The 576,716-nt window shown below is 39.4% G+C and overlaps 1 protein-coding gene across 1 annotated transcript; it reads right to left on the bottom strand.

Annotated features, from left to right (window-relative positions):
- Positions 1-151,389: 151,389 nt before the first annotated feature.
- CCP1 (P-loop containing nucleoside triphosphate hydrolases superfamily protein) lies at positions 151,390-490,325 on the bottom strand. Its single transcript, XM_089417946.1, has 11 exons — positions 490,115-490,325; positions 489,738-489,923; positions 489,410-489,465; positions 363,937-364,002; positions 363,645-363,752; positions 357,168-357,234; positions 355,365-355,449; positions 310,863-311,023; positions 152,363-152,464; positions 152,026-152,248; positions 151,390-151,934 (listed from the first exon to the last, which is right to left on the bottom strand). Exons 1-11 carry the CDS (start codon positions 490,151-490,153, stop codon positions 151,801-151,803), a joined length of 1,227 nt encoding a protein of 408 aa, XP_089274072.1. The 5' UTR covers positions 490,154-490,325; the 3' UTR covers positions 151,390-151,800.
- Between the last annotated feature and the right edge of the window lie 86,391 nt (positions 490,326-576,716).

Genomic DNA, 576,716 nt, shown 5'->3' with positions numbered 1-576,716 from the left:
CGATCTAGTCTTTAAATTGACCCTCTTTCTTGATTCCTTCCTTCACTTGATGTGGGACCCACTTCACTTGAGATGGAGGCCAATTTGAAGCCTCTTTTTCACCCAATTGAATTCTCTAATGTCACTGCAATTATGACAATAGAGTTACCCTCTTTTCCATCGCACGTGTGACTAAACTTAGCCGCAAAACAGTCCTACTAAAGTCGGTTTCCTTTTCTTTCTTCTTCATTGGGCTAGAGGCACCTTTCTACTCCTTTTCATACCTCCTCTTTTACTCTCTTCTTCACCAATTTCAGATATTACTTGGTGGTCATTTGATGAGGTCAAGTTGCCCTATATATACGAGTATGTCCCTCATATTTGAGATGACTTGAGCTAGTGAGGCTGAATTGTCCTTAAGTGCATAAAAATTCATTTTTAAGCTAACATGAAGACGATACTTGTCTTTTCTTTGGAGGATCATCTTTGACATGTTTCTTTGACATATTTACATATTGTAACTTACACTTAAATGGGTATTTCATAATTAAATTGACTCTTTGACTTTCCTATAGCACTTCAACATGTGTTAGACCTATGCAATGAGTAAGAAACTCATTTTTAAAATTGACAAAAATAATCATTCTTTTTCTTTTACAAGTACAAAGATCAAAATTACATTTATGAAGAGAGAACCTATTTACAGTTTCTTCAACACTCCCTCTTAACTAGGGAGGTATTCATACATCACTTTACAAGTTGTTTGGAGATTTTCAATCTGAAGAATTCACATAAGAGAAATAGGATTAGAAATCCATCTTTTATAGCATCATAGTAACCAACATTATTTCCATAGCAAGGCCTTGACTGACAACTCTATCTCTCATTAGATCAGAGCACAATGTTGGCAATACGAATGTCTATAGACACCTTTATCATTGTCTCTCAAGGTACATATCCACACGAGTGTTCACTGAGTATGACCTGCTATGACTATTATTGTCTTGGTTTCCCATCCCTCAAAGAATATTAGTCCTCTTTCCTACTCTTATCTTGGATACCCTACACATCCTCAAAGAGCATCAGATGTTAGATGATTACCCAATCCTCCATTCTTTATTCCCAAGTGAAGACAAGAATGTTGTGTCTATCTCTCCCTCTCAACTAAGGAAGATATTTCCATTCCTATAATTGAATGTACCCAAGCACCCTCTAACCAGGGACTTGCCCATGCTCCCTCTTAATTAGGGACTTTTCAAAGCTCACTTTCAAATAGGGACTCTTCTTTTCCATAGAAACTTCTTTGTGTGTCCTTCTGTTTCTTGATTAATTTCTTTCCTTGATGGCATGAGATTCAGTCAAGCTTCTTCCTTGTAGGGCATTAGCCATCCATAACTTTCCTTCTTGGTTCGTAATGTCATTCTTATCTTCATGGAAAGTGGCTTACTTGATACATATCTGGAACCTTATTCATATGGCTACTTCTTTCTCATCATTCTTCTTTATGGAATTTCCATCCTCCATATGAATGCTAGTTTTACTTGCACTTACAACTCTTGTTCCAATATCCCTGCATGACCCCATCTAGATATTACTCAAGAAAAAATAAAAATATAACCTTAATTCAAACAGTACTTTCAAGATGGCTCTTCATCATGGCATCTTGTTGGCTTGAATCCTCTGCATCTTGTATGTTCACATCTCCAAGGCCTTTCCAGGTGTCAAGGGTCCTTTGATATTTTTCTTCTTTTGTCAAAATTCTCGTGCCTTCTTCTAGCAGATCTCGTAACAAATCTGTCAGATGTTGATTCCTAGTTTCCATGGCCTCTTTATCTCATTTTCTTATTTACAAGTTCTATTGTCAATCACCTCATACATCATATGAGGACATTTCTCATGTTGACCTTTATCAGAGCATGAACCATGTCTTTCATGCATATTTTTAATGAAAGATATCTATCCTTTTTCTTGACCATGCTACCAGAGAAATTCTCATGATTATAAATGATGACATGAATTAACTGAAAGATAGATGCATACATACCTCATATTAGTTCTTTCCTTGATCATTTCAGCTTCCTTGATTGAGATTACCTCAATCTCCTTTTCTTTATTACATCTTTCTTGCCTTCATATCATCCTTTCTTAAATCCCCATAAGTGGAATTCCCATCGAGACATCTATTTTTTCTGAAAAACATGAACCTTCTATTGAAGATTCTAGCGGAGGATCCTTATAATTCTTATCCTGTGAATTCTTCTTTTTTCTGATGATAGTGGTCTTCTAAGATGATTCTTCCTGATCATGATCATTCCTTTATGCATTGATGAATTCATTCAATGGATACATCCTTCCTATATTGAATGTATTTATCTGAGCTATCTCTACACAATGCTCCTATATTCCTAAAGATTCCATTCTTATAAATCATGCATTCTATCCTACTCCTACATATTCCTATGATACCCAAAACTTTAAAGAGAACTTATGTGAAGAAGTTGATCTCAGTCATAGTAGAGATTCAGAGGAGCTTCCTTCTTTTTCTTCTTCTCTTCTTCTTTCACTTCTTGGGTAATGTTGGCTTCTTCTTGTTTCCTTTTATTTTTGTCCTTCTTGAAATTAGGAAAATCCCTTTTATAGTGTCCATATTCTTGGCAGCCAAAGCATTGGACTTTTGACATATCTCTTTTACCCTTTCTTTGTGGACCAGACTTGCCAAATTTTCCTTTTCTCTTGGCCATAGAAACAAATGCTTGCTCCTTTTATCCCACATCTTCCTTGGCTTTGAGTCGGGTCTCTTTAATTTTGCATAGAGACCAAAGTTCATTCAACGGGGTAGCATCCTTCTTGGAATATATACTAGATGTGAAGTTGCCCCATTCCTTAGGTAATACATTGAGCACTACCATTTTCATTTATTTGCCAAACATAACTTCTCCTATTTCCTATAGCTAGTCTCTCATCTCAGAGACCTTCATGTAGTAGGGAACTATTCCTTCTCCCTTAGATATATTAATTTTATATAATTCATTATGCAAGGATATCACTTCTCTAGTTGTACTGACTGAGAATAGCTCCACCAATTTATCATAGATTTCTTTAGATGTTTTAAGCTTGGAAACATAAGGAATGAGAGGGTCCTTGATAGATTCTATCAGAATCCTTTGAGCCCTTTTTTCATCCTTATTATAATTTTCTGGGGCTTGAGTTTGATCCTTTGAAGGAATAGTGACATTCCATTTTATGTAGTCCCTAACTTCATTTTCTTTGAGAAGGAAATCAGTAATTTTTTCCATGCAAGGAAATGAGCGGTCCCAACCAATTTGTTGCTTTCCTTGTAAAAAGTCGTTTTGATATGTTCAAAAGAGGACATAAAAATACTTACTTGAAAGTGTTGGATATGAATAGATCTTGCTACTTTCTTGAAGAGTGATTCTTTGAATTCTAGGGTAGGCTTCAAGATGCTTCCTTCGATGTGCCTTGTGAGAGATTTTCTTAGTGATGAAGAATTCTCAATGTGTAGCTCTAGAGATCTTCACTGAAAGGACTAGATCAGGGTTCCTTCCTTTGATGATGATGGATCTTTGATGGTTACTCTTCTTGGATTAACTTTCTTGTAGATGCCTTTAGATGGAATGATTTCTTCTTTTAGTAAGACCTTTGTTCCCAGGATGGTAGTCCTTCTTGATGGATCTAGGAGAGGAGATAGTAATCCTTCTTGTCTTTGATGGATCTTGAACCCTTGCTTGTAGTTGTGATTCTTCAATCTTCTATGTGTTCATGAGATTCCCTTGCTTGATGTGTCACCTTAGCTATGAAACCATGTTGAAGAATCTAGGACATTTAGGTTAGGATGAGATTCTTCTTGACAATGATAATTATTTGTGAGGTACCTTTCAATTTTTCTTATTATCACAATCTTCTATTTTTATTATTAGTGTGTGCTCTCCTATTTCATCAAATAGCTACCAAAACAAAACAGACATGAACACAAGATATTGGCTCTCAGCCAAGGAAAAACCTCTCTCTCCTAGAGACAAAAACCCTTTTTCAAATTTCTCTTATTGAAGCTTCAATTGACAAATTCCAAACCCTAGACCCTTGACAAGAACATCCTCCAAGAAGAAGACACGGTCTCTCTTTTGAAACTTTGTTTTGTCCTTTAATCAAAGCCTCCTTCTGCACTACATCCTGAGCTCTTCCTTTGCTCTTCCTTCCAGCTACTAATAGTACTATTGCAGACATCCTATATCTCCTTAGTGACCTATACTACAATGTATTTTTTCTTCCTTGCTTGGAAAGATTCATTTTGCTTGATACGTAGGCTAGAAGGTGGGACTTTCCTTAAGGTATATTTCTGAGTTAGAGGTTGATCCTCTTAACCCAACTACAGGTCTGAATCTTCTCACATGTGTGGCTAATCTAGTCTTGCAATTGACCTTCTTTCTTGATTTCTTCCTTCACTTGATGTGGGACCCACTCCGCTTGAGATGGAGGCCTATTTAAAGCCTCTTTGTCACCCAATCAAATTCTACTATGTCACTGCAATTATGACTGCAAAGTTACCCTATTTTCCTTCGCATGTGTGACTGAAATTAGCCCCCAAATAGTCATAAGCTCGATTTCATTTTCTTTTTTCGTCGCTAGCCTAGACGCACCTTTTTGCTCCTTTTCGCACCTCCCTTTTGACTCTCTTATTCGCTGATTTCATATATTACTTAATGGTCACTTAGTGAGGTCGAGTTGCCCTATATAGAGGAGTTTGTCCCTCCTATTTGAGCTAACTTGAGCTAGCGAGGAAAAATTTTCCTTAAGTGCATAAAAATTCATTTTTGAGCCTACATGAAGAGGATACTTGTCTTTACTTTGGAGGATCATCTTTGACATATTTCTTTCACATATTTACATAGTGTAACTTTCCCTTAAATGGGTCTTTCATAATTACATTGACTCTTTGACTTTCCTATAGCACTTCAACATGTGCTAGACCTATGCAATGAGAAAGAAACTCATTTTTGCAATTGAAAAAAAATAATAATTCTTTTTATTTTACAAGTACAAAGATCAAAATTACATTTATGAAGACCGAACCTAGTTACACTTTCTTCAACGATATCTTGTCTCCTATGCCAAGCTAGAGAATCCAAGATGAGAAGTCTAAAGTCCTCAATCCATTTGCTTGAGTTATGAGGGTTTATTTATAACAAATGAGGTGACATTTCACCTCCCATGCAACTATTGACCTCCCTCATGACTCTTGAGCTCCCATGCAACTTTTCAAATTCCTATGTGACCTTTGAGCTTCTAATGACTATAGGACTTTCTAGTGATTCTTCATATTCAATGTGGGAATCTTTGGCTTCCACACATTTTCCATTTTCTCATTTTGCATAATTACATTCCAAAAATTATGTGGCAAAACAAATTGACACATATGACATTGTAATGACACTTTGAGAAGGCATGACTTGGCGACACTGACAGAAGACTTCATTGTATCAATGTCAAGCTATTTTATTTGTTACTATGACTTTGAATTCTTCATGATATATCTTTTCTTGTACTTCATCTTCACACTCCAAAGGACCTAGATGAGTATTAGAACCTTCCAACTTAGCATGAGTTGCCATCTCTTTATCTCGGTCCAATATTTCTTCATGTTCTTCATGATGGTTCCTCCTTTTGATTCTTCTTCACAAGTGCCTTCTCGTAACCTCTTCTTGATAACCTCCCTTGAGAATAACCTTGTCATGTTGAGATGATAACACCTGCAAATGAAGCCACTCATGAAAAGACAACATAAGTCTAAAAACCATCTATTCTACCTTTGTTTTCTCATGGAAGATGTCGACTGTGATGAGGCAATGTGAAAGGGTTTTGAGAGAAAGAGGTTTAGAATTGTGTAGTTCAGGGCTACAAGGATGTAAGGGTGACCAAACTATTAACTAGAACTACACAATGTGTAGTGTAGGATGGAATTGGCAGGGTTTATGCATAGTGGGCAAGTCCAGGAGACAAGAGTGGAGTGATTGTTGACTATGATTGTGTAATGCACAATGCTCAAGGAAGAGGATGTAGGGATTATGAAATTGAGCTTCAAAGGGACTAAGGGATGACCCCACCATCCACTGAAATTGTGCAATGCATAGTAGGATGCAGGATAGAAAAAGGTACTGCACAGTGAGGGGTTTCAATCAGCAAGAGGAACAAGACTAGGTAATGTAACCGCACAATATGTAGTGATTAAGGGATAGGATCAATGAATTGCATAGTTGAAGGTTTTAGTGACCTAGAAGTGACCTACTACTCACTAGAATTGTACAATGTGTAGTAGGAGTCCCACCAAATGAAGGGATCGTGTAGTTGAGAAAGTTTGGGAGGCAAGGAGGCAAGGTTTTTCATTGTAACTGTGGAATGCATGGAAGCTGAAGAGGAGGCTCAGGAGACTACACAGTTGGGAAATTTAGTGACACAGGGAAGCTCCATTGTCCTCTATAACTACATAATGCGCAATCCATGGTAGGAGGGATCATGAACTACTCCATTGACAGGGCTAAGTAGTCAAAGTGATGGCCCAACCTTAAAGGCTACTCAATGTGTAGGTGGAAGAGGTTGTTCTTACAATGAGAAAAGTGCATGGATCGGAGAGGTAATGGTTTCATAACTAAACTTAGGAATGTTTAGAGTACTCATCACATACTTGGGAGACTAAGAATTCTCATGAGTTGCACAAGTTGTGAGGATAGGGATGAACTCCAAAATTGGCTAAGTGTTGGACTAGTGGAACAAGTGAGAAAACCACATACCAACAAGCTCCAAAACAAGATATCACACATGAATACCATCAAACACAAGTTAGGGAATACACAAGGCTCATGATCAACATACATACTTCAAAATGACAACAAAGAGAAACTTATTTCTAAGTGTGGTTCAAACATAGCTTTGTGACACTTGGAATACAAGTTATGACAATAGTGTCGACTGCAACTAGAAAGTGCAATAAGATATGGGAATGTGTTTAGAAAAAATTATTTTTATATACATGATCATATAATGCATAAGAGTGCACTAGATATGCCTCTAGTGGTGTGTCATAGTGTGACACATGCCGGAGTGAAAACAATTAAAAACAACACCTGCAACCATTAGAAAAAGTGAAAACGACACTTGCAAATGCTAAAGAAAATGAAAGTGACACATGCCAGAGAAAAAAAAGTGAAAAAGAGACACTTGTTAAAGTGAAATCATGCAAAATTTTTAGTCACAAAATTGAAAATAACACTTGTGAAATTGAAGATGCGCAAAAGAGACAGTTGAGAAAATTCACCTGAATGGTGATACAATTGCAACCAAGAGTAAGAGAGACTGTTAGATGATGTTGCACACTTACTGTTGGCATGGATTACGTAGTGCACTATCCTTATGGACTATGCAATCAATGTAAATAGTGACTGCATAAGAACTATAACTAAACATTGCACAAACACTATTTCTAGGGACTATGCAAGCCTTAATCTCAAGAACTGCACAATGCATATCTTCAAGGATAGTCATGGATTTCTATGCTTGCTAGAATAAGGTGCACTTGTGAATGCATTAAAAGATAAGCATTTATAAGCATGTAACTTTGATATTTAAAATCTCATAATCTCATAAGAAGACTTGAACACTTAGTTCTAACATCAACCAATCATGAAACAACTATGATTAAATTGGAATGAAAAATCGTAAGATCACAAGTAGGCTCCAAAATTCAACTGTAGGAATAATTTTGGAGGGTGTTTTTCATAGTGATAGCACTTGACGATGCACTAGAATAACTTTTTCTTCTCTATTTAGGTCTAACTTTGAGCAAAAATTCCTAGTATTTCAGGGAGTATTGATTCACCATGTGGATTTCCTTCAGCTTCCCCATTTATCTCAATTATAAGTATAGTCCCTCCTATCCCCTTTCTTGACTAAACACATTTAGAAGACTCACCATTTATCAATTGTTTCGATCTAGGAGAAGGAAGTATATATTTGTGACTTTAAGATTATCAGAATTTTAGTTCCATCTCCCTTGTTGCTCCACTACCAACAGGCTTGTTCAGTACCTAGGTGAAGTCACTTCAGGAAAACAAGCATTGTTTTGCTATTAGCGAGCCTGTTCAATACCCTAGAGAAGTTTCTTGCTTCACCTCCTAGTGTAGGAAGATTTTCTCTTCTTTCACCCTTTATTTTATTTTCAATATGCTCATCAACATTTTATTGCCAGCACAAAAGAGGGATCCCAAATTATTGAGAGAAAGAGAGGTTATTCCTTCAGAGACTATTATATACTTTTGAAATTAATATGCTCACTCTCTGGTTTTCTCCTTTCCCTTCTCCACTCAATTAGATAAACAAGAAAAACACCATTCAATTATCTTACCGATTCAAGGAATGAAGATCCTAAAACAGATACAAGCATTATGGCTCTACTTATATCTTTTTGTTTGAATGAACCATATTTTCCATTCAAACACCATTGACCTTAAAATATGTTGGTAATATTGGAATTGATGTCGTTAACCACATTGGTGATAATTCATGTTGATATTGAATGTTGAATTGGTGAGCTTGAACGAAAAGGTTGAAAGTGATGTGAAGTGAAAAGATTGAAAATTAAATGTGAAGTGAAAATGTTAAATGTGAAGGTTGAACATTGTTAAACTAGGACATTACAAAAGCTGAAATATATATAGGTTTTACTGAACAGAAAATGTGGACAATAAAAAAATTAATTTGTCTCTTGTAATCATTATTGATTGAGTTGTTTTAATTCAGCTCCATTTCATATTACAAATTATTATTTTTTAGAACTGGAAGTGAAGAGACAAGCTTGTGAAAAAATTTGGAAGTCCAAGAGACAATGCTTCATTTCATATTCTTGTAAAGAATATAAATAGCCAATATGGTTTGCTTATAAAATATACAATGTAAAATGGTAAAAGGAACTTTTTTTTAAGAGAAACAATATGCATAAGAAAGTTGATGAGCAGCAAGAGAAGAGCTACAAAGTGAAAAGGAGAAGCAGTGCAGCAGTAGACTTGACAATAGAATTGTAAATGAGGTAACCAACATTTGTGACACGATGTTGTGATTGAAAGATTTTTGTCCCTTTCTATGTTGTAGCTTGAAAAGGAAGAGGTTATAGTTTGTTGAGGTAGGAGCCTCTTGTGGGTTGTAGCTTGCAGAAAACTTGTGGGAGTTGGAGCTTCCTTTTAGGTAGGAGCCTCTTGTAGGTTGGAGCCTACCAAAATATGGTGTAATAAGGAGCATCATCTTGCCTTCACATCACTTTCATCCTAATTCATGGTTTTCTCCCTTCGAGGTTTCCACTTATATCTAGTGTCTTCATATGTTTATTCTTGAACATTGTGTGAATGTTTTGAATTCTTGATAAAAAAAATTGTGGAAATTTCTCTCTTTGATACCTACAAAAGGAATTCAATAATAATTGAGCATAAACAAAAACCATTAGCTGCATAAGAAGAAAATTAAGTTGAGAAAAAGTAAAGAAGAATTACTAATTCACCCCCCCATCAGGTATTCCGAATCATAAATATCAATTGGTATAAGAGAAAATTTCCTTCAGTAATAGTCTAAAAACTCGAAGGAGGTCCTAGGTCAGTAAAATGGCTAGTCAAGAAGGATGTTCAACAAATAAGGCCCCTCTATTTACTGGTACAAACTATGCCTTATGGAAAGAGTGAATACATATTTAATGTCTTTGGGAGTAGAAGTTCGGTTTGTTGTGATGATAGGGTATGAAGAACCAAAGGAAACAACTAGTGGAAAAGATGCCAAACTAAATTTTATAGCTAATGCAAAAGCTCTGAATGCGCTTATGAGTGGTTTATGTGAATATGAATTTATCAAAGTAATGAATTGTGATATAGCTAAAGATATATGGGTTAAATTAGAAAATATTCATGAAGGAGATAAAAAGGTGAAGATGGCCAAATTACAAGTGTATAGAACACAATTTGAGACCTTAAAAATGAATGAAGATGAAGATATAGCTAAATTCTTCTTAAGGGTTGATGAAGTTGTAAATATCATGTTGGGTCTAGGAGAAAAAATGAAAGAAAGTGTAATAGTTCAGAAAATATTGAGGTCATTACCTTCTAAATTCAATCCTAAGGTTTCATCTATAGAAGAAACAACAAACTTTGAGACTTTGAATAGAGATCAACTACGTGGCTCTTTGATAGCATATGAGATGAGAATTCCAAAAGGGAAGGCAGCTAGTAGAGAGAAAAATTTAAGGGTAGACAAGCTCATAAAAGAAAAGGAGTGTTCATTCTCAGGTTCCGATGAAGAAGAAGCAAAATTTGTTAGAAGGTTGAAGAAAGGCACAGGTAAGTACAAAGGAAAACTTCCATTTAAGTGTTTTAACTGTGGAAGAGTGGGAAATTAAGCATCAAAATTTCCTTATAAGAAATAGGAAAATCAACCTAAATGGAAAGAGAAGAACAAGTCTAACAAAATTCAGAAAGATAGCAAATTCAAAAGAAAAAATTTCTATGCTCAAGAAGATAGTAGTGGATATGAAAGTTCCAATGAATCCTCTAGTGAAAATGGAACCAACGAATTCATGTTGATGGCCTTAGAAGAACTTGAAAAGGATTGCCATGAATATGAAGAAGAAGAGGAAGGTGAGGTATATCTTGAGGGGAAGTTAATCAATGCCCTAGATGAAATAGAAAGGCTTAAACTAAAGAATAGAAAGCAAAAAGAGATCCTATTGAAATATGTAAAGGAAGAATCAAATTCAAAATACAATATCAAGTTGAAAGCTGAACTTGAAGAAGAAAAGAAGGTGGAAGAAATTTTAATGGAGAAAATAAAAGAGAAAATCCAGGAGTGTGAAACATTGGAGGAAGAGTTGGTACGTCTAAAGAAAAATCTAGAGAAGGATCAAACTGAAATAAACATGAATATTCAGTGGATAAAAGGGTCTGAAAAAAAATGGATGTGGTATTACATGCTTAGAGGTCTCCACTCATAAAGACTATGGTAGGCTATGAAGGAGAATCCAGTAAATCCAAGGCAAAAGATAAAAGGACAATCACCTTTGTAAATGATGCTAGGGAAGAGTATGACAACTCACATCAATCTAAGAAAAAAAATATGAGCAACACTTCAACATCAAATGAAAAAATACGAAGGAACATTGTCGATAAAGTACAGAAGGAAAAATAAATGGAAAATCAAACAACAACCTATCAGAAACTAGACTTCTTTAGGAGACAAGACTATCAAGTGTCAAGATGGTTAGATTCTCAAACAACATCCACTACTAGGTACAGATATTTGTTTTATGGCTATTGTTACTGCTCTAAATATTTTGGACATAAAGCCATAAATTGTAGAGCTTATGTTAGAAGAATTGATTTGGGAATTTTTAAGATGAGAAAGAATGGATTCAAAAACATTAAAACAAACATGAATCTATTCAAAAATGCATTTTCTCCTTTCCTTGATATCAATGAATGTTTCTATTGTCACAACATGTGGCACAAGTCATATGAATGTCAGCTTAAGGACAATATATTAACATCTCAGAATATTTATAGAACAAATGGATGCATGCAATGGAGAAAGAAGGTAGAAGAAAAGAAACCTGAGAAGTGTGACCCAGTTCTGTATGCTCAAGATCAAAACAATAAATTGTATGTCGACAATGGCTACTCTCAACATATGACAGGAAATAAAAGCAAGTTTGTTTCCCTAAAATGAAAATAAAACTAGAAATGTCACATTCGACAATGATGAAGTAGGAATAATTAGAGGAAAGGGTACAGTCAAACTAAACAACGGAAGAGGAAAGGCTCAAGATGTACTGATTGTATATGGTCTAAAACTTAACTTGTTAAGTGTAAGTCAGATGTGTGAGAATGGTTGTGATGTTCTCTTTAGATCTCAAGACTGTGAAATCAGGTCAACATCTACAAGGAAGGTTCTATCTAAAGGAGTTTGAATTGAGAATAATGTATATATATTGAAAGTAGAGAGTGAGGAATGCTACATCATCAAACAAGATGAATCATGGATATGGCATAGGATATTGGGGCATATCAACTTTGATCACATCACCAAACTCAGCAAGAAGAGATCAATCAAAGAACTACCAACAATAAAGAAGCCTCAAAACAACATCTGCAAGTCATTTCAAATGGGAAAACAAACAAGAACATCATTCAAAGTCAAATATACACTATCAAGTAGTAAGCCTTTATAGCTAGTTCATATCAATTTGTGAGATCCTTCCAGAATAGAAGCACCAGGAGGAGAATAATATTTCATGTTGGTAATCGATGACTATTTGAGATTGACCTCGGTGGAATTTCTCATAAATAAGTCAGAAGCATTTGATAAATTTACAACATTCAAGGCATTGGAAAAAAATAAAATAGGGTGCAAGATATAGTGCATAAGGTCAGAAAGAGGACGTGAATTTACATCATATGAGTTTGCAGACTTGTGTAATGAATTTGGGATATAAAAAAAATATACTATTGCAAACACGCCACAACAGGATGGAGTTGCATAGAGACAAAATAGGTATGTTCTACAAATAGCCAAAGCCATAATGCAAGAAAGAAACATTGCTCAAACCTATTAGGCAGAAGCGGTACATACAACAGTACATATTCTCAATAAGGCACATCCCATACCAAACTGTGATAAGACACCATATGAACTGTGGCACGGGAAACCAACATCAATCAAGCATTTTAAGGTATTTGGGAGTAAATTTTATATCAAAAATGATGATGAAAATATAGGAAAGTTTGATGCTCAATCTGATGAAGGAATATTTTTGGGATATTCATAAAAAGTAAGGGATACAAATGTTATAATAAAAGATTGCATAATATTGTGGAATGCATAGATGTAAAGGTTGACGAAGAGCTACCCAATAAGAATAAGAGCACATGTTTTATCAATTCTCCATATCATCATCATCATATCAGTAAAGAGAATGAAGTACAAGATGAAGAATTAGAAGATACAGAAACTCATTCAAAAGGGCCTTCAAGACACACTCAAATGAATCACCCTAAAAATCAAATTATTGGAGATAAAAGTGAAGGAGTACAAACAAAGAGGCAACTAGCAGAAAAATATGAAAAAGTTCATATAGCCATGTTGTCATAGATATAGCCGAATAACTTTGAAGAGGCATGTAAAGAAAAATGTTGGATAGATTCTATGAATGAGGAGCTAGACCAAATTGAGAAGAATGAGAATTTGGAACTAACACTAAGACCTATCGGAAAGAATGTCATTGGCACAAAATGGGTATTCAAAAATAATATGAATGAACAAGGTCAAGTTGTTATAAACAAAGCCAGGCTAGTGTGTAAGGGTTACTCATAGGTGGAAGGTCTTGATTATGAAGAGACTTTTGCACCAGTCACAAGACTAGAGGCAATAAAGATGTTTTTGGCCTTTGCATGCTACAATGATTTCAAGGTGTACCAAAAAAACGTGAAGTTTGCCTTCCTAAATGGTGATCTTGAGGAAGAAGTCTATATGGAAAAACCTGAAGGTTTTTCATTATAAGATAAGCCTAACTATGTCTGCAGGTTAAAGAAATCACTACACGGTCTTAAATAAGCACCACATGCATGGTACTCTAAACTTGACAAGTACCTTCAAAAACAGGGTTTCAAGAGAGGATGAGTTGATAGTAATCTATACATAAAGGATGATGGAGATGAATTACCGATTATAGTCGTGTATGTGGATGATATTATGTTTGGTAGAAATAAATATCATATAGTAGAATGATTTTCTAAAGAGATGAAGACTGAGTTCGAAGTGTCAATGATTAGAGAACTTACCTTCTATCTAGGGCTCTAAATCCTACAAAAGCATCGAGGCATATTCATTTCTCAAGAGAAATACCTAAGATATATGTTGAAAAGGTTCCAAATGGAAGATTATAAACCTATCTCAACCCCCATGACTACTAGATGTAAGCTATGTGCAGAAGATGAATCGCCTGATATGGATCAAAATCTTTACATATCTATGATAGGAATTTTGTTATACCTAACAACTTCTCGACCAAATATAATGTTGGCGATCAAATTAGTATTAGGATATCAATCAACACCCAAACAAAGTCATTTGTTAGCAACAAAAATGATAAGGGGCTACAAGATATGGACTATGGTATCTTAAAGGTAAGGAATTTACATTGACAGCATACATAGATGTGGATTGGGGCAGCTGTGTAGATGACAGAAAAAGTACAAGCAATGGTGCATTCTACCTAGGAGAGTCTTTGGTGGCATGGCTAAGCAAAAAACAAACATCAATTTTTCTATCTACAGTGGAATATGAATACATAGTAGCTGCAACCTATTGCACAAAAGTGTTGTGGATGAAGCAGACACTTCAGGATATGAAGGTAAATTTTAGTGAGCCTATCTCTATCAAATGCAACAATACAAGTGCAATAAGCATTTCGAAAAATCATATTCTTCATTCAAAAACTAAACATATCCCTATAAAGTACCACTTCCTCAAAGAACAAGTGGTTGAGAAAACAATGAATATGGAGTACATACCCATAAGAGAATAGATAGTAGACATATTTACAAAGCCTCTTGCTAAAGAACCATTTGATTATCTGAGAAACAAGCTAGGGATAGTGCTTGTAGATGCTCCTCACTGATGTAACTTCAAAAAGGAGAGCCTAAAACTTGAAATTTAATGCACCATCTAAGGGGGAGACTACAAGAGTAGGAAGAAGTAAAGAAGAGGAATAGGAAGCATATTATTTTTTCAAAGAATTTGAAGCCACTAAGAATCAGCAAGAACAAAGGCACCATAAAGTTGTGAGATCAAGTCGTTTTCTTCATGAGCAAGCGACATCAATCAGGTGCACCAATCAAAAGTTTAGTATTTAATGCAAGGTTTTATAAAAAAAAGTACACATGTATATATCCTATATATAAGGATGTAAATAAGTAAATAGATAAAGCATGCTGGCATCATTAGAATTTTCTCAAAAATCCTTCATTCTCTAATTGTTTATATGGAATACATGGATGTACATTATGATGATCCATGTATGTTAAAATTGGCAGCCAGGGCAAAAATTCATGTGGGTCATCTTATTCATGGTTGATAATATTTTTATTAGATTCCTCTCGTTGAGAGGTGTAATATTGACATAAATATCATCCGATTCTGATAAGTATTCATGGAGATATGAATTTATTTTGATTATGGAATTATTATCAAGCTGACCTACAACTCATGTAGGCTCAAAAGACCAACAGTCGCATCTATTCACCCACCAACGTCGTGTATAAATATAAGAGGAATTTTCCTCATTTTGACTCACTCATCTCATCACATCTCTCTCTCTCTCTACTACGCAGAAATGAGTCTCTTCTCTACTGCGTTGAAATGGGTCTCTCTCTCACACATGTGAAGCCAGAAGCTATTGAATTTGAAGCTGCAACTGCAGAAGTAAAGATTAACTTGCGTGGCCTAAAAGATCTCCTCTTTGGAACTGAGGTTGTAGGTTCATCTGAACCTCCTCTGAAAGCCACAACTTTTGGTGGTGGAATGAAGTCAATCCGATGAACGGTTTACAAGATATCGACTGCCCTAGTTTGAAGCCGGAAACTGCTGAAACTGAAGCTGCAACTGCAAAAGTAAAGATTGGCCTTCGTGGCCTAGAAGATCTCCTCTTTGGAACTGCACTATAGGTTCATCTAAACCTCCTCTGAAAGCTGCAACTTTTTGTGGTGGAATGAAGTCAATCTGATGAACGGTTTGCAAGATATCGTCTGCCCTAGTTTGATAATGAAGCCGCTAATGTTGATGTTGTTGATCTAGGGTTTGCTACTGCTGATATGAATCAGATTTATTGTACTATTTCTCTCTATTGAATTATTGAAGATAAAAGAATATTTTATCAAAGGGTTTCCCCACACATTGGGGGGTTTGTCCCTGGCTAGCCGCCACATCTTGTGTCTCTTGTCTTGGCCTGTTTTTTGTCGATCGTTTAATGTTCTATCTGCACTTTACTTTATGTACGTGTGATTGCTAATCATTGGAATATAATAAGGAAAAGAAGTAAACTGTTATAAGCATAGAACATACCATAACTTAACATGGCATCAGAGCTGAGGTGAAGACAAAGCCCGAGCAAGAGCAAGAGCAATCATCGAAGAGAATATTGGCAAGGCTATCCTAAAAGAACTATGGGGTCCTCAACACTCTTTCCTATTGAAGACAAGCTCCGTGAGAAAGCTGACTATCACGGATGGAAGATGTCTATCGATCTAACCCTTGAGAATCAAGGAGTGTTGGATCATGTGAGAGGCAATATTGTTGAGCCTCCATCAAATGCATCCGCTACTGCCTAGAACAAATGAAAAAATGGAGAAGTCAAAACAATAGAAGATCATCCGGGACTCTATCGACAAGCACTTGGTGGCCTACATCTCTGAACTGGACACCTCCAAGGAAATCTACGATAGACTGGTGAGTTTATTTAAAGTTAATGATGCAAATCAAGTTTTGTTTCTTAGAAATAAGCTGAGGGAAATCAAGAAGGGTAAAGATGAAAGTATGCAAGCATACTTCTTAAGAATCACCGAGATCAAGAACGATCTCCTATCTATTGGGGAAACTATTACTGACAGAGAAATGGCACTCACAACTCTTGGAGGATTGCCATTTGAATGGTATGTGTTTAGGACTACTCTTTAGAACTATAATGTAATTCCTGGTTTCGAGGAATTAATGGCTAGATGCATTCAAGAAGAAACAAGGGAAGAAGTGCAAGAAATGCCCATGCCTAAAGGTCCTCTTGCTGCCTTTTCTTCTCATGCAAAGAAAAGAAATAATTCCGAGACTAAATCAAAAGGAAAGGCTGGACCTAAGGCTAGAAGAAAATGACGATGTTACATTTGCGATAAAGCAAGTCACTATGTATGAGATCATGAGCATCATGATGAATGCGATCATGGACATAAAGGGCAACATGAGATCATGGACATATAGGATAGCATGATGATAATGCACATTAGTTTGAGCAGCATTATGATGGATAAAATCATGGACATGGGCAACATGATGATAATCATGATTAGAGAAGCATGCAGTGGTGCAACTCGAAATCCCTCTGATGGCAATCAAAGGAATGAAAAATTCAACAACAAAGGTAAGAGGAGAGCTGGGGATCGAGGAAGAGGACAACCATTCAAGAAGGCTAGAAATTCTAGGATGTATTAAATGCACCTGACCTCAAAAATAACCTAGTGTCCATCTCGGCAATGGAAGACAGATGCTACAAGGTAACCTTCAGCAATGGCAAGGTATGTATATGGAAAAATAATGTTAAAGATGCCTTTACTCTTGGGTTTAGTGTTGATTCATTATATCAGGTCGATGGAAGTCCGCTAGGTGTCATGTCTTGTTACACAACTCTTTAGTCCGAACTTTGGCATCGGAAGTTTGCCCACCTTCATTACAAAGCTCTACCCGATGTAAGACAGATGGTAACAGGGATGCCCGAATTCCAAGTAGAGAAAGAAGGTGTATGTCCGGGATGTGCTAAAGGAAAGCTCAAAAGGGGACCATTCCCCTCAAGCCAAAGCAAGACCTCCAATATATTACAATTGGTTTACTCAGGCATACCTGAGGTTGGCATTAAGAGGGAGACTACTACACCACATACTCCTGAGCAGAATGGTGTGGTGGGAAGGAAGAACCACACGATGATGGAAGCTATCCCGGCCATGCTACATGATCAAAGACTTCCAAAGTTTCTATGGGCTGAAACTACAATCACCGTCGTATATGTACAAAATTGATGCCCTCATCAAGCATTGGGTTCCTAAACTCCTGAAGAAATGTTCACCACCGGTCAAAGGGAAGTCGTGATTAGTCATGATGTCACCTTTGACAAAGATATGGCTCTCAGCAAGGTGGACAATCTGCTGACTTTGAGTAGCTCTCAAGAAGCCGACACCAGGGAACCGAAAGAAAAGGATGATGAATCAATGCCTGATGTAGAAGAACCATGGATCCGATTGATCCTCATCCAAATGAGCCTTCCTCTTCTAGGAAGAGGCCTTCATGGCTTAGGGGGATACTTGATGATGCTGAAGGACATGCTGCACCCTGAGGAACCTTCCATCAAAGTAAGAAACTTAACAGGTATCAGGGATACCTGACCATCATGAGCACGATCATACAAAATGAACCTTCATCATTCTCAGATGTCATCAAGCATTAACTATGGAAGGATGCTATGACCATAGAATATGAGTCTATTACAAGACAATTGTTACTTCAAAATGGCTTTACAAGATAAAGCATGCAGCAAATGGAAGTATGGAAAAGTATAAGGTTCATTTTGTTGCTCATGTTTTATCCCAGAAGGGAGGTATAGACTATGATATTTGCACCTGTTTCCAGATATACGACCATCCACTTGATCATAGCCCTTGTGGCTTCACAAGGATGGAACCTACATAAGATGGATGTTAAGACCGCGTTCTTGCATGGTTCTATCAAAGAAGAGGTCTATGTGTAGCAACTTGAAGGATTTGAGATTTATGATTGAAAATCTCATGTATGTAGGTTGAAGAAGGCTCTCTATGGGCTGAAGCAAGCACCCCGAGCATGGTATGAGAGGATTGATAGCTACTTGATGAAGCTGGGATTCACTAGGAGTGAAGCTGATCCTAACCTTTACTTTAAGGTTGAAGATGACAAGCCTCTCATACTGGTGTTGTATGTGGATGACCACTTTCTAATAGGTGCAAACCCTCTCATTCACAAATTTAAGAGGGAGATGGCTTCTGAATTTGAAATGAAGGACCAAGGACTTGAAGTGTGGCAGAAGCCAAGGGAAATTTTCCTATCTCACGGAAAATATGTGGTAAATATATTGGAAAGATTCAGTATGATGGACTGCAAGCCTATGACTACCTTGAGGATCTTAACTTTTAGAAGTTATATGGTAGTGATGTTAGACCAGACTTGGGAAATGCCTCTGAGTTTCAAAAACTCATTCGCATTGATGTTCTTGGTGAACCTCCGTCCGAACATATGTTTTGCAGTTAGCATTGTGAGCTCATATTTGGTTGAGCCTCACTGGATTGATGCCAAGAATCTTCTAAGATGTCTTCAAGACACAATATCTCATGGATTAAGATACACTGCCAGAGATGTGAGACTACTTGGATATACTGATGTTGATTGGGCAGGCAGTGTGGTGGACCGTAAGAGCACTTTTGGGTATTGTTTCACCTTGGGATCTGCTTCGATATCCTGGATGAGCAGGAAGCAGAAGTCGGTGGCTTTGAGCACTGCCGAAGTAGGATATATTGTTGCTAGCATAACCTCGTGTGAGGCAGTCTGGTTGCGAAAGCTCTGTAGTGAGTTGTTTGGATTTATATTGGATACCACTGTGATTCTCTGTAACAACCAGAGGTGGGATTCGATTATTGAGGAATCCCGTATTCGTCAATTGCTCCAGCAGATAGACATCATCTGGGATATGGTAAGTCAATGAGCAAGGAAGCTCCATCACATTAAGATGATGTACAAGTTGATACACCTTGTCAAATCCCCGAGGAAAGATTTAATCTGTGATTTTCCCAAACGACTTGGAGTCGGCAAGAAACCCTTGTACAAGGGTCCTGCATGTTGCATACATTGAACTCTGGGAGCTCTGAGGGATTGCGATTCCTACTGGAGCAACATATGACCACAGGGTGACTCATCCTCCCCTAGTGGTGCACACTGGAACAAGATGATTTGCTCTCTTGTGGGACAAGATGATTCGCTCTCTTGTGGAACAGGATGATTCGCTCTCCTGTGTAGCAGGATGATTAGTTCTCCTGTGAGGCCTGGATTGATGTGTTCTCCATGGCATCTTGGATTGATGTGTTCTCCACGGCGATTGTAGCAGGATTGATGTGTTCTCCTGTGAGGACAGGATTGATTAGTTCTCATGTCGAGGCATCCTACCCATGCAATCTGGGACTCATGGGAAGTACCTCTCATCTGATCAATGAGCAGGGAAATGAAATTAGGGACCATAGTAGTACCGATGGACGCATCGTTGTATCTATTGTACTCCATACGCTAGGATGACCTCCATTGATCTGGGATCAATGATACTGGTCTGGGACCAGTGGTAGGAGTTGTACCATACTATGACGCTGACTTTGGGTCAGTTGAGACTGCTCTGGGACCAGTGGTACATACTCCGAGACTGACTTCGTGTTAGTGCAATACTGGTCTGGGACCAGTGAGAGTGGTACATACTATGACGCTGACTTCGGGTCGGTTGAGACTGGTCTGGGACCAGTGGTACACTCTTTGAGACTGCGATACTGGTCTGGGACCAGTGGTAGGAGTTGTACCATACTATGATGCTGACTTCGAGTCGGTTGAGACTGGTCTAGGACCAGTGGTACATACTTCGAGACTGACTTCGTGTCACTGCAGTACTGGTCTGGGACCAATGAGAGTGGTACATACTATGACGTTGACTTCGGGTCGGTTGAGACTGGTCTGGGACCAGTGGTACACTCTCTAAGACTGCGATACTGGTCTGGGACCAGTGGTAGGAGTGGTACTTACTATGAAGCTGACTTCGGGTTGGCTGAGACTGGTCTAGGACCAGTGGTACGCACTTTGAGACTGACTTTGAGTCAGTGGAGGATGATACTGGTCTAGGACCAGTGGAGTTGTACTCACTATGAAGCTGACTTCGGGTTGGTTGAGACTAGTCTGGGACCAGTGGTACATACTCTGAGACTGACTTTGAGTCAGTATGATACATCCTCGATCATTTCTTCTTCTTCATAATTCGGACAAAAGCAGAGAAGAACAGAACAATGCAAGAGCAGAGCAGAACAAAGCAAAACAGTAAAGATCAGTGTAGGGCAGAACAAGACAAATCAGAATAAGCAGAATAGAGCAGATCAGGGAAAGGGTTAGGTTGTACAAGGCAGTGCATTTGATGGATGAATAGTAACGACCGATAGACAGATTGCAGATGAAGTTCTCCATGGTTGAGAGGGAGTGTTAAAATTGGAAACCAGGGCAAAAATTCATGTGGGTCATATTATTCATGGCTGATAATATTTTTATTAGATTCCTCTCATCGAGAGGTGTAGGATTGATATAAAGATCATCCAATTCCGATAAGTATTCATGGAGATATGAATTTATTTTGATTATGGAATTATTATCAAGCCGACCTACAACTCATGTAGGCTCAGAAGCCCAACAGTCGCATCTATTCACCCACCAATGTTGTGTATAAATATAAGAGGACTTTTCCTCATTTGGACTCACTCATCTCATCACATCTCTCTCTCTCTACTACGCAGAAATGAGTCTCTTCTCTACTGCGCTGAAATGGGTCTCTCTCTCACACATGTGAATCTGGAAGCTGTTGAATTTGAAGCTGCAACTGCAGAAGTAAAGATTGACTTGCATGGCCTAGAAGATCTCCTATTTGGAATTGCATTGTAGGTTCATCTGAACCTCCTCCGAAAGCCACAACTTTTGGTGGTGGAATGAAGTCAATCCAATGAACGGTTTGCAAGATATCGATTGCCCTAGTTTGAAGCCGGAAACTGTTGAAACTGAAGCTGCAACTGCAGAAGTAAATATTGACCTACGTGGCCTAGAAGATCTCCTCTTTGGAACTGCGTTGTAGGTTCATCTGAACCTCCTTTGAAAGCCAAAACTTTTGGTGGTGGAATGAAGTCAATCCGACGAATGGTTTGCAAGATATCGTCTACCCTAGTTTGATAATGAAGCCGCTAATGCTGATGTTGTTGATCTAGGGTTTGCTACTGCTAATATGAATCAGATTTATTGTACTATTTCTCTCTGCTGAATTATTGAAGATAAAAGAAGATTTGATCAAAAGGTTTCCCCACACATTGTGGGGTTTGTCCCTGGCTAGCCGCCACATCTTGTGTCTCTTGTCTTGGCTTGTTTTCTGTCGATCGTTTAATGTTCTATCTGCACTTTACTTTATGTACGTGTGATTGCTAATCTTTGGAATATAATAAGGAAAAGTAGTAAACTGTTATAAGAATAGAACATACCATAACTTAACAATGTATTAACTAACAATTCATCTATGAAAACCTGAGATCCATTCAAAAATATATATGCATACAACTAGAAGAAAATAGGCCACTATGGAAGTAAAATGGCTCTTAAATATAGAGGACTTCAAGTAATTAAGTTGCAACATTGCATTCAAATTTTGAGATCTTCAAACATGTATGCTACCATCAAGCCAAGAGGATCATATTTTATTTATCTTTGTGGAAATTTTCCAAGTATTCATCATCTATAATCATGAGATTGAAATCTGAACCACACCATTTGCAAGTCGCACATGAAGAAATATAGCTCAATAAAATATCAAGAGAAAACTACTGCAAAGAATTAGTTCATGCATAGATCCTTGTTATGGTTGCAAAGAACTTTTGTTGAAGAAAATTATGAACATGTTTCTACAACCAGAAAGGAAACATGTAACTAAACTACATTTCAGCATCCTAGTGCATCATTAGGATCTCTCTAAATCCTTCAACGTTGCATAATCACAAATATTTGAATGATGTGAATGATTGAAGAAGTAAAATGAATTGATAAACAAAAGATGAAACTCCTGAAGTGCTTCAACAATACTATTGAACAAAGTACATTTTGTTGTTCCAATAATAATCCACAATCTCATGGGAATTTTAGTGTGGAATCGATTCATCAGGAACTCATCACTGTTCTAAAAAAAACATTCGGAATCAAGAAATATTTTCTAAATAATATCAAAAATCTTAGGGGAAGAATAAATTGCAGCCCACACAAAGATCATTTTCCATACCAAGGAAGAAATCAGAGTTCATCAATCACATATCAAGCAACTACAGTCATTTGAATAAAATGGGGCTTTGAAATTTCAAATACCCTTGGAGAAAAATATTTCAAATAAACATATTGAATAATTCAATTTAGAAGATCAACATTCAAATATATTGTATTTCAGATTAAATGCTTCTACAATTACAAAACCATGGGTAATTAAAACATCGTGCCTCACTCATTTGCAACACTAAGGAGTTTAGGTAATATTAATGCTACAGGATCAAAGTGAAATTATGGAGGAAATTCTTCAAAGCATCAACATCTGAGTTGAGGAAGAACAAATTCCTACATCTGAAAGAGTAAATGAAGAGTTAGTAACGTTACAAAAGAAGAAATGGAATTATATAAAGAGAGCATTCTCCATATCTATACAAGATACATAAAATAAACCTCATACATCTCATAGAAAACAAATGAACAGACATTTAAATCCATTGTACTGTCAAATTCATTCTCTACAGTCATTGAGATGCAATTTCTGGGCATTCTCGAGAACAATAAATTGTTGAATAAGAGGTGACTATTGCATGCCATTGAAAATGGAATCACTATGAATTGATAATTTGCATGCAAAGGGGAAAGATATATAAAAGTTCAAGACATCTAATAAAGTAAGCATAAAAGGAAAAAAAATGGCATCCATCAAAGAGAACTAAGCACTCAAAATGATCTCTATATATCATGATAAGGTACAAATAGTGGCAAGGAAGGTAACACAAGGACAAAGAAGAGTAACATTTAATTTCAATTATGAATGTCAAAATTTGGCTAGAGTAGAAATGTTAGGGGTAGAAAGATAGGCCCATACATAGTATTGACAGCTAATGGATTGGAGCAACATTAAAAATTCTCTAAGATATCATGAAATCTCCTGAGACAATGGAATAATAATGCGCGGTGGAATAATTATGTGTAGTAGAATAATAATGTACAACGGAATAATTATGCAGTGTTAATATATAATGTGGCAACATTTTTATTGGAGAAGGTTTTGTTTAATTCCTTCAGCATCAATTACCTTGGAGCAACATTAGTGGTTATTATTGTTCAAATGGAATTATTATCATTATCAATCATTCGATGACATTATAATGCAGATATTATGAGGCATTATCAAGAAAATTATACCACATCATATTACACCAAGCATTATATTCCATGCAACTTTATATATTCGAAAAATTCATGCAATCATGGTATATTATACATTGGTTGCATAAATTAATGTGATCATATAAACATAGCATTCTACAAGACACATTCCAAATGCAACATTATACAAGTAGCATTCCAACGCATCATTCTAAATGCAACATATGGAGCGTAGAATATGGAGCGTATAAGATGAAGTGTAGCATATGGAGTAGCACATGGAGCGTAGCGTATGGAGTAACACATGGATCGCAGCACATGGAGCATAGCATATGGAGTAACACATGGATCGCAGCACATGGAGTGCAGCATATGGAGTGTAGGAGATAAAGCATAGCATACGGAGCAACACATGGAGAGTAGCATATGGAGAAGCATATCGAGCAAAGCATATGGAGAATTGATATTGTGTTGGTAGCATCATTTTGATAACACTAATTTTCTAAAAATATTACACGGCAAGGTTGAGTTGATTTTTCAATAAGTTAATATTGCAAACAAAGTTAGGTAGCAGCGTCGAGCTAATTCTGCAAGGAGTTAATATTACAAACAATTTTTGGTAGCAGCCTTGAGTTGATTCTAGTAGTAGTACTACAAGACAGCATTGACTTAATATTGCAAGTAGCATTATAACAAGCATACACATCTATACAAACAAGAAAGTGCAAGCAAATACATAATATCTCCATATGGAAAACCTTCACTACATCGCTACCTAGTGCAGGCATATTGAGATATGGAATTTGGAATTTAGACAAAGTGGTATCATATTCACACATTGGAAATAATTCACACAATTTAAATGGAGCAGCTCTTGAAAGGAATGGTACCGGTACTTTAATGGAGAGGCATTGAAAATAATACATTAATCTTTGGCACATCTGAAGAAACAACGCCATAATTAAAATGGAGTGTAGCATGAATAATGAAGAGTAGTGTCGGGCCTTGTACCCTAACATTTGCATATATTAACAAAATCCATGAATTAGGGTTTATATATTTCAAAAGTTTACTTCTTGAAGCAGCTCTTATAAAATTATTTGCAGTATTTTTCAATCGTGAATTTTCAAGAAAAAAGGTTTTCAGTTTTCCCCTGCCATTGATGTCAAAGGGGGAGGTCACGGTGGAATTTATTTTTCTCTAATGGGAGACATAATCATTGTTGGGTAGGGGTCCCCTAGATCTAAGTTTTTGTCTAAAGTCATGTAAAGACTCTACATTTTGAGGAGCGGAGCATAGGTAGCATAGGGTTATAAGAGCCAAAGGGGTTTAGGGTAGGTCAAAGCCCCTTCTTTCATAAAGTGATGGGATTATCTAGAGTATTTTGAGCTCTTCCCATGGTTTTCGGACCACGGTATTGTAAGGGTAAAACAATAAATAAAGTGATGTCTTAACAAGTCTAAGGAAATCATTTCATGATGATATGTTTTTGGTTTTGTAATTAGGACATCTTTCTGTATTCAAGCGAAGGGGGAGGCTCATGTTGTTGTGTGCGTGGAGACCTTGTTAATTCTGCAATTGTGTGCGTAGGCCCCTGCAGTTGTGTGCGCAGGGTCATAAATATTGTATTTGTGAATTCTTGAACTAATAAAAAAGAATTTGAGATAGATCTGTGTATTTTCTTATGTTCACGTAGTTTCTGTGTTTTAGCCTATTTATGGGTATTTTTTATACATTTCTTCTACAATTGCATCACGAAGGTTCAAATATTGTTTTATATGATGAATAATACATGTTAGACTAGTTACCCACAGCTCGCAAGTATGTTAAGTAGGAAAACGCTTTACTAATGTAACAATAAGGTTAAAGGTTCATGAAGGTTGGATTAAACCCTAAACTGGTAGAAACCTTACAACCATACTTCATAATCCCTTTGGATGCAGAAATCTAGTTCTAGCATCACCCAATATTGCCTCAGATGAGACTACAGTCTGCACTACGCAAATCATTGTTGAAAGGGATGGTAGTGTAGGGTTTTGTTGGTTAGTGCAGCTAACTTTAAACCTAGGTCTAAGCCCCTGAAGCCAAAAAATGGTTTCATTGCTGGTACCGGGATCTATCTAAGGGATGTGTGATGTGGTGACCGACTAGAAAAGAGATCCAATTAGGTAGATCGGAATTTGCATGAATTTTCAACACAGGAAAGAAGAAATATGCATCAGTCCGCAAAAAGGTGGTTACAGAGGTATATCTATACGAAACAACATGAGATCTTTTTCACATCATTCACTAACAAGCTGCACGAGTGGCTTTCAAAGCTAGTGGCAAATGAACCCTGTTGGAAACATGACGATCCTATTGTGTGGACCCCATAGATGATTAAGCAACTTAAGGAGTCTGAAAATAAGGTCGCAAGGGTTGTTGACTACTGGATCGATAGTATCCTCGGAGGCTTCATTACTGAATTCACAATTGACACAATAGTATCCTACAGTGAAGTTGAGCGCAAATTTTTCAAAGGTCCACAAGGTAAGTATCTGAATTCCTTAAAGCTCCAGATTAATATGGTGTTATGTGAAAAGGGTGTTATGCGTATAGGTTGATGTTTAAAATAAGTCATATTGGATCTATGTGAAGCGGAAAAAGATTCAGAATAGATTGTGACAAATTTATTGAGGGTGATTACAATCCATTATTCGGTGAATCAAAATGCGAAGAAGAAAGGAGCAACCCTAGTACATCTAGAGGTGTGGTGCAATCAGAAACTCAAGGCACTTAGGGATTCCTCACCCATCCACTCCACCTCCACCTTCACCTCCACCTCATACACCTACACCTACAACTCCACCTCCACCTCCACCTCCACCTCCACCTCCATTATTTGACATGGCTAACGCAGTGAAGATACCTATCTTTAAGGGTCAGGGATCATATGATCCTGATAAATTTTGGCTTGTCACAGAAGCTGTGTGGAAAGCACAACAGATCAATGACAACAATATGAAGAAAGTGCAGCTTGTCTCAATGCTGTAGGATAGAGCGTCATTGTGGTATATCAAGTACAATACGACAAATCTAGTTTCTTCATTAGCTGTGATGAAGAACGCATTGAACACAAAGTTTAAAAATCTCAAGTCACAGTCACAATGTATTATAGAAATAAAAGAAATTAAGCAATCCGTCAATGAGACTGCTTGGGATGTAGATCAAAGGTTAAAATGTTTGATGGGACAAGCCAACTTCCAGATCTCTGAAAAACTACATGAAGAGTGGTATATAGTTGCACTATTGCCACAACTCAGACTACCTATATCACAACAAAATATCGTTAATATAGGTTATCATTGATGTCAATATAGCAGTGTTTGTGATGGAAAATTATTGTAGACGCCATATCAAGAAGATGATATATGATGATATGATGAGATGGAGGACCCAAGGATTGAATACAAACATAATACAAGTAGTGGACCCAAGGAGGAAAGATATCGGAAGCCATCGGAAGAGAAAGATGTTAGAAAATTATATATTACAGAGCAATGGAACACATAAAATATATTACAGAAATATAAATACAAAAAAGCGCTTAAAACAAGAGAGACATAGATATACTTCGTTCACCCAGTTTGGGCTACGTCCACGAAGAAACAGCCAGTCCTTCCTTTTATTTTATCCAACAAAATGAAGAGATACAACCTACAGTAGATCCGTTGTGATTCCCTCTTCGCTCTCACACAATCTCCTCCCTCTTTCTCACTCAGAATACGGATCTACATAGATGTAATAAAATTCCCTCATATATAGTGAGGGGTTTCCTTCTAGGGAAAAAAACCTAAATTAAACATAACTTTTGCTATCAGCACTCCACCTAATGAACAACCTAGATTGACTATGAGCTTACAACATTTTACAAGGCAATTTTACATCTATTTTTAGCTTCGGGGGTGCTGCCCCTGATCCCCTGCTAGGGGGGAATCCCAAAGATCACAGCCGCCCCCCCTAGACCCCCCTTGTAGTGCAAATATTACGGGCAGCATTGCCGCCACAATATGAAGTGGGGTCCAATGCGATGATACCTCTGAATAAAGAAGATAATCAGGCTCCACACCCAACAATCTCCCACTTGGAGACTGATTATATCAACTCCACCGTTGCTTCATTTGATGGACAATGGCTCCACCTTGGACCTGGTTGTTTCTCATATTTTTCATCATACTTGAAGACCAATTGAAACTGAGCAGAATCTTAGTTTCTCCTTGGTTAAAACTTTTGTTAACATATCTATAGGATTCTAGCTAGTGTGTATCTTTTCCAGCTTCAACTTTCCATCTTCCAACAATGACCATATGAAATGGTACTTGAGATGTATATGTTTAGTCTTTGAATGAAATGAAGAATTCTTTGCAAGATGTATGGCACTCTAGATGTCACTGTATAACCTGCCCAACTCATGTTTCTTACCTAATTCATCCAGAAGCCTTTATAACCAAATCATTTCTTTACTAGCCTTTGTAGCAGCAACATACTCTGCTTCCGTCGTTGATATTGCAACAACACTTTGTAGTTTTAAAACCCAATTGATAGCAAACACATACCCTGTGGTGCTCCTCCTGTTATCTCTATCACCCGCCATATCTACATCAATATATCCCTGTAGAGAAATGTTTGAACCACCAAAGCATAATGCTTGATTTGTGGTACCTCTCAAATACCTGAGAATCCACTTCACCGCCATCCAATGTTCTTTTCCTGGATTTTTTATGTACCTACTTACAACTCCCACTCCATGTGCAATATCAGGCCTTGTGCAAACCATTGCATACACTAAGCTTCCAACTACTAATTCATATGGAACTTTAGACATATAAGCCATTTCTTCGTGAGTCTTGGGACACACCTCCTTACTTAGTTTGAAAAGGCTAGCCAAAGGTATACTAACTTGTTTTGTATTTTTCATATTAAATTTTTTTAACACCTTTTTTATGTATCACTCAGAGACAATGTTAATTTTTTATTCTTCCTATCTCTAGTTATTATCATACCAAGGATTTGTTTTGCAACACCCAAATCCTTCATTGCAAATGAGTTTGCCAATTTTCTTTTCAGCACATTTATTTCTTGCATGTTAGAACCTGCAACAAGCATGTCATTTACATACAATAACAATATAATATAGCTTCCATCATTTTTCCTTTTGAGATAAACACAATGATCAGAGTGACATCTAGTATAACCTTGTTCAAACATACAAATTTAGATACCACTGCCTTGGATCCTGTTTTAAGCCATACAAGCTCTTCTTCAACCTACACAATATTTTCTCCTTCCCTTTGACCTCATATCCTTGTGGCTGCTGCATATATATATATATATATATATATATATATATATATATATATATATATATATCTTCCTCCAAATCCCCGTGGAGAAAGGTTGTCTTTACATCTAACTACACAAGATAAAAATGTTCAGCTGCTACTAGACTTAAAATAGTTCTGATTGAAATCATTTTAACAACAGGAGAAAATATCTCATCAAAGTCTATACCCTTTTTCCATGCAAACCCCTTCACCACAAGTATAGCTTTATACCTTTTTCTACCTCCATCTTCTTCCTTCAACCTGTAAACCCATTTATTCTGCAATGTTGTTTTACCTACAGGAAACCTGACTAAGTCCCAAGTCTGGTTATGTGCTAAGGAGTCCATCTCTTCTTTCATGGATTGCTCCCACTTCTTCCTAGTTTCTACCTACACTGCTTCTTCATAACATTCTGGTTCACCAAAATCAGTCAACAATACATAATATAATGAAGGAGAGTATCGTTTAGGGGGTCTACTTATCCTGGTAGATCTTCTAACACCACAGGTGTTCGAGGTGCTTGTTGTTGTTGTGGTTGTTATTGTTGTTCTGGCTATTGATCATTATGATTTTCAGACACGTTCATTTTTTCTATGATGTCATCAAGGACTGTGTATTCTTCGTTTTCTTTTTCCTGCTTCTTTTCCTGCATTTGATCCTTATACAAAAACTTTTCATTGAATATGACATCTCTGCTCCTAATGATTTTGTGTTTTTCATAATCATAAAAGTGATAACCAAAATCATTAACACCATATCCAATAAAGGTACATTTCTTTGATTTTGCCTCAAGCTTTGTTCTATTTTCTTTATTAATGGGGACAAAGGCTTCACAACCAAAAGTTTTTAAAAATGAGTAGTTTACCTTTTTACCTATCCATGCCTCCTCTGGAATACCAACATCCAAGGAAATTGAAGGCCCTCTTTTTATTAGATAAACAACAGTATCTACAACATCTGCCCAAAATTGTAAAGGAAATCCTTCATGCAATCTCATGCACCTTGCAAGCTCCATGATTGTCCTGTTCATCCTTTCTGACACACCATTTTCTTGTGGTGTTCTTGAAAATGTCTTCTTTCTACGAATTCCATTCTCTTAACAGTACCTATCAAACTCTTTGCTGCAATATTCACCTCCATTATCTGATCTGAGACACTTCAACATTTTTCCTGTTTCATTTTCAACCAAAGCTTTCCATTTCTTGAAAGTACCAAATACATCATATTTATTTCAAATATAATAAATACATGTTTTTCTGGTTGTATCATCAATAAAAGTAACATAGTAATGAGAGCCACCAAGAGATGTTACCTGAGCAGGTCCCCATACATTTGTATGCACAAGCTCTAATTTTTTGCTCTTCTTTTCTTTCCCAACTCTGAGGAATTTGACTCTCTTTTGTTTTCCATAAACACAATTCTCACAGAATTTTAAATCAACATGCTTCAAACCTGGCAACAATTTCTTGAGTGAAGAATCTGCATCCCCTTCTCACTCATGTGCCCAAGCCTATGATTCCACAATTCCATATCTTCTCTTGTAGAGGTTAAAGCATTAACAGAATTAGAAATACCATTGCATAAATACAATGTACCAACCTTTTCTCCTTTTGCTATTACCAGGGATCCTTTAGTGACCTTCTAGGTTTTATTTGTAAAAGTTGTTACACAACCTTCACCTCCCAACTACCCTGTTGAAATTAGATTTTTATTCGGATCTGGAACATGCCTTACCTCTTTCAATAGCCATTTATTTCCATTCTATTGTTTTATGAAAATTGTACCCATTCCAATGATTTTATAGGGTTTATCATCACCCAATCGAACCTGTCCAAAATATCCTTGAACATAATCATGAAAATGTTTCCTATCAGACAGGGAAAATTTTAAGAACCCCCCCTAAATTTATAAATATAATAAATGGGCGAATCTCCATGGTATATAGGAAAAATGGAAGGCGAGTTTATCAATAATATAATATGTATATATAATTTTTTGGCGAATCTCTCACCAGGCATGGCGAATATTTTACACAATTATAAAATCTTGTAAGATCTTGGCGAGTCTTTCACTAAATAATAAAACTTTGTAAAGTCCTAGTGAATCTTAGCATAGGCTAGATGCTGATTTAATTCCCCCATTTAAATAGGCTACATTCTAGGTGAATACCATGGGTCAATACCATGTGCCGTTTTGGTGAATACCATGGGTCAATACCATGTGCCATTTTTATTTTTATTAATTCTAATATTAGGGTTAATAATGGTTTTTTGCATGGTATTAATAACAATCTAGTCCATGGTATTTGTCCCATAGTATTTTGGCGATAGGTTTCACCTAAATATAACCCATTTTTTGAGTGTTCGTAAATATATGGTGACTTATTGAGTAAATATAAAAAAATGTTTTATTTGTTTACCATACCTCTCGTTTATTTATATTTTTATTAATTCACCATACCTCTTTTACAAATATGGTATTTGGCCCATAGGATTCACTTAAATAAAACCTCTTTCTTGAGCCTTCGTAAATAGAACGAGGGTTATGGACTAAATATAAAAAGAGGTTTTATTTATTTACGATACGTCTAGTTTATTTATATTTTTATTTATTTACCATACCTTTTGAGTAAGTATAAAAAGACGTTTTATTTATTTACCATACCTCCACTTTACTTATATTTTTATTTGTTTACACCCTTACATGTATATAAGGTGACTTATGGAGTAAATATAAAAAATGTTTTATTGATTTACCATACCTCTCATTTATTTTTATTTTTATTAATTTACCATACCTCTTTTATAAATATGGTATTTGGCCCATAGGATTCACTTAAATAAAACCTATTCTTGAAAATGGGCGAATGGATTCACCTAAATAAAACCTATTCTTGAAAATGGGCGAATGGAAGGTTGTAAGTCCTAATTTCAAGGGCTAAATTTACCTTTTTTACCCTCTCCCTTAAAATAAGGTGGACTATTTGAGGTGATTTGTAAAAATGTACTATGATACAAAATATTCGCCCACTAAAAATTTAAAACCCCTTAATTTCGCCAAAGGGTGAACATTCGCCCCTAAAATTATCCTTGCTATCAGATGTGGCATGAAATGAGGCCCCTGAATCTACCACCCAGGCATCAATAATATTTTCTAATGAAAGAATCAAAGCATCTTGCAACACATCACCTGTCACATCCGCTTCATGAATTTTTTCTTAATGCGTGTCTCCTTCTTTTCCCTTCTGAGACTTGCAGTCTTTCTTCAGGTGTCCTTTCTTCTCGCATTTCTAGCACACTATCCCCAATCTAGACTTGGATCTACCTTTCCTTGACTTACTGCGATATCCTAGGCTCTTTCCTATTTCCATTTTTCTTCCCCTAGTCTCTACAATCAAAGCATTACCTGATGTCTCACTGGAGCTTTTCCATCGCATTTCCTTGCTAAGGATTGCACCGACAACATCATCAAACTTTAAAGTACTAGATCCAGAGACAGATTTACTAAGGGCCATAACTAAACCACTCCAACTTTCTGGCAATGAGCATAGAAATAAAAGAACCCTAACTTCATCATCAAAAATTACCCCTATAGAACTTAACTGACTGGTAACTATATTAAATTCATTTAAATGATCAGCACTAGATCCACCTTCTGACATCTTCATATTAAATAAATGCTTCATAAGAAATACCTTATTTGAGGTCGAGGTTTTTCCATATAGTTTGGGCAATGCCTTCATTAAGCCCTCTGTTGTCGTTTCCTTTGAAATATTAAAGGCTACTGACGCCGCTAGGCACAACCATATTGTTCCAAGTGCCTTTCTGTCGAGAATATCCCATTTTGTGTCTGTCATACTTATCGGCTTCTGTTACACTAAAAAATGTCACCATGATTGTTTGCAGTTTGTATGGCTCCATCACCTGTCATACTATCCTCCTTGGCAAGTCTCATACCTCTGCTTTCCATGTCAAACTCAAAGAAAGAGAGAAAAGTCATTTAAAGTCAAGTTATCTCTGGTACGCAGTTTCTCTGAGCCTTACCTGCAGGTACGCAATCCAAGTTCAAAATACCTGCATACTTGTACGCTCTGTCTGTAAAGCAATGGGTGCGTACTCCTGTAAAGGTCAATAAGCGCAAGTTTCACTCCAAAAACGTTACTTGTGGTTATTTCTAGAGCATTCTAGAAGCTTGTTTGACGTGTATGAAGCGCCTCCAGATGGTTCATGTATCCCTATAGAAGAGGAACTTATCCCATCAAGAGGGGAGCTAACCCACCCAAAAGAGGGGCTTATCCCATTGATGGTGGACCTGATTAACTTCCTCTACAGCACTATAAATACATGCATTGGACCAGAGGGAGGGGAGGTTGAAAGCTGAACATTCCTAAGGGTAGATGCTGCTGGAATTAGGACTTCCTTGTATAAGCTTGTGAGGAGAGATTACCATCTTTACTTGTTGTATTTGGAAGTGGGTGAGCTAATCAGAGTAAAGGAGGACTCTTGTGGACCCTGGGAGGAACTTGCACAACACCAAGGCTCAGGTTGTAATGGTTTCTTTTGTTACCTTTTAATACAAATAAGTCCATTCTTCTCAACAATTTGTTATTTATGAGTTGTTTCATATACTCCTTGGTCTATATGTTAAATGTGTTTTATTTTATGTGATATTCAGGTGCTATTTAATCGTTTGATTGTTAGTGAATGCAGGTTTCAAAGAGAAGGAGGAGCTCATCCGGATCAACGAAGTTGGACTACTACAACGGCGTTGGGTTATAGGTAAGATCTAAAACACTTGATTTCACATAGTATAAATGCATATTTAGAGAAGGATTGCTCCTATTTGTCTTATTTGTCACTAGAAAGTCTTAGGCTTCTAGGGAGGTCGGTTGTGTCCGCACCGTCGACTCTTTCCACGTGACAAAATGGCGACTCCGCTGGGGAATCCATGAATGTGTTTGAGTTCTTTTTGATTTGATATTTTGGTCTGAGGAAAATTGCTTGTTTTCTAGTTTTTGGCTGTCTGACTGTGTGTTTGGGTGGGTTAGCTTAGAGTTAAATTAGATTTTCATTTTTCTTAGCTTTGCTAGTAGTACGCAGGCTTTGAGTTCAGCACAGTGCGTACTTATACGCACTGCGACTGTGTGCACAGAGCGTACCCGCACCTATGTAAACAGGTCACCTGCGTACCCCTGTCAAACTTGAGAAAATCTCAATTTTTGCTTTTTGCTCTTTAGATTTTTGTTTTTAATTTGTTTTTACTACCCAGATCCATTAGTTTACTGTCAGAGATCTTCACCTGGACTTGTTCCGTTAGTGTCGAGAGTTTTGGTAGAATTCATAGGGATTTTGCCTTAGGGTTTGATTTTTAACTGGTCCTGTAGTGACTTTGGCGTTAGAGGTTGTCAAACTTTGGATCTCCCTGGTTTTGTTCAACCCTCTTAGGAGTCAGGCCTGTCATCAAATTCACCCTTGTGAGAGACCTACCTTTGTGTCTTCTCTTTGCGAATCTCGAAAACGTTTATTCATTGAACTTTGAATTTTTTTATTTTTTTTAAAAAGAACAAAAAGATTTCGATTTTGTTTTTTATGATCAGTTTATGATTCTGCATGAACTGATCCTTAGTTACATTTTGACTGAGTAAAACATCCGGGAATCATCCTTGTAGGCTTTTGTCCTCATTAGTTTTACTTTTAGGTAAATTTCCCTTTAATTTGCTTTTGAGTGATTTTGACTTGATTGCCTTAGATTTGTTAAATTTGATTTTCGATAAATAGTTTTACATGCTTGATTAATATAGGAAAATACAAAAGATTCTTTGAAAACAAGTTTGCTTTGGTAGCATTTGTAGTCTTTTGACGAAAAGGAAATTTGGTGAATAATTAGTGGTCATGAGTTGCATGTTTTGAAAAGATAAAGAGAATTGTTTCTTTGATTGTCTTTGTTAAGAAAGTTGTTTTCTATAAAATTTGCATTCTCTCAACTCTCTTAGCTAGGAGATTCATTGAAAAAGGAAAGTAGTGTAAATCATCTTAGGTGCATCTTTGTAGTGGTTGAGAGTCGAGTCTACACACCACCAGTTTCCTCTCCACTACCTTTTGTCTTAAAGAAAAACCATAAAATTAACGCTTAAAGTAAAATCAACTTAGTAACTTTTTATTTACTAGGGCTCTAAAACACCAATATAGATCAGGCTAGTGTCTTGGAGTAGGAGAGTAATTAACTCTCCAAGACAGCAAAACCAAACAAGTAGCTGATCTTGTGGTAGGATAAATCCAACTGTTTCATTTATACTCTGGGAAAGCTCCTCTTAAAGGAGAAGCACGAGCTCGTGTCCGAACCAGTGAGGGGATCAATCCTCCCTCGTTGGGAACGACGCCAGACACACACGTATTACAAACGGTAAACCTCGGATTAACCATTGTCGAGGAGCCAGGGGTCACTTGTCGGTAAACCTTGGATTATTGTCAAGGAGCCGGCAAGGGGATTGAGCTTGATACTCTGCCCTTGCGTGCTGTCGGAGTGTAGACTGTTCCCCCAGGTGTATTTGTTGTTGTTGGTAACCTTAGTGACCATTATCTTTAGCATTCTACCCGAGGTGACGGTGGAGGGAAGATCCCACTGTACCTGGAGCAGACGTCGACTAGACTCACTTGGATTTTCCGGGGGGTTCACTTCACTCGAGATGGTTAAAGTGGAGGGACTTGTGCCGGTCTATTCATTAAGCAGGTTGCCAGGGTAACTGTTCCACCCACCACTTCTGTACTGAATTCGGCGATGTTGGGCTTCATCACCAACTAGTGTTTTCGGTCCGGAAGGCTACTGTTTGTGCATGGTTTGACGCCCTAGATTCTTTAGGCGTGTGATTCAAATTTGTTTGGTTCTTTAGAGACTTTAGGTGGTTTGCTTTGAGATTTTACTTTGTTTGCGTGTGCAGTAGTTAAAAGTTTTTAACTGTGGCGGAATTACCGAGACAGTGCCGTAGACTTCGGGGCCAATCTCCTGAGATTGTTTCCGTGGCCGAATTGTTGAGGAGATCCCGTAGACTTCGGGGTGAGCCTCCTCGAGTCAACCCAAGTAATCTAAAAGGTTTGAAAGTCCTCGTAACTCCTCCTAGTGGCAGTAGAGTAGGTTCACCTGAAGAAGGAGAGTCTTCATTGGTAGTCCATCCAGATTACCAAAGTCTAGAAACAGGTTACAATCCTGAAGCTGTTGCAGTTTCTGAGTTTGCTGGTAGTTTTTCATCTACTAGTGATATAGGCGAAGAACCTGAAATATCTGAACCTGTTACTCCAACTTCTAGTGTTCCTGATTCACCTAGGGTAGAAAGAGTCATAACCGAAAATCTTCCTTCTGGTTTGTTAACTATTGAAGAACTTACTCCAGAAGAAGAAATAGGCCCTGTTCTTGAAGATCAACCTACTCTTGATCTAAGAGAGCGTGAATCTATCTTTTACAGTCCACCTAGAAGTACTACTTGGTACCTTTCGTTAACTAATTATTTAGACAACTCAGGGATAGGTTTTTCTCCACCTCGTACTCCTTATCCACCCGGAGGTATTTATACTCCTGTAAATATGTCTAGTCAGTCGTCCGTGTCTTCTCAACCCCCTGAATCTTTCTTGTATGGTGGTCCTTCTGTTCCTACTGGGTATCAATCACTTTCTGGTACCTTTGCGGGAGTATCTCCTCAACCCATTGGACATGGGTCATTAGCTGGAAGCAATGGTAATAGACCGTTGGGTGTAGGAGACGTTTATATGATGTCAGGTTCAATTCCCGGTTCTCAACCTCAAGGTGGTCAATTACCGCCTGGGGGGCAGCCTCAATTAACACCTGGGGGGCAACCTCAAGGTACACAAGTTGCGGCTGGGGGGCAACCTCAAGGACAGTATGTACCTATGATGCAATACATTCCTCAAGGTCAACCCCAACCTCAATATGTACCCCAAGGTCAACCTCAGTATCAATTTATGCATCAAGGTCAACCCCAGTATCAGTACTTACCTCAAGGGTATCTACCCCAAGGTCAGTACTCGAGTCAAGGTTATCAACCACCTCAAGGTCAATCTTACATTCAAGGTACGGGAAATGTACCTTTCAATTATCAATCCTACCCTCAACCTGGTTACGGATCTCAGTATCCTCAACCTGTTACGGGTCAATACCCCGGAATGATAGTGTGGGATCCATCACAAGGTCAACAGGTGTTGCAGCCAAGTATACAGTTGTTACCTCAAACTGGACAACCTGTAGTTTCTGGTTCACCCCAGCAACCGCAACCTGTCCAGTCAAATGTTCAAACTTCTGTAACTTCGGTAGTTACTCAGCCGCCAATTGCACCTAGTACTCCATCTCAAACGGCTGCTGCAACTACCGCAACATCTACCGCACTTACTTCTGGAGTATCGACAGCTCCAGTTTCTACTGTCTCTGCAACCACCCCTCAGACATCTTTACCGTTGTCCGGATCTACGATTCAAACCACAGTCCAGATGCCTGTAGGGCAGCCTGGTTTAAGTACTGTTGTAACAAGTCAACCACAATTCACTTATCAACAGTACCAGGGACAGTACCAATTCGGTCATGCTGTCCAACAACCGGTTTACCAGTATCAACCGTATCCTGGGTACACTTATCAACAACCTCAACAACCCCAGTACGGTCCGGTTAATCCTGGTTTTCCAAGAGGATATAATATCCCGAACGCGATTCCTGTTCCAAGTTATCCTGGATATCCTCCTCCTGGGACTGGTCTTGTGACCCAGAGTTTTAGAGATCCTAACCGGCAGTTGCCGTTTATCGCAACTTTGGATTTACCCGACTTGACGCGCCTAACGAACAATCCAATAAATTATCTTCCGTTCTGGCCGCCAATGCCAAATAAGTTGCCCAGTGATATACCCAAGTTTGAAGGTAAGTCTGGAGAGGATCCATCAAATCACGTGATGACTTACCACCTCTGGTGTGCTTCGAATTCTATCTCGGATGATTCGATCCGTTTACGTCTTTTTCAGCATACGCTCATTGGTCTCGCGGCCAAGTGGTACATTGAGTTACCATGAGCCTCTTTTTATAACTTTAGCCAGTTAGCTACCTCGTTCCTAACTCATTTTCAGTTGCCGATCAGATATGATAATGGTACTGAGTTATTAACTTCATTAAAACAATCGACGTCCACTAATATTTCTGATCATATCCATGAATGGAGACGTCGAAGACGTTTAGTGAAAGTTTTTATCCCAGACCAAATCTTAGCTGAATGGTTTGTTAAATCATTATTACCGAAGATTACTGAAGATGTAGCTAAGGTCGGAGTAGTTACTAAGGAGCAAGTCATTGCTCAAGCCCAGTACCTTGACTTAGTTTACACTCAGTCGGGTACGTTGCACGAGAAGATCCCAGATCTTCCTAAGTCGAATCAAATCGTTGCTGCTCCTTCGGGGTCTCATGCTGCTGATGGCATGATTGGTACGGTGAACACTAAAAGTAAGAAGAAATCCTCAAAGAATTCTTCTCCAATCATAACCTTACCAGACTCCCCGACAGGAGAGTCTTCTCCTGAAATTACCGCCAACGTTCACGCTGTAGAGTCATCTACGGCTAAATCAAAAAACGGTGGTAAAAAGAAAGGCAAGAAGAAGGATAAAGCAGACAAGGCTCCAAAGGAGAAAAAAAAGAAGTCCGAATCTAACGACAAGAAACGCAAACCTCGCTATCCTTGTTTAATTTGTGAAGAAGATCATTTCACAAGAGATTACCCTCATCGGGCAGAGGTTGTGAAAATCGTTAAAGGTTCCCCAACTCCTGCTATTTTGAAAGATCCATTTCCAAAGCAGGAGGGTAAGATGATAGGTTCTTCCTCGAGTGCCAGTGAAGAACCCATATTGATGATGTCTCATGTACGGATTGCGACTCGATCACACGATTATGGTAGTAAGAGTCCTGTTGATGGCAAAGAAGCAGAATCTTCTCATTCTAATCCATCAACCTCAGCTCCCGGTTCCGATCCACTACAGATCGAGAAACCTAACCCGGACTTGGTAATCAAACCGCCCGCCAAGGGTATACTTCGAAAGTCTGCTTTCAATCCACATGCGAGAGCAGCTCAGAATTATAACATTGTTGAGGACTTAGTTGTTTCACCCTCAGCAATGTCGGCTTTAGAAGTGCTGCAATCATGCCCAGCACAAAGAAAATTACTTTTGTCGGCTATCGGAGCTGTTGATATTCAGGACCCGGACCTGATAATCTTTGATCTAGAAAATAGTACACCGCGTCTCCCTCATCAGATGGCTTTCCAGATCCCAGTGATAGTCAAAAACAGGCCTATTCATCGGACTGTAATTGATGAAGGAGCTTCTACGTGTATTATGTCGATTCAATGTTGGAGATCGCTTGGTTCTCCTTCATTGAACCAATCCCCGACGATTCTTAAGGCCTTTGATGGCCGTGGGCTCCATCCGTTTGGCATTCTACAGGATTTGCCTATAGGGGTTGAAGGAAAAGCCGTTAGTCTGGATGTGGAGGTGGTTGATGCCCCTCTAGACTACAACCTTCTCTTGGGTCAAAGTTGGTCTTATGCTATGACAGCGGTCGTCTCATTGGTCTTCAGAGTTATAAATTTTCCACATAATGGCAAGATCGTGACAATAGACCAGCTGGCTTTCTTTTCATCCGACCCAGCCTCTTCAGAGAGTATCCAGCATGTTGGTAAAACGACTATCCCTTATAGGGATGTTGGCATAGGATTAGTTAAAGATTCCGGTTTACTGGGAACTTTTCCTTTTCCTCCAATCAACGCAGACCCTTCATTCGCTTCCATTCATATGATTACTTCAGACACTATTATGTATGATGATCCTTGGATTGTCCCATCTGAATCTGAGATCTACTCATTCGGTGATGCTATGCCTTTGAGTCCATATGAAATTGCTTATGAAGCCGTGCAGTCTTTTACCGACCCGTGTTCAAACCAAATCGACCAAATGAATGTGGTCCGTGAGGAATCACTTTTCACATCAACCTCAGAACGGATAGCGTTTCCCGAAATTGTGTCATCTGACGAGCAACTTCGCGAAATCCTAAGTGTAGACGATCTACCATGGGAAGATCTCCATCATAGATCTTCGTTTTTACCTGAGGGTGATGGCTTTGAAAATGATTTTTCATCAATTTTTACGGCTGAATATGTTAAGGACGCTCAGAATCCCACGAAACATCCTGATTCAGAGTTGAATTTGGGAAACATTTCCCAAACTATTGCCATTGACATTTCAGTCAAAACTGGAATTATTGAGAACATTCATATAGGTGCCTCGTGTACAAATGACGAAATTCAAACATACAAGGCCCTATTTCAAGAATTCCGCGACGTGTTTGCCTGGTCCTATGAGGAAATGCCAGGAATTGATCCCTCCATTGTTGTTCATGAAATCAAGACTTACCCGGACGCTAAACCCGTTCGGCAACGTCTGCGTCAGATACACCCTAGGAAAGCGGCTGCAATTAAAGTAGAAGTTGAGAAGCTGTTGAAAGCAGGTTTCATTTATCCGATCCCGTTAACAGATTGGGTATCGAATATTGTTCCGGTTAACAAGAAACAGGGAACAATAAGAATATGCATCGACTATAGGGATATAAATCGTGCTTGTCCAAAAGACAACTATCCCACGCCCTATATCGATCAAATAATTGATGATTGTGCCGGCAGTGAAATATTTTCCTTTATGGACGGTTTTTCCGGTTACAATCAAATCAATATTCTACCTGCCGATCAACCAAAAACGGCTTTCATTTGTCCTTGGGGGACATTTGCTTATTGCAAATTACCTTTTGGACTTAAGAATGCCGGAGCCACTTTCCAACGGGCAATGTCTTATGCGTTTCACGACATCAAGCACATTGTGCAGCTGTACCTCGATGATTTGCCTGCTCATTCTGTACATCGAGCTGATCACCTTGTCCACTTACGAGCTATTTTTATGAGGTGTCGGCATTATCGAATTCGGTTAAACCCACACAAATGTGTCTTCTGCATAGAAGTGGGACGATTGCTAGGATTTGTCGTTTCAAAAGCCGGTATCCGCGTCGATCCCTCGAAGGTAGAAGCTATCATCAAATTGCCTCCTCCTTCGAGTTTGCGCCAACTCCAAAGTTTGGAGGGGAAAGCAAACTTTTTACATCGATTCATTCCTAACTACGCCGAGGTTACAAAGAGTTTCACCCGATTGTTAAAACAAAATGCTCAATTCTCTTGGGATGAGATAGCTCAGAAATCTTTCGATGCACTTAAGCACGCATTGACCCATGCACCGTTGCTGCATCCTCCCAACTACAACCAGGATTACTTTTTATATCTCGCCGCCTCCCACTCCACCATTGGAATGGTCTTAGTTCAGGAAGATGAATTCGGAACGGAACATGTGATATATTACCTTAGTCAGACTTTAAATCCAACCAAGCTAAAGTACTCACATGTGGAAAAGTTGGCACTGGCAGCCGTTCAAGCTATCCAGCGTTTTCGTCACTACATTCTTCTCCGTAAAACTATAGTGATTTCGGATTGCAACCCTATGATCTATATTCTGACTAAACAATTGCTAGGGGGCAAGTACTCCAAATGGATCGTTATCCTACAGGAGTTCGATTTGGAGTTCGAGAAATCCAAGTCTAAGAAATCCTTAGTTTTTTCCGAGTTGATGTGTGATTTCCCGTGTGCTGATACAGAAACAGTGGCAGAGGAGCCCATTGCGAACGAATCTCTGTTTCTCATCAGCACTTTAGATCCGTGGTATGGGGATATAATTGTCTATCTCCAAACCCAATCCTTTCGGCCCGAAGCTTCTAAGACGGAACGTCGGAAAATTCGATTCCAGTCCCAAGAATACAAAATAATTGGAGATACTCTTTATCGTCGTGGGGCGGACTTGGTTTTCCGACGTTGCTTAACTCACGAAGAAGCAGAAAGGGTTTTGAATGACTGTCACTCTGGGGCATGTGGCGGTCATATGTTAAGGTATGCCACAGCTCAGAAGGTGTTGCGTGCTGGCTATTTCTGGCCGTCCATGTTTAAAGATTGTATCATTGCGGTCCGAAAATGCCACAACTGTCAAGTGTTTGATCGTAAGATGCGCGCACCACCAGCTCCTCTCCACCCTATAATTGCCGTTGGTCCTTTTGCTAAATGGGGTATCGACTTTATTACTTGTAACCCTCACTCGGCCGGGGGGCATGCGTATATCATCCTTGTGGTTGATTATTTTACTAAGTGGGCCGAGGCGATGCCTACATTCGAGGCAGACAGCAAGACTGCTGCAGTTTTCGTATTCAATCACATTATTGCTAGGTTTGGTGTCCCACAAGCGATAATCACTGACCATGGGCGCCATTTTCGAAACATTATGATGACAGAACTTACAGGCCAGCTTGGTTTGCGCCACGATAGCTCAACTCCTTATTATTAACAAGCCAACGGTCTGGTTGAGTCCATCAACAAAGTTTTGGTCATCATGATCCGACGAATCATTGGCATTCATCGGTCGAATTGGCACAACATGTTATTTTCCGCGCTTTGGGCATATCGAACTTCAGTGAAAACATCAACAGGGTTCACTCCTTTCCAACTAGTTTATGGTTTGGAAGCCGTGCTGCCCATTGAATGCGAAATCCCATCACTTCAAATGGCTGTCGAATTACTTCCAGCTACTTCTGAAGAGGAGAAGCGTTTATTGTATTTGGCTCAATTAGATGAGACTCGACGTGATGCTGCACTGGCAATCAAGACTCATGCGAAACGAATGAAAGCTCAGTACGATCGAAATGTGACCCCTCGAAATTTTTCGGAAGGAGACCTAGTGCTATTATATGATCAAGCTAACGATAAATTAGGTGCTGGAAAATTCGTTCCTATGTGGCATGGACCCTACATTGTTAAGCGAAAGCTAGCAAAAGGGGCCTATGAGCTGGTTGACTTTGATGGGGACTCTTTGGGTAAACCCAGAAATGGACTTTACCTAAAGAGGTACTATGCTTAAATGGTGGGTGTGAAGATTTTCGTTAGGGTAGTTAGGTTAATTTTCTCTTTCTAGCTGGTACGTGTGCTTAGTTTAGACAAGTGTGCTTAGTTTAGAGAGTATGGTTTTTCGTCGTTATTCTGGCTTATCTTGGTTTTACTCTTGATATTGCAGATGTCGACGCCTCTCCAAACGTACATTGGATTTGCTGATAGTGCTTGTCGTAGTACACGGAATATCTCTTCCGCAGCTTGGGTTATCTATTCGCCCTCTGACGAGTTAGTCTCTATGCATGGGGTGAACCTCAGTCAAACAACAAACAACATTGCAGAATACAGTGCAGTGATTGAATTATTATCTGAATCCATTACATTTGGAATTCAGAGTTTGATAGTGAGGTTAGATTCTGAACTCGTTGTATTACAGCTTAATAGAGTTTATGCCATTAGAAATCCAGTGTTATTAAGGTTATTTTTGAGAGTGCGTCTTTTGGGACGTGAATTTGATTACATTATATATCAACATATTCCGAGGTCTTTTAATACATTAGCAGATGCAATTGCTTCTCGAATGTTAGACAGACATTTGCGATAATCATACATGTAAATTTAAAAAAACATTAACATTTAATCACACATGTTTAACAAGATAAGCCGGTAATAATGATATATATATATAGATAGGAGTGTGTCAAAAATATACATCGTCTTCAATCATAGGTTGAAAAACACCTTATGATCGGCAAAATGATAAGTACAAAAAACCAAAAATGTCATATGTGTCTACAAAAAGTGACTAGCCAATCACTGGTGGTGCTCCCTATACGAGACCACTGCCCACGCTACCCTACACAGGAACCTCCTGATAGGTCCGGGACTGCAACCACATAGTGCTGAAGTCGAATAGGAATATCATCTATAGTCGTCTCTGGTATGTCCGCCGTGAGACGCTCTAGGTCCTGTTCCAGCTCGGCTAAGGCCTCTGCGGCCGCATCCTGTGGGGCCGATGCTGGTGCAACTGGTACTCTCCTCTCGAATGGCTGGAGATTGGCCGAACGCTGTGGGCCTACATCTGCATTTTGAAAATTGTCACTGTCAATTTTGAGACGATATAAAAACAAATAAAAAGTAAATAATTTCAAAAATTTGTGAAAAATGAAATACCCCTGTCGTCCCATTGTTCTCCCTGTGGAAGAACCATGTCCGGATCACCGCGAAAATCTACTCCGGCATAAGGAAAGTCCTGAATCGCAAAGACCTGGTTCTCCAACCAGTGAAAGTAACCAGCAGGAAATCGAACAACTCCCGCTCCCTCATCAGGATGCCGGGCCATCACCGTAACCCATCGTATCAACCTTGGCTCCCGAGGTGGCCCAACCGGAACAGTGAGATGCTGAGGGATAAGCATCGGAACTCTCTCTAGGGCAAAGCTCACAACTAAAGGCCCATACCCAAAGGTCTTTAGTTGCCCATTCTTTACCCTAGTCAGTTGGCCTTTTATGTTGGCCAACACAGCATCGCACCAGTTGAAAATGGTGCCTCGGTAGCAATCTATCGCCATCCGCATTTGGGACCCGGTGGCAATGTGCAAGGCGGCTGCGCCGCAGAGTCTGGTAACTGTAAAGGCAATTACCATAAGTTCAGGCAGGGATATATATTTGATTTCTATCCCTTTCTCCTGGTTCTGATTGTTGCACCACTCTAGCCGGAGGCTAGCAAGGGATTGGCCACCCGGCCTAGTCCTGGAGAGAGTCAGTTGCTCGCCCCTATTGGGCAAACCAGTGAGAAAATATATGTCAGAGGGCTCTATCTCGAGCTGGTGCCCTCCGATGTAAAAGCATTGTTCCTGGACATTCCACCTTTCAACCAGCCACTCTAAGAATGGCACTTGGGCCCTCATGCCAGGTATGGCCCAGTATTTGTAGAGACCGCATGCCTTCAAAGCATCAATGGAGGGTTGATGATCTATTGCGGCCAAATCAACGTCCTCGTGCTCTCTTTCACACCAATCAAGCATGGTGTGCACCCTGCACATCATAAAACATCTGTTAGAGTCCATAAAATTTTAAAATTTTGGTCTATTTTGGAGAAATGAGGGTTTCAAAACGCGTTTTGTGGGGTACGCACCCCGGCTTTTAGGAACAGAGCGTATGTATGCAGCTGCCCTTAAGTCCGGGTGCGTACACCCGGTATTTTCCCCATTGAGAAAATATCGGGGTACGCAGGTCACCAGTGCATGACCTGCGTACCCCAAAGGGCGCATCTTGAAACCCCAAGACCTCCAAAAAATCAAATAAAAACCTAAAAATGAATTCTAAACGGATGGAAATTAAGAGAAGGATGTTGTGGAATACCTGATGAGACGGCGTTCGATTCTGACGGTCGGATTCTCCGCAAAGTCCACGGGAAGTTTCTTGTCAAAAGCCCTTTTCTCTCCCTCAACAGTAAAATGGTAAAAATGACATGGTAAAAAGTCTTTTTATAGGTTTTTTGGATAAATGAATGCTAGGTTTGTTTATTTTTCACCATAAAGAGATATTTTTCAATGTATTTTTACCTATCTTAAACAGGTATGAGTAATGTGGTGTTTTTGTGCAGGACAAAGGGACTTTAGGGTAAACTATCATTTTTCACGAACCAAGAAATCAGAGTCATCTTTTAAGCCCTTTTCTGACTCCTAAAACATGAAAAGATTGCCGAGTGTTTCTTTTACACTCGTTAAAATGGAATTAAAAGACGGTCCTCTTATAGCCCTTTTCTGACCGAAAAAACACGAAAAGATTGCCGGGTTTTTATCGTTTCAAACTCGATATTGGAAATAAAACGACGTGTCCTTGATCGCTTTTTACTTTTCAGGTCAACGGCACTAAACATGAAAGTACTCCTTGGTTGCAAGATCAAGCGGTTCTCTCAGGTATTATTTTATACTTTTTCGGGCTTGGGAGACACAAATTTACGAAAAAGTTCACCTTGGAGTCTTCTTTAGTTTTTTCAGACTCTCTAAAATTGAAAAACGCCGAGTTTCTCCTATACTGGACTCGTTAAAATTTTACAGTAAAGGACCTGTTCGATTACAAACAGGAACGGACCATTCCTTCTTAGGGTCCGAATCTAAACTAAGTTGGACTCATCCGAAGGATGAGCTTATAATCAAGCATATGTTATCCTCCTCAAGCTTGTAAAAAATAAAGAGGTACTTGCCAGAAATGGTGGGGGAAAAGAGAGAAGAATGAACCTATTTGTTATCCTTTGTTACAGAAGAACCTTATCACCGCTCTTGAACACGACACTTTTCATTCACCTGGGTTGGGAAATCCTTTGCCTTAAAGTTGATCAAACCACTTTGAAAGACTTCAACCATTTCTGGGTATTAACTTTGGGTCAATCGTCACCAAGCCATCTGTCGTGTCGTTATGTGTTCAAGAGGTCTCTGCAAATAAACCATTCATATGCAAAATACTTGTCATCCATTTTGACCATCCCTGAGTCAGTCCTTACAGCAACATTTCTTCAACTTAAACAATGATTTCGTGTTGTGGGCTTGCCTGCAACGGGTCGCTTTCTATCGACATCAGCACATTATCTAGAAAGATGACTTAAAGATCGTCAGTACCTTGAGGTCTGCATGCATCAATGGCAGGTTTCTTGCCTTTGACGACAGTTTACATCATTGACTTTCGATCAAAGGACTCCGTGACGTGTTCGACATCAACCCATTCATTCACATTTCATGGATTGTACTGGGTACTTTGAGAACCATTGACATCACTGGTGGTCTCTCTCACACTTGTTAACAGTTTACATCATCGACTGGTAATCAAGTGGTTTCTACCATGTTCGACATCGACTCATTTATTCGCATGGATAGAATCGTACCAATTCGGGAAGTAGAAATGAAGACCCTGGATCTAGTTTCCACCATCCAGGCTGCGAGGAGTTTTGTATTCATTATATAGTAGACTAATCATAAACAGATGGCTGCATCCACACTGTGTCTACAAAAGTCTATAATTGTGATGTACTGCAAAATCATTCCTGTATCAGAGCAGTAGTTAGATTGTTAGTTAAAGTTTTCAATCTGAGTATGGGAATGCCTACCTCAGCGATGATATCATCTTATATATGTATTTTGTGTTGAATATTTGCAGGTTCTGACCAGGCTCTCCGCAATATACTCCTTGAAATGATAAAGTACTTCACCCTTCCTAGATCATATAAAACCCTAATCTACTACAGGCTTCGCACTTTAGGGGGCAATCTGTTACACTAAAAAATGTCACCATGACTGTTTGTAGTTTGTATGGCTCCATCACCTGTCATACTATCCTCCTTGGCAAGTCTCATACCTCTGTTTTCCATGTCAAACTCAAAGAAAGAGAGAAAAGTCATTTAAAGTCAAGTTATCTCTGGTACGCAGTTTCTCTCAGCCTTACCTGCGGGTACGCAATCCAAGTTCACAATACCTGCGTACTTGTACGCTCTGTCTGTAAAGCAATGGGTGCGTACTCCTGTAAAGGTCAATAAGCGCAAGTTTCACTCCAAAAAAGTTACTTGTGGTTATTTCTAGAGCATTCTAGAAGCTTGTTTGACGTGTATGAAGCGCCTCCAGATGGTTCATGTATCCCTATAGAAGAGGAACTTATCCCATCAAGAGGGGAGCTAACCCACCCAAAAGAGGGGCTTATCCCATTGATGGTGGACCTGATTAACTTCTTCTACAGCACTATAAATACATGCATTGGACCAGAGGGAGGGGAGGTTGAAAGCTGAACATTCCTAAGGGTAGATGCTGCTAGAATTAGGACTTCCTTGTATAAGCTTGTGAGGAGAGATTACCATCTTTACTTGTTGTATTTGGAAGTGGGTGAGCTGATCAGAGTAAAGGAGGACTCTTGTGGACCCTGGGAGGAACTTTCACAACACCAAGGCTCAAGTTGTAATGGTTTCTTTTGTTACCTTTTAATACAAATAAGTCCATTCTTCTCAACAATTTGTTATTTATGAGTTGTTTCATATACTCCTTGGTCTATATGTTAAATGTGTTTTATTTTATGTGATATTCAGGTGCTATTTAATCGTTTGATTGTTAGTGAATGCAGGTTTCGAAGAGAAGGAGGAGCTCATCCGGATCAACGAAGCTGGACTACTACAACAGCGTTGGGTTATAGGTAAGATCTAAAACACTTGATTTCACATAGTATAAATGCATATTTAGAGAAGGATTGCTCCTATTTGTCTTGTTTGTCACTAGAAAGTCTTAGGCTTCTAGGGAGGTCGGTTGTGTCCGCACCGTCGACTCTTTCCGCGTGACAGCTTCTTTGTCTTTCCACTCAATGGTTGGTACAGATATTTCTGGTACAAATAATCTTTCATCTACATCTTCTATAGCTGGTAGTTTTGGACATTAAATTCTTCGACCCTTAACCTACCATCTTCCACCATTTCTCCCACTCGAACCAGGAACCCTTCTCTGCTACGAATTTATTAGCCAAATATACCTTCATCTCTGATACCAGTTGTTCGAAAATTATATATTACAAAGCAATGGAACACATAAAATATATTCCAGAAATATAAATAGAGAAAACATATAAAACAAGAAAGACACAGATATATGTGGTTCACCTAATTTGGGCTACATCCACGGAGAAATAGCCAGTCCTTCCTTTTATATTATCCAGCAAAATGAATATATACAACCTACAACAGATCCATTAATTCCCTCTTCACTCTCACACAATCTCCTCTCTTTCTCACTCAGAATATAGATCTACATAGACGCAATACAATTCCCTCATATATAGCAAGGGGTTGCCTTCTAGGACAAAAAACCCTAAATCAAACATAACTTCTACCGTCAGATCTCTGCCTAATGAACAACCCATATCGACTACAAAATTACAACATTTTACAAGGAAATTTTACATCTATTTTTAGCTTCGGGGGCATTGCCCCCGATCCCCCACCGGGGGGGTCTCCCAAAGATCGCAGCCCCCCCTAGACCCCCCTTGCAGCGCAAATATCACGGGCAGTGTTGCTGTCACATTATGAAGTGGGGTCGAATGTGGTGATACCTCTGAATAAATAAGATAATCGGGTTCCACACCCAACAAAAGAGAGAGAGTAAGAGGAAGAGGTGATTGGAAGCGATTGAGAAGCAAAGAGGAAAAAATCGGCGGAGGAGCATAAACAGTGTTATCGGAGGAGCTAAGAACCCAATCTAAGAAACAAACCATGGAAACCTTTTAAAAAAAGTTCACAATGCATCGGAGAAATCAATATCGGTGGCTTTATCACTTTAATATGTGTCACGTTGAATCCCCCAACTGCGATATGTATTATGGACCCAATGGTTCCATAACAATATTCTCTATTGTTATATTTCATCAACCATATGGGAAGTGCCACATCAGAAGTTAGGTATCACAATTATTAAAAAGGACATGCTAAAAATGTTGATTGTGATATGTACTATAGACCTGACCGGTCAAATGAAATAAGATCTAATGAAATGTTGCATCTACCACTATTGGAAGTCACGTACCACAAGTGTTATAAAGGTCATGCTAAAAACTCTGATTGCGATATGCACTACAGACCTGACCACTCCATTAGAATACATTGTTATGTTATATCACGTCTTCCTCGTCAGGAGTTATACCCCAAGTCTTAAAGAAATTCCTCACCAAAATTTCAATTGCGATAGACCCAATAGACCACCGATTGCGATGAAGCTATGGACCCAACGAATTTATTAACAATTGTTTGATACTATATCGCATCTGCTCCATCAGTAGTAGGGGTATCAGAATGTTATATCATGAAGCCATAGGGTTGTGATTGCGAGATTTTCTTGAAGTTGCGATTGCGATTAGTAGTGACGTGGCATGTGGGGACCGCCAAAATTTTATTATAATATGGTTATAGCCTCTCCTTTATGGTTTTCTCTATAAATAAACAAGTCGATGAATAATTGAATGAATAATATACAAGTTAGCCTCCCTCCAATAAACATGTCTCTCAATCATTAGTGAAACTCGTATAAATATGAGTTAAAACATTTCACTAAAGGTATCAATCTTAGGCATTGAACATAGAAAGGAAGTAACAGTTCACAACTTGTGAACTTGAAGAAATAGAGGAAGAAGAAGGTCAAGCAGGAAGGAAGGAAGCCGAAGGTCTAGCAAGCGAAAGAGGAAGCCAAAGGTCCAGAAATTTTGTCGATTGGATTAATCTTTGAAAGGCTTGGACCCATGATGAATTAGAAGAAGTACAGACCGCAACATGAAGAACAGTTTTTTGAAGATCTGTATGACCTTGAACTAGCGAAGTAAGATTCCATCAGTCATCGTTTGAAGGGAATAGTAGGCAACACATGTGTTGAAGTATTTGTGAGTTTTCTCCTTGGAAGTGAGATATCGCGACAGTCACTCCTTAAGAAGTTACTCCTGAAGCATTTATCGTGACAATAAGAACAGAGGCTTGAAACAAAGAAATTTTTTTGTGCAGACATTGAGGCTTAGCACAGATATCTTGTTGAAAAACTTCAAAATACCTTGGAGACATTATTGCAAATCATGGTTCCAATTTGAAATCATCATGAGGTAACTCTATAGACTCTGTTTGGAAAATATAAAGAGTTTTGAAGACTCCTTCATATGAAGACAAGTTGTCATTGATGTAGCAGTGAAGCTATAGATTGACAGAATTCAATGAAGAATATTTTGGGAGTAGATAATTACTATCAAAAACATATAGACAAAATATAATAGTGGGTTGGAGCCCAGAGGGTTGGTGCCCTAAAGGTTGGAGCCTTGAACAAACAAGGTTGGTGCCTTGACAAGATAGGGTCGGATCCCTTGGGGTTAGTGCCTCAGAATTGGAAGGATTGGTGTGCTTGGAGTTGGTGCTCCTAGATCCAGGGTTGGTGCCTTGACAAGATAGGGTCGAAGCCCTAGAGGTTGAAGCCTCACAAAAGACCAAGTTGGTTATTGGAAACAAGTTGAAACCTAGGGAATTGAAGATCGATGTCTTCATCAAGGGTTGGAGCCCTATATATTGTACTTGATTCATTATAAATATTATATTAATAAAATCATTTATTCATATTTCTTATTTTGTGTTCTAAATATAATTGATTTTATTGGTATAAGTAACAATTGAAAAGGAATATTGATTCACCCCCCCTCTCAGTAGTATAGAGTTTTGTTGTTTAGTGCAACTAACTCTAAACCTGGGTCTAAGCCCTTGGAGCCAACAAATGGTTTCATTGTCGAGAACAAGATCTATCTAATGGATATGTTATGTGGCGACCAACTAGAAAAGAGATCCAAAATTGGGTAGATCAGAAGTTACAAGAATTTGTAGCACAGGAAAGAAGAAATCTACACCATTGTGCAGAAAGGTGGTTACAAAGGTATTTCTATACAGAAAAACATGAGATATTTTTCACATCGTTCGCTAAAAATATGCATGAGTGGCTTTCAAATATAGTGGCAAACGAAGCCTGTTGGAAACATGCAGATCCTATTGTGTGGACCCAATAGTTGATTAAGCAACTTAAGCAGTCTGAAAATAAGGTCACAAGAGTTGTTGATTACTGGATCGATAGTATCCTCGGACACTTCATTACTGAATTCACAATTGACACAATAGTGTCCTACAGTGAAGCTGAGCGCAAACGTTTCAAAGGTTAGCAAGGTAAGTATCTGAATTCCTTAAAGCTCTAGATTAATATGTTGTTATGTGAAAAGGGTGTTATGCCTATAGGTTGATGTTTAAAAGAATTCAGACTGGGTCTATGTGAAGAAGAAAAAGATCTAGAATAGATTGTGATAAAGTTATTGAGGGTGAGTATAGTCCATTATTGGGTGAATAAAAAAGCGAAGAAGAAAGAAGAAACCATAATACACCTAGAGGTGCAGTGCAATCAAAAACTCAAGGCACTTATGGGATTCCTTACCCGTCCACTCCACCTCCACCTTCGCCTCCACCTAATACACCTACACCTACAACTCCACCTCCATCTCCACTATTCGACATGGCTAATGCAGTGAATATTCATATCTTTAAGGGACAGGGGTCAGAGGATCCTAATCAATTTTGGTTTGTCGTAGAACTTATGTGGAAAGAGCAACAGATCAATGAGGATGATATGAAGAAAGTGTGACTTTTCACAGCGATGCAGGACAGAGCGTTGTCATGGTACATCAAGTATAGTACAATGAATATAGTTCCTTAATTAGCTGTGATGAAGAACACAATGAATGTGGAGTTTAAGAACCTCAAGTCGCAGTCCCAGTGTATTACATAAATAAATAAAAATTAAGCAAGCTGTTAATGAGACTTCTTGGGATGTAGATCAGAGGTTAAAATGTTTGATGGGAGAATCCAGCTTCTAGATATCTGACGAACTGCATGAATAGTGGTATATAGTTGCATTATTGTCACACCTCATACTACCTCTATCGCAGCAAAATATTGGGATGCAGGCTGGAGCATTAGAAATCATGATGAAATTAGAAGCTTCGCTGGTACAAGATACTCACATAGGGGTTCAGCAGATACAGTCCCACTTGGCAAGCTTGAATATGGAGCTGCAAGACTTGAAGAAAGGAAAGGATGCTCGGTTTAAGATGCGCTCAGAAGTATGGTGCCTAAATTGTAAAAGGGAAGGTCACTATAAGGACCAATGTCCTGTCTATCCTGATTATTTGGCTAGCAAAGGTCCCGATCCTTTGAAATCGGAACCTAGTGTCGGACCCAGTACTGGACCAAGCGTATGGTGTAGTATTTTCCAAGTTACAAGCCAGCACCCAACCGATTATTGCTATTTTGTACAGAAATATGTGCAGACGCCGTAACAATTATTCTGTAAGTTTGTTCGATCAGTAGAACATGATGAGAGCCATTGTCACATATATGACTTGATGGTAGATCAAACCGCAGCAAATAGGATGCAAGTTGAAGGTCGTGCACACGAAGATAAAGGTTCACCTGTGGTTTGTAGAGGATTTCAAGGTCAACGACATGGTCGAGGAGGAGGTGCTAGATGAGTACGGGTTAGATCATATTCTATAATTGTGAATCCCACTCACTCTTCATGTTAGTATTGTATATAGTTTGACCATGTGATAGAAGATTGCCCTATTTTAATGGCTAAGATGAAGGAAAAGAAGAATAAAAAACTTGTGTAGAATTTACAAATGATGAGATCCAAACCGCGCGAGGATGATCCAAGCATTAATATAGTGGCACAAAGTGGTGCGGCTACCAGAGAAGATAGAGTAGAAGGTAAAAATCTTGTGGCAAATACATGGGTTAGGAAGGCAGGAGAGAAGAATACTGGGTTCGATCTGCAGAAGGAGAAGGAAACTTTCATAGAGGTGAAGAAGAGTTTCATGGACCCAGGAGCTTTGACATCAAGGACGCAGATGCAACTAGTACTAAGGAAGAATGCTCTTGAAGTAGGTACTGTGATGGAGAACCCTAATTCAACTATTTTGAAGTCCTTCTGCAAACGTGTATGAAGTTTCTAAGGGACTAGAAAGCAGTGGAAGGGTTGCAAGAATTGATTGACAACTGTGCCAGTAAAGAGAGTCCATAGCCTGAACAACGCGCAATAAACAAGCTCAACAAAAATAGAAAGGAATTGGCCAGGAAATGCGATTAACTACGCAAATGAGCGAATTTGAAATGGATCAAGTAATTCTGGACTTGAGATCAGATGTGAATGTATTACTAAAGAAGACTTGGGAGTGGATGGGGCAACCAAAGCTGCAATGGTCACCAATTTAGTTGCGCATGGCCAATCAGCAGAAGATTATCCTGATGGGTCAATTGCAGGGTGTTGTAGACATGAAGGAGAACATATAATCACAAATTTTGAAGTTATTGAGATTGTGGATGACAATAATTTGTATCCGGCATTACTCAGAATCGATTGGGATTTTGATATGGGCGCCATAATCAATCTAAAAAGGAGAAGTATGTATTTGAAAAGAATAACACCAGGGTCGTTGTTCCATTAGATCCCTATGAAGGAGCACGATATACAGAACCCATCCGTGAAGAATACAATGATGAAAATATTAACCACATCTACAATTTAACTACGCGCAACAAGGATTGGATCAACCCCACTGCTAGCTCATGTCCTTTAGACTCAGACGAAGAATTGGAGAGCTGGCAAAATCGGTTGCACGAAGTTTCTACTCTGCATTGTAATAGAATGAAAAAATATCTTCACTGCATATCAACTGAGGTACATAATTTTCCATATTATGATGGGATAGGTGATGTCATCTTATTTATGGATGAATCTGAAATGGATGTACCAGAAAGATAGTGATTTCAGCCCTTGGATATAGATTTGAGTGCTACACCTGCATGCTAGTGGGGAGCACATAAGGATAATGTAGTAGATTGGAAGGAATACCGAAGGTTGATGAGGCTCGGGTTTGGTCATGCAAACACAAGGATCACCGAGAAGTACAACAGAAAGGATGATCCTCGAGATCATTTATCTCATTGGACTAAGGCATGGGGCAAAGAACCTCGACCACAATAGGTACATGTATTTGTTAACACTTTGGATGTGATACTGATGAATTGGTAGCTTGAAACAGATTTGTGTCATCACACCCTCAATTGGAATTATATGAAGGAAAGTTTTATATTGACATTTATCTTTGAGGATGGTTTCCTGTGTATAGATGATGCCTTTCAAGAAATTATAGCAACAATTTTATGGACACCTAATGAGACAACGACTTGGGAACAACCTGACTAGAATGCATAGTTGCATCACGCACTCGAATGTTATAATATGGTCGCTGAGGAAGGCGAACAATATCTGTGCAACATTAATATTCTTGAGGCAAAAGGACAACGCAAATTTCAAGGACTTGACGTTGAAATACCCGATGTAATCCATCTTGTTAAGACAAGGTAAGTAAACATAGGCTCAGAGGCGGAGCCCAATTTTGTGTGCATCAGAGATTATTGGGATAAAGATACAAGTGGAAAGGTTGTTGAGTTACTGCATGAGTACCAAGAGTTGTTCCCAACGAAGTTCACAAAGTTAAAAGGCATCGTGGGAGACATATGCATCATGAAAATCACTTCGAAGCCAGGTCTGAAGCCTATAAAACAATGACCATATTGACTCAACCAAAGTACAAGGAGAAGGTGAAGGAGGAAATTGAGAAGATGGTCGCAGTTGGCATAATTGAACTTGTTGAGGAATCTGACTAGGTGATTCCAATGGTAGTACAAGAGAAAAGGACTGAGGGATAAATAAGGACCTATGTCGACTTAAGGAAGTTGAATGATGCATGCATACATGACCTATTCCCAACACCATTCACGAATGAATTTTTGGAAAATGTAGGAGGACAAGAGGCCTACTCCTTTACATCCGAGGTCGACAACAGAGAAGCTTATGGATGAGGTTCGACAAGCCATACAAAAATGCACAACAACACTTCATCCATTAAAGTATGCATACAAAGGCTTGAAAGTAAATATCAAGGGCATACCAACTGAGTGACTCGAGGACGAGTCACATATTTTTGTTGGGGGCTTGTTGGGTAGGGGTCCCTTAGATCTAAGTTTTTATCTGAAGTCATGTAAATACTCTGCATTTTGAGGAGCAGATCATCGATAGCATAGGGTTATAAGAGTCAAAGGGGTTTAGGGAAGCTCTGTTGAAGAATCTAGAGAAGTTAGAGTTGATTAGATTCTTCTTAGGATGATAACTATTTGTGAGGTGTTTTTAATTTTTCTTCTTATATCAATCTTCACTTATTATTATTAGTGTGTCTTCTTTATTTCATCAAATAGATACCAAAGCAAAAAGACAAGAACACAAGATGTTGGCATCTTTCCAAGGCCAAAACCTCTCCCTCTTAGAGAGGAAAACCTACACAAAATGCTTCTTATAGAGATTCCAATTGATGAATACCAAGACCGTCACCCTTAACCTACTAGGCCACTCCAAGACCAAGACACTATTCGTTTTCTTCTTTGTCAATGTTGATCTCATCATCATTGTTGCACCATTACTGCACCACTTCATTACTACTGTAACATCTTTGTTTTCCTTCACTGAGATCATAACCTTTGTGACTATGTCTCCATCAAGAACAAGATCATAACTATGTTAGGATCATGACAAAAATTTGTTATATGTCATGGTAGAGTGTGTCACTTATGAGATCCTTTCATCATAATTATGTTGAGATTGTGGAAATCCTTATTACCAAGACTATTGATATCTTCAACGAGAATCATGCTTGTCATTGTCATGCTGAGAATACATCACTGTACTTCATCTTATTATGTCGAGACAATGAGAGTATGTACCCCTGTAATATTCATCCCAAACTATAGACTCCTCTAACCGAAACATTGTAATATTGTATTATATTAGTCTGAGATTCTTGTCCTTTGCCTGTCTGAGATTTCAGAGAGGTGTACTCACTATGCCATCTGAGATCCTACACCCATCCCAAATTTAGTGTCTGAAATTCTTGTTTTCTGTGGTGACCTCAATGACCTATTTATAGTAGTTAGGTCTCTATAAATAAGCCAACATGTCACCTTGAATTTTTGTGTCTCTTTATTGAGCTGACATAACATTAATATTCATTTCGAGGCCGAGTTAGTTATTCTCTTCATCCTTTTGTAGGTAGACTTCTTTGTGCTTGTCTTTGGAGGATTGTGCTTGTCTGGGAGGGCCTTTTAGACTAGTATATATATTTACACATATGCTCAAGAAGAGCTCTTTACATGTCTTTGACTCTTTGACTTTCCTAGACCTATGGAATGAGCAAGAAACTCATTCTTATAATTTATAAAAATAATATTTCTTTTTCCTTGACAAGTACAAAGATCAAAATTATATTTGTAAATACTGAGCCTAGTTACACTTTCTTCAACACTCCCTCTTAACTAGGGAGGTATTTATAATGGTACTTGGTCATTCTCAATATGAATAATTTCTCATAAGAAGAATTAGATTGGTAACCCATTTGTTATAGCATCATAGTAACCAACATTTTTTATAGCAAGGCCTTGACTAACAAATATATCTCTCATCAGATCAAAGAACAATGCTGGCAAGACCAATGACTATAGACACCTTCATCATTGTCTCTTAAGGTACATACCCAATTGGGTGTTCACTGTGTATGACCTTCTAGGACTATTCTTATCTTGGGTTCCCAACCCTCAAAGAATATCGATCCTCTTGCCTACTCTTATCTTGGATTCTGTACACATCCTCAAAGAGCATTGGATGCCATATGATTACCCAATCCTCCCATTCTTTCTTCCCAGGTGAAGACAAGAATGTTGTGTCTATCTCTCCCTCTCAACTGGGGAAGATATGCCCAAGTTTCCTCTAATCAGAAACTTGCTCAAGCTCCCTTTTAATCAGGAACTTGTTAGAGCTCCCTCTTAGCTAGGGACTCTTCTATACATCAATAACTTCTTCTTCGTGGGTCCTTTAACTACTTGATCAACTTCTCTTCTTGATGTCATGAAATTCAGTTGAGCTTCTTCCTTGTAGGGCCACAACCATCGATCACTTTCCTCCTTCGTTCGTCTTGTCATTCCTTTCTTAATGGAAAGTGGCCTTCTTCATATCTGGAACCTTCATCATATCGCTACTTCTTCATCATTCTTCTTCTATCCACCACATGAATTCTAGTTGTAATTGTATTTACAACTCTTGTTTGTGTAGCCCTGTATTATCTAGATACTATTCAATAAATAAAAACATCATATTACATCAAATCATACCTTACGAGATGGCTCTTCATCATGACATCTTTATGTAGGTATCAGTATTCAACGTACATGTTGACACATCTCCCAAAGATATCCATTCTCAAGGGTCTTCATCTTTTCCATCAAATTCTTCATATATTTCCGGCATATTTTCTAGTCAAGTCTTCTTAATCTTTTGGATGTTGATTGCCCTCATTAGGGTTGCATATCTAATGATATCTTCCTTCTCCACACATTCCACTCCCAAGTGCTTTTAATCAGAGTTTCTTAGTTGTGATCAACCACCTCATACTTCACATGAGGACATATTATGTTGATTTCATCTAGTGTGTCTTCTGCCTTCTTGCATCCTTTCAAAGGAGGAGATCCTTTTTTATCTTGATCAAGCTTCTCAAGAGAGAAGTAATGATCTATGTTACATACAACCATGTGACATGACATTATAATATTAAACACAAGCATACATACCTTAATTTACCTTTAGGTCATCTATGCTTCTTCCAAAAGCTTCCTTGATTGAAGTGTCTTCAACCTCTTGATCTGAGTTTTATCTTATGTCACCATAACATCATCCACGAATTCCAAAAGTTGGATTTCTTGATGAAACACTTGCTTCCTCTCTATATTAGTGAATCCTCTTATTAGGATTCTATCAAAGAATCTTTAGGATCTTGTATATCCTCATATGACAGATGTTTCCCTTTTGACTTGATGTATGATAAGGCTTGTCCTAGATGACTTCTTCTTTTCCTTCAATGTCCAATGAGGTTCCCAAGAGTTATGTCCTTCATGTTTGAATACCATGGATTTTTTTCTCCATAATTCCCATGGTCATGCCATGAGCTCTTTCTTCTAATGTTTTCATGATTCACCTTAATACCATGGTCATATCTAGATATTTAGGGGCTTATGGTAGGACCTATTTTGTGAGAGAGGTCATATTAATCATAATGGAGAATTGTTTCTTCCTCTTTCTTTGGCCCTTCCTTCATCTTTCGAGCGATATGAGCTTATATCCATATTCTTTCCATAGAATTGAATCTTATACTATTCTACCTTGTTTGAGGACCAAACTTTCCTTTTCCCTTTCTTTTCCACAAATGTCTGAGTTATTTCTTCCTTCAATATTTTCACCCTCAAATTGTCTTTCTCTATCTAGCACAGAGACCACAAATTTTTGAATGAGGTGTCCTTCTTATTATCTTCTTTCCTAGATCTCCCAATTGAGATCTCATGAAGGTATTCCTTCATTCTTTGATACCTTTACTTTTGTGTAGGTCTAAGTGATGTGACTTCTCTTTTCTATGAGGATTATGAAAATCTTCCTTATTCTATGCATGTACCTTTGCCATGAGGACAATGAATATCCTCCAGTATTTCTATTTCCTTGCAAAACAAAGTCATTAAACCAAAAATTGATTAAACATGAAATATACTTGGCATGTGAAGAGGATATCTTCACCTTGATGCTTCCTTTGCTTGAGCTACCCATCACTAGTATCCTTGTATCAAGACTTCCTTGAAAACCTTATAGCACCATGACATTTGTGATATTGACATCACCAAAACTGCTTCATGACCTTGAGATTGTCTTGACTCCAAATTCATCTTTAAGGTACTTTTGACTTCTACATTTGAACACATTGTTGACATGCTAGTGATACTTCTATTCCACAAGTGGACTTTTTCATGCTCAGTTTTCCTCGGAGTGCATCAACAAGTACCTACATTGAGCATTATCCAAACTACGATAGTGATATAGAGAGACTTATGTTTTGATTTGAGCACCATGCTATTGAGATCATTTTCATGGAAAAAATACCAAACTGTAACAAGTATATATATATGGAACTGTACCAAAACAGTGATGTCTATGCACATTGTACATACGAGTTGTGTAGAGAGGCACTGTATTGAGAGCCAAAACTTGTCACTGAATAACATAGATAACTAAATTGTGGGTAGAACTATATAAAGAGACTCTGTTATCACTGAAACTTCCTTGTTGCAGTAACTAGATTGAGACAGTGGTATGAGAGGTACTCCTCATATCACTTCTACATATATATATATATATATATATATATATATATATATATATATATATATATATATATATATATATATATATATATATATATATATATATATATATATATATATATATATATATATATATATATATATATATATACCTGAGACTATAATTTATGCTGAGACTGTATTTTATTGCATAGAGAAAGTTCAGTGATCAAGAAGTGAGGATCCCAGGAATGACACTGATATACTCTATCGAGTTGAACATGAGTTGATAATTGAATTTGAGTACATGAATGTAATTACCAAAGTTGACACTTCATATACTATTGTAGACTTACCCCTTGAATCTTGACAAAACCCTTCAACTTGCTTTGATGCCCTTGAAGACTGATTCTTGTATGTCTATTTTCTGCCTTTCCTTAGACTACAACCATAGCTCTCATACCATGTTGAAGAATCTAGGGCAATTAGTGTTGATTAGATTCTTCTTAGCATGACAACAATTTGTGAGGTGTTTTCAATTTTTCTTCTTATATAAATCTTCACTTATTATTATTAGTGTGTCTTATTTAGTTCATCAAATAGCTGCCAAAGCAAAGAGAAAAGAACACAAGATGTTGGAATCTTGCCAGGGCCAAAACATCTCCCTCTTGGAGAGGAAAACCCGCACAAAATTCTTCTTATAGAGATTCCAATTGACGAATACCAAGACCGTGACCCTTGACCTACTAGGCCACTCCAAGACCAAGACACCATTCCTTTTATTCTTTGTTAATGTTGAGCTCATCATCATTGTTGCACCACTTCATTACTGTCATAACATCTTTGTTGTCCTTCCCTAAGATCATAACCTTTGTGACTATGCCTCCATGAAGAACGAGAGCATAACTATGATATGATCATGACAACAGCTTGATGTATGTCGTGATAGAGTGTGTCACTTATGAGATCCTTTCATCAGAATCATGTTGAGACTGTGGACATCATTATTACCAATGCTATTGAGATCTTCAACAAGAATCATGCTTGTCACTATCATGCCGAGAATACATCACTATACTTCATCTTATTATGTCGAGACTATGAGAGTATGTACCCCTGTAATATTCATCCCAAACTGTAGACTCCTATAACCGAAACACTGTGATATTGTATTATTAGTCTGATATTCCTGTCCTTTACCTGTCTGAGATTTCAGAGAGGTCTACTCACCGTGCCATCTGAGATCCTACACCTCCTGCACCCATACGAAATTCAAAGTGTCCGAAATTCGTGTTTTCTGTGGTGACCTCTGTGGCCTATTTATAGTAGTTAGGTCTCTGTAAATAAGCCGACATGTCACCTTGAATTTTTGTGTCTCTTTATTGATATGACATAACATTAATATTCATTTCGAGGCTGACTTAGTTGTTCTCTTCATCGTTTTGCAGGCAGACTTCTTGTTAATTGATGGTATGCTCTATGCTTAGAGCAGTTTACTTATTTTTCTTCTTATTATCCACAGATTAGCAATCACATGTACAATAAGTAAAGTGAAAATAGAACATTAAAGGATCGACAGAAAACAAGCTAAGACAAGAGACGCAAGATGTGGTGGCTAGCCAAGGACAAACCCCAATATGGGGAAACCCTTTGATCAAATCTTCTTTTATCTTCAATAATTTAGCAGAGAGAAATAGTACAAAAATCTGATTTATATGAGCAGCAGCAAACCCTAGATCAGCGGCATCAGCATTATTGGCATCAGCATTAGCAGCATCGACATCAGCGGCATCAGTATCATTGGCATCAGCATCATTAGCATCAGCGACATTATTATCATCGGCATCAGCATCATCGGCATCAGCAGCATCAGTATCATCAGCATCAGTGGCATCAGCATCATTGACATCAATAGCATCAACCCTAAACTAGGGCAGAGAATACCTTCCAAACCGAAGGTCAGATCACCTCGATTCCTTTGCCAAAAATTGTGGATTTCCAAGGAGAGTCAGCTTCACCTGCTGCATAGTCAGGAGAGAGAGAATGATGGTCAACACTAGTCAAAGTTCCAATCTGCAGTTTGTAAACCCTTAGAAAACTGTGTCCTTCCTTCCCACGTGTGAGAGAGAGACCTATCTGCGCAAGAGAGAGAGAGACTCTTTTCTGCGCAGAAGAGAGAGAGAGATGGATGAGAAGTGTGTCTAAATGAGGAGGACACATCCTGTATTTATATGAAAACGTTGATGATGAATAGATGTGTCTGTTGAGCTTCTAAGCCTACATAAGTTGCTAGTCGACTTTGACAATTTGTCCATAATCAAAATAAATTCATATCTCTATAAATACTTATCGGAATTGGATGATCTTTAGATCAATCCTACACCTCTCGATGAGAGGAATCTAGATAAAATATTATCAGCCATGAATAAGGTGATCCTCATGGAGTTTGGCCCTAGTTGCCAATTTTAACACTCCCTCTCAACTAGGGAGAACTCCATTTGCAATTCATCTGACCGTCACTATTTTTCATCCATCAAATGCATTGCCCTGAACAACTTGATCCCTACTTTACTCTGCTCTACTTTGCCTTTCTATGCTCTACTCTGCCTTGCTATGCTATGCTCTACCTTGCTATGCTCTGCTTTGCTCTATTCTGCTCTGCTTGAACTATGAAGAAGAAGAAGAAATGATCGAGGATGTATCATACCATCCTCCACTAACCCGAAGTTAGTCTCAGAGTGTATACCACTGGTCCCAGACCAGTCCTCTACTGACCCAAAGTCAGTGTCATAGTGGGTACCATCCTAGACCAGTCCTCTACTGACCCGAAGTCAGTGTCATAGTGGGTACCACTCTCATTGGTCCCAGACCAGTATCATAGATCCCAGATCAATGAAGATCATCCTAGTATGGGGAGTATGGTAGATACAACAATGTGTCCATCAGTACTACTATGGTCCCTATCTTCATTTCCCTACGCATTGATTAGATGAGAGGCACTTCCCATGAGTCTCGGATTGCATGGGTAGGATGCCTCGACAAGAGAACTAATCATCCTGTCCACAAGAGAGCGAATCATCCTATCCCACAAGAGAGCGAATCATCTTGTCCACAGGAGAGCGAATCATCCTTTCCATAGGAGAGCAAATCATCCTGTCTCACAAGAGAGTGAATCATCTTGTCCATAGGAGAGCGAATCATCCTGTCCACAGGAGAGGAATCATCCTGTCCCACAAGAGAGCGACTCATCTTGTCCACAGGAGAGCGAATCATCCTGTCCATAGGAGAGCGAATCATCCTGTCCACAGGAGAGCGAATCATCCTATCCCACAATCGTCATCAAGAACACATCATCCAGGCCCACAGGAGAACTAGTCATCCTTTTCTATAGTCGCCATGGAGAACGAATCATCCTAGCCCATAGGAGAACTAATCATCCTATTCCATAATTTCCATGGAGAAGGAATCATCCTAGCCCATAGGAGAACTAATCATCTTGTTCCATGTTCACCACGAAGTGTCATAGGGGAAGGTTGAACCTTTTACCATGTACAGTCACCATGTGGTCATATGTCGCTCCAAGAAGTACCTCGCGCCCCCATGGAGTTCCCAGAGCTCAGTACATCATACTTGACCCTCATCATAGGGTCTCTGAACGACACTAAGTCATTCTCGGAAAGTCAGGAATTTGACCTTTCCTAAGGGCTTTGTCATAATGTTAGCGACCTGTTCATCTGTACCAATATGTTGGAGCCTTATTGCTCCTAGCTACACCATATCTCGAATATAGTGGTACCTGATATCGATATGCTTGGAGCGATCATGAAATATGAGATTTTATGATAAATGGATCCCGCTCTAGTTGTCACATAGAATCACAGTGATATCCAATGTAAATCCAAATAGTTCACTGAAGAGCTTTTGCAACCAGACTACCTCACAAGAGGCCATGCTAGTAGTGATATGCTCTGCCTCGGCTGTGCTCAAAGCCACCAACTTTTGCTTCCTGATCATCCAGGATATCGAAGCAAATCCCAAGGCGAAACAGCACCCGAAAGTGCTCTTGCTTCCACCACACTGCCTACCCAATCAGCATCGGTATATCCAAGTAGTCTCACATCTCCAGTAGTGTATCTTAATCCATAAGTAATTATGTCACGAAGATATCTCAACAGATTCTTGTCACCAATCCAATGTATGTGGTGAGGTTCAACCATATGTTGACTCAACGTGTTGATTACAAAGCATATGTCTGGACGGGAGTTCACTAAGAACATTAATGCTCTGATGAGTTGACGATACTCGGTGGCATTTCGTAAAACAGGTCCAGTAGCACTACTGCTTAACTTTTTGAAGTCAAGCTCCATCGAGGTAGTTACGGGCTTGTAGTCCGTCATACCGAATCTTCCCAATATCTTCACCACATATTTTCCCTGAGATAGGAAAACTTCCTTTAGCTTCTGCCAAACTTCGAGTCCTAGGAAATAGTGCATAAGCCCTACATCTTTCATCTCGAACTCAAAAGCCAGATCCCTCTTACATTTGTGAATGAGAGGGTCTGCACCTGTTAGAAAGAGGTCATCAACATACAGCACTAGAATGAGAGGTTTGTCATCATCAACCTTAAAGTAAAGGTTGGGATCGGCTTCACTCCTAGTGAATCCCAGCTTCATCAAGTAGTTATCGATCCTCTCATACCATGCTCAGGGTGCTTGCTTTAGCCCATAGAGGGCCTTCTTCAACCTGCACATATGAGATTTTCAATCATAAATCTCAAATCCTTCGAGTTTCTCCACATAGACCTCTTCTTTGATTGAACCAAGCAAGAATGAAATCTTAACATCCATTTGATGTAGTTTCCATCCTTGTGAAGCCGCAAGGGCTATGATCCAGCGGATGGTGGTATATCTGGAAACAGGTGCAAATATCTCATCATAGTCTATAACTTCCTTCTGGGAGAAGCCACGAGCAACAAAACGAGCCTTATACTTTTCCATACTTCCAACAGCTGCATGCTTTATCTTGTAAAGCCATTTAGAAGTGACAATTGTCTTGTCCAAGGGTCTGGGAACCACTTCCCAGACATCATTCTTCATAATAGACTCATATTCTTCGATCATATCATCCTTCCATACTTGATGCTTGGTGGCATCTGAGAATGATGAAGGCTCATTTTGAATGATCTTGCTCATGACGGTCAAGTATCCCTGATACCTGTTTGGTTTCTTACTTTCACGGAAGGTTCCTTGGGGTGCAACATGTCCTTTAGCAGCATCAAGTGTCCCCCTAAGCCATGAAGGCCTCTTCCTAGAAGAGTAAGGCTCAAGTGGAGGAGGTGCAATAAGATCCATGGGTTCTTCCACATCGGGCATTGTTTCATCATCTTTTTCTTTCAGTCCCCTGGTATCAGCTTCTTGAGAGCTCCTCACTGTAGGAAGATTGTTCACCTTAATGAGAGCCATATCTTCATCAAAGGTGATATCATGACTAATCATGACTTCCCTTTGACCCGCTACATAGATTCTATAGCCCTTAGTATTTTCACTATAGCCCACGAAGATTCCTTTCTTTCCAGATGCACCCAATTTGTTCCTTTTCTCTTTCGAAACATGAAAATATACAGGGCATCCAAAAATTCTAAAATGAGATACGTCAGGTTTCTTACCGATGAACATTTCTTCAGGAGTCTTGGAACCCAATGCTTGATGGGGACATTAGTTTTGTACATATATGGTGGAGTTTGCAGCTTTGGCCCATAGAAACTTCAGAAGTCTTTGGTCATGAAGCATAGCATGGACAGCTTCCATATCGGTTCTTCCTTTCCGCCACACCATTCTGTTCAGGAGTGTATGGTGTAGTAGTCTCCCTCTTAATGCCAACCTCTTTACAAAAGTCATGAAACTCATTCGATTCATATTCAGTCCCATTATCAATCCTTAAGATCTTGATCCTCTTTTCGGTTTGATTCTCAATCAAGGCTTTGAAGTGTCGAAACTAGGAGAAAACTTCATCCTTCTTTTTCAAGAAGCATATCCAAGTCTTGTGAGAATAGTCATCTGTAAGAATGAGGTAATATGGATATCCTCCAAGGAGTTTACAGGAATCATACCAGATATGTCTGAGTGAACTAACTGCAATATATCAGAGGCCTTGCTTTGGCTTGAGGGGAATGGTCCCCTTTTTAGATTTCCTTCGACACATCGAGGACATACACCTTCTTGCTTTATTATGAACTCGGGTATTCTGGTCACCATTTTTCTTACATCAGGTAGGGCTTTATAATGAAGGTGAGCAAACCTCCAATGCCATAGTTCGAACTAAAGAGATGTGTCACAAGACATGACACCTATCGGACTTCCTCCGACCTGATATAATGAATCAACTAAAAACCCAAGAGTGAAAGCATCTTTAATATTGTTTTTCTATACACTTACCTTCCCATCGTTGAAAACCACCTTGTAGCCTTTGTCTTCCATTGCCGAAATGGACACCAGGTTCCTTTTGAGATCAGGTAAATATAATACATCTAGTCTATCCTAGATTTCCTTGGAGGTGTTCAGTTCAGAAACATAGGCTACCAAGCGCTTGTTGATAGAGTCCTGGATTATCTTCTTTTCTTTGACTTCTCCATATTTCCATTTGTTCCTGGTAGCAGCGGATGCATTTGATGGAGGCTCACCAATATTACCTCTCACATGGTCCAACAATTCTTGATCTTTTAAAGTCAGATCGAGAGACATCTTCCATCTGTGATAGTCAGAGTTCTCACGGAGCTTGTCTTCAGCGGGGAAGGGTGTTGAGGACCCCATAGTTCTTTTTAGGATAGCCTTGCCAATCTTCTCTTCGGTGATTTCTCTTGTTCCTGCTCGGGCTTTGTCTTCACCTCAGCTCTGATACCATGTTAATTTATGGTATGTTCTATGCTTATAGTAGTTTACTTATTTTTCTTCTTATTATCCAGAGATTAGCAATCACATGTACATTAAGTAATGTGCAGATAGAACATTAAACGATCGACAAAAAACAAGCCAAGACAAGAGACACAAGATGTGGTTAGCTAGGGACAAACCCCAATATGGGGAAACCCTTTGATCAAATCTTCTTTTATCTTCAATAACTTAGCAGATGGAAATAGTACAAAAATCTGATTTATATCAATAGCAGCAAACCCTAGATCAGCGACATCAGCATTAGCGGCATCAGCATTATCGGCATCAACAGCATTAGTATCATCGGCATCAGCAGCATTAGTATCATCGAAATCAGTGGCATTAGTATCATCGGCATCAGCAGCATCAGCATCATTGGCATCAGTGACATCAGTATCATCAGCATCAACATCATCGGCATCAGCGACATTAGCCCTAAACTAGGGTAGTCAATATCTTCCAAACCGAAGGTCAGAGCACCTCGTTTCCTGTGCCAAAAATTGTGGATTTCCAAGGAGAGTCAGCTTCACCTACTGCGTAATCAGGAGAAAGAGAATGCTAGTCGACACTGGTCAAAGTTCCAATCTGCAGTTTGTAAACCCTTAGAAAACTTTCTCCTTCCTTCCCACGTGTGAGAGAGGGACCTATCTGTGCAGGAGAGAGAGAGAGACTCTTTTCTGCGCAGAAGAGAGAGAGAGATGGATGAGAAGTGTGTCTAAATGAGGAGGAGACATCATGTATCTATATGCAAACGTTGATGATGAATAGATGTGTCTTTTGGGCTTCTGAGCCTACATAAGTTGCTGGCCGACTTTGGCAATTTGTCCATAATCAAAATAAATTCATATCTCCATAAATACTTATTGGAATCGGATTATCTTTAGATCAATCCTACACCTCTCGACAAGAGGAATTTAGATAAAATATTATCATCCATGAATAAGGTGGTCCTCATGGAGTTTGGCCCTATTTTCCAATTTTAACACTTCTTCGTGCTTGTCTGTGGAGGATTGTGCTTGTCTTGGAGGACCTTTTATACTAGTATATATATTTACACATATGCTCAAGAAGAGATCTTTACATGTCTTTAACTCTTTGAGTTTCCTAGACCTATGGAATGAGCAAGAAACTCATTCTTATAATTTACAAAAATAATATTTCATTTTCTTGACAAGTACAAAATTCAAAGTTACATTTGTAAATACTGAACCTAGTTACACTTTCTTCAACAGGGTCAAAGCCCCTTCTTTTGTAAAGGGATGGTATTATCTACAGTATTTTTAGCTCCACCCATGGTTTACAGACCATGGGATTGTAAGGGTAAAAGAATATATAAAGGGATGTCTTATCAAGTCTAAGGAAATTAATTTCATGATGATAAGTTTTTGGGTCTGTAATTAGGATATCTTTCTGTACTCGGGAAAAGGGGAAGGCTCCTACAACTGTGTGCACGGATACCTTGGTAAGTCTATAGATGTGTGCGCATGCCCCTGCAGTTGTGTATTCAAGGTCAGAAAGATTGTATCTGTGAAGACTTGAACTAATAAAGAAGAATTTGAGACAGACTTGTGTATTTTCTTATGTTCACGTAGTTTCAATGCTTTATCCTATTTATGGTTCGTTTTTATACATTTCTTCTCCAATTGCACCACAAAGGTTCAAATACTGTTTTACATGATGAATAATACATGTTAGACTAGTTACGTGAAACTCACAAGTCTGTTAAGTAGGAAAACACTTTATGACTGTAACAATAAGGTTAACAGTTCGTGAAGTTTGGATTAAGCCTAAACTGATAGGAACCTTACAGCCACATTGCATAATCCCTTTGGATGCAAAAACTTGGTTCTAGCATCCCCCAATATTTCCTCGAGTGAGAATGTGGTCTGTGTTGTGCGGATTGTTGCCGAAAGGGCCAGTAGTATAGGGTTTTGTTGGTTAGCACAACTAACTCTGAATATGGATCTAAGCCCCTGAAGTGTACAATCATAATGTTTCCATCAACGCCAAAGGGGGAGAATGTTGGTAATATTGGCATTAATGTCATTAAACGCATTGGTGATAATTCATGTTGAATATCAAATGTTGAATTAGTGAGATGAATGTTAAATTTTGGACTGGTGAACTTGAATGAAAATGTTGAATGTGATGTGAATTGCAAATGCTGAAAATTAAATGTGAAGTGCAAAGGATGAAATTTAAATGTGAAGTGCAAATGTTGAATGTGAAGGTTGAACATTGTTAAAATGGGACATTACAAAAGCTGAAATATATATAGGTTTTACTGAACAAAAAATGTGGACAATAAAAAATATGATTTGTCTCTTGTAATAATTACTGATTGAGTTGTTTTAATTCAAATCTATTTTATATTACAATTTTTTTTTTCAGAACTAGAAGTGAAGATGCAATCTTGTGAACAGTTTTTGGAAGTACAAGAGACAATGCTTCATGTCATATTCTTGCAAAGAATACAAATAGCCAAGATGGATTTCTTATAAAATATACAATGTGGAATGGTAAAAGGACCTTTTTTTAAGAGAAAAAATATGCATAAGAAATTTGATCAGCAGCAAGAGAAGATCTATAAAGTGAAAAGGAGAAGTAGTGTAGCAGGACACTTGACAGCATAACTGTAAATGAGGTAACCAACATTTGTGACACGATGTTTTGATTGAGATATTTATGTCCCTTTCTAAGTTGTATCTTGAAAAGTAATAGTTTGTAATCTATTGAGGTAGGAGCCTTTTGTGGGTTGTAGCCTATAGAAAACTTGTGTTAGTTAGAGCTTCCTTTGAGGTAGGAGCCTCTTGTAGGTTGGAGACTAAAAAAATATGATTTAATAAGGAGTAGCAGCTTGCCTTCACATCACTTTCAGCCTAAAATTCGTGGTTTTCTCCCTTCAAATTTTTCACTTATATATGGTGTCTTCATGTGTTTATTCTTGAACGTTGTGTAAATGTTTTGAGTTCTTGATAAATAAATTTGCAAATTTCTCTCTTTAACACCTGCAAAATGAATTCAATAATAATTGAGCACAAACATAAACCATTAGCTGCATAATAATAAAATTAAGTTGAGAAAAAATAAAGAATTTTAAATCACTGATTCACCCCCCAACCCCCCAGTAATTCCCAATCATAAATATCAAAATATATGTAGGCCCAAACAAAGAAGAGGAATACAAACTAGCCAGGCATTGTTAGTCATCACAATTACCCTTTCAAATATTTTCCACATTGTCTTTTAAGCCAAACAAAAGTTTTTTTTTTCATGTTCTTATTAACAAAACATGAATGAAAAGACATGGAAACAGAGAACAAGATCAAAATAACAAAGAAAATGGAAAAACAAATTTAAAATAAGCATGTAATACAAAAGCAAGAAAAAAAAAAAAACTAAATGGAGAACAAATGCAGGGTGAAAGTAAGGTCAGGGCTAAGTTAAGTGAAATTTCCAATGTAGCCATAGAAGTTGCTCCCAATCTACAAATACAAAGGTGCGAGTGATTAAAATCAACATACAAAAATGTGCAAAAGAAAAGATAACAACTTGAATTGCTTCTGTAGAAAATTGAAGGTCTTGCCTACCAGCAAAAAGATGTGCCATAACAATTAATTTTAACTAGTCTATCGTCTTACCTTTTCGATCAAAACAACAATAATACAAACCTTGAAATTTTCTTGTGAATATATCTTTGTCTACATTCTCATCCTTAGCAAACATCAAGAAATATCGAAACTTATTATTAGTGACATAGCTTGATAAATAATATGTTTCCATCCAATCATAAATTCAATCACAGAATTCAAAACAATCTTCTTGAAAACCCTGAAGTTCTTGAGAAAGTGAACTTTCAATCAGCTGAATTAAATTATAAGGAGAATCTTGTATGGAAAACATGATTTGATCATATTTAGGAGCCTTGTCAAGATCATGAGATCCTAACATAACCATCAACGAAGGTTGAAGTACCTCAACTTCTTGGAAAGTATTTGAACAATGAGATGAAAAACCATAAAGATCAATTGGCTCAACAAGATCACTTGATGTAGAACAACTATCGTCAGATATACTAGTGGGAAAATCATTAGTTTTGTGACATATTCTAGACCCAATGTTATGATCATATCGATCAATTAGAGCATAATATTGTCAGTACTCGATTGGTTCCCCCTATATCTGATTACACACTAGACCAGCAACACGTGAATCAAAAGAATATAAAATGAATGCTAGTATAGCAAATATGGGAAAGTAGCCATGATAAAATTGTTTAATATCAGCTTGGGAGATTAATCTATCGAGATAAGGAATTCGATTCACTAAATAAATTAAGCATTCATTAAGACTCAAGAGGATAGATCGTGCCATAATGAAAATGATTAACATAATAATGTTCACAAGAAATAACAAGAGTTGATTATTGTCACAAGCATTTGGCGTATGTGACTCTTTTAGCCAATGATAATCTTTGTCATGATAATCAAAATGATCAACTTCGTAGATCAATGCATCCATGAAAGTTATACACTCCAATACTATATTTGATATGAGATATTTGCATGAATATGAGTCAATCAAAGAAGAACTTTTTATCTAATAAAAAACCGGATCTTGAAAGGTAGGAAAATTAACTTGGAAATGATGAAAATTCTTCAAGGAGTTTACATTCAGCGAAACAATGTAGAGAAAGGAATTATGTGATACAATCCATATCTGACATGGTCTAGGCATCTCATTAGGATTGAAAGAACCTAACCTAACCATCAATGAGAGTTGAATTTCCTTGACTCCCTAACAAATCCCAGAACTTTGAGATATTAGATAAATACATATAGAGAACTTAGTCAGACAGTGAATTACATGTGGGAAGCCACTATCAATTATTTCAACAAGATCACTATTATCTGGATGTAATCCATCTACATCATTGGTTTGATCATATTGTACAACCTCAAAAAATATATTACTCAAGTCATAAGATTCTTCTGATTGTGTATCTAAGGATGTATAGATCAAAGAAATCTCATGAGAAACCTGAACTAAAGAATTATCCTGATGCAAAATTGGAATTTACAAAGCATGGGATGGATGCTTGAAGATTTGATTACTTTCTTCTTTATCCTTGATGACCTTATTATCTTGTGTCAATTCAAAATTCAAATCATCGGATTATCAATTCGAATAGCATGGAATATTTTCACCACAGATTAATTCATTACAAGCAGTAGGATATAAGGGACAGTGAGCCAAAGTAGAGGTGTCCATAAAAAAATATTCTTTGAGAAAAACATATTCTAGATTAAATCTTTTAAATGGAATCCTTCTTCAGAAATCAAGAAATCATTCGATGTACTTAGGCATCCATCACCATGTACATTAGCAAGATCATTTTTATTAGTATGATAGTTTCCCAAGGCTCTAGATTGATTTTTTGACTGACTGTTGAGATCATAAGATTCTAAATAAGCCAAAAATGAAGAAACATCGTCTTGACAGCGGGGATTTTGAAAGAGAGGAGAGAGATTAAAATAATCTACACACTTGTCCCCCTACTTTTGGAATGTGACCATTGTGCGCTTGATCACCATTTGGACCAATATATTTAAAATCAAGAGTATCTGAAGAACTAGATGGTGGAGTGGATTGATTAGGTGTGTCAGACTAGAAGGTAACTCCTCAAATAAATTCATTATATTCATTCAGGTTGGTATTTATTATATACATGAGGGAGATACTGTTCATTTCATCTCCCGGTGACTTTTCATATTTTCTATTATTAATTTACATCAGTTACACTTATTCACCCAATCCTGATGATTAGGTGTCAACATTCCCCCCCTTAATCTGAAGGGGTGTTGGTGAGTCCAAGCATCATTCTGAATCTTTCAAACTTTTCTCTTCCAAGCACTTTGGTGAAGATGTCTGCAATTTGCTCATTAGTGGAACAATGGCAGAGATGGATTGTTTTGGCCTCAACATGATGTCGAATAATATGATATTTAGTATTGATGTGCTTCGTTTGATCATGGAACTTTGGGTTCTTGTCCAACTTTATTGCCGAGGTATTTTCAATCATGATTGGAGTCGATTGTACTTGTTTTACCTGCAAATCCTCAAGAATTTTCCTGAGCCACACAATTTCTTTTGTTTCCTCAGCTACTACCACATATTTTGCCTCTGTTGTGGAATCTGTTGGAACTGATTGTTTTTGTGATCTCCAGGAGACAACTCCTAATCCAAGATTCATAACATAACCTGAAGTAGATACCCTAGTTTCTTTGTCTCCATCAAAGTCTGAATCAAAGTATCCAATCAAGCTGAAGCCGTCCACCTATGTGTACTTGATTCCAAAGTCTTGAGTTCCCTTCAGGTACCTTAGAACTCTTTTTGCAGCAAACCAATGTCCCTCACAAGGCTTTTGCATAAACCTGGAGAGGATTCTGACAGCAAATGAAATGTCTGGTCTAGTAGTAGTTAGGTAGTTGGGACTTCCTACAAGCTATCTATACTTTGTTGCATCCTCAAATTCTTTTCCTTCAATGGATGTGAGCTTTATGTTTTGTTCCATTGGAGTAGTAAGAGGATTGCAATTTGTCATGCCAAACCTGCTCAACATATCTCCAATGTACTTCTTTTGAGAAAGGAATATGGACTTCGGATGTTGAGTTACTTCAATACCAAGATAGTAATGAACATAGCCCAAATCAGTGATTTCAAAACCTTTCCTCAATTCCTTCTTTATGGGTGCAATGTATCTGTCATTGATCCTTGTCATTAAAAGATCATCTACATATACCACAAGATATACAACTATTTTGCCAACCTTCTTGACAAACAAAGTTGCATCATCAAGATCATAATGTTTGAAATTGAGTTTTAGAAGATGCTCAGTTAGTTTTTCATACCAGGCTCGCGATGCTTTCTTGAGGCCATACAAGGATTTCACAAGTTTTCATACTTTATGTTCATGTCCTTTCACAACAAATCCTTCAGGCTGGGACATAAAAACATTCACTTTTAGATCTCCATTCAAGAAAGCAGTTTTTACAACCATTTGATGGACTTTCCAACTGTTCTGAGCTACTAGAGCAAAGAGTGTCTGGATGGTAGCCCATTTTGCTATGGGGGCAAAAGTCTCCTCATAATCGACCCCTTCCTTCTGTGCAAAACCTTTTGCCACAAGCCTGGCTTTGTGCTTGTCAAGTGAGCCATCAGCTTTATACTTGTTCTTGTAGACCCACTTGCAGCCAATTGGTTTGGTTCCTAATGGAAGATCAACCAGCTTCCAAGTGCCATTCTTTATCAGGGCATCATACTCCTTTTGCATCGCTCTTTCCGTTCATCATGAGAAGCAACTTCTTTGAAGGAAGTTGGTTCGAAATCTGTAGACAAGTTCAATTCACAATCATAAGAAACATCCATATCAACAGGTGAATCAGAGTCACCTACATCACCTCTATTTTTCCGGTTTGAATTTCTAGTTGTCTTTCCAACCTCATCAGGATGAACACTTTCAAGTGTCTTTTTTAGCCACTTTGGGGGACCTTTCTCAGATGGTCCAGGCTGCTCCGTTGATTGAGTTGGGACTAAATCAAGATTGAGTCTCCCAATTCTATCAATCACATCACTTAAAGTATCATCCATTGTTGGATTTTCATGCGGGGAAGAGAGTACTTTAGAAGAAGATTCCACAGGTTGATCTGATACCAATCCCCTCTTCAAGATGTGGAATCTGATTATCAAATTCTTGAAATGATTTTGCATTTACGAATCTATCCAAGCGATCAATTTGGCACTCAACAACATTGTCAGTTTTGGATGATTCAAGAAAGATTACATCTCTAGATACAACAAACTTTTTATTGACTTCATCATATAGATGGTATGTTTTGGAGGTGTTTGAATACCCGAGGAAGATACACTTACGACTTCTTGCACCAAGTTGTTTCTATGTACCTTTGGTATCAAGGCATAACAGGTGGAACCAAAGACCCTGAGATGCTTTACCAAAGGAATGTGCCCATACCACATTTCATAGGGAGTCTTGTTTCTAATAGCATTAGATGGACATCTATTCTTTATATATACAGCACATAGAACTGCATCAGCCCAAAACATCAATTTTACATTTTTGAAAAACATCATGGAGTGCACCATATTTAAGATTGTCCTATTCATTCTTTCAACTACACCATTATGTTGGGGATTATAAGGCACAGTTGTTTGATGTTTGATCCCATGTTGGCGAAGATAGTTTTCAAATTCATTTGAAGTATATTCTTTTCCATTATCAGTGCAAATAGAGCCAATATGAGATTGTGCATCATTTTCAATGCATGTATGAAATTTCTTGAATGTTTTAAAAGCAACAGATTTGTTCTTGAACAAATAAACCCAACACATTCTGGTGTAGTCATCAATAAATGTCATCATATATTTATTTCCATTTGCAGAAGGAACAGGCATTGAACCACATAAATCTAAATGAATGAGTTTACGTTTTCTATGTGCTCTTGAATGTGAATCATGAAAATATTGTTTGCTATGCTTTCCTAGAATGCAAGCATCACATTGCTTAAGTTTCCTAGGAATTGTAGGCAAACCAGTAACACCATTTTTCTTCAACAAGCAGAGGTCATCATAGTTCAAATTTCCAAATCTAGCATGCCATAATAAACTTGATGGAAGTGTACCTTCTTCATAATGAGAATTGCATGAGAAATGTTGTGCATGAGCAGAGTTAACCTGCAGCTTGGGAAGCCTTTCTTCTTCTATCCCCCTCATGACAAGTGAGTGGTTAGATGCTTTTCTCACCTCAAGCTTGCCATAAAAAATATGAATGGAGTGACCTTGCTGGTAGATTTGGACCAAGGACAGCAAGTTTCTCTTCAGCTATGGGAGATATAAAACATGATGCAGAAGAAAGTCTGGAAGACCAAGAAATTTGAGCCTAATTGTTCCAAGCCCTGATGGCTTGAGTTTTGATTGGTTTGCAAAGTATACTGCTCCATCAACATTGTCAGTAAATTCTTCAAAAAAAATCTTTTCTATGAGTCATGTGGCAAGTTGCTCCTAAATCAAGCAACCAATCATTTTTCCAAGAAGCAAGTGAAGCATTAAATAAGTCTTCATTTACTCCAATATTACATTGTGCCACAACATAATGAGCGGATTAAGGTGCTTTACCTTTGTCTGTGTCATTAGTTTTACCTTTGGGTCGGTTTCTTTGCTACTCAATTTTGTCCCAAGGTAACTTGCATGTGGAGGCATCATGTGATCCATTTCTTTTGCAGCGTATGCAATGCAAATCTGACTTTTCTCCTTGAGAGTGTTTGCCCCCCCTGCCTCTGAAATATCTTCCTCTTCCTCTTCAACCACCTCTTCCTCTGGAAGAATCTTGGGCAAGATTCTTTTCCTTATGAGCAAGGCACACAGCCTCTTCAAAAGATTCAGGGGTTGTCTTCTTTCCAAAAGATTTCTCTCTTTCAGCAAATTTTTTCACAAGAGAGTCAAAGGTAATATCTTTGAGATTTCCATTTGCTTGCAATGACTCAAGGTAATTGGAGTAAGTAGGGTAAAGTGCCTTGAGAAAAGTGATAATAGGAATATCCAATTCAACTTTAGTGGCTTTGATATCATGCATTATAGATTTTACATCAAATGCAAGAGCAAGAGGATCATTATTTTGTAATGCAAGAGTGAAGAGTTTAATCATGAGTTGAACAACTTCAAGTGCAAAATGTGAGTCATAGAGTTCTTTCAGCTTTTGTAAGGCTTTGAAAGCAGTTGAAAATGGTGAAATATGGTGACTCACCTCTTCACTTACTGATGTTGCAATTAATGCATAGGCTTTGTTGTTTTTATTTTCCTAAATGGCGAACTCTTTGTCTGAGGTAGGATGTTCTGGCTCTTTGTCTCCATCTCCAACACATACTCCTTTCCACAACTCATTGAAAATTAGGGTGTGTTTTATCATCCGGGACCACTGAGAATAGTTCTCCTTGCCAATGAGAATTATTCCCACAATAGATATGATTGAATGCATTGTAAAATCTGTGTTGTAAAAATACTTATGCTGAGAGAAAAAATACTTATGTTGAGAGAAAAAATGTGCTAAAAAATTTGCGCAGGAGAGGAGGCTCTCACGCATAGGCTCTGGACAGTAATAGTATCGAAGCAGCGCACAATTGAAATGAGGGGTAATGTGGTATTGTATCCCCTAGAATACATGCCAGAACGGAGCAGCGCGCAATTGAAATGAGATTTAAGGTTTCTATACCCAAACCATCAATTTACCAGATACGCATGGAAGGCAAAACTAAGTGAAGACAGCTCGAAAGATTAAATGCATGGGATGGAGACCACTATGGATAGAAGAGCATAGTGCGCACAACGATTGGGAGAGTATTAACCGTGAAGTAAATCGTGGGAGAGTATTAACCATGGATACCAGAGAGTATTAACTACAACATTAACCGTGACTGTCGAGCGGTATTACACGTGAGGGTGTAATGAACAACAGAGGCAGCGTATTAACCAAACAACATATATTTGAATTTGCATACCTCAAACCACCAGTTGCAACACATGGATTTCCATACCAATTAATGAAGTTTTAACACTCTAGATGCATAAAAGACACAAACAGCACCAGAGTTTTAACATACAAGGATGCATCGCAGTCTTAATTCACAGACAAAACCAGAGTTTTAACATACAACTCGCACCACAGTCTTAACACAATTCGACTTGAACCAATGTTTTGACCAGCATTACATAACACAATGCAAAATACCAGAACAAGCACAACATGGCACTGACTAAGAGGAGGAGGATGTCATTGCTAACAGTAATGCTGAGTATCAATGACATTAATCAATGGCGACCTTCTCAGACGCTCCTCTAGGTGATGGTAAGGCCGAAGAAAAAATCTTCAAAACAAAATGCACACAATGCCATACTATTCACAAGGGTGCAAGTATTGACCAGCGTAGCAGAGCAGCGTTATTAGACTATCTCAAAGGAGCGTGTGAGGTTACAAAATTGGCACAAAAATGCAAGACAAACTTCTGAAGAAATGGCAGAAGGGAGTTACAAAATGGAGTTGGAAGCCAAAAATGGCGCTGTCACTGATACCATGTCAGACCAGGAGGTAACTCCTCAAATCAATTCATTATATTCATTCAGGTTGGTCTTTATTATATACATGAGGGAGAGACTATTCATTTCATCTCCCGGTGATTTTTCATATTTTCTATTATTTATTTACATCAGTTTGTTATAGATCTAACCCAAGAATATTATAGATTTGATATGATAATACAAGACAATGCAAATAAACCCAGAAATAATATGAAATGATTCTTTATTGATATCAAACCCTTATGGTAGGGCAATACCATACATTTACTCCTTAAGGAAGGAGAACACTCCACAAGCCATATGCATGTTCATACAATAATCCTTCACTATTCTCCATGTGGAGTCTCTAGCCTCTATATGGGCCTCATACATACAATACCATGGTTCCCTCATACCATCAAACTAATACCATGGGCCCATTACATTATTATTAACTACTTGTGGTCCCTTACATGATATGGGTTAACCACCTTATTTTTTACTATGGCCCATCCCATTATTACATTATTACCATTGGTACCTCCCTTGGTACCCCATATTATCCCCCCTAGGTATATAACATTCCACCCCCCCTAAACATGTTTCATCCCCGAAACATGCTTAGAACACAAATAATAAGATCTACTCAAAAGAGTAGTCCACTGATACCATGCACGTGCATCTAGCCATCCAAGAGAAAGGTGAACCCTCAATCTCACTAATGCCTCGCTCGCTTGAGATGGAAGTTGACCATGGCAGCTCTTCTGTATTGATGTGTAGTAGGTAGATCTTCTCTCCTCGCTATCCGTCATACGGGGGTTGTTGTCCTTGTGACTACTTGGTTTCCATCTTGATGGTTGTGTTGCGGGATGATGTGGGTGATGATATGTTGAATTTTTAACCCACGATGTCTTTTTCTTTAATTCACTCCGTTGTGGTGCCTCTTGTGGTGTCTTCTTTTCCAATATGACTTCAACCACTGAACCCTCATCATATGTGTCAGCACCTGTTACCTTTTCGGCTTCAGCCTCTGTTTGTGTTTGATTGTCGACCATCAACTACTCATCATCTGATATGTCAGTCCCTGGAACATCTTCTGCGTCAACCTCCGTGGACTCTACCTATTTATTGATGGAAATATCCTATAATGTAATTTTCTTCTTTTTATACCAGAGCTTCAGGAATTTCTTTTGCACATTAATATTGACCGTACCCACAGATTCCATCCAAGGATATCCCAAAATAACATCCATGTTATCCATATCTGAAGTATAAAAGTCACAATGCAACACATACTTATCTATAGAAAGCTTCAAATCTTTATAAACTTGAACATCCTCATTATCAACCTGTATATTTTCAATGTGTTTTGTTGGAACTTGCAATTTTTTTGCCAAATTAACATTGATAAAATTATGCTTACAACTAGGATTTATAGACACAACGATCTTCTCCTTTTGGATGAATCCATGAACCTGCAATAAGGAGACACCCGTAGCAATTAACCCCTTATGTGTCTCATTCTCCTTTTTTCTAGCTCGAGACCATTTGTCCAAAAAGACTTTTTCAAATTCTGCATCTGAAAGTTTGGTCAACTGCTTGTGGTCAAGTGATAACCACCATTTTTCAGCCTCATCTCTCATATTAAGCTTCATTGAAATCTTCCAATATCTCCCATGTATGGACTTGTATCTCTGTATGAATTCTTCAATAGTAGGACCATCATCTTTCCCTATAAAATATAGCATCTCCATGAAGAGGGTTTGAGAAAAATTCACTTACTTGGCGAAAATTTGAAATTGTCACAGTTTCGTCAATATTGCTCAGAATCCCTATTATGACCTATTTTCAGAAATGGAACAATCATTCTGCATCTACCCATGTGATAGAAATCTTGATCCCGGCACTTAAAATTTCAGATCTGTGCTGCAACTCTCCTGCCGTCATCAAAATTTCTGCAAAAAAGAGTTGATTTTAAATCAGCGATATCTCCCTCATATACCATTGTTGTAGCTCTGATACCACTTGTTGTAGCTCTGATACCACTTGTTGTGCATCTAACCCAAAGATATTATGATAATAGAAATAACCCAAGAATAACAAGATAGAAATGCTTCTTTATTATAAAAAGTTGCTTCGATACCACTTGTTGTAGCTCTGATACCACTTGTTATAGATCTAACACAAGAATATTATAGATTTGATATGATAATACAAGACAATGCAAATAAACCCAGAAATAATATGAAATGATTCTTTATTGATATCAAACCCTTATGGTAGGGCAACACCATACATTCACTCCTTAAGGAAGGAGAACACTCCACAAGCCATATGCTTTTTCATACAATAATCCTTCACTATTCTCCATGTGGAGTCTCTAGCCTCTATATAGGCCTCATACATACAATACCATGGATCATTACCATGGTTCCCTCATACCATCAAACTAATACCATGGGCCCATTACATTATTATTAACTACTTGTGGTCCCATACATGATATGGGTTAACCACCTTATTTTTTACTATGGCCCATCCCATTATTACATTATTACCTTGGGTACCTCCCTTGGTACCCCATATTATCCCCCTTAGGTATATAACATTTCACCCCCTAAGCATGTTTCGTCCCCAAAACATGGGAAGAACACAAATAATAAGATCTACTCAAAAGAGTAGTCCACTGATACCATGCACGTGCATCTAGCCATCCAAGAGAAAGGTGAACCCTCGATCTCACTGATGCCTCGCTCGCTTGAGATGGAAGTTGACCGTGGCAGCTCTTCTGTGTTGATGTGTAGTAGGTTGATCTTCTCTCCTCGCTATCCGTCATACAGGGGTTGTTGTCCATGTGACTACTTGGTTTCCATCTTGATGGTTATCTTGCGGGGTGATGTGGGTGATGATATGTTGAAGTTTTAACCCACGATGTCTTTTTCTTTAATTCACCCTGCTGTGGTGCCTGTTGTGGTGTCTTCTTTTCTAATATGACTTCAACCACTGAACCCTCATCATATGTGTCAGCACCTGTTACCTTTTCGGCTTCAGCCTCTATTTGTGTTTGATTGTCGACCATCAACTACTCATCATCTGATATGTCAGTCCCTGGAACATCTTCTGCGTCAACCTCCGTGAACTCTACCTATTTATTGATGGAAATATGATGTAATGTAATTTTCTTCTTTTTATACCAGAGCTTCAGGGATTTCTTTTGCACAATAATATTGACCGTACCCATAGATTCCATCCAAGGATATCCCAAAATAACATCCATGTTATCCATATCTGAAGTATAAAATTCACAATGCAACACATACTTATCTATAGAAAGCTTCAAATCTTTATAAACTTGGACATCCTCATTATCAACCTGTATATTTTCAATGTGTTTTGTTGGAACTTGCAATGTTTTTGCCAAATTAACATTGATAAAATTATGCTTACAACTAGGATGTATAGACACAACGATCTTCTCATTTTGGATGAATCCATGAACCTGCAATAAGGAGACACCCGTAGCAATTAACCCCTTATGTGTCTCATTCTCCCTTTTTCTAGTTCGAGACCATTTGTCCAAAAATACTTTTTCAAATTCTGCATCTGAAAGTTTGGTTAACTGCTTGTGGTCAAGTGATAACCACCATTTTTCAGCCTCATCTCTCATATTAAGCTTCATTGAAATCTTCCAATATCTCCCATGTATGGACTTGTATCTCTGTATGAATTTTTCAGTAATAGGACCATCATCTTTCCCTGTAAAATATAGCATCTCCATGAATAGGGTTTGAGAAAAATTCACTTACTTGGTGAAAATTTGAAATTGTCACAGTTTCGTCAATATTGCTCAGAATCCCTATTATGACCTGTTTTCAGAAATGGAACAATCATTCTGCATCTACCCATGTGATAGAAATCTTAATTCCGGCACTTCAAATTTCAGATCTGCGCTGCAACTCTCCCGTCGTCACCAAAATTTCTGCAAAAAAGAGTTGATTTTAAATCAGCGATATCTCCCTCATATACCACTGTTGTAGCTCTCATACCACTTGTTGTAGCTCTGATACCACTTGTTGTGCATCTAACCCAAAGATATTATGATAATAGAAATAACCCAAGAATAACAAGACAGAAATAGATAGAAATGCTTCTGTATTATCAAAAAAGTGCTCTGATACCACTTGTTGTAGCTCTGATACCACTTGTTGTAGATCTAACCCAAGAATATTATAGATTTGATATGATAATACAAGAAAATGCAAATAAACCCAGAAATAATATGAAATGATTATTTATTAATATCAAACCCTTATGGTAGGGCAACACCATACATTCATTCCTTAAGGAAGGAGAACACTCCACAAGCCATATGCTTGTTCATACAATAATCCTTCACTATTCTCCATGTGGAGTCTCTAGCCTCTATATAGGCCTCATACATACAATACCATGGATCATTACCATGGTTCCCTCATACCATCAAACTAATACCATGGGCCCATTACATTACTATTAACTACTTGTGGTCCCTTACATGATATGGGTTAACCACCTTATTTTTTACTATGGCCCATCCCATTATTACATTATTACCTTGGGTACCTCCCTTGGTACCCCATATTATCCCCCCTATGTATATAACATTCCACCCCCCTAAGCATGTTTCGTCCCTGAAACATGGGAAGAACACAAATAATAAGATCTACTCAAAAGAGTAGTCCACTGATACCATGCACGTGCATCTAGCCATCCAAGAGAAAGGTGAACCCTCGATCTCACTGATGCCTCGCTCGCTTGAGATGGAAGTTGACCATGGCAGCTCTTCTGTATTGATGTGTAGTAGGTGGATCTTCTCTCCTCGCTATCCGTCATACGGGGGTTGTTCTCCTTGTGACTACTTGGTTTTCATCTTGATGGTTGTCTTGCGGGTGATGTGGGTGATGATATGTTGAAGTTTTAATCCACGATGTCTTTTTCTTTAATTCACCCTGCTGTGGTGCCTGTTGTGGTGTCTTCTTTTCCAATATGACTTCAACCACTGAACCCTCATCATATGTGTTAGCACTTGTTACCTTTTCAGCTTCAGCGTCTGTTTGTGTTTGATTGTCGACCATCAACTGCTCATCATCTGATATGTCAGTCCCTGGAACATCTTCTGTGTCAACCTCTGTGGACTCTAACTGTTTATTGATGGAAATATCATGTAATGTAATTTTCTTCTTTTTATACCAGAGCTTCAGGAATTTCTTTTGCACATTAATATTGACCGTACCCACAGATTCCATCCAAGGATATCCCAAAATAACATCCATGTTATCCATATATGAAGTATAAAATTCACAATGCAACACATACTTATCTATAGAAAGTTTCAAATCTTTATAAACTTGAACATCCTCATTATCAACCTGTATATTTTCAATGTGTTTTGTTGGAACTTGCAATTTTTTTGCCAAATTAATATTGATAAAATTATGCTTACAACTAGGATTTATAGACACAACGATCTTCTCCTTTTGGATGAATCCATGAACCTTCAATAAGGAGACACCCGTAGCAATTAACCCCTTATGTGTCTCATTCTCCTTTTTTCTAGTTCGAGACCATTTGTCCAAAAAGACTTTTTCAAATTCTGCATCTGAAAGTTTGGTCAACTGCTTGTGGTCAAGTGATAACCACCATTTTTTAGCCTCATCTCTCATATTAAGCTTCATTGAAATCTTCCAATATCTCCCATGTATGGACTTGTATCTCTGTATGAATTTTTCAATAGTAGGACCATTATCTTTCCCTGTATAATATGGCATCTCCATGAAGAATGTTTGAGAAAAATTCACTTACTTGGTGAAAATTTGAAATTGTCACAGTCTCGTCAATATTGCTCAGAATCCCTATTATGACCTGTTTTCAGAAATGGAACAATCATTCTACATCTACCCATTTGATAGAAATGTTGATCCCGACACTTAAAATTTCAGATCTGCGCTGCAACTCTCCCGCCGTCACCAAAATTTCTGCAAAAAGGAGTTGATTTTAAATCAGCGATATCTCCCTCATATACCACTGTTGTAGCTCTGATACCACTTGTTGTAGCTCTGATACCACTTGTTGTGTATCTAACCCAAATATATTATGATAATAGAAATAACCCAAGAATAACAAGATATAAATAAATAGAAATGCTTCTTTATTATCAAAAAGGTGCTCTGATACCACTTGTTGTAGCTCTGATACCACTTGTTATAGATCTAACCCAAGAATATTATAGATTTGATATGATAATACAAGACAATGCAAATAAACCCAGAAATAATATGAAATGATTCTTTATTGATATCAAACCCTTATGGTAGGGCAACACCATACATTCACTCCTTAAGGAAGGAGAACACTCTACAAGCCATATGCATGTTCATACAATAATCCTTCACTATTCTCCATGTGGAGTCTCTAGCCTCTATATAGGCCTCATACATACAATACCATGGATCATTACCATGGTTCCCTCATACCATCAAACTAATACCATGGGCCCATTACATTACTATTAACTACTTGTGGTTCCTTACATGATATGGGTTAACCACCTTATTTTTTACTATGGCCCATCCCATTATTACATTATTACCTTGGGTACCTCCCTTGGTACCCCATATTATCCCCCTAGGTATATAACATTCCACCCCCCTAAGCATGTTTTGTCCCCGAAACATGGGAAGAACACAAATAATAAGATCTACTCAAAAGAGTAGTCCACTGATACCATGCACATGCATTTAGCCAACCAAGAGAAAGGTGAACCCTCGATCTCACTGATGCCTCGCTCGCTTGAGATGGAAGTTGACCGTGGCAGCTCTTCTGTGTTGATGTGTAGTAGGTGGATCTTCTCTCCTCGCTATCCGTCATACGAGGGTTGTTGTCCTTGTGACTAATTGGTTTCCATCTTGATGGTTGTCTTGCGGGGTGATGTGGGTGATGATATGTTGAAGTTTTAACCCATGATGTCTTTTTCTTTAATTCACCCTGCTGTGGTGCCTGTTGTGGTGTCTTCTTTTCCAATATGACTTCAACCACTGAACCTTCATCATATGTGTCAGCACCTGTTACCTTTCGGCTTCAGCCTCTGTTTGTGTTTGATTGTCGACCATCAACTGCTCATCATCTGATATGTCAGTCCCTGGAACATCTTCTGCGTCAACCTCTGTGGACTCTACCTGTTTATTGATGGAAATATCCTGTAATGTAATTTTCTTCTTTTTATACCAGAGCTTCAGGAATTTCTTTTGCACATTAATATTGACCGTACCCATAGATTCCATCCAAGGATATCCCAAAATAACATCCATGTTATCCATATCTGAAGTATAAAATTCACAATGCAACACATACTTATCTATAGAAAGCTTCAAATCTTTATAAACTTGAACATCCTCATTATCAACCTGTATATTTTCAATGTGTTTTGTTGGAACTTGCAATTTTTTTGCCAAATTAACATTGATAAAATTATGCTTACAACTAGGATTTATAGACACAATGATCTTCTCCTTTTGGATGAATCCATGAACCTGCGATAAGGAGACACCCGTAGAAATTAATCCCTTATGTGTCTCATTCTCCTTTTTTCTAGTTCGAGACCATTTGTCCAAAAAGACTTTTTCAAATTCTGCATCTGAAAGTTTGGTCAACTGCTTGTGGTCAAGTGATAACCACCATTTTTCAGCCTCATCTCTCATATTAAGCTTCATTGAAATATTCCAATATCTCCCATGTATGGACTTGTATCTCTGTATGAATTCTTCAATAGTAGGACCATCATCTTTCCCTGTAAAATATAGCATCTCCATGAAGAGGGTTTGAGAAAAATTCACTTACTTGGCGAAAATTTGAAATTGTCACAGTTTCGTCAATATTGCTCAGAATCCCTATTATGACCTGTTTTCAGAAATGGAACAATCATTCTACATCTACCCATGTGATAGAAATCTTGATCCCGGTGCTTAAAATTTCAGATTTGCGTTGCAACTCTCCTGTCGTCACCAAAATTTCTGCAAAAAAGAGTTGATTTTAAATCAGCGATATCTCCCTCATATACCACTGTTGTAGCTCTCATACCACTTGTTGTAGCTCTGATACCACTTGTTGTGCATCTAACCCAAAGATATTATGATAATAGAAATAACCCAAGAATAACAAGATAGAAATAGATAGAAATGCTTCTTTATTATCAAAAAAGTGCTCCAATACCACTTGTTGTAGCTCTGATACCACTTGTTGTAGCTCTAATACCACTTGATATAGATCTAACCCAAGAATATTATACATTTGATATGATAATACAAGACAATGCAAATAAACCCAGAAATAATATGAAATGATTCTTTATTGATATCAAACCCTTATGGTAGGGCAACACCATATATTCACTCCTTAAGGAAGGAGAACACTCCACAAGCCATATGCCTGTTCATACAATAATCCTTCACTATTCTCCATGTGGAGTCTCTAGCCTCTATATAGGCCTCATACATACAATACCATGGATCATTACCATGGTTCCCTCATACCATCAAACTAATACCATGGGCCCATTACATTATTATTAACTACTTGTGGTCCCTTACATGATATGGGTTAACCACCTTATTTTTTACTATGGCCCATCCCATTATTACATTATTACCTTGGGTACCTCCCTTGGTACCCCATATTATCCCCCTAGGTATATAACACAGTTACACTTATTCACCCAATCCTGATGATTAGGTGTCAACAAGGTGAATCAACGTACACAGGGCCATGAAATGTATATCATAGAGGATGGAAGGTACCCTTGAAGAAGTAATACTTTCAATCAGATCAAATTCAATATTTGAGTTATGCATATCAATGTCATTTGGAGAAATTAAGGGATCAATCTTCACCTTAGGTTTCTTGTACAAATTAGGACATTTCATTTTTTCTCGTATATAATGTTGATCATGAAGATAAAATAGGTGGGATAAATGAATCATCAATTCTATCTTCATATTTTCCTACTCCAACATCAGCACAAGAGACCACTTTATTTGGTAATGAAAAAGGAGGAGGAGAGGAAACAAAAGGGAGAGTAGATACCCCCTATGAAATTTTAAGTGTGTTAAGTTATGGTATGTTCTATGCTTATAACAATTTACTTATCTTTCTTATTATTATCCACATGTTAGCAATCACATGTACATAAAGTAAAGTGTAGATAGAACATTAAACGATCGATAGAAAATAAGCCAAGACAAGAGACACAATATGTGGCGGGTAGCCAGGGGAAAACCCCAATGTGGGGAAACCCTTTGATCAAATCTTCCTTTATCTTCAATAATCCAGCAAAGAGAAATAGTACATAAATCTGATTTACATCAGCAGCAACAAATCCTAGATCAGTCCCAAACTAGGGCAAACAATATCTTGCAAACCAACCATCGAATCGACTTGATTCCACCACCAAAAATGCGGCCTTCAGAGGAGATCTAGATGGACCTACAATGCAGTTCTGAGGAGGAAGTCTTCTAGTCAACGCCGGTCAAACTTAGGTTCTGCAATTGCTATCCCAAAACTGCATCCTTCCTTCCACATGTGTGAGAGAGAGTCTCTTTTCTGCGCAGTATAGAAGAGCCTCTTTGCTGCGTAGGAGAGAGAGAGAGATTTGATGAGATGAGTGAGTCCAAATGAGGAAAATACCTCTTGTATTTATACACAATTGTTGATGTTTGAATAGATGCAATTGTTGGGCTTCTGGGCCTACATGAGTTGTAGGTCGATTTGATAATTATTCCATAATCAAAATAAATTCATATCTCCATAAATACTTATCGGAATCGGATGATCTTTAGATCAATCCTACACCTCTCAAGGAGAGGAATCTAATAAAAATATTATCAGCCATGAATAAGATGACCCACATGGAGTTTGGCCCTAGTTGCCAATTTTAACGAAGTGTCCTGAGACCAAGATAAACTGGGAGTCTCATAAAAGATTTAGATTCAGATGTTTCTAAATAAATATGAACTAAATATTGGAACTTTTCATTGAATAAATCCCAATCCACGTCTTCTTTAGGAAACTCATAACATAAGTGAAGAAATATATCAACAAAATCATCTATTGATTCATCTGGTTTCATTTTAAGATGATCAACCCTCTTATACATATTTTCACAATAATAATTGTCAAAGGCTTAGTGAAGCTCCTTGAAAATTTGTTCAAATGAATGAATTGAATCAATTGGTAAGGTATGACACCATAGCTTAACTCGACCTTCAACTATGAGGGTGAACAATTTACAAACAACATCTTCACAATTTATTTCACGAGATTCAAAAAAATTGATAAACAAAGATGTATGCTTGGCTATGGATATTTTACCCTCACCATCAAACTTTAATTGAGACAAGTTGTAAAAAATTTCCATAGGGAGTGAAAGTTTAGGATTTGATCTATTAGAAAAACACCTCGAGAGTATGATTTTGGAATGAGCCATTCAATAAAAGAGATTCAAAATAGAATCAATGGGATCAACTTGTCATCTGGCCCTCCTTCTAGTGCCAACTATTGATGATGCTAGAAATCCATCAACCAATGGGGTCTCCCAGTATGAAGTCCCAACTAGACCTCACACCATTTGGAGTAGGAGCCCCAACCAGAAAATAAGGCCGGTTGTTATTATTCTTTGAAATTTTCCTTGGCTACAATTATCAACATAAGAGATTATGCAAACAATCTTTGAAACAAGCAAGTTGACACTGTGAGATACAATTTTAATGCATATATGGTACTTTCACGAAATGGAAAAGAGAGAGTGAGCCTCTAGAAGAAAAGTAATAGTACTCTCCTAAAACAGACACACAAGAACATGAAAGAACCATTGATTAACCTGCAAATTACTTCACAAGATAACAATGATGATAAAAGATAAGTAATAATGCATACTCAACAAGATACATACCAAAGTGAACGAAATAGTTCATTTTCATTAGTATGTGTTCACATAAACATACATTGCAAACAATGAAGGAATAGTCTCACAATCGTTCATGACATATACATGAAAGTTCATCGGCTCTGAGAGCTTCATATATTAATCGAAGATCCCAAGATACACAATTACAATGTTGCCACACTAGCCCCAATAGTGGAACATTAAGTCGCTACTTTCTCCTCTAAAGAAATATCTTCTCTCCTACGACAAGCTAGAGAAGCCAAGGTGAAAATTCCAAAGACCCCAAGTTCTTTACTTGAATTATGAGGGTTTATTTATAACAAATGAGGTGACCTTTCACCTCCCATGCCTCTTGACCTCCCTTGTGCCTCTTGAGCTCCCATGTGAATTTTCAAATTCCTATGTGACCTTTGAGCTTCTAATGACTCTAAGAATTTCTAGTGACTCTTCATGTTCCATGTGGGAGTTTTTAGCTTCCTCACATTTTACAATTTCTCATTTTAATTTGTAATTTCACTTTGAGAAGCCATGACTTGGCGATCATGGCATAAGACTTCATCGTATCAATGTCGAGCTCTTTTCTTTGTTTCTTCTTCATGATGGAACTTTTCTTGCACTTCATCTCCATGATCGGAAGGGTATATATGAGTATTAGAACTTCCAAGTCATCATGATTTACCATCTCTTTATCTCGGTCCAAGAATTCTTCATGTTATTCATGATGGTTCTTCCTTTTTCTTCTTCTTCACAAGTTCCTTCTTGTAACCTCTTCTTAATAGCCTCCCTTGAGCATCACTCTACCATGTTGAGATGATAACACCTACAAATTAAGCCACTCGTGGCAGGCCAAAATCAGTCCAAAAACCATCTATTCTACCTTTTCTTGCTCATGGAATATGTTGACTGTGATGAGGGAATGAGCAATGGTTTTGAGAGCAAGAGGCTGAGAATTGTGCATTTGAGGGCTATAGAGACCTAAGGACGATCACAATGTTGACTGAAATTGCACAGTGTGTAGTGTAGGAGGGAATTGACATGGCTTTTGCACAATAAGAAAGTCTAGGAGACAAGGGTGGATTGATTGTTGACTATGACTGCGCAATGAGAAGTGCATAGGGAAAAGGAGGCAGGGATTGTTCAGTTGAGATTCATAGGGATTAAGGGATGACCCCATTCTCCATTAGAATTGAAAAATGTGCAGTAGGAGGAAAAATAGAACAAGGTACTTCACAGTGAGTGGTTTCAGTCAATAAGAGGAACAAGACTAGCCATTGTAATTGCACAATGCACAATGATTGAGGGACAAGCTTAGTGAATCTCATAGTTGAGGGTTTCAGTGACCTAGAGGTGATCTAAAACTCACTAGAACTATGCAATGCATGATAGGAGGCCCACCAAATGAAGGGATTGTGCATTTGATAAATTTTGGGAGGTAGGGAGGCAAGGTTTCTCATTGTAATTGTGTAATATGTAGTAGCTGAAGATAAGGATCAAGAGACTGGACAGTTGGGAAAGTTAGTGACATAGGGAGGCTCCACTGTCCTCTGCAACTTCATAATGCACAATCTAGGGTAGGATGTACCATGAGCTGCGTAGTTGGAATGGATAAGAAGTTAGAGTGATGGTCATTAGATAAATTTTGAGGTCTAAAATGGGCCTCTTAAGGAATATTATAAAATAAAAGTGGACATAATAAAATCATATTAGAATACATCGTCAAATTTTAGAGGGAAAAAAGAAAAAACTACTTTTTCAAATCATATTTTCAACTTATCTCCCTACAGTTTTACTCAAATTTTGAGATGGATCACTCATTGGATGTGGAATTTAATTCCTCATCTAAGGAGTACCCGTGTTTCATGCTTTCGATGTACCATGCTACATGAAAAATGAGAAATACATGAAAATGTGTGATTGCAATCACGTTTTTCATGTATTTCTCATTTTTTATGTAGCAAGGTCCATCAAACTTATGCAACATGGGTACTAATTGGATGAGGAATTAAATCCCACATCCAATGAGTGCTCTCACTCAAAATTTGAGTAAATCCATAGGGAAAGTTTTTTTTTTTTTTTACACCAAAAATGGTGAATCATCCCCTATGGTTGAAATCATCGTCTTGAATCCTATTGGTTCTTATAAATTTGATTTTGGTTGTACATTTTTTAGGCCCATTTTTACCTCAAAATTTCTCTAATGACAACCTTCAAGGTTGCTCAATGTGTAGGTGGAAGAGGTTGTTCTTAAGATGAGCAAAGTGCACTAGTTCAAAAGGTAAATATTTCATCATTGAGACTTAGGAATGTGTAGAATACTCATCACTTACCTAGAAGATTAAGTATGCTCATGAGTACACAAGATGTGAGGATAGGGCTGAACTCCAAAATTGGCCAAGTGTTGGACTAGTGGAACAAGTGAGAACACCACATACAAACAAGCTCCAAAACAAGGTCTCACACATGAATATCATCAAACACAAGTTACGGAATGCACAAGAATCATGATCAATCTACATACTTCGAAACAACAACAAAGAGACACTTATTTATATGTGCAAAAGTTCAAACGTAGCTTTGTGACACTAGAAATGCAAGTTACGACAGAAGTGTCGACTACAACTAGAAAGTGTGATAAGATATGGGAATGTGTCTAGCACATATTCTTATGACATACATGATTAGATAATTCATAAGAGCGTGATAGAGTTGCCTCTAGTGCGGTGCCATAGTGTGACACACATCGTAGTGAAAATAATCAAAAGCAACACTTGTGACCATTAGAAAAAGTGAAAACGACACTTGCAAAAGCTAAAGAAAGTGAAAGCGACACATGTGAAAGTGAATAAAAATAAAAAGAGACACTTGTTAAAGTGAAAGAATGCAAAATTTATAGTCGTGGAAGTGAAAATGACACTTGTGAAAGCGAAGGTGCGTAAAAGCAACAGTTGAGAAAATCCACCTGAATGATGATACATTTTCAACCAAGAGTGGGAGAGATTGTTAGATGATGTTGCACACTTACCATCGACATGGATTATGTAGTGTACTATTCTTATGGACTTTGAAGTCACTATCAATAGTGAATGCGCAAGCACTGTAGCTAAACATTGTGAAAACATTATTCCTAGGGACTGTCCAAGCCTTAATATCAAGTACATGCAATGCCTATCTTCAAGGATAGTCATGGACTGCTATGCTTTCTAGAATTAGGTGCACTTGTGAATGCATCAAAATCTAAACATGTGTAAGAAAGTGAATTTGACAGTTAAAATATTAGAAGAAAACTTGAACACTTAGAAAAACATAAACCAATCATGAAGAAACAAAGATTAACTTGGAACAATAGATCATAGGATCACATGCAGGCTCCAAAATTAAAGTGTAGGGAAATTTTTGGAGGGTGTTTGTCATAGATACATAGGTTGGACCCTAACAATTGTGGATCATTCTTCTTCTATGGATCGAGATACCATTGTTCTACTGAGATGTATGGTGTAGCTTGAATAATACCTCCCTGGATAAGAGGGAGTGTTGAAATTGGATTTTGATGCTATATACATATGAGAGAGAATGAAAATACCTCCCTAGATAATAGTGTTGAAAATTGTAACCATGGTAAATATTTTCATCATGTGGAGAATTTAATAATTTGAATTTATAATTTCCCTCCAAAATATTTCAAAGTTGGCCTCACAATTATTTCAAAGTTGGTTAGGCCCCAAACGGAACCCATTCGACCTCCTTCAAAAGGCTATATAAAGGAGAAAAGAGAGCATGAATTTCAAGAGGGGGGTTTGGGGATTTCATCTTATTCTTGGGTATTGGTTTGGTTATTCTCTTGATTTTGTTTCTAATGTATTGTTGAACTATCAAATATCTCTCTCTCATAAGGAATAATTTATAGGTTTTCCCCTTGTGGGTCTTTCCCTGGCCTTAGGCCTAATTTGTGTGTCTCTTCTCTCATGGTTTTTTGGTTATTTATTTTGTTTCTACTATGATTTACTTATGTTATTATGAATGAGTTTTCTTATAACTACTTCATGATGTAAAATGTTAATTTTAATAATGATTGTTTGAATCTAAATATATATATAAGAACATTGTTCTAACAATTCCCTAGTAAAATCAATAGATCCTATTTTCACTAGAAAATCTTGGACATAATTATTTTCTTGTCTTGGTACTTAATTAGCTCATGGACCATCGTATCATCCTCAATCTGATGGGAAAACAAAGATAGTCACACAAATTTTTGGAAGGATATATTTATTGCCTTGAATCTGATAGAAAACTAAAATGGATCAAGTGGTTACCTCTGGCATAATGTTGGTATAACACTTCCTTCCATATCGTACAAAAAAAAAAACCCATTTATGGCACTTTATGGATATCATTCATCATCCATCACATCATATTTAAGAGACAATTATAAGGTTTTGTTGACGGTGTTGGATCTCGCCAACGGACAGGGGATATCCCTTATAGGAGGTCCCAATTAGACCTCACATCGTTTGATGTAGGAGTCCCATATAAAAATATGGCCAACTGCCATTAAGTGAGAGATTTGCCTTGGCTTAAGCAATTAGCATGAGAAAGTAGCACACATGTGCTTTTGAATTAGTAAGAGAGTGTGCCTTGTGGAATTTTCAATTTTAGATGTATCAAGGTTCTTTCACTGTAAGGAAGAAAAAGTGAGCCTCTAAAATAAAAGTAATAGTCCTATTCTAGTGGAGACGCACACACATAAACAAGGAAGAATCGTTGGACATCAATCGAAATAGTTCACATAGATGCAATGATTACTAAAATCATCACAACACATTTCCAACAAGTTGAGCACCAAAGTCATCAAAATAGCTCAATTACCTTAGTACATATGAAGGCCAAAAAAAATCAGAAACATTAGAAGAGTAGTCTCAAAAAATCCATGATCCATGCATGAAAATGTGTTGGCCAAATGGCTTCAAGTATTAAGAAAAAGTTCCAAGATACATAAGTACAATGAACATCACTAGATCCAATAGTGGAGCGTTAGAGCCACTACTTGCTCCCCAAAAGTACTATATTTATCTCTCTAATACCTCATGGGAGAAGCCAAGGTGAAAAGCCTTTTTTCTTGAGTAATGAGGCTCCTTTTATAACTTGAGGCATGACCTTTCATATCCTCATGACTCTTGAGTTTCTCATATGACTTTTCAACTTCTAATGACCTTTGGACTTCTATATAACTCTTGGACTTCCAAATGACTTTTGGAATTACATATGACTCTTGGAATTACATGTCTTTTGGACTTCTTCACATGGCTCTTTTGTCCATACATGACTCTTGGACTTCTACTTCTTTGTATTTACAAAAATTACATAATTACAACATGATTTCCACATCATCATGTGATGAGAACATGACAATTCACTAACATTACTAACTTGGACTCGTGGTTACTGATGACATGGACATTCTTGATAGGTGACAATGCTACCACTTTTATCTTTGATTTGGCATGCAACTCCCATGTTGTTGATGTCTTCACCCTCTAATGGGTCTTTGATCATATGGAGTCCTTTGGGCTGCTTCAATTATCATGATTTCAATGTTCTTCATTTTGTCACATCATGTGGTCTTCATTCTTGAATGATTCCTTTGACTTCCCTCTTTGCTCGATCTCCTCATGCATATTTTCCATGCTTTTCTGGAATACTTGCAACTGAAATCACTCAAGGAAAGAAAACCTAAGTCTAAAAAATATCATATTCTAACATGTCTCATGCAAATTTTATGTTCATGACTTAATAGTGCACTAGGGAAGAACAAGGGAAACTTATGGGCGCAAGGCACACTATTTAAGGGGGAAGGACTAAGTGCTTTGAGGCTTCAGGATGCACTTATGTGCTCAACTGGAGAGAGGAAGCTCAAGGGAGGGCACAGGGCGCAGATCTAAACAGTGAAGGATGAAGGGAGGTCATTGAGGCTTCAGAAGTGCATTATGAAGTCAAGGAAACCAAGGAGGTCATAGGGCACAAGGCTGAAGGCTAAAAGGGTTAATCTTCAACCTTCCCAAGTGTGTTATGCACTCAAGAGAGTCAAGGAAGGCATAGGGTGCATGTCTAAAGAACAAAGGGATCATGATGTGACTTCGATGGTGTGACATGCGATCAACAAGGAGGAAGGCTTTCTTTAAGGGCGTATTTTAGAACAAGGAAGGGGAATGATGCTTGGGAGTGTGATATACACTCTTAGAGGGTGCAGGGCACACTTTGAAACAAGGAAGGGGTCCAACTAAGGCTTAAGACTGTGCCATGTGCTTTCCTAGCCCTAGTGGGATAACTTGTGCAACTTAAATTTGTATAAATCTAGAAGATAAGACAAGGGGCGAACATAATGAGTTTAAACATGAAATCAAGTGTGAAGCATACCAAATCATCAATAAAACTAAGATAGACTTGAACAACAAGGAATACACATCAAAATTCCAGTTTACAAACACTCCCCAAGTACAATAAAGAAAGTGTGTGTGTTTGCGACCAAAAGTGTCGGTTTACAACAAACAAGGGTATTTCAACCATGAAGGAGATGTTCGAAGAAATGCGACAACACTTAGGAATGATCAAGAACACTTGAAACATGAGGAATAACTTAAAGTGACACTTGACAATGAAAGTGACACTTGATGTGGCAGTTTGGTAGGCTACAAAATTTGAATGTATATTAAGTTCTGGAGGGTGTTGTATCAATGACAACGGGTTCAACTATTGAAAGATCACATCGAGCATCAAAAATGAGTTCTCCAGCTCTTAAAAGATAACCTAAATCTACCACAAAATCGAATGAAACAATAGGAAGATTAGTATCGCAGTGAAAAAATTTTTGATGTGGGAGATTGGGTATTTTTACAACTAAAACCATACAAACAAATGTCACTCAATCAAGCTAAGAAGAATAATCAATTATCACCCAAGTACTATGGACCTTACAACGTGTTGCAGAAGATTGGTACTATGGCATTGTTGGGCGCGGGATCCCCCAAGGGCAATTTTGGGGCTTAAAGCCCATATTTTGGTCAAATTTTGTAATCCAAGTGTAAAGACTCCACAAAGCGCGTAGATGTTAAAGATTTATAGGGTTGTCCGCCCTTATTTTGGAAATGTAATGTCAGTTTTAAAAGATCTACCCATGGTTCGTAGACCATGGGATTGTATAAATAGAGCTAAGCTCTAAGTAGTTGAAGGGAATAAGATAGAACATGTAAGAAAGTGATAACTCTAAGAATAAGTCTAAGTTTTGGGTCGTAGCGTAGGTAGAGGCTTTGCAACTGAGTGTGCAGAGGCCTAGAAGTCTGCAACTAAGTATGCGGACCCTTGCAGATGAGTGCGCCAAGGCAGGTCGAGTATGTAATTGTTCAGAATTATCAATAAAGAGAAGTATCCTACAATTTTTGTGTCTTTATTTCTTGTTTATGCATCTAGTTATGTTGGGTATGAATTTCACCTATAATTCTTATATGATGCGTGAATATATGTGATTGTTTTGGTTAAGTAACGCAAGCAAGAACATCTGTTTACATGAAGATAACTAAGATCTATTAATAAGACAAGTAAGATACTTAGTGTATTTTGGGAGATATCACAGCTCACTGCCCTAGCAGTGAGAAAGTATATCAGCCCCTAGTTAGAGATGCACGAAAGCCAATTGTATCCTTTCACGAAGGTACTAAAGGGTGGAATAGAGGGATAAGCAACTTGCACACAAGCATGTATAATTGGGATAACCCGACATCACAACCATCTCAAGGGTGTGGAAACTTGGTTCAAGCATCCCCCCATACTGCTTCGAGTGAGACTTAAGTCCACGCTCTGCGGGCTGATGCCGAAAGGGTCAGTAGTGTAGGGATTTGTTTGGCTAACTAACGTTGAACCCAGGTCAAGACCCCATAAGCCAACAAATAGTTTTGTTGCCAGGAAAAGGTGGCGAGTTGGCCCTCATGGAAGTGATGAAGAAGAAGTTCAAGTTAGAGAAGAAGAAGTGAGGATATGCCATCTCCAACATTAACAACCCTGCAGTCAAGGCCGCAACACAAATACTAGCAGGGAAAGTGATGCAGAAGTGCCGCAGGGATGAGGTTCCCGCCCCTATGATTGCACTAGCGGCCCAATGCGCTGAAGGAGTCTAGTTCAACTGGGTGAATTATCTATGCAGCGAGTTCCTTACGAACTGTCGCAAGGCATAGGAGTAGGGAAAGACATTTCACTATGCATGGCTCCTGTTGTCGATCGTACTAGTGGCATGGGAGCTGCATGAAGACAGCCAATTCCCTTTAGTCATGCCAGACCTTCCAGAGGCAGCGAAGTACGCTTCGCTATGGGCGACCAAGGATGCGCAACAAGTAAAAGAAAGCAATAACTTTTGGATTGATGGAGATGAGTATCCGGATGGGGATCAATCATAAGCCATGATTGTTGCCCACGGTCTATGCTAGTTTGCAGATCTTTGCGGAGTTCAAAGTGGATTTCCACCATGTCTTTATCAGGGCGTGGAAGGACCCTATGAAGACATGGCATAACCTACCATATATGGCGACTGATGATGCAATTTTCGCAATCCTCGAGTCTTGGCCACCGGAGTAGCATGCTCCAGCTGACTCTGCGGTGGAAACTTACAAGTTCGTTGCGCAACATAAGAAGGAAGAAACAAAGCTCCGAATGTCGCAGCTGGCAGAGAAGCGTAGAAAAGAGGAAGTAGAGGCTAAGGCCCAGGCAACGTGAAATGCCACGAAATTGGTGGAAAAACATAAAATAGGAGGAGAAGAGTGCGAAGGACAGAAATCACCTTTGCCAGAACTGAGGCAAAAAAAGAGACAGAACAAGGTGGTGCAGACCCGCAAACGACATCCACCCAACTCAAGCATTCACGATCACGAGAGAAAGTAGTGCCACGAAAGAAAACCAAGGCATCAAAGACATCCTTCGACCCAATCACCATCACTAAGGGGGATTTGCATGATATCGAAGAAATGGTGAGGGATGTCACCACGGAGGCCCTCCAAAAGTTCAAAGAGCTACAGTAGTTGGTATTGGGGGCTCTTCGGACAGAGATACAAGAGTTGCAGGTTCGTACTCCACAGACTGGCACGGTGTCCACCAACCTCGCAATCAGCACTTCAGCTACCGAGGAGATGTTGCGCACAAGATTGACCAACACGATAGTGCTACCATATGAGTCACATACTACAGAGAATAAGACCGACAAGCCCACGGTCAATAGCTTGAAAGGGGTAGGATTGAATATGGCCATGCTCTGTCAAGATATGCTCTACCTCTTGCAGGATGGAGTCACTGTGGAACTCAGGGCCCGGGAGAGTCGCGCTCTGCACGTGATGAGCAAGCAGCGCATCAACATTGCGCAGTTGGGCCTGCAACACAACGAGGCAGTGGAGCAGAATAAGCAAATAATGCAGGTAGTGGAGGAAGCCTGCCAAATGGTCCCAGAGTTGGACATTCAGGCAGAAGAACCGGTAGAGGTGCGCATCCGCAAGTTGGCCACGGGAGTGCCTGACGCTCAAGCAGAGATGGTCGAGTTCAATTGGAGTTAAACCTACAAATCATAGAACTGCAGTTGAAGGCTCAGCCTTAAACTCCGCTGGAAGCCAGGGAATAGCATACCACCATTGTTAGAACAGCGATAGCAACGGTTGACAGTGTAGTGGAAAACTACATGCAGCTTTTTGAACAGTCATTCGAGGTCCTAACCATCCTGCAAGAGGACCCGAATGTGGAGTGCCTAGAGACAGAGGCATGCGAGCTAGAGGAAAAATATGATGAGGTCAAAGGGACCACACAGACGCTTTCCCTTACACAGAGGCTCGCATAGATGTAGGAAGCAAAGGTGCTCAAGGAATAGGTGGATGTTGCTTAGCATAAAGAAGTGGTCTTAAAAGCACGCCTACATCCATGGATAGACGAGGTTTATGCGATCATAGCCTCCATTGAAGGAAAGCTCGTGCAACTACAAGCATCTCAATAGAAGATTTAGGGCAGTAGTTCAGCAGCAGTCACCGAACAGTAAGTGGAATAAGTCCAATAGATGAGGTTTATGCGATCACAGCCTCCATTGAAGGAAAGCTCATGCAACTACAGGCAGCTCAGCTGAAGATTCAGGGTAGTAGTTCAGCAGCAGTCACCGAGAAGTGAGTGGAATAAGTCAAACAGGCAGCCACTCAGTGCGTTGCCGAGGTTGTTGTATCCAAACGGAGTTGGGAGGTCTTTGTGCTAAAATCTCCGCACATGCAGAATGACTCGAGGGCGAGTCATGGTGTTTATGTTGGGGGCTTGTTGGGTGCGGGATCCCCCAAGGGCAGTTTTGGGGCTTAAAGCCCATATTTTGGTCAAATTTTGTAATCCAAGTGTAAGGACTCCACATTTTGTGGTTGCAGAGCGCGTAGATGTTAAAGAGTCATAGGGTTGTCTGCCCTTATTTTGGAAATGAAATGTCAGCTTTAGAAGATCTACCCATGGTCCACGGACCATGGGATTGTATAAATAGAGCTAAGCTCTAAGTAGTTGAAGGGAATGAGATAGAACATGTAATAAAGTGATTATGCTAAGCAAAAGTCTATGTTTTGGGTCGTATCGTAGGTAGAGGCTCTGCAACTGAGTGTGCAGAGGCCCAGAAGTCTGCAACTGAGTGTGCAGACCCCTGTAGTTGAGTGTGCAGGGTGGTTCAAGTCTGTAATTGTTCAGAATTATCAATAAAGAGAAGTATTCTACAATTTTTGCATCTTTATTTCCTGTTTATGCATCTAGTTATGTTGGGTATGAATTTCACCTATAATTCTTATATGATGTGCGAATATATGTGATTGTGTTGGTTAAGTAATACAAGTAAGGACATCTATTTATGTGAAGATAAATAAGATTTGTTAATAAGACAAGTAAGATACTTAGCGTAGTTTGGGAGATATCACATCTCACTGCCCTAGCAACACGAAAGTATATCACCCCCTAGTTAGGGTTGTGCGAAAGCCGATTGTATCCTTTCGTGAAGGTATTGAAGGGTGGAACAGAAGGCTAAGAAACCTGCGCGCAGGCAGGTATAGCTAGGATAACTCGACATCACAACCATCTCAAGGGTGCGGAAACTTAGTTCCAACATCCCCCCATACTACTTCGAGTGAGACTTCAGTCCGCGCTCCACGGGCTGATGCCGAAAGGGCCAGTAGTGTAGGGATTTGTTTTTCTAACTAACGTTGAACCTAGTTCATGCCCCCAAAAGCCAACATTCATATGAATTGGAGTTGCCTACATCTTCGTGAGCACACCAAGTTTTCTATGTTTCATTCCTAAACAAAGTTATAGGTGAAAATCTCCCAATTAAAACTATATTTCCAAAATTTGATGAGGAAGGAATAATAATATTGGAGCTTGAAGCAATCACAAAAAGAAGAATCCAACAACTATGAAATAAATCAAATTCATAGTATCTCATTAAGTGGAAGAACTTAGCTAGTGAAGACTCCACATGGGAGGATGAGTATTTTATTTAGAAGCATCCAGAACTACTCAAGCATTGAGGACAACACTTTTTTGAAGGAGAGGGGCATGTTAGGTCCCTATAATACTAGTGTAGCCCCAATATTGTTATTATTGTGCCCCATAGAAGCCCACTATTGTTATTATTGTTCTCTTACATCATTATTGTTATGTGGACCCTAACTATATTTTGACCCCTTAGGCTCCTATATATACCAAGGAGATCTCGTCATTTGAATCATCTAAGAATTGTTCATTTATGTGATGTAAAGGGAGATTTCCCCCTCAAAGTGATGTATTAACTAGTCATTGATCTATATTTTCTTATGTTTTTGTGTTATTTTTGATATAGTTACGTAACTTTGAAGCAATAAGAGAAGGCTGAAGTATAGTCCTAGTCTCAGTATTAGCTTCCTATGATATCTAAACTTCTCCATGGCATTATAATTTGTGACATCCTACATAACTGTGACACTACATATCTGAAGCATTCGAACTATTTGTGACATGACATATCAGCGGCATCCAAGAACTACATATCAGATGCATTTGAACCATATCTGAAACTACATTTTCTATGATTATGCAAGCTCCTGGGGTTTTATTTCTCATATGGATATGTGATTTTATAAGGCACCTTATTTCAATGGCTTATGACATCTCATGGTTAAAACAATATTATGGAGAGACTGACTTGGCACTTGGATCATTGGTTAATTAGAATTGGATTTCTCTTAATGACAAAGATTCTATTAGGAAAGGATTGATGGGTTTTCCCATTGTGGGTTTTTCCCTGGCCTGTGGCCTAATTTTCTAGTGTCTCGTCTCTTGTCTATTATGCACTATGATCTCTATTTGAATGGCTAAATCATTAATGTGTAATTACTTGATGACATAACTAAATGAAGTAAATGTTAAGTGAAAAATTTATGTACTAGTCACAAGTAATTATCATGATTGGAAATTTTAGCTTGCACTTGAATTTCGACAATCTTGATGTCAATCATTTCCTTTATTTGGAGTTCACTCCTATCTATTTCCCTTGTTGGCAAGATTAGCAGATGACGCTTGTTGTTTTCAATATTTTGGGTATATCTCTCACTACTTGTGTTCTGCTCACTGTTACCAGATTTTCAAAGCTCAAGTGTCCTAGCCTTTTATGCCACAAACAACCCTCATATGTTTCTCCAATGTATCGTTTTTATCCTTGGATTTCATCAAGAATATATACATTTCCTAGAGTCCTTATCACTTTTCCCACTAATCTTCCTGATTAAATTTTATTTATTTCACAATATTTAACATGAAAAGTGATATTATAACCTTGATCACACATTTGGCTGACACTTAAAAGATTATGTTTGGGTCCTTCAATGTACCAAATATTTTTTGCTTTAATCCTACCATTGTTAAGGCTTACAATACCTATTCCAATGATTCTTACAATTCCATTGTCTCCAAAAGAAATGTTTCCTCCTTGTTCTTATTTTAGAGTAATAAATTTGTTTTGATCTCCAGTGATATGTCTAGAGCAATTTTTATCAATGTACCACTAAATTTGATTGTTTTGAGCATACATAACCAGTGCACACCAGTCCACTTTTTTCTATGGGTGTCATTCTTCCTATCTTTTCTTCCAAACTCCTCATAATTTTCTAGAATAATCTCATGCCATTTGTCCAAAACTATTGCATGTATAACACTCTATACTATACTTTTATAATGGAGCAAGTGGATTATGATTTCTATTATTGAAGCCATCAATATCTCTAATTTTGTTTTCTACAAGCTTATTCCTAAAGGTTTGGTGAGAACCTCTCTCATAATCATTATAAGAATTACATTTTCTTGCTTGATGTTCAAGCATTAGGGGACTTTTGAGGTAAAAAATGGGCCTAAAAAATTTACTAATAAAATTAACTTTAAAAGAACAAATAGGGTACAAGATGATGATGTCATCCATAGGGGTCAATATTTTGGAGGGAAAAGAAGAAAACTACTTTTTTAATTGTATTGTTTGCTTATTTACTTATAGGTTTACTCAAATACCAAGAATACACATCCATTGGATGTAGAATTAAGTTCTACATCCAACGAGTACCCACTCGACATACTTCTGAGTAGATCCACATCAAAAAAAATTGAAGATACATGAAACAAGCATATTGAACACGCTTGATTCATGTATCTTCAATTTTTTTTTGATTTGGGTCTACTCATAAGTATGCATAGTGAGTGCTCATTAAATGTGGAACTCAATTCCTCATCCAACAGGTGTCTACACTTGACATTTGAGTAAACCTATAAAGAGATAAGTCAAAAATACAATAAAAAAATTAGTTTTCTTTCATTTTATTTAAAAAATCATAACTCTTATTTTATTATTTTAACTATTATTTTAATATTTTCCTTAGGAGGCTCATTTTAGACTTCAAAAGTCCCTTAATGATTTTTTCATAAAAAATAGTGACCAAGAAAAATAGTTTGATTTCTGTTTGTGTATGATTTCCTTAATGGAATAGTTCTTATTGAGTTAATCTACTTTGGAGAAGATTGTTGGTCCTTGTCTTGAATTTTGTCCTTGCTCTTGATGAGATTGGAGCTTTCAGTATTTTCTTCAACTTCCTTTCCTAGTGACTTGGGATTTTCATATTCTTTGTATAAACTATCACTCATATAACCAATAATGATCTTGTCATATGGTGATATTTTATTACTGACAATAGAATCCAAGGCTTGAGAGATTTTTATGTTTTATTTTTGAGTTTATCTATCTCTTTTCTTAATGAGACAATTTATGCTTCAAGCTTCTCACAATTTTCTTCCTTTTACTTAAGTTAACTATTCAACACTTCTTCCACTCTTTTTGCTTCCTGTTTTTCAATTTTGAGAGAGATGATTTCCTTGGATATTATTTTCTTCTTGTTCCTAATCTTATCAATCTCTTATGGTGTAGTAATGAGTTCTACTTCAACATCTACCATGCCTTCAACACCTCCTTTTGTTTTTTTATTTTTTCTCCTCTATTTTGTCTATGTTGGATTCTTCATTTGTGGCTAAAAATAAGATCTCTCTTCTATCATCATCATAATCATTTTCTTCTCCTTTAGAAAAATAATTATCCTCTTTGGAGTAGATATTCTTCCTTTTTGAGGATTTTCCTTAGAAGACCTTTTTTGGGTTCTTCCTCGTCATCGCTATCTTCCCTAAAAGGGAGCTTAATAGCAAAGTGTCCCATTCTACCATAATTAAAATAGATGAGAGGTAAGTCACCTTTGAATTTGGATCATTTCTTAATTTTCTTTACTAGTGCCATTTTTGTATCATATTTATAGTTAGAACAATCATCACTCTTGCATTTTCCTAACTTATATGATACTTTAAATGTTGCTTTGTTATGTGATGAGTTTCCCATCCTCGTTTCATATGAAATAAGAATTCTGTGAAGCTCGTCCATTTTTAGATTATCCATATCCTTTAATTCTTTTGTGGCAGAGACTTTGACATCAAAGTGTTGAAAAATGTAGCAAAAAATTATCAATTTGATTTTTCCTTGATTAAATTGAGAAAATTTCCACATCAGCAAACAACTTGGATGATGTTAACTTGTGTGACATGGCTTGTGTCACCCAGTTTACTCAACAAATTCAATTTGGAGGAGTTAAAGTTTAGTTTAGCATGTGTGATTGCTAATTTGTAGCAATCAAGGTCAGTTATCTCAGGTTGTTTTAAGTTAAACTAGTTCCAACTTTTGGAGGAACTAGTGGAAGGTCAGTTAAGCAATGGGACTTTAGTCAAGCTCAGTGATCATCTATTTAACTAATCAATCAACCCAGAATAACTAGTTCACGCAGAGAATTCAAGTTACCCAGTTGAGGTGGAGATTTCAAGGTAGTGTAACATCAGTTATAGACTAGTCTTAAGTGTACAAGTGTTGCATGCAGTCAGACGATCAACCTAAGGAATTGCGCAATTCAATTAGAGGAATTTTCTAAATAATAGGGGTTAATTCATCAAGGAACAATGCAAGGAAATAGGAGCTCAAGCCAAGGAACAATTTGACTAAGTCTAGGTCAGAGACCTTCAATGAGTAGAGAGATAGGTTATGCACTTGCAGGGTGTGATCACTCTGGCAAGGAAATTGTAATACATCTCTATTAATTTTATTAATGCAAGTAGGAATTGGTGCTTTTAGCATATTTATTTCCCCAAATAAAAATACTTGTTGCATGTGTGTTATTTCTTCTTGAATGTCTGAGAATTTTGTTCTAAATTATGAATTGCTTTCCACAAAGCAGTGAATTAAGTTTGTGTCTTGTGATTTCGATTAAAAATTCATGAGAATTTTCAAATTTACATCATAATTTCTACATGGTATCAGAGCTAGATTCACATTAGAGCGGGAAATTTGAATTTCTTTCTCAGAGGTTAAAATTTGAAGATCAGTATAGCAAGATTTCTTCAGAGTTGAGAAGATGGCCTTCAATGGATTAAGGCTAGAGTATGCCTTGGAAGACACCTCAAATTTTTTTGCAAGGAAGGACAGATGGAGGAAATATTAGATTACAATGTATTACTTGAATATGTCAAGACAAATGTTCCAAGTCCACCAGCGGTTGATGTCTAGGACCTTGCACAATGGAAGAAAGATGTAGCCATGGCGAGAAGAATAATCTTAGAGGGAGTATGAGATAATATTGTCTCAAATATCCATGGAAAATAAACTTTGTTCATGATGTGGAAAGCACTGACAGAATTGTTCAATAATAGTAGTGACCACTTGAAGATGGCACTCAAGGATAAACTTTAAAGTATCAAGATGTAGAAGAGTGAGATTATACCATAGTATCTGATCAAGTTCACAAAATGTCATGATGAGCTAGGCAAAGTCAATGTTATTATACCTGAAGATGACTTGGTAAGCCCAGCCCTTTTGGGCCTTCCCAAGAGTTGGCATAGTTATCAAGATTTGATGAATGAGAGGGAGAAACTACCAAATTAGGAGCGCTTATGGTACAATTTGGTATAGGAAGAAATAAGGCAGAATACTAGAGATGGGACTTCATCCAAGGGTGAGGATGAAGAAAAAATTGCATTGGATGGAAAGGAAAAGAAGCGAAAAGGGAAGAAATCCCAATCCAAACTAGCATTATGTCAAGAGGGCAAGAAGAAAGATTTTTCAAAAATAAAAAGCTTCCATTGTCATGAATTTGGGAATTATGTCACGAAGTGTCCACACAAGAAGGAAAGCAAGAAGACCTCAAGAGGAGTAGTAGGTGAAGCTTTGGCTTCACAATTCGATATTAACTTTACCCTCATTGCATGCATGACCAACATAATGATGGGGTGTTGTGTGGTACTTTGACTTAGGTGAATTTTTCAATTACCTGGAGGAGAAATATTTGCATATACACATCAATATGGGGGATGACAAAAGGTATAGTGTGACCAAGATTGGTACAATCACCTTTCAGAGGGAGTCTGGATCCCCCCTCAACCTCAAGGATGTCATGTTCATTTTGGGCCTAAAGAAAAATCTTCTCTATTGCAGTTTTGGAAGACCGTGGTTATGATGTGATCTTCAACAAAGGAAAGGAATTCCTGAGACACATAGCCACATGATAGGTGAACCAAATCGAGGTTCGTGTAAAGAACCTATATAAGCTAGATGTGGAAGGTTGTGTTGCATTAAGCACAAAGGTGGAGAAGGTGCAGAGTCGTGATGTCGATGAAATTTGGCTTAGAAGATAGCCATTTTCATCATGGTTCTTTGAAGATCATGCAGCAGATAACCACAGGCCTCCCCAAAGGAGCACTTGAGTAGTAGGATATATCCAAAGGATGTACTTTAGTGAAGTACACAAAATCCACATTCCATGATCAAAATAGTAAAGCACATGTAGTCCTTGAAAGGATCCACTCTGATGTCAATGGATCTTTCTCGATAGCCTCCACTGCCAGGCACAAATGTTTTGTTATTTTTATTGACGACTTCTCACGGAAGTGCTAGAACTTTTTCATGCGGAAGAAGGATGAGGTGTTCTCCAAGTTCGTAGAATTCAAGTCACTGGTTGAGAAAGAAACGAGCAAGAAGGTGAAGGCTCTCAAGAGAAATAATGGAGGTGAGTACGTGTAGAATGAATTTAAAAATTATGTGCAAAAGAAGGAATTTGACAAGATTTGAAAACACCCTACAACCCACAACATAATGGGAAGGCTAAGAGAAAGAACCATAGTATTGTGGGAGAAGCGAGGGCGACATTGCATGATCAAGATCCACCTCTACATTTGTTGGTCGAGGCATGCAACACAACGATCTATTTGTAGAACCAGAGTCCTCATCGGATTTTGGGCATGATTACACTGGAGGATGCTTTCTTGGAGAGAAATCCAGATGTGTTGCACTTCATAAATTTTGGAGCCTATGTTTACTGCCATGTCTCCAAAGAATAAAGGAAGAAGGTAGAGTCGATAGTGGAATTGGGGGTATTTGTGGGTTACATAGAAACTCCCCACAACTATCTTGTGTAATTTCCATCCCTCAGAATGATAGTTGTGTGAAGGGACGCAAAATTTGACAAAGATAAAGCCATGTGGTGCTCTCTTGAGAGGGAGATTCAGATCCCACTAGAAGAGGAGCTTTTAGCTCCAAAGGATGAGCCTCAAGAAGTTGTGGAGCAGCCACAAGTTGAGGAGCAGAGAGTGGAAATAGCCACTCAAGAAGAACCATCTAAAGAAGGTAGGAAAAGGCCCAGGGAAGCTGAGAGACTTGTGTAGGATGTGAGGGAGAATGTAAGTGCTCCTTCAAATTAGCATAGGTAGAGAAGGTCACCAAATCGGTACACTAGCTACATGGATCTAATTATTGAGCTTGTAGAGACAGAGCCATCCTCTTTCGAGGAAGTAGTAGAGAAACTTGCATGGGTTGATGCAATGGTGGAGGAATACGAATCCATTGTAAAGAACAATGTTTGGGAAGTGGTCCCAACACCAATAGACAAATCAGTTGTGGGTTCGAGATGGATCTTCAAGGTAAAGCATGCAGCATAGATAAGCATAGAAAAGTACAAGGCCATATGTGTGGCCAAGAGGTACTCTCAAGTTGAGGGGATTGATTATGAGAATACCTTTTCTCTTGTATAAAGGTACTCATCCATTAGGTCAATTCTTGTTATGGATGCACATATGGGGTGGAAGATCCACCATATGGATGTAAAAGCAGCATTCCTCAATGGAATTATTAAGGAGGTGTATATCGAGAAACCAGAAGCCTTAGTGACTTTTGATTGAGAGTCTCATGTGTGCAGACTCAAGAAAGCATTGGACAGGCTCAAGCAAGCACCATGTGCTTGGTACACCAAGATCGGTAGCTATCTCACCGGTTTAGGCTTCACCAAAAGTGAAGCAGATGCAAATCTCTATCATATCCTAGTAGAAAGTAAATTGTTTGTTATTTCCTTATATGTTGATAATTTGATTTTAACTATTGATGAGCAGTTGAGCAAATCTTGTAAGGAGGACCTTGCAAGATAGTTTGAAATGAAGGACATGGGACTCATTCACTACTTCCTTGGATTGGAAGTATGGCAAGGTGATGGGGAATTGTTTGTCGCTCAGGAAAAGTATGCCAACAAGATACTTCAGAGGTTCCGCATGGATATTTTCAAACCCATGGAGACACCTCTAGAAACCAACTGGAGGAAGGAGGATACCACTTCAGATGAGGAAGTGGATGCTACTGTTCACTGGTAGTTGGTGGGTTCACTAATGTATCTTGTGAACACGCAACCAGATCTTTGATATGCAGTTAACCAGCTGAGCCAAGCTATGGTTAGGCCAGCCAAATTATTTTGGAGAGAAATGAAGCATGTTCTATGGTACCTCAAAGGCACCACCCAATTTCAACTATGGTACAGACGAGTAGAGAGAGTGAAGTTTTGTGGCCTCACAGATGTTGATTGGGTGGGGAGTCCATCAGACCAAAAGAGTACATCACGTGGGATTTTTAATGTTAGGTCCGAAACAGTCTCTTGGTACATCAGGAAGTAAATATATGTGACACTCAGCTTAGTAGAGGAAGAATACATGGTTTCCATTCAAGTAGCATATGAGGCAATTTGGATGAGAAAGATACTTGTTGGATTGTTTGGTCAAATGATGGATCCAACTTTGATCTACCGTGCTAATTAGAGTTGCATCAAACTCTATGAAAATCCTGTTTTTCATGATCGATCCAAGCATATAGATATTTGGTATCCCCATTTGGAGGATTGTGTACAAATGTGGATAATGTTGTTGCAGTACATTCCGATAGATGAGAAATATGTTGACATTTTGACAAAGGCCTTGTCAAGAGGGAAGTTCGAGTTCCATAGGTGTAGGATAAAGGTAGTTGATAATCCCTTTCTTGCTGAGAGGGAGTGTTGAAAAATGAAATAAGAAATTCTCAATTTGATTTTGCCTTGATTAAATTGAGAAAATTCGAATTTCCACATCAGAAAACAACTTGAATGTTGTTAAATTGTGTGACATAGCTTGTGTCACCCGATTTACTTAGTAAATTCGAGTTGGAGGAATTATATTTCAGTTGAGCATGTGTGGTTGCTAATGTGTAGTAATCAAGGTCAGTTATGTCAGTTTGTTTTCAGTTAAACTAGTTCCAACTTTTGAAAGAACTAATGGAAGGTTAGTTAAGAAGTGGGACTTCAGTCAAGCTCATTGGTAATCCTATTAACTATCAATGAAGTCAAGATAACTATTGCTTGCAGAGAATTCAAGTTACCCAGTTGAGGTGGAGATTCTAAGGCAATGTAACATCAATTGTAGACTAGTCTTGAGTGTACAGGTGTTGCATGCAATCATATTATCAACCTAATGAATCGTGCAATTCAATTAGAGGAATTTCATAAATACTAGGGGCTAATTCCTCAAGGAACAGTGCAAGGAAATAGGATCTCAAGCCGAGGCAAAATTTGACTAAGTTTGGGTCAGAGGCCTTCAATGAGAAGAGAGAGATTATGCACTTGAAGGGTGTGCTCAGTTGAGAAAATCAATTTTAATACATATCTATTCATTTGATTAATGCAAGCAAACATTGGGGTTTTTAGTATATTTCTTTCCCCAGATAAAAATACTTGTTGCATGTGTGTTATTTCTTCTTGTGTGTCTAAGGTTTTTGTTCTAAATTGTGAATTACTTTCTGCAGTGTAGTAGAGTAGGTTTGTGTCTTGTGATTTTGATCAAAACTTCATGAGTAGTTGCAAATCTACATCATAATTTATACACAAACACATAGGAAGAGACCTCAAATATTTTTGAACATTTTTTGTTTCTTTAATTGTTTCACCAATTCCTAAGATAGTTAACTACTTCATCTACTCAAATAAAGTAACTAGAAACGTCGTCTTCATCATTCATTTTCAGGTATTCAAATTGTCTTCGGAAGGTTTGAAGCTTTTCCTTATTTACTTTATCATCTCTTTCAGAGTTGATTACAGGATTGTCCCACATCTCTTTAGTTGATTCACACTGCATAACTTTAACAGATTATGAATCTGACAAGCCATTTAAGATAGATTTCATAGCTTTTGCATTGGAAACATAATCCTTTTTCCCATCTTAATCAAATAGAAGGGAATATGGAACCTTATATCCATCGAAAACAATATTCCAAACTTCAACACCAAGAAATTTCATTTGGGTTTTCATTCTTGTCTTCCAAAAGACAAAATTTGTTCCATCCAAAAAAAAAAAAAATTGATTGAGAATTCTTGACTAGCCATGGCCCCTGTAAGATTGTCTTCCAATTGTTAGAATGTTCTTGAAGAAGCCTACTCTGATATACTAGTTGTTGGAAACACTAAGAGGCGATCAATTAATATTGTATTACTTTTAACAATTTATTATACTAAAATCTCATAATTGATTATCAACACTATGCATGAACACAAAGATTACAGTGCAAATTCAAACTTGATGAATAAACATTTGAATGATTTTCAAACAATCTTCAATATATTACAACATGTGAGGGCATCAATCCTCTGTAAGCACCAACTTACAACAATTGCAAGCTCCAACCTGTCAAGAAAACGAGGACGCCAATCCTAAGTAAGCGCATAAAACTATTCAAGAGACAATATATAGGCTTGGAATTTGTTCAAATAAAGTCTTCCCTCCTCGCAGCTTGTACACAACTTAGTCTAGAACTTGGAATCCAACCAGAACTCAACCTCCTCCACACCAGAATTTGGTCGCCTTCAAACCATAACCAAAAACCTTCCCAAAAAGTGTGCCAAAAACTCTTTTATATCATGGATATGGAAACGAATATATCCCTCAAAAATTCCAATAAGATTGAAACTTAGCCTCTAGTAGGGCTAAAACTCAGTCTCCAACAAGGTTAAAACTTGGTCTCCAATAAGGCTGAAACTTTGCCTCTAGATCATACCATAATTCAGCCTCCACACCAGAATTCGACCTCCTTTGAACCATAACCAAAAAACTTCCCAAAAAGGGTGTCAAAAATCCTTTTGCAACCCAGATAGGGTAACGAATATATACCACAAAAATTCCTCCAAATTAGCTAGAACCCGGCTTCACTTCTTTTCCCTTTGTTTCATGAGGTATGAAACTCACACCTACTCCTTTGCTACCTCAAAACAAAATTGATTTGCTTTGGTGAGTGGCTAGAAATGCTCCTTTTTGTGCCTATTTATAGGCTTTTGGGGTCTAGACTGCTTTGACTTACCCATTAGCTAGGTCGACTAGTCCATTGACCGATTTGACTTGTGCAACTAGCAGAATATATAATGAATATTCAAAAAATCATTTCTCCTTATCCGTGAGGAGTTAGAGGGAGTACCATATACCATTAGAAAGGTATCAAAATAAGATTTCCAACCATATATATTATGCTAACATTTGAACTATGTAATTGGATATAGGGTATCTAAATGGGGCATCCAAAATCTAAAAACAACAGTGCCACAAAATGTGCCATATAACATTGGAAAATTTTTGAAATATGTTATTTAACTATATAACTCTCTTTGATTTTAACAGTGTTTAACAACAATAACAATTATTTTCAATATTTATATATATATATATAGATATATCCCCAAATTTTAAAATAATTATATATAATATAATATAAAGGGTTAATAACTTACTTTATTATAAAATGTACTCAATAAAATAAATTATATAACACTAGGTATGCCCATTAAAAACTCAATTTTATCCAAAATATTATTATTGTTTTGACAACCTTCATTAAATTTGTTTAATATTCAAAAACTTGGGATACATTAAAAACTTAGATGTGTTTCTCATTAACATAGAAGGCTCATGAAAATTCAATTATAATTACAAGGCATATACGAGAAATATTCTCTTGTAACTATTTAGTGATGATGACTTTTAGCATTAGACCACAATGTCATATATAGTATTTGAATTCTAAATATTAAAAAAGAGTTATGACGATGTATTTCAAAAGATGAATGGACCCTTAATAGGTATTTTTAATCGCGGGTCTAATTTATTTTTCTTCAAAAATTAATTCGTATCTAGAAAATATCTTAGCTCAATAAAATTGTGAAAATTATTGGAAAATAAATACAATTGGTATTTTTAACTTTAGAAATAAAATTGGAGTAGAAATAAAATAGGAAAATTAACCACATGAATAATAGAAAATTATGCTCAAACAAATTCTCCTTCACTTTATTAAATCTGGAAAATTAGGGCCTTGACTGAAACGTTGTGGGCTTTCATTCTTGTTTTCCAGAAGGCAAAATTTGTTCCATCAAACAAAGGAATTTGGATTGAGCATTCTCGACTAGCCATGGCCTAAGATCTTCTTCTAGTTGTTAGATTGTTCTTGAAGAAGCCTGCTTTGAAATAGTAATTGTTGGAAATATTGAGAGATGGTGAATCAATATTTTATTACTTTTAACAATTTATTAAATTGAAATCTCATCACATAATCAATTATCAACACTATGCATGAACACAAATATTACAATGCAAATCCAAACTCGAAGAAGAAACACTTAGACACTTTTCAAACAATCTTCAATATATTACAACTTGTCAGGACATCAATCCTCTATAAGCAACAACTTACGAAAATTGTAGGCTCCAACCTGTTAAGAAAACAAGGACACCAATACGAAGTAAGAACCTACAACTATTCAAGAGACAATATCTAGGCTTAGAATTTGTTCAAAAGAAGTTTTCCCTCCTCACAGCTTGTACACAACTTAGTCTAGAACTTGGAATCCAACTAGGACTCAACCTCCAATAGGTCTATAACTCAACCCTCAACAAGGATGAAACTAAGCTTTCAATAAGGTTGAAACTCCAATAGGTTTGAAACTCACCTCTCACAAGGCTAAAACTCGGTCTCCAATAGGTTTAAAACTTGGTATCCAACAACGCTAAAACTTTGCCTCTAAATCATACCAGAATTCATCCTCCTCCACACTAGAATTTAACCTCTTTCAAACCATAACAAAAAACCTTCCTAAAAGGTGTGCCAAAACCCCTTTTACAACCCAAGTAGGGAAATAAATATATCCCATAGAATTTCCATTATGATTGAAACTCAGCATCCAGCAGGGCTAAAACACAGTCTCCAACAAGGTTAAAACTTGGTATCCAATAGGGCTAAATCCTTGCCTCTAGATAATACTAGGATTCAACTCCTCCACACCAAAATTTGGCCTCCTTCAAACTATAACCAAAAACCTTCGCAAAAAGTGTGCCCAAAACTCTTTTACAACCCAGGTAGGGTAGTGAATATATCCCACAAAAATTCCTTCAAATCGGCTAGAACTTAGTTTCACTTATTTTCCCCTTGTTTCATGAGGTATAAAACTCAACCCTACTCCTTTGCTACCTCAAAATAGAATTAATTTTCTTTAGCAAGTGGCTAGAAATGCTCCTTCTTGCGCCTATTTATAGGCATTTGGGGCAAGGAAAATTTTAAGGATGAAAATTTATCTTAAATTTTAGAAACTTTGGTGAATCTTACTAGTCTCTAATAGAAAAATAACAAAAATGTTTGATGATAGTTTCTAAAAATATTAAGATTTCTAATTATTTTATACCGGTCTATATAAGATCTTGGCAATTTTTAAGGTGAAATAATTTTATACTATAAAACTTGGGTGAATCTTTTTTAGAAGAGATGAAAATTGACGAATATTTGTTTTGGAAAAAGTATGGAAAATTAGCCCAAATGCAAATATTAGCCCCTAATTTTTCCCTTAATTTTGGGGTCTAGACTAGGTTGACTTATCCATTAGTTGGATCGACTAGTCCATCGATTAATTGGGTTCATTGTGCAACTGCAACAATATATAATGAATATTCAAAAAATCATTTCTCCTTATCTGTGAGGAGTTATAGGGAGTACCATTCACTTGTTGGAAAGTTTTCAAAATAAGCTTTCCAACCATATATATTATGCTCTCATTTGAACCATGTAATTGGAGATTATATCTAAATGGTATTTTTAGAAGGTGTGCAATATAACATTAGAAAGGCCGCAAAATATGATATCTGACTATATAACTCTCTTTCATTTAAACAACCTTTGATATCAATAACAACTACTTTCAACAATATATATGTGTGTGTGCGCGCGCGTGCGTGCCTAAATTTAAAATAATTAGATGTAATTTAATATAAAGGACTAATAACTCACTTTATTACAAAATTTACTCAATGACATAAATTATGTCCATTAAATACTCAACTTTATCCAACATATTATTATTGTTTTTACCACCTTCATTAAATTTATTTAATATTCAAAAACTTGGGACACATTAAAAATTTAGATTTGTTTCTAATTAATATACGGGGCTCATGAGAATTCAGTTATAATTAGAAGGCATATACGTGAAATATTATCTTGTAACCTTTCAGTGATGATGACTTTTGTCATTAGACCAGTCTCATATATAGTATTTGAATCTTAAATACTACAAAAGAGTTATGATGATATCTATGGTAAATTTTAGAGGTGAATTTTAATTCAATGGCAAAATTTAAGGGTTTTTTCATTTTAGAGGGATGAATTTTTTATAAAACACCCATTTCATATATTTAACCCAACTTTTATTTAAAAAATAATTATATTTTTCATTTTAGCCCAAAAAAAGGGGCGGATTTTTTTCCATTACAATTGCCCGATTTTTTGCTTTGCAATGTTAAATTCGTTTGCAATCGTCCATTTTCTAGTTTGGGAGGTTTTGTTTGGTCCCAATAAATAAAAATATAAATAAATTGGAGATATGATAAATAAATAAAACCTCTTTTTATATGTACTCCAAAAGTATGGTAAATAAATAAAAATATAAATAAATTGGAGATATGGTAAATAAATAAAACCTCTTTTTATATTTAGTCCATAACCCTCTTTCTATTTAAGAATGCTAAAAAAAAGGTTTTATTTAAGTGAATCTTATGGGCCAAATCCCATATTTATAAAAAAGGTATGGTAAATAAATAAAACATTCTTTTTATATTCAATGGTGTAAATAAATAAAATATAAATAAAGTGGAGGTACAGTAAATAAATAAAATCTCTTTTTATACTTACTCTAAAGGTGTGGTAAATAAATAAACTAGAGATATGGTAAATAAATAAAACTTGTTTTTATATTTAGTCCATAACCCTCTTTTTATTTAAGAAGGCTCAAAAAATAGGTTTTATTTTAAGTGAATCATATGGGCCAAATACCATATTTATAAAAGAGGCATGGTAAATCAATAAAAATATAAATAAACGATAGGTATGGTAAATAAGTAAAACGTTTTTTTATATTTACTCTATAAGTCACCTTATATTTATGAACATTCAAAAAATGCATTATATTTAGGTGAAGCCTATGGGCCAAATACCATGGGCCAAATTATTATCAATACCATGCAAAAAAACATTAATAACCCTGATATTAGTATTAATAAAAATAAAGATGACACATGGTATTGACCCATGGTATTCACGTGGAATGTAGCCTATTTAAAGGGGGAAATTAAACCAGCATAGATCCATCTTTACTCGGATCTACTAAGCACCCAGAGGGATCAAATATCGTGATATGTAAGCTAGCATAGAGTGAAAAAATATTTGATCCCTCTCAGGGCTTGGTAGATCAAGACTAAAAATGGATTTTGTAATTTAATGTCACTTAAACATTTTAACTTGGTTAAAATAAAAATAAAATAAAATAAAAAACAATTATTAATTTTATTAATTTTTATAAATTACTAATAGTAGTTTTTAAGCTCCAAGTTTATGATAACCCATGGTAATACCATCATATTCATGTGAGCATAGACTATTTAAAGGGGAAATTCTATCATCTTAGATCCATCTTAGTTTCGCGTCTACCAAGTGCTGAGAGGGATAAATAGATTTCATCCCTCTAAGAGTGGTAGATGTGGAGTTAAGATGGATATAGGTTGGTTTTTATTATAATAAAGATATTAAATAAAATTATATTGTAAAAAACATCTTAAGGTGAATGGTTAAAGCTACATTTAGTCACTTCACAAAATTTAGTAAAAAATACCAATATCTCCATTAATACTGATATTTTTTATTTAACAAAAAAAATCAAAACAGTGAAATCTTATCACTCTTTTCGCATCACCCTCACAGAAGAGAGATAGTTGCTGCTCAAATTTCCCACCATTTTTCAAACGTTCTCAATATGATATCTTCATGAAAAATTTAAGGTACTGATGTTGGATTAGTTGTCTGGAAAATATGCTGGTTCGTACAACCTTTCATCTTCACTGTTATTCTTACTTTGTTGTAATGATATATAGGGGTTGGGCCACTGCACCATATTGTCCTAAAAGGTGAAGATTGTGCACCAAAAAGGAAATTAATCCACATGTTACAACTCTGTTAAAAAATGCAAGCCGTATGAAGGCAGTGAATTATGCTAATAAGAAATTTAGATTAGGAGAGGCGTAATTAAATTTTATTATTTAATTGAATATTTCCAATTAAAATAATAATAAATCTACATTTATGTATTTATATATTAATTGGAAGGCTTCTGACAACGCTCACTTCATTCCATTAGATCCCCTTCATGCCTTTGGGATACCTACTACTTTCTTATATTATATAGTTGGGCCTTGCTACTTGTTGGCATGTTGGGGTAAGCAAACTTGATTTGTTTTTTTTTATCTCGCAGTTAGAGTCTATGGAATAAGAAAGAAATTTGATAGCTTAACAAAAGTAAAAGATAAAAGATCAATCTCTCTCCTACCTTGACAGAACTAGTTAAGATCAACACCTACAAGAACTTTGTTGTGGAATGTTATCAAAACTAATAGAAGGATATGAAAGAGTGTACAGTAAGAACCTGGACAAACATGACCACTGAAACTTGCAACATTGTTTGTAGGAAGAGAAAATTATGTTTCTTTTTTCCAACATGTATGTTAGTATATTACAGTTTAATGAATATGTTTTCTTATTATCATATATGGTTTCATACTTTAACAAAACATTCGCCAAGACTTCACAATGTTTTATTATTCATTGAAAGATTTGCCAAGATCTTACAAGATTTTATAATTCAGTGAAAGATTCGCCATGACTTTACAAGATAATATAATCTGGTGAGAGATTCGCCAAAAAAATTGTATGTACATATTATATTATTGATAAAATTGCCTCCCATTTTTCCTATGTATCATGGGGATTCACTCATTTATTATACATATAAATTTAGGGTGATTCTTAAAATTTTCCCTAATGATGTCTAGGTGTTGGCACAAAAATGACAACGGGGTTGAGACCCTAGGTTCAGGCACAAGAGGCCAACAAGGCTCTGTTGTAGTCTGGCACAACGTCAACATTTTCACCTTACTTAGGAAGGGGAAGGAGTCTCACCCGAGGCGTGTTGCAAACGAAGTTAGATGAGGGTTGGAATTCGATACCAAGGGAATCACATCAACCAAAAGAGAACAAAAGACAATAGCTTAACATGCAAACCAACCAGATCGCAATAGTCTATTCATGCTACCAAAAGACTACCTAAACAGATGCATATATAAAAAAATTTAATAGTCGGCATAACACACAAGAACCCACTATAGCTCTAGAACAGTCTTCTTCATTAGCATAACATAAGCACAATACATAAGGCTAGAGGCCTGATCCTCAACAGAAAAAATCACACAGCCAATATACATACTCATACAAATATAATCATGGAACTGTTCTCATTGCTCCACGACACAGGAAGAATGGAAACACTACAAACGTGATGCAACTGACCAACCCCTTCTTCACTCTTCTTTTTATCTTCTGCCATCTGCCTGAATTTTCAATTCCTTTTCCCTTTGCTTGGTTGTCTTCATCCTTGGCTACCTCTGCTCTTTCATCACTCAATTGTCCATGTTTATTCCCGCCACTCCTTTGCGACTGCTAATTTTCCTTCAGTCTCTAGTCTTACCTCGGTTGTCAACTGTGCAACTTCCCAATGACCACCTATGCCACTTGTCATCAACCTTTTTCTTCAGAAAATATTAAAAAAAAAGGCCCCAACCACAGTCCATTGACTCGTCTCCGGGTAAATATTCCCTTGTTGTTTTCAGTGTTGTTGACGCGTCTGTTAGTTCTTCTGTTAATACTATTGTTGGTGCTTCCTCTAGTGTTGTTGTTGCTTCTTCTTGGCCGACTTCTCTAAACGAAGGCCCCAACTCTGACACAGCTGCAATAGTCACTTGGTGAAATTGATTATAGTTGTCCAGTGCTACTTACTAAGGTCCTGTGATTGTAGTTGCTTGCTTCAGGAATTCATTCGTCATGCTAGATGTTGGTTGATTTGGTCATGTCATCAGTAGGGAAGCCCACTGTTCATCCATATCCTCATTGAGTTCTTGCAGTGTGTCAACCTGAATTTGGACCAGGGGCTGAAGATCGTGGAGTTTTGTTTGGTCTTGGTCGACTCATCCTCGATCTGATGGATGTGGCCTTCTAGATTGGTGACTTCTACTCAGAACTGCTTCCTTTGCTCCTTGTCCTTAGATTTCTTGATGGTAGTGAGGAGCTGATTAATTCATTGGCAAAGTGGGTAGACTGGATGATTATTCTTTGCTAGGCTGTCAGACTAGTCATGAACCTGCTGCATTAAGGTGTACCCAAAATTCAAAGCCTCGAGGACAGAGGCCTTAAGAGAAACTGCAGCGGTAATCTTTTTCTCAATCTCATCGGCATACGACGTGGAAGGGTCTGGTAGTGCATTTCTTGCAACATCGAGGCTTTGCCTAAGCTCTTGGTTAGTTGATATTAGATCAATGCACACAGTCTGGATATGGTTACAACATTCAACCAGGGTGCAGGCAGAGAAATATTCTGGAGCCCAGGTTACCACATAAAAAATGGCGGACCATAGTGCTTGTAATCATGAAGTGATTTGATAGACCTGCTCCTGAAGTTTTAGATTGTCCTAGTAGTGTTGGTCTCATTCATTTGTGAGTGCGGCAATGCCCTGTTGTTGCTACTCATGGTCGGCCAGCAAAGTCATTATGTATATGTGCAGCCCTCTATACAACTTGCTGAATAAAGTTGAACTGGGCTGAGGACTAGCTTTGGAGATCATTTTGTTGCATGTTGGATGGATTAGGGAATCGACTCTACAGGAGCTACCTACTAGCGATGGACTTGTCTTAGTGTCTGTAAGGTGAGGTAGCTTATTGTGATGGCTCTACAAATTGAGGAGTTGACGGCATGGAAACAAGATTTGGTACAACAAGGGGATTTAAATGAAATGGGAGCACGAAGGGCTCAACAGTGGTAATAAATGACTATGAAATGATGGACCTTATGTTCAACAGTGAACCCGACTCTAGTAATAATGAAATCATGGAGGTGGTGACAATTTCACCATTGGAGACTGTCGTGGTGGACTCAGTAACTGAATCAACTTCCATGTCCTTTGTGCCCAATAGTATCCCAGAGGGAATTGTATATGACAGGGTGGTGTAGGTCGATGCGGTGTGTGCGGATGGGTTGCGTGAGTTCGGCGATGTTGTGGATGTGGAAGGAAAAACTTCTTCTATAATGGGTGAGGTCGTGGAAGACTAGGGTTCCTCGATGGTGAGATCGACGGTTTGCACTACAGGGTTCAATTTTTGCTTCTTGGCTCCTGTTGGAGGCTTGGTGATTTTTGTTTTATGGGGTTTGGAGATGGTAGGCTTAGATTGTGAATGAGGCCCTACAACTAGTATTGCAACAACAAGAGGGGTTGTAACTAGAGGGTTCTACTGTATAAAAATTTGTGACTCAGCAACGTTGGAAACCAAACCTGATGAGATGACGATATTCGCAATGGTCTCCTTGAGAGAGCTCATCTTCTTCTTCATGTGTGTCAAGACAGATTGCAGCTCGTGTTCAGTGATCTGCTTCCTAGTCTCCACAATTTTTTCTCGTGGTAGCAGCAGTCGGACCATCCCATAAAAGAAATACATGCACTTTCCTTCTCTAATTTCCCCTGTGACCCCCGGCCACGACCCGACCTCTACGTGAAAAGCTTCGACTAATAGCACAAATTTCTAAGCCTACATCTGGAAGGTATGCAAGTGAACGCAATGTGGCCTTACAAAGGTGTTCCCATGAGTAGCCCCAAACCAAATTGTTATCGAATATTCATCCAGTAGTGACCTGGGGATCCTTTATGTAGCTCTAATCACCTAGAGCATCTTTACATATCAACCACCAAACCAAGCCTCATTGATTTCTTTGCTGCTCTAGTCCCCCAAAGTCCTCCATGGCACATATCAGAGAGCCAAGGGCTAGTCCTCTGTGATTGGTGCTAAGTCCCTGCCCTCTGGTGGGCACCACTTCCACATTGCTAAAGCAACTACCAGATAGTCGTAAATGAAATTGGTGGTCCGGTTGTAGGCGTATTCACAAGCTTCAAACAACTCATTGAGGAGAAAATCATACTAGTTCAGTTGGGTGCCCTTTGTGGAATGCTCCATGACTGAAATCGTGTTTAAGGTGCACTCGTTCTTTGAGAAATGACTCATCAACTCCTTGCAATGATGTAGCAAGAGAACTTAATTTTCTCTTTGTTGATTAGGTCGATGCGCACTCCCTTCCCTCATCTCTTAGTTTTATACTTGGTATAGTAGTCGGCATCCCCCTCCTTTGTTCTTTTTGAATTCTTCTGAAACATGGTTGAAACCACATCTCTTGTTTCTGATAGACCCGTAAATCTTTGAATGTCAGCCGCATGAATTTGGTACACCTTGTCGAGCTAGAATGACCCATCGTGCATCCTATTGATCAACAACTTGGTGCATTACATTGCTGCGAGAGTTGTGCCAAACATAAGCAAACTCCTCAGATGTAACAGGGTGGATCGTTGGATCCTTCTATAGTCGCTCTTGACCTTGATCGTTGATATCCCATCCTCTTTTGTTACTGATTTTGTATATAGTTCACGCTTCAACGCTGGGAATTGAAATGAGTCTGACAAATCATTATCAACGAGCGTGGCTTTATCATACTTATCATAGAGCGACTCTGATACTGAAACCCTTTCATCCAACCCAGCCTCAAGAAAAAAGAGAATTTCCTTTAACGATGATAAACTAAAATCATCAGTGGTTGATAGAAAATCCACGTTAACTTCATATTCTGAGAAATTCGGCATTGCCATGAGTAGACCACCTCGACACAATGTTTCTGACAATACTTGCTAACTAATTACTACGACAGCTTTCCCTATGCAAACTCGAACGTGTTACTCCCGTCGTTGCCTGAGCTGGACCTGACTTGGCTAATGCACTTCTGAAAAAGGAAAGGTGGAGTTGATGGGTAATTACACTATCGTAATGGAAGAGGTTTAGGAATTAATTATTTCTATAATGGGAAATATTTTACGGGAATCCGGGCTGACACCAGAATTATTCATTTAGAGAAGTCGGCCAAGAAGAAGCAGCAACAACACCAGAGGAAGCACCAACAACAATATTAGTGTTAAGACCCTATAATGTACCTTTTTTCTCATACTTTTTGCTGTCATTACATCCTTTTCCTACTCACATTTAAGCCTACATTATCACATTAATTTATTTTTCCAAAGGTATAAAATGTTTCTTTACATGTAAATTTACATTACTTTCATACTTAGCCACTAATCGGAAATATATAGTTGTTAAAATAGTTTGAAGACTGCAATTAATATATTGTTGCTGCTCAAAGACCACGTTGCTGAAACAATACGCAAATCCCGATGCTGAAACAGTCTGTGATCTGTGATGCTGAAACAACCTATGATCTACGATGCTGAAACAGTTTGTGATTTACGATGCTGAAATAGTATTTCATATACAGCAATAACAAGAAAGGATAATTAAAGGCATTGTTACACTGGCCGCAATAGCTGTACCTCAAAGCCAGCACCATTACAACTATTGTAACAGCATTTTGCTATGGAAGATCGAAATATCCTATTCCATCATAGAAGATTAGATCAGACTAAGAATAGGATTTGTATGTACACATGTAATCATTGTATTAAGAAGATTTATCCTCTTTAAATAGAGGAGAAATCAGCATTAGAAGGGGGATGACAGAATACAGAAGCCTTAGCTATAAGGGAATTACAAAGAAGGGCCTGTTTATTCTTATTGTCACATGTTACATTTGACAGATGAATAAAAGATCACTTTGAGCACTTCTTCTTAGTTCCAGTTCATTTCTAAGGAATCTTGTGAGAAGGAGAGGGCCCACCTTCCTCACAAGATTCACCCATTAATTATGTAGTGTGTTAATTATTGTTTTTACTCATGCCCTGTTAGAACTCTGCTATCTGTTGCTAAAACCTTGTTTCAACTGATTGTTGCATCGTTTTCATACAATTCACTCCTAGGTAATTGTTGTTCAGTTCGATTGGTGATTCTGTTTGCCGAATGAGTTGATGAAAGTGTGATGGTCGGAGACAGGTGCTGAAGATTCCTACTTTGGGGAATAGGGTCTTGTTCTCTGTTACAGCATAGTTAGTCTTTTCTTTTGCAGATTTCTAAAAGGTTCCTTTTTCCTAGGTTGTTGTTTCTTAATATAATCCAAGATTCTTCTGATAATTGTTTTCCTTTGAATCTTGAATTTTGCAATAGAAAGATTGCTTTTACTGTAATTCAAAGTAGAGCTTCAGTCTGATTCAAAGCAAGGTGTGATTAGTGTAACTTTTACTACAACTTTGGATTGCTTTTGAGATTGAGCATATACAGTGTGTGATTGCCTTTGAAATAAACAAACTTCCCTAGGTTGACAATTTATGTAGCACTTGATTGTTTAATTAAATAAGAAATTATAGTGACCAACATTTTGGCACCGTTGTCAGGGAAGGCAATTATAGATTTCAAAAGCATTTATGTTTTTCTTTCAGATGTACAGATTGCATGAGAGGATGCGGAGCCCCCAAGAAAACTAACCCTACAGGTGGTAGGGGCAGAGGAAGAGGAGGAGGAAGAAAGACTTTTATCGACGAGATTATATCAAAATCTGAATTTTCTGTTCCTCAGCGACCAAGCTCTCGAAAACCAAAGCCTCAACCTTCCTTTCAAGCGAACTTTGAAATGGAGGAAGAGATTTGGAGCCCTGAAACAGTTGAGAAACCAGCAAGAAACATTGAGGATCGAGCAAGTGCAGTAGGGGAACAAACAGAAGAAACCATGGAGGGGTATAATGAAGAACTGCACCATGAAGAACAGGTAGAAGGAGAGGTAAACGATGAAAACCCTTTTCCTACCTTAGGATTTCCCATTGGTGATCTTCCTAGAGGAGTAGCTCCTATGAAGAATATTCCACTTTTAGCTTTACCTAACTTTCATGGTTTATCTTTTGAAGATCCTGATGAATTCCTTTTCGAGTTTGATATATTATGCAGAAGTTATGATTACATTACCAATGCTCAAAAATTAAAGCTATTTCCAGCAACATTAAAGGGAAATGCATTAAGATGGTTCATGAGTCTTAGAGGTCATGTAATCACAACATGGGATCAAATGAAACAGGAATTTCTGCACAAATATCAAGACTATTGTTGAACGAGAGAAACGAGAGGAACTATTCAAGATGATATAGAAAGAGGATGAAAATCTAGAGGACTTTGTGGAAAGGCTACAGTATAATCTACAAAGATCCAGTCACCCGGATGTAAGTAAAGATATTCTTAAAACAATATTATTAAAAGGAGTAAGGGATGACTGTCTAGATATGCTAAATATGCTTGGTAAAGGGGACATATTTAAATAATCATATGATGAAATTATTAACACCGAGAGAAGCGTCAACAACACTGACAACACCGAGGGAAGATTGACTCTGGGACGAGTCAATGGATTGTGGTCAAGGCCTGTTAGGGCCTTCATTTTTGATATTTTGCAAAGAAAGAGGTTAATGACAAGTGGTGGAGGTGGTCCTTAGGAAGTTATGGAGTTGATAGCCAAGGGAAGACCAAAGACTAAAGGAAGACTAGCAGTCATGGAGGAGTGGTGGGAAGAAGCAGGGATAATCGAGCAAGGAAAGAGCAGAGGCAGTCGAGGATGAACACAGTCGAGCATGTGACAAAAGATAAAAAGCAAAAGCAAAGGTGGATTTGATGGGTAATTACGCTATCATAATGGAAGACATTTAGGAATTAATTATTGCTATAATGGGAAAGATTTTATGGGAATCCGCGCTAACACCTCAATTATTTTTTAATTTTTACAGAAAGGACTCTTAACACGTGTGACTTACCACCCTCCCCCCCTGACCACAAATAGTTGTGGTGTGGTGGAATTAAAGTCGCAACTGAAATTGATGTCCCAAATCCTTATTAGAAAGACTTTAAAGATTGACTTATCAGTGCAAGTTAAAGATGAACAAAAGAAAAGAAACTAAATGATTGATGCAGCAAATGATGACGCAACTAACTCACTCACTGATTTCTCCTAATCCTACCTATGATCCCCTTTCGAAGATCCAATCAATTGTGAGTAACAATATTTGACATGTGGAAGTGTTTCAGGCGTGTGCCATTCACCCAACTTGGCAATAGTACTTTGTCTACTTGTGTAAGCTTGACAGCTCTAGACTCCCTTATCTCCACAACAATGAACGGGCCTAACCAGTGCATCTCTAGCTTTCCCAGAAACTTCAAGAGTTTACTGCCATATAATAGAACATGCCACCCAACTGTGAATGACTTCTTGATATGTCGGTCATGCCACGCTTTTTGTCTTCTCTACTCAATCGTTTGGTGAAAATCTACTATAAACCTTGCATTAGGGGAATTTTGAGGTCTAAAATGGGCCTCTTGAGGAAAATGTATAATCAAAACTCAATTTATGAAAACCAATCACATTTTATGGGATGACATATCCCCAATGGTTGAGGTGTCATTGTTGGAGTTAAAAGTACTTGTCTCATTTTCAAATGTGGATAAAAACTCATGGTTAACCATGGTAGTGCTATAAGTACTTTTAAAGTTATAAAATAAAGTACTCATAATAAATGTCATTTCACACTTTTTGAATAAAATATTAGTATTTTCATTTCATATTTTTTGAAAGAAACAATGCATATCCCAATAAAATCTTCATGTCTTTACACACTTTTCAATAAATATTATATTTGTAAATTTTCATATATTTATTTTAAATTATATATTCATCTCATTTTCTTGAATATTGCAATTTCAAATTAATTATAAGTTAATATTTATACATATGCTTTATACATACGAAATTAAAATAAATATTAATGTAACCTTGTCAATTTAGGATAAATCAAATCTATGAATAATGTTATTATAATATGAATAGCAATACAAGCATATTAAAATTAAAGAAAAAATCTATATTAGTTTTGTATGATTTATGTTTTTTTTTAATATTGATTTTACAAATCCTGCTTAATTTCAAGTTATTGAATAAAATGTAAAATTATGTTATTATGATATTTTTAAACAAATCAATGTGATAAGGATTATAGAAAAAATTACAATGTTTTTCCAAAGTAGAAAATAATATTTTTTTATTATGTTAATTACAATAATAATTTTATTAAAATATTTGATGATTAAAAAATGAATATAATTATTGGTCTTACAAATTCGTTTATATTTAACTTGAAATTATAAAATAATATGCAAATTGTGTTGTGATATTTATCTTAAAAAATCAATAATATTGATTTTTTACATATATATTTCACATTTAATTTAATTTAAACCAGTGAAAGAATATATTACATTTATTATATTATATTATTTGATTTTTATATAGTAAATTAATTACATGTTATATAATTTAATTAATAGTATATTATACAATTAAGAATTTAAGAATTTATATTTGTAATTTATTTTAAGTTATTTAAGTACAAAGGACAAATGCATTAATTGTTCAATGATAATGACCTTTTTCTTGAAAATCTCATTCTTATTTATAGTCACATCAATTCAATTTTTTTATTAATTTTATTTTGGTATAATTTTTCAATTAAATTTATGCATGGTTACATGGATTGTGGTGCAAAAAGTGAATTGCAAATTCATAAACATTATTTTATTGGTTAAGCTATTATTTTATTATTTCTTTAGGAGACCCATTTTAGACCTCAAAATTTCCCTAATCGCTTCTCGAGTGATGTCGCTTTTATCATTTTAGTGCCTGGGCGATAAAAATGCTTGGAATAGCGAATTTAGCGGGCACCATGGCTTCTCGCCCATACACAACTTGGAAGGATGTATGTTTGTGTAGTCGCTTGACCATTATGCAATATGCCCATAGTGTTGTTGCCACCCTCTCGTCTTAGTCATCTCTATTGGCAGATCATATCTTGGTTAAACCCTTTTCTAATATCTTGTTGAAGGCTTCTACGATACCATTGGCTTGCGGGTGGTATGGATTGTTTTTGCAATGTTGTATCATGAAGTTTTGAAGTAGGGAAGTAACTATATCATTGATGAAATGTGTTCCCTGGTCACTGGTCAAACTCCTAGGGCACCCAAATCTAGATATGATGTTCTCAAATATGAACCTGGCGGTGATATCTGTTATACAGTCCTTCACAGGTGCTACTTCAGCCAATCGGGTGAGATTCTATCACGGTGATAATGTACCTTGTGTGAGAGTGACACACCGGCGGATTGATTGGCCCTATGAAATCGACTACCCATTTGTCAAATCTTTGTAAGGCACATACCAATTGTAATGGGAGTTCATCTCGATGTGACGATTTTCCAACCCTTTGGCACACATCATATCCTTTGGTATATTCTTTGGCATCTTTGTAAATCGTTGGCCACCATAATCCTGCCTGCAACACATTCCGCACGGTAGTTTTCCCCCCAACGTGGCCACCTGCAACCCCTGAATGGCATTCTCATAGCACCTCGTGTCTCTCATGGTGTAGGACACATCAGCACAACACCTTATCCAAGCCCAATTTGTACATGTGCCCTACAATTCGCTGATAATCAGTTGCTCACACGAACAGGTGTCTCCTTTGCATAGTTGTGTATTCATCTGGACATTTCCTTGTAGCTAGGAAGGTTGCAATCTCTTCTAGGTAGTTGGGTATTGCTTCTATTCTGAATATGTCAGCATCGAGCAGTTGATCATCCAAGGAGCCTCCGCTTTCTCCTGATTCTCGTTGTGAGAGGTGATCAGGTCCCACATTCAATCGGCTTGGCTTTATAATTACTTCGAAAGTAAATTCCTGAAATAACAGCAACCATCTACAAATTCTCCCCTCCAGCACAGGCTTGTTTACTAGGTATTTCAAAGCGGAGTGGTCAGTAAAAAACTTAAATAGGCCCCCAAGCAAGTAGTGTCTGAATTTTTTAAGAGAGTACACCATAGCCAGTGCCTCCCTCTCCGTCGTGGTGTAATTCTTTTCTGTAGTAGATAACTTCCTGCTAGAAAAGTAGATCAGGTGGTCAAGGCTCCCTTCTCTTGGATGAGCCAGCACCGCCCCTAGCACAATACCGGATGCATCAATATGGACATGGAATTGTTTATTCCAGTCGAGATAGACCAGAATCAGTGCGCTTACTAGCTTTTCCTTTAGTATGTTTAGCACAACTTGACACTCCAACCACGTAAATGCTTCAGCCTTCCTTAACAGTTTCTCCATTGGTGCAATGATGGAGGCATAGTTGCATATAAATCTTCGGTAGTACCCAGTGTGCCCCAACGTAGATTTGAGCTGCTTTACATTTGCAGGTGGGTGCGTGTGTACTATTTCCACAACCTTGGCGGGATCTACGCATACCCCTTCTTTGCACACAATGTGGCCCAAGAGTGTTCCAAATGGGATAGCAAATATACATTTTTTCAAGTCCAATGATATCTGTAATTATCTGCAGCAATCAAACATTATCATCTATAGACAAATGTTTCTTCTGCAAGTTGTGCACCATCTAGTCATCCATGTAGACCTCTAAGAACCTGTGGATGTAGTCCCTAAAGGCTGCAATCACAATTCTCAAAAATACTGCGAGTGCACTCTTAAGGTCGAATGGCATCACATGGTAAGCGAATGATCCCCATTCTCTAGTGAAGGTAGTTTTCTTCTTATCCTCTTCGGTGATTCTGACCTGGTGGTAGCTTAAGAACCCATTTGTGAAGGAATATGCTTCATTCCTTGCTACATTGTCTTGGACCTCATCACTGAATGTTGTTGGAAAGGGGTCATGCACACAATAATTGTTAAGGTTGTGGTAATCCACGTAGACCCTTATCTTCGTGGCATCCTTCTTGTCATGTATCATGATCAAACTGACCCATTATGCCTCGTCCACCGAAAAAATAAGTCCTGCCTCTAGCATCTTATCTATCTTTTACTTCACTTTCTCTTTGACTCTTGGGTTCAATCTGTACAGCCTGTGCTTCACTAGCTTTGCATCAATTTTTAATACAATTTTCTTTTCTCATATGTCTCCCTTGATCCCTTTTAGCTCCACAACTGATGAGGGAAATGGATCATTATATTCTCTTAGGAGATCAAGTTTGTTCATCCCAATAGTCTCCAATTAATATCAGTTTAGGTTTGTCATCCATGCCAATGTTGTTCTTCCACAACTTCACTAGGAGTAAGTGTGGAGCATCAGTTACAGGTCCCTCCTTTATGCCTCTCTCCCCTTCAGTCTCATGGAATGATAAGTGTCGTAACCCCTCCAGGTCATACTCATGTGATTCTTTGTCCACCTTTCCACAGGTCATTTCCTCTGGATACCCTGACTTGTAGAAACACTGTAAATTCCTATGGTCTCTGTATCCGTCCCATAATTGACCTAATGTGATTAGAATCTGCTTGATAGCGTGCAATGCCTCAGTCAGCCTCCTGTTGGTATCCTTGAAAGAGAAACTACTGACAAACTATTCCGCCAAATTATCCCAATCTCATGTTTTCCTCCTTATTTCTTCTTCTACATACTAGGCTTTTGGAAATGTACCTAAGGTATGTATGAACCCATACACCCATAATCCTTTCGGAACCCCCTCTTGATTTCACTTGTCTTTACAGCTTTCCAAGTGTTGTCAAGGATCCAAATCCCCTCTATACTTTGCAAAATCTTGCAAGTATTCCCCCACCTATCTGAATCTCTCTTTCATTGCTCCCTTGATCCTTTCCCAATCCTAGAGATAATTGTGGTGGACCCCCCACCATCGTTCCGAGGTTGCTTGCAATGCGACGTTTAGTAATGATATTTTATGTTCTTCACTCACAGTTACATCAATCTTGTTGAGAAATGAATCTACTGATTCTATACCATTAAAGATGGTAAAGTATCTTACCTTTGTTCCAATACAATTGACCCGACGTATTGTAGCGCAGCATCTAGTGTTGATCTCATATCTGCCCTACTGTCAATAGTCCCATGTGGCTTCTGAGCCAACCTCAGAACTCTGAATGCTTCTCCAGCTGACTGATCCATCAGTTGTTGGGTTTATGTAATCCTCTCTCTTACTTGTTGTTAGTCTATAGAGTTGATCTAACATCCCTGGCTCTTCTCTGTCATCTGTTGGTTCTGTGAATCTGGGTCCTTGATATGGGTCTAGCGGTTGAATCACTCTTACTCCTTCTACCTCAAAGGTCATTAGTTCCTTCTTTAGATCTATGATGGCATAATTTTCATAGGCCCAACCTATCCCTAGCAGTGCCGATTAAGGATCCTTGTCTCCAATAATATCTACTACTTCGAAATCTACATGTCTTTACTCCGACTACATCTACCTCCACATCCTCTAGCCTCCCAATTGGAAGTATACAGTACTGATTTTCCATCTGCAACTAGATTGGTGAGAATGTCAACTGAGGTTTCCCCAGCGCTTCCCATGTCTTTCTTGGTAGCATGTTGACATCAAAGCCAAGATCTAGCATAGTGTCCTTAATCTGAAATCCTGCAATTTGAGCATCAATTCTTAATTCTCTGCATGTTCTCTTCTTATTTATCCTTACTCTTCCGGTGTGTCTTTTAGGCAAGTTAGCAGAGATTGTTCCTCCCTCAACCTCTTCCTCTGTTAGGGCTGCCTTCAGACTTCTCCTCAATTGCCCCAGCATCTGGTGATCATTGAAAATATACACGAACAACCTGAACCATTCCTCAATAGGTCTGACAACTGTGGAGTTTGGAAGGTCAAAGGTCTTGTCTTTACGAGACTTTGTCTGCCCTTTTGGTTGTCCTACACCTTCAGCCATATTGTCAAATAATTCTGTTGCCTCCCTGTAACATTGTTTATGTCGCTCCGGGTCATATGGCCACTAAGGGGACACCAATCGAATGATCATGGTTGGTTCGAAGTGCCTTGGTCGACTCCAATATTTTTTCCTTCGTGTGTAACTAAGTTAATATTGGATAGTGGGGTTGCCTCCATGATCCTTAGCTCTACGTTGATAAAATTCACTCCCCTCTTCCTATTCCGCTCCTCCCATCTTGCAATCAGATCAGAACAATCATCCGTCGCATGTGGATTGACCCTGCATTGAGAGCACCAGGGCCTCCTTGGTAGAGGGAAATCCCGCACAACATGCCCCTCCCAATCACAGTTGTACAGCGAACTGGGCCCCTACCCCCTGCACTTTCGCCCCTTGTTCCTCCTCCTCGCCCACCTCGAGCAGTGCCATTGACCCGTAAGGTTGAGCGGCCTAACCTATCTATTAAAGCATCTAACACTCTATGTTGGTTGGTGTGGTGGGTTGTGGAAGCGCAAAACTCACGATAATTGTTAATTGGGATATTAGAGTACTTTTGCAATATCGGGCATGTCGAGCCGTAAAAAGGGTCTTTTTCACCTCTAATTACCTCACGTTAACTTGTCAATCCAGGAACGATTTTCTATCTCAAAGAGTGTACTCAGTTTGAGGCTATCATTTATCAGAGTAATGCTAGTAGTATAGCTCAAGAAAATACAAGAGCAAATGGATGCTTGAAACAAGATCTACTTACAGCCAAATACTTCAAAAACTAAATCATGCACTCGGAAAACTATGCAATTCATCAGTCAAGGGTCCAGTAACAATAACTCATCCCTTTGGAAACTTAAGTAACTAAAAGTAATCAAGGAACAAATCATCAATCTGGGGACTAAACAACAAATGCCAACGCCCTCTACAGTTTCAAATTGTTCTGCACACCAAAGCAACGATAACGCAAATAACAGGAAATGGAACAGCAACTAGAAAATGTAAAAACAACTAAGTATGATGAACAGCAACACCTTAATCTACAGGAACAAGTGCAGTAATCATATCCTACAGAAATCAGATGGAAAACTTTACTTAAAGGATAAATCGGACAACAAATGGAAATGGAACGACGACTAATTACCAATGAAATATAGAACAACGCTTAGAGCCAATTGTGAATACACAGTACCAAAATAAATATCACACGCAGCACACAGAGATATTAGGGGAAACAGTAATCTAAGTTTGATACCACAAATATTGATCTCAGTTAGAAAGGATAACGATCACAATTCATAATGGAACAGCAATGTCAATTGAACAGCAATCGTAATGAAGTATAAACCATAGATGAATACAGTAATACCAACTTAAGAATATTACAACTCGGTTACTCTGTAATTGAACAGCAACAGCATTCTGTAAAGAACAGTAATGTTACATTAATGACTCAAAGGAACAACAATACGTTATCAAGTCAGAATGAACAACATGACTTTCCTGTTATAGAGACGATATTGTAAATATAACAGATCTGTGATATAAAATAACAAAACACACCAGATTATTGATCAAAGTTGATAATGCAAACCACACACGAACTAAAGGTAATGGTACAGGAGCAAGTGTTCCACCAGGGCTGGGCCCTTAGCCTCCAGGGATACACCGCTTGAGATTATTCTAGGATCACAGATGGAACAACAACCAAATTTATATTAAAGCATTAAAACAGAGTTATAGTGGATCACTTCTCAACGAGAGTCGATGATCAAAGTTTCAAATACAGAGTAAAGTTACATAAAAATTAACAGTCTCTCATCCTCCCCCCTCGGGCTGGCAGTGCTGCCCCTACTTATAACAGCTGAAGCGGAGATATCAAGGATGTGAAAATAGTTAAAGCAACGATCCCTAAGGACCAAAGGATCCTGAGGGATTCGCCAAGCTGTTAATCCTCAGTTATCTAGTCATTTTCTTGCGCCGAGTCGATATCTCCTTTTCCTTTTCTTGGCTAAGATGTTTTAATTTAGATCATCTTGTTTGCATATGGTTCCCCGCCAAAGGGACAGTAGTTAGCTTGGCCCTGTCTTTTTCTTTGGAGCGGCAATCTTTAGTTTTTCCCTTTTCCTAGATAAGAAATGACAATTATTAGTGTTATGGGTAAGAGCTGAGCCTAGAGATCCATTACAGTTATGAAACAAACACAGGAGCCTCATGAGGACTCCGGGCGTGATTGATGCGTTAAAACCCATTCATATAGGAATCAATCGGCAAGGGATAGAATACTTCTTTACCATTAAGGACCTTGCCATTGTAGCTGCTAAATTTCGATATCAGACCTCTAATCTAAACATCCAACTCAAGGAACCATTTAATTACGAGAACTTTAAGTTAGCCGCTGATCGTTTGAACCTATATGGCGAAATTATCTTGAGGGCATGGCCATCTTGGTTAGGATATAGGTTTCAGAGTCCGATTATTTGGCACCCTACACCTGGATACCAAGCCTTGTATGAAATGCCTGAGGGTCAGACATGTCATCTTTTTGAACACCTAGTTAGGCATCATGGCTGCAGACCACCACATGAGATCCCATCTCCAGCCTACTCGCTCTCTGCCTTACATGTCAACTACAATGTTTTCATGAGGGCATGAAAAATGGTATGCAGGGGGGTGTGTGGAGTACTGAAGAAGGTATGTTTTTATTGACTATTTTGTCATCTTTTCTTAGAACTCGTAACATCTTTGCATCATGAACTAGGTAGATAATAGGAAATCATGACAAATCTATAAGATTTATATGCAACACGAAAACACTAATAATTTAAGTATGGGGGTTTACGCAGTGCATTATATTAGATATCATTTTTGGGATTCAACTGCGTTAAGTAAGTCTAATCCATTTTCTTGTCTTTGGAAGGCATTATAGGCTTTAAGCCATTTGATTTGATTAACTCCAAACAAAATAAATGCCTGTAGTTGGATATCCCCAACGAAAGGGCTAGGGTTTTGCTCTGTGTCCTGATCTAGCACAAGGTTATGCAGATAGAATTCACACAGTAGTCTTTGAACCTTTACTCCATAGTGTTTACAACAATTTATAAAATCATCAATGGGATTAATTTGTATAGGGGCTCCTGCTTTGACGGCCTTAATTTTAAATTGCAAATATCATTCTATTAAAAACAAGGAATAATTCTTGGCAAGGGCTCTACATGCTAGGACGTCAGTGTATAAAGAGCATAAGGTATCTATCTATCTGATAACTACATCTAATCTATGAGTTACCTTTGCGACTTTTTCTTGTTCTTTTCGCCATCCTTCAAAGGCCTGGATTTCAGATAAATTGACATTCCTTAGCTATTGTTGTAACTCTTCATACCTTTCTCGAGGAACCGTTTGTTCTGTGAGTTTTTCTACTGCTTGTTGAGCTTGCATCAAACCCTCTCGTAGGACTACTGTCCTCGGATCGTTGTCCCATGTAGTAGTGGCCAGTGGAAGATTTACTTGAATCTTCTTATTGTGTCGCCTTGTGTTTATAGTCTGCATCATTTCAGAGCAGTGCCTTTGTCTAAACTTCCTTTTCATAGGCCGGTATATCATCTGTTTGCACTTCAACATGAGCAATAGTGGAATGTTGTTCCTTTTGCTTTTGAATGGCAGTGTGCACTTTAACAAGAGTTTGAATGGAAGACTGTTCTTCAACAGCGGTTTGAATAGCAGACTGTTCTTCGACAAGGTTTTGAACAGCAAGTTGAACAGGGGTCCTTCGAACCTTTTTCTTGGGGGGTCTCACCGGAGTGGCTGTATGTCTTCCTCCTGAAGTTCTTTTTGCTCTCTTTCTCATTCTCAAAACCCTGATTTTTTGTCGAAATCGAGCTATCACATTCAGTAATCTTTGTTGTTCTTTCCGTAGTCGTTTAATTTCTTCTATTTCCTTAGAAGGAACAGCTCTCTGTTTACTCGAGCATGGACTATTATTTTGGCCAATTCCCTGGTTTTCTTCTTGGGGTGCTCCCTCATTGTTTTGTTCAGGTTGCTCAGGAGTAGAAACCCTAGCTGGCTCTGTTACTTCCTGGGTAACTTCCTTGTCCATCCCTTCTTCTACATGCAATTCTTCTGGTGTAGTCTGGCTGGGAGTAGATTGTCCCCTTCTATGTCTTCATCATTTCCTTCTCCTATCATGCTTACATCATGAACAGAATGATTCTCTTCGTTTTCTTCCTCGTCGCGCAATTCTTTGGGTGCGTTTTTATCCTGATCAGAATTCTCTTGTGGTTCTTCCTCAATCTGGAGGCCTAGCGGGCTAAGAAGTTGGGCATATTTGCCCATATTGGCCAGAATTTTGGCCAATTCATCCTCCTACAACGGATTCTGCAATGGACTCTCTTCATGTTGCTCTGTCTCCGGCTCCCCCTGCTTAGGCTGCTGGGTTTCTTCCTCTGTTTCTCCTTTCTCATTTCCTCCCAATTCTTTCTCATTCTCTTCTCCCTCCAATTGTGGGGGTTGCTCGTCCCCTAAGTCGTCTATCTCCACAGGTTGGCTGGCATTCCCTTGGGGATTCTCCAACCTCCCTCTAATCCACGCCAATCTAACTGATTTTCTTTGTTTTGATGGTCTATTCAGTGTATTGGCAGTATGTTTGCGTTTTGGGGTTGGTGGAGTCGGTGCCCCATCTATTGTAGCAATTAGCTCTTCCCAGTTGCTCTGTTGTTGAGCCAGACTGTGGCTAACTATCAACCGTATCAATCCATGGTGACTTACTACCAATTCCACATGTTGTGACTTTTTCATGCTCCGGGCAACATCATGAAGTAATGAATTTAAAAATGCAGGTAGGTTCACAGAGAATTTCTCTTTTAATACAGCTAAGATTTTAAAGTGTCGTAGTCTTACCACGTCTTTCTTGCCTTCACAGGTGATGTAGCTCTGGATGATCTTCACCAATTCTACCCATGGCTCTCCTAATGCTGCTGGTAGGATTCCCTTTCTTCTGACTGTCAGGTTCTGGCCTTCATCCTGGAAGATCTTCATGATCTTTTGCAGTCTCTCCCTTAAAGTCCACACATGTCCAGTGGTTGGTAGTCCCGAGACCTCTGCAATTACGTCATCGGTAATTGCTATGTGTTTTCCCTTTACTGTGGAGTGGTATTCTTGCAAGTTCTGCAAGAATTCTATTGCCACGACCTCGTTGGATTCCTGTAAACGATTAAGATAGACTAACCATCCTGCCCTTGCCAGGATTTCCCGTGTAGCGTCAGAAACTGTCAATACCTGTGGTTCTCTTCGAATTGACCTTCCTCCCATGCTTTAGCTCACTGTAAAAACGCAAAGACGACAATGGAATAGCAGGTTGTTCAAACTGCTAGAAACACAGAGAAAATAGCAAAATCGCAAGGCTCGTTCAAATCTTATTAATTCTTACAGACATAAATATCTTAGGAACAGCAAGGCATGCAAATTGAAAAACGAGATACCGTTAAGCCTTGCTATTCCCGAGTAAGAGTTTGCCAAATAATAGCCTGACACGTATGTCAGCAAATTATGAAGTCAACTCCCCCCCCGCAATGTGATAGGCCATCCTCGGCCATCAAATGAAGGAGCGGCGGGCTGATCTATTTTGGTACAGGGTCATAAAGGAACAGCGTATGTCAAAATGCCATGTTTACAAAAGGAGCAAGTTACCAAAATCGAGGTGTATAATGGGATCGCTTAATAAATAAGAAAATGTGGTTACATGATGCGAGGCTAGGAGGATAGGATAGCTGATGTGCACAACGAGTGTAATGTGATCATTGTCTACTTTTCCCGTCATGATTGGTTATGATGGATTTTCATGTGTTTAATGGTTCAGGGAAGTGATATGCATAATCTTATTTGACAGATTACAAAGGTATAAGACAAAGAAGGGTATTAATGATTACTATTGGTGTATAAGAAATGTGACTTCAATACCATTAACAGAGCTCTGCTACCGATAGGTGTTCATAACCTTGGCAGACTTGTTTGTTTCACCCATGGAACCATGATCCTTGGTATATGCCTAGGAAGTATTGTTCAGTGTCAAAATTGAGGTCATTATGCTGGTTTGGTAACCAGTTGAATCATAATGCCATTCACCAGGAAGGAGTGAAAAGTGGGCAGGTCGGCTCGTGATGAGACCTCCTGTTCCAAGGACTCTTTATTTTTTCTGATGTGCCTCTTGGACCATATCCCTGGTGTGGTGGCCATAGTGGGAATGCCACTTCACTTTCTTCCTTATGATCATGGTAGGCTGGCTCTTGATGAGGCCCCCTATCCTGCATTTGACAATTCAAAACATTCTTCTTTTTTCTTTTTTTATAAAAGGCTTTCCTATTTATACAGAAAAGGTGGTTCAGCCCTCCTTAAGAGTAGGAATGGTGAAAGAAGTCTTAACATCTCAATAGAAAAATATAAACCCTTTTTTCTTATTCCTTGATAATTATCAAAGAATATTATGGGAATTTAAAAAGAATCAGCATGATAAATATGACCAATCATGTCAGTATTAGTAGGGTAATGACAACAAAAGTGATGAACAATTGTGGCCTTTCTTTGTTCCTCTTTATCAATTCACAACAATTTCTTTTAAAAGTAGCGATTTTATATAATTTGTTGATTTCAGTATGCTCTAGCTTTGTATCCATTGCATGAGTGTATAGTTGTGCTCCAACAGACCTGAAACAAGAGGAATAGCAGGTATATTTAGGCATAAGTAAAAGAGATACGAGAATGTTGTCGCTTGCAAAAGGAAGGGCAAAGGAATACAAGTGTTGTTCCTTTGAAAAAGGAGCAGCAAAAAGAGAAAGTGTCGTTCCTTTGAAAAAAAGGAACAACAAAAACCGAACATGCCGTTCCTTTAGAAAAAGAACAACAAAAAACCAAAAGTGCAGTTCTTTTGGAAAAGGAACAACAGAAACGCAAGTGCTAAAAAGTGTCATTCATTTGGAAAAGGAACAGCAAAAATGCAAATGTCGTTCCTTTAGAAAAGGAACAGCAAAAATCAAAAGTGTTGTTCCTTTGGAAAAGGAACAGCAAAAAACTCAAATATCGTTCCTTTAAAAAAGAAACAGCAAAAACACAAATGTCGTTCCTTTGGAAAAGGAACAGCAAAAATCAAAAGTGTTGTTCCTTTGGAAAATGAACAGCAGAAATGTAGATGCCATTCCTTTAGAAAAAGAACAGCAAAAATCAAAAGTGTTGTTCCTTTGGAAAAGGAACAGCAGAAAAACTCAAATGTCGTTCCTTTGGAAAATGAATAGCAAAAACACAAATGTCGTTCCTTTGGAAAAGGAACAGCGAAAATTAAAAGTGTTGTTCCTTTGGAAAAGGAACAACAGAAAAATCAATGTCATTCCTTTGGAAAAAGAACAGCAAAAACTCAAATGTCATTCCTTTGGAAAAGCAATAACGAAAATCAAAAGTGTTGTTCATTTGGAAAAGAAACAGCAGAAAACTCAAATGTCGTTCCTTTAGAAAAGTAACAACAACATGAAAATGAAAAAGAACGGTTAAAACAAAAGGTGTTGTTCTTTTGAAAAAGGAACAGCAACAGCGACAAAAATGTACACAAATGTTGTCCCTTCATAAAAGGAACGACAAAAACAACAGTGTTGTTTCTTCTGAAAATGAGCAGCTGAAAAAAATGCAAATACAAAAAAATATATACAGAAACTGATCAAAACAAAGAAATTATGTACAAAGTGTAAAAACAAATGAATCACTTAATGAATCATGGGTGAGGAAGATTGCTCTTCCTCCTGCAGAATTTGTATATCGGAGTCCTCGCATAGTTGCTGGCAAAAGGATTCCCGAATAAGTGGTTTGCGGTATAATCGAACTCGGTAGCCATTTACTTTAAAGGTATGTACAGATCCATTAATAGTGACTAGAGTAAGGGTGCCATTATCATGTACCTTCTAGATTTCATATGGCCCCAGCCAGCGAGTCTGAAGTTTCCCGGGAAAACCCTGAAACCTGGAATCGTATAAGAGCGCCCAATCCCCTTCATGGAAGACTTTCTTTTTAATGAGAGCGTCATGCCATTTAGCTCACTGTTGTTGGATTAATGCAATGTGTTGAAGGGCAGAGAGCCTGATTTCATCTAGCTCATTGATCTACTGTAATCTATTACTCTGTGCCTCGTTTAGATCTAGGCCGACTTCTTGTGTCGTTTGCAGTGTTTGGATTTCGAATTCTATGGGGAAAATGGGTTGCTTTCCAAACACCAATTGGTATGGTGAATAGCCGATAGTGCTTCTCCATGTTATTTTGTAGGCCCACAAGCTTCTGGTAGTCTTGAAGCCCAACCGCGTCTATGTGACGCAATGGTTTTTGTCAAGATTGCTTCTATTATTTTGTTGTTGCTTTCTACTTGACCATTTGCTTGCGAGTGGTATGGAGTAGTAATTTTATGTTGGATATGATAGTTTTTAAGTGTTGCAACAATCTTGTTACCAGCAAACTGTGGTCCATCGTCTGTAATTATGTCTCTTGGAAGCCCATATCACACAAATATATGAAACAGGAACTGTATGACAGAATCCTCTGTAGCTCTCGGCAATGCTTTTGCTTCAACCCACTTGGTGACATATTCTGTTGCCACTAGAATATATGTTTTCTGGTTCGAGGATGGGTTAATTGGACCAACAAAATCAAGTGCCCATTGCTCGAATGGTTCAATAACCAGTTGTGGGTTCAGAGGCATTTCGTCGGACTGGCCAGGGCGTCCCGCCCTTTGACAATTGTCACAAGTTTGAACGAACTTCTTTGCGTCTTTGAAGATCGTAGGCCAATAATACCCTGTTTGCAGCACCTTATGTCCAGTTCTCTTATCAACAAAGTGTCTGCCACATGGTCCATCGTAACAAGCTTTAAAAATATCAAAAATTTCATCCTCCCGGACACATCTCCTGATGTGCATATCTGCTCCTGTATGGAACAGGAAGCCCCCAATCTAGGAAAATCAAGCACTTCGCTAAACAATCTATTTTCGTTCATTGGGGGTCAAATGTTTTGGTAATTTACCAACTGCTAAGTAATTCGCAACATCAGCATACCGGGGTGTTTTAACAGTAACAGCAAACAAATGCTCATCTGGAAATTGATCTTCAACTGTTGTTGCGTCCACTACTTTTGGCATTCGCAAGAGAAAGTCAGCTACAGGATTTTCTTTTCCAGGTCTGTCCTTGATTGTAATATCAAATTCCTGCAATAAAATCATCCATTTAGTTATTCTACCATTTGTGATTGGTTTATTTGCTAAATATTTTATGGCAGAGTGATATGTATACAAAATAACAGGATATCCAGTAATGTAATGTCTGAACTTATTGACAGCATGTATTACAGCTAGAAATTCCTTTTCAGTAATAGTATAATTCAATTCAGCAGGGGATAAGTTCTTGTTAATATAATAAATTGCATATGGTTTTTTATCTTCTTCCTGCCCAAGGACTGCTCCAATAGTTGTATCTGAGGCATCTGATGAAATCTGGAATGGCAGGTCCCAATTTGGTCCTCAAAGGACTGGAGCTGTGGACGCCAGCTTCTTCAGATCCTAAAAAGCACGATCACATTTTTTTGTCCAAAGAAAGTCAACATTACCTGTCAGTGCATATAGAGGTGCAGTAGTGAAAAATGTTCTATAAACCTTCTATAATAACCATAGAATCCGAGAAAACTGCGTACCTCTGTTTGAGTGGTAGGAGTGGGAATTAGCAAAATTATTTACATTTTGGCTAAGTCTACTTGTATGCCAGCTGCTGAGATATAATGGCCTAAAATAAGTCCTTCAGTCATCATCATATAGCATTTTTCATGGCTTAAGCAAAGCCTGGTGGCAATGCAGCGTTGCAGGACTTTTTCCAGTGTGTCCAATGCTAGGTCAAAATCATCTTCGTATGGTGTAAAATCCTCCATGTAGACTTCGAGCCCCTCATTTATTAGGTCTGAAAAAACGCTGAGGATAGCTCTTTGAAATGTGGCAGGAGCATTGCATAAGCCAAAAGGTAGGACTCTGTAGGCAAATGTTCCCCAAGGACAAGTAAAAGTGGTTTTGTCTTGGTCTTCAGGGGAAATTTGAATCTAATTGTATCCGCTGAAGCAATCTAAGAAAGAAAAGAATTTCTTTCCTGCTAGAGTGTCTAATACTTGATCAATGAATGGAAGGGGAAAGTGGTCTTTTTGTGTTGCTTTGTTTAATTCTCTATAGTCTACACAAATCCTCCACTTTCCATTCTTCTTTGGTACCACAACAAGTGGAGAGACCCATTTACTATCGAAGATAGGGTAGATGAAGTTAGAATCTAAAAGTTTTTGAAGTTCAACTTTTACAACATATTTTAGATGAGGATTAAGTCTCCTTTGTGGTTGGCGAACAGGTCTCGCATCCCTTTCTATGTAAATGTGGTGTGTACATAACTGGGGATCAATTCCTTTCATATCAGGGTAGTCCCATGTAAATGCTTCTTTATGTTTCCTCAATAATTGGATGAGCTTCTTTTCTTGTTCAGAAGTCAAGTTGGCATTAATGTTTAAAGTCTTTCCTGACTCAATTTCCACAATTTTGCTATTTGAAACAGAGGTAGTAGGTATTGTTTGATCATGTGTATCTTTAAGAACGTCCTCTTCTAATTCATTATCAAATGCTGCTTCTATGATGTGACATTGTACGTGGGATCTGGGTTCAGCTTGGCTAATGAAATTATTAATGGCATTATCTTCTGTTTGGTCTTTGAAATCAAGGGCCTCTTGTATGGTTAATGGAGATCTAATATTTTCAGTGAGGTATGATACAGGATGCTTGTTAGTTTTTATTATTATGACACTTGGCTGCACTGGGGGGTATAAAGCTAGATTCTTAATATTTGTCCCCCTAGTAATGGTCATATTACCTTGTCGGCAGCCAATATAAGCATCGGCAGTTGCGAGCCAAGGTCTGCCTAAGATCAATGGATGTCCATCAAGTCGGTTTTTGGAGTTTATTATCAGAAAGTCAGCCGGATACTCCCAGGAGTCAACAGATACCATAACATCATGTAGTGTGCCCTCTGGCCTAACTACAGATCGATCGGCCAGTTCTAATAGTGGACGTTGGTTCTACTGAAGTAATGCCCAGTTTTTGGGAAGTAGTGGTTGTTAAGATGTTAATTGCAGCTCCTAGATCAACTAAGGCATTTGAGAAGGTTTGACCATAGATTTGTACGGTTACTATTGGATTTCCTGGGTCTTCGTATTTAACGGGTGTTTCTTTTCCTGATAATAAGTCAGATAAAGTGCCAACTACTTGGACTTTTGGGTTATTTGTTATTGTCCTCCTTGGTTTCTTTATACATAGTTCTTTGATAGTCTTTGCATATATCGGGATGTCTTGAATGGCTTGGAGGAGCGGAATTTTTATGTACAGGTTTCGTAATTCTCCCAGAATGTCAAAATCAGGATATTGTATAGGTCGAGGTATAATTAAGCGTTCTGGGAATGGAGGAGAGGATGTGGTTGCTGGATCATGAATTTGTTGTCTGGTCACGTCCTCTTCTTATAACGATTGTTCTACAGGTAACTGATTTTCAACTTGAACTATTTTATCTCCCTCTGTTTCAATGATACGCCCAGATCTTAATTGAAGGTCATTACACTCCCTTAGATCGGTTCCGATCTCTAGTGTTTCGATTATTTGAATGGACTGGACCGATCTGTTATTCGGATTGGGGTTGGGTTGGGCTGGGAGTTGCGGCCTTAAATTAGATTGGGGGTTTTGTTGTAGGGCTAGCAGTGTAGGTTGAGGGAGCGGGATAGTTCATACTGGCTAAGTCATCGGTCTTTGCTAGTTTGTCTGCCAGGTTTGACTCTGTGAAGTAGGAGGAGTCCATTGTGGTGGAAAAACATTGTTTTGCCAATATGGTGGGGTATAGGGAAAATTTGGCCAATTGTGTTGGCTTGCTTGATTCGACCATGGAGATGATGAAGGGAATGATTGTTATGACCAATTCGGGAAGGGAGGTTGATTTTTCCACATTGAATTATTTTGTTAAACATGATATTGCGGGCTGGAAAGAAGAAGCTGGGTCTGAAAATATACCTGTTTGTCGCGACTGTCATTGACGACGCTAATTAAGTAGATACACCGATTTTGGCTCTTCTTTTGCTTCCTTGTATACTGCTTTCAATCCAGGGAGTGAGGGGCAGCTCTTTGTGGAGTGGTCATTTGTACAAATAGCACAAAATTGAACTGCATCTAATGGACACTCCTTATGGCTATGTTTCTTCCTGCATCTGGGACAGAAGATTGCCAAATTCTGTTCTACTTTTGCTTGCTTTTTTTTGGCCTGCATAAAATCAAGTTTTGTTGTCAGCATCCCCAATATGTCAGTTTTAAAATTTTCCAATAAATTTCCAATTTCTACACGAGTTACTCCTTCTGTCAAAATTCTATTGTCTCTTACAAACCGATCATGTTTTGCTGGTTTTAGCCTTGTGATGTCTCTCGAGCTCCTGATACATAAATCAATAATGTCAGCAAAATTTTCCTGATAAATATCTCCTTTCCCCATAATGTTTAATGTCTCAATCCATTATTCCTTCATTCCCCTAATTATTGTTGTTTTTAATACATTATCAGGGAAGGGTAATGATGCATAAGGAGATCTTTGAAGATTATACTAGAAACGTTCAACATACTCTTCTAATGTTTCATTTGGTTTAGCTACCATCTGAAATATTTCATCTTTTAACTCTCGCAACCTGCAATAGTCCTGATACTTTTTTAGAAAAGACTCTTTCATTTGATCCCAATTATTTATAACACCACCACCTAATCCCATAAACCATCTTAAAGCAGCTCCTTTTAATGTAGAGGGAAATAATTTCAGTTTCTGTGGATCGGTGGTATAGTCATATCCTCTACACAGCACATCGAATTCAAATAGGAATGCATCCGGATCTTCTGATGTAAGGCCATGGAATGTAGGGCTATGCTGGAGAGGAATTGCTTTCATAGGTGCATTGGCTGCAGTATCCACAATGGGGTATTGCAGTGTCGAGGTTTGGGTGTTTGGTTGGTTCTGGGCCATTAGGTCGAATATATGCCAATAGCCTTCTGGGATATCTAAGAGGGTATTCCTAGGTTGTCGAGGGGGGAGAGCTCTAATGGGGGTGGCCTTGACATCACTTCCTTTATCTGGGATGATGAGAGTGCCCAATGTCTGGGGGGATTTAGTTTCTTGAATTTTGTTATAAATGATTTTTGCAGCACTTCCCTTATTTGGGCTGCTTAATGGCTGAATTACCCTAAGAAGAGATTTTGGTTCTTCAGCTTCTCCTGTTTCTCCTCTTCCTTCACAGAGATTGCTAAGGTTCCCTTCTTGCAATGATTTTGGGCTAGAATTTTCAATTTCTTGAAAATCTTGCTCTTTGGTTTGACTATGCACCTCAGCAAAGGCTATAGATGGTGATCCTGTGGCCTGAAGGGAACTAGTAGAAGTAACTTTTCTAGGTCCTACTGAAGGCTGAAATTCTGCTTTCTTAATGATTTCGTCTGTAAAGGTCGATCGGCCAAGGGTCACCGGCCCCTTAGCTTTATCAGGCTTGGGTAGAGGTTTGGGATTCTTTTCCGGCTTTTTCTACTTAGTCATGCACATAAATCAACTGCTAGGTTCTACCCAAACAAAACAGCAACAAATCTGCAAGAAAGCGGGCAGGGGAGTAAGGCTATTACATACTCCACATGCAAGTTCTTACCTTCTGTTTTTAAAACGCAGTTCTTTCCTAACAGGTTCTTACACTACTCTGGAAAAGAAACAAATGGCTACACTCTTCCTTGGCAACAGTGCCAAAATGTCGAGTCGTAAAAAGGGTCTTTTTCACCTCTAATTACTAGTAGTATAGCTCAAGAAAATACAAGAGTAAACAGATGCTTGAAACAAGATCTACTTACAGCGAAATACTTCAAAAACTAAATCATGCACTCGAAAAACTAAGCAATTCATCAGTCAAGGGTCCAATAACAATAACTCATTCCTTTGGAAACTGATGTAACTAAAAGTATTCAAGGAACAAATCATCAATCTGGGGACTAGACAACAAATGCCAACGCCCTCTACAGTTTTAGATTGTTCTGCACACCAAATCAACGATAACGCAAATAACAGAAAATAGAACAGCAACTAAGAAATGCAACAACAACTAGAAAATATAACAGCAACTAAGTCTGATGAACAGCAACACCTTAATCTACAGGAAAAAGTGCAGTAATCGTATCCTACAGAAATCAGATGGCAAACTTTACTTGAAGGATAAATCAGACAGCAAATGGAAATGGAACGGCAACTAATTACCAATGAAATATAGAACGACGCTTAGAGCCAATTGTGAATACACAGTACCAAAATAAATATCACACGCAGCACACAGAGATATTAGGGGAAACAGTAATCTGAGTTTGATACCACAAATATTGATCTCAGTTAGAAAGGATAACGATCACAATTCATAATGGAACAACAATGTCAATTGAAAAGCAATCATAATGAAGTATAAACCATAGATGAATACAGTAATACCAACTTAAGCATATTACAACTCGGTTACTCTGTAATTGAACAGTAATAGCATTCTGTAAAGAATAGTAATGTTACATTAATGACTCAAAGGAACAACAATACGCTATCAGATCAGAATGAACAATACGACTTTCTTGTTACAGAGACGATATTGTAAATATAATAGAGCTGTGATATAAAATAACAAAAACCCACCAGATTACTGATCAAAGCTGATAATGCAAACCACACACGAACTAAAAGTAATGGTACAGGAGCAAGTGTTCCACCAGGGCCGGGCCCTTAGCCTCCAGGGATACACCGCTTGAGATTATTCCAGGATCACAGATGGAACTACAACCAAATTTATATTAAAGCATTAAAATAGAGTTACAGTGAATCACTTCTCAACGAGAGTCGATGATCAAAGTTTAAAATATAGAGTAAAGTTACATACAAATTAATAATCTCTCCTCCTCCCCCCTCGGGCTAGCAGTGCTGCCCCTACTTATAACAGCTGAAGCAGAGATATCAAGGATGTGAAAATAGTTAAAGCAGCGATCCCTAAGAACCAAAGGATCCTGAGGGATTCGCCAAGCTGTTAATCCTCAGTTATCCGGTCGTTTTCTTGCACCGAGTCGATATCTCCTTTCCCTTTCCTTGGCTGAGATGTTTTAATTTAGATCGTCTTGTTTGCATATGGTTCCCCACCAAAGGGACAGCGGTTAGCTTGGCCCTGTCTTTTTCTTTAGAGCGGCAATCTTTAGTTTTTCCCTTTTCCTACATAAGAAATGGCAATTATTAGTGTTTTCATGTTGCATATAAATCTTATAGATTTGTCATGATTTCCTATTATCTACCTAGTTCATGATGCAAAGATGTTACGAGTTCTAAAGAAAAGATGACAAAATAGTCAATAAAAACATACTTTCTTCAGTACTCCACAAGGCACAGGCGAGGAGGGTGTCCATACCCCCTGCATACTTCACAATACTCCGACTGGTTGCGACCACAATACACCCCTTGCGATCCTACCACCGCGACTCTCATTGTGGGTGTAGGCCCAAGTGGTCCCCCTCAAGCCGATGTGGCACCATGCCCCGCAACCTCAGGCATTCCGCGGCAACATGACCTTCCACCAAGCAATTGGTGCACCACGCGTTTGGTCTCATCGGGCACACTGGTTGTAGATATTTCAGCTTCTGTGTTAGACTTGCAATTTGATGTTGAAGACCCAAGGTAGAGGGATCTTGCAAAGTGTATCCCCCTGGTATTTGTGCGGATACCCTGCCATAGTTTTTATTTAGGTTGCTTGCTCTAGAGCATCTTACAACGTCTCAATCTTTTTTTGCATCAACGATGTCTAGGTGAGGGGTAACAATGCTTTGATAAACCAATCCCTTTGGTGATTCAGGTCTATTGTGTAACTGAGTTTACCAATTGCATCCTTAAATCTTTGCATTAGTTCCCATGCGGTCTCTCCCTCTCGTTGCTTTATCTCCCACAACTCCGACAACCCTTGTTGATCCGTCTAGGGAAGTTTGAATTCTTGTACAAACTCTCTTTTAACCTTGTCCACAGTTGGGTTCTAGTGTAACTCTGACCATTTTATGAACCACCTCAAGGCCCTTTCCCTGAGAGTGGTCTAGAAATCTATTAGTTTCATATTATTAGGCGTCTGGCGGGCTCTTCAGATAGCCTCGTATAGATACCAGTGTTTCTCTACATCAACGTTCCCCTGCTGGAGAATTTTGGATAACTTGTGAATGACCTCACCATTTTCGACTGCATTCGTGCTAAAAGCACAAAGCCTTGTGATCCTGATTGTAGAGATCCTTGTAAACCCATACTATTACTAGTATTTCCACCGCTATTAGTACTAACCTTATAGTTAACATGCACATTATGCACTCTTATCATCTTGAGTAATTTAGAAAGAAATTTGTCAGGATTGTTGTAGAGTACCAGGGGAAGGTTGGGGGAGACACTACCTGAGCCTCGGGGGTGGATCCTTGATTCTTACGGAGGCATCATCTTCCGCAAACAGCCTCTACATAACAAAGTACTATCCTCTAGGCCTTCCTCTCAGCTGACACAACCAGTTCCATCCAACCCCTCCCCCGCAACTGTGAGGGAGGGCTCCTATCGCCTTCTGAGCTCCCAGTTGTTCCAGTCATCTTTATCCTTTTCGTTGATTTCTCTTCCATCTTGCCCTCCTCTTTTGGGCTCCTTAACACTGCTTATGCTTGGTGAAGTTCTTCCCACTACTTTTTAATCGCCTACATGGCCCTTTCTTGCCATTTCTCTGCTATATGCACTCTCAGTTCCCTAGCCTTTCATGAATCCTTTACGTCCATCCTCCTAACAACTTCATGGTCCCCTACTCGGTAGCATCCCTCCCTTTAGGTCCTTCCACCAGTACAAGGTGTTTACCCTACCATGCTTGGACTTTGGAACATGAGCAAGAACTCTTCCACCATTAAGACTTTAATCCAGGGGTTTATTTCTTTCAACAGCTTCCCTCTCAACCCTGCTCGAAACACAGCTTCAGGCTTTGAGAAGGATTGGTAGCTTTCTGTCGCAAACTCGATAACGTACCTTCTAGAGTGGTCTCCACCCAAAAATCTATTGCTCTCATCAAGTCTGTGTCAAGACAGTGGAGCACGACGAGATTTGCCTGAGTCCAGTTGCGGTGAGACAACTTTTGTCCACCAGACCTCCATTTCACCTGCAATCTTCGCAACCAGTTATACAATTCTTCTGGAAACTTGCATCAAAAGATCTCGTACTGATCACTCGCAGCTTCCAAAAATAGGATCTCGTCTTTTAGATTCACAACAGCTCGGTGACAGAGTTGAGCTTGCTGAAATCAAATTGATCCACTTTCTCGTCCCACCAGTTCCGTGTTTCTTTCTAAAAAAAATTCGATACCATATTCCAAACCCACTTTTTGAATTTCCAGTGGCGGCAACAGAACCATTTGTTGGCACAAAAATGACGACAAGGTTGAGACCCTGAGTTTGGGCACAATGGGCCAACAAGGCTCCGTTGTAGTCTAGCACAATGTCGACATTTTTACCTTACTCGGGAAGGGGAAGGAGTCTCACTCGAGGCGTGTTGTAACTTAAGTTAAATGAGGGTTGGAATTCAATACCAAGGAAATCACATCAACCGAAAGAGAACAAAAGACAATAGCTTAACATGCAAACCAACCAGATCACAACAGTCTATTCATGCTACACCAAAAGACTACCTAAACAGATGCATATATAAAAAATTTGAATAACCGACATAACACACAAGAACACAATATAACTCCATAATAGTCTTTTTCATTAACATAACATAAGCACAATACATAAGGCTCGAGGCCTGATCCTCAACAATAGAAATCACACAGCCAGTATACAAACTCATACAAATATAGTCATGGAACTATTCTCATTGCTCTGCAACACAGGAAGAATGGAAACACTACAGACGTGATGCAACTGACCAACCCCTTCTCCGCTCTTCCTTCTACATTTTATCTTCTACCACCCACCCAAACTACCAGTTCCTTTTCCCTTTGCTTGGTTGTCTTCATCCTCGATTACCTCTACTCTTTCCTCGCTCGGTTGTCCCTGCTTCTTCCCGCCAGTCCTCTGCGACTGTCAGTGTCTGGTCTTCCCTCAACTGTCAACTCTACAACTTCCCAACAGCCACCTCCGCCACTTGTCATCAACTTCTTTCTCCGCAAAATATCAAAAACAAAGGCCCCAACACTATGCTATTTGGAGGAAGTTTCAAATTGTTGATTTTTAATCTCAAGTCTAATTTATTTTTCTTCAATAATTAATTTGTACCTAGAAAATATCTTTGCTCAATAAAATTGTGAAAGCTATTGGAAAATAAATACAACTTGTATTTTTAACTTCATAAATAAAATTGCAGTAGAAATAAAAGAAGAAAATTAACCACAAGAACAATAGAAAATTATGCCCAAACAAAGTCTCCTTCACTTTATTAAATCTAGAAAATTAGGGCCTTGACCCATAGAGAATACACAAAAAATACATTGTTGTTTCAGTCTCTAAATAAATCCATCCCTTTGGAAATTCTGCCTCACTGGAAAAGGCAGCCCCTGAAATATCAATCCACCTTCAAATATTGACCTCCTCCACTTGTACGGCCCCTTGCACACTAGGAAACTCAGCCTCCCTCCTCGTTGCAAACCTAGCTGGAAAACTTGACTTCTCTTCACTAGTTTCGGCCTACTCCAAAACATTGACCTCCTTGAATTTCATTCCCAAAATTTTCTTGCTGCACACCTTTCCTTTTTCTTCAGTCCTAGAGTCTTCCACTCCTTGAGAAAATCGATAATCATAATGTGTCTTTCACCTCTCCCGTAGCCATTTTTTTACAATTTAATTGAAGTCGGATCCCTAACTTTCATCTCCTAATTGATCAATGACTAATCTTCTAATTGATCAATGACTAGGTTTATATCCTAAGCCTCACTTGAGATCAACATTAGAGATTAGATCTAACTCACTTAAATAATTTGATTATTTAACCTGATAAACTTGACTTGATAGTCAACACTAATTAATTAATTAATTAATGTATTCTTTATTCCTCTCAAGCACTAAAAAGGCAATCTGACATCTTCTACATGGTAGACGCTAAGGCTATGTAGAAGCACCTATTCGAGCTAATAACAACAACACAAATGAGTTATTAATTCAACATAATAAATAGAACTAATTGTCCACGTAATCAACAAACACCTCTTCTCTCTAAAAGTTTGAGAAGGAAAATTGAGAAATGCAAAATACAAACACAATACAAATACATCATTCAGGATTCGTAAGAGGCTTCAACAGGCCACCATTATCAACAATGGTAGCAAGACAACTTCATTATCTTTGAATTGGTTATTCACAATATTGATGCCATTCATTCAAATAGGTGAAAGATAAGTTGGTTTTGCACATAGAAATAAGTTAATAGCTCTCGCAAAATTTGTCAATGTTTGATGCCACGATGTTGATTGAGTATAAATTTCACTTTATGTCTAGATATTCATCACTATTACAAATGAAATAATAAACAAAAATAAATCACTGCTGCAAGCTAAATAATAAAACAAAATTATACAACTTTAATTACATCTACCTTCTCCCCCAAGATTTAGATTGCATAACTCTTAACACAACACCTAGAAAAATTAATCAAACTGTATCATTAAATCACCATGGGCAACTTATTTAGTCTTCCCACTGGAATATGGGCTCAAATAATCTAGACCAGGATAAAAGAATATTAAGGGCCATAAGGATTTTATTTTTCAATACTAGGCTGTTCCTAGGCCAGAGCCAAACCACATGTTGGATGAAAGAACTCTCTGCCCAACAGTGGAATGCTTCCAACCCACATGTTGGATGAAAGAACTCTCTGCCCAACAGTGGGATGCTGTCACCAAGAACGTGTGAGGCCCCTTCAAGTTTGAACACCCCATGCGACAGTATAACCACCACAATTAGCTCCCAGCCTCAACCCCTCCATAAAAAGTTTGAAGTTTGAACATGAGACTTGGTAGAAGCTAAACCCCATACTAACCAACTGCTCTACACTGAGTGGGGTTACAAGGATTTTATGTAAATAAAAAACACATTATATAAGATAGCCTTTTGAAAATGCCTGCATATAAAGATCTATATTAGTAAAGGCACATGTGACTAAAATCTCCCACCAACTTGACATACCCATAAGCAAGTTTATTGATGCAATCTCTAACACAGATCGTCCTCCTCCCAGGCAAGTAGGCACAAGCCTAAGCAATGGCTTACTAAACTTAAATTTTATGGGCATTTCCTTCAGCATAGATCACCATTGTGCAATTATCCTTCGTGTAAAAGGTGTCCTTTCTATTCAGGTGGCGTGTTGCCTCCAATTTGTTTTGTTAAAGCAGACAATATGCAGCCCATCACTTTTTTTAACACATCTCTTTTTTGAACGATTGGTGATTTTATTGTGAATTGGCCTATGTTCTATTGTACTTTATATGCGTTTTCCTTTGAACTCTTTATAGATTATGGGTCTACTTTTTCCTCCAGGTGCTACTTCTGATTTTGAATCTGTTATGAATTCTGTATAAACAATTTTTCACATTTTGATCAGCCAATTCTCTTCGTGCTATATGTGTTCAATCTCTTATCCTGGCAAAAGTGAAACTTGTCATGAAGCGTTAGTTGACATTCCACTTGAAAATATTATTGCGTTCAGCTTTGAGGATTCCAGACTAAACTCATTCTGGCATAATGAAGATAAACGATGCTTTCAAATTACTACACTTTCAATACCGAAGATATATTTCTAATGCAACATTCCAAATGCAAATCATAGATGTTTATAATATCGTATATGCCATCTGCACAGGGCTTCAAGAGATTTGGGATATAAACCCAGCTCAAAGTATTTCTTCCCCAAAAATTTAATCAAACCAATTCCCTCAATTATAATGCATTAGTATCAGCATGACCAAATTACTAATTATTGATGCCAATAGAATATGGGCTTGAGTAGATGGATATATACTATATAGCTTCAAATGAATGAAAGAAGATACCTCCTGTACAATCAACGATCACTCACAAAAGGTCTCAATTTTCAGAATCGCCACTAGTTTCATAATTTTCATTTATGCATGCATAGACAACTCTGCGAAGAAGATCAATATGTTGCTTGGCTGCCATACTCATCATTAAACTTTTGGTAACGATTTTCATTAAGATGGGCTGATGGCCTTGTGATTTTAAGAGCCACAATAATATCATCACTTGTGATAGGACCAACGCTGGGCAGTTCTGCAGGAGGAGAGGGGTATAAGAAATGTCAGCACATCAAGCCAGAAAACTACAACCACGCGGAAGATTGAAACAAGTAAACAGGAAATACCTTCTTCTGGTACCTCAGCTCCACCGTTTTCTTCAAGCATGGCCATTAATCGCCTGAGTGGCCGCATAGCAGCTTCTTTGCAAACTAAACGAATATCTGAACCAGAATAGCCTTCTGTCCTTTCAACCATAAGATCATATGGTAGCTCAGCGCCAGTTTGCGAAGGCAAGAGGTCTTCAAACATGGCTTGACGTGCTTCACGCTCAGGAAGAGGCACAAGAATCTTTCATAAATCCATTAAGTCAAACAATTGTAACTATCTCATGGAAAAATGGTATCCAATACGAAATCAATTGAAAATATTAGTATGTGTATGTTCAAACTTCAATAAGGATACACGCTTTTCAAGACGTCGAAGCATGGCAGCATCCAGCTCCCACGGCAAATTAGTCGCCGCCAGGACAAAAACGAGGTCATTTGTTTGCATTAAACCATCCATCTGAGTTACAGATTCCACAATATGCAAAATTCCATGAGTTCTACAGACACGCCACTATTCACACGAGATACTAGGAGCTACCATTAATATTATTAATACAGACATGGAAAATTTCACTTATTTCAAAATCCGTATTAATTGCTCTCAAGTTGAGCCAACTTAGTTACCGCAATCGGCGTTTTTGGGGGCAAAATACTGAATTCCTCTAATAACAACTAGTGACAAATTTAATTGGCCAGGAATATTTTATAAAATTCATAGAAATATCCCTGTTAGATTTTGTTTTTTCTGATAAATTTAAAACGCTCTCACAGTTATAGATGATATATTAACATGTTCATGAACAATGTATAATGTTTAAAGTTATTTATGTTTTCAGTGTTAGATATCTGAAGTTTATAAAATACATTTATAATTAAACAAAGTTTTATTTTTTAGCCCACGTATTTCGAACTAACAAATAAGTGTGGTTCATCATTAAGACCAGATGAAGATACAGATCATGGCAAAGGGTTAAATAGAGAGCAATGTAAAAACACAATTTCAAGTGAGGGCTATATTTGAACAATAATATTTAAATTATAATATTAATTTATTAATATATTAAAAAACAAATATTATTAAATAACAACTATATTAAACAGTGAATTATGAAAAAAAAAAAATAATGATATTATTTCATAAATTTATTAAAAATATTAATAGGTAACAACTAGTTTTTGAAAAATAATATTTAAATTAATTTATTAAAACCAAATATTATTAGTTCTTGAAAAATAATATTTAAATAATGATATTAGTTTATTAATTTATTTAACTTAATTTATTAAAACCATATTACTAGTTCTTGAAAAATAATATTTAAATAATGATATTAATTAAATAAGGCCAAGCAGGTTTCAGAAGGCATCACTCAACAATAGACCACTTTGTTACGCTTAGGATCATTGCAGAGGAATGTCGTAATGATAAATCCAATTTATTTTGTTGCTTTGTGGACTTTAGAAAGGCTTTCGATACGGTTCCTAGATACAACCTTTGGAATAGATTAGAAGAGCTAAAGGTTCCTCTCGAGTTGAGAGCTGCCGCTATAAGGTTATACGAGAATGTAATTGCCAAGCTAAAGAGCAATGAAGGGTGGTCGAAAGATATTAAGTGTAACATCGGAGTTAAACAAGGTTGCCCCCTCTCCCCTACCCTATTTGGCATTTACATCGATAAGCTTGAAGGCTATTTAGAGGAAGCAGAATGTAATGGCACAATCTTAGCTGGGATAGTCGTCATCCTTCTTCTTTATGCTGACGATATTGTTCTTTTGGCAAGGTGCACATCTGATCTTAATAAGCAACTCAGGCTTCTTAAGGATTTCTGCTCTACCATGGGTATGACTGTTAACACTAACAAAACAAAAGTTATGATTATCAAATCCAAGAAGGACACTTACGCTAATTTTATGTATGACAATAATAACTTGGAGGAAGTGTATTCTTACAAGTACCTAGGAATTGATATTCATCACAAGCTCAACTGGAACCATAGCATTGAGAAAATGATTAATGGGGGGTGGAAAGCTTACTTTGGTCTTGAAAATAATTGTAAAATAGCAAACCTTGTAATGTGGGATAAAAAGAAGTTCCTCTTTGAAACTTTAGTCACTCTTGTTATCTTATATGGCTGTGAGGTTTGGGGTTGCAGCATCTCTAGAGAATCATGGAGAAAGATTGAGCAAATCCAGAAGCGTTTTATAACTTATAACTTGAAAATTAAAAGTAATACACCCTATCCTATTCTCCTTATAGAAGCAGGTCTTTCCCCTATTGAGAGCCTAGCTATGCTTAGGTTTCTATTGTACAAACACAAAATCAGTGACATAGACGATCATAGACTTCCTAAGCTAGCTTTAAATTCTAGCCAAAACCACCTAAGGCTCAATCGAGGGTGGCATAAAGACACAAGGGCCTGGTTAAACTATTGGGAGATCAACGAAAATGATGCATTGCAAAACATAAATAACATTAAAGATATTGTTACTTCTAAGTTCAAAGAAAAAATGTGGTGTGAGAAAGACTTAGCGGCTAAAAGAAAATTAAGTTATTATAAGAAGGTCATCAACCCCACCCTAGAAGATCAAAAGTATCTCTCTATTTTAACTAGCTCAAAGAAGAAAATTAATATAGCAAAGATTAGAACGAATTCTCATGAGCTCCATAGTGAAACAGGTCGTTGGGCAATTCCTAAAACGCCATGGACGGAAAGGATCTGCCATATATGTGAGAATAGGAACATCGAGGATGAAAACCACTTCCTCTTAGAGTGCCCCGCGTATAACCACATTAGATCTCAGTTTCACAATCTTTGTTACAATACTGACCTTCCTAGCCTTTTACAATGTCAAAATTATAGTAATCTCGGGAGGCTTCTCTCCAAGCTTTTTGAGCATAGGAATAAAATCTTAAATCAAAATAGATAATTTGTTTATTTAGGTCCGATAGACCATTATTTGGTCTCAGTGGACGTTAACCATCATCATCATCATCATCATCATTAATTTATTAAAATATTAGTATGTAACAGCGATATTAAACAACTAGTTTTTGAAAAAATATTTAAATAATGATATTATTTCATTAAGTTATTAAAATATTAATAGTAACCGCTATATTAAACGACTAATTTTTGAAAAATAATATTTAAATTAATTTACTAAAACCAAATATTACTAGTTTTTGAAAAATAATATTTAAATAATGATATTAGTTTATTAATTTATTAAAATATTAATATGTAACAGATATATTAAACAGCTAGTTTTTGAAAAATAGTATTTAAATTATTTATTAAAACTAAATATTATTATTTTTTGAAAAATAATATTTAAATTGTGATATTAATTTATTAATTTATTAAAAAAATATTAATAAGAAACCGCTATATTAAGCAACTAGTTTTTAAAATAAATAATCAAAGTCAAATTTTAAATGAAGGGAGTCAAAAATAATAAAAACGACTCATTTTTGGAAAAATATTTAAATAATAATATTATTTAATTAACTTATTAAAAATATTTAAATAATAAAATTATTTCATTAACTTATTAAAAATATTAATAGATAATGGCTATATTAAACGGCTAGAAAAATAATATTTAAATTAATTTATTAAAACCAAATATTATTAGTTCTTGAAAAATGATATTTAACTAATAATATTAGTTTATTAATTTATTAAAATATTAATATGTAACGGATATATTAAATGGCTATTAGTTTATTAATTTATTAAAAACAAATATTAATAAGAAACAACGATATTAAACAGCGAGTTTTTAAAATAAATAAAAAAATAATGAAAGTAAAATTTTAAAGGAGGGGAGTCAAAAATAATAAAAATGAGTGAAGACCCTCATCAAAACAAGATCATTCGATAAATAAAATAACTAATAGAAATAAAATAAGATAAATTAAAAATAATTAATGGAAAAATAAATAAAATAAAACAAAATATACACAAGTCAAAATAAATAAATAAATATATATATATAGATATATATAAAATAAAAATAAATAAATAAATAAAAAATATATATATATATATATATATATATATAAAGAAAAATAATCAATAAATAAAACGGGGTCAGCGATAAACTATGGGGCTCAGTCCCATTAAACAAATAACAAAAATACTAAAAGGAATTAAGAACGAATAAGATGATACAATACATAAAAAACAAGGATCAAGAAAATAAATTCTAATGAAGAATAAATCAACAACAAATACTATAAAAAGAATGCCAATACCTAAATTTGTAATTGCCTTCATTTGAATATGTTAAGTTATAACAAAATTTGCTTAAGTCTTTTGGAACTTAACGGTGTATTTTGTTATTTTATTTTACACTACTGAAGTTTTTCAGAACATTGTCATCGACTTCAAACATAAACCAGGTGATTATGAGCCAAAGGAGAGGTAACGAAACATATGCAATAAACATATAAACGAGAGGACTTTCACCGCAAAATTGCAAAGACTAAAATGTGTGCTCCACTTAATACAGAATGATAACACCACCATTGTTGATACCCTATTGATCCAATCATCCATACCAAATAACAATTTTAATTCTCATAACTTGAGTGACAGGGCATAACATCATGTGCAGATATACCAAACAGTGGAACGCCCTTAGCCTATGTCATTTTGAACGATGTCATCTCATCATTTACCCATCTATCATTAGAAACTCAGTGAATTCAATTGTCGATTCATTCTCCTCCAAAAGGATAAAGCTAATTGCTTCTTGGATTGATCATCATAAAATCTAGGCTTATGTAGGGACTGTTGCCTCAAAATCTAGCATGCCTTGTGACACACATCAATATCAGATAACAAGATTAATTCTCATAACTCAAGTGACAGGGCAAAACACCATGTACAGATATACCAAGCAGTAGAATGCACGTGGCCCATGTCATTTTGAACAATGTCATCTCATCCTTTACCCTTCTATCATTAGAAACTCAGTCAACTCCAGGTTTGATTCATTCTCCTCCAAAAGGATAAAGCTAATTGCTTCCTGGATTGATTATCATAAAATCTAGCCTCATGTAGGGACTATTGCCTCAAAATATAGCATGCCTTGTGAGGCAAAGGTCAGACCATGTTGCAACAATGAGGAAGATTGTCAATGTCACCTCAGCAATCTTCCTCCTGCTCTTTAGTGGAATCACAACACAAGGGAGGCTTCTGAGTGATCACCTAAAAAGTATTCTATATTATATGACTCAAGGTGATATAAACATAGGCTAGTTGAAGACACTCTTTAATGGATGATGGCAAAATTCTTCTTGTAATCAAGATGCATATCATACACCAAGCCTAGGGATGATACGTATGACCTAGGGTTTCAAGATTTATAGCAACAAATATTTTTCTAGGCATACATGCATCAATAAAGGGTTTACAAAAGATGTAATCAACAAAGGAGAAAGGAAACCCCTCAAATTAAGCCTTAAGTTGATGTCAGACCATGAGGTAACTCCTCAAAACAATTCATTAATATTCGTTCACGTTGGTCTTTATTATATACATGAGGGAGAGACTGTTCATTTCATCTCCCGTGACTATTCATATTTTCTATTATTTAGTTACATCAATTTCAGTGATTCATCCAATCCTAATTATTAGGTATCAACATTCCCCCCCCCTTAATTTGAAGGGATGTTGGTGAGTCCAAGCATCATTCTGAATCTTTCAAGTGTTTCTCTTCCAAGCGCTTTGGTGAAGATGTTTGCAATTTGCTCATCAGTGTAACAATGGCAGAGATGGATTGTTTTGGCCTCAACATGATGTCGAATCAGATGATATTTAGTATTGATATGCTTCGTTCGATCATGGAACTTTGGATTTTTGGCCAACTTTATTGTTGATGTATTGTCAATCATGAGTGGAGTCAATTGTACTTGTTTTACCTGCAAATCTTCAAGAATTTTCCTGAGCCACACAATTTCTTTTTTTGCCTCAGCGGCTGCCACATATTCTACCTTTGTTGTGGAATCTATTGGAATTGATTGTTTGCGTGATCTCCAGGAAACAGCACCTGATCCAAGACTCATAGCATGACCTAAAGTAGATACCCTAGTTTCTTTGTCTCCATCGAAGTCTGAATCAGAGTATCCAATCAAGCTAAATTTGTCCACCTGTGTATACTTGATTCCAAAGTCTTGAGTTCCCTTCAAGTACCTTAGAACTCTTTTTACAGCAGACCAATGTCCCTCACAAGGCTTTTGCATAAATCTGAAGAGGATTCCAACAGCAAATGAAATCTCTGGTCTGGTAGTAGTTAGGTAGTTGAGACTTCCTACAAGTTGTCTATACTTTGTTGCATCCTCAAATTCTTTTCCTTCAATGGATGTGAGCTTCATGTTTTGTTCCATTGGAGTAGTAAGAGGATTGCATTCTGTCATGCCAAACCTATTCAACAAATCTCCAATGTACTTCTTTTGAGAGAGGAATATGGACTTCGCATGTTGAATTACTTCAATACCAAGATAGTAATAAACATAGCCCAAATCAGTCATTTCAAAACCTTTCTTCAATTCTTTCCTTATGGATGCAATGTAGCTTTCATTGTTCCCTGTCATCAAAAGATCATCTACATATACCACAAGATATACAACTGTTTTGCCAACTTTCTTGACAAATAAAGTTGCATCATCAAAATCATAATGTTTGAAATTGAGTTTCAGAAGATGCTCAGTTAGTTTTTCATACCAGGCTCGTGGTGCTTGTTTGAGGCCATACAAGGATTTCACAAGTTTGCATACTTTATGTTCATGTCCTTTCACAGCAAATCCTTCAGGCTGGGTCATAAAAACATTCTCTTTTAGATCTTCATTCAAGAAAGCAGTTTTTACATCCATTTGATGGACTTTCCAACCGTTTTGAGCTGCTATGGCACAGAGTGTCTGGATGGTGGCCCATTTTGCTGTGGGGGCAAAAGTCTCCTCATAATCAACCCCTTCCTTCTGTGCAAAAGCTTTTGCCACAAACTTGGCTTTGCGCTTGTCAAGTGAGCCATCTTATTTATACTTGTTCTTGTAAACCCACTTGTAGCCAATTGGTTTGATTCCTAATGGAGGATCATCCAGCTTCCAAGTGCCATTCTTTACCAGGGCATCATACTCCTTTTGCATCGCTTCTTTCCATTTATCATGAGAAGAAATTTCTTTGAAGGAAGTTGGTTCGAAATCTGTAGACAAACTCAATTCACAATCATAAGAAACATCCATATCAACAGGTGAATCAGAGTCATCTACATCACCTCCATTTTGCCGGTTTGAATTTCTAGTTCCTGTCTTTCCAACCTCATCAGGATGAACACTTTCAAGTGTCTTTGTCAGCCACTTTGGAGGACCTTTCTCAGATGGTCCACGCTGTTTCGTTGATTGAGTTGAGACTGAACCAAGATTGAGTCTCCCAATTCTATCAATCACATCACTTAAAGTATCATCCGTTGTTGGAGTTTTATGCGGGGCAGAGAGTGCTTCAGAAAAAGATTCCACAGGTTGATCTAGTATAGGAATCCCCCCTTCAAGATGTGGAATTTGATTATCAAATTCTTGAAATGATTTTGCATTTGCGAATCTATCCAAGCGATCAAGTTGCCGCTCAACAACATTGTCAGTTTTGGATGTTTCAAGAAAAATTACATCTCTAGATACAACAAACTTTTTATTGACGTCATCATAGAGACGGTATGCTTTGGAGGTGTTTGAATACCCCAGGAAAATACACTTACGACTTCTTGCACCAAGTTTGTTTCTATGTACCTTTGGTATCAAGGCATAACAGGTGGAACCAAAGACCCTGAGATGCTTTACCGAAGGAATGTGCCCATACCACATTTCATAGGGAGTCTTGTTTCTAATAGCATTAGATGGACATCTATTCTTTATATATATAGCACATAGAACTGCATCAACTCAAAACATCAATTTTACACTTTTGAAAAACATCATGGAGCGCACCATATTTAAGATTGTCCTATTCATTCTTTCAGCTACACCGTTCTGTTGGGGATTATAAGGCACAGTTGTTTGGTGTTCGATCCCATGTTGGCGAAAATAGTTTTCAAATTCATTTGAAGTATATTCTTTTCCATTATCAGTGCGAATAAAGCCAATATGAGATTGTGCATTATTTTCAATCCATGTATGAAAGTTCTTGAATGTTTGAAAAGCATCAGATTTGTTCTTCAATAAATAAATCCAACACATTATGGTGTAGTCATCAATAAATGTCATCATATATTTATTTCCATTTGCAGAAGGAACAGGGATTGGACCACATAAATCTGAATGAATAAGTTCAAGTTTTCTATGTGCACTTGCATGTGAATCATGAAAAGACTGTTTGCTATGCTTTCCTAGAATACAAGAATCACATTGCTTAAGTTTCCTAGGAATTGTAAGCAAACCAGCAACACCATTTTTCTTCAATAAGCAGAGGCTATCATAGTTCAAATGTCCAAATCTAGCATGCCATAATAAACTTATGGAAGTGTACCTTCTTCATAATGAAAGTTGTATGAGAAATGTTGTGCACGAGCAGAGGTACCCTGTAGCTTCAGAAACCTTTCTTCTTCTATCCCCCTCATGACAAGTGAGTGGTCAGATACTTTTCTCACCTCAAGCTTGCCATCAAACATATGAATGGAGTGACCTTACTGGCGGATGTGGACCAAGGACAGCGAGTTTCTCTTCAACTGTGGGAGATATAGAACATGATGCAGAAGAAACTCTGGAAGACCAGGCAATTTGAACCTAATTATGCCAAGCCCTGATGGCTTGAGTTTTGATTGGTCTGCAAAGTACACTGCTCCATCAACATTGTGAGTAAATTCTTGAAAAAAATCTTTTCTATGAGTCATGTGGCAAGTTGCTCCTGAAGTAAGCAACCAATCATTTTTCCAAGAAGCAAGTGAAGCATGAAATAAGTCTTCATTTACTCCAATATTACATTGTGCCACAACATAATGAGCGGATTTAGGTGCTTTACCTTTGTCTGTGTCATTAGTTTTACCTTTCTGTTGGTTTTTTTGTTGCTCAATTTTGTCCCAAGGTAGCCTGCATGTAGAGGCATCATGTAATCCATTTCTTTTGCAGCGTATGTAGTGCAAATCTGACTTTTCTCCTTGAGAGTGTCTGCCCCCCTGCCTCTGAAATATCTTCCTCTTCCTCTTCGACCACCTCTTCCTCTAGAAGAATCTTGGGCAAGATTCATTTTTTTATGAGCAAGGCACACAACCTCTTCAGAAGATTCATGGGCTATCTTCTTTCCAAAATCTTTCTCTCTTTCCGCAAATTTTTCACAAGAGATTCAAAGGTAATATCTTTGAGATTTCCATTTGCTTGCAATGACTCAAGATAATTGGAATAAGTAGGATAAAGTGCCTTGAGAAAAGCAATAAGAGGAATATCCAATTCAACCTGAGTGGCTTTGATATCATGCATTATAGATTTTACTTCGGATGCAAGAGCAAGAGGATCATTATTTTGTAATTCAAGAGTAAAGAGTTTAATCATGAATTGAACAACTTCAAGTGCAAAATGTGAGTTATAGAGTTCTTTCAGCGTTTGTAAGGCTTCGAAAGTAGTTGAAAATGGCGAAATATAGTGACTCACCTCTTCACTTACGGATGCTGCAATTAATGCATAGGCTTTGCTGTTCTTATTTTCCCAAATGGCGAACTCTTTGTCTGAGGTAGGTTGTTCTAACTCTTTGTCTCCGTCTCTAACACATACTCCTTTCCACAACTCATTGAAAATGAGTGTGTGTTGTATCTTCCGGAACCACTCAGGATAGTTCTCCTTGCCAGTGAGAACTACTCCCACAATAGATATGATTGAATGCATTGTAAAATCTGAGTGCTGTAAAAATACTTCTGCTGGCAAAAAAAATGTGCTTTTGTGGGGAAAAAAAGCTTCTGCTACTAAAAAAAATTGATTCTGATATCAAAGTGTGTTCGGGCCCAACAGCGTGGTATATATGGGATATAGTCTATATGAAAACAGCAGCCACACCAAACATTTTATATATATATATATATACCAGTGTATGTATGAAAACAGCAGCCACACCAAACGTTATATATATACCAGCGTATGTATAAAAACAACGGCCACACCAAATGTTATATATACCAGCGTATGTATATGGAACGAGATTCATTGAACGCATAATATCATATGGTGGTATGGAGCGCAAAGATACAACCGAGCAGAGATATGGTGGTATGGCGTGCAGAGATATGGTGGTATGGCGTTACAGTATACCAACCAAGCAGAGATATGGTGGTATGGCATTACAGTGTACCAACAGAGCCATGGGTGGAGGCACAGCGAAGGGGAGGTATGCAAATTCAGAGAATGGCCTGCGTGTTGGCTATATCGTGCAGGATGGAATTGGCGAAGTGGAGGTATGCGGATTCAAAACAATGTAAAACCACAATGTATACCACAACAGATTCAAAACAATGTAAAACCACATTGTATCCCATAGACAGCGCCAAGGGCAGAGTGTTCTTGGTGTGCCCGTAGCAGAGGCGGTGGTAAGTGGACAGTATGGTAGTTGTAGTGTTTGCGCAGAGGCGGTGGAGTTATCACAGTAGAGTGAAATGTAAAAAATTGAGAGTGGGAGCGGGAGCGGACTGGTATGGGCAACGTGTGAAGCCAGGAAGCAACCGCATCACACCACCTTTGGCTTCAATTTACTAACCACAGCACACCATTCGACATAGCAAAAATTGCCTCAATGCAACGAATCGATTCTTCAACAGTAGAATAAAATGCACAGAAGATGATGGCAGAGATGAGCAGATGACTGACCATAGCAGTGAAGACCGTTACCCTAAATCGCAGGTATGAGAGAGGAGCGCTATTAGCCCACACCAATGCAATATTCTCGCCGGGAGCGCCAGAGAGCAGCGCTATTAGACTGTCAGAACCAGGAGGAGCAGCGCTTTTATGAAAGGCAGAATAGAGAGTTACAAAGTAGAGGGAAGCCAAAATGGCGTTGGCTCTGGTACCATGTCAAACCAGGAGGTAACTCCTCAAAACAATTCATTAATATTCATTCAGGTTGGTCTTTATTATATACATGAAGGAGAGATTGTTCATTTCATCTCCCGATGACTATTCATATTTTCTATTATTTATTTACATCAATTTCAGTTATTCACCCAATCCTGATGATTAGGTGTCAACAATTGAAGCCCTAGCTAGGGTTAGAGTTTTATAGGGCACAAATTACTTAGAAAATGATGACATCAACCCTTCTAGGGTAGATTTGACCATGCAAAAGGCTTTTTTTAGTTAAATGGATCATCAAGGTTAAAATCAAAGCTTATTACCTCCAGCGTTTATCTACAAATTCCCTAATTGAATTTGGCCCTGTAAATTTGCCCTAACCACTTGCCTTGAAAAGCTTAGAAAATAAAAGAAAGACAATATCTATGTTCTCAAGATAATTGACGAACACCAAGGATGCCAATGCCTATTGCTACTTGGGTGATGGAGTCCTTAGGGCCAATTCAAGAGATAATGGATAGATGCTTGGAGTAAGGGGGAAAACCTCTTGTTTTCACTTGTACAAACCCTAGCTTCCTTTTCTGTGAGAGGAAAAATTAAAGATGGGGAGCTCTCTAAGATGTCCCTATGGATTCCAAGGAAGAGGAATCTGACATGCAATAATCAACCAAGATTTTCCATAAAAAAATATGCATTTAGACATGGAACAAAAAAAACCCTAGCAATAATTAATTACATGAAAAACAATAAAAATATGCAATAAAACTTACAATTCTTCCATGAAATAGCCTTCTTTCAATCCCAAAAAGATATCTCCAAGACAAAAACCAATCTCCAATAGCAATAGCACCATTACTATCACATCTCCATAAGTAACGAGTTTACACAAGGCTAAGCCAACCCCTTCAGAAGAGACCGAAATCCAAGAGTGATGATGAAAAAGTACAAATGGGTGACCCATATGAGGTCAATCACTCATTATAACTAGCCTAACAGCCCTATGACAAGTTTAATTTTGAGTGTACATGAAGAAATGGAGTTACAAGCCAACCAAACAACTCAACGTAACAAAAATAAGGCACTGGAAGTTGAGGAAGCAATTCCTTCCTTGGAGAAGCCCAGAAAACCCTAAGGAGGCCCCACTTGCCCTTGGAAAAATTAAATTTTCACATGGGAAAATATTATTTTTAATGTGGGTCAAAGTCATCTTCAAAAGTACAAGTTGGGCTGTTGATCACTGGAGTGGAACCTGAAGATTTTTTGAAGACTCCATATGCCCAAGGATGTACCAAATGTTGCTTGTACCATCAGAGATCATATTACTAGAGTTTTTCAACTCTACCTCTTCCTCTCATCTTCTTCTGTTGTACCCATATTCCACAAGCCCTACGGGAATGATGTAAAGTGATGCTAGTATGATGAGTTTGAGTCATGTAACAGATCTAGGTAGCTTGGGACCTTGTCATCAAGTGATTCTAGTCTGGGAGGTTTTTTTCACTTGGTTAATTATCATTTTCCTCTAAGAATTGAATAATTAATTGAGTTTTTTCCTCCAAGCATACCCCCAAGGCCAGAGTACAACTTGAAGATGAGGCCTTGGGTGATTCCTAGTGTCTAGAGTCATTGTATATTACGATACTAGATCACCCATAAAATTTTGTACAATTTGGTTAGGTCTAAGGGGTTACTTTTTAATTTTTAAAATTTCTCGCAGGGTGGAAATTGGAATAAATTATGAATGTAATAATAAATATGTAATAAGTGATGTCTAGAGAAGTTGTGTGGGGTATGTGTGCTCAAAATTACACCTCTCACCCTCAACTTTCTAATATGGCACACTTTGAGGGGTAAAAAATGTGTTTCAGACCCTCAAAACCCACTTTCACTAAGTTTAGTAGAAAATGTGGCAATAAATTAAGCCAACAATTAAATAAATGGAGGAAAATAAATATCCACAAATGCTAAATGATGTGGAAATGAGGTAGAAAATCAATGAGTTAAAGTGAAGTTCCAAGGTGATGTGGACTCTTAAATTTAAGGAAAGGGCATGCTAAAAAAAAAATCGAATTTCATGGAAGGGACCATGCTTTCTCAAGGAAAAACGCATTTAATGAGGAGAGAAATTCGAATTGGCTTAATGAGTCATTTTTTGGTGGGCTTTGAACTTGGAGTTCCACTAGAGATAAGTGGAGTGTTGAGAAATCTAGGGCATCAGAATTAGGGTATTTCTCTATCAATGATAATTGCTTGTGAATGCTTTTTACTTCTTTAAATTAGGATCTTTTCTTTACTTAGATTATTATAATGTTCTTCTTCATCAAACAACTACCAAAGCATAAACAATAAAAAAACAAGGGACACAAAATATAGGCGATGAGTCAGGGCCAAAACCTCTCCAACTTGAGAGGAAAACCCAAACGAATTCTTCTTCTTATAGAGACTTCAATTGACGAATACCAAGACCATACCCTAGAATCTTGACAACAACCTCTCCAAGACCAAGTCACAAGCCTTCTTGATTCAACTTCTTCTTCCTTGAGTCAACGATGGTCAAACTTCTTCTTTCTTTCACTAGCTTGGCTATCCTTCAAATTTCGGCTTCTAACTTTAGACCTGCAACCCTTGTCTTCTTCAGAAAACCCTAGTTACAGTACATGAGAGGGATAGACAATAATTTGATCCCTTGATCTCCTTCGCTTGGACAGTGTGACTTTCTTCTTCAACTCGGCTTGATGAAAGACTTATTCTTCTTCCTTGATTCGATCCTTTAGGACAACTGCAACAACTCGACTTCCTGAAGCAACAAATAGTACTTCTCTTCTTTGCACGTGTGGGAGGAATCAACCAAAAACAAACCCAAACCAAAACAATATTCTTCGACTCCTTGACTTCCTTCTCTTCGCTTGATGTGAGGCTCCTTCTCCTATGTTTCTTGCACCTTTTCATCTACTTCAGATCCTTGATTGAATGTGTTCTCAAATGGAGGCCAAGCTGCCCTATATATAGTGGTTTTCCCATCAAGAATACGCTGACGTCTCCTTGTGACAAGGCTGACATGCCTTTCTAGAATCATCCTTAGGCTGACATGAAGAATAACTTGTGACAAGGTCTTTGGAGGGTTATTGACACAATCAAAATTACTTTTTACAATATGTAACATGTCTTCAACATATGACATTGACTCCCTAGACTTTATGACTTGATGACCAACCCTAAAGACTCACAATGGGAGCCTTAACTATAAAATAAAATTCCTTGATCATGAAACCCATGAATCAAGCATTACAAAAATAATTTTATTTTCTTGTTTACATCAATTACATAAAATCATAATTACACATGTCATTATGAATATTGAACCTAGTTACATTTTTCAACGCTCTCTCTTAACTAGGGAGGTATTTATAATCCCAATGTTACTTGGGAGCGGGAGCGAAAGCGGGGAGTGGGAGCGAAAACGGGAGCGGGAGCGACATTTTCAAAAGCTCCCAGTTTGGGAGCGAATCCCGGAGCGTTTTTTATATAATATATATTTTTTATATTTTGATACATATATGCCAACAAAAACATGTAGAATAATGAATTAGATATAAAAAAACAAAAAAAACATAGATTGAACCATATAACAACAATCATCTAGAAGTTATAATCTTCATCAACCACGTCCACAAGTTAGTAACATAGTAACATACAACATATTGAGTCTTAGATTCATCAATTTTAAAGTTTCAAGCTTTCAAAATTCAATATATAACATTTATCATCATTGATCACCAAAGTTGTACTTGTAAGTTAAGTGTAACCATTACAACAAATAATATCTAACATGAAATGAAATGTTATAAAATGAAATGAAATGAAACAACTTTCAACTTTCATGAAGCATCATATTCATAATTCACTACTAATGAGTTATAATTGCCAACTTCAAACTTAAATTGTCATATATTGTTTAAAAAAATATCATAATAAATATGAAAGAGTCAATAGTTATAAAAGCTACTAGAAACTAGAAAAGAGAAGTAAATCTATTATCTATTTCTTATGCTTGGGCCTCTTGCTACCACGAGAAATGTCTAATTTTTTAGTCTTGTTGGAAAATCAGGATCTTTGTCATTAATATCACCCTCTAAGTTTTAATATCCAGAGGTATCTTTGTCATTACCTTTGTATCTGTATAGGGATCTTTGTCATTAATATCACCCTCTAAGAATTAACATAAGATAGAAAAAGCATAGCATGTCAAGTCAAGATTTTGTTTAAGTGATGTGTACATTTTTAGGAGGGTCATGATAGAGGAGTTCGACAACCAATGTCACTAACATCAAGGTACATAGAGGCATTGGTGCTCTTGATTAATACGAGTTCCATACCCTAATACATGACAAAATTCAATGGAAACATTGCAATCCCCCAATCCTGAAATCTTGAAAAACTGATAAGTCTACTGGATTTTGAATGAAATCTAAAATTCTACCTTCTCCATATGAAATCCAATGAGGCCGAAACCACTCTCAAACATCCTGAGTCATTTCATGGTAATGTTAAAAATTTAAGTAAAAGGATGAAAATTTAAGTTAAGAATTTAACATTACCATGAATAGCATATCAATACTAGGGCCTAGACTTAATCATTAAGCTGCCCCACTCAAAAATTATTTGTTTCTTTAAAAAAAAATGCATTTCGAACATTACTACAAAAAAAAAAAATTGCAAAAAAGGCAAAACGCTCCCGAAAAGGCAGGGAGCGAAAAAAATTTTAGGGAGCGCGCTCCCGACCCGCTCCCGAGTCGCTCCCGCACGGAGCGCGGATTGGGAGCGGGATCGGGGGGGGAGCGCTCCCCTGCAACATAGTATAATCCATACAAGGCACTTGGACATTCTGAATTTGAAGAATTGTTCATAAGAAGAGTCAGATTGGTAACCCATCCGTATAGCATCATATCATCCAACATTGTCACATAGCAAGGCATTGACTAACAACTCTATCTCTCCACAAGATCAGAGCACAATGCTGGCGAGACCAGTGATTTATAAACAACTTCATCATTGTCTCTCTCGAAACATACCCTACCCGAGTTCTCAGAGTGTGTTCCACCAAGACAATTCTTCTCTTAGATTCCCAATCCTCAAAAGAATATTGGTCTTTCACGACTACTCTTATCTTGGATGCCCTAACTCATCCTCAAAGAATATCAGATGCCAGATGTTTACCCAATCCTCCATTTTGTCTTCCCAAGTGAAGACAAGAATGATGTGTGTGTCTCTCTCTCCTCATGGCCTTCACTAAGACTTACGGTTGTTAGTCCTGGTCTAGTGCATGACACGAGATAGAGAACCATAATTGCCACTCCCTCTTAACCAAGGATGACCAACCCATTCCATAAAGGAATGTACTCAAGCACCCTCTTAATTAGGGACTTGACCAAGCTCCCTCTTGATCAAGGACTTGCTTTCAATAGCTCTTTAGGTGGAGATCATGGGACAACCAGCTGCTTGTAGAACTACTTCCTTTCATGTCATGAATTTCTTCTTTGTCATAGAGTCTACATATTTTGGGACTTCTTCGTAAGGCATAGACCATCCATCACTTTCATCCATGAGTGAGTCATGTCATCACTTCTTACATTGGAAAGTGATCCATTAGTCCATATTTGGTCCTCCTTCATGCTTTGTTTCCTTCTTCATGCATGTTTCCTTAAGGATCTTTCATCCAGCTACATGGTCATTAGTGGTGGAAGACGTCCACAGCTCTTCTCTTGGCAGCCCTACATAAGCCCATCCAGTATTATTCAAAAATAAGAAACGAACACTAACTCAAAATTACCTTTGTGATGGTCTTTCATCATGACATCTTCCAGTTTGCATCAGCATCCTGCATACATATTAGCATATCTCCAAAAAATATATTTTGCCAAGGGTCTCTTTTTTTTTCAAACTTACTTAGAGTCTTCATATCTTTCATGGATATTTCATAGGAAAATCTTTTATTCCTTGGATGTTGATTGCCTTCTTTCCATGGTTGCACTTTTCATGATCTCTTCCTTTCCTTCTTCACACGTTTCCTTTCCAAGAACTTCCAATCAAAGTTCCTACAACTATAGTCAACCACCTCATATTTCATATGAGGACACATTATGTTGATTTCATCTAGTCGATGTGTGACCCATGCCTTCCTGCATCCTTTCAAAGGAGGAGATCCTTCCTTCTGATCATGTTCTCAAGATAGAGCGTTTACCCATGTTACCTGCAACCATATGACATGACTCTATTTTATCAAATACAAGTATACATACCTCATTTTTCCTTTAGGTCATCTAGACTCCCTACAACAACTTCGTTGATTGAAATACCTTCAATTCCTTGATCTACTGCACTTCTTTTGACAACATTCCACCATCCCATGAATTCCCACAAGTTAGAATTCTTGATGAAACACTTGCTTATTTTTAGTCGGTGAACCTTCCAATGACGATTCCAATAGAGGATCTTGAGTATCCTTATTCAGCAAATGTTTTCCTTTTGATTGATGTATGATGTGCTTTGTACTAGATGACTTTTTCCTTTTCTCGTAAGTACCATTTATGCTTCTAATGAGGTTACCAAGAGCTATATCCTTCGATAGGTGATTGCCACATACTTCTTTCATGCTTCTATGATGCCATGATGCATCCTATCATGCTCCTTAGTGACTCACGATGGCCATAACTTACAACAGAGAACTTGAAAAACAGTAGGTGAGGAACACTATCTCAATCATAGTAGAGATCTTTTACTTCATTTTTCTTGGACTTCTTCTTTTCAGCTTCCTCCACTTCTTCGGCGATATGGGCTTCTTCTCTACCTCTTTTGTTATTGTCCTTATTGAGCTTAGGACAATCTCTTTTATCATGCCCATATTCTTGACATCCATAGGATTGAAACTTAGGCATGCTCTTCTTCTTTTTCTGAGGACCAAATTTCCGAAACTTTCCTTTTCTCTTTTCCATAACAACGTATGTGCTTGATTTTACTCATTTGATCCTACATCAGTTTTTGCCTTCATTCTGGTTTCTTCAATCTTTCATAGTGACCATAGATCCTAGAATGGAGTAGCTTCTTTCTTCCCATAACTGTTTGAAGTAAAGTTACCCCACTCCCAAATCTTGAATTTGATCCCTTATTTTAGATATCCTCATAAGGTACAAGGCTATTCTTTTTTCTTTTGATATCCTTAGCTTGTAGAGTTCTTGCCTTAATGAGATAACTTCTCCCGCAGTGCTTACGGAAAACAACTCTACCAGTTTGTCATATATTTCTTTTGAAGTTTCGAGTTTAGATACATATGGGATGAGGGGATCCTTGACGGGTTTTATGAGAATCTTTTGAGCCCTTATATCCCCTTTCATAAACTTTGCAAGTACTTGAGCATCTTCATTCGATGGTTTGGTGATTGAGCATTTGACATATTCCATGACCTCATTTTCAATGAGATTCAAATCTGTCCTCTTCTTCCATGCAAGTTAGTTTGAAGCCCCAACTAATTTGTTGCTTTCCTTGCAAAAAGGCATTTTGACAGATTTAGATGTAGACATAAATATACTTACCTATGAAGATGCTTCTTCCACTTGTTGCCTCCTTAAATTTGATGATGATATAGATAATAGAGAACTTCTCCTTGATGAAGATAGTTCTCTTCAAGAATGATCCTTGACCCCACAAAGAAGGAGATCACTTTAGATCCTTGGATGGTGATGTCCTTGTTGATGATGATCAATGATGACTTCTTGATGATGTCTTGACGTTTCTTGGAGGATCTTCTTCAATGGTAAGGACCTTGCTTCAACGAAAGGGAGATTTCCTTAGAAATTTTGAAGATGATGACAACATACTTGGTCTTGCTTCTCTTGGATGAATAGCTTTCAAGATACTTTGATTTGTAGGTCTCTTCAACTTGAGTAGGGTCTTTGTGGGCTTTTGAGGATCCCAAAACTTCTTCTAGTGTAGACTTCTTCTTCGATCTAGGGTTTTGACACTTCTTTGTAGATCTTGACTTTGCTTTGATATCCTTCGAGATTTGATCCTTGAGTGCTTGTGTGTCCCTTGATGAGATGCCCTTTCCTTGATTTGTCACCTTAGCTCTGAAACCATGTTGAGAAATCTAGGGCATCAGAATTAGGAGATTTCTCTATTAATGATAATTGCTTGTGAATGCTTTTTACTTCTTTAGATTAGGATCTTCTCTTTGCTTAGATTATTATAGTGTTCTTCTTCATCAAACAACTACCAAAGCATAAACAATAAAGAGACAAGAGACAGAATATAGGCGATCAGCCAAGGCCAAAACCTCTCCAACTTGAGATGAAAACCCAAACGAATTCTACTTCTTATACAGACTTCAATTGACGAATACCAAGACCATAACCTAGACCCATGACAACAACCTCTCCAAGACCAAGTCACAAGCCTTCATGATCCAACCTCTTCTTCCTTGAGTCAACGATGATCAAACTTCTTCTTTCTTTCACTAGCTTGGCTATGCTTCATATTTCAACTTCTAACTTCAGACCTGCAACCCTTGTCTTCTTCCAAAAACCCTAGTTGCAGTATGTTGGAATAAGGAATTACTGAGACGAAGGGGGTGAATCAGTAATAATGATATTCTTAAATCTTTTTCCTGAATATGCTTTTCGTCCTTTTTATTTTCTGTTACTTATGAGAGAATTCATTCATAAAGAAAGTGAACAGCAAGTTTACGCATTCATATGTTCATACAACCAACCACATGAGCAACGCACATATTTTGAAACCGTTGTTTTCACGTGGAAACCTAGAGGGAAAAAATCACCAAATTGTTGTTTGTTTATGATGTGAATTAAGCACCTACTTAATTACATCAGTTTGTTTATGAGCACCCACTCATAGGAGGCACCGACCCCCTTAGGTTAGAAAACATCAACTTGTTGATTTGGGGTAGCATCATATGTGCTCCAGTGACGAAATTTGGTGGAGAGGTTGGGGCACATTAGATCTCCAATACCCAGAAAGGATTTGGGCGGATTCTAAACAGATCAGGGGATATTAAAATAATTAATATTTTTAATGGAATCCCTAAGTCTAAACTTAGGGAAAATAAAATATTAATGTGTATTAATATGAATCTGTGTTAGAGTGGTCCAAAAGACATGGATCAAACCAGATCTAATCTTAGCCGTTGACTAGGGACTTAATCTCAGCCGTTAATATGTCAACGAGAAAAGTATAAGAGGAGGCTTGAGAGTCCCTTGGTGAACACACCAGATGATCAATCATTCTATTCTCTAGAGCGGCGTTTGCTAAGAGAGGTAGAATCAGTGATTGGGAGAACAGCTAAGGGGCATTGAGTACAGAGGAACAAAGAAGGCAGAGATTGTGCGGGAGAGCAACACAGCAGCCAAGGAGGGTGACGTAGAGCCAGCAAGGGCTCACACAGGGCCACGCAGAGACAGCCAAGTACTGTGTAGAGCACCAGAGGGTCCAGCGTCGCTGACGCAGAGGCTCCCAGAGCTGACACAAGGCCTCCTGTGGCTGACGCAGGCCAAGAAAGGCTGACGCAGGGCCAGCGTGAGACAGAGAGGGGCTGACGCAGTCCAGATTGGGCAGACGCTGGGGTTGTAGGAGCAGTTTGTGCTATGAAGCTGCCGGAAGGGATTTCTGGGGTTTCAACCAGGAGATTTCTCTCAAACTGCGAGGTATAGCTGCTAAGGAAATTCTCTGTTGGGTAGGCCAGTTTCGGCACCCAAATTGTACTCTGATATTTCTTAATGAGAAAAACCCTCAGATAGCTGCATCGGTTTTCCTGCATTGGGTTTTGTCGAGGACATTGGTCCAAAAATAATGGTGTCATGTGGTGTGTTTGTTCTTGTTTCTTTTAGTTGTTGATCTGTAATATGTTGAGCATGCACTGGGGGTTATTTTCAGTGTTTACTTTGTAAATAACTTGTTAAAGAAAAATTAACAAGTAGGTAGGAATAAATCAAAAAAAGTGCATGAAGGGTTTATAAATTAGGTAAACTTAGAAACTTCAACATGGTATCAGAGTGTGATTGCAGATCACAGGAGGACTAAAAGGCATCAGCCGAGCGGAGCAATAGCAACAGAAAACAGTTGTCCCAAGGTGACAGAAGCTATTTCTAGCAGCGCAGAAGCCAAGGAAATGTGACGTAGAACCAACCAGAGCCACGTAGAAGAAGCCGGGAACTACGCAGAGCCTTAGAGAGGACCAGAGGGCTAACGCAGGGCATCCCAGGGTTGACACAGACCCATCTAGGGTGACACAGAGATAGCGTGAGGCAGAGAGGGGTTAACGCAGTTCACAGAGAGGCAGTTGCTGGGGTCTAGAAGGCTGCAAGAATATTGCAGAGTGGAGCTGGTGAGGTACTGTAGTCATAACAGTACCGAACAGAGTAGGGCCAAAAGAGTTGTTACCGAGGGTTTCCAGCCGAGGAACCTGGATCAACAGTGCAGTTGCACAAGACGATCAGAGTAGGGGGCATCTCAACAAGCAGCGGAAGGATTTCTAGGAGGGAAATCAGGACTCAGAGGGAATCCAGAAGAGAACTTCCAGATGCGAAGTAGAGACTCAGAGGAGTCGAATAGAGAACTTCTAGGAGGGAAGTAGAGGAGCATCATGGCACTACACGGGGTGAGAAACCAGGACAGACTAGACGAAGGATCGAACTTCCAGTCTGGAAGGCCAAAATCTTATCAATGCTTGACACGTATCAAGAGCTTCACCTTGAAGACAATAGCTATCCCAGTCGACCCAAATGATAATGACAAGTACGAAGTGGTGATGGCGAGGGCCAAGTGCATTATCCTTGACGGGGTCAAGGATCATGTGGTACCACATATAGCCGAGAAGTAAACGGTAGTTGAGATGTACGAGGCTCTCAAGAACTTGTACCAACATACTTTTGTGCAGAGAAGAATGCTGCTCGAGAATCAGATGAGGTCGTATCAAATGAAGAAGGGTCAAACGATTGACTCCTTCCTCGAAGGACTAAATGAGATCTGAAAGTTGACTGCTATAGGAGCGACACCGGATCAAGAGATTATGGTAAGGACAGCCCTGAATGTTGTCTCGAAAGAGTGGGAAGTGTTTGTCTAGAGCATCCTGGGCAGAGGGACTCTCCTACCTTGGGACAAGATGTGGCCAGCTCTTCGCCAGGAAGAGATCAGACGGCAGTCAAAGATAGGTAGCAACAACAAAGGGATCAAGGTCAAGCAGGAGGAGGAGGATGTGGCCCTAGCATCTGAGGGAAAGCAGGAGAAGCGAAAGAAGAAAGATCTCTCCAAGATCAAGTGCTTCCACTGTGGGGAGATGGGTCATTATGCGACCCAGTGGCCAAGGAAGAAGAGTAAGGGAGAGTCTTCCGAGACTAAGGCAATGCCAGCACGGGCAGAGAAGGAAGTTTTGACAAATGACGATTGTGCCATGAGTGCACATGCACCACTTGAGCGGAAGTGGGGAGACATCAAGCTGTAGTCAAGCAGACTACAGGCGATGAGGGGCAGGGTCCTCGAGGTACCCAACCTCTTGGATTAGACCTTGCTACGGGAACCTCGACGAGGAGTAGCAACACTGGCTGGGTGGGTAGAGACGAATGCGGATGGAGCGGCAGAGAGAGCTATAGTGCAGGAGTCCCAAAACAGCGCAGAGATAGGAGGTTGCGGCAGTGCGAGAGGCACAGGAGTGTTGCACCAGTGTAGAAAGGCACAGCGAGGTGTGCAACGGTGCGAGATACAGGGAGTTGTTGCAGCAACGCAGAGGTTAGAGATAAGGAGCACTTGTCAGCAATAGAGGGATTTTCAACATCAGAGGATGTTTCTAGCCCAACAGGGAGGTCAGTTGGGAGATCAGTTACTTACTTCTTAGTAAATGAGTTGCAGTGCAGCAGTGGATAGCATGATCCAGCATGATGAGAAGAGGTGTAGTGCGGATGCAGTACTGGGAGAAAGGACTAGCAGCAATACGGATGCAGAGGGAGTTATCGTACAGATGCAGCAGTGGCAGTGGCAGAACCATGGGCAACAGTACAGGAGGTAGCAGTGCAGAGGATGTTGGGCAGGAAGGCCTAGCATCAGCATCGGTACCGATGCCGGATGATCAGAGTAATACTCAGTGAGGAGTATTGCTAGAGCACAATCCTTACTAAGAGGGAGTGTTGATTTGGGGTAGCATCGGATGTGCTCCAGCCACGAAATTTGGTGGAGAGGTTGGGGCACATGAGATCTCCAATATCCAGAAAGGGTTTGCCCAGATTCTAAACAGATCAGGAGATATTAAAATAATTAATATTTGTAATGGAGTCCCTAAGTCTAAACTTAGGGAAAATAAAATATTAATGTGTATTAATATGAATCTGTGTTAGAGTGGTCCAAAAGACATGGATCAAGCCAGATCTAATCTTAGCAGTTGATTAGGGACTTAATCTTGGCCATTGATATGTCAACGAGAAAAGTATAAGAGGAGGCTTGAGGGTCACTTGGAGAACACACCAGATGATCAGTCATTCTATTCTCTAGAGCGGGGTTTGCTAAAAGAGATAGAATCAGTGATCGGGAGAGCAGCTAAGGGGCATTGAGTATAGAGGAACAAAGAAGGCAGAGATTGTGTTGGGAGAGCAACGCAGCAGCCAAGGAGGGTGACGCAGAGCCAGCAAGGGCTCACACAGGGCCACGCAGAGGCAACGAAGTGCTGCGTAGAGCACTAGAGGGGCCAGCGTAGCTGACGCAGAGGCTCCCAGAGCTGACACAGGGACTCCTGGGGCTAGCGCGGGCCAAGAAAGGCTGACACAAGGCTAGCGTGAGACAAAGAGGGGCTGACACAGTCCAAATTGGGCAGACGCTGGGGTTGCAGGAGCAGTTTTGTGTTGAGGAGTTGCCAAAAGGGTTTTCCAGGGTTCCAGCCAGGAGATTTCTCTCAAACTGTGAGGTATAGTTGTTAAGGAAATTCTCTGTTGGGTAGGCCAGTTTCAACACCCAGATTGTACTCTAATATTGCTTAATAAAAAAAACCCTCAGATAGCGGCACCGGTTTTCCCGCATTGGGTTTTTCCAGGGACATTGGTCCAAAAATAATAGTGCCATGTGGTGTGTTTGTTCTTGTTTCTTTTAGTCGTTGATCTGTAATATGTTGAGCATGCACTGGTGTTTATTTTCAGTATTTACATGTAAATAACTTGTTAAAGAAAAATTAACAAGTAGTTAGGAATAAATCAAAAAAAGTAATGAAGTGTTTCTAAATTAAGTAAACTTAGAAACTTCAACACAACTTGCCAAGAGGCACCAACCTCTTCTGAATGCAGGCTACAACCTGCTATTGCCACTGTTATACTATTTCATACAATTTTCAAACTGAAAATAGAGGCATATACAATTATGGAAAAATACCAATCTAGTTGGTTGCAGAAACAACTCCTTCTCTTGGTTCTCTATTGTTCCACAGAGTCCCTTCGTCTCATATAGCAACACTCTATCTCGTTGTTCGTCTCACAACACTCTCTCTGCTCTCCTTGTTCAGCGCATCAACAATACACTCTACCCACCCCATTGCTCGATGGCAATCGATGGTTTTGATCCTCTGATGAACACTGCATGATGTTGTCTCTACTACCTGTGTCCATACTGCCCGAGTGTACCTCAGTATGGCTCCTCCTACTGTCGTTGCGTCTACTAGTTGAATTTTGTCATGGCATTTAAACATATGAATGGGCTCCCGAGTTCTTCATTGACTCCCTGTGTAATCCTCCATACTTGGAATTTAATCTCATTCAACCTACATACTCTACCGAGATTTCCCATGATTATTCATTGCTCCACAGAGCTTGAAAAATACTCAGGAATGGCCACTCTATTCCTCATTTAAATCTACAAGACATGCACGGGAAGTAGGAGATAGCTTTCTTCATCTCATCAATTCTGCTCAGTGGATCGTTGTCCTTGTTTCCTTGTCTCAACGCTTTCTGCACATCCTGTTGACTCCATAAACCAACTTCGCTAATTTGCATTTAATCTCTAGCTACTGACCCATCCATTCTTTTAATTCTTTATACTGTTATATCGGAGCCCCAACATATCGTAACTCATAAAAGAAACGTTATGATATCACATAGCTCTGATACCTTTAGCCCCTTGGCGCTTAGCTCCCTAAGTGTTTTCTTTCTCATAAGACTGGGCCTGTGACTGTTGGCTTAACTTACCACTGTAGCGTTATATCGAAGCCCCTTCATATCGTAACTTTTGCAAAATCCCGATTGCGTTTTAGCTCCCTCTATTTAGCCCTTAGCTCCTTTGGTCTCCACATGACCATGTGCTAGATAATATCGGAGCCCCTTTTATCATAACTTCTGCAAATGCCATTTGCACAGGAGTTACGAGGTTCTCAACCTTCGATATGTTGATCTTTGGGCTGACGTCATGCTTTCGTCATCTCTCCATGTGGTGCCTCCTGAGCGGTGACACGTGTCACTCTGATTTGCTCCTTTGGGCCATCGAAAATGCCAAAACAAGATGCCACGTATCCATCGTACTACCACGTCATGCTGAAGTCAGTTGCCACTTCAGCTCTCAAGGACAATCACAAGTTGCCACATGTCATGGCTAAGGAGAGAGAAAGAGCCTCCTTGATCCCTGGTCCTACACAGAAATCTTTTATATTTCTACACCTTCACAAACCTGGACACTTTTAATGAGTTGCAATCATAAGTACTTACGAGGTTCTGATATTCCGATATGGTCCAACCTCCGATGTTCCAATGGCCTCCAACGTTTGATATCCTAATATGACCTACTCTGAGGTTCTGATATTCTCTGACCTACGATATGGCCTGCTCTAATGCTCCAATATTCATCCTTGCGCTCCACTGACCTCCGATATTTAAGCTTGCTTAGAACTTCAAGACCCTGATTTTTGCAGACCATAACTTTTGATCCAAGAGGCCATTTTTAGACTTCCACACACCGTTGGAAAGCTTTTTCAAAGCACTTCCTAATTGAGAGGGTCTGGTGTAGACTTTGAGCCCATCTGCTACCTATAAAATGTTACAAAGTCTTTGCCATTCTTTGCTCCTTTACTCTCCTTCTTGTGCCTGGAATCTTGAATTCCCAACCACCATAATCATCATTTTATGGCTTCTCCAGTAAGCCTGCTGCTATGATGATTCTCTATAGAGCACTGCAACAGTCGCAGGATTCCTCCTGGAGCGCCAATCACCATTGTCATCATTTTATGGTTTTTCAATAAGCCTGCTATTATGATTATTCTCTACCAAAAGCCTATAGCTACCATAGGATTCCTCCTGGACTCCCAATCACCATAGTCATCATTTTATGGCTTTTTCAATAAGCTTGCTACTATGATGATTCTCTATCAGAAGCCTGCAGCTACCATAGGATTCCTCCTGGACTCCCAATCACCATGCTAATCCGGTGGACATCAATACCAACACATTCACAGCCACTAGCCATCCAGAGAGTGCCAACTACCCAACAATCTCCCCCTTTGGCATTGATGGCAACACCATAAGCTCCCTCCCCCTTTGGCATCAATGGCAAAGAATACTTCTTGAATACTCCCCCTAAACCACTGTAGTCTACTCTTCCACTGATCCCACATGCTAAGTAGCTACCAACACCTACCAAAATGGAGTCATTTGGAAGGATGAGTCACAACTCCTATCTGATGCCTGAGATATTCAAGAGGTTCTCTTGCCAGTGGCTTAGTAAAGATATCTGCAAGTTGGTCTTTAGTGGTCATATATTCAAGTCTGACAACATTGGCTGCAACTTGTTCCCTTAAGAAATGGAACTTGATAGGAATATGCTTAGTCTTTCAATGCATGAATGGATTTTTAGAGATGTTGATGGCACTTGTATTATCACACATAATTGGAATAGGATTAATCATCTCTACCTGAATATCTTTTAAAGTTTGCTTGATCCATAGAATTTGCGTGCAACACATAGCAGCAACAATATACTCTGCTTCATTAGTCGATAATGAAATGGAGGCTTGTTTCTTGTTGACACATGACACCAAGCATTTCCCCAAGAAGGTTGCACTAGAGGTGCTCTTCCTATAATCAAGACTACCAGCATAATCAGCATTAGTGTAGGCCTTCAACTTAAATTCTTTGCTCTTAACATACCACAATCCATATTTTGTTGTTCCTTGAAGACATTTGAAAATCCTTTTGACAACAACAATATGACTTTCACAAGGGAAGGCATGAAATCTTGCCACAAGACCCAAAGCTTGCATGATGTCTGGCCTCGAAGCTATAAGATACAATAAGCTTCCTATCGTGGATCTGTATTCAATCTGATTTACCAGTGGTGTGCCATATTCTTTGCACAATTTGCATCCTGTAACCATAGGTGTGCTCACTGGCTTCCAATCTTCCATTCCGAACTTCTTCAGAATTTCTCGAAGGTATTTGGATTGGGAGATAAACACTTCACTTAGAGATTGAGATATTTGCAATCCCAGGAAAAAACACAACTCTCCAAATATGTATAAATAGTTGTCAATTGTACCTTTCTTAAAGCCTTGTTGCTGAATGTTAAAATTGGCAACTAGGGCCAAACTCCATGTGGGTCACCTTATTTATGGCTGCTGATATTTTTCCTAGATTCCTCTCATCGAGAGGTGTAGAATTGATCTAAAGATCATCCAATTCCGATAAGTATTTATAAAGATATGAATTTATTTTGATTATGGACAAATTATTAATGTCGGCCAGCGAGCTTATGTAGGCTCAGAAGCCCAACAGTGATGTCTATCCAACCTCAACGTTTTCATATAAATACAAGGAGCATTCTCCTCATTTGGACACTTCACTCTCACACATCTTCTCTCTCTCTCTCCTGCGCAGAAAAGAGCCTCTCTCTCTCTCTCACGTGTGGCTGAAAGGAAGACGTCCTAGAGCAAAGAAGACGAAGAAAAAGAACAGCAAGTCATCTTTGACCAGTGTTGACCAAGCATTGACTTTCCAAAAGTGCGGATTGGGTGTGGTTGCCTCTCCTAGGCAAGCTGCAATTTTTGGCACAAAAATCGAGGTGATCTGACCTCTGATTTCACTGATATTGACTGCCCTAGTTTAGGGCTGCAGTTGACTTCAGAAATCTGCATTTTGACTAAACTTTTGGCGTTGTTCTAGGGTTGTTTCTTCAGGCTGTTCGAGGACAAGTTGACTAGAAATTGACCAAGTATTTTAGAGGTCAATTTCAGCTAGTTTGACCAAGTTTGACTTTGCTGATCTAGGGTTTGTTGTCGCTGATATAAAATTACAGAATTCAGATTTTGTACTATTTCTCTTTGTTGAATTATTGAAGATAAAAGAAGATTTGATCAAAGGGTTTTCCTGAATTGGGGTTTGTCCTTGGCTAGCCGCCACATCTTGTGTCTCTTGTCTCGGATTGTTTTCGGTTGATCATTTAATGTTCTATCTGCACTTTACTTAATGTAAATGTGATTGCTAATCTGTGGGTTATAAGAAGAAAAATAAGTAAATTGCTCTAAGCATAGACCATACCATAATTTAACATGGTATCGGAGCTAAGGTGAAGACAAAGCCCAAGCAAGAGCAAGAGCAATCACCGAAGAAAAGGTTGGCAAGGCCATCTGAAAGAAATCATGGGGTCCTCAACACACTTCCCTGCTGAAGAAAAACTCTGTGAGAAGTCTGACTATCATGGATGGAAGATGTCTCTCGATCTAACATTAGAAAAACAGGAAGTGTTGGACCATGTGAGAGGCGGAATTGTTGAGCCTCCATCAAATGCATCCGCTGCTGCTAGGAACAAATGGACCAAGGGAGAAGTCAAAGCAAGGAAGATCATCTGGGACTCTATCGACAAACGCTTGGTGGCCTATGTTTCCGAGCTAAACACCTCCAAGGAAATCTACGATAGACTGGTGAGTTTATTTAAAGTTAATGATGCAAATCAAGTCTTGTTTCTTAGAAACAAGTTGAAGGAAATTAAGAAGGGCAGAGATGAAAGTATGCAAGCATATTTCTTAAGGATCACCGAGATCAAGAACGATCTCCTATCTATTGGGGAAGTAATTCCTGACAGGGAAATGACACTCACAACTCTTGAAGGACTACCATCTAAATGGTATATTGTTAAAATTGGCAACTAGGGCCAAACTTCATGTGGATCATCTTATTCATGGCTGATAATATGTTCATTAGATTCCTCTCATCGAGAGATGTAGGATTGATCTAAAGATCATCCGATTCCAATAAGTATTCATGGAGATATAAATTTATTTTGATTATGGAATTATTATCAAGCCAACCTACAACTCATGTAGGCTCAGAAGCCCATCAGTCGCATCTATTCAAACATCAGCAGTTGTGTATAAATACAGGGGGACTTTTCCTCATTTGCACTCACTCATCTCATCACATCTATCTCTCTCTATTGCGCAGAAAAGAGTCTCTTCTCTACTGCGCAGAAAATGGTCTCTCTCACACATGTGACGCCGGAAGCTACTGAAATTGAAGCTGCAACTGCAGATCCAAACTTTGACCAGTGTGGACCATCAAACCTCCTCTTCTGATCTGTGTTGTAGGTTCATCTGAACCTCCTCTGAAGGCTGCAACTTTTGGTGGTGGAATCAAGTCGATCCGACGGACGGTTTGCGAGATATCGACTGCCCTAGTTTGAAGGAAGCTGCTGAAACTGAAGCTGCAATTGCAGATCCAAACTTTGACCAGTGTGGACCATCAAACCTCCTCTTCTAATCTACATTGTAGTTTCATCTAAACCTCCTCTGAAGGCTGCAACTTTTGGTGGTGGAATCAAAGTCGATCCGACAAACGGTTTGCGAGATATGGACTACCCTAGTTTGAAGGAAGCTATTGAAACTGAAGCTGCAACTGCAAAAGTGAAGTTTGACCTGCGTGGACCAAAAGATCTCCTCATTTGAACTGCGCTATAGGTTCATTTGAACCTCCTCTGAAGGCTGCAACTTTTGGTGGTGGAATCAAGTCGATCTGACGCTCGGTTTGCGAGATATCGTCTGCCCTAGTTTTGATGATGAAGCAGCTAATGCTAACGCCACTGATCTAGGGTTTGCTACTGCTGCTATAAATCAGATTTATTGTACTATTTCTCTCTGCTGAATTATTGAAGATAAAAGAAGATTTGATCAAAGGGTTTCCCCACACATTGTGGGGTTTGTCCCTGGCTAGCTCCCACATCTTGTGTCTATTGTCTTGGCTTGTTTTCTGTTGATTGTTTAATGTTCTATCTGCGCTTTACTTATGCACATGTAATTGCTAATCTATGAATAATAATAAGAAAAAAAAGTAAATTGCTCTAAGCATAGAACATACCATAACTTAACATGGTATCAGAGCTGAGGTGAAGACAAATCTCGAGGAAGAGCAAGAGCAATCACCGAAGAGAAGATTGGCAAGGCTATCCTAAAAGAACTATGAGGTCCTCAACACTCTTTCCTGCCGAAGACAAGCTCTGTGAGAAAGCAGACTATCACGGATGGAAGATCCCTATCGATCTAACCCTAGAAGATCAAGGAGTGTTGGACCATGTGAGAGGCAATATTGTTGAGCCTCCAACAAATGCATCCGCTGCTGCTAGGAACAAATGGAAAACCGGAGAAGTCAAAACAAAGAAGATCATCCGGGACTCTATCGACAAGCATTTGGTGGCCTACATCCCTAACCTGAACACCTCCAAGGAAATCTACGATAGACTGGTGAGTTTATTTAAAGTAAATGATGCAAATCAAGTTTTGTTTCTTAGAAATAAGCTTAAGGAAATTAAGAAGGGTAAAGATGAGAGTATGCAAGCATACTTCTTAAGGATCACCGAAATCAGGAACGATCTCCCATCTATTGGGGAGGCTATTACTGACAGGGAAATGGCACTCACAACTCTTGGAGGATTACCATCCGAATGGTACATGTTCAGGACTACTCTTCTGAACAATAATGTAATTCCTGGTTTCGAGGAATTAATGCCTAGATGCATTCAGAAGAAACAAGGGTAGAAGAGCAAGAAATGCCCATGCCTAAAGGTCCTCCTGCTGCCTTTTCTTCTCATGCTAAGAAAATAAATAATTCTAGGACTAAATCAAAAGGAAGGGCTGGACCTAAGGATGAAAGAAAAGGACGATGTTACATCTGCGATAAAGTAGGTCACTATGCAAGGGAGTGCCCTGATAGAAAAGACTCACACCGGGACAATGATCAAAATCCCTCTGATGGCAATCAAAGGAATGACAAATTCAATAGCAAAGGTAAGAGGAGAGTTGGAAATCAAGGAAGAGGACAACCATTCAAGAAGGCTAGAAATTCCATGATGTATTAAATGCACTTGACCTCAAAAAGAACTTGGTGTCCATCTCGGCAGTGGAAGACAAAGGCTACAAGGTAACCTTCAGCGATGGCAAGGTACATATATGGAAAAATAATGTTAAAGATGCCTTTACTCTTGGGTTTTGTGTTGATTCATTATATCAGGTCGATGGAAGTCTGCTAGGCGTCATATCTTATGACACATCTCTTTAGTCCAAACTTTGGCATTGGAGGTTTCCCCACCTTCATTATAAAGCTCTACCCGATGTAAGACAAATGGTGACAGGGATGCCCTAATTCCGAGTAGAGAAAGAAGGTGTATATCCAGGATGTGCCGAAGGAAAGCTCAAAAGGGGACCATTCCCCTCAAGCCAAAGCAAGACCTCCGATATATTACAGTTGGTTCACTCAGGCATATCTGAGACTGGCATTAAGAGGGAGACTACTACACCACATACTCCTGAGCAGAATGGTGTGGCAGAAAGGAAGAACCGTACGATTGTGGAAGTTGTCTCTATGGGTAGATGATGTAACAATGCCTGATGTGGAGGAACCCATCGATCTTATTTACCCACCTGAGCCTCCCTCTTCTAGGAAGAGGCCTTCATGGCTTAGGGGGATACTTGATGATGCTGAAGGACATGTTGCACTCAAGGAACCTTCCGTGAAAATAAGAAACCTAACAGGTATCAGGGATACCTGACCATCATGAGCACGATCATACAAAATGAGCCTCCATCATTGTCAGATGCCATCAAGAATCAAGTATGGAAGGATGCTATGACCAAAGAATATGAGTCTATTATGGAGAATGATGTCTGGGAAGTAGTTCCCAGACCCCAAGACAAGACAATTGTCACTTCTAAATGGCTTTACAAGATAAAGCATGCAGCAGATGAAAGTACGGAAAAGTATAAGGCTCGTTTTGTTGCTCGTGGTTTCTCCCAGAAGGAAGGTATAGACTATGATGTGATATTTGCACCTGTTGCCAGATATACGACCATCCGCTCGATCATAGCCCTTGCGGCTTCACAAGGATGGAACCTACATCAAATGGATGTCAAGACCGCGTTCTTGCACGGTTCGATCTAAGAAGAGGTCTACATGGAGCAACCCGAAGGATTTGAGATTTATTATCGAAAATCTCATGTATGCAGGTTGAAGAAGGCCCTCTATGAGCTGAAGCAAGCACCCCGAGCATGGTATGAGAGGATCGATAGCTACTTGATGAAGCTAGGATTCACTAGGAGTGAAAACGATCCTAACCTTTACTTTAAGGTTGAAGATGACAAGCCTCTCATACTGGTGTTGTATGTGGATGACCTCTTTCTAACAGGTGCAGACCCTCTCATTCACAAATGTAAGAGGGAGTTGGCTTCTATATTAGAAATGAAGGACCTAGGACTAGAAGTGTGGCAGAAGCCAGGGGAAATTTTACCATCTCAAGGAAAATATGTGGTAAAGATATTGGAAAGATTCGATATGATGGACTGCAAGCCTGTGACTACTTCGAGGATCTTAACTTTTAGAAGTTATATGGTAGTGATGTCGAACTAGATTTGGGAAATGCCTCTGAGTTTCATAAACTCATTCGCAGTGATGTTCTTGGTGAACCTCCATCCGAACATATGTTTTGCAGTTAGCATTGTGAGCTCATATTTGGTTGAGCCTCACTAGATTGATGCCAAGAATCTTCTGAGATATCTTCGTGGCAGAATTACTAATGGGTTAAGATACACTGCCGGAGATGTGAGACTTGGATATACTGATGCTGATTGGGCAGGCAGTGTGGTGGACCGTAAGAGCACTTCCGAGTGTTGTTTCACCTTGGAATTTTCTTCGATATCCTGGATGAGCAGGAAGCAGAAGTTGGTGGCTTTGAGCACCGCCGAAGCAGAATATATTGCTGCTAGCATGCCTCCTGTGAGGCAGTCTGGTTGCAAAAGCTCTTCAGTGAGCTATTTGGATTTACATTGGATACCACTGTGATTCTCTATAACGACCAGAGGTGGGATTCGATTATTGAGGAATCTCATATTCGTCGATTGCTCCAGCAGATAGACATCATCTGGGATATGGTAAATCGATGAGCAAGGAGGCTCCATCACATTAAGATGATGTACAAGTCGATACACCTTGTCAAAGCTCCGAGGAAAGATCTAATCAGTGATTTTCCCAAACGACTCGGAGTCGTCAAGAAACCCTTGTACAAGGGTCCTACATGTTGCATACATTGATCTCTGGGAGCTCATGTTGCATATGACCACAGGGTGACTCACACTCCCCTAGTGGTGCGCACTGGAACAAGATGATTCGCTCTCTTGTGGGACAAGACGATTCGCTCTCTTGTGGAACAGGATGATTCACTCTCTTGTGGGACAAGACGATTCGCTCTCTTGTGGAACAGGATGATTCGCTCTCCTGTATAGCAGGATGATTAGTTCTCCTGTGAGGCCTGGATTGATGTGTTCTCCATGGCGATTGTAGCAGGATTGATGCGTTCTCCTGTGAGGCCTGGATTGATGTGTTCTCCATGGTGATTGTAGCAGGATTGATGTGTTCTCTTGTGAGGCCTGGATTGATGTGTTCTCCATGGCAGCCTGGATTGATGTCTTCTCCATGGCGATTGTAGCAGGATTGATGTGTTCTCTTGTGAGGGCGGGATTGATTAATTTCTCCTGTCGAGACATCCTATCCATGCAGTCTAGGACTCATGGGAAGTACCTCTCATCTGATCAATGAGCAGGGAAATGAAGTTAGGGACCATAGTAGTACCGATGGAAGCATCGTTGTATCTACCGTACTCCCTACGCTAGGATGATCTCCATTGATCTAGGATCAATGATACTGGTCTGGGACCAGTGGTAGGAGTGGTACATTTATGACACTGACTTTGGGTCGGTTGTTACTAGTCTGGGACCAGTGGTATGCACTCTGAGACTGACTTTGAGTCAGTGGAGGATGTTACTGGTCTGGGACCAGTGGTAGGAGTTGTACTCACTATGACGCTGACTTCGGGTTGGTTGACACTGGTCTGGGACCAGTGGTACATACTCTAAGACTAACTTTGATTCAATATGATACATCCTCGATCATTTCTTCTTCTTCATAATTCAGACAAAAGTAGAACAGAACAGAACAAAGCAAAGCAGAGCATAACAAAGCAAAGTTGTTCAGATCAGTTCAGGGCAGAACAAGACAAAGCAAAACAGGCAGAATAGAGCAAAGCAGGGCAAGGGTCAGACAGTACAGGGCAGTGCATTTGATGGATGAAAAGTAGCGACCGACAGACAGATTGCAGATGAAGTTCTCCCTAGTTGAGAGGGAGTGACAAAATTGGCAACTAGGGCCAAACTTCATGTGGGTCATTTTATACATGGTTGATAATATGTTCATTAGATTCCTCTCGTCGAGAGGTGTAGGATTGATCTATGTAGAAATTTCTCATTTCCCACCCCGGTTTTCAGTTTCTCCTTATTTCTCCCATATAGTTAAATGCCCTTTCCCATAACCATACATTCAACAAGCTGGAAAAAATAAATATTGCTGAAAACACAAATTCTGGAAATTTTACAGAATGCTGGAAATTGCAGAAATAAAAATCAGCAGTAATAAACAGCCATTAAAACACATTTAAACACTGAGATTTTTGGTCAATGTGACCCTGGAAAAACCCCCTACAACTCTTGGGGAAAACCAGTTTGAGAGCTCTTCTTTATTTCTGGAAAATGCCTTTTTACAGTGAGAGAAATGTTCAGCAAAAAATCAACAAACAGACTTTTACAACTTATCTCAGCCTTGCTGATACACCACTGCTGATACTCCGCAGCTGTTGCTGTTACACCGCGGCTGTTGCTGTTACACCGCTGTTGTTGTTGTTACACCGCCGCTGTTGTTGTTACACCGCGGTTGTTGCTGTTACACCGTGGCTGTTGCTGTTACACCGCGGTTGTTGCTGTTACACCGCTTTTAGCTGCTCAAACTCCGCTCTCAGCTACTCAAACTCCGCTTTCAGCTGTCCAGAAATCTCCCTTGCTCTCTTGCTCTCCTTCTCTCAATCTGCTCATGAAAAAATGAATGATCTTTTCCTCCTTTTCCTCCCTTAACCCAACCCTAAGTGACTTTTGGGTGATCCCTAAATCCAATGGCTGAAATAGATTTAGATCAATGGCTGAGATTAAATGCTCATTTAAATCTCACTTTCTATTTCTTAATTCACCCCACTTTAATAAAGACCCACTTAGTCATTTATTTCCAAAGTCACTTTTCCTTTCTAATTTTTCATTGACTTTATAAAAGTCACTTTAAAATTAGACTTAGTAACTTTATCACTTAAAGTCACTTTTAAATTAGATTTAACTTTATAAAAATTATAAAGTTACTTTAGGAGAAAAATTAAATTCTTTTGGACACTTTTCCCTAGGCCAAAGATCAAAGCCTAAGGGAACCACCTGTCCTCCGGTACCAAATTTCAACACTCCCTCTTACCGAGGAAGGTGTTCCTCACCACACCCATCTTATCTCTGAAATAGACATGCTTGCCCCGTGGTAAGGCTTTGGTAAGAATATCTGCAACCTGCTCATCAGTGGAAATATACTCAAGCTTCACAGCTCCCTTCTGAACATAGTCTCTGATGAAATGATATCTGATCCCGATATGCTTTGACCTGTCATGAAATACTGGATTCTCCGTGAGTTTAATGCAACTCTGATTATCACAGTAATCACTGAAGGTCTCAACGGTTGACCAAATAAGCCAAACAACATCTTGCAAAACCAGATGGCCTCACAACTAGCTAGACTGGCTGCCATGTACTCCGCTTCTGCTGAACTCAGTGCTACTGACTGCTGCTTCCGGCTAAACCATGACACTACTGCTGAACTCAACCCAAAACAGCACCCTAAAGTGCTCTTCCTATCAGAAGCACAACCTACCCAATCAGAATCAGTGTATCCTGCCAATCTCACTCCATCTCCCTGCCTGTAGTCCAGACCATAATCCACTGTCCCCTGCAAGTACCGCAAAATGTGTTTTGCAACCACCCAGTGAACCTTCCTAGGCTCACACATAAACTGACTCATTGTGTTGACTGCAAAACAGATATCTGGTCTAGTGTTGACCAAATACATCAAGGAACCAATCAGCTGCCTATACAATGTGGGATCCACCAACTCGGAATCCGAAGCATGAAGCTTCTTCCAGTTGGTGATCATCGGTGTCGACATGGGTCTACAATCCTCCATGTGGAATCTGCTAAGGATGTCCACAATATACTTCCCCTGCCCCAGGAAGAAATGCCCCTCCTCCTGCCACACCTCCAAACCCAAAAAGTAATGCATCAAGCCGATGTCCTTCATCTCAAACTCCGCCGCAAGATCTCTCTTGCAGTGCTCTATGAGTCTCTCTGCACTTGTAATGACCAAGTCATCCACATACAGCACCAGAATGAGAGGCTCCTCACCAATCACAATAAAGTAAAGGTTCGGATCTGCCTCACTCTTTGTGAAACCCATCCCCTGCAAATATGTATCTATCCTGGAGTACCAAGCTCTGGGAGCTTGCTTCAAGCCATAAAGGGCCTTCTTCAGTCTGCACACATGGGACTCCTTCCCATGCACCTCAAAGCCCTATGGCTGCTCAATGTACACCTCCTCCTGTATGAAGCCATTGAGAAATGCGGTCTTCACATCCATCTGGTGGATCTTCCAACCCATCTCTGCTGCTATCGATATAATGGAGCGTATCGAAGTATATCGAGCCACGGGAGCGAAGGTCTCCTCATAATCAACTCCCTCTACCTGGGAGAACCCTCTAGCCACAAACCTTGCTTTGAATTTCTCAATGCTGCCATCTGCAGCATGCTTTACCTTGTAAAGCCATCTGGAAGTAACCACGGATTTGCCCTCAGGCCTCGGCACCACCTCCCAAACATCATTCTTCATGATAGAAGAATACTCCTCCTGCATGGCCTCTCTCCAGACCTGCTGGCTAGCTGCCTCCTCATAGCTAGAAGGCTCAGAGTCAAGGATGCTGGTAACCATCGCCATAAAACTACAAAACCTCTTAGGTGGTCTACTCTCTCTGACCAGCCTCTTCGGCTCAGCAACAGATGTGGCATCTCTCAAGGTGTCCTGAAGCCACTTGGGCTTCCTCTTCCCTGAGCATGCTTCTCCCATAGGAGAATGAAACTCCTCCTCCTCATCACCATCAGTAGCCTGAACTCCTGACTGTTTGTCTGCTGTCCTCCTGCCTGCACCTGAACCTGTAGAAGCTGAGGTACCATGTGAACTGTCCATCAGTGGACTCCCTAGTGAACTGCTCTGTGAACTGCTCTGCATGCTGCCCGGAGCACCACCCCTCTGGCTCGGCGAGCCACTGCTCACTGATGGACCTGACATCCTCATAGATGTACCTCCGGATCCTCCTGATCCCTGCCCACTGGATCCCTGCGATTGACTCAACTGCTGCTGAGGGTCTGGCTGATCCAGATACTCTAACTCCCGTGACCTCCTAAAGGCCCTGTCCTCCTCGAACTTCACATCCCGTCTGACAACAACTCTCCTCTGTGCAGGAATGTAAATCCGAAAGGCCTTTGAGGTCTCACTGTAGCCCACAAAGATACCCTTCTCTGCGGTGGGCTCTAGTTTGGTCCTCTTCTCCTTGGGTATATAGGAGTATGTAATGCATCCAAAGATATGAAGATGACCAATATCAGGCTTCTTCCCAGAGAAAGCCTCCTCCGGAGTCATGTGCCCCAAGGCACGATGCGGACTCCTGTTCTGCAAGTAAACAGCTGTGTTGCAGGCCTCTGCCCACAAGAACAATGGCAACCCCTGATCATGTAACATGGCTTTGGTAGCCCCTATGATGGATCTGTTCTTCCTCTCCGCAACCTCGTTCTGCTGGGGGTTGTAAAGAACAGTGAACTCCCTCCTAATGCCTGCCTCCGCACAATAGTCAACAAACTCTCCAAGGGTGTACTCTCCTCCATTATCCGACCTCAGGGACTTGATCTTTCGACCAGTCTGTGTCTCTACAAGAGCTCTAAACTCCTGAAACCGCTTGAAGACCTCACTCTTGGTCTTCAAGAAATAAATCCAGGTCCTCCTGGAGTGATCATCAATGAATACAACATAGTACTCATAACCACTCAAGGAAACATGAGACATCCGACCGCTCACATCGGAATGAATCAAATCAAGTATCCCAGTCGCTCTGCTGTCACTGCTGGGAAAAGGGGATTTGGCAAACTTGCCCATCGCACAACCTCTGCAAGTATCAAAGTGATCAGTACTGAAATCTGGCACACCTGTAGTGATCTCCTGCAATGTCCTCAAGGCTCCATGATACATGTGTCCCATCCTGCGGTGCCAAATCTCACACAGCTCAGAACTGCTAGCTCTGCTGTCGGTACTACTGCTCAATGCCAAAAGGGGCTGGAATGCAAACTTGTACACCTTTGCATGGCGTACACCTATCACTCTAGCTGAATCAGCTGGAGTGCCCCTGGGATACATCAACACCTGTCCTCCCCTGAACAGTACCTCATATCCTCTGTCCTCCAAAGTTGAGACGAATATGAGGTTCTTCCTCATCCCTGGCACATAAAGAACCTCTGACACCTTCAAGGGAGGTTTGGACTCCCTCTGAAATGTCACTGTCCCCACCCCGACTGCTCTAACAACTCTGTCATCACCGAGTACTACCTCAATATCAGTGCCACTCTCTGAAAGCTCTGAGAAGTACTCACGGACTCCTGTCATATGACGTGAAGCCCCATTGTCCACATACCAGATACCTGAAGATGCTCCACTAATCGAGGAAAAAGCATGCTCCCTCTGAACCTGTGTGGCAGGTGATCCTGCGCTAGAGGACTCACATGTAGTGAACGCAAACTCCTGGTCAAAACGACCTGCAAAGTCCTCAATCTCTGCTGAAGCTGCCACGTCCTGGTTCTTCCCCTTCTTCTTCTTCTTCTCCGAACACACAACTGCATAGTGTCCCATCTTGTGACAATTCCAACACTTCACCTTGGAATAGTCCTTCTGTGTGTTCCCCTGTTTACCTTTACCTTTGCCTTTGCCCCCACCACTGCTTGTGGAACCCTGCTTCTTCCCTTTGCCTTTCTTGCCTCCTGCCACCAGTGCTACGTCCTCATCCTACTCAACTAGCTTGGCTGCCCCAAGCTGTCCTTTCCTGATCTATGTCTGAATGCAATCATCCCAAAACCTCTCCCATGTGGGAAGGGTCTCACGTGCACAAACCCCATCAGCAAAGTTCAATTATGAACGGGGGAGGCCATTCACTGCAATCCGCACCAACTCAGTGGGTGGAATGGCCTCTCCAATCGCTGCCAACTCATCTCTCACATTGGTAATCTTTGTGAGATATCCAGCTGCACTATCATTACCCATCTTAATGTTCTTCAGCGTCTCCTTCAGGACCATCTTCCGGTTCTCATTGGTACTCTGGTAGAGATTGGACAATGCTGTCCACATCTCATGGGCATTGCTCTTTCCTCTCACATGAGGAATGCAATGGTCTTTGATTCCGTCTAGAATCAACTTCTTACCCTTGTTGTTCTTTTTATTATAAGCAGCCAACTGAGTAGCATCAGTAGGCACAACAACAGGGTTCTGTGCTGTATGCACCATGATATCCCAGACTTCTGCCTCCTCAAAGATACTCTTCATTCTCTCCTTCCAAACGCTGTAATTTGTATGCCCATCCAGCCTATCCTCTACCCCTAATCCCAATGACATCTTGCTGTCCTAAAACTGAAAAATAGCACTGCTGTGGTAAAGATAAAACTGCTGTTTATAAAAAATCAGCTTGCTGGAATTTTCTGAGTGAAAAAATCAGCAACTGTAATTTTTTCTTTTGCTGTCCCAAACTGCCCTTCAGCACTCAAGCTCTGATACCATGTAGAAATTTCTCATTTCCCACCCCGGTTTTCAGTTTCTCCTTATTTCTCCCATATAGTTAAATGTCCTTTCCCATAACCATACATTCAACAAGCTGGAAAAAATAAATATTGCTGAAAACACAAATTCTGGAAATTTTACAGAATGCTGGAAATTGCAGAAATAAAAATCAGCAGTAATAAACAGCCATTAAAACACATTTAAACACTGAGATTTTTGGTCAATGTGACCCTGGAAAAAGCCCCTCCAACTCTTGGGGAAAACCAGTTTGAGAGCTCTTCTTTATTTCTGGAAAATGCCTTTTTACAGTGAGAGAAATGTTCAGCAAAAAATCAACAAACAGACTTTTACAACTTATCTCAGCCTTGCTGATACACCACTGCTGATACTCCGCAGCTGTTGCTGTTACACCGCGGCTGTTGCTGTTACACCGCTGCTGTTGCTGTTACACCGCGGCTGTTGCTGTTACACCGCTTTCAGCTGCTGAAACTCCGCTCTCAGCTGCTGAAACTCCGCTTTCAGCTGTCCAGAAATCTCCCTTGCTCTCTTGCTCTCCTTCTCTCAATCTGCTCATGAAAGAATGAATGATCTTTTCCTCCTTTTCCTCCCTTAACCCAACCCTAAGTGACTTTTGGGTGATCCCTAAATCCAATGGCTGAAATAGATTTAGATCAATGGCTGAGATTAAATGCTCATTTAAATCTCACTTTCTATTTCTTAGTTCACCCCACTTTAATAAAGACCCACTTAGTCATTTATTTCCAAAGTCACTTTTCCTTTTTAATTTTTCATTGACTTTATAAAAGTCACTTTAAAATTAGACTTAGTAACTTTATCACTTAAAGTCACTTTTAAATTAGATTTAACTTTATAAAAATTATAAAGTTACTTTAGGAGAAAAATTAAATTCTTTTGGACACTTTTCCCTAGGCCAAAGATCAAAGCCTAAGGGAACCACCTGTCCTCCGGTACCAAATTTCAACAATCTAAAGATCATCCAATTTCGATAAGTATTCATGGAGATATGAATTTATTTTGATTATGGAATTATTATCAAGGCAACCTACAACTCATGTAGGCTCAGAAGCCCAACCGTCACATCTATTCAAACATCAACAGTTGTGTATAAATACAGGAGGACTTTTCCTCATTTGCACTCACTCATCTCATCACATCTCTTTCTCTCTCTCTACTACACAGAAAAGAGTCTCTTCTCTATTGGGCAGAAAAGGGTCTCTCTCACACATATGAAGCCAGAAACTGCTGAAACTGAAGCTGCAACTGCAGATCCAATCTTTGACCAGTGTGGACCATTAAACCTCCTCTTCTGATCTGCGTTATAGGTTCATCTAAACCTCCTCTAAAGGCTGCAACTTTTGGTGGTGGAATCAAGTTGATCCGATGGACGGTTTGCGAGATATCGACTGCCCTAGTTTGAAGGACGCTGCTGGAACTGAAGCTACAATTGCAGATCCAAACTTTGACATCGTGGACCATCAAACCTCCTCTTTTGATCTGCGTTGTAGGTTCATTTGAACCTCCTCTGAAGGCTACAACTTTTGGTGGTGGAATCAAGTCGATCCGACAGACGGTTTGCGAGATATCGACCGCCCTAGTTTGAAGGACGCTGTTGAAACTGAAGCTGCCACTACAGAAGTGAAGTTTGACCTGCGTGGACCAAAATATCTCCTCATCTAAACTGCGTTGTAGGTTCATTTGAACCTCCTTTGAAGGCTGCAACTTTTGGTGGTGGAATCAAGCCAATCCGACAGTCGGTTTCCGAGATATCGTCTGCCTCAGTTTTGATGATGAAGCCGCTAATGCTGATGTTGTTGATCTAGGGTTTGCTACTGCTGATATAAATCAGATTTATTGTACTATTTCCCTCTGCTGAATTATTGGAGATAAAAGAAGATTTGATCAAAGGGTTTCCCCACACATTGTGGAGTTTGTCCCTACCTAGCTACCACATCTTCTGTCTCTTGTCTTGGCTTGTTTTCGATTGATCATTTAATGGTCTATTTGCACTTTACTTATGCACATGTGATTGCTAATCTATGAATAATAATAAGAAAGAAAATTAAATTGCTCTAAGCATAGAACATACCATAACTTAACATATATATTTAGGACTACTCTTCTCAACAATAACATAATTCCTGGATTTGAGGAATTAATGGCCAGATGCATTCAAGAAGAAACGAGGATGGAAGTGCAAGAAATGCCCATACTTAAAGGTCATCCCGCTGCTTTTTCTTCTCATGCTAAAAGAAGAAACAATTCCGAGGCTAAATTCAAAGGAAAGGCTAGACCAAAGCGTGGAAAAAAAGGACGATGTTACAACTACAATAAAACGCGTCACTATGCAAGGGAGTGCCCTGATAAAAGGGACTCACACCGGGACGATGATCAAAATCCCTCTCAAGGCAATCAAAGGAATGGCAGGTCAAATGGCGAAGGTAAAGAAGTGTTGTAAATCAAGGAAGAGGACAACCATTCAAGAAGGCAAGAAATTCCATATATGAATCTAACCCTGTTAACAATAAGCAAGATGAATATTATCTACCAGCGGCTCAATCTACTACTGCTCCCTCGGACTCGCTGGGAAATTGGCTTATTGATAGTGGTGCCTCAAGGCACTTCACTGCTTACAAAGAAGCTCTCTATAATCTGATAGAGAAGGAAATGAACCTGGAAATTCTTCTTGGAGATAATTCAAGATATCCCGTAAAAGGCGTAGGAAATGTCACTCTTCAATTGAATCAGGGTAATACCATCCACTTACAAGATGTATTATATGTACCTGATCTCAAAAAGAACCCGATGTCCATTTCGGCAATGGAAGGCAAAGGCTACAAGGTGGCCTTCAGCGATGGCAAGGCACGTGTATGGAAAAAGAATATTAAAGATGCCTTCACTCTTGGGTTTCGAGTTGATTCATTATATTAGGTCGGAGGAAGTCTGCTAGGTGTCATGTCTTATGACACATCTCTTCAGTCCAAACTATGGCATCAGAGGTTTGCTCACCTTCATTATAAAGCTCTACCCGATGCAAGAAAAATGGTGACCGGGATGCCTGAGTTTAGATTAGAGCAAGAAGGTGTATGTCCAGGATGTGCCGAAGAAAAGCTCAAAAGGGGACCATTCCCCTCAAGCCAAAGCAAGACCTCCGATATATTGCAGTTGGTTCAGTCAGACATATCCGGTATGATGCCTGTGAACTCCTTGGGAAGATATTTATATTACCTCACTTTTACAGATGATTATTCTCGCAGGACTTGGATATACTTCTTGAAAAAGAAGGATGAAATGTTCTCCTGGTTTCTATGCTTTAAAGCCTTGATCGAGAATCAAACCAAAAAGAAGATCAAGACCTCAAGGACTGATAATGGAACAGAATATGAATCCAATGAGTTTCATGACTTTTGTAAAGAGGCTGGCATTAAGAGGGAGACTACTACACCATATACTCCTAAGCAGAATGGTGTGGCGAAAAGGAAGAATCATACAATTGTGGAAGCTATCCGTGCTATGCTCCATGATCAAAGACTTCCGAAGTTTCTATGGGTCGAAGCTGCAAATACCGCCGTATATATACAAAACCGATGCCCTCATCAAGCATTGGGTTCCAAGGCTCCCAAAGAAATGTTCACTAGTAAGAAACTTGATGTATCTCATTTTAGAATATTTGGAAGCCCTGTATATTTTCATGTGCCGAAAGAGAAAAGGAACAAATTGGGTGCATCTGGAAAGAAAGGAATCTTCGTGGGCTATAGCGAAAATACTAAAGGCTATAGAATCTATGTAGTTGGTCAAAGGGAATTCGAGATTAGTCATGATGTTACCTTTGACGAAGATATGGCCCTTAGCGAGGTAGACAATTTTCCTACTTTAAGGGGATCTAAAGAAGTTGATACCAGGGAACCAAAGGAAAAAGAAGATGAGACGATGCCTGATGTGGAAGAACCTATCGATCCTACTAATCCTCCTCCATAAGAGCCTTCCTCTTCTAAGAAGAGGCCTTCATGGCTTAGAGGGACACTTGATGATGCTGAAGGACACATTACACCCCGAGGAACCTTCCGTGAGAGTAAGAAGTCGAACAGGTATCAAGGATACCTGACCATCATGAGCACGATCATACAAAATGAGCCTTCATCATTCACAGATGTTGTCAAGCATCAAGTATGGAAGGATGCTATGACCGAGGAATATGAGTCCATTATGAAAAACGATGTCTGGATGTGGTCCCCAAACCCCAAGACAAAGTCGTTGTCACTTCAAAATGGCTTTACAAGATAAAGCATGCAGTTGATGGAAGTATGGAAAAATATAAGGCTCGTTTTGTCGCTTGTGGCTTCTCCCAAAGGAGGGTATAGACTATGACGAGATATTTGCACCTGTTGCCCAATATACCACCATCCGCTCAATCATAGCCCTTGTTGCTTCGCAAGGATGGAACCTACATCAGATGGATGTCAAGACTGCGTTCTTACATGGTTCGATCAAAGAGGAGGTCTATGTGGAGCAACATGAAGGATTTGAGATTTATGATCGAGAATCTCATGTGTGCAGGGTGAAGAAGGCCCTCTATGGGCTAAAGCAAGCACCCCGAGCATAGTATGAGAGGATCGATAGCTACTTGATGAAGCTGGGATTCACTAGGAGTTAAGCCGACCCTAACCTTTACTTTAAGGTTACAGATGACAAGCCTCTCATACTGGTGCTATATGTTGACGACCTCTTTCTAACAGGTGCAGACCCTCTCATTCACGAATGTAAGAGGGAGTTGGCTTCTAAGTTCGAGATGAAAGACCTAGGACTCATGCACTATTTCCTAGAACTAGAAGTCTGGCAGAAACCAGGGGAGATCTTCCTATCTTAAGGAAAATATGTGGTGAAGATATTGGAAAGATTCGGCATGGTGGACTGCAAGCCCATAACTACCCCGATGGAGCTTGACTTCAATAAGTTAAACGGTAGTGCTGCCAGACCTGCTTTACAAAATGCTACCGAGTATCGTCAACTTGTCGGAGCATTAATGTTCTTGGTGAACTCTCGTTCAGATATATGCTTTGCAGTCAACACTTTGAGTCAACATATGGTTGAGCCTCACCACTCACATTGGATTGGTGCCAAGAATCTGTTGAGATATCTTCGTGGTACAATCACTCATGGGTTGAGATACACAGTTGGAGATGTGAGACTACTTGGGTATACTGATGTTGATTGGGCAGGTAGTGTGGTGGACTGAAAGAGCACTTATGGGTGTTGTTTCTCTTTGGGATCTACCTCGATATCCTGGATGAGCAGAACGCAAAATTCGGTGGCTTTGAGCACTGCCGAGGCTGAGTACATTGCTGCTAGCATGGCCTCCTGTGAGGCAGTCTGGTTGCGAAAGCTCTTCAATGAGTTATTTGGATTTACATTGGATACCACCGTGATTTTATGTGACAACCAGAGCGGGATCCGCTTATCAGAGAATCTCGTATTTCATGATCGCTCCAAGCATATCGATATCAGGTACCACTATATTCGAGATATGGTGCAGCGAGGAGCAATAAGGCTCCAACATATCGGCACAGATGAACAGGTCGCCGACATTCTGACAAAGCCCCTATGAAAGGTCAAATTCCTGACTTTCCGAGAACGACTTGGTGTCATTCAGAGACCCTCTTATTAAAGTCAAGTATGATGTATTGAGCTTTGGGAGCTCTAGGGGGGCGCAGGGTACTTCTTGGAGCAACATGTAACCACAGGGCAACTCACCATCCCCTGGTGGTGCACTATGTACAGGGTAAAGGTTCAACCTTCCCCTATGACACCCCATGGCGATAGTGGCACAGGATGATTAGTTCTCCTGTGGGCCAGGATGATTCGTTCTCCGTAGCAACAATGGAACAGGATGATTAGTTCTTTGTGGCATCCACTGGACAAGATGATTCGTTCTCCTGTGGATAGGATGATTAGTTCTCCTGCCGAGGCATCCTACCCATGCAGTCTAGGACTCAAGGGAAGTACCTCTCATCTGATCAATGAAAAGGAAAATGAGGATAGGGACCATAGTAGTTCTATCGATGGATGCATCATTGTATCTACCGTACTCCCTATGCTAGGATGACCTCCATTGATCTGGGATCAATGATGCTGATCTGGGATCAGTGAGAGTGGTACACACTCTGAGACTGACTTTGGGTCAGTGGAGGATGGTATGATACATCCTTGATCATTTCTTCTTCTTCATAGTTCGAGCAAAGCAGAGCAGAGCAGAGTGGGATCAAGCTCTACAAGACAGTGTGTTTGATGGATAGATAGCAGTGACGGCTTGACAGATTGCAAATGAAGTTCTCCCTAGTTGAGAGGGAGTGTTAAAATTGGCAACTAGGGCCAAACTCCATGTGGGTCACCTTATTTATGGCTGCTGATATTTTTTCTAGATTCCTCTCGTCGAGAGGTGTAGGATTGATCTAAAGATCATCCGATTCCAATAAGTATTTATAAAGATATGAATTTATTTTGATTATGGACAAATTATAAAGGTCGGCCATCAAACTTATGTAGCCTCAGAAGCCCAACAGTCATGTCTATTCAACCTCAACGTTTTCATATAAATACAAGGAGCATTCTCCTCATTTGGACACTTCACTCTCACACCTCTTCTCTCTCTCCTGCGCAGAAAAGAGTCTCTCTCTCACACGTGTGGCTAAAAGGAAGACATCCTAGGGCAAAGAAGACGCAGAAAAACGACAGCAAGTCATCTTTGACCAACATTGACCAAGCATTGACCTTCGAGAAGTGTGAATTGGGTGTGGTTGCCTCTCGTAGGCAAGCCGCAATTTTTAGCGCAAAAATCGAGGTGATCTGACCTCTGGTTGGACTGATATTGACTGCCCTAGTTTAGAAATTTGCATTTTGATTGAACTTTTGGGGTTGTTCTAGCACTGTTTCTTCACATTGTTCAAGGCCAAGTTGACTAGAAATTGTCCAAGTATTTTAGAGGTCAATTTCAGCTAGTTTGACCAAGTTTGACTTTTCTGATCTAGGGTTTGTTGTTGCTGATATAAAATTACAGAATTCAGATTTTGTACTATTTCTCTCTGCTGAACTATTGAAGATAAAAGAATATTTGATCAAAGGGTTTACCCGAATTGGTGTTTGTCCCTGGCTAGTCGCCACATCTTGTGTCTCTTATCTTGGCTTGTTTTCGGTTGATCATTTAATGTTCTATCTGCACTTTACTTAATGTATATGTGATTGCTAATCTGTGGGTTATAAGAAGAAAAATAAGTAAATTGCTCTAAGCATAGAACATACCATAATTTAACATTGAAGGTATGTATCCAGCCTTTCGTACCAAGCTCTGGGAGCCTGCTTCAGTCCATATAGAGCCTTTTTCAGTTTTCATACAAACCCTTCATCTGTGGTGAGTATAAATCCTTCTGGTTGCTCAATGTAGACTTCTTCTTCTATAACTCCATTGAGAAAGGTGGACTTCACATCCATCTGATATAACTTGATGTCTTTATGACTAGCAAAGGCATGAAAAATTTTGATAGCTTCCAATCTTGCTACTAGTGCAAAGGTTTCCTCAAAATCTACACTTTCTATTTGGGCATACCCTTTGCAAACCAATCGAGCCTTGTTTTTGATTACTTGACCCTGCTCATTCAACCTGTTTATGAAAGCGCATTTGGTTTCAATGACATTTTTCCTTTTATGATTTGGAACAATCTCCCAAGTGTCATTATTTTCAATCTGGTCAAGTTCTTCATTCATAGCTTTCACCCAGAACTCGTCCTCACTTGCTTGGCTGAGTTCTTGGGTTCAATCTATGATAGCAAAGCCAAATTTGCACAACTTGAACGACCAACAAGTTTTTCTCCTAGTCTGAACACTGTGTCTTTGATCTCCAAGTATCTGACTCTCGGGATGTTCTTTCTGTACATACCTGGAAGGTGTCTTTGGCCTTGGAGCTGTACCTACTTCCTTGCATTCGCTATCTGAATTTGTTTCTTTTAGATCTACAAACCTCATATCTGGAATTTCTTCGTCATCTGAGTTCATATTTCTTTTAGAGGACGCAGGTTGTGAAGGTATCTCGTCTACTATCACATCAATGCAATCCTCAATCTTCTTTGTCTGCTTGTTGTAACACTTATATCCTTTACTTCGAGCAGAGTAATCAATGAACTTGTTGGAGTCACGATTGTTGTTACACCAAAACCCGCAGGTGTTAGTAAACAAACACATCGTTAGAGTTAAAGGATCCACGAAACACAGGGAGCGTTGGATTATCTTTCTACACCGCCATTAACGGGGAGCGTTGGATTATCCAATTCCCAACAATCTCCCCACCCAACACAAGCCAGGTGTGCTTCGAACTCGAGACTTTTGGCTCTGATACCACTTGTTGGAGTCACGATTGCCATTACACCAAAACCCGCATGTGTTAGTAAACAGACACATCGTTAGAGTTAACGGATCCACGAAACACATGGGGGCGTTGGATTATCTTTCTACACCGCCATTAACGGGGAGTGTTGGATTATCCAATTCCCAACAATTGACAGCACCGAATCCTAGACTAAACACATACCCAGCTGTAGATTTACGGTCATCAATCGAACCGGCCCAGTCAGAATCTGTGTAAGCACTGAGTATAGGATCGAAACTTCAAGTGCACAGAAGTCCATAATCAGGAGTGCCACACACATAACGCAGCACACGCTTCGCTGCTATCCAATGATCAGCCTTAGGAGCTGACATGAAGCGGGAAATGTAGCTCACTGCAAAACTGATGTCAGGGCTAGTGGCAGTAAGGTAGATGAGGCTGCCCACTAATTGCCTGAATAAAGTTTCATCCACAAGGGTTGAGGATGACTGAGCTAAAAGTTTGAGCCCTGGTTCCATAGGAGTCGTGGCAAGTTTGCAATCCTGCATTCGGAATCTGTCCACAAGATTTCTGGCATACTTGGACTAAGAGAGAAAGATGTTGTTCTCAGTCTACCAAACTTCAAACCCCAAACAATAATGAAAAAGTCCTAAATCTGTCATATCAAAAGTGCTGCACAAATCCTGTTTGATCCCATGGATCAAATGTGTTGAGCTACCAGTAATGATAAGGTCATCCACATAGACAACCATAAACAGAATATCATCACCAGTATGCTTGATATATAGGTTTGCATTAGATGGACTCCGCTGAAAACCATGATCTATGAGGTACTGATCAAATTTCATGTACCAAGCTAAGGAGCTTGTTTTAGACCATAGAGCGCTTTGACTAATCTACAGACTTTCTGTTCTTGACTGGCAACCTTGAATCCTAGAGGCTGCGTCATGTAGACTTCTTCCTGTAAGTCACCATTCAGAAAAGCACTCTTTACATCCATCTAATGGACTTTCCAATTGAACTGAGCTGCTAAGGCAAGGACAAGCCGTATGGTACTCATCTTGGTTGTAGGAGCAAAGGTCTCCTCGTAGTCAATGCCTTCTTTCTGTGAGAACCCTCGAGCAACAAGGCGAGCTTTATACTTGTCTAGGGTTCCGTCTGCTTTGTATTTCACTTTATACACCCATTTGCAGCTAATGGGCTTTTTCCCTGCAGGAAGATCAAAAAGGGTCCAAGTGTGATTCTTCTGAAGACTATGGAATTCAGCTTCCATAGCATGTTCCCACTCAGGTGTACCCTTAGCCTCTGAATAGGTTTGAGGCTCAAAAATATTGTGCAGATTAGCCATAAGAGCAAAATTTACTGTAGACTGTTGTTTGCTCTTATATCTAGAAGTTCTACCTTCAAGGAGCTCATTATCCCGGAAATCACCAATGGTTTTAGCCCACCATTTAGGCCAGAGAGTAGAGGAACCAATATCAAGAGGAGATGGAGAAGGCTCAGGAACAATAAGAGCAGCAAGGGGAGGGTTATTTTCCGGAGGAAGCTCAGGTAGTGCATGATCAAATACTGATGCTGCATCATCCCTCCCATCAGGTGGACCTACCGGAAGAAGAACACTGTGGGGCTGATCCTCAGAACACTGCTCAGAAGGCGGAGACTGAAAGAATCCTCTGTCTTCATCAAATACTACATCACGACTGAAGCTAACACGACCAGTGGCTATATCTATCAACCTATAGGCCTTGTGATGATCACTGTACCCTGTCATCATGAGTTTCTGACTATTGGAATCCAACTTAGGGCGCTTAGCAGCTGGAATCCAAACATATGCAACTGAGCCAAATACTTTGAGGTGATTGATCTTAGGCTTACAGCCAGACCAAACCTCTTCGGGAGTCTTCCCCTTAACAGCTTGAGTAGGTGATCGGTTAAGAAGATAGACAGCAGTAAATACTGCTTCAGCCCAGAATTTGTTCGGAACATTCCTGTGTTGTAACATGGAACGAGCCATTTCAACAACCGTACGGTTGCGGTGTTCGACAACACTGTTCTGCTCAGGAGTGTAGGGTGTAGTTAACTGACGTTTGATGCCATGAGTATCACAGAAGTTGGAGAAAGCAAAAGAACAAAATTCCCCCCCGTTATCTGTCCTAAGAGTTATGATATTACAACCAGACACTTTTTCAACTAAGGATTTAAACTTCTGAAAGATACTAAATACATCAGATTTATATTTTAGAAAATACACCCACATCTTTCGACTGAAATCATCTACAATAAAAAAAATATATTTGCAACCAGTAATAGAAGATGTATGCATAGGACCACAAATATCAGCATGAATTAACTAGAGTACCTTAGATGCGCGCCAAGATTCTCCATCCTTGAATGAAGACCGATGTTGCTTGCCAGCTTGACGGGAGTCGCATACTCCCAACTGCAGAGTCTGAATATTGGGTAACACTGACACAAGTCCCTCCCGAGAGAGCTGAGAGAGATACTGCATGTTTAGATGCCCATATCGTTGATGCCATAGAGTGCTGATGGGAGAAACACAAGCTGCTAGAGCTACTTCTGGAGAATCTCCAGTGTCAAGAAGCCTGTATAGACCATGATCTTCTAAGCCAACAACAACCGTAAGACTAGCGTCCCTATCGATAATGGAGCACTTGTGCGCACTGAACATTACATCAAGCTAAGGAGAGTTCCTCATAATCTGGCTAACAGACAGCAGATTAATTTCCATACTAGTAACATAGTACACATTCAGGAAGATGAGTATGCGCCCACCAGACTAGATCTGAACTGTACCTTTGCCAACCACTGTGTACTTTTCACCTCCGCCGAATACTACTGAATCACTGAAAGGTGAGAAGTCAATAAACCAGTCACGCTTGTGAGAGAAATGGCATGATGCACCAGAGTCAATGTACCAGGCCGAAGACGGGACATGATCTGAAGACCTTTTAGCCATAAAGGCGTAAAAGGCAGATTCTATCTGTTCTGAATGTTCTACAACATTCGTCATCTAATGGGGCCCTCCCTGTTTCTTCTGTTCAGAAGCAATCCTTTATCGGCAATCTTTCTTCATGTGGCCGAATTTGTGACAGTAATTACACTGCGCATTTTTCTTCCTAGCAGGATCAAAAAACTGAGAAAAACCTTTCTGCTGAAAGGACTGATATTTAGTAGCAAAAGCATTTTCTGAGGAGGCTGATGAAGCACCACTACCAAACTGTTGTTTCCAACGATCCTGCTGCATGAGTTTGGTGCATAACTCCGGAAACTTCAGATCAACATTAGTGGAGGTAATGTTGAGTGTTTCTATGAAGTGCCCATCAGATTTTGGTAGACTTTTCAGAGTGATGACTACCATATCTTCTTCCTCCATGGTCCGACCAATGGCTTCGAGCTGATCTTGAATGTCTTTAATCCTGTTAAGATGTTCCTGTAAAGACATATGTTTGTCCATCATGATGGAGAACAACTAATTCTTGAGAAAGAAAGCTCTTCTCTTATCGGATGTCTCGTGCAATTCCTTCAAATGTTGCCAGATTTCAACAGCGGTCTTGCCGGAAGGAATCTGTGGTAACTGATCATCAGTCACAGAGAGCTTGAGAAACATAACAGCCTTCCAATTTCGATCATCAAAATTATCTTGATCAGTACCAGTTGTACCAGGTCTGAGCTCTTTGCCCAAAACAAGCTGGTCAAGACACCTATATTGAAAAATGGTCAACATTCTCTGTTTCCAGATGTTATAATTGATCCCATTAAAGCGCTGACTACCTTCCAACATCAGATTTGTTAGTAAGGCCATCTACACGTTTCCCACGACACGGAAAACAACAAAGGAGTCTGGCACGGATTTTAATGCAGATGCCCGCTGAACCGAACAAAATCTGACAGGTGCTAGAAACAAAATTTAAATCTGCTGACTCGAAAATCGAGGCATAGAAAACGATGCACCCAGAAAATTCTGACGGCTACCTAGTTGAGATATCACAAAACCCACATCAAATCTGGAATTGGAAAAAAAAAATCAAAAAAGATTGAATACCTTGGTAACACGTACCGAGACCAGAAAATGCCAAATAGACCGCCGAAGTGGGCTCACTGTTACGTAAAAATGTGCTGACTAGATATTGGATTCTGAATCTAGTAATCCGAGTTCAAATCTCGGTGCAACCTGAGCTAATTGTCACGGAACTCCGCATAGATTTCAACCATTCGAAGGAGTGGAAGGCAGTGTCAGGCGTCTCCAGGGATCGATTGGAGAACAGAATCGAGTGACGTTCTGGCATCTCAAATACTTGCGTAAAGGTAGAAGTATCGAGCGTGTCTGTGTGTTGACTGGTTCCAGCTATTCGAAAGACGGTGATTCGCTGAGAGTGAGCGGCCACGGAGGACAGGAGACTCAAGGTCGAGGAGAAAGAGGAGGGATATGAATGCCCATCCGAGTCGCAGCTGCCTCAAATCCTCTCTGTGCTCTCCTATACCCTCCAGCGTCTGGTCACACCGAATGACCAATTCGCTCTTCCCGCTAATGAAAAGAAGAATTTTAGATGATGATGGATCTCGCCTTTCCTTTCCTCTTTGCTCTAGCCAGTTTTGGTTTTCTATTTGTTAGCTGTGCCAGCTCAAAAATAACAGACAATGACAAATATCGTAGAGGTTTTGCAGGGTTTAGTGATATTTGTGAAGACTATCACAAGAAAGACCGATCACTCTCGATGCAACGATACATTGATAATGTGAAGAGTAAAATCAACAGCTATCCCGTAAGCTATCCCTCCAGATCAACAGCGATTAATATTTGGAGGAAAACAGCTAGAAGATGGGCGCACTCTTGCGGGAAAAAAAAACGAGATTTGATATAGAACCCAATGATACAATTGAGCGAATTAAGCAGCGAGTTGAGGGAAAAAGAAGGAATACCGCCTATACAGCAAACAATGAATCTCCCACGTTCGATCCCCACGACTTATCCTTCAGGCGCTAGAGATAGGAGCGGAAAAATCCTTCGATTACTGCGCTAATCAGAGTGAAAACTCTTGTCAGAGATCGAAGTTACTAAGTTATATAGCCTTCCAGTGTTTCAGTTTAAAGTTGCACAGTTGTTTAGATTTACTTCCACGAACATTCCTATTTCTACTGGATAAAAAGTTTATCAAATTCCTTTGATTAATAAAGAAGATATTGAATGGGGAATTGAACATGGATATAAATATATACACATTGGAATGATCCAGTTCGGGATAAACCCTCTTGTTAGGCCAGGGTCAAATACTTCCTGCCTTTTTTGTGTTTTGGATTCCAGGATGAATGATTTTCATGATGCCTTGTTAGGTGGTTTCCAAAGCCCTTTAAACAATGGCCCTGTTTGGTCTTCAATCATTCCTAGATACCAAGTTGCTTTGAATGATCCATATATCAATGATTTCCTAAATGCATACATCCAGTTCAATGGTTTTGATGTAGCCTCACAATCATTAATTGCTTAGTTACATTCTTCAGTTTGCCTGAGATTTGTGTCTACTACTATGCCACCTTTAAATCCAAAACTTAACAAAAGAGCATTGAAAGGTGTGATAGATGGGCCCGGAAACGCTATTCCTCTTCAAGTGGGATTCTCAAAATGTATACTTCTAGAGGAGTGGAATAGTACATACATCCCTCTATCTCAGAAGTACCCTCAGCTGAAAGTTGTAAAAGAACCTTAGCAGTTATCTCTAATAAAACATTATGATGGATCTTCAGGACTCAAGTTTACAAGTCCTAGTTTGACTAGATCTAAGTCTACATTGGATAACTCTGCATACAGAATGGCTAGAAATAAAGTTGTAGTTCCTCCAATCTATCCAGCACAACCAAAGATAACACCTAGAAGATCTCTATCCTCTAGATTGGATGATTGCCAGTTCTGTGTATCAACTCCTCCATCTTCATCCTCTGCCCCAAAGTTCCAAATAGAAAAATCTCCTAAACATAATGGACAACACCAAGATTGTCAAGAATGTGTAAAACAATTGTTGCCAGATATTAAGAGTTTTACACTTCCAAGAGCTCAAAGTGAAATAATTGCCAAAGTAAATGAAAGGCATTTAGAACCTGGAAATTCCAGGAGAACATTTAAGAATGGTACATTAAACTAAGACTTTCAGTGGATTCAAATGAGGAATTTGACAGATCCAGAACAGAGTGAAGCAAAGAAAATGCAAAACTTCACAAACTATCAGATAGTTTGTATGTTACAAAATATTGATGATATAGCCAAAGATGTCCTTGAAATCAAAGAACATATTAAGAAATTACATGTTGGTTATAATGAAATATTAGGAGTACAAAATGGGCACAAGTAGTCATTGAATGATATACAGTCCAATATGGGGATAATCTCGAAATCCCTAGATCATTTGCAGAATGCTATTTTGAAATCCCATTCACCCCCCAGATATAGAGAAGTTGATTTGACTAGCTCAAATTTTTCTACAGCCTCAAGCTCTAATCAACCCCAAGATGGTATTAGAAGCTTACTTTTTAAAGGAATTGAAAATGTCAGCATCCCAGAATTTGAAAACATCAGCAAAGGAATACTTTTAGCTAGAGAAAAAACAGATTTGATGAAAGAAAGAGTGAAAGGATTTGCCCCTATTGAAAGTCTAAGGTTACCAAAGAATTATGTTAGTCTTAAGACTTTGATAGAAAATGGCCAACCATCTACCCCCCAAATTTTGGCCATGTCAGGTGTTACTTCCAGGACACCAAGAGAACAAACCCAAAGGGAATCTAGTTCAAAAAGAGAAAGGACTGAACCCTTTTTCTTCCAAAATAAAGGAAGCAAAAATCCTAATGATACATCTGCACATGACGCAGCAGCAACTAGACCATTTTCAAGATACAGAGAAAATTTGCAGTCGGTTAATATCGGATTTGATAATCCTAGTACAAAAGGATATGCTAATGCTTTATTAGTAAATATTGATTGTTTACCACATGATGAAGTTATTACTACTCTTCATAATCTGCATGCATGGGCACTTCAAAGAAAAGCAGAAACAAAGGCTGACTGGTCAGACATAGTTACTCAAATTGTTTGGTCTTTCACAGGAATTTTGAAACAATGGTGGGAAAAGTTATCAGAAACAGACAAAAATCAGATAATTGAACATATTGATGATCCATTAAAAGCATTATTTGATGCCTTAGCACATGAATTTGTAGGTGTTGTTCCTGAAGATTCTGCCCATCATTCTCAACTATTTTTGTCTCAGAGGTTATGCAATATAGATCATTTGCATGATTATTACTGTGTGATGCGAAAGTTGCTATACCAAGCATCTGATCCTCATAACGTTGCATATTTACGATACTATATTGCATCCATGCTAAGAAAGATTTCAGATTTGATTGATCATTATTTTCAATTAAACAAAAATCAGATTGAAAATATATCTTTTGCTGCTCTACATCAGTTGATTGTTGCTATATTACAAAAGGAATGTGCTGCAAAAAAGGCAAAGAAAAATTTCAAGAAACAAATGCATTTCAGCACAAAATTATGTAACAATTTTGCAGAAACATATGACTTTGGATGTCACAGTAAGATGAAAAGAAAATCTGCTAAGAAACATTGCTTTTGTAAGTCAGATAAATCTACTTACAAGAGAAAAGGTTATTATCCAAAGTACAATTCTAAGAGCATAAGGATGGTATTCAGGAAAAGAGAAAAACCTTCTAAGAAAGTTACTTGCTTTATCTGTGGAAAAGGAGGACATTTTGCTAATAACTGCAAAGAGAAGAAGAACAAAAAACAGGTAAAGGTCATGGATATATTCTCCAATATCCACAATCCCAAAGATTGGGATCTCATATACCATTCTGATGGAGAATACTTTGAAATATCCAGCAGCTCAGATTCTTCAGATGATGATTTACCTGATATCAGGGGGATAAGTTTAAATTCTGACTCTTCTAATTCTGATGAAACATTCATTCCTGATATTAAGATGTTTCATTTCAGTTCTTCAGATACATTGCAGGCACAAATAGAAAAGCTAAAAACTTAGCTGTCACAGCTGGATCCCACTCAGATGACAATGAAGAAAAGATTGACAGAAAAACTTGAAGGCTTAGAAAAACAGCTGCCTTCAACAAGAAATAAAGATGTTTTTAAGAATGAAGAATTTATCCAGAAAGAGTTTGATTCAATGTTCCAGCGTCTAAAGATCAAAGAAGATATTTATGATTCAGGTATGGAAGAAATCAGTACTCTCAAAAAAGAGATTGGAAAAATAGAATCATCAATACAGCATACCAGAAATGAAATGATTCAATTACTTCCAGATTGCAATATTTACTCGCTGAATATGATGATCACAATTCTAAATTGGCAAAACTATTGCTGAAAGAAGTTTCAGAGGAAGAAATGCCTATGAAATCAAAGGATGTTGATTTGGTAAATATTTTAAGCATTGATGATAGAGTGGTTATTCCTATAAAGATTAAGTTGCCAAAAATAAAGGAATACACTCTTGATGCTCAGATAGATTCAGGCGCTATGAGCAGTTTTTGTAAGTATGGAGCTATTCTTGCATATTATTGGCAGCCACAAAGATTGCTTTTAGAGCTGTTAATAAAGAGCTAATGGAGATAAATCATATAGCTCCTGATTTTCCAATATATTTAGGTGATGTTCCTGCATATGTTACCTTGTACAGTTATGATACAGGTTCTGATGTTTTATTGGGTCAAGATTTCCTCAAAAGATTTCTCCCAGTAACATTTGCAAAAGATTCAGTTGTTCTGACTACTTGTGAAGGTCCAGTTACACTCCCAGCTAAAAGTGACTATCAAGTTAATGTTCAGCCCAATGAAGAAGATCATCTCCAAAATAGTCTGCAAGATCTTTCAAAGATCCAAAAGATAATTAAGAATGCAGATCTACATGGTCAGAAAATACTCCAAGGTATTTCTGAAAAACTTAGAAATGATTGTACAGCTAACAGGCCAGATGCATTTTGGACCAGAGAGAAATATTTCGTAGCCTTGCCTTATAAAGAAGGATATGTACCTTGTCCCCAAAAAGCAAGCGCTAATTATATGAGTCCTAAAGAGCAAGAATTGTGCAAGCAGGAGATTACTCAACTTTTAGAACAGAAGCTTATTGAACCATGCAAAAGTCCATGGGCATGTCCAGCATTTTATGTCAACAAGCACAGTGAGCAGAAAAGAGGGAAGAAAAGGCTAGTCATCAACTACAAAGCTTTAAATGAAGCACTCATGCCAATAAGGTATCCTCTTCCAAACAAAGAACTCACTCTTGCTAAAATATCAAATGCAAATGTATTTAGTAAGTTTGATCTTAAGATTGGATTTTGGCAAATTGGCATTCTCCAAGAAGATAGATTTAAAACAGCCTTTACAGTCCCACATGGTCAATATCAATGGACAGTTATGCCATTCGAATTAAAAAATGCCCCATCAGAATTTTAGAAACGCATGGAAGATATTTTCGTGCATGAAGAGTATATAATTGTATATATTGATGACCTTCTTGTATATAGTAGAGATGTAAATACTCATAAGATTCATTTAGAAAAGTTCTATAATCTGATGTACAAGCATGGATTGGTCCTCTCAGACAGAAAAAAAAATAAAAAAAAAAATAAAATAATTCAGATTGGAAAAGTCAGAATTGACTACTTAGGTCTACACATTGAGCAACGACATATTCAGCTTCAGCCTCATGTCCTTATGAACCTTCTCAAATTTCCAGACATCATTCTAGATATCAAAACTCTACAAAGATTCTTAGGTTGCTTAAATTATATCAGACAATTTTATGAGAAACAATCTGATGATACCATGATACTACAACAAAGACTCAAAAAAAGAAAGGTTGAATGGAATCAGCAAATGACAGTTGCAGTGAAAAATATCAAGAATAAAATCCAGGAATTGCCAAATTTAAAACTTCCAGACACTAATCTGCCTTTTATTCTTCAAACAGATGCTTCAGATCATACTTGGGCAGCAGTCTTATTGCAGAAGCATGGTAGAAAAGAATTGGCGTGCACATGTGCTTCAGGATCCTTTGATGATACTGAAACCAAATATCCCTCTTCTCACAGAGAGATTCTAGCAGTAAGGAAAGGAATCAAAAGGTTTCATTTGTTTTTGAAGAGCATCAAATTTATTGTAAGAACAGATCTTAAGCATATGAAGGCCATATTGTCTAACAAAAGATTGCCTGAACAAGGAAACGCAAGGGTTTTGAGATGGGCACTCTGGTTGGAAGGATTTGAATTTGACATTGTTTACAAGTTTGGAGCAGAAAACTATATAGCAGATATGCTTACCAAAGAAGGAGCTACAGATGTTAAAGAAATCAAAATGTTCAGACCTCTGCATCAGGGAGAAGCATCAACAAGCAAAAGTCCTAAAGAGTCCAGTCCAGTCATAGTATGTCATCAATGTAAATATGAGTTTTATTGGGATTGTTTTGTGTTAAGAGTCAAGTCATAACCTATAGATGTATTACAAATTGTGTTGCAGAAATGGTTTGATTCAGAGTCATGCACGTTAGCATACAATAGTGAATTACCTTATAGAGATAGGCCTTAGAGAGTCTTTTATGCATTATCCCGTGAACCTATTCCTATTTATTTTGGCTTTGTCCAAAATACAGATTGGACCTGGCAAGATTATTTTACCATTCATCAAAGGGCTAGGATATATGGTTATGTCAGAGTCATTTTTTATGTTACACAAGTAGATAGTGCTATAAATTGGTGGAGTCCTTGGTTTAAGTTGTTTCTGTTCAAATATATGCCTAGAGTTACTTGGATGTGTGAAAGTGATTTCCCAGATACAATCAACACACTCGTTTGGGAAATCCACATTGCTACACAACATGACTATACTGTAGAGTTTGAATTCATCCATGAAGATACAGTAGTAGTCCAGAAGGACAGCTATCAGCGTCAACTAGCATTTAATTTGTTTATCAGTTTTCGAGGAGAAATTTCTGTGGATCTGAGGCACAGGCCTTCAAATGTTTTCTCATTTCCTTTCTGCTGTTGTTCCCGAGAAGAAGCACCACCATGGTTAGATGATTCATTACCACAAGAAATATTTGCTCCTGACATTGAGCAATTATTAGAAAGAGAACAGATAGACAGATATGAACAAAATCATGATGATTCTGATGAAGAATGCGATAACAGTGACTAATGTGTATGATCACTCTTTTGATATCGTATACACTTTATGTAAATATTTAAGTTTTCGTGGGTTTTCTTCAAAATATCCACTTTGTAATTATTATGAGCCGATGTCCTAGATTCCGGCCATCTTATCTTTATATCTTGCTTTTATATTGTGTCGGATTTGGTCCCCATATGGCTCTGCCTTTAATCCTTTTCTTTTAGGTACACATACTTTTACTATTTGTCCTTTCGATAAGACTTCTTGCATGATGTTCTTACCGAAAGTAGATTCTCTCTGTTTCAAGTTACCGGCAAAAGTTTTGACCGGTTAACTGGCTAGGATATTATAAATACTAGCTTTGTAAAGATGTAAGTCATTTGGAAAATTAATATCTGTGAGTGTTATGGAAGTTCTAATATTGTGTTCTTATTCTTGTGCGGTGTTCTCTGATTACTTCTTCCAGATTTGGTATCAAAGCCATCCAGTTCTATGTCCTCGAGCTATTTTTCTTATCGAGTTCTCCCATTTTGATTGTATAAGAGTTTGTGTATCTGTATTGGAGTTATAAGTTGGCGGTAAGGCTTCTGTTGAAGACATTGAGGCAAAGGACAGCCGTGTTTGTCATCCGGGAGTGCAAAAGCTTATAGTTTTTAACCAGGTGCATACTTATATTTTCAAATCGCTGGTAATATGAATGAATATGAATTCATTTATGAAAAACACGAAGATAGAAAATTAGCTAGACAAAAGAGATGGTCTTTTTTGAACAAATATTTGAATAAATCTAGTGATCAGAAACTATATGATGAAAAAGTGCTTGTTCAAGAATTCAAACCACAGCCAAATTGGACACTGCCAGAGATCGAAGTTAATAAGTTATATAGCCTTCCAGTGTTTCAGTTTAAAGCTGCACAGTTGTTTAGATTTACTTCCACGAACATTCATATTTCTACTAGACAAAAAGTTTATCAAATTCCTTTGATTAATAAAGAAGATATTGAATGGGGAATTGAACATGGATATAAATATATACACATTGGAATGATCTAGTTCGAGATAAACCCTCTTGTTAGGCCAGGATTAAATACTTCCTGCCTTACTTGTGTTTTGGATTCCAGGATGAATGATTTTCATGATGCCTTGTTAGGTGGTTTCCAGAGCCCTTTAAACAATGGCCATGTTTGGTCTTCAGTCATTCCTAGATACCAAGTTGCTTTGAATGATCCATATATCAATGATTTCCTGAACGCATACATCCAGTTCAATGGTTTTGATGTAGCCCCACTATCATTAATTGCTCAGTTACATTCTTCAATTTGCCTGAGATTTGTGTCTACTATTATGCCACCTTTAAATCCAAAACTTAACAAAAGAGCATTGAAAGAAGGTGTGATAGTTGGGCCCGGAAACACTGTTCCTCTTCAAGTGGGATTCTTAGAATGTATACTTCCAGAGGAGTGGAATAGTACATACATCCCTCTATCTCAGAAGTACCCTCAGTTGAAAGCTGTAAAAGAACCTCAATAGTTATCTCTAATAAAACATTCTGATGGATCTTCAGGACTCAAGTTTACAAGTCCTAGTTTGACTAAATCTAAGTCTACATTGGATAACTCTACATACAGAATGGCTAGAAATAAAGTTGTACTTCCTCCAGTCTATCCAGCACAACCAAAGATGACACCTAGAAGATCTCTATCCTCTAGATTGGATGATTGCCAGTTCTGTGTATCAACGACTCCATCTTCATCCTCTGCCCCAAAGTTCCAAATAGAAAAATTTCCTAAACATAATGGACAACACCAAGATTGTCAAGAATGTGTAAAACAATTGTTGCCAGATATTAAGAGTTTTACACTTCCAAGAGCTCAAAGTGAAATAATTGCCAAAGTAAATGAGAGGCATTTAGAACCTGGAAATTCCAGGAGAACATTTAAGAATGGTACATTAAACTCAGACTTCCAGTGGATTCAAATGAGGAATTTGACAGATCCAGAATAGAGTGAAGCAAAGAAAATGCAAAACTTCACGAACTATCAAATAGTTTGTATGTTACAAAATATTGATGATATAGCCAAAGATGTCCTTGAAATCAAAGAACATATTAAGAAATTACATGTTGGTTATAATGAAATACTAGGAGTACAAAATGGGCACAAGCAGTCATTGAATGATATACAGTCCAATATGGGGATAATCTCAAAATCCCTAGATCATCTGCAGAATGCTATTTTGAAATCCCATTCACCCCCCAGATATAGAGAAGTTGATTTGACTAGCTCAAAGTTTTCTACAGCCTCAAGCTCTAATCAACCCCAAGATGGTATTAGAAGCTTACTTTTTAAAGGAATTGAAAATGTCAACATCCCAGAATTTGAAAAGATCAGTAAAGGAATACTTTTAGCTAGAGAAAAAACAGATTTGATGAAAGAAAGAATGAAAGGATTTCCCCCTGTTGAAAGTCTAAGGTTACCAAAGAATTATGTTAGTCTTAAGACTTTGATAGAAAATGGCCAACCATCTACTCCCCAAATTTTGGCCATGTCAGGCGTTACTTCCAGGACACCAGGAGAACAGACCCAAGGGGAATCTAATTCAAAAAGAGAAAGGACTGAACCCTTTTTCTTCCAAAATAAAGGAAGCAAAAATTTTCATGATACATCTACACATGAAGCAGCAGCAACTAGGCCATTTTCAAGATACAGAGAAAATTTGCAGTCGGTTAATATTAGATTTGATAATCCTAGTATAAAAGGATATGGTAATACTTTATTGGTAAATAATGATTGTTTACCACATGATGAAGTTATTACTACTCTTCATAATCTGCATGCATGGGCACTTCAAAGAAAAGCAGAAACAAAGGCTGACTGGTCAGACATAGTTACTCAAATTGTTTGGTCTTTCACTGGAATTTTGAAACAATGGTGGGAAAAGTTATCAAAAACAAACAAAAATCAGATAATTGAACATATTGATGATCCATTAAAAGCATTATTTGATGCCTTAGCACATGAATTTGTAGGTGTTGTTCCTGAAGATTCTGCCCATCATTCTTAACTATTTTTGTCTTAGAGGTTATGCAATATAGATCATTTGCATGATTATTACTGTGTGATGCAAAAGTTGCTATACCAAGCATCTGATCCTCATAACGTTGCATATTTATGATACTATATTGCATCCATGCCAGGAAAGATTCCAGATTTGATTGATCATTATTTTCAATTAAACAAAATTCAGATTGAAAATATATCTTTTGCTGCTCTACATCAGTTGATTGTTACTATATTACAAAAGGAATGTGCTGCAAAAAAGGCAAAGAAAAATTTCAAGAAACAAATGCATTTCAGCACAAAATTATGTAACAATTTTGCAGAAACATATGACTTTGGATGTCACAGTAAGATGAAAAGAAAAGCTACTAAGAAACATTGCTTTTGTAAGTCAGATAAATCTACTTACAAGAGAAAAGGTTATTATCCAAAGTACAATTCTAAGAGCAGAAGGATGGTATTCAGGAAAAGAGAAAAACCTTCTAAGAAAGTTACTTGCTTTATCTGTGGAAAAGGAGGACATTTTGCTAATAACTGCAAAGAGAAGAACAAAAAACAGGTAAAGGTCATGGATATATTCTCCAATATCCACAATCCTCAAGATTGGGATCTCATATCCCATTCTGATGGAGAATACTTTGAAATATCCAGCAGCTCAGATTCTTCGGATGATGATTTACCTGATATCAGGAGGATAAGTTTAAATTCTGACTCTTTTGATTCTGATGAAACATTCATTCCTGATATTAAGATGTTTCATTTCAGTTCTTCAGCTACATTGCAGGCACAAATAGAAAAGCTAAAAACTCAGTTGTCACAGCTGGATCCCACTCAGCTAACAGTGAAGAAAAGATTGACAAAAAAACTTGAAGGCTTAGAAACACCACTGCCTTCAACCAGAAATAACGATGTTTTTAAGAATGAAGAATTTATCCAGAAAGAGTTTGATTTAATGTTCCAGCCTCTGAAGATCAAAGAAGATATTTATGATTCAAGTATGGAAGAAATCAGTACTCTCAAAAAAGAGATCGGAAAAATAGAATCATCAATACAGCATACCAGAAATGAAATGATTCAATTATCTTCCAGATTGCAATATTTACTTGCTGAATATGATGATCAAAATTCTAAATTGGCAAAACTACTGCTGAAAGAAGTTTCAGAGGATGAAATGCCAATGAAATCAAAGGATGTTGATTTGGTAAATATTTTAGGCATTGATGATAGAGTGGTTATTCCTATAAATATTAAGTTACCAAAAATACAGGAATACACTCTTGATGCTCAGATAGACTCAGGCGCTATGAGCAGCTGTTGTAAGTATGGAGCTATTCCTGCATATTATTGGCAGCCCACAAAGATTACTTTTAGCGCTGTTAATAAAGAGCTAATGGAGATAAATCATATAGCTCCTGATTTTCCAATATATTTAGGTGATGTTCCTGCATATGTTACCTTGTACAGTTATAATACAGGTTTTGATTTTTATTGGGTCAAGATTTCCTCAAAAGATTTCTCCCAGTAACATTTGCAAAAGATTCAATAGTTCGGACTACTTGTGAAGGTCCAATTACACTCCTAGCTAAAGTTGACTATCAAGTTAATGTTCAACCCAATGGAGAAGATCATCTCCAAAATAGTCTGCTAGATCTTTCAAAGATCCAAAAGATAATTAAGAATGCAGATCTACATGGTCAAAAAATCCTCCACGGTATTTCTAAAAAACTTAGAAATGATTGTACAACTAACAGGCCAGATGCATTTTGGACCAGAGAGAAATGTTTCGTAGCCTTGCCTTATAAAGAAGGATATGTACCTTGTCCCCAAAAAGCAAGCGCTAATTATATGAGTCCTAAATAGCAAGAATTGTGCAAGCAGGAGATTACTCAACTTTTAGAACAGAAGCTTATTGAACCATGCAAAAGTCCGTGGGCATGTCCAACATTTTATGTCAACAAGCACAGTGAGCAGAAAAGAGGGAAGAAATGGCTAGTCATCAACTACAAAGCTTTAAATGAAGCACCCATGCCAATAAGGTATCCTCTTCCAAACAAAGAACTCACTCTTGCTAAAATATCAAATGCAAATGTATTTAGTAAGTTTGATCTTAAGATTGGATTTTGGCAAATTGGCATTCTCCAAGAAGATAGATTTAAAACAGCCTTTACATTCCCGCATGGTCAATATCAGTGGACAGTTATGCCATTCGGGTTAAAAAATGCCGCATCAGAATTTCAGAAACGCATGGAAGATATTTTCGTGCAGAAAGAGTATATAATTGTATATATTGATGACCTTCTTGTATATAGTAGAGATGTAAATACTCATAAGATTCATTTAGAAAAGTTCTATAATCTCGTGTACAAGCATGGATTGGTCCTCTCAGACACAAAAGAAAAATTTCAGAATGGAAAAGTTAGAATTGACTACTTAGGTCTACACATTGAGCGAGGACATATTCAGCTTTAGCCTCATGTCCTTATGAATCTTCTCAAATTTCCAGACATCATTCTAGATATCAAAACTCTGCAAAGATTCTTAGGTTGCTTAAATTATATAAGACAATTTTATGAGAAAAAATCTGAAGATACCAAGATACTGCAACAAAGACTCAAAAAACGAAAGGTTGAAAGGAACCAGCGAATGACAGTTGCAGTGAAAAATATCAAGAATAAAATCCAGGAATTGCCAAATTTAAAACTTCAAGACACTAATTTGCCTTTTATTCTTGAAACAGATGCTTCAGATCATACTTGGGCAGCAGTCTTATTGCAGAAGCATGGTAGAAAAGAATTGGCGTGCGCATATGCTTCAAGATCCTTTGATGATACTGAAACCAAATATCCCTCTTCTCACAGAGAGATTCTAGCAGTAAAGAAAAATTCCTTTGATTAATAAAGAAGATATTGAATGGGGAATTGAACATGGACAAAAATTTTCTTTTATCCCCAATCATGTGCTTGGAACAACTACTATCCACATACCATATGTTCTCTTGATTATGGGCTGATAGAGCGAGTCCACACTGCATGCTCTTTTTAGTCTTTCGTTTCCAGCTCCCCTTGTCCTTTTGGATAGCTGACTGTCTAATATTTTGGAACTTAGATATGTATTCAAATCTGTTTCTGCACTCACTTGCTTTGTGCCCAAAATTATTACTTCTGAAGCATTCTACTTCGCTTAATAGGGGAGAGATGACATTTCAATCTCTAAGACGAGAGTTTTGAGATCTAATATTCTGATACTTATTATATCTATGATTTTCATCTCTTTCAACTTTGATCCTTCTACAATCAACAACTTTATGTCCACATGTATGACACTTATAACATGACCATAAAATAAATAGGTATGCCTATTGTTGGAAGACTTATGAGTTTGTCATTCCACAAGCCCTACGGGATGATGTAAAATGATGTTAGTATGATGAGTTTGATTCATGTAACAGGCCTAGGTAGCTTGGGACCTTGTCATCAAGTGGGTCTACTCTGGAAGGTTTTTTTCACTTGGTTAATTATCATTTTCCTCCAAGAATTTAATAATTAATTGAGTTTTTTCCTCCAAGCATACCCCCAAAGCCGGAGTACAGCTTGAAGGCGAGGCCTTGGTGAGTCCTAATGTCTAGAGTCATTGTATATTACCATACTAGATCACTTGTAAAATTTAGTGGAATTTGGTTAAGTCTAGGGTGTCATTTTTTAATATTTAAAATTTCCCACACGGTGGAAATTGGAATAAATTTTGAATGTAATAATAAATATGTAATAAGTGATGTCTAGAGAATTTGTGTGGGGTATGTGTGCTCAAAATTACACCTCTCACCTTCAGCTTTCTACTATGACACACTTTGAGGGGTAAGCCTGTTACCCACCATTTTGTGGGTGACAGCCCTAGGAGAAAAAAAAATATCCAAGATGGTCCTTAGCTGGTAGCCACCAACTAGCTCATTGTGCCATTTCTCCGCCACCTAAGCCAGCCATGTGGTCCCTCACACATCTGCATTGATCGTATGTTTGAAGGTGGGCCACTCAAACCTAAAGGTATGCCTTGTCATTTGGTAATTGGGTATTGTAGTTTTCTTATCATGGACACTTTTGGGCATAGATTAATGGGGGCATTCGGCGGAAAGAATGGGCTAGGTCTGTGCTCTTGTCCCCTAGACCCCTTTTTGGATATTAATCTTGGATTCTAGTCCCGTGGGATCTCTTTTACTGACCATTTGGCCTTAGAGATGGTATTCCACGAGAAACCTTGATTTTGGTTGTGTTGTCTTGCTCCCTCATCTACATATATTACCCCATTTCCACTTATTATTACCCCATTCATCATTTTTCCCACCTAGGTCCACATTTATCCACTGGGTCCACATAGGGTTAGTTATCCCCTTGCCCACACCTTGGGTCAGGCTTGGAATGATGTCCCGAAAGTTGATGCAGCTAAAAAGAAAAATAAAAGCATAATTGGCCACATTCAACAGGAAAATGTACCACAAAATGCAGAAGATGACTAGGACAAACACATTTAGCACATGGTCAAAAGCCAATACATGAGCTCTACCCCATCATCATGGCCATCACCCTGATTCCTACATGTTCTATGAGCCTCCTTCATCATATAGGAACCCATGATTGTCCCAACCCCTAGTGGGAAATGAACCACCCTACCTTAAAAGGGGGTATCCACTGCTATATCTCACAAATTATGTTTTTACCCCTTGAGCCCCAAGCAGTTAATTAAAAAAACATCATAAAAGGCAAAAGGCATATAAAGAAGGGTGGAAAAATCAAGGTCGAGGCACCTCATATACCACGATTGCTCCCTCCTATACATTATATACCCAACTGTGGGCTTCCCTTTTATTAGCTACCCTTGTACCCCAGCATGTGGCCTAAGGCTGCCCTTTCTCATCCCATATTCCATCCACCTCTTTATCACACACCACCACCTTTTAAAGGATGTACCTTGGACATATTATCCCCTTTAGAAGTAGAAACCACCTAATAGGATACTTGGTTAACCCCATTTGGATTTTGGAGCCATTAGCGCAGGCCAAAGCCCATTATGCATAGTTGCAGGAATCGCCCCCCCCGGATCCTAGGCCGGAATCGCGTCCCGTACGGAAGCGTTCCGGAACCTCCAGGCGAAGCGCGATTCCGGTTTTCATGAAGCGCGATTCCTAATTTTTAAATCGATTCCTGGAATGTGGGTTGCGTTGCCTCCGGAAGCGCTATTAAAATCATGTTGTTTGCACGTTGGATTCCAGATCGCTTACGATAGTGGTGGAGTTATGCGAGCATCTCCATGAGGAGTTCTGTAATGAATTATAATTCTCAAAATCTAAAGGTTATTTATAAGAATACGCACTATGTTTTACATACATTCAATGCATCGTCGAGTTATTGAAACTTCACGGTGTGTAGCAAATTATTGTTTAATCCATAACTTGTCATCAGATAATAAATTTGATAATTATTTTAATTGTTTATGTGGTGTGTTTAAGACACAACATTGGACCTTGATTCCTTACTACAATTTTTATGGGTTTGAAGGGTTTTAATATGATTGGTAACTGTAATGATGATCTTTCATTGACAGCCACAAAGTTTCTCATATAGAGAAATGCAATACCCTAACGGAGAGACCTATATCGAGCAATGGAGCATGGCTCAGAAATGAATAGTTATCTTCTTGCGCATATCAGTTATGGTGTTGTAGCTTCTCTGTGAAATAATTAGTAAGTCCAACTCAATACACAATAATCAACAGAGCATAATCATCATATAGGCTATGTCAACATAGAATTGTTGTTGTGCTATTAGTTTTATACGGCTATTATAATTTTCTATATTGACTGATGTTACAAAATACACCAACTTGTTTACAGATACACTATCAACATAACATGATTAAACATAACATGATTGACCGATTTAAATTTTATTTCTATTATTATGTCACTATGGTAGGCAGTGATAGCGATAACACCAAAGTTTAGTTTTTTCGTACTATACAATTTTTTTAATTTTTTTTTTATGATTTTCAAATGCTAAACCTTAGTTTCAAGTAGATCATACCAAATAAATAGGCTAACGTATACGTCAACTTCGAATTATCGTGTCATGGTGCTCCAATTGTATAATGTACTTGTTTTCAATTTAATAACATGATTGTCGTATACCGGTTGACATGCGCTCAACAACGTAGGCTTACCTACATCTACCCTATGCTTAAAAATTTGATGTATGTTTGTAATAGCTAGAATATAGATGATTGTTGTACATACTAGTAACTACAATGGAATCATGGATGCCATATCTATCTTGATTTATGCAAAAATATGCATGTTTTCATGTCTTCTACAATTAATTTGGTATTTGGGATGTTTGTTTTGAGTATAAATGCAAAAAAATATAAAAATATATATATATATAGCAGACGCTTCCGCGGACGCTTCGCTTCCTAGATTTTTGGAAAATGACGCTTTCGCGCTCCACGCTTCCGCTTCGCTCCCGCTTCGTGCAACATTGCCATTATGGAAGGACAAGCCATTATGAAGTCCCCACCTATCGTCCATGGTTTGTAAGCTCTTTTATTCGATTTCTTTGATGACTTGTTGTACTGGAAGGCTAGGGGACACACTGGATCTTATGCATGATTGCAGGTGGTCTCCATATTGGGTTTGGTCTCCCTATATGGGGTCCTAACCCTCTAGGGACTACATTGGCACATGTAGGGTGTGTGTTGAGAGCCATGGGCCTCCACAGCAGTAGCCAACACTTCCTGGATCCCCAGATATGTTCAGAGATTGGCCTGAGATCCCTCTATTGGACGAGGAAGATGCACCTGGTTCACCTTTTCCCAGCCAGCCCCACAGATGTACCATGCACTTGGCAACTGACCTAGAATTTGTAAGATGATGTGGCATCACCTACACCACCATCAGAGCCCTTACAGATGATATGCAGGCATCTTCGACTCATTTGGAGACCCATGAGGTTATTATTATGCCCCCTACACCCACTGGGCATACCACAGATTTATTGTTTGGAGAACAAGGGGCCAACCCCTTGTCTATCACTTTTGACGTTCATATTATTCATTATGGCAACTATGGACCTCATCATGTCTCTTGGAGGGCCCTACAACATGTATTATTTATCATTTGACCTCTTAAGAGACTTATTATTTCATTTGTGAGCTAGTTTAGTGGACTTGTCACCAAAAGTTAGGTTATTAGCACATTATTTTATTTTGGGGGTTTATGTAGGCTTAAGAGACTAATTTGAACTCCTCATTAGTGTATAAATACAAGTGAAATGAAATCACTCTTATCATCACTTTGGATTGGATCTCTTTTCTCTCTTGAGAATTTCACACTTTTTCTTGGAGGATGAATTGGAACATGGCTGAATTTTGATGTTTGGATTTGGTGTATCTTATCTTGGAGCTTCTCTATTGTCAAAATATTGATGGTGGATATGTCCTATTACATTTAAGTACATGCTTTTAATGTTATTCTTGTTTTACTTTGTCATATACATTGGATTGAGAATTTCGCTAATTTTAGGGCTAATTGTTTGCATGCATTTACTGCTTAAATTGTGGAATTTTGTCTCTATATAACATCTCTCAATGTATGGGACATGTAATTTTGAATGAAATTTCCTAGGGATAATTCTATCACTAAACCATCACCTTTTTGCAAGTCGAAGAATAATGTTGTAAGGTTGCTTCCCCTTGCCCTAGAAAAAAAGTGTAGTCTTAAGGCCTCCTTTACCAAGAAACAAGGTCCTCATTCATGTTTATCCTAGACTCCATTCTTGCAAGACTAAGGCATTGATCTACCAAGAGGTGGTCACTCAAAAATTAACTCATTTTCACCTTCTTCTAGGTCTAGCCAAGTTAGGTCACCTAGGGCATCACTTTCCTGACGAGGTAGCCCTGCAAAAATTTTGATCCCCTAGCCTCTCCTGTGCAGGTGTGTCCTCAAGGCGTCCTCTAATTTTGAAGCCATTCCGATGGTGGAGTTGTGAGATAACCCAAGCCCTAGCTCCAAGATCAAACTTTTCCCTGGTATTCCCAAGGCTAGTGCCTCACAGGATCAATTTGATACCTTTAAGTGAAAATTCTTGCTTTGGTCCTTTCCCCTTCCTTGTCTGGGTTAAGAACATCATTGGTTGCTAAATTCTTCCCCCTTAACCTAGCTATGTCCACTTGGTCTCATGTGGTCCCACACCTTTGAAAAGTCAAATCTTCAAGAACTATTCAGGAAGTCAAGTTCAATAAGGATTTTAGGATTGGGAAACTCCTTCATAAGGCATATTCCTATAAGCCTAACCCTCAAGTCCTCACCTCCTTCTCCTAGAAATCTTCATACCTTGCTTGACAAGAAAGAAAGCTCTATTCTTAAAACCCCTTCTAGGAAAAGGATTATAAGGGTCACTTCATATCCATTGGTCAATTTATCCTTTACAAATGACCTTTATACATATCGTCTCCTCCCACCGGTCAAAGTCCGTGAAGAGTGGGGAGTCCTAGCTGAGGTGATAGTGGGCTAAGCCTCCATTGTTGCCCTTTGATCTAGTGGCTTCCCTTTAGGAATCCCTTTTATGACCCCTGCTAGTTTGAGCGGTAACATTTTGGCGTCGTTGTCAAGGAGGAAGAAGGTCTACCTCCCTAGTGAATCAATGAGGTATTGATTCATTGACAACATCTATAAAGCATTTCTTTGGCAACTCCACATTCTCTTTCCTAGATGGAAAATCTTGAGATCATGACTTACCATCGAAGAAGAGATGATGAACCCCATATTCCATTTTTTAACAAAAAGGTCAATCAGTTGAGGAAAAAACACAAGATCTTTAGACCTCTAGACCTTTCCTCTATGACCAAGGCTCTCTTTTGTGCAGTACCTGAAGACCCCAAAAGGCCTGTGTTCACAAGGGAAGACAACAACCAAGAACAGATAATGAAATTTGAATATCGAACATGTGATGAATTATACAATGAGTATAGCCGAATGATTGCCTTTGCTACAACCTTGATAGGAAATGCCCAGGATTGGTATTTTAACCTTCCTTCATCTTCCATCTCTACATGGGAGGGATTTGTCCAAACCTTTAGAAAAAGGTGGTTTCCCAAAAAGGACGTGGTCCAAATATACAAAGGCCTCTTGTCTAGTGAAAGAAGAGAGGATGAAACCATTGTTGAGTTCAACCAAAGATTCAATATGATTATCCATTCTATCCCTCAAGAAATGTCTCCCCCAAAGGAAGTAGCCATGGTCGCTTACCTCAATGCCTTCAAAGGGAAGTTAGTCTTTGATGTCCAAAATAAAAACCCCTCTAGTCTCTTCCAAGCTCAAAACATGATGTTTGACCTTGACCAAGCCATGAGGCACAATTCCATCAATATGCTACAAATCAAAGATGAGCCTCCCCTCTCAAGTGAAGGTATACCCCCTCACAAAGGAATTGTGTTGCAAGAAATCAGCAATAAGGCAAAGGAACCTCTTGACCTCACTACAAGAATTCCCCTAAGGTTGATTCTAAGCATGACTGACCCTTTCTATGTAACTCTGGGAATAAACAGGCACACCTTGAGAAATTGCATCCTAAACTCTGGGAGCCCTATCCATATCATGCCCTTGAGTATTATGAAAAAGCTTGGGATCACCTTATCGAAGAAGTGCCTGGGCAAGATGATTCTAAACTATGAAGAATTTAGGGTATGTGGGCTGGTAGAAGGTAGAAGGACCTTTTTCCATACATATCCCGAGAAAGAATTCTCTATAAACATTATCATTATCGAAACAAATCCAACATGGGGCATGATCTATCAAAACAACTCATTGAAGATCTTAACTTGTCCATCAGTGAGGATAGTTCCACTATATACCTCCCTTGGAAAGAAAACTCCTATGTATCCATCCCTAGACAAGAATTCTCTGCCCCAATGATTGCTACCTCTCAAGAATCTGATAATGACTTAGAAGAAGAGAATAATAAACTTGGGGAATGGAGGATTTTCAAAAATGAGCATATCAAGACCTCCCCTCTCCTTGGGCTATGGGTAATGTATTTTGATGGAGCACACTCTAGGGCTGGATCAGGGGCTGGCATTGTCATCATATCCCCTTTTGAGGAGTACTTGTTATTTTCTTTGAGACTCCAATTCACTTGCACCAATAACATCACTGAGTATGAGGCCCTCCTATTAGGACTTGAGGCGGCCCAATCAAGGGAGATTCAACAATTAATCATAATTGGAGACTCTGACCTTGTTATCTCACAAATAAGGGGGACTTTTGAAACAAAGGATGAAAAGTTGAAACCTTATAGGGAAAGAATCATTAGCATGATCAAAGGCTTTAAAGAGCTACACTTCATGGCCCTTGATTGATGTCTCAATGACATGGCCAATGCCCTAGCCATAGCTGCATCCACATCCTCAATCATTCGCAGTGATATCACCAAGAGAGGGAAGTGTATAGTTGACACAATACATCGACCCTCCATCTTGTTGGGCATTGGATAATCCAGCGCTCCCCGTGTGTTTCGCAACATGGCTTAACTGCCTCTCGTGGATCCGTTAACTCTGGTGATGCATCCATTTACTAACACCTGCGGGTTTTGGTATAACGGCAATCATGATTCCAACAAGTGGTATCAAAGCCAAAGGTCTCGAGTTCGAATCACATCGGGCTCACGTTGGGGGGGAGATTGTTGGGAATTGGATAATCCAGCGCTCCCACTGTTTTTCGCGACATGGCTTAACCGCCTCTCGTGGCTCTATTAACTCTGGTGATGCATTGTTTACTAACACCTGCGGGTTATGGTGTAACGACAATCGTGATTCAAACACGTCGCTGACAACGAGGAACATTAGCCTGTTTTTGAAGATAATCAAGACATAGCCAATTTCCTTCAAGACCATGAAGATCCCAATAGGAAAAGTAGATTTGGTAAACGAACAACACTTTGATAGGAATGACGTTACTATCACTAAAAATGATGACCAAGAATCACCTGACACGTTAGACCTCAACCTTGGATCTGAAACCTCTCCTCAAATGGTCAAAATCAGGAAAAATTTATCCAAAGAAGAAAGGAGTGAGCTCGAGAAATTATTAAGGGAATTCAAGGATGTGTTTGTTGTTAGTTTTTGTAGTATCGGATGTGTTCTAGCCTTGAAATTTTGTGGAGAGGCTAGAATACATGAGATCTCCAAAACCTAGAAATCATCTCTGGAAATTCCACCTACAAATGACTTAATTAGATTACTAGTCAATTTTTAATATTTCTCAAGTCTAAACTTAGGGAATATGACTAATTAATCATAATTAATTAAGTCAAGGTGTGAATGTTCCAGAAACTCAACGGATCGACTTCAAGTTAATCCTAGTCATCAATCAAGATCTAATCTTGTTCGTTGAAGTCTCAACAGAGGATTATAAGAAGAAGTCGATGGGGCTTGGAGAAATCACATCAGCAATTTGATTTCATGGGAAAGTCGATTTCCAAAGTAGCAGCAGTTAGTTGCTGGAGAGAGAGCTAGTGAGATCGAAGCAGTGAGAGAGGGGCAAACACAGTGAAGCCAGAGGAAGGTTTTCAGTTCCAATGAGTACACTTGCAGAGAGGCAAGTGAGCCACAGTGAGGCTGACGCAAAGTAGCGCAGTAGCCTCTAGAGACAATTTCGAATCTACTAGGGAAAGCTAAGTTTCAGTGCCCAAAGTTGGGCAGAGGTTCTAGACGCCAGGAGAGACATTTTCCCAGACATCACCAAACTAGATGGCTTGAGGAGAAGCTGGTTCGAGCTAAGTGTAGAAGTGACTATGCTTTAGGGCGACGCAGTAGTTGCGCAGAGCCAATTTGGACAACTCAATTTGAGCTGAGGTCAGAGCCCAGATTTGCCTATGGAGTGAGGAAATTTCCTCACTAGATTTTTCTTGCCAATTTTTTTCTGTAGGATTGTCAATTTTGGCATCCAGTTGTACTTAAATTATTCATTGTTGCATAATAATAAAACCCTTAGCTGCTGCACCAGTTTTTCCGGGGACATTGGTCCAAAAATAATTGTCATTTTGTGTGTCTGTGCTAGTATTTCTTCCAGTGTTTATTTCTTCCGCAATTTTATTTGTGTAGGTTGCAGTGTGAGTTATTTAGTGTTTGTTGTAGGAAATAATAAATAAATTGTTAATTAAAATAACAATTAGAAGAATAATTTCTAGTTGTTGCAATAGGATTCGGGTTTTTGAATTTTCACATGGTATTACAGCACAGATGATCAGCCGGAGAGCTCAGTGGCGAAGGAACGGGGAATTTCGTTGTTCATTAGGGGAAAGCAGATTGAAACCCCCAAGGCAGCGCAATTACCTTGGCCAAGAGGTCAAATTTCTTGAGGAGAATCGATTTTTCTGAGTGAGGGATAGAAAAAATTTGATCTCTCCAGATCGAGGGATTCCAGAGGCAGAGGGAGTAGCCAATATTTTTCGCAGAGCAGATCTCTAGTTGGATGTAGTAGTTTTGCAGCAGTTTGCTAGAGCAGAACTAGCATCGGGTGGAAGAAGAGCACCACACTAGGGGAAAAATTTCCTCAGGGAACTTCTAGTCTCAAGAAGTTCAATTTCCCTTGCAGATTGGCAGTCGTTGTGAGCAGATTTTATCACTCCAGAAGGGAGTGTGAATAACCTAGCAGTAGTCGAGTAGAAGGGAAGAGGAGATTTTCGACATTATCTAAGATGGCCACTGTCGGACTACAAGGTCAAGACAGGTTGGATGGTGCTTCCAACTATGTCATCTGGAAGGCAAGGATGTCCTTCCCTCTGGATGAATATGGTCTGAAACCATTCAGATGTAGTGGTAGCTATCCCCACGGATGTAGATCAGCTAAAGGAGTACAGAAAGGAGATGGAGCGAGCAATGAGGTTGATCCTTGATGGCGTTCGAGATCACATTGTATCACACATAGAAGCCAAGGGAACAACTGAAGAGATGTGGGACACACTTTCCACACTATATCAGGGCACTTTTGAGCAATGGAAGATGTACTTAGAGGAGAAGTTGAGATGCACCAGGATGCAGAAAGGGGAAAGCATAGACTCCTTCCTCACTAGAGTTAAGGAGATCCGAGACTCGCTGTCAGTTGTTGGGGCAGTGCCTCAATCCACAGAGCTAGCGTGATTGGCACTAAATAGTGTCTCAGAGGAATGGCAGGTATTTTTCCAAAGTATCTTGCACAGAGAAACCTTGCCAAGGTGAGACAGGATGTGGGCCGATTTGCAACAGGAGGAGTTGAAACGAGATCTACTGAAGAACTCCATCAGTGACAGCAGCAGTGGATTGAAGCAAGTGAAGGAGGAGGAGAATGTGGCCCTCGCATCAAAGGGTCCCATTCAAGGATAGAGGGAGCAACGAAAAAAGAAGAAGGACCAATCAAAGGTCAAGTGCTTTCAGATTTGGTGAGCTTGGTCACTATAGCACCCAGTGTCCTCTCAGGAAGAAGAACAAGGATGAGAAGCGGGACCAACAGGTGAAATCAGCAAAAATCGATAGGCTTTCCTCCAAGCTAGAGGAGGACTTCACCATGTTTACTGATATACCCCAAGAGTTAAGTGGGGTGACTTGGTGATGTAGCCCCAGAGTGCTACAGATGGGAAGGATTCTGGAGGAAGTCCACCTCTTGGATCAATACCTTGCTACACAGACCCACAGTATTCAATAGCAAGATGGATCAATGGCAATAGATGTACTCAAATACTAGAGTGACAAATGTAGAGACTAGTAGTGGTTAGATGTTGGGTAGCGCAATGCAGAGTTGACAACAGTGCAATTGGCACAGTGCAGAGTCAATAGCAGCTCAGATGCCTCAGTGGCAGCGCCGATACTAGCCACAGCCAGAGACTCTAGTGAAAAATGCATTATACTGATCACAGTTGATTCAATATTTAGGATGTTTTTCAGTGGTAGATGTTGCAGTTGCAGCAACAACAGATGAAGAGGGAGTTGCAATGCAAATGCAGTGTTGGCAACAGCTCCGCAGAGTCAGCAGTAACATCGATGCAACACATATCAGAGTTGCGCAGTGGTTGGTGGCCAACAGCAGCCAAAAATCAACAGCGTGACAGGAGATGATGCATAGATAGGGTGTTGCTACAAGAGGTAGACACTCTAAAACACATTCCTTGCTAAGAGGGAGTGTTAGTTTTTGTAGCATCAGATGTGTCAGGTCCCTATAATACTAGTGATTCCCCCATTACTATTGTCATTGTATCTCTTATTGTTATTATTGTGCCCCTATTGTCCCCATATTGTTATTAGTGTGCCCCATAGAAACCCACTATTGTTATTGTTGTACCCTTATGTTATTACTGTTATGTCGGCTTGAATATATTGTAACCCCTTAGACTCCTATATATAGAAGGGAGGTTTAGTCATTTGTATCATCCAAGAATTGTTCATTTGTGTAATGTAAAGGAGGTTGCTCCCTCAAAGAGGTTGAATTCTAAGGCATTCATCTATCTTTTCTATCTTTTTGTGCACTGGTTTCCTAACATTTGGTATCAGACCTTTGGATTCTAGGGTTTCGTTGCTCCAAACATGTCATCGTGGCATTTTCGCTATAACTTTTTTTCTACGATGTTTCAGAAGCTAAAAAAGAACCCATTTGAACCGAAATCGTTCTGAACTTCGGATCCGAATTTCAGAGCTTGTCTCACTATATTTTCAGAGATATGATCTGCGGCAGTTGGGGTTTTTGCAGACTCCCGAATTACATTCCAAACAGGTGACCTGGGGAAAATCATCATAACTTTTGTTTTGAGCATCAGATTGAAATTTCGTAAGAAGTTTCAAAAAGAGGACGGCCTGTAGTTTTCTGTATATCAGTTTCAGGTACTAAGGTTAAAATAGTGACACTTGGCACTTCGTACAAATTCACTCTACTAAACTAGTCTATAATCAAGCCACCATGGGAGATTTCGCATAACTCTTCCTTGGAGAATCCAATCTTGATCAGACTTGCGGGGTTAAAAAGAGGACTCAAAGGGACACTGCAGGACACGATTTCTGATATTCGAGATCCGCAGTTACAGAGATACAACAGATTCAATATCGAGCTCTTACAAAGTGAAAAAAAGGTATGTAGTTTTGTTAAAATTTTGCATAAGATTGGTTTGAAAAATTAATTTGAAGAAATTCAAAGGGAATAGTGAAGAATTATTAGCATTAATTGATGCCCCAAATAAAGAAAATGGCAACACCTAGTAAGCAACCTGAAAACTCTAGCATGACTCGTGAAAAAGAGAAAGAAATGCAACATAATATATCAAAATTACAAGACCAAGTACAACAGATTTCACTCTTACAAAAGGTAACTGAAGCCAAGATGAATGGCATGGAAGCTAATATGAATGGCATGCAAGTTAAGATGGATGGCGTGGAAGCTAAGATGGATGGCATGGAAGTTAAAATGAATGGCATGTAAGTTAAGATGGATGGCGTGGAAGCTAAGATGAATGGCATCGATGCTAAAATGAATGGCATGGACACTAAGATGGAAGAATTGAAGATAAATTTGAATAAGTTGCTACAAGAAATGGTTACTAATGGTGAAAAGGTAGTAAAAGAAACTCATGATGAGAACAAAAGAAATGTTAATCATGATTTCATAGACTCTAATGTTGGATTGAAGACCCACCATGTTCCAAAAATCGATATGAGGAAGTTTGATGGCAAGGATCCCGGAACACAGATACTACAGATGGAGCAATTTTTCTATCTCCATAATGTGCAAAACACACAAAAGGTACGTATTGCAACTTTATATTTGGAACCAAATCAATTTGTATGGTATCGATAGCTTTGCTCTCGTAAACAAATTGTCACTTGGGCAATTTTTAAGGAAGAAATGATAGCACATTATGGGGATACAAAAAGCAACACCTTTTTTAGCCAATTGATAAATCTCAAAAAAAAAGCTTCAATGATGGAGCACATTGAGGACTTCCAAAAATTGAACATAAGGGTAAAAGATATTCCAGAGGAGCACAGGATTGATGTGTTCATAGGGACTTTAAAGGATAATATTCAACATGAGGTTCGCCTTTGGGAACTTGATTCATTGGAGAAGGCACTCAAGTTAGCAAGAAAAATGGAAAGAAAAATTATGGCAATCAGGAAGCCTACCACTCACAACTATAAAGATGGAAGTGTTGTTGCCCCTAGCTTTCCACAACCTACAAGGTTGACACCACAACAATTGGAAGAAAAAAGAGCAAAAGGGCTTTTTTACAAGTGTGATAGCAAATACACTAAAGGTCACAAGTGTGCCGAGAAGAAATTATTCTACATAGATTGTGAAGGGGGGGAAGAAAAAGAACAACAAATGTCAAAAAAATAGGATACACTCCAGGAACAAACCCTAGATAAAGAAGAAATGAATCCGACCATATCTTGTAATGGATTGACTAGAATTACCACTCCTCAAACTATCAAGATAGAAGGACATATCAAAAAGAAAAAGGTAATAGTGTTGATTGATTCGGAAAGTACCCATAATTTTATTCATTGTAAGATAACCAAGGAATTGAATTGCTTCCTATATCTAGCACTAGAGTGTCAAGTGATAGTTGCAAGTGGAGGAACCATAAATTTCTCTGGAAAGTGCCATAATATCAAGCTATCCATGGGAGAATATGTATTGAATAGCCCAATGCTTTCCATTTCAATGGGTGGTGTTAATGTTGTACTAAGAGTCCAATGGCTACAATCCTTGGGTACAATAGCTTTTAATTTTCAAGAACTTTCATGAAATTTTGTGCAGAAGGAAAGGAAGTTGAATTAAGGGGTATTGCAGGGAAACCAAGAAAGATAATCAGCTCTAATGGTATGACAAAGCTTCTAAAGAAGGAACAACGAGGCGTAATTGCACAATTATGTTCGCTAGAGGTTCCCACATCGAAATCATCTATTTCTCCAAATCTCCAAAAAGCCTTGGACAATCATTCCAAGGTATTTGAGACTCCCAAAGGCCTCCCACCTACTCGTGATCATGATCATGCCATTCATTTGATTCCAGGAAGTGTTCCTCCAAACATCAGGCTGTACAGAGATCCCTATGCTCAAAAGAGTGAAATTGAACATATGGTTACAGAAATGCTAGAGGCTGGCATAATTCAACCTATTTAAAGTTCTTTCTTTGCTCCAGTAGTATTGGTGCACAAGAAGGATGGATCATGGCACGTGTCTGGATTATAGGGAGCTCAACAAGCTCACTATTAAAGATAGATTTCCCATTCCTGTCATTGATGAATTATTAGATGAATTGCATGGATCAATTTACTTCACCAAGTTGGATCTTCGTTCAGGATATCATCAAATCAGAATGAAGACTGAAGACATTCCGAAAACATCATTTAAAACTCATACGGGTCATTATGAATTTTTGGTCATGCCTTTTGGCCTTACCAATGCACCTTCTACATTTCAAGGTTTGATGAATTCCATTTTCAAACCCACCCTTAGAAAATTTGTGTTAGTATTTTTTGATGATATACTAATCTACAGCAAGTCTTGGAAGGATCATGTTGAACATGTTGACAGGGTGCTCAAACTATTGGAAGAGAAACAATTATATACAAAAAGCTTCAAATGTTTCTTTGGAGTACAAAAGGTGGAATATCTGGGTTATATTATATCTCATGAAGGTGTTAAGGTAGACCCTAGCAAAATTAAAGCCATTAAGGAATGGAAAATCCCCACATCCATAAAGCATCTGCGAGGATTTCTCGAGTTGACAGGTATTATCGCAAGTTTGTTAAGAATTATGGGAGAATAGCAGCACCTCTAACAACATTATTGAAGAAAGATGCATTTTCATGGACTCCAGAAGCAACAAAGGCCTTCAAACATCTTAAAGAGGCAATGTGCCAAGCACCGGTCTTCGCTACGCCGAACTTCACAAAAACTTTTATTGTGGAATGTGATGCTTCAAGAAATAGAATTGGTGCTGTTTTAATGCAAGATGAAAGACCCATTGCTTTTGAAAGTCGTCTAATCAAAGGAAAGTATTTACACAAATCTATTTATGAGAAGGAAATGTTGGCAATACTACATGCACTTAAGAAATGGCGACCCCACCTAATGGGAACACACTTCAAGGTAAAAACGGATCATAATAGTCTTAAATACTTTTTAGAACAAAGATTATCCTTTGAAGAGCAACAAAAATGGGTCACAAAGATGTTGGGTTATGACTTTGAACTCATCTACAAAAAAGGGAAGCAACATGTTGTGGCAGATGCACTCTCAAGAAAGGATGAGGATGTGGAAGCATTGATGTGCGTCATTTCTATTATCCAACCAGATTGGATAAACGAAGCAAGGGATGAATGGAAGAATGTCGAAGAAGTGTGGGCACTCATACAAAAAATACAACAAGATCCTAGTACATCTGATACATTTATCTGGAAAAATGATTTGTTATGGTACAAAGATCGCTTATACCTATGTAAGAATTCCCAACTCAAACAAAAGATTCTTATGGAATTGCACAGTTCTCCCTTAGGAGCGCACTCAGGATTTTTAAGAACTTACCATAGGGTTAAGAAGAAAATTCTTTTGGATGGCCTTAAATCAGATATTCAAAAGTTTGTGGCGGAATGTTTGGTTTGAAAAGAAAATAAAGCTGAAACAATTAAGACCCCAGGTCTATTACAACCTTTATCCATTCCAAGCCAACGTTGGGAAGAGGTTTCAATGGATTTTATCAAAGGTTTACCCAAGTCCGAAGGAAAGACTGTCATCATGGTGGTAGTTGACAGACTTACCAAGTATGCACACTTTTGTGCATTATCGCATCCATTTAAAGCTAGTACAGTTTCTATTGCATTTATGGAAACAATTCAAAAGCTACATGGAAACCCAAAGATTATTGTAAGCAACAAAGATCCCAGTTTCATTGGAAATTTTTGGACAATTATTTTTTTGTCTCGGTACTCAGTTAGCTCATAGCTCATCTTATCATCCTCAATCTGATGGGCAAACTGAGATAGTAAACAAATGTTTGAAAGGATATCTTCGTTGCTTTGTATCTGATAAACAGACACAATGGGTCAAATGGTTGCCTCTGGCTGAATGGTGGTATAACACTTCCATACTGCAGCAAAAATGACCCCATTTATGGCACTTTATGGATATCATCCACCAACCATCACATCATATTTAAGAGAAAATTTTAAGGTTCAAGCAGTGGAACATCACATCGAACATAAACAACAAGTTCTCCAACTCTTAAAGGATAACCTCACGTTGGCGTAGAATAGAATGAAACAACAGGCAGATCAACATCGCAGCGAAAGATGTTTTGATGTAGGTGACTGAGTATTCCTATGGCTACAACCATATAAACAAATGTCCCTCAAGCAAGCTAAGAAGAATAATGAATTATCACCAAAGTATTATGGTTCGTACAAGGTATTGCAAAAGATTGGTACTATGGCATACAAATTGGAGCTTCCTGAGTGCACCCAGTTTTCCATGTTTCATGTTTAAAGAAGGTTATAGGTGATAAGCTCCCAGTTCAAACAATATTGCCAGAACTTGACGAGGAAGGAAAAATCATATTGGAACCGGAAACAGTGACAGAAACAAGAACTCGACAGCTACAAAATCGATCAATTTCAGATTATCTCATCAAGTGGAAGAACTTATCCGTTGAAGATTCCACATGGGAGGAGGAGAATTTTATATAAACGCATCTAAAACTACTCAAACGTTGAGGACAACGCTTTTCGGAAAGAGAGGGGCATGTTAGGTCCCTATAATACTAGTGATTCCCTCATTACTATTGTCATTGTATCCCTTATTGTTATTATGCCCCTATTGTCCCCATATTGTTATTAGTGTGACCCATAGAAACCCACTATTGTTATTGTCGTGCCCTTATGTTATTATTGTTATGTCGGCTTGATTATATTATGACCCTTTAGACTCCTATATATAGAAGGAAGGTTTAGTCATTTGTATCATCCAAGAATTGTTTATTTGTGTAATGTAAAGGAGGTTACCCCCTCGAAGAAGCTGAATTCTAAGGCGTTGATCTATCTTTTCTATCTTTTTGTGAGCTGGTTTCCTAACAGGATGTGTTCTAGCCTTGAAATTTTGTGGAAAGGCTAGAATACATGAGATCTCCAAAACCCAAAAATCATATCTGGGAATTCCGCCTAGAAATGACTTAATTAAATTATTAGTCAGTTTTTAAATATTTATTAAGTCTAAACTTAGGGAATATGACTAATTAATCATAATTAATTAAGTCAAGGTGTGAATGTTATAGAAACTCACACGAATCAACTTCAAGTTAATCCTAGCCATCGATTAAGATCTAATCTTGGTCGTCGAAGTCTCAACAGAGGATTATAAGAAGAATTCGCTGGGGCTTGGAGAAATCACTTCAGTGGTTCGATTTCATAAGCATATCGATTGCCAGAGTAGCAACAATGAGTTGCCAGAGAGAGAGCTAGTGAGATCGAAGCAGTGAGAGGGGTAGAGACAGTGAAGTTGGAGGAAGGTTTCCAGTTCTGATGAGTACATTTGCAGAGAGGCAAGTGAACCATAGAGAGGCTGACATAGAGCAGGGCAGTAGCCTCTAGAGGCAATTTTGAATCTGCTGGGGAAAGCTGAGTTTCAGTGCCAAAAGCTGGACAGCAGCAGACCAGACAGCTTGAGGAGAAGTTGGTTCGAGCTAAATGCGAAAGTGACGTAGTAGCTACGTAGAGCCAGTTTTGATGACTCAATTTGAGTTGAGGTCAGAGCCCGGATTTCCCTGTGGAGTGAGGAAATTTCCAAACTAGATTTTTCTTGCCAGTTTTTCTCTATAGGATTGCCAATTTCGGCATCCAGTTGTACTCAGATTATTTCACTGTTGCAAAATAATAAAACCCTCAATTGTTGCATTGTTTTTCCCAAGTTGGGTTTTTCCGGAGACATTGGTCCAAAAATAACTATCATTTTATGTGTGTGTGCTAGTATTTCTTCCAGCATTTATTTCTTTCGCAATTTTATTTGTGTAGGTTGCAATGTGAGTTATTCAGTGTTTGTTGTAGGAAACAGTAACTCAATTGTTAATTAAAATAACAATTAGGAGAATAATTTCCAGTTGCTACAATAGGATTCGGGTTTCTGAATTTTTAGATTTGCTTGGTCCTATGATGATTTGAAATCCTATAGCCTTGAGGTCATCCAACATACCATTCCTTTCAAGGAGGGTGCCAAGCTTGTTAAGCAAAAACTAAGAAGAATAAACCCCAAGCTTGCACCTTTGGTCAAGGAAGAGCTTCAAAGAATGGTCGATGCAGGAATAATTTCCCCTATATGACATTCATCTTGGATCTCTAATCCAGTGATCACCGACAAAAAGACTGGCAACATTAGGATGTGTATTGACTTTAGGGATCTCAATTGTGTGTATCTAAAGGACAATTACCCCTTGCCCAATATGGAGAATCTCCTGCAAAGAATAACGAGGTCCCAAATGATGTCATTCCTTGATGGTTTTTCAGGATATAACCAAGCCATTGTAAAAGAAGAAAATCACCTGAAAACTGCCTTCACCGCACCATGGGGAACATACATGTATCTTAGGATGTCTTTTGGCCTCCTCAATGCTGGATCCACCTTCCAAAGGGCCATGGATTTTGCTTTTAGAGACCTCATTGGAAAGATCATGGAGATCTATCAAGATGATTTGACTGTCACCTCTAAACAAAGACATGATCATTGCAAGCACCTGAGAAAAGTATTTGAGAAATGTAGGCAATACAACATCTCCCTGAATCCTAAGAAGTCGATATTCAGTGTTGACAAAGGTAAACTATTGGGGCACGTGGTCTCTAAGGATGGGATTAGCATTGACCCTGAAAGAATTCAAGCCATCAAAGACATTCCCCCTCCTAAGGACCAAAGCGCTTTAAGATCCTTTTTCAGCAAAATAAACTTTGTAAGAAGATTTGTGCCAAATTTTGTTGAAATCGTCAAACCTATGAATGACCTCCTAAAGAAGGATACTCCCTACTTATGGAACCAAACAACAAATAGGGCCTTCGAAGAAATTAAGGAAAGAATTGCCTCTGCTCCCATCCTCATCAGCCTCGATTACACCAAGGATTTTATCATATATTCCTTCGCATCCAAGGACACTATCGCTAGCATCCTCATGCAAAAGGATGATGAAGGAGGGGAGTGAGTAAGCCTCTCAGGGATGCTGAGACAAGATATACTATCACTGAAAAACAAGCATACGCTCTTGTCAAATCCCTTAAGTACTTTAGGGCTTATGTAGGGTACAACAAGATATATGCATATGTCCCTTACCCCGCCGTGAGGGATGTGCTATCACAATCTGATTGTCTCGGGTCTAGGGGGAAATGGGTGTCCAAAATCCAAGAATATGACCTCGATATCCGCCCTAAGAAGGTCATCAAGGGACAAGGCTTGGCTGAAATGCTTACCGAAAGTAACAACAAAGCCATTAAAGGAGAAGAGGAGAAATTATGCGCTACATCCACTGAGCTCAAAAACGATGACTGGTACACAAACATTTTTTATTATTTACGCAATTTATCTGCCCCCAACCCCCTCCAACTTGTTGATCACAAGAGAAGAGCTTTGAGACTGAAAGCATCTAAGTTTTTCTTGACCCAAGATGGTCTTGGATGGATGAGTCCTGATGGGGTGATCCTCTGATGTGTTAGCAAGGAAGAGTCTGAAAGTTTGATGAACGAATTCCATGTTGGTTTTTGCAGTGGACATTATGCTGCCCAAACCACTACTCATAAGATTTTGAGGGCAAGATATTACTAGCCCACCATTTTTGCTAACACCCTCAACTTTGTAAAACGATGCCAACCTTGCCAACTATTCGTTGGGAAGCAGCACCTTACAGCTATGCCATTGAAAAACGTTGCTATCGATGCACCTTTCCAACAATGGGGTTTAGATTTTATCGGTGAATTCAAAGACAATTCTAGCAATGGGCATAGATGGATCCTCACAGCAACTGACTATTTCACCAAATGGGTTGAAGCAATACCAACCAAGAAGGAAACTAACCAGGTAGTTATGGATTTCCTTGAGGATAAAATTATTACCAGGTTTGGTGTTCCCGCCAAGATTGTCATTGATAATGCCAAATCTTTTGACTCCATGGCTTTGACATCCCTGTGTAACAAGTACGACATAATCTTATCACATTCTTCTAACTATTACCCTCAAGGAAATGGGCAAGTTGAGTCAAGCAACAAAAACCTCATAAAAATTATCAAAAGAACTATTGGCAACAATAAAAAGGATTGGGATAGCAAGATCAAGTATGCCCTATGGGCTGACTGAACAACTATAAAGGCTTCCACTGGTTTTAGCCCATTCCAATTAGTCTATGGTTTTGAGGCCAAATTACCTATCCAAATGCAGTTACCCATCCTTGAATGCCTGAAAGCTTTCCTCGATCAACAAAATGCCATACAATCCTGAATCGATCAAATAATTGAAAATGATGAAAATAGAAGGAAAGCTTTTGACCAAATTGGTCGTAGTCATGATAAAATGAAATTCACCTTTAAACATAGCCAGCACAAAGCATTCAAACCCAGTGATCTAGTACTCTTATGGGACAAAAGAAGAGAAAAACCCAGCATGCACAAGAAGTGGGACAACCTTTGGATAGGTCCATTCAAGATAAGTGATGTGGCAAGAATAAACTCATACCATTTAGAAACTCCAGATGGAGAGTCCATTCCCCTCCCCGTAAACAGACAACTCCGAAAGGAGTATTATCCCGAGGCCACTTGACATTGTATCATATGCATGGTAGAGTAGGTTGCATTGCATGTTGCTTTTTGCATTAGAACTAACATCATATGATATTTCTCATGGTAGAAGAGGTGCATCTAAACTAAATTTAGCATATTTTATTTTTCTGTTGATTTTATGGCCTAACATTAAGCATATGCGATCATGAGACGCTGCGAAAGCATGCTACCCCATGTTCTTCATATATTATATGTGCAGGTAACAGGTCTACGATGACCAAGAGATTAGTGGAGTTCTCGTGATCTCCCGTTCGAGTAGCTTTGTCCACTTCTTCGAGAGATCACGTCCTAGATGGAGCCAGATGTTACCCACCATTTTGTGAGTGATATCCCTCGCAAAATTATTTTTTCTCCAAGATGGTCCTTAGTTCGCAGCCAACAACCCCTTGCAACCATCAACTAGCAAATTGTGCCATTTCTCCGCCACCTGAGCCAGCCATGTGGTTCCCCACCCATCTGCCATGATCGTATGTTTGAAGGTGGGCCTCCCTAACCTAAAGGTATGTCTTATCATTTAGTTATTGAGTATTGTAGTTTGTTTATCATGGACACTTATGGGTATATTAATGAGGGGATTCAACGAAAAGAATGGGATAGGTTTGTGCTCTTGTCCCTTAGACTCCTTTTTGGATATTAACCTTGGATTCTAGTCCTGTGGGATCTCTTTTACTGACCATTTGGCCTTAGGGATGGTATTTCACAAGAAACCTTGATTTTGGTAGTGTGGTCCCGCTCCCTCATCTGCATATATTACCCCCTTCCACTCATTATTACCCCAATCATCATTTCTCCCACCTAGGTCCACATAGGGCTAGTTCTCCCCTTCCCCTTGCCCACACCTTCGGTCAGGCCTTGAATGATGACCCAAAGGTTGATGCAGCTAAAAAGAAAATTAAAATCATAATTGGCCACATTCAACAGGAAAATGTACCACAAAATGCAAAAGATGGTCTGGTCAAACACATTTAGCATGTGGGAAAAAGCCAATACATGAGCTCTACCCCATCATCATGGCCATCACCCCGGTTCCTATGAAAATTCCTACACTTCAAAGGGACCCCTACTGCAGCAAATTTGAATCTACTTCACCTACTTGATTTTACATTACATTCATCAAGTTATTCTTTTGAATATTGAAGCAAAATACTTCTGCAACCTACACTAATTAAATATTTGATCTCATGAAATAGAAAACAGAGCAAAAAAGAAGATACATAGGACACACTTTTTTTGAACACAATAGTCCCCGGAAAAACCCAATGCGGGAAAACCGGTGCAGCAGTTCTAAAGGTTTATTATTATGCAGGAGAAATATTTGAATACAGCTCTAGGACACTCATCTAGCAATCCTTTACAAAGAAAATACTGGCAGAAATTCTGAGTGAGTTTTACCTCACTTCACCTAGCAGAATTATGGCTGATCCGGCACAAGACTCGTTAACCTCGGCGATTTCTACACTGGCTCTATGTCAACCCTGCGTCACCTTTTCTGCCTCTGCATCATCTCTCCTGACTATTCCGTCAGTTCCCGATAGTTCCAGCAGCTCTAGATTCTGCATGACAGGCAACTTTTTTGCATCAGCTCTCCCAGCTACTGCACTGCGTATCAGCTCTCCCGGTTGTTCCGGCAGTTCCAACAGTTCTAGATTTTGTGTGACAGACAACTTATCTATGTCAGCTCTCCTAGCTAATGTGCCGCCTCTCTGCAAGCTTTCTCTGCCTCTTTGTTCTATATTTTTCGGAAAGTCCTTCTCTCGGATTCTCTCTACCCCTCAGCTGCAAGACCTTCCCAATCGATTTTCCTCCTGAGAACTTCTCACCTCAGAAAATTGATTTCCTCAATCTGTCTGTGTGTGTTTCCAAATGAACCCCAAGCCTCCAATTTATACTTTTCCTATTGAGTCTTCAACGGCCAAGATTAAGTCTCTAATCAACGGCTAAGATTATAACATGACTTGATCCACCTTCTAGATCATTCTCACCCATACTTTGATTAATACCCATTAATATTTTAATTTCCCTAAGTTTAGGCTTAGGAACCCCATTAAAAATATTAATTATTTTAATAAAATACAATCTGGGTGGAATTTCACCAAACAATTTTTGGGTTCTTTAGAACTCATGTGCCTTAGCCTCTCCGCTAACTTTCAAGGCTAGAGCACTTCCGATGCTACCAAAAGCTAACACTCCCTCTTAGCGAGGAAAGTGCTCTAGCAACAATGCCCAACTGCATGTTGCTCTGTTTCTAAAGCACCTCCTTTCTGCACTGTTGTTGCCACCAACATTGTGTTGTTGCTGCTATTGTACTGCTTCCCATGACACTTCCACTTCCACTACTGCATCTGTACTACAGCTCCCTCTCAAACGTTGCATCTATTATGTTGCTAGCACTGCCACTGCTGACACTGCATTCGTACTGTAACTCAGTTGTTGAGATAAGCAACTGAAAAACATCCAAAATTAGTTGAACTTAACTCTGTTCAGCGTAATACAATGTGTTGGAATCTGACTGCTGCTGACCCTTTGAATCTTCTATGTTGTTGCTAACTTTTGCACTACTGCCAACCTTGCTCTGCGCTGATCAGTCTCTGGTCCCAAGTTACTGCATCTGTCCTCCAAACAATCCACTGCATCATCTGACACTAAGTCCATCCCGCTATTGCTGAATCTTGGGCTCTTGTAGCAAGGAATTGATCCAAGAGGTGGACTCCTCAAGGATCCTATCCGCATGTAGTCCTCCCCTCCTGGAGATGTGTGCACACTCATGGCAAACTCATCCTCGTCATTCTTTGTTGAAGCGGCCTTAGGATCATGTTTCTTATCCTTGTCCTTTTTCTTCAGAGGATATTGGGATGCATAGTGGCCCATCTTACTACAACTTAAACATTTCACCTTCGAAATGTCATTCTTTCGTTTCGGCTTTTGTTGTCTCTTCGATGCTAGAGTTGTGTTCTCCTCCTCCTTCGTCTTTCTACCACTCCCACTACTGCCATTGAGGTTGACCTTTACTAGGTCCCTCCAATACCCAGAAATTGTTTGGGAAAATTCCACCTAGAGATGATTTAATTAAAATAATTAACTTTTTTAAATGGTTTCCTAAGTAAATCTAGTTAATTAAAGGGTATTAATTAAATCTGGTGTGAATCTTCTAGAAGAAGACGAAGATCAACTCCCAGTTAATCTTAGCCTTTGACTATGATTTAATCTTAGCCGTTGGAGCTCGAAAGAGAGATTATAAGAAGATACTTGATGGGAACTTGGAGAATATATCGAGTGAAAGAGATCAAGAGATCAAATTTCTCAAGAGTAGCAACGTTGAGTTGCTTGAGTAAGATCGAGTGATCTTCTTGCAGTAAGGGGCAAAGATAGTAGTCCGGAGGAGAGTTTTCCAGATCCGGAGAGTACAAACCAGAGGAGGCATAGAGAGGTTCAAAGAGGTAGCACAGTGCCATGTAGAGGCGGCGTAGAGCTTTAGAGGGAGTTCAAAATTCAGCTGGGAGAGTCGAGATCTAGTGCTAGAAGACGGGGTGTGAGACCAGAGGGCCAGAGGGTTGAATTTTTCCAAACAACAGGAGATCAGAGGAGGAGGTGACGCAGAGCCTAGATATTGTGACGGAAATCCGCATAGGTTGATGCAGAGGTTGCACAGAGGTAGTGTGGGGTTAGCCTTCCAATCCCTGATCAGTGTTGGATCTCCAGAAACAGTGTGAGATTTTTCTCACTAATTCTTTGCTAGTTTATTCTCTGTATCAGATTACCAATTTAGACATCTAACAATTTGTACTCAAAAACCACTGCATAATAATAAAACACTCAGCGGCTGCACCAGTTTTCCCAAGTTTGGTTCTTCTAGGGACTTTGTCCAAAAACAACTAACGTGTGTGTGTGTGTTTATTCCTCTCTAGTGTAGTGTTTAGTTTCTGCAATATTTGTTTTGTGTAGGCTATAGTGTATGTATTTCGATATTTGTTCTAGAAAACTGCAAGTAATTTATTTAAAGGAATTTAACAAATAAGAGAAATATCATCAGTTTGTTGCTATAGGAATCGAGTCACCGATTTTTCACTTGGTATCAGAGCACAGATCGTAAGTCGGAGAGCTCAGACCAGAAAGGAAGAAGGAGGTTCGAATTTCCGCCTTGGCAGCAATTCGAAACCCCAGAGGCAGCGTAGTCCTTGGGCCAAGGAGGTCTAAGTTTTGAGGAAAGATAGATTTCTATGAGTGAGTCGACAGAGAAATTCGATTTCCAGATCAAAGCTTTCCAGAGGCAAAAGGGAGCTGCGCATTTTTCTTGTTGAGTAGATCTTCCGCTGGGACACGGTTATTTTGCAGTAGTTGCTAGCAGAATAGCATCAGAAGCAGAGAAAAGCACACATTGAGGGAATTCCTTTCTCAGAGGACTTCTAGCCAAGAAGTTTGAATTTTCCTAGCAAAGCAGCAATAGTTGTGTGTGGTGTTTATTTGGGGTAGCATCGGATGTGCTCTAGGCCTCAAATTTTGCAGGGAGACTTGAGCACATGTATTCCAAAGAAACCAGAAAGCGTTTTGGGAAATTCTATCCATAAGTGATTTTATTAAAATAATTAATATTTTTAATGGGGTTCCTTATTCTAAACTTAGGAAAATTAAAATATTAATAGGTATTAATCTAATCAGTGGTGAAACTTCTAGAAAACGCCACAGATCAAGCGAAAATGATCTGAGCCTTTGATTATGATTTAATCTAGGCCGTTGGTTGCCCAATAGGAAGATATAAGAAGGGGCTTGAAGGTCATTTGGAAAACAGACAAGGCAAATACTTAGTTGCCCAAGTAAAATCGATTTTCTCACTGGTCGAAGTTTGGCAAGAGAAATCGATTCAGAGGGAGAGTTGCAGGTGGAGGAGAGATAGAGAGGGTTCAACATCAATTATAGAGGCAGGGACGAAGACGCAGAGCAGTAGAACGGACAGCGTTGGGCAGATTGACGCTGAGAGAGGCAGCGCTGGCTTGAGTGACGCAAGCATTGCGTAGGCTAGTCCAGAGGCTAGAGAAAGTGACGTTGGGGAAGCCAGAGAGATGCAGAGGGTGGAGGAACCTCTCTTTCAGGTCAGATACTTGTTCAGGAACGTCTGTAAATATTTCTCAAAAATCCTTCTTCTATACTACTAGGTGTAATTTGTACATGTTGATTTTTGCTGAAGAATAATAAAACCCTCATCTGCTGCACCGATTTTCCTGCATTGGGTTTTTCCGAGGACAATTGTCCAAAAATAACTGTTTCATTGTGTTTGTATGTGTGCCAACATTTTACTTGCATTTACTTTTTGCAATGTTTTAATTGTGAAGGCTACAGTAGAATATGTTTCGATATTTGCCGTAAGAATACAATAGATAACTTATTTATGAGGTAATAAGTAGAAGAAATCATATTAATCACTGCAGTAGGATTTCTATTTTAGAAATTTTCACATTGTTATCAAAGCAACACTAAGAAGTGCTCTAGTGATCCTCCACACTGCCTGCCCAATCAGCATTCGAATAATCATGGAGAGTCATATTTCCGACAGTGTATCTCAATCCATGAGAGATTGTGCCCCGAAGACATCTCAGAAGATTCTTGGCACCAATCCAATGAGGTTCAACCAAATATGAGCTCACCATGCTAACTGCAAAACATATGCCCGGATGAAAGTTCACCAAGAACATCAACACGAACGAGTTTATGAGATTCAGAGGCATTTCCCAAATCTGGTCCGATATCACTACCATATAACTTCTGAAAGTTAAGATCCTCGAGGTAGTCACAGGCTTGCAGTTCACCATTCCACATCTGGAATCCAACTCCCTCTTACTTATGCAAATGAGAGGGTCTGCACCTGTTAGAAGTAGGTCGTCCTCATAAGGTGCTGGTATGAGAGGTCTATCATCCACAACCTTCGAATGGTTTGGATCCGTTTCACTCCTAGTGAATCTCAGCTTTATCAGACAGCTATCGATCCTCTCATACTATGCCCGAGGTGTTTTGCTTCAAGCCATAGAGGGCTTTCTTCCACCTGCATATGCGAGATTCCTGATTATCAATCTCAGACCCCTTGGGTTGTTCCAGACCTGTGGACCTGCTACATGAGGGGAATGGTCCCCTTGTAAGATTTTCCTTTGGTACATCTCAGACATGTACTTTCATGCTCCTTTTGAATTCAGGCATCCCTGTCACCATCTGACTCACAGACCTTCGGTGCTATGTGACAATGGACATGGTCCCCAGTGGACTTCCTGCAATTTGATACAACCCTGAACTCAAAAACATCTTTGAAAATTCTATTTCCAAACATGTACCTTTCCATCGATGAGTACCACCCTGAAACCTTTGACTTCCATTTCCGAGATGGACACCAAGTTCTTCTTGCGATCAGGTACATAAAAGTGATTCGGGGTTCCTTGCTTTCTTTGAAGAGTCGACCATTTCCTTGATGACCTGCATTACCTTCAGACACTCCTTCGCATAATGGTCGAACTTATTGCAACCAAGGCATCCGCCTTTCCTTCCACCCTTAGATCCAAACTTCCCAATGAAGTGATCTTTAGATGGGCCATCAAAAACATCCGCTACGCCATTCTGATAATATGTTCTGCTTCGACTGCACCCTTTGTGCACTTAGAAGAGAGATGTGGAACCCATTGATCCTTTTGTCTTGTCCCTATTGTCTTTGGCGATTGCTCTTTTACTCTTGTTTGGGCATTGTCTTCACCTCACCTCTGATACCATTTTAATTTTAGGTATGTTCTATGCTAGAGCAATTTATTTCAATTTCTTTTCCACATTAGCAATCACATCAGCATAAAGTATACTGCAGATAGAACATAAATATAAATCGCAGAAGACAAGCCAAGACAAGAGGACACAAGATGTGGCGCTAGCCAGGGACAAACCCCAATGTGGGGAAACCCTTGATCAATTCTTCTTTTATGTTCTTCAAAGTTCAGCAAAGAAAGTAAGAGAGATAGTACATTTACAATAGAAGTCAATCACTTTGACTTTTGATATCGGAATGAGATCAGTTGAAGACGTATTGCTTCAACTGATTCTGTAAGGTGACTCGTTCACCTATCATAGTGCTGCATCTCGTCTATTCGCTGCACATTACCGTGTTACACCTTGCTGTACTGTCACATGTGTTGAACCTTGATGACTGAGTTGATCTCATCTTCATGCTGCTCATCATGCTGCATCTTCCATGGTCTTATTCATCATCAAGCTACCCATGCTCATGATCTCATTCATCATTATGCTGCCCATGCTCATATCATCATGCATCATTATGTTGCCCATGCTCATATCATCATGCTGCTTATTATGCTGCCCATGATCTCATACATCATGCTGCCTTCTTTCGAAGACAAATGCTCCAACTGTTTCGGCAGTTCCCAGTAGTTCCAGCTTTTCCGGCCATTCCAGCTTTTCCGGCAGTGCCGATAGTTCCGGCATTTCCGGTTTTTTCGGCCTTTCCGGCGTTTCCGGCTTTTTTGGCTTTTCCGGCGTTTCCAACTTTTCCGGCAGTTCCAACTTTTCCAGTGTTTCCAGCTTTTCCGGCAGTTCTGGCTTTTCCGGCTTTTCCGGCAGTTCCAGCGTTTCCGGCTTTTCTGGCTTTTCCGGCTTTTCCGGCATTCCCGGCTTTTCTGGGAGTTCCGGCTTTTCCTTAGGATCTCTCCTCCTACTAAAACCCAAAGACAAGTAGAGAGAGGAAGAGATCCAAGTGTGTGTACAAATGACTTGAAGTCCTCTTCTATTTATACTAAAACGTAGAGGTTGAATAGACATGACTGTTGGGCTTTTAAGCCTACATAAGTTGTTGGCCGACTTAACAATTTGTCCATAACATAAATAAATTCATAACTTCATAAATACTTATCGGAATCGGATGATCTTTAGATCAATCCTACACCTCTCAAGGAGAGGGATCCAATAAAAATATCAGATGCCATAAATAATATGACCCACATGGAGTTTGGCCCTAGTTGCCAATTTTAACACCCCCTCCCCCAAGGTTCCAAAGGTGGAAGCATGTCCCGTATAGATCAGTGATGGATCCTCTGGTGGAAATGTGAATCCGAAAATCGGATCCGCAGTTCCACTGGATTGGGCCAATTCTTGAAAATCTAGAACCACGTGGGCTGGATTCGCTTATTCGAGGCTCAACAGGCAGTGCTGTGGAGGCCGACCCACTTTTAATTTTAATTTTTGCTTTAACTTGAGTTGGGGGTGGGTTTAAGGTGAGTTAGGGAAATAATAGATGGGGATAAAAGTCATTTCCCCCTCTCTTTTCCTCACTCTTGCATCTTTGGAGAACTTGGAGAAGAGAGGAAAAGAGAGCTTGGAGAAGAGAGGCTTGAGGAGAGCTTGGAGGAGTGAAGGAGGAGGAGATAGGAGGAGCTTGGAGGAGTAAAGAAGCGTTGCCATCTACAAGAGCTAAAGATGTAAGTGCAAACCCCAAACTCCCTCATTTTTCTATCATTGTTGTTTGTATTTTTTCTCCTTTCTCTCCTACTCTTTCCCATTCTTTCTTGTCGCTCATTTCATTGCAGGTTGTCCATCTATATTCATATTCCAAAATGGTGTTCTTTTGGCTTATATGTATCATTCCACTTTTGATTTTTATGATGGTAAAGGGGGCTAGGATTAGAATGGAAAAAGAAGAACAAGAGGATAGTGGTCCCCATATGAGTGACCCAATGTATGATGAGGAGGAAGGGTTTGAAGAGGAAGGGGATGAAAAGGACACCGAAATGCAAGAAGGGAAAGCTGCATTAACACCCTTGTGGAATTATGTGACCAAACTTGAAGGGGGAAAAGGTGGTGGGAGCTACAAGTTTCTGTGCCCTCATGGTTGTCATGGAGGAAAACCATATAGTGGTTCATATACTCGTGTAAGGAGGCATCTTTGTGGGCTGATGGACAATGATGAGAAAAAGGGTTACGTGGGGATAACAATTTTCCCTAAGTTTTCAATTGAACAAAGAAGAAAATACATCCAAATAGAGGAGGCTGCACAACAGAAAAGCAAGAAACAAAAAACTCATTTGGAATCATGTGCAACCTCTAGATTTGGTAGCTCATCTCCTCGTGGTGCTTTTGCAACCTATGGAAGTAGAAGAACAATAGGGGATTTCCTGAATGTCGTTGGGAGGGATGATGTGGATGAGAAGATAGTTTGGTTTCTTTGTGCTTGCGGTGTACTATTCAATGTGCTTCACTCTCCCTATTGGCATGATATGGTTAAAGGCATCAATGAAGCCCCAAAAGGATAAAAGAGTCCCAACCATGAGAAAGCTAGAACAATCTTATTAGAAAGAGAAAAAATAAAGGTTCAAAGAGCTTTGACACGATTTACAAATGAGTGGGTGGATTGTGGGTATCCATTATATCAGATGGGTGGACAAATGTTAGAAACCAACACTTGATAATGTTCTTGGTGTTTCTGCTAGTGGTGCAGTGTTTATTGCATGTCATGACTCCTCCTCAATCAGTGCAACTTCCCAAAACATTGCAGATATCCTATTGCAATCAATCAAAGATGTTGGTCCTAATAATGTGGTTCAAGTGATCACTGATAATGTAGCAAATTGTAAGGCAGTAGGAAAAATTATTGACCGTTATCATCCACACATCTTTTTTTCTGGGTGCTTGGTGCACACATTGAACCTTTTGATGCATGATATTGTGAAGCATAAAGAATGTGGATGGATTAATGAGCTTTATAAAAGAGGGAAGCATCTCATTAAATTTACCACAGGGCATACAAGGGTAAACTACTTTTATGGCACTTACTCCAAGTTGTAGTTGCTTGAACTTGCAAAAACAAGATTTGCAAATTATTACCTCACCTTTAGGCGACTAGTGAAGGTGAGACAAGCTTTAACTAATATGGTGAACTCTGAATCATGGGATGGCATTAACGCTGACAGAGATGGTGCTAATGTAGCAAGGACACTATTATTAACAATTATTATTGGTCATAGATTAAATATGTTTTGCAATTCGCAAAACCAATTTATTACATGATCAAATTTGCAGATTCAAATCAGCCAATAATTGGGGAGGTGTATGAACAGATGGATAACATGTTGGGGCAGATTAAAGACATTGTTGAGCCTAGAGATATCACCTTGTACAATTATATTCATGCAAAGGTGGAAAAACGATGGGATAAGCTAAACATTCCATTGCATGCCTTAGCATATGTTCTGACACGTAAATACTATCATCCATCATGGCTTTCAACACTAGCACCTGGGGGTGGAGTAGGAGAAAACCACACCTAGATCCATAGGTTCTATGTGGTTATATGAAAGCATTAGATAAATTAGTCCTTGATGAGGAGTTTGCCATGCTGCAAAAACATTTGAGCAACTTTACGCTTAGCACTAGTCCATTTGGGAGCATGCATGCAATTAGAGATTGGGAAAATTTATCTTCTCTTGAGTGGTGGAACATGCATGGAGGTGTCACTCCACTTCTACAAACTTTGGCATTGCGGGTGTTATCACGGGTGGTAAACACTTCTTCTGCAGAGAGGTGTTGGAGCTCTTATTCTTTCATCCACAGTGTTGGTTTATGTTCACTACAACTTGCAATTCTTGTCCCATTACTGTGATGATGCAAAGACTAATAAATACCTTAAGGTTTGGGACAAAAATCTAAACGAGCCCAATTTGGCGGATGGAGTGTTGCGATTAGAGCAATTGGAGTATGCTCTTATCTAGGATGATGATGATCGAGTTGAGATGCCACCCCCATCTAGTCCCATCGTTCCCAGGTTCCATGCTTCAACACCAACAACAGGGGCTTCATCTTCATTAGTTCCACTGCCACAACTTCCAGAGCCACCATTCTCTTCACTACCAGCACGTGGAGCCTCAAGTACTGTTCGTGGTGGAAGGAGGAAATATTAGTAGATATATTCATAGTTCACTACTTTTGTCATAGATTAGACTTGTAGTCTTGTTGTGAATTTGAACTTTTCTATCTTACTCTTCCTAGTTCAGTGTGTACTTGAGTCTTGGTGGTGGCCAAGTGCCTATTTTGTAAACATTGTTATTTGAATTTTGGACATGATTCATGTTGACAGTTGCTCACTTGCTAGAATGTTTTATGATATGCTTAAAAATTTGATGTTTGTTTGTAATTGCTAGAATCTAGATGGTTGATGCTCGAATAATTAATCATTGATGTATAGCGGAATCATGGATGCCATATTTATCTAGATTTATGTAAAAATATACATGTTTTCATGTCTTCTACAACTAGTTTGGTATTTTGGATTTTTTTTAATATAAATGAAAATATATATATATATTAGACGCTTCGCTTCCTATACTTTTGGGAAATGACGCTTCCGCGCCCCCGCTTCCAAAAGATGTCCCCGCTTCGTCATCTGATTTGAGACACTTCAACTTCTTTCATGTCTCATTCTCAACCAAAGCTTTCCATTTCTTATAAGTATCAAAGACATCAAATTTATTTTGAATACAATATACCCAAGTTTTCCTAGTTGCATCATCAATAAAAGTAACATAATAGCGAGAGCCATTGAGAGATGATACCTGAGCAGGTCCCCATACATCTGTATTCACAAGCTCTAATTTTTCACTCTTCTTTTCTTTCCCAACTCTGAGAAATCTGACTCTTTTCTGTTTTCCATAAACACAATTCTCACAAAAATCCAAATCAACATGCTTCAAAGTTCAAACCTAGCAACAAATTTCTTGAGTGAAGAATTTGCATCCCCTTCTCACTCATGTGCCTAAGCCTATGATGCCACATTGTCGTATCCACTCATATGGAGGTTAAAGCATTAACAAAATTAGAACTACCATTGCATAAATACAATATACCGACCTTTTTTCCTTTTGCTATTACCAAGGCTCCTTTAGTGACCTTCCAAATTTTGTCTATAATGTAGTTACACAACTTTCACTTCCTAATTGCGTTGTTGAAATTAGATTTTTCTTTAGATTTGGAACATGTCTTACTTTCTTTAATAGCCATTGGTTGCCACTCTGTTGCTTTATAAAAACCTTACCCATTCCAATGGTTTTACAGGGTTTATCATTACCCAAACGAACCTGTCCAAAATCTTCTTGAACATAGTCATAAAAATGTTTCCTATCAGGTGTGGCATGGAATGAAGCCCATGAATCTACCACCCAAGCATCAATAATACTTTCTAATGAAAGAATCAAAGCATCTTGCAACACATCACCTGTTACATTCACTTCATGATTGTTCTTTTGTTGTCCATCTCCTTCTTTTCCTTTTCGAGATTTACAGTTTTTCTATAGGTGTCATTTCTTCCCACATTTCTAGCACACTAGCCTCGCTCTGGATTTGGATCCGCCTTTCCTTCACTTACTGCGATGTCCCGGGCTCTTTCCTCTCTCTATCTTTATTCCCCTAGTCTTCACAGTCAAAGCATTACTTGTCTCACCTGAGCTTTTGCGTCACATTTCCTCGCTACAGATAGCACCAACGACATCATCAAACTTTAAAGTACTAGATCTAAAGACAAAATTATTGATGGCCATGACTAAGCCATTTCAACTTTCTGGCAATGAGCACATAAATAATAAAGTCCTAACTTCATCATCAAAATTTACCCATACAGAATTTAACTGACTGATAACTGTGTTAAATACATTTAAATGATCAATGTTATGAATAAAATATAGATATAAATAATAATAACACATCCTAAATGAAGAGGTATGTCCCTAAGGACATGACTGTTCATAAAGGGACACCTACCTAGGGTATATAAGCAGGCCCTCACTCTCATTTGTGTCATCATTCTTATTCATACATTTTAATAAATATTCATGTATCCTCAATGGAGATCTACATATTCCAAGTCTTCTGGAGTATTTAACTTCTGAGTATACGAACTTTGTTCGTTACATTGGTATCAAGGCATTCCTCTGAGTATACAAACTTCGTTCCATACAATCAGCGACATATCCATCTTCTGACATCTTCATATTAAACAAACACTTCATAAGAAATACCTTGTTTGACGCCGAGGGTTTTTCATATAGTTTGGCCAATGCCGTCGTTAGACCCTTTGTTGTTGTTTCATTTGAAATGTTGAAGGCCACTGACACTGCAAGGCACAATTGTATTGTTCCTAGTTCCTTTCTGTCAAGAATCTCCCATTTTTCGTTTGTCATACTTGTCGGTTTCTTTGCTTTTCCGCTCAATGTTAGGTAAATATCTTTATGATATAAATAACCCTCCATTTGCATCTTACATAGCTAGTAGTTTTGGTTGTTGAATTTCTCTACCCTAAATGTACCATCTTCCGCCATTTCTCCCACTCGAACCAAGGACCCTTCTTTCTTGTGAATTTATCAGCCAAATAGACCTTCGGCTTTGATGCGAGTTGTTAGAAATTAAATAATAGAGCAATGGAACACAAAATATTACAGAAAAAACAAACACATAAAAGCATAAGACAAGAGAGACACAAATATACGTGGTTCACCCAATTTGGGCTACAACTTCGAAAAAACAACCAATCCTTCCTTCTATATTATCTAGCAAAATGAAGAGATACAACTTACAACAAATCCACTGTAATTTCCTCTTCACTCTCACATAGTCTCTACTCTTTTCTTCACGCACAGAATAATACACAGCGGTAATAAAATTCCCTCATATAAACCTATTGAGAAATCTAAAGGGCGGTAGTTAGGATGATTTCTCTTTCTATGATAATTGTTTGTGATGTCTTTTTACTTTTTCTTACTTATTAACTTCTCTTATTATTATGTTCATTCTTATCATCGAACAACTACCAAAACAAAAAGAACAATAATAGACAAGAACATAGGATATAGGCTACAAGCCAAGGCCAAAACCTCTCCACTTAAGAGGAAAACCCGTAAATCTCTTCTCTTCTTATAGATTCTTCAATTGACGAATTCCAAGACCTCTAGACCAAGACTAATACCCTTCCAAGACCAAGTCTAACCTTCTTGATGATGTGCTTTCCTTGTCCAAGTCAAACCCAATCAAATCTCTTCTAGAAACAGACCTTTTGACCCCAACAAAAGAATTTTGGCCTCTACTGCAGGTCTGAAATGTTTCATCCCTCCCAGCAGCAATTGCTTCCACATGTGTGAGCTTATTTCTGCCTTCCAAGACTTATTTAGACCTTCGCTTGACTTTCTTTCTCTTCAAGGACTTGAGGATGACCTAATGAGCCCTCCTTCAATCTTCTTTCTGCGCTTCTTCCAAGTACAATCCTGCAACAACAAAACCCTAACCCAACAACAGAAACCCTAGCTTCCTTCCTTCACACATGTGAGGAGAGAGAGAAAATAGCCCAAACACTTGACCTTCGTCCTCCTCCTTCCTTCGTTAGCCTCTTTCTTCTTCTTTTTCACTCACTTGATGAGAGAAACGAATTGTCTCTAGGAGGTCGAGTTCCCTCCTATATATAGGCTTCCAAGATCGACGAAGTTCCTCAAATTAGGTTGACTTGGTCTAGGAGGCTTTCTTGACACTTTAAATACAAAGATATTCTTATTGCAAGATACAATGTGACCGAAAGGGTCTTCAACATATGACAATGACTCTTTTGACTGCTTGACTTAGGACAAACCCTAGAAGCACTCAATATGTGCTTGACCTCTAAAATAAAAGACCTTGAGCATGAAACCCATACTCCAAAAATGGCAATAATATTTTTTCTTTAATTTTAGAGAATACAAGAATCAAAAGTACATTTCATATCTATGAAGACTGAACCTAGTTATACATTTTTCAACACCCTCCTAACTAGGGAGGTATTCATAAATGGTACATGGACATTCTCAATTTGAAATGATCTCATAAGAAGAGTCGGATTGGTAACCCATTTGTTTAGCATCATAACAACCAACATTGTCACATAACAAGGCCTTGACTAACAACTCTATCTCCCCACAAGATCAGAGCACAATGTTGGTGAGACCATTGATTTATAAACATTATCATTGTCTCTCAAGGCACATACCCCACCCGAATGTTCACAGAGTATGTCCTTCTTGGACTAATCTTGGATAGCTAGTCCTCAAAGAATATCAGTCCTCAACTACTCTTATCTTGGATGCCCTACCTCATTCTCAAAAAATATAAAATGCCAGATGTTTACCCAATCCTCCATTCTGTCTTCCCAAGTGAAGATAAGAATGATGTGCCTATCTCTCCCTCTCAACTAAGGAGGATATATCAACCAGACCAAGCTTGTCTCTCAAATACACAAGCTTCTTATTAGGAAGAGATTTTGTCAATATGTCAGCTACCAGCTCATCGGTGGAGATATACTGTAGCTGCAACACACCATCCTGTACTAGCGTTCGAATGTAGTGATACTTGTTGTTTATATGCTTTGTACTAGCATTCAAATGTAGTGATGCTTGTTGTTTATATGCTTTGTCTTTCCATGAAATACTGGGTCTTGAGACAATCTTATACCACTGGTGTTATCACAATGTATCACTATAGGGTTCATTGGTCATTCAAACAAGTTAGATAACATCTTTCTCAACTAGACAGCATCACTGCTTACTTCATAGACTGCAAGATATTCAACCCCAACACTACTCAAAGCAACCGAATCTTGTTTTCTGCTCATCCATGAGACCATGGAGGATCCCAAACTAAAACATCCTCGTGTAGTGCTCCTTCCATCCTGCGCACTGCCTCCCTAGTCAGAATCCGTATATCCAATTAAGTGGACATCATTCCTCCTTTCATATTTCAAGCAGTAGTTGATTGTACTTAGCAGATATCTCATAATGTGCTTGGTTGCTATCTAATGATCATGCTTCGGCTCAACATGGAATTGAATGAGAATATTTACTGCAAAACATATGTTTGGTTGAGTATTCACCAAGTACATCAGTGAGCCAATCAATTGTCTATACTTGGACGGATCCACTGGGCTTGATTCAATACTTCTTAGTCTTCTCAAGTTTGTGATCATCAGGGTTGTCATTAGTTTGCATTCCATCATGTCAAAACTCTTCAACATCTCAATCACATACTTCCCTTGACGTAGATAGATCTCATCAGGTCCCTGCCAGACTTCTAGTCCCAAATAGTAGTGCATTAGCCCAAGATTCTTCATATCAAATTCTGCTGCTAATTGCTTCTTGCATTCATGGATTCGACCTTCCACACCTGTCAAGAGAAGATCACCCACATATAGAAGAATAATCACAGGCTCACCTTGTACCACCTTGATGTAGAGGTTCAGATCAACAAAACGCTTTGTGAAGCCCAATCTTTGTAGGTATGCACCCATCCTAGCATACCATGCCCTTGGTGCTTGTTTAAGACCATATAATGCCTTCTTCAACTTGCAAACATAAGCCTTGTTACCCACCATTTTATGTGTGATATCCATCGGAGAATATTTTTTTCTCCAAGATGGTCCTTATCCGACAGTCAATAGCCCCTTGCAGCCACCAACAAGCTCATTGTGCCATTTCTCCGCCACCTGAGCCAGCCATGTGATCCCTCACCCATTTGCCATGATCGTATGTTTGAAGGGGGACTCCCGAACCTAAAGGTATGCCTTGTCATTTGGTAATTGAGTACTGTAGTTTACTTATCATGGACACTTCTAGGCATGGATTAATGAGGGGATTCGATGGAAAGCATGGGCTAGGTCTGTGCGCTTGTCCCCTAGACCCCTTTTGGATATTAATCTTGGATTCTAGTCCCGTGGGATCTTTTTTACTGACCATTTGGCTTTACGAATGGTACTTCACAAGAAACTCTGATTTTGGTTGCGTGTTCCTACTCCATTATCCACATATATTACCATATTACCCCATTCATCATTTCTCCCAGCTGGGTCCACATTCCTCCACTGAGTCCACATAGGGTTAACTCACTCCTTCCCCTTGCCCACACCTTCGGTCAGGCCTGGAATGATGCCCCAGTGGTTGATGCAGCTAAAAAGAAAGATAAAAGCATATTTGGCCACTTTCAACAGGAAAATGTACCACAAAATGCAAAAGATGGTCGGGGCAAACACATTTAGCACGTGGGCAAAAGCCAATACACGAGCTCTACCCCATCATCATGGCCATCACCCTGGTTCCTACAGGTTCTGTGAGCCTCCTTCATCATATAGGAACCCATGATTGTCTCAACCCCTGGTGGGTAATCAATCGCCCTACCTTAAAAGGGGGTATTCATTGCTATATCTTATGTATCATGCTTTTACCCCTTGAGCCCCGAGCAGTTAGACAAAGAAAATCATAAAAAGACAAAAGGCATATAAAGAAGGGTGGAAAAATAAACGTCGGGGCACCTAATGTACCACGATTGCTCCCTCCTATACATTGTAAACCTAAGTGTGGGCTTCCCTTTTATTAGCTACCCTTGTACCCCAACATGTGTGTTGGCTTGATGGGGCCTGACCCAGGTTCGGAGTTATTTAGCCAAACAAATCCCTGTACTACTGGCCCTTTCGGAAACAGTCCGCGGAATGCGGACTGAGGTCTCACCCGAAGCAGTATGGGGGGATACTGGAACCAAGTTTCCGCACCCTTGAGATGTCTGAGGGGTCAGTTTAGTCCAACTGTGAATACCTTCACAGGTTACTTCACGCACTATCCTGACCTGCGAGGCCTTCGCGCTCTGTTATATTCACCTTCGTGCAACCCTAACCAGGGGCTGAGGTGCTTTCGCACTACTAGCGCAGTGATCTGCGTAATTTCCCCAAGTTACACCGCGGATCTTACTTATCTTCTTATAACAGTTAGTTATCTTCGCGTAAACAGATACTTTATCTTATATTCACTTTATCAACACATTCATATAAGTTCGCACATCATATAAACAACAGAAATGGAAATTATACCCAATACATTCAATGCAGAAAACAATAAAAGATACACAAAAATGATGTAAAGCTTCTCTTTATTACTTCTCCAAATATTACAGACTCAACCCACCTTGCGCAATCAGCTACGGACTACTAGGCCTCTGCGCACTCAGCTGCAGAGCCTTCTCTTACTCTACGACCCAACGACATGACTCTGTACTTAGATAAGACTCAATTCTTCTTCTATTCCTTCATGACTCTATTAGATTAGATTACATGTCTTTACAACTTAGAGTCTCGCTCTATTTATACAATCCCATGGTCCACGGACCATGGGTAGAGCTCTCAAGCCGACATTACATTACAAAAGTAAGGGCAGACAACCCTATGACTCAATTACAACTTCGCGCTTTGCGCCCACAAATTGTGGAGTCTTTACATCGGACTTAGTCAAAACTTGGGCTTTAAGCCCCAAAACTTGCCTTGGGGGATCCTGCACCCAATAGGCCCCCAACACAAACATCGTGACTCGCCCTCGAGTCACTCTGTCGGTGCGGAGATCTTCGCGCGGAGACCTCCCAACTCTGCTCGGACTGCTGCAAGGTCGGCAGCGCACTAAGCGGCTGTCTGTTGTATCTCCTAGACACGTTGTTCAGTGGCTGCTATATCTGAAATACTTCCCTGTATCTACTCCGGCGTCCCTGCATCTGCGCGAGCTTGCCTTCAATCGTTGTTGTGATGACGAAGGCCTTGTCAATCCATGGTTGGACACGCACTTTCAGAACCGCCTCTTTGTTTCGCGCCGCATCTACTTGTTTCTTAAGAGCTTTTACCTGTTGCATCCACACGTGAGCCTCTATGTAAGGGCCACCGTCTGCATGGTCCCTTTTATATCATCATATCTTTGTTGTAGCTCATGCGCCTCTGTTTCCAAGTATTGTATGTTCGGGTCCTCCTGCAGAGTGGTGAGGACCTCGAACGATTCTTCCAACATTTTGGTGCAGTCCTTCACTGCACTGCTGATCTCCTCCATCCCCAATGTAATGGCACTGGCGCGTTGTTCCCTTACCTCTGGAGGAGTTGAAGGTTGTGCCTTCAACCGCAGCTCTGCTATCTGAAGGTTCAGCTCTAGCTAAACCTTGGCCATCTCTTCTCGCGCCTCACGCACCCCCGATGCTAACCTCTGGATGCATGCCTCTGCTGGTGCCTCTGCTGGGATGGCCATTTCAAGGACCATTTAGCAGGCCTCCTCAATCACTTGCACCATCTGCCAGTTCTACGCCACTACCTCGTCGCGTTGCAGGCTTAGTTGTTCCATGTTGATTCTTTGTTCACTCAACACCTGTAGCGCGCGGCCCTCCCTAGCCCACAGTTTTGCAGTCACTCCGTCCTGCAGGACATAGAGCGTTTCCCAGGGGAGCGCAGCCATGTTGATTCCTACTCCTTTCAATGCATTGACCGTAGGCCTGTTTGCCTCATTCTTTGTAACCAGTGCCCCCTCTGGCAGCACTATTGTGTTGGTCATGCGGGCACGCAGCATTTCCTCAGCCACGGTCGTTCCTATTGCGAGACTGGTCGAGAGAATACCAACCATAGGAGTGCGCACTTGCAATTCCTGAATCTGTGCCCGGAGGGCCCAAAACACAATCTAATTCTCCTCTGCCAACTGTTGGAGGGCCTCCGCGGTGACGTCACACACCGTCTCCCCTATATCGTGCAGATCTCCATCCGTGAGGGTGATCGAGTTGAAAGAAGTCTTAGACGCTTTCGACCTCTTTCGCAGCCCCTCCTACTCTCTCAGGCGTTGGCGCTTTAACTGTGTAGCTGCTGTTTTTGGATCCGCGCCACCTTCCTCTGTCTCGGCCTCTTCCTCAGGCGAGTGCGACTTATGGCCCTCGCGCTCCTTCTCTGTTGCCTATTGCTGCTCAGCTGTTGCTGCCTCTTTTCTTCTCTTCTCTGCCAACTGTGCTATCCACAGTTTTGCCTTCCCCTTCCGTTGTGCCGCAGACTTTTTCGTTTCCGTCGCGGAGCTAGCTGGAGTGTGCCACTCCGACAGCCATGATTCCAACACGACGAATATGACATCATCTATGGCCAAGTACTGGAGCTGATTCCACTTCTTGGCAGGGTCCTCGCGTGCCCTGAAGTAGACGTGATGGAAGTCCGCTTTAAACTCTGCGAAGCTTTGTAGGTTGTTATAGACGGTGGGCGATAACCTCGGATTGCAGTTAATCCCCATTCTGATGTTCATCTCCATGAACAGCCAGAATATCTTACTATCTCGGATTTGGTGCGCGTCTTTACTGGTCCACAGCAAAGCGTACTCCGTGGCCTCCGGGAGATCCCTCTCAATTGGGGGGAACTGGTTGTCCTCAAGCAATTCCCCAGCTACCAACACTATGGACAGCAGAAGCCATGCATAGTGGAAGGTCTTCCCCTATTCCTATGCCTCGCGGCAATTCTCCAGGAACTCCTTGCGCAAGAATTCGGACTAGTTAAACTAGACACCCTCTGCGCACTGCTCGGCAAGTGCAACCACCGACGTGAGCACCTCATCCGCGCGGCACTTTCGCATGACCTTACTCGCCAGTATCTGAGTCGCAACTCTGACTGCCTTGTTGTTGATACTGGAGATCGCGTAGCCCCTCTTTTTCTTCTCTAGCTTATATTTCTTTTTCATGGCCTCTGCGATGGCCAAATCACTGCCTTTACCCTCCCAAATGTCTGTTGGGTCTTCCCCTTTACAAGGGAGTAGGGTAATTCTATGGATCAGGTGGTTCGTGACAGGGATGGGTTCCTCCATCCACAAACACCCATTATGCACCAGGCAAAGTAGCTGCCTGAAGACAAAGATAGTTACTAGGGCACGATGGTATTGTAACACCCAGAGCAGGTTCAACAACCCTGCTTTCTCTACCTCGCGCAACCACTTGTGCAACTCCAACTCTACAACTCCCGCTCCAACTCTGTGCCTCGTAGAAATTCTCCAGGAACTCCTTGCACAAGAATTCAGACCAGTTAAACTGGACCCCCTCTACGCACTGCTCGGCAAGTGCAACCACTGGCGCAAGCACCTCATCCGCACGGCACTTCCACATGACCTTACCCGCCAGTATCTGAGTCGCAACTCTGACTGCCTTGTTGTTGATACTGGAGATCACGTAGCCCCTCTTTTTCTTCTCCAGCTTATATTTCTTTTTCATGGCCTCCGCGATGGCCAAATCACTGCTTTTACCCTCCAAAATGTCTGTTGGGTCTTCCCCTTTACAAGGGAGTCGAGTAATTCTATGGATCAGGTGGTCCGTGATGGGGATGGGCTCCTCCAGCCACAAACACCCATCATGCACCAGGCAAAGCAGCTGCCTGATGACAAAGATAGTTACTGGGGCACGATGGTAATGCGGCACCCAGAGAAAGTTCAACAACCCTGCTTTCTCTACCTCGCGCAACCACTTGTGCAGCTCCAACTCTACAAGTACGCTCATCGTGTCCAACCAATCTACAAAAATTACAGAACAACTGTTGTGAATTCTGTGTACTTCTGTAACAAATTGCAGTTGTCCGTAGCGTGCTTTCCTCCTATTTGACAAATCGCGCAACACAAAGCAGGCGCCGCGCTACATCTTGCTTGTGCCTTCAGTCTTAACAGCATCATTCCTCCTCCCGCGAGGTAATTCACAAACACCGGGCAGTGGTCCTTGTCATGACCCTGACCCTTACATTTAACGCACCATACCTCTTCGCACACTTGCAGTCGAGTTGTCCTATCCTGTTTCAGACTTTGCATCTCAAGGCATAAGTTTTTCAACTGCGCGTGGATCTGCTGAACTCCCAAGTTAGGATCCTATATCGGGGTTTCATGCAGCCTCATCGCGATCTCCAAGGCCTCTACCTGCATCGTTAACCTCTGTTGCAATAGCGCGTTCCTCAAATGTGCCGTTAGCGATGCTACAAACCATTCGCGGTGTTGTCCATTCGTCAAAGTCATATTAGCTTTGCAAATCGTGCACTTCAGCCTCTAATCCAACTCCCAAGGAGTCTTGCCTGGTAGCATTGCGATCTTTTTGAATCCAATGATCGACTGTGCCTCTGACTTCGACCTGCTAAATTCTTTGTTCAGCGCAATTTGGATATCCGCGATCCCCGCATTCGGTTTGTCATTAGAATGCTTAATATAGCAGGTCAATGCGCGATCCTGAAGAGCGCTGACCAATGTTGCTTTCTTTATATTATCATCTGTAACTCCCTGCGCTTCCCATACGACTCTTATCACGAACCAAAACTAGTCTGGATTTTCATTTCCTACTCCCTTGAACACAGGCAACTTTATCGCGCTTGCCATATTGACTCGCGATGGTGACGAAGGTGGTACAGGTTGAAGATGGAGGTGAAGGCGGTGAAGCTGGTGGCATTGTGGGTAGGGGTGGTATGCGTGGAATCCTCTGCCTTATCAAATTGATCGCACTTCGCAGCGAGACCTTCACGAGCTCTTCCTCATCCCTTTGCGGAGGTGAAATCAAAGGGCTATTCTCTGGTCCCTTACTTCCTTCGTTTCTATAGGTTTTTCTGCTTCGTGTAGCTCCGAACATCAAGGTAATTGCATAACCCTCTTTTCACACAATAACATTTTAATCCAAGTATTCAGAGACTTTATGTACTTACCTCGCGGTCCTTTGAGAAAGCGTCACTCTGCCTCGCTATAGCTAACTGAAGTATCTACTGCGAACTCAGTAATGAATCCTCCTATAATCCGATCGAACCAGTGATCAACAGCGCGTGCGATCTTATCCTCCAATGCTTCCAATCTGCGCACCAACTCTGGGGTCCACACAATAGAATTGTCGAGTTTCCACCTTCCTTGGCTATCTGCTAGCTTCGCGGTCCATTCGTACAGCTTAGTAGGGAAAGATGCGATCAGTAGGGAAAGATGCGAAGAAATTTCGTGGATCTCTGTGTACAGGTAGCAGTCTAACCACTCTTCTTTTTTCAGTCACGAATTCCTGTTCTCCTGTGCCGCGAACTCATGGATTCTCCTATCCAACAAACCTTCAATTTCCTTCTTAGTTGGATTCCAATGGTACGACATCAAACATTTCTATGCAGATTCCGGTCCCAGCGATGGAACCAGTTGTTGGCTTGATGGGGCCTGACCCAGGTTCAAAGTTATTTAACCAAACAAATCCCTGTACTATTGGCCCTTTTGGCAACAGTCCGTGGAGCGCGAACTGAGGTCTCACACGAAGCAGTATGGGGGGATGCTAGAACCAAGTTTTCGCACCCATCAGATGTCTGAGGGGTCGGTTTAGTCCAACTGTCAATACCTTCGTGTAGGTTACTTCGCGCACTATCCTGACCTACAAGGCCTTCGCGCTCTGTTATACTCACCTTCGCGCAGCCCTAACCAGGGGTTGAGGTGCTTTCGTGCTGCTAACGCAGCGATCTGCACAATTTCTCCAAGTTACATCGCGGATCTTACTTATCTTCTTATAAGAGTTAGTTATCTTCGCGTAAATAGATACTTTATCTTATATTCGCTTCATCAACCCACTCATATAAGTTCACGCATCATATAAACAACAGAAATGGAAATTATACCCAATACATTCAATGCAGAAAACAGTAAAAGATACACAAAAATGATGTAAAGCTTCTCTTTATTACTTCTCCAAAGATTACAGACTCAACCCACCCTGCGCACTCAAATGCAGGAGTCCACACACTCAGCTGCAAACTACTAGGGCTCTGCGCACTCAGCTGCAGAGCCTTCTCCTACTCTACAACCCAACGACACGACTTTGTACTTAGATAAGACTCAATTCTTCTTCTATTCCTTCATGACTCTATTAGATTAGATTAGATGTCTTTACAACTTAGAGTTTTGCTCTATTTATACAATCTCATGGTCTGCGGACCATGGGTAGAACTCTCAAGCTGACATTACATTACAAAAGTAAGGGCGGACAACCCTATGACTCAATTACAACTTCGTGCTGTGCGCCCACAAATAGCAGAGTCTTTACATCGGACTTAGTCAAAACTTGGGCTTTAAGCCCCAAAACTTGCCTTGGGGGATCCCACGCCCAATAATGTGCCCATGGTTGCCCCGTCTCATCCCCTACTTCATTCACATATATGCAGTGTTGAAAATATCGGTATCGGCAAAATATCGGCGAGGGTCTAGAAAATATCTTATCGGCAATATCGGCAAAATATCGGCAAATATCGGCAAGCATAAAAAATAATTTTTTCAATTTTTTAAATATAGCCGATATTTTGCCGATATTTTCAAAATATCGCGATATTTTGCCGATATTTTCAAAATATCGCGATATTTTGCTAATATTTTCCGATATTTTGAAAATATCGCGATATTATCAAAACATAAAATATCGCGATATTTTCTCGGCGATATATCGTTTTGCCGAAAATATCGCGATATTTTCGAATATCGCCGATATTATCAACAGTGCATATATGTCACCCGCCACCACCTTTTGAAGGACATACCTTGAACATATTATCCCCTTTAGAAGTAGAAACCACCTTATAGGATACTTGGTTAGCCCCATTTGGAGTTTAGGAGACACTGGCACATCCCGAAGCCCATTATGGAAGGGCAAGCCATTATGACGTCCCCACCTGTGGTCCATGGTTGGTAAGCTCATTTACTCAATTTCTCTAATGACTTGTTGTTTTGGAAGGCTAGGGGACGCATTGGACCTTATGCAGCATTGCAGATGGTCTCCATCTTGGGTTTGGTCTCCCTATACGAGTTCCTAATCCTCTAGAGGACTACATTGGCACATGTAGGGTGTGTGTTGAGAGCCATGGTCCTCCACATTAGTAAACAATACTCCATGGATCCCCGAGGATGTTCAGAGATTGCTCGAGATTCACCTATTGGATGAGGAAGATGCACTTGGTTCACCTTTGCCCACCCAGCCCCACAGATGTACCATACACTTGGCAAATGATCCAACACTTGCACGAGCATGTGGCATCACCTACACCATCATCCTAGCACTTGCAAACAATCTACAGGCATCTTCGATTTGTTTGGAGACCCATGAGGACACTTGTGTTCCTCCACATGTCATTTCGAGCACCACATGTTATTACAAGGGGCCAACCCCTTGTCCACTGCTTTTGATGGTCCTACTCTTCATTGTGGCACTCATGGACCTCATCAAGCCTCTTAGAAGGCCCTACGACATGTATTATTCATCATTTGACCTCTTAAGAGGCATATTCCTTCATTTGTGAGCTAGTTTGATGGGCTTGTCTCCAAAAGTTAGAATATAAGCACATTATTTTATTTTTGGGGCTTATGTAGGCTAAGGAGACTAATTCGAACTCCTCATTAGTGTATAAATACAAGTGAGGTGAGTTCATTTTCTCATCTTCACTTTGGATTGGATCTCTTTTCGCTCTTGAGAATTTCACACTTTTTCTTAGAGGATGAATTGAAGCTTTATGGATGAATTTTTATGTGTGGATTTGGTCTATCTTATCTTGGAGCTTATTTCTTGTCAAATAGTGGATGGTTGGATATATTTTGTTACATGTAAGTACATGCTTTTAATGTTATTCTTGTTTACTTTGTCATATACATTGGACTGGGGATTTCGGTATTGGGCTAATTGCTGCATGCATTTCCTGCGTAAATTGTGGAATTTTGTCTCTGTTATAGCATCTCTCAATGTATGGGCAATGTAATGTGAATGTAATGTGATCTTTCCTTCGGGGCTTAGACAAAGTGTAGCGACCTATACATCATCTCATAGCAATGGAGCTTCCTTGCTCATAGACTTACCATATCCCAGATAAGGTAGTATCTGATGTCTATCTGCTAGAGCAATCGTCGAATACGGGATTCCTCAATAATCGAATCCCACCGCTGGTTGTCACAAAGAATCACAGTGGTACAAATAGCTCACTTGAAGACCTTCTCCAACCAGGCAGCTTCATACGAGATCATACTCGTAGATATGTATCCGGTCCTGCTCATCCATGATATCATAGCAGAATCCAAAGAGAAACAGCACTAAGAAGTGCTCTAGTGATCCTCCACACTGCTTACCCAATCAGCATTCGAATAATCATGCTGTTTCATATTTCCAGAAGTGTATCTCAATCCATGAGAGATTGTGCCCCGAAGACATCTCAGAAGATTCTTGGCACCAATCCAGTGAGGTTCAACCAAATATGAACTCACCATGCTAACTGCAAAACATATGTCCAGACGAAAGTTCACCAAGAACATCAACGCGAATGAGTTTATAACATTCAGAGGCATTTCCCAAATCTGGTCCGACATCACTACCATATAACTTCTGAAAGTTAAGATCCTCGAGGTAGTCACAGGCTTGCAATTCACCATTCCACATTTGGAATCCAACTCCCTCTTACTTTTGCAAATGAGAAGGTCTGCACCTATAAGAAGTAGGTCGTCCTCATAAGGTACTGGTATGAGAGGTCTATCATCCACAACCTTTAGATGGTTTGGATCCGTTTCACTCCTAGTGAATCTCAGCTTTATCAGACAATTATCGATCCTCTCATACTATGCCCGGGGTGTTTTGCTTCAAGCCATAGAGGGCTTTCTTCCACCTACATATGCGAGATTCCTGATTATCAATCTCAGACCCCTTGGGTTGTTCCAGACCTGTGGACCTGCTACATGAGGGGAATGGTCCCCTTCTAAGATTTTCCTTCGGTACATCTCAAACATGTACTTTCATGCTCCTTTTGAATTCAGACATTCTTGTCACCATCTGACTCACAGACCTTCAGTGCTATGTGACAATGGACATGCTCATATCATCATGCTCATATCATCATGCTGCATATTATGTTGTCCATGATCTCATACATCATGTTGCCTTCTTTCGGAGACAGATGCTTCAATTGTTTTGGCAGTTCCCGATAGTTCTGGCTTTTCTGAAAGTTCCGGCTTTTCCGGTAGTTCCGGCAGTTCTGACATTTCTGGCTTTTCTGGCTTTTCTGGCTTTTCCGGCTTTTCTGGTATTTCCGGCGTTTCTAGCTTTTCCGGCTTTTCCAGCAATTCCGGCAGTTCCGACTTTTCCAACTTTTCCGGCAGTTCCAGCTTTATATTAGATATCATTTTTGGGATTCAACTGCGTTAAGTAAGTCATTCAAACGTATGACCATTTCCATGAGAGGTAGTCGTAACTGACTAATTTCTCATGATTTTTGAATAGTTCACTTAGCACTCATTGCATCGGGTGATGCTCACAGGGGTGAAGAAGTGGGATTGAAACTAGTGAAATGGTCATACGTTTGAATGACTTACTTAACGCAGTTGAATCCCAAAAATGATATCTAATATAATGCACTGCGTAAATCCCCCATACTTAAATTCAAAAAGTTCCAGCTTTTCCGGCAGTTCCAGCTTTTCTGGCAGTTCCAGCTTTTCTGGCTTTTCCATCTTTTCTGGCAGTTCCGGCTTTTCCGCCTTTTCCTTAGGATCTCTCCTCTTACTTAAACCCAAAGACAAGTAGAGAGAGGAAGAGATCCAAGTGTGTGTAGAAATGACTTGAAGTCCTCTTCTATTTATACTAAAACGTAGAGGTTGAATAGACATGACTGTCAGGCTTCTGAGCCTACATAAGTTGCTGGCCGACTTAACAATTTGTCCATAACATAAATAAATTCATAACTTCATAAATACTTATCAGAATCGGATGATCTTTAGATCAATCCTACACCTCCCAATGAGAGGGATCCAATAAAAATATTAGTTGCCATAAATAATATGACCCACATGGAGTTTGGCCCTAGTTGCCAATTTTAACACTGCCTCTCAACTAGGGAGAACTCCATCTGCTGATCCATATGTCCAACTGTACTATCTCTACTATCAATGCTCTGCACTGCTCTGCTCTGCTCAGCTCTGCTCAGCTCTGTCAGCTCTGTTGGCTCTGCTCTGCTCCTCAGCTCTGTTGGCTCTACTCAGCTCTATTGGCTCTACTCTGCTCTACTCAGCTCTATTGGCTCTGTTGGCTCTGCTCTACTCTGCTCAGCTCTGCTGGCTCTACTCTGCTCTGCTTAGCTCTGCTAGCTCTGCTCTGCTCAACTTAGCTCTGCTGAACCATGAAGAAGAAGAATTGATCGAGAATGTGTCATACCATTCTCCACTGACCTGAAGTCAGTCTCAAAGTGTGTACGATTAGTCCCAGACCGGTCCTCAACTGACTCGAAGTCAGTGTCATAGTAGGTACAACTCCTACCACTGATCCCAGACCAGTACTCTACTGACTCGAAGTCAGTCTTAGAGTATGTACCACTGGTCCCAGACCAGTCCTCAACCAACCTGAAGTCAGTGTCATAGTGGGTACAACTCCTACCACTGGTCCCAGACCAGTATCATTGATCCCAGATCAATGAAGGTCATCCTAGCATAGGGAGTACGATAGATACAGCGATGCGTCCATTGGTACTACTATGGTCCCTATCCTCATTTCCCTGCTTATTGATCAGACAAGAGGTACTTCTCATGAGTCCCAGACTACATGGGTAGGATGCCTCGACAAGAGAACTTAATCAATCATGTCCTCACAATAGAACTAATCATCCTGCTACATAATCGCCATGGAGAACACATCATCCAGGCCTCACAAGAGAACTAATCATCCTGCTACCCAATCGTCATGGAGAACGCATCATCCAAACCTCATAGGAGAACTAATCATCCTGCTACACAATCGTCATGGAGAACACACCATCCAAACCTCACAGGAGAATTAATCATCCTGCTACACAATCGCCATGGAGAACACATCATCCAGACCTCACAGGAAAATTAATCATCTTGCTACATAGGAGAGCAAATCATCCTATCCCACAAGAGATCAAATCATCTTGTCCCACAAGAGAATGAATCATCTTGTTCACAGGAGAGCGAATCATCCTGTCCACAGGAGAGCGAATCATCCTGTCCCACAAGAGAGCGAATCATCTTGTCCCACAGGAGAGCAAATCATCCTGTCCACAAGAAAGCGAATCATCCTGTCCCAGTGCGCACCACTAGGGGAGGGTGAGTCACCCTGTGTTCATAAGTTGCTCCAGTAAGAACCACAAGCCCCAGAGCTCCCAGAGCTCAATGTATACAACATGCATGATCCTTGTACAAGGGTCTATTGACGACTCCAAGTCGTTCGGGAAAATCACAGATTTGATCTTTCCTCTAGGGCTTAGACAAAGTGTAGCGACCTGTACATCATCTCATAGCGATGGAGCTTCCTTGCTCATAAACTTACCATATCCCAGATAAGGTAGTATCTAATGTCTATCTGCTGGAGCAATCGTCGAATACGGGATTCCTCAATAATCGAATCCCACCTCTGGTTGTCACAAAGAATCACAGTGGTACAAATAGCTCACTTGAAGATCTTCCCCAACCAAGCAGCTTCATACGAGATCATACTCATAGATATGTATCTAGTCTCAGCGGTGCTTATAACAACCGACTTCTGCTTCTTGCTCATCCATGATATCAAAGCAGAATCCAAAAAGAAACAGCACTAAGAAGTGCTCTAGTGATCCTCCACACTGCCTGTCCAATCAGCATTCGAATAACCATGCAGTTTCATATTTCCGGCAGTGTATCTCAATCCATGAGAGATTGTGCCCCAAAGACATCTCAGAAGATTCTTGGCACCAATCCAGTGAGGTTCAACCAAATATGAGCTCACCATGCTAACTACAAAACATATGTTCGGAAGGAAGTTCACCAAGAACATCAACACGAATGAGTTTATGAGATTCAGAGGCATTTCCCAAATCTAGTCCGACATCACTACCATATAACTTCTGAAAGTTAAGATCCTCGAGGTAGTCACAGGCTTGCACTTCACCATTCCACATCTGGAATTCAACTCCCTCTTACTTTTGCAAATGAGAGGGTCTGCACCTGTTAGAAGTAGGTCGTCCTCATAAGGTGTTGGTATGAGAGGTCTATCATCCACAACCTTTAGATGGTTTGGATTCGTTTCACTCTTAGTGAATCTCAGCTTTATAAGACAGCTATTGATCCTCTCATACTATGTCCGGGGTGTTTTGCTTCAAGCCATAGAGGGCTTTCTTCCACCTGCATATGCGAGATTCCTGATTATCAATCTCAGACCCCTTGGGTTGTTCCAAACCTGTGGACCTACTACATGAGGGGAATGGTCCCCTTGTAAGATTTTCCTTCAGTACATCTCAAACATGTACTTTCATGCTCCTTTTGAATTCAGGCATCCCTGTCACCATCTGACTCACAGACCTTCGGTGCTACGTGACAATGGACATGGTCCCCAATGGACTTCCTACAATTTGATACAACCCTGAACTCAAAAACATCTTTGAAAATTCTATTTCCAAACACATACCTTTCCATCAATGAGTGCCAGCTTGAAACCTTTGACTTCCATTTCCGAGATGGACACCAAGTTCTTGCGATCAGATACATAAAAGTGATTCAGGGTTCCTTGCTTTCTTTGAGGAGTCGACCATTTCCTTGATGACCTGCATTACCTTCGGACACTCCTTCGCATAATGGCCAAACTTATTGCAACCAAGGCATCCGCCTTTCTTTCCACCCTTAGATCCAAACATCCCAATGAAGTGATCTTTAGATGGGCCATCAGAAACTTCTACTACGTCATTCTGATAATATGTTCTGCTTCGATTTCACCCTTTGTGAACGTAGAAGAGAGATGTGGAACCCATTGATCCTTTTGTCTTGTCCCTATTATCTTTGGTGATTGCTCTTTCACTCTTGCTTGGGCATTGCCTTCACCTCACCTCTGATACCATTTTAATTTTAGGTATGTTCTATGCTAGAGAAATTTATTTCAATTTCTTTTCCACATTAGCAATCACATCAGCATAAAGTAAACTGCAGATAGAACATAAATATAAATCGCAGAAGACAAGCCAAGACAAGAGGACACAAGATGTGGTGCTAGCCAGGGACAAACCCCAATGTGGGGAAACCCTTGATCAATTCTTCTTTAATGTTCTTCAAAGTTCAGCAGAGAAAGTAAGAGAGAATACATTTACAATAAAAGTCAATCACTTTGAATTTTGATATCGGCATGAGATCAGTTGAAGACATATTGCTTCAACTGATTCTCTAAGGTGACTCATTCACCTATCATAATGCTGCATCTCGTCTATTTGCTGCACATTACCGTGTGACACCTTGCTGTACTGTCACATGTGTTGAACCTTAATGACTGAGCTACTCTCATCTTCATGCTGCATCTTCCATGGCCTTATTCATCATAAAGCTGCCCATGCTCATGATCTCATTCATCATTATGCTGCCCATGCTCATATCATCATGCATCATTATGTTGCCCATGCTCATATCATCATGCTGCTTATTATGCTGCCCATGATCTCATACATCATGTTGCCTTCCTTCGAAGATAGATGCTTCGGTTGTTTCAGCAGTTCCGGGCGTTTCCGGCAGTTCTTGGTAGTTCCAACTTTTCCGGCAGTTTCCACAGTTCCAGCATTTCTAGCTTTTCCGGCTTTTTTTCGGCAGTTCCAGATTTTCCAGTAGTTATGGCTTTTCCAGCAGTTCCGACTTTTCCAGCATTTCCAACTTTTGTGGCTTTTCCGGTATTTCCGGCTTTTTCGACAGTTCCGGCTTTTCTGGCTTTTCCAGCTTTTCCGGCAGTTCCGGCTTTTCTAGCTTTTCCTTAGGATCTCTCCTCCTACTAAAACCCAAAGACAAGTAGAAAGAGGAATAGATCCATGTGTGTGTAGAAATGACTTGAAGTTCTCTTCTATTTATACTAAAACGTAGAGGTTGAATAGACATGACTGTTGGGCTTCTGAGCCTACATAAGTTGTTGGCCGACCTAACAATTTGTCCATAACATAAATAAATTCATAACTTCATAAATACTTATCGGAATCAGATGATCCTTAGATCAATCCTACACCTCTCAATGAGAGGGATCCAATAAAAATATCAGCTACCATAAATAATATGACCCACATGGAGTTTGGCCTTAGTTTCCAATTTTAACAGAAAATTCCACCTAGAGATGATTTAATTAAAGTAATTAACATTTTTAAGTAGTTCCCTAAGTCTAAACTTAGGAAATCTAGTTAATGAAAGGGTATTAATTAAATCTGGTGTGAATCTTCTAGAAGAAGACAAGGATCAACTCCCAATTAATCTTAGCCTTTGATTATGATTTAATCTTGGTCTTTGGAGCTCCAGCGAGAGATTATAAGAAGCAACTTGATGGGAGCTTGGAGAATATATAGAGTGAGAGAGATCAAGAGATCGAATTTCTCAAGAGTAGCAGCATTGAGTTGCCCGAGTAAGATCGAGTGATCTTCTTGGAGTGAGGGGCAGAGATAGTAGTCTAGAGGAGAGTTTTCCAAATTCGTAGAGTAAAGGTAGAGGAGGCATATAGAGGTTTAGAGAGGCAATGTAGAGCCACGTAGAGGCAGTGCAGAGCTTCAAAGTGAGTTCGAAATTCAACTGGGAGAGTCGAGATCTAGTGCCAGAAGCCGATCGGAGGGCTAGAGGGTCAATTTTCCAAACATCAGGAGATCATAGGAGGAGGTGACGCAGAGCCCAGGGATTATGACACAAATCTACGTAGGTTGACGTAAAGGTCGCGCGGAGGAAGCGTGGGGCTAGCCTTCCAATGCCTGACCAATGTCGGATCTCCAAAAGCAGTGTGAGATTTTTCTCACTAATTTTTTGCTAGTTTATTCTCTGTATCAGATTGTCAGTTTTGGCATCTAACGATTTGTACTCAGAAACTACTACATAATAATAAAACCCTCAATTGTTGCACTGGTTTTCCCAAGTTGGCTTTTTCCGGGGACTTTGTCCAAAAACAATTGTGTAAATGTGTGTGTTCATTTCTCTCCAGTGCAGAGTTTATTTTGTGTAGGCAACAGTATATGTATTTCGATATTTGTTGTAGAAAACTATGAGTAATTTGTTTAAAGGAATTTAACAAATAGAAGAAATATCATCAGTTTGTTGTTGCAAAAATCGGATCACTGATTTTTCACTTGGTATCAAAGCACAGATCGTACGCCGAAGAGCGCAGAGTAGAAAGGCAGGAGGAGGTTCGAATTTCTGCCTTGGTACAGTTCGAAATCCCAGAGGCAGCTCAGTTCTAAGGCTAAGGAGGTCGAAGGTTTGAGGAAAGATCAATTTCTTTGAGTGAGTCGACAAAGAAATTCGATTTCCAGATCAAAGCCTTCCAGAGGCAGAAGGGAGCAGTGTATTTTTCTTGCATAGCAAATCTTCAGCTGGGAAGCAGTTATTTTGCAACTGGCAGAATAGCATCAAAAGGAGAGAAAAGCAAACACTGAGGGAATTCCTTTCTCAGAGGACTTCTAGCCAAGAAGTTAGAATTTTTCTAGTAAAGCAGCAGTAGTTATGTGCAGGATTTCTCAATCTAGAAGGGAGTGTGAATAGCTGGGCAGCAGCTGCGCAGAGGAGAAGAGGACGCAGTTTGACTTTCTTTTTTCAAGAGAGATGGCATCAGTGTGGTTGAGAGATCAAGATCGGTTGGACGAAGCCTCCAACTATGTGATCTGGAAGGCCAAGATTTCCTGCCTTCTAGATGAGCATGATCTCAAAGCTTATTTTGATAGCATGGTAGTTGTACCCGCAAATGCAGATCCACTCAAGAAGCACAAGAAGGAGATGGCAAGAGCTAAGAGATTCATTCTCGATGGGGTTCGAGATCATGTGGTATCTCACATAGCTGGCAAAGATATTGCCTAGCAGATGTGGGAGGCATTAGCTATGCTATACGAAGGATCTTCCGAGCAGCGGAAAATGTACTTGGAAGAGAAGCTGAGATGCACGAGGATGCAGAAAGGGGAGCGAGTAGACCCCTTCCCTACTAGACCTCAAGATGTCCGAGATCAATTGGCTTCAGTAGGATCAGCGCCCCAACCTATAGAGTTTGTACGATTAACACTGAACAACGTTTCTAAAGATTGGCAAGCTTTCGTCCAAAGTATCTTGGGTAGAGAAAATTTGTCGGATTGGGAACGTCTATGGGCCGATCTGTAGCACGAGGAGATGAGGTGTGATCTGGTGAAGGCCACCATCAGTGGCATCAGCAGCAATGGGATGAAGCAAGTGAAGGAAGAGGAGTACATGGCCCTTGCATCAAAGGGGCAACAGGAGTAGCACAGAGAAAAGAAGGAAATTTCGAAGATCAAGTGCTTCAGTTGTAGTGAGCTGGGCCACTACAGCACTCAGTGTCCTCTCAAAAACAAGGACAAGGAAGAGAAGCAGGATCAACATGCTGCATCTTCTGAGATCGATAGGCTGACCTCCAGACTTGAGGAAGAGTTTGCCATGATCGCCAAGTTACCTCCAGGGGTGAGGTGGGGTGATCTGGAGTTGTAGCCCCAGAGAGCTACAGGATGGGCAGGATTCTTGAGGAGATCCACCTCATGAATCGGTACCTTGCTACAAGAGCCCAAGACATATAGTAGTGTTGATTTGGGGTAGCTTCGGATGTGCTCTAATCACGAAATTTGGTGGAGAGGTTAGGGCACATGAGATCTCCAATACCCAGAAAGGGTTTGGGCAGATTCTAAACAGTTTGGGAGATATTCAAATAATTAATATTTTTAATGAAGTCCCTAAGTCTAAACTTAGGGAAATTGAAATATTAATGTGAATTAATATAAACCTGTGTTAGAATGGTCCAAAAGACATGGACCAAGCCAGATCTAATCTTAGCCATCGATGAGGGACTTAATATCGATCGTTGATATGTCAATGAGAAAAGTATAAGAGGAGGCTTGAGGGTCACTTGGAGAATACACCAGAGTGATCAGTCATTCTATTCTCTAGAACGAGGTTTGCTAAGAGAGATAGAATCAATGATCAGTTGCAACGAGGGGCAGTGAGTACGAGGCAGAGAGGCAGGGACAGTACCGATAGACCAACGCAGAAGCAGAGAGAGGCAAGCGCTGAGCCAGACGGAGCCACACAGAGGCAGCAGAGACTGCGCAGAGCCAAAAAGGCATGTGTCATCCACGTAGAGGCTGCAGGAGTGGCGCAGAGAGCCAAAGAGCCTTCGCAATAGAATGACCCAACTCCCACAGTGGAAGAGGCCTCCGAGACCAAGGCAATGCCAGCAAGGGCAAAGAAGGAAGTGGAGACAACTCCCACTATGGGAGTTGGGCTACCTTCCATTCCGTACATCTCCATTTCTTTGGAGATTTCTACACGTTCTGTTGGAGACGGCACCATACTCTAAGGGAGAGGCCTCCGAGAGAGTAAGGGAGAGGCCTCCGAGACCAAGGCAATGCCAGCAAGGGCAAAGAAGGAAGTGGAGACAGACGATGACTGTGCCATGAGTGCACACACGCCACTTGAGTGGAAGTGGGGAGACATCGAGTCGTAGTCAAACAGACAACAGGCGATGAGGGGCAGGATCCTCGAGGTACCCAGCCTCTTGGATTAGACCATGCTACAGGAGCCCCGAAGAGGAGTAGCAGGACTGGCGGATGTGGGTAGAGACAGATGTGGATGAAGCGGCAGAGAGAGCTACAGTGCAAAATTCCCAGGATAGCGCGAGGCTAGCAGGCTGCAACAATGCGAGAGGCACGGGAGTGTTGCACCAGTGCAGGATGGCACAGAGAGGTGTGCAACAGTGCGAGATGCAGGGAGTTGTTGCAGCAGCGCAGAGGTCAGAGAGGGAGCACTCGTCCTCAGCAGAAGGAGCTTCAGCATCAGGAGTACTCTAGCCTGACAGAGAGGTCATAGTTGGGAGATCAGTTACTTACTTCTCAATAACTGAGTTGCAGTGCAGCAGTTAGCAGTGGTAGTGTTATGGGCAGCATGATGAGAGGAGATGCAATGCAGACACAGCAGTGGTAGTGGCAGGGCCATGGGCAGCAGCACAGATGCAAAGGGAACTGTCGTACAAATGCAGCAATGGCAGTGGCAGAGCTATGGGCAGCACTACAGGATGCAGCAGTGCAGAAGATGTTGGGCAGCAGGCCTAGCATCAGCACAGGGACCGATGCCAGATGATCAGGGTGATACTCAGTAAGGAATATTGCTAGAGCACAATACTCGCTAAGAGGGAGTGTTGATTTGCAGTAGCATCGGATGTGCTCTAGCCACACAATTTTGTGGAGAGGTTCGGACACATGAGATTTCCAATACTCAGAAAAGGTTTGGGCAGATTCTAAACAGTTCAGGAGATCTTAAAATAATTAATATTTTTAATGGAGTCCCTAAGTCTAAACTTAAGGAAATTCAAATATTAATGTGAATTAATATAAAACTATGTTAGAATGGTCCAAAAGACATGGATCAAGCCAGATCTAATCTTAGCTGTCGATTAGGGACTTAATCTCGGTCGTTGATATGTCAACGAGAAAAGTATAAGAAGAGGCTTGAGGGTCACTTGGAGAATACTAGAGTGAGCAGTCATTTTATTCTCTAGAGCGGGGTTTGCTAAGAGAGATAGAATCACTGATCAATTGCAGCAAGGGGCAGTGAGTATGAGGCAGAGAAGTAGGGACAGTGCCGAGAGACCAGCGCAGAAGCAGAGAGAGGCAGACGTAGAGCCAGAGGGAGCCACGCAAAGGCAGTAGAGACTGCGCAGAGCCAGAAGGGCCTGCATCATCCACATAGAGGCTGCAGGAGTGACGCAGAGAGACAGAGAGGTTGTGCAAAGCCTCAGTAGGCTGATGTGGAGGGTTTCAGGCTGACGCAAAGGCCAGCAGGGCTGACGTTGAGCTTCAAATTGTGCTGGAAAGGGATTTCGTGGAACAGGTGTTATAGACATTTTTGTGCCTCGTAACATGGAGCATGAAATGTCGATAATTACAGGGATCCTCAGTCCCTAAACATGTTGTTCTTACCCCTAGAAGAACAAGGTCAGCAAACCACAGCACTTCCCATCAGTTCTCCACCTGAAAACACTCAAAAACAGGCTATTTTTGGATCATGTCAGCTGCTCCACTGAGCATCTGCGCTGGAATGCAACTGCTCCTCCTTGTACCTGCGCTGAAAGTCAAATCTAATGAAGGCTACCTGCGCTGGGCGAGATTGGCCAAGTGGCACAGTCATTCTGCAAGGTGTCAATTGCCCAGGAAGCTTCCAAACTGACACTTGGTTCATGGGATTCGCCCTGTGATGAGTAAGAGGTACTTGATCTCCATGTGTAAGCAAGGATCTCCAAGTGGACTCAAGAACTGAAGTTTAACTGAAGAGGGAGAGGACACAAGGCAGCTTTATGTCAGTCTCAAGCTGACTCATCCTTTCTTCTTCTCTCCTATATATAGAGCTCTTCTATGAGGTCTAAGGAGGCGGGAATTTTGTGCAAAGCAAGGAAGTGCTGTTGGTTTACAGTTAGAGCTATTGGGTGATTGTTTTTCTAGAGGTGAAGAGGAGACTTCTTGCTGCTGGGGAGGTGCTGCTGGATTGGAGCCATTGATGGTTGTAACCTTCTCAGAACCCTGTTACTTTTATCAATAAAGCTTTGAATGTTCTCCTATATACTTGTATTGCATTGATGTATTGTATTTACTTGTATATTTGATTCACTCTAATCCATGCATCAGTTATGAGTACATGTATCTTGTAGTCTTCTTCTCTCTGTTGTGCAGGGTCTGTGTGTAGCTGGACCGGCAAAGGGAGCAAGGAGCTGGGAACAAGAGACAAAGAGAGAGGATAAGGATCGACAAAAGCGAAAGACACCGGTTGGTTAATCTTTTCTTCCTTCTCTGTACTTTCATAAAGGAAAATATCAAAGCTTTACTTTCAGTTGTTGCTAAGGACTGTCACCCTTAGAGTAGGGATAGGGTCATCCGAGTCGGATACTTTTCCCCACAACAAACTGGCGACTCCACTGGGGAGCCTAGTATCTTGTTGGTGTTTGTAGTATCTTTGCTATTCATTTCCTGAAGAAAAGAGTACCAAATCGAAAAGCTTTTGACTATATCAAAAGCGAAGTAGAGGGGCTGCTACTCTTGCTCATTTTCTGAGCAGATTCATGATTTGAAGAGCTGATCTACAAAAGACTCTTGTACTCTTTGTGATATCTTTTCATCCTCTTGATCATCCCTTAGCTTGTACTTGACCTATAGCTTTTTATTTCAGCAAAAACAGTGCATTTTTGAGCTTTTTATGACCCGGAAATCCTTGTAAACGCAACTCTCGTGTCTCAGTGCAGGCTGTCCACAGGCAGTCTGCATTCCAGCGCAGGTACTCCCTTCGGGAACTGCGCTGAGAGTCAATTTGACAGACCAGAGCCTGCGCTGATCCAGTTAGGCTATGTCTTCCTGAGGTTTCCCACTGTGTCTGAGCCCTGTTTTCACTGTTATTTTGCTGCTGATTGCTTGTCATTGTACTTGCTGTAAACCAACTTTCCTTGACATTATTCCGCCTCAGTTGTGTGATGAAACTGTGATTGTTCTTTCAGTATTTCTTGTTTCAGTTACAGTTTCCCATTGTGAAAAACAAACCAGTATAGCTGTGACCTCTTAAATCCTGAACTGTAAAAGTGTCTTTGTGATCTTAAGAGCTAGTTTTATTACTGTTCATGGCTGTTTGAGTTTGTTTGTTTTTCATTTTATGGTTTGAATTCATACATTTTTAGTGTCAAAACAAGTGCTTGTAAAGCGTCTTTTCATTTTAGACAAAACTTGTTTGTTTACGCTTCAAATTGAATTCGAAAATTATACGACAATTTCCTTTTTGTCTACATCAACATTAAGGGAAAAGAAAAGAAATACATGCATCTTGCATTTGCATATTTTGATAAGTTTGCGTGACTGATCTAGGAGAAAGTGCATTAGTTTGTGCTTGGTGCTCTGTGTGGAAAGATAATGTTTTTCTCTCCCCTCAGTAGTTAGGATTTTCAAAGCTAAAGAGATTATAAAGCTTGCTTATCATTTTAGCTGCATTTAGGAATTTGTACCAATACATCTCGTGGTGATCCTGAAAGACAAACTGCTAAACAAGATCAACTTAAAATATATTGAATGAATCTAAAAACGCATTGTAACATAACGCTCACAATAGAGGTCTAGGTAGAGACGTGTTCCGGCGTCGTTAAACGTAGTGACTGTCGATCTCTACGAAGGTGGGTGATTCCTCCTGAGGGACGATAGCACTAATACGGACTTGTGCTCCCGCGTACCGTCGCGTATATTGGGAGACCCCTATAGGCATTTATCCTTTATCCTTAGGAAGCCGTGTCGGCCGCCCTACTAATCGCGATGCAGTGAACACAGCATTCACGAAGATCGACCACCCGTACCGTAAAACGTATTCTGTGGTTTCGCGAGAGGTTTGGCACACCCTCTGCCTAGATCTCCAGAGCAGTTTCTTTTGGCCCTTTTCAAACTCTATAACTGAAAAGGTCCAACCGAGCATTTGTCACTTCGGGCTCGTTAATACATCGAAGGCGACTAGAGTCATCTTTAGCTTTTTCTCGACTCTTAAAACATGAAAAAGCAAAGTTGTGTCTAAAAGCGTCTAATAAAATTCATTCAATACGGAAACATAATTCCCCTTTTTTGTATTTTAGTTGATCAAGTAATCCGCAATCGTGGAGGAAAGTCAATTAAAACTCCGTCGTTCGAGGAGACTCGCGAGTCAACCGTCTTTGTCTCCGGAATCGAGAATAGTACGGACGAAGCGAACTCGCTTGACCGGGTCAAAATCTCCCATTAAAGTTAGAACAACAGTTCCGACAACATCTGAGATTCTGGTCACTCCTAATATTTCTGGAATCCCTGCCTCTATTGAAGAAGTTCAACAGCAACAGAGGGACAGTTGTACTGATCCTAGTCTGAAGACAAGTACTTGCATAACTGAACCAGTTCCATCTGAAACCGGTCCACAGAGTCTTGTTGCTCAAACAACTGTCGCTGTCGAAGCAACCCCTTCTTCGGCACCAGAAATCTTTTACGGACCTGACGGTCTTCCTCTTCCTCCTGGTCTGATTGCAATAGAGGAAATCGTAGAGGACCAGCAAGCAAGTACTCCAACTCATTTTGGAGTAGGCGCCACTCTTTTTCCTTCTGCATCAGAAGTTTGTCCATCGCCACTGGAAGTTCCTGTAGAATCGTTAGGCAGTTTATTGGATAGACTTAAAATGTCTGAGCAGCCGTCGACATCTAGGACTGTGCCAAATGACACAGCGACGGCAGAAACTCCTGCTGTCACTCCAACAATGTTTGCCGGCATACCAGCTGTCCCGACTAGCTCTCATCAGCTAGAAGGAGTCCACCCAGGGACTATTACGACAACTTGGTCTGTTCCAGTTTGTTCTTCCGGTATAATACCCGGTAATTCTTATGTTGAAACTAGACAAATTGATCCCTTTGGAAATCAGTTTGGGCCATCCAGTCCTCAAAGGCAATCTATACCCTTGAGTTCCGGATTGTTACCATATGGGGGGCAATATACCCTTTCACTTCCCCTTCCGGGGGGATACCCATACGGCAGTTTTCAACAACATTCAGGTTTGACTGAAGTAACGACGAGTGGTTGGGTACCTATGTTACCTCAACAACCAAGAGTTGTATATTCCATGCAACAGTGTGTACCTATGTCTAGTATCCCGACGACGCCAGCGATTGTAACCGTGTCGCAAGTTCAATCGATGCCTGTTGTATGTCAACCCCAAGTTGTAATGCAACAGCCCATTGAACCTGCAACACAACCACAATCGCCAACTGCCGGGACGACACAGACGCAAACGGGAACCATAACCCCGCATCTTGGTCCGTCGGTTAGTATCGCACAGCAAAACATGGCTTCGCAACCATGGATGGTGCAATACCAACAACCTCAGTTTCAACAGGTGTACCAGGGATCTGAACAACAGATCTTTGCGAATAGTGGGCAACCCTATATTCAGAACGGGTTAAATCAACCACTTTACAGTGGCCAAGCCCACCAGCCCTATCAGTCATATCAACATCAGTTGCATTATGCTGGTATGCAAAGGCCTACTGCTCAGGCGATTCCATCGTATCCTGGGTACGCCTCGCCAAACCTGAGTCAGCAGTTGCCATTCGTGGCAACTCTAGAATTACCAGATTTACATCGATTGACGAACGATCCAATCGCCTATGCCCATTGGTGGCCAGCGATTCCTCACAAACTTCCTTCGGACATTCCTAAATTCAATGGAAATCCTGGCGAAGACCCGTCGAATCATGTGATGACATTCCATCTGTGGTGTTCGTCGAATACCTTGAATGATGATTCGATAAGGCTTCGCCTTTTCCAGAGGACATTGACTGGTCCGGCGGCTAAATGGTATATTGAATTACCTAGAGCCTCTTTCGACAATTTTAGTTCCCTAGCCACGACTTTCTTAACACACTTTCAGTTACCTATAAGGTACGAAACTGGAACAGAGATCTTGACCAATTTCAAGCAGACAACGGCCACACATATATCAGATCATATACATGAGTGGCGTCGTCGTCGCAGAATGGTAAAGACCTATGTTCCAGATCAGCTATTAGCTGAGTGGTTTATAAAGTCGCTTCTTCCTGCTATAACAGAAGATGTGGCCAAGGGAGGCGTCGTAACAGAGGAGCAGGTTATTGCTCGTGCTCAATATTTGGACTTAGTATATACTCAGTCGGGCACGCTCTATGATAAGATACCTGACGCCCCCAGACCGGAATTTTCAATCCCTCCTCCTCCCGGATCGAATAGTGACTCTCATGCCGGTGATGGCGTGATTGGAACTGCAAACGCTAAGTCGACAAAGGATTCAAATAAGAAAGCCCGTAAGACTTCGAATCAAAAAGCAAATCAAGAGATTCTTGCTTCGGAGGTGAATGCTGTATCTACGGATAAAGGCAAAAACTCCAATCAACCAGGAAGCAAGAAGAAACAAAACAAAGGGAAGAAGAAGAAACAGGGTGACTCATCCCCTCAAAAAACTTCTTCGAACCCTCCTGGGCAAGGGAAACAAAATTATCCATGTCATATATGCGATGAGGATCATTCGACAAACAACTGTCCGTTCAAAGCTGAGTTAAAGAGGTTCTTTAAAAGTTCCCAGACTTCAGCTGTGTTGACTGATCCATTTCCCACCCCAGGTCAAAATATGGTTGATAGTGGAAATGCTTCCCCGTCACAAGTGCTTATGTTGTCGGTTTCTAAGCAGAATGATGCTTTGATCTCGACCAGGAATAAAGATTATGGGAATCCGCCGGTGTCGAACGACAAAGGGAAAGATCAACCCAGTAGTTCGACAACAACTTCGGCAGAAGCTGTACCCCCCCTCACGCATGAATTAACAATAAAGCCACCTAAGGGAGTAGTACACAAGTCGACATTTAATCCTCGCGCCAGAGCGGCGCAGCATTATAACATAGTGGAAGATTTGGCCCAATCGCCATCTGCTATGTCGACTCTTGAGGTACTGCAAAATTGTCCATCCCAAAGGCAGGCATTGTTATCAGCAATTGGTGGAGTGGATCCTAAAGATTCCAATCTTGTATCCTTTGATCACAGAGGATATGATCCTCGGTTACCAGCACAACTAGCTTTCCTTATTCAAGTGAAAGCACTCAACAAAACAGTTCATAGAACGATTATTGATGAGGGAGCATCGACATGTATCATGTCGATGAGTTGCTGGAAAACTCTTGGATCTCCAACCTTGTCGCGATCTTCGACGACATTGAAAGCATTTGACGGTAGGACGTACACTCCGTACGGTATCCTAAATAACTTTAAGGTTGAACTAGGAGGAAAAACAGTGGAAATTGATGTTGAAGTCATTGATGGCAATCTTGACTATAACATCCTACTGGGAAGACCATGGATATATGCCATGGCAGCTGTAGTGTCGACATATTTTAGGAAGATCGCATTCCCGTTTGAAGGAGGGATTACGATCGTCGACCAACAGAATTTCCTCCCTAATGGTTCACAAGTTACTGGAAGCATTCCCATGATCCATGGGAGCGACCATTCAGTGCAAGATATCGGAGTAGGCTTGCTAAAAGATCCCACAATGATGGGAACTTTCGCGTTGCCAACTCCTTCCCATGTAGGGGATATCCCGTTTGTAGCAACATGCAACATGGTATCTTCTTCGAAGGTCGCAGGAGACAAAGTCGTCATGGATTATCAAGTGGTTTTGCCACCTAGCCCTATAGAAATATTGTAGCAATCAATGTTTCAGGCATGGGAGGCGAGCCCAAATCAACGCTCGTCAAGCGTTTGGGTAGATAGGTCTGGAGAATATGGTACCCCATTAGATCCATGGTCAAAAGTTCATGGGACTGACGAAGGAATCTTACAATCAATGATGATTGAGGGGGCACCATGGAATGATCACCACCATCGTTCCCTTCTTCCAGAGTGTGAAGAAGAAACTCAACACGACCTATATCACCCTTCAGTATTTGAATTCCTAACAAATACTGTAAATACGGTGGATTCAGAGCGAAACCTATCCAATATTGAAGAGACCGTAGCCATAAACATCTCGACAAAACCTGATATTGTAGAGAATATTCATGTCGGCAAAAGTTGTTCCCCTTCAGAACTGGAAATATATGGTGCTCTCTTTCGCGAATTTAGAGATGTCTTTGCATGGTCATATGATGAAATGCCAGGCATTGACTCGAGCATAGTTGAACATGAGATTAAAATGTATCCTGATGTCAAACCAGTAAGACAACGGCTTCGGCAGGTGCACCCCAAGAAAGCCGCTGCCATTAAGGCAGAAGTTGAAAAACTTCTCCATGCTGGATTCATCTACCCGGTTCCTCTAACCGATTGGGTATCGAATATTGTCCCTGTTATGAAAAAACAAGGGACGATAAGAGTGTGTGTCGACTATAGGGATGTAAACCAAGCTTGTCCAAAGGACAACTACCCTACACCCTTCATCGACCAGATAATTGATGAATGCGCCGGATGTGAAATCTTTTCCTTTATGGATGGATTTTCCGGGTATAATCAAATAAATATCCGCCCACAGGACCAGTCTAAGACTGCATTTATTTGTCCGTGGGGCACATTCGCTTATCGAAAATTACCCTTTGGTTTAAAGAACGCAGGGGCGACGTTTCAGAGGGCAATGAATTATGCCTTCCATGACATCAAGAACATCGTTCAACCTTACCTCGACGATCTTCCGGCTCATTCGCGGAAGCGGACTGATCATCCGCGACATTTGAGAGCAATATTTCTACGTTGCCGACACTACAAGATAAGACTCAATCCGCACAAGTGTGTGTTTTGCGTCGGTTCTGGTCGTTTACTTGGCTTTGTAGTCTCTAAGGATGGGATTCGTCTCGACCCCTGTAAGGTTCAGGCAATCATTAATTTGCCTCCACCTTCAAATTTGCTTCAGATTCAGAAACTCCAAGGGAAAGCAAACTTTCTGAGGAGGTTCATTCCAAATTACGCAGAACTTGCCAAAGGTTATACTCGTCTTTTGAAAAAAGATGTACCTTTTGTCTGGGACCAGGTTGCGCAAGCTTCCTTTGACGCTCTGAAAGATTCCCTAGTAAGAGCGTCATTAATGTACGCCCCGGACTATCAAAGAGATTTTAACCTGTATCTAGCTGCAGCAGATACGACCATTGCGATGGTCTTAGTGCAAGAAGTCGATGGAATTGAACATCCTATTTATTATTTAAGTAAAAACTTAAATGACACAGAAAGTAAATATTCCTATGTTGAAAAACTAGCGCTTGCTGCTGTTCAAGCGATTCAAAGGTTTCGACATTATGTCCTCTTTAGGAAAACTACCATTCTGTCAGATTGCAACCCCATGACGTATATACTGTCACGACAGTTGCTTGGGGGCAAATATTCGAAATGGATAGCGATCCTTCAAGAGTTTGATCTGGATTTTGTAAAATCCAAATCGAAGAAAGCTCTAGTTTTCGCGGAATTATTGTGCGATCTCCCATCGTCGTCCAACGATGAAACATCAGAAGAGTCAATCGTGGATGAAAATTTGTTTCTGATATCAGTAAGCGATGAGTGGTATGGAGACATCATTGTGTATCTCCAAACCCAAAAGTTTAGGCCTAATACCTCACACTCGGAACGGAAGCGTATACGATACCAATCTAAAGACTACATGATCGTCGGTGATACACTTTACCGTCGTGGTGTCGATATGGTTCTGAGGAGGTGCCTTACCCATGAGGAGGCCGAAAAAGCCCTGAATGATTGTCATTCAGGAGCGTGCGGGGGGCATCAATCTGGATATGCAACAGCACAAAGAATCTTACGAGCAGGATATTTCTGGCCAACTATGTTTAAAGATTGCATAATAGCTGTCAGAAGTTGCCATGCGTGTCAGATCTTTGATAGCAAAACCAGGAGACCGCCCGCACCTTTGCAGCCTATAGTTGCTGTTGGGCCTTTCGCCAAGTGGGGCATCGATTTCATGCAATGTAACCCCACCTCGACCGGGGGGCATGGGTATATTATAGTCGCTGTTGACTATTTTACCAAATGGGCCGAGGCGATGCCTACATTGGATAACACTGGTGAAACAGCTGCCCTTTTCTTTTTTAATCATGTAGTCGCCAGGTTCGGCGTTCCGCAGGCTATAGTGACAGATCATGGATCGCATTTTCGCAATCACATGATGGTTGAGTTAGCTGCCAAGCTAGGGCTATCGCACGATAGCTCTACCCCGTATTATCCACAAGCCAACGGACAAGTTGAGGCAATCAACAAAGTCCTGAAGCGTATGTTGCAAAGGATGATCGGGGTTCACAAAAGAAGATGGCACCTACTCCTGTACTCAGCATTGTGGGCTTACCGAACCTCGGTAAAGAACGCCACTGGGTTCACACCATTCCAATTGGTGTATGGCCTGGAGGCAGTCTTACCGATCCAGTGCGAAATTTCGTCTCTTAAACTCGCAATTGACCTCCTCCCCGGAACCTCAGAAGAAGAGGCTCGTTTCTTGGAATTAATCCAGTTGGATGAAAACCGTCGTGACGCCGCTTTGGCGAACGAAGCCCATAAGAAACGAGTCAAAGCACAGTTCGACAAGAATGTCAAACCTCGTATCTTCTCTGAGGGTGACTTGGTTTTGCTTTACGACCAAGAATCCGACAAATTAGGAGCAGGAAAATTTAAGTCCTTATGGATGGGTCCTTATATTGTTAAAAGGGTGTTAGCAAAAGGAGCCTACGAGTTAATGGATTATGACGGGATACCACTGGCGCAACCCCGCAACGGGTTGTACCTCAAGCGTTACTATGCCTGAATAGTAACCTGAGTGCTTTTGTTGTATTTTGTTTTCGCTAAAGTGTTTGTTTCGGTTTAGTAATCCACTCTTCTCGTTTGTTGCAGATGTCGAATTTCTCTGAGACATATGTAGGATATGCCGACGGGGCGAGTCGTAGTACGCGGAATTTGTCCTCCGCAGCCTGGGCCATTTTTGATCCAAGCGGCGAGTTAGTGAGTTTCAGAGGTGTGTGTATTGGGCAGTCAACGAACAACATCGCTGAGTATAGCGCGTTGATTGAACTCCTCTCTGATACCATCGCTCATGGTATACGCCGACTAATTGTTAGGCTAGACTCACAGCTTGTGATACTACAACTCACTGGTATATATTCAGTCCGCAATCCAGCTATTTATCGAATGTTTCTAAGGGTTAAGATTTTGGAAAGAGAGTTTGATTCAATTCAATACCAACATATTTCCAGAAACTTGAACACATTAACAGATTCATTAGCAAACTATGTATTAGATAGACATTTACGACATATATAAAAAGAGATGCATCGGTGCTAATGCAAGTGGATCACAAATAAACCATAATAAACCCCGAAAATCAAAATATATAAAGCTGTTTATAGTTTGTACATGATGTGCTGTAATCAAAACAAAATTGGTCGTATGACCTAGAACTCAAAAAGATGCTAGGGGGCACCCTAGCCTAGTGGTGCTCATGAAAGTACGTCACGGTCTGTGCAATCATGCGCAAAAGACGAGTCCATCGTCTAGGCACGCCAATAGTGTGCCGCTGCAACTGTAAAGGTAACTCGTCAATCTGTACATCCGGAAGACCACGAGTAAGGCTCTCGACCTGCTCCTGCACAGCTGCAAGTATCTCAGTATCACCAAGGTCGCGAATGACAACTCGCCTAGCAGGCTCTGCTGCTGGGGCAGCAACTGGCGATCGTGGACGAGCTGCTGAACGAACAGGACCAACATCTGCGTGCACCCAAGAGTTTGATCAGTTTTGCACAATAACATCATGAGTAAAAACAATAAACAGTATCATGGTCAGAGATTTTACCAATAGCGCCCCATTGCTCGCCGTCCGGTAGCACCAAGTCCGGATCACCTCGGTAGTCCATACCCACATATGGATACTCAGAAAACACCATCTCCTGACGCTCGAACCACCTAAAGAAGGCCTCAGTAAAAGTAATCTGAGGTTGACCAGCATGTCGGGACATGTGGTCAACCCACCTCTGCATGCGTGGCTCGGTCGGAGAAGGCAAGTCAAGTATGATGTACTGAGGCTGCATCAGTGGGATTTTCTCCAAGGCAAAGGCAGTCAGAATAGAACCAAACCCAAAGTTCTTCAGCTTCCCGTCCTTTACCTTGGTCAATTGACTTTTCATCTGAACAAGTACTGCATCACACCAGTTAAACACTTTCGGTTGGAGACACTCCAAAGCGTGCTGCATGTAAGATCTGTTGGCAACATGTAAAGCTGCGCTACCGGCCATCCTACCAATAGTAAACAGAATGGACCTAAGAGACCTGTCAGTGATGTCACGGATATTGATCTTGCCATCTTTGCTCGGCTGTGAACCTTCCCGGCAATACTGACGGATATAGTCTCTGGTGGAAGTAGTCCCTCGAGCCGTACCTGACAAAGAAATGGGGGCACCCCGCCTTGACAACCCAGTCAAGAAGTACATGTCCTCTATGGTCAAGGGGATGGTTTTCCCCCTAATCTGGAATACTTGGTTAACAGGATCCCAAGCATCAAGCATATACTGCAGTAAAGAAATCTGTGCTCTCATGCTAGAGATACGGAAGAACTTCAGTAGGCCACAGTTCCGAAGCGCGCTCACCGTGACCGGGTCATGGAGTGCAACCATGTCCTCTGCTTCATGTTCTCGTTCTCGCCATGTAAGGGACATTTTGTTCAAAGTTCCCTGCAAGCAAACAAGAGAAGGAGTAAGTTCCTAATTTTGATGAAAAAACTGGCGAAAAATCATCAAAAAACACATGCAGGATCAGTTTTTCTAGGCCCAGCGCAGGCAGAGAGTCTCCCCCTTGCGCTGAGAGGCAGTCTGCCTTAAGACCACCTGAAATACAGCGCAAGTTTCGAAAGGAGAACCTGCGCTGATGCCAGGGCGCCCTGATGAAACCCCTGGGGCTCTGAAACCCTGAAAAATGTGCATGAAACTGAAAAAGGAAACCATGAAAGTGAAGGGCTAAGGTTTAGCTCCTACCTGGTCCAAACGGCACCGAAAATCGTCCACAGAATCTCCCGGAATCAGCTGGTGAAAATCAAGGAAGAAGAGGCACCTCCAGAGCTCCAACAAGAAAAAATGCAAATGAAATGGTAAATGAGAGGTAAAAACACCTTTTTATGACTTTTTACACAGTTTAAAGTTAAATATTAGGGTTATAATCTCCTTTTCATGCAAATATTGTCCATTTCTAACAAAGTTTGTTGCAGCAATTGAATGTGAAGTACTACATTTGAAAAGAGAAAAGCTAGTAAAAGTAAAAAATCAAATTTGACCATGAATCGAGCAGTTTTACCACGGAATTTATGCTCGTTAAAAAATAGAAAAGTGTGAGCAAAAGTTTCCACCAGAGTTCAAGCTCATTAAAAAATGAACCTATCTCGGTAAATAACCATTGCGATCGTAAATTTATCAGCCTTAAAAGCCTTGGTCGTGTTTTCATCCATCACCTCCATCTCATTTGGTCGGTCGTTCACCCCCATATGTGTGTTTACCCATTTTGAGGAACAGCTGCAAAGAGTGATTTCACCTAGCCATCCTTGTGACACTGCCGTGATTGGAATATTCCAACTTGTACCTGGAATCAGTTGCTATCCCTGTTTATCACTCGTTCCTCAAAAGACGAGTCTTCTTTGAGCTCTTTTCACTGACTCGTAAAATATGAAAAGTTTGCCGAGTTTTGGCCTTCCAGCTCGTTAAAGCAACCGGAAGAGCTATCCCTCCTCTAGATTTTAATCTTTTTGGACCTGAGGGATTATTGCACAAAAAGATCGAGCGCTTGTTTTGTTCGGCTCGTTAAAGCAATCGAAAATTCATCCCTTCTGTATTGTTTTATACTTTTTCGGACTTAAGGGATTAGATGACGAAAAAGGAATTTTGGAGTTGACTTTATGTACCTTTTCAGACTCTCTAAAAATGAAAAGGACCGAGTTTTCCTTGTCGTTAGACTCGTTAAAATGATTAAATAGCGACAAACTTGTCTTTAGACGAGAACGAGTTTCCCTATCGCTAAGCTCGTTAAATCATAGCGATGGGCTTGCCCGAAGGGCAGGTTATAGAACAAGCATATGTTATCCTCCTCAAGCTTGACAAAAATAAAGAGGTACTGGTCAGAAATGACTGGGGAAAAATTGGGAGAACATCAAAGCTTAATGGTAGCAAGTCACTCTTGAACATGACACTTTTCCTCCGTTCCACATCGGGTTGGGTTGTTTCATTCACCGGTCTCATCACCATGGTCTTCGCCAAACCATCCACATTTGGGGTAATGCTACCGATCCATCGCATCAGTGTCGTTATATGTTCAAGAGGGGTCATTCTGAAAGTGTCAACCGTGTCCCATCCACTGCCATACATTATCCTTCATCCATTCATGATCGCCACCCTGAATCATATATCACAGTTTGTTTTCACCTCCACTAAAATCATTAGCTCCGTTCCGTGTCATTGATGTGGGATTCATTAAGGCCCTCCTTTGACGGATCGCTTCTTGTCGACTTCAGCTCATTATCCAAGAAGTTGATCTAGGAACAACCCCATCAGTACTTTGAAGCTTGCATGCCTCAATGGCAAGTTTCTCACTTCCGGCGACAGGTATACATCAATGACCTTCGACCAGAAGATTTTGCGTGGCGTTCGACGCCAAGTCCTTTATTCACGCCACGTGAATTGTACTGCAGTACCTTGAGGGTCATTATCATTATCGGTGATTCCTCTCGCGCTTGTTAACGGTTTTCATCATTGACCGGTAATCAAGCGATGTCTTTCCATGTTCGACTTCAGCGAAATTCTCACATGGATCGACTTGTACTTAGAGTGAAGATCGAACGAGTTTGAAGACCCCGGATCTAGTTTCATCCATCCGGGCTGCGATACATATTCAGGAAATATAAAAGCATTTGTCATGTACATCATTGCAGCAGATGATCATCCTACTCAAAGGATGATAATTTCAGCAGAAAATTATCAGTCTACCATCAGACGATCGTCTGTTCTATGTACCAAAATGTATTTATAAAGCTGAGCATGGGAATGCCCACCTCAGCTAGATCATGAAAACAGAATGAAAAATAATGTATTGTATTGTATTGTATTACAGGGCGCCTCCTCAGCACTGGAATGAACTTCGGACCCTCTAGATAAAGCATTTCACCCGATAAACGGCCTCATACTTTAGGGGGCAACTGTTATAGACATTTTTGTGCCTCGTAACATGGAGCATGAAATGTCGATAATTACAGGGATCCTCAGTCCCTAAACATGTTGTTCTTACCCCTAGAAGAACAAGGTCAGCAAACCACAGCACTTCCCATCAGTTCTCCACCTGAAAACACTCAAAAACAGGCTATTTTTGGATCATGTCAGCTGCTCCACTGAGCATCTGCGCTGGAATGCAACTGCTCCTCCTTGTACCTGCGCTGAAAGTCAAATCTAATGAAGGCTACCTGCGCTGGGCGAGATTGGCCAAGTGGCACAGTCATTCTGCAAGGTGTCAATTGCCCAGGAAGCTTCCAAACTGACACTTGGTTCATGGGATTCGCCCTGTGATGAGTAAGAGGTACTTGATCTCCATGTGTAAGCAAGGATCTCCAAGTGGACTCAAGAACTGAAGTTTAACTGAAGAGGGAGAGGACACAAGGCAGCTTTATGTCAGTCTCAAGCTGACTCATCCTTTCTTCTTCTCTCCTATATATAGAGCTCTTCTATGAGGTCTAAGGAGGCGGGAATTTTGTGCAAAGCAAGGAAGTGCTGTTGGTTTACAGTTAGAGCTATTGGGTGATTGTTTTTCTAGAGGTGAAGAGGAGACTTCTTGCTGCTGGGGAGGTGCTGCTGGATTGGAGCCATTGATGGTTGTAACCTTCTCAGAACCCTGTTACTTTTATCAATAAAGCTTTGAATGTTCTCCTATATACTTGTATTGCATTGATGTATTGTATTTACTTGTATATTTGATTCACTCTAATCCATGCATCAGTTATGAGTACATGTATCTTGTAGTCTTCTTCTCTCTGTTGTGCAGGGTCTGTGTGTAGCTGGACCGGCAAAGGGAGCAAGGAGCTGGGAACAAGAGACAAAGAGAGAGGATAAGGATCGACAAAAGCGAAAGACATCGGTTGGTTAATCTTTTCTTCCTTCTCTGTACTTTCATAAAGGAAAATATCAAAGCTTTACTTTCAGTTGTTGCTAAGGACTGTCACCCTTAGAGTAGGGATAGGGTCATCCGAGTCGGATACTTTTCCCCACAACAACAGGGTTTTTGAATACCTATTTCCGAAGAGAGGTATTGCTGCCAAATTTTTTATCTCTGTCGAGTTAGCCAGTTTGGCACCCAGTGTACTTAGAAAAGAACTGCTTAATAATAAAACCCTCAGATAGCTGCACTGGTTTTCCCGCATTGGGTTTTTCCGCAAACATTAGTCCAAAAGTAATGATGTCATTTGTGTGCTTGTTTCTATTTCCTTCAATTGATGATCTGTAATGTTTTGAGCATGCACTTGTATTTACTTTCAGTATTTACATGGTAAATAACTTGTTAATTAACAAAACAACTAGGTAGGAATAAATCAGTAAAGTGCATGGAGGGTTTCTAATGTGTCAGACTTAGAAATTCCAACAAGCAGCAGGATGGATCAGTGGCAGTTGGTGCAGTCAAGTGCCAGAGTGACAGATGCAGTAACTAATAGCAGGTCATAGACTGAGCAGCGCAGAGCAGAGTTGGCAGCAGTGCAGTTGACACAATGTAGACTCAGTCGTGGCATAGAGGCTTCAATGACAACGCAGAGGCTAGCAGCAGTCGGAACTCGGACGACAGATGCATCATAATGACCACAGTTGGTTAAGTATTTTGGATGTTTTTCCATTGCAATTGTTGCAATTGCAGCAGCGGTAGATGGAGAAGGTTGCAGTGCAGATGCAATGTTGGCAGCAATTCAACAGGGCCAGCAACAGCATGGATGCAGCAATCAGAGTTGCGCAATAGTTGGTGGGCAGCAGTAACCAGACATCAGCAGCGCAGCAGGAGATGGTGCAGAGATAGAGTGATGCTTCAATGGGTTGCAGCACTAGAGCACATTCCTCACTAAGAGGGAGTGTTGATTTCTGTAGCATCAAATGTGCTCTAGCCTCAAGATTTTGCAAAGAGGCTAAGACACATGCATTCTCCAATACCCAGAAATCGTTTGGGAAAATTCCACCTAGAGATGATTTAATTAAAATAATTAACTTTTTTAAATGGTTCCCTAAGTCTAAACTTAGGAAATCTAGTTAACTAAAGGGTATTAATTAAATCTGGTGAGAATCTTCTAGAAGAAGACAAGGATCAACTCCTAGTTAATCTTAGCCTTTGATTATGATTTAATATTGGTCGTTGGGGCTCCAACGAGAGATTATAAGAAGGATCTTGATGGGAACTTGGAGAATATATCGAGTGAGAAAGATCAAGAGATCGAATTTCTCAAGAGTAAAAGCATTGAGTTGCCTGAGTAAGATCAAGTGATCTTCTTGCAGTGAGGGGTAGAGATAGTAGTCCGGAGGAGAGTTTTCCAGATCCGGAGAGTACAAGGCAGAGGAGGCATAGAGAGGTTCAGAGAGGCAGCGCAGTGCCATGTAGAGGCAGCACAGAGCTTCAAAGGGAGTTCGAAATTCAGCTGGGAGAGTCGAGATCTAGTGCCAAAAGCTGACCGGAGGGCCAGAGGGTCAAATTTTGAGACAACAGGAGATCAGAGGAGGAGGTGACGCAAAGCCCAGAGATTGTGACGCAGATCTGCGTAGGTTGACCCAAAGGTTGCGCAAAGGCAGCGTGGGGCTAGCCTTCCAGTGCATGATCAGTGTCGGATCTCCATAAACAATGTGAGATTTTTCTCACTAATTCTTTGTCGATTTATTCTCTGTATCAGATTGCCAGTTTGGGCATCTAACGATTTGTACTCAGAAACTACTGCATAATAATAAAACCCTCAATTGTTGCACCGGTTTTCCCAAGTTGGATTTTTCCGGGGACTTTGTCCAAAAACAATTGTGTAAATTTTTGTGTCTATTTCTCTCTAGTGCAGAATTTAGTTTCTGTAGTATTTGTTTTTTGTAGGTTGCAGTGTATGTATTTCGACATTTGCTTTAGAAAACTGCAAGTAATTTGTTTAAAGGAATTTAACACATAGGAGAAATATCATCAGTTTGTTGTTGTAGGAATCAGTTCACCGATTTTTCACGCTACATGTTTGGTTGAGCACTCGAATGGCAAGCCTTTGGAGATTGGCTACTCTGCCACCATAGCTTCTCCACCATGCATCTACAACAAATAAGATAAACATAAGAAAAAAATGAAATTTGAATGTTGAAGCAAAGTATGAACTTGAAGAAACAATGAAATTTGAAACAAACTATAGCTTACCCGGCATTTTAGTCTTCCCATCCACAATAGCCAGGTCAAAGCTAAATGTGCCACCTTCCATTCCATACATCTCCATTTCTTTGGAGATTTCTACACGTTTTGTTGGAGACAGCACCATACTCTAAACACAAGTGAAGAATCTATCCATGACCTCAGCATCAAATAAGAAACCACAGGAGTAAGAAAATGTGGGGTTCAGGTACATCCCTATAGCATGAATTGGACGATGGAGTGTATTGTTCCATCGCTCATCAATCACTTCCCATAGGAGTTGTTGTTTCTCAAACCCCTCATCCCCCTTATCATCATAGTAGCTCTGAATGGATTCTTTGGCCCTATCCATGGCCTCATACAAGTAGCCCATTATGGGTTTGTCTGCATCAACTAATCAATGAACCTTTATCAAAGATTCAGTAATGCTACACACCTCCTGCACTCCTACCCAAAAGCTTTTCTGTTATGAAAAAAAACCTGCATATGGCCTCTCTCTTTGGTTTGCAGCTATATGACAAAGCATGCCACTCCTCTGAAAGAAACATTCTCTTCACATCCCACATAGAATTCAAGAGGGATTGAAGAGATATGAAACTAGTGGCAAACCGTGTAATGGAAGGGCGCACCAACTCCTTGTTGTTGGTGAATGTTCTCATCAAATGAAGCACAGATGCATGATTATATATAAATTTTGTAATTTTTTTTATGATTCAACAATATCCTTAACAAAAGGAATTTTTCCTATGTCCTCCAACATCAAATCAATGCAGTGTGCAGCACAAGGTGTCCAAAATAAGTTAGGATGCCTCTCCATAAGCATCTTGCTAGCAGCAACATAATTTGCAACATTGTTTGTTATGACTTGGACAACATGTTGTGGACCCACCTCCTGAATGAACACATCCAACAAATCACATAATAACCATGCATCTTTGATATGTGCAGATGCATCAACAAATTTCATAAACATTGTCCCCTTGGGACAATTAACCAAGAAGTTAATAAGGCTTCTACCCTTTTGATTGGTCCAGCCATCTGACATCACAGTGCATCCTATGTGTGCCCATGATTCCCTAAACTCCTCCAATCTCTTAGTGTAGTCAACCTTTTCATTTTGAAGAATGCGCCCTCTAAAGTCATCATATGAAGCGACTTTGTACCCTAGGTCAACAATACCAATAGCATCAACCGCAGGTTGGAAAAATGGATTGTTCCTGGCAACGCTGATATTTGAGATGATGGATTCCAAGCCAATTACTACTCTTATGATCACCAATCTCAAGAAATTGAGGGACTCTGACTCTAGTCTCGTGGATCCTACCTCCTATCGACAATTGGTCAGTTCCCTAATGTATCTGGTAAATACTAGGCCAAATATATGTTTTGTTGTAAACATTCTTAGTCAGTTTCAATTGGAGCCCCATCATGATAATTGGATAGCTGCCAAACATATATTGAGGTATCTTCGTGGCACTATATATCACTGCCTAAAGTATGATAGTAAGGAAGTCAAGCTAATTAGCTTCACAGATTCTGATTGGGGTGGCAGTGAGCTCGATGGAAGGAGCACTACCAAAGGATGTTTTAGTCTGGGAGCTGTTATGATCTCATAGATGAGTAGGAAGCAAGATCTCATTGCTTTAAGTAGTGTTGATGCAGAGTATGTGGCTGCAGGTGAAGTGGGAAAGGAGGTTGTTTGGTTAAGGAAGCTTTTGACAGATTTGTTCTAGAAGTCTTTAGGTCCTACTATGATTAATTGTGACAATCAAAGTTGTATCAAGATGTATGGAGATCCCGTCTTTCATGCTAGGACAAAACATGTCAACAATAAGTTCCACTTTATTAGAAATCTGGTGGAGGATGGGATTGTGAAGTTGGAGTATGTCTTGACAAATGAACAGGTACTAGACATACTAACAAAGGCTCTTCCTAATAAGAAGTTTGAATATTTGAGGAACCTGCTCGGTTTAGTAGATATTGCTGATTGTATTGATGATTTGTATTGTTGGGAATCCCTCTCTTGGAGAGAGGGAGCATTGATTGTATAACATCATGATATGACAATATTCCTTGGGCTTAACTGAGAGACAAAGGTTTATGGTTAGGAATATTCTCTTGGTTACTCCCTTGGGTCATTGAGACTGACTGAGAAACCAATATGGTTGGGGAGTTTGGTTTTGAGGCTTGGAGTTATCCATTAAGTCATTGTGTTTGATTGAGAGACCAATGCCTTTGGTCGGGGACACTAATTTATAGTTCTCTTCCTTGATTCATTGTGTTTCACTGAGAGACCAAGTGGATTTGGTTGGGAAGATTTATTTTTGAGTACTTCCTTGGGTCATCGTGCTTAACTGAGAAACCATTGCATATGGATGGATAGTTTGGCCTCATTGATTAATCCTGTTGTCGCGCAGATTGGCACGACAATGCTCGGACCGGGGGCTGTCACTCTGATCCCCGATCCCTCCGTTTAAGCCTGTCTCCCACGGCTAAGGGGGGTAGACCCTGTGAAAAGATGAAGGCCAACTGCCAAACAGTTGGGCGGGAGATACGATACACGATACGATAAGCACTAGATGGATTTAGAAATTTTAAAAGACCAGTGCCTTGTGGAGTTAATGTTTAAATGATTACTTTTTAAATGATATAGAAACATGGACCATGAATAGCAACCATCTATCATCAACTAAATCATATGACCAAAACGATACCCGGCAACTGAAAATTTGAAAAAGATGAATGCTTTTAATCACCACGAGAATCATAAACCATTAACCAGATATCAATTTCGCATCTCGGCTTGAAAACTTTAGATCTCAGCAATAAAGATATAACGTGAAAGCATCTGAAATCTGGCAAAATAATTTTCCAAAATTTTAATATTTTTCAAAAAAAATTTAAATCTTTTTTTTCAAAGTTTTTATATTTTTTATTTTTCAGTATTATGGAAATTTAAAAATCCTAAAAAGGGCTAAAATTCTAAAAACTAAATTAAAAAATAAAACTAAAAATATATTTTTTTCATTTTTTTATTTTTTATTCAAAAAATCAAAAATAAAACAAAACTTAAAGTCTAAAATAATGAAAATCTAAAAAAAACTAAATATTAAAGTCTAAACACTAAATACTTAAATCTAAACTAATAGAAATCAAAACGCTAACATTTTCATTTTTTGATTTTCATGAAACTATTTAGAAGGAAAATTAAAATTAAAGCTATGCCTAAAAAAATGTCTTTTTTATTTTTTATTTTTATATCATGGAAATCTATAAAAAATAAAAAGAACTTTAAACTAAACTAACACAAAATTAAAATCTATTTTAATTTGAACTAGATTTCTAAAATTTAAAATCTATTAACAAAACATAAATCCTAAAATCGAAATTTTTAACATGGCTAAAATCTAAACAAAACATTCACTAAAATGAACCATTACGCATATATGTACATTAACCAAATGAAACCTGAACTAAAAAAATCGAAACCCTAAACTACAGCTGTGCAAAAAAAACGCGTATGTATAATATGACTTATGGAAAACGACGCTGGTCGAAGAACAAACGTTTTACATGACAGGGAAAGCGATTTCGAAGCACCGGCAGTCTACGGGTTAGAATAACTGCGTACCTTAAGGGAAAACGACGCTACCTCAGACCACGCATACACAGGAATGTCATTCAAATACGATACCAAGACTGAACCCTCAGCAACGACTGATATGCCAACGTGAATGCCAGCGGAAAGGGACGAGGAAACCTGTGCGTAAAACGTGAAAGAGATCACCTGGCTGCCGACGCGAAATCGATGGACTTGGTGCTGAAAACCGCTGCTCGTTTATGTGAAGAGAGACTGAGCACTGTTTTGTTTGTTAGCCAAAAACATTTCGATGATGATTGCAGGCCCACGAAAATCTCAGCCGCTGGGGATTATACATTGACGAATGCTGAAGCCACTGTTTGTCTGGAGCAAAATGTTTTACGCATGGGAGTTTGCAGTCGGTTCTCTTGCCTGGATAGCTTGCGTATGAAATGATAAACACGAAGAAATGCCAATGACTGCTTGCTGAATGCGATGGTAGACAGCTACATAAATTGATGCCCAGCGTGTAACCTTCAGTCTCAGATCCAAGTGCGTGAGGTGTACTGAAAGTTAATGGTAAATCAATTGTTGTATGGCCCTTTCTCCAAATTTACGCTGTTGCTTTCAGAACCATCTTTCCAGAGAGAGATTAGTGCAGAAGGACTGCTGGCGAAACAAGATCACCCAAAAAAAATACACCTGAAACCAAAAACCGGAAAACCCTAATGAAGAATGCCAGAAAATAAACTACAAACCCTAAGTCCTAAATGAAGACTGCATAAAACAAAATATGAAACCCTAATAAAAAAAATTGTAAAAAAAAAGGCAGAATCTTGTAAACCCAAAAAAAATGAAACCCTAAGACAGCTTAATAATTTACAGATTTGGCCCCTGAAATGCCAGATTTAGCAATAACAGCAGTAATGTTTTCAATATATCAGAAATTTTTTGAACTTCACTGTGAATAGAAAGAAAATCTCTCAATGTAAAACAGAAAAGAAACTTTAAATGATTAACCCAGGGAACAATCAGCTGGGCTCTGCACAAAAAGTGCTTGCGGGAGTTGGCTGGTTCAGCCGAGAACTTCCCCGAACGCCCACAAAATTTCCTTCCAAAAATGTTTTCCTGCACATCTCAAGCAACCATCAGCAAAGAGAGAGAGAAAGCTGCTAGATCTCAGGAAATAATGGAGATACCTGCCATTATTTCAGAAACCCTAGCAGCCCTCAAACCCTAGCAGGTGAACAAGATACCTGTGCTCACACTATTCTAAAAAACAAGCTATGATTAATGGCTGAAAACTGAAATATGCAGAAAATTAAAGATCTCACAGCAATTCCAGAGAGCAACACCAACACGATTTGAACCCCAAAGTCTTTTTATTAACCAGAAAATCAGATTACAAGAGAGCTTTTTCAATACAGACTCACAGATCAGATGATCTGAAAATGACCCCTAGCACCCTACTTAAAGGAAATGCCTCCAACGGCTAGTTCGAGTGATCCATGCTGAAATGATCTCGACCGTTGATGAGGATCAAGACATCTCTTGATCTCATCCGTCGATTTATTAAAAAAAAATATTTTGCATGCATTCACTTAAAATATTATTATTTTATTAGTTAGGGTTTTTGCTTTATTTTTTAATTTTTTTATTATTATTTTTTTATTTATTTTAATTTTTTAATTTTTAATTATTTTATTAATTTTTTATTAATTTTTTTATTTTTTTATTCATTTTTTTAATTTTTTAATTCATTTTAAAATGGATCATCGAACTAGGCCTTCGGAGACATCACCTAGGACCTAGGACTTAGGACTCATGAGGGGATTTAAAACATTTTTCGACCCTCAAGACACATTACATCATGACTTTTACAAATTTACCTCTCAAGGGGACAAACCCACTTAACATAGACCCTCACAAATCACCCAGCTCTGCGACACCACGATAATCTAGCAGATCAACACACTAGGATTCTCCTAAAGTTCTAATGACAAAATCAATCCCGGCTTTGGGGTCAGGTCTGAAGGAAAACTCTGCCGATCCGTGGATCGGTGAGACGAAAAACCTTCCGGGACGGAGATTATCATCAGAAAGTTAGGTCCACCTAGGCAAAATACATACATGACTCATGTCTGCTAAGATTATTTACAATTAATACATGCAGACTGGGTTTACAATCAAAAAGATCAAGTTGCTGACGATGGCAGGATGGCACGGACATGCTGATCAGGTGCTGCTTCTTTCTGTCAAGAAAAACGGGGTGCACTGCACGGGTAGTTGACCAGTAGAGGTCAACAAATCCCATGGTTAGTTGGGCACTGACCTTGATGCCATTGGATTTTGGCTTGTGGGATGAGTTTGATGCTATGTATCTTTCCTTATAATGAGACTTGTACATCTGATCTCTCCTTTGGGTTATTACCGAGATACCAATGGATTGGTCGAGGAGATTGATCTTGAGAGAGAGAGAATGAAAAGTTCCTCCCTAACTAAGAGGGAATGTTGAAAATTGGGAGCTTCGGACAGTATTTTTATTGGAAAAATCAAAGGAGAATTATGTATTTTCTTGTTGACCAAGTTGACCTCATTTTCCTCTTGGAGAGAGGGAGCATTGATTGTATAACATCATGATATTGACAATATTCCTTGGGCTTAGCTGAGAGACAAAGGTTTATGGTCAGGAATATTTTCCTAGTTACTCCCTTGAGTCATTGAAACTGACTGAGAAACCAATATGGTTGGGGAGTTTGGTTTTGAGGCTTGGAGTTGTTGATTTGGGGTAGCATTGGATGTGCTCTAGCCACGAAATTTGGTGGAGAGGTTGGGGCACATGAGATCTCCAATACCCAGAAAGGGTTTGGGTGGATTCTAAACAGATCAGGAGATATTAAAATAATTAATATTTTTAATGGAGTCCCCAAGTCTAAACTTAGGGAAAATAAAATATTAATGTGTATTAATATGAATCTGTGTTAGAATGATCCAAAAGACATGGATCAAGCCAGATATAATCTTAGTCATTGATTAGGGACTTAATCTGGGCCGTTGATATGTCAATAGGAAAAGTATAAGAGGAGGCTTGAGGGTCACTTGGAGAACACACCAAAGTGATCAGTCATTCTATTCTCTAGAGCGGGGTTTGCTAAGAGAGATAGAATCAGTGACCGGGAGAGCAACTGAGGGGCATTGAGTATAGAGAGACAAAGTGGCAGAGATAGTGTCGGGATAGCAGCGGAACAGCCAAAGAGAGAGACGCGGGAGCAGTCAATTCTCACGCAGAGGCAGCCAAGTGCTGCACAGAGCACCAGAGGGGCCAGCGTAGCTAACGCAGAGGCTCAGAGAGCTAACGTAGGGCCAACACTGGGCTAGGAGAGGCTGACGCAGTCTAGATTGGGCAAACGCTGGGGTTTCAGGGGCAGATTGGTGTTGAATAGCTGCCGGAAGGATTATCCGCGGTTTCAACAGTAGATTTGTCTGAAACGGAGAGGTATTACTGCTAAGCAAATTCTCTGTTGGGTAGGCCAATTTCGACACCCAGATTGTACTCTGATATTGCTTAATAAGAAAACACTCAAATAGCTGCACCGGTTTTCCCCATTGGGTTTTTCCAGGTAAGTTATTCCAAAAATAATGGTGTCATATGGCGTGTTTGTTCTTGTTTCTTTTAGTTGTTGATCTGTAATATGTTGAGCATGCACTAGTGTTTATTTTCAGTATTTACATTGTAAAGAACTTACTAAGGAAAATAACAAATAGGTAGGAATAAATTAGATAAAGTGCATGGAGGGTTTCTAACTAAGTAAACTTAGAAACTTCAACCGGAGTTATCCATTAAGTCATTGTGTTTCATTGAGAGACCAATGGCTTTGGTCGGGGACACTCATTTTTAGTTCTCTTCCTTGAGTCATTGTGTTTGACTGAGAGACCAAATGGATTTGGTTGGAAAGATTCATTTTTGAGTACTCCCTTGGGTCATTGTGCTTAACTGTGAAACCATTGCATATGGATGGATAGTTTGGCCTCATTGATTGATCCCATGGTTAGTTGGGCACTGACCTTGATGCCATTGGATTTTGGCTTGTGGGATGAGTTTGATGCTATGTATCTTTCCTTATAATGAGACTGGTACATCTAATCTCTCCTTTGGGTTATTATTGAGATACCAATCAATTGGTCGAGGAGATTAATCTTGAGAGAGAGAGAATGAAAAGTACCTCCATAGCTAAGAGGGAATGTTGAAAATTGGTAGCTTCAGTCGGTATTTTTATTGGAAAAATCAAAGGAGAAATTATGTATTTTCTTGTTGACCAAGTTGGCCTCATTTTCCTCTTGGAGAGAGGGAGCATTGATTGTATAACAGCATGATATTGACAATATTCCTTGGGCTTAGCTGAGAGACAAAGGTTTATGGTCAGGAATATTTTCCTAGTTACTCCCTTGGGTCATTGAGACTGACTAAAAAACCAATATGGTTGGGGAGTCTGGTTTTGAGGCTTGGAGTTATCCATTAAGTCATTGTGTTTGATTAAAAGACCAATGGCTTTGGTTGCGGACACTAATTTTTAGTTCTCTTCCTTGAGTCATTATGTTTGGCTGAGAAACCAAGTGGATTTGGTTGGGAAGATTTATTTTTTAGTACTCCCTTGGGTCATTGTGCTTAACTGAGAAACCATTACATATGGATGGATAGTTTGGCCTCATTGATTGATCCCATGGTTAGTTGGGCACTGACCTTGATGCCATTGGATTTTGGCTTGTGGGATGAGTTTGATGATATGTATCTTTCCTTATAATGAGACTTGTACATCTGATCTCTCCTTTGGGTTATTACTGAGATACCAATGGATTGGTTGAGGAGATTGATCTTGAGAGAGAGAGAGAATGAAAAGTACCTCCCTAGCTAAGAGAGAATGTTGAAAATTGGTACCTTTGGTCGTTACTTTTATTGGAAAAATCAAAGGAGAAATTATGTATTTTCTCGTTGACCAAGTTGGCCTCATTTTCCTCTTGGAGCGAGGGGGCATTGATTGTATAACATCATGATATTGACAATATTCCTTGGGCTTAGCTGAGAGACAAAGGTTTATGGTTAGGAATATTTTCCTAGTTACTCCCTTAGGTCATTAAGACTGACTGAGAAACCAATATGGTTGGGGAGTTTGGTTTTGAGGCTTGGAGTTATCCATTAAGTCATTGTGTTTGATTGAGAGACCAATGGCTTTGGTTGAGGACACTAATTTTTAGTTTTCTTCCTTGAGTCATTGTGTTTGATTGAGAGACCAAGTGGATTTGGTTAGGAAGATTTATTTTTGAGTACTCCCTTGGGTCATTGTGCTTAACTGAGAAACCATTGCATATGGATGGATAGTTTGGCCTCATTGATTGATACCATGGTTAGTTGGGCACTAACCTTGACGCCATTGGATTTTGGCTTGTAGGATGAGTTTGATGCTATGTATCTTTCCTTATAATGAGACTTGTACATCTGATCTCTCCTTTGGGTTATTACTGAGATACCAATGGATTGGTCGAGGAGATTGATATTGAGAGAGAGAGAATGAAAAGTACCTCCCTAGCTAAGAGGGAATGTTGAAAATTGGTAGCTTCAGTGGGTATTTTTATTGGAAAAATCAAAGAAATTATGTATTTTTTTGTTGACCAAGTTGGCCTCATTTTCCTCTTGGGCAAAGTGAGCATTGATTGTATAACATCATGATATTGACAATATTCCTTGGGCTTAGCTGAGAGACAAAGGTTTATGGTCAGGAATGTTTTCCTAGTTACTCCCTTGGGTCATTGAGACTGACTGACTAACCAATATGGTTGGGGAGTTTGGTTTTGAGGCTTGGAGTTATCCATTAAGTCATTGTGTTTGATTCAGAGACCAATGCCTTTGGTCAGGGACACAAATTTTTAGTTCTCTTCCTTGAGTCATTGTGTTTGACTGAGAGACCAAGTGGATTTGGTTAGAAAGATTTATTTTTGAGTACTCCCTTGGGTCATTGTGCTTAACTAAGAAACCATTGCATATGGATGGATAGTTTGGCCTCATTGATTGATCCCATGGTTAGTTGGGCACTGACCTTGATGCCATTGGATTTTGGCTTGAGGAATGAGTTTGATGCTATGTATCTTTCCTTATAATGAGACTTGTACATCTGATCTCTCCTTTGGGTTATTACTGAAATACTAATGGATTGGTCGAGGAGATTGATCTTGAGAGAGAGAGAATGAAAAGTACCTCCCTAGCTAAGAGGGAATGTTCAAAATTGGTAGCTTTGGTCGGTATTTTGATTGGAAAAATCAAAGGAGAAATTATGTATTTTCTCGTTGACCAAGTTGGCCTCATTTTCCTCTTGGAGAGAGGGAGCATTGATTGTATAACAGCATGATATTGACAATATTCCTTGGGCTTAAGATAAACATTTATGGTCAGGAATATTTTCCTAGTTACTCCCTTGGGTCATTGAGACTGACTGAGAAACCAATATGGTTGGGGAGTTTGGTTTTGAGGCTTGGAGTTATCCATTAAGTCATCGTGTTTGATTGAGAGACCAATGGCTTTGGTCAGGGACACTAATTTTTAGTTCTCTTCCTTGAGTCATTGTGTTTCACTGAGAGACCAAGTGGATTTGGTTGGAAAGAATTATTTTTAGGTACTCCCTTGGGTCATTGTGCTTAACTGAGAAACCATTGCATATGGATGGATAGTTTGGCCTCATTGATTGATCCCATGGTTAGTTGGTCACTGACCTTGATGCCATTGGATTTTGGCTTGTGGGATGAGTTTGATGCTATGTATCTTTCCTTATAATGAGACTTGTACATCTGAGCTCTCCTTTGGGTTATTACTGAGATACCAATGGATTGGTCGAGGAGATTGATCTTGAGAAAGAGAGAATGAAAAGTACCTCCCTAGCTAAGAGGGAATGTTGAAAATTAGTAGCTTCAGTCGGTATTTTTATTGGAAAAATCAAAGGAGAAATTATGTATTTTCTTGTTGACCAAGTTGGCCTCATTTTCACAAGTCAACCCCACCACATAAATTGTATTGCGAGTGAAGCATTGCCTGGGAGGACATTTGGCCGACACATTGTGTTGATGTCTAGGTCCCAAAGTAGGGAAGGTGGCGTGGGTCGTAGAGCTCTGACCTTCAATACGCACCTAGGTCCCTGGGTTGGTGGTTAGCAAGTAGGCCTAAAGGTACCTAGAGAGGTTGAAAGCTTGAGTCCACTTGGATAGATTGTCTTGGTCAGGAATCTAGTCCATGGCATTGCGGTGCCTAAATTGATGTGAGACCAATGGATAGATTGCCCTGGTCAGGAATCTAGTCTGTGGCAATGTGGTGCCTAAAGTCCTTCATTGTTCATATAGTTTGAGATCTTCCATTGTATTTGTATATTATGAATACCTCCCTAGTTAAGAGGGAGTGTTGGAAAATGTAACTAGGTTCAGTGTTCATTAATGTATTTGAGTCATCATGAAATGTAATTGTCAAAAGAATAAAGAAAAAAAAATTTATTATTGTATCAATGACTTATTAAAGCATGAATTCCATGCTTGGGTCATCATTATATTAGTCAAAGTCCCCATTGTGGACTACTATGATTAATATTGAGTTTATAGAGTCACTGTACATTCAAAGAGACCCTTCTTGGCCTTTTGAATCATGTAAAAAGGTTTACTATTGAGTCATATATAATTTATGTATCCTCCACACCAAGTCGGCCTAAGGACACTAATTCGACCTCACTTGGAGCCTATAAATAGAAGCAAGTCGAATTCATTTGGAGTATCTCATCTCAAGCTAATTCGATATCTCAAGAGAAGCTGGAGAAGTGCAAACTGCAAAGTAGGTCGAAGTGGATCTAAGGAAGCAAAGAAAGTGTGAGTTTGGTGAAGGCTAAGGAGAAGAAGAAAATCGAACTTTTGGTGTCTCTCTCTCTCTCTTTTCATGCCCTGGTTTGGGAGATCGAAGTCTTCCAAATCCTGTTGTTGCCTGATGTCGGAAGTTGTTGCATAGTCGAAGTTGCTGGGAAGGAAGTGCTGCCGGAAAGAGGTCGAAGATCTGGAAGGCTACCTTGGTGTAGAGGGAAGGTCAGGTCTTTGTCTAGGGTAAATGTTATAAATATAATTCATAACAAAACAAATAAATATAACTAATATAAATACTAAGTAATCAAGTAGTGATTATGTTAAGAAGTCATTAGTTAAGTGAAAAAGTAAGTCTAAAAGACACGCCCGGTCACGAAAGAACACCTGCTTAGGTATATATATGTGGGTCCTCATTGTAACATTCATCACCTATACATTTATATATATATAGTAAATTATTATTACAAATACCTCTTGTGTATTTTACATTCAAGTCTACAAGCTATCAGTTTTTATGCTTCAGTGGTATCAGAGCCATGGCGCACAATATAATCATGCAGGTCTTTGAATGTTGTTCACCACACAATGTGCCATTACATTCACATCTTGAATGTGTTGAGTAGTTTAGTAAAATTCAAGAAGCATTTCAGCGTTTAGAAAAATCATGTGCAGAAGTTAAAGCATGTCAAAAGGAAATCGATAGTAAGGGAGATGATAGCGACAGTGAAGAGACGAAACAAGGTGAAGTATTAGATTATTATAATGTTGAAGAGGAAGATGTTGTAGAAAATGATCAAAATGATGATTCCAATGAAGCTGATATAAATCAAGATGAGGATTATCTTGAGAAACAAGGAGATGTACAATATCATAACAATGAAGAAGATGTTGTCAATGAAAAACTATCATCCATGACCCCGGAGCAAGAGCAGGTTGTTGTAGATATTGGCAATGAAAGGATATTAGATTTATCTTGGTTGGAAGGAGATGTTAATGAAAATCTGCCATTGGTGGCTCTTGAGAAAAAACAGGTTTTTGAAGATGTGATGATTACTGATTCTGATTTTGATGATAAAAGTGAAGTGAAAATGGCTAATTCTGATAATGGAGAGAAAAATATGAATTCACATACTAAAAGAGGAGGAATCAATGCCAATTATGGTGAAGGGGGAGATGTCAAAATTGTTGATCTGGAGGGAGACAAAGAATCTGTGAATATAAATGATATGGACACAGATAGTGAGAATGAAGAAAATGTAGGAATTCATGTTGATGGGAAAGAAGGTCCAGTAGATGTCTGCATCATTGAATTGAGTGGAACAATTGGGGATATTAAATCAATGCCATTTATTGAGTCTTTGTGTCAACTTTCATATTTAGTTGGGCCAAAAAACTTTTGTCGGGTCCATGTAAACCTTGTACCTTTTATAGGTGTTGTTGGAGAGCAGAAAACCATACCAACACAACATAGTGTTCGGGAACTAAGAGCATTGGGGTTGACACCTTATTGGCTATTTTTTCGAAGTTCTCAACCCTTACTAGAGAATACTAAGGAGATGTTGTCTCAATCTTTTCATGTTCCAAAAAGCAACATTCTCAATATTTATGATGTATCAAAAATTTGGCTTGTCCCTTTATTGCTACGGTATCAAAAGGCACACGAGGCAATAATGAAAGAGCTGAGTATATTAAGTTTTTCTAAAACCCCAGATTCAAAAGGAATGGCACTGAAGACAATATTAGATTGGTTATGCTTAAATATCCCTGGAAATGAGCTTCCCCTGAAGTTCTCAAGCTTTGTGGTGATTAGTGTCATTTGCTCTCAAAGTAATAATAAACTAAACCGTGAGTTGAGTTTTTCATTCTTGAATTCAATGGAAGAAGAAAGAGAGGGAAGGAGGCCGAGTGTGAATATGTATGAGAGAATAAGAGCAATGCCATCTCCCAAAGTTAACAATAACAACAACGCCATCAATGAGGAAAGTTTTTCAGGCCCTGTTGAAGGTTTTTCAATGCTTAATGAGGAAAGTTTTTCAACACCAACAAGTGACGTTACTCCCATAGTGGATAGCTTGTTTAATTCAGCAACTGTGACTCCAGCAAATAATGGAGTGAGGTCAGGAAATAACAATAGACCTGGCGTAGTGGATAACATTAATTTTTCAACACCTGAGAGACAAATATGGTCATCTCGCATTGGACCCATTTGCGCTCCCATGATTCGTGCGCAGGACGTTGCTCGGATGACTCAAGAGCAGGTTGACAGCATCCACCGTAATCATTACCTTAACCATGGCTACCAGATAGAAGAAATCCCTGAAAATCCATACGACGTCTTTGAGGCACAACAACAACAGGAATGGGAATGGCATCGCAAGGGAGAACAGGAACGACAACGCAACAGAGGGCACAAGACCATGAGGAACAGGTTCGGTTCAAAACCCGCACTCTGCTCAACACGTGTGCTTCCACATCCACACCGCTCTACATCCTATTCGGCATATAATGTTTCCTGTCCCAACAAGTTGTCGTCCACCTTGTTCAGCTCTGTGCTTGTCGCTTATGCTTTCGGTCAACCGACGGTCAGCTCTGCACTTGTCCCTTATGCCTTCGGTCAACCGACGCGAATTATGCAAACACGTCCGATGCATTTTTTAACCGCAGTCAAAAGTTGCAACCCGTATGTCTATCTCGGTCAACTGTACGTCGTACCCCTTTTTAAAAAAACGAAATTGCATATATATAAATCCCTTTAAAAAAAAAAGAACCTATATATATAGTTATATATATTTGAATTATATAATTATATGTGATATTATAATTAATATATAGTTTCTAATTAATTAATTAATTCTATTACAAAAACATTATTATTTATTAAAAAAAAAATAGAGTTATCAAAAAAAAAACATTGATAACCCTAGACTCAAATCAGAGTTACCAGCGAATCATAGAAGATGAGCTACTAATGATGCAGTCAAATGAAGAAAGTATTAGCGGTCAAGTGAAAAGAAGACATTCGTGGCAGATAAGAGATCATGTCCTTCCATCAACAAGCTTTGAGGACAAAGCTTCTAAAGGAAGGGGCTATGTTATGAATATAATTCATAACAAAACAAAATAATATAAATACTAAGTAATCAAGTAGTGATTATGTTAAGAAGTCATTAGTTAAGTGAATAAGCATGTCTAAAAGACACGCATGGTCATGAAAGGACACCTGCTTAGGTATATATATGCGGGTCTTCATTGTAACATTCATCACTTATACATTTTTATATATATAATAAATTATTATTAGAAATACCTCGTGTATTTTACATTCAAGTCTACAAGCTATTAGTTTTTATGCTTCAGTGAAGAGTCTCACAGAATACTATTGAAAGGAAGAGAATTTTTTACTGGGCTTTTCCCCTCGAGTGGGATTTTGCCCTGGCATAGTGCCTACATCTTGTGTCTCTTTTTTTTCTTATCTTCATACACACATTATATGGTAATTGCTTGATGAAAGATAAGATAATAAAGAAGTAAAAAAATCCAACATAATTCACAAGTAAGGAGAATCAAACCCTAATATATTTGCATTGATTTTCCAACACTTTGCTGAATCTTGAGTTTTAATGTAAAATTGAAGTTTGGAGTTTGAACCTAAGGCACAAGAAGAATTGCAAGTTAAACAAATGAAATTAAAATTTACATACAACGTTTTGAATTTTTTACCAAAAAAAATCCCTCAACTCAATGCAACAATAATGGCAAAAAATGCACATTCAAACCCAAGCAAAAATGATGGAAAAAAATAGGGCACAAGAAGAAATTAAACAAATAAAACTAACAATCAAGATTCTGCATTTTTTACCAAAAAAAACCCTCTTCATTAAATGCAACAAAAATGACAAAAAAAACACACTCAAATCCAAACAAAAGTCATGGAAAATAAATGGGTGATAGAAACCCAAGGAAAAACAAGAAAAAAAAATGGCCAAATTTGATGCCCATACCTGAAAACCATGCTCTACTGAAGAAACTTGATCCAAACTTGAATTTCTTTTGCTTGAGATGCTAAATTCCTTCACTTTTCTCCTCTCTCGCCCTTGTAGATGAGTTTTCCTTCTCCTTAGCTCTCACTCTTGCCCTCTGTCTACAAAATGAGCCAAAAAAAAACTGAATTTATCCTTTAAAACCACATTGTTTTCCGTCCCCATGATTTTTATGGATCAACTCACGATTTTTTCATGATTTTTTGAAGTTTAAAAAATTGCCAATATAATTAGACGATAAAATCACAGGCATGAAAAAATCGCAATTTTTTGAACACATCGCAATGTTCGCAACACTGATCATACTTGTTGAACTTTCTTATAAATCTTAAAGTAATCCAATTGACTTTAACATCTCCTAGAAACCTCACATCAATTTTCAATTAACTTTTCATTAGGGACCACCACCCTTAGCTTACCTAGGAGAGAGCTTAAAAGGAAAGAATTGGGAGTAGGTAACACCCCCATCTCTTAGTATTGCCACTAACCACACCTTGTGGGGTTAAGGTCTTTTCTCACTAACTTAGTTGTGTGTGCATGGCAGCAACAACACTGCCTTCCCCCTCCCAGCACCTTTTTTGAATGATTTTTACAATTACCTTGCCTCTATTCATTGTTGCCTTTACTTTGTGCTTTCTATCTGCAGAACTGGTCAAATGTCAAGAGCATACCACAAATGGCACTTTCATAACATGTCAATAATGCACATGAATGTGAACAGAATATATCTTACCTCTAAAATCACATATGGCAGTCTAATACCATGTCAATAATGCACATAATGTGGGTATAATATATGTGGAAGTCAATGTTGTATTATTCAAGGAATGCTACAATAAGATATACGGCTGCCGCGTATATGAATTTACAACAAGGGGTACACGTAAATACATAGTTACATCATAAATACTTTATTATAATGTTGTCCTAGCATGACCACTCATTTAGATACATGATAAATACTTTATTATAATGTAGTCCCAGCATGACTTCCTAACACTTAGAAGTCAATGTTATAACATAACATAACATCATATAACTTAATTTTATAAAACAAAAAGAAACATTTTAATGCCTAGCATCACATTGCATTAAAGCAAGAGCATGCATTGCACCATAAATGAGTCACTGAACGTTAATGAGAAGATCGACTTACCACAAAAGAGGGTGCCAAACTTCTGCTAAGGCTAGTTAGTATTTACCGCAATTTATTTCCGAATCCTGGCATTTTTAAGAAAGTGGCCCTCCTTAAAAATAAGCACTTGACGGGCAGCCTGAAGTACAACATAATAGGTGAGAGGAACAACTATCTCCACTTGAGCATGTATATCAAGCAACAACAGCCACTTGGCAATTTTGGCAACTGCATATTCATTTTTGGATACAACATGATTCCATCCTATGAATTGCTTGATTTTGCAGCCTATTGGAAATTGCCAGAGGCCCAAAATACTTTCTAAAATTTCTATTCTGGCGCTGTACAATTCTGAGAATTAGCTCAGTTGAGCTACAACTGGTATAACATCAAGCTGATGTCGAGCAGCAAGACCAAAACCATAAATTTGATCGACGTATTGCATATTTCACCTCTTCTAAGGATTTTTTATATGATTATTTTTGCCCATTAGCTCACTGTATAAATGTTTTATTCCTTTATTGGTATGTCTTGGTGTCTTGGCCTAGTCTCCATGGCTATTGACAGGGAGATGATCATGTGACATTTACTATTGGTACGGTGTTTATTGCAACATGTCTGTTGTTTCCATGTAAAGTGTTTGCACGTGCCACAGTGTGAAAGAACCTAGGGAGGTTTATCGAGCTGGAATGCTATATGGATATGAATTAATTCTAATGATCCCCACATTGGCCACATGTAAACCTAGCTGGTTGAAATTGATGTTTAATTGATATGTGCCTATCATTTTGTATCTATTTTCACTATTATCATATAGGATCTACCTATGTTTATTGTTTTATCACTAGGATTAACTATATGAGGTGTAATATGAAATTCCAGGGGAGGACCAATGTCAGTGGGCACAACCCGCTTTTATTCTTACCTAATGTGGTAACGGGCTTTGAGGTATTAAAGATAGTCACCATGCACCCATTGCTACGTAGTGGGGAGCAGAGTCATGCTAAGCTACTTACATATTTGATGGGACAATGGTGAAGACATGGCACTGACCTATGGAGGAGGCTCTCTCCTTGGAGTGGGAAATTCACAAACTGGCCATTGAGCCTTTCCTTAAAGGTGTGAGACCATCCACTACTCACACAATGCATGACTTGATACTCACATACCCTTTAGTTGATTGCTCTGGTACACATTCAACCCATGCCACATGTAATATGCTTTTAAGATGATTTGTGCTTAGATGAAGGAAAACCTATCTATAACGTTGACCAAAACCATGTGGGCAAATGCCAAGAAATTCTCATATACTCCAGACCTTTTCAATGTTTTCTGTTTTAACTTGACATTTCCTCTTTCCTACCTACTTATCAGGAAAAACACTATTTGAAGGCAGGTTCAAAATTTTTACTCATGGCATATTCAATGAAAATTGTTTTTTCTCAATGCAGAAAAACATTTGCATCTGTAACAGCTAGGATCTTGCTAGCTATACATGCTTTGTGTCAATTAGAAACTTTTAATTTCTTGACTGCTGGTTAAATGTTTTTGCATGTTACAACACTAGTCTAGTGAAAAACTCATTAACAAACCTTGATATATCCACGTATAGACAAAAATAAACATTTACCTGGATAAGTAGCTCAGTCTTTAAACGTCTACTTGCTTCGTGCTCACTACGGCCTTCACCACGGTGACTAATAATAGCATCAATTTCATCTAGAAAGATTGTTGATGGTGCATGATGTCTTGCAACCTCAAAAAGTACTTTTACAAGTTTTTCTGAATCACCTGATGTGCAAACAAAAAAAATATCACATAATGCTGAAAACATTTCAAATACTATTGAGTCCTGAGAAATAAAATTGTAAGCCTGTCAGAAGTTCTCTTTACGCATTTCATTTGCATACACTTTTTGTATATTAAACTATTTGAGAATTTTATCTTCATAAGAGAAATTTGAAAGATGTGGAAATAATTATGGGACAACATTTAGATTGAATGATATTCTCCAATAAAAATGTGAGAAATAAGATAATTTAATTAATGTCCAACTAATGAATACAAAAGTAGGTCAATGGGATTGCTTAGTACACTAGAGTCTATTGAATGTGGTGTTGGAAAAATGTAACTAGGTTCGGTCTTCATTAAATATATTTGAGTCATCTTGTAATGTACTTGTCAAAAGAATAAAGAAAATAATTATTATTAATATTATTATTATGACATATTAAAGCATGGGTTTCATGCTTGGGTCATCATGTTTTAGGTCAAAGTCTCCATTGAGGACTTCTAGGATTTATTTTGAGTCAATAGAGTCACTGTACTTTTGAAGAGACCCTTCTTGGGCTTTTGAATCATGTAAAAAGGTTTAGTATTGACTCAAATATAATTTATGTATCCTACACATCAAGTCATCCTAGAAGAGATCAAGTCGACCTAAGGACATCAATTCGACCTCCCTTGAAGCCTATAAATAGAAGCAAGTCGAATTCATTTGGAGCATCTCATCTCAAGCAAGTTCGCTATCTCTAAGGAAGCCGGAGAAGTGCAAAGTGTGTCTAAGGAGCCCAAAGGAAGTGCGAGTTGGCTGGAGTCTAAGGAGAAGAAAAACGAAATTTTGGTGTCTCTCTCTCTTTGTTTCGTGCTATAGTTTCGGAGATCGAAGTCTTCCAAGTTCTGCTGATGCCAGAAGCTACTACATAGTCGAAGTTGCTAGAAGAGAAGTCGAAGATCTAGTGTTGATTTGGGGTAGCATCGGATGTACTCTAGCCACGAAATTTGGTGGAGAGGTTGGGGCACATGAGATCTCCAATACCCAAAAAGGGTTTCGACAGATTCTAAATAGATCAGGAGATATTAAAATAATTAATATTTTTAATGGAGTCCCTAAGTTTAAACTTAGGGAAAATATAATATTAATGTGTATTAATATGAATTTGTGTTAGAGTGGTCCAAAAGACATGGATCAAGCCAGATCTAATCTTAGCCGTTGATTAAGGACTTAATCTTGGCCGTTGGATGTCAACTGAAAAAGTATAAGAGGAGGCTTGAGGGTCACTTGGAGAATACACCAGAGTTATCAGTCATTCTATTCTCTAGAGCGAGGTTTGCTAAAAGAGATAGAATCAGTGACCGGGAGAGCAACTAAAGCGCATAGAATACAGAGAAACAGAGAAGGCAGAGATTGTGTCGGGAGAGCAGCACAGCAGCCAAGGAAAGTGACGCAAAGTCATCAAGGGCTCACGCAGGGCCACGCAGAGGCAACCAAGTGTTGCGCAGAGCACCAGAGAGGCCAGTGTGTCTGACACAGAGGCCTAGGAAGCTGACGCAGGGCCTCCTGGGGCTGACGCAGGCCAAGAAAGGCTGACGCAGGGCCAGCGTGAGATAGAAAGGGGCTGACACAGTCCAGATTGGGCAAACGCTGGGGCTGTAGAGAAGTTTTGTGCTGAGGAGCTGTCGGAAGGATTTTCCGGGGTTTTAACCAGGAGAATTCTCTCAAACTATGAAGTATAGCTGCTAAGGAAATTCTCTGTTGGGTAGGCCAGTATCGGTAATATTGCTTAATAAGAAAACTCTTAGATAGTTGCACCGATTTTCCCACATTGGATTTTTCCGAGGACATTGGTCCAAAAATAATGGTGTCATGTGGTGTGTTTGTTCTTGTTTCTTTTAGTTGTTGATCTGTAATATGTTGAGCATGCACTGGTGTTTATTTTCAGTATTTACTTTGTAAATAACTTGTTAAAGAAAAATTACAAGTAGGTAGGAATAAATCAGAAGAAGTGCATCAAGGGTTTCTAAACTAAGTAAACTTAGAAACTTCAACATGGTATCAGAGCGTGATTGAAGATCACAAGAGGACTACAAGACATCAGCCGAGCAGAGCAATAACAGCAGTAAACAGTTGTCCCGAGGTGACAGAAGTTGTTTCTAGCAACGTAGAAGCCAAGGAAGTGTGACGCAAAGCCAACCAAAGCCACGCAGAAGAAGCCGGGAACTGCGCAGAGCCTCAGAGAGGCCAGCGTTGCTGACGCAGAGGGCCAGAGGGCTGACGCAGACCCATCCGGGGTGACGCAGAGCCAGCGTGAGGCAGAGAGGGGCTAACGTAGTTCACAGAGAGGCAATTGCTGGGGTCTAGAAGGTTGCAGGAATATTGCAGAGTGAAGCTGGTGAGGTACTGTAGTCAAAACAGTACCTGACAGAGCAGGGCCAGAGGAGTTGTTACCGAGGGTTTCTAGCCGAGGAACCTGGATCAGCAGTGCAGTTGCACAAGACGATCAGAGTAGGGGGCATCTCGACAAGCGGCAGAAGGATTTCCAAGAGGGAAATCAAGACTCAGAGGGAGTGCAGAAGAGAACTCCCAGACAGGAAGTAGACTCAGAGGAGTCGAACAGAGAACTTCCAGGAGGGAAGTAGAGGAGCGTCATGGCACTACACGGGGTAAGAGACCAGGATAGACTGGATGGAGCATCGAACTTCGCAGTCTAGAAGGCCAAAATCTTATCAGTGCTTGACAAGAATCGTCTCAAGAACTTCGCCTTGAAGGTTATAGCTATCCCAGTCGGCCCCAATGATAACGACAAGTACGAAGAGGCGATGGCAATGGCCAAGTGCATTATCCTTGACGGGGTCAAGCATCATGTGGTACCACATATAGCCGAGAAGGAAACGGCAATTAAGATGTGGGAGACTCTCAAGAACCTATACCAGCATACTTCTATGCAGAGAAAAATGCTGCTCGAGAACCAGATGAGGTCGTATCAGATGAAGAAGGGTCAATCGATTGACACCTTCCTCGAAGGACTGAATGAGATCCAAGATCAGTTGACTGCTATAGGAGCGACACCAAATCAAGAACTTATGGTGACAACAGCCTTGACATTTGTCTCAGAAGATTGGGAAGTGTTTGTCCAGAGTATCCTGGGCAGAGGGACTCTCCCACCTTGGGACAAGATGTGGACAGCTCTTCGCCAGGAAGAGATCAGACGGTAGTCGAAGACAGGTAGCAGCAGCAAAGGGAACAAGGTCAAGCAGGAGGAAGAGGATGTGGCCCTAGCATCTGAGGGAAAGCAGGAGACGCAGAAGAAGAAAGATCTCTCCAAGATCAAGTGCTTCCACTGTGGGAAGATGGGTCATTATGCGACCCAGTGCCCAAGGAAGAAGAGTAAGGGAGAGTCTTCCGAGACTAAGGCAGCGCCAGAACGGGCAAAGAAGGAAGTTTTGACAGATGATGACTGTGCCATGAGTGCACACGCACCACTTGAGCAGAAGTAGGGAGACATCGCGCTGTAGTCACGCAGAATACAGGCGATGAGGGGCAGGATCCTCAAGGTACCCAGCCTCTCGGATTAGGCCTTGTTACGGGAGCCCCGACAAGGAGTAGCAGGACTGGCTCAGTGGGTAGAGACGGATGCGGATGGAGCGGTAGAGAGAGCTACAGTGCATAAGTCCCGAGATAGCACAGAGCTAGCAGGCTGCAGCAGTGCGAGAGGCACAGGAGTGTTGCACCAGTGCAGGAAGGCACAGCGAGGTGTGCAACAGTGCCAGATGCAAGGAGTTGTTGCAGCAGCGCAAAGGACAGAGAGAGGGAGCACTTGTCAGTGGCAGAGGGAGCTTCAACATCAGTGGGTGTTTATATCCCAATAGGGAGGTCAGTTGGGAGATCAGTTACTTACTTCTCAGTAACTGAGTTGTAGTGCAGCAGTGGGCAGCACGATGCAACATGATGAGAGGAGGTACAATGCTGGGAGGAAGGACCAGCAGCAGCACGAATGCAGAGGGAGTTGTCATACAGATGCAGCAATGGCAGTGGCAGAACCATGGGCAACAACACAGGATGTAGCAGTGCAGAGGATGTTGGGCAGGAAGGCCTGGCATCAGCACAGGTACCGATGCCGGATGATCAAAGAAATACTCAGTAAGGAGTATTGCTAGAGCACAGTGCTCACTAAGAGGGAGTGTTGATTTGGGGTAGCATCGGATGTGCTCTAGACACGAAATTTGGTGGAGAAGTTGGGGAACGTGAGATCTCCAATACCCAGAAAGGGTTTGGGCAGATTCTAAACAGATCAGGAGATATTAAAATAATTAATATTTTTAATGGAGTCCCTAAGTCTAAACTTAGGGAAAATAAAATATTAATGTGTATTAATATGAATCTGTGTTAGAGTGGTCCAAAAGACATGGATCAAGCCAGATCTAATCGTAATCGTTGATCAAGGACTTAATTTCGGCCGTTGAGATGTCAATAAGAAAAGTATAAGAGGAGGCTTGAGGGTCACTTGGAGAGTACACCAGAGTGATCAGTCATTCTATTCTCTAGAGCGTGGTTTGCTAAGAGAGATAAAATCAGTGATCGGGAGAGCAGCTGAGGGGCATTGAGTACAAAGAAATAGAGAAGGCTGAGATTGTGCTGAGAGAGCAGCGCAACAGCCAAGGAGAGTGATGCAAAGCCAACAAGGGCTCACGCAAGGCCATGCAGAGGCAGCCAAGTGCTGCGCAGAGCACCAGAGAGGCCAGCGTGTCTGACGCAGAGGCCTGACGCAGGGCCAGCGTGAGACAGAGAGGGGCTAACGCAATCCAGATTGGGCAGACGCTGGGGTTGCAGAGCAGTTTTGTGCTGAGGAGCTACAGGAAGCATTTTCCGGGGTTTTAGCTGGGGTTTTAGCCAGGAGATTTCTCTCAAACTGTGAGGTATAGCTGCTAAGGAAATCCTCTGTTGGGTAGGCTAGTTTCGGCACCCAGATTATACTTTGATATTGCTTAATAAGAAAACCCTCAGATAGCTGCATCGGTTTTCCTGCATTGGGTTTTTCTAAGGACATTGGTCTAAAAATAATGGTGTCATTTGGTGTGTTTGTTCTTGTTTCTTTTAGTTGTTGATCTGTAATATGTTGATCATGCACTGGTTTTTATTTTTAGTATTTACTTTGTAATAACTTGTAAAGAAAAATTACAAGTAGGTAGGAATAAATCAGAAAAAGTGCATGAAGGGTTTCTAAACTAACTTAGAAACTTCAACATTTGGGACGCTAACTTGGTGTGGAGGGAAGGTTTGGTCTTTGTCTAGGGTGAAGTCTTAAATACTATTGAAAGGAGGAGAATTTTGACTGGGTTTTCCCCTCGAGGGGGGTTTTGCACTAGCAAAGTGCCTATATCTGGTGTCCATTGTCTTATGTGCTTTTGCTTTGGTAATTTCTTGATGAACTAAAAGAAAGAAGATATAAAGAAAACCTAATAAGAAGTCAAGAACATCACAAGTAATTACAAAGTATAAGAAAATCTTTCTGCCTTTCTTATTTTCTAGCATGATATCAGAGCTTTGGTGAAGAAAGAAGAAAAGGGCAGTCTCATGCACTCGATCAAGGAACCATTCAAAAGGATTATCTCAGGGAAAGAGACTACTGTATTCAAGGAAGATGTCTAACACAATCAAGGGAGAAAACAAACATGAAGGAACCTCATATTATAGATCTTGGAAAAAGAGGACTAACCTCATCCTTGAAAAGAACAAAGTACTTGACTTGGTCAAAGGAAAAGTTAAGAAGCCCACAGATGACTCCAGTGATGCTGACAAAGTAAAATTCAGAGAAATAGAATTGGTGGTCGTGACTCTAATGGTAGAAGGAATAAAGAACAATCTTGTCCCATTTATAGGAAACATCAATCATGCTCAGGAAATGTATGAAGCCTTGTCAAAGTTATTCACTATTAAGAACATTGGTCAAGTGGCAAGCTTGAAGAATGAACTAAGGACCACAAGGATGACTAAAGAAGATACAATGGCCTCCTTCTTTGTGAAGATAAAAAGAATCAGAGATGATCGTTTGGCCATTGATGAAATTGTTCCAGACAAAGAACTTGTGATCACTGCTCTATTAGGATTGACACCTACTTGGGGTGCATTTGTTGCAGGTCTTAACAGTTGGAAGGAAGCTCCGACTTTTTAAGAACTATGGACTGCCTACAGTCAGGAAGAATTGAGGATCTCATTAGTTGCCAATTCTGAAGATGTTTCAAATGCCTACATTGCTCAACATAAAGGAACGAAATCGAAAGGACCAAGGAAGAAAGTTGACATGTCCAAGGTAGAATGTTATCAATGTCATAAGAAGGATCACTACAGGAGTGACTGTCCCGACAATCCAGTAAACAAGAAAAGAGAAAGAGATCAAGCCAATGTTGTTGAAGAGGAAGACCTAAAGAAAGCCAAACATGAAGAATTTGACATAAGGGACTTACACTAATAAATCCTTTGCCTGTAGCCTTAGATAACATATTTTGTATTTTTGATGTTTTAGAATTATAGGTTTTTAACCATGTTACTTGGGAGCAGGAGCAGGAGCGGGAGCGGGAGCGGGGAGCGGGAGCGGGGAGCAGGAGCAAAAATGGGAGCGGGAGCGACCATTTTCAGAAGCTCCCGATTTGGGAGCGAATCCGGGAGCGATTTTTTAAAAATATATATATATTTTATATTTTTTAATTTTTGATACATATATGTCAACAAAAACATGTAGAATGATGAATTAGACATAAAAAACATAAAAAAACATAGATTGATCATTGAACCATATCACATCAATCATCTAGAAATTATAATCATCATCAACCATGTCCACAAGTTAGTAAAATACATATTACAACTGCAACATATTGAGTCTTATAAATCATGATTCATCAAATTCAATATTAAAGTTTCAACTTCAAGCTCTCAAAATTGAAAATTCAATAACATTTATCATCATTGATCACCAAAGTTGTACTTGTAAGCTAAGTTTAGCCATTACAAGAAGTAATATCAAAGATATTTCTAAGTCCTAACTTCTAACTGTTAACATGATATGAAATGTTAAAAATTTATAAAATGAAACATGAATAATGAGATGAAATGAAACAACTTTAGTCTTTCACAAAGCATCATATTCATAATTCACAATCATTACCAATGAGTTATAATTGCCAAGGCCCAACTTCAAACTTCAAATTTTCATTGTCACAGTGATATAATGTTTACAAAAAATATCATTATGATATGAAAGAGTCAAGAGTCAAGAGTCAAGGACTCAAAACTCAACAGTTATGAAAACTAAAGTCTAATAGAAACTAAAAAAGACAAGTAAACTGTAAATCTACATGTGGCCCTTGCCACAAGAGTCTCCAGGAGTATAAGCAGGTCGTGGTGGTCTTCTAGGAGTCTCCCGCACAGACCGACGACCAGAACTAGAACCTCCACGCGAGGGTGTAGATGGAGGTGGCGACAGCAAAGGAACAAGACTCGGACCTCGAGCACTGCTACTGGATGGTGGAGGTAGAGGTGGAGGTGGCATGGCTGCTGCTTCATTTTCATCCCTTACAAGTTCCTCTTCTAGTTCTTCAATATGTACAATGCCATCCTCCAAATTGTCATCCTCTGGGTGATTGTCCCAAATTTTATATGTGGGATCCTCATTAGCCCGATCACAGTAATGACTCAACAACCTCAAGTTGTAGTGCACATAAACCAAGCTTTCTGCTCGGTTTTCATTGAGTCTGTTTCTTTTCACATTATGTATATAGCTGTAGGTGCTCCAACACCTCTCTGCAGAAGAAGAATTTACAACCTGTGAAAGAACTTTTTTTGCCAATTTTGGCAAAAGTCCGTGGCCGCCATATGTTTCCCACCATGTGAGAGATTCAAATTTATCTTTGTCGTCCATTGCATGGAAGTTACCATACAAACCAGTGCCACTGAAGTATCTGCCTATTTCAAGGCGCACAGCTGCACATTCCTCCCTGTCAGGTACCAACTTTTCTAATGCTTCCAAATATCCTTTAGTTACCTCTTGATCTAAATGGGGTTTGGTCCTAACCCCACCCCCTGCTGCAGGTTGGCCCAACCAAGATGTAGAGTAGTATTTTGGCGTAAGGATATACGCCAAGCAATGTAGTGGAAGGTTAAGCCTATTCCACCGTTCACACACACAATCATGAATCAGTTTGTACAAGTTGGGATCTCTATTATGAACAATGTCTTTTATTTCCCCCAACATGGTATCCATTTGCTCATACACCTCACCAATCACTGGTTTGTCTGTATCTGCAAACCGAATCATGTGATAAATTGGCTTGGTGAAATCCAATACCTGCCTCACACTTGTCCAAAACTGCCCATCAAAAGCGGCCTCCTCCACCATTTCAAAACCTGCCATGTCAGCTACATTTGTAGCCCTTTCCTTTAACACCTGCCAATGTGGACTTGATACCATGCTAGCTAATGCCTCTCTTACCTTCAAAAGGCGCCTGAAGGTGAGGTAATAGCTATCAAATCTAGTCCTCGCAATCTTCAGCAACTCCAATCTCGAGTGACTGCGGAAAAGGCCATGGGTATTGCTATGATTTGTAATAAATTTTATCATTTGTTTGCCTTTCTTGTACAAATTACCAATCCATTGGTATTGTTCATTTTTGTTTTTGACAATATCATGCAACAGAAGGTTCAATGTGTGAACCAAACATCCAGACCAAAATATGTTCGGGTATTTATCCTCAATAATTGCTCCCGCTGCCTTACAATTAGGAGCATTATCAGTGATGACTTGGATGACATTGTATGGGCCAATATGCTCAATTGTTTCAAGTAATGCTTCTGCAATGTTGATGGCGGTCTTGAACTTGTCTGAGTAATCATGTGCAGCTAGAAAGATGGGACCACTAACAGACACAGCAAGAACACTTATCAATGGCTTGCCTTTTACATTTGTCCATCCATCAGATACAATGGACACCCCATGGTCAGTCCAAGAACTTGTCATTTTATTCAAAGAATGTGATATTTTTGCTTTTTCATGATCAAGGCCAACGGTTCTTGCCTTGTCATACCCAGGGCTCTTGTATCCTTTAGGGGCATCATTTATGGCAGAAACCATTTCGTGCCAATAAGGTGAGCGTAGAACATTGAATGGTATCCCACATGCATAGAGAAACCTGTAAACTTTTGAATCCACATCATTCCTACACCCCTCATCAAGGAAATCTGATATGGTTCTACGCCTTAAAGATGATGACCCTGTGCCTCCATGTCCATATCCACTGCCTTGGGAGGATGCTGAAGGAGTTCTTTGTGATTGTGAGCTTGGTTCAAAGAAACCCCTTGATTTTTTTGTTCTGTATTGGGCTTCCTCCTCTTCCCTTATGTATTTGGCTCTATCTGTTGTTGACACCGCTGTACAAGTTTTGATTCCTATTTGTTTCTCTCCATCCCATGGCCTTTTCCCGCAGAGGTGTCTTCTAGCACGGGTGCATGAACCTGTGTAATCAGTGTTGCAATGGGGGCAATGAAATTTAGTGGTTCCACCCCCTCTCCCTGTTTCAGCCCTGTGAACATATTTCCACAATGGAGTTTGGTCTTGTTTAGTTTTTTGAGGGTCATGTTCACCCTCCTCCAGCTCCTCCTCACTGGGGTTTTCACCCATTTGACTTTCTCCGGCTTCTTCATCCCCCTCTTCAATTTGGGGCCCCCTACGTTTCCTACTCTCCAGCACCATAATAACCATAAAAGGGACCAGGAAGAGGAAAATGCCAATAAATATAGCCAGGTCCATGGTGTTTGATGTTTGTAGGGTTTTGATTCTTGAATCTACAAATTAATTTAATTTATTGGGATTAATTAATTTAATTTAAATACATGATCTTTAAACTCAAACAGCTAAATTAAATTAACTAAATTAACTACCTAACCAGCTAAACTAACTAAATTACTAAGTTACTTACCTCTGCAGGCTTGCTCCTCGCTCCTTGGCACTTGCTCCTCGCTCCTCAGCACTTGCTCCTCGCTCCTTTGCTCTTGCTCCAGCTCCAAACTCAAGCTCAATGAAGTTAGAATGAATTTTTTTTGGCCCATTGGGCTTATAAAACCAAAAAAAAATTCTAATTTTTTTTTTTTTTCGGGTCCGGCAGATTTTTTTTTCCGCCGAACCGCTCCCGGCCCAGCTCGAATCGCTCCCGGAGCGATTTTTAATGTCCGGGAGCGAACAGGGAGAGATCGCTCCCCAATCGCTCCCGGGCATTAAAAATCGCTCCGGGAGCGCCGGAGCGATCGCTCCCTATGTCGCTCCCTAACAGACCAGGGAGTGCAAATTTTTTTAAGGGAGCGCGCTCCCAAAAATCGCTCCCGTCCGGGAGCGATTTTGGGAGCGCGCTCCCGAGCCGCTCCCGCCCGGAGCGCAATTCGGGAGCGGGTTCGAGGGGGGGGGGCCGCTCCCTCGCAACATGGGTTTTTAACATGTTTTTCGAAAAAGACATTTTTTGTTTTTGTAAATTTATATGTATCCCTCAAACCTTGGAGGGACCCCCAACAACTCCCAAAGATAAGTATCTCATTTCCTTTCAATTTTTGGTTTTATGTACTCATTTAGTTGTGATTATATTAAATACTAATCATCATTCTCCCTCTATTGTCTTGATTAGGAAAACATCTGCTATATTCTCAAGGAGTACGAAAGAGGACCTCTCAAGACAAGGTTTGTCAAGGAACAAAGGTATGCTTTAAAAGCATTGATTTCTTTATAATAAATGTTTATTCATTTGACACTCTCTTACTAACATTGTTGTGACTAGCTATAGTGAATCATATTGATTCTTATTTTGGGAGATTCATCACTTGATAAATCTACCCCACTCCTATTCTTAACTGATTTTATAGAACCCTAGACAAGTTCTCTGGAAAACCTTAACCTAAGGGTATGCTAATGTGAATGTCTGAAACCCTAAACTGCTTAGGGTTATTGTGAAATGCTATTTGAAGTTCTTGTTGATGATGTCATGTTTGGGATTTCAATATGATCATGAAATCTTAACTTAGGGTTGAATGATAAAGTCTAAAATCCCGAACCTTTGAAGTTTTGGTAATTTTGGGTTTGCTATGTTCTTATATTGAAACCCTAACTCATTAGGGTTTGGTGGAATGTGTAAACAAGACCCTTATAATGTCTTAGAAATGATTTCCTTGGAATGTGTGTTTGTCTGATCAAACCCTAGTTTGTTGATATTTGTGAAGTTGGGTTTGACTAACACATGATATGAAATGCCTATGCATGATGATGAAGTCCTAGATGTATGAGCTGACCTATTTTTTGATGGTCATGGATCCTAGGGTTTGGAACTAAGCCCTAGTCAAAGTTTGTTTTTCTAGGATGATAGTATTTGTGAAATTCTAGGGTTTTGGAGTTGAACCTTAGCAGAAGTAAAAATATCTAATGTATGATGACAATATGATGATTTGAGATTTATGTAAGATTGTTGAAATCTAAGTTTTAGTTGGGATTAATGTTTGATTGAAAATCTAGGTTTGCAACTAACCCTAGTGGAAGTTGGTTATGTTAATGGCTAAATTGTGATTAGTCTTGATTGATTCTTTTGTATGAAATCTAGGACTTGTATGAATCCTTAGTGGAATCTCTAATGTATAATGACAATATGATGATTTGAGATTTCTGTAAGATTGTTGAAATCTGAGTTTTAATTGGGAATAATGTTTGATTGAAAATCTAGGTTTGCAACTAATCCTAGTGGAAGTTGGTCATGTTAATGGCTAAGTTATGATTGGTTTTGATTGAATCTTTTGTATGAAATCTAAGACTTGTATGAATCCTTAGTGGAAACTCTAACATATGAATTCTAAAAGTTGTTAGATGCCTTGTAGATCTATATTTGTTTGAATTGTTTCTAGGGTTTGCTATATGTTGTAGTCAGTGTTTTAAAAATCGGTCAGCTTGAACCGGAAACGGATCAAATCGGGCGGTTCATTAGCCGATCGGGTCAAACCAGCAGAAAAACCAGGTTTACCCACCTCTTCGCCCAAAAAACACATAAATCGGTGCTAACCAGCTGGTTTAGGACGGAACCAGCCAATTTATGATCAAACCAGCTGGTTTAGGATGGAATCAGTCGGTTTAAAACCAGCGGATTCTGTCCTAAACCGGTCGATTCACTGCCAAGGTCGCGGAGGACCCACGCAACGCAATTTAGGAATGTTCTAGGGTATTTTGGAGGGGAAATAAGGGTTGTTTCCCTCCAAAAGCACCCTCCCCAAGCCTTTAAAAGCAGTTTACCCCTCTCATTTGTCTCACACATTTCATTTGGAGTTTTTGTGAGTTTGATTGGGAGCTTGAAGAGTGTTGAGTTTTTGCTAGAGTAATGGAACAACAGAGAGTTTGAGCTAAGTAGTAGTCATCATGCCTCCAAAATCCAAGGATACTGCATGGGCTCATTGTGATATGATTGATGGCAAAATGATCTGCAAATATTGCCAAAAATCTATTGCAAGAGGGGGTATTAACAGGTTCAAGCAACATTTTGCTGGGATAGGAGGCCATGTAAAGCCATGTGGAGCGCCAAATGAACTAATAGGGCATATTAGGGCATAATAACTTTAGAAGTTTGAGACTCAAGTCACTAAACCAATAGAGAAGTTTGTGACTCAAGCAGTTGCAAAGTTTGGGAGTCAAGACTCAACCAACTGAGTTTGATCATGATGAGAAGTTTCAAGTGATAATGTTGATCACTAACATCATATATGTAGATTTGTAGTAGGCCAGTTGCCCGTAGTTTGTTGGCTTTATTTTTGAACTCTAGAGGCCATTTAGAACCTCATTAATTATATATTTTGTTGTTGATATGTATTGCACTTGGTGCCATTTTGATATATTCAACTTTACATGGTATATATATGAAAAAAATTTGCATGTTTTCTGTCTATTGGTTTGCATCATGGTTTTAAATCTTAAAAATAGTTTTTTCAATAAAAAATAATTATTTCATGTGTTTTTTTAAAACCAGTTCATTGAGATCTAACCAGTCCCGGTTTGACCAGTTCCGGTTTGAAACCCAGTTTATTAGGTGGACTAGTCCGATCACCAGTTCCGGTTTTTTAAACTATGGTTGTAGTAGGGTATGTCACACCTTTGAAAGAAACATTGAAACCCTAGATAGAATGAAAGTTGTTATGAAGTAGTCGAGGGTTTATGACAAAGTCCCTAGCAAGATGTTAAAGAGAATGTGTCTCTTGTTTAAGTTTGGGTATCTGATATATGTAAGGTTGAAATGCTTCTGTAATTCTGATATGGCTAACTTCATGTTTCTGTAGATTTGGTTGTACTTGCTATCTCAATTGTGCAGGTACACAATCTTCAATATGGTGAACATGTTTGGGATAATGATAACTCTAATGAAAATGGTTAGAAACCACGAAAGATTCTCCGATGACGAAAAAATAAGCTAATCTCCCTGAGATTAAGAGAGAGTCTGGATAAAGAGATGCTCCCTGGTTGAGAGAGAGGGCATAGCTTGGTTTTGATTGAAGAATGAATTTTAGAGGATATGTTGTTGCATATGATTAAGGAATCTTCTCTCAGAGATTCAATTGATATTCCTACTATGAAAAGTGAATCTTTCGAAGGTTTTGATAGCATGTTGGTTACCAATCAGTTTGATTGGGAGAGATTGGTTATCCTTGATCTGCGGGATCAAGGAGTGTTGAATCTTTGTGAGGGAACCATTGCCTGGGAGGACATCTGGTCGGCACTTTGTGTTGGTGTCTAGGTCCCGAAGTTGGAAGGTTGGCGTTGGTCATTGAGCTCTGTCACACACCTGGATTTCTGGGTTGGTGGTTAGCAAGTAACCCTGATGGTATCTATAAAGGCTAAAAGCTTGAGTCCATCTTATTCCCACTTGGATAGATTGCCTTGGTCAAAAATCTAGTCCATGGCATTACGGTGCCTAAACTGTTGAGAGACCAATGGATAGATTGCACTGGTCAGGAATCTAGTCCATGGCATTGTGCTAACTAAAGTTCTTCATGGTTCATACAGTTGAGATCTTCCTTATACTTGTATATGATGAATATCTTAATAGTTAAGAGGGAGTGTTGGAAAAATGTAACTAGGTTTGGTCTTCATCAAATGTATTTAAGTCATCTTGTAATGTAATTGTCAAAATAATAAAGAAAATAATTTTTATTATTATTATCAAGACTTATTACAGCATGGGTTTCATGCTTGGGTCATTATGTTTTAGGTCAAAGTCCCCATTGAAGACTTCTAGGATTTATTTTGAGTCAATGGAGTCATTGTACTTTTAAAGAGACCCTTCTTGGGCTTTTGAATCATGTAAAAAGATTTAGTATTGAGTCAAATATAGTTTATGTATCCTCCACATCAAGTTGGCCTAGAAGAGATCAAGTTGGCCTAAGGACATCAATTTGACCTCCCTTGAAGTCTATAAATAGAAGCAATTCAAATTCGTTTAGAGCAATGTTGCACGAAGCAAGGACGAAGCGGGGACGCGGAAGCATCATTTCCCAAAAATCTAGGAAGCGAAGCATCTCAAAATCGTCTACTCTATATATATATATATATATATATATATATATATATATATATATATATATATATATATATATATATCTGTATGTATGTATTATATTAAAAAAAACATCCAAAATACCAAAATAGTTGTAGAAGATATGGAAGCATGCATATTTGTACTTAAATCACGATAGATATGGCATCCATTGTACATTAATGATTAATTATTCGAGCATCAAACATCTCGAATCTAGATTCTTCTCCTCTTCTATAGCCTTTGCCTCCTTGATTATCTAGGGATATTAGTCAACATTGCCCAATTTTGATCAAACTACCTAATCCAAGCCTTAAAATATCATAGAAAAAACTTAACATGCTTGATTGATGATTTTGACTTGATTGAAAGGTAAATTTTTGCTAAGGGCATGACAAAGGAGTTCAACAATTAACACCACCAACACTAGCGTACATATGGGGCTTGGTGTTCTTCATTAAATGCTAATCACATGCCCTCATACATGATATAATCTAATGAAAAGCCACAATCCCATTGATCCTGAATTCCTGAAAACTGTTGACTGTTGAATTTTGAATAGGATATGAAATTCTATTTTCTCCATATGAAGTCTGATGAGGCTAGAACCACTCTCAAACATCCTGAGTCATTTCATGGTAATGTTAAAAATTTAAGTAAAAGGAAGAAAATGAAAAATAAAGGAGAATGTCATCATAAGGGAGCATCTAGGAAGCATCTAAGGAGCATCAAGGGAGCACCTTGGGAGTGTCCAAGAAGCCCTAACCCAAGTTAAGTCAAAGAAAAAATAAAAAAATATTTCGAACCTTGTGGAACCACTTATCTCCCTTCGGATCTGCTTGTGATCCGTACGGATCCTTGCCCGATCCTTCGCGGATCCGAGGAGGATCTGTTGTCGGATCCGCGATTCGGAAATTCGAAACAGTGGATTGGGCCGACACGGTTCCGAATTTTCAAGAACCGTCTTCGTCGGCCCGATTCGTGGATCCGACAGCGGATACCCCACAGATCTGTCTAGGACACGATTCTTGGTTTGGATCCTTGGGGGAGAGCGAGGGGGGGGGGATCATTTCGTGCAACACTGGTTTGAAGCATCTCATTTCAACCAAGTTCGATATCTCTAAGGAAGTCGGAGAAGTGTGAAGTGTGTCTAAGGAGGCCAAAAGAAGTGCGAGTTGGGTGGAGTCTATGGAGAAGAAGAAAAACGAAATTTTGGTGTCTCTCTCTTTGTTTCATGCCCTAGTTTGGGAGATCGAAGTCTTCCAAGTTTTGTCGAAGTTGCTAAAAGAGAGCTCAAAGATCTGGCAGGCTGACTTAGTGTGGAGGGAAGATTCAGTCTTTGTCTAGGGTGAAGAGTCTCAAAGAATACTATTGAAAGGAAGAGAATTTTGACTGAGTTTTCCCCTCGAGGGGGTTTTGCCCTGGCATAGTGCTTGATGAACTAAAAGAAAGAAGATATAAAGAAAACCTAAGAAGAAGTCAAGAACATCACAAGTAATTATCAAGTATAAGAAAAAATTTCTTCCTTTCTAATTTTCTAACATGAGCGAGTGCAAATGCTACTCCTATATTAAGCAAGTTACAAGAGCATATCTTAAATATATATATGAACCAATATCTACAAGAAAAACACCATGAACAATGAAAACGAAACCAGAAGCAAAAAAGAGAACATACATGTACAAGCCAGAAACTCCCTTCACATCTCAACACAAGGCAAGGAATCTCCAAATCAATGTTGCGCAACTCATACTCATATAAGACTCATCTGGCTATTGACTCAACGACCCATATAAGACTCGGGAACAAACCATATAAGACTCGACAAAATACAAAAAAAAAAAAAAAAAACTAAAAAAATAAATAAATTTAAAATTTAAAAAAAAAAAAAACTTAAAATATGGTAAATTTTAAGCACAAAAAAGAAAAAATTTAAAATATCGAATTTTGAGGGTCTCCACGGGTCTTATGCGAGTCCTATGCAGTTCTTCATGGGTTCAATGCAGGTAGCTAAGTTTTATGCAGGTTTTGGTGAGTGCGGGTAAAACCCGCACATTCTATGCAAGTGACTCATCTCGCTATAAAACCTGTCAAGACCCGCGGGTACTCACAAGTCTTATAAGAGTTGTGCTACATTGCTCCAAATAAATCATTGTACGAAACAAGAGCTAGATGAAGGACTAGAAAGTGCAACATCTTGATGTCTAGACATCATTGCCTATCTTTAGAGTTTGGTAGATCTTATCCTATCTACTAGTGTGGGATCTAGTGCAGCAAGCCCAAAAAGTTGCAATTGAGCTAGGGCTCCCCAGGCCCTTATGGATCAAAAATCAAGAATACAACTATGTTCAGCCTTCCTCTTGGTTCTCTTGTCAAATGGGAGCACTAGAAATAATCAGTGATCATTTGGATCAATTGGATAGTCTGTGAGAGAAGCACAAGGGACTTCCTCATATACAAGGCCAAGCACCATTGCTTTGTGTTGAACCTGCCACCTACACCTACCTACAAGTCAGTAAAAAAAGTCTTCAACCCCACAAGGTGTGGTTAGTGGCAGGGAACTAAGAGAAGGGGTTGTCACACTAAATCCCCTCTCTGTTTAAGCTATCTCCTACGTTAGCTATGTGGGGTGATCCCTAATATCGAAAACTAAGATAAAATAAATGTAAGGTTCTAGGAGAGATGTTAAAGTGAAAGTGGATTAGTTTTAAGAATTATGAGAAAAATATGATATGAGCAATAAAAATCATTAACATAATAAAACCATAAAACTAGTGCCTTAAGTAAATTGCTTAACATGAATGAAAAATGCATTTGCTCAAAACAAAAGTAGAATGCTTCCAACAATGAAAGCAAAGCAATTTTGAAATGGAGACAAAGATGTTAGCACGATAATCGATACAGGATATAAAATGCTTTTAAAATATAATCAATGCCTAAATCAAAGCATATAGAGATATCTTGCAAAAGGAAATGCAATTAGTATTCTACTTGCAAAAGGAAAATGAAACAATGATTGCTAAGATAAAATATTCAATAATGACAAATAAAATGGACAATTGCAAGTGAAATCATAAGATGTATTAGCATGGGATGCACCTATACTAGATTTGAATGCAATTAATCTTGGTTAATTCTAATCTAAAATGCCTAATTTAAATGAGAAGTCCTCCTCTTGAGCTCTTACCAAAGGGTAAAAATTAGGGTGATTGTAAGAAAGAGGGGGCGAGGGCACAGAGGTGTCATTAACAATAACCGTCCTCTGAGTCTTATGAGTTAGCGTGTGCCTTCGTTCCTACAAAGGGACAAACCACCTTCATAACTGCAAGATCACAACCCTTATAACTTCGTACCAGATGGAAGAAATTTCCAAGAAAATTCTTTTCCCTATACTTTCTATCAACCAAGCTTATGCTTGGAGGTTAATTGAGTTAAAATGCAAACTATGCTAGAAATTGTAAATGATATGCAAGTAAGATTTCCCAAGGAAATTTGCAATGCTTCAAAATAATGGAAATGAGATAATGCTCAAAGTAAATTGCAAATGTAACTTCAAATGGAAAGAGGAATTTAACTTGTAAGTGAATTAAAGTGATGCAAGTAAGTTTGCTTTGCAAAAAAAAGGAAATTGCCTGAAGTAGATGGAAATGCTCACGGTGATATAACTTGAAAATTTTCTCTCAAAGTTGTATAAGACATGTAAACATAAGCTTCATAAATAAATGGAATTGCAAATTGTTCCAAGTAAATGTTACAAACCATAAACTTATAGCAATTGAAAATGAGATGAAGCTAAAAAGTGAAAGATTGCTTGTAAAGTACACTTTGAAAGTAAATGAGCAAAACCACAAATCAGCCTATAGTGAGGCAAATTGTAAAGAGAGAAAATGTTAGAAAACTAAATTAAACTTGCTACACAGATTGAGATATTTGCATGTAAGAAATAAAGCAAAATATCAACTTATACTTCAAAGCAAAAGAAATGAAAAGCAAAGCATCAAATGAACCTTGTAGCAAAATTTAACTTAGAAATTGAAATGTGATGGTGAAGTTGTGTTAATTTTAGAACATGCAAAATGAGCAAAAAAGGAAAGTTAGAAAATATGAGATGCCAAAATTAATCCACCCACACAAAGTCCTCCTTCTAAATAAGGAGAAAGGATGCATTGCGTAAACCCAAGCTCCCTCAAGAAAAAAAAGAGATATTTTATTAAGATATTACAATGGTGTAAAAGCCACTTAAAGAGCTTCCCAAAAAATGAAGGAGATTTGTACAAGATGAGACCTAGAAATAGCTAAAATATCCCTCCAAACTATAGCGCCCTCAAAGGGCAATGAAGTCCTTCTAAAATCAAAAAATTACAAGCTTCCAAAGGCCCGCGGTCTAGCCTTCTTTGCAGCTCTTTCTAGTGTCCACAACGTCCTTAGGATAGATCTTGGGTGCTTGAGAGGTCCTACAAGAAAGATAGACTTTTCAATGGTCTTTCCTCAGAGCACTTGTTGTCAAAAATCCAATCAAAACTCCAACTATGAGTTGCAAAACCAAGACAAAATTAATTTAGAACACATATAAAATGAACAAGTATGATACAAAATAATGTACAAAACCAAATCAAGCGATGGGAGTGAAGTTTGAACGCCATCACTTGCCTAGCTTGGAAAATGCTCTTAAAAAGCTAAATAAATCAATGTAAGCACAATTTTTTAAAGAGATTTAAACTTAGAAGTATTTGAAGTGCGAAGTGTGTCTAAGGAGGCCAAAAGAAGTGCGAGTTGGGTGGAGTCTAAGTAGAAGAAGAAACACAAAATTTTGGTGTCTCTCTCTCTTTGTTTCGTGCCCTAGTTTGGGATATCGAAGTCTTCCAAGTTTTGTTGATGCCGAAAGTTGCTACATAGTCGAAGTTGCTGGAAGAGAGATCAAAGATCTGGGAGGCTGACTTGGTGTGGAGGGAAGATTTGGTCTTTGTCTAGGGTGAAGAGTCTCAAAAAATACTATTGAAAGCAAGAGAATTTTGATTGGTTTTCCCCTCAAGGGGGGTTTTGCCCTGGCATAATGCCTATATCTGGTGTCCATTGCTTTATGTGCTTTTGATTTGGTAATTGTGTGATGAACTAAAAGAAAGAAGATATAAAGAAAACCTAATACGAAGTCAAGAACATCACAAGTAATTATCAAGTATAAGAAAATTCTTCTTCCTTTCTGATTTTCTAACATGTACGAGTGCAAATGCTACTCCTATATTAAGCAAGTTACAAAAGCATATCTGAAATATATATGAACCAATATCTACAAGAAAAACACCATGAACAATGAAAACGAATCCAGAAGCAAATACGAGAACATACATGTACAAGCCAAAAACTACCCTAACATCTCAACCCAAGGCAAGGAATCTCCAAATCAATGTTGCACAATTCATACTCGTATAAGACTTGTCTAGCTATTGACTCAACGACCCGTATAAGACTCGGGAATGAACCATATAAGACTCGGCAAAATACAAAAAAAAAACTTAAAAAAAAAACTTAAAATATGGTAAATTTTAATCACAAAAAATAAAAATTTTAAAATATCGAATTTTGAGGGTCTCCACAGGTCTTATGTGGATCCTATGCAGTTCTTCATGGGTTCAATGCAGGTAGCCGAGTTTTAGGTAGGTTTTGGCGACTACGGGTAAAACCCGCAGGTTCTATGCGAGTGACCCATCTCACTATAAAACCTGTCAAGACCCGCGGGTACTCACAGGTCTTATAAGAGTTGTGCTACATTGCTCCAAATACATCATTGTATGAAACAGGAGCTAGATAAAGGACTAGAAAGTGCAATATCTTGATGTCTAGAGGTTGTTGCCTATATTTGGAGTTTGGTAGATCTTATCCTACCTATCTACTAGTGTTGGATCTAATGCAGCAGGCCCAAAAAGTTGCAACTGACCTAGGGCTCCCCAGGCCCTTATGGATCAAAAATCAAGAATACAACTATGTTCAGCCTTCCTCTTGGTTCTCTTGTCAAATGGGAGCACTAGAAATAATTGGTAATCATTTGGATCAATTGGAGACTCTGTGAGAGAAGCACAAGGGACTTCCTCATATACAAGGCCAAGCACCATTGCTCTGTGTTGACCCTGCCACCTACACCTACCTACAAGTCAGTGAGAAAAGCCTTCAACCCCACAAGGTGTGGTTGGTGGCAGGGAACTAAGAGAAGGGGTTGTCACACTAAATCCCCTCTCTCCATTTAAGCTATCTCCTACGTTAGCTATGGGGGTTGATCCCTAATATCGAAAACTAAGATAAAAAAAAATGTGAGGTTCTAAGAGAGATGTTAAAATGAAAGTGGATTAGTTTTAAGAATTTTAAGCAAAATATGATATGCGCAATAAAAATCATTAACATAATAAAACCATAAAACTAGTGCCTTAAGTAAATTGCTCAACATGAATGAAAAATGCATTTGCTCAAAACAAAAGTAGAATGCTTCCAACAATGAAAGCAATGCAATCTTGAAATGGAGACAAAGATGTTAGCTCGATAATCGATACAAGATATAAAATTCTTTTAAAATATAATCAATGCCTAAATCAAAGCATATAGAGATATCTTGCAAAAGGAAAAACAATTAGTGTTCTACTTGCAAAAGGAAAATGAAGCAATGCTTGCCAACATAGAATATTCAATAATGACAAGTAAAATGGACAATTGCAAGTGAAATCAAAAATATATTAGCATGGGATGCACCTATATTAGATTTGAATGCAATTAATCTTGGTTATTTCTAATCTAAAATGCCTAATCTAAATGAGAAGTCCTCCTCTTGAACTCTTACCAAAGGGTAAAAATTGGGGTGACTGTAACAAAGAGGGGGCGAGGGCACGGAGGTGTCATTAACGATACCCGTCCCCTGAGTCTTACGAGTCAGCGTGTGCCTTTGTTCCTACAAAGGGACAAGCCACCTTCATAACTACAGGGTCACAACGCTTTTACCTTACTTCGTACCAGATGGAAAAACTTTCCAAGAAAGTCTTTTTCCCTATACTTTCTATCAACCAAGCTTATGCTTGGAGGTTAATTGAGTTAAAATGCAAACTATGCTAGAATTTGTAAATGATATGCAAGTAAGTTTTCCCAAGGAGATTTGCAATGCTTCAAAATAATGGAAATGAGATAATGCTCAAAGTAAATTGCAAATGTAACTTCAATTGGAAAAAGGAAATTAGCTTGTAAGTGAATTAAAGTGATGCAAGCAAGTTTGCTTTGCAAAAAAAAGGAAATTCCCTGAAGTAGATGGAAATGCTCACAGTGATATAACTTGAGAATTTTCTCTTAAAGTTGTACAAGACATGTAAACATAAGTTTCATAAATAAATGGAATTGCAAATTGTTCCAAGTAAATGTCACAAACCATAAACTTATAGCAATTGAAAATTAGATGAATAAAAAAGTAAATGGTTGCTTGTAAAGTGTGCTTTGAAAGTAAATGAGCAAAACCACAAATGAGCCTATAGTGAGGCAAATTGTAAAGAGAGAAAATGTTAGAAAACTAAATTAAACTTGCTACACAGATTGAGATATTTGCATGTAAGAAATAAAGAAAAATATCAACTTATACTTCAAAGCAAAAGGAATAAAAGGCAAAGCATCAAATGAAACTTGTAGCAAAATTTAACTTAGAAATTGAAATGTGATGGTGAGGTTGTGTTAATTTTAGAGCATGCAAAATGAGCTAAAAAGAAAAGTTAGAAAATATGAGATGCCAAAATTAATCCACCCACACAAAGTCCTCCTTCTAAATAAGGAGAAAGGATGCCTTGGGTAAATCCAAGCTCCCTCAAGAAAAAAAGAGATCTTTTATTAAGATATTACAATGGTGTAAAAGCCTCTTAAAGGGCTGCCCAAAAAATGGAGACTTGTACAAGATGAAAGCTAGAAATAGCTAGAATATCCCTCCAAACTATAGCGCCCTCAAAGGGCAATGAAGTCCTTCTAAAATCAGAAAATTACAAGCTCCCAAAGGCCCACGGTCTAGCATTTTTTGCAGCTCTTTCTAGTGTCCACGGCGTCCTTAGGATAGACCTTGGGTGCTTGAGAGGTCCTACAAGAAAGATAGACTTTTCAATGGTCTTTCCTTAAAACACTTGTTGTCAAAACTCCAATCAAACTCCAACTATGGGTTGCAAAACCAAGACAAAATTAGTGTAGAACACATATAAAATAAACAAGTATGATATAAAATAATGTACAAAACCAAATCAAGTGATGGGAATGAAGTTTGAATGCCATCACTTGCCTAGCTTGGAAAATGCTCTTAAATAGCTAAATAAATCAATGAAAGCACAATTTTTAAAAGAGATTTAAGCTTAGAAGTATTTTCTTATACACAAGCTATGTCCAAGAAAATCTCTGCAAGAAACCACTTTATAAGATAAAACTATGGAAATTCAAAGAACCAACGAGAGCTCTTTGGAGAATCTATCAATAGTGAGTTCGTCTTTCCAAAGACTTCCCCTCACACTTGAGATTTGAATCCCAACAAGATTTTTCTCAACAAAACTTCAATCAAATATGAGTCCTGTTGACCACTACCGGTCAACTACCCATGCAGTACCCCCCCTTTTCTTGGCAAAAAGGGGTAGCACCTAATCGACGTGTTCGTGCCATCCTGCAGTCATCAGCAGCTTTATCGATTTAATTGTAAACCCAGTCTGCATGTATAAATTTGTAAATAATCTTAGCAGATATGATTCGTTTATGTAAAATTGCCTAGGTGGACCTAACTTTCTAATGATAATCTACGTCCCGGAAGGTTTTCGTCTCACCGATCCATGATCGGCAGAGTTTTCCTTCAGCCTGACCCCAAAGCCGGGATTGATTTTGTCATTAGAATTTTAGGAGAATCCTAGTGTGTTAATCTGCTAGATTATAGTTGTGTCGCAGAAACTGGGTGATTTATGAGGGTCTATGATAAAGGGGTTTTCCCTCTTAAGATGTAAATTGTAAAAGCCATGACGTAATGTGTCTTGAGGGTTGAAAAATGTTTTAAATCCCCTCATGAGTCCTAAGTCCTAGGTCCTAGGAGATTTTTCCAAAGGTTAAGTTCGAGGATCCATTTTAAAATGAATTAAAAAATAAAAAAATAAATAAAAATAATAAAATAAATAAAAATTAAAAAAATTAAAAAATGAAATAAATAAAAAATAATAAAAAATTATAAAATAAGGCAAAAACCCTAAATAATAAAATAATAATATTTTAAGTGAATATTATTTTTTAACAATTTCGACGGATGAGATTAAGAGATGTCTTGATCCTCATCGACGGTCAAGATCATTTCGCCATGGATCACTCGAACTAGCCGTTGGGATCATTTCCTTTAAGTAGGGTGCTAGGGGTCATTTCAGATCATTGGATCTATGAGTCTTGTGCTGAAGAAGCTCTCTTGTATTTCATTTTTTTTGTGCAATAAAGAAGACTTTAGGGTTAAAAATCTTGCTGGTGTTACTCTTCTGAAAATGCTGTAAGATTGTTCTATTTGTTCTGCATAATTTTATTTTCAGCCATTAATGATAGCTTAATGAAGATTGATCTAGGCACAGGTATCTTGTCTGATCTTTGAGGTTTGAATGATAGTTTAGATCCTGAAATATATTGGCAGGTATCTCCATTTGATCGGGGTTTCACTATTGTTTTCTCCTTCTATGTTGATGGTTGATTTTAAGTTGTGCAGGAAATCCTTTTTTCAGATTACCGGGCGTTAGGGGAAGTTCTCGGCTGAACCAGCCAACTCCCGGGTTGTGTTTTCTGAAAGAGCCCAGCCAGTTCTTGATCCCGGGCTTATCATTCGAAATATATTTTTATGAATGCATGCAGGGTTTTCTGAAGCGTTTTACATTAAAATAAGTTTTCTAAAAATATTTCTGTTCTTATTGCTAAATCTGGCTGTGTTAAGGGGCCAAAATCTGTAAATTTATCAAGCTGATCTAGGGTTTCAAATTTTGCTTTACACAGTTCACATTAGGGTTCTGTTTTTATTGCACAGATTTAAGATTAGGGTTTTATTTTTTATTTTTATTTTTTTTTTATTTGCAGCTGCTCAGCCAGCAAATCCAAGCCAAATCTAAACACTCAGTTCTGAGCCAGCTTGCAGTCAAGGTGATATGTACAGGTCAAGTAACTGTGGTGTCGTTCCCTATCCACCGTCAAAGAAAATATACCAGCAAAATCTAAGCCTGCCTGCGTGACACGTATTGATGCTCAGGCATATTGCACTGCTTGCCCGTATTGCTGTCCCGCCGTCATCTCAAGCTCCGCCTGCTAGCTGCGTCCTCCAGGAATTCTCTGTTTCCTTATTGCCATTCATAAATCTTTCTGCGCATGGCTTTCTGGGCGGACTAGCCAGTTTTCGATCCTCTTCACCAACGGCTTCTCATCGCAGCAATTTGCCTTCATATCAGTGTCCAGTTCTACGATTCCCATTCTCGATACGAGCCAGATTTCAGTCTCAGATCATCAAGCCAGGTTCATCGTGTCTACGCTATCAGTCATTGAAACTTGCAATATTACGATTCATTTAAGCCGCCGATAGGTAAAATATCAAGCTAATCTATGCAACTGTCATCCTCCGTCGAGCTGGATCACAAGGTTTCTCCCTGCACATCTTCAAAATCGACCCACGCATCTTTCTTAAAACGCCGTCGGCAAGGCCTGCGGATCTGGTTTCAGTTGATTCCATCGTATTGTGTATATTCACGTGGACCTGCAAACGAGTTAAGCGTTAAATCCATCGCTGTGTGCGTTGTGCATGGAGGTATCCAAATCTTCAACAGTGGGAGCGCCAGGTTAATCTGCGGGATTCACAAATCGCTGCGTTCTTCCTTATTCCGTCGTCGAAAACCCTCAGATCAGGGTCACGATTTCCATTCCGCTGCCATCAAATGTGCTATGGTCGAGGGTTTCTGGTTGACGCGTTCATTTTTTGTCTAAGCCTGGGTCACGCCGTCACTCGTGAAGATCTTCTCAGCCTGCAAGTAATAGTATTTCCCTTTCTTTTGTGTGTTTTAGAGTGTATGCGTAGGTAAAGCGCCGTTAGGGTATTTTCTTAGATTTAATTGTTTCATACCATATGCGTTGCAGTTTTTGATTTGTGAATAAATATTTAAAAAAATCGATTTCTTTTGGTTAGGTTATTTAGTTTTTATATTAGCATAGAGCTTAATTGTTATGCATTTATTTTATTTAGGCTTAAGTTTAGCATTATTTCCATTCATTTTATATTTATTTTGATAGACTTTAAAGTAGATTTAGTTTAGGAGTTACTTTTGATTTAGGTTTAGATTTAGTTTAATTTGATTAATTTGGGCTAAATAATTATATTAGTTTTACAAAAAATAAAAAATATAAAAAATCTTAAAAAAAAAAATAAAATAAAATAAAAAAAATTTAAGTTTAGATTTTAAATTTTGCTTAGTTTAGATTTTTAGTTTTAACATTTAAAAAAAAAAAAAAATTGAAAAAAATATAAAAATATTGTGGAAATTTTCTTTGTCAGATCCAGTTATTTTCCGGAAATTATCATGTGGAATAAATGTTTATCATGAATATTTGTTGCATTTGCGTAGTTGTTTAAAGCTTTGATCAAATTTTTCCTAATTACTGGATATCGTTGTTGAGCCTTTGTCATTATAAGAGCATTGTCGTTTTAACTGATATCTTTCATCGTTCTAGCTTTGATGATAAATGCTTGCTCTACATGGTTATTGTTGCAGCATCTGACAATTAAGCGATTAAATATTTACTCCACAAGGCACTGGTCTTTTAAATTTCTAAATCCATCTAGTGCTTATCATATCGTATCGTGTCTCCCACCCAACTGTTTGGCAGTTGGTCTTCATTATTTCGCAGGGTCTCCCCCCCTTGGCCGCGGGAGACAGGCTTAAACGGAGGGATCGGGGATCAGAGTGACAGCCCCCGGTCTTAGCGTTGTCGTGTCAATCTGCGCGACAACAAGTCCCATATACATTTAGCAAATAAGCAATGATAAGAAAACTCAAGAAATTTATTGGAAAATAACTAGATATTTCCACACCTAAAACATACTCCTATTGTCAATGCACGATAATTTTACATTAACAAATCTACAAGAGCATATGGAAATAAAATAAATCAAAACATGAGCAAAGGAAATTATACCAATGGTGAGCCAATCATCATACTCCAAAAGAAGAAAAGCTCATCAATGAACCCCAAAGTCTTTTATTGAAATTGACAACAAGTGTACATAAGAGCAGAGTTTTCCCAAGCACAATAGCTCATAACAACATTTTCTTCTTCCCTTATGTGCCAAATTTGAATTTTATGATGGAATGACAAGTGTAGATGGGTGGTAACCCATCTGGGGACAATTTCCCACAAAATCTCCACCAAATATTCTCCCAAATCCTCACAAATGTGAATTAACTTCACAAATTCGAATTTCCAAGTAAGCAGCTTTCTCATTTAACGTCATAAATTCAATTTTATTTGAGCACATGTTCTTTCCTTGATTTTAGGAGTCAACATCACCTTGCAACTTAACTTTAACTCCATAATTTTCCACCTCATTTCCACAACATTTAGCATGTGTGGATATATATTTTTCTTCATTTATTTAATTTCTGGTTTAATTAATTGCCAGATTTCCCACTAAACTTAGGAAAAAAAGGTTTTGAGGGTTCAAAACACATTTTTAACCCCTCAAAGTGTGTCATAGTAGAAAGTTGTGGGTGAGAAATGCAAATTTTATTACTCATACCCCATACAAATTCTCTAGACATCACTTATTACATTACAAATACAATTTTATTAGCAATTTCCACAGTGTGAAAATCTAAAAAATTAAAAAAGACTACCTAAACCTATCCAAATTCCACGAAATTTTTTGTGTGATCTAATATGGTAATATACATAGACTCTAGATGCTAAGATGTGTTAGGGGCTCAACCTTCAAACCGTCACCCCTACTTTGGGGTAAAAAGTGAGTGAAAAAACCTAGAAAATTATCCGCCTCTAAAAAAGAAACGACAATTAACCAGATAAAAAAAACACTCCAAGGTGTACTCGTTTGTTGATCAAGTCCCAACAAACTCATAATTACTAGTATCACTTATTACAATTCCCCGCAGTGTGTGGAATCTGGGTACAAGAAAGATGATGGGAAAATAGAAGTAGAGTTTAAAAACTTTATTGACTGATGGTATATGATGGTACAAGTGTCCTCTGGATCATCCGTGGGCATGGATTCTTCATATAATCATCATCTGCCACTCCAATGGTCAACACTCTGAATACCCAAAGAATATAGAGAGGATTTGGAGCTCCCATAAGAGGTCATGAAATTATTCTCCAATCTCATAATAGATGAGGCATCAAAAGATGAAATACTCCTCTATCTTGAGCTCCTAAAGATGGCATGGTTGTCAAATCCTTCCCGGTGCTCCACCTCCATTCAAAATATATGCGAACATTGTCTTCCCCTTAAGAAATGCTTATGCCATTTATGTTTATAACACATTCCCCTTTAGAAATGCTTTGTCCTTACTGCTGCAAAATCTAGCAGGCCCAATGCAGAGCCTCACTAGGTGGGTCCAGACCTTATGGCAACATGACAAAGGGTCGCCACTGTCACCTCAACAATCTTTCTCCTGTGCTTTAGTGGTATTTTACCACAAGGGAGGCTTTCTTAAATCACCTAAAGGATAATTAACAACTATGGCTCAAAGCGATATGTAAGAGATATATAATATGGGATAAAGTATTGGCAACGCCTAGAAAGGCAAAATGTTCTATGCCACCATTCAAGTATGATGAAAACTTGAATAAACTGAGAGGGTGGGTGAATCATTTTAGTATATTTATGGACAATAAAATTCTTTTCATTAATCTCATTAACTGAAACATTACATGAGAAGCTTAACAAATGATGACCAGCAGATTGAATATGTGAACAACAATTAATAAGCAAACCAAAACATCATATTAGCACATAATAATAACACATATTGACACCAAATATATGTGGAAACCCATAAAGGGAGAAAACCATGATTTTATTATTGTTGTGATGCAAAGGCAAGCTCCTACTCCTTATTACATCTGATTTTTTGTAGGCTCCAACATATAAGAGGCTGCTACCTCAATTTTCTACAAGCTACAACATGCAAGGAAGCTCCAACTCCCATATGTTTTTTGTAGGCTACAACCCACAGGAGGCTCCTACCTCAACCAGCTCCAATTGGATATTTATCAAGCCACAACTTGAAAGGAGACTACCATCCCCTGATGCAAACAAGAAACAAAAATGTGTTGGTTTACCTGGTCATAAATTTTGCATATCTCCCTCTTCATTTCTGTCTGTTCTTCCCTTTGAATCTGCTTCACATAAGCTTCAAATGTGTCAAGTAACTAATGCATAATACCTCAATCAGCTCTCACACATTCTCCCACTCTCTAACCTCTCAATTCCTTCCAAAATCACATCTTTTATAAAGATAATTTGTAGGTTGTTTGTATCCCACACAAGAATATGAAGTAAAAAAGCTTGACTCTTTGCCTTCCACTCATTCGCTTCCAAGATCTTCATATTTTAAATATTAGAAAATAAATAAGTGCTCCACCACATATTATTTCAGCCATCTATAATGATTAGGTACACCAATATAAACATAATGCCAAAAGAAACATTATAACATCACAACACATGCACACAGTGCAAGCATTCTCTAATGTAAACAATATGCACACAACATATGAAAACAATGCAAGTATATGTATGCAACATTCACTCTCCAAAGTCATCTATATGATCAAAGCCATCTTTTCTTCATGCCATTGCCTCAACCGCCTTGAGTCTTGTCTTGTTTTTGTTGTCATGGAATTTTTCCTTTGTTGTCATGGAATCTTGCCTTTGCCTTGCATCACAACAATGATCATGCTTTTGTCTTGCCTTGCATCTCTGCAACAACATCTTTCCTAAATCATTTTCCATCACCCTTGCTCTTGTTCCTGCATATCAAACATGCCTTGCTGCAGACATTGTTCCTTTATCAATACCTTGCATGTTCTTGTTATTCGTCTTTTATTGTTTATTTGCTCCTTTGCCTTGTTGCTCTCCTTTTCCTTTGTTGCTCCGTTGCTCTTTTGCCTTGCTACTCTCCTTTTCCTTTGTTGTTCCTTTGCTCCTTTGTTGTTCCTTTTCCCAAGCTACTCCTGTAGTTATTTTTCCATCAATGACAACAATGCGAACAATCTCCCCCTTTGGCATTGATGGCAATCATTGTGATCCTTGCTCTTGTTCACCTCCCCCTTGGACGTCAATGGCAAGGGGTTTGGAATTTAACAAAACTCCCTAACTGTCACTGAACTCCAATGTTTAAAGCTATGGAAGTGTAGGAATTTACAGGGTAAGTTCCTCAGAAAGAATACCAAGAGGACACCGCTCACAACCAGATCTCAAATCAATACACCAGTATTTTTGACGTGGTTAAAACCCTCAGAGTGCAAGGAGGGAAACAGTCCACGGCCTGTCCCAACGTGGGTACAGACAATTTATTAATCAAAGAATGAAAATTTACATAAGCTTCTCTCATGCACGGATTACCCGAACAATGACCCTCCATGCGCTTTAAATAGAACTCATGGACCAATCGGGTGTCAAGCCACGGATCAAGTGTCGGTAATACCGAGGTGAGAGTGAACCGTCGGATCACTACATATCGTGACCGTCGGATTGTAAGTTACAAAATGTACAACGGTAAAGAAACACACTTTACCTAACTCTAACCTAACTCTATACTAGACCAAGTTGAACTTAACTATATCCTATGTGTCGGAATATCCTAACATCCCCCCTTAAGAACAACTTGGGATAGGATTGAAGGATTTACAAATATGACACAATAGGAGAAGGAAGGAGGCACTAGAGCCTATCCCCCCTTAGTGACAACTTCCTGAACTCCAAGCATATATCGAAGTTTAGTGAACTTCGCCTCTGTGAGAGCCTTTGTGAAGATGTCTGCAACCTGATCATCTGTTGGACAATATTGCACTTCAAGAACATGGTCATGAATGAGCTTTCTGATGAAGTGCATGTGTAGTTCAATGTGTTTGCTGCGCTGATGCTGGACTGGATCTTTGCATAGCTGAATGGCACTTTGATTATCACACCAAAGTGTGGTTGGATGCTGCTGCTCAAAGCCAAACTCTGATAGGATCTGACGAAGCCACAAGGCTTCCTTACTAGCTTCCACGGCACCACGATACTCTGCTTCTGCTGATGAAAGAGAAATGGCAGCCTGTTTCTTACAAGCCCATGTAATAGGTCCTGAACCAAGAGTGAAGACATAACCGGCAGTAGACTTCCGATCATCAAGGTCACCAGCCCAATCAGAATCAGTGAAACCAACTAACAGAGGAGCTGCTTTGGCACTGTAATGAATCCCAAACTGTACTGTACCTCGAACATAACGAAGTATTCTTTTAGCTGCTTTCCAATGACTTTCACGGGGGTTTTGCATAAAACGAGCAACAAGGCCAACAGCAAAGGAAAGATCAGGACGAGTATGGGTTAAATACAAGAGTTTTCCGACAAGTTGACGGTATAAGGTAGCATCAACTTCAGGAGAAGTACAAGAGACTGAAAGTTTGACTCCAGACTGAAAGGGAGAAGTGGCTGGCTTACAGTCTTCCATGTGAAAATGACGAAGAATATCACAAGCATACTTGGACTGGGAAAGGAAAATACCCTCTTGGGATTGCAAGACTTGAAGACCGAGAAAATAGTGTAAGTGTCCTAAGTCTGTCATTTCAAATTTCTTTTTAAGGCTGGACTTCACATGGTTTATAAGGTTGGGATCACTACCAGTAAGAATAAGATCATCAACATAAAGAACAAGGATGATGAGAGAGTTGCCCACTTTCTTGGTGTAGACAGTATTGTCAGAATGACACCTAGAAAAGCCAGATTCTAAAAGAAAGCTATCCATTTTGGCATACCAAGCTCGAGGAGCTTGCTTGAGGCCATAAAGGGATTTCTTAAGTCGACAAACGAGGCTGGAGTCTGTTTGTATGAAGCCAATGGGTTGTTCCATATAGATTTCTTCCTGCAAGTCACCATGCAAGAAGGCAGATTTAACATCCATTTGATGGACTTCCCATTTTAAAGAGGCAGCAAGGGAAAGAACAAGGCGGATAGAGTTCATTTTGGCAACTGGAGAGAAGGTTTCAGTGTAGTCAATGCCTTCAACCTGTGAAAAGCCCTTAGCAACTAGACGAGCTTTATGTTTATCAACTTTCCCATCTGGTCCATACTTGGTTCTGTAAACCCATTTGCATCTAACAAGTTTGCGTCCCTTTGGTAGAGGAACAAGATCCCATGTATCATTTGTCATCAATGAATGATATTCTTCATTCATAGCTGTTTCCCAATGTGGATGGCCTGAAGCTTCTGCAAAAGTGTCAGGATCATGATTTACTGGAGCTTGAGCCAGTAAAGAAGAGGCTCTTTCAAACTGAGAACGTGTACGTCGCTGATCTGTAGGATCACCGGCAAGATCACCTGCTGCATCCCGAGTAGCACGGACCCATCTTGGAAGTTGAGGATCCTGAGAAGGTGGGGAAGGATTATCATCCTCGCTTTCATCATCAGAAGAAGAAATGTTTTCAAAGATAGAAGAGATAGGAAGAGGTGGCACATCCGCCGGACTAGGCTCGCAGGCCGATTTATTTTCATCAAATTTTACATCTCTTCTAATGATAACATTTTTGGACTTAAATGGAATAAGTCTATAGCCTTTTACATCTTCAGAATATCCAACAAAAGTACATTTCTCACTCTTAGGTTCTAAGGCTTTATGCTTTTCATCTGGAATATGGGCCCATGCTTCACTTCCAAACACACGAAAGTGACTTACATCTGGTTTAATGGAACTCCAGGCTTCTTCTGGAGTGATATTCTCTAGAACCTTAGTAGGAGTGCGATTGATTATATAATTTGCACAATTAATTGCTTCGGCCCAAAAACTAAGACTGAGTCCTTTAGATTGCAGCATACAATTAGCCATTTCCTTTAAGGTGCGATTTTTCCTTTCAGCTACACCATTTTGTTGTGGAGTGTATGGAACAGTATGTTGCATTTGAATTCCATTTTCGGTGCAAAAGTTGATGAATGCATTTTTAACATATTCTCCACCATTATCAGTTCTTAGCTTAAGAATTTGATGTCCAGATTGTTTTTCAACGAATGCTTTGAAGGCCAAAAAGGTGGTAAATACTTCGCTCTTGAGTTTTAAGAAGTATACCCAAGTGCGTCTGGAGAAATCATCAATGAAAGTTAAGAAGTACTTGCAGCCAGAGAATGAAGCAACAGGAAGAGGACCACATAAATCACTGTGCACAAGCTGTAAAGGGGCTGAGGCGTGCCAAGAGGCACGTTTGTCAAAACTGTCCCGATGATGTTTTCCGAGTACACATCCGGAACAAACACCATCTTTGCAAGATACCATAGGAAGACCTGTCACCATGTTTTCCTTACATAGATGCTGAAGGGAGCGATAGTTTAAGTGACCATACCGCTCATGCCAAAGTTTGCTCACTTCATCATTATGAGCAACAAATACTGAGGGAAGATGGGATGACCCAAAGTTGTGAAACTTATACAACCTTTTGGAATCATCAGCAAGACCAGTAGCTAGAATCTGTTTAGGATCTTTTAGATCCTTGATTACAACATCATGAGGTGAAAATTCAACAATTTTACCTTCACCTGAATGAGTTATCTGATAGACAGATAGAAGGTTGCAGGATAAGTTTGGAACACATAATACATCATTGAACTGACCATTGTCTAGATGAATAGTTCCAGTCCCTACAACATTAAGAGATCTATCATCACCAACATATATATTTTTGGTGTTACAATCATTTAAAGAAGAAAACATGGCTTGGTTTTTGGCCATGTGACAAGAGGCTCCAGAATCAATGAGCCACTCATGAGAATGAGAAGAAGAAGAAGATACATTTAATGCATAACCAGACTGAGATGATTGACGATGACATGCAGAAAATGCCATTCCGGAAGTTGAAGTTGAAGTAGGCTCCAGATGGATGTTATGTTTCTTCATTGCGGCTTCCAAGGCTTCCATCTTCTTAAAGCATTTAGATTCTAAGTGGCCATCTCGATTACAAAAGTTACAATGTCTGTCAGTCTTCTTCCATTTGTTTTTATTGGTCTTGTCATATTGCTGAAATGATCTTTCATCTTGAGGCTGAGTTGGTTTAGGACCATTCCTTTGAGGATAAGACTTCTTAGGATTCTTTGAATTTGGTTGCTGCTGGGCGGCTAACGCTTTCGAGGAAGAGTTTCCAAGATTAAGAAGACCAAGGTGTAAGAGTTTTTCTTGTTCTCTTATTAAGGAATCACAAAAGGAGTCAAAGGAAGGGGGCTTGTAGTCTTTGCCTTGACAAATGAAAGCTTCCCTGGTAGAATGGAAAGTGGAAACAAATACAGAGTAGGCTGGTCCCAACTTAGTAAGGATGGAATAAATAAGGTTACCATCTTCTTTCTTAACTTTAACACCTTCCAAGAGATATCTAAGGGTCTTGAATTTGGACAAGAAATCTTCAATGCAAGAAAAATTATTAGGATCCAAAGTAAGCAACTCATTCTCAAGTTGATGGGCTCTAATTTCATTTTTAATCCCAAAAACTTTAGCAAGTTTTTCTAATGCTTCATGAGGAGTTTCAATTTCTGCAATGTGGAATCTAAGATCAGGAGAAACAGACATTCCTATCAAACCACGTGCTTGATCTTGTCGATTTTCCCATTTTTCGGCCTTGTCTTCATCTTTGGGTTTCTTCTCTTGGTCTGTGGCTATTCTGAAGAGACCTTTACTTCTAAGTAAATCTCCCATGTAGGCTACCCATTGGAAGTAGTTAGTGCTGTCAAGAATGACTTGGCATGGACTTTCCATTTTTTGAAAAACAACTGAAGCTGAAGATGCTGAAAGTAAGTGGTCCAATGGATAGATCTCGAAAAAATAGGCGGTTTTAAAAAAAACGGCTCTGAAAAAGGCTTCCGGATGAAGAAGTTATGGCTTTTTGAAAAAAAATTGTTGACGTTGCCGGCAAAGTGCGCGAATGTGCGGGAATGAAAAAATCCGCCCCCACAAAATGGAGACTTGAACCCAAGACCTCTACTCTCTTAAAAGGTCTTTGAACCAATTGATCTATACAAAATATTTGAGAGAGAGAGAGAGAGAGAGAGAGAGAGAGAGAGGGGGGGCCTCGATTTGCGTGCTTGCCTTGGGAAGACTCTTTTCCCCTACAAAACACAAAACACAAAACGAATATCCAAAGAAAAACGAACCTTACGGCTCGAAGTTAGCTTTAGCCAAAAAACTAGAAATTTTTAAAAAAAATCTCAAAGTTAGCTTTTAGCCGAAAAACTAAATATTTTTCTCAATGTTTCTGATTTTCCGAGATCACACTAAGGTGCAGGGAAAAGAGCATACGCATGAGAAAAATCCTTTCTTTCTGTTTCTGATTTGCCCAGATCACACAGAGTCGCAGGGCAAAGAGCATACGCAGAAATGAAAGGTATAGATCCGGAAAAAAAAAAGGCTAAATAAACCGAAACCGAAATAAGCAGAGAGAAAATGACAGTAAACTGCAAAAAAAACACTGTATACCTCCCGATCTGAAAAATGACGCAGCTAGGGCTACCGGAAACCTTTTCGCGTGAAACGAAAGGGGTTCCTCACTGAAACAGATGCTTCGAACGCAACAGAGCAGTCCTCTCAGCCCGAAAGCAGTCAGAAACAGCAGATCTAGGAAACGACAGCCGCATGCAGTTCTACCGGCTTCAGATTTGGATCACCAACGGACGCGGCCCTCAAATAGCTCTGATACCATGTAGGAATTTACAGGGTAAGTTCCTCAGAAAGAATACCAAGAGGACACCGCTCACAACCAGATCTCAAATCAATACACCAGTATTTTTGACGTGGTTAAAACCCTCAGAGTGCAAGGAGGGAAACAGTCCACGGCCTGTCCCAACATGGGTACAGACAATTTATTAATCAAAGAATGAAAATTTACATAAGCTTCTCTCATGCACGGATTACCCGAACAATGACCCTCCATGCGCTTTAAATAGAACTCATGGACCAATCGGGTGTCAAGCCACGGATCAAGTGTCGGTAATACCGAGGTGAGAGTGAACCGTCGGATCACTACATATCGTGACCGTCGGATTGTAAGTTACAAAATGTACAACGGTAAAGAAACACACTTTACCTAACTCTAACCTAACTCTATACTAGACCAAGTTGAACTTAACTATATCCTATGTGTCGGAATATCCTAACAGGAAGTAGCACAATAAAGCACTCATTAAGCATTCTAGATAGATTTGAACCAAATTTGCTACACCTTTAAAAAAACTCCACATATGAAAAACTCCATATCATCTGAAAAACGATACAGTGATCTGCAAAAAGCTACAGTCATTTAAGCTTTGAATATGACAAAATTAGAGTAATGAGCATGATATAACACTTTTATATGCTGCATAAGATTCTAAGTTTGCATAAGATTTTGAAAAATTGCTCAGGAGATTTTTGTCTGTTGATGTGTCGATGGTTTGCTTGATGTAGTGCTAACCTCGGTCCCCAACAATATATGGTTTTCATCTTTAGTACACATCTTCTATTAAACTAGACAATTCCATAGCTTCTCAACATATTTCCATGGAAAACGAATAGCTCTAAAGAACACAACCCTAAATCATAAAACCACTATAAAGCAATGTCCTTATCATTCCAATATTTCCCAGATTTGCAGCATTACATAGCGTTACACAACATCATACAGAGTGTTATATACAACGTTACCTTGAGCATTACACAACGTTACCAAGTACTCCATATACAAAATCCCAACTCAAATTACACTCATAAATCTTCATTAAATCACATTATCCAACTGTGTATGAGGTGCATGTCCTTGCATTTGCTTTACCCTTTTCTTGTGGAGGTTGGTTTGGAAGTGTTCATCTCTAATTGAAATATTAGCAAGTATCGATCGAGTGTAGACAGTAAGATTGTCCCATTCCAAGGAGATATTCATTGATGGGTAGAACCTTTCTTTCATCCTCCAACCTCTATAAATCCTCTTAGACAACATCGTCACCTTTGACAAGGCATCCTTTTTCCGAGATATGCATATTCTTTTCTTCTTCACTGCCAATCTATTGGAGTGAATTGGTTAGAATAAACATTGATCTACTAGAGGTGACACAGTATAGCGTTAAAGGTTTTAGTGGGACGCTGAAAAACTTCACCCTTGGCAAATTCTGAATATTGACCTTATTGCTGTCCCTAAACATTTCAGCAAATAACATTGCAATGAGCCAACAATAACCATTTTGACCATAAGTAGCTCTTGGAAAGTGCACAAGAGAACTCAAAATGCTCCAAGCCTCTGAAACTCTATTTGAATCTCCTATGATCTTCTGCTCTAACTGTCCGTTCCGAATGTGAGTAAGACCCCCTCACTCACCATTGTAATATGAAGCATCTCTGAAAACTCATCATCTAAATGGTTGTATGTTGCTATTACAGAATCTAGTAATTTGACTATGTCATTCAATACCTCAGCATTAAGAAGACCACTATTCACATCTCGAGCCATAGCTTTAATGATCAATTTTTAGTTTTTATTATTTAACACTCATTCTCTTCCTGCAAAACTAAAATCTCACTCACGACATTCATTGATCACAAAACAATTGCGGCATTATCTTGTGAGGCTATTGGGGCATGGCATCAGATCCATGAGCCTGAAGCAAAAGTATTTCTCTTTCAAATTTTGAGCCAGACTCTCAATGGAAATATCATCTCGAAACGCAGCAACACGACCTTCTCTATTTTTGTGGCACCAGACAACAGAGCCTGTTCCACCTTCATGTTCCCATAAATATGAAAAATCAAATAACAATGAGAACAGGTTCAAACTACCACAACAGAGGAGGAGGATGCAGCGGAGGAAAGTAGTGGTGACCATGATGATGAGGACAGTGATGTTGATTTTGATGATGACTATGAGGATTGATGACTCATGAGTCATAAGCTACCTACTGTCGTAAGGTTTGTATACTTGTAGACTTGTAGTTGTAGTTTTTTTGTATTTGCTATTTCTATTTTCCACTGGCATTGATGTAAACAGTAACACATTTTGATTTTGATGACTTAATGAGAAAACTACAATATCTTTATCTTACTATCTTGTCTTTCTCCTTTTGGATCATTCATGAATTGAATATGTATTATAAATTTATAAATTATCATTTATCATTTATGTCAATTGTATTTGTAATTTTGTATGCATAATGTGTTGATTTGGGGTAGCATCGGATGTGCTCTAGCCACGAAATTTGGTGGAGAGGTTGGGGCACATGAGATCTCCAATACCCAAAAAGGATTTGGGCAGATTCTAAATAGTTCAGAAGATATTAAAATAGTTAATATTTTTAATGGAGACCCTAAGTCTAAATTTAAGGAAAATAAAATATTAATGTGTATTAATATGAAACTATGTTAGAATGGTCCAAAAGAAATGGATCAAGCCAGATCTAATCTTAATCGTTGATGAGGGTCTTAATCTCAGTTGTTGATTTATCAACGAGGAAAGTATAAGAGGAGGCTTGAGGGTCACTGGGAAAACACACTGAGGAGACCAACCAGTTCAATTTCTGGAGCGAGGTTTGCTGAGAAATTGAACCAGTGGTCTGGAGAGCAGTCAAGAGGCAGGAAGTACAGAACAGAGAAACGGGAGATCAGTGCAGAGGCAAAAGAGGCAAACGCGGAGCCAGAGGAAGCCACGCAGAGGCAGCAGAGACTGAGCAGAGCCAGGTGGACCTGCATCATCCACGCAGAGGCTGCAGGAGTGACGCAGAAGGCTAGAGAGGTTGCGCAGAGCCTCAGTACGCTGACGCGGAGGTCAGTAAAGCCTACGCTGGGTTCAGAAGAAGTGTTGGAAATTTATCTATCTGTGGGTAAGCCAGTTTGGCACCCTATTGTCCTAGAAAATCGCTGAATAATAAAATCCTCCCTTGCTACACCGATTTTCCCACATTGGGTTTTTCCGGGGACATTAATCCAAAATTTCTGTGTCAATGTGTGCATATGTTTGTTTCTGTATTACGGTGTGATATCTGCAGCAGTATTTATTTTAATGTTTGTTGAAGTAATTTCATGAATAAGTTATGATGAAATAAGTAGGAAAAGTAAATTAGTTACTGCAGTGATAGCATTTTCACATGGTATCAGAGCAAGTAAGCAGAGACAGAAAGGGAAAATCAGTTATGGGTCGAGACCACGATGCAGAGGCATCCACCTCAGGGGACTCACGCAGATTTTCAGAGGATTGCACAAGAGAGAGAGAGAGATTTCGATTTCTCTACGTTGGCTTCCAGGTTGGAAGAAGAAGTGGCATGCATGACTAGTGCTGCATCATCAGAAGTATGGTATATAGATAGTGGAGCCTCATGGCATATGATGGGAATCAAGGAGTGTTTCTCGAAATATCAAGAAGAGAAGATGAATTTTCAGATCACCATGGGGAACAAGGCAAAGTGTACTCCAGTAGGAAAGGGTACCATAGTTTTTCAGACAAAATTAGGAGAACGGTTCCATGTCACAAATGTGCTGCATGTACCAAGATTGGGGATGAACTTACTTTCCGTGTCACAACTACAAGGCAAGGGCTATAATGTTTACTTCATCAAGGAGAAGGTATACGTCAAACACTCGAGTTGGAAAAAGAAAGTGCAGATCGGGATCAAAAGTAATCGGTTGTATAGATTATAACTAAAATCTCCAATGGCACTAATAGACAGTCATGGGGACAAAGACTTGAACGAACTATGGCATAGAAGGATGGGTCACTTGCACCATGGAGCTCTGAGGATTCTGAGGAGCACTGTAACAGGAGTTCCGGATTTGAGTATGGAACGAGATGGTGTATGCAGGGGATGCGCTCTAGGAAAGTATGCCAAGGCGGCATTTCCTAGGAGCAACCACAGGGCCAAGAGTATACTAGGATTGATACACTCAGATATATGCGGACCTATGTCCGTCAAACCTCTCAGCGCTGCCGAGTATTTCCTTACCTTCATTGATGACCACTCAAGGAAAACTTGGATCTATTTTCTGAAAACCAAGGATGAGGTTTTCTGTCGACTCAAGGAGTTCAAGGCTCTAGTGGAGAATCTGACAGTTAAGAAAATAAAAGTCTTGCGCTCAGATAATGGTGGAGAGTATGTCGATAAGGACTTCACTTATTATTGCGCTAAGGAAGGCATCAGAAGAGAGTGGACAGCTCCCTACAATCTAGAGCAGAATGGGGTGGCAGAAAGGATAAACAGGATTATTGTAGAAGCAACTAGGGCCATGTTGTATGATCAAGATATGACAAAATTCCTATGGGCGAAAGCATGCAACACAGTTGTCTACGTTCAGAACAGGACTCCTCATTGGGCATTGGGCAAGATTACTCCAGAGAAAGTCTTCACTAGGAAGACGCCTAAAGTCAGTCATTTCAGGATTTTTGGGAGTTTAGCATATTGTTGCATACCCGGAGAAATGAGGAAGAAGTTGGATCAGAGTGCAGAAAAGGGGTATCTGGTAGGATATAGTGAGAACGCTAAGGTGTACAGAATCTATCTTCTAGGAAGCAAGAAGGTAGTAGTACGACGAGATGTAAAATTCATGGAGGACAGAGCTTTCAGAAGATCTCGCGAAATGCCTTCCGAGGAGCAGTCGAAAGAGGATCCCTTGGTCATGCCTCTTCAACCAACGGAAGTGAAGAATTCTTCCTCAGATCAGGAAGATTCGTAGGATGAGGAGGAAGAGCGAATAGAAACACCTGTTGGCAGAGGAAGAACCAACAGGGAACTTCTTCAGATTCTACGTGATGCAGAGAACTTCATTGGAGAGCCATGGAACAGTAAAAGAGAGCGAAAACAGCCAAACAGGTATCAGGCGTTAGTAGCTCACGTCGCACGATGGGGAGCCTGCCAACTTCAAGGAGGCAGCTCAGCATCAGGTCTGGCTAGATTCATCATGGGGCAGAAAGAACTAAGTGAGAGGCAACAACAGTGGATAAGAAAGTTGCAGGCCTATGACTTTGAGATAGAATATGTCAAAGGCAAGAACAACGTAGTGGCAGATGCTCTATCAAGGATGCCACCCACTTTCTCACTCATGGAGATGACAAGAGATTGGAAATCGCTGCTACTGGTAGAGTATTCAAAGAATAAATTTGCTTGTGAGATTTTAGATGGGTTGATCCGTGATGACAGGTATTAGGTTATGAATGACATTATCTACTATAAAGACCAGATCTATCTTGTACCAAAATCAAAACTCAAAGAGAGGATCATGCAGGCAGCTCACAACTCACCCTTGGCCGGACATCCGAGATATCTAAAGACCTACAGGAAGGTCAAGGAGAGATTCACCTGGAAGGGCCTCAAGTCAGATGTTCTGAGACTTGTGAGGGAATGCAACACTTGCCAGCAAAACAAGACAGAGCATACCCATCCAGTAGGCTTGTTGCAGCCCCTCCCCATTCCGGAACAAAAGTGGGAAAGCGTTTCTATGGACTTTATCATAGGCTTACCACCAGTGCAGGGCAAAGATTGCATATATGTGGTGGTAGATCGGCTCACAAAATTTGCCCATTTTTTTGCCATACCATCAAAATATTCAGCTTCACAGGTAGCCGAGCTATTTTTCAGGGAGGTTTTCAGATTGCACGGGTTGCCAAAGAACATTGTCAGTGATAGAGATAGCAGGTTCATGGGTGGTTTCTGGCAGGAGCTTTTCAAACTCGTGGGGATTGAGCTAACTCCAAGCACTAGCTACCACCCACAAACTGATGGGCAGACAAAGATTGTGAACAAGTGGCTGGAGGGCTATCTCAAGAATTATGTGGTTGGCCAACAAAAGACATGGGTAAAGTGGTTGCATCTGGGGGAGCATTGTTACAACACCACTTTCCACACGTCCATTGGTATGACTCCCTTCAAAGAATTATATGGATATGACACCCCAACTTTTGCAGACAGGATATTTGGGGACAGTCGAGCACCACTGGCCAAAGACTGGATCTAGGAGAGCCAGGACATTTTAAAGGTTCTCAAGAACAATCTACACATGGCTCAGAACCAACAAAAATTGTATGCAGACAAGCACAAGGTGGAGTGCATCTTTGGTGTACCTCTGTCTCCAACCCCACAGGCAGTCCTCGCTCAAAACTAAAGGGGCGGAAAAGTTAAAACCCAGGTTCTACGAACCATTCAAAATCTTGAGAAGAGTAGGAGAGGTGGCCTACGAACTCGAGCTTCTGGAGGGATGCAAGATTCACAATGTCTTTCACGTCTCGTGCCTCAAAAAAGCTTTGGGACAGCATATTGTTGTTTCCACAGAGCTTCCACCGTTAGATGAGGATGGAAAATTAGTCTTAGTTCCCGAGAAGATCCTAGACACAAGAGAAAGAAAATTTTGTTGCAAAAAGATTAAGGAGTACCTAGTAAAATGGAGGGATTTGGCGATAGAAGATGCTACCTGGGAAGGCGAACAGGTGCTCAAACATCCCGAATAGAAATTGCTTGGGGACAAGTAATCTTGGATAGGGAGGACTGTAATGTCCCCATCTGCCTAGGAAGCTTATGACAGAGTTCCCTTTTATTTTTCTGAGCCAAGCTACTTCCTTTTGCTAGCAGAGACATATTTTTACAGGTGCCGAGTTCTATACTTTCTATTGTTGGGACGAAAACATTGTTCACAGGACCAAGTTTCATTGCTACCTGGGCTGTGTATCATTCAAAGCTTGAGCGAATGGGCTGAAGTAGGAAAGTATTGCTACCACAGGTCGTATTTCACACCTAGGCAAGGACTCAATTGTTAAAGGGTCTGTTTCTATTGCTGGGAATGTCCATGAGTTTTCAAGAGGTCGTAATCCATCCCTGTGCCAGCACACAAGCTCGGAAAGTTGTATAAGAGGAACAGAAATCACTTCTGCATATAATGGCATTGCTGTAACCTCACTCTTGGACTGCATGTTACCTCAAGAACCTGTTCTGCGTGGAGCCTCAAGAATTACCATTAAGGGGAACCATTATATGAATTTCTGGCAGCGTTCACTACAAACCAGAACTGAAATGCTATTTTGATGGGCTGATATCTCATGCGTATATTCGTTACCTTTGACTGCTTTCACTGCCAGGTTCCATCCTCTCAATCTACTCTGTTATTCTAAGCTTGAATGAGAAATTGTTATTCTGCAGGAGCTATTGTCTATTATCTGCTGTATTGAATTTCTGAAATGGTTATTGAAAAATGCAAGTTCATCTGGGGAATTGTTAATATATGTGGGAGTGTCAAAACTAAGTACAGCAAACAAAATTTTGAAAACATCACTTACAGCAGAACACTGTCAAATCATTTAAGCTAAGTCACCTGACACGGGGATTCGGGATTCGTAGGATTCGGGATTCGTGGTGTCGGATTCGTACACGTTGACCCCCCGGAACAGGACACGTAGGATTCATTATATATTATTTTATTAAATATATATATATATATTAAAAATTAGATATTTCTTACAAAAATTTTAATTAATGATACAAATTTATTGATTTCAAATATAGATCTTCATCTATAACTATTAGCATGCATAGTACATACAAAATTCAAATACATGTCAATCTATTATCTATTTCTTATGCTTGGCCCTCTTGCCACCACGAGAAATGTCTAATTTTTTAGTCTTGTTGGAAAATCAGGATCTTTGTCATTAATGTCACCCTCTAAGCATTAATATCCAGAGGTATCTTTGTCATTACCTCTGTATCTGTATAGGGATCTTTGTCATTAATATCACCCTTTAAGCATTAACATAAGATAGAACAAGCATAACATGTCAAGTCAAGATTTTGTTTGAGTGATGTGTACATTTTTAGGAGGGTCATGATACAGGAGTTTGACAACCAATGTCACTAACATCAAGGTACATAGAGGGATTGGTGCTCTTGATTAAATACGAGTTCCATACCCTAATACATGACAAAACTCAATGGAAACATTGCAATCCCCCAATCCTAAAATCCTGAAAAACTGATAAGTCTGCTGGATTTTGAATGAAATCTAAAATTCTACTTTCTCCATATGAAATCCAATGAGGCTGGAACCACTCTCAAACATCTTGAGTCATTTCATGGTAATGTTAAAAATTTAAGTAAAAGGATAGCATATCAATACTAGGGCCTAGACTTGATCATTAAGCTGCCAAAACGCTTGCCAAATGAAAATATGCGTGGCTGTAATGACCAAATGCGGCCTTTTCATACCTGTGCAGGTCACCTTTGCTGCCTAACGAGTCCTGGAAAACAGGGCACGCTGCCAAAATCGTGACGCACAGTCGGATTCGACGTGTCAAAATAGGACACGACATGTCATGGTTTTTGGACACGAATCTCGAGAGAATCGTGTCGGACACGATGGATTCCGGATTCGTGGGGCCTATAGGACGAATCCGGTTATCTAGCATTTAAGGAGACTTGCCATTGAGTTTCTTTTAGCTGCAAACTCAGATATTTATCAAGAAAACCAGGGTTATTTTATGTGGGGAATTTTACAATAGTACATATGTCAATGGTTCTTACCGCGCCACTTGCTAACAATGGATGATGCAGATATGTTGAAGAATGTTGTTTTGCACTCAGTAGCCACTGCCTTGGCAAGCATTGTCTGCAAAAATAAACCAGACGAAGCCAGCTAATTAGAATATGAACTTCCAAATCAACCATAAAATGGAAATGGCTGATGCTCAGTACAATCAAATATTAATGAGATTCGTTTTCTACACAGGTGTAGTTGACTTGTTATACATTCCAGTAAGTGCATAAGCACATAAAAAAACAATATAAGTAATTAGAAATATATAAGACAACAGTACGAATGTAGTTCAGTCAAGAACCATATAACTAGAAATACCTAATTTCGTATCATCCTGTCCGATTGAAGTCTCCTCCCACCTTGAAATTTCACCCGATGAACCCCTCTAACTAAATATGTATTTCCAAACGAAGGTTCTGTATTTTTTCTACCTTGTGAAAATATGATGTTTCTCCCTAGTAGGCATGTACAGTACAAAGCTTCTCTGTATATGTTACTCCTTTCCTAACTCTTCTGAGTAGCAGACTTACCAAATTTCCTTAACATACCAGGTGACTTCTATGCCACGACTTCTCTTTCAAGTTTGTAGTTGGTGTGAAATCATTTTATATTAGTAAACAAACACTTTCTTTTCATTGGCTTCTCTAAGAATGGTTTGAAAAAATTGTATTAAATATATGTGTAATTCTAATCAATAACAATATTTGTTGTGTAGAAAGTCATAATAACAATTCTGGAAATTTAATAAAACTATGAGGCTTCAAATGCCTAGAATTTCCCTAAGATGGTTATTCTTCTAAATTATTCAACTTATATTTATATTAAATAAGGAAAACCTTTGATTATTTTACTTGCAGCTTGGTCAAAGAAGACTTGAATAAATAGCCATATAATAATATTAGCAACAGAGTTTTCACTGGGCATATCTGTTCTGCAGTGCTCAAATGACTTGAACTTCACTTATGCACTAAAATTTGATCTATGGAATTGGTTTTGTTATCTCATAATAAGATTCCATTGTCAACTTCTGCTTGCAAAGAGGCTGGCAGCTCCATCCTTTTATTCTCCTATGACAATATTCTTTGGCTGCAAAGTAATTGATAACCCTTTTCAAATTGGAATAGTGGCACCTGTTTGAAGTTTTGAGTAGATATCTCTCTAAGCACATTCTTTTCTTTTCAAAACTGGTACTTCATTAACTGATTTTCCTTTAAACTCAAAATGCAACACACTGAGCAGATCCCCAGATCAGCCCCAGCATTATTTAAGGACTGTCCTAAGCAAATACTTAAATTCTACACACTCGGAGAATGGCCAGAAATCTTATGCCATCAAATGGACTGCATTTTCAATCTCTCAAGTCTGTCTGCTAATAAAGTATCCAGTATTTTCAATCTCCAATCTGCTCGATCTGATTGAAACTAGAAAGTGTACTGGACTCACTTTAGTATGTTAGATTGTAAGAGAGATTTGAGTTATAAACAATTTCACTCTCACCTTCAAAACGGCTTCAAGCTAGTGGATGAAATTCACAATAAGAAAACGTTAGCTAAATAGAACACACACATCATCCTGACATTTAGCAAACAAGTCCAAAAATATGCAAAATACTTCCTGAAAAGAACCATAGTTCAATAATCTGAGAATGATGTTATGAAATACATAGAAGCACTCAAAGGGCATGATCTCTAACAAGTTTACTTGCTTGTAGTTTGATTTACTATTACAACTCTTCGGCATAATGTACATAAAAGATAACAGCTGGTAAAAAGTTAAATCAAGACACGAACCTTTCCAGTTCCAGGTGGGCCAAATAGAAGAATCCCTTTCCAAGGCGATAGAAGGCCTCTAAAATACCTGTATAATCACAAAAAGGAAAAAATACAATGAACTCACCAGCATAACAGATCCCAATTTATCTCCCAAATCCATCCAACCCTTCTGCTAATGAGATGGAGACTTTGCTATTTCAACACACTAGTGCACTAGACCTCATTTCCTAAATGAGCACGGATGATCCCCACAAACTCAAGAAATAATTAAAATGAATCCTCATCTTCTGAGTCTAAAATCATAAAATTAGAACAATAGTGGCAAAGAGTATAATATAGTGTGCTGTTTCACAAAATTGAAAGTAACAATGAAAAATGAGACAATTTAACTTCAAGCATGTGCTCCATCAGATTTTCATGAACCTTGCTCGTTTTTTATGATATTTATTATTTAGGAAGAAGAAGGTTATCCCTCAGTCCAAACAAAAGCTTCAGCATTGAAATGGCATCGGCAAGGTATCAGGAAACCCTATTCTTGCTTAAGTGTGTGAGGGTGGATCAAGTTTTTATTCCTAGCTTATCATCCATATATATATATATATATATATATATATATATATATATATATATGTTGCCAGAAAACGTGGGTTCGGGGACAGGAAAAGTTGTTGGATGCAGAAATAATTGTTCCTTTAAGATATTCTGAATGGATAGCTAACTTGGTACCTATTAGAAAGAAGAATGGTGAAATAAGACTGTTAATTTCAGAAACCTGAACAAAATTGTCATTGAAAGATAATTATCCATTACCAAAAATGGATCATTTACTTCAAAGAGTAACAGGTTCTGACAGGATTTCAATGTTGGATGGTTTTTTCTGGATACAGTCAGATTTTGGTCAGTCAAGAAGACAGAGAAAAGACAACATTCACAACTCCATGGGGTACTTTCATGTATGCCAAGAAGTCTTTTGGTCTAATCAATGCTAGTGCAACATTTTAGAGGGCAGTGGATTTGGCATTTGTTGGTAAGGTAAATAAATTCATAGCCATTTACCTTGGTGATCTGACAGTGTTTTCTGAATCCGATGTTAAACATATCAAACATTTGAGGAAAGTTTTTCAAAGAATTAGAAAATTTGGGATTTCTCTTAATCCTAAAAAATCACTCTTTGCAATGAGGGAAGGGAAATTGTTGGGACACATTATTTCAAAAGGAGGAGTTATAATTGACCCTAAAAGAGTTTCAGCAATTCAAGTAATCAGTTTGCCCAGAAATAAGAAAGAAATTCAGTCATTCCTAGGGAAGATAAATATTTTAAGAAGGTTCATACCTAATTATGTTGAAATTGTTAAAGATATTACTGATATGCTCAAGAAAGATAATGAAGTCAAATGGACCACCCAAGCTAGATTCTCTTTTTCTCATATCAAAAAGGCAATCTCTGAGGCTCCAGTGCTTGCCAATCCTGATTATTCAAAACTTTTCAGTATTTTCTCCTTCGCCTCAGATACTACAATAGCAGCAGTTTTATTGCAGAGAAATGAAGATCAACATGAGCAGCCAATTGCTTTCTTTAGCAAGGTTATGAGAGATGCAGAACTAAAATATGACATAATAGAAAAACAAGCTTATGCTTTGGTACAAGCTTTGAAAGCATTTAGGATTTATGTTCTACATTCCCTTGAATAGAGTGTTGAATATGCAACAGTTTCAGAAAAATATTATTTTTATATTGTATTTATTTGATATATCCAAATCATTTTGGATAAAGATTGTATTTTGTAAAAGAATTATATAAGATTTAAATATTTTTTATTTACACTGAAAATATTTTGTAATTCGGAGTAAGCAGGATTGAACCCTTGTGATTGTCCAGTGACATTATTGTACTCTTCTGAAAATTTTTGAAGATAATCAAAGGATTCTAAATTCACTATTAACAACATTTGTGTTCATGTGAGTCTTTCTTGTTTATTCATCTTTGTTTTTCATCATATATTCAAAGTATCATAAGAGTTTGGGTAAGGTTAAGTTAAGTATTAACTTCCCTGATAGCCCGTTGCAAAGTTATCATCTTTATGGAGATTAACTAATTGAACAGTCTGTTTAAATTAGTTCCTCTGCATCTTTAAATTGTTGTCTTTTGTCATCTCTTGAATATATATTGTTTGGCTGTAGAATTCTTTTGCACGCATCAACTGTATTTGATTAATTAAGTATTCAGTATGAATGTTTGATTATCACATATCTTCTCCCTTTCCACTTTCAAAATCAATTCAAATATTTTATGATGTTATGAATGAAAATCAGCCCTTTGAACTTCTCAAAAATATTTGGATTATACAAGTGTTAAAGGTTTAATGCATTGGTCATCCAACTCAATTAAAACCCTTACTTAGATGCTTTGGTATAATTCTCCAGCCTAGAACTGTCTACAAAGATACAACAGAAGTGAAAGAAGAAAGATTCTATCAAGATGTATTTGGATAACTTAATGATGATATTAGCAGCATCTGAATGAATGAGGACCCCGAAGGTTTGTGTTTACTTATATATATATTTGAAAGTTTATTAATGATTGTGGTTTGTTTTTGTACAAGTAGATCTCTCCATAAGAAGAATGAACACTTTGGAAGCATGCTTGGACAAATGGATATATCTGGTTTAGTTTATAAAGAGAGGTGAAACATCTAATGGCAAGATGCTTGGGAGGAAATATGGTCAGCCTGTGTGTTGATGTCTAGATCCCAAAGAGGGAGGATGGCATTGGTCATGGAGCTTTGGCCTTGGATACGCACCTAGATCCATGGGTTGATGGTTAGCATGTATGGTACCTAGAGTCGCTGAAAGCTTGAGTCCATCTGAGTCTCACCCGGATAAATTACCCTGGTCAGGTATCTAGTCGTAGCACTGAGTGTGCTAAAACTCTTCGTAGTTCATTTTTGAGATCTTCCATGTACCTCTCTCTCTCTCTCTCTCTCTCTCTCTCTCTCTCGATATATATATATATATATATGAATACCTCCCTAGTTAGGAGGGAGTGTTGAAGAATGTAACTAGTGTCGGTCTTCATAGTTGTATTTGAGTCATGATGTAATGTATTTATCAAAAAAAAAGAAAAATTTATTATTAAAGAAATTGACTTATGCTTGGGTCAATTGTTTGTAGATCAAAGTCTACATTGAAGACTTCTAGGGTTTATGTCAAGTGTCCTTGTCCATGTCATAATGTAAAAGACCCTTGTTGGGCTTTATTTGTCAAGAAATAATTTTATTTTATTGCAAACAGTAAAATAGGTCAATTAGGCCTCCTCCACCAAGTCGACCTCAAGAAAGGACAAGTCGACCTCAACAAGGGAATTCGACCTTAAAAAATCAGTATATATTGGAGCAACTCGACTCATTTGGAAGCACATCTATCACGAGTTCGAATTGTAGTAGTTGGAAGAAGAAAAAGTGTGAAGTTCAAGAAGGAAGTTGGAATCGATGTTTTTGGGTCTCTCTCTCTCTCTCTCTCTCTCATGTGCAACGAAATTCTAAAGTTGCATCGAAGCTATGAAGTTGCATCGAAGCTATGAAGCTGCATCAAGGTTGAAGTTGTGAAGTTGCATCAAGGTCGAAACTGTGAAGTTGCATCAAGATCAAAGTTGTTAAGCTACATAGGTCGAAGATGTGAAGCTGCTAGGCTGAAGCTATTGAAGTTGCTAGATAGAAATTGCAGTTCTAAAGCTAGGTCAAGGTTCTGAAGCTGCGGGTTGAAATTTTTGGTTGAAGTTGCATTTGAGAAGCTGGCACTTGGTAACTTTGGAAGAGATCATCTATCAAAAGGAAGAGCTAACTTGGTGGAGGAGGAAGGTTTTTTGGTCTAGGGTCTTGGTTTATCTCAATTTGAATCTACTGAAGGAAGGGTTTTGACTGGGATTTCCCCTATAAAGGGGTTTTAGCCCTCGCTGAGTGCCTACATCTGATGTCCTTGATCTTCACGTTTTTACTTTGATGATTGCTTAATGAGAAGAACATAAAGAAGTTAATAAGAACATAAGAATATCACAAGTAATTATCAATATAAGAAAATCTTTCTTCCTTTCTGATTTTCTAACAAAAAGGTGTGCCTCAGGAAACTCGCTTGATCACAAAAGAATGTGCCTAGGGAAATCTTGCACTGGCGCCTCAGAAACCTCGCTCTTATGCCTCAAAAAAGATACTATGAAGTTTGTCCTTGATAGAGGGGAATTGCCTCTATTTATAGTTGTTCATTCATGCACAAGGGCACATCTCTTGGGCAGGCCAACTTGATCCTTGGAGGGCTGACTTGGTCAACTTGGACACAAAAACATACTTTTTAAAAATTCAAATTTTTTCTTTTCTTTTCAATGTCCAAATGGGACATGACAAACACATTTTTTCTTAAATAAATTCTTTTTTACTCTTTACAAAATCATAATGATATATTATGAAGACCGAACCTAGTTACAATTTCAACACAAGTGTCCAAGCTTGCTTTTAACGATGTAGCATTAAATTACCCCTTAATGATGAGTCAGCTTCTTGCTCATTAGGGTTTGGACATGCAATGGCTCCTTATTTTGTGATGGAGCATCAAGGGCTCAGGAACCGAGTGATAGCTAATGAGAAGGGTAGAGCTCATGCTAGGACTTTTCCCACGCGCTAATTAATGTCCCAGCCATTGCTTACATTTTAATTTTTCTTTGGTTGTATCCATCTTATGCTTTTACTTTTCTTTTAGCTACATCAACCTCCATTGCAAAGATTCCAACCCTGACTCAAGGATTAGGATATGTGGGTGCCAATTCCAATGAACCAATGACAACAAACCCGAAGGATGGATACAAAATCAAGGGAACGTTGATGAGTGGTAAATATGGGAAGGTTATGGATATGCTACTTCAATCTAAGTTTCCCAAGTAATGCCCCTCCTAAAACCCTAGGCCTCAAAGGAGGTCCCACGAGACTAGGGTCAAAAGCTAACCCCCCCGCTAAGGTGAGAGAATAGGTTTCCAATCAAGATCGGTGTATCATCCAGCTTACCCCTTAAATCATGTTAGAATGCCCAAAACATTAAGTAAAAGCACACGATTGCAAAATGGTTAAAGTACCTGCCGAGTTGTGACCCACCTACCTTCAAGAGGAATGTTGGATGGTGAGAGGTGTCTAACTAGTGCTAATGACGGGTGAATGTGGCATATCATCACATATATTGAGCAATGAAGGGCTGTTGGCTGGCTGGCTGGCTGTCCAAAGGAGAAAAAATTTATCCTATGGGGTTAACCACTTTTTGGTGGACCATAGTGCCTAGGGTAAATGCCAATAGCAAACATGTATACCTAACCCTAAGGGTGGTTTTGAACTCGTGACCTCCTTGGCCAATATGGCTTCAGCGTGGCAAATCAAACCACATCAATGTTTTAATCTTTCATGAGTTAATAAAGAAAAACAGAGATGATTTTCTGAGTGCTGCAGTTTCTCATTAGTTGCTGTTAGTACGATTCAGTTAGTTTTTATGTTTTCAGATCTAGAATACAGTAGTAGTCCTGTGAGCTCCTTAAGTTTTTCCACTAGGGTTAATGGTTTCCAGGTCTGTTTACCATGGACTGAAATTTTAACAGCATAAGGCATTTGGTGTTAGGCATGCGTAATCCCCTCCCCACAAGTTTCCAATATGATTGATGATCACCAATCACCCTAGAGTCTACGGAAGTTGAAATACACGCTAACCAATCTATTTTTCTATAAATGTGCAGGTTTATGAAGTGATTGTAAGATGTCAGGCAGACCAATCTATTGCAGTAAAGTGAAAAAGCCAAACCATAGTAATGCTTTTCTATGTACCACATGTAAAATCCAATTTGATGTGGGATATTTTTAAAATCGGTCGCGAGCCTCAAGGACACGAAACCCTTTGATATGACAATGAATACTCACAAGCTCAAGTAAATAAATTGATCATCGGGAATGGTAATGGCATATATCTCATACACAAGAAGAAGAGGGTGTCTATGGCACCAGAATTTTTAAGCATTATATCTATACAAGAAGAAAGCACAAGTCAACAACAAAACTAAAATTAGATATAAAATGTTTCGTCAAAGGAAGAAAGTTTAGTTACTCCAGCAATTGAAGCAAGAGGTAATCAAACTATTATTTTCATAAAGTTTACTCACAAGGTTTTTTAATTAAAAACTATACAGCTAAATCTCAAGTAATTCACAAAAAGCTTTGAATGTAAATACCCAACCAAATATATTTTATTATGATAGTGCACCGATTTTCTCTGCCTACATTAGAGTAAGCAATTGTCAAGCAATGGTCAAGCAAATGACTTAAAATGGAATTTGTTTTCACATATATGTTTCTAAAAGAATATGAAAAGAATTTATTTCTACATGTATAAAAAGCTGAAGAACTCAAATTAAAATCTGGTTGATTAGTCAATAAATGATAAAAGAGCAAGATGAAATATGAGAGTTCATACTTAGGGTACTTAATAGGCATCACAACTGCCTCTTTCAAAAGTCGTTTTGCATTCTCTAGACCCTTAATGTCGTTCCACTGCACATCAGGACTCCCTCGAAGAATATCCCTATCAAAACAGTACAAAGACAAAACAGTGAATCAACTAAAAAAGTTGATCATCTACTTTGGTAATGGGAGAAATCTTCATATAGCAGACTATATCTATCCCTTGCAAAGATATTTGGAGAAAATAATTGCCTACAACCGATAGTAACGTGAACAATAAAATAATTCTAAAGTTCTAACATTACCGACTGATACTTTCTGCCAAGTTACGCATTTCAACGGACTCAAAGGTTGGAAACACTCCTTTCTGCCTGAAATAGACTATATGTCCAAGATCAGTAAGTGACTTTCTACATGTATTTAATCAAGCACAATATACAGATTAAATAATATGACAACTATCCCCTTGCATTCTTCCTTGACAAACTACAAAGAAGCAAATTATGACAATGGAAAGCTAGCTAGTTAATCGGTCAAATATTACAAGTGGATTTGCTATGAAAGAAGGGCCCTGGCATATTTTTGGAACAAATGCATAGTAATGGGCCAACTCAGAGATAAAAGACTCAATCACATCAACTATTTTAGCAATCTATTTTTTGGCCATTCTTATTATTAGGACTATTTGTGTTTAGACATTGCCTATTTTTAGCCATCTATTTTCATTTTAGCCATTATTGTTGTTAGTAAATTTCAATTTTTAGACATGGGCTAGTTTTAGACATCCTTATCTAAGGAAGGTTGTTTTCGTCAAGAAGCATCGAAAGGAAGTTATTTTTATTTTCTATGTGAGAAACTTATTTTTGTCAAGTGGCATGTGAAGAAAGTTAATTTTGATCAAGTAGTCTATACTAGGCTAGGTCTTTATTTAAGAGAGGATCTACACTTATCTTTAGTTTCCAATTTCAATTTTCATCATAGACTTGTGGTAAAACAAGACATAGAAGTTTGAACATATTGACACCACAAAATAACAATAAACAAGGTGCATTTGAAGGAGGAAGTGTCATTGGGAAAAAAAACAAAAAGTGTGTTAGAGATCCATGCGCCACCTATTGTATCTTAACTTTCCAGCCTTGTCATAGATTCATGGGAAAACAGGGTATAAAAGTTTGAACATATTGGCACCATAAAATAACAACAAACAAGGCAACCACTCACCCCCTGTGGTAAGTGCCTTTGTCCTTGTTGACCACACTTTGTCAACAAGTCCAAGGAAGCAGAATGCAAAGACATGAAGAAATTTTTTCACAATTCAAAGTCATCATCCAGCACAGTTTTATCAATGTAAACCCAATTTTTGCAAGTTATATTGTAAATGATGTTAGTATGACTGTTTAATTACGTAACAACCCCTAGATAAGCCTCTGATGTTGGCAACAGGTTTCATCCTAGGAAGTTTTTTAACCTCGCTGAATTATGTGTGTTTCTAAACACGGATAATCGGCAGAGTTTTTCTTCCGTCTTAAACCCCAAAGCTAGGGTGGAATCTCTTGACAAGGTCTTAGATGAGTCCTAGTGTTATATTGAGTCTTTGTAAAAGTATTTGGGAATAATTTGAACACATTTGGCTAAATCATTTTATTACAAACGCACTTGGTCTATACTAGATCATATTCTGACACGCAATTGGGTAAATATTCTAAGGATTGATATTGTAACTATTTGATGTAAAAAAATATTTTAGTATATGGTCCCTCATATTTGGAAACCATGGCTAAAATATTTGAAGATGGAAAAATTATTAATCCCCTCTAGTGTCAATTAATTAATTTTTCTGGCAAAAATAAATTAAATCCTAAGCCGGAAAACTAACTAATTTTGAGCCAAAAGAAAGTCAAATTTTAGAGGTCCTCCACCAAGGGAAAAATGGATATTTTAAGAAAATTTGAGCCCTTGGACCTTGGTGATTAAGTCAAAGTCAATTTTTTGAGGAAATTAATCCAAAATATTAATTTTTGAATTAATTAAAAGTGAGTTTTAAGAAAAATTCGAATTTTTCCTCAAAATTAAAAATTCGACAGTGGAGATTAAAAGATCATCAAGTTATTTTCAACGATCGAGATTATTTTGACAGGGATCAAGCCAACTAGTCGTTATTTTCCACTTGGAGGGGTTTCTCTATAGAAAGAAGTCATTTTGCTTCTATTGGATATCTTTGGATGATGTAAATTCTTAAACGCTAGTATTGAGCAGCTACTCTGCTGGGAACATTTTGTATCATAATAGAAAGACTTTGGGGTTCAGTTCATGGTGTTTTTCTTCTGCTGATCTGTGGTATGTGTTAGTTATGTGTGATTCTATTTGGAGTGAAATATTGATTAATAATTGTTATTTCATTTGTCGGTGATAAGAACATTATGTTGATATATTCACTATATGATCTAACAATTTTCTTGATAATATAATAGAGATTTACAGGTACGCTAGCCATTGGGCTCCAAGTTCACAGACTATGGGGAAAGCTTACTATGTTTGGGCTCTAAAATTTTTCCATGGTATTTAATTTTGTAGAAGGGTTTGGCCAATATCTATTTTTTTGAAAATATACTCGTCCATTGTTATTTATCCAAAATTATTTCTCTAAAAATTTTAAAATTTGTAAATATTGTACATTTGTAAATAATTTGTAAATTTTTTCTAACCCATTTGTTTTGCAGCACTTGGGGTTTTATTATTTTTTGGGTTTTATTCTTTGTATATATATTTGGGGTTTTGGCATTTTTTTATTCATTTGTGCAAGTGGACTTCAAGTTGATCAAGAGCTTTTCGCTAGGGTTTTGAGGCAGATCTAGGCCTAGGATGTAATATCCCTAACCCGGAATATTCCTCAAACCCTAGCAAAAATCCCAACCAAATATGTGCAAATGATATAATAACCCAAAAGTGATAAAATAACAGTGAAACAACATATAATAATGTAAACCAGAAATATAAGCAGATACACAAGAAATGCAGTGAGAAAATGCTAAGCCATTTTATTATACTGAGCAATAAACTGAGTACAAGAGGTGAACAGACAGATGGCACCTCGACTTGCACAAGGCAAGTGAAGAAATACTCTCAGAATGACAAGAATGGCCTCTCTGCGTGGATGTTGTTGTTGTGCTACTGCTGCTGCTAGGAAACAAGTGATGATTTGGGGCTGCTCCCCTCCTCAGAAAAAGCTGAAACTCTGGATTCGAGCTCTACTCAAGAAACCCAGAAAGCTTTCCTAGAATGGCCGACCCTCGAAAAACACCCCCTTAGGGTTCCACGCAGTTCTTCGATGCCCTGCACTGCCACTGAAGAAAACCCCTCTAAACTCTGCCTGAAACACCACCTGAAACCCTGCCAAAATCCTCCAATGAGACAAGAGCTGGACCCCTGCTCAATCTCCCTGTAAAAACCCACCTACAAGACCCCAATCCAGCACAACAACCAAACAAAACTACGTCCCTCTCCCAGTGCTGCGCAGTCCTCCAAAACTCTGCTAAAACTGCTGCTGGAATGCCGATGAAACTACTGTTGAAACACCAAAGGAAATACCTTGCCCGAGCAGGCACTCGAAGTCCCCCGGGGCTAAGGGTGAGATCTCCGAACGGAGACACTCAATGCACTAAACAGTGCTGCAGACTAGCTAAACAGCCAGCGTGCTCAGAAGTCGAAACGACTAGCTCAAAATGCACATAATTGAATGATCTCAAATGAAGGGCTTCCTCTCTATTTATAGCCTCTGCTTCTCACTATCCCTAGGCTCACCTTCTCCTGCGTGATCCCCTTCTTGTCATGTGTTCCTTCCCTCTTGCGCAGTCCCTCCATGTGTCTGTGTGGGCCCCATTTCTGCTTCCCCCTTTGGCCCCCTTGGTTCCCCCTTAAGTCACAACGTTGTGCTACCTAGGAAGTGACTTTTTATTCTAAAGTGAGTTATGTTCCCCCCTTCCTCACTTTTTATTTACAAATAACTATAGAAGGAAAAAATCAAACAAAATCGAATATTCCAATTAGCCATAGCTAATTAGGAATATTACAATCTCCCCCGGCAAAATGTTGCTTGTCCTCAAGCAACTAAAGTGATGGATGCTGTAAGATCTCACTCTCCCAAGTGGTATCCTCATCCGGCAAATTCTTCCACCTCACCAAGAATTCCCGGACCGTCCTGCTCCGCAACCGCCTCTCCCTAGTGTCAATGATAGCCTCCGGCTGCAATACCAAATGCCCCTCATCGTCCATGAGTGGTAGCTCATCCGTCACAGTCACTTGCTGCCCCAATGCCTTCTTCAGGCATGATACATGAAAAATGTTATGAATATTGCTGCCTTGGGGCAGCTCCAACTCATATGCAACCTGTCCAATCCTGCATATCACCCTGTATGGCCCATAAAAGCGCGGCTTGAGCTTCTCACCCCCCTTCTGCTTCAGTGATGACTGTCGTTATGGCTGTAATCGTAGGTAGACCATGTCCCCTACCTCGAACTGCCTCTCCACCCGACCCCTGTCGGCATACAGCTTCTGCTGGTTCTGCGTTGTAGCTATGTTATCCTTGAGAGCTCGGAGGATATCCTGACTCTCTTGGATCCAAATCTTGGCTCTAGGAGCCCTGCTATCACCAAACATCACGTCGACAAAAGATAAAGGATGATACCCATATAAGGCATAGAATGGTGACATACCAATGGACATGTGATGTGAAGTATTGTAGCAGTACTCCCCCAGATGTAGCCACTTCAGCCATGCTCGCTGTTGCCCACTGACATAGTTATGCAAGTAGCCCTCCAGCCACTTGTTAACTATCTCCGTCTGTCCGTTCGTCTGTGGGTGATAGCTGGTACTCGATCTCAGCTCCGTCCCCACCAATCGGAAAAGCTCCTGCCAAAACCCGCCCATGAAACAGTTGTCCCTGTCACTGACGGTGGTCTTAGGAAGACCATGTAGCCTAAAGAACAGCTCGGCCACCTGTGCTGCTGTATAGTGTGCGGATATGGCAAAGAAATGTGCATACTTCGTCAGTCGATCAACGACGACAAAGATACAATCCTTGCCCTGTACCATGGGCAACCCTATGATGAAATCCATCGAAATACTCTCCCATTTCCCCTCAAGAATGGGAAGAGGCTACAATAATCCTGCGGGATGGCTCATCTCTCCCTTGTTCCTCTGGCAAACATCGCACTCTCGAATGTGTTGGAGTACGTCCTCCTTGAGGCCCTTCCATGAGAACCTCTCCCTAATGACCGTGTAGGTTTTGGTAAAACCCTGATGTCCTGCTAATGGGGAATCATGTGATGCCTGGAGTATCTTCTTCTTGAGCTGAGACCCCTCAGTCAAGAAGATCCAGTCCCTGTAGTAGATGATCTCATCGACCACCCTGTACCTGTCATCTGCCACCTGCCCATCCAAAACCTCACATGCAAACCTGTCCTTGGAGTACTCTACTAAGAGTCGAGCCCTCCAATCTGTATCCAAGCTCATAAGAGACAACGTGGCTGGTCTACGTGAAATGGCATCTGCTACCACATTGTTCTTACCTTTGACATACTCAATTTCAAAGTCATATGCTTGGATCTTACTGATCCACTTCTGCTGCCTCTCCTATAGCTGCTTCTGCTCCAAAAAGAACTTGAGGCTGTTGTGATCAGTCCTCACCCTGAACCTGTTGCCTACCAAATACTGTCGGTACTTAGCCAATGCATGCATGATGGCCAACATCTCCTTGTCGTATATGGAATACAACCTCTCGTGCGGAAGGAGCTTTCGGCTCTCAAATGCTATAGGGTGACCTCCATGCATCAATACTACGCCGATCCCCTCTCCCGACGCATCATACTCCAAGACAAATGGCTACGTAAAATCTGGTAACGCAAGCACTGGGCAGCTGCTCATAACCTCCTTAAGCCTGTCAAAGGCTCGTTGCGCTATATCTAACCAATTGAATGCCCCCTTCTTCGTCAAATCTGTCAGGGGTGCAGCAAACTGTGAGAAACCTTTGACGAACTTCTGATAATAAGTGCAAATACCAATGAATCCTCGAAGTTCCGTCAAGTTTCTCGGCTCCGGCCATTCCCTGATGGCCCTGATCTTCTCCTCATGGACCCTCACTCCGTCCACCCCTATGATGTGTCCCAGATACAACATCTCCGTCAACCCAAACTCGCACTTGGAGAGTTTGGCATAGAACTGCTGCTCCCGTAAGATACGCAATACTGTCTCAATGCGTTGGAGATGCTCCTCCCAAGTCCTGCTGTAAATGAGAATATCATCGAAGAATACCAACACAAACTTCCTCAAATGACTATGGAAGATGTGATTCATGCAGGACTGAAATGTAGCTAGGGCGTTGGTTAGCCAAAAAGGCATCACCAAGAACTCAAAGTGCCCATAGTGACACCTGAAGGCGGTCTTGGGAATATCCTGCTCTCTCACGCGAATCTGATGGTACCCAGATCTCAAATCAATCTTTGAGAAGAATCGGGCTCCCCTCAACTCGTCCATCAACTCATCGATCCTGGGTATGGGGTACCTGTTCTTCAAGGTCTTCTTGTTCAGGGCCCTGTAGTCAATGCACATCCTCAATGTACCATCCTTCTTCTTCACCAACACCACAGAAGAAGCAAAAGGACTCGTGCTCGGACGAATGTGCCCAAGTGCCAGCAACTCCTGGATAGCCTGCTCAATCTCGTCCCGATAGGCCTTGGGGTGCCTATAGGGGGTGGTGATCACTGCCTGGATGCCCTGCTCAAGCTCGATAGTGTGCTCGAACCCCCGATCTAGTGGCTGTCCTTGTGGAACCTCTCCGAACACTATGGCATACCGATCAAGGATGGGCTGGATCTCTGGATGTACTGTCTGTCCTGTGGTCCCTGCCTTTGATGCATGCAGCTCCACTGCCCACTCTATGTCTGCCTTCCGGAAGACTGCCTCCATCCGATGAGCCGACACAGTCTGAGGCGGATATGTGTGTTGTCCCCGTATCTTCTCATGCCTCCCGGTCTTCTCATCATCCCACTCCATCTCTAGGGTCTTCCAATCCGTCGTGACCTTCCCTAGAGTAATAAGCCACTGGACACCCAATATCATGTTGGTGTCCAGGATATCGACCACGAAAAAGTGGTCAGTCAATGTGTAGGTGCCCATCGTCACCGAAAGCTTCGGAACATAACGAGCACACGTCATGGTCTGATCTCCTAGACCAATACTAAAAACCCATCGAAGCTCTCTGTCTGAATGCCTCTCCGCTCAACCATCTGTGCATCATTGAAGTTGTGGGTTGCCCCACTGTCAACCAAAACTGATAGGCGCTGGCCACGCACTATCCCTCGTACGCGTAGCGTCAGATACTTGGGAACGCCTCGCAACGTTGCAAGAGCCCCTCCGATGGGTGCAAAAGATGCACCACTTGCTGTTGGTGGTGGAGGTGGCAAAGGTCCCTGTATGGCGTGGCTATCTCCTGCCTCCACATCCTCCTCCTCGTCCTCTTCTCCACTACTCTCAGAGAAGACCTCAATAAAATGTGCTTTTCCAGCAGCACATCGATGTCCTGGTGCCCGCGGCTCCTGACATGTGAAGCACAACCGCTTCTTCTTCAGCTCCCTCTTGACATCGTCCTCAATCTCTACTTGTCCTGGATTCCCCTTTGGAGGTGGAATCCTCACGTCCTTCCCCTTAGACTAAAAAGGTTGTATTTGGGGGTAAGGTGGCCGGGTCCTGGGTAAAACATCCTGTAAGTCCCGGGTCCTGCTGATAGCGTCCTGGAGCGTAGCTGGTCTAGTAGATCGCACTAAACCCCGAAGTGGCTCTGCTAACCCCTCAACATACATATAGACCCTCTGTGCCGTGGAGAGGTCTGGCACCATCACGGAGACCCTCAAGAAATCTGCAATGTAGGTCTCTGGACTCCCTGTCTGTTTGACCCTTGTCAGCTCAACAAAATGCTGCTTTGGATCCCTCCGATCAAATCGCTCCATCAATCTCCTGGTAAACTCCGCATATGTCGTCACTATAGAATGCCCGAGTGTAACCATCCCGTGAAACCACCAATCTTGGGCCTCGCCATCCAAATGCAATGTTTCCACCTTGATGGCCTCTGCCTCCGACATCTGGTTAAGCTGGAAATAAATGTCCAGCTTCTCTACCCAAGACTTTATCGAACTGTTTGATGAGTCATCAAACGTAGGCAAGTGGAATCTGCTCGCTGCACGGTGGGTGTCGCCGTCATGGTAATGCCTGTACCATCTGTGACGGTCGCGGGGTCTGTTACCCTGCTGGAGCTGAACAAAATCTCTAAATGAGAGGGCTTCCCTAAACTCCTGCCCATAGGCCTGGTACTCTGCAAAATAATCGCCCATATGTCCAGGCTCTACCTCCTGCTAGGCTACGACCCCCATGTCTGCTCCTAAGAAAGTGGGCATAGTAGAGCATGTAGGGGCATGTGAGGCCATCTACTGCGTAGTATCACGCTGCTCTGGCAAGTGATGAGATGCACTTGATCCCTCACCACTCTGAAAAACTCGTGGACTCTCACGCTGTCTAGCCTCTACTGCCGTGAATCTCTGCCCCATCACCTCAATCTGCCTCGACAAATCCTGCATTGATTTGAGAAGCATATCCGCAAATCTCTTCCCGTCCTCGTCTGCCATCTGTTCTACGTCCACTACTGGCTCTCTCTGTTCTACGTCTACCTGTTGGAAATAATACTGAGAGGGGGGGGGTGAATCAGTATTATCTAACACTTTTAATAAATCTTCCTTATTTGTTCCTTGAATTATTTTTGCATGTCAGTACCATAAAATAATGAACATGAACAAAGAAAACAAATAGTCACACCAAAGAACACAAGATGTAAGGTGGAAACCCAATGTGGGTGAAAACCACCTGCTGCAATATGTCTCTATCTTCTTTCAAATTAGAAACTCCTTTTACAATGGTTATGTACTGGTGCAGTCATTTACCAGTACGCAGGCTGCAACCTGCAGAGAGCTACAACTCTCTCTCTCGTTTTCCAGTCTCTCCTGGAAGGGAGCTACAACCCCCTACTTTTTCTTTACAAGGACCACTTTTCATAAATTTTCAAACTGGATCCATAAGCATCAAATGATCATCAAGTATAAGAGAATCACCCAGTCAATGATAGGACCAAACCCAGAACACAGCAATGATAAACAAAGATTTTAAGAGAAGTAAGCACCCTGCTCAACTGCTCGCCTGCTTACGTAAGCACCCTGCTCAACTGCTCGCCTGCTTACAGTACGCACCCTGCTCAACTGCTTGCCTGCTTACAGTACGCACCCTGCTCAACTGCTCGCCTGCTTACGTACGCACCCTGCTCAACTGCTCGCCTGCGTACCTCGCTCTGAGTCCATTGAACTGCCTGCGGACCTCCGCACCTGAAACCCTTCTGTGCCTGCGTATGTACGCACCTGAAACCCTTCTGTGCCTGCGTATGTACGCACCTGAAACCCTTCTGTGCCTGCGTATGTACGCACCTGAAACGCTTCGTTCCTGCGTATGTACGCACCTGAAACGCTTCGTTCCTGCGTATGTACACACTTTTCTTTCACTGTACCTGCGTACCTTCGGGCATAGATGATTTCAAGACTTCAAGAATAACCCAGATAGACAGATCTACAGATCTGATCATGCGCCGAAGAGATCTCGATCCATCAATAGATTCGCCTTATTTAGATCTAGACATTACTTCCAAGAGATCATAATATTTCAGATCTAGCCCTCATAAGATATTCAACACAAAACATGCTCAAGCCAAATGATCTCCTTTGCTTTATATAGGAAAGCTCTTCCTTAAATCATGGATTAATACCACGGGCCGACACCATAATAACACAAAACCGTCGGCTAAATACCAAAGGTTAAACATAAGAAACCCCACGTGTGAATTTCTTTGCCTTGAAATGTGTGCACTGGGGGTACGCACCTCCTGAACGGGATAACTGCGGGTATGTACGCACTTTATGTAACACCGACCTGCGTGTACGCACCTTATGTAAGGTGTACCTGCGTACCCCTTATTTTCTTCAATATTTGATAGCTGATCATCAATCTCTGCTGCTGACTTGAAGTACTGTGATCTATCACCTGAATGGGTTGCCATCAAGGACAACACTTTAGCCATAATGCCAACAATCTCCCCCTTTGGACTTGATGGCAACCTCAAAACTTCAGCTTCATTCTCCCCCTTTGACATCAAGGGCAAAGGGTTATGCTCCCCCTAAGAACATGCTCCCCCTGAATATGAACCAGATCTGCAACGAAGAACCATAATCCACCATGAAAGAGATAGAGACATATTGCAGCTACTTCCAAGATCTCCTTCTGCACATCCTCCATAATGCCAACAATGCATTATATGCTCCCCCTGAACCTGTACCATCAATGAGAAGAGGTTCAGCAATAAGATGATGCATCAACAACCCCCAGCTTTTGCCTGAGGTATTCAAAAGTGTCCCTGGGCAATGGTTTGGTGAGAATATCAGCAACTTGTTCCTTAGAAGGAACATACTCCAACTTGACCTTCTGTTCAAGCACTTGTTCCCGGAGAAAATGATACTTGATTGGTATGTGCTTGGTTTTTGAATGCATAACCGGATTCTTTGAGATGCTGATTGCACTTGTGTTATCACATAAGATGGGGATAGGTGGTGTACAAGTGATTTGAAAATCCTGCAAAGTCTGCATCATCCAAAGGAGTTGGGTGCAACAAGATGCAGCAACAACATATTCCGCTTCAGCTGTAGACAAGGCAATCGAACTCTGTTTCTTGCTGAACCAAGATACCAGTCTGGAACCCATAAAGAACGCACCACCACTTGTGCTTTTCCTGTCATCCACGCTTCCGGCCCAATCTGCATCTGTATAAGCATGAAGTGTAAGATCTGTATCTCTAAGATACCATAAGCCATAATTTTGAGTCCCTTGAAGATATTTGAAAATTCTCTTCACTGCCTGAAGATGAGTCTCCTTCGGATTTGCCTGAAATCTTCCAACTATTCCAACTGCATGCATGATGTCCGGTCGGGTACCTGTCAAATAAAGTAAACTTCCAATCATAGATCTGTAGGTTGGTTGATGTACTGCTGCAGATTCATCATTTGCACTGAGGCTACATCCTGTGACCATGGGTGTACATACTGGTTTTGCATCTTCCATACCATATTTCTTCAAAATCTGTTTGAGATACTTGGTTTGAGATAAAAAGATTCCTCCTTCTTTTTGTTGGATTTGCAAACCAAGGAAATATGTCAGTTCCCCTAGCAAGGACATTTCAAATTCTTTCTGCATGACCAAGGCAAAGCTTTGACTCATAGCTTCTTCATTGCTCCCAAAAATAATGTCATCTACATACACAACAAGTATTAGCAATTTGTCATTTTCAACTTTTATATAAAGATTGCTATCTGCTGATCCTTTTGAAAAGCCTTGTTGATGAAGATATTTGTCCAAACGGTAGTACCAAGCCCTTGGAGCTTGTTTGAGACCATAGAGAGCCTTTTTCAATCTGCATACAAGATTTGGATCATTTCCAAGAATGAACCCATCTGGCTGTTCAATGTACACTTCTTCTTCCAAGTCTCCATTCAGAAAGGCTGATTTCACGTCCATTTGAAATACTTTGAAGTTTTGAAAACTTGAGAGAGCAAGGAACATTCGGATGGCCTCAAGTCTTGCAACAGGAGCAAAGGTTTCTTCAAAGTCTATTCCTTCTTGCTGCGCATACCCTTTACAAACAAGTCTGGCTTTGTTTCTAATTACTTCTCCATTTTCATTCAATTTATTTTTGAAGACCCATTTTGTTCCGATAACATTCTTATCTTTTGGTCTAGGAACCAGCTCCCAAGTGTTGTTCTTTTCGATCTGCTCAAGTTCTTCATCCATTGCTTTCACCCAACATTCATCTTTGCATGCCTCTTTCACATTTTGTGGTTCAGTAGAGGAGAGTAATGCCAAATAGCTTGAAGCTTCTGCAACTGTTCTTCTTGTTTGTACACCTGCTTCTTTCTGCCCCATAATCTGAGATTCTGGATGATTCTTCTGAACATATCTGGATGGAGTCTTTTCTTCTATTCTTGTTTGCTCCTCTGGTTCTTCTTGAGGTTCTTCTTGAGGTTCTTCTTCTTCATCATTCTGTCGTTGGGGGTAGCCTTCATCTTCTTCGATGTCTTCATGATGTACTTGCCTAGGAATGTATCCCTTCTCATCAACCACTACATCAATGTTGTCAACAATTCTGCCAAGTCTTTTATTGTAGCATTTGTATGCTTTGCTATGTGGAGAGTAACCAAGAAGAATGCCTTCATCTGCTCTAGGTTCAAGTTTGCCAAGCTGCTCATCAGTATTCTTGATATAGCATTTGCTCCCAAAGATTTTGAAGTGCTTTACCGAAGGAGTCCTACCACTCCAGAGCTCATGAGGAGTTTGAGTGTTGTTCACCCGGACATTTGTTTTGTTGAGAATAACAACCGCAGCATGTGTAGCTTCACCCCAGAAAGTTGCGGGAGTTCCTGACTCATCAAGCATAGCACGAGCCATTTCTTGGACTGTTCTGTTCATTCTTTCCACAACTCCATTTTGCTGAGGAGTTCTTGCTGTAGAGAATTCTCTTCTTATCCCATGTTCTTCACAGAAATCGAAAAATTCATTTGAAGTAAATTCCCCACCTCTGTCGGATCTGAGGCACTTAATTTTGTGACCTGATTCATTTTCAACCAAGGCTTTGAAGGATTTGAATTTTTCGAATGCTTCATCTTTGTGCTTCATAAGTCCTAACCAGACAAACCTGGAGAAATCGTCAATGAATAATATCAAGTATTCTTCTCCTCGAGGTGTTCTTTTCCTGAAAGGACCACATGTATCTGTATGTACTAGCTCAAGAGGCATGCTAGCTGATCCTTCTTTCTCTGGAAAGTTAGTTCTGGTTTGTTTTCCAAACTGACATGATTTGCATATGGTGTTGTCAGGAATTTTGATATCTGGAAGGTCGCGAACTGCCTGATATTTGCATGCTTTCCTTATTTGTGAAAAGCTTAGATGTCCCAACCTCCGATGCCATAACCAGTGCTCATCATCCTTGCTCAGATAGCATTGTTGTTGTCCTTCTTCAAATATGTACAAATTATTTGGAGTTCTTTTGCCTTTGATCACTGTTTTACCTGTATCAAGATCACGAACAAGACATCCATTTGATCTGAATATAACCTCGGTTCTTTGATCACACATCTGGCTGACACTTAGAAGATTATGCTTCAATCCATCAACATACAAAACATTTCCAGCCTTGACCTTTTCTTTTAACTGAGCAATGCCTTTTCCTTTTATAGTTGCAGGAGTATATTTCCAAAAGAGACTTTCTTTCCCTTTTCTAGAGTAGAATAAGACTCAAGTTTTTCTTTATCACCTGTCATATGCTTCGAACATCCACTGTCAATGTACCATAGATTTTCCTGTCCCTCTGCATAAAATGCTATCCCACATCTTTCTGTTTGAGGTTCCTTTATTCTCCATGTTTTGGTGCTTGAGGCTTGTTCCTTTTTCTGCTGAAACCTGCTCCTGCATTCAGAGTCTTCATGACCAAAGTTATTGCAAATAGAACATTCAACTTCATTTTCAAGAACCGAAAAGTTGTTATAGGTCCTTTTTGTAATCCCCGTCATACTTCTTTGTTTTTGAGCTTCCCTAGTCATGATCGTTTTATATGCAACACATTGAGCTGCTTTGTGACCAAAGTTATGGCAAGAAAAGCATTGTCCATTGAAGAAACTTCTGCGGTTATCGAATCTACCAGCCAATTGATTGTAATTTCTATTGTCATCTATTCTTGAACCAAATTGAGAAGATTTTACCTGTGGCTGGTTGTAGCTTTTGTTCACCCTTAAGATGGATTGCCCCTGATAGTTTCTGTTTGTAATTCGTCCCTGCTTTACCTGATGATCTTCATTGTGCTTTTGCTCATTTCTTCTTGCTGCATCAAGATAACTTTTTGAGGTGGATGCTTGAGAAGTTTCTCCATTATAGCCCAAACCTGTCTTGTTTAGTGGAGACCGCTGCATATTGATAATCTCATCCAAAGTTTCAGATCCTTTGACAAACTTAAGATTAATAGCTTTTGTTTTCTCAATCTCTTTTCTAAGACCAACAATTTCACCTTCTAATTTTTCAAGATGTTTTTCTTTTTCATCAATTTGAAATTGTAGAGTATCAATGATCATATTCTTTTCTTCTATACATCTCTTGAGTCTAGTAATTTCATCATAAAGGTTATCCACATCTATAGCATCCATATAATCATCATCTTCAAATGCCATTAACAACTTATATTCATTACCTCGTTCATCTTCATCACTGTTTGATAGACCATCACTATCTTCATGAGTGTAGTAGCTTTTCTTATTTGCATTCTGTTTCTTGTTCCATCTAGCAGGTTCCTTTCCTTTATCCTTATAAGGACATTTTGCAGCATAATGACCTACTCTTCCACAAGAAAAGCATTTAAAAGGTAACTTACCTCTGAACCTTCCAGAACCCCTTTGAAGATTTCTGACAAAATTTGATTCTTCTTCTTCTTCTTCTGGGACGTGGCTTGCTTCATAATAATCTCCTTTGCCTGATGCCTTGAAAGCAGCTTCTCTTCTGTCTGATGGACCTCCCTTTCTCATTTCATAAGCAGTTAGAATTCCATGTAGCTGAGACATAGTAAGGATTCGTAGATTTTCCTTTTCTTCTATTGCAGATACTTTAGATTCAAACTTGGGAGACAATGATCTTAGAACCTTTTCAACCACAATAGCCTCTTTTATTTCTTCACCCAAATTTTTCATACAATTAACAACCTCATCTACCCGAAGAAAATAGTTAGCCACACTTTCATCATTATGCATCTTGAGAGTCTCATACTGAATTCTGAGAGTTTGAAGTTTAGCACGTTTTACCTGTTCATCTCCTTCATAGCTCGTGACAATTTTGTCCCATATCTCTTTTGCGGATTTATAGTGCATTACCTTCATGAATTCTGATTGGGATATACATCCTAATAGAGTACTGACTGCCTTCGCATTTGTTTCATACTTCTTTTTCTCGGCTGCATCTGTAGGAGTGGCTGAAGGAAAAGCGTAGCCTGTCTCTACGATGTCCCAAACTTCTGTACCAAGAGATTGAAGATAGGCAGTAACTCTTACCTTCCAATAATTGAAGTTTGTCCCATCAAAAACCGGTGGCCTGATTGATGCTTCTTTCTCGTAGTTGCTCATGATGAACGATCTACCTTCAAGCGATCAAGCTTCTCTGAAGGACCTGCTCTGATACCAATTGTTGGAAATAATACTGAGAGGGGGGGGGTGAATCAGTATTATCTAACACTTTTAATAAATCTTCCTTATTTGTTCCTTGAATTATTTTTGCATGTCAGTACCATAAAATAATGAACATGAACAAAAAAACAGATAGTCACACCAAAGAACACAAGATGTAAAGTGGAAACCCAATGTGGGTGAAAACCACCTGCTGCAATATGTCTCTATCTTCTTTCAAATTAGAAACTCCTTTTACAATGGTTATGTACTGGTGCAGTCATTTACCAGTACGCAGGCTGCAACCTGCAGAGAGCTACAACTCTCTCTCTCGTTTTCCAGTCTCTCCTGGAATGGAGCTACAACCCCCTACTTTTTCTTTACAAGGACCACTTTTCATAAATTTTCAAACTGGATCCATAAGCATCAAATGATCATCAAGTATAAGAGAATCACCCAGTCAATGATAGGACCAAACCCAGAACACAGCAATGATAAACAAAGATTTTAAGAGAAGTAAGCACCCTGCTCAACTGCTCGCCTGCTTACGTAAGCACCCTGCTCAACTGCTCGCCTGCTTACAGTACGCACCCTGCTCAACTGTTTGCCTGCTTACAGTACGCACCCTGCTCAACTGCTCGCCTGCTTACGTACGCACCCTGCTCAACTGCTCGCCTGCGTACCTCGCTCTGAGTCCATTGAACTGCCTGCGGACCTCCGCACCTGAAACCCTTCTGTGCCTGCGTATGTACGCACCTGAAACCCTTCTATGCCTGCGTATGTACGCACCTGAAACCCTTCTGTGCCTGCGTATGTACGCACCTGAAACCCTTCTGTGCCTGCGTATGTACGCACCTGAAACCCTTTTGTGCCTGCGTATGTACGCACCTGAAACGCTTCGTTCCTGCGTATGTACGCACCTGAAACGCTTCGTTCCTGCGTATGTACGCACTTTTCTTTCACTGTACCTGCGTACCTTCGGGCATAGATGATTTCAAGACTTCAAGAATAACCCAGATAGACAGATCTACAGATCTGATCATGCGCCGAAGAGATCTCGATCCATCAATAGATTCGCCTTATTTAGATCTAGACATTACTTCCAAGAGATCATAATATTTCAGATCTAGCCCTCATAAGATATTCAACACAAAACATGCTCAAGCCAAATGATCTCCTTTGCTTTATATAGGAAAGCTCTTCCTTAAATCATGGATTAATACCACGAGCCGACACCATAATAACACAAAACCGTCGGCTAAATACCAAAGGTTAAACATAAGAAACCCCACGTGTGAATTTCTTTGCCTTGAAATGTGTGCACTGGGGGTACGCACCTCCTGAACGGGATAACTGCGGGTATGTACGCACTTTATGTAACACCGACCTGCGTGTACGCACCTTATGTAAGGTGTACCTGCGTACCCCTTATTTTTTTCAATATTTGATAGCTGATCATCAATCTCTGCTGCTGACTTGAAGTACTGTGATCTATCACCTGAATGGGTTTCCATCAAGGACAACACTTTAGCCATAATGCCAACACTACCACAGGTTCCCCTTGTTCTGCATCTGCCACAGGAACACAACCTCCCTCTTCGTATGTATTCTCCAACCTACATCCAATATCTCTGTACCTCCTACCTCCGTAACAAATGTATGGCTTTTCTCCCGGTGTCATACATTGCTAGCTCCACAAGCTGAGCCAGATCTATGCTCTGATACCACTGTAATATCCCTAACTCGGAATATTCCTCAAACCCCAGCAAAAATCCCAACCAAATATGTGCAAATGATATAATAACCCAAAAGTGATAAAATAACAGTGAAACAGCATATAATAATGTAAACCGAAAATATAAGCAGATACACAAGAAATGCAGCGAGAAAAAGCTAAGCCATATTATTATACTGAGCAATAGACTGAATACAAGAGGTGAACAGACAAATGGCACCTCGACTTGCACAACACAAGTGAAGAAATACTCTCAGAATGACAAAAATGGCCTCTCTGCGTGGATGTTGCTGTTGCTACTAGGAAACAAGTGATGATTTGGGGTTGCTCCCCTCCTCGAAAAAAGTTGAAACTCTGGATTCGAGCTCTACTCAAGAAACCCAAAAGAACCCAGAAAGCTTTCCTGGAATGGCCGACCCTTGAAAAACACCCCCTTGGGGTTCTGCGCAGTTCCTCGATGCCCTGCGCTGCCACTGAAGAAAATCCCTCTAAACTCTGCCTGAAACACCACCTGAAACCCTGCCAAAATCCTCCAATGAGACAAGCGCTGGACCCCTACACAATCTCCCTGTAAAAACCCACTTGCAAGACCCCAATCCAGCACAACAACCAAACAGAACTGTGTCCCTCTCCCAGTGTTGCGTAGTCCTCTAAAACGCTGCTAAAACTGTTGCTGGAATGCTGATGAAACTACTGCTGAAACACCAAAGGAAATACCTTGCCCGAGCAGGCACTCGAAGTCCCCCGGGGCTAAGGGTGAGATCTCCGAACGGAGACACTCAATGCACTAAACAATACTACAGACTAGCTAAACAGCCGGCGTGCTCAGAAGTCGAAACGACTAGCTCAAAATGCACATAACTGAATGATCTCAAATGAGGGGGTTCCTCTCTATTTATAGCCTCTGCCTCTCACTATCCCTAGGCTCACCTTCTCCTGCGTGATCCCCTTCTTGCCATGTGTTCCTTCCCTCCTACGCAGTCCCTCCATGTGTCTGCGTGGGCCCCATTTCTACGTCCCCCTTTGGCCCCCTTAGTTCCCCCTTAAGTCACAACGTTGTGCTACCTAGGAAGTGACTTTTTATTCTAAAGTGAGTTATGTTCCCCCTTCCTCACTTTTTATTTACAAATAACTATAGAAGACAAAAATCGAACAAAATCGAATATTCCAATTAGCCATAGCTAATTAGGAATATTACATAGGAAGGCAAAATCTAGCCTCCATTCACCCTCCAAGCCCAACGTCCAACTTTTTTGGCAGCAAATTTGTGGATAAAATTTTGTTTGCAGGGTTTGAAAATTTTTTCAAGGCCTTGGGTCTAGCCATCCTCCATTTCCAACCTAGTCGTGAGGCCTAGTGACCTCCTAGGCTCCTCAACCCCCTCTTTTCTCTTGATCGCAACCCTTTTAGGGCTAGCTGAGGCCTCTAAAGGCCTTCAAACCCCTCTAGAGGAGTCATCCAACCCTTTTAGGGCCGCATCCCTCCTCCTCTGTCGTGGCCTCTAGGAGTTCATCCTCCCTCTCGGCCTCTCTCTAGGGCCTTGCGCATCCCCCAAGGGGCTTTAACCCTAGCCGCTAGCCCTTCTAGGGCTTGTTTTCCCCTTGAGTCAACCTCTAAGGGCTTGTTTTCCCTTCTCATGGCCTCATCTTGTCCTTTTCCCTTGGTCTCTGCCCTTATTTTGCTCTTCTAGCCCCTCATTTGTCATTTCTATCCCTAGTCTTGGGGTTTTCTAGCCTACTAGCCCGTGCGCTAGCCTTGTATTCAGTCGCCTCTGATTTTGATATTGTTTTAGGGGGCTAACCTTGTGTTTTTACAACATTTATTTGAGATAATTTTGTGTTTGCAGGTGGACAAGCCCATTGGAGGTCAAACTAGCTCTCAACTAGGCCTCCAGACCTCTTGGTTTGTCTCTCTTCCCTTCATCATTATCTCTGTTTTGCTACAGTTGTTTTATGCAATCATATAACTCCAATAAATTCATTAAAATTGGCTAAAAATTATCTACTAATCACTCAAGCAACAAATCGATATTTATCAATGTTGAAAATATCAGTATCGGCAAAATATCGGCGAGAGTCCAGAAAACATCTTATCGACAATATCGGCGAAAATATCGGCAAAATATCGATAAATATCGGCAAGCATAAAAAATGCATAATATATTCATTTTTTTCAGATTTTTAAACATATAAAGCAATAACAACATGAAATAAACACATTGGCACATAAATCCTCAGGCAACAAATTGAGACAATGTGCTACACACGGAGTCCAGAACAATGTGTGATGCCTCTCCATAAGCAACTTGCCGGCAGACACATAATTAGTTGCATTGTCTGTTATGACTTGCACCACATTCTGCACACGAATCTCCCGAATGAACCCATCTAACAACTCACATATCATTGTTGCATCTTTGATATGTTCTAATGCATCCACTGATTTAATAAACATGGTACCTTTAAGACAATGTACCAAGAAATTTAGAAGGGTCATATCCTTCCTATTTGTCCAACCATCAGACATCACTGTGCATCTAGTAACTTCCCATGTTTTTCTCAACTCCACCAATCTAGAGTTGATGTCCTGCTTTTCTGCTTGAAGAATTGGCCCCCGCAACTCCTCATATGTAGCACTTTTGTACCCTAGGCCCACAACAGCAATAGCATCACACATTGGCTGCCAAAATGGATTGGTTTTGGTAATGCTGAGAGGTAAGTCGCTCCAGAAAAGACACCTCCCCATGACTCTATCTGCTTCTTGCTTCTCCTTTTTTTTAACAAGTGATTTTACGCCAGGTTGTGATCCATGTCCTATTCGTGGAACAAAAAATGATGACCTCGCACTAGCAGTAGCAGGTAATGTTGTGGAGGCCCTCCCACTACCCTCAACATCAAAATCAGGAAAAGATATCCCTAAAGATCTACCTACACGTTCAGCCTTGTTTCTTTCTCTCTCTTCCTTCTCTCTGTCTTTTTCATCAATTGCCTCAAGAGATTTTTGTATAAGCTCCGAATTAGAAACTGTACAAATCCCAACATCATGTCCAGTGAGTCTAGCCAAATGTTTCAATCGTGTAACCCCTCCTATCATCCTGGTCCCACACAATTTGCATGTAAGATATGGCCGATTTGTCCCACCATCAGGCTCCCCATACTCCCAAAATGGGTCCAAGGCTTTTGGCATATTTGAATTTTGTAGTGAACTAACTCAAACCTCGGGCACCAAAAAAAAAATTGGAACTAATAAGTAATAACCACATCATTTTACAAAATATTTTTTTTGCTACATTATTTGCAATGTGAATTCAATAAAAAACCATAAATGACAATAAGAGGGTGTATTTGAAAGTTTAAAAAAAAAATGGAGTTCTCTCCAAATATGGAGAAAACCCTTTCATTTACTCATGGGCATGAAAATCATAGCAAATGGAAAAAAAAACAAGCAAAATGATTGCAGGCAAATAGGCAAGCAAGAATAATCCTAAAACTATCAAAAAATTCATTAACATAGGGGTTTATTTGAACATACCTGTTAATGGAAAAAATGAAATTGTCTCACTGTTCTTCAAGCTTAGATCAACAAAATCTTCGTTGTTGGTGGCGATAATGGCTATTCAACACTCAAACCCTCCTTGGTAGCACGCACATAGCTCTCCCCTTCCTTCTCCAACAATCAGAAATGAAAATGATTGAAAAAAAAAAACAAAATTGGACTTTCCGCGGCGGCATTTTTCGTTGTTGCCCGGCAATATTTTGGATCGTAGCGTGATATTTCCCCGAGATATCGCCGATATTTCGGAAATATCGCGATATTTTCGGGGAGACAAAATATTGCGATATTTCCTCGGCGATATCTCGTCTCCTTGAAAATATCGCGATATTTCCGAATATCAGCGATATTTCGACGATATTGTCTTCACTGGTATTTATAATTTGGCACCTTGTTGGACTGAATCACTAATTTTCTGAACTATTGCAGGTCTGCTATATGTTTTTCTAAGGTCTGATCTGAGCATAAAAAATCTGATCTATAGTTTTCAAGCACTCTTATAATCAATTGGATATCATTGGAAGTTGAATGCATTGATTTTCTAGCTTATCTGTAGCATCTAGCATCATCTCTTGACTGCTGATATAAAATTGCAGACCTCTGAAAACAAGGTTGCAGCAGTGATAAATTGCATATAAGTCTCTAAAATTGGTTAATCAATTTTTATAATTCATCAATCATTCGTGGTTGAAGTGATTTGACCTTAATTTTGGTCATTGACATCTAGTTTCACTCTTGCATTTACACACGTAAGTGCTCTAATTTGATTGGTAATTTTGATGAAGTTTGCTCTAAGTGACATTGTGGATTATAGCTCTAAATTTCTCATTGCCATTGGGTAAGTAGACTCATTGTTGAATTGGATATCTCTTGTGGATGCTATCTTGAATCATAATTGTGATAAGTCATCTAAGTTGTCTCTCTCATATAATTGGCATATTGATGATTGGTTAATTATAATCTTGAAGTTTAAGAAGCTTTGATCTTGTATTGTTTATCTCTTGAGCCAATTGTCTATTGATGTTACCGGCAACATTTTCTAGCATTGTTAAGCTAAAGCACTTTCTCTTTTGGTTGAGATTGTCTATTTCATTGTTCATAATTAAAACACCATTGTAATTGAATACTTAAGTAATTAAGTGATCTCACCTTAAGAGCACTCATCCATCTCTTGCACTTGCATACTAGGATTAGTATCTTGCATTAATTAATTTACTTCCAAGCTTAAGCTTGGTTTATAGAGAATAGGACCATCTTTCTCATCTAGCTTGAGGAGCCTAGCACCCTTTAGTGGTTAACATGGTGACCTTGTGTAATATTCCAAATTGAAAATTTACAGCAAATAACAGAAACATGTACAAGGAACAACAACCATAAACATATACCGCACATGCATATCAAATCACCAAGAAAATAAAGCAGAACAGTTGAGCCATTTTATTAATATCGAGAATGATGAGTGCAAAGAGTAAAGAAAATGGAACCTGGCCTTGCTACTACAAGCTATGCAAAACCCAGGTGAGACAACTCTGATCTCGAGGAAATATTGGCTCAAACTGGTACTGCACACTACTCAAGAAATTATTGTTGTATCCAAGTGAAACAACTCTAATCTGGAGGAAATATTGGCCAAACTAGTAGTGCACACTACTCAACAAATTATTGTTGTACCCAGGTGAGACAACTCTGATCTGGAGGAAATATTGGCCCAAACTAGTACTGCACACTAAAGAAATTATTGTTGTTGCTGCTAGAATGGAACTAAAGATTCTGCTCTATAGAATGCCTGGATCACTCTGAAATTGCAGCCACGAGCTCCACTCCTCATGCCCAAAAACACCCAGAAAGGGTTTGGCTCAACTCCAAGTCAAAACTAAACCCACAAAGTGATGCAAATTTACCAGCGAATCAACAATATGCCCTCCTATAAGAATGAGGATTTCGGGCCGAAATATCACCCGGAAAATTCTATAAAATTAGTCGAAGACTCCTCTCAATAAATCCACAAAAACCCAGAAAGGGTTTGGGCTGAATCCACCAACCCCCGGTGACCCCCAACAAGTGTGAATTGCCCAAGTTAGCCAAAAAACGACCCATAGTTTTGATACTACTGAATTATGACCAATCTACCACAGGAAATTTCACCTAACTCCGGCTAAATCCTCCACTGAGAAATACCTCCTATCTCCAGCCCTTATCTCTCCTGACTCCACTTCTTTAAACCCCTGCACAACACTTGGTCAAATAACTTTTGCACCCTTGCCAAAAGATAGAAAAATCGACCTAGGTAATAGCCTCCAATCCAGCTCAACGAATCGTTGTCCAAACTTTGGTCTAAAGAAGAAAACAAATCGCAAAAGCTCGAAGCCTCTAACCCATGTGTGCTCCCACAATGTTCTCCACAAAAAAAACCTTTGCGCTCAATAAATGTGCATTACTGAGTAAACTCCTGCAATGATGTCCAATGGAAGCTCTGAATTGAGCTCCCTAAATTGCCTCATTAGGGAGACACACGAAGTTCTTTGAAATGAGGGTGGAATTCCCACTCAAAAAATTCCTTGTGTTGAACACGGGTTGTCTTGGCTAAGCAGCTCAAGAGAATTAGTGTTAAATTTTCAAATAATCAAAAGATACCAAATGGAGGCATCCAAGCTTTATTTATAATTGCTAGCCCTCTCCCTTGGTGGTCCCCACCTTCCACTAATAAAATATTACTTTGTCGTCATTCTTTTCCACTTTTCTCCCACAAAATAATATTTTCTCCTTTTTATTTAATATAACCAAAAATTGGCAAAACTCCTTAGTGAATTTTGCACTCACAAAAAATGGGAACATTATAGCCCTCCCCGCCAAAAACTCGTCATCAAGCAATATCCTGCTGCTCCAAAAGCTGGCCTAATCAATGCCTGGGTGCCAAATGTGCCATTGAACCACTCCTCGTTGTTGAACATCCTGCCATACTAGTGATGCTCCCCATTTTAACAGTGAATCACTAGAACCCAATGGAAGATCTACATGATCTCCCCTTGTAGAAACTAACTCACCCCTAAGGGTAGTTGAACTGCCAAATCCTTTTATACCCGGAACCCATGCTAGTCTTAGAAGGGTACCACCATGTTAATGTTGTACCACTTTGACTATGACAAACTACCCATCATACTCAGACTATATCCTCCCCTTCTGAAACCTGATGGTGGAATATTTGTGAAGGACAAGATTATCCTACCCAGGCATCTCCATGATGTCAATGTCTACCCATCCACTATCAATCACAATCCTAAGCAGCAACAGAATAAATCTAGCTTGCCATATAATGGAGGTCTCAGCAATCTCCCATTTGTCACACTGAACTAGATCACCCTCTCCCATGATCTTTCTCATCATAGAATGGAGTGTCTTATCAATCAACTGGATCCTTGGATACCATAGCCATACTAGAGATACACAACTTCCAAACCTCCCTGCTTGCGGTTGTGACCTACTGCTAGCTGTTGAGACCCCTTTGTGCCTCATCTCTGACCCCTATACGTATCTAATAGATTGACCCCAAGTATTAAGAATTTGTCCCATGCATGCCAATCTACTTTGTTCCTACCAGACCACACAGTGAACTTTGTTATCCCAACTCCTGATGATAAACCCAGACACTGCTTGGAGACTAGACACCCTCGTGTAAACGAAGTCTACCATCCACTGTCCCTCCTGCACATGAAACGCCTCAGACTGCCTCGCCGAGAGTGTATCATGCAGCTCCCTCGCGATCACCTCCCCAAGTGTGAGCCCAAGGGTGGAACATATGCTACCTTGGCAGTAGACCACACCATCCCTAAGCCGGTATTTGTCATCTTGTGCACCCAACAAATGCCTCAACTGGAGAGTCTCCCTCTTGCCCATGACATAATGTGTCTCATCCAACTATCTAGTGTGAGCCTCCCATGTCTTGTTTCATGTACTGAGAGCATTAAGGGGTAGCAACCCCACCCTCTGCAACTATAAGCCATACTGGAGTATGACAAAGAGTTTGCATGGACACTAAAAGGTAATTCCATGGATGCCCCTCTCTTTGTCCTAGTCCTGCTGATAACTCCATCAACGACCTATCTCTTTTTAACACGACATCCCTAGATGCTCATGGGCGTCCCCATCAATTTGGGGTGAGCTGCATCCAATGGTACGCCTAATGTCCCCATCCATAAGTCTCCTGCGAGGCAACGCTGCAAGAGCCCATTGTGTCGTACCATAGGTCACTGCATACCACCAGGTATCCCTATACTCCTCGATAGGCCACTGTACACTGTAGCCTATCCCTCTACACCATTAGATACCCCCGCCTTTTTTTGTATCAATTTGTACTCTCTGGGGTCCCATATGACCCAATGCATACGTCACTCCACTAGCAAACTCAATGTGTTGCAAGTCGCTCCTCCCACTCCATGGTGCAAACCCGCACACTACAGCCCGCCATGCATCTACGTGCTCACCTACAAACCACTGCTCAACGTTGCATGCTCCTAAACGCCACTGGATGCCATGATCTAACGCTGAGACAATACGCATCAGCGCGCGCCCTACCGCTATCGCCACCTCCATAGTCGCATCGGCATACCCTCTGATGCACGAACCTCACCTCCAAATCCTCCCTGAGAGACACGAGAGGTTAATCCCTGTTGAAATATGTATCTAGGTTTCGTCTTCATAATGACATGTGGTAATCATGATTTTATGTAATTGATGTAAAGAAGAAAAATAAAATTATTTTTCTAATGTTTCAGTCATGGGTTTCATGATCAAGGAATTTTATATTATAGGTGAAGCTCCAATTGTGAGCTATTAGGTTTGGTCATCAAGTCATAAAGTCTATTGGGTCAATGTCAAGTATTGTAGACCCATTTGGGCATGTTGTGAAAATTTCTGAATCTAACAAATCAAAAATCCTACTGCAGTAAATTGATTTGCATTACCTATTTGTGTTCTTCATTTTAACAGGTTACTTACATAATTACTCAGAAAATATTAATGCAAATACATTCCAACCAATACTAATACACAGATCAAGTACTGAAAAAATAAATGAGACAACCACACAAAGGACAAACTTATTTTTGGACTAAACGTTCCTGGAAAAACCCAGTGTGGGAAAATCGATGCAGCAGACATGAAGGTTTTATTATTATGCAGAATTTTGAATACAACTTGGGTGCCAAATTTGGCTCACCCCACAGAGAATAAACGCAGCAGAAGTACCTCTATCCGGAGACAAATATTTTGGCAGATCCAGCAACTGGGTGAACAAACCCCACAAGTGACTGTGTTGTCCCCAATGCTGTGCAGCGATGGTTGCTCCCAACTCTGCGTTGGGACTGCATCACCTCTTCTAGGAGATGCGTCACCCTCCTGGAGTTGTGTTGTCTCTCCCTGGTGCTGCGCTGCCTCTCTGTTATGTATTCTTGGCCTTAGACAAAAGTCTCGCTGCCGAACTGCCCCTCTCTGCACTAGAAGCTTACTCTGAAATTCTCAGAAAACCACACCACCGAATTTCGATCTAGCTCAAGTGTTTCTCTCCTTGTGTGTCTTCTCCAACTGACTCAAGCCTTCCTTTATACTTTTCCTGTAGAGAAATCAACAACCTTGATCTAATCTCTAATCAAAGGCTAAGATTAAATTAGACTTGATCCTTGTCACTTACAAGCTTCTCACCCATATTCACATTAATTCACTTTAATTATTTTAATTTCCTAAGTTTTAACTTAGGCACCATTAAAAATAATTAATTATTTGAATAACATGCACTCTGGCTGGAATTTCTCCAAAAGATTTCTAGATCTTGGAGATCTCATGTGTTCTAGCCCCTCCACAAAATTTCAAAGCTAGAGCACATCCGATGCTACCCAAAAATCAACACATATTACATATGGATTTGAGTCATTATAAAAAGTCTAAAGATCCTCAAAGACCAAGTCAAAGCACCTCCAACAAGTCAGCCTTCAATAAAGCAATTAACCATCACTAAAGATCAAGTCAGCCTAGAAGTATTGTCAAGTCAGCCTAAGTCATGATCAAGAAGCCTATATAAGGATGCACTCGGCCTCTCTCAAGGACACACACTCACTTGTCACTCGAGTACAAGGAAGAAGAAAGGATGCGAGATAAAGGAGGATGAAAGAAGACAAGAAGATCGAAGTTTTGGGATCAATTTTGGGTTGCTTCTCTCCACACGTGCGAAGAGATCTAAGGTTAGAGAAAGATTTCGGCGAAAATCACATGGAATGTCATTTGTCGACGCGTTTCGAACCAACCAGTGTGGTTCATCGTCAGGACAAGATGAAGAAAACAGATCTAGCTTAGCATGTTATATAGACCGAGCAGAGCCTCCAACGGCTAGTTTGACCCAACCACTAATATTGACCAAAGGACCAGGATCAAATTAAAAGATAATCAATAAATAATCAAAAATTAAAGGTCAAATTACTAATAAAAGAAAATTAGTTGCAACGGACCGCTTCTAAGAAAAAATTAAGTGAGAATAACTAACTGAATAAAAATAAAATAATAAAAATAACAAATTAAATAAATAAATAGATATAAAAACCCGAAATAAAAATAGTAAAAATAAAACAAATACACAAACAAATAAAATAAATAAAATAAAAGAGAAATCAAATAAAAAAATAGACCACTAGATATGAATAAGAGTTAAACGTGAATAAACATGAATAAAAATAAAAATAAAATAAAATAAAAATAAATAAATAAAAAAGAATAACAATAGTAAAAATAAAATAAAATAATAAGCTTAAAAATAAATAAAGTGATAATAAATTAATTAAATTAATTAATTAATAAAAATTAAAATTAATAATAAAAATAACTAACTAAATAAACGAAAAATAATAATAAAACACAAAAAAATGAAATAAAATAATAATAAATAAATAAAATGAATAACTAAGTGGGAATAAAATAAAATAATAAGCTTAAAAATAATAAATTAATTAAAATAATTAATTAATAAAAACTAAAAATTAATAATAATAATAAAATAACTAACTAAATAAAAGTAAAATAATAATAAAACACGAAATATTAGTAAAAATAAAAATGAAATAAAATAATAATGAATAAATAAAATTGAATAACTAAAAGGGGACTAAAACATAACTGAATGAATAATAATAATAATAAATAAATAAATGAATAAAAACAATAAATTAAAATAAATAAGTAAATAAATTAATAAAGATTAATAATAATACTAATAATAAAAATAATAATAATGAATAAAAGAACTAAATAAGAATAAAAGGGAAAAAATAGATGTATAGAGTCATGTATACAGCTAAATTGCGAGTTAAATAGTAATAAAGAAAAACAATATAAGGAAATAAGTTACCCTGAGGCCCTTAAATAATCAAAAACATATAGGAAAGGCGATTAGAAAAATGACAATAACATAAATAAATAAGTGAAAATAACAATAAAAACCAAAGAGGACGGAAAAACGACTAGGAGGAGAGGGCTGGGACCCAGCATCTACTGACATTCCAACCATCATCTCTATTGAGATTGCTAGGTCTCTTTTCAATCTCCAGAGCTTCCCTGAATTTTCGATGATGGAAATGCGGAACCTTAGCAATAACACTGGCTTCTTCGATACCAACATGATGCTTGGTTTTCTCCGCATGCTCAGCCAAAGCGGAAGACTTAAATCTCCTATGCTTCAAATCCGCTGCGTGCTCACTAATCCTCTGATTAATGGAACGACCGGTCTCCCCAATATAGGGGGTCCCACAAGAACAAGGGATCAAATAAACACCTTTCATATCTTTAGGGTCGATGGGATCCTTCACCGATCTGAGAGACGAACGAATGGTGTTCAGGGGCCTAAAGGACACCGGGATACTATGTCTCCTGAGAATCCTACCAATTCTATCAGTGGTCCCTTGAACATAAGGAAGAAGGACACCAGGAACACGATCTTTTGGCTCTCTTTTCACCAGAGAATTCTTGGAAGCTTTAAGGAAAGCCCTATGACCCATGTATCTACTGTAACCATTCTCCACAAAGACATCCAGCAGATGGGATTTTTCCTTCTCAAAGCTCTTCTTGTCCGAGATCCTCAGGGCCCGAGTAGCAAGGGTACTAAGAACCCCCATCTTTTGAGCTGGGAAATGGTGGGAACTGGCATGAAGATACTGCTCCGTATGAGTTTTCTTTCGAAAAACTTGATGGGCTAGGGAACCATCCTCATTCCTAGAAATGAGAATATCAAGGAGAGGAAGGCATCCATCAACTTCCTGCTCTTTGAGTCTTTAGTGAACTTAATGGCCGAGGACTGCCTGTTAAGATGATCAAAGAAGAGATCAAGCTCATCCTGGCCATGAGACCAAATGACATTGGTGTCATCCACATACCTCTTCCATAGCTTAGGAAGGAGCCGGGAAGAGTTCAAAGCTTTGGACTCGAAATCTTCCATAAACAGATTAGCCACAACAGGGGAAAGGGGGGATCCCATAGCAACCCCACATGTTTGCTCGAAGAACTCCCCTTCAAAACTGAAAAAGGTAGAAGTGAGACAGATCTCAACCAACCTAGCCGTGTCAGGATCCGTTAGGCGGTTGATCACAATCATGGCCTCATTAATAGGGATGCAAGTGAACAGGGAAACAACATCAAAACTGACAAGAATGTCCCCAGGATCAAGCTTAATGTCCTTGAGCTCGTCGATAAAGGAGGCAGAGTCTTTTACGAAGGACTCGGTCCGACCAACGAGGGGCTTAAGCTTTAAAGCCAGGAACTTCGCCAGAAGATAGGTAGGACCTCCAATGGTATTGACGATGGGCCTTAAGGGGGCACCTTCCTTGTGTATTTTAGGGAGACCATAGATTCTAGGAGTAATAGGGTTGCTTTCAATGAGCTTATGGTGCAAGGAGCTCAACGAGCCAATGGATTTAATGGCCATAGCCACATTTTTAGCAACCTTCTTCAAAGGATTTTTGGAAAGCTTTTTGTAGCTTCCACTATTATGAAGATGATCCAACATCTTGCTGCGGTAATCAACCATGTTAAGAATCACGGCGGCACCACCCTTGTCAGCCCTGAGGACGATGATATCCTTGTTCTGGTTTAAGGATCTGAGAGCTAAAGATTCCTCTCTGCTGAGGTTACTCTTGGGCGGCTTAGCTTTCCTCAAGGCCACAGCACAATCCTGCCTGATAGTATCCTTGATCCTATCAGGTAGACCTCGGATCCCAAACTCAATATCACAGATAATATCCTCCACAGGGATTTTTCTAGGGGCTAAGGCAAAATTTAAGCCTTTGCTCAAAACTTAAGCCTTTGATCTAAGGTCTCAACCTACTACACAAAGGCTAAATTGCAGTCACACCAAAGTGTCAAAGATTGGTGTCAACAAGGTTTGATTTGGAGGACAAATTCACCAAGAAAGAGGAGGCATAGCGAAGGCAAAGGAAGATAGATCTCTCCATTATCTTCTCTCTCATGTGATCTAGGGTTTCTAAAGCTAGGGCCGAAAGTTGCAGAAATTGCAGGTAAGCCAAAATTGCAGTAAGGAAGGATGGAGTTGCAGTAAGAGTGTTGTTGAGGTCGAAGTTAAAGTCAAGGAAGAAGTTTCTTTGACTTAAGGATTGATTTGGTCTTAGAGGATTCTTGGTCAAGGGTCTAGGTCTTGGAATTCGTCAATTGAAGATTCTATAAGAAGAAGAATTCGTTTGGGTTTTCCTCTCAAGATTGAGAGGCTTTGGCCCTGACTAATCACCTACATCTTGTGTCCTTTGTCTCATTATTTTTTATGATTTTGGTAGTTGTTTGATGAAGAAGAACACATAATTCATTTGTATTGAGCAGTGTAGACATTAGATACTTCTTCAGTATTGGCAACTAGAGAGATCCTCAATTCTTCTTGACTACAAGTAATCCATAGTTCTTCATCAGTGGGAGCTTCCTTCCAACTATTAAGTCCTGCAACAAATGCACCCCAAGTAGGTGGCAACCCTAATAGAGCAGTGATCACAAGTTCTTTGTCTGGAACAATTTCGTTAATGGCCAGAAGATCAAATCTGATTTGCTATTGTCACAAAGGTGGAGGCCGCTATATCTTCTTTAGTCATCTTTGTGGTCCTTAGTTCATTCTTCAAGCTTGCCACTTGATCAATATTCTTAATAGTGAATAACTTTGACAAGGCTTCATACATTTTCTAAGCATGATTGATGTTGGCTATAAATGGGACAAGGTTGTCTTTTATTCCTTCTACCATTAAAGTCATGGCCAGCAATTCTAATTCTCTGAATTTTACTTTGTCAGCATCACTGGAGTCATATGTAGGCTTCTTAATTCTTCCTTTGACCAAGTCAAGTACTTTGTTCTTTTCAAAGATGAGGTCAATCCTTTTCTTCCAAGATCTATAATTTGAGGCTCCTTCAAGTTTGTTCTCTCCCTTGATTGTGTTACACATCTTCCTTGAATATAGTAGACTCCTTCCCTGAGATAATGCTTTTGAATGGTTCCTTGATCAAGTGCTTGAGACTGCCTTTTTTTTTCTTTCTTCACCAAAGCTCTAATACCATGTTAGAGAATCAAAAAGGCAAAAAGATTTTCTTGTACTTGATAATTACTTGTGTTGTTCTTGACTTCTTATTAAGTTTTTTTATATCTTCTTTCTTTAGTTCATCAAACAATTACCAAAGCGAAAGCACCTAAAACAATGGACACCAGATGTAGGCACTATGCGAGGGCAAAACCCCCTTCAAGGAGAAAACCCAGTCAAAATTCTCTTCCTTTCAATAGTATTCTTTAAGACTTTTCAACCTAGACAAAGACCAAACCTTCCCTCGACACCAAGTCAACCTTCCAGATCTTCGACCTCCTTTTGAGCAACTTCAACTATGTAGCAGCTTTCGACATCAGTGAAACTTGGAAGACTTCAATCTCCCAAACTAGGGCACAAAATAAAGAGAGAGAGGCACCAAAATTTCGTTTTTCTTCTTTTCCTTAGACTCCACCCAACTCATACTTCCTTTGGCTTCCTCAGACCCACTTCGCACTTATCTGACTTCCTTAGAGATATCGAACTTGCTTGAGATGAGATTCTCCAAATGAATTCGACTTTCTTCTATTTATAGGCTCCAAGGGAGGTCGAATTGATGTCCTTATGCCAACTTGATCTCTTCTTGGCCAACTTGATGTGTAGAATACATAAATAATATTTGACTCAATACTAAACCTTTTTTCATGATTCAAAAGCCCAATAAGGGTCTCTTTAAAAGTACAATGACTCTATTGACTCGGAATAAATCCTAGAAGTTCTCAAAGGGGACTTTGACCTAAAACATGGTGACACAAGCATGAAACCCATGCTTTAATAAGTCATAACAATAATAATAATATTTTTTTTCTTTATTCTTTTGACAAGACAAGTACATTACAAAATGACTCAAATACATTTAATGAAGACCCAACCTAGTTACATTTTCCAACAGTGTCCTCTTGTTTGGGCTTGTCTTCTGCACATGTTTTTATGTTCTATCTACATTTACTATCAATGTGTTTGAGTTAATGTGATTGCTACTAGAAATAATTGGAAATTGTCATTGGGCTGATAAGGAACATTAAAGTAAATTGTGCTAAAACATAGAACATACCATTGTTATCTAAAATTAACATCCTTGAGTATTTTAAAAGTGGGTTGGTTCCTCCGAGAGTTTCCCCTCACGCTTGAAGCTTGATCCAAAGAAAGATTTTCTACACACCTTCACATAGACAAATTAGATCCACATGGGCTTAATCGCATGCAATGATGAGAAAATTTTAGAGATATATTGGACATCAACTAAAGCATTCTCTATCTAGAGCAAGTAAATAATCCTTATGTTAATGTAAAATAGCTATACATCAACTCAACTTGAAAAGCATAATGGAAATAATAGCATAATGAAATAAGTAGAAAGACAAGAGCAAGAATATCAAGATATTACCATACAAAAGGAGAAGAACACCTCAAATGTAACCCCAAAGTATTTTGTATTAATTTGCGAAAGAGTGAATAATCCAGCAAAGTATCCTCAAGCCCAATAGCCCGTATTAATGATTACATAGTGGGGGTCCATAGCTCTATTATATAAAAGCTTGAGAGCCAATCCCAAGGCAAATAGTGACAATCCCAAGACAAATGGGTGACAATCTCAATGCTCCTTCATGCAAATTCGAATTTCCCAAGTGGCAACCTGATTTCTTCCTTAGAGGCCCACGCAATCCTTGATGACAGAGCTCGAATTAGATGAGAGTACATATGAGAGAGTGAAGTGGAGTGGTAGGAAACCACTCTCCACCTCACACACGTAAACTCTAATCCAATCTCAAATCAACTCATTATATCTCCTTCAAGCTCGAGTTAACTTCCTCAAATCATGGATCTTGTCACTGGAACTCGTTGTCTTCTCCACAAAAAAATCGATTCGCTTGATTTATGGCTTATGTGGAGTCCACATCACTTGGTAACTCAACTTTGACCTTTGGATGAATTTCCACATCATTTGAGTATCTGTGGATATTTATTTTTCTCCATTTATTTAATTGTTGGGTTAATTTATTGCCACATTTTCCACAAAACTTAGGAAAAGTTAGTTTTGAGGGTCTAGAACTTATTTTTACCCCTCAAAGTGTGTCATAACAGAGAGTTGAAGGTGAGAGGTGTAATTTTGAGCACACATACCCCATACAACTTCTCTAAACATCACTTATTACATTTTACGTTCAGATTTTATTCAATTGATGACGAGACCTTGGGCGAGTCCTAGTGTCTATAGCAGTGTTGAAAATATCGGTATCGGCAAAATATCGGCGAGGGTCCAGAAAACATCTTATCAGCAATATCGGCGAAAATATCGACAAATATCGACAAGCATAAAAAATGCATAATATATTCATTTTTTTCATATTTTTAAACATATAAAGCAATAACAAATGAAATAAACACATTGGCACATAAATATGAAGAAAGCACCTATATATATGATGTCAAATAGAAATGATACATCAAAGGCGATACCAAATCCTGCTGATCCTTGATAATTGTCCATTCAAGGACTCAAATGTGGAGAACCAATACAAAATAACATCACATATATAAAAATATCTCATCATCATGAGTTATATGTAGCATAACAAATAAAACTAGCAGCTATCTATCTGAAATCACTGCCCTCTCCCCCTTTTACGGGAAAACATGATGGGCTGTTTGCCAGGCCTGCCCCTAGTAGTAGAAGGCCCTGGCCCTGCCTCTGCACCTAATGTCAAATAATGAGTGCTAAGTATGGAGTTGTGCTCTCCTATATCTATAGCAGATGGTGTTGATGCTAATGCTCCCACAGTGTCCTCCTCCTCTTACTGCCACTGTTCTAATGGATCATCTGGCTCTAACCATGAAGGTGACTCCTCCAAGATGGGCTCCTCAGACTCCACCCTCCACTGAGACAATACATCAATATTGTCTAAGGAAATGGCATTTGGATCCATTGGTGCTTCTATTTGCCTCACTCGAAGTCGGATGTTGTAATGCACATACACTAAATCATTGAGGCGTGCGAACTCCGACCTGTAAGAATGTCAAAAAAACTAATGAGTCTTGACTCTTGACACTTGAAGGTCATAAATTAAAAATTCAAAATTACAATAAGTGTAATTGCTCAACTAAACGCTGGAGCTCAAAGTTATACTTGTTGCATTTTTTTGTGTGTATTTTCTCAAATACACTCCAATTGCGCTCACACCCTGAAGAGCTACATGTTTGACTCAAAATTCTTATGGCCAATTTCTGCAAATTTGGTGCCCTTGCACCATAGCTTCGCCACCAAATATTTACAACAAAATAAAGAAATAAAAAATTCAAAAACTTAAAACATAATTAAACTTTCAAATAAAAGTTACATAATTGAATTTAAAAAAAATAAATTATAAGTAAAGAAATTCTAAATTGAAAATTCTAATTTCTAATGAGTGATGACTTGTCACTTGCGTGGCATGAAAAGGGTCCTTTCCCTAATAGCATCATCAAAGCCAAATAGGCCAACACATTCCCGATAAAACTGTATCTCGCGATTGATTTTGCTACGAAGCTCAGGATCAGGTACCATCCTATGAATACAGGAATGGAGCCCTTCCATCACCTCACCATCAAAATCAAAGCCGCATTTGTATGAAAATGAGGGGTTGAGGAAGAGTGCTGCTGCATGAATGGGTCAAAATCAAAGCCGCATTTGTATGGAAATGAGAGGTTGAGGAAGAGTGTTGTTACATGAATGGGTCAATGAAGCATCCCTGTCCACCGACTATCAATCACATCCCATAACATCATATGCCTATCAAGGCCAGCATAACTCTTCTCTGCATAATAAGAATGAATGGCCTCCTTGGCCCTATCCATGGCCTCATACAAATAAGCCATTGCAGGCTTCTCCCCATCTACCAATCTGAAAACCTTTACTATAGGTTCACTAACTGAGCATGCTTCTTCTACTCCACGTCAAAACGTCTCAGAGTACACCATTTTTGCAATGGCTTTCCCATCCTGTCTCTTGTTGTATCTACAATTACGCCAGTCATCAGACACAAACATTTGCTTCAACTCGCACTGACATCGAAGCAAAGACTGAAGAGTAATAAAGTTTGTGGCAAAACATGTGATCGCAAGACGCCGCAACTCCTTGTTTCTAGTGAACTTCCTCATGAGGCTAAGAACAAAAGCATGGTTATAAATAAACTTGGGGACGCTCCTAGCCATATCAACTGCCTCCTTGATGAAGGAGAGTTTCCCCATATCCTCAAGCAACAAATCAAGACAATGTGTTACACACGGAGTCCAGAAAAATGTGTGATGCCTCTCCATAAGCAACTTGCCAGCAGACACATAATTAGCTGCATTGTCTGTTATGACTTGCACCACATTCTGCACAACAATCTCCCGAATGAACCCATCTAACAACTCACATATCGTTGCTGCATCTTTGATATGTTCTGATGCATCCACTAATTTAATAAACATGGTACCTTTAAGACAATGTACCAAGAAATTTAGAAGGGTCTTATCCTTCCTATCTGTCTAACCATCAGACATCATTATGCATCCAGTAACTTCCCATGTTTTTCTCAACTCCGCCAATCTAGAGTTGATGTCCTGCTTTTCTGCTTGAAGAATTGGCCCCCGCAACTCCTCATATGTAGCACTTTTGTACCCTAGGCCCACAACAGCAATAGCATCACACATTGGCTGCCAAAATGGATTGGTTTTGGTAATGCTGAGAGGTAAGTCGCTCCAGAAAAGACACCTCCCCATGACTCTATCTGCTTCTTGCTTCTCCTTTTTTCTAACAAGTGATTTTATGCCAGGTTGTGATCCATGTCTTGTTCGTGGAACAAAAAATGATGACCTCGCACTAGCAGTAGCAGGTGATGCTGTGGAGCCCCTCCCACTACCCTCAGCATCAAAATCAGAGAAGATATCCCTAAAGATCTACCTGCACGTTCAGCCTTGTTTCTTTCTATCTCTTCCTTCTCTTTGTCCTTTTCATCAATTGCCTCAAGAGCTTTTTGTATAAGCTCCGAACTAGAAACTGTACAAATCCCAACATCATGTCCAGTGAGTCTAGCCAGATGGTATTTCAATCGTGTAACCCCTCCTATCATCCTGGTCCCACACAATTTGCATGTAAGATATGCCCGCTTTGTCCCACCATTAGGCTCCCCATACTCCCAAAATGGGTCCAAGGATTTTGGCATATTTGAATTTTGTAGTGAGCTAACTCAAACCTAGGGCACCAAAATAAAAATTTGGAATTAATAAGTAATAACCACATCATTTTACAAAATATTTTTTTTGCTACATTATTTGCAATGTGAATTCAATGAAAAACCATAAATGACAATAAGAGGGTGTATTTGAAAGTTCAAAAAAAATGGAGTTCTCTCCAAATATGGAGAAAACCCTTGCATTTGCTCATGGGCATGAAAATCATAGCAAATGGAAAAAAAACAAGCAAAATGATTGTAGGCAAATATGCAAGCAAGAATAATCTTAAAACTATCAAAAAATTCATTAACATGGGGGTTTATTTGAACATACCTGTTAATGGAAGAAATGAAATTGTCTCACTGTTCTTCAAGCTTAGATCAACAAAATCTTCGTTGTTGGTGGCGATAATGGCTATTCAACACTCAAACCCTCCTTGGCAGCAAGCACATAGCTCTCCCCTTCCTTCTCCAGCAATCAGAAATGAAAATGATTGAAAAAAAAAAACAAAACAAAATTGGACTTTCCGCGGCGGCATTTTTTGTTGTTGCCCGGCAATATTTTAGATCGTAGCATGATATTTCCCCAAGATATCACCGATATTTCGGAAATATCGCGACATTTCCTCGACGATATCTCGTCTCCCCAAAAATATCGCGATATTTCTTAATATCGGCAATATTTCGGCGATATTGTCTTCACTGGTCTATAGTCATTGTATATTACCATACTAGATCACTCGCAAAATTTCGTGGACTTTGATTAGGACTAAGGGTCAATTTTCTAATTTTTTAAATTTCCCGCTACAGGAAATTTAAAAAATTAGAAAATTGACCCTTAGTCCTAATCAAATTCCACGAAATTTTGCAAGTGATCTAGTATGGTAATATACAATGACTTTAGACACTAGGACTCGCCCAAGCCCTCGTCATCAAGCCACACTCCAGCTTTGGGGTTATGCTTGGAGGAAAAAACTCAATTAATTATTAAGTCCCTGTAAGCACCCAATAATTAACCAAGTAAAAACTACCTCCCAGAATAAACTCATTTGATGACAAGGTCCCAAGTTACCTAGGCCTGTTACATGACTCAACTCATCACGCTAACATCACTTTACATCATCCCCGCGGGGTTTGTGAAATCTGAGTACAACATGAGAAGACGTAAAGTTAAAAAACTCTGATGATATAGTGAACTTTGATAGTACATGAAGCCTCTGACGTATCTTCAAGCATGGAGTCTTCAAAAATTTTCTTTTAGGTACACTTCAGTGGTCAACACTATTGACACCTAATCATAGGTATTGGGTGAACAACTGTAAATAGTGTAAATAAATAATAGACAAAATGGAGAGTCATTGGGAGATGAAACTCAACAGTCACTCCCTCATGTATATAACAATGAATAGCCTAAATGAATAATAATAATCTCATTTGAGGAGTTACCTCCTGACCTAACATGGTATCAAAGCCATTGCCATTCTTTGGCTTCCCTCTCTGCCTTGTAACTCCCAGTATGTCATATCTGCCATTATTCTATCTGTCCTCTAGCCAGATTACTTCTCTACGTCGAATTCGTTGGACGTTGTATTATTATGAGTGCACTCTGACATTCCTGTCACTGCAGTCCGCCTCCTCCCCTGCGAATACCATTCCAACGCTGGCTATACTTGGCTTGGCCCTCCGCCTTCCCTTTGTACATCCATGCCCGCCCGCTCACAAAGACCTCTGAAATCTTCACCTCCTCTTAAACGCACCCTTTTCACGATCTTGTTACTCGAAAGTTTCGTCATTGAAGGTTGTCTTCCCTCCAGTCGCACATTTCTTGTGAAGTGAACCCCATGAGATACCCTTAGAATCAACTAGAAACTATGCAGATTAGAGACTGTGCGTTGAATGAGCTCGAATTTGCCTAGCAGATTGTTGTCTTTTGTCTGTGCGCGCTCCCCCTCGTACACTTGGATCAGCACTCCAGGATGGTTATCCGCATAGGTGGAGAATATCTGCTCTTTCTTCGTCAGAATTGTGGTGTTTTTCGGGAGCCGTTATGACAGTTTTGATTCCAAGGCTGAGTAGCGTGACATCTAGCAGCAGCAAGTCCTGAACCTTCTGGTTGCCTTCTCCGGTGAGGATAGCAACCTGCACCGCAGCGCCGTAAGCCACCACTTCGTCGAGATTGATGCTCTTGCATAGCTCCTTCCCATTGAACAAGTCTTGCAATCACACTACTTTCTGCGAAGCTATGAGTCTAGTAAGAGGTGCAGCCATATAAATACACAAACGTTCAGCCTTTTTTTCTCCCAATATACGTTGCCCCTTACTCTAATACATAGCCAGCTCTTGCATCCTCCTCTTACACTTTATTGTGTCGTGATGTTGAATAATATGGGTATCCAAACCATGGAAGATACCTCTGCTATAAATATCAGATTGCATTTTTTTCACAAGAACTGCATTTTTTATCCAGCAGAAGTATATTTTTTACAGTACACAGATTTTTAAAATGCATTCATTAATATTTATTGTGGGAGTGATCCTCAATGGGAAGGAAAATTATCCTGACTGGTCTCAAAAAATCAAACACACTCTCATTTTTAATGAGCTCTGGAAAGGAGCGTGTGTTGGAGAAGGAGACAAAGAACCAGAACAGCCTACCTCAGACAAGGAATTCGCCATTTGGGAAAATAAGAACAGCAAGGCTTATGCATTGATTGCAGCATCAATAAATGAAGAGGTGAATCGCCATATTTCGCCATTTTCAAATGCTTTCAAAGCCTTACAAAAACTGAAAGAACTCTATGACTCACACTCTGCACTTGAAGTTGTTCAACTCTTGATTAAATTGTTCACCCTTGAATTACAAAATGATGATCCTCATGCTCTTGCATCAGAAGTAAAATCTATTATGCATGATATCAAAGTCACTAATGCTGAACTGGACATTCCTCTGATAGCTTTTCTCAAGGCACTTTATCCCACTTACTCAAATTATCTTGAGTCATTGCAAGAAAATGGAAACCTCAAAGATATTACCTTTGACTCCCTTGTGAAAAAATTTGTTGAAAGAGAGAAAGCTTTTGGGAAGAAGACAGCTCCTCAGTCTTCTGAAGAGGCTAGGTGTCTTGTACATAGAGAGAAGAATCTTGCGCAGGATTCTTCCAGAGGAAGAGGTGGCCAAAGAGGAAGAGGAAGAAGAAATTTCAAAGGCGGGGGGGAGGGGGGTAGACACTCTCAAGGAGAAAGGTCAAATTTACATTGAATACATTGCAAAAGAGATGGATCACATGATGCATCCACATGCAAGTTGCCTTGAGACAGAATTGAGCAAGAAAGAAACCAACCCAAAGGTAAAACTAATAACAAAGAGAAAGGTAAAGCACCTGAATCTGCTCACTATGTTGTGGCACACTGCAATATTGGAGTAAATGAAGACTTATTTAATGCTTCACTTGCTTCTTGGAAAAATGATTGGTTGCTTGATTCAAGGGAAACTTGCCACATGACTTTTAGAAAAGATTTTTTTGAAGAATTTACTGACAATGTTGATGGAGCAGTATACTTTGCAGACAAATCAAAACTCAAGCCATCAGGGCTTGGCACAATCAGGCTTAAATTGCCTAGTCTTCCAGACTTTCTTCTACATCATGTTTTATATCTCCCACAGTTGAGGAGAAACTTGGTGTCCTTGGTCCACATCGGCCAGCAAGGACACTCGATTCACATGTTTGATGGCATGGTTGAGGTGAGAAAAGCATCAGACCACTCACTTGTCATGACAGGGATAGAAGAAGAAAGGCTTCTCAAGCTGCAAGGTAACTCTGCTCGTGCACAAAATTTCTCATACAATTCTTATTATGATGAAGGTACATTTCCATCAAGTTTATTATGGCCTGCTAGATTTGGACATTTGAACTATGATAGCCTCTGCTTGTGGAAGAAAAATGGTGTTATTCGTTTGCCTACAATTCCTAGGAAACTTAAGCAATGTGATGCTTGCATTCTAGGAAAGCATAGCAAATAATATTTTCATGATTCACATCCCAGAGCACATAGAAAACTTGAACTCATTCATTCAGATTTATGTGGTCCAATGTTTGTTCCTTCTGCAAATGGAAATAAATATATGATGACATTTATTGATGACTACACCAGAATATGTTGGGTTTATTTATTGAAGAACAAATCTGATGTTTTTCAAACATTCAAGAACTTTCATACATGAATTGAAAATGATGCACAATATCATATTGGCTCTATTCGCACTGATAATGGAAAAGAATACACTTCAAATGAATTTTAAAACTATCTTCGCCAACATGGGATCAAACATCAAACAACTGTGCCTTATAATCCCCAACAGAACGGAGTAGCTGAAAGAATGAATAGGACAATCTTAAATATGGTGCGCTCCATGATGTTTTTCAAAAATGTAAAATTGATGTTTTGGGCTGATGTACTTCTATGTGTTGTATATGTAAAGAATAAATGTCCATCTAATGCTATTAGAAACAAGACTCCTTATGAAATGTGGTATGGACACATTCCTTCGATAAAGCATCTCAAAGTCTTTGGTTCCACATGTTATGCCTTGATACCAAAGGTACATAGAAACAAACTTGGTGCAAGAAGTCATAAGCGTATCTTCCTGGGGTATTCAAATACCTCCAAAGCATACCGTCTCTATGATGAAGTCAATAAAAAGTGTGTTGTATCTAGAAATGTAATCTTTCTTGAATCATCCAAAGCTGACAATGTTGTTGAGCGGCAACTTGATCACTTGGATAGATTCACAAATGCAAAATCATTTCAAGAATTTGATAATTAGATTCCACATCTTGAATGGGGGATTCCTATACTAGATCAACCTGTGGAATCTTCTTCTGAAGCACTCTCTCCCCAACATGAAACTCCAACAACGGATGATACTTTGAGTGATGTGATTGACAAAATTGGGAGACTCAATCTTGGTTCAGTCAAAACTCAATCAACTGAGTAGTCTGGACCATCTCAAAAAGGTCCCCCAAAGTGGCTAACAAAGACACTTAAAAGTGTTCATCCTGATGAGGTTGGAAGCACAAGAACTAGAAATTCAACCCGGCAAAATGGAGGTGATGTAGATGACTCTGATTCACCTGTTGATATGGATGTTTCTTATGATTGTGAATTGAATTTGTCTAGAGATTTTGAACCAACTTCCTTCAAAGAAGCTGCTTCTCATGATGAATGGAAAGAAGTGATGCAAAAGGAGTATGATGCCTTGATAAAAAATGGCCCTTGGTAGCTGGTTAATCCTCCATTGGGAACCAAACTAATTCGCTGCAAGTGGGTCTACAAGAACAAGTATAAAGTTGATGGCTCACTTGAGAAGCACAAAGCCAGGCTTGTGGCAAAAGGTTTTGCACAGAAGGAAGGGGTCAATTATGAAAAGACTTTTGCCCCCACAGCAAAATAGGCTACCATCCGGACACTCTTTGCCCTAGCAGCGCAAAACGGTTAGAAAGTCCATCAAATGCATGTAAAAACTGCTTTCTTGAATGGAGATCTAAAAGAGAATGTTTTTATGTCTCAGCTTGAAGGATTTGTTGTGAAAGAACATGTACATAAAGTATGAAAACTTGTGAAATCCTTGTATGGCCTCAAACAAGCACCACGAGCCTGGTATGAAAAACTAGCTGAGCATCTTCTGAAACTCAATTTCAAACATTATGATCTTGATGATGCAACTTTGTTTGTCAAGAAAGTTGGCAAAACAGTTGTATATCATGTGGTATATGTAGATGATCTTTTGATGACAGGGAACAATGAGAGGTACATTGCATCCATAAAGAAGGAATTGAGGAAAGGTTTTGAAATGACTGATTTGGGCTATGTTCATTACTACCTTGGTATTGAAATAACTCAACATCCAAAGTCCATATTCGTTTCTCAAAAGAAGTACATTGGAGATCTGTTGAACAAGTTTGGCATGGCTGAATGCAATCCTCTAACTACTCCAATGGAACAAAACTTAAAGCTCACATCCATTGAAGGAAAAGAACTTGAGGTTGCAACAAAGTATAGACAGCTTGTAGGAAGTCTCAACTACCTAACTACTACCAGACCAGACATTTGTTTGTTGTTGGAATCCTCTCCAGGTTTATGCAAAAGCCTTGTGAGGGACATTGGTCTGCTGCAAAAAGAATTCTAAAGTACTTGAAGGGAACTCAAGACTTTGGACTCAATTATACATAGGTGGGCAACTTCAACTTCATTAGATACTCTGATTCAGACTTCGATGGAGACAAAGAAACTGGGGTATCTACTTCTGGTTATGCTATGAGTCTTGGATCAGGAGTTGTCTCCAGGAGATCATGCAAACAATTAGTTCTAGCAAATTCCACAACAGAGGCAGAATATGTGTCGACAGCTGAGGCAACAAAAGAAATTGTGTGGCTCAGGAAAATTATGGAAGATTTGCAGGTAAAACAAGTACATTCGACTCCACTCATGATTGACAATACCTCGGCAATAAAGTTGGCCAAGAACCCAAAGTTCCATGATCGAACGAAGCACATCAATACAAAATATCATTTGATTCGACATCATGTTGAGGCCAAAACAATCTATCTTCGCCATTGTTCCACTAATGAGCAGATTGCAGACATCTTCACCAAAGCACTTGGAAGAGAAAAGCTTGAAAGATTCAGAACGATGCTTGGACTCACCAACATCCCTTCAGATTAAGGGGGGGAATGTTGACACCTAATCATAGGGATTGGATGAACAACTATAAATAGTGTAAATAAATAATAGAGAAAATGGAGAGTCATCGAGAGATGAAACTCAACAGTCACTCCCTCATGTATATAATAATGAACCTAAATTAATAATAATAATCTCATTTGATGAGTTACCTCCTGACCTGACAAACATAGACCAAGGGTTTCTCCTTCACAAGATTCACCCCAACACCTGTTATAAACACAAATGAGAGACCTGAAGGGATCTCCCCCAAGGCCCAGGACTAGGGTGGCACTCAAAGTCCACCGAAATCAGGTGTGAGTTTCACTCTAAACCCTTGCACTAGACTCCCTTGAGCCAAGTCGATTTTCAAAAAATGATCAATAGAATAGGATGATTCTGAAGTGACCTCCTCTCCCTTCTTTAAAGATTCCTTGATATCTTTATGCAATCTTGTAGAAGCCACTTTATTATTATTTTATTTGATGAAGTCACTAAGTGGGTTTTTCTTATTTTCTCCAAGTGACTTTTGCCTCTTTTTATTTACTAATATTTTGCCCCTTTTTTAATAGAGTTAGGAAAAATTCCTTTGTCCCCTTAATAATCCCCCTTTTCTAGCCCAAAGGAGATGAGTTAGGCTAGTAGGAAGATCTTCCCATGCTCAAGTGGTTGGGGACATTACAGAGATCATACCCCTTAAATGGTTGGTGTGCCACTTTCGAGGGTTGCATGGTAGAATTAGGTTAGATATGGCTGGGAAACAACTCCTTTGAATGATTCTATGGAAGCACGAGGCTCTTGTGCCCACTTTGGAGGTTTCATATCAGGTCTGAAGGGCACCATTGGAGATGATATGGAAGATTTTGTCACCCTTTGGGAGTTGAGCATTGGTTTTGGTGCCAAATGTTCACTCTAGAAGAGTGCTTAAAAAAAGGTATGTTGTGGAATGGGCCTTTGGAGGTTGGACGCTACACCAACACCCTCATTTTTTACACATAATTTGAGGAGAAGGGTCGTCTTTTGAGGGCTTGTGCCCCTTGTTGCCACCCAGGTTGTATAGGCACCGCGACAACCACTCAAGGCGGGGGTTGTCACTCTGATCCTTGCCCACTTCGTTCTAGCTATCTCCCAACAGCAGGCTATGGGGGGTAGTCCCTATGGAATGAGGTGAAGGAAAACAAGTTGGAAACCAACTTGTTTGGGAGACATGGATGAGTGGCCTAGTTACTTGGTTAAATTTAGCAAGATTAATTATTAGATTAGATTTTAAGTATGAGACCAGTGCCTTAATGGAGTCACAATTCTTGCTTATGGTAATTTGAAACCAAGTGACCGGATGGACACCCGTTGCTTGAATGATTAACTATCCTATATGATGTGCAAGTCCTAGGATCTATGTGAGATGCAGTGATCTTGGTTTATTTTAATTATATGCCTAGTCTAAGTATGGCCTTCCCTTAACTATTTTGAAGTTGGGCTCCAAGGTAGGTTGTGGGAAGGAGGCCAACAAGAAGCAGGTTAAGGCCTAATTAATGATACATTTTGTTGTGCTCTTATCACCCAATGCCTCTGGCGCTGCAGAGACTGTGGCTCTGACAACTGCAAGGTCACCGTGTTAACCACCGAAGAGTTGCCAAGCCCCTCAAGCTAGGTGAGAAGGGTTGCCCTAGATTTTTATCAACCTAGTTTATGCTAGGAGGTAAGTTTTAATGCAAGCTAGATTTAGGATGCTTATGCAAGAGATTATGAGTGAGATTATCTTGAATTAAGATTGTTTATGTTACTTAAGTACTTAGTGTGAATTAGCTTATAGCAAGAGTACTTAACAATGATGAGATGACAATCTTGAACAAGATAAATTGCTTTAGAGACACAAGTGCAAAACTTCAACAAATTCTCACAAGATGTAAAATGTCAAATTTTCAACAATGTTCGATACCACTTTAAGATAAACTAATCACCATTCAAGATAGCCAAATGAAAACTTAGATGCCAAGATTTAAAATGATTACCAAAGACAAAGATGCCAATTAGATTCCAATTATCACAAGATCATATCTAAAGTTTAAATGTAGAAGTCTTTTGGGTGCCAAATTCCGGAAATTTTACAAACTTAGAGTAAACCACACAAGTGTTAGATCTCAACAGTTAAATCAACAATAGTACTTCAGAAAATTTCAGCACTTATTAATGTTATGATAGCAATAGAAAAATCACTCTAAATTATAAAATTTGCCCAACATATAAAGTACAAAACTTTTTATTGACCAGCCGAAGTAAATTTATGTGTCTAGCTTACTTTATGGAGATGTATTCAGTAATATTTCACACCTGTAATAAGTTATTACAGCAATAAATTGACCCACAGATCAGCAAGCTAGAAATGTCAGAAATAATACCCAATATACCCAAAAAATAGTAAAATTCACCCAACTTAAGCATCACCCTCTACGCAGAGCTTAAGCTAGCCCTATGAGAATTTCGGCCTTCCTTCCTTTGCCTCTTCCAGGGACTAAAAACCTTCCTCCTAGAATGTTGCTGCACTCCTCTTCCACCTACTACTCACCCTCTGGCTCTATCTTCTCTATTGAGCTACTTTTATTGAGAAAATCGAACTGCCTAGGCAACTGAGTATCTACACTGGTATATTCTCCATCACCACATCGACCTCCTCTTATAATCCATTGTTGGAGCACCAACGACCAAGATCAAAACATAATCAATGGCTAGGATCATTTATGGATCGATCCATGTGAGCTTCTAGATGATTTTCACCTTATCTCAATTAATATTTATTAATTAACCATATTCCCTACGCTTAGACTTGGGAAATATTTTAAGACGGTTAATAATCTAATTAAGACACTTCTAGGCAGAATTTCCAGAAATGATTTCTAAGTGTTGGAGATCTCATGTATTCTAGCCTCTCCACCAAATTTCATGGCCAAAACACATCCGATGCTACAAAAACTAACACCCCCTCTTAGCGAGGAATGTGTCCTATTGTTGCACGCCCTACCACAACACCCTGTCACTGCATCATCTCCTATGATGTTGTTGATGTGTGGCCATACTGTCCACTAACCACTGCACAACTCTAATATACGTTGCATCTGTGCTACTGTTGACCTTGTTGTACTATTGCCAACACCGAATCTGCACTGTAACTTCCTCTCATCTATTGTCGCTGCAATTGCAACATCTACAATTGAGAATCCTACAAAGTAATATATCCTTGCTACTGAAACAGGTTCTCCACCATACCCATATGTTCCCTGAAATAGACGAACTTAGCTCTCCCTAGTGCTTTCGTGAGTATATCTGCAACCTGCTCTTCTATGGGAACATACTGTAGCTAGATTGCTCCATGTTGTACACAATCTCCGATTAAATGACACCAACTATCAATGTGCTTCGACCTGTCATGAAACACGAGATTTTTAGAGAGCTTTATGCAACTCTAATTATCACAGTAGGCATTGTTCGCCTCCATCCTCTACCTGAACAATCTTACTAGCAGCTTCCAAAGCCATATAGCTTCGCACATAGCTATGCTGGCTTCCATACACTATGCTTCTACAGAGCTTAGTGCTACTGACTTCTGCTTCCTACTACACCAAAAAACCATCTCTGACCAACACTGAAGCAGTGCCCAGAAGTACTTTTCCTATGCACTGAACTGCCTGCCGAATCTACATTTGTGTACCCACAAAGTCTGACAGTATCCCCTCAGACTTTGAGTTTTAATCCTGTCAAGACCAGTATCGCTCAGAAAATGAGCAACAAAATTATGTTCCTAAGGATATTGAAGTTTGCATAATGCAGTCCTATGATAACTATTCATCACAAAATTTGATTCAACAGAAGATCAATCTAGGATGGTTTGATCCCTTCTCAGTGCGACAGTTTTGTTTGTTGCTTAGAAGATCATATCAACTAGTATCAATGAAGATGACAATGCCAAGACAAGAAGACATTCGAAACAAAAAAAGAGATCAGTCTTTCATCAGTAAGCTTTGAAGATAGCTTTTTTGAAGGGGAAGGCTATGTTATGAATATAATTCATAATAAAATAATAAATATAATATAAATATAAATATAATAAACAATTATATAATTAACTAATGATTAGTTAGTTAGTAATGAAGAGGCATGTCTTAGAGACATGGCCATTCGTGAAAGGGCACCTGCCTAGGGTATATAAGCGGGCCCTCATTCTCATTTGTACTCATCCTATATCAATTCTTTAATACAATATACATTTTACAATTACTATCCTATGATGGATGTCTTTGTCTATGAAGTATTTTAATATTTCCAATGCGTATACGACTTTTGGTCATTACAATACTCAACTGTACTGCGAACATACCTTAGAATATGTCTTGCTGCTACCCAATGTACTCTCTTCGGCTCTACCATGCACTGACTTAGGGTATTGATTGTGAAGCAGATATCTAGCCTAGTGTTGACCAAATACATCAGAGACCTAATAAGTTGTCTATACAAGGTGGGATCGACATCCTTGTCATCTGATGCATCTATCTTCTTCCAGTTGGTGATCATGGGCGTAGACATGGGTCTGCAATCCTACATTTTGAACCTTTTCAGAATATCTGTAGCGTATCTTCCTTGCCCAAGAAAGATCTTCCCATCCTTCTGCCACACTTCCAATCCTAGGAAATAGTGCATCAACCCCAAATCCTTCATGTCAAACTCTACTGTCAGGTTCCTCTTACAGTCCTCTATGAGCCTGATGATCCTGATCCACATACAAAACTAGAATGAGTGGCTTACCCTCTACCATTATATAGTAAAGGTTGGGATTTGTGTCACTCTTGACGAATCCCATCTGCTGCAAGTAGTTGTCAACCTTACCATACCATGCCCTGGGAGCCTGCTTGAGTTCGTATATAGCTATCTTCAGTTTGCACACATGAGTGCCCCTCTCATGAGTCTCAAAGCCCTTTAATTGATCTATGTACACTTCTTCCTCTATCACCCCGTTCAAGAAGGTTGTCTTGACATCCATCTCGTGAATCTGCGATCCCATTTGAGTTGCCAAGGATATAACTAACCGAATAGAAGTGTATATGGAAACTGGGGTGAAGGTCTCCTCATAATCTATCCCTTCTTTTTGTGCACACCCTTTTGCCACGAACCTAGCCTTGTACTTTTCCACAATGTCGTCTGCAACATATTTGATCTTGTAGATCCATCTAGAACCTACAACTGATATGTCTTACAGCATTGGCACTACCTCCCAAACATCATTCGTAATGATAGAGCTATACTCTTCTACCATGGCATCTACCCACACTTGATGTTGTCCGGCCTCTTGAAAGTTGGAAGGTTATGCAACCTAAGCCACCAACACTTGGTACCTATCAAGTTGTTTGTGCTATCTTTTGTTCGTCCTACGAGTTCCAATAAACTCCTCTACATCTCTCAATGCCTGAAGATCCTCTCTACTACTCGACCACTGGTCGTGGGAGGTTCAGCCAGCACCTCATCCTGCCTTTGTTGCTCCATTTGCTGAGAACTCCCCAGATTTCTTGCACCTGAGGCAATACTGGTATTGGTCACAATACTCGATCCTTGTGACTGTCCTCCTGCCTATCCCACTAGTTGCCCCTATTGCTACCCTTGCTGATGGACCAAAGGAGCTTCTACTGACTAATTCTGATCACCTGCAGGCATCTCACGAGATCTCCTGAAAGCTCAGTCCTCCATGGACTTCACATCTCGCCTTACTACAATCTTCCTATTACTAGGAATGTAGATTTTGTATGCCTTTGAGGTTTTGCTATACCCAATGAAGAACACCTTCTTTGCAGTTTGATCCAATTTGGTACGTTTATCATCTGGCATGTGGCAATAAGCAACGCTGCCAAAAATTCTGAAGTGGCTAACCTCTGACTTCTTCCCTGTGAAGATTCTTTCTGGCGTTTTCTTCCCCAATTCTCTATGAGGAATCCTAAAACAAAATATATAGTCATGATGCCTTTGCCCATAGAAATTTGGGTCTATCCTAGTCATATAAAATAGCCTTTGCAACTCCAACAACGGTTCTATTTTTCCGCTACGCTACACCATTCTGCTGTGGATTATATGGAGTTGTCCATTCTCTCTTGATACCTTCCTTCGTATAGAAATCTATGAAGTCTTTATCAATATATTCTCCACCATTATCTAAACGAAGCACCTTGATCTTCTTCCCTGTTGCACTCTTCACGAGAGCTTTAAACTCTCTGAATTGATCGAAGACCTCATCTTTGGTCTTCAAGAAGTAGATCTAGGTTTCCCTGGAGTGGTCATCAATAAAGGTGACGAAATATTCGGCACCACTGAGAGCTCTAGTTGACATCGGGCCGCAAATATCAGAATGTATGAGTCCTAACATGCCATCAGCTCTGCTATCACTTCTTGGAAATGTTGCCTTAACATACTTCCCAAGTACGCATCCTCTGCACATGTCATCGTGTTCTGTGCCAAGTTCTGGAACCTATACTACTGTTTCTCTGAGCATCTTGAGTGCTCCATGGTGTAGATGTCTCATTGTCCTATGCCATAACTCATTCAGTTCCTTCCCACTGCTACTATCATTGCCTATTATTGCCATTGGAGAATGAATCTGTAACTAGTACAATTTGTTACTTCGAACTCCAATATGTCTTAACTTTTCCTAGCTTGGGTGTTTGACATACACTTTCTTCCCTATGAAGTGAATATCATACCCCTTATCCTATATCTGGGATACTGAAATCATGTTCATACCCAGTCCTGGCACATGCAATATATCTATAACGTTGGTGCTTGCTCCTGACTCCCTCTAAAAATCTATGGTACCTCTCCCTACTGGAGTACATTTTGTTATGTTTCCCAAAGTAATTTGGAAGTCCATCTGGTCCTCCTTGTAGCTAGAGAAATATTCTCTAACCACTGTCATGTGAGTTGATGCTCCACTGTCTACATACTAGACACCCAGTGAAGCTGATCCTGATAAGCAAGCAAATTCGTCCTCCAATCTGGAACACAAATCTGAAGTTTCCTGAATGTTACTTTTGTCCATGGTTATGCTGAAGAATTTATAGTGTACTACTCCTCTTTTCCACTCCCGATGTTGGCTCTGCTTCTACCAAACTGTTGCAAAAGCCTCTGTGTCCAACTAGAGATATGCTCAACAAAAAATCAAATCTACTCCCTCTGCCTTTGGAATCACTCAATCTGGAAGGATTGAATTTTTCTACACCTCAGAAAAAATTGAACTTTCCTCAAGCAACTCGGCCTCCTAACAAAATATTGCGCTGCCCTTGGGAATTTCAGCCTGCTTCCCTTGCTAAGTAGCAAAATTCCTCTCCTTCGTTTTTCTGAGCTCTCTGGTTGATCAAATGTGCTCTGATACCATGTGCAATTTTGATCTATTGCAGCAATTGGAAATTATTCTTCCAACTGAAAAATTAATTATGCAGTTTATTTGCTATGGCAAACAACAAATAAAATTACAACTAATATTTTCATCATAAAAAAACTGCAGAAAATAAAATAATGAAAATTGAGAAATTCTAGCACACACACAAGAATTTTGACACAGTTATTTTTTGACAATTGTTTGCAGAAAAACCCAACTTGGGAAAACGGTGCAGCAAATGAGGGTTTTATTATTATTCTTCAGCAGCAATTCTGAGTACAATAATTTAGATGCCCAATCTAATTTGAGGAAAATACTAGCAAAATTATTGTGAGAATTTTCTCTCAACCCACAGCTAATTTCTACCACCGAAATTACCTCCCTAGCCTCCTCTGTCACCCTCTACGCAGAGCTTACATTGACCCTATGAGAATTTCGGCCTTACTTTGCCTCTTTCGGGGACTAGAAACCTTCCTCTTGGAATGTTGTTGCCCTCCTCTTCCACCTGCTACTCACCCTCTGGCTCTATCTTCTCTGTAGAGCTACTGCTACTGATAAAATCAAATTGCCTGGGCAACTGAGTATCTGCACTAGTATATTCTCCATCACTACATTGACCTCCTCTTATAATCCACTGTTGGAGCACCAACGGCCAAAATTAAAACATAATTGGTAGTTAGGATCATTTATGGATCGATCCATGTGAGTTTCTAGATGATTCTCACCTTATCTCAATTAATACTGATTAATTAACCATATTCCCTAAGTTTGGACTTGGGAAATATTCAAAAAACGGTTAATAATCAAATTGAGACATTTCTAGGCGGAATTTCCAGAAATGATTTCTGGGTTTTGGAGATCTCATGTATTCTAGTCTCTCCACCAAATTTCGTGGCTAAAACACATTTGATGCTACAAAAACTAACAAATTAGGGCAAAAAAATACCAAGGAAGGGCAACGCTAGGCCAAGGAAGGCCAGTGTTGGGGGATAAAGAGGCTAGGAAGGCAAATCGGGGGCAGAAATGGCAAGAGAAGGCCAGAAAAGGTCAATGCTGGAGGAGGAAGAGACCCAAGGGCTTGACACTGGGGCAAAGGAGGCTCACCAAGGAGGACATTAAGGGTTTGAGGGGCTAAAAGCCCACAGCAAGCCTAGAAGGTTGTCGTCTAGGGTAAAGGTGTTAGGCCCCCATACTACTAGTGTAACCCCTTATTGTTATTAGTACAACCCACTTATTATATTGATGTACCCATGTAGTGCCCATATTGTTATTATTGTGCCCTTACATTATTATTGTTATGTCGGCTCTAATTATGTTATGACCCCTTAGACTCCTATATATAGAAAGGAGGTCTTTTCATTTGTATCATCCAAGAATTGTTCATTTGTGTAATGTAAAGGAGGTTGCCCCCTCGAAGAGGCTGAATTCTAAGGCGTTGATCTCTCTTTTCTATCTTTTTGTGAGCTGATTTCATAACATTTGGTATCAGAGTTTTGGATTCTAGAGTTTCGCTGCTCCAAATAGGTCATTGTGGCATTTTCACTATAACTTTTTTTCTACGACGTTTCAGAAACTAAAAAAAAAACCCATTTGAGAAGAAATCGCACTGAATCTCGGGTCCAAATTTCAGAGCTTTTTGCGCTATATTTGCGGAGATATGATCTGAGGAAGTTGGTCTGTTTGCAGGCTCCTGAATTACATTCCAAACAGGTGACCTGGAGAAAATCACATAACTTTCTCTCTAAGCATTGGATTGAAATTTCGTAAGAAGGTGCAGAAAGAGGATGGACTGTAGTTTCTTGTGTATATTTTTCAAAGCCATAGGTCGAAACAGGACTCGTGGCACGTCGTACAAGTTCGCTCTACTGAACTAGTCTATAATCAGGTCCCTGTGGGAGATTTCGCATAACTCTTCCTTGGAGAATCCAATTTGGATCAGACTGGTGGCATTGGAAAGAGGACATAGATGGCTACTACAGATTGCATTTTCATAACTTAAATATCTGAAAGTACATAGTTACAGTCATTTCAAGACCGAGCTCCTAAAATCAAGAAAAAACAAGATGAGGAAGTTTGATGGCAAGGATCCGGTAAATTGGATACTTCAGATGGAGCAATATTTTGATCTACATGGTGTACCACTGTTACAAAAGGTATGTATTGCATCTTCATATTTAGAACTGGATCAATTTTTATGGTATGAAGAGCTTTGTTCTCGTAAACAACTTGTTACGTGGTCAATTTTCACGGAGGAAATAATAGCACATTATGAAGATACAAAGAGCAACACCTTCTTTAGAGCAACACCACAACAATTGGAAAGAGTAAAAGGGCTTTGTAACATAGTGGAAAGCAAAATTATGGAAACCAGGAAGCATACCCCTCACAACTATAAAGATGGAAGTGTTGTTTCTCCTAGCCTTCCACAACCTACAAGGGTTACACCACAACAATTGGAAGAAAAAAAAGAAAAAGGGCTTTGTTATAATTGTGATAGCAAATGCACTAAAGGTCATAAGTGTGCTGAGAAGAAATTATTTTACATAGAATATGAAGAAGAGGAAGAAAAGGATCAAGAAACATCAAAAGAAGAAGATATACGCCAGGACCCCACCCCAGAGAAAGAAGAAATGAATCAGATCATATCTTGTAAAGCATTACCAAGAATTACCACTCCTCAAACTCTCAGGATAGAAGGACATATCAAGAAGAAAAAGGTGCAAGAAGTGAAAGATCACATCGAGAAAGAAGAAATGAATCCAACCATATCTTGTAATTCACTGGTCGGAATTACCACTCCTCAAACTATCAAGATAGAAGGGCATATCAAGAAGAAAAATGTTCAAGAAGTGAAATATCACATCAAGCATCAAGAAATGAATCCAACCATATCTTGTAAAGGATTGGAACAAATTACCACTCCTCAAACTCTAGAGATAGAAGGACATATCAAGAAGAAAAAAGTTCAAGCAGTGAAAGATCACATCGAGCATCAACAAGTTCTCCAACTTTTAAAGGATAAGGCCACTTCGGTGCAAAATCAAATGAAACAACAGGTAGATCAACATCGTAGTGAAAAATGTTTTGATGTAGGTGATTGGATATTTTTACTACTACATCTCAAGCAAGCTATTTATGAGAAGGAAATGTTGGCAATACTACATGCACTTAAAAAATGGTGACCTTACCGAATGGGAAGATTCTTCAAGTATGAGGATGTGGAAGCATTGCTTTGTGCTATTTCTATTATCCAACCAGATTGGATAAATGAAGCAAGGGATGAATGGAAGAAGGACGAAGAAGTATGGCCACTTATTCAAAAGTTGCAAAAGATCCCAATTCAAACAATATTTCTAGAAATTGAAGAGGAAGGAAAAATCATATTGGAACCTGGAGCAGTCACAGAAACAAGAACTCGACAGCTACGAAATTGATCAATTTCAGAGTATCTCATCAAGTGGAAGAACTTACCCGCTGAAGATTCCACATGCGAGGACAAGAATTTTATACAGAAGCATCAAGAACTACTCAAGCGTTGAGGACAACGCTTTTTGAAGGAGAGGGGCATGTTAGGCCCCTATACTACTAGTGTAACCCCTTATTGTTATTAGTACAACCCACTTATTATATTGATGTACCCATGTAGTGCCCATATTGTTATTATTGTGCCCTTACATTATTATTGTTATGTCGGCTCTGATTATGTTATGACCCCTTAGACTCCTATATATAGAAAGGAGGTCTTTTCATTTGTATCATCCAAGAATTGTTCATTTGTGTAATGTAAAGGAGGTTGCCCCCTCGAAGAGGCTGAATTCTAAGGCGTTGATCTCTCTTTTCTATCTTTTTGTGAGCTGGTTTCATAACAAAAGGAGGCAGGCTGAGGCTTCTTAGGCCCACGGCTAGGCCTAAAAAAGGCCTAAAACCATTGACGCATGGCCAATAAGGAAGGTCAAGACCCCTAGAGGATATGGCCAGCCCTAGAAAGGCCTAAAAATGTGACGTTGAGGGCTCTAGGGGTGACGCTGGCCAAGAGAAGGTTGACGTTGGGCTTTGAGGAGCTGGATCTGGTCCCAGGGAGGCCAAAAAACTGAAACCCTTTTCTCAAATTTTTTCCCTTCTTTGGATATGAGTTTTGCTAAAAAATCTTCAGTGACTGGCCCTGCAAAATTTTCTAAAGACTAGATCTTACCCTCAAGCGCCTAGATCTAGCTCTTCTTCCACTTGATCCCTTGATCCAACCTGCAAAAATGAAAATAGGACACCCAAACCCCAAATATATACAAGATACTAAAAATCTCCAAAACCCAAGTTAGAAAAAATTTAAAAGTTAGATCTACAAATGTACAAGGGTTTTAAAAATTTTTAAATTTTGAGAAAATATTTTTATGGAGGTTTTTCCTTTGATGAATGGCTAACAACACTTTAGAAACCCCAATGTATACTATAGCCTTAACGAAGATTTAATCCACCATATAAATATTTGGAATCCAAGTAGCAGTGATTCTTACCCAAGTTTGTGAACTTGGAGGCCAGGGACTGAAGTACCTACAAGCACTATGAATTTATCTCAAAATAATTTGTTAGATCACATGGGGAATCAAACCACTTAAAATTAGCCCAAAACTATCAATAGTATGGTTCTATCTCCATCTAATGAAAAAACAAATCTTACCAATATTCAGCACAACATAGAGATGCCCGTAGTCAGCACATACCACAAATCAATAAGCAAGAACACCTTGAATTGCACCCCAAAGTCTTTATTAGGATTGAAAAAAATAGTTCCAGCGAGACAATAGTTACAGAGTCGCTTCAGGAGAAAACTTCTAGCCAAAAATATAAGATGTTAGAGACTCAAATGACTCTAATTTATATCCTCCAAGTGGAAAAATAACAGCGAGTTTCTTTGATCCTTGTCAAAATAATCTTGGTCGTTGATAAACATTTTAAGATCTTTTAATCTTGGCCCTTGATTTGTTATTTTTTAGGAATTTCGAATTTATCACTTAGCTCCATTTTTATTAGCTCAAAATTAATTATTTTGAGCTAATTTCCTCAAAAATTCTTTGACTTAACCACCAAAGTCCAAGGGTCCAAATTTTCATGAAATATACAATATTCCCTTGGTGGAGGACCATTAAGAATTGATTCCTTTAAGACCCACGAATTTTTCCACTTGGAGAATTAATTTTCCTAAGACAACTTAATTTTAACTCAATTAATTAATTTTCTGGCGTAGAATTTAATTTTAGTTTGCCAGAAAAATTAACTAATTTACACAAGGGGATTTAATTGTTTTTCCACCCTATAATACATAAGATTTTACATTTTCAACCCTCAAAAGGGGAATACACATTTGGCATAGACCCTCAAGACACATAACCCATCTGCAACACAATATGATCTAGTAGACCAAATCCCAAATCACTTTTACATCAGACTTGACTAAAAACACTAGGACTCACCTAAGATTTCGCAATAAATTTCACCCTAGCTTTGGGGTTTAAGCATGATGGAAAAAACTCTTCTAATCAATCGTGTCTAAAAACACAGGTAATCAGCGAGGTTAAAAAACTTCCCTAGGATGAAATTCATCACCAAAATTATAGGCTTTTCTTGAAATATACAATATTCCCTTGGTGGAAGACCTTTAAGAATTGATTCCTTTAAGACCCACGAATTTTTCCACTTGGAGAATTAATTTTCCTAAAACAACTTAATTTTGACTCAATTAATTAATTTTCTGGCAAAGAATTTAATTTTAGTTTGCCAGAAAAATTAATTAATTTACACAAGGGGATTTAATTTTTTTCCACCCTCTAATACATAAGATTTTACATTTTCAACCCTCAAAAGGGGAATACGCATTTGGCTTAGACCCTCAAGACACATAACCCATCTACAACACAATATGTTCTAGTAGACCAAATCTCAAATCACTTTTACATCAAACTCGACTAAAAACACTAGGACTCACCTAAGATTTCACAATAAATTTCACCCTAGCTTTGGGGTTTAAGCATGATGGAAAAAACTCTTCTAATTAGTCGTGTCTAGAAACACAGGTAATCAACGAGGTTAAAAAACCTCCCTAGGATGAAATTCATCACCAAAATTATAGGCTTACCTAGGTTGTTACATATACTCAAGGTCTCACTAGGATCATTTACATCATACAACTTGCAGAATTGGTTTACAATGACATGTAAATCGCTGATAGATGACCCGATCATGTTGAAAAGTTGAGCACTTACGCTTCCTTGGAACTTTGACAAAATGTCTGCAACACCCCTAATTCTTTGCAAGTGGCAATGAATGCCTCTTAAATTTATGTAGTCTAGATTAATTAATTTGTGAAGAGGGCCTTTGCCCCTCCTTAGGCTAGATTTAGGGGATTTTAGCTTACAAAAACATTATTTTAATATGATGAACGCTGAGCACCTCCTCTATAAATAGAGATGTACTTCCTCTCATTTTCTCATGGAGTTTTGGGGGCAAAAATCCCACAGTAAGATATTCCAAGCTTAGCAAATTGTCTTGGGGGAGATATTTTTGTTTGGAAGGATTTTCTCTTGGATTGATGAAGTGATGTTATAGTGAAATGTGTTATTTCGCTGTGAGTATATTTTCCCATTTTGAATTGTTGTAGAATTAAGGCGTTTATGAAATTTTCATCTTGATATATTGAAACCTTCATGGCTCTAAAATCTCACTTGCAAAATTTGTCACCAAGCATCCATCAAGGAAACTTAGAATAATAGACCCTTTCCTTAAATCTCAAATTGATGGAAAGCCACTAGGGTTTATATCAAGAGGGATCGTTGACACCTAATTTTAGGGATTGGGTGAACAACTGTAAATAGTGTAAATAAATAATAGAGAAAATGGAGAGTCATCGGGAGATGAAACTCAATAGTCACTGCGTCGTGTATATAATAATGAACAGCTTAAATGAATATAATAATCTCATTTGTGGAGTTACCTCCTGTCCTAACATGGTATTAGAGCCAGTTCTAATTTTAGCTTTCCTCCCTTTGTAACTCCCTCATGTTCTGCCTATTTTTGCAGAACTGTCACCTTCTTTGCATCTTGTACACCTGCGCTAGTGATTTCTCTATCTTATCCCTGCAAGATTTTGTGCATTATTGAATTCACTAGTCTAAATGCAGTGGGAGTGCTAAAGGGTCGATTTGCTGCATTAAGGCATTTCTTTGCCTACTGTGAAGACTGGAGCCAGTTGCTACGTGGAATGGTCATGTGATGCCAGGAAGTGTTGTGACTGTGTGCTGGAAGGGTGGCGCAGCTAGAAGCGTGGTGTTATGGCCAACACTGTGACTGCAACTGCATTTGAGTCTATTATTCCCTAGAGCGTGGTGTTGGACTGAGTACACTCTAAGTTTGGTAGAAGACCAAACGACCGCCCATTATATCAATATCTAGAGACTACTGGAAAGCACTGCATACTGCTGCTCCACTCCCATAGCTCCGGTTGTCACAGCGTCGAAGACTGTTGGGGTATTTTTCAAACTGGTTGCAAATTCATTACTACAGTTCCGCAGACAAAAGTTTGAGGTATGGTGAATGTATATGGTGTGAAGGGCATTCAACTCCTTTGAAAATGGTGGTAGTATTAAAGTTCGTTGAGATTTTTGAATGGTGATAATAGAATGAGAATTTTGGATGGTATTTTTTTTCGGATATATATTATATGGTTTATATGTTGAAACCATCATATAATATATTTGTGAGTGGAGGAATATATGCTACATTAAAAGTATTAATATAGTGAATTCTTTTCCACCTAAACAGAAGATATCCAGAAAGGTTGTGTTTGTTTTGGAAATCAAAAGCAGATATTTTTTTTTGGGAATGCATTCACTAATATCTATTGTTGGAGTAATTCTCTCTGGGAAAGAGAACTATCCAGAATGGTCAAGGAAAATTAAAGATACTCTCATTTTTAATGAGCTATGGAAAGGAGTGTGTGTTGGAGACAGAGACAAAGAACTAAAATAGCCTACCTCAGCCAATGAATTCGCGATTTGGAAAAATAAGAACAAGGCTTATGCATTTATTGCAGCATCAATAAATGGAGAGGTGAGTCACCATATTTCGCCATTTTCAAATGCTTTCGAAGCCTTACAAAAACTAAAGGAACTCTATGACTCACACTCTGCACTTGAAGTTGTTCAACTCATGATTAAACTATTCAGCATCGAATTACAAAATGATGATCCTCTTGCTCTTGCATCAGAAGTAAAATCTATTATGCATGATATCAAAGTCACTAATGTTGAACTAGACATTCCTCTAATAGCTTTTCTCAAGGCACTTTATCCCACTTACTCAAATTATCCTGACTCATTGCAAGCAAATGGAAACCTCAAAGATATTACCTTTGACTCCCTTGCGAAAAAATTTGCTAAAACAGATAAAGCTTTTGGGAGGAAGACAACTCCTCAATCTTCTGAAGAGGCTTTGTGTCTTGCACATAGAGAGAAGAATCTTGCTCAAGACTCTTCCAGAGGAAGAGGTGGTCAAAGAGGAAGAGTAGGAAGAAATTTCAGAGGCAACGGGGGGGCAGACACTCAAGGAGAAAAGTCAGCTCTACATTGCATACGTTGCAGAAGAGATGGATCACATGATGCATCCACATGCAAGTTGCCTTGGGACAGAATTGAGCAGGAAAGAAACCAACCCAAAGGTAAAACTAATGATAAAAAGAAAGGTAAAGCACCTAAATCCATTCACTATGTTGTGGCACACTGTAATATTGGAGTACATGAAGACTTATTTAATGCTTCACTTGCTTCTTGGAAAAATGATTGGTTGTTTGATTCAGAGGCAACTTGCCACAAGACTTTTAGAAGAGATTTTTTTTGAAGAATTTATAGACAATGTTGATGGAGCAGTATATTTTGCAAACAAATCAAAACTCAAGCCATCAGGGCTTGGCACAATCAGGCTTAAATTGCCTGGTCTTCCAAACTTTCTTCTGCATCATGTTTTATATCTCCCACAACTAAAGAGAAACTTGTTGTCTTTGGTCCACATCCGCCAGCAAGGACACCCTATTCACATGTTTGATGGCAAGGTTGACGTAAGAAAAGCATCAGACCACTCACTTGTCATGACAAGGATAGAAGAAGGGCTTCTCACACTGCAGGGTACCTCTGCTCATGCACAAAATTTCTCATACAATTCTCATTATGATGAAGGTACATTTCCATCAAGTTTATTATGGCATGCTAGATTTGGACACTTGAACTATGACAGCCTCCGCTTGTTGAAGAAAAATGGTGTTACTGGTTTGCCTACAATTCCTAGGAAACTTAAGCAATGTGATGCTTGCATTCTAGGAAAGCATAGAAAACAATCTTTTCATGATTCGCATTCCAAAGCACATAGAAAACATGAACTCATTCATTCAGATTTATGTGGTCCAATGCCTGTTCCTTCTACAAATGGAAATAAATATATGATGACATTTATTGATGACTACACCAGAATGTGTTGGGTTTATTTATTGAAGAACAAATCTGATGCTTTTCAAACATTCAAGAACTTTCATACATGGATTGAAAATGATGCACAATCTCATATTGGCTCTATTTGCACTAATAATGGAAAAGGGTACACTTCAAATGAATTTGAAAACTATCTTCGCCAACATGGGATCAAACATCAAACAACTGTGCCTTATAATCCCCAACAAAACGGAGTAGCTGAAAGAATGAATAGGACAATCTTAAATATGGTACGCTCCATGATGTTTTTCAAAAATGTAAAATTGATGTTTTGGGTTGATGCAGTTCTATGTGTTGTATATGTAAAAAATAGATGTCCATCTAATGCTTTTAGAAACAAGACTCCTTATGAAATGTGGTATGGACACATTCCTTCGGTAAAGCATCTCAGGGTCTTTGGTTCCACATGTTATACCTTGATACCAAATGTACATAGAAACAAACTTGGTGCAGGAAGTCGTACAGTATCTTCCTGGGGTATTCAAACACCTCCAAAGCATATCGTCTCTATGATGAAGTCAATAAAAAGTTTGTTGTATCTAGAAATGTAATCTTTCTTGAATCATCCAAAACTGACAATGTTGTTGAGTGGCAACTTGATCACTTGGATAGATTCGCAAATGCAAAATCATTTCAAGAATTTGATAATTAGATTCCACATCTTGAAAGGGGGATTCCTATACTAGATCAACCTGTGGAATCTTCTTCTAAAGCACTCTCTACCCCACATGAAACTCCAACAATGGATGATACTTTGAGTGATGTGCTTGACAGAATTGGGAGACTCAATCTTGATTCAGTCCCAACTCAATCAATTGAGCAACCTGGACCATCTCAGAAAGGTCCCCCTAAGTGGCTGACTAAGACACTTGAAAGTGTTCATCCTGATGAGGTTGGAAAGGCAGGAACTAGAAATTCAACCCGGCAAAATGGAGGTGATGTAGATGACTCTTGTTCACCTGTTGATATGGATGTTTCTTATGATTGTGAATTGAATTTGCCTACAGATTTTGAACCAACTTCCTTCAAAGAAGCTTCTTCTCATGATGAATGGAAAGAAGCAATGCAAAAAGAGTATGATGCCTTGATAAAGAATGGCACTTGGAAGCTGGTTGATCCTCCATTGGGAACCAAACCAATTGGCTGCAAGTGGGTCTACAAGAACAAGTATAAAGCTGATGGCTCACTCGACAAGCACAGAGAGCTAGCCAGAAGCAAGAAGTTGATTGGTGAGGTGACAATGACCCCCTCTAAGGTGTAATGGGTCTCGCACTTGATCTTTTTGGACTTTATCTCTAGAAGTGCAAAATTTTTCTATAATAAAACCCAATGATATATCGCTTGGTTATTTGAATTTGAAGTGATGTATCATTGTTGAATCCACTTTTGATAGCAATATATTGGTAGAAAATCATTTCTTGCTAACAAGAAAGTAAAAGAAAGGAGTTTGTTTTCTTCTTGTTGTGAAAAGATAATCTTTTAAGAGCGATAGAGCAAGGAGCTCAAATTCTCCTAATCACTGGAAAATAATATTTTTGGAGCAATAAAATGAGGAGCTCAAATTTTCTTTGTCATAAGAAAATAATATTTTTGGAGCAATAGAGCAAGGAGCTCAAAATTTTCTTGTCATCGAAAGATAATAAATTTATGGCTATAAGCTTAATCCTTTATCACTAAATACTTTGCATGTTTGAGCAATATGCTTGAATTACCCTTCCTTTATTGCTAGAAAATTTACTCGAGCGACAACCCTGATAACTTTACCACTGAGAATGTCAGATTGTGAGTAGAATATATTTTTTCCAAGTCAACGATAAGGGAAAAGCCATATCGCTAAGGATTAGAAAATTGCTAGTGATGTATTTCTTGGCTCACAAAGCTTGTAAGACAACGATTACTATGCAAGAAAAATTGGATCAATAAGGCTTAATCCCTCAAGGTTGTCAATCTAATAGGGACCTACAAAGTATATTGTTGAGAATAATACCAATAATGTCAATAAAAACCAAATTCTTACACTCATAGACAAGTGTAAATTAGAGAAAAAGATCTTTCAACCAAGTGCAAAAATGAAAATTTTTGAAACCCCTCCTCCCCGAGGATATCTAGTGGATTGAGGGTAAAGTTTGTTACCAAAGGGTCGATCTCCAAGATTAATGATCTTCATTAAGTAGCTCACCACCATGTCTCAAATATTCATGTGCATTTGTGTGAATTTACTCTTTAAGAGCATCTTCTTGACAATATTGACAATGGACATTTTTATACAAAGATGTCAATGCGTTGAAAATTTCCTTCATCAATTCCCTACAATTTGAGGAATAAAATGTTCTTTCATGAAGTTCAAAAGGATCCCTTTCACCGTAGTAACCCTCTTCTCATATACAAAGCATTTTTGAGGATCGAAAGAAATTGTTACTTTTCCTTATATTATGCCCCAAAGATCGATCTCCTCCATAGCATCTATAGCTTGCACTTCAAATGGGTGAAATTTGAGTCTCCTAATCAGTCACACTCTTGGAGACCACATATTTTAGGATCACAACTCAAAAAAAAACAATTTAGCTAAAATCAACAACCTTTAACAAATTCAATTTGCCCTTTACAAGCATCAAAAGTAGTTCAACTTCTCCCAGGTTCTTGTGCCTTTCTCAAGCATGGAAAACTCTAATCACTAGAGCTTGTTAGGCATTATTACACATCCAAGTAACCCTAGGAGAAAAAATTCCTCCTTTGATGTAGTTTTCCAACTAGCAGCTACACATGTTCTTCATTCTTCCACAACAAATCCACATTATAGAGATGATGACAAGCATTCTCCACATAGTTCCCCACATACGGTAGCCCTTCAAATGCTTCTTGCTCCTCATATGCTCAACTCATCAACATACTCATCCAATGATGGTGGTTCAACACACATGAGGTACATTAGTCATTGTTTCATACAAAGTGTGTACATTTAGCGTATTAGGCATCTAAGTAAGGATCACGGGTTGAAAATGGAGAATCAATCATGACGCTTAGAAGTTATAATTGTTTCCTTACTTCACCTTGGTGGTTATCAATTCTTTCTAGTCAAGTGTGACCACCTCGGGGCTTTTCTTTCACTATCCAGGAGGGGCATGAATAAGAGGCCTAGATTGAGATAGCATGACCATACCCTTTCATACTATACACTTTACATGCATCCCTTTCCCCATTCTCCTCTCTTTTGAGTTAGTTGTTCTTACGAGTTCCTTGCTTGCCTCATCCTATGAGAAAAAGGTAAGATAATTTTATTAATGTCTGACAAATGACCACAAAAGTAGGTCAATGGGACTGAAGAGTAAAACTAGTATGAATAAAATGTGGGAGTGTCAGCGCAACTCCTAGAAAATCTTGAAAATAATATAAAGAAAGAAACCTACATAAGTATAACATCATAACATATGTATAAAATTGTGACAAAGGTACAATGATACAAAACACTAAGTGAGTTTGTCCAAGATTAGAAAGGTGGACAACCCAATCCAAGAACATATCAAGAGAGAGACAAACAGATCAAACGATGAGGTTGATGATGTCAAGGTCTCTTGAATCTGATGGCCAAGGGCAAGGGGGGGAAATTGCCCACTAACTAGTCGTCAAAGTCTTATGAAACCATTGAGGAGCTCGACTGCGCAATCCAAGGGAGGATGTATGAGCGAGGGGTACTCCTAACATCCAAGGTCGAAAGAGGAAACTTCAAATGGATCTCAGGTTACTCCGTTGGATCTTGGAGGAGATACACCTCATTTTTCGATGTCCACTATACTATGAGATCAAAGGATGTTAGCATTGCCGCTATTGGGATTCAAAAGACTCCCTACTTTCTTCTAGTATCGGCACCAAAAATGCTTAGCCCTTTTCATCAACGAAATTTTTAACCACATATCTTAACTCCTGCACGCCATGCCCCACCCTAGGATGACCAAACCAATTACCTCATACTTCCCTATTGATCTGCTAGATCAGAAAAACAAATGGCATAAAAAGTTCCAATGCGCACTAGACAGCAAGATGGTGGGACCTTGGGTTTCTCCTCAACCTCCCCCTCTAGGAAACCACTCGATATTATTAAGACTAGTTTGGAGGTGTCGGTCTATACATCAAGCCACACGTCCTCATAACATTAGAGAGATCATCCCCAGACAAATCCAAACCTCTGTGAAAAATCGTTTACCTGATTCCTACTGCAACAAACTGATTATATTTCACCTACTTGTTAAATTAATTGAACAAGTTAATTGCAGTTTTATACGGCAAATACTGAAATACATACACTACAGCCTACACCAAATAAAACTGCGGAAACTAAATACAGCACAGGAGAGAAATAAACATCACACACATCTACACCCGGAAAAACCCAATGTGGGAAAATCGATGCAACGGTTGAGGGTTTTATTATTATGCAGTAGTTCTGAATACAATCTCTAGATACCTTGCTGGCTATCCAGTAGAGAGAATATCACTAACAGAGAGATGAGTGAGATTACCTCACACTATCACTGGAGACCCCAGTTGATCTAGCCCCTCGCTGCCTCTACGTAATCATTGCGTAGGACCTGCATCACAGCTACTGGGGTCTGTGTCAGTCCTCCCAGCTAATCAATTTGCTTTTGAGACTTCGACTTCTCCCCTCCTGGTCTCACACCCCGGCTTCTGGCTCTGAAATCAATTCTCCAGCAAATTTATGGATTCCTTCTAGCCCTCTGCGTGGCCATGCGTCAACATCTCTAGCTCTGCGCTGCCTCTACTAGATCTCTCTCTGCCTTCTCTACTGAGTATTCTCGAATCAAGGTAAATCTCCAATCGGATTTATCCCTACCCCTCACTACAAAAGATCACTTCGAATTCTCTTCCCAGCAACTGTTGTGCTTCAGAAATTCGATCTTTTGATGTCTACTCAATGTATTTTGAATTTTCCAAATGCCCATCTAGCCTCCACTTATAATCCTCCAGTTGAGAATCAACGACCCAAATTAGATCCTAATCAATGGCTCAGATCATTTTGGCTTGATCCTCATCTTCTTCTAGAAGTTTCACCCACAATTAGATTAATACCCCTTAATTATTTTAATTTCCTAAGTTTAGACTTAGGCACCCATTAAAAATAATTAATTATTTTAATAAAACTGTCTCCGAGTGGAATTTTCCAAAACGATTTTTGGGACCCCTTAATTATTTTAATTTCCTAAGTTTAGACTTAGGCACCCATTAAAAATAATTAATTATTTTAATAAAACTGTCTCCGAGTGGAATTTTCCAAAACGATTTTTGGGTATTGTGGAATGCATGTGTCCAAGCCTCCCTGCAAATTTTGAGGCTTCGAGCACATTCGATGCTACCACAAATCAACGCTCCCTCTTAGCGAGGAATGTGTTATAGTAATGCAACCTGTTGAAGCATCACTCTGATTCTGTGACATCTCCCTCTGTATTGTTGATGTCTGACACCACTGTCCATCAACTACTGCACAAATGTTGCATATGTATTGCTACTGGCCCTGCCACCACCAACACTACATTTGTACTGCAACTCCCTCTCAAATTCTGCATCCGTGTTGCTACTGCCACTGCCACTGCCAACACTACAACCTTCTCCAACTGTTGCTGCTGGCACTGCCACTGCAACCTTCTCCAACTGCTGCTGCTGGCACTGCCACTGCCAGCACTACATCTGCACTGCAACCTTCTCCAACTGTTGCTGCTACTACATCAGCAACAGAAAACCATCCCAAATTTCTGAACGAGTGTTCAGCATGATGTATCTGTTGTTGGAGTTCTCACTGTTGCTAGTCTCTGCATTGATCCTCTGAAGATTTTGCATTGTTGTGGACTCTGCTCTGTGCCAACTCTAACTCTACGTTGCTCAGTCCCTAGCGCTCCTAGCCACTGCAACTGTCACTCCGACACTCCTCTGCACCAACTGACATTGGTTCATCCTGCTACTTCTGATTTGGGCTCCCGTAGCAAGGTATTGATCCAAGAGGTGGACTCCTCAAGGATCCTACCCATCTGCAGCTCTTTCGAACTACAGATTTATATCACCCCACCTTTGGGCGATCATGGCAAACTCCTCATCCTTGATCTATGCGGATGTAGCCTTCGGATCATGCTTCTCGTCTTTGTCCTTCTTCTTGAAAGGACAATGTGTAGCATAGTGACCAAGTTCATCACACCAAAAGCACTTGATCTTTGTGTTGAAGTTTCTAAGTTTACTTAGTTAGAAACCCTCCATGCACTTTATCTGATTTATTTCCACCTACTTGTTATTTTCCTTAACAAATTATTTACAATGTAAATACTGAAAATAAACACTAGTGCATGCTCAACATATTACAGATCAACAACTAAAAGAAACAAGAACAAACACACCATATGACACCATTATTTTTGGACTAATGTCCTCGGAAAAACCAAATGTGGGAAAATCGGTGTAGCTATCTGAGGGTTTTATTATTAAGCAATATCATAGTACAATCTGGGTGTCGAAACTGGCCTACCCAAAAGAGAATTTTCTTGGCATCTATACCTCACAGTTTGAGAGAAATCCCCTGGCTGAAACCCCGGAAAATCCTTCCGGCAGCTCCTCAGCACAAAACTTCTCTACAACACCATCGTCTGCCCAATCTGAACTGCATCAGCCCCTCTCTGTCTCACGTTGGTCCTGCTTCAGCCTTTCTTAGCCTGCGTCAGCCCAGGAGTCCCTGCGTCAACTTCCTGGGCCTCTGTGTCAGACACGCTGGCCTCTCTGGTGCTCTGCATAGCACTTGGCTACCTCTGCGTGGCCCTGTGTGAGCCCTTGTTGGCTCTGCGTCACTCTCCTTGGCTATTACGCTGCTCTCCCGGCACAACCTCTGCCTTCTCTGTTTCTCTGTACTCAATGCCCCTCAGCTGCTCCCCCGATCACTAATTCTATCTCTCTTAGCAAACCCCGCTCTAGAGAATAGAATGACTGATCACTCTGGTGCCTTCTCCAAGTGACCCTCAAGCCTCCTCTTATACTTTTCCTGTTGACATCTCAACGGCCGAGATTAAATCCCTAATCAACGGCTAAGATTAGATCTGGCTTGATCCATGTCTTTTGGACCACTAACACAAATTCATATTAATACACATTAATATTTTATTTTCCCTAAGTTTAGACTTAGGGACTCCACTAAAAATATTAATTATTTTAATATCTCCTGATCTGTATAGAATCTACCCAAACCCTTTCTGGGTATTGGAGATCTCATGTGCCCCAACCTCTCCACCAAATTTCGTGGCTAGAGCACATCCAATGCTACCCCAAATCAACACTTTGAAACATCTTTCTTCTTCCTCAGCTACCCTCGTTGCCCCTTAGATGCGAAGGCTTCTCATCCTCCTCCTTGGTCTTCGACCCACTTCTGTTGCTGCTACTGTCAACCTTGCACTTGACTAAGTCTCTCCTCATCTCTCCCTGCTAAAGAGCAGCCCACATTCCTTCCCAATCTGGCAATCTTTCTCTGCCTAGGATGCTCTGGACAAATACTTGCCACTCCTCTGACACTAAATTTAGAGCCAGCCTCACCATCTCGGTAGGCTGAGGTGTTGACCTCACAGCTGCAAACTCGTCACGGGTCTCCTGAAGCTTTGCAAGGAACAGATCAATGTGTTCCCCCTTTTGCATCTGCGTGGAACTTATCTTTTGCTCCAAGTACATCTTCCATTGCTCGGAAGATCCTTGATATAGCGTGGACAAGGCATCCCATATCTCCTTGGCAGTCCTTTTGCCTGAGATGTGATCGACGCGATACTTCACTCTGTCGAGGATCATCCGCTTGGCCTTCGCCATTTCTCCCTTGTACTTTTTGAGCGGATCTGGATCCGCGGACTCAGCTACCACACTGTCAACGTAGATCTTAAGAAAATGTTCATCCAGAAGGCATGACATCCTCGCCTTCTAGATCACATAGTTGGATGCACCATCCAACCGATCTTGATCTCGCAATCAACTAGATGCCATCTCTGCCAATCAAAAAAGTCGAATGACCTCCTCTCTCCTTTGCGTTGCTGCTGAGCTAGCCTACGCACTCCCTGCCGGAGTCAGTAGATCTGTTGCCCCTTGTTGCTACTCATCAATGAGAATTTGAATTCCCTGGCTAGATATTCTTTGAGGAAGAAATTTCCTTAAGTGTCTCTCTCTCTCCCACTGACATTATTCTACTAGCAACTGCTGCATAATATTGGCGTCCTAGCTGAAGATTTGCTCTGCAAGGAAAAGTACGCAGCTTCCTTTTGCCTCTGGAAAGCTTTGATCTGGAGATCTAATTTCTCTCTCGACTCACTCAAAGAAATTGATTTCTCCTCAAAACTTCATCCTCCTTAGCCTTCAAACTGCACTCCTCTGGGGTTTTGAACTGTTGCCTCTGCAGTAATTTTGAAATCCTCTTCCTCTCTGCTTCTTTGCTCTTCTGCTTACGATTTGTGCTTTGATACCATGTGAAAAATTGGTTACCTGATTCCTACTGCAACAAACTGATTATATTTCACCTACTTGTTTAATTAATTGAACAAGTTATTTGAAGTTTTCTACAGCAAATACTGAAATACATACATTGTAGCCTACACAAAATAAAATTGCGGAAACTAAATAAAGCACAGGAGAGAAATAAACATCACACGCATCAAAACAGTTATTTTTGGACAAACGTCCCCGTGAAAACCCAATGTGGGAAAACCGGTGCAGCAGCTGAGGGTTTTATTATTATGCAGTAGTTTTGAATACAATCTTTGGATACCTTGTTGGCTATCCAGTACAGGGAATATCACTAACAGAGAGATGAGTGAGATTACCTCACACTATCACTGGAGACCCTGGCTGATCCAGCCCCTGACTTACCTCTGCGCAGTCTCTACGCAATCACTGTGTAAGCCCTACGTCACAGCTACTAGGGTCTGCGTCACTCCTCCTGGCTGATCAATTTGCTTCTGAGACTTCGACTTCTCCCCTCCCAGTCTCACACCCCGACTTCTGGATCTGAAAATCAATTCTCCAGCAAATTTACGGATTCCTTCTGGCCTTCTACGTTGCCTCTGTGTGGCCCTACATCAACCTCTCTAACTGTGCGCTGCCTCCAGTGGATCTCTCCCTGCCTTCTCTGTTGAGTATCCCCGGATCAGGAGAAATCTCCAACTGGAACTACCCCTGCCCCTCACTGCAAAAGATCACTTCGAATTCTCTTCCCGGCAACTGCTATGCTTTAGAAAGTCGATCTTCTTATCTCTACTCGATGTAGTTTCCAAATGCCCATCAAGCCTCCTCTTATAATCCTCCAGTTGAAAATCAACGGCCCAGATTAGATCCTAATCAACGGCTCAGATCATTTTGGTTGATCCTTGTCTTCTTCTAGAAGTTTCACCCATAGTTAGATTAATACGCTTTAATTATTTCGATTTCTTAAGTTTAGACTTAGGCACCCATTAAAAATAATTAATTATTTTCATAAAATTGTCTCCGGATGGAATTTCCCAAAACGATTTCTGGGTATTGTGGAATGCATGTGTCCAAGCCTCCCTACAAATTTTGCGGCTTAGAGCACATCCAATGCTACCCGAAATCAACAACCTCATCATCGAATTTCCCACTCTCACTCTCTCTCTTAACCTAGGCTACTTGGGAGCAAGTGTAGAAGTGAGAAGCAAGAGTGGAAGCGGAAGCAAGAAGTAGGAGCGAGGAGCTACATTTTCAAAAGATTATGGGTCCAGAGCGATGTTGGGAGCAAATTTTATATAATATAAATTTTTATATATTTTTGATGAATATATGTCAACAAAAGCACGTAGAATGATGAATTAGTGATTAAAAACATAAAAACATGGATTAAATCATATACATCATTCATATAGTAGTTATAACTTTCATCAACCACAGTTCCACAAATTACAAGTTCTCGTTTAGATAGCATGTAACGCTGCACATAACCAAAATAGCATTGAGTGAAATCAATCTCTAAACCAAAAATACATCAACAAATAGGCTCTAGATGACCTCTAACATCCAAAAAAATCATGCTACAACAAATACCTACATGTCATCAAAATCATTATCTATCTTGGGATCTTTGTCATTAGTATCACTCTCTAAGCATTAACATAAGATAGAAAAAATGTAGCATGTCAAGTCAAGATTTTGTTTGAGTGATAGGTGCATTTTTAGTAGGGTCGTGATAGAGGAGTTCGACAACCAATGTCACTAACATCAAGGTACATAGAGGGCTTTGTGCTCTTGATTAAATACGAGTTCCACACCCTAATACATGACAAAATCCAATGGAAACATCCCCCCAATTTTGAAAAATTGATAAGTCCACTTGATTTTGAGTGAGATCTAAAATTCTACTTTCTCCCTATGAAATCCAATGAGGTCGGAACCACTCTCAAACATCTTGAGTCATTTCATGGTAATGTTAAAAATTTAAGTAAAAGGATGAAAATGAAAGATAAAGGATAAAGTCACTTTTACTTTAAGAATTTAACATTACCATGAATTGCATATCAATAATATGGCCATAGGCTTGAATATTAGGTTGTTCCACTCCAAAATTATTGTTTCCAGTCTTCAATAGCTCCCTCTATCGCTCCCAAATTGGCAGGGAGTGAAAATTTTTTAGGGAGCACGCTCTTGCTCGAAGCACACTTCGAGAGCGGATTCGAGTGGGGGGGCGCTCCCTTGCAACCTTGCTCTTAACAGGTTCTTGGGTTTGGTTTTCCACCTTTCCAATGTGAAATTTCCACGATTGTAGCCAATGGATATTTATCTCCTAACTTATGTAGATTATTTGTCCTCTGTAAATTACTTTATAGCAAATATCGATAAATTCACTACTACAAATCTTCATAAATAAAAATGTTGCGAAATATAAAATACTGGCGCTGAGAAAATGATGCATGAACGCACAACAATTTTGACACCATCATTTTTGGACGATCGTCCCAGATAAGGGTTTTATTATTATTAATCTTCAGCAATTTGAGAGTACAATGATCTACTTGCCTGATATTGGCAAAGCTCTGGCAAACACTGATCTCCATTGACAAAATAAACTAGAGATTCAAAATCTCCTCTGTAACTCAATATGGCCTCTCCCAGCAATTAGAAAATCATAAAGGTAGAAAGATTTTCTCATCTTGATACTTGTTTGTGATTTTTGGTCATATTCTCTTAGTTCTTCTTGAATTTTATTGTCTTCTTTTATCTTTTAATCATCAAGCAACTACCAAAACATAAACGTGAAGATTAATGACACAGGATGTAGGCTCTCAGCCAAGGCAAAACCCCCCCTTGAGGGGAAAACCCAAAAACCTCTTCTCTTCTTTAAGAACCAAATCAAATGAGACAAACAAGACCCTTTGACCAAGACCTTGACCCTCCTCCATCCATCAAGCCAGCCTTCCATGAAAAACAAGTCAACTTCTAACTTATTTCTTCGTGAGTCAACATAAATCAGCTCTTCAAGATCTCGGTCCTCTTTTCCACACTGAAATCTCGTCCTGTACCCTCGGACCCTGCACCTTTGCTTTTCTGCTTTAGATTGCACCCTCGGCCCTATACCTTCGTTATGCTTCAGACTACACCCTCAGCCCTGTACTTTTGTTCTTCTACTTCAAACTGCACCCTCGGCCCTGTACCTTTGTTCTTCTGCTTGAGACTTATTCGCACATGTGATGGGAAGAGCGCAGAATTATAGTCTCTTTCTTTTGTTTGTATTCAATCTTTATTGCAAATGTAAGGCCTTTATCTTCGCTTCTTTGTACCTGTTATTTCTCTTGGAAACTGCAAATCGAAGTAATTGAGTGAATCTCCTTGCAATAGGTTGAGTGCATGGGTATTTATAGTAGTTTGAGCCTCCTCTTTTAGGCCAACATGAAGGGTTGGAGGTTGAATTGATGGTGGAGGAGTAGATGTCTAAAATTACATCAAAAATAATTTATTTCTTTGATAAAAATGCCCAATAAGGGTCTAGACCATTATAGACTCATGACTCAATCCCTAGAAGCCTTTAATGGAGGCTTAGACCTAAAAATAGAATAATAAAGCATGAAACCCATGCCAATAAATAATTTTATTTTTATAATAAATTCCTTTTTCTCTCTTTTTTACCAAAACATTACATAATGACTCAAATACAATTATGAAGACCGATACTAGTTACATTTCTCAACACTCCCTCTTAACAAGGTGGTATTCATAATTATTCAACTATTACAAGGTTGACCTCAATTTGAAGTGTTCCAAATCCAAGAAGAGTACTACAGGATACCATCACTGCCAAGGTATCATCATCAAAGATCCAAGTGTCATGGCACTAATACAAAGAATCCAACTCAGGGATTCCAGTGTTGTACACTCATCAATGATCTAAGACACTAACGGGACTAAGGTGTTATCCGGGTATCTACCACTATAGGTACCATCGAGATTTTACTCTAACACCAACTCACAGGGATCTAGGTATCATATCCAACATCGAAGCTCCATAAGACCAATGATACCCTCCCTCACCAGGATCTAGACATCATCGGATTGGCCAAGATGTCCTCCCAAGCACCATCACTGGTAGTTCATGGTACTTCATCTCTCCTCAAATCATCAAGCATGCTTATCAAATATTCAAAAACTTATTAGGGAGAGATCCATACATGTTAAACCAGTAGCTTTACAACCCCAATCAGTATACTATCAATATATATGTTCTTATATGCTAGCACAAAACTTTGGGGTCTTCAACTATTTTGATGTTGCTTCATCAAATAATCCAAATATATCTTAACCGAAGCTTCCTTCTTTACATCATGTTATCAACTATGAGGGAGATTCCCTTTTTCTTCAAACAAGCTCCCTCTTAACTAGGGGACAAATCTATCAACAATTTATTCTTTCACACAGACTATTTCTTTTGCATCATCATTTTTATCGGAGAATTTAGACCTTCCAAAACTTTATTACTTTGGGAACATCATTCCTTCACATGGCAGCAAGGTCATCTATCAAACTTTAATGTATACTTTAATGTCATCGAGGTTCTCACAGATCCTCTTTTCATCAAGCTCAACATCATCATCAAATATGAGGTAGGTAAGCATCTTCATCATCTTGAAGACAATGTACCTACAAACCTTCAACAGCAAGTACAACCAGACACAAATATATATGTGCAAGAGGATGAAGTCAACTTTATTAATATCAGGTTAGCCTGCTATAATGGGAGCATCGAAACAATTAATCTTTAGATATCCAAAACCTAAACCTAGTTAGGTTTACAATCAACAAGGGATACACCTTTCATGCCCTAGACTTCTACAACCATCTTTGCTAGGGTTTTTGTCACAAACCCTAGATTCCATCATCAAGATAACAACTAAATCTAGTTAGCATTCCAATCATAGCGAAAGCATTTTTTTCATCTAGGGTTTCATTATCATTCCTTAGAATCTTATAACAATCTCTACTAGGGTTTTATCGTAAACCCTAGATACAAACATCAAAACTCTAATGTTAGATATACAACAATTCGACCAAGCTAGAGTTTCAAACAGAAGCATATACACCTAGGGTTCCATTCTTAGGAAATTTACATTAACTATTACAAGGACTTTGCCATAATCCTTAATTTACCAAACCCTAAAAAATCTAGGGTTTCATTCTTAGGAATTTACATTAACTATTACAAGGATTTTGCCATAATCCTTAATTTACCAAACCCTAAAAAATCTAGGGTTTCATCGCATATCCCAGACATCAACAAACCTTAAAAAGGTAGGGTTTCATTTTAATATTACCAAACCCTAAACATCAAGAGAGTAGGATTTCATCATATGTTCTAGACTTTATTAACAAACCCTAGGTAGACTGGGGTTCTATCATCAACATAGCCTAAACATCAAAAGGCTAGGGTTTTACACATAACCCTAAAGGTTAGGGTTTTACTAAAGGGAACAAAAGATAGATGGTATAGTAAGGGTTGAATTGATTTAGAGATCAATCATCCCAACACTATAAGAATCTTCATGATTCTACAGCAAAACCCTAGACATGAGAGAGTTAATAATATAAAATTTCAAAATGATCATACCTTCTTATCTGCTACAAATCATGCAATTTTATATACCTTGAGTTTCTCTTGCAACAAACCTTGTAGGGTTTATCAATGGACTCCCTTTGCAACAAAGCTTCTTATAAGTCCCCTTTTGAAGACTCCCTCTGAACCTGCTCCTTATTCTTAAGAAGATATATGCAAGCTTAGTTCTTTCAAGGAAAATACAAGAGAAAGGGCATTAACGATAAAGCTAGTGTTAATTTTAGATAGCAATGGTATGTTCTATGCTTAAGAGCAATTTACTTCATTTTTTCTTACTAGCCCAATATCAATTTCCAGATTAGCAATCACATTAACATGATAGTAAATGCAGATAGAACATAAATAATAAGCAGAAATCAGAAAACCCAGTCAAACCTTCGCACGTGTGGAGAGGAACAGAATGCCCTGAAATTCATAGGACCCAATTAGATGAGGAGAAAGAGAGATATGTGTGAGATGATAAATGTCCAAATGAGATAGATGCTCCTTCTAGTTATATGCAACGTTGAGAGTGAAGAGACATGACTTTTGGGCTTCTTGAACTTACATTAGATTGTTGGTCGACCTTGACAATTTGTCCATAGAAGAAATAAATTCATAATTCCATTTATACATGTTAGAATGAGATGATCTTTAGATCAATCCTACACCTCTCGAAAGGAGGAATCCAACAAAAATATCATCTCTATTATATGAGTTTTCCAAGGTGGAGTTTGGCCCTGGTTGCCAATTTTAACACTCCCTCTCAACTAGGGAGAACTCCACCTACCAAACCATCTGTCAATCTTTACCATCCCTGTCATCCCTGCTCTACTCTGCTCTGCTGAACCATGAAGAAATAATGAAGAAGAAATGATCGAGAGTGTATCATACCACTCTCCACTAACCTGAAGTCAGTCTCCATTGATCCCAGATCAATATCAAACATCCTAGCATAGGGAGTACGGTAGTACACGATGCGTCCATCGGTAGTACTATGGTCCCTATCCTCATTTCCCTACTCATTGGCCAGATGAGAGGTACTTCCCATGAGTCCCGGACTACATGGGTAGGATGTATCGGCAGGAGAAGGTGAACCACTCATCCTGCTCATATGCCATAGGAGAAGGTGAACCACTCATCCTATGCATATATCAACCATCATGGGGTATCACAGGGGAAGGTGAACCACTCACCCTGTACACAGCACACCACTAGGGGAAGGTGAACCACTCACCCTATGGTCGCTCATAGCTCCAAGAAGTACCCCAAGCCCCCCAAAGCTCCCAAAGCTCAATATCCAACTCAAACGGGACCCTCATAAGAGGGTCTCTCCACGACTCCAAGTCGTTCACGAAGGTTAAGAATTTGACCTTCCCGAGGGGCTTCATAAGAATATTTGCGACCTATTCATCAGTCCCAATGTGATGGAGCCTTATTGCTCCCCATTGTACCATATCCCGGATAAAGTGGTACCTGATATCAATATGCTTGGAGCGGTCATGAAACACGGGATTCTCAGAAAGACGAATCCCACTTTGGTTGTCGCAGTAGATCACGGTGGTATCCAGCACATGCACAAATAGCTCACTAAAGAGCTTCCTCAACCAAAAAGCTTCACAGGAGGCCATACTAGCAGCAATATATTCGGCCTCAGCAGTGCTCAAAGCAACTGATTTATGCTTCCTGCTCATCCAGGATATCAAAGCAGAACCTAGTGAGAAGCAACATCCCGATGTGCTCTTACGATCCACCACACTGCTAGCCCAATCAGCATCAGAATAACCATGGAGCCTCAAATTCCCGACAGTGTATCTTAGTCCATAGGTGATTGTGCCCCAAAGATATCTCAAGAGATTCTTGGCAGCAATCCAATGTATGTGATGAGGCTCGACCATAAACTGACTCAATGTATTCACTGCAAAGCATATGTCCGGATGGGAGTTCACCAAGAACATCAAGGCCCCCACGAGTTGACGATACTCAGAAGGATTTCCCAAATCGGGCCCAGTAGCACTTCCGCATAACTTCTTGAAGTTAAGTTCCATCAGAGTAGTCACGGACTTACAATCCAACATCCCAAATCTTTCAAGTAGCTTCACAATGTATTTTCCTTAAGAAAGGAAAATATCACCTAGCTTTTGCCAAACCTCCAACCAATGTTGCACGAAGCGCCCCCCCCCTGGTTCCAAGCCCGGAAGCACGTCCCGTGCGGAAGCGTCTAGGAAGCTTCGGCGGAAGCGCACTTCTGCCTGATTTTGCCGCTTCCTGGAATTTTCCGAAGCGTGGCTCGAAAGCGCGCTTCGTATGGCGCTTCGGCAGTACGAAGCGTGGTGCTTCAGAGGGCAAAGCATACGCTTCCGTATGGCGCTTCGGCAGTACGAAGCGTGGTGCTTCAGAGGGCAAAGCATACGCTTCCGTATGATTCCGGAAAAGTGTTTAGAAAATCGGTTTTTTTTTCAAAAAAAAATTTATTTTAGGTGAGTTTGCTTGTTGGGGGTGGATCCACCTTGGGTTAGGGTGAGGAATGAAGGCAAAAAAAAAATATAAAAAAAATATATACATATATATATAAATATAGCAGATGCTCCCTCATGGTAATGTTAAATTCTTAAAGTAAAAGTGACATTCTCCTTTATTTTTCATTTTCATCCTTTTACTTAAATTTTTAACATTACCATGAAATGACTCAGGATGTTTGAGAGTGGTTCCAGCCTCATTGGACTTCATATGGAGAAAATAGAATTTCATATCCTATTCAAAATTCAACAGACTTAACAGTTTTCAGGAATTCGGGATCAATGGGATTGTGGCATTTCATTAGATTATATCAAGTATGAAGGTATGCGATTAGCATTTAATCAAGATCACCAAGCCCTATATGTACCCTAGTGTTGGTGTTGTTAATTGTTGAACTCCTTTGTCACGTGGCACGCCCTTAGCAAAAAAATACCTTTCAATCAATTCAAAATCATCGATCAAGCATGTTAAGCTTTTCTACCATATTTTAAGTCTTGAATTAGGTAGTTTGATCAAAATTGGGCAATGTTGACTAATATCCCTAGACAATCGAGGTAAAGGCAAAGGCTAGACAAGAGGAGAAGAATCTAGATTCTAGATGGTTGATGCATCTAAATGGTTGATGCTCGAATAATTAATCATTAATGTACAATGGATGTTATATCTATCTTGATTTATGCAAAAATATGCATGTTTTCATGTCTTCTACAACTAATTTGGTATTTGTGATGTTTGTTTTGAGTATAAATGCAAAACAATATAAATATATATATATATAGCAGACGCTCTGCTTCCTAGATTTTTGGAAAATGACGCTTCGGCGTCCCCGCTTCCACAAAACATCCCCGCTTCGTGCAACATTGCCTCCAACCCTAGGAAATAATGCATCAGTCCTAAGTCCTTCATCTCGAACTCGGAAGCCAACTCCCTCTTGCATTGATGAATAAGAGGGTCTGCACCTGTTAAAAAGAGATCGTCCACATAAAGTACCAAGATGAGAGGTCTATCATTCTCAACCTTAAAGTAAAGGTTCGGATCAGCTTCACTTCTTGTAAATCCCAGCCTCATCAGATAGTTGTCAATCCTCTCATACCAAGCCCAGGGAGCGTGCTTCAGCCCATAGATAGCTTTCTTCAACCTGCATACATGTGTCTTTCGATCTTGGACTTCGAACCCCTCAGGTTGTTCAACATAGACTTCCTCCTTAAGTGAACCATGCAAGAAGACAAGTTTGACATCCATCTGGTGAAGGTTCCATCCTTGCGAGGCAGCAAGGGCTATAATCGAACAGATGGTGGTATATTGGACAACAAGTGCAAATATTTCATCATAGTCCACACCTTCCTTTTGAGAGAAGCCTCGAGCAACAAACCTAGCCTTGAACTTTTCAGCACTTCCATCAGCTCCATGCTTGATCTTGTAGAGCCATTTCGAGGTGACAACAGATTTATCCTTAGGTCTAGGGACTACATCCCAGACATCATTCCTCATAATTGACTCATACTCTTCATTCATAGCATCCTTCCAAACTTGGTGCTTCACAGCTTCTTCAAATATGCAAGGCTTAGTTTGAACAATGGTGCTCATGGCATCTAAGTACCCTCGATACCTATTCGACTTCTTACTTTCACGAAAAGTCCCCCTTGGTGAAATGTCTCTCGGCATCTTCGAGAGTTTCCCGAAGCCATGAGAGTCTCCTTTTTGAGGAGGAGAGCTCATGGGGAGGTGGATCAATGGGACCCATCAGTTCTTCAACATCAAGCATTGGCTCATCTTGTGGTTCTCCCTGTTTTCCTGTATCTGCTTCTTTGTCCTTCCTTGGAATAGGAAGGTTCCTAATCTTCCCGAGGGCAGCATCTTCATCAAAGGTGACATCATGACTTATCTCCACTTCTCTTTGACCATGGACATAGATTCTATATGCCTTTGAAGTTTCACTGTAGCCCACAAATGTTCCTTTCTTCCCAGATGCATCCAATTTGCTTCTCTTTTCTTTCGGCACATGAAAATATACAAGGCTACCAAAAATTCTAAAATGAGAAACATCAAGTTTCTTATCGGTGAAAACTTCTTTAGGGGTTTTGGAGTCCAATGCTTGATGAGGGCATCAATTTTGAACATACACGGTAGTGTTGGCAACTTCTCCCCATAGGAACTTCGAAAGGCCTTGATCATGAAGCATGGCACGAGTGGCTTCTATAATGAAATGATTCTTCCTTTCAGCAACACCATTTTGCTCAGGAGTATATGCGGTAGTAGTCCCCCTCTTAATGTCAGCTTCTCTACAATAGTCATTGAACTCATTTGATTCATATTCGGTTCCGTTATCGGTCTTCAATATTTGGATCTTCTTCCCTATTTGATTTTCAACCAAGGCTTTGAAAGAGCAGAACCATGTGAACACTTCGTCCTTCTTCTTCAAGAAATAAATCCAAGTTTTGTGAGAAAAGTCATCCACAAAGATAGCATAATATAAATATACTCCCAAAGATGTCACGGGCAACATACCAAATAGATCTGAATGAACCAATTGCAAAATATCGATAGTCTTGCTATCACTTGAGGGGAATGGTCCCCTTGTATGTTTTCCTTCGACACATCCTTGACAAATACCTTCATCTTCTACTTTAAATTCGAGCATACATGTTACCATCTTCCTTGCATTAGATAGATCCTTATAACGTAGATGAGCAAACCTCCTGTGCCATAATCTGGATTGAAGAGATGTGTCGCAAGACATAGCTCCCAATGGACTTCCTCCAACTTGATATAGGCTATCAACCCTGAATCCAAGAGTAAAAGCTTCTTTGAAATTTCTTTTCCAATCATGTACCTTTCCATCAATGAATGCTACCTTGAATCCTTTGTCCTCCATCGCCGAGATAGATACCAGGTTCTTCTTTAGATCGGGTACATATAGTACTTCTTGTAAATGAATGGTGTTACCTTGATTCAATTGAAGAGTAACATTCCCAACTCCTTTCACGGGGTAGGTGGCATTGTCTCTAAGAATGATACCTAAATTTGTATCCTTTTCTATCAAATTTGAAAGAGCTTCCTTATACCTAGTGAAGTGACTTGAGGCACCACTATCAATCAATCAATTTCCCAAGGTATCCGAAGGAGAGGCCGTAGAGAGAGAAGATATAAGATAAAATTATTTTTTCTTGTTATCTACAACATTAGATTCATCATACTTGGAGTTTCTTAATCTTTTGGGAGGTCGACCATTTCCATGTTGAGTAGCAAGAGCATTCCTTTTTCCTTTGTTGTTGAACCTGCCATTCCTTTGATTGTTGTTGCCCCTGAAATTGTTGTTGTTGTCATAATCCCGAGGTGTATCCCTTCTATTAGAACATTCCCTAGCATAGTGGCAAAACCTGTTACAAATGAAGCATCTACCCTTTCTTCCATATTTGAATCCTGGTCTTCCTTGACATTGCTTCTTTGAACCTACATTGTTCTTCTTTTTAGCATGAGCGGAGAATGCAATAGGATCATTCCTATTTGAAGGCATGTCTCTCTCTATCATCCTTGTTTCTTCTTGAGTACATCTAGTCAACAATTCATCAAAACTTGGAATCCGGTCATTGTTGAGGATAGTAGTGTTGAACACATCCCATTCACGAGGGAGACCTCCAAGGGCAATGAGAGTGAGCTCCCTGTCAGCTATAACTTCTCCAATTGATAGAAGATCATTTTTGATTTCAGTGATCCTCATGAAGTAGGATTGGATATCTTCTCCTCTTCCCTTCTTTATGTCCTTCAACTTGTTCTTGAGAAAGAGGACTTGGTTTGCATTGCTAGCTTTAAACATGTTAACCAATTTGTCATACATCTCCTTAGATGTGCCCAAATCAGAGATATAAGCAACTAAATGCTTATTAATAGAATCCCTGATGACCGTCTTAGCTTTGACTTCACCTTTCTTGTACTTTGTCTTAGCGGCAACCGGTGCATTTTAAGAAGGTTCAGAAATATTTCCCTGCACATAGTACATAGCATCATGCTCTTCCAAAGTCAAATCAAGGACATTTTCCATGCATGATAATCAGACTTATCATTAAGCTTGTCATCAGATTTGAAGTAAGATGAGTTTTGATTTTGGGTAGCATTGGATGTGCTCTAGCTCCGAAATTTTGTGGAGGGGCTAGAACAAATGAGATCTCCAACACCTAGAAATCGTTTGGAGAGATTCCACCTAGATGAGAAGTGTTTAAAATAGTTAATATTTTTAATGGGGTTCCTAAGTCTAAACTTAGGAAAATAAAAATATTAATGGGTATTAATAAAAATATGGGTGAGAAGCTTCTAAGAGACGAGGATCAACTCTGTTTTAATCTTAGCAGTTGATTAGGGACTTAATCTCGATCGTTGATTCATCAACAAGAAAAGTAGAAGAGGAGGCTTGAGGGTCAGTTGGAGAGACACCAAGTGATCAATCAATCCGATTTTTCTGGGGCGATGTTTGCTGAGAAAATCGAATAAGTGATCTGAGTTGCAGTGAGAGGAGCAGTAGCAGAGAGTTGGATCGAACGGGAGTTCCAAGACAATGAGTACCAGGCAGAGAAGCAGCGCAGAGGCCTACGCAGCCCAGGAAAGGGCTCACGCAGAGCTGACGCAGGCCAAGAGGGTTTTGCAGTGGCAGTGCGAGATAATCGAAAGGAAGTTCGAGATTTTGCTAGGAGTGCGATGTTCTAAGCCGGGAGGGCTAAAGTCAAAGCTCTTGAGAGTAAATCGATCTAGCAGAGAAGTGACGCAGTCTCCTAGAGGCAAGACGTCGGCCCACATAGAGCAAATTGTGTTGAGATTTTCGCAGTGCTTGTCGGAGTCAACCATTCTGTGGATCAGTTGTGACTTAGAGAACGAGGTAAACCCTCGTATGTATTTCTTGTTGCCGATATTTCTCTTAAAGGTTAGCCAGTGTGAGAGGCAACCTGTTGTACTTAGATTCAACTTGCTTAATAATACAAATCCTCAGATTCAACTTGCTTAATAATACAAATCCTCTATACGCTGCACTGGTTTTCCCGCATTAGGTTTTTCCGGGTACATTTGTCCAAAAATAACAGTGTCCCTTGTGTATTTGTCTCGTTCTATTTCAGTTTATGATTTGTATGTTAGTGTAGTCTGCAGTAGTGTTTTTCATCAGTATTTAAATAATTAAATAACTTGTTGAATGTAAAAACAAGTAGGAGATGAAACCAGTGATTGCAGTAGGATTTCTGATGTGTAGATTCAAAAATTTTCACATGGTATCAAAGGATTGCAGATCATAGGACACTGAAGACATCAGCCAGGAGATCCCATGAATTTGCTGCAAAGAAGCAGCTCTCCCGAGTGACATCGTTGTTTCAAAGGCAGAGAAGCAGCTGAAGGAGTGACGCAGAGCCAGGGAAGTGACGCAGAGGTTCATGCAATGCCTGTGTCAGCATTTCAAGCCTGTAGAGGGTGACGCAGTACCCAAGAGGAGCTCTCTCTGGGCTAGCGCAGAGCCTGAGAGGCTCAAATCAGTGAATTGTCGGGGCTAGAGGAGCAGAACAGATTTGATCAGTGGAGCTAGTGGGACATTGTTGTTGTTGGTGCAGAACAGTGTCTGTGGAGACAAAGCTGAGGTAGAGGGAGTCATTGCCTTGACAGATTTCTAGCCAAAGAAATCTAGTTCTAGGTTGCAGCAGCAAAGGAGGATTGGAGAGGAGTGATGACCAGAGGATTTCCGTGAAGGAAATCAGAACTCAGAGGGAGTCTAGAGGAGCTTGTTCCTTAGAAGGTTTCTTGCGCCAAATAAATCCAGATCCGAATTTTGCTGGATTAGCAACAGGAGAGGGAGAAGAGAACCAGTCCTATATTTTTTAGCAGAGATGGTGGTCAATGGACTGAGGGATCAAGACAGATTAGATGGAGCATCCAATTTTGTCATCTGGAAGGCTAGGATCCTGGCAATCCTAGACAAACATCGCATCAAGGACTATGCCTTGAAAGTAGTTGTTGTTCCAGTCGATGTTGATTCGTTGCAGAAGTACGAGGAGGCCCAGGCAAAGGCTAAATGCATGATTCTAGACGAGGTCTAAGATCATGTGGTCCCACACATCGCTGAGAAGGACACAGCAAGGGAGATGTGGGAAACGTTGACCACCTTGTACCAGGGGACTTCCATTCAATGGAAGATGCTATTGGAGAATCAATTGAGACAGTACTAGATGTAGAAGGGAGAAGAGATTGATCCCTTCCTTCTCAGGTTGCAAGGGATTCGAGACCAATTGACTTCCGTGGGGTCTACACCAGATCCTGAGTTCATGGTCAGGATTGCCCTAAATGTTGTCACCGAAGACTGGGAGACATTTGTCCAGAGTATCTTGGGTAGAGCTTCTCTCCAAGTTGGGAGGAAATATGGGCAGCTCTTCGTCAGGAAGAGATCAGGAGGCTGACCAAGGCAACAGCAAAGGAGCCCGAGTCAAGGAGGAGGAGGAGGAGGAGGATGCAGCTCTCGCATCATCGGGATAGCATGGGCAACAGAAAAGGAAGAAAATGGATATAACCAAGGTCAGATGCTTCAGGTGTGAGGAACTAGGACATTTCGCCACTCAGTGCCCCCAGAAGAAGGGCAACGAAGAGGCTTCTGACTCGAAGGCTACTCCAGCAAAGGCTGACAAGGAAGATGATGATGAGGATTGCGCCATGAGTGCTCATGCACCTTTGGAGAAGAGGTGGGGCGACTTCAAGCTGTAGTTGGGAGGACTACACTAGGGCAAGATCCTTGAGGTGCCCAAACTCTTGGATCACATACGGCTACGGGTGCCCTTAACGACAGTAGCAAAATGACGAGTGTCAGTTGGTGCAAGGTGTGATGGAGTAACAATGGCAGAGCTAGAGTGCCAAAGTCTGAAGCAGCGCAGTGGATGTTGTAGCAATGCGAGAGGCACAAAGCAGTTTGCAGCAGCACAGTAGCAGCAGAGGGTGAGCACAAATTGGCGGCAGAGGTAGCTTCAGCATCACGAGGCATCCATATTGACCAACATGTCAGTTTTTGGGTGAAGTTTCAGTTACTTATGTTGATTTGTGGTAGCATCAAATGTGCTCTAGCCATGAAAATTGGTGGAGGCTAAAGCACATGAGATCTCCAAGACCCAGAAATGGTTCGGACAGATTGTATCCGGTTTGGGAGATATTAAAATAATTAATATTTTTAATGGAGTTCCTAAGTCTAAACTTAGGAAAAATAAAATATTAATGGGTATTAATATAAAGTTGGGTTAGAAGGTTCCAAAAGTCATGGATCAAGCCAAAACTAATCTTAGTCGTTGATTAGAGATTTAATCTCGATCGTTGAAGGACCAACAGGAAAAGTATAAGAGGAGGCTTGAGGGTCAGTTGGCGAACACACCAAAGTGATTAGTCATTCATTTTGCTAGAGCAGGGTTGCTAAGCAAAGTTGAATCAGTGATCAGCAGCGAGGGGCAGTGAGTACTGGGTAGAGAGGCAAAGACAGTGCCAAGAGACTAGTGCAGAAGCAGAGAGCGAGAGGCAGCAGCCAGTTCAGGCCACGCAGAGACAGCGCAGAGGCCAAAGGGACTGCGTCATCCACACAAAGGCTGCAGGAGTGACGCAGAGGGTCCCAGAGGCTGCACAGTGCCTCAAAGGGCTGACGCAAAGAGGTTTGAGGTTGACGCAGGGCAGCAGGAGGCTGATGCAGAGGCCAGAAGGGCTAGCACAGAGCTTCAGAGACGCTGGAGAGGGTTTCGTGGGACAAGTTTTCTGAATACCTGTTTCCGAATAGAGAGGTATTGTTGTCGTGTATTTTTTCTCTGTCGGGTGAGCCGGTTAGGCACCCAGTTGTACTCAAGGAAATACTGCATAATAATAAACCCTCAGAATAGTTGCACCGGTTTTCCCGCATTGGGTTTTTCTGGGGATATTTGTCCAAAAATAACGGTGTCACTTATGTGTTTGTTTTCTTTCAATTGATGGTTTGTAGATGTTGTGATTGTATTGTGTTTATTTCGGTATTTAAATGTCTTAAATAACTTGTTTAGAATTTACAAGTAGAAGAAATAAACCAGCAAAATACAGATTAATTTCTAACGGATAGACTTAGAAAAATCAATATCGTATCAGAGCGTGTTTGCAGATCACAGGAAAGCTGAAGGCATCAGCTGAGCAGAGCATTTGCAGCAGATTCAGTTGTCCCAGGTGACAGAGCTAATCCTTGCAGAAAGGGGCAGAGGAAGGATTGTCATAGAGGGTCATCATTCGGGCCTGAGAGAGGCCAGCGCAGAGGATGAGGAGGGTAGAAACAAGCTCACACAGAGGCCAGGAGGGCTAACGCAGTTGGCTGAGGGAGTTGTTTTGCCGGTGCCGAGATTGCGCAGAGCCAAGAGGCTCAATCCTTCAGTTGCTAGGACGAAGGAAGTTGTGGGCAGTTTGCGGGAGCGAAGCTGGTGGGGTATTGTGGTCAGAACAATACCTAACAGGGCAAAACCAAGGTAGAGGGAGTTGCTGCCAAGGTGGATTTCTAGCATTTGCACAGACGATCGGAGAGGGGCAACTTGACGGTTGGCAGAAGGATTTCCAGGAGGGAAATTGGGACTCAAAGGGAGTCCAGAAGAGAACTTCCAGACGATAAGTAGAGAGACTCAGAGGAGTCGAACCGAGAACTTCCAGACGAGAAGTAGAGACTCCGCAGGAGTCGAACCGAGAACTTCCAAGCAGGAAGTAGAGAGACTCAGAGGAGTCGACAGAGGAGCAGAGAGATGGTCGTGAATGGGTTGAGGGATCAAGATAGGCTGGACGGAACGTCCAACTTTGTGTTCTGGAAGGCCAGGATCCTGTCCATTCTAGACAGACATCGCATCAAGGGCTTCGCCTTAAGAGTAATGGCTATCCCAATTGACCCGGTAGCTAATGAAAGGTACAAGGAGGCAATTGCCAAGGCAAAATGCATCATCCTTGATGGGGTCAAGGATCATGTGGTCCAACATATTGCAAAGACAGAAACGGCAAAGGAAATGTGGCATACCTTGAAGACGTTGTACCAGCATACTTCCGTGCAGAGGAAGATGCTACTTGAGAATCAGCTACGATCATACCAGATGCAAAAGGGAGAGCAGATAGATCTCTTCCTTGGTCGGTTGAAGGAGATCTGGGACTAACTGACTTCCATAGGGGCCACGCTGGATCAGGAGTTGATGGTAAGAACCGCACTAAACACAATCTCCGAGGAGTGTGAGACATTTGTCTAGAGCATACTGGGCAAGGCGAATCTTCCAGATTGGGAAGAATTGTGGGCGGCTCTTCGTCAAGAAGAGATCAGATGGCTGACCAAGACGGGAAGTAGCAGCAAAGGAGTCCAAATCAAGAAGGAAGAGAAAGAGGATGTAGCTCTGGTATCTGCGGGAAAGTAGGAGAAGAGGAAGAAGGACCTCTCCAAGGTCAAGTGCTTCCACTGTGGGAAACTAGGCCATTATGTGAACCAATGTCCGAGGAAGAAGAACAAGGGAGAGGTGTCTAACTCTAAGGCAGTGCCAGCGAAGGCGGAGAAAGACGTCGAGGAGGATGACAATTGTGCCATGAGTGCTCATGTGCCACTAGAGAAGAAGTGGGGAGGCATCGCGCTGTAGTCAGGAGGACTACAGGTAATGAGGGGCAGGATCCTTGAGGTACCCAACCTCTTGGATTATACCTTGCTACGGGAGCCCCGAGAAGAGAGTAGCAGGACTGGCGAATGTCAATAGAGACGGAGGTGGATGAAGCAGCAAAGAGTGCTACAGTGCTCTAGCTCTAGCTCTGAAATTTTGTTGAGGGGCTAGAACACATGAGATCTCCAAGACCCAAAAATCGTTTGGAGAGATTCCACCCGAATGAGGAGTTATTAAAATAATTAATATTTCTAATGGGGTTCCTAAGTCTAAACTTAGGAAAATAAAAATATTAATGGGTATTAATAAAAATATGAGTGAGAAGCTTCTAAGAGACGAGGATCAAGTCTGCTTTAATCTTAGCCGTTGATTAGGGACTTAATCTCAGTCGTTGATTCATCAACAGGAAAAGTATAAGAGGAGGCTTGAGGGTCAGTGGGAGAGACACTAAGTGATCTGTCAATTCGATTTTTCTGAGGCGAAGTTTGCTGAGAAAGTAGAATAGATGATCTGAATTGCAGTGAGAAGGGCAGTAGCATAGAGTTGGATCGAAAGGGAGTTCTGAGCCAACGAGTACCAGGCAAAGAGGCAGCAGTAGCATCTGAGAGGTAGCGCAGAGGCCTATGCAGCCCAGGAAGGGGCTCACGCAGAGTTGACGCAAGCCAAGAGGGTTCTTGCAGTGGCAATGCGAGATAATCGGAAGGAAGTTCAAGATTTTGTTGGGAGTGCGATGTTCTAAGTCGGGAGGGGTGAAGTCGAAGCTCCTGAGAGCAAATCGATCCAGTAAAGAAGTGACGCAGTCTCCCAGAGGCAAGACGCTGGCCCACACAGAGAAGATTGTGTTGGGATTTTCGCAGTGCTTGTCGGAGTCAGCTATTCAGTGGATTTATTGTGACTTAGAGAATGGGGATTTTCGTAGTGCTTGTCGGAGTCCACCATTCAGTGGATCAATTGTGACTTAGAGAACGAGGTAAACCCTTGTATGTATTTCTTGTTGTCGATATTTCTCTGAAAGGTTAGCCAGTGCTAGGCAACCTGTTGTACTCATCAGATTCTGCTTGCTTAATAATAAAACCCTCTATATGTTGCATCGGTTTTCCCGCATTTGGGTTTTTCCGGGGACGTTTGTCCAAAAATAACGGTGTCCCTTGTGTATTTCTCTCGTTCTGTTTCAGTTTATGATTTGTATGTCAGTGTAGTCTGCAGTAGTGTTTTTCATCGGTATTTAAATATTTAAATAACTTGTTGAATGTAAAAACAAGTAGGAGATGATGAACCAATGATTGCAGTAGGATTTCTAATGTGTATATTCAGAAATTTTCACAATGAGAAGGCCATTGAATCTTGTCCTTGTCCAACAAATCTCAATGATTGCTTTTCTCACTCTTTCTGGGGCTTTGTCTTCACCTCAGCTCTGATACCATGTTAATTTTAGATAACAATGGTATGTTCTATGCTTAAGAGCAATTTATTTCAATTTTTCTTATTAGCCCAATATCAATTTCCATATTAGCAATCACATTAACATGATAGTAAATGCAGATAGAACATAAATAATAAGCAGAAATTAGAAAACCCAGTCAAACCTTCAAACGTGTGGAGAGGAACAGACTGCCCTAAAATTCGTACGACCCAATTAGATGAGGAGAGAGAGAGGGAGATATATGTGTGAGATGATAAATGTCCAAATGAGGTAGATGCTCCTTCTATTTATATGCAACGTTGAGGGTGAAGAGACATGACTTTTGGGCTTCTTGAGCCTACATTAGATTGTTGGTTGACCTTGACAATTTGTTCATAGAAGAAATAAATTCATAATTCCATTTATACATGTCAGAATGAGATGATCTTTAGATCAATCCTACACCTCTCGAAAAGAGGAATCCAACAAAAATATCATCTCCATCATATGAGTTGTCCAGCGTGGAGTTTGGCCCTAGTTGCCACTTTTAACAGCTAGATATATCAAAATAATACTTATCTTTTGTAAGAAGGTGGAGGCTTCTTCTTGAGGGACTCCTTTCTTGCATACAATCAACATTTCTTATATGTACTTGCAACATTTGCTTGACACACACTACCAAAAATATACAAGTACAAGGTTATGATTGTAACCTTGGGATTTCAGATCCAAACCCTAAATTATTAGATTTAGGGTTTCCAATTACCAACTAGGGTTTCTATTCAAATTTCGTCTTAGGGTTTACAACTCCTAGATACCCAAAAGTCTTTCAACAATTCGAGGTCTATAAACCCTAGATCCAAAACATGTATCAAAAACCTAAAGCATACTTTATGCAGGCCCTATATTTATTTATTCATAAAAACAATTATACGTAACTCAAGGATTACTTACCTCAGTCCTTAAGAAGTTTGCTACACAATGTTTTTCTCTAACATGTCATGATTACTTCAAAGGAATGTTCTTCACAAGGTGACTATTTGTGACTTCATAATCTTCAAACTTGATACCATTTTCTTTCATACTTCCTTCACTTGTGCAATCTTCTATTGAATTGTAATAGGGATAACTTTTCTGCACATGAATTATACGACAGTCCTTCAAAAGAGATTTGTCATGTTTCAAATTTACTTCACATTAGATGGATAGTTGAGCATAGATTTGAGGTGACTCAAATGGATCTTAATGTATTACTGTAGTATGGCGTGTAGTTATGTATCATTGTCTCCATATGTCGATGTAATTCTTCGTACCACTGTCTTGTATTTGTGTCATCATAGTAGGAATAACTAGCATCTTCATCATGTATCTCGTATTTCTGTAATTCACATGAGTAATCTCTCGGCCATCTTTTCCTTTCTCTGTAATATTGTTAATTCGGTCTAATTATATATTGATTGCCTCTCATCACAGTATAGATTGTGTACCAAACTCCCTTTGTATTTCAATCAAGTTATGAATCTTGCATTTTTGTAGCTTGTAGTGATTTTACTACCATCCTTTCACTGTATCACTGGTACTTACTAAAGTTGTATTGTGTCTAGCTAGTCAACCAAAATGGATGATATTCCAATGATGAGAGCCAAAGATATTCAAGCTTGGTTATATTCTCTGTTGAAGAGTCTAGGGCATCTAGGTGAGAATGAGATTCTTCTATCGATGATAACTATTTGTGAGGTACTTTTACTTTTTCTTGTTAGCACAATCTTCACTTATTATTATTAGTGTGTATTCTCTTTACTTCATCAAACAGTTACCAAAACAAAAGAGACAAGAACACAAGATGTTGGCTCTCAACCAAGGCAAAACCTCTCTCCTAGAGAGGAAAACCCTTCTGCAAATTTCTCTTATTGAAGCTTCAATTAACAAATGTCAAACCCTAGACCCTTGACCCGTAGATCCTCCAAGCACAAGACAGTCTCTCTTTTGCAAATGCCTCCTTCTGCAATGCACCTTGATCTTTTCCCTCACACTTCTTCCAGCAACTGATGGCACTTTCCTTCGCTCTTTTTCCGGTAACTGCAAAATTCCTAGGTCTCCTTAGAGACCTCTTCTTAGGTGTCTTCCTTTCCTTCTCTACCTCGCTTGGCAATCTTTCTTCTCCTTGATACTTGGGCTAGAGAATGAGGTTCTTCTTGAGGTATACTCCTGAGTTAGAGGCTGATATTCTAACCCTACTGCAGATCTGATTTTTCCTCGTACATGTGGTTGATTATGGCACAAAATCATCCTTCTAGCATGCTCCCTTCCTTCGCTTGAGGTGGGACCCACCTCGCTTGATATGGAGGCCTATTTGAAGCCTCCTTTTAGCCCAATCGAAACTTCTTGGAGGACTACAATTTCTAACTTGTTGCAACAGCAGAATGTCCTCCTTTTCCTTCGCACATGTGAATGAGATCAGCCCAAAACAGAGATAACACTTGCCTTTCCTTCTTTTCTTGCCCTAGAAGGCTTTTTCCTTCTATTTCGCACCTCTTTTTCGTTGAATTGCAGAGTTGGTCGAATTGGTTCTTGAATGAGAACAAGCTGCCCTATATATAGTGGTTGATCTTCCTCTTTTGGGCCGACTTGATCAACTGGTGAGGCCGACTTCACTTTTGTGCACCAAAAATTCATTTTTGAGCCGATATGAAGGGGAGACTTGTCTTTTCTTTGGAGGATCACCTTTGACATATTTACATAGTGTAACTTGCCCTTAAATGGGTCTTTTGTAATTATATTGAGTCTTTGACTTTCCTGTAGCACTTCAACATGTGCTAGACCTATGCAATTAGCAAGAAACTCATTTTAAAAGTGACAAAATTAATAATTCTTTTCTTTTACAAGTGCAAAGATCAAAATTACATTTATGAAGACCGAACCTAGTTACACTTTCTTCAACACTCCCTCTTAACTAGGGGTAGTCATAAATCATTACAAAGTGTTTGGCCATTTTCAATCTAAAGAATTCACATAAGAGAAATCGGATTGGCAATCCATCTATTATAGCATCATAGTAACCAACATTGTTTCCACGGCAAGGCCTTGACTGATAGCTCTATCTCTCAATAGATCAGAGCACAATGTTGGCGAGACCAATGACTATAGACACCTTCATCATTGTCTCTCAAGGTACATAACGTGTTCACTGAGTATGACCTTTCTTGACCCCTACTGGTCAACTACCCATGCAGTGCACCCCGTTTTTCTTGACAGAAAGAAGCAGCACCTGATCAGCATGTCCATGCCATCCTGCCATCATCAGCAGCTTGATCTTTTTGATTTTAAACCCAGTCTGCATGTATTAATTGTAAATAATCTTAGCAGACATGAGTCATGTATGTAATTTGCCTAGGTGGACCTAACTTTCTGATGATAATCTACGTCCCGGAAGGTTTTTTGTCTCACCGATCCACGGATCGGCAGAGTTTTCCTTCAAACCTGACCCCAAAGCCGGGATTGATTTTGTCATTAGAACTTTAGGAGAATCCTAGTGTGTTGATCTGCTAGATTATCGTTGTGTCGCAGAACTGGGTGTATTGTGAGGGTCTGTATTAAATGGGTTCATCCCTTTGAGATGTAAATTGTAAAAATCATGATGAAATGTGTCTTGAGGGTTGAAAAAGTTGTAAATCCCCTCATGAGTCCTAGGTCCTAGGTCTTAGGTGATGTTTCCAACGGCTTAGTTCAGTGATCCATTTTAAAATGAATTAAAAAATTAAAAAATGAATAAAAATAATAAAAAATTAAAAAAAAAATGAAGCAAAAACCCTAACTAATAAAATAATAATATTTTAAGTTAATAAATCGACGGATGAGATCAAGAGATGTCTTGATCCTCATCAGCGGTTGAGATCATTTCTACATGGATCACTGAACTAGCTGTTAGGATCATTTCCTTTATATAGGGTCTTAGTGGGTCATTTCAAGTCATTCGATCTGTGAGTCAAAGACTGAAGAAGCTCTCTTATAAATTTGTTTCTGGTTAATAAAGAAGACTTTGGGGTCCATATCTTGCTGGTGTTACTCTCTTGAAATGCTGTGAGATTGTTTTGATTTTCTGCATATGTTATTTTCAGCTGTTAATAATAGCTTTTGTAGAGTATTGTGGGTACAGGTATCTTGCTCACTTGCTAGGGCTTGGGTGCTGTTAGGGTTTCTGAAGTAATGGCAGGTATCTCCATTACTTCCTGAGATCTAGCAGCATTCTTGCCCTCTTTACTGATGGTTGTTTCTGAGCTGTGCAGAAAAACCCTTGCTGAAGAAGATTTGGTGGGCGTTAGGGGAAGTTCTCGGCTGAACCAGCCAACTCCCACAAGCATTTTTTTGCTGAGCCCAGTGGATTTGATCTTGGGTCTATCATTCGGTTTTATTTTCTGATCTGCATGAGAGAATTTCTGAAGTTTTTTCACAGTGACAATCTGAAATTTCTTTTCTTTAAAATTTTCCTGTTCTTATCGCTAAATCTGGCTGTGAAGGGGCCAAATCTGTAAATTTATTAGCTGTCTTAGGGTTTAAATTTTTTCTGTTCTAGGGTTTTAGATTTTGCTTTATGCAGTTTTGATTTGGGTTTTGTCGTTTTTTGCAGCACTGCCGTCAAGGTTTATACGCTGTCACACTGTGCATAAGCAACAGATTCTAACGAAAGGCATTTTCTGGTTTGCTGGTTTATACATGCACAAACACACAGAGATCCGCCAGCAGCTCCAACATTTCATAATCCACGTCAATCTTCTGCAATCGTTAAAAGCCCAGAGGTTATATGTTAGCAGGCCGCATGCCCCTTCTGTCCATCGAAAATCTGCATAAGTTTCATTTGTCGGCCGACTGGAACTGGAAAACGCATCTTCGATTCATGCACAGCAACTTTAATATCCGGTGGCCAGCGTGAAATAAGCTCCAGAAATCCTGTGGCTTCATTCTTCCAGCCTGCAGCAAGATCTGTCGTCCTATCTCCATCCACAGTATACCTGCATTCTTTCCCACTCAGTTTCTGCCATACGCATGACCCCTCTGCCTGCTATCGATTTGTCATTTGTTATTCCGCAGCTGCTCTCACCGCCTCACATCGACCTCTTCCTCCCTTTCATGCTGTCGGCAGACTTACATTCCCACGCCGTCACCTGCAGAAATCCCGATTCATCTTTTATGAGCCCAGGTTTATTCAACAAAATTTTTAGCGAGATTGTGTAAGTCAAGTGGTGTTCTGCGTCTTCATCATCGAACTCTTGATCTTTACAGGCATCGTTTTCTTTGAAGGCACTTGCGTGGGCATCAAATCCTACTCACGCCGGCAACTGGTATGGATTTGATCTGTGGTTCAGGTAAATCGCCCAGATATGTTAATCCTCATTCACGCTGACGGTAATCTGGTAAGGTCGCAGGCCATCACGTCTTGAAACCGTCATCGTTTTCATAACAGATAAATCGAGCTTGTTTGTGGTCATTGTATGAGTGAGACTGTTGCGTCGATCTTTGGCATTCATGAATTCTCCTAAATCCGTGGCTTGGCTTGTTGTTGCAGTCCGCATCCATTTTTCCTGAGCCCGTCTCATTGCATTCCGCCGTTTTCTCATTCCTTCGTGGTTTTATTTTTCATACATTTTACGGTAGGCTTTGCATGTTAGGGTTTTGGGTTATGTTTAGATTTAAAGTTTTAAATCTTAATACTTTAATTTAAGTTTTATTTCTTTTAAATCATATAAAAAAAAAAAAAAATGTGATTTCCCCTTTTGAATTAGGATTTAGATTTTAGATCTTTTAATTATAGGTTAGCATAGATTATAGGTTAAATTTTAATTTAGTTTTCTTTATTTTTTTTGGGTTCAGGTTAGTTACGTATCTTAGATTTCAATTAGATTTTTAATGATATTTTACTTTTGGTTTGAGTTTGGTTATAAAAAATAAAAAATAAAAATTAAAAAGTGGCATTCAGTTTTTTTAATTGTTATTTTTAGGATTTTGATTTTTTAATTTTAGATTAACTTTACACTTTAGATTTAGGATTTTAATATAATTTTAATTAGTTTTCATTTTGTTTTTTATATTTTTAGATTTTTGTTAGATTTTTTTTCTTTTTTTTTTTTTTTTAAAATATAAAAAAAAAATATATATAAATAAAAAAGGAGGATTTAAAAAATTGCGGAAATATTATTTTGCCAGATTCAGTGGTTTTCACGATATATCTTTCATGTTGAGATTTGGAATCTTCAAGTTGGGATACGAATAGGATATCTGGTTAATGGTTTATAACTCGTGGTGGTTTGAAACATTCATCTTTTTTTTTAATTTTCAGTTGCTGGATATCGTTTTCATCATTCTAAGAGCATTGTGATTTCGCTGATTGCTGTTCATGGTCCATGTTTCTATATCATTTAAAAAGTAATCATTTAAACACTAACTCCACAAGGCACTGGTCTGCTAAATTAACCAAATCATCGCGTGCTTTTTTTTCGTATCTCGTGTCTCCCAACCAACTGGTCGACAGTTGGTCACATCTATCTCGCAGGGTCTACCCCCCTTAGCCGCGGGAGACAGGCTTAAACGGAGGGATCGGGGATCAGAGTGACAGCCCCCGGTCCGAGCGTTGTCGTGCCAATCTGCGCGACAACATTTTTGGCGCCGTTGCCGGGGATAGAGTTTTTCTGTCCTTGGTGTTTCAACGACTTTTAATCATTCATCACTTATCTTTCTATCATTCGTTTGAGCCGGCAGATTCAATATTTTGCATCTTTTCATCACGTATCAGCAGTACCTCTTGGGTTTGTTTCCTGTTTGGGTGGCGACTCCATTTTTCTTATTTTTCCCAGACAAGAAGCCTACCGCATATCTGTTTGTTGATTGCTTCTCGGATCTTAGAATCAGATTTGTTGTTCAAGTGGCGACTCCACTTCTTTCATCTTTTGATTTTCTTGAGCAAAGATCTAGTTCTATCATCCCTTATTGTTCATCATGGATTATTCGTTTAAACCATGTCGTTTTACTCACCGTCTCCATGATTTTCCGGAGGAGGCCCTTCCTGAATTGCCTATTTTTTCAGATGGTGATCCAATCGCTGCTAAAAGGCATATTGACTTGTTTATTCGCTTCATGATCATATATTGCAGACCCCCTCAGTTTCATCATGGTGATATCAAAATGCGTCTATTTGTCCTTTCTTTAGAAGATGATGCTTTGAATTGGTTTAACAATTTTCCTAAGGATTCTTTCTCTTCTTTGGTTGATATTATCAATGCTTTTGAAGATAGATATGGTTATCCAAACAGCTTGCCTTCTTCCTCCAAAATTGTGCAACAGAATGTAAGTAATTTGATAGGAGGTCCAGCTGAAAGATCCCAGGACGATTCTTCATGTCAAAATGTGTCATCCACCGAAAATATTGCAGATCAAGTTCATGATAGTGAAAAATCAGGGACAAATGACAATGAAAAAGAAGAGCAAAAGCAAATTATACGAGATCTAATGATGCTGGTAAGAAATATGGAAATCAATCAAACTAATTATGTCAATGATGTGAAAACTTTATGCACTCACCTAGAGAAACGTAATAGAGAGATTGAGGTCACGCAAAACCAGCATGCTAAGGAAATTGAGGTCATAAAAACTAATTATGAAACAGAAATTAGAATCATGCAAAGCAGGTTGTCGATCTTAGAGGAAAATATGGTGACCATGAAAGCTGATCATGATAGGGAAATTGACTCTATGCAAAACAAGCTATTAACCATGGATGAGGAAATGACCATCATGACGTTCAACCATAATAATCAAGTGGCTGACATGCAAGCAAACCATAAAGAAGAAATAAATTTTATACAGCATTGCTTGATGGACATAAAGGAAAAGAATGTTAAAGTAATAAAAGACATGCAAGAACACCATGCCAGACAAATCAGTGATATAAAGGTTCAACATTCTAGTCAGATGGATGCCATTAGAATACAAGTTCAAAGGTTTCAGCAATTGGAAGATAAGAGAAACCAGCGAACATCAACAGATCAGGGGCCTTCTCATTTGCTGCAACAAGATTCATCTTATTATTGGGAGGTTGTTGATTCGATTGAAAGACGGTTGATTGAGGGTGATCCAGACAGACTTAAGAATGATAGAGATCAGATGCAAGATGAAGAAAGACATAGCATGCATATCTTACATACTTCATCTGATAGCTTTGAAACAGAAAGTACCAGGTCATCAGTAATTCAACCTGCCAGAAAGAAAAAGCGTAAGAGAAAGAAGATGAGACGAAGATTTGATACATCAGACGGCCGTGAGCAGCTTGATTTTCGGATAGGAAAAAGTCCTACCATATGCAAAATTGGACATGGCACATCCGACAAGCAGCCCACAGATTTGCCTGAAAGCAGGCAAATGCTCAGTATGCACTATATTGAAAACATCTGATGCCGTAGGGCATCCTTTGTATCGTATTTCTAACCCTACTCCTTGTTTTTTCCGCATCTTCGTTTCTGTTTTAGATAGTTAATAAATGAAGAGCTTTTATCTTTATTGTGCTTAACGTATATGCTGATTTTTGGATGGACGCTACTTATTTTTGTGTTGTATGGATGCAGATTCTGGATTCTCACATTCCTGCAAGCAGCAACGTGTCCCCAAGTAGAGCCAGATGTTGACCCCTACTGGTCAACTACCCATGCAGTGCACCCCGTTTTTCTTGACAGAAAGAAGCAGCACCTGATCAGCATGTCCATGCCATCCTGCCATCATCAGCAGCTTGATCTTTTTGATTTTAAACCCAGTCTGCATGTATTAATTGTAAATAATCTTAGCAGACATGAGTCATGTATGTAATTTGCCTAGGTGGACCTAACTTTCTGATGATAATCTACGTCCCGGAAGGTTTTTTGTCTCACCGATCCACGGATCGGCAGAATTTTCCTTCAAACCTGACCCCAAAGCCGGGATTGATTTTGTCATTAGAACTTTAGGAGAATCCTAGTGTGTTGATCTGCTAGATTATCGTTGTGTCGCAGAACTGGGTGTATTGTGAGGGTCTGTATTAAATGGGTTCATCCCTTTGAGATGTAAATTGTAAAAATCATGATGAAATGTGTCTTGAGGGTTGAAAAAGTTGTAAATCCCCTCATGAGTCCTAGGTCCTAGGTCTTAGGTGATGTTTCCAACGGCTTAGTTCAGTGATCCATTTTAAAATGAATTAAAAAATTAAAAAATGAATAAAAATAATAAAAAATTAAAAAAAAATGAAGCAAAAACCCTAACTAATAAAATAATAATATTTTAAGTTAATAAATCGACGGATGAGATCAAGAGATGTCTTGATCCTCATCAGCGGTTGAGATCATTTCTACATGGATCACTGAACTAGCTGTTAGGATCATTTCCTTTATATAGGGTCTTAGTGGGTCATTTCAAGTCATTCGATCTGTGAGTCAAAGACTGAAGAAGCTCTCTTATAAATTTGTTTCTGGTTAATAAAGAAGACTTTGGGGTCCATATCTTGCTGGTGTTACTCTCTTGAAATGCTGTGAGATTGTTTTGATTTTCTGCATATGTTATTTTCAGCTGTTAATAATAGCTTTTGTAGAGTATTGTGGGTACAGGTATCTTGCTCACTTGCTAGGGCTTGGGTGCTGTTAGGGTTTCTGAAGTAATGGCAGGTATCTCCATTACTTCCTGAGATCTAGCAGCATTCTTGCCCTCTTTATTGATGGTAGTTTCTGAGCTGTGCAGAAAAACCCTTGCTGAAGAAGATTTGGTGGGCGTTAGGGGAAGTTCTCGGCTGAACCAGCCAACTCCCACAAGCATTTTTTTGCTGAGCCCAGTGGATTTGATCTTGGGTCTATCATTCGGTTTTATTTTCTGATCTGCATGAGAGAATTTCTGAAGTTTTTTCACAGTGACAATCTGAAATTTCTTTTCTTTAAAATTTTCCTGTTCTTATCGCTAAATCTGGCTGTGAAGGGGCCAAATCTGTAAATTTATTAGCTGTCTTAGGGTTTAAATTTTTTCTGTTCTAGGGTTTTAGATTTTGCTTTATGCAGTTTTGATTTGGGTTTTGTCGTTTTTTGCAGCACTGCCGTCAAGGTTTATACGCTGTCACACTGTGCATAAGCAACAGATTCTAACGAAAGGCATTTTCTGGTTTGCTGGTTTATACATGCACAAACACACAGAGATCCGCCAGCAGCTCCAACATTTCATAATCCACGTCAATCTTCTGCAATCGTTAAAAGCCCAGAGGTTATATGTTAGCAGGCCGCATGCCCCTTCTGTCCATCGAAAATCTGCATAAGTTTCATTTGTCGGCCGACTGGAACTGGAAAACGCATCTTCGATTCATGCACAGCAACTTTAATATCCGGTGGCCAGCGTGAAATAAGCTCCAGAAATCCTGTGGCTTCATTCTTCCAGCCTGCAGCAAGATCTGTCGTCCTATCTCCATCCACAGTATACCTGCATTCTTTCCCACTCAGTTTCTGCCATACGCATGACCCCTCTGCCTGCTATCGATTTGTCATTTGTTATTCCGCAGCTGCTCTCACCGCCTCACATCGACCTCTTCCTCCCTTTCATGCTGTCGGCAGACTTACATTCCCACGCCGTCACCTGCAGAAATCCCGATTCATCTTTTATGAGCCCAGGTTTATTCAACAAAATTTTTAGCGAGATTGTGTAAGTCAAGTGGTGTTCTGCGTCTTCATCATCGAACTCTTGATCTTTACAGGCATCGTTTTCTTTGAAGGCACTTGCGTGGGCATCAAATCCTACTCACGCCGGCAACTGGTATGGATTTGATCTGTGGTTCAGGTAAATCGCCCAGATATGTTAATCCTCATTCACGCTGACGGTAATCTGGTAAGGTCGCAGGCCATCACGTCTTGAAACCGTCATCGTTTTCATAACAGATAAATCGAGCTTGTTTGTGGTCATTGTATGAGTGAGACTGTTGCGTCGATCTTTGGCATTCATGAATTCTCCTAAATCCGTGGCTTGGCTTGTTGTTGCAGTCCGCATCCATTTTTCCTGAGCCCGTCTCATTGCATTCCGCCGTTTTCTCATTCCTTCGTGGTTTTATTTTTCATACATTTTACGGTAGGCTTTGCATGTTAGGGTTTTGGGTTATGTTTAGATTTAAAGTTTTAAATCTTAATACTTTAATTTAAGTTTTATTTCTTTTAAATCATATAAAAAAAAAAAAATGCGATTTCCCCTTTTGAATTAGGATTTAGATTTTAGATCTTTTAATTATAGGTTAGCATAGATTATAGGTTAAATTTTAATTTAGTTTTCTTTATTTTTTTTGGGTTCAGGTTAGTTACGTATCTTAGATTTCAATTAGATTTTTAATGATATTTTACTTTTGGTTTGAGTTTGGTTATAAAAAATAAAAATTAAAAATTAAAAAGTGGCATTCAGTTTTTTTAATTGTTATTTTTAGGATTTTGATTTTTTAATTTTAGATTAACTTTACACTTTAGATTTAGGATTTTAATATAATTTTAATTAGTTTTCATTTTGTTTTTTATATTTTTAGATTTTTGTTAGATTTTTTTTCTTTTTTTTTTTTTTAAAATATAAAAAAAAATATATATAAATAAAAAAGGAGGATTTAAAAAATTGCGGAAATATTATTTTGCCAGATTCAGTGGTTTTCACGATATATCTTTCATGTTGAGATTTGGAATCTTCAAGTTGGGATACGAATAGGATATCTGGTTAATGGTTTATAACTCGTGGTGGTTTGAAACATTCATCTTTTTTTTAAATTTTCAGTTGCTGGATATCGTTTTCATCATTCTAAGAGCATTGTGATTTAGCTGATTGCTGTTCATGGTCCATGTTTCTATATCATTTAAAAAGTAATCATTTAAACACTAACTCCACAAGGCACTGGTCTGCTAAATTAACCAAATCATCGCGTGCTTTTTTTTCGTATCTCGTGTCTCCCAACCAACTGGTCGACAGTTGGTCACATCTATCTCGCAGGGTCTACCCCCCTTAGCCGCGGGAGACAGGCTTAAACGGAGGGATCGGGGATCAGAGTGACAGCCCCCGGTCCGAGCGTTGTCGTGCCAATCTGCGCGACAACAACCTTCTAGGAAAATTCTTGTCTTGGGTTCCCAACCCTCAAAGAATATCAGTCCTCTTGCCTACTCTTATCTTGGATGCCCTACACATCCTCAAAGAGCATCGGATGCCAGATGATTACCCAATCCTCCATTCTTTCTTCCCAAGTGAAGACAAGAATGTTGTGTCTATCTCTCCCTCTCAGCTAGGGAAGATATTCCCATTCCTTATAAAGGAATGTACCCAAGCTTCCTCTGACCAGGGACTTGCCCAAGCTCCCTCTTAATCAGGGACTTGTCAAAGCTCCCTCTTCAACTAGGGACTCTCCTTTTCATCAACAACTTCTTCTGTGGGTCCTTCAGCTACTTGATCAATTTCTTTCCTTGATGTCATGAAATTTAGTCGAGCTTCTTCTTTGTAGGGCATCAGTCATCAATCATTATCCTTCTAGGTTTGTCATGTCATTCCTTTCTTCATGGAAAGTGGCCTTCTTGACACATATCTGGGACCTTCATCATCTAGCTACTTCTTCATCATGTTTATTTCAAGAATTTCCATCCACCACAAGAATGCTAGTTGTACTTGCACTTACAACTCTTGTTCCAGTAGCCTTGCATGAATCCATCCAGATATTATTCAAGAAATTGAAACATAACATTAAATCAAATAGTACCATACGAGGTGGCCTTCCATCATGACATCTTGTTGGCTTGAATCATCAGCATCCTGTTGTTGGACACAGATTGTCATTGATGTCAATATGGCAATATTCAAAAGGAGGAGACAGAGCAAAAGGAGCCAAGAGGAGCGGACCAAGCCAGAGGAGCCACATATATCGGAGGAGTGCCAGAGCAAGAGGAGCCATATCGAAGGAGTGTCAGAGCAAGAGGAGCCATCGGAGGAGCTACAGGAGCAAACAGAGTGGACCAAGAGGAGCAGATGGAGCAAGAGAGGAGCAATATATATGGAGCAAATGGAGAAAATGGACCGAGAGGAACAGATGGAGCAAGAGGAGCCAAGAGGAGCCATATATATATTACAAACAAATAGGGCCATCGGAGTCATATGATTGAAGCCTTGGGAGTCATTTCTTTTTTTATACAGACTCCTTAAATCATTTTACAAGTGCTATATCGAATATCTCTGTTTACACAGAGAATTCAAAATATTTCCCCTTAGGTGGGATAGTGGCGGAGTTGAAAGAATATTAATTTTGGTCCAGACCCATATCGGGTCCGGAAACCAAATATCGCGTCGGAGGAGAGGCCTCGAAACCGCCGAAGTGTATGCTCCGAAATCCCGGAGCCAAAGTATTATGAAGTACAGCGGATAAGGATTTCGGGTCCGAAATCAATATCGCATCGGAGGAGTGGAGCCTTTCGCAATCACCGAAGTGTATGCTCCAACAGACCGGAGCCGAACCATTATAAAGGGGAGGTAATATCGGGTCCGCAAAGGCCTTTGGGACTGTTAAGTGTAAGCTCCGACTATCCGGAGCCGAAATATTATAAAACAGAGCCTAAAGGAGCATCGGGTCCGCAGACCCATTACATTGCAAATCTGCCGATAGGGAACTGCCGATAGGCCGGACCCGAAATCTCTTTAGAAGGGAGCTTAAAGGAGTGTCGGGTCCGCAGACCCTTTGTGTTACAAAGTCGCCGAGGTGAACTCGCTGAATTGACGGAGCCAAAATTTGAATAGGCTGGATCATAAAAGGGTGTCGGGTCCGTCGCATCGGAGGAGGTTGTTCTATTGTTTACAGCGAACGCCGATGTTCATCGGACCCGAAACAATATTAAAGGGAATCTAAAGAGCATCGGGTCCGCTCCTCATCAGAGGTCGGAGTAAAGGGATTTATTGTGATCGCCGAAATCCGGACTCGCCGATAACTATAAAGGCGGGCGGATAAGATTTGAAATCCGCGAATGATCATTTGAGCGGATTTACATGGGTTCCTGTGTAGTAATGTATATGTGACCGAAATCTTTATAAAGGGGTTTTATAATGTTTCCCATATATTATATGTGGTTGCGGGTTTAAGCCTTAAGACATATATTGAAACGCTTGTGTTGATTGTATGTGTGGACACGGTTGGGCAGTGGCTTCCGATAGACATAAAAGCGGCAATAAAAGGGTAGCTCTGATTCTATAAGTGTGGCGGGTTGATTAAAGCGCTCGGTGATGGTTGATTAAAAGGCTCGGTTGGTGGCTTCCGATGGTTGATTAAAACGCTCGGGTGGTGGCTTCCGATGGGTGATTAAACGCCTCCGATAAAGCCTGTAAGAAAAAATAAAGAAAGCAAAGAAATGGAAGCCGAAGTGTCAAGCGATCAAGTGAGGAGGAAGCCAAAGAGCCAGCACGTAAGAGGAAACGAATGGACAGGGGCATGGAGCATATAAAAGCAGCAAAAACAGAGAACTGTGTTGTCGTTGGTGGATGGCATAACTTGAGCATGAGATAGTGGAAGCAGCAGAAGAAAAGGGGGCAGCAGAAGCAGTGGAAGCTGAAAAGAGCGCAGCAGCACACCAGTGTATACCAAAGAGGTTGGAGCCTCAGAATTGAAAAGGATTGAAGTCCTTGGGAGTTGGTGCTCCTAAGTCCAAGATTGGTGTCTTGGCAAAATAGAGTTGGTGCTCAGGAGGTTAGAGCCTCACCAAAGTCCAAGTTGGAGCTTGGCAACCAATTGTGACATTCTATTTATTGTATTTATTTTACTGCACAGTTATATTAATAAAAGCATTTATTCCTGATGTTCATTTTGTGTTCTGAACATACATGTTTTAACTAGTAAAACAATAGTGAGAAAAAGAAATACTGATTCACCCCCCTCTTAGTATTTCCAACAATTGGTATCAGAGCCAAGTTTCTTCATTCTAGCCTAACAGCTTGAAGAAGGATCAGCAACCATGATGAGAAATCATGAAGCATCAGGAAAACCTCCTCTGTTCGATGGCACTAACTTTGGTTTTTGGAAGAAAAGAATGACTTACTATTTAATGTCCCTTGGACCTGAAGTCTGGCATTTTTGTCAAACTGAATACCAAGCGACTTCCACTCTTCCAACAGACCAAGACGAGAGGAAAGCCTACATTGCAAATGCAAAGGCCATGAACTCCATCACTAGTGGAATCACTGATTCCGAGTTTACAAAAATCATGCACTGTAACTCTGCCAAAGAAATGTGGGAGAAGCTAGTTAGCTTGTACGATGGAGACTCAAAAGTCAAAAAGGCAAAGCTTCAAACTCACAGAAGACAATTTGAAAGTTTGAAGATGGAAGAGGAAGAAGATATTGCAGCATACCTCCTCCGAGTAGCTGAAGTGGTAAATTCCCTGAAAGGATTGGACGAAAAGGTTGAAGAAAGTACTATTGTACAAAAGGTATTAAGGTCCCTTCCAGACAGATTTGACTCCAAAATAAGTGCTATAGAAGAATCAAAGGATCTTGACACCCTCAAAATGGATGAACTCCATGGAATTCTCACTGCCTATGAAATGAGGAAAGGTGGACCTAGCTCCAAAGATGCAGCATTCAAGGCCTCAAAGTCAAAGAAAGGGAAAGAAAGGAATGACTGTAGTGATGAGTCAGATGTGGAATCTGAATTGGCTCAATATGTACGAAAGCTGAAGAGAGGATCTAAGCTTAAAGGCAAGTATCCTCTTATCTGTTTTAAATGTGGTAAAATAGGTCACTATGCAGCAAAATGTCCTCATAAACATGACAGTGATGATGAAAGAAATTCTAAAAGAATGACATACAAAAAGAAAGGGTTCAATAAGAAAAACCTTCTCTCCAAGCAAGATGAGTCTGATGAGGATGAGTTTATGGTCATCAAAAAGAAATCAGATGAGGAAAGCGATCATGATGAAAGCCGAGAAGCATTATTCATGGCACTCATAGATGATGATGACTCGGAGCAAGAAGGAAATGTGGATGAACTGTTAATAAGTGCCATTGAAGAGAACGAGAAACTACAGAACAAAATTATCTCTCTCAAAGTGGAAAACGAGGAAATAAGAAGGAGAGAAGATCTCTTGGAAACAAAGCTTAAGGAAAAAGAAGAGACTTGTGAAGAACGTGAGGCCGAAGTAGTATCTCTGAGAAAGGAGTTGGAGCAAATTAAAAAGGGCTGTAAAAGCTCTCAAATACTTGATACTATTCTGAAAAATCAAAAACCTCAACATGATAAGTCTGGAATAGGTTTCAAGGGAGAATCCTCAAGCACTAAGAATAGTGCGAAAAGCTATGCCGATGCACTTTCCTGCAACCCAAAAGATGAAAAAGTATCATATCAAAAGTGCATCCCAGATTCCAAGAATCAAGAAAGAGTTATTCCAAAGAAGAATGTGGAGTCGAATCATGGACACTACAGCAAATACAAACTTGTACTTCACCAAGGGCCCATCAAAAATCCAAAGGACGAGGGAGGAGTAATTCTCAGAAAGGAAGGCGAATTAAACCGTGGTTGCTTCAAAACCATATTTCTTGGACACTGTTTTCACTGTAAAAACTTCGGTCACCAAGCTAGACACTGCATGGCTCGCAGAAGTGAAAAGACAACGCAAAAGGACCGAGTAATCAACTCATATGCTCCCAAAAGACAGGGACAAATCAAAACCTTCAATTCATTCGATCCCTTGACTAAATTTGATCTGACTTGCTCTTTTTGCTACAATAATGGACACTATGAACAAAACTGCCCACTCAAAGGAAGAAAGACGAGTAGCAAGATCTCTGCAATGGACAAATGTGGCCTGGCTCTATTTGCGCAAAATAATGGAAACCAGTGGTTTGTGGATAGTGGGTGCTCCAAACACATGACAGGAGACAGAAGGAAATTTATCTCACTGAGCAAAAAGGAAGGGAATGTGTCCTTTGGAAGCGGAACTGGCAAAATTGCAGGAAGAGGAACAGTTACTCTGATCAATGGAAAAGGAAAAGCTCAAGATGCTCTGCTGGTTGACGGACTCAAACACAACCTTCTGAGTGTCAGCCAAATTTGTGATCAAGGACATAAGGTTGTCTTCAACACCAAAGACTGTGAAATAAGGAACTCTGTCTCTGGAAAACTTGTGGCAAAAGGAGTAAGAACACCAGACAATATTTACGTTCTGAACAAGATTCAAGAAAACAAATGCTACTTGAGTCAGGCAGATGAGAGTTGGTTGTGGCACAAGAGACTTGGACATACCAGCGTCGAAAATCTGGTCAATATCAGCGAAATCAAAGCTATACAAGACATCCCAAGGCTGTCCAAACCAAATCAAGCAGTGTGTGGTCCATGTCAACATGGAAAACAGACCAGAACCAGCCACAAGACAAAGGAACACTATACATCAAAGCCCTTGGAAATCATACATGCTGATGTGTGTGGGCCAACTAGAAATCAAGCACTCCAAGGAGAAAGGTACTTTGTATTATTTGTTGATGATTATACTAGAATGATGTGGATATATTTCATAAAGTATAAATCTGAAACTTTTGAGTGTTTTAAGAATCTAAAAGCCCTTGTAGAAAATGAAAAAGATTCAAAAATTAAGTGTCTCAGAACAGACAGAGGAGGAGAATTCACATCAAACGAGTTCAGAGAGTTCTGCAATATTCATGGAATTAAAAGGGAATACTCGGTTGCCAGAACACCTCAGCAAAATGGGGTAGTTGAAAGACGAAACTGAATTGTCCAAGAAATGGCAAGAACCATGCTGTTAGCAGCAGATCTACAACCTAAATTCTGGAGGGAAGCAGTAGGGACAGCTGTCTATACATTGAATCGGACTCAATTGAGACCAAATTGTGACAAAACTCCTTATGAGCTATGGAAAGGGAGACCTGCTTCGGTGAAGTATTTCAAAATATTTGGAAGCAAGTGCTTCATAAAAATAAATGATGGTTCACCTGGAAAATTTGATTCTCGGGTTGATGAGGGGATATTTCTTGGATATTCACCACGGAGCAAGGCTTACAAGTGCTACAATTTTCGACTGAAGAAAATAGTGGAAAGCATCGATGTAAAGGTTGATGAAGATCTTCCAGAAAAGGAAATTGAAGAACCAGAAGATGACTTTCTCATTGAAGAAGAAGAACCTAAAGAAGAAGAGATAGATGATGAAGAAGAAGAAGAGGAAAGAGAACCACCTCATACCCCTTCAAAGATGAAGTATGTAGAAAGATATAATCCAGAAGAACAAATCATTGGCGATAAAGATGAAGGTGTGCAGACCAGAAGAAGGATAACCACCTCACCCAAGAGAAAAGCCATTGCCCTCCTATCTATGATAGAACCAGAAACATTCACAGAAGCAAGTAAGGATCCTCATTGGGTAAAAGCAATGGAAGACTGTGCACCCATGAGCACCCCCATGACCACAAACTGCAAACTGAGCAAAGATGATGACTCCCCTCTAGTAGATGCAACTCATTACAGGTCAATGATTGGAGCCCTCCTATACTTAACAGCTACACGACCTGGCATAATGCAAGCAGTAGGAATGGTGGGAAGATTTCAATCGGCTCCCAAACAATCCCATTTATTAGCCGTAAAAAGAATCCTCAAATATCTGAAGGGAACTTCAGATTTCGGTCTTTGGTACCCAAGGAGCTCAACACTGACTGTAACTGCATACACCGATGTTGATTGGGCTAGAAATATAGATGATCGGAAAAGTACTAGTGGAAATGCATTCTTCCTATGAGACTGTTTGGTATCATGGCTCAGCAAAAAACAGTCATCCATATCATTATCCACAACCGAAGCCGAGTATATTGCTACAGCAAATTGTTGTACTCAGATACTATGGATGAAGGAAGCGCTAAAGGATGTCAACATATGTACAGATCAACCAATTACTGTTTATTGTGACAACACTAGTGCTATCAGTCTCAGCAAAAATCCAGTGATGCACTCAAGAACCAAACACATACCAATCAAGTATCATTTCCTCCGTGAGCAAGTAGCTGAACAAAACATCGCTCTGGAATATATCAGTACTAAGGAGCAGATAGCTGATATTTTCACAAAACCTCTTCCTCGAGAAGCATTCGAACATCTGCGACAAAAGATGGGGGTTATTTCTTTATCATCGCTCAAGTTTATTCATAAAGATGCAGCAGGACAGGGGGAGCAGCTTGACAGGGGGAGTTTGTATGCATTCCTTTGCCATTGATGTCAAAGGGGGAGAAGGCAGAAGAATATTGCCATCAATAACAAAGGGGGAGATTGTTGGACACAGATTGTCATTGATGTCAATATGGCAATATTCAAGAGGAGGAGACAGAGCAAAAGGAGCCAAGAGGAGCGGACCAAGCCAGAGGAGCCACATATATCGGAGGAGTGCCAGAGCAAGAGGAGCCATATCGAAGGAGTGTCAGAGCAAGAGGAGCCATCGGAGGAGCTACAGGAGCAAACAGAGTGGACCGAGAGGAGCAAATGGAGCAAGAGAGGAGCAATATATATGGAGCAAATGGAGAAAATGGACCGAGAGGAGCAGATGGAGCAAGAGGAGCCAAGAGGAGCCATATATATATTACAAACAAATAGGGCCATCGGAGTCATATGATTGAAGCCTTGGGAGTCATTTATTTTTTTATACAGACTCCTTAAATCATTTTACAAGTGCTATATCGAATATCTCTGTTTACACAGAGAATTCAAAATATTTCCCCTTAGGTGGGACAGTGGCGGAGTTGAAAGAATATTAATTTTGGTCCAGACCCATATCGGGTCCGGAAACCAAATATCGCATCGGAGGAGAGGCCTCGGAACCGCCGAAGTGTATGCTCCGAAATCCCGGAGCCGAAGTATTATGAAGTACAGCGGATAAGGATTTCGGGTCCGAAATCAATATCGCATCGGAGGAGTGGAGCCTTTCGCAATCACCGAAGTGTATGCTCCGACAGACCGGAGCCGAACCATTATAAAGGGGAGCATAAAGTAATATCGGGTCCGCAAAGGCCTTTGGGACTGTTAAGTGTAAGCTCCGACTGTCCGGAGCCGAAATATTATAAAACAGAGCCTAAAGGAGCATCGGGTCCGCAGACCCATTACATTGCAAATCTGCCGATAGGGAACTGCCGATAGGCCGGACCCGAAATCTCTTTAGAAGGGAGCTTAAAGGAGTGTCGGGTCCGCAGACCCTTTGTGTTACAAAGTCGCCGAGGTGAACTCGCCGAATTGACGGAGCCGAAATTTGAATAGGCTGGATCATAAAAGGGTGTCGGGTCCGTCGCATCGGAGGAGGCTGTTCTATTGTTTACAGCGAACGCCGATGTTCATCGGACCCGAAACAATATTAAAGGGAGTCTAAAGAGCATCGGGTCCGCTCCTCATCGGAGGTCGGAGTAAAGGGATTTATTGTGATCGCCGAAATCCGGACTCGCCGATAACTATAAAGGCGGGCGGATAAGATTTGAAATCCGCGAATGATCATTTGAGCGGATTTACATGGGTTCCTGTGTAGTAATGTATATGTGACCGAAATCTTTATAAAGGGGTTTTATAATGTTTCCCATATATTATATGTGGCTGCGGGTTTAAGCCTTAAGACATATATTGAAACGCTTGTGTTGATTGTATGTGTGGACACGGTTGGGCGGTGGCTTCCGATAGACATAAAAGCGGCAATAAAAGGGTGGCTCTGATTCTATAAGTGTGGCGGGTTGATTAAAGCGCTCGGTGATGGTTGATTAAAAGGCTCGGTTGGTGGCTTCCGATGGTTGATTAAAACGCTCGGGTGGTGGCTTCCGATGGGTGATTAAACGCCTCCGATAAAGCCTGTAAGAAAAAATAAAGAAAGCAAAGAAATGGAAGCCGAAGTGTCAAGCGATCAAGTGAGGAGGAAGCCAAAGAGCCAGCACGTAAGAGGAAACGAATGGACAGGGGCATGGAGCATATAAAAGCAGCAAAAACAGAGAACTGTGTTGTCATTAGTGGATGGCATAACTTGAGCATGAGATAGTGCAAGCAGCAGAAGAAAAGGGGGCAGCAGAAGCAGTGGAAGCTGAAAAGAGCGCAGCAGCACACCAGTGTATACCAAAGAGGTTGGAGCCTCAAAATTGAAAAGGATTGAAGTCCTTGGGAGTTGGTGCTCCTAAGTCCAAGATTGGTGTCTTGGCAAAATAGAGTTGGTGCTCAGGAGGTTGGAGCCTCACCAAAGTCCAAGTTGGAGCTTGGAAACCAATTGTGACATTCTATTTATTGTATTTATTTTACTGCACAGTTATATTAATAAAAGCATTTATTCCTGCTGTTCATTTTGTGTTCTGAACATACATGTTTTAACTTGTAAAACAATAGTGAGAAAAAGAAATACTGATTCACCCCCCTCTCAGTATTTCCAACACCTGTATGTTCATATCTCCAAGGCCTTCCTAGGTGTCAAGGGTCCTTTGATCTTTTTCTTCCTTTATCAAAATACTCGTGCCTTCTTCCAGGAGATGTCTCATTAAATCTTTAAGATGTTGATTCCTAGTGTCCATGGTGTCCTTTTATCCCTGATCTCTTTACTCATATGTTTCTTTATAGGTTTCCTAGTCAATCACCTCATACTCCATATAAGCTCATTTCTCATGTTGACTTTTATTAGTGTGTGAACCATGCCTTCATGCATATCTTCAATGAAAGAGATCTACCATGTTCTTGACCATGCTACCAGAGCAATTTCCCATGCTCATTGATACAAATGATGACATGACTTTGACTGAAAACATAGATGCATAAATACCTCATCTTAGTTCTTTCCTTTATCATCACAACTTTCTTTTAGATTACCTCAATCTCCTTTGCTTTGCCACATCTTTCCTTGCCTACATATCATCCTTTCTTGAATCCCCATAGGTGGAATTCCTATTGAAGAAATTTCAACCCCCACTCCGGTTATCAGTTTTCCTTATCACTCCATGCATTTAGTTTTAAATCCAAGCATGATAAAAATTCTAAAATCTAGAAATGACAATAATTTTCTAAAAACAAAAATTTAGAGATTTCACCACTACTGAAATTGCAAAAATAAAACACAGCAAGATTATGACAGCCACACACAAAAAATAACACAGTGATTTTTGGTCAATGTGACCCTGGAAAAACCCCCTACAATTCTTGGGGAAAACCAGTTTGAGAGCTCTTCTTTATTTTTGAAAATGCTTTTACAGAGAAACTGAAATACACAGTAAAATTCCAGCTAACCACAAATTACAACTTATCTCAATTTCTGTGCTTGAACTCCACCTCGAAAATCGTGCCAATCGGCGAACAGCCAAAATAGAAATTTTTACAGCAATAAAACAACATTAAATGTTATACGGCCAGCCTCGAAAAATGTGCCCAGAACTTGTCCGTCTTCCTCAATTTCTGTGTCTTTCTCTTGCTATACGGTTTTTCCTTGGGATGCATGCCAATAAATGTTGTTGCCCAAATTTGTTGAAATGTCTTCTTGCTGCTCTCCTTCACTTCCTCACTGCTCAAAAATTTTCTCCTTGCTCTCTCTTCTCTTTCTCTCAAATGCTCATGAAAGAATGAATTGATCTTTTCCTCTTCTCTTCTCCTTTTATTCTCTAAATGACCTTTTGGGTTACCCTAAGATCTAATGGTTGAGATTCATTTAGATCTAGGGATGAGAATAAATGTGCATTTAATTCTCACTTTCTATTTTTTAACTCACCCACTTAAATAAAGACCCACTTAGCCTTTTATTTCCATAGTCACTTTTTCACTTTCTAATTCTTCATTCACTTTAATAAAGTCACCTTTAAAGTAGAATGTAACTTTACCACTTATAAAGTCACTTTTAAATTAGAATGTAACTTTACCACTTATAAAGTCACTTTTAAATTAAATTGACTTTACCACTTATAAAGTCACTTTAGGAGAAAAGTAAGACACTTTTCCCTAGGCGAAAGATCAAAGCCTTAGGGAACCACTTGTCCTCTGGTACCCAAATTTTAACACTCCCTCTTACCGAGGAAAGTGTTCCTCACCACTCCCATCTTGTCTCTGAAGTATACATGCTTGCCCCGTGGTAAGGCTTTGGTGAAAATGTCCGCTACCTTCTCATTTGTAGAAATGTACTCAAGCTTGACAGCTCCCTTTTGGACATAGTCTCTAATGAAGTGATACTTGATCTCAATATGTTTTGACCTGTCATGAAAAACTGGATTCTCCGTGAGTTTTATGCAACTCTGATTATCACAGTAAATTACTGAAGGTCTCAATGCCTGACCAAATAGACCAAACAACATCTTGCGAAGCCATATGGCCTCACAACTAGCCAAACTAGCAGCCATATACTCTGCCTCAGCTAAGCTCAATGCAACTGACTATTGTTTCTGGCTAATCCATGACACAACTACCGAACCCAACCCAAAACAACACCCGGAAGTACTCTTCCTATCTGAAGCACAATCTGCCCAATATGAATCCGTGTACCCTGCCAATCTCACTCCATCACCTTGTCTATAATCCAAACCAAAATCCACAATCCCCTGCAAGTAACGAAGAATGTGTTTTGTAGCTACCCAATGCACTCTCCTGGGCTCACACATGAACTGACTCATAGTGTTAACTGCAAAACATATATCTGGTCGAGTGTTGACCAAATACATCAAACAACCAATCAACTGTCTATATAGAGTAGGATCCACCAACCCGGAATCAGAAGCATGAAGCTTCTTCCAGTTAGTGATCATAGGTGTAGACATGGGTTCGCAATTCTCCATGTGAAATCTGCTAAGAATATCCAAAATGTACTTCCCTTGTCCCAGGAAGAAATGCCCCTCCTCCTGCCACACCTCCAATCCCAAAAAATAATGCATCAAGCCGATATCCTTCATCTCAAACTCTGAAGCAAGATCTCTCTTGCAACCCTCAATGAGTCTCTCTGCACCAGTGATGATCAAGTCATCAACATACAACACCAAAATGAGAAACTCCTCACCCACCACAATGAAGTAGAGGTTCAGATCAGCCTCACTCTATGTGAAACCCAACTGCTGCAAGTATGTATCAATCCTCGAGTACCAAGCTCTAGGAGCTTGCTTCATGCCATAGAGTGCCTTTTTCAATCTGCATACATGGGACTCCTTCCCATGCACCTCAAATCCCTGCAGCTGCTCAATATAAACCTCCTCCTGAATGAAGCCATTTGGTGGATCTTCCAACCCATCTCTGCTGCAATCGATATAATGGAGCGAATAGATGTATACCAAGCTACGGGAGCGAAGGTCTCCTCATAGTCAACTCCCTCTACCTGTGAGAACCCTCTCGCCACAAATCGAGCCTTGAACTTCTCGATGTTGCCATCTGCAGCATGATTTATCTTATAGAGCCATCTGAAAGTAACAACTAATTTACCTTCAGGCCTCAGCACTACCTCCCAAACATCGTTCTTCATAATAGAAGAATACTCCTCCATCATGGCCTCTCTCCAGACCTGCTGGCTGGCTGCCTCCTCATAACTAGAAGGCTCGGAGTCAACAATGCTTGTTACCAATGCCATGTAACTACAGAACCGCTCAGGTGGTTTACTCTCTCTAACCTATCTCTTTGGCCCAGCAACTGATGTGGCCTCGCGTAAGGTATCTTGAAGCCACTTGGGCTTCCTCTTCCCTGAGCATACTTCTCCCACCGGAGTGAAAGAATCCTCATCATCATCAGAAGCCTGAACTCCTAAAGGCTTGTCAACTGACCTCATGCCTGAACCTGTGCTTGTAGATGTTGAAGTACCATGCGAACTGTCCATTAGTGGACTACCTTGTGAACTGCTCTGCGGACTGCCCTGCATGCTGCCTGAAGAACCACCCACCTGACTCTAAGAGCCACTGCTCACTGATGGACCTGACACTGTAATTGACGTACCTCCTGATCCCTGACCACTAGATCCCTGTGACTGACTCAGCTACTCTTGAGGGTCTGGTGACTCTGGATACTCTAACTCCAGTGACCTCCTAAAAGCTCTCTCCTCCTCGAACTTCACATGTCGCCTGACAACCACTTTCCTCTGCGCAGGGATAGAAATCCAATAAGCTTTCAAGGTCTCGCTATAACCCACAAAGATGCCCTTGTCTGCAGTGGGCTCTAGCTTGGTCCTGTTCTCCTTGGGGGCATAGGAATATGTAAGGCACCCAAAGATACGAAAGTGCCCAACATCAGGCTTCTTCCCAGAAAAAAGCCTCCTCCCGAGTCACATTCCCCAAGGCATGATGTGGACTCCTATTCTGCAAGTACACAACAATGTTGTAGGCCTCTGCCCACAAAAATAAAGGTAACCCTTGATCATGAAGCATGGCTTTGGTAGCCCCTGCAATGGATCTGTTCTTCCTCTCTGCAACCCCATTCTATTGGGGGTAGTAAGGAACTGTGAACTCCCTTCTAATGCCTGCCTCGACACAAAATCAACAAACTCACCAAGGGTATACTCCCCTCCATTGTCCGACCTGAGGACCTTGATCTTCCTACTTGTCTGGGTCTCCACAAGAGCTTTGAACTCTTGAAACCGCTTGAAGACCTCACTCTTGGTCTTCAAGAAATAAATCCAGGTCTTCCTGGAGTGGTCATCAATGAATAAAACATAGTACTCATAGCCACTCAATGATACATGAGACATCCAACCACTCACATCGGTATGTATCAAGTCAAGGATCCCAGTCGCTCTGCTGTCACTACTGGGAAAAGGGGATCTGGCAAACTTCCCCATAGCACATCCTCTGCATACATCAAGGTGATCAGAACTGAAATCTGGCACACCAGTGGTGATCTCCTGCAATGTACTCAAGGCCCCATGATACATGTGCCCCATCCTGCGGTGCCAAATCTCACACAACTCTGAACTGCTAGATCTGTTGTCGGTCCTGTCTCGGGTGCTGCTACTCAATGCCATCAGGGGCTGGAATGAGAACTTGTACACCTTGGCATGGCGCACACCAATCTCTCTAGCTGAAGAAGCTGGAGTTCCCCTAGGATATATAAGCACTTGCCCTCTCCTGAACAACACATCATACCCTCTATCCTCAAGTGCTGAGACGGATATCAGGTTCTTCTTCATTCCAGGCACATATAGAACATCTGACACTTTCAAGGGAGGTTTGGGTCCCCTATCAAATGTCAATGTCCCCACACCGACTGCTCTAACAATGATGTCATCACCAAGTACTACCTCCATATCAATATCACCCTCTGAAAGCTCTGAGAAGTACTCTCTGACTCCTGTCATGTGGCAGGAAGCGCCACTGTCAACATACCAAATGCTAGAAGATGCTCTGCTAGTAGCGGGGAATGCACACTCCCTCTAAACCTGTATGGCAGGTGATCCTGCACTAGTGGCCTCACAAGCTATGAACCCAAACTCCCGATCAAATCTCTCTAAGAAGCTCTCTATCTCTGCAGAAGCTGCCATGGGTTTGTCTTTCCCTTTCTTGTTCTTCTTCTCCGGACACACAACAGCATAGTGTCCCAACTTTTGACAATTCCAACATTTGACTTTGGAATAGTCGTTCTCCTTGTTTTGTTGCTTGCCTTTACCTTTGGTTTTGCCTCCACTGCCGAAAATTTGCTTCTTTGCTCTGCCCTTCTTGCCTCTTGCTAACAATGCCACATTGTCATCCTCCTCCACCTGTTTGGCTGCCCCAAGATGGTTCTTTCTGATCTCATTCTGAATGCAATCATCCCACAACCTCTCCCAATCGGGAAGGTTTTCTCATGCAACAATGCCATTCACAAAATTCTCCCAGCTCTTGGGAAGACCATTCAAAGCAATCTTCACCAACTCAGTGGGTGCAATGATTTCACCTACGGCTGCCAACTCATCTCTCACTGAAGTGATCTTTGTGAGGTCTGTTGTAACACTGTCCGTCTTAGCCATTTTAATGGCCTTCAATTTCTCCTTTAGGACCATTTTTCTGTTTTCATTTGAGCTCTGGTAAAGACTAGTCAAGGCTGTCCACATCTCATGTGCATAAGTCTTTCCTCTCACATGAAGAATGACATGGTTTTTGATTCTTTCCAGAATCAATCTTTTCGCCTTAGGATTCTATTTGTTAAACTCTGCCAACTGTACAGGGTCAGCAGGTACTACTACTGGGTTCTGTGTGGTATTTAGCATAATGCCCAAGACTTCTGCTTCCTCAAAGATGCTCTGGATTCTCTCCTTCCATGCACTGTAGTTGTTTTGCCCATCCAACTTTTCTCCAACTCTCAAACCCAAAGACATGTTTCACTGTCCTACCAAATTGAAATTTTCAAATCTGTGGTAAAGTTTTCTGTTTCTGTGTAAAAATCAGCTTGCTGTAATTTTCACTTTGTTGTCCCAAATTGCACTTTTCAGCCAACCAAGCTCTGATACCATGAAGAAATTCCAACCCCCACTCCGGTTATCAATTTTCCTTATCACTCCATGCATTTAGTTTTAAATCCAAGCATGATAAAAATTCTAAAATCTAAAAATGACAATAATTTTCTGAAAACACAAATTAGAGATCTCACAACTGCTAAAATTGCAAAAATAAAACACAGCAAAATTATGACAGCCACACACAGAAAATAACACAGTGATTTTTTGTCAATGTGACCCTAGAAAAACCCCCTACAACTCTTGGGGAAAACCAGTTTGAGAGCTCTTCTTTATATCTGAAAATTCTTTTACAGAGAAACTGAAATACACAGTAAAATTCCAGCAACCACAAATTACAACTTATCTCGACTTCCATGCTTGAACTCCACCTCGAAAAATCTTGCCAATCAGCGAACAGCCAAAATAGAAATTTTTACAGCAATAAAATAGCATTAAATGTTGTACGGCCAACCTCGAAAAATGTGCCCAAAACTTGTTGTCCCTCTTCCTTGATTTATGTGCCTTTCTCCTGCTATACGGTTTTTCCTTGGGATGTGTGCCAATAAATGTTGCTGCCCAGATTTGCTGAAATGTCTTCTTGCTGCTCTCCTTCACTTCCTCACTACTCAAAAATTTTCTCCTTGCTCTCTCTTCTCTTTCTCTCAAATGCTCATGAAAAAATGAATTGATCTTTTCCTCTTCTCTTCTCCTTTTATTCTCTAAATGACCTTTTGGGTTACCCTAAGATCTAATGGCTGAGATTCATTTAGATCTAGGGATGAAAATAAATGTGCATTTAATTCTCACTTTCTATTTTTTAACTCACCCACTTAAATAAAGACCCACTTAGCCTTTTATTTCCATAATCACTTTTTCACTTTCTAATTCTTCATTCACTTTAATAAAGTCACCTTTAAAGTAGAATGTAACTTTACCACTTATAAAGTCACTTTTAAATTAGAATGTAACTTTACCACTTATAAAGTCACTTTTAAATTAAATTGACTTTACCACTTATAAAGTCACTTTAGGAGAAAAGTACGACACTTTTCCCTAGGCCAAAGATCAAAGCCTTAGGGAACCACTTGTCCTTTGGTACCCAAATTTTAACACCTATTAGGACATTTGCCTTTCCTGAAAGTCATGAACCCTCTATTGAAGATTCCGCCGGAGAATCCTTGTAGCCCTCATCTTGCAAATGATCCTTTCTACTGATGATAGTGGCCTTCTAAGATGATTCTTCTTGATCATGATCATTTCCTTTATGCATTGTTGAGGTCATCTAATGGCTTCATCCTTTCTACATGAATATCTTGAGCTATCTCTACATAATGCTCATATATTCTTGAAGATCCCATTCTCATAAATCATCCATTCGATCCTACTGCTACATGTTTCTATGATACCCAAAACTTTAAAGAAGACTTATGTGAAGAAGTTGATCTCAATCATAGTAGAGATCCGAAGGGTCCTCCTTCTTCTGCTTCTTATCTTCTTCTTTCACTTCTTGGGTAATGTGGGCTTCTTCTCGTTTCCTCTTATTGTTGTCTTTCTTGAACTTAGTATAATGCCTTTTATAGTGGCCATATTCTTGGCAACCAAAGCATTGGACTTTGGACATATCTCTTTTACCCTTTCTTTGTGGACCAAACTTGCCAAATTTTCCTTTTCTCTTGGCCATAGCAGCAAATGCTTGCTCCTTCGATTCCACATCATCTTTGGCTTTGAGTCTGGTCTCCTCAATTTTGCATAGAGACCAAAGTTCATTCAACGGGGTAGCTTCCTTCTTGGCATATATACTTGATGTGAAGTTGCCCCATTCCTCAGGTAATACATTGAGCACCACAGTTGTCATTTCTCTGTCTTACATAACTTCTAGTTCTTCCAGCTGGTCTCTCATCTCAGAGACCTTCATAAAGTAGGGAGTTATTCCTTCTTCCTTTGATATCTTCATTTTATATAATTCATTACGCAATGATATCACTTCTCCAACTGTACTATGTTTCAAGTTTGGAAACATAAGGAATGAGAGGACCCTTGATGGGTTCTATCAAAATCCTTTGTGCCCTTGTTTCATCCTTATTATACTTTGCTAGGGCTTGAGTTTGTTCCTTAGCAGGAACAATGACACAGATCTTCCTTCAAGGTGCCTTGAGAGAGATTTGCTTGTTGATGAAAACTTCTCAATGTGTAGATCTGGAGACTTTCAATGATTGGCTTGGATCTGATCTTCCTTTGAAGATGATGAATCTTTGATGTAAACCCTTCTTGGATGAATCTTCTTATAGATGCCTTTAGATGGAAGGCCTTCTTCTATCTTTGTTCCCAAGACGGTAGTCCTTCTTGATGGATCTAGAAGAGGAGATAGTAATCCCCCTTGTCTTTGATGGATCTGTAACCCTGTAGTGTTCTAGCTAGGGTACTAGGCTAGACTATATTTAATATCGACCAGGGTGCATAAGCTTAGAGGCATGCGTCTAAAGTATATAGACATAAAGGATTGTTGGCTAAGTGATTATGATGTAGGTCACAAGGCTTCTTTACGGAAGGCTGGGATATGTCACCTATCATTCAAACACTCAGATTATCCTACTAATATACCTGATTACAATGCTTGTCATTAGATGTATTTACCAAATTAAACACTGAACCTAAGCACTGTGTATGACTGTAACAACGATCTTAATCTCCTTACAAAGATATTACCCAGAAAACCCTTGTTCAGTAGACACACAGCATTCAATGATATTTACACTATATCAAACTATATAGAGATCATAAATGAATTGTGAAACAAAAACAGAGTTTATGATGGTGCTTTTAAAAGACACACAGGGATCGAATCCCTTACAGGACGCACTTCCAGATCTCAGTGATGACTGTTGCATAACCATAAACGCAAACCAACCATAAGCGCAAACCATATACATTCAATGGAAATCAAAAGCTATGGAAATCGAAACCCAAGTAATTGTAACTGTTATGCAAACCATACAAAACCTATTGAAATCGAAATTGAATCAATACCACTGTGCAACCATACGATAACCGAAATGCAAATGAAATAAATGGACAGTATACCGATTGAACGCAGGGCCCGTCTGCGTTCCAGGGGTACACTGGCTTATAATCGACCGGCTACCAAATCAATGCACGAAACACACAAGTCGTAACTGTGAATAGGCCTCAGTATTAAACTTAAAAACTCTGTTCTGGAACGATTCAACGATTAAACATTAACCATTAACCGGACTGTATTTACATATGTATATCCACAGCCATGTCATTTCGACAATGAATGTACATTCGGCTGTTGCCGCTTTTATTACATCAAGCTTTTTCAAAATGTTTCTATCCTAAGTGTTTTCAAAAAGAACAAAAACTAAATAAAAATAGAACGAGCTGTTGTTGTTGCTTTTGTCTGCCAGTGTGCCATGCTTTGACCTGAGTTGACCGCGCATATAGGAGGATCGATTCGGCTGGGAGATAGGTGTTTGTCCATGCTTGGACATTCTGCTTTTCATCCATGCCTTTCGTTCTAGCCCAACTGTTGCGCCACATGTCAAACGATAAGCTTATTACAGGATGTTGGAACTTCTTGTAACCATTTCATCAAAAACTTCTAATTCTTCAACATAAAATCCCTAAATCAATTTCTATGCAATTTAATAACTATAAGACTATTAATAATCAATTTTCAAGGATTCTAAGGGATATATGATGAAAAGGAATGGACAAATGATATGTTTTTGAGGAGGAAAAAGGGGTCTTGGGATGATACCAACAAACCCTTTCTTGTAGATCTAATGCTTCAACCTTTGTGTGCCCTTGATTCTTGCTCCTAATGCTTCAATCTTTTGTGTTCTTGAGATGCCCTTCCTTGATGTGTCACCTTAACTCTGAAACCATGTTGAAGAATCTAGGGCATCTAGGTGAGAATGAAATTCTTCTATTGATGATAACTATTTCTAAGGTACTTTTACTTTTTCTTGTTAGCACAATCTTCACTTATTATTATTAGTGTGTATTCTCTTTACTTCATCAAACAGTTACCAAAACAAAAGAGACAAAAACACAAGATGTTGGCTCTCAACCAAGGCAAAACCTCTCTCTCCTAGAGAGGAAAACCCTTTTGCAAATTTCTCTTATTGAAGCTTCAATTGATAAATGCCAAACCCTAGACCCTTGACTTGTAGATCCTCCAAGCACAAGACACAATCTCTCTTTTGCAAATGCCTCCTTTTGCACTGCACCTTGATCTTTTCCCTCGCACTTCTTCCGGCAACTGATGGCACTTTCCTTTGCTCTTTTTCCGGCAACAACAGAAACCCTAGATCTCCTTGGAGACCTCTTCTTAGGTGTCTTCCTTTCCTTCTCTACCTCGCTTGGCAATCTTTCTTCTCCTTGATACTTGGGCTAAAGAATGAGGTTCTTCTTGAGGCATACTCCTGAGTTAGAGGTTGATCCTCTAACCCTACTACAGATCTGTTTTTTCCTCACACATGTGGCTAATTATGGCACAAGATTGTCCTTCTAGCACGCTCCCTTCCTTCGCTTGAGGTGGGACCCACTTCGCTTGATATGGAAGCCTATTTGAAGCCTATTTTTAGCCCAATCGAAACTTCTTGGAGGACTGCAATTTCTGACTTGTGGCAGCAGCAAAACACCCTCCTTTTCCTTCGCACGTGTGAATGAGATCAGCCAAAACAGAGATAACACTTGCCTTTTCTTGCCTTTCCTTCTTCACTTGCCCTTGCCCTAGAAGGCTTTTTCGTTCTATTTCGCACCTCTTTTTCGCTAAATTGCAGAGCTGGTCAAATTGGTTCTTGAATGAGAACAAGTTGCCCTATATATAATTATTGATCTTCCTCTTTTGGGCCGACTTGATCAACTAGTGAGACTGACTTCACTTTTGTGCACTAAAAATTCATTTTTGAGCCGATATGAAGGGGAGACTTGTCTTTGCTTTGGAGGATCACCTTTGACATATTTACAATGTAACTTGCCCTTAAATGGGTCTTTCATAATTATATTAACTCTTTGACTTTCCTATATCACTTCAACATGTGCTAGACCTATGAAATGAGCAAGAAACTCATTTTACAAATGACAAAAGTAATAATTCTTTTCTTTTACAAGTACAAAGATCAAAATTACATTTATGAAGACCGAACCTGGTTACACTTTCTTTAACATTCTCTTAGTTCTTCTTGAATTTTATTATGTCTTCTTTTATCTTTTAATCATCAAGCAACTATCAAAACATAGACATGAAAATTAATGACATAGGATGTAGGCTCTCAGCCAGGGCAAAACCCCTCCTTGAGGGGAAAACCCAAAAACTTCTTCTCTTCTTTAAGAACCAAATCAAATGAGACAAACAAGACCCTTTGACCAAGACCTTGACCCTCCTCCATCCATCGAGCCGGCATTCCATGAAAAACAAGTCAACTTCTAACTTATTTCTTCATGAGTCAACATAAGTCAGCTCTTCAGGATCTCGGTCCTCTTTTCCACACTGAGATCTTGTCCTGTACCCTCAGCCCCTGCGCCTCTGCTTTTCTACTTCAGACTGCACCCTCAGCCCTATACTTTTGTTCTTCTGCTACAAACTGCACCCTCAGCCCTATACCTTTGTTCTTCTGGTTCAGATTTATTCGCACATGTGATGGGAAGAGGGTAGAATTATAGTGTCTTTCTTTTGTTTGTATTCAATCTTTATTGCAAGTGTAAGGCCTTTATCTTAGCTTCTTCATACCTCTTATCTCTCTTAGAAATTGCAGATCGAAGTAGTTGAGTGAATCTCCTTGCAATAGGTCGAGTGCATGGGTATTTATAGTAGTTTGAGCCTCCTCTTGTAGGCTGACATGAAGGGCTAGAGGCCGACTTGATGGTGGAGGAATAGATGATTGAATTTACATAAAAAATAATTCATTTCTTCGATAAAAAATGCCCAATAAGCATCTAGACCATTATAGACTCATGACTTAATCCTTAGAAGCCTTCAATGGAGGCTTAGACCTAGAAATAGAATAATAAAGCATGAAACCCATGCTAATAAATAATATTCTTTTTATAATAAAATTATTTTTCTCTCTTTTTTACCAATACATTACATAATGACTCAGATTCAATTATGATGACCGATACTAGTTACATCTCTCAACACCAGCAAACTCGCACTCTCTCTGGCTAATCACACTACCTACCAGAATGCACATTTTCTGCTTCTGGAAATTCGCACAACCTCTGGGAACCCTTCCTTGCAAGTTGTCCTGCCTCCAGTAGCTGCTAGACCCACTCGCTATGCCTCTAGGAAATAGTTTTGTCACTGGCACACTGAAACAATGTCTCTCCTGGAACTCGCATTGGGTAAACTGGCTACTCACACTAGCTAAATACGGCCTCCTCCTCTACAAATAAATCAACCTCCTTCCTACCTCTGGAAATTGGAAATCACTGTGGAAATTTTCTACGGAAAAATTCCTCTCAAATCTCTATTGAAACCTAGTTGCTCGATGTCTCCTTAACTTCAACTACACCCTTGCTAAATCACTGCAACTGGGTAAGTTGAACTGCTCTTCATGTGCTTGTATCTTCTCCAAACCCCATCGACTTGCTCTTATAATCTTATGTTGAGAAACCAACAGCCATGATCACATCTCAATCGATGGCTAAGATCATCTTGACTCCATCAGCTCACTTTTCCAGAAGTCCCTAGAACAAAATCGATTTCCCTCAGTTAACCTGATTTAATTAACCAATTTTCTTAAGTTAGACTTAGGAATATTTAATTTTTGGCTAATTATCTAATTAAGGTGTTTCTAAGGCTTTTCTTGCGAAACCTTTCTTGGGTTTTGGAGATCTCGTGGTCTAGCTTCTTAGACACCATAGAGATTAGAACACTTGTCTGTTACTACCAAAAACTAACATCCAATCTTGGAAAAACGCACTTAGTGTTTTGCATCACCGTACCTTTGTCACAATTTTATACATATGTTCTAATGTTACACTTACGTACGTTTCTTTCTTTGTAATATTTTTGGCATTTTCTAGAGTTGTGTTGGCACTCCAACATTGTATTCATACTAGTTGTACTCTTCAGTCTCATTAACCTACTTTTGTGGTCATTTGTCGAACATTAATAAAATTATCTTATCTTATCTTCTTTGATGGGCGGGGCAAATGGAGGTAATCTCTCTAATGGTTTGAGAACATATGGCCTAGTGTATGGACTAGCATCTTCAAACAAATCTCAATAATATCGGATGGTCTCCCAAAGGGCGATGTTGAGGAGGAAATGCCTAAAGGTCGATACAACTAAAACATAGAAAGAACATAAGATCATGTGCCAGATGTTAAAATGCAAAATAATGGCAAGGGATGAACTATGAGTAAAAGCCAAGTTAGCTTGAACTCTAACCCCTCATGTGAGGCCATCACCCTACTCCCATGCATATATCAAAAAGAAAGGGACTTAATGAACACCTCAACCCCTGTGAGCAATGAACTTCCCATACTAGTTAATCAATGAAGTTTGCAAAACAAGCTAATCAAAGCAACGTAAAAGATGAAGTAAGGGGTGGAAAAAGCAGTGCCAAGGAAAGGGTAATGCATGTAATGCAAGTGATCCCTCTACAAGGTCACTCATGGATAAGAGTCAAGACCATGACACCACTTATGAAGTCCACTGCTTGACCATATCACTTATCACATTCACCTACCATTTGAAGCGTCAACCTAGGAACTACTCCTTCCCCTGGGACCTTTTCTTTCATTGTCCTTTGGAAGTACCTACTAGGAGTAGTTGATAACCCTCCATACTTAAATTTGGTAACTTGCATAAGGTCTTAAGCTAGTGTGAATTTTGAAAAAGATACCTAATGTGATCTACTCACATGGCTTGTGCATTAAATATGATTCACTATTTATGTCATATTGATTCTTGTATGCAATTTAGTTGATCTCAGTTGATTCCCTGAGCCATGTTTGATGATGTCACATGCCCCTTGAATTGATGATGGATGTTGGAGCCCTAATGATGACCATTGGACCATGAGGAGACTTGATACCATGCTAAGCACTCTCATTCAAATGTTGGACCATGGACATTGCACCTTGGAGTTAGGGAATTGCATGGATGGGCTAGACTTATCACTTGGAGAGGCCATGGAGCCCCTTGTCTTGTACCCATCTAATGGCATCAAGCCTTCCCTTCATGAGGATGGACAGAATGATGATAGCACACCTCTTTGGAGAGGTCACAAAGCCTTTTCCCTTTGTGACATTATCATGATGATGGAGGACATTGTGTATATGATGTGATGTCACACTTGATGAGGCACTAGATGATGAAGAAACACACCTTTTGATGATGTGTCATGCCTTTTGACGAGGAGACATGTCCTTTTGACGATCCATTGCACGTTTTGGGAGAAGACCTACCTCTTGGAGCATTTTTACCCTATTTTGGAGATGATGTCACCTTTGGCTTTTACACTCACACATGGCATTTTAGAGGGCATTTTTTATGTTTTAGCATTGTATTTCCATGTTAGAGGCATACTTGCAAATTAGCTTGAGACCTATCCACCTTGTATCATGGACATTTCATGTTTTAGGGACTTTTAGCCTAATTTGAGGTAAAGCACTCAATTGCCCTAGTATCAATAGCAGAGAGCTTAACTTCTTTGGATCATTGCACATTGTGGAGACACAATTTTTTCTTGATTACTAGTATTTTTCTCTAGTGCAATGTTGAATAGAGCAACCTCTTTGGAGGAATTGGTGATGTGGATTTTGCACTCTTTTCTTGGATAGATTATGGTGGAGCTTGGGTGAATGCATGATAAACTAGGTAAATGCACTTCTTTTGTCTTGGTTATTGTTTATGAATTATAGTGGTTGAATATTAAACAAGTATGCATAGTATTTTTATTATCATTATCACTTTTAGACAAAACCTTTCTTCCAAGTCTTTAAGGAAGGAGATAGTGGGCTCCTTTCCTTGTCTAATCCTTGAAGATTGATTGCCTTGATTTAAACGCCTTGATTTAAACCCTAGAGATAGTGAGTGTACTTACCCTGGTTCTTTAAATCTTGATCTACTCCATTTCCTCTAAATGTGTTGATTCTTGACTACCTTAGGTTGAGAAAGGCACTAGTCCTCTCTCTCTCATGGCAATCACATATACTTCAAAAATCATTTTTTAATTGTTTTAGGTTAAATTAGGGTTTACTTACAGCAAAATCTTCTATTTTCAGCATTTATTAGCTTGGATGTTATTGTCCTGTGGTTAGAATTTGCTTTGAAATATATTTGGATACATCAACCATCATTTAAAGTGGATTTTTCAGCCATGTTTTTGGGCTAACGTCTAGGGTTTTAATGCTGTTATATGCTCTTTTAACCACAAAAAAATTGTTGTAATTAACTCCTTTATTTACTATTATTACATCCTTTTATTTTACATTTTATTATCGTAGTTTCTGGGTCTAGTTTTGCTGCTGTTATAAACTAGTTTATGACTGCAATTTCTGATTTTTCATGCTAGTTTACTTCAGCCAAGTGTAATTCCTTGATTGTGTGTTTTTGGGGACCTTCACTGAGCCTATATTAGTTAAGCTAGCCTCTAGAGCAACCATAAGACCCTTTGAACTCAAATATGGAAATTACATTTAGATTCCACCTCAAGCCCTAATTGTATAATCTTATATCTTCGTGGTAATCATTGTAGAATCCTTAGGGGGCTCTTAGCATACCTTCTCCGGGTTATTTAATCCCTAAGATCTACATGGAAGCCTCCCCTATGTTGGATCATGTCCGTCAATAAAATGAGAGGAGAAATTGATAAGGTGACAGTGATAACTCTCCCATTGTTACTCATTGTCTTAATTACCTAGTGAGGCTTAGTGCAAGATTTTGCTGTAACAGGCAACACAACCATTGAAACCCTCTGTTGTCAACTCCCTCTCATAGGTAGTTGCCTTCTCCATTCACTGAACAGAAGAGTAATGAAGCTTGTAGATGGTGGAATGATGCAATGTTCACATAGGACTCATTGGTCCAATCAGTTCCAGAAAAGCACTGGTTTCCAACATTATTTTACAGCCACTACTGTAAAAGTTTTCCAATGAATACTGGAGACAACCTATATACAATTTCGGCCTTGGTCATTTTCCAATTAACACTGAAAAAGTGAAAGTCGATAACAACACAAAACATCCAAATAAAAGGTAGAAAAAACATTATCAAAACAAAACATCCAAATAAAATGTAGGCAAACCACTGCATATAACAACTCACATTTTCATGCAATCACCATATTTATGATAAAAACAGATGCCACTATCCCACTAATGCTGGAAAAAGGAATCTCGGACAACACTAGTAAATTGATTTACTATGTCGAAGCATCATAAAAATCGTAAATACTCAAAGGAAGAGCAGGAAAAGAAAATATAGATCCCTTATAATGTGACCCTCTGGAAGAACTTTGTGCAAGGTCCTCTTTATTCCAAATTCTTATTTAACTTGAAAATGACAGAATTGAGAGAATATAAAAAGAAAAAGAAAAAAGGAAAAGCAGCGGGGATAGAAACAAAATAACAACGACATAGTCTCTCACGGTTTTTCTGTCAATCTCCCTGCAGCCCCACCAGAAAACTCTGTTCCACTATTTTCCTGAAAACAATACAGCATAATCTGCTTCATAAGACTATAGCTTAAAATCGAGAATCAATCTGCAATTTTCTCTCTCATCTGTTTTGAGCTTGCTAAAGTTACACCTATATTATTATTTTGTGTATGTTTTTTCTGCGCTTATTAAAAAAGAAATTGCGAGCGAGCTTCACATACTAGAGAAGCCAACGATCTACTCGAGATTCTCTAAATTTTCCTTTTTAACTCTAATCAAAATGACAGTGACTACGGAATTACAGAGTTCGCTGACCTACCTGGCGTAAAAATTGTTCATAGACGGCCAAACCCGCAGAGCTTCTTGTATTGTTGCCATTTCCATTGGCCACCGCGCTCGTACGTTCATCAAAACGCTCGTGAACTTTTGGCACTGGAAAAAGCCCGTTAGTACCCACGTTTTCACGTTTTACTCCGAATTTCGCATCATACACTTCCTCAAAATCCTGCATAAGATAAAAAGATGCAACAAAGAAAAAGGCTGTAACAGGAATCCACGAGAACCGATCCTGAGATACTTTAATTTAGATTTCATCAGATGCCTTTAATTTATTGGAAGACTGGTGCTGATATTGGAATTTAATGTGATCCGGAGATAATGCAATCGCTAAAAGAAAGCAAAAGAAATGAAGAATACCTCGAATTTCCATCTGGTAATGGCTGGTTCGTCCGTCATAGCTATGGGAAATGGTGAGGGAACCACGTGTTATGGTGAAGACGAGCTCCCTCGCCGATTCGAACTCGGACCACCAGGCTAAAGTCCAGCCCAGTTCAGTGTGGCACGTAAATTTTAAGGAGAAAGAGTGACAGCTAGCACCTGTGAAGAAAAAGAATTTAAATATTATTTTCTTTTACAAAAGGTTTTCTACATGTTAGAATGTGGATTTTATAATTTGATATTGACTTCTTTATACCAGTTTATTCGGTTATGGATTTGATTTCTCAAATTATTTTCGGTTATTTTGTTATAGATTTTGTGTACGAAGATGGTTTCCGTATTCCCCAATCTGGTGCAAAATAGTTGTAGGCCCGTTTGGGTTTGATTGATATGATAGAGTATTTATTGGTTTGGGATGGTGGGTGGTATCTCTCATGTTTATTCACTATAATAACATGAAGCGTCATAGATCATGGTAGATCTACGATGTTGGTAACCCTCGGCACTTATAGATGGTGGGAGAGGAGGTGGAGTTAAGACTATATATCCGATGTATAAATTCGGGTCCTTAGCTTCTTAGGGAGCTTAAGTTTGATGTTTATAGGTTCGCAATACAAAGAACGTGAGAGGTATACCCATTTGCTACTTATCTTTGTTCGAGGTTGGCGTATAAAGTCTGGTATATTATAATGTTACCTTTGTATTCTGGGTTGGGGGCTACTACTCGTAATAAGCCTTGTGTCTGGAGGGGAAAGGAAACACTGGTTAAATTAATAGTTTCTATGACTGGAAATATTGGCCTTCTCAACTATGTAATGTCGATTTTTATCTTTTTTGGCAACATCTTTTCTCGCATAGGCATGTTACTGGTTTCTGGTTTTTCTCATGATGTTTCCTCTGCATGTTGATAATTGGATTCCCCGTTTTAAGTTTGAATTGTTTGGGCAAGCCCTGTGGAGAGTAAGAGTTTTGGTAAATGATCAGGGCCGATTCTACGAACTCAAGGCTCACGGGTGCATGGGGAACACCATTTTTATTCTAGTCATACCTCCCACTCTCGAAGAGTTACTGTTTATGTATGTTTGCTAGCTTGGGTGGTGGAATTCTAAAGGGACGCAGTGTCGTCCGACGTTTCATTTGTTTTTCTAGTCATACTTTAAGTTAATGTTTGTCTTTCAGGCGATTCTCTATATAAATCATATTTCAGGTCCACCTACGTTGTCTCCACTTCCGGCCTCTGTACAGTGGGCTAGTTTACGAGTACGGGAAGGTGGGAGAAGGGTGAAGAAAGGGAGTCTAGCCTTGGTAGATATGGTGAAGTCTCAACCTCGCGGTGGAGCCTCAGGCCGAGGCGGAAGGGGCCGCAGACACTAAGAAGGCAAAGGTAAAGAAGTTGGTTCATCTTCCGGTCAGACTGCGCGACAGAGGAGTCGGAAAACGAACTTTGAGATTCTTTAGGCCACGATTCAGGCATACTGCGAAGGGACCCCGACGCAAGTGAAACAATTGATTGCGACCTAGGAGGCAAAGTTGAATTTGAAAGCTGAGCTTGAACCACCAACCAAAGATTGGGGGGAGCTAATCATGGACCCTGGGTACACTCACAGTCGTCTCACCCTATTTAGACAGTCTGTCCATCTCTATTGGTTAATGAAATGCATAGTGGCCAAAGCAATGGCTGCGACCACCAACAAAGCAGCGTAAAGGGAGCCTGAGTCGGGCCTCCGAGACATTCAAAAAGATCTCCAGCTCATCCAACTTAAGTTGCAGAATCAGAATGCTCGCCTGGGCTACATTGAGCAACATATCCCATGTCTACCGTAATCTAAATTGCCAGGATCAAGTGCTAAAGATCCTACTCCAGTGGAATCGTCAGATGATTAGTTGGTCGAAGTTATGCCTGTTAATTTTGGCTTAATTTTGGTTGTATATGTCGGGTAGCATTTATGTTTTCAATGTTATGCTTACTAGTTGGTTTCCAGACTATCAACCTTATAAGGCTTGGTTAAATACACTCAAACTATATATGTTTTGGATTGCTTATAATGTGATTCGGTGGCCAACAAACCTGGTTTCCCATTGGACAGGTTGAGGCCCCCAAACGACTTATATATTTGTAACCTGTCTATTTATAGATGAATGAATGAAATGTATTGTTAAGCTTACAAAAAAAAAGATTGTTTCCATATGAAAATCAATCATGATCAAGTAGCATCCAACGTTGTATTGTGACAAAGATTATCTCAAAATGAAAATGAACCATGGTCAACCATGTTTATTTTGGAGTTTATAATATTTATCTTAGGGTTTATATACCATGGGTTTATAATATTAATCCCTTGGGTTTAATATTACTCCCTTGGGTTTATAATCCCATGAAATTTTAGTATTAATCCATTAGGTTTGTAATATCAATCCATTTAGCTTATAATATCAATCCCTTGGGTTTTCTAATCTAAGGGTTCATATACCTAGGGTATAATATTATTCATAGGGTTTATAATATTAATCTTAGGTTTTAATATCAATCCATTGGGTTTATAGTCATGGCCAATATTGGGGCCTTCGTTTAATTTTGACAGATTTTGACCAGTTTTGACTGACCGAAGAGCGGAAAAGAGACAGATGGCAGCAACGGTGATGAGCCCCGAATTGGGTAACTTATTGGGCTCATTTTTCCTAATTGTCCTTGTTCAATCCTCCATTTTTCATAGATTATGCATGTTTTTTTAGTATGTTTATGTTATTTGAATGAATAAGGGTGGTCACTCTACCAAGGAGGTTAATACATGGTTATTTCAGGTTTTTTGGACAAATTTTGGAACAAAACCAAGCAATTATGGGCCAGGTGATAGCCAAGCTTGAGGTAAGGATTCGTAGGGAGGTTGTCTCTTGCATTAAATGGCCCTTCCTCGAAATCTCCACCCTCAACTCCAAGCTCAACAGGCCATCAAAACGAATCCTGAAGGCAGCCGAGCAGCTTTGGAAAGAGTGACTATTTACTGGCAGTTTGAATAGCCGAGTCCCTTGAATTATTAAGGAGGGCTGCTAGGCCCCTCGTAGTGTATAAATAGGAAGGCCTCTGCCTTCGCAGTTTACTTTTGGAACTGTTGGTATTTGCACTATAGTGCTGTCATTTTCTCAGCTCGTTTTCTTGTATCTACTACTGTATAACTTTCTTGTGATGATTATTTTTTAGTAATGAAAAGCAACTTTACTTGGCATCAGATCTGAGTTCTTTATAGGAGCTAGCAGCTCTTGGGGTTGGGCCCAACCCGAGTGCCAAGGCCTCCTTTATGTATTGTTATTTGTTCTTTATGTATTTGCAAAATCATTTCTATTAAGTAGATTAAGTCTTGCTGATTAACTAAGTCACTGTTGATGATTAGAAAGACTTTTGATGTTCAGATTGAGTTGATAGGATATTAACAGGGAAAAGCTTCAGAAAAGGGCCATCAAGCACCTCTGATTTCACCTCTCCCTCAGTGGGATCAGGAGCTGGGATCAAGGTGACCTTGCTGCCCACAAAAACACTGACTTTGCTTTGCCATGCAATCATTAGTGTTTGATTTTTGTTTGCAGAAGTTGGTTACATGTTCAGATTCTTGATTGCTTCGTTGCATAGTTAGTATACATGGTTTCAGTTCAATTAAAACTTCTGTTCATTCTCTTTACTGTCAGCTAGATCAGATTAGGTCAACGTAACTAGGTCTCTGATTTTACAAGTCTTCGTTGGTTCAGTTGGAAAAACAACTTGCAGAGCACCTGTACCACTTCTCTATCTGCCCATACTCCATCAATCCCATTTGCTCCATCCTCTAACACGGATTCTTGCCTCACGTTTGCCATTTGCTCACATAACCCTAATCTTTGTGCAACATTTCTTCATTCCTCCTTGAACAAATCCAGCCATCTTCATCTTTCCTCAACTCCATCCACCAAGTCCTGGACCTCCTTACACCCCTGTCCTATCTCCATACTCACTCCTTCACCTTTCTCTCTACATCCATCCTCCAAAATCCCATTTCTGAACAACCTGTAGAAAATTACAGACGTCCTGTAAAAATTCCAGAACATCCTGTAGAACCCCTGCTGACTTCCTGTAGAGGCTCACGAATGCGGTTTCTTGATAGCCAAACTCTGTGAAACTCTTTGGAAGGGTGTTAGGGACCCCTTAGGCCCTCTCTAAACCTTCCCAACCTCCTCCAAGCATTTCCTCTCGCCAATCCACCTTTGCACAATCAAAAACAGTTAAATCGCATGCATGATAATTCTGGCAACTTATTCAAAAATATAAAAAGATGTTTTTTTTTTTTTTTTTTTTTTTTTTTTTTTTTTCAGATGTTACTATAGAAGTAGCTTAGACACATGTATTTTACCTTCCTAGAAGTCAATGGCATCTCTTTCGGTAGCTTGCATCCTCTTTCTTACATCAGTAGGGCTAGCTGGTAAAATTAGGGTTTACGTTTCCTTTCAGCTTTCCAGTTTCTTTCTGCAAGTAGATCAGCCTTCTTTGAGTTAACTTTCGTCCATCAGTTAAAAAGCTTCTTCTCAGAGCTCATAGGTTGGCTTAAGCTCCTAGCGGACTTGTGCCAGCTGACCAGGTGACAGCTGCGGCAAGAGCTAGTACTTGTGCATACAGCACCTTCGCTTCCAAGTTTGTTACGAACTATCGGGTTGATAAAAGTAAAGAAGGGAGTCCCAGGAGTTGCAGCGTTATTGCTGCAATACTGGAGCTCACCACTCTTTTTGGCGCCGTTGTCGGGGAGCGTCAAAGTATTTGTGATTGCTGCTTTTCTTCTATTTTCCACTACAACCTTCTACTAAGTAGTTTATTTCATTTCATTTCCGCAAAAGTAGAGTAGATATTTCCTGCTTTCATAGATTAGCATTTCAATTCCGCAATTTCAATTCTGCAAGCGTAGATTAGCATTTCAATTCCGCAATTTTGATTCTGCAAGCGTAGACTAGCATTTCATTCCTACAATTTCATTTGAGCAAAATATATTATTCCTTTCCTGCTTTCATCTCAATTCCGCATTTTCATTTCCGCAAAATAGATTTTAGTTAGTTGCAATTCCATCTGTTTCAGTTTTGCAGGTACAAGCAGAAAAAAGCAAAAACAACCAAAAATCTTTTCATGCCTCGTAGGAACAGAGATAATACCGGAAAATTCCTACCCAACACCCCCACCACTTCACTGAGTCACCCTTCTCTCTTCTTTGGTGACAGTGGCCCAAAAGAACCTATAGGTGAACCTCCTGAGATATACGAAGATCCTATAACAGAAGAAGAGCAAGAAAACATTCCTGTTGAGACCATGGCTGAAAACAGAAACAGTAGAGACAATGATGAGAGAATAGAAGGTACCTTCCCCATTCGAGAGACCAACGGGGACATGAAGATAAAGAACATAAGTCCCTCAGCCTTGCCTCATTTCCATGGATTGACCATTGAAGACCCTGATACCTTCCTGTTTGAGTTTGATGTTCTTTGTCGAACTTATGACTATGCAGAAGACGAGCAAAAGTTGAAACTCTTTCCCTCTACCCTCAAGGATGCAGCGTTACGCTGGTTCATGGGGTTACCTGGAAACAGTATCACCACTTGGGCTCAGATGCAGCAAGCCTTTAACAACAAATACCAGGATTACTATAGGTCAAAGGAAACAAAGGGAGAAAACTTTCGGATGACCATGGGAAATGATGAGTCTTTAGAAGACTACGAGGAAAGGTTCCAACTTAGCTATAAATGGGCCAGGTGCACACTTGACCCTGAATCTCTAAAGCTGGTTTTGCTCCGAGGAGTTCCTGAAGACCTTCTAGATACCCTTCACATGCTAGCTGGAGGAGACATCTACCAACTACCTTATGAGGACATAAAGACTGTGTTTAGAAACCACTCTAGGGCAGCCCGGAAAAGAGGTAGGGGGAATCCACTTTTAGCTAGCACTACCTTCTCCAAGCATGAGTTTGCTAATCAGATGGAAGACCTCAAAAGTGAGATGAGACGGACCATTGCCATGCAACTGGATACTTTCCAAATCCAACAAAAGAAAGAGGAAGATGAGAGGGCTTTGGCCATTTTTTGTCCCAGATGTACGAGGAAGCACCCTAAGAACAAGTTTCCATTGCACTCAGTAGAGGTATGTTTCTTTTGTGAGGAAAACCACCCCACAAACCAATGCCCAACCTTGCCCGGATTTAAAGCCATGTACCAAGGGACTGAGACAACCACTGAATCTCTCTACTTCCTCAACCAAAGGAGGCCGCATGGGCCCAGACCTTACCAGCAGGGGATGCAAGGGACATCCCAAGCTTACTATAGCCCCAACCAATCTGCTCACATGCCTTCTTGGGGTCCCCCTGCTCATCCTTCTTGGTCCGCACCTCCTCCGTGGTCTTATCCACCTCAATACCATACTCAACCCACTTCTCATTCATTTCACTCACATGTCCAACCACAACCTCAGTGGAATGCACCTCAACCGGGGTGGAGGCCCCAGTACAACTCTCCTCCCGCCATTCTGCCTCCACCACCGGCTCAACCACAACCATTACCTCCTGCTCCTCCAAGACAACCCCAGATGCTTACTCAACCAAACCTGAACCCCAACAACCGATAGGCCCAGCAGGTATACACTTGGGAGACAACATGCCCTACTTATGCAGTGGAGATCCAGGAGATCAACTTGCGATCCGGGAAGACCCTTCCAGATTGCCAACCTCCTCCCCCAGACGACGAGGAAGAGAAATAGGAAAGTGAACCCAAAGCCATTCCACCCTTTCCTGAGCGACTAACAGTAACCACGCAACCAAACCCAGAGGAGACTGAACTTCTAGGAGAACTTAAACAGTTGTGTGTGAAAATACCACTTCTCTAGGCCATCAAAGATGTACCGATATACAACAAATTGATTAAGGAGAAGTGTTTCAGGCACCCAGACAGGCGAAAAGAGAGATGCCTCGACTATCAATGTCATAGGACAACTGTCCGATCTAATGTTGGGGCAAGTAATCTGTCCAAAGTATTTGGACCATGGGAGTCTTGTAGTTGATGTCCACATCAATGGCACCATAATCCCCCATACCTTGATTGATCTAGGGGCTGCCATTAATGTGATGACCAAAGACACCATGCTTAAACTCAACCTTCAGAGTTCCTTAAGGAAGACCTCGACAGTCCTGCAATTAGCATATCGCTCCACCGTGACTCCCGAAGGGTTATGGAAGATGTCTTGGTCTCTGTTGACTCTTGGGAGTACCCTGCGGACTTCTTGGTCCTTAGCCAAAGGCAAAGCTCACTGGATACCCACTCATTTTGGGAAGGCCTTGGTTAGCCACTGTGGATGCTTACATCAGTTGTCGAGTTGGAAGCATGACCATCGAGAATGGGCCCATGTCCAAACAGTTGGTCCTATATCCTCTTGCCCAACCTTTGCTAGAACATGACTTACCACTCTGGTTGGAAGAAGGAGATGAGGATGAGGTCTACTTTGCACCATTGTGCATAGTAGAAACCACTAGGGGAGGCCCTCAAACCGAGGATGATTTGATTGAGACTTTGATTCAAAATCCACCTCCCAGTGCACTGTCCTTAGAGGAATTGGTGGAAGATACCCAAGCCAGCACCTTAGTGGACCTTTGTGTGACTAATCCGACCTCTCCCAGAGTTAAGAATGTGGAATTTGGCCCCGAAGAACCTTGAAGATCAGCTCCTCCCTATCTCCCTCCCAGGAGAAGGAGCTGTGTAGCTTACTGAACAATCACCTGGAGGCTTTCGCTTGGAGTTATAAGGAGATGAAAGGAGTCCATCCTTCGGTCTGTACCCATCACATCTACATTAAAGAAGATTGTAAACCAATCAGGCAGCCTCAGAGGAGAATGAATCCAGCCCTTACTGACATTGTCAAAGAAGAATTGTAAAAATTGTTGGATGCAGGATTCATCTACCCTATCTCTGATAGTGAGTGGGTCTCACCTCTAGTGCTTGTGCCCAAGAAGAACGGGAAGTGGAGAATCTATGTAGATCACCGAGAACTTAACAAAGCCACCAAGAAAGACCATTTCCCTTTGCCTTTCATAGACCAAGTGTTGGATGGACTGGCAGGGAAGAAGTTCTTCTCTTTCCTAGATGGGTTCAGCGGGTATAACCAAATACAAATAAGCCCGAAGGACCAAGATAAAACCACCTTCACTTGTCCATGGGGTACCTTTGCCTACCGAGTCCTTCCCTTTGGGCTATGCAACGCTCCTGCCACTTTCCAAAGAGCAGTATTGAGCATATTTTCTGAGTTGGTCCATGATTCGGTAGAAATCTATATGGATGACTTTACTCCTTATGGGTCCAACTTCCAAGAAGCATTGACTAATCTGGGAAAAGTCCTAACCAAATGCATTGAGATGAACCTGTCCCTCAGTCCCGAAAAGTGTGAATTCCTGATGACTGAAGGGACCGTGCTAGGTCATAACATTTCTCGGCAAGGATTACAGGTGGATCCTAACAAGATTGCTATCATCCAAAAGGTCCCACCTCCTCAAAAGGTAAGAGATGTTCGAAGTTTCCTAGGCTTAGCAGGATATTATCGAAGATTCATTAAAGATTTCAGCAAGCTAGCCTCACCATTGTTTGGCCTCTTAGGGAAAGATGTTGAGTTTAAATGGATTGACGACTGTCAAGGGGCTCTGGAAGAGTTGAAAGATAAGTTGGTGTCCACCCCGATCTTGAGAGGTCCAAACTGGGCCCTACCTTTCCACATCCACATTGATGCCTCGAACAAAGCCATAGGGGCAGCCTTAGGACAAGTTGAGGAGAAACTGCCATATGCCATATACTTCGTCAGCGAAAACTTGTCCAAGGCAGAAATGAACTATATTATAACCAAGAAAGAGTTCCTGGCTGTAGTCCATTCCCTAAACAAGTTCAGACACTACATCACTGGTTATCAAACATTTGTACACACTGATCATGCTGCGATTAGATATTTAATGAATAAGTTGATGTCAATGCTCGTATCATTAGATGGTTACTTTTGTTGCATCAATTTGATTTGACTATTGTAGACAAGCCAGGTAAGGAAAATGTTGTTGCTGACTTCTTGTCTAGATTGGATTTGCCTGCAGGTGAAGAAGGAACAGTGGATGACCAGATGCCAGATGAACATCTGTTTGCTATCTCAGTACTCTCTCCATGGTTTGCTGATATAGCAAATTACTTGGTCTCAGCACAATTCCCTCCGCATCTATCCTCAAAGGAGAAGAGCATAATCATAAGGAAGAGCGCCCCATTCACTTGGATCGGGGGCAACCTGTTTAAACTTGGCCCAGATCAAATCTTGAGGTGTTGTGTTAGGGAGGAGGAAGTCTTTGACATCCTCCTAACCTATCATGACGGACCTTGTGGAGGCCACTTTGTAGCAAAAAGGACTGCCTTCAAAATTCTACAAGCAGGCTACTATTGGCCTACTCTTCATCAAGATGTCAGAAGATACATCAGCCAGTGTGACCAATGTCAGAGGATGGGGAAACCGACTTCAAGGGACGAAATGCCTCTCCAACCTCAAGCGACCTTGGAGCCATTTGAGAAGTGGGGCATGGACTTTGTGGGTCCTATCAACCCTCCTTCAAAGCAAAGGTCTTACATCATTGTGTGCACCGACTATCTAACAAAGTGGGCAGAAACAAAGGCAATCAAAGCAGCAACAGAAGAAAATGTGGCTGAGTTTTTAAGGCAAAATATCTTCTACAAGTTTGGCTACCCAAGAGAGTTAGTCACCGATCAAGGAAGCCAGTTCACCTCCAACCTGATTGAAGATTTGCTCGCTCATCACAAGATCAAGCACAGGACTTCCACCCCATATCATCCTCAAGCAAATGGGCAGGTGGAAGTCACTAATAGAGCATTGGAAGGGATTTGACTAAGGTGGTGAGCAGCAGCAGAAAGGATTGGGCAGATCGCCTGGTTTAGGCCACCTAGGCCTACAACACCACTTGGAAGACTACAACAGGTTTCACACCTTATGAGCTGGTCTACGGGAAGAAAGCTTTGTTGTCCATAGAGTTCGAGTACAATACATTGAGGGTGGCAGCTCAGTTGGACCTAGATCTCAGCCATGCTCAACGTGAGAGATTACTGCAGCTGAATGGATTAGATGAACAACGAATGCAGGCCCTCCTCCACTCAGAAGTAGTTCAACTCTAGAGGAAGATATGGCATGACCAACACCTTAATGAAAAGCAATTCCAGCTGGGAGATTGGGCGCTGCTGTATGACTCAAGATACAAGGATTTCAAAGGGAAGTTGAGGACAAGATGGTTAGGACCATATACAGTGGAGAAATGCAATGACAATGGTTCAGTCCTTATCAGGACCATTGATGAAGAAGCCATCCCCATGCTTGTCAATGGGCATCGATTGAAAATCTACAGGAAACCCCTTTCGAGGCAGGAGTTCATTGAAACATTGGAAAAATCAGTGCTGGTAGTGGAGCAGGGTTCTGCCTCTAATCCACCCACACCTTGATCATCAAAAAAAGGGGGGGGAATAAAAAAGATCCCTGGGTGAAAACCTCTCTGAGGCGCCCAGGGCAGACAGTGAGGGTGAAAACCTCATGGAGGCGCCCCAGCTATCTCTCAGAAAATAAAGAAATGGAATAAAAAAGATCCTTGGGTGAAAACCTCTCTGAGGCGCCCAGGGCAGATAGTGGGGGTGAAAACCTCATGGAGGCGCCCCTGCTGTCTCTCAAAAAAAAAAAAAAGGAAAAAAGTAAAAGTAAAAGAAACAGGTCTAATCTCTGGAATTATTGCAGGTTGCAGGGAATACAGTGCAGATAAAGAAGGTCGCGCAAAACGAGGACAACAGTATGTACCAAGCTACCAGACATCCTCATGGACACTCCCTCCATGGCCACTTTTTTTCCAGGATTTGAACACATTCGGGTCGAGATTCAACATCCTACAGGAAGTTCTGAGCTTTGTACAGGAAGTTTTGGGGCTTTCTACAGGAAGTTTTGCATTTCTACAGGAAACATCCTGTAGAGCTTCGGGCAGGCCAAAATCGATTCTGGAAAGGGATTTAAAGCTTGAAGTCTGTTGATTAGGCATGCAGCCACCCCTCTCTTCCATCCACCACCGGTTTCATCTCTTTCCACCGCCATTGCAACAATCTGGTTATGTATTCCTGCACAGTCATACGAAGAGTCATGTTTTCCTCAGATTGAATTTTTTCTTCCCAAGTGACAAATCAAGCACACAAAGGCTCACACACTCTACCTGTCAAAGCTCCATCAGGACCCTTCATCCGCGAATACAACCTTGCTCGTTTCAACATGCATCCCAGGAAGAGAAGTAGCTGCAGGATGTCCTACAGGAATCCTGTAGCAGCTGATCCATCTGGAGCACATACTATGGAGTCAATAGTAGCTGAAATCAACATAGGGGACATGTAACAAGCTCTGCTTGGGCATGAACACCTCCTTAACAAATGAAATCATACGGAGCTTGTGCATGCAGTGTTTACAACCAGAGGATCGGGTCCCGAAGCCTTGCATACAACATCAGCCAATGAAAGAAGGAGTTCCAGCGCCCGTGCATGAAGCAGCAGTGAGCAAAGCCATCGTTCCACGTCCCAAAGCCTGCAGAACACATCCACAGCCACACAGGTAAGTGTCTAACCTTATTCGTCAAATTGCAAAGACTATACTCTGAAAACTACATGTTTGTGAAATGGTGCGGATTGAACGAATTCGGTGGCCAGTCAACTGGCCACCCACAGTCAGTTGAATGGCCTTGTGGGATCCGAACGAGCTCGGTTACGCCAAAGAGACGTGCAGCCGACACGTGGGAAGTGTCCAGTCGGGGAGAAATGGCGGGATTGGCAGGGTGGCGGCGGTTAATGGCAGAGAAAGGAAATGGCGGTCAGAGACACGCCAAGGAATGATGGCCGTGACGTTGGCTAACGGATCGGCCTGGACACCTCACCCCCTCGCCATGAATTGCACCGTAATTCAAAATTGCTCGGCCAAAGAACTCACGATGAACCGCTGTCATTTACACTTGCAACCGTTTTCAGCAAAGTACGCGTCCTCCTCCTCTGCAGTTTGTTAGCCCGAGCTTCTCGGCCCGTTTCAAAATCCTCCCGTGTCCCAGGCTCATTTAGAAGTGCCGTGACATCCTCCAGAAGCCGGCAAAGCTCTCTACAGGAAGGAGCTCTACAGGAAACACGACATAGCCTCCCGGAGCAGAGAAACCTGGACTTTCTGCGTCGAAATTGGAGTTTCGAAGAGAGGTAGGCTCGAAAACACCATTCCCATGCATGATATTTCGAAAGGTGGTGAATTAAACTGTTTGGAGTAGGAGAATTAGAAGCAAGTCTGCCTGTGGGTCAAGAATAGTAGTTTGCCTGTGTGATACATGGAATTTTTCAGTTGGTTCTGCATCAAATTCTCCTCCACAGTTCCTGTTAAGAAATTCCTCTTATAGAAACGATAAACCACTGTGAGGGCTAACCTGTGCATAAAGAATGTGACTTTTATGTGGTTGGGGATGAAAATTAAGCTCTGCACTCTGTCTGTGGGAGCCTAATTCCCTTTTGACAGTCAAGTTGTGGGCAACAACAACATTATAACCAGGGAATTGGTGCAAAGTGAAATATAAACACTTGAGGGATACTGTCTTCAAAGTTCTGGGGAGGAAACCATAAACAGAATTCCCCTTTGATCAGAGCACAGGCCAAAATAGAGCATTCTCACCATGCCAGGAGGGTTTATCAGAAAGGAACCCTCGGATTCCAGGAAATTGCGAGAAACTCCCGAGGTGGTAGACCTATTTACCCGTGCCAATTGGATGTCCTTCTGTGACAGAATTCAAGGTCATGACGATGAGGTAACAGAAGAGTTCTTAATGTCCCTACAGCCTAAATCCAAGACACTGGGCACTGTAAATTTCAGAGGGTTGACCTTAAAGCTTACCCCACAACTCATTAGTCGAGTCACTGATCTGCCATTGGGGATACCCTAGAGCAAAGAGGAGAGAACATTGGGCCAAAAAGACAAGAAAGAATTCTTCCTACCAGAGGAATAGTTTTCAGAAGATAAGAATGGGGCCTGGAGAGCCAGCCTACACCCTTTTTGGAGCGAGGTCAGCCTTCTGATCATGAAATACATTACCTGTGAGGGGCGGTTTAGTATTGTTTACAGTTACCACTTCCGGTTGCTAAGTGAACTCAGACATAGGATGGATTCACCCCCATAACAAAAGTTAAGCATCCCCTATTTCCTCCTACAATCATTAATTGGGTGTGGCACAAAATTGAAGGAAGGGACACCGGACCAGCTGGCCCATCATGGGCTTATCAAGCTTCTAGTGGAAGATGCCCTCCATACCTATACTGTCCCTCTCTCCTGGGAGATTTTCCGCAATATGTCCAAGGATGATGATATTCGGATTTTGGCTGAGGAACTCACTTCATCCAGCAGTGAGGAAAGGGAGCATATTGAGGCAGAAGAGAAAGCCAAGGGTAAGGAAACCCAGGACAAACCACCACAGAAGGAACAAGAAGAGGAACGAGGGAAAGGCCAAGTTGCTGAGGCCAAGACTGTGGGTGGAAGAAAGGCACAAACACCAAGGGAGAAATGATTGCAAATCAGGGCAGAGAGGACTGAAAAAGTCCAAGCAAGTGAGGGCACACCCAAGGCAACCACAGCAAAATTAAAAGAGAAGGCACCCCCAGCCAAGCAGGGCAAAGCAGTGAAAACCGTTTCTACAGGAGGCCAGAAGACCGTTTCTACAGGAAGCCAGAAAACCGTTTCTATAGGAAGCCAGAAAACAGTCAGCACAAGACTTTCTACAGGAAGTCTAGAAACAGGGCAACAGAAAGAAAAATCGCTTGAGATTTTAGCCAGGGAGGCAGCAGCTGTGCTAGCCACCCTAAGCACATCTCTAAAGCAGAAAGGGAAGCGAAAGAGGGAGCCTCCCATGTATTTTAAGGCAAGAAGGAGCGTGAGGATAAAGACTGGCAGACCCCAGCCACCGTCAAAAGAACCAATCACGATTGTAGACACCCCAACTACACAAAAGGAGAGGTCTCCCTCGAAGGCATCCGTCACTTATGAACGGAGAAGCCCGAAGACATCCACCTGGAGAGAAAGAATGAAAATGTTGGACACAAAGGCCTCTCTACAGGATGTTGAGACTATTCTACGGGAAACACTAGCTAGGCTAAAGGAGACCGAAAAAAATGGAAGGTGAGGCAGCTAAATCACCATAGGAGGACGAAAAGGTGGAGAACATTGTGGAACCTAGCCCCCAGCCCAGCTTGGGCTCCTACTATAACTTCTTAGAGGCCGGAAAGATTATTCCCCAAAAATTCACAGTGCCACTTTTCCTTGCACTAGAAGAAGAGAGAGTGAGGACCCACACTTGGATGAAGATCGCTAAATCCAAGGGTGTGGCAGATATAGGTCCTTTGGAGGAACAACTCAAAGAGGCAATAAGGGAATTGGCTATGGTACGACATGTGGAGAGCAGCCAGCAGGTCAAGCTACAGGAAGAAAATGAGCTACTTAGACAGCAACTACAGTTACAAGGACAGAAGAAGGAAGACAAGCCTTACATCTTGGGAGAACAACAGCAACAGGAGGAGCCCACAACAGCCAAAGATACCCCTGATGAACAACAGAGAAGGGAAGGGATGCAGGCTGAAATTGAGACACTGAATCGACAGCTACAGGAAAAAGAATTGCAAGCAGGCCTGGAGATATAGTCTCTGAAACAGTAGGTACAAGAAAAGGAGGCCCAACAGGCCTGCATGGCCAGCTGGGAAATGGAAGCTCTGCAGTGTAGGCAGCCTGCCAAATCCTATGCCCTATACCTCAAGGATCAGTGGTTACAGTTTCAGATCAACACCTTGGCCCAAAGGGGCATCACCCCATTCCAAAATTATCATCAGTTTGCATCTCTATGTGGCAGTAGTTCATCAGAGGACAGGGCCAAATTATCAGAGTTATACTTGCACAACTTCGCCCTTCCGAACATGAATGCATGGGATCCCAACATTGTGATAGGAGATGTCCAACTTATGGCCATGGCCTCTTGGATGAGTCATGAGGAGAAGAGAGCAACAGAGGTCCGCAGCATCATAGGCAGAGAACTCAGTGAGCCACTAATGATCAGAGCAGAGCCGGATGACCCCTCAGTAGTGATAAGCGCCCACTAGCACTTGGCCAATAGCCCTCACGATCTATCGGAATACATTGAGCAATAGGCTCAAGCTATTGCCCACTTTGAGGACATGGAGAGACTGTTGGGAGAAAACTGCCTGCATGCCTGCACAAGGCAGTGGAACACACTGCCTCACAGCTTGAAGATAAAGGAATACCACTCTCCCACCAGGATGAGGGAAGCCTTGGCAAGGGTACCTCTCTACAAACAGTTGATGCAGAATCTGCAGGCCAATTGGATTGGCCTGAAATTCAGTCCTCCTTTGCTTTTGGGATTGTTAGAAGGAGTTAAGGAAGAGGAGGAAGGTAGACAATGGGAGGAAGTGGAAAGGAAAGCAGGATTCCACGACTGGGAAGAAGATATCACCGCAGAGGCCTGGGACGTGAGGGAGGCGAACAAAGCTATAAAGGATGATGAGCTAGACTAGTTGCTCAGAGGATGAGCAACCCATTTAGCAGGGGGTGATGATGAGCCCCAAATTGGGTAACTTATTGGGCTCATTTTTCCTAATTGTCCTTGTTCAGTCCTCCATTTTTCATAGATTATGCATGTTTTTTTAGTATGTTTATGTTATTTGAATGAATAAGGGTGGTCACTCTACCAAGGAGGCTAATACGTGGTTATTTCAGGTTTTTTGGACAAATTTTGGAACAAAACCAAGCAATTATGGGCCAGGTGACAGCCAAGCTTGAGGTGAGGATTCGTAGGGAGGTTGTCTCTTGCATTAAATGGCCCTTCCTCGAAATCTCCACCCTCAACTCCAAGCTCAACAGGCCATCAAAACGAATCCTGAAGGCAGCCGAGCAGCTTTGGAAAGAGTGATTGTTTACTGGCAATTTGAATAGCCGAGTCCCTTGAATTAAGGAGGGCTGCTAGGCCCCTCGTAGTGTATAAATAGGAAGGCCTCAGCCTTCATAGTTTACTTTTGGAACTGTTGGTATTTGCACTATAGTGTTGTCATTTTCTTAGCTTGTTTTCTTGTATCTACTGCTGTATAACTTTCTTGTGATGATTATTTTTTAGTAATGAAAAGCAGCTTTACTTGGCATCAGATCTGAGTTCTTTATAGGAGCCGGCAGCTCTTGGGGTTGGGCCCAACCCGAGTGCCAAGGCCTCCTTTATGTATTGTTATTTTTTCTTTATGTATTTGCAAAATCATTTCTGTTAAGTAGATTAAGTCTTGCTGATTAACTAAGTCATTGTTGATGATTAGAAAGACTTTTGATGTTCAGATTGAGTTGATAGGATATTAACAGGGAAAAGCTTCAGAAAAGGGCCATCAAGCACCTCTGATTTCACCTCTCCCTGAGTGGGATCAGGAGCTGGGATCAAGGTGACCTTGCTGCCCACAAAAACACCGACTTTGCTTTGCCATGCAATAATTAGTGTTTGATTTTTGTTTGCAAAAGTTGGTTACATGTTCAGATTCTTGATTGCTTCATTGCATAGTTAGTATACATGGTTTCAGTTCAATTAAAACTTCTGTTCATTCTCTTTACTGTCAGCTAGATCAGATTAGGTCAACGTAACTAGGTCTCTGATTTTACAAGTCTTCGTTGGTTCAGTTGGCAAAACAACTTGCAGAGCACCTGTACCACTTCTCTATCTGCCCATACTCCATCAATCCGATCTACTCCATCCCCTAACACGGATTCTTGCCTCATGTTTTCCATTTTCTCACATAACCCTAATCTTTGTTTAACATTGCTTCATTCCTCCTTGAACAAATCCAACCATCTTCATCTTTCCTCAACTCCATCCACCAAGTCCTGGACCTCCTTACACCCCTGTCCTATCTCCATACTCACTCCTTCACCTTTCTCTCTCCATCCATCCTCCAAAATCCCATTTCTGAACAACCTGTAGAAAATTACAGACATCCTGTAGAAATTCCAGAACATCCTGTAGAACCCCTGCAGACTTCCTGTAGAGGCTCACGAATGAGTTTTCTTGATAGCCAAACTCTGTGAAACTCTTTGGAAGGGTGTTAGGGACCCCTTAGGCCCTCTCTGAACCTTCCCAACCTCCTCCAAGCATTTCCTCTTGCCAATCCACCTCTGCACAGTAAAAAATAGTTAGATCACATGCATGATAATTCTGACAACTTATTCAAAAATACAAAAAGATTTTTTTTTTTTTTTTTTTTTTTTTTTTTTTTTTTTTTTTTTTTTTTTTTTTTTTTTTCAGATGTTACTGTAGAAGTAGCTTAGACACATGTATTTTACCTTCCTAGAAGTCAATGGCATCTCTTTCGGTAGCTTGCATCCTCTTTCTTGCATCAGTAGGGCTAGCTGGTAAAATTAGGGTTTGCTAGGGTTTATGTTTCCTTTCAGCTTTCCAGTTTATTTCTACAAGTAGATCAACCTTCTTTGAGTTAGCTTTCATCCATCAGTTAAAAAGATTCTTCTTAGAGCTCATAGAAGTTGGCTTAAGCTCGTAGCGGACTTGTTCTAGTTGACCAGGTGACAGCTGTGGCAAGAGCTAGTACTTGTGCATACAACACTGTCGCTTCCAAATTTGTTACAAACTACCGGGTTGATAAAAGTAAAGAAGGGAGTCCCAGGAGTTGCAACATTATTGCTGCAATATTAGAGCTCACCAAATGGTTGGGTGGCGGAATGAACAATTGCAAAGGAGTGGTGGCAAGGTGGCAACATAAAGCAAAGGTAGTCGAGGAGGCGGGAAGGCACATAAGCAGCCAAGGGAGAAAACTATTGAGTGAGAACTGGCAATCCAGGCAGCCGAGAAGGACATAAAAGGGGAAGACAAGAGAGGAAAAAGGTTGTTGTTGAACCCGCTAGTGGAAGAAGTAGTCGGTTGTAGGTAAAGGGATACACAGTTACAGAGGTTGAATGATAGAGCGTTGGGATCCGAGGGACTTGGTTGCGGAACTGATCTGAACCCGAGCGACTGAGACGGGTACTTTATATAATGCTTATGGAAAATGCCAGATCATAATGTAATATTTTATGTTAAGTTTAACATAAGACAGAGCCGATGTTGGTTGTGACTTCTGATGTATTTGGCCTTGTGCTTAGTGAGTCTATTAAAATTTTGAATAGTCTATCAGTTGCATATGGACAGTGATTCACAGATGTTGTGTGTGGAGCATGATTGTTCAGAGGTCTTTGTTTCAGCCAGATGTATACCCCAGGAAGTTTTGTACACCCCTCCATGCGGGGGGGACTTGTCCCCCCCGTGGGGGTCCGGGGGGTCGGGGCAGTGCCCCCGAAGCCAAAAATAAATGTAAAATTGCCTTGTAAAAGTATAGTAATTCCTAGTCAATCTGGGTCGTTCATCAGGCGGATGATCTGACGGTAGAACTTATGTTTAGTTTAGGGTTTTTTGACCTAGAAGGCAACCCCTCTCTTTGTATGAGGGCATTGTATTTGAGGCTGTGAAATCGATGTGTATTCTGTGAGCGAGAAACGGAGAGGTGAGACTGTGAGAGAAAATAGAGGATATTACAGCGGATCTGTTGTAGGTTGTGTCTCTTCATTTTGCTGGATAATAGAAATGAAGGACTGGCTGTTCGAGGTGGACGTAGCCCAAACTGGGTGAACCACGTATATCTGTGTCTCTCTTGTTTTATGCATTTTTTGTGTTTATAATTCTGCAATATTTTTATGTGTTCCATTGCACCATAGTATATAATTTTCTAACAACTGGTATTAGAGCTGAAGGTCTATTTGGCTTATAAACTCGCAGGAAAGAAGGGTTCCTCGTTCGAGTGGAAGCAATGGCAGAAGATGGTAACTTTAGGGTCAAGAAATTTAACGGCCAAAACTTCTCGCTATGGAAGATGCAGATGGAAGATTATCGGTATCAGAAAGATCTGTACCTACCATTGAGCGGAAAAACAAAGAAGCCGACGGCCATGACAGATGAAGAATGTAACCTTCTCGATAGAAAGGCACTCGGAACAATATGGTTGTGCCTTGCTGCGTTAGTCACCTTCAACATTTCGAAGGAAACAATGACAGAGGGTTTGATTCAGGCGTTGTCGAAACTATATAAAAAACCCTCGGCCTCAAACAAGGTATTTCTTATGAAACGATTATTTAATATGAAGATGTCAGAAGGTGGATCTGTTGCAGATCATTTAAATGATTTTAATACAGTTACAAGTCAGTTAATTTCTGTAGGGGTAAACTTTGAAGATGAAGTTAGAGCTCTGTTATTCTTGTGCTCATTACCAGAAATTTGGAATGGTTTAGTAATGGCCATTAGTAACTTTGTGTCTGGATCTAGTACTTTAAAGTTTGATGATGTTTTCGGTGCTATCCTTAGTGAGGAAATGCGACGGAAAAGCTTCGGTGAGACATCGGGAAATGCTTTGAGTGCAGAGTCTAGGGGAAGAAAAATGGAAAGAGGAAAGAGCTCAGGATATCGCAGTAAATCAAGGAAAGGCAGATCCAAGTCCAGATCAGGGATAATGTGCTGGAAATGTGGAAAGAAAGGACACCTAAAGAAAGACTGTAGATCTCGGAAGGGAAAAGAAGGAGATGCACAACAAGAAAACAATCATGAAGCAAATGTGACACGTGAGGTGTTACAAGATGCTTTAATTCTTTCTTTCGAAAATATTATTGATTCCTGGGTGGTAAATTCAGGGGCCTCATTCCATGCCACACCTGATAAGAAATACTTTCATGACTATGTTCAAGGAGATTTTGGACAAGTTCGTTTGGGTGATGATAAACCCTGTAAAATTGTTGGACTAGGTAAGGTTCTTGTAAAACAACGTAATGGAAACCAATGGCTACTAAAGGAGGTAAGGCATGTTCCAGATCTAAAGAAAAATCTGATTTCAACAGGGCAGTTAGGAGGTGAAGGCTCTCTATTCTACACTAGGCCCGGCCAGGCCTCTGGCTCCAAGAATTAAACCACGTCGTAACGGAATTGGCAGATGCATAGGTATTAGCATCCCCTGAATCCCCATTCATGCCCCAATGGGCCAAGGGTTTGCTGAGAGACCAAGCTATGGAAGAATTCCCAGACACACCAGTTTTTGGGGGACTCAACTTGCCATTCCTACCTTGCTGGACTAGAAGTCTACTCTAAGACCAGGCTATAATAGACTAAACAAACATACTGGTAATATGAACCCCAGACTCCCCATTCTTTCTTCTTTGGCCCAAATTTTTTTAGGCGATCGCAGGCTCTTAGAACTACCTCAGTCTCATTCAGGTCTCAGACACCTGGATTTAAAGGGTGTAGGAACAAAATTTGCAACCCGAATGCCGAGAGTAGACCCAAACCCTCCACACATTCCCCTTTGATTCAACAAATTTCCATATAACACTGAAATTGAAATTTCGGACATCAACAGTAGTAAACTCAACCAAATTCTACTAGAAACATGCAGAACCATCACCCATCCCTTCCAATCCAGCCTCCTTTCTTGCAGCATAGTCTCCATTTCTAGAACAAAGCAGGCCTAAAATACGTACCAGTGACCCTGTCTGGCCAAAGCTTTGCTAGTGTCGTCTTGTTGATGGCGTCGGTCTCTACTCTTGTAGGCAAATTCCACCACCCTGATTCCGGTCTCTACTCCTATAGGAGAGCTCCACCACAGACCATGCATGATTACGATTATGACCATCACCACCTTTCCCACTTGTATTCCCTCCTTTTCCATTTGTCTTCCCAATGCGACTGCCACTTGTTGCCAATCTCTCCAGGTCTTTATTGCCTTACACACGTGGGGATGTTGGGTGGGCCGCCCACTTGCCCTGCTTCCTGTCCATTTACGCATGGAGACGATCCACGTGTGGGTCTCGCATCCCATCGCACCCCGATTGGGGTGACCACATTAATATTTTTAATATGGCTGTGCTAGTATAATTTAATATTGACCTATTTATACCATTTTATTATGTTATAAATTTTGTGTACAAGTATTTTCGCTTTGTTATAAAATATTATATAATGACGTCTTTATACCATTTCATCTCATTATAGATTTCGTACACACAAAGTATTTTCATTTTCTTATAAAATGTTATATTTATTCATTATAATGTCAATGTTGCTTTCATGTAATTAAATAATAATAAATTTAATTACTAAAATTGATGAAAGTGTGTATATTTTATTTCTAAATTTAGTCTGTTTACATATTCTAAATCATTAAGTCATTCAATAGATTTATCTTAAATTTTATATTTTATAAAATAATAACAAAAATAATTTTAGCATGGATATTTCCACAGTCAACAAATTGTTGTTGATGTGAACTTTTGGAGAATTGTGTATTAGAATTATTATGCAGGGGTTGTCCACCGTGCCAATGTCAGCAAGCAAATGGGACAAGAAATTTCAGAACCTGTTGAAACAAATGATCTAGGACAAGTGAAAATTGTCTCATCCGCCAAAGCTGGGAAGTGGGTTTGGGTCAAGGCCAAACAGTATCGGGACATTTTAAAACAAAGACTAACCCGTCTAAAATGGGAGCAGACAAGGAAAAGACAGTCTCAAAGGGAAAGTACTCGGGCCCTTCGCAATAAGCACTCAAACAAGTCCCATTTGCAAGCTTGTGGAAACAAGAAGTCCAGAGGAAAAATCATTGATGATTCTGCCTTATATAGTCCCATATCCACAGCTCTCACCTGGTCATATGATCTTTATGTGAAGGAATTGTTAAATGAAAAACAGAGGTTGGAGGTTTTAAAATCTAAAGAGTAGTAAAGAGATCATAAAGTTCATATAATAACAACTGAGAACAAGGCTTTAGTGGAAAGCAATAAAGTTTTGAAAGAACAAGTGGCATTGCTACAGGAAGCTTTCCTGATAGGGAAGACAAAATGGAAACGCATGAAGGCATATGTGCAAAACATAAATAAATTTGTAGTGGAAAGGACAAAGGTAGTGAATGCGAAACCATCCCAGGATAAAGGGAAAGCGGTTGCCCAAATAGACAACCATGAAGAGAAAGTAAGAGAAGAAAGGGAAGGGGATTCAACTAAAGTTTCCAAAAATTGGGCTCAAGTTATTAACAATTACATTAATAAGGAAGGAGAAACAAACATTCGGGTTGACAACATACAAGATAGAGAAAACAAGGAAAGGCAAAATAGAGTAGTAAACATAATTATTAAAGGGGTCAAAGACGATGGGAAAAATGAATGTACTCTTGACCTTGCAAGGGACTTCTTGAAAGACACATTGTTATGCCAAAGACAAATATGCCAAGCATGGAGGGTGGGTAAGTTTAACGGTGAGAAAGTCAGACCCATAAAAGTCATCATGTATAGCTTACGGGATAAATATATCATTCTAAGCAAGAAGCATCTCTTGAGGGATTCTCGCTTTTTTCTAGAAGAAGATTTAACTCTAAAACAATAGGAGGAAAGGAGGGAGGAAATGTTAAAGGTTAGGGAAACAAGATATGAAGGCAATAGAGCATGGATTTATAAAGTTAAAGATGTGATAGCGCGATTTGGACCTCCTTCCAAAATAGAGCAGCAAGATGGTAATAAAGAAGAGACAACAAACTCTTCAACAGGAAATCAGGAAGCAAGGTTGGTATGGGAAAGCAGGGAGAAAGACTCAAATGTGAATCTTGCATGTCAAAATAAATAGCAATCAAGTCATACCCAGGTTTCCTTAAGATTAGTGTGTTGGACTTGCAGAGGTTACCCATGGAGACGAGGACTTGGGAGAGGGCCTATTGCAGAAGATAGAGACATAATTTGCCTCATAGAAACACATGAGCATGAAGGGTGCAGGACACCTTTGTTTGAAGGATATTGGAAGATGGCAATGTGCAACAAGGTAGCAGGGAATGGCAAAGGACACAGGGGTATCATGGTATTATTGAGGGAAAAATAAGGTCATCTCATTCAGTTAGAAAAAGAAGACTCAAATAAACAATTCATTTGGTTTAAAATACCAGAAAATGGAAATCACATCAGAATTGTAGCATGCTATTTTGCGCCGCAAGTTTAAAAAATCTACAAAAGTAGAGGGCTCGACCACAAAGATCCCTTTACAGCCTTAAAAGTAGATATTGCAACATGTTCTCAGTTAGGTGAAGTCCTTATAGTGGGTGATTTCAATGTTAGGATTGCAAGTGAGAAAGCTAACATTCTTTGTTGGAAAGAAGATTACGACCCTATTTGGCTTACAAAGGAGAGTAATCATCATTGGGAAAGAATTTTAGAGAACAAGGGCTTCAATATCTTTGGTGAACAATTGCTTTCTCTATGTGGGGCCTTTGATTTAGTCATTTGTAATGGCTTGACTAGATTGGAAAAGTCTGGTAATTTCACTTGCAATAATTATAATGCAGCAAGTGTAGTAGTTTATGTAATTTTCTCACGTGGTTTGGGTGAGAAAATGGAGGAAGTTTTAATTGGAGATCAACTTTGGGATTTAAAATCAGATCATAAGCCAATTTATTTTTCTTTTGGACTGGAAAGAAGCAATTAGAGTAAAAAAGTCAATGTGTTCAACAAAATCTCTCAAACGGAAAAATTATTTTGACTCCAGAAAAATGTAATACATTCAAAATGACGTTAGAGAGGCTCTTCGAGAAGGAGAAAATCCCAATTCACGATCTTCATAGTCACGAATTAACACATTTAATTCAATGTGCACTTGCAAAGTGCAAAAGAACAAAAAATAAGAAGTCTGAAACAAATTTCTTTCCGGTGAATGCTTGGTTTGAAAAGGAATGAAAAAAGGAAAGAAGAATATGGAAAGAGTCAAACAAAGATAACATAAATCTCAAAGCTTACAAGAAGATATTAAGAAAGAAAAAGGTCGATTTCATGGTTTCAAGGAGGGAAGAACTAATCTTCCTTGGGAAAAATAATCCCAAATTATTTTGGAAGGAGCTCCAACCAAGAAAGATGCAAACTGAAAATAATATTACAACTTCTAAACAGTTTGACTATGCAATACAACTCTATGAGCAAGATCCCAAGGTTGAACTTCCCCATTGGTCAACGTTGATAATAAACTATTCACGGTGCAAGAGGTAGAGATGGGTATCAAGAAGTTGGGTGTTGGAAAAGAAAAAGACTTAGTTGAACTCCAAGAAGAGTATCTAAAGTGGGGCTCAAAGATTCTTGCACCTCACATTACAAAAATTGTCAACAACATCATAAACAGGGGTTCCCCACAGATTAGAAAAATAGTATGGCAATAACTCTTTTCAAGAGCGGTGACGTAAATAATACCTCCAGTTATAGGACCATAATGATAAACCCTTTGTTTGCAAAGCTATTTGGAAGCATGCTAGAAAATAAAATCAGCAAGTGGGTAGAAGAAAGAGATAAGTGTGCTAAAAGGCAAGCAGGTTTTAGACCTAAATGTTCCACAGTCGATCATTGTATAACTTTGAGGCACATCATTCAAATATTTTGGGAGAAAAAGGAAGAAGTATTTTGTTGCTTTGTTGATTTCAGAAAAGTGTCTGACATAGTTCCTAAGGAGAAGCTTTGGCACAGAATGGAGGAACATGGGGTTCCTAAACATTTGACAGCAGTTGTGCATAGGCTGTATGAAGAGGTGAAAGTCAGAATTAGAACTTCAATAGACATTTTTGAAAGTTTTAGAAGCGATATCAGGGTCAAGAAAGGTTGCCCACCGTCTCCTACCCTTTTTGGTTTATATATCAACAAGCTTGAGGAGTGGTTGAATTCGCAAGGGGGTGATGGTATCTATTTGGGCAAGTTTGTTATAAGGCTTCTTTTGTATGCAAATGACCTTATTCTGATTAGTAAATCTGCTCTTGGTTTGCAAGAGCACTTACTATCCCTTGAGCATTTTTGTAGCAGGCTGGGGATGCAAGTCAATATTAGTAAAACAAAAGTAGTGGTTTACTCTAAAACCATAACATAACCAACTTAAGTTCTAACTTAAAGACAACATTTGGGAAGAAGTCGTGGATTACAAATACCTTGAAATTTACTTCAACAAAAATCTAAGTTGGGATGGTTGTAGAAAGAACAAAACTTTGGGGGGTTGGAAAGTATCTTATGCTTTTCGAAATAGGTGTAGAGAGGCAGACTCATGGGACTAGAAAACCACTCAAACTCTTTTTGGGCTTCTAGTGATTCTTTATGGTTGTGAACTGTGGACAAACAATACATCTGTCATGCAATGGAAACAAATTGAGAAAATCCAGAAGCGTTTGATTACAAACAAATTCAAAATTAAAAGTGTAGTTCCTTATGCTATCTTGTTAAGTGAAACAGGGGTTGCTCCTATTGAAGAAATTGCTATGGTGCGAGTCATAAGGTATTTAAAAAAAATTGAGAAAATGGAAGAGGGTAGATGGCCTGAGGTTGTCTTTAATGACATATTGTGCAAAAGAAAAAAGACTTGGATGCAACAAAATAACAAATGGTTTACTAAATGGGGTATTTGCTTAAACATGTTGAAAATAGCAACAAGAAAGGATAAAAATAGAATCCAAAATATTCCAATTTTAATTTGTCCTTGAATTATAATTGTGAATTAAAATTCGAATTTAGTCTCACCAGCTGCTTGAAAATAATTAAATAATTCATCTTGAGTTAATTGCTTGGAGAAATTCAAGTTAGAAGTCTTTCCCAAGTCATGCAACAGTTATCCCTTAATTAAGGAGATAAGATAGAGTTATATTTGAGTTGTAATTAGTTAACTCAGTTTACTGAGTTAAGTCCAGTTAAATTAGTTCCAAACTGTTTGAGGAACTAATTGTGAGTTATCAGTCAGTTGATGCATGCATGCACTCAACTAGTGTACTCGAGATAACTGAATATTCCCTCATCAAAAACTCATGCATGTCTATTATGAGAAAGACCCAGTTGAGATTAATGTCAAAGACAGTGTACTATCAGTTGCATTGATCTGAAATCACCCATAGGTGACCTCAGGAAATTAATGAAGGTATTACAGACTCATGTGCTGGTGTGTGTGTCTATGTTATCTTAGGAAACAGATCGATAAGATTGCAAAATAAATAGACACTTGAAACAGTAAGAGATCACAGTAAGCAAAATAGAAACACAACAAAATTTAATAAGGAGTTCACCCAATCCTCTTGGGCTACATCTCCTGGTCCAGCTTTCAATGGTGGCCTTTTTATTATGTTTTTAAAGCAGATTCTTACAATAAGGAGCTCAATCTGAGTCTCACTTGACAGAGGATGATCAGTAGGATTGCACTTGGAAATCCTGGGTCCTTGGAGTTCACAGACTCCCCTTAGTGAATTTCGACCTCAATTGGTCTCTGTCTGCTCGACGCTGCCCTTACTCTGATGGTCAACTCGGCTTCTCTGTTCTCTGCAATTCTGCCTTTCTTTCTGCGTTTCTTGGCCTTCGGCTTCTTCACTACTTCTCTGCCTCACTGTCTCTCTGTCTTGTCTTTGTCAGCTCGTGGCTTTAAAGCCATTTCATTCCCTGACTGTTCGTTTCGGCTTCCTAACTCTCTAGATTGCTTTCCTCGATCTGCTGGGACTTCTTTGCCCTGCATCATCATTGCTGCATAACGCTTCGCAGAGAGGTAGCCACATGTCTTCTTGCGAACTGAGTGTCAGTTCTTCCTGAACGGTCGTTTTTTTTTTGGTTGCCCAGATGCCTGCGAAACGGATCCCTTTGTTGACTCATTGGTCATATCAAACTTCAAATCTTTATGCACCGTAGCTTATTTCTCCCTCAGGTCCGGTCATCCATCAGGTTGGACCTCCATCGTTCGATCTAGAGCCCCCAGATCCTACGGTCTTCGCTTATATCGCGCGGTTGAGTTGCTCGACTGTTAGTCCATGATGTAAGCGGTTTTTCTCTCTCCTTGCCGGACACGCGTCTCTCAGTGTATGGAATTGCTGGGTCTTCGGCCAAACCCACTTACCACCCGAAATACCTTCGATATTCCGCCGGTTTTTGAGCGCGGGACCCGCCTGTCAGTTTTAGCGCTTTCCCACGGTTTTCTAGTTTCCCTTGTGACCAAGCGCTTGGGGCTCTTCCTTCTCAAGGGTTTTTGCCTTTGCACTAATCACGTATCAGAAATAGCCTCTGTTTCTGGTTTGAGCTTCCCAACTGCCATTTTTGTGCCATGAGCAGTCTCCATGGGCCAACGGTCAGCGCGCTTTGACCGAAGGTCCTCGTTGCTCTGTGCTGGCTGAAAATTATCATTATTCAAAGGTTATTTCTGATAGCTATAAGATTTCTTGAAGTCTGACATTCATTATTAACAATCATGGAATTGTTTGAGGATCCAATTCGGATCACGACCTTCCCACTGAAAAATCTTTTGGACCACCAAAAGTTGGTTTTCAAGCATCGACTAAGTGAGGATACAACTTTCTCACCTGTCCAATCTCTATCCATTTTGCATTGCTTGGCTTTGAACCCCTGAGCCCAATTCTGAGGTACTCAACATCTCCCCTGCGTGTCATTCTCACCTTCCTGTCCAGAACTGTGTCTTCCTGTAATTCATTAAGATATTTAGGTAGCAGGTCATCAATAGAAGGCAATTGACTCTCTTCTTCAGGATCTTCAATTAACGAAGGTTCAAATAGTCTCAAGCTGTCTGCATTGACGACTGAGTAGATGTGCATATAAGCTGGCAAATCAAGGCAAAAAGCATTCTCACCAATTTTCTCAAGGATCCTGAAAGGTCCATACCTTATTGGTTTCAGCTTTCTACCTCCACCTTGCATCCTGTCCTTGCTGATATACATCCAGAATTGATCACCAACTTGGAAACTATGATCCATCCGATGCTTGTCATGCCTTGCCTTGTATTTGGCCTGGCTCTTTTCCAGCTGTTCCTGTACTGCCTGATAGATCTCTTGGATTTGTTCAATGAACCTAGTTGCCTTGTCCACATCGCTGTGTCCCTCAACTGTTGTTTCCTTACCAAAGACAAAATCAAAGGGAGACCTTAGTGTGAAACAAAAATAGGTCTCAAAAGTATATCTTTGTGTGGAAGAATGTTTGGCTCGGTTGTAAGCATGTTGCACATAACATAAATGTTCATCCCAAAGCTTAGGATGCTTGCTGCAATATCCTCCGAGGAACTGGATCACTATCATGTTGACTACTTCTGTCTGGCTATCAGTTTGTGGATGGAAAGTTGTGCTTTTCTTCAGTTTGGTGTCCATCAGTTCCCACAGACTTGACCAAAACTTTCCCACAAATCGGGTGTCTCAATAAGATATAATGGAAGTGAGTAATCCAAAATGAACCCATACATGTTGAAAGAACAATTTGGAAGTTTGTTCAGATATAATCTATTTATTACAAGGTATTAAAATACACATTTTTCTGAACCTATCCACAACAACATATATATAATCATGACCTTTCCTAGATTTAGGCAGTGCTCCAAAAAAGTCCATGGAAACACTTTCCCAAGGATGAGAAGGAACTGGTAATGGAGTGTACAAGCCTAGTTTTCTATTGCTAGGCTTGCTTTTAGCACACATATTACACCCTCTTACATATCTGGAAGCTGTCTTGTTCATTTTTGGCCAATAACAAAATATTTGCAGCTGTGCAACTGTTTTACTTACCCCAAAGTGACCTAATACTAGAGAAGTGTGTGCTTCTCGAATTATCTTTACTCTTTCAGTTTGTGGAATGCATAGCTTCCCACAATGATATAAGAGTCGGTCCTTAATATGATAATCCAATTCTTCTACTCGTTTGCCTTGACTTAAAGTTGCATATACATCTTTATAGTCTATATCTTGAGCATATTGTTCAATGTAGCTCTCATGTAACACAGAATTATGCTTAAGTGTAGTAGATGCATTTATAATGGGTCTAGATAACATATCCGCAACTTTATTATGTATGCCCTTTTTATATCTGATGACTCAATGAAACTGTTGTAGGAAACCCATCCATCTATAGTGTCTTGATTGCTGCAACTTAGTTTGGGAGTGTAGATATTGAAGTGGTTGATGATCAGTATGTATAACTGTTTCTTTGCCCATTAAGTAATGTTTCCACTTTTTCACACTTTGTACTAATGCATACAATTCTTTATCATACGTGGGATAGTTAACTACTGCATAATTAAATGTTTCGGAATGATAACATATGGGCTTACCGTGCTGTATCAACACTGCTCCCATGGCATAGTCACTGGAATTCGTTTGGATCTCAAACGGTCTTTGAAAGTCTGGTAGTGCTAGTACAAGTGCTATACTAATCTTTTCTTTCAAGGTGTCAAAGGCTTTCTGCTGTTTGCCTCCCCACTGAAACACCTTGTTCAATCTTGTTAAAGCATGTAAGGGAGCTGCAATTAAGGAAAAGTTAGAAATGAACTTTCTCCAATATTGTGCTGCTCCTAAGAAGCTCCTAACTTCTGTAGCAGATTTGGGTTTAGGCCAGTTTACAATGACTGCCACCTTAGAGGGATCTATCTTCAATTCACCACCCCCTACTATATGTCCCAAATAATTCAAATATGTTTTGCCAAATTCAAATTTTGAGAGTTTAACATAAAGTTTTTCTCTTTTCAAAACATCTAGTGTCTGCTTAACATGCTTTAAATGTTCTTCCCATGTTTTGCTAAATATCAGAATGTCATCCAGATATACAATAACAAAATCATCAAGAAAAGGTTTGAGTACATCATTCATTATTCTCATGAAAGTAGCAGGAGCATTAGTTAAGCCAAAAGGCATAACCAGCCACTCATACAATCCCTGGTTTGTTTTGAAAGCAGTCTTCCATGCATCTTGTTCTGCAACTTTGACCTGATAATATCCACTATGCAAGTCTAAATTGGAAAAATAAACAACTTCTTTCAATTGATCTAATAGATCATCTATGCGAGGAAAGGATAACGATTTTTTATTGTTATCTTATTCAGTGCTTGGTAATCAATGCACATTCTCCACAAGCCATCTTTCTTTCTCACCAAAACGATTGGAGACCCACATGGTGATGTGCTAGGTCTGATGAACCCCTTCTCGAGCAACTCCTGCACCTGCTTCTTGATTTCTGCATTTTCTAAAGCGGACAACCTGTACATTCCAATGTTAGGCAATGGAGAATCTTGCTGCAAATTAATATCATGCACTATTTCCTTTTTGGGTGGTAGACCTTTAGGTTCTTGAAACAAGATATCATACTTTGAAACAACTTTTTCTAAATCAGCTTGCTGTTTAACATTACAGTCCTCAAATACATTAGTTTTATCAGGTTTCTTTTCCTTTACAACCATCAGTAAAAATTGTTTGCATGAATTTATAATTCGTTTCATCTGCCCTGAGTTTATGAGAGTATAATTATTCTTGAGATTATGAGCTCTTACAAAGTATTCGATTCCATCTTTAACGAGTATATACTTGTTCTCAGCTCTATAGAAAATAGATTTTCTGTCGTACAAGTAAGGACTTCCTAAAACAATTCCACATATATCCAAAGGAATTATGTCTAACTCAACCTCATCTACAAATGTTGACCCAAAAGAAAACTTGAGTTTGCATTGTCTAGTCACTTGTAGTTGTGCTTTATCACTTAACCATCCTAATGGGTATGGTTTCTTGTGAGATGTAGTTAGTAATCCCAACTTCTTTACAATTGCTTCAAAAATTAAATTTACTTGTGAGCCACTATCAAACAAAGTATTAATCTTTTGATGTTTGGAAATAAATCAAATATGGAAAAGCTCATGTCTTTTTCTCTCATTTTCTTCATCAATAGTAGATTGTGCAGAATTACTAGTAGATGCTTCAGAATTCTTACCTTTTATACCAGTGGCTGCAATGGTTGTTTCATCTCCTGAGTTTGACCCCAAATCTTTCTAAATAGCTGCAACAATCTTCTTCTTCTTGCCCTCGAACTTCTTAGGTCTCAGCTCCGGATGCATAATCCAACAATGTTCATCATCATGCCCATCCTTCTTATAATGAGTGCATGAAGACTTGCTTTTCTGTGCAGTGTTGGCCTTCCTTGCTTTCCATTTCTATTTTATTTTCTCCTTATTCTTGCTTGCAGTGGGTTGGGATGATCCCCCAACTTCTAGGTTTCCATTCTTTCCTCTAGCTTCTAGATGCATAGCTTGAACAGATTCCTCATCTATACTAGTGGGATTAAACATGAGGATTGTGTGCCTCATGTAGCTGTGTAGACCATCGATGTACTTCAACAGAGTCTCAGGTGAGCCTATGAGATTCCTAGAATCAAAGCTCTCTTCCTAAATTCTTGGGTGTAACCTTGTACACTTTGCCCTTTCAATTGTCGAAGAGTTTGCCAGCTCATCATGGCTTACTGCATGTAGGCCAGTGGATAGCACTGCTTTTTTATTGCAGAAACAAATTCACTCCAGACAGAAAGAGTCTTGCCATGTCTCTTCATGTCAGCTTGGGTCCTGCCTTCCCATCAAACCAAGGCGGTGCCTCCAAGGCGTAGGCTAGCCAGCTGAATCTTGCTCTTGTCTGAATCAATACTTTGCACTTTGCAATAAACATCAATTTGTCTAATCCAATTGTCTAGCTTTTCTGCATTCAACTCTCCATCATATATTGGTAAATCAAATTTAACATCTAGTTTAATCAAAGATGTCTTCTTTTTATGTTCAGGGCTATTAGGAGGTGTGAGAAAGTTTTCTTCTTTCCCTTTGCCTTTTGAGTGGTCATGGAGGAGAGAATCTTCTTCTCCTTTATCTTGTTTGGAGCCTGATGAATCTTCATCTTTATGTTTTCTAAAGTCCTTACACATTTCCTCTACCATGGACCTTATGGCCAGGAAACTATCTATAAATTGAGGGTTTGGCCCCATAGAACCTTCCTCTGACATTGTCTTCTGAGGATAGACTCTTCCAATTTCTGGATTAGTTTGGACCAACTCTCCTTCTCCTAATTTGAGCTTTGGTCTAGTTAACATTCAATAGCTAAAACCAGCACAAGCTTGTCTAACCTTAACAACCTATAGCTATGATCCCACTTGATCTGAAATCACCCCTAGGTGACCTCGGGAAATTAATGAAGGTATTACAAACTCATGTGCTGGTGTGTGTGTCTATGTTATCTTAGGCAATGGAGCGATAAGATTGCAAAATAAACAGACACGTGAAACAGTAAGAGATTACAGTAAGCAAAACAGTAACATAACAAAATTTAATAAGGAGTTCACCCAGTCCTCTTGGGCTACATCTCATGGTCCAGCTTTTAGTGGTTGCCTTTTTATTATGTTTTTAAAGCAGAGTCTTACAATAAGGAGCTCAATCTGAGTCTCACTTGATAGAGGATGATCAGTAGGATGGCACTTGGAAATCCTAGGTCCTTGGAGTTCACAGACTCCCCTTACTGAATTTCAACCTCAATTGGTCTATGTCCGCTCGACGCTGCCCTTACTCTGATGGTCATCTTGGCTTCTCTATTCTCTGCAATTCTGCCTTTCTTTCTATGTCTCTCGTCCTTCGTCTTCTTCACTGCTTCTCTGCCTCACTGTATCTTTGTCTTGTCTCTGTCAGCTCGTGGAGTTAAAGCCAGTTCATTCCCTGATTGTTCGTTTCAGCTTCTCGACTCTCTGGATCGCCTACCTCTGTCCGCAGGGACTTCTCTGCCCTGCATCATCATTGTTGCGTAATGCTTCGTAGAGAGGTGGCCACCTGACTTCTTGCGAACTGAGTGTCAATTCTTCCTGAACGGTTTTTTTTTCCCAGATGCCTGCGAAATGGATCCTTCTGTCGACTCATTGGTCAAATCGGACTTCAAATCTTTATGCACCGTAGCTTATTTCTCCCTTGGGTCCGGTCATCCATCAGGTTGAACCTCTGCCGTTCGATCTGGAGCCCCCAGATCCTACGGTCTTCGCTTATATCGTGCGGTTGAGTTGCTCGACCGTTATTCTGCGATGTAAGTGGTTTTTCTCTCTCCCCGCCAGACACGCGTCACTCAGTGTATGGAATCGCTGGGTCTTCGGCCAAACCCACTTACCGCTTGAAATGCCTCCGATATTCCGCTGGTTTTTTAGCGCGGGACCTGCTTGTCAGTTTTAGCGCTTTCCCACGGTTTTCTAGTTTCCCTTGTGACTGAGTGCTCGGGGCTCTTCCTTCTCAAGGGGTTTTTCCCAGCGATGCACGATTAGTGCTTTGCACTAAACGCTAATCGTGTATCAGAAACAACCTCCGTTTATGGGTTTGAGCTTCCCAACTGCCATTTTTGCGCCATGCGTAGTCTCCATGGGCCAATGGTTAGCGCGCTTTGACCGAAGGTCCTCGTTGCTCCGTGCTGGCTGCAAATTATCATTATTCAGAGTTTATTTCTGATAGCTATAAGATTTCTTGAAGTCTAACATTCATTCTTAACAATCATGGAATTGTTTGAGGATCCAATTCGGATCATGTATGTTTTCTCCTATAAAGGAAACTCATGCGTGTAGAAGGAATAAGGTTCCTTGAGGATTGCGTAGTTTTGACAGGGTGTGAGATCAGTGTTCCACTTGGTTGAGAGTTTTCCACTTGGTAATAGGAGGATCACCTAGGAGAAACAACACAAGGAAATAGGAGCTTGGAGGGCAGAGGAGAAGGCTTGTGACAAGCCAAGTTTGCCTGTGAGCATCTGTGAGGATTGTATTGAGAGCTGGCTAGCTGTGAGAGCTAAGGCTTTGTATAATTCTGATGTATTTCCACTTTGTATGATAATATAGATAGTGGGGTTTTTATCTGAGGCTTTCCCCGAGTATTCTCATGTGTATTGTGCATTGATTCTTCTTCTAGTTATATGTGTTCATCTCGATCTTGCTCAATCTTTAAGCTTTCGCAAATTGATAGTAGAAGTAGGTTATAATATTTTTCTTTGATCTATATTTCATTATCAGGTTAACCTATATCAGATCTACAGAGCTAGATTTGTAGATAGAATTTCTACATGGTATCAGAGCTGGATTTGCAGATTTTCTACATGGTATAAGAGCAAAGGTTATCAGAGCTGTGAACAATATACTGAGAAGAGAATTCGAAGTTTGAAGTTTAGGGTTGCAGGTGCAAATCAAATTCATATCATACTTGAGGTTGGCCAATGGCGTTCTATGGCTTGAGACTCGAGTATGCCTTGGAAGGTAGGTTGAATTACATAGCATCGAAAGATCACATGGAGGCTGTATTAGAAGACAACCGCTTGAAGGATTTCATTGATCAAGAAATCCCAAAGCTAGGTTCAACTAATGCACAAGAGTTGGCTGAGTGGAAGAAGTGTGTGGCGAGGGCGAGACAGATTATCCTTGAGTGAGTTCGAGACCATATTGTCTCGAGTCTCCATGGGAAGGATACTCCATATTCAATGTGGAAGACATTGAAGGACCTCTACCAGAACAGTAGTGACCAGAGGAAATTGACTCTCAAGGATAAGCTTTGAAGAATCAAGATGGAGAACGACGATACTATTTCCACATATCTAAACAAGATCACCATTTGCAGAGATGAGCTTGGAAGTGTAGGAATAACTATTGTCGATGATGATATGGTGAGCCTCACTCTCCTTGGCCTTCCAAAGAGCTGGAATAGCTACCAAGACTCTGTGAATGGAAGGGAGAAACTGCCAAATTGGGAACGACTATGGTCAGATCTCATGCAGGAGGAGATCAGGAGGAGCACACAAGATGGTTCTTCATCCAAGGATGATGATGAAGAAAATATGGCCTTAGCAAGTAAGGCAAGGAAAGGGAAGGGGAAGGATTCCCATTCCAAATCGAATTCTTCTCATGGAGGGAGGAAAGGTGACAAGTCTAAAGTGAGATGCTTTAATTGTCACGAGATGGGACATTATGCGACTAATTTCCCATTGAAGAAGTCCAAGAAGGGATCCTCGAAAGGATCAGAAGGTGAGGCATTAGCCTCTCAGTTCGAAATGGACTTTACCCTCATCGCATGCATGGTGTCATCGATGATGGGTTGTGGTTGGTATCTTGACAGTGGAGCCTCATTCCACATGACTGACGATAAAAGTTTATTCAGTACCTTGGAGGAGAAAGACCTCAAGATGCGCATAGAGATGGGTGACGAAAAAAGGTATAGTGTTTTGGGAGTGGGAACGGTTGCTTTTCAGAGGGAGCATGGAGCTCCTATCACCTTGACAGATGTGAAGTATGTGCCTGGACTGAAGAAGAACTTGGTATCAGTCGCGATGTTGGAGGACAAAGGCTACAATGTTGTCTTCAGTAAAGGAAAGGCGTTCCTTAGACACATCACCACAAGACAAGTGAAACAAATCGGTTCATGAGTTCAGAACCGGTATGCTCTTGAGGTTCAAAATGCATGCAAAGCCTTGAGGAGCAAGGCAAATGTTAGAGACTTGGTGGTTGAGAGGGAGAGTAAATTACCTCTCAATATGCAGTCCCAAAAGAAGTCTTAGACAATTGTGGAGGAGCCACAATTGGTGAAGTGGACAGAGGGATCACATGCAGCCATACCTCCAGGTGTGAGGTCGGGTGATGTGAAGTGATAGTCCCATGAAGGTTGAAATTGGGCAGGGTCCATTGAGAGGTTTTATCTCATGGATTGTACCTTGCTACGGGAGCCCAAAGTACATAGTAGCGGGAGGAATCAGTGGGATTGATGCAGTCAGAGATCAAAGTGACAGAGGCTAGAGCAGTCAGATACTGAAGAGTGTAGAGAAGGATTGACAACAGTGCAGAAAGGCAGAGTCAACAGAAGCGCAAAGTTTTCAGTTGACAGAGGCAATAGCAGTCAGAGACTTTGATGACAGATGCATCATACTAATTCAGGTTGGATGTTTTTTTTTTGTTTCTTGAGTTGCTGGAGCAAAAAAACTAGAGAGAAGTGTTGCATGCATAACATTCCAAAGGTTCACGATCAGGATCGAGTTGAATTCCTTTCTTGTTGAGAGGGAGTGTTGAAAATAGCAACAAGAAATGATAAAAATAGAATCTAGAATATTCCAATTTTAATTTATCCTTGAATTAAAAAATTAAAATTCGAATTTAGTCTGACCAGCTGCTTGAAAATAATTAATTAATTCATCTTGAGTTAATTAGTTGGAGAAATTCAAGTTAGAAGTCTTTTTGAAGTCATGCAATAGTTATCCCTTAAATTAAGGAGAGTATCCCTTAATTAAGGAGATAAGATTGAGTTATAATTAGTTAACTCAGTTTACTGAGTTAAGTCCAGTTAAATTAGTTCCAAACTGTTTGAGGAACTAATTATGAGTTATCAGTCAGTTGATGCATGCATGCCCTCATCTGAAACTCATGCATGTCTATTCTGAGAAAGACCCAGTTGAGATTAATGTCAAGGACAGTGTACTATCCGTTGCTTGTTTTCTCCTATAAAGGAAACTCATGCATGCAGAAGGAATAAGGTTCCTTGAGGATTGCGTAGTCCTGGCAGGGTGTGAGATCAGTGTTCCACTTTGTTGAGAGTTTTCCACTTGGTAATAGGAGGATCACCCATGAGAAACAATGCATGGAAATAGGAGCTTGGAGGGCAGAGGAGAAGGCTTGTGAGAAGCCAAGTTTGCCTGTGAGCATCTGTGAGGATTGTACTGAGAGCTGGCTAGCTGTGAGAGCTAAGGCTTTGTATAATTCTGATGTATTTCCACCTTGTATGATAATACAGATAGTGGGGTTTTTAGCTGAGGCTTTCCCCGAGTATTCTCATGTGTATTGTGCATTGATTCTTCTTCTGGTTATATGTGTTCAGGTTGATCCTGCTCAATCTTTAAGCTTCCACAAATTGATAGTAGAAGTAGGTTATAGTAGTTTGCTTTGATCTATATTGCATTATCGGGTTAACCTACAACAGATCTACAAAGCTGGATTTGTAGACAAAATTTCTACATGGTATCAGAGCTGGATATGCAAATTTTCTACAGAACACGTGTCTCATAAACAATAAAGAGATAAAAGCTTTTGTTATGGATAAGTTCCACAAGCATACTTGGGATAAGGAGATGGGGAGAAAGAAAAAGTTTATATTGTAGTATTTAATCCCACTCAAAGTCATTAACAAAAAGCATACATAGAGGTCAATATTTCTTGGAGAGCCAAAATTCTTATTGCTCAGTTAAGGACTAATTCTCATCAACTTGGTTGTGAAACACGATGTTGGAAAAGGCCAAAAGGAGTGTGGGAGGAAAGAGTATGTATTTTTTGTTCTTCCAGAAAAGTAGAAACAGAAAAGCATTTCATTTTAGAATGTGAGACTTTCAAAGACAACAAGGAAAGTTATGTAGATATCCTGACAACTAGCTCTTGGGATAATCTATTTAGTGAGTGGTTTGTCGAAAAGTTGGGAGCATTTATTGTGAGGCTTCACAGGAAAAGTGTCGAATACATCAACCATATAAAGAAGCAATCTGTCCCATAGGCTATTTTTAGCCTTGTGGATGTCAAAATAGTTTTCTTTCTTTCTTTCTTTCTTAAATTGTCCAACGTTTCAGGTTAACCCTTCATCAATCTTCAAGGACTTGAAGCTTGTTGTTAACGTGAAGATTGTTGTTGTGAAGAGTGTTGAACCTCTATAAATAGAGGAAGGTGTTGAAATATAGCCATTAGAGAATTTAGTCGTTATAAGAGGAAATTACAACACAAAGAAAATAATTTTGATAATATTGAAAAAGATCTAGATTAAAGAATATTTTTTTTGGATAGCAATTATTAATTAAAAAATATTAAAAAGATAAATTTGGTTCAAAGAATTAATGAGACTTTATAATAATCCTTGGAAATATAATATTATGAAAATTGAGATTGGAAAAATTAGATTAATATAGGAATTGGATTAATCTAAGAATTTAAAGAATTGATATTGGGTCAAATTGATAATATTTTATTTTAAATTAGAAAAGATTAATTAGGATAGAATAAGTAAATTAAAATTTATTTTATTTTATTATTAACTAAAAATTAAATTAACTTAGATTAAATTAAAAGAGAGAAGAACTAAAAATAAAAATAAATTAAAAGAATAAGACTAAATTAGATTAAAATAATAAAGTTAAATTAAATTAATAATCTAAGAATTAAAAAAATAATTAAATTAAATTAAAAAATAGAATTAAATTAATAATCCAAAAATTACAATTAAATTAAATTAGATTAATAATCTAAAAATTACAATTAAATTAATTTAAATTTATAATTATAATTATAAATATAAATTAATTTAATTCTTATTTTTTGATTATTAATTTAATTTAATTTAGTTCTAGTCTTTTAATTTAATTTAATTACTTGGAGGCTTCCTATTTTAACCTCAGGTGGATGAGGGGGTTGATTTTTTTAAATATAATTATATGGACGAGATTAAATCTGGGGTGAATATGCCCAAAATATGCTTCGTCTTAATTGCACATCGACGACTCAAGTGCGAGAGAGTGTGGAGCGACGTGAAAAATATCCATTTCATTTTTTTTTTAATTTATGCAACTTGGCACGACATTCAAGAGTCAATGCTTCCATTCTCCGTCAGTTCAGTCTGCATCGCCAGGTATCCATTCTCCATCGGTTTGGTCGGCATCACTAGGCAAATTAGTTAGGATTGCAAAATTTTTATGTACAACGACAAAGTTTGGAAGTAGATGAGTTTTTTTAACCGCTCGTTTGGCTCTGAAACAAGTTTTGGCGCGGCGTATCAACCGTTTCATTGATAGTAGGCTGAGGGGGATCTTAAACAAATTATTTGACACCACACCACGCCTATATTAGGCATCACAGAGTATGACTGGAGATGAGCTCATTCGTCACTAGTGGCAATAGAGTGGTCGGGCATGTATTGTTCCTGTAGTCTATCCATTTATTGATGCTTGCATTGTCGTATGTCACTCTTGTGCAGGTACTCACATGATCCTTGATCAATTCTAGCTAGATTGGGCATGTAAAGAATGGGGAATTGAGTGCATGTGATTGATGCACAGATCGTTTGTAATTTTTTTTGGTTTCCTTGATTATTTCAGACAGAGTTTCCTAAAGAGCTTTGACATTATTGGAAATAGACACTGGTTGAAATTCCAAGTGAGGGAATTTTGATTCACGCTAACCTCTCTATGCCTTCTTACAGGGTGAATGTATAAATCATTTTGGCTTCATGTTACATCCATGCTTGTCCCAACTGAAATTTATGGCTCCCTACTTTTTAATTCGTTGTCAATAGAAAACATTGTTATTTGTAGTGTTCCATAGTCAATTTTGTTGGCATGGAATAGTCTTTGTTGGTGACTCTTTGTCTTACCTCTTCTGCTTGTTCTTTTTTGTTAATGTGGTCAATATTTATTATTAGTTTCTGACATGTAAGTAATGTGACCTATTTATTAAAGAAACATATCATTGTGATTAGTAAGAACACAATGTTTTAGTCCACAAAAATCAAGACCAAGCATGAACTAGCGGCACAAAGAAAATATATCGAGTAAGTTCTACTGGCAGCACATTAAAAGGATCTCAAGCGAGTTCTACTAATGAATTAATGGGATATCCAAAACATGACCTTAACCACAAAAGTTTCGATTCATATAAACTTTGTAAACACTATTTCTAGTATAAGCAAAATCTGCATAAACTTTGGTCTTTTCCTAAATTGCAGCTACTCGTTATGTATACAAAAAAAAATAACAATTTTTCAAATTGTCCTTCTCATTATGAAGGATCACCAATATAATTTAGTTATTATATTATATATTTTATAATATAATTAAAATAAAAATACAAGAAACACATTACATTACCTTTAAAACATAATTATTTCAAATATCTTTAAGTATTCATTTAAGTTTGTGTTTAGTGTAAGTGTTAATGTTATTCATTTGTTAATAGTTTTACGTTGTTTTTTTATTATTTTTTAATCTATTCATATATAAAACAATTTTTTTTATTTTAATATAAACGATTTGAATTTTAATTTAACAATATATATATTTTTTATATATTTCCATAATTTTAAAACATGGGTGGTCACATTGTGGACAATGTGGAAAATTGTACGTTAAAGTTGAATTATAGAGCCCGTGATACAAGCGGGCAAAATATATACTCTTGGCCTGCATGGATTTTTATACACCAGACTTTCACGTGGGTATATTGTCATATGTATTCACAAACCCTAAGTTTATTAATGCACATTCCCAAATATGTTTGACCATTTATTTTTTCATAGCTTGTCTGCTGTTAGAGTGACGGTGTGAATACATCATATTCCATGTCAAAATGACAAAAATACAAATGGAATTACAAGCTTGGAAAATAAAAATTGTAAATAAAAATAAGTTATTTATTCAGTTGCTTGGTTTAATTTGTGTTTCTCTTAATTATGTTAAGAGATTTTAGGTTCAAATTTCCAATTTATCCATATTTACCAAAGGAGTGTATAAACACCTAAAAATTATAATAATAATTTTCAAAATAGACCAATAAAATCAACCTAATCATCAATTTTTCTAAATAAAAGAAATAAAAATAATTATAAAAAAAATTATTTAAATTTAATATTTTATTATTATTTAATTATATAATATATTATAAACAAAAATGTTAAAATTCAATTATGTGTTTTTTCCTTATTGCTTATTATATGGTATACATGTTAGAAAGGAAAATTAATAATAAGGTAATCATTCAATTATGTGGTTTTTCCTTATTGCTTAACTATATGGTATACATCTTAGAAAGGAAGATTAATAATAAAGGCAATCATTCAATTATGTGGTTTTTCCTTATTGCTTAACTATATGGTATACATCTTAGAAAGGAAGATTAATAATAAAGACAATTTTTTTATATTGTTGCGTTTTTAAACCAAATTTTATATGGTTTTGTTGTTAAAAATAGTTTTGAAAATATGTTGGTATCTCTTTAATGTTGGATTTTGGATGGATGAGGATACTTACACACATGAGTGTTTCTCCAAAATTTGTTTATGATAATTATAATTTGGAACAGATAAAAATTTATATTGTTTTTTTCAACCATAATTATTAAAACATATTGGGATCCGTTGAACTTTGTATTGATGATGCTATTTATGCATGAGTGTTTATCCAAAATTATTTTATTTTAATTATTATTATATTATATTATTAGAATATTATTATTATATAAATCTATAATGAATAAATTTTAGGGTTGAATTATTATATATTTAGTTTTAGGGTTAAATTATTATATATTTAGGTCTATTTTTTCAGAGAGAAAAAACATCATAGTTTATATTAAGAGAATATAAAGTTCAGTATACATACAAAAACCTGAAGCCAATAGATCCAATCTGACACATGTCCAGAAAAAACAAAAACTGAAGAGCTGTTCAGTCCATTTTACCCAATGGCCAGATACTGGAAAAGAGGTCCAGTCGGAACATAGAACTTACAATAACAGATTTTAAAAATTGAAAGTCACTGTAACTTAAAGAAAAAGCACAGAGATACCATCAAAATCAGCAGTAATCCAGGCTGAGAAAAAAAAATCACATGAAAGGAGGACAGCAGCCCAGAACATCAAGTCAGTTCGAGAGTTCCGTAACCAGGAGCAGAATAGAGTCCAGGGGATCCCTGGATTCTTGAAAGATTCGGGCGTTCCTCCATTTCCATAAGTACCAAACGACCATGACAAACAAGGTACGCCAGGATGAACATTGATCGCTCCACCATTTGAACGCTTCCTGTACAGTAGAAAAGACCTGGTAAGGAAAACCAAAGGACAAGGACAATGCATACCAGATGTGAAGAGTTGAGGCACATCGGAAAAACATGTGAGCATTTGTCTCGGATTCGGAGTGACACATAGAACACAAGCCAGCCTTTTCTTTGGAGGACCTCCCAAGTGAGGTTCCTGTTTGAGAAGACCAGCCAAGAAAATAATATCATTTTTAGTGGACATGCCACCTTCCATAGTCTAAGAGGGAAGATCGGATCGGCGCTTGATGGATGGCAGACAGTCATTGCAGCATATATATCCTTGACCCGAATAGGCGGAGATGAATCCGGAAGGGACCATGTAAGATCATCCTTATTACCAGAGCGGAGAACCCCTTTGCTGGAAAGGTTCTGAATCACTGAAGTCCAAACAGGTCTCATGGTGATAGGCAGTGATAAATCCTCCCCTTCCATCCATTCAGGAGATGAAGATGACCATGATTTAATCAACTTATCCCATGTGAATATACCTTTTGAATGGAAATGGGAAATCAGACTGCGGGGAAGTAGAGACTCCAAACCATTAACAATTGGATCAATACCAATGATGATACTTGAGCCTGTAAAAAATTTCCATCGTAAATTTTCCATGAAGAAAGGCTGAAGTTTCCGGAAGCTGAGCCATATAGCTGATCCTCTTTTGATACCTAATGAATTCCTTCTATACCAATAAACCATGCTTCGTCCCTTTAAATATTTTTTATGAATGACATGACTCCATGGACCAGTCCCATAAATGCCCCGATAAAGAGCTTTGCAAAGAAGGGCTTTTCCAAAGATTCTCATGTTAATAAGACCCCATCCTCCTGCCTTCTTCATCTTTGAGATAGTCGCCATCTTAACTAGATGTATTTTGGACTGGTAAGATCTTCCTCCCCATAAAAAATTTGCCGCCAGAGAACATATTTTATTTATAACAGCTGCCGGGAGGAGATAAAGGTGAGCCCAATAAACCGCTAATTGAGATAATACAGCCTGCACCAAGATAAATCTGCCCGCCAATGATAAAAATCTCGACTCCCATCCTGATATTTTGTTGTAGAAGCGGTCAATTAACCATTGCCAATCCTGCTTGCGGTTCCCTTTTGCTTTCAAGGAGAAACCGAGATATTTGAATCCCTCCTTAATTGAGGACTGGTTGATGCCAAAAAGAGCAGATATCCAATACACAGTTTCCATATTTGAATCGTTGTGATACAACATAGATTTTTCCTTGTTGATGACCATTCCAGCAGCAGCCTGAAATTTTCCAAGGATTTCGAATAAACAGCTCCATGACGCTCTACAAAGCATGGCGAAGATGAGAATATCATCAACGAAAAGGTTATGGGATAGGAAAATGTCCTTGCAGATCTTAATCGGCCTAATACTTCGATCAGACACAGCTTTGTTGATCTGATTGCTGAGGGAATTCATCACAAGGATAAATAGCAGTGGAGAAAGAGGGCATCCCTGACGGAGTCCTCTCTCTGCTTGAAAAAAGGACGATGGAATTCCATTAATTATAACTGCATATTTGACATTTTCGACACACGCCATTATCCAGTTAATGCTTTGAGGTCTCAGCCCAATCTTAGCCAGCAGGATTCGTAGAAAACCCCAATCAACACAATCGTAAGCTTTTTTCAGATCTATCTTTAAAATAGCAGCATCTATATTGTTTGATAAAATAGAGAATAAGCATTCCTGGGTCATGGCTACTGCATCCAGAATGTTCCTGTCTTTTAAGAATGCATGCTGGTTACTGGAAATGAAAGAGTTTAAAACAGGCTTCATCCTCTCTGCTATGATTTTAGAAATTATTTTAAACAGGATATTGCATAAAGCAATCGGCCTGAAATCATGAAGTGATTCTGAACGATCCTTCTTCGGAATGAGAGCTATAAATGTAGAAGTTAGGGCGCTGTTTATATTTCCTGATATACGGGAGGCATCAACCATCCCTAGCAATTCATCCTTGAAGATATCATAGAAGTGTGAAAAAAATTCAATTGTCCACCCATCTGGCCCAGGGCTTTTGTCCTTTTTGAAGGCTTTTATTGCAGCTTGTAGCTCCTCTTCCTTTATGGGCATAAAAAAATTATCATTTGCAGTATCATCATACATCTCTGGCATCAGATCCACAGCCCATAAAATGTCACTTATGTTACTCTGTTTTCTCCTGTATTGGTTCTGAAAAAATCTTGTAGCTTCAACAGAGATGTCATGCTGAGAGTATAAAAATCCTCCCTTACCATCCTCAATTTTCCATATAGAGTTTTTACTTCGTCTGGCGTTAGCAAAATTGTGAAAATACTTTGTATTTCGATCTCCTTCTCTGAGCCAGATCGCTCTGCTTTTGAGCCTCCAGGAAGCTTCTTCCTTTTGCAACAACGTTTGTTTCACTTTTCCCAGCTTCCTGATATGATTCTTTTGGTCAAAAGACAAGCATTCTGGGTTAATTGAGTTGAGAAAAATTTGCAGCTCCTTTTGAATGTCAAACAGCGCCTGTTTATCCTTCCTTTTCTTTAGGATTTGCCAATCCTTTGCAACAACCCTTAAGCATTGTATCTTTTCTCTAAACGTGGTGAATGGAGCCATGTCAGATTCTTGTAGCTCCTTCCATTTTTTCCAAATGGCTTCATTAAAGGATTAATCTTCTAAAAATACTCTGTTGAATTTAAAGGAATATCCCAGCCTATGATCCTGTTCCTTCCATTCAAGGAAAATGGGTCTATGGTCCGAAGTGAAGTCAATACCGGTATGAGAAAGCGGCATACCCCATTTAGCTATGATGCTAGCATTAACAATGAAGCGATCGATTCTTTTTGCGATGTAGGGTTTATAATATTTATCTTAGGGTATATATATTTTGGGTTTATAATATTAATCCCTTGGATTTAATATTATTCCCTTGGGTTTATAATCCCCTGGGTTTTTAGTATTAATCTATTGGGTTTATTATTCCTTTTGGTTTATAAAATAAATCTCTTGCTTTTCTTAATCTAAGTGCTCATATTCCTATGATATAATATTATGGAGTTGTCTTTAGTGCGACTTTTTGGAAGCTTTCCCTATGGGTTTTTATGAATTTATTGAAATCACAAGCTTGATGGGTAACCTTAAACAATCAAAGTGCCATAGGGGTTTTTTAGGGTGCCGAATCTATATATATAGTAAAAAAACCAATGTAAATAATACAAATCAAGATTTCATGTAAAAAATTTCTGCTGGATTATGGTACCGGAAAGTCCAAAAAGTCGCACTAAAGACAACTCCTAAGATTATTCATAAAGTTTAGAATATTAATCATTAGGTTTAATATAAACCCATTGGGTTTGTAATGATAGTAAATGATGTTGCAACATCAAATTGTGACAAATATTTTCTCAATATGAAAATCAACCATGGTCCAACCTCACATTGTGAAAATGATTGTTGCTTGATGGTGTTTTCATTGATATCAACCCATGGGTTTAATTGGGTTTGACCAAAAATACCAGTCATTGATGTCAAATGGTTAATGAACGCTTCTTATTAATTGTCGGATTACATCAAGATGGCAACTATATTGTTGGATGGTTAAAAATTCAGGTCCTAGGGTTTGGGTTCCCTGGACTAAAGACATACCCTGACCTTGTCGAGGGTTTTTGATAGGTCAAATCATTGAGTTTGGGTAAGATATTTATATCATTAAATTATCCTCAAAAAGATGTTTTTGTTGATATGTTGTATGCCCTAAGAGGTCTCTTGGTTTGAGATATATTCACAATTGAAGTTAGAGACCCCAATTTTTGTCCAATATTTTGGCTAAAACCCCCAAGGGTAGTGACATGACACCTCCTCCTATAATTGTCAACATATGATATTGTTTATCACTGTAATCTCACCCTGTATAAGTTACATAACTTCAAAAACCAAAGACAATAAATCAATTATTGACTTAATACATTCATGTGTTGCCTAAAAAACACACCAAAGAGGGTTAGTGTACAATTACTTAGAGTTTAATAAACAAGTTATTAATGATTACTAAATTAAATTAAATTTATTAATAATAAAAAGTGTTTAAAACATCCTAAAAAGATGTACCTAATTATGCCCCTAAAAAGGTGTCTAATGTCTCCTCCAACGGTCAAATATGAAGCCCTCCCACATTCTATAAAAAGAACCTTATACATCCTCCTTAGCACATTAATTTCACACATATTATCATGATTACCTCTATGATTTTTAACCTATCCAAAGAATCATATTTCATGCAAAAGAGAGACTTGGATTAGGGCTCGGTGTTCCTATTCAGAAATTCGGTTTGGGTTCAGGTATCTTTCCTTTAAGTTTTGTGTTTTATTCAAAGGATAGTGAAGTTCTGGGTGCTCTTCTCCTTTGTTTTGATTGGGTCTGGTTATAATTCTTAAGATTTGTTTGGGAACTCAACATAGGAAGAAACATAAATTTAGGGCACTAAAAATCAATCTATATATCTTGCTGCAAACCTTGGTCCAGAATTCATGAGTTCTTGTAGCCTTACTTCAGTTTTGATCCACTTAAATTATTCTGCCCAATGGTTCTATAGAAGCACCGTAAATCTGCTCTTACATCCAAATTTTGAGGCTTGGTTCAGGTATGAAGTGACTTCTATTAAAGACAGTAGCTACTTCTTTATACAGCTACATGAGTCTTGTCAACAAAAAAATGATATCAATTACATAGACAAATTCAAGGTGTGGATCTAATAAGGGCACTAAACTGTTGGTACAACAATAAGAGTTATGTTTGTTATGACACTATGATCATCCTACAACAACGTTCTCCTTGAAGTGCAAAATTTTGAACATACATATATACTTTATATATGCACATCTATTCTTATTTGGAACTGACCCTTTTGCACCAATACACTTATGGCCTATGGTGTGAAGATTTGAATCTGCAGTGCTTATTTGAGATCAACAACTTATCGTTGAGTCATTCCAAACCTGAAGTTTAAGTGACTTGACAATGACACCTACAACATTCACCTGTGGTTTATAACAACAGTGCCATTGCTTTGGTGATTTCACTTTGACATTGATAACATAACTTGACAAATGATATATTAACCTTATGCAGTAGTAGCATAGACCTGATATGTCTACTTAACTTGATTAAATACATTGACTGTATACATTGACCATGACTTGAGTTGGAGACTTAGACCTAGTACATTGATCTTATGTAGATAGTAGTACTTGTATAGAAGTCTCCTAAGAGTGCAACACCTAGACAAGTGTCTCCTAAAGATTGCAACAATAGTATTGACATGATCTGTTGACCTGACACATACAAATTGACACTTAGATTAAACATTGAGATAATATCTTGACTTTGACTTGACATATTAGTGAGACTGTAAACATGACTCTTGTCTTGTCAAACATGTTGCAGCATGCTTAGTGATGTGATGCATTTACATGGTAGCATTGATTAACTATTGATGTGACATCAACATATGTTGATGTGATGGTATGATATAACAAAAGTTTTGTAATAATATTGCAGTTGGTTTATGATAACCTCATTGGACCATGATTTACGTGACTGCATTGGGTGAAAATGGCTCCAAGGCATTGACTATCTGAGCAGCAACGATTACACATATGCTGATAGCCCTACTTGGGCCTAGCCTGAGAGCTTTGAAGGCAGGTCATAGGGATGACCAGAGACACCTAGGTTTGTGCCATTATTTGATAGCAATGCCACATGTTTGTAGCATTATGAGTAGTTTGGTATAGTGCGGAAAAGTGATGCGTTGTCTACATATGAGCTCTGATGCTTATTCATTCGTGATCAGTTCAGTACAATGATGTGTAGTGGTATTCAACTTTATGAGTTATTGATGTTGAGAAGTGCAATAGTTAAATTATGATGTATAATGACCTTTGGGAGCAGTAACACTCAGTGATGTGCAGTTGAGCAGTGACAATGATGTGCAATTGAGGAGTGAGTTGATGTGCAACTTTGTGTAGTGGTTAGTGGCTACCAGGATCTGACAAATATACAACATCCTCTTTACAACTTTACTATATTGATTCAGATAACAAGGGTATCCAGTTTGAAAACTGTTAAACGTGATTTTTTGGCTCTTCAGGTGGCAGGGTGGTGCAAGGTAGGCGATTGGAGTCGCCTTAAGGTTTTGGCCTGAAGACATTTCAGGGTGGCAAGGTGGTGCTAAGATAAGTTGTGGCTTGCACAGGGCGTTGTGGTTGCAACATGATATTAAGGTCTAGTAGCTTCCTATAGGTTGTGGCCTGTGAATTAGGGGGTTGATGCCTCCCTCAATTGTAGTTGAAATATTGATGTAATCAATTTTCTTTTAACAAGGATAAGACAATTACTAAAGAAGTGTTCGGTGGTTTTTTACCCGAAGGGGGTTTTCCACCTAAAAATATTTGTGTCCTTTGTTTTATCTTTTTTGCATTGTTGTATGGTGTTGTCTACTGTTGATTATTGTTTATGATCATTTGAAGAAGAACAATAATAATAATTGAATATTAACTAATGCTATGAAAAAAGATTAAAGAGTTCTAAATGCTAAGAAATATTTATTCACCCCCTATCAGTATTTCGAACAATTGTCTCGATATGAAAATCAATCATGGTCAACCATGGTCCAATGTCTCATTGTGACAAATATTATCTCAATATGAAAATCAACCATGGTCAACCATGTTTATTTTTGGGTTTGTAATATTTATCTTAGTGTTTATATACCTTGGTTTTATAATATTAATCGCTTGGGTTTAATATTATTCCCTTGGGTTGATAATATGAATCCCTTGGGTTTATTAATCTAAGGGTTCATATTCCTAGGGTATAATATTATTCATAGGGTTTATAATACTAATCTTAGGTTTGAATATAAATCCCTTGGATTTATACTCATGGTCAACCATGGTCCAATGTCACATTGTGACAAAGATTATCTCATTATCAAAATCAACCATGGTAAACCATGGTCAACCATTGTCCAACGTCGCATTATGACAAAGATTGTCTCAATATGAAAATAAACGATGTTAAACTATGGTCAAGCATGTTTATTTTAGGGTTTATAATATTTATCTTAGGGTTTATAGTATTTATCTTATGATCTATATACCTTGGGTTTATAATCCCTTTGGTTTCTAGTGTTAATCCCTTGGGTTTATAATATCAATCCCTTGAGTTTATTAATCTAAGGGTTCATATTGCTAGGGTATAATATTATTCATAGGGTTTGTAATATTAATCCTTGGGTTTAATATAAATACCTTGGGTTTATAATCATTGTCAACCATGGTCCAATGTTACATTGTGACAAATATTTTATTAATGTTAAAATCAACCATGGTCCAACGTCACATTGTGAAAAAGATTGTCTCGACATGAAAATCAATCATGGTCAACCATGGTCCAATGTCGTATTGTGACAAAGATTATCTCAATATGAAAATCAACCACTGTCAACCATGTTTTTTTAGGGTTTATAATATTTATCTTAGGGTTTATATACCTTGGGTTTATAATATTAATCTGTTGGGTTTATAATACCTTGGGGTTTTAGAATTAATCCCTTCAATTTATAATATTAATCCCTTGGGTTTATTAATCTAAGGTTTCATGTTACGGGTATAATAATATCCATAATGTTTATAATATTAATCCTAGGGTTTAATATAAATTCCTTGTGTTTATAATCACGATCAACCATGGTCCAATGTCACATTGTGACAAATATTGTCTCAATATGAAAATCAACTATGGTCAACTATTGTCAAACATCGCCAACCATTTCCATTCATGGTCAACCATGGTCCAATGTCATATTGTGACAAAGATTGTATCAATATGAAAATCAACCATGGTCAACCATGGTCCAATGTCACATTGTGACAAAGATTGTCTAAATATGAAAATAAACCATGGCTAACCATGGTCCCATGTGACATTGTGACAAAGATTGTATTAATATGAAAATAAACCATGGTCAATCATGGTCAACCATGGCCCGATGCCACATTGTGACAAAGATTGTCTCGATATGAAAATTAATCATGGTCAACCATGGACCATCATCACATTGTGACAAAGATTGTCTCAATATGAAAATAAACTATGGTAAACCATGTTTATTTTAGGGTTTATAATAGTTTATAATCATGGTCAACCATGGTTCAATGTCATATTGTGACAAAGATTTTCTCAATACTAAAATCAAGAATGGTCCAATGTCGCATTGTGACAAAGATTATTTTGACATGAAAATCAATCATGGTCAAACATGGTCGACCATGGTCCAGCGCCACATTGTGACAAAGATTATCTCAATATGAAAATCAACCATGGTCAACCATGGTAACCCATGTTTTTTAGGGTTTATAATATTTATCTTAGGGTTTATATATCTTGGGTTTATAATATTAATTTGTTGGGTTTAGTAGTATTCCCTTAGGTTTATAATACCTTTGGGTTTTAGAATTAATCCATTGGGTTTATTATTCCTTGGGTTTATACTATTAATCCCTTGGGTTTATTAATCTAAGGGTTCATATTCTCGGGGTATAATATTATTTATAATGTTTATAATATTATTAATATGGTTTAATATGAAAATCAACCATGGGCAACCATTGTCCCACATCACATTGTGACAAATATTGTCTTAATATGAAAATCGACCATGGTCAGTCATGGTCAACCATGGTCCAATGCCACGTTGTGACAAATAATGTCTCGATATGAAAATCAATATGGTCAAGCATGGTCCAACGTCACATTATGACAAAGATTGCCTAAATATGAAAATGAACCATGGTAAACCATGTTTATTTTAGGGGTTATATACCACGACTTTATAAAATTAATCCCTTGGGGGTTTTGTATTAATCCCTTGGGTTTATAATATCAATCCTAATAAATCCTAGGAAATAATAAAATAAAATAAAATTTAATTTCCTTCTTCTATCCTAATTAATCTTTTCTAATTCAAAATAAAATATTATCAATTTGACCCAATATCAATTATTTTAATTCCTAGATTAATCCAATTCCTATATTAATCTAATTTTTTTCAATCTTAATTTTCATAATATTATATTTTTAATGATTATTATAAAATCTCATTAATTCCTTTGACCAAATTTATCTTTTTAATATGTTTTAATTAATAATTGTTATCCTAAAAAAATTTCTTTAATCTAAATCCTTTTTGATATTATCAAAATTCTTTCCTTACTGTTATAATTTTCTCCTGTAATGGCTATAATTCTCTAACAACTATAATTCTTTAGCGGCTATATTCCAAACACCTTCCTTTATTTATAGAGGTCCAACACTCTTCACATCAACAACAAGCTTCAATTCCTTGAATATGAGTGAAGGGTTCACCCGAAACTCTCGGCAATTCAATAATTACAATACACAGTTCTCCATTAACAAAAATATTTGTTTTCGTAACAAAAAAATTTAAATTTCCAAAATATTAAATTGAATTTTAAAATTGAAATTGATTAAAACTATTTTATATTATTAAAGAAAATAATAATTAAAAAAATAAACTTTCATATATTTTAAAGTTTAAATGATAAATTACCCCAATGAGGGTGACTAGCCAAAAGTTATCGAGACTTGTGGCAAGGGCTCGCCACTCCACGTTCCCCATCAACATTATATAGAGCATCAAGCGTAAGGTAATCTTAAGGATCTAAATATTATGCTTATCTATAGTATTTATTATAAGCGATTATTCTGATTTGAAAAGTCATAAATATAGAATGTACGTAGATATTTAATAAAAAAAACATGTGATTTATTATTAAAATTGATAAATACTTGGCGAATTTCATCCATATAATCATATAAATGTAAACAATGGTGATTTTTTTCTTCATAAAATGTCCAAAAAATAGCCAATTTGCGAAATTTCACCCCTAAATTTTCCCCTAAGATTTAGGCGGTAGTTGGGTTGCATGCACGCCTATGCGAAAGCCCAGGCCATTGGAGGGTGGTTATTAATGTTCTTCATGATGGTTACCATGTTCATTCACTGCCTGTACAGGTTGAGAGGATTTCGACATGCGCGAAGAGGGATGAGGAAACTAGGTATAAGGGGTGAAGGACTGAATGGCAAGTTACATATGTGGGAGTCGAGGTTTGAGGTGATCTGCATAAGGAAAGAATTTTGTGTAGCCACCCTCCTCCCACATCTACCCAAGAAACTGACCGGCCGGGGTAAACATGCGACAAGATGCCACTATGATACGATTCAACCTCCTAAGTCATGTTAAGGAAGTGGAACCGATAGAAACACACCATACAAACATTCAACATCAGCATTAGGACCCTTAGGAGCCAATCCAACCTTTCTGCCAACTAGCCCCTGGGTCCCACTGAGATTTTGGATGACTTGACCTCTGGACACTCTCATGCTATGGGCATGCCAGAGTCCAGGGACCTCTGGACACTCTCACATGCCTGCAAGCCAACGTCTAGGGACTATTTTGCACAATGTTGTACAAACATCCCAGGGATTTGGGCCACTTTTTCAGGCCCAGAGCCCAGGTCACTGCCCAAAATTGTATGACATCTTCAAAACAGTAAAATAACAAGGAAATGGCAGTACAAATGAAATTACTTGAATAATACCTTGATTGGACCCCTACTAGCCATGACATACATTTCGTTAAATTTTTTTCGAATTTGTAATCTACAGGTGTAAATAACAAATCTGAGCATAGGGGTCCCATACTTAGTTGAGAATCGTTAAGAAACATCGATGCCTCAACACATCAACTTCCATTTCATCCATTAGGTCATAGATACATTGTTCATTCATTTACAAGTAAAAGCATGATGAGAGCCATACATAGCTACTGTCAGAAAACACATATGTAACCAACATAATAGCAACAAAACTACCAATGAAATCACAACCATATGATCCACATATAAACTAGTATAATACTCACGGAAATACAAGGAGAAACAACCTCATATTCATGATGCAAAATCCAAACTTGGGATGGGACTTCCACGTTCCACCCGACCATAGAATGGTTGAACCAAATCTCTCTTCAGCCATTCACCCCCATGCCATATTCCAAGCATGAATGTAGGATATCATAGAACACATTAATCCAAAACCATTCAGGGCTTCCAAAGGCCATCCAACTCAACCCATCAACAATAATTCCACCTCACGGTCGAACATCACAAAACCATCATTAGATTGGTCTCTATCCAAGCCTTCCAGGGATTCAAGAGCGTTTGTTCCAACCAAGGCTTCCAGGACTAGTAACTCAACCCATAACTGCCATTAGGCTTCCAGAGCATTTGTCCAACAAAGGCTTCTATGACTAGTAACTAAACCCAAAAAGGGCTTCCAGAGCGTTTGTACAACCAAGGCTTCCAGGACTAGTAACTCAACCCAAGTTGTTATAGGGCTTCTAAAGCATTTGTCCAACTAGGGCTTCCAGGAATTAATAACTCAACCCAAGCTAAGGAAACATGAGAACCAACCAAAACAAAACAAGGAAATAAACCCACAATCTCCATGGATATCCAGGAAATGGCAAGGCTAGGAAATCCACTATCAATCCAGGCAATGCTCCATGCTAGTGATAGATCATGACCAATAAACCACATGCATATGCAATGCATGCCAAAACAAGCGAGGAAAGCATACATGCAACTTGGTACCTGCAAGAAAAATTTGTTGTAGTTGTTTATCCCGATGCCCTCTTGCGCCTTCTTGCTCTTTCTTTGCCTTCTTGCTCCAAAAATCCAAGTATGCCACATCCTCCAAGAGTGATCCAAGAAAACTCTAAGTATCCAAGAGTATGATAGAGCTCCAAAATTGAATTGATAAAAAGTTATCAACTAATCCTCAGAAGGATTTTTATGAATGAGGCCTCCATTTTCTTCATTTTCCATTGTTTTCATAAATAGATGTGCCAAAAATGCCATTTTGCCTTTCCAAAGCCTTAGCCATTGCATTTTCTAATTTCCTTAGCCATTAATCAATCACAAGTGATCCCCATCACTAGGATTTTTCCCAACATTTAGCTTGGAATAAGTGTCCCATCGATCGTGGTTATTATTTTTGCCTTTATTAACTTTTATTACATGGAATTTTCACTAGAGCTGTTACAGAACCCTTCCCCTTGGGGGGACACCGTCCTCGGTGTTCAACAACACCTATACCCACAAAACTACTGTAAGCAAAATATACTGCCGATGGAGCTTTATAACTTAGTTGGATGCAATATTTATAATGATCAACCTGCTGAGAAGTAAGCGAAGATGAAAACATAACAAAAATAACATCATGATGACATGACACCCATACCACTTATTGGAGCTTTATAAGATAGCTCATGGCTGTATTTGCATCCATATATATATGTACATATACCAAACATCACCAAAACATATACTAAGACATATACCAAAACACCATACCAAAAGTGCTTTCCCTCAATCGACAAACAAGGAAGGATACATAGTCCGCATCTGATTCGCCATCTCCCATGTATCTTCATTGGGCCCAAAGTGCTTCTAGTGCACCTTAACCTGCTCGATTGCTTGAAGCATGAGCACCTTTTTATGCAATATACATTGAGGCTCCGGCTGGAATTCTCCATCTAGTTCCACCTGTAATATATACCAGTCAATCACATGATCAACATCTTTAACATACTTCTTAAGAAATTACACATGGAAAACATCATGAACTTTCACAGTCGTAGGTAGTGCAAGTCAATATGCTACTAGCCCAATCCTCTCAATAATACTGAAGGGTCCACAAAACCGCGGTGCCAACTTGGCAAATGATCCAATCCGTAAGGATATCTTCTTCAGTTTGATGCGCAAGTACACTTGTTCCCCAACCTATAACTCCTTGAACAACCTATTTTGATCTGTACAGATCTTCTACCTATCTTGTGATGCCTTGATTTTTCTTGATGACCCGCATTTCCTGTTCCATGTCCGCCAACATTTCTGGTCCAATCAACACCTTGTTAACTAGACGACTAAAAGTGATGGGAGTATTGTAACTTTGCCCATACAATGCCTCTAATGGGCTCATCTTCAAATATTCATGATACCCATTGTTGTAAGTGAACTATACCAGTGGAAGGTACTCTTCCCACTTTTGTTGCTGATGCATCACATACATCCTCAACATGTCCTCCAATATCCTGTTGACCCTTTCTATTTGTCCATCTATCTACGAATGATAAACTGTACTGAAGGCCAACTTTGTGCCAAAACCTACAAATAACTCCTTCCAAAACTTGGAAGTGAACTTCGCATCGTCGTCTGACACAATATTCTTCAAAACACCATGCAATCTGACCATACCTCTGATGAATATATGTGCCACATCGCTAGTTGAGAATGTAGACTTCACTATTATGAAGTGCACAACCTTTGTCAACCTGTCCACAATAACCATGATGGAATCATGTTGTCTCACTATCCTCGACAAACCTGTGATGAAGTCCATGGAAATGACCTCCCATTTCCATTCTAGAATTGCAATCAGCTGTAGCAGTCCACCTAGATGCTTACACTCTGCCTTCACATGTTGACAACCGAGACACCTAGCCACAAACTTTGCTACATCCCTCTTCAAGTTCCGCCAATAATAAAATATCTTCATTGTTGTAAATGTCTTCTGATAACTTGGGTGACTCGAATATGGTTTCACATGAAACTCCCTCAAGATCACCTTCTTGAGCTCACTACTATTTGGAACATATATACTGTCTCTTAACCTAACTAATCCATCTGCTATAAGGCAATGGTCTACATCCTTTGCACCTATACATGTACCTGTACTATCACATGTACATGTACCTATACCACCACATGTACCTGTACCTATACTCCCCCCGGTACCTGTACCAATACTCTCCTGCAACCTGTGCATAATCTCCATATATCTAACATTCTACTAACCTGCCTGCAAGATCCTATCTTATAAGTATATCCCATAGGAGCTCATAGCTGCTAAGTGATTTACTTGTACCTGCCTGCTAAGAGCATCTTCCACTCTGTTCTCTTTGCCTTTGATGTACCTGATCTCAAAATCGAACTCACTGATCATAGCTAATCACCGAGCCTGCCTACCATTCAGATTCAAGTTGTCAAATAAATACCGCAAACCATTGTGATCACTCATCAATGTAAATCTCCTGCCCAGAAGATAGTGTCTCCACATCTTCAATGCATGTATGATCATTACCAACTCAAGATCATGTGTGGGGTAGTTCTGCTCATGCTCATTCAGTTTTCGCGACTCATAACATACCACCTGTCCATTCTGTATAAGGACTCCACCAAATCCCTTCTTTCAAGCATATGTGCATACCACAAACTCTTTGTCTAGATCTGCAATCTTTAACACTGGTGCATGTGTCAACAACTGCTTAAGCTGCTCAAAACTAGCCTCACACTCCTCTATCTATTCGAAATTCTTACCTTTCATCTACAACGATGTAATAGGACAAGTAATATGTGAGAAGTTCCTAATGAACCTCCTATAATAGCCTTCCAACCCCATAAAATATCTCACCTCATCCACATTCTTAGGAGTTACCCACTCCATGTTGGCCCTTATCTTTTCTGGATCTACTGCAATGCGCTCCTTGGAAACAACATTATTGAATTTTCTAAGTCTATTTGTTAGAAAATTAGTCTGTATTTTGCTGGTTTATTTCTTTTACTTGTAAATTATGAACAAGTTATTTAAACCATTTAAATACCGAAATAAACACAACATAGTCACAACATTTGTAGATCATCAACTGAAAGAAAAAAAGCACACAAGTGACACCGCTATTTTTAGACAAATGTCCATGGAAAAACCTAATGCGGGAAAATCAGTGCATCTATTATGAGGTTTTATTATTATGCAGTATTTCCCTAAGTGCAACTGGGTGCCTAACCGACTCACCCGATAGAGAAGAATACACAACAACAATACCTCTATATTCGGAAATAGGTATTTAGAAAACTTGTCCCACGAAACCCTCTCTAGCACAACTGAAGCTTAGCGCTAGCCTTTCTAGACTCTGTGTCAACCTCTGTTGACCTGCATCAGCCCTCTGAGGCACTGTGTAGCCTCTAGGACCCTCTACGTCACTCCAGCAGCCTCTGCGTGGATGACGCAATCCCTCTGGCCTTTGCGTTGTCTCTGCTGGGCTCTGTGTTGCTTGAACTGGTTGTTTCTATCGCTCTCCCTACTTATGCATTGGTCTCTCAGTACTGTCTCTACCTCTCTGTCCAATACTCACTACCCCTCTCTTCTTATCACTGATTCAACTTTGCTTAACAACTCCTCTCTAGCAAAATGAATGACTGATCACTCTGGTGTATTCTCCAACTGACCCTCAAGCCTCCTCTTATACTTTTCTCGTTGGTCCTTCAACGACTGAGATTAAATCTCTAATCAATGGATAAGATTATATTTGGCTTGATCCATGACTTTTGGAACCTTCTAACCCAGTTTTATTGTAATACCCATTAATATTTTATTTTTCCTAAGTTTAGACTTAGGAACTCCATTAAAAATATTAATTATTTTAATATCTCACAAACTGGTTACAATCTGTCCAAACCATTTCTGGGTCTTGGATATATCATGTGCTTTAGCCTCTCCACTAATTTTCATGGATAGATCACATCCGATGCTACCCCAAAATCAACAAACATGTCCCAAGTAATGTACCTCAGTCTGAAAGAAACTACACTTCTTGAGCTTAACATACCACTGATGCTCTCTCAACAACCTCAATACTGCTGCTAAATGCTCAGCATGCCCTTTCTCATTTTTAGAATATACCAATATGTCATCAATTAACACAACAACAAACTTATCCAAATACGGATGCAACACACTATTCATCAAGCACATAAATGTAGCTAGAGCATTAGTTAAACTGAATGGAACTACAACAAATTCATAATGCCCATACTTGGTCCAAAAAGCCATCTTGTAAATGTCCTCCTCTTTGATGCATACCTTATGATATCTAGATCTCAAATCAATCCTTGAGAACAATGTTGCTCCCTTCAAATGATCAAACAAGTCATCAATCCTCAACAATAGATACCTGTTCTTGATGGTCACTTTGTTCAACTACCTATAGTCAATGCATAATCTAAGAGTACCATATTTCTTGTTCACAAAAAATATTGGTGTGCCCCAAGCTGATACACTTGGACTAATATATCCCTTGTCCAACATTTCCTTCAACTCAACCATCTCAAGTGTGCTCATCCTATAAGGTGCTTTTGATGCTGGAGATGTCACTGGCACCAGCTCAGTAGAAAAGTCTACCTCCTTGTGAGGTGGAAACTCTGTAATGTCCTCAGGAAATACTGTTGAGCCTCGAACCTGCACCTTCCTATACACCCTCTCAGCCTTCTTTTTCCACTCATTTCATCCACCAAGTTGATTAAATCATTGTATTTTAGTTTAAAAAAGAGCTTTTGACATGGTTTTCTAACTACGCTGATGACTGTTGTTTGGTTTAGAATTTTGTTCAGACAGCTGCGGAAGCTTCTCAGTTTCCGCAGCCGACACAGGTTTCCGCAGCCGACCCAGGTTTCTGCAGCCAGCACAGGATTCCGCAACCATTTTGTCAAACACCATGCTACAGGTGTCCTCTGAAGAAACGAGCCACATGGGCAAGTTACAGGAGTCAAGGACATGGAACGTGTCCCTCCAGATCATCCAGCACGCCCATAAAAGCCCGCGGTCAAACAAGGGGCAAAGGATAGTCAACGGAAGTGTTCAGCGGTGGCATGGCTTTGCGTAGCTCTGTTTTTGAGCACGTGAAGCTACGTGGCACAGTCCTTAGCCACGAAGACATCCTGGTAGCGTGAATCCAACAGCCATACCTCTCAGATTTAATAAACATGATGACAGTTACCTAGATCCGGGCTGAAGAGGATTTACGTGTCTTTGGCAGCGTGGTTAATAGCGTAGATTTAGTTAATTTGTTTAGCTTTCTTTCCTTATAAATAACGCGTCCATGAACGCTGTAAAAGTTAATCTCTTGTAATGTAATTCGAAGTTGTTGTATTTCCCCACTGCACTTTTACGTTGCTGTTTAATATATGAGAAGACTGGTTTAAACTTAAGCTTGTAGCTGTTCGTTGAATCGGCTGAAGTGGCAGAGGGCCCCTACTCACTAAAGCCTTGTACAGTTGTCCTTTAACTCTTGCATTACTTTTTTTTCCTGTTCATGTATATTAGCTGTACAGTTGTCATTTAAATGCTGCGTTTTATTTCATCATGTATATTAGCTGTACATAACAAAGCTTTTTGATTTCTGTTGATTTACATTTTCATTGCTGCTCTTTTATGGTTACAACTGATCAGTATTTTCTGCAGGTTTTCTTAGGCAGCCCGGGGCAATTTTTCACCTTTTCTTTTTATAACTATTGGCATACGAGATCATCTTGTCTTTGTCGCTGACTCTTGTTTTCTGAAGTTTGATTTGCAGTACTGTCATTTCCTTAAGTTGTACATTTATTTTCTGCTCTTAGATATCATGCTATTCATCTGTTAACGATTTCTTTCTATAATCAAATAACTTTATTAGGAACCAGAATATCACTCATTATAGCTTGATTTAGTTTGCTTTAGATCTCACATTGCTTGACTTGTTCATGATTATTTCTCACAGGGTAAATTAAGCTGAAAGGCAAAAGGTCAAGAGAGTTAAAGTAGTGTGATTAGTTTCTTTTATGCAGTTTAACTTCTTTTAGATTTCACATTGCTTAACATTTCATGATATCTTTTCACAAGGAAGATTGAGTTGAAGAGTTGAAATAGTGTGGATTAGTTGTTCTTACTTTTAATTGAATTTAGTGTAGATTTCACTTTCATTTTCATTCAACAACAAAGATACTGGGCCGATGTCATTAGTTCATTGTTTGATGTCTTTATTTATTTTTAAGAATTGATTTCATTGAAGTTATTTTAAAGCTTTCTTTCTTTTAAGTTTTGAAAAACCACTTAGAGATCACCATAATCATCCATATTTCACTTGCTTTATCACCTTTTCATCATCTCACATTAGGGAAAGATAAATCCAAAAACAAACTTAAAAAACTAAAAACGACAAAAGACTAAGGAAATGGTTATCTAGTACATATCGTATACTTCACTTCGTCAGTTTACGAACCCCGGGTTGACATTTTAAAGTAGCAATTTAGACCTCACTAAATTGACCAAACATTTTGGCGCCGTTGCTGGGGAAGTGAAATTAGGTAGCCAAATTCTTAAAAAAAGAAAGAAAGATATAATAACAAGAAAATTTCAAGGAAGGAAAATTAATAACCTCTCAAAGTATGCTCTCCTCTTGCACCTAGAGTGATCTGGAGGATCATAAAAGAGAAAGTTATTGGTTTAATAGTTTCTTAAGTATGCTCTCTTCTTGCACCTAGAGTGACCTGGAAGATCAGAAAAGGAATTATTACCCCGACTTGAAGAAAAAATAAAAATGACATGCATAGAGCAAGAGATTCTAGGGGAAGGTTTTTAGCTAGGGCTAAGAGTTCGATTTTTACAAGTCCATCCACTTCAAGGGATCCAACCCACACTCCTAGTCCTAGGGTCCCTGGAATTCAAGAAGCAGTAGTTGACTCACCCACACCATCTATCGAGTCTGAATTAGGAAGAGACCCTTTCCTTCCTTCCACAGGAGGACAAATTGTAATTGAAGAAGTAGAATCACCTGAGGAAGAAGAGGGAGGAATTCCTCCTCGTTCACCATTAATAGAGGAACCAGAGGACTCTGAAGTCTCTAGGGAAACTATCATGACAGAGGAATGAGTAAACGGATTTGGTAGAGGTAGAGGAGGTGGAGGAGGAAATAATGGAGAAGGTAGAGGTAACATTGGGGGAAATACATATGGAGATAAATCATTTGGGTTTCCTATAGTTGATGAAGACTCTCGAGCAACCATGAAAAACATCTCACCATCTGTCCTCCCAAACTTTCATGGGATAAGAAATGAGGACCCTGAAACATTTCTATTTGAGTTTGAGGTCGTGTGTCGAACTTATGATTATTTGGAAGACTCTCAAAAACTCAAACTGTTTCCTTCAACATTGAAAGGAGCAGCTTTGAAATGGTTCATGGGGTTACTCCCTCAATCCATTAGGTCTTGGAATGACATGAAACAAACATTTTTGGATAGATACCTGGACTATTGTATGCCCACCAATCACAAGGATGAGGTATTCAAAATGGTGCAAGGAGAAGATGAAAACTTGGAAGACTTGCTTGAAAGATTCCAATACAACCTGAAAAGAGCAAAAATGAGTAATGTAGATGAGGATACCTTAAAAGCCCTTCTATTAAAAGCCATCAGAGATGAATGGATAGATATTTTGAACATGATGGGGAAGGGAGATATATCTCAACTTTCACTCCATGATATAGCTGAGCTATGTATCCATCTCTCAAGGGGAAAATCTAAAACTAAAAAGGGGCCTAGAGATCCTTCTCTCATTAGAGCAAATAAATCTGCAACTGGTTCAGTAAGTAGGGCTGAGATTGGCAATATGCTGGATGAATTCAAAACTGATATCTTAGGGAGTCTTAGTGAACAACTAGACACCCTTAAGATACATAATAAGCAGAAAGCAGAGGCCGAGGCTTTGGCCATCTTTTGCCCAAAATGCCGAAAAAAACATGCTCTAAGGGAATGTCCCTTGGATGCAAAAGTTGTAGACACATGTGTAATTTGTTCAGAAAATCATGAGACCAAGGATTGTCCTTCAATCCTTGGCCTTAAAGCTGTCTTTCAAGAAGATCCAAATACAATTGAGTCTCTCTGTTTTGTGGCAAGGAGACCTTGGCAAGGGCAATAAAATCAAGGGTTTAACAACTCTATGAACTTTCAAAACCCACCAAATTGGAATCCTTGGCAATCTTGGTCCCAATCTCAAAATCCTTTTCAAACATGGGCACAAGGTATGCAAAATCCTTATGGAAGATTTTCTCAATTTTATCAATATCCTCCATCTTTTCCAAATCAACAAGCTTTACAATTTCCAAATCAAAATCCACAATTATCATTACCATTTCAACAACAACAACCTTCTCAACAAAATCCAAATTCTCAACTCTTGCTTCCATTTCAACAGAAGTCAAATCAACTTCCTTCCCAGCCATTGCCAAACCCCAATAATAAAAACCCTCAAAATGCTTATATGGTAGAAGGACAACAATTTCCTACCTATATGATTGTCCCTCTCAATGATGTACAACTCAGATCTGGTAGAATTTTAGATAAGCCTTCTATAGATGCCCAAAAACAAGACATTTTTGAGGAAGAGTCTCTTGAAGCCAATAAAGGTTCTGAAGCATCTCTTCAAAACCCAAACACTCAAAAAGAAAAGAAAAAGAGTTAACCCCCACAACTCCCATAGTTGAGCAACCTGCATCTTTATCCACACCTCCTTTTCCTGAAAGATTACAAATTGACAAAGGAGTGGAAAAACAAATTTGGTTTCCTGACTATAATTTTCTAGATGAATTGAAGAATGTCTGTATCAAGATTCCCTTGTTACAAGCCATTAAAGAGATTCCTATTCTAACAAAAACAATAAAGGAGTTGAGCCTTAAAAGACCAGGAAAGAAACCAAGAGACACAAGAAGAATCCACCTGGTAGGAAAAATTGCAGATATCATGATGGATAAAATTACCATGTAGAAGTATATAGATCCCGGTAGTCCAATTGTCAAAACACATATCAATGGAATTGAAATTCCAAATACTCTGATTGATTTAGGGGCTGCTATCAACATTATGAGTAGACAGACTATGGAACAGCTAAAACTTCCTAATCTTCTCTTTACACCTACTTTACTGCAACTTGCAGATCGATCAATTATCAAACCAGATGGTGTATTAGAAGACATTCCAGTCTCCTTAGACTCTTGGGAATATCCAGTCGATTTCATGATTTTAAATCCCAAGAGTAATCTAGGAGGACATCCTCTTATTTTAGGAAGACCTTGGCTAGCGACAGCTGATGCTTTTATCAGTTGTAGGTCTGGGGATATGTATATTTCAGATGGTAATTCAACAAAGAAGTTCAATCTGTATCCTCCAGCAAAGGCAATAACATAAATAGAAGAAGATGAGTGGGTCGATGATGAAGATACTATACAACCTGTCCTTACCATTTCTGAGATTAGTGAAGATAGTCAAATTCTAAACACACTAGAAAACTTTGGAACACTTTCAGAATATGACTACACACAATTTCAGTTGGATGCCAACATTGAGTATCTATCCTCTAGACAGATGTCTCTTTTCTCTATGGAAGAGTTTGGTAGTTCCACCATTGAGATCCTTCCAGGGAAAACATTGAATATCAACAGAAACTTGGAAAGATCACAACAAGAAAAGTTAACCAAACTCTTGCAAAAGCATTCTACTGCATTTACATGGGAGTATACCGATATGAAAGGTATCGACCCTAAGACTTGCATTCATCACATCTACATCGAAGAAAATAGTAGACCAATTAGACAACCTCAGAGAAGGATGAATCCAAACCTTAGGGAGATAGTGAAAGAAGAGCTCCAAAAACTACTCAAGGTAAACTTCATTTATCCAATTTCAGATAGCCGATGGGTTTCTCCCTTGGTTATAGTACCTAAAAAGAATGGTAAATGGAGGGTTTGCATTGATTACAGGGAATTGAACAAAGCAACTTTGAAGGATCACTTTCCTCTACCCTTTATTGATCAGGTATTAGATACTTTAGCAGGCAAAAAGTATTTTTCATTTTTGGATGGTTTTAGTGGCTATAATCAAATTCAGGTAGCACCTGAAGATCAGGACAAGACCACATTTACCTGTCCATGGGGAACTTTTGCCTACCGAGTACTTCCTTTTGGATTATGTAATGCACCTGCCACATTTCAAAGGGCAGTACTAGGAATTTTTTCCGATCTAATCCATGATTGTGTAGAGGTCTATATGGATGATTTTACAGTTTATGGTAATTCATTTGAAGAGGCATTAGAAAATTTGGAAAAAGTCCTTATAAGATGTAAAGGAACAAATCTTTCATTAAGTCATGAAAAATGTTTTATGATGTTTACTGAAGGGATTGTTTTAGGACATCATATTTCGGGAGATGGGATTAAAGTTGATAGATCAAAAGTTGAAGTCATCTCCAAGTTACCTATTCCAAATTGTCAAAGAGATGTTAGAAGTTTTCTTGGATTTACTGGATATTATAAAAGATTTATTGAAAACTTCACCAAGATAGCATCTCCGCTCTTCAAATTACTTACAAAAGACTGTGAATTCAATTGGGATCCTGACTGTCAATCTGCATTTGAAACTTTGAAAACAAGAATATCTGAAGCACCCATTTTGAGAGGACCAAATTGGAAACTTCCTTTCCATATTTCTACAGATGCTTCAGATACAGCTCTAGGAGCTGTATTGGGACAAAAGGATTTAGTTCCTTATGCCATTTACTACACCAGTAAAAATCTGACTCCCACTGAGTTAAATTATACTGTGACTGAGAAAGAGTTCTTAGCTGTTGTTCATGCAATCAATAAATTTAGACACTATATAACTGGCTATGAAACTTTTGTCCATACTGATCATTCTGCAATTAGATATCTAATGAAAAAACCTGTTACTAATGGCAGAGTTACCAGATGGCTCTTACTTTTACAAGAATTCAATATTACCGTATTGGATAGACCAGGGAAACAAAATACGGTAGTTGATTTCTTGTCTAGAATCCAAAATACTAACGAAGATTCTCCTGTAGAGGATAAGTTTCCAGATGAATATTTGTTTGCAGTAACTACTAAAACTCCTTGGTATGCAGATATTGCTAATTATTTGGTTACAGGGAAACTACCTCCACATTTATTTCCTAATGAAAGGAGAAGAATTATTCAGGAGAGTTCGAGTTATTCATGGATTTCTAATGAATTGTTCAAAACAGGGCTAGACTGTGTGATCAGAAGATGTGTTTGGGAAGATGGAATGCCTGACATCCTCAAGGCATGTCATGATGAGCCATGCGGTGGGCACTTCGCTGACAAGAGGACAGCTTATAAAATCCTTTCTTTAGGATATTATTGGCCTTCTCTCTTCAAAGATGCAAAACAATATGTCAGGAGGTGTGACAGCTGCCAAAGAGTTGGGAGACCAACTCTTTCAAATGAAATGCCATTACAGCCACAGGTACTCATCGAACCCTTTGAAAAATGGGCTTTAGATTTCATTGGACCTATTAATCCACCATCTAAACAAAAGAAGTATATATTGGTTTGCACTGATTATGTTACTAAATGGATAGAAGCCAAGGCATTGCCTTCTGCCACTGAAAATTCAGTTGTTCAATTTATTTTTGAGGATATTTTTACTCGTTTTGGTGTCCCAAGAGAAATTGTAACAGATCAGGGAAGTCAATTCACATCTAATTTGATGGAGAAGTTGATGGAAAAATACAAAATCAAGCATATAAAATCTACTCCGTACCATCCGCAAGCAAATGGCCAAGTGGAGTCTACAAACAAAGTCCTTGAGAACATCATCACCAAAACTGTTCATCTACATAGAAGAGATTGGGCAGAAAGGCTTCCTGAAGCCTTATGGGCCTATAGAACTACATGGAGGAATACAACAGGACATTCTCCCTATGAACTTGTTTATGGGACAGAAGTCCTGCTCCCCATTGAGTTTCAAGTCAAGACTTTCAAGATGGCAGTTCAGTTGGGGATGAATCTATCAGAAGCCCAAAAGCACAGAATGGAGCAGCTGAATGAGCTAGATGAAATAAGACAAGATGCAATTTTAAGGACTAATCTAGTTCAGCACCAAAGAACTAAGTGGCATGACAGATATATCAAAGAGAAAAAGTTTCAAAAGGGAGATTGGGCGTTACTGTTTGATTCCAAGTTTAAAGACTTCAAAGGAAAATTTCAGACTCATTGGCTTGGACCATATGAGATTGACGAAGTCTTTAGCAATGGAGCAGTTCGAGTCAAGACCATTGATGAGTTTCAAACTCCTCTCATTGTGAATGGCCACCGATTGAAAATTTATCATAAGCCACTCTCAAAAGAGGAATTTGTCAAAATGTTTCAAGAAAATTCTGCAATGAGGCTGGTGGAGAGGAATCCTTCTCCTCCATCAGCCTAGTCTTTGTTTCTTTCAGTTGAAAAAAAAAAAAAAAAAAAAGAAAAAAAAATTCTTTTGTATAAGCCTAAAAACCAATCATAGATTGGCAGTCTTATACAGAAAATGTAGAGTGAAAATCAGGGGCACCTGACACTCTATATTTTCCAAAAAATAAAATAAAAAAAATCTCTCTCTTTCCATCTTCACTCCACCTCATTTGCCATTTAAGTTCATCCATCTCATTTTCATCTCCATCTTCACTCCACTTCATTTCCATCTTATTCCACTCATTTCATTTCATTCCATCAATAAAAGTCCCTCTCAGGACTATTTTATTTAGTTAGTTCTTCTCTAACTATCTTTGTGCAGTTAAAGGGGTGTTGTCTTAGTTTCCGCAGCTGGAAACCGTTTCGGCAGCCAGAACCAGTTTCCGCAGCCAGAAACGATTTCCGCAGCCAACATCACTCTGTCTTTATAGCCGGCATCACTCTGTTTTCAAAAAAATCACAGCCAAAGGTTAGTGTCATCATCACCAAGTGCAGCAAAGACATGGGGCATCTTCAAGATCAAAGAACAACAACGGGTTAGAAGCCTTAATCAAGAAATGATAAACTTCCAAAGGTATGATAAAAAATCTCTACCAAATAATAATTCAATGTCATTATTATGCATAGTTATTAAACCATGGCAAGTTCCACTAAATGCAATGATTTGATACGGCAAGCCCCATACCACTCCTCTTCCACGACGTCATTCCACACACCTTATTCATTTCTAATGGTCCCATGATCATTCTAAATTTAAACTCGAGATGGACTGCTCTCCCATTTATTGGCCGTACTTTTGAGACGTGACCTACTGTACTACGGCTCTCCTTCACCATAATTTCCGCAGCCGTCTGCTAAGACGTGTGCGCAAGTCATCCGATACAAAAGGACTCAGCCGTTATTCTGCCCATTTATCACTTCACTCCCGCATGCATTTGATGTTGAACTCGTTACTGTTGCTTACCCTTTACTCCCTCAGTACTCATACCATTCCCTGTTCTCCATTTCCGCTGCATCCATTACAGCTTGCTCCAAACCCTGGATACAGTCACCACATACATCCTGAACTTCGATTACGGCCACTCCAGTTACCCTAAGAATCCCTTAATCAGCCCATTTTTTTCCTAAACCTTCATACGCATTAGAATTTTCAGTCGGAATTTAAAGCCGAGAATGGGAAAACTACTAAGAGCTGAACCGGAAGGACCAAAATACCTGGAGGTTTATCCTCAAACGAAGGAGTCGTTGAAGAAAGCAAGGTGGCTGAGATTCATTCAAAAGTTCAGGGGCTATAACAAAGAAGTGACTAAAGCCTTTGCACGGTCACATTGCATGGACACGCAGTGGAGATAGGAGACTTAAAATTTACAGTGACCGAGGCCACAATAGCAGCTGCAACAAGTCTCCCACAAGAAGGTGAAAGGTGGTTCAAAAACAGAAGTGTGGACGATCAAGGATGGAGAATCATGCTCCAAAATCCAGGTATGGATACCTCTGTATTTACAAAAGGAATCCCTGTGCATGCAATAAAAGAAGAATGGTCCACTCTGTTATTACTTATCCAGAAATTTATCACATGCGAGGGTCGTTTTGGTTCCATGTACATGTATCATGCCAGGCTAATGATGAATTTTATGGAAGGTTATACCCTTAATTTGCCTTATTTTCTGTTATCAAGCTTGAAGAAAATGAGCTCTACTGTTCAAAAACACGTAGGCAATATTGAACCCCATCTTTACCATCACGGGTTCATAAAAATCCTTATTGAAGATCAGTTGAAAAACACTAAGGATACTTGGGAAAAGTTTTTGACAAGAAACCACTTCCAAGAACTGACTGAAGCCTCTGGAAGCAGTTCCCCAAAAATTCCAAAGAGAAGTAGGAGGAAAGAAAAGAATATTACAGCCCAAGACTCTCCTACAATAGACATTTAGGAAACTATTCGGAAAGAAGAAGAAGAGGGAGCTAAAAACAAGAAATAGAAGAAGGACAAAGGCAAAATAACCATTCAAGAAACCTATCCATCCCCTGAACCATCCATAGAGGAAGATTCTCAAACTTTGGAAGAAAGATTAGTACATCTTCAAGCTGCTGCCATAACAAAGAAACAAAAAGGAAAACAGAGTGCACAGGAAAAGAGCACTAGTCCACACATGAGGAGGAGCAGTGGGCTAAAAGGAAAGAAGAGTGTAACCCAAGAAAAACAATCACACTTTATTGATTTAGGTGAAGAAACACCTGAAAAAGCTCCAGCTCAGCCAGACATTGAGTCAAGTCCTCCACGTGATGAAAGCCCTTTTCGGCCAGAAAGAGAGGACAGTCTTCCTCCTCCACCAGATTTTGATTTTGAGCCTAGCCCAAGAAAGACACTTGAAGTAGATCCTATTCAGCAAGAGGTATATAACTACCTAGAGTCCTTGGAACAATCAGCTGCAGGACCAAGCACCACCTTGCCACTTGATGCACAAGTACAGTCTTTAAAACAGGAAGTGTTTGAATTGGAAGTCCTAAATAGGCACATCAAACAGGAAAACGAAGCACTCAAAGAGCAGAGTAAGGTAGACAAGATTGTCCATGATAACACTATGCTCCATTTAGGACTGTGGCAAAAGAAGAACAGGAAGCTGAAGAAAAAGTGTAAAAATTTGAGCAGGGCATTGATTAATCTTAAGTTCAAATGTCTAGTTAGGAAACCAAGGACCATTTTAGCATCAAAGAGAAAGAGAAGAGGGCTAGATGTTCTTGCAAAAGCCTCAGATCATATGGATTAAGGGAAAATAACTAAGTTTTGGTTGCATGAGGACATGCAACACCTTCACAGTGGGGGTATGTTGAGCCTCGAACCTGCACCTTCCTATACACCCTCTCAGCCTTCTTTTTCCACTCATTTCATCCACCAAGTTGATTAAATCATTGTATTTTAGTTTAAAAAAGAGCTTTTGACATGGTTTTCTAACTACGCTGATGACTGTTGTTTGGTTTAGAATTTTGTTCAGACAGCTGCGGAAGCTTCTCAGTTTCCGCAGCCGACACAGGTTTCCGCAGCCGACCCAGGTTTCTGTAGCCAGCACAGGATTCCGCAGCCGTTTTGTCAAACACCATGCTACAGGTGTCCTCTGAAGAAACGAGCCACATGGGCAAGTTACAGGAGTCAAGGATATGGAACGTGTCCCTCTAGATCATCCAGCACGCCCATAAAAGCCCGCGGTCAAACAAGGGGCAAAGGATAGTCAACGGAAGTGTTCAGCGGTGGCATGGCTCTGCGTAGCTCTGTTTTTGAGCACGTGAAGCTACGTGGGACAGTCTTTAGCCACGAAGACATCCTGGTAGCGTGAATCCAACAGCCATACCTCTCAGATTTAATAAACATGATGACAGTTACCTAGATCCGGGCTGAAGAGGATTTACGTGTCTCTGGCAGCGTGGTTAATAGCGTAGATTTAGTTAATTTGTTTAGCTTTCTTTCCTTATAAATAACGCGTCCATGAACGCTGTAAAAGTTAATCTCTTATAATGTAATTCGAAGTTGTTGTATTTCCCCACTGCACTTTTACGTTGCTGTTTAATATATGAGAAGACTGGTTTAAACTTAAGCTTGTAGCTGTTCGTTGAATCGGCTGAAGTGGCAGAGGTCCCCTGCTCACTAAAGCCTTGTACAGTTGTCCTTTAACTCTTGCATTACTTTTTTTTTCCTGTTCATGTATATTAGCTGTACAGTTGTCATTTAAATGCTGCATTTTATTTCATCATGTATATTAGCTGTACATAACAAAGCTTTTTGATTTCTGTTGATTTACATTTTCATTGCTGCTCTTTTATGGTTACAACTGATCAGTGTTTTCTGCAGGTTTTCTTAGGCAGCCCGGGGCAATTTTTCACCTTTTCTTTTTATAACTATTGGCATACGAGATCATCTTGTCTTTGTCGCTGACTCTTGTTTTGTGAAGTTTGATTTCCAGTACTGTCATTTCCTTAAGTTGTACATTTATTTTCTGCTCTTAGATATCATGCTATTCATCTGTTAACGGTTTCTTTCTATAATCAAATAACTTTATTAGGAACCAGAATATCACTCATTATAGCTTGATTTAGTTTGCTTTAGATCTCACATTGCTTGACTTGTTCATGATTGTTTCTCACAGGGTAAATTAAGCTGAAAGGCAAAAGGTCAAGAGAGTTAAAGTAGTGTGATTAGTTTCTTTTATGCAGTTTAACTTCTTTTAGATTTCACATTGCTTAACATTTCATGATATCTTTTCACAAGGAAGATTGAGTTGAAGAGTTGAAATAGTGTGGATTAGTTGTTCTTACTTTTAATTGAATTTAGTGTAGATTTCACTTTCATTTTCATTCAGCAACAAAGATACTGGGCCGATGTCATTAGTTCATTGTTTGATGCCTTTATTTCTTTTTAAGAATTGATTTCATTGCAGTTATTTTAAAGCTTTCTTTCTTTTAAGTTTTGAAAAACCACTTAGAGATCACCATAATCATCTATATTTCACTTGCTTTATCACCTTTTCATCATCTCACATTAGGGAAAGATAAATCCAAAAACAAACTTAAAAAACTAAAAATGACAAAAGACTAAGGAAATGGTTATCTAGTACATATAGTACACTTCACTTCGTCAGTTTACGAACCCCGGGTTGACATTTTAAAGTAGCAAATTAGACCTCACTAAATTGACCAAACAAATACATCCTAAATATGTTGTATAACTAGATACCTTCTCAAAGCATCTACATCCTCAACTTCCTTACCCTTGTCACTAGAAATGTGCACTGCAAATAACATACACCCTTTCCTACGACTGTGCTTTGCTTGCATAGTTGTTACCATCCTAACTGATGTGGCTTTCTTCTTTCCCTGTAAGACTCTTGGTTCCCCATTTTCATCCAAGCACTCAATGTTCTTGTCATAACAATCCAACTTGGTTCTATGAAGGTACAACCAATCCATGCCCAACAACATATTGTATGATTCCAATGGTAATACATTCAAAAGTGTTGTGGTAGTCATACCACTCAACTCAAATGCACTAACTCTTACCCAATGGTGAACTCGCTTCTTTGTACCTATAGCCAACTGCACTAACCAAGATTCTACATGCAATTCCTTACTCAAATCACACTTATCCACCATGTCAGGGCTAACATAGCTATAATTAGATCCAGGGTAATCAAAATAGAAATAACTTGATCACGAAGCTTACCGTCCATCTCAATGATAGATGCCTGATGGTTTTCCTATTTGTTATCCAATGCTCCATAGATATGAGGAATGCTCAGACGAACATCCCCAACAGTTTGTCTGTCCTATGCACTATATATCTGAGGCATACCACCTTGATTTTGCGGGAAATATCTCCTGCGGTGATCCTTGCCACAATTCCAACACTCTATAGGATTCTAGCCTGCATCCTTATTCTGATCCTTAGATTGAAATCCATGTCCTTTGTCTGAAGCATTGAACTTCTCAGATGGCACTACATTCTCTTTATTACCTATACCCTGAGGTATTTCTCGCTTTCTGTTCCATTTTCCTTTGTTATTTTCCTTACCTTTCCAATCTGGATTAGTCTCATATGTGCTCTTCGATTGTTCATAGCAATGCCTTAAATTTCGAATGGCCTCCTCCAATGATCTAGGCTCATCAAACGTCTTTGAATGAAACTGATAATCCACTAATGAACCTCTGGATCTTGGTGTTTCCCTCTGTGAGGTAAGGAACATACCTTAGTAGCTCCAATAACATGGTAGTGTACTCATCACCTGTCATAGATCCCATCTTTAGCTCATATAATTCTTTTACCCTATCATCAAAGTATCTATCCAACATATACTTCTTCTTCAATAACCACTCAAACTCACTCCAAGTTAAGTCTTCCTCCTGAATACATCTGACATTCTTCACATCTTCCCACCAAATGTCTACTTTACCTTTGAGATTGAATGTAGCTACTTTGGCTTTCATGTTCTCCAAATAATCATGTAACATGAAGAACTTCCTCATGCCAAGAAACCATGCCTCTACATCCTGTGGTTTCTTCATCTCTCCACCAAATGTTGGTGGCTTTGTTTTCTTAAACTCATCTAGCAAGTATCCCCTATCACTCCTATAAGGATGATAACGATGATGATCATAGTGCTTATATGAATTAGAACTGGAATAGTACCTGTGTCTATCCCTCCTCCTATCCTAAGTGTTCAACAGTCTACCATCTCTGACCGTTTCATCTCTAACTAATGACTGCCATGTGACCTACTACCATATGCCCCATTAGTTCTGTCCTCCTGCTCATAGATGATCCAACATGGTCCTTGTTCCTACAAATCTGAAAAACTCTAAAGTATCACTACATTTACCTCTGCTTGTTTCTCCTGTGCCTACATGATTATGTCATTATCTACCTTACAACTCCTTATTTCTTCCTTTATGCTTTTCAATCTATCTGCCAAATTGGAAGAGTTCCCAACACCATACGATTCATTTTATTCATAGGGAGAGTCTTTGTAGTCTACCATTTTTCTAACCATTTGATATTTCTTCCTGTAAGGTATATTATGTTAGCTAAACCAAATCACAACAAACCAACATACCTTAGTATAGCTCGGGGAGAATACTTTGTCTGCAAGATCAAAAAATAACGTGATACATGTATAACATAATCATGACAACATATAGAAACATAACACATACATATAACCATGCAACCATCATTCTAGCTAGGGTCCAGTCATCAATGCATGACCTTATCAACAGCTCGTACCATGACCTCGTGCATGAAAAACACCACTACATCACTGCACACTTAACCACATGCAAACATTAACATGCATAAGAAATGCGTAACCAATAACACACATGCATAAACACATATGACCAAGTATGAACAAACGATACTTGAAACTAAATCTACAAAAATGATACATGTAACCAAGCACACAAGAATGCAACCAAATATACAAGAATATAACCAAGCATACAATAATAATACATGTAAGTGACATATAACAACATGTAAACAATCATACACTCATGATGATGCAGTCCATAATGACAACATCAACTTCCACTTGACGACATCACTACAACCATGATCAACATCATGCAAATGCAACAAGCACATGGAATGCAAGCGTAAGAGTCACACATGCAATTGAATTGCATGCATGACCAACACACAACCCATCTAGTCCGAGGGGTGAACCATGCTCTGACACCACTTTGTAACTACCCTCCTCCCACATCTACCCATGCAACTAGCTAGAGGGGGTAAACATGCGATGCAATGCCACTATGATATGATTCAAGCACCCAAGTCACGTTAAGGAAGTGGAACCGACAGAAACACACCATACACAAATTCAACATCAACATTATGACCCTCAGGAACCAATCTAACCTTTCTACCAACTAGCCCTTGGGTCCCACTGAGCTTTTGGACCACTAGACCTTTGGATGCTCTCATAGGCCTAAAAGGCAGTGTCCAGGGACTATTTTGCACAATGTTGTGCTAGTGTCCTCGGGGTTTGAGCCACTTTTTAAGGCCCATAGCCTAGGTCATTGTCCATAATTGTATGGCATATTCATAACAATAAAATAAAAAGGAAATGACAGTACAAATGAAATTACTTGAATAATACCTTGACTGGACCCCTACTAGAAATGACATACATTTCGTCAAACAATTCACAAATATGTAATCTACAGGTGTAAATAACATATATGAGCATAGGGGTATCATACTTAGCTGAGAATTGCTAAGAAACATTGATGTCTCAACGCATCAAATTCCATTTCATCCATTAGATCATAGATACATTGTTCATTCATTTACAAGTAAAAACATGATGAGAGCCATACATAACTACTGTCAGAAAACACATATATAACCGGCATAATAGCAACATAAATACCAATGAAATCACATGGAAATACAAGGAGAAACAACCTCATATTGATGATGCAAAATCCAAAACTAGGATGGGACTTCCACGTTCCACCAGACCGTAGAATGGCTGAGCCAAATCTCTCTTCATCCATTCACCCCTGTGCCATATTCCAAGCATGAACGTGGGATCTCATAGAACAAATCAATCCAAAACCATCTAGGGCTTCCATAGGCCATCTACCTCAACCAATCAACAATGATTCTACCTCATGGTCAGACATCACAAAACCATCATCAGATTGGTCTCTATCCAAGCCTTTTAGGGCTTGCTGAGCGTTTGTTCCAACCAAGGCTTCTACGACTAGTAACTCAACCCACAGTTGTTGTTGGGCTTCCAGGACTAGTAGCTCAACCCACCAAGGGATTCTGGAGTGTTTTTCCAATCAAGGCTTCCAAGACTAGTAACTCAACCCAAGTTGTTACAGGGCTTCTAGAGCATTTGTCCAACCAGGGCTTCGAGGAACTAATAAGTCAACCCAAGCTAAGGAAACATGAGAACCAACCAAAACAAAACAAGGAAATAAACCCACAATCTACATGTCTATCCAGGAAATGGAAAGGCTAGGAAATCCACTATCAATCTAGGCAATCCTCCATGCTAGTGACAGATCATGACTAATAAAACACATGCATATTCCATGCATGCCAAAACTAGTGAGGAAAACATACATGCAACTCGGTACCTGCAAGCCAAATCCGTTATAACTGCTAATCCCAATGCCCTCTTGCGCCTTCTTGCTCCAAAAATCCAAGTATGCCACATCGTCCAAGAGTGCTCCAAGAAAACTCTAAGTATCCAAAAGTATGAGAGAGAGAGAATAATGAGAGAGCTTCAAATCTGAATTGACAACAAGTTACCAACTGATCCTCAGAAGCCTTTTTATGAATAAGGCCTCCATTTTCTTCATTTTACATTATTTTCATAAATAAATTTGCCAAAAATTCCATTTTTCTTTTCTAAAGCCTTAGCCATTGCCTTTGCCAATTTCCTTAGCCATCAATCAATCACAAGTGATCCCCATTACTAGGATTTTTCCCAACATTTAGCTTGGAATAAGTGTCCCATCAACCGTGGTTATTACTTTTTCCTTTATTAAATTTAATTACATGGAATTTTCATGAGGGATGTTACATTTCACCTCAGACTAGGGGCAAAAGGAGGCATCCTTTGCGTAATTGGTAGAGTATACCACTACGAAAAGAAATTCCAGGAGGAGAGAGGAGGAATTACGGTACAATGTTGTGTGGTGGGAGCATTCCTAGGGAGAAGAAAAGCTTAATATTTGTTGTCAAATCTCAGGATACATTCTTGGAGTTATTGTGGGTCATCATATCAAGTTGAAGTCTCTATGCCTATTTGTGTTTGTTTACAGTGGTTAATTATTTGTGTTTATTTTTATTTAGTGACTGGTTTACATGGTTATATTGGTTGGCTAGAAAGGGCAACTCTAAGTTTTTTTATTACTTTGCATTGGGGAGGTGCAGATGCGTGGAACCTTGTTGGAGGAAGGAGAATCACCTCAACAAGCATTTGAGGGTAGTAGGAGCCTTAGTTTCAGGATATTTTTGGCTTTGGCGTAATCGAGGAAGGGTTTTTTATTATTTGGCTGGCTATTGCAGGGACCATGGGAGGCTCGGGTATCAATTCCATCCACTTTATGCACTCTTTGTATCTTTCGAGGAGCCTGGGGACTATATATCTTGTGGAAGCTAGACTAGGGCGAGGTGAAACAACTTTCGTTTGGCTAAGTGGGGCAGTGTCTGTGGAGGTTTGTGATGGTCTGTTTCAAAAGTGGGGTTAGCTCAAGGTGATGTGGATGTTTGGTCTCACTTAGGGACAACAGATTCAAAATCAGGATTTAATCATGCCTTCACAGAGAAGTTGGGCTCATCGTGCCATGGAAGGACAGGGCTTGTAGGGTCATGAGTAGTATCATGAGAAGGGTGAGGGGGAGATTGTTGACCCTCCACATTCTATCCCCTTTTGTGTGTTGATGATGGCTTTATGGAAAGCAACTATGGCAGATTCAAGTTGCAGATTAGAAATACCTTGTACCAACTCAATTAAGCTAGACAATATGGCCATAATGATATTATGGACTTCATGGTTCATATTCAGAGAAACATGTGGGAGAGGCATGATAGGATGATAAGCCTTTAGAGAGGGTAGTCGTGCATCCAGGAGCAGTTGGACTGTTTAGAGATACAATTGGCACACATGGATGTTCATGTGCACTGTGAATTCAATTGCTCACCATCTCCTGGTTCAAACCTTGATCAACATGTTCTGGTAAATTCTAATGATTCTTGATGTTAGTTGGTTGTATCTTGGTTTTATGGGTGCTTTGGCATTTTTTTTCAACTTATGTAAATATTTATCATTTCGGAAGTTTACGTTGTATTTGGGCATGAAGATGTAAGAGTGAATCCAACAGCTGTTTGAGAGATGAGAATATGTAACTTTTTGATATAATAGAAAATCCTAGATTGATAAAAATAAATAAATGATGAATTATTATTATTTAATTATTAATTTTAATGTTCAATGAATAGCGAGCATTTCATTTTCTAATAATGGGAAGCATAGTGTTCCTACAACCTAGTATTATTATGATTCTAGCAGGATCTCGTGGCATACCTTGAAGAGGAAGTTCATAGTAATATCATTCCAACACTTTGCAAGTAAGGATTTCTTGATAAAGTGACATAGACTTGTAATTGAAATTAATCATTTCGGAATCATAGAGGATATCTTCAAAAGAATAATTTAAGATTCAATCAGTTGATTCATGGGTCCTTATATTTTGGAGAAATCCATTTTGAATTGGATATTAAGTGGGGTTGGCTCAGGGTGACGTGCATGTCTAGGCTTGCTTAGTGACAACAAATTCAAAATCAAAAGTTAATCATGCCTCCATGCAGAGTTTGGGCTCATTATGCCACGAAAGGACATGGCTTGCAAGGTCGTCGAAAATAGCATGAGTAGGGTGAGGGGAAGATTGTTGACCCTCCACCTTCTCTCCCCTTTCTACCTGTCAATGATGGATTTGCGGAAAATGTCTATGGTAGGTTCTTGTTGCAAATTGGTAGTACCTTCAACTAGCTCAATCGAGCTAGGAAATATGACCATAATGATATTAAGGAATTCATGAATCGTAATCAAAGAAACATGTGGGAGATAAACGATAGAATGGTAAGCCTTGGGAGAGGGCAGTGACGCATCCAAAAGCAACTGGACTGTCTGGAGACATGATTGACACACATGGAGGAGCATGTGCACTGCAAATTCAAACCCCCACCATCTCCTAGTTTGGATCTTGATCACCATTTCCCAGTAAATTCCAATGATGCTTGATGTGAGTTGGTTGTATCCTGGTTTTATGGGTGTTTTAGCATTTTTTTTTCCTATCAACTTATGTTAGTATCTGTCATTTTGGACGTTTAATTTGTATTTAGGTATACAGATGTTGGCCAATAAATTTAGTAAGACTGAGGCCAACAATTATTTTAGAAACAAGATTAGAAGATGTAACTTTTTTATATAATACCAAAACCTGGATTGGCAAAAATAAATGATAAATTGATATATATTTAATTAATATCTTTTATGTTCAATGAATAATGAGAATTTGATTTTCTAGTAATGGGAAGCAAAGCGAAGATGATAACTTATTAATATATAAATAAAATCTTAGATAATTTGTCATTAGCATATGGTTCCTACAACTTAGTATTCTTATTATTCTAGGAGTATCTCATAGCATACCTTTAAGAGGAGGTTCAGAGGAATATCATTCCAACTCTTTGCCAGTAAGGATTTCTTGATAAAGTGACATTGAATTGTAATTGAACTTAATCATTTCATAATCATAGAGGATGTCTTGAAATGAATAATTTAAGAGTCAATTGGTAGATTCATGGGTCCTTGGACTTTGGATAAAACCATTATGAATTGGATATTAAAGGGTTGAAAACTATGGAGAAATTTGATCTCTCTCTCCCTTGTTAGAAGATTAAAAAGGCATAAATATTTTCTTATGATGATAATTACTTGTGATTTATTTGAGTTCTTATTATCTTTCTTATGTTCTTATTTTATCTTAGTTTCATCAAGCAATTACCAAGACCAAAACACGAAGATCAAGTACACCATATCTAGGCACTCAGCCAGGGCTAAAGCCCTTATATAGGGGAAAACCCAATCAAAGAAATATTTCTTCATTAATTAAAATTGAGATGGGCCAAGAACTTAGAAAAAGCGACCTTCCTCCTTCTCCAAGTCATCATCCCAAAATGATTCAACAAGCTTCACTAGTCTCTTATGGTCCAACAACTTCAACCCAACAACAATCTATAAATTTGACCCCCATCAACATAATTTTAGCCCAACAACAGAACAAAAGTTTTGACCCTTCCAATAGCTTAGCAGTTTCACATGAGAGAGAGAGAGAGAGAGAGACTCCTCCAAATCATCCTTCCAAAATGATTCAACAATCTTCACTAGTCTCTTAGGGTCCAACAATTTCAACCCAATAACAATCTAGAAATTCAACCCCCATCAACAGAATTTCAGCCCAACAATAGAACAAAAGTTTTGACCCTTCCAACAGCTTAGCAGTTTCACACGAGAGAGAGAGAGAGAGAGAGAGAGAGAGAGAGAGAGAGAATTTCAACTTCTTATGCTTGAGATAGACCTCCTTCTCTTTCACTCGCCCTTTTAACCTTCTTCCTTGCACTTTTTACTGCCTCATCAATTGCAGATCAAACTTGGTGAGTGAGTGTGTCAAATGAGGTCGAGTTGCTGCCTTTATAAAGGTGTTTCTACCACTCAGTTTAGGCTGACTTATCCAGTTTGAGGATGACTTGGTGGAGGAGGCCTAGAAGACCTAATTTATATGTAAATAAATGTATTTCGTGACAAATAAATCCCAAGAAGGGTTCTTTACAATATGACATGGAAAAGGACACATAACATAAACCCTAGAAGCCTTCAATGGAGGCTTTTAACTAAAAACAATTGACCCAAGCATGAAACCCATGCTTTAATAAGTCAATTTCTTTAATAATAAAATTTCTTTTTCTTCCTTTTGACAAATACATTACATCATGACTCAAATATAATTATGAAGATTAACACTAGATACATTATTCAACACTCTCTCTTAACTAGGGAGGTATTCATAATTACAAATATATAGAGGTAGATGGAAGATCTCCAAAATGAACTATGAATATTTCTAACACACCCAGTGTTGTGGACTAGATACTTGACCAGGGTATTCTATATAGGTGGGACAAAAATGGACTCAAGCTTTTAGCCATTCTAGGCACCACCAGGATTATTAACTAACCATCAACCCAGGGATCTAGGTGCGTATCCAAGGTTAGAGCTCCATTACCAACACCACCCTCCCTCTTCGAGATCTGGACATCAAACACATAGGGCAACCACATGTCCTCCCAAGCATCCACCATTAGATGCTTCAACTCTTTCTATCAAACTAGATATACTCATTTGTCCAAACATGCTTCTAGAGTGTTCAACATTTTTTTGGAGAGATTTACATGTACAAACACAACCCCACCCAATAATAAACTTTCAAATATACATACAAGTAAATACAAACCTTCGAGGTTCTTAATCATTTTGATGCTACTTATATCATCATTAAATACGTCTTATCATAAGCTTTCCTCTTTCATGTCTTCAACATCACCAAATACAGCCTCAAAATTTATATTTGCAACTCCATGAATCATGAACATTTATCCTTATTACTTTCATTCCTTTGATTTTATTCTTACTTTCAAGGTATTCATTGTCATAATACGCCCTCCCTCTTAACTAGGGAGATATACTCTTTCTTCTATCCAAGCTCCCTCTCAATTTAGGGAGATCAACCACTTCCTTATTTTACAACATCATAGAACCTTCCATGGCTCCAACCCTTCTTACAGTATCAAGGTTATCTTTATCATCATAACTTCCTTCATCATGCTTAGCAATATTATCGAGTCATCTTTACTTGCGAACATCTTCAACATCTTGAAGACTATGTACCTGCAAATACGAACATACAAAAGCATGAATATAACTATATGAGAATCATATGGAAGCATTTAGACTTTAGATGTCAAACACCTAAACTTAGTTAGGTTCATAATCAACAAGAGGCACATATTTTTACATACAAGGCTTCAGCTTATTTCTAGGGTTTTTGTCACAAACCCTAGACTTCATCTTCAAGACACAAAGTCCTTAGATATCAACAATAACAATTCTACTATACATCTAATGTTTCAACAATTTTAGACTCTATTAGGGTTTGCACAAATCCTAGAATATCAATCTCTAATAGGGCTTTGTTACAAACCCTAGAATTCATAAAATATCAACAATTAGGTTAACATACTAGCATATACATATCTAGGATTTCATGCACTAGCATCTTATATCAATGTCCATATCTACTAGGTAAAACTCAGACATAAACATTAATACATCAAAAATTAGGTATACAACAATTTCATTCAGGCTAGGGTTTTGATCAGACAAATACACACCTAGGGTTTCATTCATAGAATATTACTATAGATATTACATGGTTTTGCTGATAAAACCTAATAAACCATAAAGATATAGTGTTTCAATACATAAATTACACATTATCAGCAAACCCTAAAGGCCTAGGGTTTCTATAATATCAAAACACTAAACATCAAAAGAATAGGAATTCTAGATTTCATCAACAAACCCCCTATGTAGACTGGGGTTTCATAATCAATATTGACATGCCCTTAGCAACAAGAGGATAGGGTTTTATAGTGAACCCCAAAGGCTAGGGTTACACAAGAATGATCAAATAATATCATGAGGTTAGATTCAATTTATTGATTAATCATCCTAACAATAATCTCTGTGATTCAAAACCCTAGACACAACGATGTCGGTAATGTAAAACAAATTTCAAAATAAGAGTGATCATACCTTTTACATGAATATAACTTTATGAAAAATATTATAGTATAGAACATACCTTGAGTTTTTCTTTAATAAACCTTGTAGGAAATCAATTTTTGAAGGGCTTCCTTTGTAATATAACTTCGACCATGCTTCAAGTCTATCCTTTGAAGTCTCCTCCATAACCCTTGAGCATTCAACAAGCTTTCCTCACCAAGGAAAATATACAGAGAAAGGTTATTAGTATACAATATAAAAAAGTCTTGATGTGATAAGGAAACTAAACATGAAAAGATGATACAATGAACAAAATACTTATCTTTTAAAATGGTGAAGGCTCCCTCTTAACCCAATCCTTTCAGAGGGATACCTACAACTTATCAAAAATTAAAAAATGTTCTAACAAGACATGTTAGACCTATAAACTATAGAAATAAAAAACATAAAGGAAAACAATTCAAAAATTAAAATAGAATATTAAGAGGGCTATGTGAGAGAGAGAGACTTAGTAGTATAAGTCCTTGAATTCCGATTCTCCAGTCTTGCTCTTCTTAGGTGGAGCTTCATTGGTAACATTTGATCCCTATCTCTCTTCTTATTCCTTGGATTCTACGAACATTGATTTTTGTAGTGACCCATCTTGTCACAATTGTAACATTCTATGTTCGATAGGTCAACCTTCTTCTTTGGTCCTTTCAACTTCTTGAAGGTTCCCCTCTTCTTGTGATGAGAATAATAGGCATTAGAGATGTTTTATTCTTAACCCTCCTTTTTGTTTACTAACGATACTTGAGCTTATTCTTGATTGCATGCATTCCACATTTGTTCAAATGTTGGTGTATGCTGCCAACTGTTAAGTCCTTATGCAAAGGCACTCCAAGATTTTGGTGGTCTTAGGAGCTCCTTTTCTAGGATAACTTCATTTATTTCTTGGAGTTCATCTCTGATTTTAGATATCCTTATAAAGTAGGATGACATAGTGTTGTCTTTTTTCATCTTAATAGTCCTTAATTCATTCTCGAGGCTTGCTATTTGATAAATGTTCTTGATGGTGAACAATTTGGAGAGATCCTCATACATTTCTTGAGCGTAATTTATGTTGGATATGTATGGAATTAGGTTATCCTTAACTCCATCCACTATAAGGTTCATAGCCAAGATTTCAATTTCTCTAAACCTTGATTTTTCTACTTCACTTGATTCATATGTAGGCTTCTTGAATTTTTCCTTAAACAAGATCCAAAACTTTGTTCTTATCGAGAATGAGGTCTATCCTCTTTTTCCAGGCCTTGTAGTTGGAGGCTCCTTCTAGTTTGTTTTCTCCCTTCATTGAATTTAACTTAGTTCCTGTATATAGTAGAATTATCTCCTTATATGATCCTTTTTCCTTAATGACCTCTCTTTGATCTCCTTTTCCTCTATAGATCTTCAACCTACCTTTTTCCTTCCTTCTTCACCTTAGCTCTGATACCAAGTTAGAAAATAAAAAAAGGCATAAATATTTTACTATGATGATAATTACTTGTGACTTTGAGTTCTATTATCTTTCTTATGTTATTCTTTTATCTTAGTTTCATCAAGTAATTACCAAGACCAAAACACGAAGATCAAGTACACTAAATGTAGGCACTCAACCAAGGATAAAACCCATATATAGGGGAAAACCCAGTCAAAGAACTCTTTCTTCAGTAATTAAAATGTGATTGACCAAGAACTTAGACCAATAGACCTTCCTCCTCCACCAAGTTAGCCTTCCAAAATGATTCAACAACCTTTAATAGTTTCTTCTTGTCCAACAACTTCAACCCACCAACAATCCATAAATTCGACTTCCCAAATTCAAAATTTTGACCCCGAGCAGTAGAATTTCGGCCCAACAATAGAACAAAAGTTTCAACCCTTCCAACAACTTAGAAGCTTCACACGCGTGAGAGAGATAAAGAGATTTTCGAATTCTTATGCTTGAGATAGACCTCCTCCTTCACTAGCCCTTTTCACCTTCTTCCTTGAATTTCACACTTTTTACTGCCCCAACAATTGTAGATCGAAATTGGTGAGAAAGTGTGTCAAATGAGGCCGAGTTGTTGCCTTTATATAGGTGTTTTTGCCCCTTAGTTTAGGCTGACTTGTCCAGTTTTAGGCCAACTTGGTGGAGGAGGCCTAGAAGATCTAATTTACATGAAAATAAATTTCTTTCTTGACAAATAAATCCCGAGGGTTATTTACAATATGACATGGACAAGGACACTTAAAATAAACCCCAGAAGCCTTCAATGGAGGCTTTGACCTAAAAGCAATTGCCCCAAGCATGAAACCCATGATTTAATAAGTCAATTTATTTAATAATAAAATTTATTTTTCTTTCTTTTGATAAATACATTACATCATGACTCACATATAATTATGAAGACCGACACTAGTTACATTCTTCAACATCCCTCTCTCCGTCAAGTAAAGGGTCTTTTTCAATTTTATTTTCCTCCTAAGAAGTGTAGAAAAAGTTTTTTAAGGGGGACCTTGATTTCTTAGACAATTTAGGTTTCCTATGAATTATTAGGCAACAAGCTTCAATCTTAGAGTTGATATTCATTTAAAAAAACCTAATTCAATTTAGATTCCATTTCTTCTCTTTGAATTTTGGAATTGATTAGATAAGGTCTTGGCCTCTTCATTTAGCCATATTAATTTATTATTGAGAGGAGCGTCGCCTCTTATGCCAGAATCCATGCGACATTGCACCTTAACAAAATATGGCCTCCTATGCTAGAGTCTATAGAACATCAGACATCAACAAACCCACACTTGTGAAAATTCCTACTCAAATTAAAAATTTCACTAGCAAGAGCTCAATTATGCGATTATTTTATTCAAGAGTGGAGCACACCATGAATGTGACCATTTTAAAGGGAAATGTCTATCAAATCCAAAGAAATGGCAAACAATGGAGAAGAAACAACTGTCTACTAATTCATCACAAAACAAGTCGCCAATTATAAGGTCATATCAAACCAAATTCAAATCTAGAATCAATTTTATATCTTTGAGCAAGAAGGCTCTAAGTTGCCACCCCTTTGATCCTCTTTATGTCAAGAATGTTAGAGATAAATACTTTTCCATTATGAATCCTAACCCTTTTCCTATCAATTTTTCTTTGATTAGTTTCTAATCATAAGCCTTCCTTACATGGGAGGAAGATTGGAAGCTCGCCCTTAGACTCTCCTCCTATTGTTAATCCCTCTAATATCCTCCCAACACTTAAAGGTGGTCACTTAATTGATGGAAATAGTAATTGAAAATGTGAATAAATGAAAGAATTATGGACAATTGCACACACACACACATACTCTTTTGTTTGATGGAAGCATGTCCATCAAGCCTATCATTGTGGAAAAAAGTGAAGTGCACTATAATAGGGAACAATGCTAAGTTGCACGAAACGGGGAAACGGGGAAGCAACACGAAACGCGGAAGCGAAACGAAACGCGACCTCCCCGAATTTTGGAAACGGGGAAACGCGAATATATATAATAATATATATATTAAAAACATTTAAAAATTATTAATATATATATGTGCAAGACTGCAATCATAAAGCATTAATGATACATTTACTTAAACATTTTAACATTAAGATTAAATTTACATCACAATGATCACATTTACTCATGAGTCATCACATAATGAAAATAAAAATATAGGAACTGGAAAATCCAAAATCAGCCTTTATTTATATTAGTATATGAGGCTGCAAGTACAATAAAGACTATAAGGCTGCAAGAACTATAGAGACAAGTCACAAAAGACTAATCCTCATCATAACAATCCTCATCAAAAATAGAAGCAGCAGAATGCTCAACAGTGGATGGTGGTGCTGAAGAAGATGATGCACCAATTCCACTTCCAGAATCCTCCTCAATATTCAGGGCAGCAAGAGAGAGATCCAAATCAGGATTTTCTGCATCCACATCCCATTCTTTAGAAGGACCACTGTTGTATTCTGGACCCCTACGAGATGCAAGGCGAAGGTTGGAGTGCACATAAACAAGATCCTCTGCTTTCTGTGAGCCCAACCTATTGCGCTTCACAGAATGAATAAAATCATAAGTGCTCCAATTCCTTTCTGTTGATGAAGAGCTTGCCACTTGTGAAAGAATACGAATGGCAAGGCTTTGCAAATGTACACCATTTGCTCCATGACAAATCCACCACCTAACTGGATTCATGGTGCTTCTCTCCTCCAAAGCTGATATATCTGCATAATCATCTATTCCTGCAGCAAAACTGGCAAATTCCTCCTTTACCTCCCTATGTAGGTGAGAAGGAAACATTCTCATTAGTGCTTTTTTCACCCCAGTAGCCACCTCTCTATCCTTATGGGGTGCCTTCCTCTTCCCATTGCTTTTAGCAATAAGCTCCTCATCATAAAATTTGGGGTTCAAAGCATGTGCTAAAGTGTGCAATGGTGTATTGAAATTGTTCCACCGGTCAACAATGATTTTCTTGATCAAACCAGCAAAATGATCATCAACAAACAGAAGTTGTGGAGACTCCTGCGAAATGATTTCCATAGTTTTCTCAACCATGGAATCCATGCCATCATATACCTCTCCCAAGAAAGGTTGGTCAGTGTCAGCACTCCGGAGAAGCTCAAATGCAGGGGTTGTGAACTTTAGCAAGAAATCTACCTTGCTCCACCAATCCTCATCAAGGCACAATCTACGCACCATAGATCCCCGCTCTGAATCTGCTTGTCTCCACTCAATCCACAGTTGACTCACCACCATAGAAACTAATGCATGCTTAACCTCAACAAGGCGGCGCAACATCACGAAGTTTGAGGCATATCTTGTCTCAGCAACTTTTAACAACTCCAATTTGGAGTACTCTCGAAATATGGCCTGAGACTGGTGGTGGTTGGTGATGAATTTGATAATCTCCCTTGCATCCCCTGTGACTTCCTTTATCCAGGAAACTTTGTTGTCGATCTCCTCTAAGATCAGATTCAGATTATGGACAATGCATGGTGTCCAAAATATGTTGTCATACCTCCCCTCAATAATCAAACCTGCAGCTTTGCAAACTAGTGCATTATCCGTGATAACTTGCACCACCCTGTTAGCCCCTATTTGTTCAATAGCTTTTATAATAATATCAGCAATGAACTGTGCATCTTTCACCTCTCCTGAGCAGTCTTCTGCCTTGATAAACATTGCTCCTTTGGGGGAAGTGGCAATGATATTTATCAATGGTCTGCGCCTCATATCTGTCCAACCATCTGAGACTATGGTAACCCCAGAGCTACTCCAGGAAGAACGAATTGGAGCTAAAACGTCCTCCACAAGTTCCTTCTCATTTTTGAGAAGCTGGGTTCTGACTTTCTCATAGTTGGGCCCCTTGTACCCTTGAGGAGCTTTGTTAACTGCCCTCAACATATCTTGCCAGTAAGGAGAGCGAACAACATTGAATGGGATACCACATGCATAAATGCACCTGGCAACTCTGGAATCAGCTTCTTCTCTTGCTTGCACATTCACCAATCTAGCAATTCTGCTATCCTGAACTGATTGGGATGCCCCTGAGCCTCTGGTATGTTTGGGTGCTGCTTGTTCA

The sequence above is a fragment of the Pinus tabuliformis genome, chromosome 3_2 (genome assembly GCF_031772625.1).
Source record: "Pinus tabuliformis cultivar Carrire ecotype Pingquan chromosome 3_2, CPIR1, whole genome shotgun sequence".
Lineage (NCBI taxonomy): Eukaryota > Viridiplantae > Streptophyta > Pinopsida > Pinales > Pinaceae > Pinus > Pinus tabuliformis.
Note: the sequence above shows the minus strand (reverse complement) of the source record. Positions and strands in the feature narration are given on the sequence as shown.

Bases quoted from the DNA above. Each gene is read 5' to 3' on its own strand.
- CCP1 (XM_089417946.1), bottom strand. From the start codon at position 490,153: ATGACGGACGAACCAGCCATTACCAGATGGAAATTCGAG. The intron at 355,450-357,167 runs GTTCGTGTCTTG...TTATTTTTGCAG, and splicing joins GCCCACCTGGAACTGGAAAG to ACAATGCTTGCCAAGGCAGT. The intron at 152,249-152,362 runs GTATCCTTATTG...GATTTATGAAAG, and splicing joins TTCGACGTCTTGAAAAGCGT to ATTCTTGTGCCTCTTCCTGA.